Source organism: Podarcis filfolensis (assembly GCF_964270895.1).
Source record: "Podarcis filfolensis genome assembly, chromosome: 16".
Classification (NCBI taxonomy): Eukaryota; Metazoa; Chordata; class Lepidosauria; order Squamata; family Lacertidae; genus Podarcis; species Podarcis filfolensis.
The window spans coordinates 17,751,758-18,193,508 of record NC_139620.1 but is presented as its reverse complement, the minus strand read 5'-3'; the positions used below and the strand labels follow the sequence as shown (position 1 = coordinate 18,193,508).

General features: G+C 46.2%; 14 protein-coding genes and 5 long non-coding RNA genes across 55 annotated transcripts; 6 read left to right on the top strand and 13 right to left on the bottom strand.

Moving 5' to 3' along the window:
* Positions 1-5,011: 5,011 nt before the first annotated feature.
* On the top strand, positions 5,012-8,422 carry NHLH1 (nescient helix-loop-helix 1; the record flags this gene model as incomplete). Its single annotated transcript, XM_083590738.1, has 1 exon — positions 5,012-8,422. One exon carries the CDS (start codon positions 5,012-5,014, stop codon positions 5,426-5,428), a length of 417 nt encoding a protein of 138 aa, XP_083446864.1. The 3' UTR covers positions 5,429-8,422.
* A 13,827-nt stretch (positions 8,423-22,249) lies between these two features.
* LOC310751240 (Golgi-associated RAB2 interactor protein 4-like) lies at positions 22,250-30,066 on the bottom strand. The gene is made up of 7 exons (XM_083590481.1): positions 29,937-30,066; positions 29,181-29,342; positions 27,904-28,106; positions 26,700-26,946; positions 24,192-24,475; positions 23,212-23,270; positions 22,250-22,463 (listed from the first exon to the last, which is right to left on the bottom strand). Exons 2-7 carry the CDS (start codon positions 29,337-29,339, stop codon positions 22,351-22,353), a joined length of 1,065 nt encoding a protein of 354 aa, XP_083446607.1. The 5' UTR covers positions 29,340-29,342; positions 29,937-30,066; the 3' UTR covers positions 22,250-22,350.
* A 9,855-nt stretch (positions 30,067-39,921) lies between these two features.
* Positions 39,922-82,561, top strand: VANGL2 (VANGL planar cell polarity protein 2). Of its 5 annotated transcripts, none has more exons than XR_014542423.1 (10): positions 39,922-40,381; positions 56,965-57,172; positions 69,622-69,897; positions 70,904-71,024; positions 72,665-73,272; positions 73,842-73,978; positions 74,892-75,027; positions 75,463-75,694; positions 78,031-81,904; positions 81,952-82,561. XR_014542423.1 is itself a non-coding variant. In XM_083590302.1 (9 exons), exons 3-9 carry the CDS (start codon positions 69,827-69,829, stop codon positions 78,289-78,291), a joined length of 1,566 nt encoding a protein of 521 aa, XP_083446428.1. In that variant the 5' UTR covers positions 39,941-40,381; positions 56,965-57,172; positions 69,622-69,826; the 3' UTR covers positions 78,292-82,561. The 5 variants fall into 5 exon arrangements, 3 of the variants coding, with proteins under 3 accessions (XP_083446428.1, XP_083446429.1, XP_083446430.1); XR_014542424.1 differs by lacking the exon at positions 39,922-40,381 and adding an exon at positions 48,756-48,970; XM_083590302.1 differs by having other exon boundaries at positions 39,941-40,381; positions 78,031-82,561.
* On the bottom strand, positions 78,796-97,345 carry LOC310751289 (uncharacterized protein). Its single transcript, XM_083590573.1, has 7 exons — positions 96,731-97,345; positions 91,055-91,261; positions 89,918-90,178; positions 88,187-88,309; positions 87,071-87,109; positions 86,648-86,694; positions 78,796-86,324 (listed from the first exon to the last, which is right to left on the bottom strand). Exons 1-7 carry the CDS (start codon positions 96,780-96,782, stop codon positions 86,199-86,201), a joined length of 855 nt encoding a protein of 284 aa, XP_083446699.1. The 5' UTR covers positions 96,783-97,345; the 3' UTR covers positions 78,796-86,198.
* Positions 97,346-100,005: 2,660 nt separating this feature from the next.
* LOC310751211 (SLAM family member 5-like) lies at positions 100,006-131,222 on the bottom strand. 2 transcript variants are annotated; one of them, XM_083590408.1, is made up of 11 exons: positions 131,128-131,222; positions 125,947-126,294; positions 124,692-124,958; positions 121,822-121,866; positions 116,091-116,201; positions 114,654-114,692; positions 110,206-110,255; positions 107,215-107,307; positions 103,759-103,848; positions 101,341-102,115; positions 100,006-100,728 (listed from the first exon to the last, which is right to left on the bottom strand). In XM_083590408.1, exons 1-10 carry the CDS (start codon positions 131,195-131,197, stop codon positions 102,029-102,031), a joined length of 1,200 nt encoding a protein of 399 aa, XP_083446534.1. In that variant the 5' UTR covers positions 131,198-131,222; the 3' UTR covers positions 100,006-100,728; positions 101,341-102,028. The 2 variants fall into 2 exon arrangements, with proteins under 2 accessions (XP_083446534.1, XP_083446535.1); XM_083590409.1 differs by lacking the exon at positions 121,822-121,866.
* A 4,641-nt stretch (positions 131,223-135,863) lies between these two features.
* Positions 135,864-143,624, bottom strand: LOC310751303 (SLAM family member 9-like). Its single transcript, XM_083590599.1, has 6 exons — positions 143,508-143,624; positions 140,177-140,518; positions 138,981-139,247; positions 136,755-136,871; positions 136,095-136,149; positions 135,864-136,060 (listed from the first exon to the last, which is right to left on the bottom strand). Exons 1-5 carry the CDS (start codon positions 143,557-143,559, stop codon positions 136,121-136,123), a joined length of 807 nt encoding a protein of 268 aa, XP_083446725.1. The 5' UTR covers positions 143,560-143,624; the 3' UTR covers positions 135,864-136,060; positions 136,095-136,120.
* Positions 143,625-152,586: 8,962 nt separating this feature from the next.
* On the bottom strand, positions 152,587-155,863 carry BGLAP (bone gamma-carboxyglutamate protein). Its single transcript, XM_083590751.1, has 4 exons — positions 155,679-155,863; positions 154,905-154,952; positions 154,142-154,202; positions 152,587-152,993 (listed from the first exon to the last, which is right to left on the bottom strand). The coding sequence occupies exons 1-4, from the start codon at positions 155,737-155,739 to the stop codon at positions 152,852-152,854; spliced, it is 312 nt and encodes a 103-aa protein (XP_083446877.1). The 5' UTR covers positions 155,740-155,863; the 3' UTR covers positions 152,587-152,851.
* A 2,490-nt stretch (positions 155,864-158,353) lies between these two features.
* Positions 158,354-162,539, top strand: LOC310751462. The gene is made up of 2 exons (XR_014542524.1): positions 158,354-161,398; positions 161,764-162,539. It is a non-coding gene; the product is annotated as an uncharacterized lncRNA (long non-coding RNA).
* Positions 162,038-167,071, bottom strand: PMF1 (polyamine modulated factor 1). Its single transcript, XM_083590695.1, has 5 exons — positions 166,881-167,071; positions 165,710-165,815; positions 164,956-165,056; positions 163,900-164,095; positions 162,038-162,864 (listed from the first exon to the last, which is right to left on the bottom strand). The coding sequence occupies exons 1-5, from the start codon at positions 167,036-167,038 to the stop codon at positions 162,814-162,816; spliced, it is 612 nt and encodes a 203-aa protein (XP_083446821.1). The 5' UTR covers positions 167,039-167,071; the 3' UTR covers positions 162,038-162,813.
* A 1,353-nt stretch (positions 167,072-168,424) lies between these two features.
* SLC25A44 (solute carrier family 25 member 44) lies at positions 168,425-184,786 on the bottom strand. Of its 6 annotated transcripts, none has more exons than XR_014542435.1 (6): positions 184,410-184,684; positions 179,721-179,841; positions 176,765-177,398; positions 174,175-174,302; positions 171,190-172,062; positions 168,425-168,748 (listed from the first exon to the last, which is right to left on the bottom strand). XR_014542435.1 is itself a non-coding variant. In XM_083590493.1 (5 exons), the coding sequence occupies exons 3-5, from the start codon at positions 177,384-177,386 to the stop codon at positions 171,871-171,873; spliced, it is 942 nt and encodes a 313-aa protein (XP_083446619.1). In that variant the 5' UTR covers positions 177,387-177,398; positions 179,721-179,841; positions 184,410-184,786; the 3' UTR covers positions 168,425-171,870. The 6 variants fall into 6 exon arrangements, 4 of the variants coding, with proteins under 4 accessions (XP_083446619.1, XP_083446617.1, XP_083446620.1 ...); XR_014542436.1 differs by having other exon boundaries at positions 174,175-174,297; positions 184,410-184,670; XM_083590493.1 differs by having other exon boundaries at positions 168,425-172,062; positions 184,410-184,786.
* Positions 184,787-184,799: 13 nt separating this feature from the next.
* On the top strand, positions 184,800-187,945 carry LOC310751443. Its single transcript, XR_014542503.1, has 3 exons — positions 184,800-184,902; positions 186,438-186,501; positions 187,833-187,945. It is a non-coding gene; the product is annotated as an uncharacterized lncRNA (long non-coding RNA).
* Positions 186,379-203,212, bottom strand: LOC310751119 (semaphorin-4A-like). 4 transcript variants are annotated; one of them, XM_083590164.1, is made up of 14 exons: positions 203,054-203,212; positions 199,910-200,020; positions 199,128-199,288; positions 196,281-196,343; positions 195,338-195,436; positions 194,981-195,092; positions 193,280-193,387; positions 193,051-193,190; positions 192,412-192,581; positions 191,698-191,851; positions 190,166-190,355; positions 188,271-188,386; positions 187,392-187,549; positions 186,379-186,917 (listed from the first exon to the last, which is right to left on the bottom strand). In XM_083590164.1, exons 2-14 carry the CDS (start codon positions 199,995-199,997, stop codon positions 186,512-186,514), a joined length of 1,965 nt encoding a protein of 654 aa, XP_083446290.1. In that variant the 5' UTR covers positions 199,998-200,020; positions 203,054-203,212; the 3' UTR covers positions 186,379-186,511. The 4 variants fall into 4 exon arrangements, with proteins under 4 accessions (XP_083446290.1, XP_083446288.1, XP_083446289.1 ...); XM_083590162.1 differs by lacking the exon at positions 203,054-203,212 and adding an exon at positions 202,377-202,482; XM_083590163.1 differs by lacking the exon at positions 203,054-203,212 and adding an exon at positions 202,118-202,436.
* A 1,401-nt stretch (positions 203,213-204,613) lies between these two features.
* On the bottom strand, positions 204,614-224,661 carry LOC310751114 (semaphorin-4A-like). Of its 8 annotated transcripts, none has more exons than XM_083590147.1 (15): positions 224,585-224,633; positions 223,165-223,240; positions 222,214-222,375; positions 220,484-220,644; positions 219,279-219,338; positions 218,621-218,719; positions 216,746-216,857; positions 215,493-215,600; positions 214,527-214,666; positions 212,734-212,903; positions 211,736-211,886; positions 209,265-209,454; positions 208,281-208,396; positions 205,935-206,092; positions 204,614-205,154 (listed from the first exon to the last, which is right to left on the bottom strand). In XM_083590147.1, the coding sequence occupies exons 3-15, from the start codon at positions 222,308-222,310 to the stop codon at positions 204,749-204,751; spliced, it is 1,968 nt and encodes a 655-aa protein (XP_083446273.1). In that variant the 5' UTR covers positions 222,311-222,375; positions 223,165-223,240; positions 224,585-224,633; the 3' UTR covers positions 204,614-204,748. The 8 variants fall into 8 exon arrangements, with proteins under 8 accessions (XP_083446273.1, XP_083446275.1, XP_083446277.1 ...); XM_083590149.1 differs by having other exon boundaries at positions 222,214-222,342; positions 224,585-224,631; XM_083590151.1 differs by having other exon boundaries at positions 222,214-222,342; positions 223,075-223,240; positions 224,585-224,608.
* A 1,535-nt stretch (positions 224,662-226,196) lies between these two features.
* On the bottom strand, positions 226,197-306,320 carry SEMA4A (semaphorin 4A). 16 transcript variants are annotated; one of them, XM_083590043.1, is made up of 19 exons: positions 306,126-306,320; positions 301,916-301,983; positions 295,769-295,918; positions 294,329-294,489; positions 281,840-281,927; positions 266,585-266,749; positions 247,608-247,768; positions 245,973-246,035; positions 244,267-244,365; positions 242,814-242,925; positions 242,316-242,423; positions 241,947-242,077; positions 239,178-239,347; positions 238,392-238,542; positions 236,473-236,662; positions 235,339-235,454; positions 235,027-235,184; positions 231,938-232,056; positions 226,197-231,004 (listed from the first exon to the last, which is right to left on the bottom strand). In XM_083590043.1, exons 6-19 carry the CDS (start codon positions 266,679-266,681, stop codon positions 230,334-230,336), a joined length of 2,346 nt encoding a protein of 781 aa, XP_083446169.1. In that variant the 5' UTR covers positions 266,682-266,749; positions 281,840-281,927; positions 294,329-294,489; positions 295,769-295,918; positions 301,916-301,983; positions 306,126-306,320; the 3' UTR covers positions 226,197-230,333. The 16 variants fall into 16 exon arrangements, with proteins under 16 accessions (XP_083446169.1, XP_083446156.1, XP_083446160.1 ...); XM_083590030.1 differs by having other exon boundaries at positions 294,329-294,486; positions 295,750-295,918; positions 306,126-306,277; XM_083590034.1 differs by lacking the exon at positions 281,840-281,927 and having other exon boundaries at positions 295,754-295,918; positions 306,126-306,277.
* Positions 306,321-307,318: 998 nt separating this feature from the next.
* LMNA (lamin A/C) lies at positions 307,319-358,104 on the bottom strand. 2 transcript variants are annotated; one of them, XR_014542395.1, is made up of 12 exons: positions 357,424-358,104; positions 325,571-325,727; positions 323,702-323,827; positions 323,310-323,480; positions 321,919-322,044; positions 321,355-321,575; positions 320,843-321,056; positions 319,806-319,913; positions 319,505-319,624; positions 315,062-315,157; positions 312,485-314,584; positions 307,319-310,695 (listed from the first exon to the last, which is right to left on the bottom strand). XR_014542395.1 is itself a non-coding variant. In XM_083590159.1 (12 exons), the coding sequence occupies exons 1-12, from the start codon at positions 357,771-357,773 to the stop codon at positions 310,669-310,671; spliced, it is 1,965 nt and encodes a 654-aa protein (XP_083446285.1). In that variant the 5' UTR covers positions 357,774-358,104; the 3' UTR covers positions 307,319-310,668. The 2 variants fall into 2 exon arrangements, 1 of the variants encoding a protein (XP_083446285.1); XM_083590159.1 differs by having other exon boundaries at positions 312,485-312,733.
* Positions 358,105-375,429: 17,325 nt separating this feature from the next.
* On the top strand, positions 375,430-380,349 carry LOC310751487. Its single transcript, XR_014542553.1, has 3 exons — positions 375,430-375,634; positions 375,848-376,832; positions 376,873-380,349. It is a non-coding gene; the product is annotated as an uncharacterized lncRNA (long non-coding RNA).
* A 5,855-nt stretch (positions 380,350-386,204) lies between these two features.
* On the bottom strand, positions 386,205-394,159 carry LOC310751438. The gene is made up of 3 exons (XR_014542498.1): positions 392,712-394,159; positions 391,248-392,165; positions 386,205-389,296 (listed from the first exon to the last, which is right to left on the bottom strand). It is a non-coding gene; the product is annotated as an uncharacterized lncRNA (long non-coding RNA).
* Positions 394,160-399,676: 5,517 nt separating this feature from the next.
* MEX3A (mex-3 RNA binding family member A) lies at positions 399,677-421,404 on the top strand. Its single transcript, XM_083590272.1, has 2 exons — positions 399,677-400,353; positions 418,624-421,404. Exons 1-2 carry the CDS (start codon positions 399,765-399,767, stop codon positions 419,727-419,729), a joined length of 1,695 nt encoding a protein of 564 aa, XP_083446398.1. The 5' UTR covers positions 399,677-399,764; the 3' UTR covers positions 419,730-421,404.
* On the bottom strand, positions 400,780-408,687 carry LOC310751481. The gene is made up of 3 exons (XR_014542546.1): positions 408,134-408,687; positions 404,163-404,265; positions 400,780-402,571 (listed from the first exon to the last, which is right to left on the bottom strand). It is a non-coding gene; the product is annotated as an uncharacterized lncRNA (long non-coding RNA).
* Positions 421,405-441,751: the final 20,347 nt, after the last annotated feature.

Below are 441,751 nucleotides of genomic sequence, written 5' to 3'. Positions count from 1 at the left end.
AGTCTTCCCGAGGGTCTCCCCGCAAATTCTGCTCCTGCGCCTTTCGTTTTTGAAGGGTAGCGGCTCAGTAGCAGAGCATCAAATCTGTACATAAGTTCACTTCCTGGCATCTCCAGGTAAAGCTGGGGGGAAACCCTAAATAAAACCCTGGAGAGTTGCTGCTAGTCAGTGCAGACAGTACTGAGCTGGAGGGAGTAATGGGCTAAGCTCAGCAGAAGGCAGTTTCCTATGGTCCTCTGAGGTGGGAAATGCCTGGTGCCCATCTATGTTTGAGCCTTGCCCTCCAGATGTGTGAGGATCTTGCGCTGGTGTTCTCCCACCTGACTCCAACTCTGTGAGAAGTTTGGCAAAGTTTTAAGTGTTGAATTCATGTGGTTTTGGCTTAACATCATTGTACATTTTAGATGGTGTTTCTTTAAATGAAGTGTCCCTTGCTAATGTTGGTTTTATTTTCATTTTTTTAATGCTAAACGTACGATCACACACCTTAGCAATCCTGAGAATTAATAACTAGATTCATTTAAACCAGCTTGGAGAATTTAGCTCCGTCTTGAATCTTCCATATGCAGAGCAAACGCCCTTCTCCCAAAAGCTACCATGAGAACAGAACACAGTGAGAGAGTCGGGGGAAATCTCACAATATTTGGCTTTGATTGCACTTAGCTCAAAAACCTTGCTTATACTTGCAGGTGCCACTCAGAGAAGCAGGCAGTAATAAAAAAAGGCATTTGGTGCCTCTGAGCATATGTAGAGTGCCTTTCCTCCTTCCACACCCCCAGAAGGAGGGTCCTTCAGTGTCATTTGCAGGGCAGTAACTGTGCCTCAGGGTGCTGGGTATCAGAAATTAAGCATGAGACTGTTCCTTTAGCTGCATTTGCTCCCCAAATACTGTGGCATTTTTTATCCATGTTCCCTCCAGCTTCCCCTTGTTTGAAAACTTCACAGGGGCTTAATTTAGCCGTGGCTCAGCCTTGAAAGCTCAGCCCCGGGAGCTTTTCATGCCACGAAGGAGACATCTCTGAACTTGTGCAGTGTGGTTCTGTAACCAAACCACCGACACACAGATCTGGGATGGGGGAGGCAACATCTGCCCCACAACATTCACTGATGAAATGAGGGGTCGGCTTGCAACACCCCAGTGCCCTCCTTCTCATCATCTCACACTGAAGGCTTCTCCCTTGCACATTCAATGCTCTGTCCACTGATTTTGCAACAAACTATTGGTTTTTAAAGCCAGGGGTGTGTCTTGTCAGAAGCTAAAAATGAGCCTCATTCCAGCATGCGAAATAGCAGCACCTTGTTCACTTTGTGGCACCATCATGTCCGCAATGGGTGTGCAACAGAGGGAAGGCATATCTCTCTCCCTTCTAGGGGTGAGCCCTGAAGACAAGTTGCGTGCTAACAAGCTATTAAGAACTCAGCCACCCCCAGAGGAACTCAAGAACCCATTTTCCTTTCCTTATTCAAAACATGTTTTCATACACTGGTTCAGAACTCTGCTGTAGCTTCTGATAACTGGACGAAGTTTGGATAACCCGAAGTCACTAGCAAAACAACGGTGTACTGATGCCCAGGGGGTTAGGCCAGGGGGAGGCAGGGAGTGGAACAAGAATGTTTTGTGCCACATGATGCTGTGTTGAAAAGTGCCCCTTTCTTTGTCAACTTTCAAAAATCAAGAGCCCTGCCGTGCTGGATCAGTGCAGGATCGATCCAGCATCTTGTTTCCAGCAGGTCAGTCAAAACGCTTCTTCTTGGGAACCCCACAAGCAGGACATGCCCGCCTTCCCATGCTATTTGCCCCCAGCACAGGTAGACTGCCTCCGAACTGTAGGTTCTGCCTCCGTATCATTATGATTGATAGGCTTCTTTTCCTCCGTAAGTGTACCTTTGTTTTTTTTAAAAAAAAAAAAGCATTGAAGCCTATGACTATCACCCCATCCTGTAGCAGCAAATGCATCCTGGGTTAATTGTGCATAGTGTGGAGAAGTAATGTTTCAAAGCAAGTTGAGCAGTTTGTTTTTCTCGATCCAAAAGATGTGGGTACTCCCTGGATGTAATGGATTCATTACCACTTAGGGTCTTGCTTCTCCTCTTGACCATGCAAAGTGTCATTTGAGCACAGACAGAGTGCCACATAAGAGCATAAACAAAGAGCCTTGGATCAAGCCAGAGGCCCATTTTCTCCTCAAAGTAACCAACCAGATGCCTCAGCGGGAAACTTGTAAAGAGGACCTTAAATGCAAGAGCACTCTTCTCACCTGGAGTCCCCAGCAACTGGGATTCAGAAACATTACTGCCTCTGACTGTGAAGGAAGAGCATAGCCATCATGGCTGGTAGCCACTGAGGGCCTTATCATCCACAAGGGTGCCTTTCCCGCCTTCCTAAGGAGGCTCCCAGGGTGTGTCTTCAGGCAGACTTGAGGGCTGCCAGTTCCTCCCATTTTTAAAAAATTAAGCACTGAGGACTAGCAGGCTGACGAGTCCTCCTTCCTTCCCAGCCACTGGGATAAGCTGGCTTTTGCACGCCCCAGGCACCAGATTTCTGTAACAGAAGGGCTCTTTTCCAGAGACAGGCGGGCTCTTCTCCTCCCTCCCGACCCTGCAGTCCTGTCTTCCCTCCTCTCCCATTCGCCACCTGTCACCTCTCAGGAGGGAACAGAGCAGGCAAGGGGCTTCCAAAGTCTGCCCCCCTCCCCCTCCCTCCGGGGTCTTGGGATGGAGAGCACGCTGGCCTTCCTTCCCCCACAGGCAGCATGTAGGAGCATCTGCCAGAGAATTCCCTCTTTTCAGACTGAGGCCGTCTGTCACTCGCAGATATTCCTCCAACCTACCACATTCAGTCGCTCTCCCTGTTTTTTCCATTCCCTCCCCCCCCCACTTTCTCTTTCACATTGCACTTTCTTTAATCCTCCCACCTGTTTCCTTTCATTCGCAACCTTTCCCCACACTCCTGGTTTCATGTTCACCTCTTTGATTGGTTTTACACAGAACTTACTTCGTTTTCTTTTAAAAACACAAACCTGGATCTCTATCTCTCTCCTCCCCCCCCCCAATGTTCCCTCTCCTTTCTTGCTTTCTTTCCTTTGCAAATGATTCTGGACCAACCCCACCCCCGTTTCCTTCAGGTATCTATTGTGGGCGGAGGGACATCTTGCTCGCTTTCGCCTGCCTTCTAGAAGCATCTCCAGCTAATACTTTACAGGTGACAGGCTGCCACAGACTCTTTATAGTCACACTATAAAATACCTGACAAACTCAGCTAGAGTGATTAGCTTAAATGAATGTATTTATTACATACCCCCACCTTTCCTCTGAGGAACTCAAGGTGGTTTACATATTTCTCCTCCTCCCCAATTTATCCCAACAACAACCCTGTGAGGTAAGTTAAACTAAGGAGTGACTGGCCCAAAGGTGCCCAGTGAACTTCATTGCTGAGTGGGAATATTATTTATTTATTTATTTTTACTACTACTACTACTACTACTACTACTACTACTACTATTACTATATATGGCAAAAGCTGCTCAACAGCGGAACAGACTCCCGCAAGAGGTGGTGGATTCTCCTTCCTTGGATTTGGACCCTGGTCTCCCGGTCAACCCTCTAACCACTACACCACACTAGGCTTGCTTGACTCCTTTTGCAGCCTCTTTTTCTACAGAATACCATCTGAACAGCAATAAAAACCACAGGCCGTCTAAGCTACTCTCCTTCAGTCCCTGCAACCGTGTTGGCCTCCATCTGTGTCAGGACACAATGAAGCAGAGTGCGCCTTTGTGGGTACAGCCAAACGGTTGGAAAGTTGCAGCGCCTTCTGTGGCTGTAGAGACCGATATGGGAGAGACATTGTCTTGTTGCAACTAGAGAGGATGAAGGCATCCAGTTGCGCTGCAGCATGTCGTTTCTTTTCTCTGCGCTCCTCCCAGCGGTCATTCCTCCTGGTCAGTGCTGTGGATGCACAATTTGACTGTCTCTAGGTGCTGTACCCCTAACTTCACATTATCCATGTTTTTCGGTGGGAATTTGCAGGAGAGGTCTGAAGGATTCGTTGCTGCTGCTGTTATTAGCGGTTGCTATTTCACGATTTGTTAGGGGCTATGAATCTGACGAAACTCCAGGAGGCAGTGGAAGACAGGAGTGCCTGGTGTGCTCTGGTCCATGGGATCATGAAAAGTCAGACACGACAAATCAACTAAACAACTGCACAGCTATTTTATGGCTTGCGCTTTTTAAAATAATAATAATAATAATTTTTAATTGCTTTTTTTTAAAAAACGTACAACAAAATCAATTGCAAATCCATATATAGAGATTACTCTGAATCTCAAGACTTCCTCCCATCCCTTCCATGGGTCCTAATATCAACATTTACAACCGCATATCAATCCGTTATCTACTTTTTTTATCCATCTGAGTTATCCATAGTTTTTGTTACCTTACAAATGAGATTAAAATCCTGCTAATGATTTTATCTGCTTACAATGGTCTCCTAAGTAAGTTATAAAATTTTCCCGTTCTTTTTTAAAGTTCTTGTCTTCACGGCTTGCACTATTTTATGGGTTCTTTGCATCTTCATTTGACTTCCTTGCAACCCACCCTGTGGCCTGCGCAAACATGGAGGTGCCCTGAATATTCCTATTACAAAAAAACTTTTAGATATATTCATTTGCTCCATTTGCCTCCTTTCAACAGGTTAAGGACTCTTCTTTCTCGCTCTCCCTCCCTCGGCGGTTAAGAAATCCCTTCTCGTCGGATGACTGGCTCTCTCCACAACTCAGCCCTGGCACAGATCCAGAGGGAAGACCAGCAACCTTTATTTCTCTCATGGCCTAAGCGGGGGCCATCGCCCTGGAGCGCCCGCCACCCAACTGTGCCATTTTGAGGTGGCCTCCTAAGCCGGGACCCTAAGCCCCACCCGTCCACCCCTTTGCCCCCCGACCCGCTCTAATTCGCCCTCCTTTCTCCCCCTTCCCTTGCCCCGCTCCCTACCTCGGCCGCCTTGCCTTGGGCCATGATGCTCAATTCGGACCAGACCGAGCTGGACCTCCAGCCGACGCACTCCGAGACGGAGTCGGTCTTCAGCGACTGCGGAGGCCGAGGCCTCGCGGGGGAAGAAGCCGGCGGCGGCGGCGGCGGCGGGCTGGGCTTGTGCAGCCAGTCCCGGGTAGCTGAGCCTGGCGACCCTCTGAAGAAAGACCTGCAGCACCTGAGCCGCGAGGAACGGCGGCGGCGGCGGCGCGCCACGGCCAAGTACCGGACGGCGCACGCCACGCGAGAGCGCATCCGCGTGGAGGCCTTCAACATGGCCTTCGCCGAGCTCCGCAAGCTGCTGCCCACGCTGCCCCCGGACAAGAAGCTCTCCAAGATCGAGATCCTGCGGCTCGCCATCTGCTACATCTCCTACCTGAACCACGTGCTGGACGTCTGAGAAGGGCCTGGCCTGGCCGGAGGAGCCCACACTCCTCCTCCTCTCCAACCTGCCTCTGCTTTCCTGCTTCACCTCCTCAGGGGAAAATATATGTATAGCTCGATCTCGATCCACTGTAGATATAGATAGGGGGGGCAGCTGGTGGAGCCAGTCAGATGGACCTGCTCCTCCAGCTCTCTGCCTGGTGGAATGGCCTACAGATGCTAAAATTCACCATCCTTAAATTCTCCAGGAATGCCACACAGGGGTGGCCAACATGGTGGTTAAACTGCCCTCCACCTGCGGGCAAGGAAATGTGGGGTGCCGCAATACTTTGTGCCTGGAACATCTCCTTGCCCAGGTCTAAACCACCCTGGGGTATTGTTTGTTTACACACTCACTCTCACTCTCACTCTCCTCTTCTCTTTACACACAAGTGGGCCCACTAGAAAAATGTTATTATCATCATCATTATTTACATTTCCATCACCCTAAGGTCCCAGGAAAGGTCACAACATTAAAACACGTTTTAAAACAATCATAGTCACAGATAAATATAAAAACCATAGTAGCGTCATTAGGCCAATCAAGCAAAATGTTACAAAACAGTGTGCAAACTTTGCCAGGACTCTTCATCAGGCTAAATGTCAACAGGGCAAAGGGGGCACGGAGAGAGAGCAAAAGTTTGCTGGTGATGAAGAGCTCTGGAGAACTCAAAAGCTTGCACACCTTTTTTCAGCATTTTTATATTGGGTTGCGGTCAATTTAGTTACACCTAGAGTAGACCCATAAAAATGAATGGGCATGTCAGAGTGGGACTAACTTTGGATTCAACCCCAACACCCTAGTATGGATTTGGATTTCATAACTCGTTAGTTTGTTTAAATGCAGTCTCAGTGGGCACATGTTCACTCAGTTGGCATGTTCACATGCATGTGGAGAAGGGGCAATATTCTATCCTACTTTGGAGCATTCTTCACCACCACCCTCCAGCTTGTCACAGAGGACTGAGCACAGAAGCAATCTCAGAAATACAAATAAGAAGACACAGGAAGGAACAAATATAAATAAATTGCAGCTGCTCTTCCCTCCCCCACCCCTGCAGATCCTTCTGTGATGCCAGCTACATCAATAGTGTGTTGATAATAGCAGAAATCTGCACCTTTTCATCTGCAGGGTGCCTTCCCACACATCCCCTCTCTCTAGCACAAAAAAGAAAGCATGTGAAGAATGTTCTTTTTTGGTTTACAATGCCACACCCCTAAAAACTGGCATGGCAGACTTTGCTGCAATAGGATTGGTTGAGGGCATCCCCACCACTACAGAACTGGGCTGGATTTATTTGTTTATTACATTACCTTTCCCCCAAGGAGCTCAGGGCTATGAACAAAGCACATTCTTCTCAAAGAATTCTGGGTATTGTAGTTTATTAAGGGTTCCTGGGAGTTGTAACTCCTTGAGGGATAAACTACAGTGCCCATAATTCTTTGAGAGAGAGAATGTGCTTTAAAAGTATAGTGTGTATACACTCAGGGCAGTGCACGCTGTTCCCCACATTTCATCCTCGCAGCAACCCTCTAAGGTAGGTTAGGCTGAGACACAGTGACTAGGCCACCCAGGGGGCTTCATGGCTGAGTCTGAATTAGAACCAGAGTCTCTACGGTCCTAGTTGGACACTCTAACCACTTCACTCCACTGCCTCTGAACAGAAACCATGTATTTATTTATTTCTATCCTAGCCTCCCTCCCAAAGGAACCCAGAGCAGGAACAAAGCAGGAACACTTACCAAACTAACATTTTCTAAGGCAACTGTTCACCACCACAGAGTGCAGATCTGATGAATTGCTTTGTATGTCATTTGTTTGTCTTTCTCAACTTCATCCTCCACCCCTGCTATGTTTTAGACTCCAACTCACATCTGCACCCACCAGATGCTGCTGGACTACAAGTCCCATTGGGCCCAGCCAATCGCAACTGTAGTCCAAAACATCTGGAGGTTAAGGAAAGTTGGTTTGTGGTCAACCTCCCAGAGAGCAAGAAGAATCTTACCACTGGGGTTGCTAGTTCAGGAGCATCCCAAGCCCTGAGACTCCAGGGGCAGCCTCTGGAGACGGAGGTTAATTGGGAGCAACTGTCTTGGTGCAGGATGGATGACCTAGGAGGACCCATTCCTGATATCCAAAATAGGGAGTCATTTATACACTTTTCACGATCTACTCTCCTTTTCCTACTTTTATTCTCTTTAGGGCAGCCAGATGTTACAGAGGGTCAGGCTTCTATATTATTCATAATTTCATAACAGCGTTTTGTTTGTTTGTTTGTTCATCAGAGCTGCAGCTTGTCAAGCACATCTGAGAAGAGCTGAGCTTCCTATGCACCTACAAACAGCAAATATCCCTGTTCTCCTTTGTATCAGGTCCTTGCCCCTCTTTTGTTTTCCAAAACACAAGACACAACGTAGTGGTACCGCTGGTGTAAGTCTGGCCCGTCTAGCTCAGAATACTGTTGTGACTAGCCTTCTCAAAACTAGTGCCCTTCCAGAGGTTTTGGCCTTCTGTCTCCCATTATCCCTGGCTGGCATGGCCAACGCCCAGGAACGATGGGCGTTGGAGTCTTGAGGGCACTACTAGGTTGGGGAAGGCTGGTTCCAAATATTCCAACAGCAGCTTTCCAGGGTTTCAGATGAGGGTCTTTCATACCCTCCAACATTTCTCCGATGAAAATAGGGACGTCCCATTCCATAATGATAATTTTACTATTTATAAATACACATATTTATATCTTACACATTTTACTGGGTCACCCCAACCACTCTGGGCAGCTTCCAACATATATAAAAACATAATAAAACATTAAACATTTTTTTAAAAAACTTCCCTATACAGGATTGCCTTCAGGTGGCTCGGGGGTTGGATAACTCCATACCCTCCAACATTTCTCCAGTGAAAATAGGGACATCCCAAGGAAAAGCGGGACGTTCTGGGGTCAAATCAGAAACTGGGACGGCTTCTCTAAATCAAATAGGGACACTTGGAGGGTCTGGTCCTTTCCTTCCCTGTCTGGAGATGCCAGGGATTGATGCTGAGATTGTGCTTGACCCCTAAGCTGCAGCCCTTCCTCTTCGGATGCTGCATGACCCACTTGTGTGTCTCGAACCACCAGCAGAAGACCAATGATCCAGACCAGCATTCTGTTTCTAAGAGGGACCTGCAAATGGTCCTTCCACTGCCCCACACACCAGGAAGCTTAGATGCTGGGCACTGAGGTGATGGACTTCCCCTATTGCTGCTCCCCCTGCATCTGGTGTGCCCCGGGCCCAGTCTACTGCCTCTAGAAATGGGATGTTCTGTTGAGCTGTTGTAGCCCACCCTAGTCCCTTTGCACAATACTCATAAAAGCTTGGGAGCTTCTGACTTTTCTCAGAACATGTGATTTGGCTCCTGGTTTGGAAGGAGACACGGACAAGTGCCAGGGTTGGAGAGGATGGAAGCCCCTTCTCATGTCTTGAACAACTTCTGCGTGCCACAACCAGCATTCCTTTATTATTTATTTATTTGATGTATTTATTTTTTAAGATGTTATTTATTTGCAGTGTTTATGCACTTTTTTGGAAGGGAAAGGACTTGGGAGGAGGAGGGGGGCTGGGGAAACCTTGTTTATGGTGTGTCTTTACATAAGTGTGTGTGTGTATTTATATGTGTGTCTGTTATTTGGTTTAGAACAGACAAGAGATGATGATTATTAATTATTATTATTATTGATTTTGTAAGCAGAAGGGAAGATATTAAATTCTTCCATTCAGATGAGAATGATCTGGAGGAGAAAGGCGGGGGAAATTAATGATGTGTCCATTTCTTTCTTTAAATAAATTAAAATAAAAATCCCCGCCTCATGTGGCCTTGGGTGGCAGCTGGGTAATTTCACGAGCGGTAATTGATGGTCACGGACTCCGCCTGTTAGGATCAGCCTAATCAAATCTTACGCTCCAAAGCATGAAATGATCACAGTGGGGTGGAAGGCTGGAGGATTACTGCTGGAGGGGCCTCCCCCTTCTTAAGCCCCCCCTCCAGGCAGTGGGAAGGCTGAATGTTTGGTTCACTGCCCCAGTGCATCATAGGCATTGGGTGGGCCAGTCCTACCATTAGGTGGACACACAGGTGACAGACGTGGGTGGGGTGGGGGGCATAAAAAGGGCATTATTATGAACTGCGTCAGCCAGATTTTTTACTGAAGCCACAAAATGTTTGGCCATCTCAGGGAGGGGTGTTCAAATTATCCCAACACACAGTGGTGCACAGAAGGGTCAAAGGTTGGGTCTCAGCCTTGGGCCTGTCAGCAGGATGTGCATCTCAAGCAGCAAGACTGAAGCTACATTCGCACCATACAATTAAAGCACTCAGATACCACTTTGAACAGTCAAAGGTTTATGGGAGCTGTAGTTTGCTCAGGGCGCTTAGAAGATACTGTCAGGAGTGGGTGCCAGGAGCAGGTTAGCAATAACTCACATGGCATCAGTGAAGTTAACTCCTTCTTCAAAGAAACAAGACTGCTCAGGAGGCCAAGCCTGGAGAGCACATCATCTCTCCCTGGTAGATCTTGCCCCAATGAGGCAGATGCAGTGACTGAAGGTCCCCACCTTCCCACAGCTCCCTGTGTCTCCTCCTCCCCCGGTTCCTTCCCAAGCAATCTGAAGCTCCTGTTGTCTTGCTTGTCTTTGCTCCACCCTCTTCACACCTCTTTGGGTTCTGGGAGACCAGCAGGGAGGGCGCCCTCTGGCTTCTTCAGCAGCCTGCCTTCTCTCCAGCCTCCACTTCTGCCTCTGATTCTGGACTGCTCTCAGCCAGACTCTTCCTGCTCACCAAATCCTGTTACCTCTTCAGCTCCTGACACCTCCTCTTCCGAGCCTGCTGCCTCTTCTTCCTCTGACCACTCATTGTCATCCCACCACCAATGGTGGGATATATTTAGCTGAGGGTTGTGCTGCAAAATCCAGAGGGGCGCATGACCTCAAGGATATCTGTTCCAATTCATACATTAGTCTGTTGGGAAGGTGGAAATTAGGACCGTTTAAAAATGCAGATCAAATAGCCAGGCTTGCTTTCCTAAGGTGGCTCTTCTAAATTCTGGGTGCCTTCCTTAAAAATACACCCTGCCTGTACTTCTGACAACTGGGAGACTCAGAAAGCCAGAAAAACGAAGAGGGTTGTCTGAGGCAAATTCATATGTTGTTGTTGTTGTTTAGTCGTTTAGTCGTGTCTGACTCTTCGTGACCCCATGGACCAGAGCACGCCAGGCACTTCTGTCTTCCACTGCCTCCCGTAGTTTGGTCAAACTCATGCAAATTCATATAGAAAGAGGCAATTCTTGAGATACTCTGACCTCAGGTCTTTCAAGACTGTAACAGGTCAAAACTGCAGCCTTGACTTGATCCTGTAAACAATTGCCAATCAATGGTGATGGCAATATTTAAGTATTATGTTCTGTCCTGCATGCTCCAGTTTAAACCCTGGCCATTGCATTCTGAATCAACCTTATGTTTCTGAGCTGTCTTCAAGGCCACTCCCATGTAAAGTGCACTGCAGTAATCAAACCACAAAGTAAATAAGGCGTCAGCGATTGAGGCTGGGTCCCAATGCTTGAAGAAGTGCCACAGGAAAAAGATGTGGCCTGATTCCTTCCCACTAGGAACACTAGGTCGTGACAACCTAGAGATGGGGTTATCTCACAACCCTGGAATCAGCCAAAGCAAAAGGGAATTAATTCCCCTTTGAGGGAAATTTACTAGACTCTGGACCTGGGACTGGAAGCTTGGGACTTTCATAAGAGGGTTCTGAATTGCCTCACCCACCACAGATGGTTCTCCATCCTTTGCTGGAGAAGGCAGAAGCACACAACCCCATGCTATGGTACAGTATGGTTTCCAAGATAAAGTACCACCCCTTTAAATTCCCTGCCACTCTGCTAGGGCATGAGACTCCCTGCTTCTTTTAGAGGGGGTGGATGGGTAAGAAGAAGAAGAAGAGTTTGGATTTGATATCCCGCTTTATCACTACCCGAAGGAGTCTCAAAGCGGCTAACATTCTCCTTTCCCTTCCTCCCCCACAACAAACACTCTGTGAGGTGAGTGAGGCTGAGAGACTTCAGAGAAGTGTGACTAGCCCAAGGTCACCCAGCAGCTGCATGTGGAGGAGCGGGGAAGTGAACCTGGTTCACCAGATTACAAGTCTACCGCTCTTAACCACTACACCACACTGGCTCTCTAAGAGAGGGCTCAGTAGAGGTTAAAAATTTGCCAGGTCAGTATTTCTTATTTGTCCTGGGACTTTCCTGACCTGCAGTTGCTCAGTCGCAGAGGAGAAGGTCCTAGGCTACAATCCCCCAATAGCAACTCCAATGTCAGAGCTGACAAAATCCCTCTGCCTATGAGAGGCCTTGGATTGCTGTGGCAAATTGTCCAGAACTGGGCTATGCAAACCAGTGACCCTGACTTGGAAACCCTCACCCAGAACCATAGAACTGTTTCCTGCTTCATACATGATCAACATCCATGTAGGTTCTCATCCTGGCTGGACCTTTATTGACACCACCATGTTAGTATGGAAAGGAGACCCGTCCTCTCTCCTCCTGGACCACTCTCCTCCTGGACGTTGCTGTTTAACATTTCAATTGTGCGGTAAATCAAAGCCTACAATATTCAAATCATCATCCCTCTGTTGCAGGGTATATTCTTCTTTGGCAATCACTCATAGCTGAGGAAGATTTTCTTCCATAAACACGGTTTTAAAAGTAACTGTGGAGGCCAATTCTGGATCCACACATCCTTTCACAGTGGGGACATAGGTTTCCGGACGGGAGTTGATCATGGTGAGGGTATGCCAAGTGTGCCTTCCTCTTAGTGTTTTTTTCCCTTTTCTCCTGAGTTTGAGCATCTTCAAAACCCATGACACCTTTGGTAAAGGCTGTTCTCCAATTGGAGCACTCACAGGCCAGTGTTTCCCAGTTGTCGGTGTTTATACTACATTTTTTTAGATTTGCCTTGAGAGAGTCTTTGAACCTCTTTTGTTGACCACCAGCATTACGCTTACCATTTTTAAGTTTGCAGGTTATGGGGCAGACTTAACTCAAGTCTTGCTTCCTGTTTTCAGTCTCCCTCTCTCTCTCTCTCTCTCCCCCCCCCCCCCGTCTTCCCAAGAAAGCAGACACAGAGCCTGGCAGCAAATTCTGTTTTCCTTTTTGCCTCAGAACATGTGGGGTTCCCCAAGGAGAGGATGGGAGGCCGGTTGCAGGTGTTCACAAGTTGCTCCAAATTTCTTCGGATAATCGATTGGATTCGGCTGAATCTCTGCCCACTGGGGACACATTTGTGGGGGGAATGGACATGCAAAGGCAAAGGCAGGAGCGTGACAGTTCCATCCCTGCTGAGTCCTAATTCAGAGTAGTCTTTGACTCTTTCTTCTTCCTCAGGGTGATGAAAATGGAGAGGCTTTGTGACTGCTTGGCCCAGGCCCCAAACGATGGAGCAAGATGTGGAATGCTGAAAGGGAGCAAATATAGGGGAGCAATTTGATTCAGTTCACATTATTATTATTATTATTATTATTATTATTATTATTACTTATTAATCATCGTCTAAACAACTGTCTCAAGGCGATTTATGCATAAGGTAGTTTAAAACGCTGAAAAGCACAAAAACAGAAAATAGATTTACAAAGTAGACACTTGTGCTATTTATTCTGCAAGGAAAGCCTGTAGGAACATAAATGTCTTCAACTGTTTCCCGAAAGTAATAATAATAATAATAATAATAATAATAATAATAATAATAATAATAAATTTTATTTATATCCCGCCCTCCCCAGCCGAAGCCGGGCTCAGGGCGGCTAACAACACTAAAACAGTGCAACATTATAAAAACATTATAAAAATTAATTAAAATCAAAATTGATGGCAACCATAAACTAAAGTTTTGTAAAGATTGCCAAAGGAGGGAGTCAGGCTGCGCCCTGACCAAAGGCCTGGTGGAACAGCTCTGTCTTACAGGCCCTGCGGAAAGATGTCAAGTCCTGCAGGGCCCTTGTCTCTTGTGACAGAGCGTTCCACCAGGTTGGAGCCGCAGCCGAAAAAGCCCTGGCTCTAGTTGAGGCCAGCCTAACCTCTCTGTGGCCTGGGACCTTCAAGATGTTTTTATTTGAAGACCGTAAGTTCCTCTGTGGGGCATACCAGGAGAGGCGGTCCCGTAGGTACGAGGGTCCTAGGCCGTATAGGGCTTTGAAGGTTAAAACCAGCACCTTAAACCTGATCCTGTACTCCACCGGGAGCCAGTGCAGCTGGTATAGCACCGGATGAATGTGATCTCGCAGCAAAGACCCCGTAAGGAGTCTCGCTGCGGCATTCTGCACCCGCTGTTGTTTGATAATAATAATAATAATAATAATAATAATAATAATAATAATAATAATTTATATACCTCCCTTTATCAAGAAATCTCAGGGCGGTGTACAACATTAGAAAGTGGGCATCGTTCATCTCTCAATTGGAATACTATTCCACATGGGCAGCCACACTAAAACCCTTCTCTGATTCTGAGATCTTAGGAACTTGCAGGAGTCAGGAGAAACCTTTCCACAGATCACAGCAATGAAGTGGGTGTATAAGGGATAAGGCAGTCTCTCAAGAAACCTGGTCCTGAGCTGCTTAGGGTCTTGTATGTTAGGACTAGCACCTTGAACTTGGCCCAGCAGGAAACATTTAAAGGTGAAGCTAGTAAATTTGTACTTTCTGAAACATTATGAGAACCGAAACACAGCCATCTTTTGCGATTTGCGCTTATCCGAATTTTGCAATGTAGTTATCCGACCAGTGTTTACAAAAATGCATTCTATTAGGGGAAACTGTGCATGAAAATTAATATATTAGTGAAAATAACATACAAAAATTCATTATGTTGCAGGAAATTGTTTGCAAAACTGTGGACGTTGGTAAAAAATGTGCTGTGCCAAAGACTTGAGGTAAAACGTGCATTATGAGAAGGGATCTGAAAGAAGTGGGGAAGGTGGACCTACAGATGCATTCTAGGAGGCAGTTCTGGATCTTCTGAAGGTGTAGGAGAGCTTTAGATGAAGGATGAGGCTGTCTGGACCAATAGAAAGAAAGAAAGAAAGAAAGAAAGAAAGAAAGAAAGAAAGAAAGAAAGAAAGAAAGAAAGATAGATAGATGATAGATGGATGATAGATAGTTATTCTGTCCAACTGCCTGCAATTTTGGACTTCCCTTTGGATGTGGCTATGAAGGCTGGTATGACAAGCTGCTGCTCCTCATAACTGATCACTGCAGCCCTGCTTCTGAGCACCTTCACTCTGTGAAGACTTAGAATTAAGGATCCAGGGTCTCCCTTCCTGGCAGATGGTGGGCACTCATCTGAACCCCAGCACCTCTTCCTGCATCACAACTGAAAGTGGTGTTCTACCACTGACTAGTTCTCCCTCCCACTGCACAGTAGCACCATCTTGTTGCACCCCACCACCCCCCAACAGCCCTGACCCAGCTCCTACCTCCATAGGCTAAAGAGCTGTGAGGGCTTCTGATTCACGGCCGTGGAAACAGCTGCTCCCCTGTTTATTATGGATTTGTGCGCTTTTCCCCAGTGAGACCAGAGGAGAACCGAGCGAGGCTCAAGAGGACATGCCTGGACATGCTTTAATGAAGAGGAAGTGGGGGGGGGGACAGCTTGTGGTTGTGGGTCACACGTGGGCAAGCAACTCTTGAGTCAGGAGGGCGAGTTTTGGAGCAGTTGGTGTCATCAACTCGTTTTGGTTTTTTTTATTTGAAAATGGTGCTTCCCACCTTTTTTTGCAGTTTTAGAGTTTATTGAGAAAGAACAAAACATACAAGAAAAGCAACACAAAAAGAAGCAGAGCATCACACCCTCTAAGTCACTAAGGGCTCTGCTGCACCATGAGATTTTACAACCACATGGGAGCCTTTTTTGACCTGTATGAACACTCACATGATGAATTGCCTTGTTTTCTTTGGCCCTTTGTCTCCTTCTGGTGCCCTTCAATTTTTTCCTCCCTTTTTTATTAGCATTAGTTGCTGGTACCCTTATAGTAGTTTTGCTTCCTAATGGTTTTGTATTATATGTGTTCATATGGGTTTGTGTGTTTTTTGCGCTTTTTATATGTAATGTACATGTTATATGATTCATTTAAAAAAGAAAAATCCCTAAAAAACTAGATAAATGGGGGCAGAGCAGGTTCATAGTGTCAGACTGATTATATCACAGCGTTTTAAGATAACTAAATTTCACAGCACAGAGCAGATAAAGAATTCCACACACTTGAATTGGAAATATACAAAATGAAGGCCCACCAGACTGCACCTTTGGAACCACATAGCTTATGTGTTATTTTTTTCTGTAGTAGTCAAGTCTAAATGTTTTTGTACCACAAGGAAAACTGTAGACACACCACCTGATGTTAATTGATCGCAAGACAAGTTGACACTTGTGTAAAAATGCAAAGGGGAGGAAAAGCCACAATAAATTGACAGAATACAGAGTTCAGTTAAAATCAGTCAATGTACCGTAATTCAGAGACAGAATACACTCTAGGCGCTAGGAATGTGGGAGAAAACATCAGAACGGAGGAAAAAATTCACTTCGCTTCACATTTTGACACGACTCTACCTTATTTGCATGTCCAAAAACAATATGCAGATTGAAATGCAGCTCTCCTTTCAAATCTGCACAAATCTGTTTTTCCCCAATGTGTATAATGTGCACCACAGTACACAAATCTGGGGAAACCGGTGAATTTTTGTATGGACTTCAAGAAAAATTGCAAACAGATGTAGAAATGAAGTTAAGATGGGGGGGCGGGATTAGAAACAAACCACGTTCACACCATACATTTAAAGCACAATAATACCCCTTAAAATGAGTCATAGCTTCCCTCGAAGGGAAACGAAACTCGTTCCCCTGACAAAGCTACAATTCCCAGAGTTCCCTGTGAGAGTTTGACTGTTAATCCTGAGGGGAATAGGGGTCTCCTAACAACTCTCAGCACCCTGTCCAATCTACGGCTCCCAGAATTCTTTGGGGGAAGCCTTGACTGTTTAAAGGGGTGTCACAGTGCTTTAAATGTACTGTGTGAATGTAGCCTGACATTATCCTTGAAGGCCAAGCCTCTCTCACACTAGGAGGACAGAGGTTTGGATCCCAGAAGGGGGGCAAACAGGCCAGGCTAAACTGCCACTGGCTCCCCTTCTTCGCTTGGGCCTTGCAGCTCATGCCTGACTCATATGTCAATCAACACAAGATACTATCACCAAAGCAACTATCTGTAAACAAACACTTAAAGTCCATAAAAACGGCAAAGGTAGTTTGTTTCCCAAATAGGTTTTATCTTAAACAATAGCAAACACAGTAAATAAAGACCCCACTTGTGATATACAAGTGGTTCAGTGCTCAGACGTCGTTCCAGTAATCCGACGTTTCATTGCTAAAGAGCTTAGTCATCGAGCTTTGGAGTAAATAATATACAGTCATACCTTGGTTGACGAATGACTTGCGAGTCAAATGTTTTGGCTTCCGAACACCGCAAACCCTAAAGTGAGTGTTCTGGTTTGCTGACATTCTTTGGAACCCGAACGCCCAGCGCTGCTTCTGATTGGCTGCAGGAGCTTCCTGCAGCCAATCAGAAGCTGCACTTTGGTTTCTGAACGTTTTGGAAGTTGAACGGACTCCTGGAAAAGATTTTGTTCGACTTCCAAGAAACAACTGTACAAGAGAAGACAGTACGTAAACGACTGAAAGCAGGGGTATATCTGTCCCTGTCTGCATGCTTCCATTGGGAGGATAATAGAAGAGGATGATGTCCTTCAGTTTGTGAAGGAGGTTTCTAAAAACCATATTAGGGCAATATCTTTATCAGCCCAACCAAAGTGTCCTGACAAAACATTCTGGGTGACCTAATAAAAACCTTGCCCTCATACAGATTTTGATTTCTGCCCCTTATAGATGTACACCATTGCCTTTTATTTAAAAGCCCACAGAAATAGTGTCTACTGCCCACAAAAAGGGGAGCTATGATCAGGGCTGGGTGTAGGGATGGATCAGTCCATTTCCAGTCATGCATGCCCCAAATTAGCCCATACCGTCGGCCAGGGCTCGGAGGCCTGCCTGCAGCCCCAAAGTCAAGTACAACTTAATGTCCCAAGTGCTGTTGCATTTGAACAGCAACGATCATCATCATTAATAATAATTAAATAGTTCAGTCACAGGGCCCTTTTGGAAGGCCTCAAGAGACTCGGCAGAAGGCCTAGATGAGGCTGGCCTTGTCACTACGGCCTCCTCTGCTCCCCTTGCTGCCTCTTGCGTGTGTATTTTGGGGGGTGGAGGTTGCCGAGGCAGCCTGACGGGAGCCCAGACAAATTAATCACGTTATGAAAGTGTGAACATTCTGCCGCTTTCTCCAGCCCGTCTGCAGCGCCCATTGTTACACGCCTGCCAGCCAATCCCACGACATATGGACCCCATTGTTGCCTCACACGAGGCAACAACCCGCACCGGCCTTGTGGTCCCCCTTGACAGATTGGGCTTCCTTCTCCTCCTCCTCCTCCTCCTTTAATCTCTCTCTCACTCCTTTGTGTTCGGCTTCAGGTAGACTTAACAGACCAAGTCAGCTTCCGTAGCTTGCAAGGCCTTCTTCACAACATTTTTTTTTTTTCATCACCAGAGTCCTGTCAGGAGGAGTATCCTTTTGACACAAGTGCATGTTTTTTTCTGTCTAGAAAGCAGGCCGTAATGCACGCAAGGACCCCACATGCACGCACATGTTAGGTTACTGTGACTCCTGGCAGGTTCTGAGCACATGTACAGGCGATAATAATCATCACATGCATGTAGACAGGAAACAATAGCCACACAGGATTGAGGCACTTTCTTCAAAGCACACACGGAATGGCTAACAAAGTGGCTGTAGCATCAGTTTTCAGCTTCTGTCACAATTAACCTACTAGTGCTTTAGGTGTCTCTGCACACTGGAATCTGTCTTACAGGAAGCAGATGTGGGATTTTTTTTTAATGCATTAACAGAACCCCCAAATGAGCCTTCCTTAGTAGTATTTTGGGGAGATTGGATATTCTGGCTATACCCCCTCTTGGTAGACTGAGCCCCCTAACTGGGGCATTTCCATCATTGCATTTCTATTTCAGCCTTCCTACAGTGAACACTGGGTCCTGTCCCTCCCTCACCCATTTTATCTTGTGATGCAGCCCGAGAAAGAGAATGACTGGCTTAATATCACCCACTGAACTTGGCTTAGTGGGATCCCTACCCCCTACACTACCCTGTTCCGGTTATATTTTCTCACCTTCTTAATAGTGCTGCCCTCACAATATGACATTTGGAATGTGCTATGTCAATATGAAGTAATGGCCACCAACTTGCATGCCTTTAAAAGAGGACTAGACAAAATTCATGGAAAATAAGGCTAGCAACTGCCTTGCCGGGAATCACAAGTGGGGAGAATTGCTGTCGCACACAGGTCCTGCTTGCGGCCTTCCCAGAGGCATCTGTTTAAACACAGTGTGCTGGACTATATGGGCCTTTGGCCTGATCCAGCAGGGTTCTTCTTATGTTCTTCACTGCTTACCTTAATATTTTCCAAAGAAAGCCACCATTTATTTCTGCCAGTAGCAAAATCTTGCACCCAGGACCATGTGACCCAGTAAAGTCTATGTTCTTGCACCAACTGGTCTGTTTCTTTCTGTCTAGTGGTACTGTTCCTCTTTGGATTTTTAAAATAAGCAATTCCACCAACTTCAACAGGAGTTACTCCAGAGTAAGCTTGCATAAGTTTACAGCCACCGTAGCACTATTCTGGAGTGAAAGGGAGGCATAAGAGATGGCACCTCCCATTTTGACCAAAGGCTGCAATTGTGTACACGCTTACCCCTGAGCAAACATGCATCTGATCAAACTGTGTGCGTTGGTTCGATTGACCGTGCTTAGGTTTTAAATGACATGGCGATGGGCAGTTTCCAAACACCCTCTTGTTTCTGAAGCCAGCAGAGGCAAGGCGTCAAGGAGCTGATGAATGCAGGAAACAGAAAACAGAAAAGCACCTTCTGTGGTGGTTAAGGGGTGCTGGTGTTTAGCAGTGAGCCTCAGAGTGAGGCCAGGAATGCGAGGGGGACACCAGTGCCCTGGTTTTCATCTTAAGAATGGAACTAAGGAAGCTGACTCATACCCAGTCTGCCAATTGGTCTATCTAGCTCAGTATTATCTACACAGACTGGTAGCAGCTCACCAGGATTTCAGGCGTGAATGTGTAGGGACTCTCTGCATGCAAAGCACTTAACCATGTCCCTTCCCCTAACAGGTGACGATCATCTCCCACACTCCACTTTAGGGGCTTAGCTTCTTTTCACCACACCCAGGAATATATATATTTTACAATCCAGCCCTTTTCTTGCTTGCGTATTGAGGCCCCATGTCCCCCCACCCCCGTTCCCTAAGGTGTAAATAACTAGACACAACAAAAGATATTGGTTTGGGGTCAAATAAGGCCACAACTTTATTGGTTACAGATGGAGGTTTGACCATAGGGATTGGGGTAAGCAACTGCGCATGTCCTTCCTGTCTGTCCACTGGGAGTGTTTCTAAGGGTGAAGCTGATGGTGGATGGGTGGGGGTTGACGCCCTATGACCTACATCAAATTGGGGTGTCCCCCAAGCAGTTCCCCTAGGAGGAGTGGTATGGCCCTAGCCCCCGTCTGGCCATAGGACAGGAGCAACTCCTCCTGGATTGTTTTAACAGGATACCCTTACCCATGGAGGGGCAGGCGGAGGCTACAACCTCCCCTCCAACCACGACTAGGCTTAGCCAAGGCCTATCTGCCTTACAAAGTTGTGATGATTGTGACGAGGTAGGCGAAAATCCAAATGGCCAAGTGGGAAAAATTCCTACCCGGTTCCTGAAAATTAGGCACCTGACATTGTCCAATAGCAAGGTCAAACCATACCTGAACAAAAACCAATTGAAGGGAGGGAGGGTAGGAAAACCGGCAAGAGAAAAGCCGAAAGGCCACACTGGCCGGGCATTTAAACTTTCCCTGGGCGCTGGTGCCAAGGGCTGCTATTGGTCGGTTGGTCCCGTGCCCAGGGGAATGCCCATTAACTTCTGCCGCCATTGGCCAATTTGGCAGCAGGGACACGATCCGGACTCCAGTAGGATGGATTTCCAGGGAGGAAAGGAGCCGAATGGACTTAACATCCAGTGTGAGGAAGAGTTCTGGGGAACTTAAAAGCTTGCTTCTTCCTTTGTGGGGTTTGTTGATCATTTTGACAGCCCCGCTTTCTTCCACGAAGGCACACAAAGGTACCTTCAAAGCAGGTCAGCCTCTCAAGCAAAGCATCGTGCGCTTTCAGACCAGGCTGTAGCTACACGGTCAAATGGCATCCTCTCCTCCATTCCCAGTCTTTTCTAGAACCATCCCAATGGATTCCATCTCAGGGGGAATCTGCTGCGATTTTCCAAGGTCCTTGCCTAACAGCTGCGGCCAGGGGCAGCTGCTCTTCCTTCTCTCTCTCCTCATCACAGCCATGCCAGCCGAATTCACACTGCCCTCTGCCTGTTGCTCACATGACTGCAGCCTCCTGATGGGGAGATGGAAGTGGTCTTTGGTGGGGTCCAACCTTTGCAGGCCGCACCACATCCATTTAAGCCAGGTTGGGGAGAAATGAGGCTGGACATTGCTCCAGAGAGCATCCTTGGGTTCACACTCTGAACTGCCCTGGGCATGTCCAAACCCAGCCTTCCCAGGAATAAATAAGCTTGTAATGTGAGCAGGAACTACAGTAATTTACAAACTGTGGAATGAGTTCTGGCTGACACCAGCCAGGAAAAGAAGCTGAGAAAACCTGGCTAGTTTCTATTTTGTAAATAGTTTGGTAGCTTGTTCCTTCTAATCCAGTTGCTGTAGACCATTCGAAAGCTTGCAAATACTACAAAGTGCTCCCTTACATGAATAAACTTAGCAGAGTTATTGTAAACAGGCCTGGCCCCAGGGATAGGCATGGCCAAGAATCTGCTCAGAGCCCTCAGCTCAGAAAGGCCTATCGCCAACTGGTCCTAGTCACTCGCTGCACCCTTACCTTGGGTATGATATATTGCTTTTAAATGGGACCTAAGCCATTTTAGGGGGGACGCAGGTAGCGCTGTGGGTAAAACCACAGAGCCTAGGGCTTGCCGATCAGAAGGTCGGCGGTTCGAATCTCCATGACGGGGTGAGCTCCCGTTGCTCGGTCCCAGCTCCTGCCAACCTAGCAGTTCAAAAGCATGCCAAAGTGCAAGTAGATAAATAGGTACGGGAAGGTAAACGGCGTTTCCGTGCGCTGCTCTGGTTCGCCAGAAGCGGCTTAGTCATGCTAGCCACATGACCTGGAAGCTGTACGTCAAATCCCTCGGCCAATAAAGCGAGATGAGCGCCACAACCCCAGAGTCGGTCACGACTGAACCTAATGGTCAGCGGTCCCTTTACCTTTACCTTTAAGCCATTTTATGGCTCCAATCAAATGTCTCCATAGTACAAAGAGTTCTAGTGTTGTGAAAGAGTGAGAAAAGCTTTTTTCTCTCCATGCCAGACATACATTGATAAACTTTGATAATGTCACCTCTTACCCGCCTTTTCTCCAAACTAAGAAGTCCCAAACGCTGCAAACTTTCCTCATGGGGTGTCATGCCTTACCCTTGGCCAGACCCCTCTTAACCCTCCCCTCGCCTGCCCCCACCAGCCTCCCCTCTCCCCTGTGCCTCTTGGCCCAAGACTCACAACGGTGTGGTTTTTCTAGCCATTGTTTTTATTAAAGTCAGAGATGGTTGGAAAAGAGGGGAAAGCATCTCTGTCCCTTTGGGGCCTCTTCTGCTTCTTGGGCCACTCTCAATGCCTCCTCTCTCTGCCCTCCTTTCTGCTTCCTTCGTGGTGTTTGTGGCTGGTGCTGGAGAAGGAACCCATGAGAATAGAGGAGATCTTGCTGGGGCTCCGGCTGGCAGCTGGAGGAAAAGGAGGAGAGACCCTGAGAGGAGTCAGCGGAGCTGCTCCCACCACCTTCACCTGCTGCCCCTCCTCTCCATGGGCACAGGCAAGCAGCACTGCCCCTACCCATCTTTGGCTGTGCCAGGGGTAGACAAACGTGCCCACCCCCATTGTTGCTGGACTACAGCTCCAACATCCCCCTGACTATTGGTCATGCTGGCTGGGGATCATGAGAGTTGGGAGTCTAACTAACGTCTGGAGCCTTTGACCATCGAAGCATGCAATAACTTTATTCCTGCACTGCAGAGGGTTGGACTGGATGACCCTCAGGGTGCCTTCTTATTTGACAGCTCAATTATTCCATTGCCTTATTTTCAGATGCCACAATTCTCAAATCCATTTGATTTTGGAAATGTTGATCCAATATGGCATCCCTGGATTAATGGGTGGACGGAGATTCATGGGTTAAGGGCTTCTGCTTGCCCGTGCCTAGAAAGCACAGCTCCAATAGGTTTTCTGCTTGTCCAATGCTTTCTAGGCACAGTCTGAGTAGTTTCCATTTGCGCCACCGCTTTCCTTGGAAAACCCGTCCTTTGCTGCTGAACCGCAGCAAATGCCAATCTGCAGAAAACCCAATTGATATTTGCTGTGATTCAGCGGAGGGACAGGCAGAAGCACGGCTGATCCCTGAGATGCTTACAGTGGCATGGATCTTCCAGTGTGTTTGGGGATGGGCTCTGAGAAGCTGGCCAGAGCGGCTCTTACCTCTCTTTGATGAATGGCTTCGGCGTGACTTGCTTGACCTTTTCCTTCTGCTGCTTTTTCTGAAACAGGAAGAGCACCTGTGAGAATGGCTGCCATGTCCACGTGAGACCCCACCTCCTCCATTCACCATTCACCAGGAGGACAGTCGGAAAGTGGGTGTGGTTCCCGTCTCCCCAGCTCACATTTAGGGCTTGTCCACACTGGAGTTTACTGTGGGTTTGCCGCTTTTTGCAGTCCCATTTAATTAGCACAATCCACATAATATTACCCTCAAACAGCACCAATCTCAATGCTTTTCTCCTGAAAATTTGGGTTTACCAGATACAGGATGTATTTTTTTGGGGAGGGGGCACTGTTGACTCTGCCCTCCCTGAGCCTGCCCAGGCCTTGCTGCTGAACAACATCAGCCCCCAGCTGCTTGGTGAGGCTGCAATGATCCCAGCCTCACAAAGCAACACAAGGCTCACACTGCCCTCTCTGAGCAGCTTTGCAAGGCTGGAATCTGATTAGATCCCAGCCTCGCAAAGCAGCACAGGGCTGGCTTGGGGAGGGCGGCATGAGCAACACCCCCCAAAAAATGTGCCTGGGGTGATCGTCCCTGCAGCCCCCCCACGCTACACCCCTGTCACTGTGAGAACAGAATTCTGCACAAGATGGGCCTTGGGTCTGATCCAGCAGCCAGGCTGTTCTTATACTATAGGATATTGGGAACTAGTTGTCCAAATGACCATATGTGTAGCCAACGTTGTCAGAATACAACTCCCATCATCCCTAAGCATTGGATATGTTGCCTGGGAGTAATGGGAGCTGGAGTTCAAAAACATCAGGTCTATGTGTGCACCACCTAGCTTGCCATAATGTCAAACTGGAGCTTTCTGTCAGCGTATGTTTGTCTGGGGTGGTATGGCTTGAACCCTTTCGCCGTCAGCCTCAAATCCCAGCTCCCCACTCTGGCTGCCAGCACAAAATTTCCCTGGTACCTGCTTCCAGACGAGCGGTCCTTAGGCCTCCTGTCCTTCTTGTCGCCCTTGGAGGACCTTTGAAGGAGCTCTTTGGAACCTGGACCCTCTGAAGGTGGGAGGCTCTCTGATTCTGCTGGTATCCCTTGGCTGGGAGTTGGTGATGGGCTGCTGCTGGGTTCAAGGATGCTATACTGATTCGTCAAGGGCTCAGCTGGGTTCCTCTTGTCCTCTTCTTCTTGCAAAGTGCTTAGGACTTCTGCAAGGGTGTACTCTCTGTCCGCAGGGAGCTGGGGCGCAGGATTCTGGGTGGATGGAGAACAAGGTATTTGAAACAATGGGCATGGACCTAATTTTCTTTCCTGTGGACAGAGGCACATTTAGGGCAGCGCGACCAGTTTCCCCACATTGGGTGCCAAGCCTAGGGGGTGCTGTAAGGCGTCACAACTATGACATAGTGAATTGAGCAGAACAGAAGGTGAGATGTGGGAGGGCGCCAAATTTTCAGCTCACACAGGGTGCCACTGAAGTTTCTACAACTATTTGACTGTAACATTATTTGTTTGAAGAAAGTTCTATTAGTAAAGCTTTGGAACCATATTTTGGGTCCAGACAATATTTATTCCAAGAGGAGTCAGTTTTTATCCACCCTATTGCTTCAAGCTGTGCAGTAGTAATACCTGTAATATGTTGTAGGGATGGACAGACTTGAGGCTTGTCAGACTGACTTTGCTTGTTGTTTGCTAGAACCGTCAGATCAGCCAACCAAAGCCAGAAATAAATAACGCATTTTGAGCACAGGCTGAGGCTAGGAAGATGTTTTCAGAACCTGAAATGAGTGGAGCTCACAGTCCTCTCACATACGCACTCATGGTTACTCCAAACTTTATTTTAGCAGCCTTATTTAAATGGAGAGGAAACAATATGAACTACTATTCAGAAACCTTTACTAATATACTTCAGAACACACAGAGCTCTACCAAGCACTTCCCAATCTATTAGCACGCCACCCCAGCTCTGCTAAGTAAATTCCCTTTAGACCTTTTTCAGCTGGGGTTCCCCAGATGCTGTTAGACTGGGACTCCCATCATTCATCATTCATCCCAGACTAACTGCTATGCTGGATGAGCTATAGTCCAACAGCATCTGAGACTCCAAGGTTGAAGAACACTGCTTTTTAAACAGCTAAGACCAGTTCAATGTACTGTTATAGATTTGAAGGGTCTAGATTATACCTGTGGGGATAATATAGACCAGTGATCCTGTGCTTGCTGAACCAATCAGGCCAGTTCATTTGTCAAGGTAATGGCTTCAGCTGCTCAGTTAAATAAATACCTGTCATTCACATCTTAAAAGAGTGAGCTCTGATCCTATAGAGACATGTGGATGAGTTTTTTCCCATCTGTTCTGGTTATATGCCACATCATCCTAGGATGGAGAATAATAGGCCAAGATGTGTATGTGAAAGTTGTGAGAGAATTTTTGCTGATGCTGGCAGCTGGAGACTCAGAGGCATGTTTTGCTCGGTGCTGGACTCCAAAGCTTTGGGCTTCCCTGGAACTCTAATGGGGAGGCAATATCTGTTTTGGTGTTAATGTTGTGAGCCCCTCCATCCTATGCTCAGGTTGAATATATGTGTCAAGAAAACCATATATCATAAAGACACGACAGTCTCTGTTGACCTTTATTCCAAGGAAACTGAACCCTGGGAAAGAGCAAACACGCCTGGAGTCTCTCACTGTTCAGAGATTGGGATGTGTGCAACACTGGTGTCAGAAGTGCTGGAGAAGAGCAAAGTGGGGTATCTGTGAAGGGATGGCAGAATGCACCTCAAACAGCAGTCCTTGGTGCAAGAGTAGGGATGGTGGAAGTCCTCAAGGATTATCCTACTTCCATCTCTGAAATGGTAGAGATCATCCATCTGTGAGTCTGGAGAGGGCTGGGGTCTTCTGAAGTAATCTTTGGTGTGAGAGGAGTGTGTGTTAACTATAGGTGTGTTCCTATTTTCTGTTGGAAATCTGAATACGTGCAACTATGCACACAGAGTCAATTAAGGTTTGGCAGACAGCCAAGGCAATGTGAAGGAGTAAGTCTGCCTGGTGATACAGAGGCATGGAGACAGCTCCATGATTGGTCAAGCTCTCTCAGAGGAATATTGATTAATGGCCTACTAACTGGAATGTACGAGTGTCAGTGTAGGAGTTGTGACTCGTGTATGAGAGAGCAAGTTAAAGATCCGTGTTCTGTTCTGTTCCTGTAAATAGGCACTGTATATAATAAACACCTAACTACAAGTTACTGGTTCCTGCTTCATCCTTCCTGTCTGCAGCCAAGTTGCCAATTGCTTTCGTGAACTCTGCGTGTGCTCTGCTATGTCTGGCTAAGGTCCTGCAACTAGTTAGAAAGTTGTGAAACACCAATAGGTTTTGCCAGTATTTTCACCTTCCTTCCCACATCCCCCCTGCATTCCCAAGGGTCCGGGTGTCCTACTTTTAGGGGCTTCACTTCCATCACCCCAAAGGAACTCACAGCTGTAGCGTTGAGAGCAGGCTGGCCTGGCTTCCATAGGTCTTCAACAGGCTCCTTCTTCAGGCTAACGTCCGAGGGGGGTCGCAGCAGGTGGACAACCTTGACCCATGACTCAAACTCACTTTCCTGTGTATCTGGTAGTGGGCAGAGCTGGAGGTAGAAAGTGCGGCCGGTGGACATTTTGAATCGGAGCTGTTGCTTATCAAAGTCATGGATGGAGATCTTGACAAAGCACAAGGGAAGGAGCCTGCAGGGAGACGGGGAGAGAAAGGAGGAAGATCTGTATGTGTGTTTGTTGGGGGAGTGCAAAATGGGGTCCATGAACTGACTTGCCGTCACACCACAATCTGCACCTTCTTTATTTATTAAGACTTTTTAATGGCATGCACAAGATTTAGGAACTTTCACTGAAATAGCCCAGCCATTCTTAAAAATTACCTCTGAAAGCAGCAAGAGAATTTAGAATGAAACAAAGTGAGGTTTGCTACACTCACGTCCTGCTTCTGGGCTTCCCATTGGGGTTGCCAACATTTTGAAGCCAGTGCCTACAGTTCCCAGAGTTCCCTGTAAGGAGGGATTGACTTGTAAGCCATCCTGGCCCAATACATTTTTGGTACTTGAGGTAAACCACAAAATGGTGCCCCCTTCCCCACCAGGTAAGAAGGGGTGAGTGAAAATCTACATCAGGAACAAGGGAATAAAGACCTATACAGTGGTACCTCGGGTTACATACGCTTCAGGTTACAGACTCCGCTAACCCAGAAATATTACCTCGGGTTAAGAACTTTGCTTCAGGATGAGAACAGAAATCACGCAGTGGTGGCGCAGCGGCAGCAGGAGGCCCCATTAGCTAAAGTGGTGCTTCAGGTTAAGAACAGTTTCAGGTTAAGAACAGACCTCCAGAACGAATTAAGTTCTTAATGAGAGGTACCACCGTATTAGGATCTGCTGTCCCTGCGGATCCTGCCACCTGAGGCAGTCACCTCACTTTGACCCATAGGTGGGCTGGGCCTGCTAGAAATTGTATCTCCATGGGGATAATAGGGGTCTCCTAACCACTCTCAGCACCCTTAACAAACTACAGCTCCCAGAATTCTTTGTGAGGAAGTCTTGACTGTTGTACCATAGTGCTCTAAATCATGCAAATGTGGCCTTTTTAAGCAGGGTGCTGCCTTGGTGTGAAAATGGGCAAGCTGGGCCTCACCTGGTCAGCTCAAACCTCATATTCATCGAAGTGCGGTGTAACCGGGCGGCCTGGAGGCTTTGAGGCTGCTGTCGGGAAGGGAATATTGGCCGGGCCAGCAACAGCACGTTGGGGACCTGAAGGCCTGGGCTGGTGGCCGCAATGGCAACCCGCACCATCTGGACTTGATTGTGGACGTCCAGGGTGCCACCTCGCTTGCTGACCTGCAATGCAAAGGGAAGTTACCATGTGATGACTGTTGGATCAATCCATCAACCTCTGATGGATGACTTAGAAGGATTGGGTCCAGCATCACTTTCGCTACGTGTGTGTGTGCCAGTATCCATACTCGGCAGAGAGACATCTCAACGCAGCTCCTTCCTTGGAAGTGTCTTCAGGGTTGAAGGTACACACAGCGGCCAATAAACACTCATGGGCGCCATAAAGATTCGATCAAGTGGAGAAGCTTACTTGACAGCCATAAAAGCATATTGGTAGCAAATATATACAGGCATCCACCACTGCTGCGGTCAAGGCATGCTTAGAGTCCAACAAGAGTCCAAGACTCACTCTCCCTGCTTCTCACCTCTCTTTACGCTTGGGAGAAAAAACTGACGCTGCCTTTAGGAGATAGAGATGAACTCCTTTTCTGGCCTCTAACAAACCAACCTAAGAAGATAGCTCCCCAGAAGGGGTCTGCTTCCACTGACACAGACTGAGCAAAGTCCCCCTGACAAACATCACCTCACTTCTCTGCCAACAACAGACATCACTCCCTATGTTCCTGGAGATTTAGCAGCTATTTACTGAACTGTACTCAAAACTTGACAGCGCAGCCTGCAATTCCATACTGCTCCAGTAGGGATAAGAAAACACTCCTGCTTTTAACTCCACAGAAAACTAACTTACTAGACTGCAGGTGTAGGTTACCAGCTAACATCCTCACTGCATCTGTGGAACTCACTGCCACTAGAACAGAAAAACAGCAGCCTAAAGTGTTTGCTTTAGGCCCTAGACATGGGGGCATGTCTCGTATCAGCACCCCAGACTATTTGTAGGGGTGGTTACAGCAGGGAGAATTCTGCCAGGGCCAAATTTTCCAAACATGTTTCTGCAGTGACGGAGAAAGGGGAAGTCTCTTTGGCTGAGTTTTGCCCAGTTCTTGAGAAACTCTGGATGTGAGTTGGGGAAGGATCTTGACTCAGTGCTCCCCCCGCCCTGCATGCAAAAGTGTGTTGAGTTCAACGCCCGGCATTTCCAGAGTCCCAGGAAGCAAACCGAGGAGCAGGTTCCCATACCTGGACAAAGTCGCTTTCAAACATGGTGGCACACTTGAACAGGTTGTACTCCCCGGAGCGTAGTTGGCGCTGGAGGGGCCCCATAGCTGTATTGAAGAGGCCCTTGGTGGTGATGTGACTGGGTGGTTTGGGCGCCTCCATCGTCTTCCCTTGCTCCATGGCCTACATGGGGTGTGAGAGACTAGTGGTTAGAACAAGAGCAGGGAGGGGCGAGAGGCAGGCAAGAATTAAGGGCTGCAGCAGATAAGTATATGTGTGCATGTGTCAGGCTACTGTTATAAAGGCACAGGAGCAAAGCTGAGAGGAAAAGGTGGCAACCTTCCCTGAGTGCCTTGGTTTGTGAATTGTTTTTGCAGGATTGCCAGGTTTCCCACTGACTGCTGCTCCTGTGCCTTTAACGGCCTCTTGATTTGCAGACCTTCTCAGGTTAGAAAGCTGTAGGTAGCTGTAGGTCAGGCATAGGCAAACTCGGCCCTCCAGATGTTTTGGGACTACAACTCCCACCATCCCTGACCACTGGTCCTGTTAGCTAGGGATGATGGGAGTTGTAGTCCCAAAACATCTGGAGGGCTGAGTTTGCCTATGCCTGCTGTAGATCTTGACCTTGTAGGTATGGCTTCTGCAAAAGCAGATCAAGCTCTCCCCTCATCAGTTGGCAACCCAACTCATGGGGCAATGGGGCTAAGGACATGCTCCGGTGCCTGTGCTCATCGCTTGCTTCTACCACGGCTTGTTTAAAGGGTGTCAGCAACTGACCTGTGGTCTTTTTCCGGCCCCTCCTGCCAGCCCTGCTCAGTCCCTGTTTTTCCCAGGCCCCTTGGATGTAGCTCTCTGCGGGAGCAATCTTGTGATGTCATCCTTCCCTCTATGACCTCTCACTCCATTGCCATGGATCTGCCTGCAGAATTATTGAGCCAAGGCAGGTTGGTCCCCGGGACTACCACCTTTTTGTGTTTCAGGAGAGGGTTCTTGTGGATGCAACAGCCACAATGTGGACAGCAGAAATGCAACAGAGACAGAGGTTGCCGCACAGCAGTTATAAAGGCACAATGACTCCATCTAGTGGAAGAAACAAAAACACACTTTTCTGAAGTGCAAACTTTTGACCAAACGCTAATGTCTCCTCCCACACTATTGTTTATCCTTGTTAATAGACTGTCATATCAAGTGGGCTTTTAGCAACCATGGGCATTTAATTTCATGCCTAACTGATATTGCAGAATTAAAATGTTTAAAAAATAAATAAGAACGGAACACCTGAATAGCTCTGTTGATTAGAACACGGTGCTGATAATGCCAAGGTTGCAGGTTCGATGCCCTTATGGGACAGCTGCATATTCTGGCACTGCAAATAAGGTTACCAGATTTTTTTCAATGAATCCGGGGACACTTTTCAACTTCAATAGATTTTGTATGGGGACAGATTTGTAAATCCGGGGGCTGTCCCCGGGAAACGGGGACGTCTGGTAACCTTGACTGCAAGGGGTTGGACTAGATGATCCTTAGGGTCCCTTCCAACTCTACCATTCTATGATTCTAAGAGCCTGTTGGATCAGGCCAATGGCACATCTAGTCCAACTGGGAAACCAGCAAGCAGAACCCAAGCAGAAGAGCCGTCTTCCTTCCTGGCACAATAGTCAGAAGCATTACTGCTTCCAACCAGGGAGGCAGAGCATGGCCACTGTAGTTAATAGCCATGGACAGCCTTATCCTTCATGAATTCATCTAATCTTTTTAAAAAGCCAACTAAATTGGTGCCAATCACTGCCTCCTGTGGCAGTGAGTTCCATAGTTTAACTATGCACTGTGTGAAGAAGTCCTTTCCTTTATCTGCCCTGAATCTTCCAGCGTTCAGCTTCATTGGACGTCCACAAGTTCTGGTGTTACGAGAGAGGGAGAAACAACAGGAACAACAAAATCTCTATTCACTTTATCCAGGCTGCACATAATTTGATAAACTTCTATCATGTCACCTCTTACTTGGCTTATTGCAGCCTTTCATCACAGAGGAGCCACAAACTGAAACTGACACGGGGACAAATAGAAGAAGACACCTTCACCCCGGTATGGTTCCCCCAGCCCAACAAGACAGCAACAACAATCCACCGACAGTATATGAATCAATCTGGCCAACCTGATCCACACACACCCGACTCACACAAAAACAAATCTCATTACAGTGGTACCTCGGGTTACAGACGCTTCAGGTTGCAGATGCTTCAGTTTACAGACTCCGCTAACCCAGAAATAGTACCTCAGGTTAAGAACTTTGCTTCAGGATGAGAACAGAAATTGCACGACAGCGGCGCGGTGGCAGTGGGAGGCCCCACTAGCTAAAGTGGTACCTCAGGTTAAGAACAGTTTCAGGTTAAGAACGGACCTCCAGAACGAATTAAGTTCTTAACCCGAGGTACCACTGTACAGCCAACCAAAGACAACCAACCACACCCTAGGCTGCCCCCAACCTCTCTCACCACCAAGGAAATACAAGCAAATAGTAAGAGAACCCACACAAATGACACTAACGCAAAACCCCACACATACACTAAGTAGAAGAACAGAAGCATTGCCACCCGACCCCACCCCACTCACCATGCCCCCTCCTCCTCTTTTCTTCCTAACCTAACACTGTATGCAACCCTAATGTCTCACAACAAATGAAACTGATCTGTAGAAAACGCAACTTGAAAAAAGAGACAATGGACGTATTTGTAAAAACTTTGGCAAAAATATATCATAGAGGAGCTGCACCATCCCCTTGATGGCTGTAGCCAGAATGTTGAAAGTGCTGAAAGCAGTATAAGCAGTGCCGGATTTACGTATAAGCTAAACAAGCTATATAGCTTAGGGCCCCACTCTCTTGGGGGCCCCAAAAAAATTTAAAGGAAAAACAAAACTGGACGTACATTTCCAAAATATAAGATAAAAAAACAAATAAAATAAAACCTACATACAGAAGCAGTGTTTTGTGTTGTGTAGGCTCCTATTTGTTATGTGCAAATGGCTTTAAATACCTATTAGGTCCATAAATTATGTTATGTGGCTGGTTGTTGGGAAGCTGTTTTAAGTAGTGGGGCACTGTTCACATAATGGACTGTAAACTAGGACATATAGCCATTCTGCTAAGTGTGCCTAGCTCAGTCTGCTCCAGCCAGGTTCTTAGGCAGGTATGAACTTTGCAAGAGACAGGTGAGAACACCGTAAGGAGGGACCCATCTTCCAAATGGCTTCCAATACTCTGAAAAAGGAAACAAATGATTAAAGAACTAGAAGGAGTGTTGCATAGTGGTTAGTGTCGGAGCTGGGAGACTAGGGTTCAAATCACCATTTGGCTATGAATCTCACTGGGTGACGTGGGGCCAGTGCCTCAGCCCACTCTGCCCCACAGAGTTGTTGTGGGGATTAAATAAGGAGGTGGGGAACCATGTGCACCACCTTAAGCTCCTTGGAGAAAAAGGCAGGAGGGTAATTATTACCCATAGTAATAGTAATAATAATAATAATAATAATTCAGTGGTACCTCGGGTTAAGTACTTAATTCGTTCCAGAGGTCCATTCTTAACCTGAAACTGAAACCTAAAGCACCACTTTAGCTAACGGGGCTTCCTGCTGCCGCTGCGCGGCCAGAGCACGATTTCTGTTCTCATCCTGAAGCAAAGTTCTTAACCCGAGGTACTATTTCTGGGTTAGCAGAGTCTGTAACCTGAAGCATATGTAACCTGAAGCGTATGTAACCCGAGGTACCACTGTAATAATAATAATTATACCACGCCCTTCTGGCTGGGTTTCCCCAGCCACTCTGGGCGGCTTCCAGCACATATAAAACATAATAAAATGTCAAACATTAAAAACTTCCCGATACAGGGCTGCCTTCAGATGTCTTCTAAAAGCTGTGTACAGTACAGTAGTTCTTTATCTCCTTGATATCTGATGGGAGGGCGTTCCACAGGGCAGGTGCCACTGTAGACAAGGCCCTCTGCCTGCTTCCCTGTAACTTGCAAACTCAATAAATGAGTTTCATTTTTTAAAAAGCTAAAACAGAGGAAGCACTTGGGCAAATCCTGCCTCCTTAAAAGCACCAGATTCATCTTAAAGTATCTTTCCCCAAACATAGGACCCCGCAGAAATTTTGTGGACTATGCCAGCACCATAAAGCTGGGCTGGCAGTGGCTGATGGGAGTTGTAGTCCAAAACATCTGGGTTTGGGGCGGGAAAGCCGCCTTAGGGCAGGCATGGGCAATCTCGGCCCTCCAGATGTTTTGGGACTACAATTCCTATCATCCCTGACCACTGGTCCTGTTGCTAGGGATCGTGGGAGTTGTAGTCCCAAAACATCTGGAGCGCCGAGTTTGCCTATGCCTGCCTTAGGGTCTCCTAGGCAAGCCGGCGCTGGCAGCGGGAAAAGAAGGGAAGCAGTAACTTATCCCCGCACCTCCCCAGTTCCCCAAATGTGCGTGACTGGCGGGACTGCGCCTCTCAGAAACCGGCAGAAGAAGCCTGATGATGCCACAGGCAAGAACCGCCTGGAGATGCAACATTGTGAATTGACCTGCTCAAGTCGGAACGAACGTTAAGCTTGGAGGCGGCGGAGGAGGAGGAACCCCAACAATCAGGAGGAGGCTGGCATTCCCTTCCTTGAAGCTGACAGCCCTTTGCGTCGCTCATTGGCTCTATCCACCCTCTCCGACGCCTCCTCCCCTTTAAGAAAAGAAGAAGAGACTCGCTTTGGGAAACGCCATCAATGGAGCCTGCGGAGCAGCTGGATTGGCTCGTTTGGAAAGGCTGGCTCCGCCCCCTCGCCTGGGCTGCCTTTTGAATGGAGAGGGTGAGAAGGGAGCGGAGGGCTCGCTCTAATTCAGGCTGAAGGATGAATAGGGAAGCGGGAGGAGAGCGGGGGCGGGGGAGTCTGTTGGAAAGGGGCTCTTTTGTCAGGCCGTCTTCCCACTGAGGCTGCAAGCCGAGGCCGGGGGAACAAAGGTCTTCTAGCATCAGCCTCGGTCCCCTGCCTGCTCCCACCCCGGTCCCTCTGATGCAGTACTTTGCCATCTCCCCACCCCCACCCCAGACAGAGCACCCGATAGATCCCCTCCGCAGGCCGGCCAGCATTAGCCTGGCTGCGCAAACCCACTGGATTCAGAGAAGTGACACCCCCACCCCGGATGAATAAAGCTGTGTAAACTTTTAAAAACAAACAAACAAAAAATAAGTGACTTACCCTGACTGAATAGTTTCTAATATTATTCATTCATTCATTATTTTCATTATTTTCATTTTGAAATCTCTTTCTGTGAAGTATCTCGAAATGATCCGATCATGCATCGTGGCGCCTTAAGTTTCTCAGGACCAAACTCCACATGGCATTACCTGCGTGTTTGAGGCGCCATGTGCACTGTGTACAGTGGTACCTTGGTTTACGAACTTAATCCGTTCTGGAAGTCCGTTCTTAAACCAAAGCGTTCTTCAACCAAGGCATGGTCTCAATTTACAAATGGAACACACTAAACAAGAAGCAAAACATGTTCTTATTCCAAGGCAAAGTTCACAAACCAAAACACCTACTTCCGGGTTTGCAGCGTTCTTAATCTAAGTTGTTCATAAACTAAGCTGTTCTTAAACCATACAGTGGTACCTCGGGTTAAGAACTTAATTCGTTCTGGGGGTCCATTCTTAACCTGAAACTGTTCTTACCCTGAAGCACCACTTTAGCTATTGGGCCACCTGCTGCTGCTGCTGCGCTGCTGCTGCACAATTTTTGTTCTCATCCTGAAGCAAAGTTCTTAACCTGAGGTAATATTTCTGGGTTAGTGGAGTCTGTAACGTGAAGCGTCTGTAACCTGAAGCATCTGTAACCCGAGGTACCACTGTACCACTGTATTTTAACCAGTATCTATATATTTTAACCAACTGTTGTGGCCAAAGAACCCTGGGAAGTGTAGGTGCTGAGAGCTGCATTTGACAACTGTTTGTTACGGTTGTTTTCATTTACTGAATTTGCCCCCAGAAGGCTAAATACAGCCTGGCATTCTGATGCAAGCAATACAATGGTGTTGGTTCTTGTAAACTTTTGCATGCATGACATCAGCCTGAAATTGATGGTGAGAGGCAGGCTGACAGAATCAAAGTGCTGGAGCATTTTCCAGGGCATTGTCGCAGGGTGTGTTTGTGTGCGTTCTGGGTCTTTTGCACTGACCCTCTTGCCTCTTCCTCAAAAACTTGCTTTCTTTTCCACTTTGTTTACAGAGTGGCTTTCCCTTTGAAAGCAGGCCTAAATTTGCATGTATAGTTTTGCAGATTTGTTTCATGGGCCCGTGGGGAGTTCAATGAAGGGCTTAGCGATGCCTCTCCCTATCAGGAAAAGTGCTTGGGGCGTCTTGGAGTATTTTGGGGTGGGATTCAGTCACATGCTGGCAAATTCAAGTGGCGCAATTGCGGCTGATTGGGAGGACTTGCGCAAGGAACCCAATTCCCCAACAGATCAGACTTAGGGTGGGATAGCACTTCTTTGAAGCAATGTTATCTGACTAAAGCAAACAAATCGAAATGAATGCTCAATAAATAGCAGGCAGTCATCTCATCTCCTTGCAAACAAAGGATGAATGTTCAGTAAAAAAGGTTGTCTGGAAGTGGCCTTGGGTTAGAAAGAAGATGGCTAAAGCGATGGAAATGTGTGAGAGGTCTGTTAAAATTCTGCATGCTACACAAGGGAAAGTGGATTGCTTGATTCCCTTCCCCACCCCTGCTCCTCAAATCAGAGTACTACGAATCAGGGTCACTGGATGAAATGGATTCGCAAACAAATCAGTACAGGACAGTCCAAAGAAATACTTCACACATGAATATTACTTGCGGAACTCACTGCCGGAAGATGTAGCTTAAATGGCCCTAAAGCAGATTAATCAAAAGAAGTCTATCAATGGGTTCCTTCAGCCATGATGGCTAAATGGACCCTCCAGGCCTAGGAATTATAAAATGGCAGCTTCCCTGGTAGGGACCGAAAAGGGTGAGCCCCCCATGCTTTAAGGTCACACTTCACTTCGTGCTTCAAGAAAGACAATACTGTAATTGGATGTTTACAGGTTCCTGTGTGCCTAAAAGTACCCACACAGGAGATGTATTGTATCTCTGAATGAGGTGTGGCAAGAGATCAGGGAGCTTTCTCCAGGACTCCCTGCCCCCTTCCAGGCCACCATGAGATCAAGGCCAGCAAAGATGTCTTCCTTGGGGTCTCTCAGACCTCCTTTTCCTTCCTCAGTTCAAGGTTCTCATTTGCTACATTTCACCCACCGTTTCCGCTCTCTTTCTGCCTAATCTCCTCGGATCCTCCCTCCTGCCCTGGCCCCTGAAGGCCCCACTGAACAGAGTGAGGGGGTGAATGATCCGCAGGGCTCAGGGCAGGAGGGTAGGTAATGAGAGGTGGCAGTTCTAGGCCGCCCACTTGACCAGGGATGCTGTAATGACCACAAACCTGAACCTGGCAATTATCTCATTGCCCTGGTGGGTGGCATTTGTGGAACGCCAGGCGCAAAATTCAACCTCAATTAGAATAATGGGGCAAATTGCAGAGGGAGAGGGCAGGGTAAGGCAAATTCCAAACATATATAATGACTCTGTCTCGGAGATAGCTTGGGTGGTCCATGGACTGTGGGGTGGGGTGGGGAGAAGAGCTGTGTTGCAATCCAGCATTTCACAGACCAGGAGAGGGTCATGCTCACAACACACCAATTTTCTTACCAAGAACCACTTTGGAAATGTGAACTTCCCTCAATTCCACACATTGTTGATGGCTCATTGTCACCTGTTGGCTGATGCAAAATCCAAGAGAGCTTTCAATTAAAAAAAAAAAAAATGCATTTGGAAAAGTATCATTGCCTGACAGTTCCAAATGTGAACAGTTCCAGCATCTGTGGTGCTGTGCAAAAATTGCAGGACGCACATTGCAGGAGGCTTAGTGTTCATGTGCATGCATGGCTATTATTTATCTTACTTGTTAAATTTATTTCTATACTGTCCTTCCTCAGAAGACGATAAGGCGGTTTACAACAGACAACGCAAATGCCGCAACGTAATATCTATGCAACGTTAAAAAATTAAAACAATTCTAAAACAATAATAAAATGCAGGTTCTTGGAACAGCATGAAAGATAATGGAGGAGAAAATCAGCAGCCGGATATCAGAACCACAAGTGGACCTTGGCTGGCACGGAAAGGATAGTAATGAAGGTCATCAGGTGACTGCATTTTATTTATTTAGGATTTGTATTTATACTCCGCCCACTAACCAAAGTTCTCAGAGCAGCTTACAGTATATTTAAAACACAATAAAACAACCACAATAGTACCACCACCTTGTTCTCTGGTGTTCCACCAAGTGCTATTCTGCAGCTGATCTCCTGTTAGTCCCACACAGGCCAGGATGCCCTTGCTGGGCGGCTGCTGCTGTGTATCACACAGTCCTGGCCCTGGTGGCTGATGCAGGAGGTGCTGGGTGGATCAGAGATGTCACATGCCTTCCTAGGCTCCTAGAACTCCATAAACCAAGCATAGGCAAACTCGGCCCGCCAGATGTTTTGGGACTACAACTCCTATGATCCCCAACTAACAGGACCAGTTGTTACGGATGGTGGGAATTGTTGTCCCAAAACATCTGGAGGGCCGAGTTTGCCTATGCCTGCCATAAACTGTTGGTCTGTTTAACTTACTTCTGAGTAAACATTTCTAGGCCCCGGCTACACAGCTGAACTGTAAGTCACGGGCTTGACATAGTTTGGCTTGCAGTGTGATCCTCTGCATGTTTACTCAGAAGAAAATCCCACTGTGCTCAGTAGGGCTTCCTCCTGGAGAAACTGTGCATAGGATTGGTTTTCAAAGCCATCAAATTCCTGGAGGTCAGGGCTGCCCATGGCTATTAGCCATGAGAACCCAGGGGCGGACTTTGGCAATCTTTTGCAATAAAGTGCACCATGCAAGCCCAAAAATGGATCTTCTTGATTACGGATATTCTCAATTTAGCACTTTCTTGATTCGGCACCCTGCGTGGGGAGGGGGGATTGCCGCACCACCCTAAATCTGGTGCTTTCTGTGGACCCCCCCTTGTCAAAGGCAAACAGCAGGGGAGGGCAACTGCATTCTGTGGGCTTTCTGGAGGCATCTGGTTGGTCACTGGGAAACAGGATTAGGCCCTCACTCTGATTCAGGAGAGGTGTTCCTATAGCTGTATTTATTTGGCAGTTACGTAGGTCCCATTGAACCCTGTGGGATTTACTTCTGCACAAATGACCTTTTTGGATCACATTGTTAGACTGAATTGTGATCAGGTACTAAACATCATTTCAGAGGCTTTAAAAATAATAATGATAATAAAATTAAATCTCTTTCTGCTTGTCCTCCTCTAGTGTCACCTTTCAGAAGCAAAATTGTGTGTGGGGGGGGAGAGATTCTAAGAATAAAAGTTTGGATTCCCAAGCCTGCCCCCTTCAGATTCCACCCCTCGCAATCCCATTCTACTCCCCCAGGAAAAACAAAACAAAACAGGTGCTGTAAAACTAGGTTAGCTAGTTATAAAATGCCCAGAAAAGAGAACACGGTTCTGCATAAAAGTTGCATGTGATAAAGAGATACAGTACACATTTGGAAATCAAATATACTGTTGATGAGATTCAGCTGGGTCCTACTCGCAGTAGACCCACTGAAATGAATGAACCTGGTTGTTGTTGATTAATTCAGTGTGTTTCTCTGTTAGGAAAAGAACACAAATAACAGCTTGCTGGATCAGGCCCATGGCCCATCTGGTCCAGCATCCTGTTCTCAGAGTGGTCAACCAGATGCTCCAAGGCTAAACCCACAAGCAGGATCTGAGCACCAGAGCACTCTCCTCTCCAGTGGCTTCCAGTATTCACACAAATCCTGTTGGCATATCACTGCCATTGTGGTCAATTGCCCATTGATAGCAATTGCACAGGGCACAGCCTGACTCCCTCCTTCGGCAATCTTCGCGGAGCTCTGGCACAGTGGTTGCCATTGGTTTGATTTGAATTAATTTTATAATGAATGATTTTAGAGTGTTGTGTTGTGTTGTACTGTTTTATTGTTGTTAGCCGCCCTGAGCCTGGCTTCGGCTGGGGAGGGTGGGATATAAATATTATTATTATTATTCTGCACCATGAATATTTCCATCCTCTTTTTAACCAGTCCAAGTTGGTGGCTATCATTACATCTCTAGGGGGCTTGAGTTCCATATTTTAAATAGATGTACAGTACAATCCATCGACACCAGGCGACAGGGGCACCTGCTCAGGCTGCTGAGCAAATGCTACCAACTACTGATAGGTAATTTCAAGGCTCCTGTTCCTCTTTTAATGGTAATTTACCTTGAAGCCAGACTTGGACCCAACAGCCCCTCTGTACTAAAGGAATATATATGTGGAGCTGCCCTATGTAAAATTAAACAGGGTACAGGAGCAATTCCCTGGGTGCTTTTTAAGTTTGGCTCCTGCCTTGGTCGTCTCCAGTTTATTTCCTAGACATCTCTCTCTCTCTCTCTCTCTCTCTCTCTCTCTTTTATTTTAATTTTAAAAGCGTTTGGAAAGGGTCAAAAGTCTGGAGGAGGCGAAGTTTCGCCCCCGCCCACCCTGCTTTCTGTCTTCCTTTCCCTTTAACAGTAAACCATAAAACTAATTGGGGCGGGAGGGGGGCGGGAGGGAGAGTGGAGGCAGTGGGAACTTCGCGGCGGAGACAATGGAAGCGCCGGAGGGAGGCGCGCGCGGGCCTGGGAACAGCCGCGGAGCGTCCACAGGTTCGAATCCTCTCCTGTTCACACGCCGGGAGACGCCGGAGAGGAGTGGATCCGGAGCTTCCAGTGTGGGCGGTGCGGCTGTTTGCAACGACTTCTCGCCTTTTCCCAAGGCGAGGGACCGCAGGCTTGTTGAATCCTTGTGCTCCCCTCTCCCCTTTCTATCTTACACATTTTCGAATTGGATTTCCTCCCCCTCTTCCTTTTTTGTAATTGCATGGAAAACGGAAGGAGACGCCCGAGAGAGAGAGAAAATTGGAATTTTGCAGGCAGTTTGGGTGGCTGGAGAGAAAGGGCCGGGAACGAACAAAAGCCGCCGAAGCAGGGAAGGAAAGGAAGCTGCTACGTCCGCCTTTGTCATACGCAAGCCCGAGAGCAGCAGGATCGGGGCCGCTGCTTGCTGGATGCAATGGTAATTCGGCTCGAAAGAGCGGCTGGGTCTTCCTTTTGTTTCCTCTACCCCCACCCCCTCGAAATCAGAGTTTTGTAAGGATGGCAAAGGAAGGGGCCGTTCCGTGTCTGCGCTCTCCCCCCCCCCCCCGGCTTTCAGCTGTGGATGTGCGGGAGGGGACTTGAGAGGAGCTTGTTTGAGAGGAGGGGGCAGTTGGAGGGGGGTGCTGGGGAGGGCGTCTGGTACGACTGCTGAATCCTCCTGCTCCGATGGGCCTCTGTAGAGCCTGGGATTTGCCTGGGTAACCTGTCCAGGGGAAACGGGGGCATCGATCGCTTTGCAAAGGGGGTGTGGGGTGGTGGTGGTGGGAAGCCTGGGAAATCTTTGCAATGGGGAGGAGCGGGTGGGGGAGGGAAACGGGTCTCGTACAGCGCTGGAGGGGGGTGGGCGGGTGCGAAATAGGCGTGGATGGTGGTTGCAGGATTGATTTGGCATTTCCCCCACTTCTCTCCCCCCCCCTCCCGCCCCAATCTCTACTAAATTGCATCCAGCACGTATCTTTAAAACTGGAGGAAGTGGCGCGCCCGGGGAGTGGGGGCGGGTTTGCTCCCCTGCGTGGGCTGGTCAGGTGAAATTTTGCAGGGCTTCCAAACAGCTGGGAGCTGTTGATTTTCCTGTACCCCCCCCCCGCTTTTTTAATCTGAATGATAAGAGTCTTAAACACACATGGGCGTGGGGAAACGGACGTTGGGAGCCCGGGGTTGCTCTGCCAGGGCCACGTTTGGAATGGTTTCATGTAGAGCATTGTGACTAAGGAGGGGTGTTTGGTGCAAATCGCTTGTGCAAACGGGCCCTGTTTGGCCAGGTAGCTGGAACAGTAACAGACCCAAACGCCAGAGAGCCGGCAGAGTGATCGGCTGGGCAGCTGAAGCGCAAGTCCGGCTTGTTTCTGTGCCTGCCTCCTAAGGCGTCATGGGAATGCAAGGCGGCTTCTTTGGCTTGTTGCCTGGCCGTGGCCGTTGGAGCGGCGGTGGCCTCCGAAGCCAAAGGTGTGCCTGGATAGAGCGCACAGATCGACTTGGGAGACTGTAGCCACGGTGGAACGCCTGTTTTATTTAGACCCCGAAAAGCTTCTCACGTGTGTGTGTCTGTGTATGAGAAAATTGGGTAGCTGCAAGAAAGACCCCCCAAAATGGAGGAATTGCCACCTTCTGTTGGATGGAAAGATGCTACGCCCTCGCCAGGGGCATCTTCCGTTCCTCCAAACAGGCGTAAATACCCAGAAGGGAAGGTAGGGGAATTATGGGCTGTTCGAGCACCTTTTCCAAAGCTACTTGGGGGTGGGCCTGTTTAGCACGGCAGCTTGTTTGCAGTTTTCTCCATCGCCAGTTGTTTTGCTATTGTAGCTGGACATCACTAGTTGAGGCAGTTTTTTTACTGCCACCCCCACCCCACAGTATATTTATCAAGACTCCTTTAAATAGCCATTTGTGGCAACATCCTGTGGCAATGAGTTCCAAAGATAGGCAGTACTTCCTCTTTTTGCATATATAAACATGGGAGCCTTGGAGGCCACTCCAGGCAGGATCCTTGATGAAAACTTTGTCTCCCTTTAGACCAAGACAGAGAAACTCCTGACTGCAGCCAGATACTACTAAGTCCAGGGCCGCCTAGTGACCAGACTAAATAATGGCACTATCCACATACCTTGATCTCTTTGTTTTAAAGGAACAATAATGAAATAAGTCAGCATTGTTGAAACATCAGGTCATTGATTGATGTTAGTCATTCATCACTAAATCTTGAAACATTTCCAAATAACTTGACCGAAGAGAGTGATTGTCTGCAAAGTATCATTGCTGGGAGCCTTGCAAGATGGCTTGGTAGTGTCTCAGAAAAGCTGAGCTTGCATTTGGCCAATTGCATTCTCAGGGATAGAGAAAAACACCAAGTTTTTGTATTCCACATTCAATTTGAACATGTGGGTGCTCCATGCTCCTTGCGTAGAAGCTGGAGCCCAGCCTTGGCCTGTTCACTGAGTTTGATATAAACTCTAAATATAGTTCTTGTACCAAATTGAACCGGCCCTAGAAATACAGTTGTAACTTCTGTTAGCTTGGAAAACTGAAGAAGCAGCTTTTCCCAAGATTGGAATGGGTGTTCCAATTTGTCTTCCCGTTTGCAATATAACTGATCCAAATCCAGTGGCATATCCAAAACCCAAGTTCTGTAGTTAAAAAGTGCAATGTTTGGGTCATGTTAAGGTTTCCTGTCCTGTGTGCCAATTTTCTCTGCTTCTCCATTTCCTTGAAGGTAGTGAGGGCTGATGGTAAAATGGCAAAATATATGGTAATATATCCAGCATGCCTGGAATTCTGCTGCTGTAAAATGCTTTGCACTGTCGGTCATGAGTTCACCTGGTAGGCCAAAAGCGAACTGGGGTGTTGTTCAGTTGTGCAACAATGTCAGAGCAACGGCAGACAAGGAGAGTATCTCGCTGTACCTGGGGTAGTGTCCCCCACAAACCAAATAGTGTCAACCTCCCAGTTCACCTAGATCAGCTGTGGACCTTTTCCAAGGTCTATCTAAAATCAGGGTGTAGAGACAAAAGGTTCCTTTCATGATGTCAATCTGTTTATTCTGCAATAGCCACAGGATAAGATTTTATTATTTCTCATGTCCTGCCTAGCTCCAGCCCTTTTCTTTCCTCATAGACAACATTATTAGACTTTATTCCCTTATTAGACTTTCCAGTTCACTTGGTGGCCCATTCTCAACAAAGTACTTAACAGTCATCTCTGAAGCATTACCAGGATATTTAGGCCGTCCTGATCTGAAATATATTAAAAGGTGGTGGATTTCCATAAGTAGCTGTTTGGATTCACTGAAACCTGCATTTAGATGCTGCTAGGTTCTGGAAGAATGTAGTACCTTAGCAATCTTCTCTAACTTGTAACTCTCTGCTTGTGTTTTGAGGGAGGGTTTTTTTGGCAGGTGTTGGCTATGGTATGGCCAAATTTTCTTTCTGTGATGTATTTAGCTACTGGGTTGAATCTTACCATTCTTACGAGAAGACATTGGTGTCGTCATGGTCTAATTATTTTCCTTTTAATCAAGGTCACCAAGGGTTTATGGTCTGTGAGGAGCCTGGAACGAGCATCAGCAAAAGGGTTTCAGTGTTTAAATACTAGCTAGGCACTTCAGGCTTTGTTTTTTTGTAATGTTTCTCTGCTTTGAAAAGAGTTCTGGCGTAGAATGTTGCTAGCATCCATTCTGAATCGTGTATTCTACCTAGCTTGCCGTTGTTTGCTGTGTATGTTGGCATCATAGAACTGCAAACATGGGGCAGTGGAGATCGTGTCCTTTATCTTTGTAAAGGCAGCCTGCTAATCTGATCTCCCAAACGAAGACGTGATGGATTTCAGTAATAGGTTTAGAGGATGTGCTTCTGCGGGGTCGTCTTGCACATATCAAGCAAGATAATTCACATTTCCAAAAAAGGGTGGTAGTTCTGCTTTTGAGCCTCTGATAGCATTTATCTTCACCTGGCATGTCTTAATTGTTGCAAGAACTTTGCCTCCCTGAAAAACGCATTTCTCCTTGTCTACCTTGAGTCCAGATTCATGGATCTAAGTCAAGACTGTCCCCTGTGTCCCCAATCTGTCTTCTAATAATGTACCTGATTGATGTCATCCATGAAGACCTCCTTTTATGCCTTGGACAAGTTCCGTCATCTTCCTTTGAAAAATCTCAGAAGCTGTTGCAATTCCAAATGGCAAGCGTTGAAGAGTGTGATAGATGGCGTCGGTGTATAACTCGGGTATTTGGTGCTTGCCAGAAACTGCTTGAGGCATCCAATTTAGTAAATACTTTGGTTCCTGTCACTTTTGGGAGAAAGTCCTCTAGTGATGGTAGCACATATTTCTCACTGGCTACAACTTCATCAAGCTTCTTCAGATATATACAGATTCATATCCTCCCCCTCCCATTACAGTGGTACCTTAATTCGTTCCGGAGGTCCGTTCTTAACCTGAAACTGTTCTTAACCTGAAGCACCATTTTAGCTAATGGGGCCTCCTGCTGCTGCTGAGCCGCCGGAGCACGATTTCTGTTCTCATCCTGAAGCAAAGTTCTTAACCCGAGGTACTATTTCTGGGTTAGCGGAGTCTGTAACCTGAAGCGTATGTAAGCCGAGGTACCACTGTATTGGAACCATCGATGCACACTATGGACCATACGTAAACAATGTCCCTTCATCCATCCTGTTGAGTAAGGGATAGGGAGTCTAAGGGCTGTTTTGCATGGTTTGATGTCTAAACAAAGCTGTATGCACAGAATCTCCTCCTGTTAGCAGGCCAGTTTCTCCAGCCACACACTGTCCCATTCCAGCAGTCACTCTGCGGCTGAGGAGGTTATGTAGTTATGACCCCATATCACATGCATGGCAAACATATAACTGCTCTTCTTTGGTATCATTGTGCTTTAAATATATAGTATGAATGTGAACCTACCAAGGATTCCAGAACCTCCCCGCCCTGGATAAGGCAGAAGCCCTTTTACACATCCATGGGGAAACCTAGGCTCTCTTGGATGCTCTGTCGCACAAGCAAGGACAAGCTGTGTGTCTTTACCGAATGTGGAGCCAAAATAAAAATGGTGTTCTCCTGCTGTGGTCACTTTTTGCTTCATCTGGGAATGGTGTGCAATAGGAAAATGGCCTGTTTGTGTGCGCTTCCTGCATGGCGCTCTTACAGCTGAACAAGTGTCTCGTTTTTCCACCCCTTACCTTTCTCTTATTGCTGTAGAGTGTTTTTAAGAATATCCTAGCCCAGCTGTTGGATCACACCAAAGGTCTATCTAGGCTAGCATTCTGTTCTCCCAGGGGTCAAGCAGATGGGAAGCCCACAAGCAGGACCTGAGTGTACTAGTGACCCCTGGCGCTGCAATTTCCCAGGGAGGAGATTTCCATCTCCTTGTCATATCCTGCTGCAAGGTTTCTTCTTGGCTGATAGTTTGTCTGGAGAAGACAATCCATGAGCCCAGCTATGGACAACACGCTAAGTCCAAACCATGGCTTAGCTTGCAGCAACGCAACAGGAACCGAGGAGGAGCAAAGTTTGCGATCTCCTTTCCGGGAGCTTGTGGGTTTGCCCGAAACCATGGTTTGGCTTGGTGTTACATGCGAATGGAACCATAAATCACTTGTGTTTATGTATCTTCTTCCTTTTTCCTCCCGGATAAATATTGAATTGCTAATGGATCCTTACACCTGGGTTGCATCTTGTTGCCCTTCTGGTTTTTTTTTTGTTCTTCTCTGTATTCAAAGATCAGCCTTGGCTCTCTCTGCGATGGGAAAATGCTCTCCCGAGTGCACATTGGAGCTTTTTATTTGGTTCCCCCTTCAGGCGTGAACATAGTAATTGCTGAGAAGGTGCACAGGGAGAACTGCTTAATCAAGGAGCCCTGGCTGATTGCGCTGGGACTCTTTTATTTGGCTCTGGGGCTGATCCTGCTCTCGCCTGACTTGGCACCTGTGCCTCCATTGAGGATGTGTGTCAGTGTGCAGGATCCTGCTCTCTTGAGTTTTTTAATTAAGCCGTGACTTAGCTTCAGGCAGAAGACTTGCTTGAAACCCATCTGGATTTTTTAATTTAGGTGGCGATTGGGGGAGCTGCAGCTTCTTTGCCCCCTGCTGTCTGGAGTGGTGTCTTTAAGCAGGGAGAGATGTGGGGTCTCCACTTTGCCTGAAATCCCTGTTTCCCAGCCCTAGAAGCGCAAAGGGGGGGCAGGGGTTCTGCTTGCTTATAGGGGATGGAACATTGATTGATTATTCTACATGCTGCTGATGAGAATCTTGGAATTCTGAATGCTACATGAATCCACCCTGTTGGGGATTGAGCCTTGGACCTTCTGCATGCAAGGCAGGTGTACTGCTACCAATCTATGGCTCTTCTCTATCTAGATCAGGGGTGGCCATCTCCTAAGAGACTGTGATCTACTCAGAGTTAAAGACTGGCAGTGATCTACCCCCTTTTGAGGGGTTCGGGTCAAACATGTTGAGCTTTTTTTAGGGAGCCAGTCTTGTTGAGCTGCTTTGGGGGGAGCCAGTGATCTACCACTAGACATCCAGTGATCTACCAGTAGATCATGATCTACCTGTTGGACATGCCTGAAATAATGACTGTGGTTTCTTGGAGAGCTGGGCTGCAGAGGCGAAACTGAAGCCCCGTCATGAAAAAGGCCCAATCCCAAGGCAGCTGGCATTTCAGTGCTTTGTAGCTGAGGCTCGTGAGAGATGTTGGCCATGGTAGGCCAACCTTCTATAGTAGTAGGCAGCATGACTCCCCTCCAGATGTCATTGCACTCCAAGTACCACCAGCCCCTGCCAGCGCAGGCAAAGGCACCATGGGAGTTAATAGTTTCAGCAAGAATTGGAGGGAGCAGCCTTGGAGAAGGAGTGTCGCTGCTGCTGTGTACTGGGAAGAGGCAGGGGGGTGAGGTGAGGTCAAGGGTCGGGGTGGTGCAGGGGCACTGCCAGCCCTGCTGGTGCCCCTGCCAGCCCCAATCTTACTTCCATGGGAAGTGGCAGCAACTTCTCCCCTCAATAAGGAGATGGTTGAGTTGGAAACAGTGCAGAAAAGTGTGAACAAAATTCCTAAGAGGATGGAGCGCTACTCCCCTGTGAAGAAAGCTTGCAACGTTTGGGACTTCATAGTTTAGGGGGAAAGGCAGGTAAAAGGCGACATGATAGAAATTTATATAATTTGCATGGCACAGAGAAAGCGAATAGAGAGAAGTTTTTCTCCCTCTCTCGTAACACTAGAATTCGTGGACATAGAATGGAGCTGAATGTTGAAGGTGAACGTCAGGACAGATGAAATACTTTTTCACGCAGCGCATAGTTAAAACTATGGAACTCCCTCCCCCGAGAGGCAATGATGGGCACCAACTTGGATAGCTTTAAAAGAGTATTGGACAGATTCATGAGGCAGAAGGCTAGTGATGGCTACTAGCCGTGATCACTATACTTCTGAATACCAGTTGGCAGGAGTTGAAGCAAGGAAGAGTGTTCTTGGGACCTGTGTGTGGGCTTCCCGTTGCGGCATCTGGTTGTCCATTCTGAGAAGAGGATTTGTGACTAGAAGGGCCATGGGCATGATCCAGCAGGCTCATCTTATGCCTTCTGGGCCAGCCACACTTAGTAGGCTACAGGCTGTTTATATTTGCTCTCTAGAATACTCTGTTCTGCTTTATTGGTAAGAGTTGCCATAGAGTCTGGCTGTTGCCTCAAGCCAACAGCCCACCCAGTCCAGCATCCTGTTCTCACAGTGGCCTGCCAGATGTCTTTGGGGCAGTGTTCGAAATTCGGCAGGTGCATTTTGCACCTGGCTATCGGCCACTTGAGACCAAGTGAAGATGCCCAGGTGTCAGGATGGTACCTGACGTCTCAACCTTCTGGAGGTGCGTGCCTTAGATCTTACCTGTTTTCACACAGCAACAACACATCCTGTAGAATTCTGTCTGTGATATTTTAACTTCACAATCGGAATGAATTTCAGGAACCAAAAAGCCGTATTGAAAAATACGACCTTTGAGCCATCTGGCCCCAAAATGGCAACTAGACATTCTGTTTTGGCAGTTGTAACCCTGGTTTTAAGGAGTCATTTGGCACCTAGCTTATGTACCTGAGTTTCTAACACTACTTTGTGGGAAGCCCAAATGTAGGGTCTGAGCACCACAGCGCATTTATGTGTGACACTGTAATTTATGAGGAAATAGCAGCCTCTTTGGCCTGGTTTTCATTGAGGTGGCTGACTTTTGTCTAGGCTGTACCACTAAGCTGAGGCCTCACCTGATGGAATGCCTCCCTCCCCAAGTTTGTTTTTAAAATCCCGCATGAAGGTTGTCAGGGAGAAAGCTAAGCAATAACCTTTCTTCTTGATCTGCTAGTTTCCTGTGGTCAATGTTTTGGTTTTAAAAAAGAACAAAAAAAAAAAAAACCAACAACTCCAGAGTGTTGGAATTTTCATTTTATTGCAGGAAAGAACGTTCCATCATGTGAGCTGGTCCCCTTCAGTCATGAAGTGAGGCAACTACCTATTGTGGGAGAAATGGCCCTTTGGTTTGCAGATGTGCTGTTTTCCTGCACTGGTTTCTGTGGCAGGCATTTTAGGGTGATGATATCGGTGTGAATGCAGTCTCTGTTGTCTAGCAGGGAGCCTGCCATGCCACATTTCAGGCCTTCCATTTTAAGGGTTTTGTGTGGGGTTTTTGATCTGGAGATAATGAGGTGGTTGCCGGCAGCCCCTCAGTCAAGTGTTTTCATTTGCTGGGACGGCCTGTTGGAATGAGGGCGGGTGGGGGGGGGCTGGCTCTGTGTGGGAGATCTCAGAGCTGCAGATGGTGTGTCCTGTTGTGGTGATCAGCCTGCAAATGACCGTGAGGCAGGGGAGGGGGGCAACTGATCCCCCTCGCTGCTGCTGCTGCTGCACTGGCAAAAACTGCTCTTGTGTTTTCCTCTTGGAAATGGAGATAATGGTCGTTGGGGAGTATGGAATTCTGCCTGCGTTAGGGGAGGAGGAGGAATTCCAGGACTTGACATTTCTGAATGTAAGGTACTAGCTTTTATCGCTGGCTGCTGTGATGTGTGTTTTCTGGAAAACTTTTAACTGTAATGTCCAATGCCCCCCCCCCCAAGAACAATCCTGCTTAGCCTGTTTATTTTATTTCACATTTAGTAAGCAAAGCTAAAAACTTTGCAGCTGCCATGCCTGCCTGATATTTTTGCAATGCGTTGTTACAGAGAAACAAAAGTAGTAGGAAATTTTTGGTCCCATGACGCCAGCTTGCTAATCTGTACGATTCTCCGTTTTAATCGCAAAACAAGAGTCTTGTGGCGCCGTTTTAAAAGACAGACAGTTTTTATTGTGGCAGAAAAACACTGGAACCAACTTGGTCACATATGCCTCCATAAAAGCTGAGGCACTGTTGAATCCCTTGGGCGTTTAGGTTCCACAATACTATTTTTCTCCCCCTGCTGCAGCAAGGCTACCCTTCTAGAACTGGCTGTAATTATAAAATTGTGGCCTTTACCTCCCCTTTGGTGTACCTGTGGGACTCAGACCCTATCCCTCTCATCAGCCCTGCTATGCACTCTTGTCTCTGCAGTTCTTGCTTTGGTTTTAATGCATCTTTCAGCTGTGGTGTGTTTTTTGACTGGACGGAGGACAGAGAGATGAGTGGGTTGGGGATGTATGGGGAAACTGCCTTTTGCGTGGCTGGTACGTAACTTTCTGTACAAAGGGGAGGCTCTTGCCTCTTGCTCTGGCTGTTCCCAATTTTGTCTTTTGGCCTGCCCACCAGTGGCAGTGTTAGAAACTGGGATATATGTTAGGCAACAAATGCCTCCTTAAACCAAGGTTACAGTCGCTAAAATGGAATTTCTAGTTGCCAGTTCGGGGGCAAGACTCTTCTAAAGTCTTATTTTTCAAACGATAGACTGTGATTGGTTCTCAGTTACACATCTGGCTAGTTCAGATGACTACCTTGAGCTAGGTTAAGAGCTTTGAGAGAGCTTTAAGAACACCATGTCACTTGAACCAGGGACAATCCACATATATATTGGCCAATTCCAACCTCTTTTTCTTAACGGCGACTGCTCCTGCTCAGGCTGCACAGAAAAAGCAATTTGGTTCCTGAACTTCATTCCGATTGTGCAGATAAAATATAACCGAGGGAATCCTACAGGGTGGGTTATTAGTCTGCGAAAACAGTCCAGACCCTCCTGGCGAGCAGTTTCTAGTCTAATTAATTTAGTTTCTAATGGAAAATTGACACCTTTCTCTCTAAAGGCTCCCATGTTGTGAGTAATACTTGAATAGAGTTGTGCTTTGCCGCACACTTGTAGGGGCAAGAAAAAGGTGAGACATTTATATGGAGAGAAATTTATACACCTAAAAGCATGTGGTGTCATCCTAAGGAAGAGACAAGAGGTGGCCTGTCCTTTTGGAATAGCTTTGTTGTGGTTTGTGAATGTGCTGGAGAGATAGATAGATAGAGAGACATAGAGGAGCAGTTTGCTTTCGCCTTATGTGCAGAGGCCTGGGAGTCTTTCTCCTTCTCTTCCCCATCTCTCTCTCCCCACCCCCCCCCGCCTGCTACTGTTCTAACAACATCTTTGCCCCTGTGGTTGGTGGCAAGGGGGGCCAGCCTGGTGTTGCACGTTCTCCACGGGGGGTGGGGCTGGTTGCAAAGTGATGGACGGGAGGCGAAGATGACCCTATTGTGCAAACCCAGCTAGGCATGCTCATTTCCTTTAAGCCAGAGAAAATCCTGCTTGGGAGCGCCGTTTAGCACTCCTGCCTGATGGCTACAGATGGCGGCAAGCAGAGGACGGAGAGTGTGTGTATGTGCGCATGTTTGGGGTATAGCCATGAGCACCTCAGCTGCGGAGGCAGGTGCTGAGCTCCTGTATTACTGCAGATTTTGTAAACAGCTCCCACCTGTTTCTCCCATCAGCAGGTGCACAGTGGGCTGCCTCTCTTCTTAATGCTACAATAGACTTTTTTTAAAAAAAAACAACAACAGAAAACTCTTTTGCTTAACAGATAAAAACACAAAGAGACAGCTGGATCAGTCCAGTGGGCCCATCCAGTCTAGTTCTTACGTTATGTATTTTTGTATTGTAAACCGCCCTGTGGTCCTTGGGTGAATTTAATAATAATAATATAGCATCCAGTTCTCGCAGAGGCCAACTCCATGTTTGTGGGAAACTAACAGGCAGGACCCCAGCACAGAAGCAACTCTTCCCCTCCTGCTGTTTCCAGCAACTGGCATTCAGAAGCATTGCTGCTTCTGACTGTGGAGGGCAGAACATAGCCATCGTGGCCAGTTAGCCCAGAAAGTCTTGTAGGACCATCATAGCTCCTGGCTGGGGCTGATGGGAGTCGTAGTCTAAGATGCCTGGTGGGAGCCAGGTTGTCAAATGCTGCCCTAGTTGAGCTTTGGGATGCGTTGTCTTGCTCTGGTTTGTCTTCCCGGTGCAGGCAGAGGAATGCCTTTGTTTCACAAGGATGCAAGGAGAGGCCTTCTCAGTCACGTCTGTCTAGTCCAGCAGTGGCCTAGCAGATGCTGTCAACCAAGGCAGGCTCTGAGGGCCGCCATCTTCCCTCCTTGTTTGCCCTCTCTACCTTGTACTCAGAGCTCCCTCTAATCATTCTATTTAGATAGCACGCCTAATTTTCCTGGGTGGGTGCATCCTCTTTCCATGAGTTTGTCCACTCCTTTAAAAGAAAGAAGCGATCAGACTTGTCGCTATACCGTGCGGCGTTGAATTCCGTGAAAATTTATGCCCCAACTGTGCAGTGCATACAGTCGTACCTCAAAAGTTGAACGGAATCCATTCCCAAAGTCCTTTCAACTTCCAAAATGTTCAGAAACTAAGGCGTGGCTTCCGATTGGCTGCAGGCACCGCAACACTCACTTCTGGGTTTGCGGCGTTCGGGAGCCAAGACGTTCAACTCACAAGGTGTTCGACTTACAAGGTACGACTGTACCATGGTTCCTTCTTTTGCACCTTGAGAGAAACCTCTTTCCACTGCTGAACCTAGGAAACTACCTGATCCTTGGATGAACAGCCCACCTGCCTTGCCACTATCTACTCCCAGCAGCGTTCAAAATCCACCAGGTGCATTTTGCACCTGGCTGCCTGCCACTTGTGACCAAGTGAAGATGCCCAGGTGCCAGGATAGCGCCAGATGTCTCCATCATCTGGAGGCGTATGCCTTGGATCTTGCCTGTTTCCACATACTAGCAACACACCCTGTAGAATTCTTTCCATTATATTTTATCTGCACAATCAGATCGAATTTCAGGAACCCAAAAGTCTGGCCCCAAAATGGCAACTAGGTATTCCATTTTGGCGACTGTGCAACCCTGGTTTTAGGAGCCATTAGGTGCCTAGCTTTGATATCTGAGTTTCTAACACTGATCAACCACTCACCTGTATTCACCATTATCTATTCCTAGCTAGCCAGGTCTTGAGCAGGAAGAAATCTTTCCCATCACTGGAAACGCTTGGGATTGAACCTGAGGCCTTCTGCAGTCAGAGCAGACACTCTGCCACAGAGCCAGATCCTTTTGTTGGAGAACCTGCTCTCTCTCTATGGCCTTCGCAAGGCTGAATTGGTCTTGCTCAATGTGAGAAGTTGCTCAGTAGTAGTAATCCTATCCCGCTGGGGCCCACCCTCTCTCTCCCTTCTTCTGCAAAATGGGGGTTTTCAAGTGGGTTTCCTGCATTAAACCCCAAACATTTAATCAATTGCCCACATGCTGGCTCAGCTTCGGCCCTGTGGGGTTCCGAATGCAGAGGAAAGACCCCCGCGGGGGCAGCTCCTGTGTCAATATGTCCTGCTGATGTGGTCGCATTCAGGCGAGAGCCCCTGGAGCGCAGAATATCTGAAATTGTTCCCAAGAGTTGCCCTGTGTGTGCATATGCAGGAAGGGTTTGGTTCATCTGTCGTATTAATGTGGGTTTCCTAACCCGCCCACTCACCCGGGGAACTCCTCTTTGCCTTAGCTGGATCTGCACTGATTCTCGCCTTCCTGGAAGATTTGGAAGTGGGCGGAAAGGGAAGCTGTTCCGATCCGCTTCACTTCGTTAGCTGGGGAAGAGCCCACCCGCTTCTCTCACCCCCGCCCCCAGATCTATGATAATTACGCCTCTTTGGGTAACTGTTGCACCAATAACTGTCAGCTCTTTAAATCGACGAATTAGTAGAACGGTGACGAAGCGGCTGCTAATTGCAACCAAGAAAACCCCCAAGTTAGTTAGTCTACCATTATAAAACCATGTAATTAAATTCCAAACTATTGCTTGCAATCAATTATTTACAGCCAGCCGTGTTATGCAGACACAAACAGACGGCAACCAAGGGCGAGGGACCAGATGCTTCGTCTGAGCTTCCTGGTTCTGGAGCACCAGAGAAGAGCCCCAAAACAGTGGCAAATTACTTCTTTAAATTGAAGCAAAGAGACAAGCTCAGTGACTCTTAAAAAAACCCAAAAATGGATGATTCTTAGTTTTTAAAATGCAGTTGTGGTGCCGCTACCCAGAACACCGGAAGATGCTTTGTATTCGGTTCAGCATCTCATCCATTCAGCGGAAGACTATCCGTTTCAATTGGGAGGGTCTTGGGCAGAAGGAAGTCTCCTCTGTCAACTGGCAACCTGATCCTTTAATTAGATTTAATTAGAGATGCTGGGGCTTGGACCTGGGACCTTTTGCATGCAAATCATGTATGTGCTGTGCTGCTGAGCAACAGTCTTCTTAAATGGCCAGACTCCTACAGGACCAGAGAGTACCTCGCCAGCTACTTTTTGTTTTTATATGGCACTTGGGGTGCCAATTGGAGCACTGGCAGGGAAGGGGCTGCGGCTCAGTGGCATCTCTCGATAAAGCTGGGAATGCCCCCTCTCTGAAACGCTGGAGAACCACTGCTGGTCAGTTTAGTCAACGGTCAGACTTGGTATTTCTGGCATCCCTGTATTTCTTAATGTGATTACCATGTTGGATCAGGTAAATGGTTCTGTTTTTGGTCATGGCTAGTCTGGCCCCTCTGGGATGAAGCTCCCAAGCAGGACATGGAAGATGATGGCCCTTACCTGAGTGTTTGTCCTCGGCATCAGACCTTCAGAGGTACAGTACCACTGTACATGGAGGTTCCATTTTAGTGATCTTGGGACATAGTGGTTGGATCTCTTAAGCCAAGTGGCCACCAGCTTATTGTAATGGCATAGCTGTGCAACCCCAGCAGGACATTTGCTGCCTGCCAGACGTGTGTTGCAGCCTGCCAAGTGACAGTCTTAGCAATCCCTGTGCGTTAGCAATCCCGAGTATGCAGTTCATAGAGGTGTCTGGCCTTGTGAGTGTGGAGGTTCCACTTGACTATCATAGCAATTAGCTGGTCAGTACTCCAAGGCTTGACGTGATAGCCTTTCGGCACTGTGCAATATTCAGCTATAGGGCAGCTATCATCAAATGCAAGGCAGTCAACTGACAGTAATTAGCAGGTCAATAGTCCATCGTCCCGGCTCTATAGACCCTTGGGCTGTCTCGCCTTTCACGTTTACTAGCTCTGCAAGAAGAATCAAATGTGAATTTGTTAATAGTTGAGTTGTGAAACTGAGTAACAAGGTACAGTGGAATATGCTGGCTGCCAGACTGCTGTAATAGAGTCATAGAATTGGATGGGACCCTGAGGGACATCTAGTCCAACCCCGTGCAATGCAGGAATCTCAGCTAAAGCATCCTGTCCACTAGTTACTTCTTTGAAGGCACCCGCCCAACCACCCCAATAAGAACCCCAGCCCCTCTCCAGCCCAAACCATCAACTCTTACTTTAGAAACCAGTTTGGATGAACTCATTCCTATTTGGCAGCAGAAGGAAGCTGAGTCAAATGGGGATGACCTCTTAAGTGAGCCCGTGCCAATCTGGGGCCCTCTAGGTGTTTGGACCACACCTAACCCATAATAACTTGCAAGTTTACCTGTAAGATTACCTTACCCCATATATGCCTGTTATGACTGTTTTGATTTGCAGAATGCCAGGTTATAGGTAACACACAATATCCATTCTGTGTTTGTAAGAAATTGAACTTTGGAACTCCCTGCCTATTGATGTCAGGCAGGCAGCTTCACGGTTACTCTTTTCGATCCATGTTAAAAAAAAATTTGTTGAGGCAAACCTACCCAGATATGTAGAACTCTGGCGGGTGTTTTAATCTGTGTTTTAAGCTTACCAAGTTTAATTAAAACAAAAAAAATTTTTTTTCCTTCCAGTAGCACCTTAAAGACCAACTAAGGTAGTTCTTGGTATGAGCTTTCGTGTGCATGCACACTTCTTCAGATACATGGTGTGTATCTGAAGAAGTGTGCATGCACACGAAAGCTCATACCAAGAACTAACTTAGTTGGTCTTTAAGGTGCTACTGGAAGGAAAAAAAATTTTTTTTGTTTTGACTATGGCAGACCAACACGGCTACCTATCTGTAACAAGTTTAATTACTCTCTGAATGTTTTAAGTACAGTGGTACCTTGGTTTACAAACTGTTTATAATCCGTTCCAGAAGTCCATTCTTAAACCAAAGCATTCTTAAACCAAGGTGTGCTTTCCCATAGCAGTGGGGGACTCAAATTACAAATGGAACACACTCAACAGGAAGCAGAACATATTCTGCTTCCAAGGCAAAGTTCACAAACCGAAATACCTACTTCCGGGTTTGCAGCGTTCTTAATCTGAGTTGTTCATAAACTAAGCTGTTCTTAAACCAAGGCACCACTGTAGTTGTTTTCAGCTGTTGTTTACTGATAATTTCATTGTTTTGTTCTTTTTGTAAACCACTCTGAGGTTTCTTTTGCATTCATGTGTTTCATAAATTTTATGAAACGAGAAACAAAAACATCTCATTAGCCCACAGAATCACAATGAGACATATCGTCCACAGGGCTCCAGGCCCCTCCTTTTCAGCTGAGGCGGTGGGTGGGCGGGGCCTGTGGACACCTCCTGTCTTTCATATACCAGTGACTTGGAAGGGCCAAAGGGCCAAAACACTTGATTCCCTGCCTTTTGGAACAGTCTGGACACGCCTTGTCTTGCAGATAAGTCCAGAGACATTGCTAGGCTATAAAGTGTCTGGAGCCAGCAACTTCCAAGGCTGGTTCTTTGTTGTTGTGCATTGATGGCCTGGAGGGGTAGAGAAGGAAGGGAGGAGGAGGAGAAATGACTCCTCCAAGTTCACAACTATTTCTTCGGCTGGTTCCCTGGAGGGAAACCTTTATGTGCTATATCTGACTACGCCTGCCTTGCAATGAAGCCCTTGTTGCGTGTCCACTGGATAGGCAAGTTCCTCTGGAGTGTACCTAGGGTTTGCAGCCTTAGTTTCTGTGCTGTGGCATGGATGGGCTCATACCAGTGTTTCTCAAACTCTGGTCCGCAGCTGTTGTTGGACTACAACTCCCATCATCCCTAGCCAGCAGGACCCAGTGGTCAGGGATGATGGGAGTTGTAGTCCAACAACAGCTGCAGACCAGAGTTTGAGAAACACTGGGTTATATTCTGCTCCTCCAGGCCAGGAGTGAGACTGAGCCACCCTTGTAAAGTATTAGACAAAAATGATGCTGCTTAACCTGGTGACAAAAACAGAATGCAGAGCATTCCACAAAAGGGGTGCCACTGCAGAAAAGGCCCGTTCTTTTGTTGCCACCCTCCAGACCTCTCATGGAGGAGGCACACAAGGAAGGGTGTCAGATGATGAATGCAGAGTCCAGGGTTGGTTGTTATGGGGAGAGGTGGTCCTTGAGGTACCCTGAAGTCCTGGGGTAAACATGGTGCAGATTGAGAGTGCAGCACAATACACGAAAGGGGGCTTGTTTGTCTCCCATCTTGTGTTCCATTCCTCATGTCTAGTGTACTTACGATGGTTGTTTACGGCCAGTGGCTTGAACAGCAATAAGATGATCACTGAATGACCCTCCTTATCCCAGGCCCAGTGGAGGTTGTTTTCTTGCTTGCTGATCTCCCATTTCGGGTTTGGTCTTTCCACAGCTCGCTTCCGGAACCCCTGCATCGCGGCCGTTGTAGATGTTGAAAGCTGGGGCTCTCCCCACGGAGTGGGACGGGGAGGGGGGTCTGACCCCAGCTGCTGAGTATTTTGAAGGCTCCATGATGCCCAGCCACTTGCAGGACTAAGTGGATGGTGGGGGAAGGCACTGGACCGTCAACCGTGACTGCGCCTTGGTGTGCCACCAAGTTGGTGAGTATTGCTTAATTGCTTAATGCAAGACGGGGGTTGCGCATTTGGAGTGCAGACCTCACGGTCTCTGCCCTGTCCTGAATTTGCTTTTCTTTCTTTTAAGTGCATTTCTGTCTGAGAGAAGTGTCTACCTGCTGACATCTTGGAGGTGGGGGATTGAAGACTCACAGGCCTGAGAGCTGAATGTAGCCCTCCAGGCATCTCTTTCTGGCCCTCTGATCTCTCCCCCAGGACACATGTCTCATCCTAGGCGTTTCTGATTGGTTTGAATGTGCTCTAAAATGCCGATAGATAACACTCTTGCTTGCCTGCATGGAGGATGAAGAGGGATTTGAGTGTGTTTAGAAACTAGCCTATTATACAAAGATGAAATCTGCATTAGTTGCTCTGCGCCACGTACACCTCTGGCCTGCCCTCCACCGGCATTTTGCTCTTGGAAGGTTGTGTAGAAGGGACTATGGATAGCTCAGGCGGTAGAGCATGTGACTCTTAATCTCAGGGTCGTGGGTTCAAGCCCACATTGGGCAAAAGATTCATGCATTGCAGGGATGACTCTCATGGTCCCTTCCATTTCTACAATTCTGTGATTCTGTGGCCCTTGGGCTTAAAATATTATTTGCCCTTCTTGGGAGGGTCTAGAAATCCTTATGGTAGGAAGATTTTTTTATTAGTAATTATTATTTATTGTTCATAGTAGGTAAAGGTAAAGGGACCCCTGACCATTAGGTCCAGTCGTGACCGACTCTGGGGTTGCGGTGCTCATCTCGCTTCACTGGCCTAGGGAGCCGGCATACAGCTTCCAGGTCATGTGGCAGCATGACTAAGCCACTTCTGGCGAACCAGAGCAGCACACGGAAACGCCGTTTACCTTCCCGCCAGAGCGGTACCTATTTATCTATTTGCACTTTGACATTGGCAGGAGCAGGTACCGAGCAACGGGAGCTCACCCCGTCATGGGGATTCGAACTGCCGACCTTCTGATCAGCAAGCCCTAGGCTCTGTGGTTAAACCCACAGCGCCACCCGCGTCCCAATTGTTCATAGTAGTTTTGATTAAAACCAAAACCTAAAAAGATTAAAAGGAATAGTAAGGGCAGAGAAGTGTGTGTGTGATGTGCATTTTGTCTTAGCTGCTGTTTTTGGAAATGGTTTTTTTTAAAAAAAAGTCAATAGTGAGTTCATGAACCAGGAAGAGAGTTTGGTGTTCAGCTTGCTGTGGTTTGTCCTCCTAGTCAGGATGAACCTCGTGGCAGTCAGTGAGAGGATGTCTCTAGGACCAAATAAATCTTGATTATACGTCTCTGCCCAGAATGAGGCGATGAGCTCATGGGCCTAAGATTGCAAGTTGTGTTCATCCTTTATCTGCTTCTTGGCTGTAGCCCTCTTCAAGCAATCTTTCGATGCTATGGACAAGAGGGGTGGTGCTGGGCTCCCTAAGCTTCACACCTTTGCATGTTGAACAGGAAAGTCTGAAGGGGATTACAGGTGGTACCTTGGTACTTGAACGGTTTAGTTGTCGAACAAATCGTCTCCCGAACATCACAAACGGTTTGCGGACATTTTTTGGAAGCCAAATGTCCAGCGCGGCTTCCGCAACTTCTGATTGAGTGCAGGAAGCTCCTGCAGCCAATCGGAAGCCGCGCCTTGGTTTTCGAATCGTTTTGGGAGTTGAATGGACTCCCGGAACGGATTAAAATCAATAACCAATGTACGCCTGTAATTTCATATCTTGCCGAATGTGCTTCAAAGCCTCCACTGGTTTTTCCTTGCGGGGAGATTCCTGGAGCTGCAGGAGACTCCTAGCTTCAGACAGTCACTCACCATGAGTTGAGAGGGTGATGGGCTGTGAGGGCATGAGAAAAGACGAACCTGGTGTCTGCATCAGACCAAAGGCCTGTCTAGTCCTCTGGGAAGGACAGCTCAAGCAGGGCATGAGGACATCAAGACTCTCCCCACTTGAGATTCCCAGCAACTGGTATTCAGAGGGGACCACCTCTGATACTGGAGTAATGTACAGCCATCATTAATAAATATGTACCCTCCAGACATGGTGACAGTGACCCTCCCTCCCTTGTTTACTTAACACTCAGTGGGTTGTGTGTGCCGGTGTGTGTGTGTGTGTGTGTGTGTGTGTGTGTGTGTGGGCACCAACGAAAATGCTTGTTCTGTTGCCAGCCCTAGCTCAATGTTTCCTAAACTTCCAATCTGTGATATGGTTTAAAAAAAGAAACAAAAAATTTCCACTGTTCAAAATCAGTGGATACCTGACGGAGGTTGTTTATTTGACTTATTTTGCTTTTGTTTGCTAACATGCATGTATACTAATTTCATGTTTCATGTAAAGATTTGCAAAGTTTTTCCATTCACCCAAAGTACCCGAGATCAAATGTTTGCATGGGTTAGAGGAAAAGCATAAAGTTCACTTAGGCTACAATCCTATAAATAAAAAAAAAAATAATTGTCCAGTAGCACCTTAGAGACCAGCTAAGTTTGTTCTGGGTATAAGCTTTTGTGTGCATGCACACTTCTTCAGATACACACGAAAACCTATACTCAGAACAGACTTAGTTGGTCTCTAAGGTGCTACCGGACAATTATTTTATTTTTATTTCATTTTATTTCAACTGCGTCAGACCAGCACGACTACCTACCTGAATCTACAATCCTATAAACACTTAAGGTTACTCCCACTGAGTGTAATGGAACTTACTTCTGAGTTGACATGTGCAGGACTGCACAGCAGGTTTTTAAATGTTACAAACATATTAAAATCCTGACTTCAAAATTATTTTTATTGCACTCCTTGTATATATTTTAAAGTGTGACGGTTAAATAGTGCATATGCTTCCTTTCTTGGTTTAGGTTTTTAAAGTAAAAATGTCACTCAAAACTATTTAACATTTATTTTAACAGTTCTTAAGAGCTATGCACATAAAATATATGTACTTTCCATGGAAGTTTAGCTGGAAAAACAGTTGGTTACAAATGTGATTTTAGACTTGACTAGGTTTCTCAGTTGCACTTGTTTTATGCCACTAATTCATTATTTTTTTTAAATGATGTATTTCTTAAAAGTGGGTTTTCTGCCCAAATTTTCTGCACAAGTCATGGGCATTTTTTCTCTTTGGATGATGCTCTGCAGAGGTTTCTCCCCTCCCACTCCCCACTGCTGCTTCCGGTTGCTGAAGCATGTTTGTTTTGTGACTTCAAGGCAGAGGTATGCCAGTTCATGGCTTGAAAGGTTTACTTAAAATAATCTCCTGTCCTTGGCTAAATAAAACTGGTTCTCCTCCATTTGACGGGAGACTCTGGGAATTGGAACTGGCAACTTTCTGCAGTTGCAGAGCATGTGTAATTAAGTCCCCAGGCCTTGCAGGAGCTTTACACCCAGATCAGCAGCTCATGCAAAACCACAGTGTGGCCTTCTCTGAGGGCAGGTAATATCTACTCTGATGCATCTGGTGAAATTTAAGCATTGTAGGGTGAAGAACTGTGCTTCTGGATGAGTCACTGTTCCGGGCACACATCTCCTGAGGGCAAGTAATCTTGCCACACTGCTACAGAGGATTATTAGGTTGCTTCCAGTAGCGCATTGTTGAGGTCTGGTAGTATGACCCATTAATTCCCCACCCCACCTGGAGGCTGGCTGGAAGGAAATTAGGCCAGAGAATGACCCGTGGAGAGAGGCAGCCTCCTCCAAGTCTGGGTAATCCTCCTTCAGGACAGACTGCACCATGTAGTCACACCCTATGCAGCTGAAGCTGCCTGCTCCCCAGTGTCAGGAAGGGGGCTGGACCAGAACAACAGCTCATTCAGAGATGCAGTGGGAAACCTCCTCCCATGTCTAGGAAACTAGGAAGCTGCCTTGAATAAGCCATTAATAATAATAATAATAATAATAATAATAATAATAATAATAATATTTTATTTATATCCCGCCCTCCCCAGCCGAAGCCGGGCTCAGAGCGGCTAACAACAGTAGAAGTAACACAGCATTCTAAAATCAATTCAGAATCAAATTAATGGTTTAGTATTGCTTATGCTGACTGGCGGTGGCATGCCAGGGCTTCACCAAGTGATATTTTCCCAGTGACCTTCTGTACGCAGAGCGGTTACAGTGCCACTGAGCTGCACCCCAACGTCCGGGGCCTCACAGGAATCACGTTAATGTAGCTTAATTTTCCACCGCACATCCTTTGGGACTGATTCCTAATCAGAGCCCTCCCCAATCCCAGCTGGGTGCTGAGAACAAGAGAGGGCGCCTTTGGTTTTTTATTTTTGGCTTTTCCACTGCCATGCCTTCCTCTTTTCCATAAATCTCCCCCAGAGACACCGCATAACACTGTGAATAAAATTGAGAAAATGCAATGCCCGACCCCTGGTTCTTTCCAAAGAGGCCCCTCGTCCTTTGGCCTGTTCTAAATTTTTCATCCTCCTCCTCCCCGCATCTTCTGCTGCATTGTTTCTTAAGAAAACCCTCTGAATCCCTCCAAACAAACCTTGGAAGGGGGGTGGGGAGAAGGCGGGGAGGCAAGGGAACACTCCCCCCCCCCAGTTCCTCCCCCGCTTCTGATTTAGTTCGCTTTGGATGCTGGCCTGCAAGCTCTCAGGCCTTGTTGCCATCGCCTAGGCAACCAGGGTGTGCATGTTTGCAGGGCGAGCTTTTGTTTCCTCTTGTGATAAATGTGCAAGAAAACCTCCTGGCATCTTGCACAAAAGGCCACTCTCTCCCCGCCGCTGCCCGTTCTTCGTCCTCTTTCTTTCCCCTCTCCCCATATTCCCCATTTCGTCTCTTCGAGGCGAAAGAGTTTGGACAAGAGCAAAAATTCCATCTCTTCTCCTCACTAAGCACACACCCCACTTCCTTCAGTGACATGAGTCCTATTCCCTGCCTGCGCTTTGGAGGCTGCTCTGTGAAGGGGGAGGTCTGCTGATTGCACATAGGCCCTCCCCACAATTGGGAACAGAGCGGGATAAGGCCTGCCCATGTGCCACAACCCCACCATACCGTTGTGTACTGAGGGTACTGAGAGTTGGGATGAGACGCTGCACCCCCCTAATTCCTCTTCTGGAGCAACAATTCCCAGAGTGGTTTATCAATTCCCTCCTCACAGGGAACCTTGTGAATTGTAGCTCTGTGAGGGGAACAGGGGTCTCCTAACAACTCTCAGCACCCTTAACAAACAATGGCTCCCCTCCCAGAATTCTTTGGGAGAAGCCATGACTTGATAGTGGTATCATAGTTCTTTAAATGCACACCCTCCAACATTTCTCTGATGAAAATAGGTTCATATTATTTAATAGTAATAATAATAATAATAATAATAATAATAGTAGTAGTAGTAGTAGTAGTAGTAGTAGTAGTAGTAATAATATGCATGCATACATACATACATACATACATACCCACCCCACCCATCTGGCTGGGTTGTCCTAGCCACTCTGGGCAACTTCCAACATATAAAAAACATAATAAAACTGTAGAGTTGTCTTCGGATGTCTTCTAAAGGTTGTATACAGTGGTACCTCGGGTTAAGTACTTAATTCGTTCCGGAGGTCTGTTCTTAACCTGAAACTGTTCTTAACCTGAAGCACCACTTTAACTAATGGGGCCTCCCGCTGCCGCCACACTGCCAGAGCACGATTTCTGTTCTCATCCTGAAGCAAAGTTCTTAACCCGAGGTACTGTTTCTGGGTTAGTGGATCTGTAACCTGAAGCGTCCGTAACCTGAGGTACCACTGTAGTTACTTATCTCCTTGGCTCTGAGGTAGCATAGCTCCCTACTCTGCAACATTTCTCCGATGAAAATAGGGATGTCCTAAGGAAAAGCAGGACGCTCCGGGATCAAATCAGAAACTGGGATGGCTTCCGTAAATCCAGGATTGTCCCTGGAAAATACATGTGAATGTATGGTGTTGCTGGCCCATGCTGTGCTCTGCCTGCTTTTACCCCTCACGCTGGGAGCACCCATGACTCTGTGATCAATTACATCCATGTCTCTGTGTGCTGAAGACCCCATGTTCAACCTAACAGGATATTGGGGAGTAGAACTGGCTGAGTCCTTGGTGAAACACAGCCACCTCTGGTCAGAGAAGACGCTCTGCATGGTTGGCAGTTAGCCTGACCTGGTTGGGAGAAGACCCTTCTCGTGCAGACAGTCTTGTTTGCAGTTTAAGCTGGCCTTAGACCAAGCCAGGTGATTTGCCCACCTAGCAGCTTCCTGAGGTTTCAGGCAGAAAAATGTCAGATTCCATTTAGCTGAGGAGGACCTGGAAACTTCAGCATGCTGAGAACAGGCTGTTATTCTCAACCAGGGATGGGGACAACTCATGGGGACTCTCCAGATGTTGTGGGACTACAACTCCCATTGGCCAGGCTGCCTGTGGCCGATGGGAGTCGGAGTCCCACAACATCTGGTGGTTCCTCATCCCTGCTCTGAGCTGGCCTGTCCCTTTGCTGCCTTTAAGCCCAAAGCAGAAGCGCCGTGGTCTTATTTCTTAGCCATACGGTTGATTGCACATTGAGGACATTTCTCCTTTCATTCTCCTCTTAGTTTTCCCTTTCTTTCAACACACACACTCCCCCCCCCCCCCGGTTTCCCATAAAACTATTGCCAAGGAAGCCTTGTAATCTGGGGGGGGGGGCAACTCTTCCAGCTGAAGCCTCTTGCAGTCCTGCTATTCCAGAGGGGGGCCTCTGGCGCTTTGTGTTTGGGCTCTGTTTTGCTGAGGCAGCTCAGCATGGTCTGTTATTGCTGCTGCTGTTGCTGCTGCTGTTGTGTTTTGGTCAGACTCGGGGATGGAGGACGGAGGTCCATTTTGCGGAGGGGGAAGCTGAAGACCATGAGGAGGAAGAGATCAATAAAAAAGGGCTGGTGGTAGTCCGGAGGAATCAGCTGAGGGAATGCATGATCAGCACAGTGTCGGTTGAGCAATGGGAATTGGCTTGAGCTGTTCTGTTAGTTGCATGACTTTGCATGCAGTTAAAACAATTATTTTTGAAACAGGCAGGCGGGGAGGAGTATCCTGCTTCTGGGTGATTCGCACACGTGGCAGCACAGCACCTCTGTGAATGGGGAAGGCCTCTTCTAAGGAAAAGCCTGTCGTCTGCAGTTTTTTAAAACCAATATTTTTAATACAAGTCATTTTTAAAAATAGTCATTTATCTTGTAAAATTTATGTACCCCCCCTTGATTGCAAGAAACAACCTCCAAAGTGGTTTCAAAAAAGAATAAAATATCAATGAAATCAGTTAAAATGCAGCAGTTCAAAACATTCAAATAATGTTTAAAATCAAAGGTAAAATGATAAAGGGCTGCCCAAATAATTGGGGACGCTGTTTTTGTTGATTTTTAAAAAAACTTCTGAATCAGTGTTTGTGTTTTTTGGGTCCGCTGAGCTCTGGGCAAGCCAGGGGAAGAAGGAACTGTACCTTGGAAGTAGAACATCTGCTTTGCATGCAGAAATTCCAGGTGACATCTCCAGGGAGGCTGGCGAAAGACTGGACAGCTGCTGTAGTCAGTGAGATGGATTAATAAATCACTTTGAGGTTTTTTCCCCTACAATCAAGTGGCATATAAATTTTATGAAAGGGATAACAAAAGGCAGACATTGTAAAAGGTAACTTCTGACATCCCTAGAGGAACATAGTCTTTGCCAACTGGTGCCTTCTAGATGTTTTGGACGACCAGATCCATCACAGAAACATAGAATTGAAGAGTGGGAAGGGGACCTCCAAGGGTCATCTAATCCAGTCTCAACTAAATCAGTCTGATAGGTGTCCCAAGCGACGAGGGCTGATGGGGAGTTGTGATCAAGAACATCTGGAGGGCCCCAGGCTGGGGGTGGCTGCTGTAGTGTGTCTTGCATTGAGTGGCTTGCCCAAGGCTCCACCGGGAATTTGTGGCAGGGCTCTCCTCAACCCCTTGTCCCTGGCTTTCTCATTTTGATTTCCAAAGAAGCATTGGTGTGCTGCCTTTATTATCTTAACTAGCCGCAGGTGCTGCTGACTTGGCGTGGATCCATTCCATAGCCGCCATCTTTAATTGGTCTGTGGCCTTCCCCCTTGCCTTTTTGTGCCGGGGTGTGTTGCATGTAAAAGGGGCGTTTTTGGATCAAAACCCGGATTGGGCTGTTGACTTGCCCCGCTGCAGGTAGATCCAGTTCTCCACCTGCCACAGGCAAAGCCCTTTTTGCACTCCTCCAACAAAAAACTTAATAGGCCTTTGCTCTAACCCTCTGGCATTGCGCAGAGCACGTAATTCTCCCTTATCTTCCTTTTGAACTGGGGGACTCCTTGGCAGTGGTTTTGGGCGCGAGCTTACAAGGTGTGCTGGGGTGGTCGACCTGTGATTCAGATTCTTGGAGAATCTGGAGAGAAGTGGCTGAATCCATCTCCCTTTGGGGCCTGGCCTGCAGGGAGGGAGGGTGGTGGGACACGCCTTGTTCGTTCCTGCAGTTGCTCCCCCCCTTCTCTCCCCCTCTACCATGCACACGTCTGCGCTTTTGAGTCTGGAATGGTGCAGGTAAGTCATACCTGGAGGCCCTGAGAGGAGAGAAGTGGAAGGCCTGGTAATTAAACAGCAGCTGGGCACCATCAAAGCATCGCTGGTGGAGCTGCTCCCCACCCCTGCTTTAGGGACCCGCACCCTGCACTGAGGCATGTGACCCATTTGAGGAACAACATAGCCCATTTCCTGCTTGTTTTGGCAGCCAGGTCCACATCTGCGCTCCTTACTCCCAAGTCCGGTAGCAGAATTAGAAACTCAAGATATATAAGCTAATTGCCAAATGGCACCTTAAATCTAAGTTCTGGTCTCCACAACGGATTGTCTAGTCACCTTTTTTAAACGATGGAACAACAACAAATTTCATTTCTATACCGCTTTATATTTTAAAGGGGGGAGGGAAATCTCAAAGCGGTTTACAACACATTAAAACATCAAATAAAACAGTGCAGAAACAAATAGCAACAAGACATCTGCACAGATTAGCTGCCTTGTGGGGAGAATGAGAAATCCTCACCTTTGGCTACAGGAATGCAGCTTTTTGCATTTCCCTTTTTTAAAAACCTGCCTCTGTGCAGCTTGTTTTTGGAACAAGTCCCCCTTTTTGCGTTGATAAATTTGGTTTAAATAGGTTACAGGGTTGGTGACCAAAAATGGAGTAGCTTAGGTTGGCCAGCATCCTGTGACATCATTTGGGATATGTGTGAGGGAGTCTTTCCTAGACCAGCTACTGGTGGGGGGTGGGCTGTTTGGCTTGCGTGGAATGGATGTGGCAGAGCCCTCCTGTTTGGCCTGCTTGCTTCCTCTTCCGAGGACTTTACTAGCTCAGGCCAGAATTAATGTCTCTCCCCCCCCCCCCAAACGGCACATATTTGGGCTGTGAAGAGCTGACAGAAGTACTTGTGATGGCCCCAGGGTGGTGAGATTGCCCACAAACTGGGATGAGATAGAAGGAGAACAGGCTTCTCCCCCAAGACACTGGAGGGATGTGGATAAGATAATAAACAGAGCACACAAGAAGGCTGCCTCAGATCCTCTTGTGTGTAATAAAGGCCAGAGTTCGTAATGACATGCTTGCATCTCGCCTCTGCCTTCTTTGGTCGTAATGGGAGCCTGTATCTCCTCCAGGATGCAAGGGCCAGCCAGGTGTTTTCCAGGACACTCCTGAGGGAGGCTGCAGGTGGAGGCAGCAACCCCCATCTGTTGATTGTCCCCAGCGTGTAGTATGCAGATATTGACTGGGTGCTATTATTATTATTATTATTATTATTATTATTATTATTATTATTATTAATTCCCTTCACCCTAAGGTTGCAGGGCAGGTGACAGCTATTAAAACACAATATTAAAAACAGTTTAAGACAACTTACAACCACAGAAAAAAACAAATAAATATGCATCTCAAATGTCAAAAGCCAGGGTAAAGTGATGCATTTGACAGAAGCTGAATAACGAAGGTGCTGGATGCACCTCTCTGCAGAGGGAATTCTACAACCAGGAGGGCCCCCCTCTGCTGATCTTAACATCCGAGGAGGTCCATAGGGAAGGGAGGCCTGAATCTAAGGCTTTAAACACAAACACGAACACCTTAAATAGGGTCCAGAAATTAACCAGAGCAGGTGTTTAAAAACAAGGGTTATCTGAAAACTAAACAGAGCCCCAGTTCTGGGCAGTTGAAGTTTCTGAGTCGTCTTCAAGAGCAGTGAAAGATTCATGTATTGCAGGGGGTTGGCCAAGATAGTCCCCGCGGTTCCTTCCAGCTCCACAGTTCTATGATTGTTTTGTGGAGCCCACGACCGTCTCTTATATTTCCTCGTGAGCCCCAAAGCCCCCAGACTTTGAGGACCTCTCACCCTCACCCTGCTGGCTGCAGTGGCTCTCTGAAATCTGAGGCAGAGCAGATCAGAAAAGCTACCTTCTACCAGCTTGGACTGTTTGCTTCACTGGCCCAGTATTGCCCACTCTGGCTGGCAGCAGGGCTTCAGGCCATGCGATGGGCCTTGCCCCATTCCTGCCACCCTGTGGACCTTTTATCTGGAGGTACGACTCAGAGGTGCCGACTCTACTTCTGCTGTTCTGGCCCCTCCCCTGGGAGAGGGGAAGAACCTGATCTGGCAGGTTGGGGTTTTTTTGGAAGGCCCCTTTGCCGAGCCGGCTGGGATTCCTCCCAGAGCGCCAGACTTGCCCGGACAAGAGTCCCGAAGCCCTGCGGTGGGCGCGTTTGCCTTGGATGGCTGATTCCTTGCCTTGGCTCCAACCCTGGGCTTGCTCTGAGGCAAGCGATATCTGGAGCAGAACATTAATGCGAGCATAAGTCATGTGAAACGCTCGTCATTTTGCAACATTGGTAATAATCAAGTGGCGCTGTGCATTTGTGTGTGTGTGTTGACTTCTGGTTGCCTCGGCCTCCCTTCCCCAGGGCTGTTTGAAATAACTGAGCAAGCACAGTAAGGTCCTTTCTTGTTTGGGGTAAGATGTTCCTGCTTCCAGGAGAAGCTTCTTTGTAACCCAGACAGTCGGATTTAGAAGCCCAGGCCCATTTTAATTCTCCTAATAACCGGGTCTGTCTAATCACGTGATGCTGGTGAGGGCTTTCGGTATCAAGGAAATCTTGTACGTGAAACTGGGATCTGGCCTACACAACTGAGCATTTTTGTGTTTGTATGGAGATGGGGAGACAACATGTTGTTGTGGGGGATGAGAGAAAAGCCTGAATGTATTGAGGAAAATTATGGGGTGTGTCACTCTTTTTTGAATCGGGATCTCTGTGCCCACAGTTCCTATTTCTGAGACAATGGCTTCTAAAGTAAGAGTTGATGGTTTGGGCTGGGGAGGGGCTGGTTACTTACTGGGGCGGATGCCTTGAGAGAAGTCCAGTAGCTAGTGGACAGAATGATTTAGTTGAGACTTGTACATTGCAGGGGGTTAGACTAGAATTGGTGGCAGGGAATGGCTGACCACTGTCATTGGGGGGCTGTTGACCCCAATACAGTGCTACCTTGGTTTAAGAACAGCTTAGTTTATGAACAACTTGGATTAAGAATGCTGCAAACCCGGAAGTAGGGGTTTTGGTTTGTGAGCTTTGCCTTGGAAGCAGAACATGTTTTGCTTCCTGTTGAGTGTAAATTGAGTCCCCCGCTGCTATGGGAAAGCACGCCTTGGTTTAAAAACGCTTTGGTTTAAGAACGGACTTCCGCAATGGATTAAGTTCATAAACCAAGGTACCACTGTAAAGCAAAATTTTCTAACCCCCCTCCAGTGCCTTACACAAAAAGTTAAAGTAGACACAGCACTGGGTGCAAATCTTTCTGTTCAGCAGCACCCTGATGGGAATGCACATTGCCCCCTTCCCCAATATTCAGATTGATAATTTCAGGGGGAAGGAGGGGGGAAGCAATGATAAACTCTCCTCAGCTGATCTACACAGATTAATTACGGGGCAGGGCTGTGTGTGCATGTGTGAATGTGAGTTCATTGCACCTACTGCTGGCATTTGGGCCCCAGAGGGCTGCCCCAAAAAGGTTAGTGGGGTGACTTCCTTCAGATTTGGAGATAAGCCTCTCTTCTCCCTGATCCTGGTGTTTTATCTCTTGGGGATGGGGTTGGAGGGGGAAGGAGGAAGGAAGCACCTGGATTTGTAGTCAATTTAGGTGTGACACAGACCTCCTGGTATATCCAGCTTCTCCTCCCTCCTCTGCACAAACACATTTAAAAAAACGAAAAAACCCCTGCAGGTGGAATGCTAGCATATCAGGTAGAAGGGTTCTAGCTTGAAGTGCTGCTTTTCTACATGCGGGGTCCTCTTTTCTTTGTCTTTTCTTAGTAAATATGCATTAAGCATGCCAGTCCTTCAGCTACAGATCGTACCATATGCTCTCTCCTGACTTGTCTTGAGGGCTGGGCGTGATGAGCATGGTTAAGCAGTTTCTTCCTCCCTCCTCAGGTGCCCCCTTTTTTTCTTCTAAGACGAGCCCAGCTAGCCGATCAAAATAGAGTCCCTCAAGGTGAAAGTTGACTTTCTGAAGGTGCCCCTCGGCCTGAAGAAGCCCACTCTGAAAGAGGCAGCGGCTGCCTTGGCGGCTGTCCCGGGGCCTGGGAGACCCAAGTCCATCAACGTGGACCGCTACAAGGCGCGGCGCTCTGACAACATGGACAACGAGTCTCAGTATTCCGGGTACTCCTACAAGTCCGGGCATTCCCGCAGCTCCCGGAAGCACAGGTGAGTCTGCCGGCAGGCTGCACCCTTGGGCCTCCCGCTTTGAGCCAGGGGGAGCAGTTGGTTTAAACCAGGGTTTCCCAAAATTGGGCCTCCAGTTGTTGATGGACTACAACTCCCATCATCGCTAGCTGGCAGGACCAGTGGTCAGGGATGATGGGAATTGTAGTCCAAAACAAGCTGGAGACCCAAATTTGGGAAACCATGGTTTAAATTGTTGCAGTGAGCTCTCATGTGGGGCTGCCCTGGGAGACCGCATTAATGTACAAAGCTCTGAGCAACTTGGGTTCAGGGGTTCCCTTGTCTCTGCCCACCTTGTGTCTAGGAAGAGGAACATGAAGTACTCTTGCACACAGCTCTGTTCTTCGTACACTCTGCCTTATTATTATTATTATTAAATTTAATTTTAAAACAAGTCATAATAATAAACTCCAAACAAATTTAAAAGTTATAATACAAATTTGTCCATTGCTGCAATGTTACAAAACGATGACAATAAGCTTTAATTACACATTACTGTATCAAATCCACTGTGCACCTCAATTTTCAAAACCTTGAAACCAAAAGCACCATCAAATCTAATGCACACCCTAGTTTTTGTGAGTGAATTTGATCAAGAAAGATGCACATTACACTCGAGTAAATAAGAACTGGAAATGTTTAATGAGCAAACATGACAATAGGGCTGGGCAGTATATTGATATATTGTCCAAAACCGGTTTGAAGCTCATATTGTGACCAGTTTTATAGTTTTCGACCTGGCAATATATTGCGAAACATTGTGTGTGTGCATGTGTGAGCTCAGTGGGTTAAGGGCCTGATTCTGTTCAAGGCACCTTCCTGTGGGTCCAACAGCTGCAGAACTGTGGGGCTGTGTCTGTAGGCGACTGCGAAGACAAGATGGAGGACTTGGTGGGCTGTAGCTGCCCTGAGGTGCTGAGCAGGACAGTGTCCTATTTCCTTCCATGGTTCTCAGCGTGCATCTCTTCCTCCCCTCTGCCCATTGCAGAGATCGACGGGAGCGGCACCGTTCCAAGAGTCGAGATGGGAGTCGAGGGGACAAGTCGGTGACCATCCAGGCCCCTGGGGAGCCCCTGCTGGACAACGAGTCAACTCGAGGCGATGAAAGGGTGAGTGGCTTGTGGCCAAGTAAAGAGGGAAGCCCCCCTGCGAGGGCCAGTAGCCGCCACCTCCTGCCTGCCTTTTCCTGCCTGGCTTTCCCAACCAGCTAACACCCAAACAGCGAGTGATTTATTCTGAGGTTGGGCTGGGCAAATGTTCCAGGGAACTTCCATGTGCTTTGTTCAGTAACGGAGAGAAGCAGTGGCAGGCAAACCTGCATGTCAGCCTGGATAGCTCAGCTGGTTAGAGCATGATGCTGATAACGCCAAGGTTGCTGGTTCGATCCCCGAATGGGACAGCTGCATATTCCTGCATTGCAGGGAGTCAAGCTAGAATCCTCAGCTAGAATTCCAACTCTAAAATTCTGTGGAGCTCTGTATTTGGCGAGTCTCCTAATTGGATACAGGTTTCCTGCCCAAAGTGACTTGCAGACAGGGAAATTCTATGTGCCATGCTGCTGGTGGATCCTATAAACAAATGGAAATGTTCTTTATGTGGTCAGTCATTTATTTATTATGGCAGTTGGATATGGGCCATATTCTTGTGCTTATAAACTGAAAGACAAAGGAAGGGGAAGTGTTGGGGAAGACTTAGAGGAGGGAGATGGGTTGACAGTGCCAGGATGAGGAGCTGCCCCCCCAATTTGCCACCCACTGATGAGGGCAGTGCATTGGGGCCACCATTCTAGTTTAGCCCTAGTATCAATAGGATACTTTCATCATGCTCCGACTGAACTTAAAAGCACCTGTTAGCAAGAAATGTATCAAAATGCCCTTGGCAATAGGCTTATCGGGGATCAAAAATATTAGGACAGAGGTGCACATGAAACACTTAATACAGAGATAGTCCCATCTGGCCCAGCCAAAATGATCAAGGGGCCGGAGCGATGCTCCTAAGAAGCAAGGTTTTGCAGCATCTGGAACTTTAGAGGAAATGTGAGTAAGGGGTGACACGAAAGAACTTTATGAAATCATGCGCAGCAGGCAGAAAATGCATAGAGAAAAGTTTTTCTCTTTCTCTCATAATACTAGAACTCTGGGACATCCCATGAAGTGGAATGTTGGAAGGTTCAGGGCAGACGGAAGAAAGACCTTCACGTGGTGCACAAACTATTCAACTCGCTCTCACGGGAGGCAGGGTGGCTTTAAAAAGAGGGGTGGTCAAATCCGTGGATGTTAAGGCTATCAACAGCTACTGGCCACGATGGCTCTGCTCTGTTTGCCTTCATGGTCAGAGGCAGCAAATGCTTCTGAATCCCAGTTGCTGGAAAACTGCAGGCGTGAAGAGTTGTTCTTTGTGCTCTGGTCCCGCTTGCGGGTTTCCCATTCAGGCATCTGGTTGGCCCCTGTGAGAACAGGACGATGGACTAGATGAGTTATTGACCTGATCCTGCAGGCTCTCACAGGCGTGTGACTAGACAAGGGAGGAGCAGCACCCGTCTGCTGAAGTACACATGAAGAAGCTTTCAGGCAGAGTCAGTCCACCTTGCCTGTTCCTCTCTGCCATTACTGGCACCTGTTTGTAGCAGAGGAAAGCCATGCTCAGGACCCCAAGACATGACCCTTCTTGGTGCAAGGAGGTGTCCTACCATGAGGTGTCTGCCTGCTCCCTCACCTGCCCCTGCTTGGCCCTTTCCCTTCTTTTGCAGGACGACAACTGGGGAGAGACCACCACGGTGGTGACGGGCACGTCTGAGCACAGCATCTCCCACGATGACATCACGCGCATCACCAAGGACATGGAGGACAGCGCCCACCTGGACTGCTCCCGCCACCTGGGCGTCTCGCTGGGCGGGGCCCTGGCCCTCCTCTCCTTCCTCACGCCCTTGGCCTTCATGCTGCTGCCCCAGCTGCTGTGGGGGGAGCGGCTGGAGCCGTGCGGGACGCCTTGCGAGGGGCTCTTCATCTCTGTGGCCTTCAAGCTCCTCATCCTCCTGCTGGGCAGCTGGGCCCTCTTCTTCCGCCGCCCCAAGGCCTTCTTCCCGCGGATCTTCGTCTTCCGCGCACTCCTCATGGTGCTCGTCTTCCTCCTGGTCGTCTCCTACTGGCTCTTCTATGGCGTCCGGATCTTGGACTCTCACGACACCAACTACCAGGGCATCGTCCAGTACGCCGTCTCCCTGGTGGACGCCCTTCTCTTCGTCCACTACCTGGCCGTGGTTCTCCTCGAGCTGCGGCAGCTCCAGCCCCATTTCACCCTCAAGGTTGTCCGCTCCACCGACGGGGCGAGCCGGTTTTATAACGTCGGCCACCTCAGGTGAGGAAGGGCTGCAGTGGAGGGTGCACAGTTGCCAGTACAGCATGTTTTGATGATGATGATGATGATGACAATGACCTGCCCTTTGCCAGCACGTCCTAGGACGGGTTACAACAATTTAAAATTTTTAAAAAAGGTTCAGCCACGTTACATTCACAAGAATAGAGTGGAGCATGAAAACATACATCTTGGGGTGCTGAAGGCCAGGATTGATTTGTTTGATTGACTTCAGTAAGATTAAAAAATAAATAAAAAATACATCTCCCATCTGACAGGTAAACAACTATTTGTTGTTGACATCTGAAGGCAGCCCTTTCCAGGGGAGTTTTTAATGGCTGATGTTTTATTGTGCTTTAAATACTTTGTTCGGAGCCGCCCAGAGTGGCTCTGGGGTAACCCAGCCAGATGGGCGGCATATAAATAATGAAATCATTGATATTGTTATATTATTAAAATGAATGAAATAAGTAACGGGCCACGGGCACTGGAGACTCCATTAATCAATCAGTCCATCAATTATGCTTCCCTTCATCTGACGAGCCCCTTTTCCTTTCTCTGTCTCCTTGCAGCATCCAGCGAGTTGCAGTGTGGATCCTGGAGAACTACTACCACGACTTCCCGGTCTACAACCCAGCCCTCCTCAACCTCCCAAAGTCTGTTCTCTCCAAGAAGATGTCTGGCTTCAAGGTGTACTCCCTTGGCGAGGGTGAGCGATCCTGGCTCTCTGAATCATAAAACTGTAGACTTGGAAAGGGACCCTGAGGCTCGCTAGTCCAACCCCCTGCAATGCAGGAGTATGCAGCTTTCCCATGTGGGGATTGAACCTGCCACCTGGGCATTATCAGCACGGTGCTCTAACCAGCTGAGCTAGGTGTACATGTGAAGCAGTCTTGCAAATAGTCAGACCTTTGACCCACTCAGCCTGTCAGTCTCTTTCCTAGGGCTCTAACCTGTTCCCTTCAGTCTTCTGAATGGGAGGGCTGGGGTTTGAACCCAGCATCATAGGAGCCAACTCCTAGGGGCCGAGGTACCTTTACACACACACACACACACACACACACACACACACACACACACGTTGATAAACATTGCCATTCAAATGGTGTGTTTGCATCATGTCATGTCATTTATTATGTGAGGTGGGGCTTACCTGTCCCCCCGCATATTTTATTCAAGTTGGTACCCCTGCTGAGCATGCAGTGGCTGCTCTTCCATTGAGTTATGCTCCCTCCTCTGGTTCCCGTCCCCACCACCATCCTGTACAGGCTTGCCTCTTCACTGCTGTTTCCTCTCTCCTCTTTGGCTACATTCACGCCATACATTTAAAGCACTATGATACAACTTTCAACCATCATGTCTTCCCCCAAAGGATCCTGGGAGCTGTAGTTTGTTAAGACTACTGAGAGTTGTTAGGAGTCTCCCACCCCCATTATTCTCCCCAAGTAAAATTTCCCAAAGTTTCCTGGGAAAAGAGGGATTGATTGTTAAGCCACTCTGGGAATTGTAGGAGGGGAATTGGGATCTCCTAACAAACTCTCAGCACTCTATGTGTGATTGCAAAAGGTGGTGCTCAGAATTTCAAGCCTTCTTGACCTCCCTTCTCTGTTCCTGTCCTCCAGAAAACACAACCAACAACTCAACAAGCCAGTCGCGGGCTGTCATTGCTGCAGCGGCCCGGCGGAGGGACAACAGCCACAACGAGTATTACTACGAGGAGGCTGAGCATGAGCGCAGGGTGCGCAAGAGACGTGCAAGGTATGCACAAAAGGGGGTGGCTGTGTGTGCCTGTTCGTCCCACAGCAGAGAAGAAACTGAGCTTGGCTTGCCAAGTCCTTACAGTTGACATTATGCACTGTAAACTCCTCGAGGCAGAGTTGTGAAATTTATGGAAATTCTGGGAAATCGTGCAGCGCTGACTTCCCTAGCGAACCTAAACTTGTTTCATCGGTTTAACAACTTAAAATGCATTCGTTTTATACAGTAATGGCTTGTGAAATTGTGTTGTTTTTGCACATTTATGAAATTCACACTGCAACCTTTCCTTCCTTCTGCAAACGTTCCGATACCTTTTGCTCCTTTTCCTTCCCTCCACTCCCTCCTCTCCCCTCGCTGTGGCTTTGAGAGGTGAGCATGCGATGGGTTCCGCAGTCCATGGCTTACTATATCACAGGACCCCTCTTGTCCCGACAGGCTGGTGGTGGCTGTGGAGGAGGCCTTCACTCATATCAAACGGCTCCAGGAGGAGGACCAGAAAAACCCGCGGGAGATCATGGACCCGCGAGAGGCGGCGCAGGCCATCTTTGCCTCCATGGCCCGGGCCATGCAGAAGTACCTGAGGACCACGAAGCAGCAGCCGTACCACACGATGGAGAGCATCCTGCAGCACCTGGAGTTCTGCATCACACACGACATGACGCCTAAGGTACCAAAGGGAGATCAGAGGGCCAGCCGAGATAAATGGCTGTCCTGTTAATGTTATATAGGATTCTTCTACAGAAACTGCATCGTATCCCACTAAATTATATGTGGGGCAGACCTACTGAAATTAATGGGCCCAAGAGAGTCATGCCCATTAATTTTAATGGCCCTTGATTAGGATTAAGAATGGCATGCAACCTAGAATATTTGGGTGTGGGTATGTGTCCGAAAGGGACGCGGGTGACATTGTGGGTTAAACCACAGAGCCTAGGACTTGCCGATCAGAAGGTTGGCGGTTCGAATCCTGTGACGGGGTGAGCTCCCGTTGCTCTGTCCCAGCTCCTGCCAATGTAGCAGTTCGAAAGCACATCAAAGTGCAAGTAGATAAATAGATACCACTCCAGTGGGAAGGTAAACGGCGTTTCCGTGCGCTGCTCTGGTTCACCAGAAGCGGCTTAGTCATGCTGGCCACATGACTTGGAAGCTGTACACCGGCTCCCTCGGCCAATAAAGCGAGATGAGCGCCGCAACCCCAGAGTCGGCCACGACTAGACCTAATGGTCAGGGGTCCCTTTACCTTTACCTATGTGTCCAAGAGTCACTGTTGTTGCTATGTCATTTTGGCATAGTTAAGTAGAGCTCTTCTGGATCATAACAAGGCTTGGACCTGGTCCGTTGTCCTGACGGCAGCAGCCCATCCCATAGTTGCATATCCCCATCAGCCAGCATTCAGAGATAGACTGCCTCTGAACTTGAAGGTTCAAATTTAGCTCTTAAAAAAATGGCTTTTCTTCTGTTTAAATAATAACACTCAGCAATTTTCCAAAGTGACCTTCAGCACTGAGGAAACCCAGACCCTAGGCAGTCAGGCTTTAAAGCCCAAGAGCAGAGGCAACCTCCCCCAACTTATGGGGCCTTCAGATGTCTGTTTGGACTCTTATCTCTCATCATCCCTGATCACTGGCTGTTGCTGGCTGGGACAGATGGCTTGGGGAAAGGCTGGGTTTATCTTTTGATTTTTAGTCTTCGTTAATTAATGTGGTAGCCACCTTTTTGAAGTATAACAGAACGGTGGGATATAAATATTTTTAGTCATTCCAGGCATTTGTGTATGTGTGCGGAACAGGTGTCTGAGCTATAGAGGAGCCAAAAGCGCTTTGCCCTCATTCAGATGGCCTGCCTAACAGGGGTGTTGTCATGGGGCCAAGTCTCAGTGAGGGCAGTAGCTTCCTGCTTGCCCTAGCACTACCACCATTCAAATATATGGTAAAGGGTCAATAAACAGGTTCCCAAATGCTTGTTTGGTCTATAAGTCTGAAAGTGCTAAAGATACCTGCTCCAGAGACTGTTGGGTTAAAAAAAACAAAAACACACCAATGGCGCCCCCTAGCAGCGTGAAGCATGTTTGCAAGTACTGTTAAAGTTGGCCTACGCTGCTGCTTGGTGACTCTCCCCAACTTTTGTAGCCTGCAAACAAGCACTAAGCTCTTTCAAGCAGGATTTTAGTTTTTGCCATGTGTCAGTGCAGTTGAACTGGAGTTGGAGGGTGGGGGTTACATATTTCAACTTCAAGTAAAGCTTCATTCATTGGATATTGGATTGTAGGATATTCAGAGCCAGATTACAGATTCCTTGACATGATAGAAGTCTATTAATGACATGATGGAAGTTTGCAAAATTATGCAGGGCATCTAAAGAGAGGACAGAGGAAACATATTTCTCCCCTCTCTTGCAACACATGTGGACCCTCAGTGAAGCTGAAGATAGTAGTAATAATAATAATTTTATTATTTATACCCTGCTCATCTGGCTGGATTTCCCCAGCCGCTCTGGGCAGCTTCCAGCACATGTAAAAACATAACGTCAAACGTTTTAAAAGTACTTATTCATGGAGTGCACAGTTAAACTGTGGAACTCTCTCCCACAAGAGGCAGTGGTGGCCACCAACTTCAATGGCTTTAAAAGAGGGTTGGACAAGATTCATGGAGGGAGAGGGCTATCGATGGCTATGAGCCATGATGGCTGCGCTTTGCCTCCACGGTTGGAGGCAGCAATGCTGCTGGATTCTGGTTGCTGGAAACCAGAGTGCTGTTGTGCTCGGATCCTGCTCGGGATGGCTATGAGCCATGATGGCTGCGCTTTGCCTCCACGGTTGGAGGCAGCAATGCTGCTGGATTCTGGTTGCTGGAAACCAGAGTGCTGTTGTGCTCGGATCCTGCTCGGGGGCTTCTGTTTGGCCACTGGGATAACAGGATCTGGACTCGGTGGGCCATTGGCCAGATCCAGCTGGGCTCTTCCTCTGTTCTTAAGACTTGTCCTTTCGCTCTTTTCTGCCTGCAGGCCTTCCTCGAGCGATACCTGACGGCTGGGCCCACCATCCAGTACCACAAGGACCGCTGGCTGGCTAAGCAGTGGACTCTCGTCAGCGAGGAGCCAGTGACCAACGGCTTGAAGGACGGCGTGGTCTTTGTCCTGAAGCGCCAGGACTTCAGTCTGGTGGTGAGCACGAAAAAGATCCCCTTCTTCAAGCTCTCGGAGGAGTTTGTGGACCCCAAGTCGCACAAGTTTGTGATGCGGCTTCAGTCAGAGACCTCCGTGTGAACTGAATCTGGGCTTTAGGGGCTTGGATGCCAGAGAAGCGATTTGCGACGGGGAGCAGCCCTGGTGCACAACACCTGCCTCGTAGGAATTTAGAGGAGATTTCCAAGTTTGGGGTTTGGAAAGAGGCATTTCCACCAAGTTTTCCTTCCTGGAGTTGGGATTTTGCACCTACGACCTTACATCTTTTGATGTCGCCATCGATGGACCTTTCTTCACAATGCCAGTGGAGGGGTGGGGTGGGTGGATGTGCCCCCTTTTCCTCGTACCTCCTTTTTCATATTTTTTTGGTAGCAAAATTCCCAGCAGCCCAGAAGCTGTGCAAGTGGAAAGGATGGTATCTTCCCCACCCTCCCCCAACCCCTGGCCTGGTCCCGAGTGAAGTGATTGAAATTTATGGTGCCAAATTTTAAGGGCTAATTCCGTTCACTGTCTTCACCAGCATCGCCAAACACAGTTGTGGGTCTGAGGAACCTTCTTGAATGTTTGTTTGGTTGTTTTTTAAAAAAAAAAGAACACAAACCGACTCTAACCTCACAGTTCTGGCCTTGGAAATATCACCTGATGCTGTTGTAGTGGTTGCCGTCCATCTTCTCTCGTTCTCTGTGCTTGCACAAGACTTTTGCGGAGTCCCACGAAAGCAAATGCCTGTGGATGGTAGGCTTGTGTGGCTGCTATTTTTTTGTAATCTTCCATCATTCCGTGGCACATGCAAAAAAAAAACAACAAAAACGCCAAACCCCAACCCAGCCAGCTCTCCCGAATTTTTGCAAGTCCGATCTAAAACCATCCTGTTTCAACTTCCTCGGGGGTCTTTCTCTGACTCAAGTTTTTAAACACACAAAGACACATTTTGGGGGGAGATGGGGTGAGGTTTTTAAAATGGTGACTTTTTTTTAAGATGCTGTTCTCTTTTAAAGGACATCCTGTGTGTTGTAAATAGTTGACTTCTCTAGGGTGACCCAAACTGTCTCCTGGCTGGGTCTTGTCTCCTTGACTCTTCCCTGTGGTTTTGACCCTTGGTTTGACTTGAAAGAAGGCTGTTACATTCTGTAGGACTTGGGTATAAGCTGAGAAACCGCCCCCCTCCCCTTTCTGGAGTGTGAGAGGCTGCTTCTTTTGCACAGGCCCCTTTGAAATGAATGGCAGCCCCCACAAGCGGGTGGGTGTTCCTGTTCATTTTGACAAGGCTTCTGCAGGGAAACTGCCCAGTGGACCCTGCCCTCTTTGAAAACCACAGCAAAATGCCATGAATTTCAGAGTTCTGGAGCAACCTTGCTCCCTCCACATTGATTTTTTTTCTCCAGATCCTCACTATTACGTTTTTTTGGTTTTTTGTTTTAAAAGCAGGTTCTCCCCTTATAACAGCTGCACTGAAGAAAATTCTCCAGTGTGAGAAATGGGCAATTTGTAGCTTTGCTCTTCAAGCAGGCCTGCTTTCTGTCTGTGTTGTGGGGTGGTTTGCCGCCATTCCACCTTGAACAGCTTTGGTGGAGAGACAGAACATCTGGGTGAAGCTGCTGTCTTACCATCCCAGAAAGGAGCCCCCTCCTCCCCTGTTAGTTTCCCCAGGCAACCATCCACCCTGCCTTGAGCTTTCATGCAGCTCCGCCAGCCGCCTCAATGCCTTTTGGGAAATCCAAGAACAAATATGTTGATTGGCTGCCCCCGCCACCAGAGCCTGATGAGGTCACAGTGGACCGTAACTCTCATTGTCCTCTTTGTGCTTTAAATGTTTATTGTTCTGTCTGGCTATTTCTTCTGGAAGAAATTCCTCCCCCCTCCCACCTTTGCTACAAGGAATATACCTCAGGAGTTTTTCTCCCGAGGTTCTTTCCATAGCTGCGCTGCAGTTTCAACTTACCTAGGGTTGTTTTTTTAAAATAAAATTAATTATTATTAAAAGTAGGTGTTGGGTTGCTCTCAGACTAATTGCAGTGTGAGAGCTGCTCAAGCCTTCTCTCTTTGTGGGTGGTTCTTCTTGGGGGGGTTTGGAAAGGATGTTGGGGTGAGAAATCTCAAATGGCATCTTAGGCCAGGCTCCTCCCCTCCAGCCATTTTAGACTACAACTCCCATCAGCCTCAGCCCATGCAGTTATGCTAGTTGTGGATGATGGGCGTTGTAGTCCAAAACAACTGGAGGGCCACAGCCTGCCTAGGGCTGTCAGATTGTATCACTGTGATGTTTAAATTTTATTTCACTGTGATTTTTTTAAAAATGTTTCATTTTTTTATATATATATTTGGAGCACGATCCAGCCAGAAGGTGAAGCACTTTCTCAATTAATTCCCTTTGATTACAGCATCTCTCCTGTTGAAACCAATGTGCAACGCTATGGCTGGATTCTGCCCTTTTAAATTTTAATTATTAAAGGAGGACTTTGAAAAGATGTTTCCTTAAGTTGGATCTGTCCGGTTTCGGGGGGGGCGGGGGGGTGAGGGGAGTAAGCATTCTAGAACCTTCTTTCCCTGCTGTGGAATCCCACATGACGAAACAGGAGACTTCCTGATGGAGGCCGCTTAGGACCTCTCGGCACATCTTGGTTTAAAGGGCACACCTGAAAATGTGAACTGCAAACGTGATCTGTTGGCTACAGTCGCGACCGGGGGTGGGGGGTGGGCTTGCTGGGGCCAGCTGTAGCTTGCTGCCCATTGGGAAGCCCAGCCTTGCTGGTTGTGAAATGGCCTTCAGAAACCTGAAAATGGGGCCTACCTACATCAGTGGGACATTTCTCCCCGTCCCATGTTGTACTGGTGAAGATTTGCCCCCCTTTTCTCTGCCAGAAGGCGCCTCCTGTTGCGCCATCTCCTGCCCTTTTTTTGGGTCTTCATTTTTCTACCTATGAGGTCTGCTTCACTTCCGCCATAAACCTGCTTTAAACTAATGGCAACATCTCCCCCCCCCCCCAACCCCTCCTGTATGGCTTAGCCTACGATACATGCAGATCTCCTTGATCTGGCACTGGTGGGTGCTAACACCTCTACCAGAGCAGCCGAAAGGTGACCTGAGAGCGACGTAGCAGCCCCTTGAACCCCAACTGCAGCCTTCACCAATCTGATGCCCTTCAGATGGTTTGGACTAGGGCTGATGGGAGTTGTAGTCCTAAACATTTGGAAGGCACTGGATTGGTAAAGTCTGGTGGGTTCTCTGTAGCCTCTGGCTAGGGTTGCGTCCTGCACCTGTTTAATGAGTTCAGGAAGTCTTAGTTTACTCTTAGAGCAGTGGTTACCAAACTTGGGTCTCCAAGTCCCACCATCCCTAACTAGCAAGACCAGTGGTCAGGGAAGATGGGAACTGTAGTCTATCAACAGCTGAAGGCCCAAGTTTAGGAAACACTGTCTTAGAGGAAGCAAGAGCTGGTTCTGTATGTACAAGTGTGCAGGTGAGCCTATTTCTCAAGAGGCTTCCGGCATGTTATGTTAATGATCCATAATAATTCTCTTGTCTTGGGCGATGTGCTTTCTCTGGCTGGTGGCTGGTCGCATTCTCCTAGGGGTGGTTGCCACTTCGTGGCAAAAGCTCAAAACGAGCCAGAAGTCACAATATGCTCACAAGCCCAGGCAAGCACCAAGTGTTTCTCTTCCACTAAGGTGGAGAGTTCTTGAATATACAGTGGTCTTTCCTCTCCTCTTTGTTTACCTAGTTGAGAACATTTAATTTAGGCTTTCCAACCTGGTGCTCCCTTGCTGGGTTGGCCTGCCATTCCTGTCACTCCCAGGCTGCCGTTCTGTGGTCCTGCTCACATTGCACAGCTGTGATGGCTGGGGCTGATGGGAATTGTAGTCCAGAGCAGCTGGCAGAGCAGGGGAAAGTGGATTTAACCTATCCCTGCTTGTATCTCTGATCTTGGCCTTCCAGGTGTGACTTCACTGCCATTTCACATTGTCACAGACGAAACCCTTCCGGCTTGATCGCAAGTAGTGGTTTGGCAAGAGGACATGGTTTCAGTGGCAGAAATACCACCCACTCCCCCTCTCGTATTGAAAATGTAAAATAGATACTTCTTCCCCCCTGCCTCAAACACACACTGAATTTAGGAAAATACTTTTTTGTTTCTTTTTTAAAGACAGAGTTGGAAAAACCTTGTGCATGCGTGTAGAAAATTGTAAAATGTAAAATTGTTTTTTAATATATAAAATTTCGTTTTTACAGTTTGCAGTGGTACTAAGCATTATTGCAATGTTAGTAAGGTGGTTTTTTTCATAAATCTAGGAAGTAAAACTGTACATTTTTTTAAAAAAATAAAATAAACACCTTTTGGAACTTTTGAAATTCCTTTTTCCCCACCCCCTCTTTCCAATATTTACAGGAGAGGTGTGAGATTGAAATGTGTTTCTAGCTCAGCCGAAGTCCCCTTTGCAAGTTAAATGTGGAAACTCCAATCTGACCCCTGATAAATATCAAGGACTGTTCTGCTGAGAAATGTGAGGCAGAGTGGATGATAACAGAAGCACTGCAAATCAACTTTCACAGATAAGAGGCTGGCAGGTGATAACCTGCCTAGAGCCATCCAAAGAGTTTAGTTGTGGAACTGGCATTTCAGGTTCCCCATTCACAACACATACTGGTGTCTCTGATTGATTGATTCATTCATCATTAAAATCACTGTGATAGAAATGGGGTTCTGAGTGGGCCTGAATTTTAGGTAGCAAGTGGCTGGGAGTGGAAGTCTCTTTTGCCATTTTGCCCTTATTTGATTCGGTTACAGCTGTTCCTACTGCTTCTTAAAATCTACAACAGCAAACTACGACTCTTTCCCCCAAGCCGCAGGCTGCTCTGAATGCTTCTGCTGACTGTTCTTGTTGCCGTCACTCGGGGCAAAATGCAGCACATTAATGGCTTAATTAAATGCCATTATGGGCAGAGTGCATCTCTCTGGGATGAGGTGGTGGAGCAGGAAAGCAATTGACTGGAAGGTCGCTTCGCTGAGCACAGTGGCTGCGCTGCAATTGTTGCTGTCAGAGTACGCTGTTCAGTCCGCTGTCTCTTTGCTATCTGAGACAGAATGCTGGGTGAATTCCCTTTTTTTAAAAAAGGGATGTTTTATTTTATAAAATGGATATACTGCTTGCTTGCAAAAAAAGAAAGAAAAAAAGACAAACCTCAAAGCGGTTTAAAAGAGGAAGAAAACAATAAAATTATCAGTGAAAACAACTGCATAAAACAGTCAAGTACTAATTAAAAACAGATTGAAGCTCCTGTAAACGTTCTGTGTATCTGGGTTGGCTTGTCTAAACAAAAGTGTGTTTTGCAAGCACTGAAAAGAGCACAGTAAAAGGATCCGCCTGATGTCAATAGGCAGGGCGTTCCAAAGTTGAGGATTTCTATAACAAAATTCATATAAATGCGGAATGAGCACCCGTGGCACCCATATCAGTTCCTGTTCCACAGATTAAAGCAGTCAAGTGTGCATATGTTAAGGTAATCTGGGTAAAACTGGTCCCTAAGTGTTGGCATTTGCCTGTCTTTTCTTCCAGCAGTTGGAAGCCAAGCACATGGGTACATCAACTTTTGCCGACCTGGAGTCCTGCAGATAGTCTGGACTCGCAGATCGTCTGCCCCAGCAGTTAGTACAAACTGGCCATCATGCCAGGGAGTTCTGGGAGCTGGGAGTCTAAAACATCTTGGAGGGCTGACGAAGGCTGCGTACTGAAAATGTGGCAATTGAGGGTGTTGTGCACTGCATACTAGTAGCGTGCAAGCCAGTGCTACTCTGCCCTGTGCTCTGAAAGATGAGTGCTCAATTGTGGGGTTTTTGCCTAATACTTAACGGGGGTGTTTTGCCCCGCAGAAAGGAATTAATTTTCAGCTAAATAAACTGTAATTTTGGTGATAATATCAGCAATAAAGGGTTTATAATACAAAACCCAAAAGCACGAGGGGAGGAGTTGAAAAAGAAAAGAGCTCTCATCCATGCTGGCAGATTTACTGAAGCTGGAAAAAAGATATCCCCAGAGGAATTTAGAATCAGCCTTAAAAGGCTGTTGTCAAAGCAGTCTTTTTATCTATTGCTTATCGCATGAAACAATGGAGATTCAATTAATTCCTGCTTCTACACATCTTTACACCCTCCAGTGACTGTGCTTATAATAGCTGGATTGCAACTGCAAGGATCTCCGAGCAGCCTTGAATGCCATGTTACTGAACTCACTGGTTTGCTTGCTCTGCAAGTGCATGTCCCATACAGATTTTTTTAAATCCAAGAGGGCGTCTATTCTGTTGGCTAAATATATGAAGAACCTTAAGAGAAGCCTTGCTGGATCTGGTCAATGGCCCATCTAGGCCAGCAGCCTGTTCTCCCAGGGGCCAGCCACGTGCCTCTGGGAAGCTTTGCAAGCAGGATCTGAGCACAAGAACACTCCTGTGGTTTCCAGCAATTGGGATTCAGAGGCATATCATGCCCTGAAGGCTGGCTTGGGGGTTGTTTCTGAAGCCTAGGACTGCACCAGCCCTGCGCTCAGCAAGTGGGAGAAGGGGGCCCTACACAAGGATGAATTTTGAAATCCCACATGTACATCTATATGCATACAGAACCCCTTCTCAAGTGTGCCAAATGCGGCCAGTGGGGGGCTGGCTACCAGGTGCAGTGGGAGTTGGGGCTGGCTGCAAATTCCTCACAAATAGTTTTAAGGTGTTTATGGGATTTATGGATTATCTGAACCCCACTTACCTGCAGCTCATAGTGAGCATGTGGAATGTCATGCTCATATATATGTATTTATGTACATGTCCGTTGCACAGGGGAAAAAATCTTTATATTGACATCAATGTTTGGACACACTTATACAAACTTTACTACTATTGTTTAGCTCCAAATTATGCACTTAGGTTGGGTAGAAGGGGTGGATGAAGATGTTTAGTTTGTCCCCCTTCTCTCTTCCATATGCAACCCAAAAGGACAAGTTTTTGCAAATATCAACACAATAAGAAAAACCACTAAACATAAATGTACAGAGGGGCACCATCCCATCCCTCATTCTTATTACCAAAGTATAGAATCAGAGTTGGAAGGGACCCTGAGAATCATCTATCCCTGCAATGCAGGATTTAATAAATTTAATACAGTGGTACCTTGGTTCTCGAACTTAATCCAGTTCAGAAGTCCGTTCGACTCCCAAAATATTTGAAAACCAAGTTGCGGCTTCCAATTGACGCAGGTGCCCCGGAAACAATAGCCGACAGCCACACTAGACGTTCAGCTTCCGAAAAATGTTCAAAAACTGGAACACTTCTGGGTTTTTGGAGTTCGGGAGCCAATTTGTTCGTTAACTAAGCCATTCGAGAACCAAGGTGCCACTGTATTTAAATTTTTATTTTAATATTGTCACCCCTGTGATGTTGTTACACTTGTGTTTGTTTAGTTTGTGTTCGTGTATAATAAACATGTAACAATAAAAAAGAAACGCCGGCTATCTGCAGACCTAACTGCCAGGTAAGAGAGTACAATCATCAAGACCAATGACAACTCCCACAAGCCAACCTTTTCTGAGCCAAGGCAAAAGCAGGGCTGCGTCTCCTCAGGAAGAAGTGGAGAAGGTGTGCTAGAATGAAGAAGAATATTCAGTAGCTGGGGGAAATAAATTAGTGTTTTTGTCCCTGAAGAAAGAGCACTTGTTGAAAAATGTGGGCACATTGGTTAGTTTATAAATATCTGGCTTTTTAAAAAAGATCATTAAAAAATTCAATAAATGCTTCCTCTTGCACTCATGGATTGACCCCTCAATCGTGTGTGTGTGTGTGATCTCATGCGGGGCTCCAATCCTACTTTAAGCTAAACACATGCCATAATTAAAATCAATAGTATGAATTGAAGCAACTGCTTCAAGGCTCCCATATGTTGGTAAAATGTGTTGGAAAGAAGAGCTTTTCAGCTGCCCTGTATAAAAGGAACTTGGATGGGCCTCCTGGGTTAGGGAAGTCCACATTTTGCCTGCGCATCTGGCTGGTGGCCCTGTGTGCTTGAAGCCTCTTCGTTCTCATTTATAGTTGGTACTTGCACCATTTCCAGAGGCTCCTCAGGGATTGGCTTGAAGGCCTGTGGGGGGAGGAGAACAAAGGAATGCAAAAGCAGAAATGATAAAATCCCCCTTCCTAGAAACATGGGAGGCACTTGTGGCTATGTTGGAACACAAATGGTCCGTAAATATATAATTATTGATTTGAACCACTTCTTGAGGCAGTCTTGCTTGAAAACTGGAACAGAAGGGTTTTGAAAATGAACATACACCCCTCGTGTCGTTACTCCTTTTCTACATGGCTCTTTTTCACAAAAGTGCTATGATGCCTTTCTACCATAGTTTGAAAGGAATCAGTGGTTGGGTCCCTCCTTGCCAGGGGGGTAATATAAAGCCAAATTACCTCAGGATTCAGCTGTGTTGCCTCTTCTGGAATAGGAAAGTCGGAATCTGCAAATCAAAAGTTAAAGATTGACAATTATCTACAACAGCTGTGGGTAAGTTTTGGCCTTCCAGGCGTCGCTGAACTACAACTCCCATCAGCCCCAGCAAGTATGGCCAAGGGCATGGGATGATGGGAGCTGTAGTTCAGTGGCTCTTGAAAGGCCAAAGCTTCCCCACACCTGATCTGCAGTCAGCCCTCAGCTCTGAGCATCTCCCATCTCCAGTGATGGGTTATACTGGCCTGCCTTTGGAGGCTGTTGTCAAGGTTGTTGAGGTAATGTAGGCAGAACGAATTTCAAGGTGCTCTGTAGAGGCTTAGCAATGTAATAAAACATGGCTCTACTGGACTTGTTAAAAAAGCTCTGCATGGATATTTTCATACCTGATGATTCAATGATAGATACTGTCCTGCTATGGCTTCCTATGGAGAGAGAGAGAGAGAATATATTCATTTAGTAATACTGAGAATAAAACTTGCGTGTGTGCACAGCAGGGAAGATGAAGTGCAAGATCTAAAAATAGACTCTATCTATTTTTAAATCCTTGAAGAATTTAAGAGAATCAGTTTAGTTATTCAACTGCCAGAAAGTTTCATAGTGCGGTGGGCAGAATATTCCTTGAGTGATAACATCAAGGCATTGTGAATTTGCAACGAAGGATGAACTCTGTGACACTAGGTGGCACAGCACAGCATATCTGTCAACCTGATGCCCACCAGATGTTTTTGCTGGCAACTGTTGGCTTCACCAAGTGTGGTTCTTGTGCTAGTTGGGACTAATGGAAGTTGTAGTGTCGAGGAAGCGGAGTTGTAGCACACGCTCATGTCCACCCACCAGGGGGCTCTGTAACTCAAAGGCTCTTCTTCCACCTCCACCCTTCCTAAGGACTGCCATTTTGGCCACAATCACACCAAGAATTATGGGAGCTGTAGTTTGCTAAGGGCAACAAGAGTTGTTACGAGACCCCTAGAAGAGGCGGACTTAGGGCAGAGCCTTTGGGGCACCACAGGGGGCTCCGCAGCTATGAGCTAGAATGGAAGATGAGAGGCGGAGGGGGGCACCAAATTGTTATGTTGAACAGGGTGTAGCTGAAATTTCAGACCTGCCCCCCAGGTCCGCTACTGCCCCATGTCCCCTTGTGGAGCTACAATTGCCAGAGTGGTTTAACAACCAATCCCTCTTCTCAGGGAACTCTGAGAATTGCAGATCTGGGAAGAAAATAAGAGGCCTCCTAATGACTCAGCATTTCCGTGCGCTGCTCTGGTTCGCCAGAAGCGGCTTAGTCATGCTGGCCACATGACCCGGAAGCTGTACGCCGTCTCCCTCGGCCAATAAAGTGAGATGAGCACCGCAACCCCAGAGTCTGCCACGACTGGACCTAATGGTCAGGGGTCCCTTTACCTTTACCTTTTACCTAATGACTCTCAGGGCCCTTAACAAACAAATTGACAGGAAGCCATGAAGTTTCTTTGCTAAGCAAATGAAGCACCAAGTCTCACCTCTTCCTCTCTTCCTTCTGTACATGAGGAACAGGATCAGCAATAGGACCAGAACGAGCAAAAGTGGAATTAAGTACTTAGCGTACAAGAATGTTGATGCTCCTTGATTGAGAGTTGAAGGATCTGGAGTAACAGAGTGAATAAGAGTGAATTTCAGATTACATATGGCAACCGAAATTTGCTGGGTGTTGTAAATATCTCCTGATGGACACTGCAACGCCCATCAGCCACCACCAGAATGTCCATATCGCCATGCTGGCTGGGGCTGATGGGAGCTGTGGTCTAAAATGGCCAGCGGGCACCAGGTTGGTGAAGGTATCCCTAAGGTATCCTGGCCACAAACCACTCAAACTCTTTAAGGAGGGTTTAAGCAGTGGGAGACCACAAGTACCAAGGAATTTCTCCTGTGCATGGCTCATTTAAATGCACAACTGTTACCAATAATGGTCCACCAGGTATTGCTGCTAAGCTGGTTTCTTTTGGACTCTGAACTCTCCCACTTCCTTTGCTCATAGGCTGTGGCTCAAATGATGCATTTCATGGGATTCCATTACAGTGGTACCTCGGGTTAAGTACTTAATTCGTTCTGGAGGTCCGTACTTAACCTGAAGCTGTTCTCAACCTGAAGCACCACTTTAGCTAATGGGGCCTCCTGCTGCTGCCACGCCACCACCACACGATTTCTGTTCTCATCCTGAAGTAAAGTTCTTAACCCGAGGTACTATTTCTGGGTTAGCGGAGTCTGTAACCTGAAGCGTATGTAACCCGAGGTACCACTGTATTATTTCCTTTTAGACTTTTCTTTAAAGCCGAAGCAGTCCTGAGCAATCGGGGTCTCAGGGCACTTCCAGACTGTCACTGTTTTGAGATGGGAATCATATACAGTGGAACCTCGGTTTTCGAACGTAATCCGTTCTGGAAGACTGTTCAACTTCTGAAGCATTCGAAAACTGAAAACTCAATACGGAAGCCTCAATACAATAAAGAAACTCAAAACAGAAGCCACCTTGGAAGTTTGACTTCCGAGGCGCATTCGAAAATGGAAGCATTTACTTCTGGGTTTATGGTATTTGGGTTCCAAATGGTTTGTTGACGGAGACGTTCGAAAACCAAGGCTCCACTGTAATGGCAAATTCTGGTTGCACATTTATCGGGAGGCAGAAGAAGCCCTTCCCAGCGGAGGAAGGCTGGGTGGATGGAAGGAAGAGACTGCTTGACCTCGTCCCTGCTGGTCATTTCCCAGCTCAGAATTGCCTCCCCAATCCACTTTTTCATCCATAGATGAAATACATGAGGAAGCTACAGAAACCGAGAATTGTCGCCTCCACATTGGGAAGGGCCATTTTGAGCTGGAAAAGAAGCAGTGCGAAAGCAGTCTCTATACTTTCTGGTAGCCCGAGCTTGTCTAGGATAATTTTAGGATTTTTAAAATACCATCCTGCTACCCAGAAACAAAATATGGGTTTGTGTTTTGGGGCAAGTGGGTTTTGAGGTGCCTGATGTCACTCAGGTGTGAACATTCCATGACATCATGCCCACTAAGCCAATAGTAAGAGATGCAGAGAAGAGTGACATTCCCTGTAGCCAGGCAAGATATAGCCACTAACACTCACATTTTAAGTCTCTTTGGAACAGACTGCCACCCCCACCCCACCCCGTTTTACAAGGCAGTGTTGATGTGGGCTTCTGTGCTTCTCCCTTGTGGAAATTCAATATGGCAGCTTGCCTCACCATGGCAGTGATCTCTCAGGGAAACAGTGCTGAAGTTTTGACTCTGCTTGTTGCGCACAGTGCAGGTGTAATCCCAGGTTTGATCTGGGGGCTTCTGAGTGATGTGTAGAGATGGCTCCTCAGAGAGAACTGTCCCCATTTCAGAAGTTGACCAGGCGTAAGTCACGTCCTCTCCTTCCCCTCCAGTTACCACACAGTTCAAGGTGACATTGCAGGTCCCATTCACTGAGTGGATAGTGATGGCTGGCTTCAGCAGCCTTCCTTCGGGAGCGAAAATTAGGAGATTCAGTCACTTTATGTGCTGGACAAAATGTTTTTGAATAACGAATCCATTTCATACTTGGGGCATTGTGGTAAAACTGATACGCTGGAACAGACCAAATGTCAACATAGGACAGTGGGCAGACAAGAGACTTCATGAAATCCTCTAAACAGCCCATGCACAATGTTTGCTTGGGGCATTGTGGTAAAACTGATATGATGTGCAGGGTATAAATAATAAAATATTGTTATTATGCCCTCAGCACCTGGTAGGCAGGGATAGACTGCCTCCGAAAATGGAGGTTCTGTTTAGCTATCATACCTAATATTTAGTGACTGATAAGACTCTCCTGTAGGATGAGATAGATTATTAGCTTTGTGCTCATCAACTTATAGGCCACATTCACATCATACATTTAAAACACTATGGTAAAGGTAAAGGGACCCCTGACTGTTAGGTCTAGTCATGAACGACTCTGGGGTTGCGGCGCTCATGTCGCTTTATTGGCCGGGGGAGCCGGGGTACAGCTTCCAAGTCATGTGGCCAGCATGACTAAGCCGCTTCTGGCGAACCAGAGCAGCGCACGGAAACGCCGTTTACCTTCCCGCCAGAGCGGTAAACCTATTTCTCTACTTGCACTCTGATGTGCTTTCAAACTGCTATGGTACCACTCTATAAACAGTCAGAGCTTCCCCCAAATAATTATGGCAACTGTTGTTAAAGGCACTGACAGTTGTTAGGAGGCCCCTATAAACCTCTCGGAGTGACAGTTCCCCCAAGTTCCCTGTGCAGAGGGATTTACTGTGAAACCACTCTGTGAACTGTAGCTCTTGGAGGGGAATCGGGGGTCTCCAACACACACATCTGGCACTTACTGCCTTGATATTCTGTTTCGCTCTTTACAGTAGTGTCAGGCAGCGTAGTGATGATACCCAAGACTCCATTGGAGGGGTCTGTTCTATTATAAGTTGGCCACAACGTGAAGGACTCGTTTTGTTGCTGTGTCGCGTTGACAAACTCAGCTTGGAGATGTTTTGTTTGGCCATCTTTGGAGGGATGTTCTGATTCCTCTACTTGATGAGCTAGATTAAGAAAGGAAGGAATGTTAACGATGGGGATGTCTCGAATATGCCTTCTGATGAAGCAGAATGTTTGATTGTTTGTTTGTTTCATAAAATTAGAACATTGCTTGATCGCAAACAGAACCAAAACTCTCAGAGTGGTTTACAACAATAATAAACAAATAAAATTATCAGAAAAAACTGTCCAAAACAACAATAAACACAGAAAAACCAGCAATAAACTAAAAACAGATTTAATGATGACAATAATAATAATAATAATAATAATAATAATAATAATAATAAATTATTCATACCCCCACCCATCTGGCTGGGTTTTCCCAGCCACTCTGGGCGGCTTCCAATAAAATATCAAAAATACATTAAAAGATTAGTCATTAAAAACTTCCCTAAACAGTTCCCTAAAAGTCAGGTAGTTGTTTATTTCCTTGACATCTGATGGGAGGGCGTTCCACAGGGCGGGCGCCACTACCGAGAAGGCCCTCTGCCTGGTTCCCTGTAGCCTCACATCTCGCAGTGAAGGAACCGCCAGAAGGCCCTCGGAGCTGGACCTCAGTGTTTGGGCTGAACGATCAGGGTGGAGACACTCCTTCAGGTATACTGGTCCAAAGGCGTTCAAGGTCAGCACCAACACTTTGAATCGTGCTTGGAAACGTACTGGGAGCCAATGTAGGAGTGTGAGCTCCGACAGTCCAAAGTTAATTGGAAAGCTTTTCCCATTTCCTTCCTCCTTGCAGAGAAATATTTGAGGTCAATTTGGGAGAGTCAAAAAGGCTTCAGGATTGCTCTCCTGTACTATTTCAGACATGTGGTTTATGAACATTTATTCCATGTTTGAGATCTTAGAATTCTTATAACTGGATCCATAACAACACACAGCATTCCCAAGATGCATTTGGGCAGTGCCCCATATGTTAAACTTCAGCCATGTTTTGAAAGCTGAGAATATGGGAGAGTTTCCATCCGAGTTTATACCAGTGGTAGAAACCAGTCAATCCACCAACCAAACGGCTGGCTGATCATTAAACGAAGTACAAAATATTAAGTAACACAACCTCGGGAGAACCAAATATTAATTATTAAACATGACAAGCTAGAAACTAATAGTCATAGCAGATCTGAGAGCTGTGACAACGTTCAGATATGTTACTGCCTGTTTGGTAATAGATTAATTAGAGTCCTCAAGGAAGATGATCAAAAGGTTCTCTAAGGATTGACCATACTGGATGTGCAGCAAAAATTCTCCTCACCACATGGAGGGATGATACTATCCACTTCAGCTATCCCAGAATGAGGGAGCTGGTTGGCAGTTTGGCCAGCTGCATGGGCTGAGTAGGGATCTAACAAGGGGACTGCCTCCCCCTCCAGAGATGCCAGTTTGCCCCCAAGATTGAGGGGGCCGGGCGCATGTTGTGTGCATGAGACGCCACTCACATCACACATCGTGCATGCGTTACCTCATGTACATTGCGTGTGTGCAAAGCGCCTGTGATTCTGGAGGAGCTGGACACTGGAGCTGCAACTCTCAACGTGTGTTGAGGGCTGCCTCAAGATTGGGGCCCCCCTTAAAACAAATGTTGAGGGGGTCAAGGTGTCTTTGACCCCCTAGAGTTAGTGCACCGGTCCCCCTCTTTTTCAGGCAAGGAATACCATCCCCCTCTGGCTGCCCATCCTTGTACAATTCAAGGGCGTGAAGTGACCATTTTCCTAAAGCAACAGTCCCTGCAAAAGTGGGATGGCAAGATCCTTCTCCTGGGTATCCAAGTGGGCAGGATCTCTTTGGTACCCAATACTCTTTTGTTGCAAGAATGCAAGTCAGCTATTTCTGAAAACAATGAGTGCTGGGGAGCCCCTGGAACATTAGCTGTGTGAATATTCTCACCTCAATTAAAACTATCTTAATGCAAGGAGGTGGGATTGGCGGGGATTTGCAGAGCGAAAGCTGGCAGCTTTGCCAGCTGGCTCATTAACTTATCTTTAATGTTCCTGCTTTGAGCAGCACCCCTGGGATCCTGAGGCCACTCGGGGGCCCACATTTCCGTACTTGGAGGGCAACTCTTGTTCTTTGCAAAGCCTCGCCTCTTCCCCATATGCAAAGCAGAGATAACTCAGTACTCCTAAGAGGGCTGCACGGAGAGCATGCAGCTTTCTAAAGCTTCTTTGTTTGAAATTTGTTTGAAATTTCCCTGGAACAAATGCACACACAGAGACCTAAAAGCAGGACATTGTCCTCAGCACTAATACTACAGCATCAGCGGTCCATTGACCCCATTGCTCTTGAAAAGTTCTTGAGAAGTTCGGATTTGAAAAAAGGAAAAACCAGCAGATTTCTACACATTAGGGTTTGAATGAAGATATGTTTGCAAGTTTGTGAGCCGTATAAGAGTGTGAGAAGATGGCTGGATCAGACACATCTAGTCCGGCATCCTGTTCTCACAATGGCCTTCCAAGTGCCTCTACTGGGAGGTCTGCAAGCAGGATCTGAGCACAAGACCACTTTCTTCTCTCCACTTGCAAATACCTAGCAAGTGCTTGTTAAGTGTGTGGGGAAGGGGGTGTGGCGATCACACAGGGTCCCCGGATGTTTGATGGTCTATTGATCCCTGTGCCACCACTATGATCACTTCCCCGCTGCCACCAACCCGTTTCTCTCGGGTACACACTGAGTCCAGACAGTTGCTAACATTAAAACAAATAATCGAGTTTATTTTATAAGCATGAACAAGTTTATGGTTTCAGTTAATTTTTCTTGTCAGTTTCTTATCCTTAGTTTCTATACCGGCCTATACCTTCCTAATAACTGCTAATTGGTTATCCCAACTATCTATCTGACTCCTCCTATCAGTTTCTCTCACTCTCTCACATCAAAACTCGACCAACCCACAGACTTATCCTTCCTCTTCCTTCTCCAACTCCCAACTGACTTTCCAACAACTCCAACTCTAACTCTAACTCCTCCCCTTGGGTTCCCACTAGCCAATCACCACTTCACACTCATTTAACCCTTTCCTTGTGACCCACCTAGGAGGGCAAACGCCACAGGGGGTCATACTGGAAAGCTGGAAATTCAAAGGCAGCTCCCATTTGGCTCCATCTGCATGTCACGAACCAGCGACAGAGCAGCAATGGGGCTTTGGGTTGCTTCCTTTATTCTTGCACAGATCTGCTCCGGCCTGCATGCCTGGGCTTATTGCAGTTTGTTGCTGTTACAAAACAGCAGTCCCACAAAACCACAAACGTTTCTTGTTTGGGATTGTTTGCTGCCTCATCCCAACCAGGCATATGGAAGAGGCTAATAAGAGGGCATGTTGAAAAACCGCCATCTTCAGTGGACCTTACATTTAAAGCATGACCAGTGTTTAAAGCACATGGAGTCCACCAAAGAACGTTGGGAACTGTAGATTGCCAGGAATTATAGTTCTGTGATAAGAGAAACTACAGTTCCCATAATTGTTTGGTGGAAGTCATGTGCTTTAGATGTGCATTGTTAAATGTGCATTAAATGTAGCCCTATTTTACCTCCTCCTTTACCTCCTCCTTTCTTAAATTGCAGCTAATGGCTGAAATGGAATACATACTTTTTTATATATAAAAAAACCAACCCCAAGCAGCAGGGTTTCCAGAGGAATCTCTGGCCTGAGCAACGGACAATCAAATCAAAATTAGACACACCACATGGCTTTTTAAAGGAAAGGAGAGAAAACGTGCAATATTTGAAATATCAGGTTGTGAAGCTGAGTGCTTTTTACACCTTATTTCATTTTTAAGGTGCAAATCTTCAAAAGACAAGCAATTAAATTTGCAAACAAATTCCAGCTGTGAAATTTTGGAGGAATTACCCCCTCCTGCTCAAAGTGATTTTGGTGTTTAATCAACCACTCCCACATGAACAGCTACCCACAAAGCACTTTGCACTCTCTCAGAGGGCTACTTGCTCTGGGAATCCGAGTCAGGTTTGCACAACTAAAGTGGACTAAAGTACTCTGTTGCAACAAATCCGCTTTTGTGGGAACCCAAAGCAACTTTAACCAGAAGTGTTGCCATCCAGCTCCCATAAGTGGGAGTTGTCACTTCCATTCTGCTGCAACTTAAAAGAATAATAATAAAAAATCTGTGCCTGTAGTTGTAACAACCTTAGGTAAACCACTTTGTGAGGTCTGCCTGAAAAGTACCATATATTGTAAGTAAATAATAGGACATATAATCTCTGTGTATGCAAGTCAGGAAGGATGCTCAGATACATAACCTCCCCACCAACCCCAGAATGAGTGCTCATGAGAAAGCAGGCCTTTTCTATCCTTCGTTGAAAGCAAATCAGGATATACGCTCAGTGAACAGGTCATCACACCGCCTGCCTGTCCCGTGACTACGTTTTCTGGACCTTCTGATTGGACAGCTCCCTCCCTTTGAGAGTCAGTGAACCCATAAGGCTTACTGGGAAATGATTTATAATGAACTGAAGAAGGTATTTAAATTTACCTTTCCTAAGAAACCAGAGGCCTTCCTTTTGGGCATAGTCGGCCAATTGGTGCCAAAGAAAGACAGAACATTTTTTATGTACGCAACAACAGCAGCAACAATACTTCTCGCTAAATATTGGAAGACACAAGATTTACCCACCATGGAAGAATGGCAGATGCAAGTGATAGACTATATGGAGATGGCAGAAATGACCGGCAGAATTCGAGACCTGGGAGAAGAGTTGATGGAAGAGGACTGGAAAAAGTTCAAGGATTATCTACAGAAATATAGTAAATTGTTTGAATGTTAAAATGATGTGGGATGTAAAGGTAACACGGCATTTGGGATATGGTTAAAAGAGGTATGAAAAAAAAAGGAATCTAAAAAAGAGGGGAAATTAGAGATATAACAAGTGGGAGTATACAATTATAAATGAGATGTGAAAGAGGGTTAGAATTTGCTGAATTTGACGGAATAAAGAGGAACACAAAAAAGGGAGATGTGAGGAGGTCAGGAAAGAGGGATATAGAACCTTGAAATTTAAAAGTGGATTCTTTTTCTTTTTCTTGTTTTTTACTAAGTGTGTATTTTTTGTTTTTTGTGTTGATATGTTTTTGTTTGATTTTTATGTGTTGTAAAATCTTAATAAACATTTATCAAAATGCAAAAAAAAAAAAAAAAAAAAGAGAGAGTCAGTGAACCCAAAGATCCTCCATTGCCTCAGCCCAGCTGCCTCCACTTCCCCTCTGATGTGTGGGCGTTGAACCACTGTGCAGCGTATTTCCCAGGATTCTTTGGGGGAAGTGGTATAAGACCCCAAAGTGCTGATCCATGCTAGAAGTCCTCCTGCCGGTCAGATGTTCTTAAACCACCACGACTGTCCCTGTCTCTTCCTGTTCTGCAGCTGAGTGTGGAGACAGAGCTCAGCCGGATAAAAGAATTGGGCTGGTTGCCTTTTGGAAAGCACATGTCCTACAATACTGTGAAGTTTCTGACTTCAGAACTCACCTGTCAGGGGAAATAGCAGCACAATCCAAAGCCATCCTCCATGGGTCTGCATTGGAGTCTGTTTTCTGCCGCTGATTCTAGAGCAAAACCTTGTGAACAATTTAGAAAGCAGCAGCTTCCTCCTTTTCTATCTCCGCTTCCTCTTAACTAGAGAGTTAAAAGAAGAAATGCTGTAGAAATACTACAGATGATGAAGGCAGGCCAGGATTCGCAGGGTGTGGACATTTGTTTTCTTGAACTTTTTTTAAAAAAAACACACACGCCAAAAGCAGCCTCCAGGAAGTTTCAATGGCCATGTAAACACACGAAGCTGCTAACGGGTAATGAGTCAAATAATCAGTCCCTCTGTATTGAGAGCCAGTGTAGTGTGATGGTTAGAGTGTTGAACTAGGACTTGGGAGACCAGGGTTCAAATCCCCCACTCAACCATGAAGTTGGGAAGCCAGTCACTGCCTCCCAGCCTTACCTACCTTATAGGGTTGCTGTAGGGATTAAATGAGGAGAGACCTGTCTGTGTCACCTTGAGTTCCTTGGATGAAAGAAGGTAGAATATAAATTCAATCCATTAATGTACAAGTGGTTAATTGATTGAATTCCTTGTAGTTTAATGGTGAATTTTGGATATAACAGAGATTAAAAGATTTGGATTATTATAAAAGATGCAAAAGGAACGGGATTGAATGGGGGGGGAAACCTTTTTTACTTTCCTTCTATGTGATTTACAAGAACCCCTCCTCATTAGAATCGTCGGTTGAACTGACCCAAGCAGGATGATTAAGGTCTGTGTGGAGATAAACTTTAACCAAAAGTATGCTGTATGGAGATCGAGAAGCAATAAGAGCTTTTGGAATGGCGCAGCAATTAATTTGGAGTCGCCATCTTGCCAAAGGATTTATAGCCAAGAGAAGGAACGGACTTGTTTTCTGACTGCATTCCTGGTGAATCTCCTCAGAGGTTTTGAGAAAGGAGGCAGATTGGTGAAGATTAATGACGCTAAGACTGTTTTGATGTATGGAAGTGATGTTACATGGAAAACGTCTGGATATGGCTACTGGATAAAAAAAATAATAATATCCACGCAGGATTACAAACTGTCTAACCAGCTTATGGAGATTATCAGAGGTCACAAAGAGAAAGGAAAAATATATGAAAATAACAACAAGAGATGTGGAAAAACAAGAAGAAGAAAGGACTGGATAGTACTGTGAACATCATAAGGTTAGATTTGTGGACATTAAAACAGCAGTAAGAAGCAAGAAGTTGATTGGATCCCCTTCAGAACTTGAAATATGGGTACCCCCAACAAAAATTTAAAATTCGGCTGTGTAATTTGGAATTTATGTAATTTGGTTTGATTTGATGTGATTGGTCGGTTAATAAAAAATTATTCTTAAAAAAAAAAGAGATGCAAAAGGAAATGATTAACAATAGGACCCACAAAGGGGAGGAGGGAAGTCCAGGAGATTCTATGAAATGTTGTCTTTATGTTGTATGTTGGATATGTGATCAGGTGGAGGGAAAGGGTGAAGTTGTCCGTCTCTCATTGGTGGAGGCTGCTTGGAGGAAGAGGAAGAGAAAGAGAAACAAGAAGAGGAGGAGGAAGAGATACTGTACACATGGCGGCATGTAAAGTGAATTCTGGCTTCAGCTGCCTCAACGGAGATCAGTTTTGTTTACCTTTTGTTTTTTGCCCTAGCACAGAACAGGGTCAGGGTTGAAAGCACTGCTGGCAAGCTCCACACCAATTTTAATGCTTGGATTTGGTGGGGTCTGCAAAAAAGAAGCAGCAAGGTACAGCCCCCTTGGAGGTGCTAAGTGTCAAAGTCGGTGTAAATATCAAACTTTGAAAAGTTGGCAGCATTAGATAAGTTCATAAATCTTATTTTATTAATTAAACTAAATAGTTTTAACTGGCTTTTGAATAATTAATGTGCAATTAATTGTTGATGCACCAGAAGAAGTGATTGGTCTGTGCAGAAGTTCCCTTTTGCCTTGCCTTGCCTTGCACCCCTGCCTGCCTGCCTGCCTGCCTGCCTGGTTCAGAACCCAGTTGAAGATTTGATCTTACCCACTGAATTGAAGCTCAGTTAAACAAAATCTCTTCAGATTTTCTGTACATCTGATAAGATCCAATTCAGTGGATAAGACAGGATTTTCACAAGGCACAGAGCTGCGAGGAAATGAGAAAAGTTATGGGGCCATCACTCTGCCCCAGCTTCTACCATCTGAAGGCAGCCCTGTTTATGGAAGTTTTTAATGTTTTATGTTTTATTCTGTTTTTAATTTGTTGGGAGCTGCCCAGAGTGGCTGGGGAAACCCAGCCAGATGGGCGGGGTATATTATTATTATTATTATTATTATTATTATTATTATTATTATTACCACCAATGTAGCAGTTCAAAATCACACCAGTCCAAAATCACACCAGTACAAGTAGATAAATAGGTACCGCTGCGGCAGGAAAGTAAACAGCGTTTCCGTGCGCTCTGGTTTCCGTCACGGTGTCCAGAAGCGGTTTAGTCATGCTGGCCACATGACCTGGAAAGCTGTCTGTGGACAAATGCCAGCTCCCTTGGCCTGAAGCAAGATTTGTGCCGCATCCTATAGTCATCTTTGACTGGACTTAACCATCCAGGGGTCCTTTACCTTTTACGATCAAAATGTGGGTGAGTCCTTAACTGGTCTCTGGCAAGACAAAAAAACATGCAAATACACCTGACCAGCATCTTTCGGAGCCTGCTCTGTATCCAAAAGGAACATCAGGGGAGAACTGGACCATCATTGCTGAGCTGGGCAAGTCTGTTGATTTCAGTCCCCCCTCCATTTCTCATTTTTCCAGTTTTAAGTTAAGCTCTTCACATTTTCACATCAGTTTATGGTTTTTTGAAAATCCACCAACATTTCAGTGCAAAGTTCTGTTAATATACTTTTTTTCTATAATGCATTACTGTATGTTATTTTCACTTTAACATTTCCATTTTTATGAACACTTTACCCTGGCATATACAATTTTTTGAACATATTACTGGAGAACTGCACTGCAAAACTTAAAGAAGTGCAGATTTTGAAAGATGACTGTTGCTTGGTTCTTGAAAAGTGTGAATTATGCAAGGTTGCCTTTAGAAGCAAACAGAATAAAATTTCTTCCCAATCTGTCCCTTGACATTTGATTGGTAGGCATGGAATGTGAGCAGAGAGCGAAGGGACTGAGAAGGCAGAGATGACTGAACCAGGGAAGGGTAGACTGAACAGCTGAAGAAAAATGGACAGGGAGAAAGGGGGAATAGTTATTTATTTAAAATCGGGCATTCTGTTTTTTCATTGTTGAAGATCTCAAAGTCCTTAGAAATCAAAGCATTACAGACAGTCATTTAACAAGGTAATGTACATGCACACAACATTCAAAATTACCCTAAAGTGCCAAACAAAAATGCACATACCTACAAGAAAATCAATCAAATGCCAATTAATCTGGAAGGGGAGACAAGTGAGTGAGTTCTGTGGATGCCATTGCAGAAGAGGGGTCCTTTCTCATGAAGATAATCCATCTTCTCTCCAAAGGTGGAGGCACTTGAAGCAGGGGCCTCCATAAAAGATCTCTACAATTCTCTTGGAAGCAGACAGCCCTGCCGTCCTGGGCTGCTGCAGATGACGGGTCCACGTTTCTGCTCAATTTTGACTCCAAATATTCATGTATTTTGACTTCCAGTGCATATTTTCTATTGCAAATAAGGGTCCCAAATAGGCAGCAGATATGACTGGGTGGAAAGCAACAGATGGGTGGACAGAGACACTGTGACGGCCACCAACTTGGGTGGGTTTAAGAGACAAATTCTAAACCAGCAAAAGTGGGCAGGGATAAGTTTTCTCTCTTAAGATGAGAACCGGCAGGGCATTCAATGAAGTTGAATATTGGAAGGTTCAGGAAAGAAAGAAAGAAAGAAATTCACAGAGCATATAGCCAAATGATGGTACAGTGGTACCTCGGGTTACATACGCTTCAGGTTACATATGCTTCAGGTTACAGACTCCGCTGACCCGGAAATAGTACTTCGGGTTAAGAACTTTGCTTCAGGTTGAGAACAGAAATTGTGCTCCGGCAGTGTGGCGGCAGCAGGAGGCCCCATTAGCTAAAGTGGTGCTTCAGGTTAAGAACAGTTTCAGGTTAAGAACGGACCTACGGAAGGAACGGACCTAACTGGCAACCATGCAGAGCGTCTTCTCTGACCAGAGGTGGCTGTGTTTCACCAAGGACTCAGCCAGTTCTACTCCCCAATATCCTGTTAGCTGGAAATGGCAGGGGTTGAACATGGGGTCTTCAGCACACAGAGACATGGATGTAATTGATCACAGAGTCATGGGTGCTCCCAGCGTGAGGGGTAAAAGCAGGCAGAGCACAGCATGGGCCAGCGACACCATACATTCACATGTATTTTCCAGGGACAATCCTGGATTTACGGAAGCCATCCCAGTTTCTGATTTGATCCCGGAGCGTCCTGCTTTTCCTTAGGACATCCCTATTTTCATCGGAGAAATGTTGCAGAGTAGGGAGCTATGCCACCTCAGAGCCAAGGAGATAAGTAACTACAGTGGTACCTCAGGTTACGGACGCTTCAGGTTACAGACTCCACTAACCCAGAAACAGTACCTCGGGTTAAGAACTTTGCTTCAGGTTGAGAACAGAAATTGTGCTCCGGCGGTGTGGCGGCGGCAGGAGGCCCCATTAGCTAAAGTGGTGCTTCAGGTTAAGAACAGTTTCAGGTTAAGAACGGACCTACGGAAGGAATTAAGTACTTAACCCGAGGTACCACTGTACTTGTTCCCACAAGAGGTAAGGCTGGCCACCAACTTGGACTGCTTTAGAATGGAATGAGACATTGCACTGGGTGGTGTGAGGCATTTTGCAAACCTCAACAATTAACTGATTGCCGGGGGTTTGCAAAACACAGTGCTTTGATTTCAAACCATGTGGGCAAAAGCAGGCCGCCTGACGTAATTGTGAAGACAGGTGATTGACATGGTGCATTTTTTCCTTCTGCTCTGCTTTGGAAGAGCGAGTTTCTCCGAGATGCTGCTGGTGGCGGTGCTGCCCTGGTTTGCTGTGATGGGTGGTACCCAGTGGGATGCGGAAGGCAGGAAGCTCAACAGCCAATGATAGGTGGAGCCAACTCCTTCTAGTTTTGCCTTCCTCCTTAACCCGAGGTACCACTGTATATAAGACCTTAAATTTTTTATTTCACTCTGGTGGTCCAGTCTCTGCTACTGCTTTGTCCCCTTGGTCCTTGGTCCAGTGGTTTGCTAGAGAATTTTGTCGTACTCTGTGGTTTCAGGAGGTCTCGGGTTGTTCACTGTCTCATAGACTGTCTTGGAGTCCTGGTCCTCGCACTGCAAGAGAAAACAAACACATGTCCACAGGAACAGCGCTGTTCAGGAAGTTGCTGCCTATTCTGGAAGATACTGCTGCCTGTTTGCAGAATGAGCACCAATTCAGCAATGCACATCAGAATACCAGCTGAGCCCTGTTGCCCGGAAAAGCCAAGGTGTGTCTGCCTAGTCCAGCAGGCTCTTCCCCATAGTGGTGTCTCCGAAATTGCCAAAAGCACAGCATGAGTAGCTATCCTAAGCTGCTGCCCATCCCCAGCAGCCTAGTGGTGAGAGTGTTGGACTAGGACCTGGGAGACCAGGGTTCAAAGCCCCACTTGACCTTGGGCCAGTCACTTCCTCTTAGCCTAACCTACCTCACAGTGTTGTTAGGGGGATTAAATGAGGAGGGAGAGGAGCGTGTGTGAACCAAGAGTGGACACAACACAGATCTTTGTCCAATCTGATGCCCTGCAGGTGTTGGCCAACAACTCCCATCAGCCCCAGCCATGGTCCTATCAGTGCCAGCAACATATGGCTGTCCTAGCTCAGGCTTATGGGAGTTGTGGTCCAAAATGTCTAAAGGGCGCCAGGTTGGGGAAGTCTGCCATAGGTGGTGAGCTGAGCCTCACAGATTCAGAAGGAGAAGGATGTGTGTCTGCGAAGGTCAAGAGTTTAATACTGGGATAGTTACAAACCTAAAGGTAAAGGTAAAGGTCCCCTGACAGTTAAGTCCAGTCACAGACAACTCTGGGGTTGTGGTGCTCATCTCACTTTACAGGCCGAGGGAGCCGGCGTTTGTCCGCAGACAGTTTTTCCGGGTCATGTGGCCAGAATGACTAAGCTGCTTCTGGCACAATGGAACACTGAAACCAGAGCAGCCCATGGAAACGCCGTTTACCTTCCTGCTGGAGCGGTACCTATTTATCTACTTGCACTTTTTGGCATGCTTTCGAACTGCAAGGTTGGCAGGAGCTGGGACTGAGCAACGGGAGCTCAACCCATCACAGGGATTCGAACCGCTGACCTTCTGATCAGCAAGCCCAAGAGGCTCAGTGGTTTAGACCACAGCGCTACCCGCGTCCCTAGTTACAAACCTAGGTTGCATTAAAAAAGAAAGCAGCAGATTGAAAATGATGCAACCTGTGTCGATGGGGTAAGTTGAGAATATACGTGTGGCTTCTCTTGCATTGTGAAAGTTCCTTTTTACCACTTTGCAGAACTTATTGCAGCTTGCTAGTCACAAGGAGGGGCAAAGTGGCTGTGAAATGCACTTGCATAGACTATGGGGAATCTTGGGGGGGGGAGTCATCTCCCAACCATGGAGAGGCATTTTTCAGACTTCCCCCTTTGTAAGCGTGGGAAGCCAAGGAGCTCATTTCCATTAAAAAAGAAAATGAAAGCTGAGGCTGTTAGGAAAATAAATTTAGCAGCTAAGACCACATTCTGTGCTGTGTTGTGGTGTGACTCCCCCCCCCCACACACCTGGAGATTCCACTCACATCTTCCCACCCCCACCTTTAACGCAACCACAGATCTTGCAACTTTCTATGCCACCAGCCTTGAGTAACATGTGGCTTTGCAGTGGATCCAGCTTCCCCACTCCCCTTTCCATGCTACAACCCATCTCCACTTGCTAAGGAATAGATGTTTAAAAATCCACGTGCCTCTTGAGGCTTGGTGATCTCTGAGTAAATTGTTTTCTCACTCTTTTCTCTGGTTCTCCGCATCTTCTCGTCGTCTGTTTGCAAAGGATTCTGGGAAAGAGAAGAAGAAATTTACAGGGTGGTGGTGGTCAAACAGGCCTTGTGGAGCTGGAACATCACTGGAGAAAGCCCAACTATTGATTGCCATGAATCTCAAATCTGTATCCTGCCAAAGAGGGATCAGGTTTCCTAGGGCAGTTGTCTTTAACCTTGAGATAACAGATGTTGTTGGACCACAACTCCCATCACCCCTGACCATCGACTAAGCAGGCTGGGGATAATAGGAGTTGTAGTCCAATAACATCTGGGGACTTAAGGCTGAAGAACTGTGCCCTAGGGTGGTTGTGCAAAGAGATGGACAGCTTCAAAGTACTTAGTATTATCTTAGAGAGGGGCTAACCAACATGGTGTCTTCCAGACATGGTGGGCCACAAGTCCCATCAGCCCCAGCCAGCATGGCCAGTCACCAGGGATTATGGGAGTTGTAGTCCACAGCATCTGGAGAACACCACATTGGCTATCCTCAGCCCGCCTTATAGAATGACAAGGAAGAAGAAGGGATTCAGCTTCCCCCTCACTTTAAACACACACGCTGATTCCTGATCTCAAGATGGTAAAAAAAATTGTTTGGAAGAGTTTAGGAGAAGATTTTTATGTAGTTTTGGTAGTTGTTTTTAATAAGCTGTTAAACCAAGCTGACGGTAAGAACATAAGACAACCCCGCTGGATCATCTAGTCTAGCAATTTATTCTCACACTGGCCAACCAGATGCCTGCAGAAAACCAGCAAGTAGGACCTAAGCACGAAAACTCTCTCCCCTCCTGTGTTTTCCAGCAACTGATAGTCAGAAGTGTAACTGCCTCTGACTTTGGAGGCAGAGCAGAGCCATCATGGCAAGTAGCTCTTGATAACCTAGTCCTCCATGAATTGGTCTAATCCTCTTTTTAATCCACCCAAGTTGGCGGCATCACTGGCTCCTGCTGGAGGGAGTTCCACGGTTTCTGTGCTGCATTTAAAAGTGCTTCCTTTCAAAACAAAAAATTATGGAAAAGTGGGCTAGACATAAGATATATACTGTATTCAACAATACAGTCAAGGTTCACTATCTATGCTAGCATTCGATTGGCGTTGGAGAGAGACTGAGTTGAGAAATAAGACCAAGGGTACATATTGATATAGGAATGTATTGGATAAAATGTAAAGAAATATACAATAATAAGAGTACATTCATTTGTAAAAAAAGGAGTATACAACGGGATAGACAGGAAGTCCAAAGTGTTGGTACATATATGATTTTGGAAAAGTTCTTTGTCCTTGTTTTTTCTTTTTCTTTTTTTCCTTTCTTAGTATATAAACTTTGTATACATGTTGAAAATTATAGTATAATAAGCCTTGTGATATAATATGATAATGTTTACTGATGTAACATAAGAACTTTAATAAATAAATAAAATTCTAAATAAATTAAAAAAAATAAAAGTACTTCCTTTTGTCTGTCCTGAATCTTCCAACCTTCAGTGGATGTCTGCGAGTTCTAGCATTATGAGAGAGGGGGGAAATGCTTTCCCTATCCGCTTTCTCCAGGCCATGTGAATTTCTATCATGCCACCTCTTACTTGCTCTTTGTCTAAACTAAAAAGTCCCATTGCTAATTACTAATAAAATGGTCTGTATTGTTATTAGACCACATTTCTAATGCCAAGAAATTCTATGCCATTTGCAGAAAGTATGCAGCTTTCAGGGGAACTTTTCAGGGGCAAGACAATTTTTGCAGTGGGTTTTTCATGTAGGACAGGAAGAAAGAGGCCCTTGTGCTTCCTGTACCTTGTGCATCTTTGGGAAAGGCCCTTGGCTCATTTGTAGAATGCTTGCTGGTCTGTGCACTCAGAAGGTCTCACGTACAATTCTTGACATCACTGGTAGCATTGGGAATATCCTCTGCCTCAGACCCTGGAGAATCATTGCCACTAATTGTAGACAGTACTGAGTTAAATAGACCAATGGTCTGATCTGATATAAGGCAGCTTCCTGAGTCCCTATCTCTGTGCTCTGAATCATCTAATCTGAAATCATAACAGAGATGAAGCGAAGTCCAGTCCTGTAATCAGGACACAATTCCTCAGTTTTCTGCAGTGCTTGGAATGAATAATAGAATCATAGATTTGTGGAGTTGGAAGGAACCCTGCAGATCTTGCCCAACCACCTGCCAAGCAGGAATCTCAGCTAAAGAATCCATGACAGATGGCCATCCAACCTCTTCTTGTGGTTAAGAGCGGTGGACTCGTAATCTGGTAAACTGGGTTCAATTCCCGGTTCCTCCACATGCAGCTGCTGGGTGACCTTGGGCCAGTCACACTTCTCTGAAGTCTCTCAGCCCCACTCACCTCACAGAGTGTTTGTTGTGGGGCAGGAAGGGAAAGGAGAATGTTAGCCGCTTTGAGACTCCTTCGGGTAGTGATAAAGCGGGATATCAAATCCAAACTCTTCTTCTTCTTCTTAACAACCTCTAATGAAGGTCCACCACCTTACAAAGTTCCACTGTCAAACGGCTTTTAATGTCAGAAAGTTATTCCGTAGGTTTAGTCAAAATTCCCTTTCTTGTAATTTGAATCCATCGGTTCAGGTCCTCCCCTCTGGAGCAGCAGAAAACAAGCTTGCACCATCTGTCTTGTGACAGATATTTGAGGATGACCATCACATGTCCTCTGAGTCTGCTCTTTTCCAGGCTAAACATACCCAACTCCCTCAACCGTTCCTCATATGGCTTGGTTTCCAGACCCTTGATAATCTTGGTCGCCCTCCTTGGCACACGTTCCAGCTTGCCAGAACGGGAGACAGGACTACAAGGGTGGCCTGACCAATTTACCCAATTAATTCAAAAAGCTTTGAACTAAAAGCAGTTCCCACCAGCTAGAACATGAACTAAGTCCATTTTGAGGTAGAACTTTGTACTTGAAGATGAACTAGAAACCGTTCATTTTCTTACTTTTTTCTTAAAAAAATTACTCTTTATATTCTTTCGACCTTTAAGCTCAAAGAATGTTACAGCTGGGGGGAATAAAAGTAACGCTTCACATTCCACTGTGTAGGCGTTTTGATGTTTCCTCAGTCTTAAGCGTATTTTACACTTCACCGCAGATGCTCATAACATTCTGAAAGCTGAAAAGAAATTGCTGAGGAACATTTGAACAAACCGTGAATTGAACTGTGAACTGGACATGAACCAAACCCATTCATTTTGTAACGGGACAACCATGAACTGGAGTCAGTTCCATTTGGGACACATTGTACTTGTACGTCAACTACAACTAGTTTCTTATTTTAAAATGAATTTCCAAACTTCCTGTTTTCTGTACCAATATTTTCAGGTCTGAAGCTCCATTCTTCTAATGTAGATGGATGGTAGCAGCTTCCTACCTGTTTGGGGAGGTGCACTGTGGTGTAGATGGTCTGGGGCACATCCTTTTTCGCCTTTGGTCCTCTCCGCTGTTGGGTTTCCGATGGGGAATTCTGTGAGTGGAAGAGAAAGCCGCAACGTTTACTGGTGCCTGTGATATTGTGGGTTGGAATAAATTTAATTAAGAATAATAATAATAATAAAGGTGACAAGAGGGATAAGCAGGACATTGTTATGATGGCTTTACCACCAAGGGGGTAAATTATCCCTAAACTATCCGTATTAACTGTTGTATTTCAGACTTTTCCCCCTCCAGTCCACTAAAGAAGTGGATAGAGCAGCCCAAAGAAGTATGTAATCATTGCCTGTTTGGCCTCTGTGATCCGGGAGGAGCATGCAAGGAATTCTGGGATATAAGCCATGGATGTGGCCAGAAATGAAGCCAAAAGTCACTTATAATTTTTTTTAAAAGGCCATGCAGATGTTTATTGAATTTTGGTGACTAAAATATGGTGTGAATGGAAATTCTCAAGCTATGTGGTCTTTTTTTTTTTTGGTCTTTTTTTTTGCAAAGTGGATGCGATGATTAAAATCCTCATTTGTGGAGCAAAGTAAAATCAGATACACGTCACACGTTTCTGAGCTTTTAAGAAGGTGGTTTTAATTTTTTGATAAAATACTTGTGAAATAGAAACTAACACTTCCCCTACCCACCCCTTAGGAAAGTAAAAATACCTTGAGAGACTGGCTCCACCCACAGTTTCCACTGACTTTTTTCAAGAATATGGTATTGATGAAAGCAAATGTGAGAGAATGAGTGTTTCGAAGTCCATGCCTGAGATCTTTCGGAAGCACTGAAGCACCTCCTCACAGGTCTTCAGTCCTCAAGAGACTAACCCAGCAAAAAGGTGTGAACATGTCGCTGGTATTTTAAGCATGATCAACTACTACTGAGTTGTGCTCAGGGCTTATTTGCTTTTGAAACCTTGCCCCCATTTTGAATTCCATTGTAGTTATCATTTACTACTCATCATGTTCACTGTAGGAGAGGGTTGGGGGGGATGGTGGCACATGTCCAACAGGTAGATTTCCAGTGGATCCTGGTAGATCTCTGGCCCCTCAGCGATCTCCTCCCCCTCCTCTGCAACTTTGGCTTCCTAAAAAAAGCTCAACAACTTCCAACTTCTTTGGTCCAACGATGGGTAGATCACTGCCAGTTTTTTTATACTGTGAGTAGATCACAGTCTATTGGGAGTTGGACGTCCCTGGTCTACAGGATCAACAGTAATGGGCAGGACCATGACGTGGGCACTGAGACCTTGGAGAGATGCTGCCAGGCAATGATTGGCCTTCACTGACCTGATACCTTCCAGATGTTTCGGACCACAACTCTCAACTGCTCCTATTAGGACATTTGGAAGACACCGTTTGGGAAAGGCTGGTGTCTACAAGACTGAGCTCAGTGAACCGAGGGTGCACCTGATCCAGTTCAAAACAATGTGCTCTGATCATCAGAATGCATTACCCTTCAGTGCATTCACACCCATTCTTTTGAACCAGGTACACATGAAGTTACCAACAATCTGCTGGTTTAATTCTGAAATGCTATGCTTTGAAGAAGTTCTAAAGCCAGTTTTGCTCTCGTTTCAAAAGTGTTTGAGTGGTGGATCCCAGGAGTATAAAGTTGGAACTGTTTCCTGGGGATGGTGGTCCTACATTTCTGGCGTCAGGGGTGGTTGTGTCATGGAGGAGCACCCCACACAACCCACCCACCCACTGCCTGCCTACTGCAATCCTACCTGTGTCTGCTCAGAAGAAAGCCCCATGGAATTCGATGGGGCTTACTCACTGGTAGGTAGGACTGAAACAACGGGGAGGGGGAAGACATGCTAATCTCTGCTCATCAGTCTCTACAAACAAGAATTTGGGGAGGGGGGTGTCGATCTGTCTCCTTTCACTCACTTTGAGAAGAAGCAAAGCTGGGATCTCCAGGCAGGTACAGTGGAACTCATGAGCAACCCTCCCACAATGGCTGTGCTCCACCTCCATGTTCAGAGGCAGCAATGCTTCTGGAAACCAGCTGCTAGCAAGCCACAGGAGGGGAAATTGCTCTTGTGCTCAACTCCTGCTTGTGGGTTTCCTGCAGTCATCTGTTTGGCCACCGTGAGAACAGGATGCTGGACCAAGTGAGCATCTGGCCAGTGGCTCACCTCTGATGGTGGAGGGAGAGCATAGCCATTGTGGCTAGTAGACATCAATAGCTTCCTCTTCCACAAATTTGTGCAATCCTCTTTTAAAACCAGGCAGTGTGTGTGCGCCAGTCAGAAGAGGGGCGAAGAAAGAGTTTAAGCTGCAGCTCTGTAATGTGTTCACATAGACTTGTCCTCTCTTAAAAAGTAAAGGTAAAGGGACCGCTGACCATTAGGTCCAGTCGTGGCCGACTCTGAGGTTGCGGTGCTCATCTTGCTTTATTGGCCGAGGGAGCCAGCGTACAGCTTCCGGGTCATGTGGCCAGCATGACTAAGCCGCTTCTGGCGAACCAGAGCAGCGCACGGAAACACCGTTTACCTTCCCGCCGGAGTGGTACCTATTTATTTATTTGCACTTTGACGGGCTTTCGAACTGCTAGGTTGGCAGGAGCAGGGACCGAGCAATGGGAGCTCACCCCATTGCAGGGATTCGAACCGCCAACCTTCTGATCAGCAAGTCCTAGGCTCTGTAGTTTAACCCACAGCGCCACCCGTGTCCTCTCTTACTTGGGAGTAAATCCCAAGGTGCTCTTGGATGCAGACACAGGAAGATGATCACTAGGGGATTTGTTGAGGTGAAACATGGACAGACAGTGGGCCAAGTGGAAACGCATCAAACCGTGATGCTGTGTACCAGGATTTGCAAAATCAAATGGAAATGCTGACAGGAAAAACAGCCTTGCTACATTTTAACCCCTTAACGTGTACATACCACTTGAGTGGAAAATCCCTCCGTGGCTCAGTTGGCTCAATGGAACTTACCTGGGGAATGTTTTCAATTTGAGAATAAACAGTGTGGCACTCTTTGGATTCTGCAAAGAGAAATCATGTATGTTAACTGAATGGGCCTCCACCCCATTCAGATATGCTTTAATTATGATTCTTCTTATAGCCCTTCCAAGGAGCTCACAAATTCTAATTACTACAGTAATTGTCTAGTCTCTAGGGAGATAGGTCTCTCTTTCTGGCCACCTTTGTTGTTTGGTCTTGCAAATGAAAGAGGATAGATCTGCCCAAGAGAAAGTCATTTTCTTTTATTTTCTCTGTGTTTCTGGAGGACTCTCATCAGTGAATTTGGAGTTGTCAGCTGAGGCACTGGCTATTGATTAATGTGTTGATAATCCATTAGAAAATGTATCTTAAGATTTAGTTTTTAAAATGCTGTTAAATGCTAGGAAAGAGGAGCACAGGAGAAACATCAAGAAGCAGATTAGTTTTTGCAAAAAAGAAAAATTGCAAAAATGTTAAATGTAAGCAGAAAGAGCCAATCAATAAGCTTTGCAGTTTAATCATATATATTTTTATTTCACACACACACAATCACAAAACAGGGAAGGAACATAAATGCAAAATCCTCCATAGGAGATTGTTTATGTTGCAGATGTAAACCAGTTTAAAATCCTCCATCACTGTTATGGACATAAACCAAGGAATCCTGGGAACGGTAGCTTCATTGAATGGTCAGGCACCTTTCATAAAAAGGCCTCAGCAAATCTAACTACAGGTCCCAGGGTCCTTTGAATGAATCCAAAGTCATTTAAACCAACTTTAAATTTGTGGTAGAGAGAGAAAAGGTATTTTGTTCTAGAACCTACAAACACGTCTGCACCAATCTGTTGCTTATTGTCAAGAAAAACAAGAGAAAAGAGCAATCATTTCCAGAATAGTAGTTTTAGGGGGTTTATACTGTAGAAAATTCACAGCTTTCAGTCAAAAAGCCCAGCAGCAATGGACTTTCTCTGGGTTTTCCCTCTATAAAATTCACATTCTTCATAAAACTGCATTATTTACATCACTGGAAAGATTGTTCACTTTTACTATAGATTTGAGTGCCTAGTCTTTTCTTCTTACTGAAGTTTCTGTACATTCCAAATTAATGTTCACTTTTGTTAATCAAGCGTTTTGTATTGCCATTTGTTTTAATTTCTGCCTTTGCTCTGTATTCACACTTTCTACTTCTCTCTCTCTCTCCCCCCCCCCCCCCCCCCGTTTCCTTGAGAGCATCTGCCTTCATTGGCCACATTCACCCATACTTGGATTCTGTTCCTGGAAGGCAGACACTGTATTTTCATCTCTACATGTATTTTACCAAGAGGAGGGCAAAATTGTTCCAGGTCTCATTTTAAGGCAATGGAGGAACTCTCGCAGGCACCTACTGGACAACACCTGTAGCATCACAAATAGCAAGTCATGTGGGTTGCATCCAATGTTAGCCATACTCAGTGTTAAAATTAAGGGACCTAAGTTACTCATGCCCATTAATTTTTATGGGCCTACTCTAAGTAGAACTTAGTTGGATATCACCCACCTTGCTTGCACGGCGTTTGGTTTAAAAAGACTTCTTTTACTTGTACTTTACTTTTAGTATTAGTCCTTTCTAAGCAGAGCACTTCTTCATTCATCATCATCATCATCATTATTATAATTTCTACTGCACAGGATGGCAAACCACGAAGTAGCAAAACAATACAATTGACAATAAAATAAAAACCTATTTAAATCATTTAAAAAACACTAATAAGATGTAAAAAAAACATTTTAAAACACATAAGCACTCATGACATATCACCTTTCCAGGTAAAAAAATACCCAAACATTTCTCTAGAAATTAAGTACGTAGGTAATTTTTTTCTCTTTCTTTCCTCTCCTTCACATCCCAGAGCCCTGAAGCACACATACTCAGGAGTCACTGTGTGAGAGGAATGCAAGTATGGATTCTCCCCACTGTACACTCTCAACATATGAACTGAATTGTAGAGTTGGAAGGGGCCATTTGGGCCACCCCTAACGGTCCAACCTCCTGCATTGCAGGAATCCTTTGCTCAATGTGGGGTTCAAACTCACAACCCTGAAATTAAGAGTCTCATGCTCTACCAACTGAGCCATCCCAGGAATGACCAAAAACAACTAAGAAGAACATTGGAGAACGGGGACTGAACCCGCAACCTTGTCATTATCAGCACCATGCTCTAGCCAACTGAGCTATCCAGTTGATGGCAAAAGACAAGAGGGAGTCAGTTGCCAAGCGTGAAATTCTGTCAGTTTCCAGTTTTCCCTTGTCAGTTCTAATGAGAGGCAAAGAGCCTTCAGCTAATGTATAAGAGCTTGCGTTTGTGTTTGAAATTTATCTAAATATGCTAAGATAAATTAAATAGAAACACTTGCAAAATAACAGCTAGGCTAAGGATTTAAATATGTGAAGTTACATAACAACATGTTAAAGTTAAGATGAAAAGAGATAAAGATGTTAAGAGGATTAAGTAAATTTTATGAGATATTATCTTGGAAAACCGTTACAATGATATATAATGAAACCGTTACAATGATATATAATGAAACCGTTACAATGATATATAATGAAATTCAGTCAAGGGAATTTGAGGAAGTCATTTAACAATGATACTAAGATTGGACCGAGTTCAGTCATGATTTTTGTTTTTTTGTTTGTTTTTTTGTTTGTTTGTTTAAAAATTTGGAAAATTAATTTAAAAAGGGGGGGGGAGCTTGTGTTTGTGTGTGTACTGAATGGTGATCCTGGCCCAAGGATGGTATAAGACCCTCTCGGATGGGGCCTAACTGGGCAAATTAGGGAACAGAGCTGTCATCTGATTAAAGGACTCTTTAGTTGATTAATCATGTTAGTTGCTTATTGTCAAGAAAAACAAAGAGCAATCACTTCCAGAATAGTAGTTAGTTGATTAATCAAATGATGTTTCATTAAATCTGCACATAAATAGAACACTACTAAAAGCAGGGAAAGCCCTTGCCATTAGAGGATGCACACACACACGGGTCTCAAAAGTGTCACCACCTTAGCAGAGGCCTTCCCATATGTGCAGGGAGAGAGGGAAGGTATGAGGGGATGCCAATTCTAAGGTGTTGTTGTACAGCGTTGGTTCAAAATTATCAGATATCCAATTAATTTAGGGCACTTTTGAAGCTGACCCGTAGACTTTTTAAACTGGTTAATCTAACCAGTTAATTGGCAAAATGCTGCAGCCTGAATAAGGAGGGCTGGTGGTCAGCGGACAGTGTAGTCACACACCAGCCAGGACCCACAACAGAGACGAGTGTCACACTCCACTTTGAGGAGGAAGTGGGTGATTCCCTCAGAAACCCAGTGAAAGCATAGTTACTGGGGCAGGGAGGGAGGGAAGGAAGAAGCAGAGCACCAGCTGTTGCATATTATCATGGTTGTTGCCATTAACAATAAAAAAAAAATTCAATCTTCTCCTCACAACAACCCTGTGAGGTAGGTTAGTCAAAAGATACCGAACGGCGCAATGTGAGCAGAGGGGTGATTTGAACCTGGGTTTCCCTAGCACTAGTTCAACACTGTGACTGTGGCAGGTTTAACAGGAGCCCAAGCGAGTCGCACTCAGCTCCTGCCAGTGGGACGGCAAAAGGAGAAGGGGGTGCGTGATGTGAGGGAGCAAGGGAGCACCGAGTCAGACAGGGAAGGTGGCAGCGGGGTGATGGGGACATCCTGTTTCAAACAGTGTGCAGAAACTCGTAGCCGGCTCTGGGAAAAGGCTGGAGGGGTGCGTGTGTGTGCAGAGGGCCCCTCGCCTCACTCAGGGATCTGTAGCTCCACCTGCCAAGTAATTAGGAGACATATTTCAACCTGGGATTGAAAGTCTACTTCGCTGATCATCACATCTATTAATTGTTCGCTGCTCAAAGCTAAAAAGCGTGCTTTGAAACTGTCCCACTTGATAGAAAGGAGAGCAAGTTTAAACGGACTGGCTGAAGTGTGCAGAGACCAGTTGCAAAAACCTGCTGCACCACTCCTCCACAATTATTCTAGGAACCTAAGAAGCTGGCTGCTGGATCAGCCCAAAGGCCCGTCTAATACAACATCATGTTCTCACAGTGGCCAACCAGATGCACATTATGGGAAGCCCGTGAGCAAGCCATGGGTGCGACAGCCCTCTGCCTACTTCCGACCCTCAGCAACGGGGATTCAGAGACAGGCTGCCTCCAGGAATTTGCTTAATCCCCTCCTAGTAGCCACTAGCCCAGTGAAGGACATGAATCAATTAGGCATTTTGCGGCAAAGTACTATCCTTTGTCTGCCTGTCCTGAATCTTCTGCAAATCTACTTTACATGGGATGACTACAGATTCTAGGATCATGAGAAGAGGAATTGCCCACTTTTCCTATAGGGGTTGGATGGGCACTGTCAAAGCAAGAAGGGGCGGCTGTTTTACCTGACTGATGTGCAGAATCCAGCTGTTTCCTGTGGGAACCTTTGAAAAGGAAGAAAAAACGAAGTGAAAAAGGGGAAGTGAGCGGAACAAAAGCAGGCGCAGATGTCTTAATGCTGATCTCCTGGGGGTGGGAGGTGGTTTCCCTCCCTTCAGCGATTTGCTGCAGGGCTGTTTTTCATGCAGGAGCCTGTGGAATAGCCACTGGTGCCAGAAGCACTGAGCTTTGTACAACTATCCCTTTGTTGATAAGTGTTGCCAATTGACCAGGAGGAAAGAAAATCCTGCTTGGTCTGCTATTGTATGTTGGACACAGATATCAGCCAGTAAAGCTGTTCACTATCTGCAGAGCAAGGAGATGCAACGGGGAGAGGAGCAAGGTCTGGTAAAAAGAGCTGGCAACCCTAGCAGGGACAGCACTTTCACACTTAGGCAGGAAAGGAGAGGGAGACCTTCCCCGTCCCCCCTGGGGCTGTGCCACCCACAAATCCAAGCACTGATCGTGCCAATCGCAGGGACTTCGCTGATTCCCCTAGTCAGACTGCATATGGCTCAATGGGGTCAGCAGGTGTATTGAGATGTATAGAACCAGTTCAAATGTGTGCTGGAAATGTAAAAGGAAGGAAGGTACTTTTATCATGAGGGGTGGTAAAAGCTTTCTAGGAAATGATATATAATGAATGGGGGGGGAATGTTTAAGATAACCTTTGTTAAAAAAAACCAGAAGCTTTTCTGTTAGGAATCATAGGTGTGGAACTACCAAAAGAAAAGATTGTTTATATATGTAACAACAGCAGCAAGGATGCTCTTAGCCCAGAGATGGAAAGAAGAAAAAGTACTGAGTGGCAGACCAACCTGGTGGGATATGCCAAAATGGCAAGATTGATGGGAAAGATCAGAAACCAAATATTTGTGAAAGACTGGAATAACTTTTTAACATATTTGAGAGACCACTGCAAACAGTTGAAATCATTGGCAGGAATTACAATGACACTTGTAAAGTAACAAGAATTTTGGATGCTATGGATATTTAATAGATGCAGGAATAAAATTTAGAAATGGAACCCAGGGAGGGAGGGAGGGAGGGAGGAGGTCTGCAGGTTCGAGAGAACTTTTTCTTTTTGTTTCTTTTTTCTTTTTGAATTGTTATGCTTCTTAATTTCTATGTAAAACTAATAAAAAATATTACATATATAAAAAAGAGATTAGCCCAATGGATGGCTGATGGGTGTCAACTGCTCTGGGCCGTGATCAAGAGTGGCCTCTCTCAGGGCTACGTCTCCGAGTGGTTTAACAATCAATCCTTCTTCCCAGAGAACTGTATCTCTGTGAGGGCTAGATGACCAGCTTTACAATTCTCTGATTCTCTTAGTTTAGATTCGTTCACTTTTTCAACAGGGAATTTTAAAGCGGTTCAGATAGTTGTGTGAAACCCCTTACCTCTTTTCTTCTTCCAACACACAAAAAGTCCAGCGCAGGTGATGGTGATTACAACTACCACTGCAAAGATAGACCCTATGACCGTAGAGGTGCTGCCAGTAGGTTTGTCTTCTTAAACAAACAAACAAACAAACAAACAAACAAACAAACAAACAAACAAACAACAATATAATTTAGTAATTCCAGTAGTAATGATAGAATTGTGAAAACATTGCAGAAGCTAAGTCACAAGGGCTTTGCTAAGCCTACTTAAATTGCTTAACTTTTTTTCTGAATAAACCTATTCTTATGTCAGCAACTCATTCACTGTAATATCTGATCTTTAGCGTATGCTTTTAAAAAAATAAAAGAACACCCCCACCACCTCTGATTTAGGCTGACAAAGGAATGTGGCTGATGAAATTAGATGGAGGACAAGCAGTGCTTTTTTTCTTAAAAAAATGTTTAGGGTACTCTCATTTTCCTACTCATATTGAAATACTGCCCCTCAATGAGGCCAAACTTAGATTCACAAAATGTTTAGGAGTATGCGCACCCCTGCATCCCCCCAGAAAAAAGCACTGAATAAAAGTAAATAACTGCCATACAAAGAAGGAAAACTTCTTCTAAAAAATCTGCTGTGACATCTCAAACCTTTGACAGCACCTTTGGATTATAGACCAACACCCCCAGTCTACAAAGGGCCCACCCTTGGGCATAAGGTGCCATTTTGCAAAGGTGCCAACATTTTTTTTATTGGAAGTCTTTAAAAAATTTTTTTAAGTATTCTTGTACTATAGAGTACACATAATGACATTTAATACATAAAATAACATAGCTGTGGAACAAGAAAACAACATCCATTGTGAAGGGAGAAATCGCCTTCGCTTTTAAATGCTTCATGACACACAAAAGCTTGGCAGGTGAACCCTGCCCAGGTACAGCTGAATCTGTTGATTATGGTTTCTCTCAATTTCTTCTTTTTCCAATCTTTTGTTTTGCCCCATAGCAATAATTTTAAAAAGTGCAGTGCATAAGCATTTGTGCGCATTTTAGGGCACATCAGTCCTACTAGATGTATTTTTGTACACAATTTGGCCCAGTATACACATTCTTGTCTTGTTATGGAATAATACTCTGGGTCCCTTACAAACCTGTGATCATGTGTATGGGAGGCTAGAATCTATAGGTGGAACTTTGCTGAAACCTGTCAGGCCAGTTCCTTTGCATCTTTAAAAAGTGAGCTCCGTTGCCATAGAGACAAATGGGTGGGCTTTCCCCCACTGTACCTGAATGCCAGATCATCCTAGGATGGAGAACAATAGGGTAAGGGGGCTGTGTTTGGGAGAGTTGTGTGTGTGGGTGTGTGGGTTGGCTGATGCTGGTATCCAGAGACATGTCTTGCTCTGTGTTGGACTTTGGGGTCCCCTGAAACCCTAATGCATAGCTGTCAACATTTCCCTTTTTTAAAAAGGAAATTCTCTTATTCTGAATAGGATTCCTCGCAAGAAAAGGGAAAAGTTGACAACTATGCCCTAATGAGGAAGCAAGATGCTGTAAGCCACTCTTGCCTATGCTCAGGTTGTATAGATGTGTAAATAGAACCATATATCCTAAAGATACCACTTCTCGCATTTGTAGCAGGCTTTCTGGTGGTATGGAATGCCCAATGACATCGCCTGCTAACCTTGCAAGCACACAGAGGAAGAAGGTCCATGGATCATCTTTCTCTAGGCATGCAGGGTAAGGAATAGGCTCAAAGAAGGTACAGTGGTACCTCAGGTTAAGTACTTAATTTGTTCCGGAGGTCCGTACTTAACCTGAAACTGTTCTTAACCTGAAGCACCACTTTAGCTAATGGGACCTCCCGCTGCTGCCGCGCCGCCGGAGCACGATTTCTGTTCTCATCCTGAAGCAAAGTTTTTAACCTGAAGCACTATTTCTGGGTTAGCGGAGTCTGTAACCTGAAGCGTATGTAACCTGAAGCGTATGTAACCCGAGGTACCACTGCAAATGGTTTGGGGGCATGCAACAGATTCTGCTAGGGCAACACTGCACATGATGTTAAATGTGCTATCCTATTGTTATAGGTTGGGGAGAGTCAGTCTGAACAAGATCCACAAGTCCCTTCCAAACCTGTGATCCCATGATTGTCAGATTAAAATCTATAAGGCAAAACCTGGTGAATTGGTCTGGCTACTTCCTTTGTTAATGGAATAGCTTTGCCTGGTGAATTAAGTACTGCCATTGACATGATCGAAGAGGGTGCCATAGAGATGATTGGGTCAGATGCCATGTCATCCTAAGGATGGAAAACAGCAGGCCAATGGAGGCTGTGTATGCAAGAGTGAGAGAGAATGGTTGGCTGATGCTGGAAGCTGGAGACACAGGCATGTCTGTTCTGTGCGGGACCCAAAGTTCTGCTTTGGGGCTTCGCTGAAATCCTAATGGGAAAGCAAGATCTTTTGGGGGTGTTGATGCTGTGAGTCCTTACATCCTATGCTGAAGTTGCATATATGTGTAAATAAAATCATATATCCCAAAGACACCATGGTTTCCACTGACCTTCATTCCAAGGAAACCAAACCCTGGGTAAGCACAGGAACCCCTGCCTGAAGACTGGGGTGTGAGGAACAGCATTTAATGTAGCATAATAGAGTCTCAGGGGAAACTGGAGATTGAAGGGGGGTAATTTGGTGGTGGCAGGTAAGAGTTAATGCTCCCTCCTTTTTAACTAGGTTAGGAGAAGGCTCTTGTCTTGCTTGGCCAATGGACACCCTCTTCCTGGTAGTAGTGGTGGTATAGAGAACCCATGTGGTATAAGTCACAGAGATGAAGAAGAATTACAATTTGGGAGGGTGGGGGGATGCAACAAGGGACAGAGGGTGGGCACAGAGCTAACCAATCTCCATGGAGGCCACCATCTTGCTGGGTTCACAGTGAGAATCAGAGGGGCTCAGAGTGAGCAACAAGCAACAGGTGGAACCAATGAGAAGTCAATGGCAAAGAATGTTGACTAATTGGACTGGGGGGGGGGAAATGGCAACAGGGTGGGAGGGGGAATGAAATGGAGAACAAGTGGAAAAAGACGGGAAGGAACGAGACACATAGATACTAGAAAGGACAGAATGAATCATCTCATTGTCTGGATAGGCCATTTCTTGGTTCATGCTACTAAGTTATTTCTAACTGCATCCCCAGGGATGGAAGTGAGCGCTCCCCATAGAAACAAATGGAGAAATCCTAGAATCTGTTATGCACCCCTGCAGTGTAGTTCATACTTAACAGTACAAGTGAGAGTGTTAGTGGTTTGCAACAACCTTAATATATCACTTAATATATTTTAAATCTCCTTGGGACTTTTAAACAACTAGCATTAAATAATTTAAAAAACCCTAGCCTCTTGCTGTGTAATCTTTCATTCTGTAAATGGAGCTACACTGGTATGTGGGTGATTCCCCATACCTGCTTTGGATGGGACTGCACGCCCCCTGAAGGACCAGGCATTTCGGGGGGGTTTGGGAGGGGCTCCAGGATATCGCTTTGCCAGTAAAGTCATAAGTAGCCTCATTGGCACAGGGTCCCTATTTCCAGCTACAGAGGTTACTGGACTGGGATAGGCTGGTCACAGTAGCCCATTCACTGTTAACCTAACGGGGAGATTACTATAATGCAGTCAATACATTTATACAGACATAATGGTAGTATAGGGACGTGGGTGGCGCTGTGGGTTAAACCACAGAGCCTAGGACTTGCCGATCAGAAGGTTGGCGTTCAAATCCCCGCGACAGGGTGAGCTCCTGTTGCTCGGTCCCTGCTCCTGCCAACCTAGCAGTTCGAAAGCACGTCAAAGTGCAAGTAGATAAATAGGTACCACTCCAGCGGGAAGGTAAATGGCATTTCCGTGTGCTGCTCTGGTTTGCCAGAAGTAGCTTAGTCATGCTGGCTCCCTCGGCCAATAAAGCGAGATGAGCGCCGCAACCCCAGAGTCGGTCACAACTGGCCCTAATGGTCAGGGGTCCCTTTACCTTTAATGGTAGTATAACAAATACCAGTGATGTAAGCGAGAGAGAGAGAAAGGAGATCAGCTAATCCAACTTCAGATTAAACCCAGAGTCTCTGAAACAATTCACAGCTATAAATCTAACATCCTTGTTCTAATTTGGTTTGGCTCCACTTTTACTACAAAACGCAGTCTCACTCAGATGAAATTGAACCATTTCTCTGGGGCATTCCTGCTTCCATTTTTCAACAAGCATTTAAAAAATTTATCTCAGGTCGCTGTATAATGGGGCAAATTAACTAATAATGGATCATATCAGATATTGTACTCTACATGGAACTTCCCTTGAAGCCCTGTCTTTCTCCAGGGTTCAGCCCTCCTCAGCAGAGCATGTGAGGTGGGGGGAGGGAGAAGTATCTTATCTTTGGTGCCCACACACCCCTTATGCAAAGATATTTGCTTTGCTAATATCCTGCTGGAGGACTGTGACCTGCTGCTGCTGCTCTGTTTGGGGGCACCAGGTTTGGGAAACCTGCAGGCTAGCTTATCTTTAACCTCTTCTCATATGACTCTTCTCTGCACCCCCCTCCCCGGAAAACATGTGGCCCAGCTGTTTGGGCGATGCCAGAATTAGCTTCATAGTATAGCACAGGGCCTGAGCTCTAAGCTTTACCAGAGATGTCAACACATCTCCTGTGCCTGCTGTTTCCTGAGCATATTAAGGCAGACCAGTTGGCTGCATTTGAAAGATAATATTCTCTCGAATGGCAGATGCAAGTAATGGACTACATGGAAATGGCAGAAATGACCAGCAGAATACGAGATCAAGGAGAAGAGCGGGTGGAGGAGGACTGGATGAAGTTTAAAATCTATCTACAAAAACACTGTAAAATTTTTGAATGCTGATGACATTGAAATGAAATGAAGGGGTTCTAGTAAATAAGGATTGGGAAAGTATAATATGTGAGGGAAATTATTTAAGGAAAAACTAATAAGAATGAATTTGCTGACCAATTTTAAAGTGGAATACAAGAAAGGGAGGCGGGTGGAAGTCAGGAAAATAAGGTAATGAATGATAAGAATTTGAAAAGAGATCTTTTCTTCTTTTTTTTCTTCTCTCTTTTTTTCCCCTTTTTTTTTCCTCGGCTTTTCTTTTTTGTTAAAGGTTTTAATACCTTCTTTTTTTAATTGTTGGTATTTGTTGGTGTTTTAATATGTATTGTTCTTTTTTGTATGGTTTTTCCCTTTTTTCTTGTAAAATTTAATAAAATATCAATATAAAAAAAAAGAAAGATAATATTCTCGGATGCAGTTTTCTGTTTCTTGTACAAGCATTTAACTGTATCCCCCCCATCCCCACACCTAAAATAACGAACAACGGACATGCACACACAAAGCACTCCAACACAATGGCTATGCATAAAGGCACAGAAAAGCTAACTATATTGTTCATTACAGTTTATCCCATCAAATTACAGTATGCCACCTGGCATGACACAAAAGATTCCATGTAAATGTCATCTTGAGGAAGGCATTTATCCATGACCACAAGTTACATTGGCTAGAGATTCTAACTCCTGGCCCCTGTCCTGTATCTAACAACATGTGGCTGAATTGGCTCACTTGGGGATATTTGTACCCTCTTTCCCGCTCTGGGGACTGACCCCCTTGAGACAGAGGGCAGCACAAGATTTTTCGAAGATTTAAGTGAAGGGGCACAAACAACAAAGAACAGGGAGTGGAGCTCACCAGTCTGCCGGGGGGGCAACATCCCAGGTGTCGTCTCTTGGTGCTCTGCATGAGCCGATGGGACAGGGAGCGAGTGCGAGAGAGCAGATTGGAAAAAGAGATCAGGCAAATTGGCAAAGATTTGGAAAGAGAGTTCTGTGCACCTTGCACCGGAAAACTGCCTTTGGAAGGAACGTTACTGTTCCATTGAAGTGTCTGTGTTGCTTAGTTAGGATATGCTGATCAGCAATTTGAGCTCTTGGGATTTCTGCTAGGGCCTTAGAGAATGCCTGACCTCCCCACTGCAGTAAAAGCCATAAAATGTTGGGGTTTTTTTGTTTCTGACTACTACTCAGCCTAAAGCCTAGACCTAACCCGGTCTCAGGGTCCTCAGAGGATGAACCAGGCAGGACCTCCTGGAATCAGTGTGAAGAGCAGGGAGTTGTCAAACTGTAGAGGCAGCCCTCAGACCTTGAAAACATTGGTGCCAAAAAAATGCAGGCTTAAGAGCGTTGATGTAGCAGGTTTCTACAGACCCAGAGTTGTTGTGTAGCTTGCAAATATGGGGTCTACACATGAGTAAGCATCTACACAGATTCACATACTCCTTCCCTGTCCTTCATCTAGGCAAGCAAGGCCACATTCACATCATACATATAAAGCACACAATAGCCATGGCTTCCCCTAAAGCATTCTGGGAGCTGCATTTCGTTGAGGGCACTGAGAGCTGCAGGGAAGGCCCTTATTCCTCTCGCAGAGCTACGCTTTTGTGTGGTGGTTTAAGTGCCAATCCCTCTTCACGGGGAACTGTGGGAATTGTAGCTCTGGGAGAGGAATTGGGGCCTCCTAACAACCCTCAGCACCCTTCACAAACAAAAGCTCCCAGAATGCTTTGGGGGGAAGCCATAACTGTCTAAAGTGGCATGGTGTGAATGTGGCCCAAGAAGCACCATTGAAGGGCACGTTTCAGTCCCTCGAGGACAATGCAAAGCAGGGCTAGCGAAGGATGTGGCCTGAGGAAGAAGGGGTGTGTGGCTGGTTTTGTGTGGGGAGGTTCCTAAGGGCTTGGTAGAGAGGCTTGTGTCTGCACCTGGCCCCCAGGCCTGAAAGGGCCCATCTTAGGTGAACATCCTGTGTTGTATTGGCTGCATTATTTCCATTTGCAGGTGGAGGGTCGCAGCGTTCGCAGCTCTTCTGTTACTTAAGAAAATAAGCCCCCTAATCGTATTCACTAGCCTGTCGAGTAGAGCAGTCACAGCCAAGCTTCTGTTTGTGGGAAGGGGCCTTTATAAAGGGGTATGCATGAATCATGTGTAAACCCCCCACCCTCCATTGCAGGTAGCACAGATATAATATCCGCTCACAGGGAGTAGACAGCTAGTGAGTTCCTCGCTCGCTCGCTCGCTCGCTCTTGCATGCATGACACATACACACACAAATTTGTGTGAGCGTGACTGTAAAACACCCACACTTCCTTCCGTTTTCAGCGTAATCGCCTTGCTTGGTTTAGCTGAGCTACTTGAGTCTTAGATGAGCCTGTTTCTGCTTTATCGAACCCTGGCTAGGCCCCAAGACAACCCAACAGGTGGAAGTGGTGGGGGCGCTGATCTGCCCCCTTGTTGCCCTGATGCAGCTGAATCCCACTCACTCGCAAGCTACACCGCACACTTATTTTCCTGTAGTGCTCTTGAGTGTTCCGTTCTCTTTATTCTGGTATATTGGCTGTCAATTTGCTAGGTCTTCTTGTAGTGAGGACATATTACTCCCTAATCTGTGCTTAGTGAGAAAAGCTTTATCCTCCATCTTTACCTTTGGCAGGGGGAGTGAAGCTTTGTGGGAAATTTGGTATCCCCATGAGCAGTGGACTCCCATTTGTTAGAGGCTTTGAAACAGAGGCTGGATCAGTACCTATTACAGCTTTGTCACAGTGCACCAGTGTCCTGCACCAACAGGAATTGAACCAAATCGTATTCTGTGATTCTAGAAATGAAATAACTCCAGATTTCCCATATGGAGATTCTGATCATTTATTCCTTTCATTATTATTTTAAAAAAGCAAGTTGCTAGTCCTTAATATTATATGTGTGGGCAAAGGCATGGTGAAATCTAAGGAGACTAGTTAAGATTACTTGTGATCAGTGGGGGAACCATTGCCCCATCCATGATTAGAAAAAGCTAAATGAATTATGCAAATGTTAGCACTGCAATACATTTGTTGTATGTCATTGTCATGTTGCATACCAGTTGCAGAATTATTGTTGCTGTGGGGTTTCTGTTTATAAGCTAAAACAGCCAAATCCCTTCAAGGCTTAAATGTTTCACAATGGAGGTTTTGCTACCTTCCCTGTGTCCTCAGTCCTCCCAGCTGGGTCACCTTCAAACAGGTTTGTAAAACTAGGCATGACTCTACATAGAAAAAGAATGGAGAGCTGTCTATCTAGGTTTCTTTTAAATAGATAAAAAGTTTACCACTGCAAATTTCTTGTTGGTACATCTCAACATTTCTAATTCCGCAAAACCAGTTGGGAGGTTTTGCTACATTTTCTGAGTCTTTGCCCCCATCAGACTTGCCCTTGCCCTGCTGCTTTCTCTGAGGAAACTTGATCTTTATTAATGAATTATAGCAACCACCGATCAGATTTTCTCCAGATTAACATTTGCTCCAATTTATTGCTAAAGAGTAGGGTTTCCAGGGGATAGCAGCTGGGTAAGGGCAAAACTGGACGCGTGCCTAGACTGCATGGGAGAAGTGGAAAACAGCTCTGATCCCTACATTCTGGGCAAAGGACAAGCACAAGTCTGGATCAGCATGTCATCAACAAATAGGATTGCAAGACTAGCTTAGATAGAGGCATAATTCTGCCAAGAGAAAAATGGAGAGAAAATCTTACCACGGCAAATTGTCTGGACAGACACTGTCTTGGATGCTTTGCTAACAGGGTTCTCTACTTTGCAAGTGAAGTTCAAATCATTGCCTTCTAAATTGTGCCTGGTGACAAGAGATCTCCCGGTGGATTCACTCATGTTGGCTGGGGCCCAGCGGAACGTGGCATCATCTTCCCAGCTGCCTGCAGAGCAGTTCAGCTGCAGAGTTCCATTCCCACCACGATAATCTTTTGGGTCACAGACAATCTTCAGGTCATCCTCCAATAAACGCTCTGAACAGGAAGGGAGAGAGAGACGTGGTATACAAAAGGGCAATAATTAGCAGAAATGGCAAATAAGGCAGTTGCAAATAAATGGAAAGGGAAGAGAAAACTGCAGCAAAAGCATAAGATTATTTATTTATTTATTTATTTATTTATTTATTTATTTATTTATTTATTTATTTGGAACGGACATAAGCAACAAAACGTAAGAGATTATTCCCTACAGACTCCCTTGGATGTGAAGATCAGCAGAGGTGACCTTATCTGTACTTCCATTTCCTTCAAACATTTGGGGGTGTGGTGTGGCCCAGGATGGGGCATTCTTTGTGCTGGACCCTGAGCTATGGAATTCTCTCCCTGCCTGGCACCTTCATTATATAGTCTTTCTATCATATGCTCAACACACCCCTCTTTACCTTTGCCTCTGACACCTCATATGTCTTTAGGGCCCATCCTAATCTGCTAACATTTAAATTGTTTTACAGTACTTTAAAACCTTGTAATCTGTCCTGGGGCCTTATGGTAAAGGGCAGGAAATAAATACAATATAATATGCCTGGCAGAGTGGGAATTCTATGCCAAAATACCCCACACTGTGGTGTTCATCCCTTGTTGTGGGAAGGGGTGAAAGTGGTGTGATGGAGCCATTCTTGTGGGGTGCACCATCACCTCAAAAACCTGTTAGGCCACAGCTGATAATGAGACATAATCTTGAGATCTTAGTAATGGGGATGGGCCCTGGTGGGGTTTTTTGTGGAGGGTCTGGATAGAGTTCCATATTGTGTTGTATGAAGTACCATTTTAATTCTCCTTGCAGGCATCATCAGTGCAGAAGGGCCCTGGTGTGGATGCAGGCCCAGAATTATTTTCACAGGGTCAGGGACTGAAGGAGAGATGCTCTATTATCATTTGTGACTCTACATGAAAGCCAGTTCAAGGCTTAAGATGCTTCAATCAGAGCCCCATCCTGGGTGCCTGAAATGTTTAGAATACTTACTATATACCATCAGGAGAAAGATCTCATTTATTGTTTCTTTGTCATCAGCTATCCAGATCTGTGCTTTGTATGTGCCAGAATCCTCTTGCGTTAGATTATTGATTTGTAACATCTTGCAGTCCTCAGAGACACTCAGCCGCCCTCTATATGCTAAAAGTTGGTCACTGAGTTCACATCTCTCTTCTGGATCCTTTTGTGGAATCGCTACCACAAAAAGTTCAAGATCCTGCTTTCCTTTAGTTCTAAGCCACGAAATCTTTTTGAATTGTTCTGAAGTGTTCAGTAGGAAAGTTGCAGATCGTCCCAGAATTTCTTTCATTTTCTCAGTATTTTCTTCACCATAGGAACCTGTATGGTCAAGAAAATGAAGGAAGAAACTGTCAAGAAACATAGGAATTTGCCTTATGTCAAGTCTGACCATTGGTCCATCTAGCTTAGTTTTGTCCACACTGACAGGCAGCAGCTCTCCAGGATTCCAACTCGGCTTTCTCTACCCTTCTGGAACTTGCCAGGGATTGAACTTGGGACCTTTTGCATGCAAAGCATATGCCTTACCACTGAGCCACAGCCCCTCCACAATTGTACCACATCATCCCAGTGACCCATTTCAGTATCTGAAAGCAGATTCCCTGAAAAATCTGCTGGGTTCTGATCTGTCTGGCCTCTTGATATTTCTTGATTCCACTCTCCCCAGTATGGTTAATGTACATTTGTCAGCAAGGGGCTTTCCAGACAATGTAAATATTGTTATAGGATTGGGAGCTTGGCTTGGATGATATTGTTGCACACCACCCCGATGTCTGAGCAGTGCTCCCCACTCCCAGATAACCTGAGACAGGGTGGGCAATCTGGGCCTCCACACTCAAGCCTGTGGTCATATGATGGGAACTGAACTCCAGCAATTCCCCAGCCCTGTCCCAAGATGTGTGTTCATTGTCTGTGCGGCAGACTGTCCTTGTAGACCCTGAAAGGCTCTGTGCCGCCTGCCTTCCAATGGCAGAGCCCAGTGATGCCCTCCCAAGGGGGGGTGGAGACGGACGGACTGAAATTAATGCAGCCCCACAGCACCCTGAGGCTGAGTTTGCCAAAGGCTTTGTGGCAGCACTGGCAGCCTCTGGGCTCCCCTTTGCCTTTAAGGCTGCAGTCCATGCCTGCTGAAATTGATCACACCAGTCTTTGAAATAAACATAGAGAGGACTTTAATATTTGCTTGCCTACATTTTCAGGGTGAAAAACTGGCTGTTGTGAAGGTTAAGATGTTCCCTAATCACCCCACCTTTTCATATTCTTTTCTCCAGTTTGCAACCCAACCTGCATTCCCTCCCTCTCTCTTTTTTGGTTAGGGCTTTATTTTTGCTCACATTCAACCAGGAGCCATACAGTGAAGATGTCACATAGTCTTAAAAGTCCACCAGATGTAATGTTGGTTTTTCTGAGTTGGACCCTGAGGGGAAGAATGAATTTGTGCTCCCTCTCCATCCCATGGACTGCTGTTTGGCACTTCAGTTGCAAAGCTGGGGGATGTTTGGGACCCCTCTTGGGTTGCCCTTCTGGGCATGTGATAAATAAATTAGGTAAAGGTAAAGGTAAAGGGACCCCTGACCATTAGGTCCAGTCGTGGAAGACTCTGGGGTTGCGGCGCTCATCTCGCTTTATTGGCCGAGGGAGCCGGCGTACAGCTTCCGCGTCATGTGGCTAGCATGACTAAGCCGCTTCTGGCGAACCAGAGCAGTGTACAGAAACACCGTTTATCTTCCTGCCGGAGCAGTACCTATTTATCTACTTGTACTTCGTGCTTTCGAACTGCTACGCTGGCAGGAGCTGGGACCGAGCAACGGGAGCTCACCCCGTCACGGGGATTCGAACTGCCAACAATTCCATAATGAATATCCCAGGCAGGCAACAAAAGAAGCAGGCAGGGGGAAGGGTGTGTGTGCGCGCGCGTGTGTGTGTGTGTGTGTGTGTGTGTGTGTGTGTGTGAAAGAGAGAGAGAGAGAGAGAGTTCTAAAATCTCATCTTTTGCAAGTTAAAGAGAACTGTTGCTAAATGAGTATGTGATTACACAAAAGTGCTTCTCAACTGGAAACTTATCACTTCCTCCTTGCCCTATGACAAGAGGAAGCAGCATTCCTGCATTACGAAAGGGATGGTGCATAAGCAATCCAGTTATTTAGACTCCCCTGCACCAATTATAGCACCCCCAGGGCAGTTTCCAGAATATCGTAACAGAAAAAAACAGTTACAAAAGCATGCATCGGTAAAAAACAAACCCAGCCTAAGATAGGAGTGGGAATCTTTGTGGCCCCAAGGGTCAGATCAGGATCATTCTCATGGACCAAGTTTGACAGGTGGGCAGGGCTGCTCAACTGCCAATCACATTTTGCAATTATGACACCACATGAGTGGCAGGTGGGTCCATCTGTCAAAATCCCTTGTGCTGTTCTGCATGTCTCCCTGTGCTCCACCTTTTAACCCTCTGAAGACATACGCAAGGCCAGTGAGGGAGCTAGTCATTGCAAAATTAAGTACTACACACACGTTCCACTTTACAAACACAATGCATTCCCTGGAAATTGCTCGTTAGCTGAGCATCTGTCTAATGAGTCAATGATTTCCATCTGCCTAGCCAGTCAACAATTTCCACTGACAAAAATTTCTGATGTGTTCTCAACCACAGAAGCTGTGGGTATTAACTCCTTGTTTTTGGACAAGTGAATTTTTGCATAGTGGGTGTTTTTTAAGAAGCAGTTATCTAGGGTTTCGGGAAAGAGTCTCCCACAACACTCCCTAGAGATGCTGGGGACTGACCTTGAGCCTTTGCTTGCACTCTACCATTGATAATGTTGTTATAATTATTCCTACCTTACAGGGTTGTTGCAAGTTTTATTGAGATAACGCAGAAAACTGTTTAAATACTCAATACAGTGCTATATGGGAGTTAAGCATCTAGGCAACTGTTCTGATCATAAGAGAAAGGATTCATTGTTTTATTGGATCAGATTGTATTGTGGGCACAGTTTGGAATCCACCCGTTTGCCCTTTCAGTGGGTTCTTCTAGTTTTTTTACCTGCTTGGGTCTAAAACTTAACATCTCTTGAATTCACCAAGATGAAAGCTGACTCAAAAGCCACCTGAAAGAGCTTTCCTCAAGCATCAGGTCAATATATAACACCCTGAATGTACAAATGCCACAAAAATTGGAAGAAAAATCACTATGAAAATTGAAATGTACTCTCCTAAGATTCCAATTCACTGCAAGCAGACAGAAAAGGTTTAAATAATCTTGTAAATGTTGTTAGGAATTTGTTGCCAACACAGATGAGATGATGATTTTTATCATTCCTGCAATATAGTGCAGCAAGTACACAATTGTGACCCTTTGCTAGCACTATCCAAATAGCAATGCTTGGGTGAAATTGCAGAACCTTTCTGAGCATTTTGGTGCATGAAATGCCTTTACTGCTGATTCAGCTTAAACCAAATATACTGCCTGGACTTCCTTTCTTAGGGCAAAACATTTATACTGCCCAGCCTTCAAGTCTCAAGAAATGGATACTCTACATATATGAAAGAGGCTATTCAGAAGTACCCAAAAAGTACAAGAAAAGACAACCTGATCACTTTTAACTAGCGAAGGCTTGCTATTTCTTCATCCACACACCCTAGTTCTCTACTTGTGCAATCAAACTCTCCAGTGGCACCTTGCCTGGACATTTTCAGAGGCACAGCCTCTTCAGCTACAGGAAGTTGGCCCTCAGTCGGTGCAGCACAATCGCTTTCCCCCTCACAATTAAGCAGCATATAAATTTTATGGAGTCGGGGGAACTAGTCTTTAAGGGACAGAGTATCACCATAAACTGCAGTTTCTCAAGCTGTATCTTCTTCAAATGTCTTCCTTTTTTTAGCTTTGGAAATTACCATTGCCCCAAAAATATAGAACTGTGGCAACCATGTGACTAAGCCTAGCAATTTGGTTTTACTTTTAATGTGGTTTTTTTTTTTTGCAGCAGTTCCTATATTTTGGTAATCATTCTTTATGACAGGATATCCTTTTTTCGGTAATCCTTAAAAATAATACAAGAGAATTATAAATTTTTACAAGGTATCCAGTGGACTTTTTAAAGCCATTGTATTATTATTTATGTATTGCTTATAGTATCTGTTGGCCCTAAGCAATGCTGAGTACCACTGATTTTTACCTAATGTAAGAGACAACAAAGTGGACCTTGAAACAGAAACATTTAAACCTAATTGAAGGACAAGCTGTAGCTCAAAACCCTGGGCAACCACCAAGCTCACCCACGTCTAAGACCAAGCCTAGACAGTTGACTTCTACATCATGGGGGGAAATGTCTGCGTCTCCTCAACACACTTGATATCTGTTACCAGGCAATGAAATGCTGGATTGTGTGACTGGTGGAAAGTATTGTTAAAGACAAAAGAACTGAAATATACTCTGAGCTTAGTACATAACAAGAACCAAGCACTTGGCTTCTGCAAGGCAAGTCCTGTCTCACAAGCCTATTCCATGCGACAGCCCTTCAGATGTCTGAAGATTCCTATCATATCGCCCCTCAGTCGTCTCTTCTCCAGACGAAATATACCCAGCTCCCTCAACCATTCCTCATAAGGCTTGGTTTCCAGACACATTCCCTTGACCTAGACATTAGACATCTGTTGATGAAGCCTACAATTATATTAGCTTATTTTGCTGCTGCATCGCACTGGTGACTCATGTTCAGCTTGTGGTCTCTTAAGACCCCCAAATCCTTTGCACATGTACTGCTGTTAAGCTAGGTGTTCCCCACCTTATATTTGTGCATCTGGTTCTTCCTGCCTAAGTGAAGAACCTTACATTTGTCCCTATTGAAATTCATGTTGTTAGTTTTGGCTTGTTCTTCTGCTGCCTTCTACTGCAGTGCTAACAACTGGCGAATTTGGCGCATGTGATAGGAGGGCTGGTCCCTCTGCAGCAAGCAAGATTAGAAGGCTGGCACACATGATAACTGTTGAATGATCGTAGCATAGCTAGGAAGCTATGCTGTTGTGAATTGTCTTACACACCTTTGTATAAAAGAGCTGTTGTGCCTAGCCCTTACATTTACACACCCAAGCCCCATCCATCAAGCATGGTCTTCTTTTGAATCTGTATGATAAAAAAAAGAAAAATACAGGACTTACCCACGAACACGGAAAGGAACCACAGATGCAAAAACATCTTGCTTATCATCATTTCACCGTTAGCTCTCATTTTGGTTTTGGGCTGCAGCAACTTTGTTCCTGCATGAGGAAGTAGGCGTGGCTGAGGGCATCACTCTTGCCAGTGTGGTGTAGTGGTTAAGAGCGGTAGTCTCGTAATCTGGGGAACCGGGTTCGTGTCTCCGCTCCTCCACATGCAGCTGCTGGGTGACCTTGGGCTAGTCACACGTCTTTGAAGTCTCTCAGCCCCACTCACCTCACAGAGTGTTTGTTGTGGGGGAGGAAGGGAAAGGAGAATGTTAGCCGCTTTGAGACTCCTTAAAGGGAGTGAAAGGCGGGATATCAAATCCAAACTCTTCTTCTTCTTCTTCTTCCAATGATATTAGCTGATGTATAAATATGGATGTTTAAAAGTTAAAATTGGTTTTTTCTTTAAAATGAACTAAATATAAAAAGGTTAAAAATTGGGGATAAGAATTTGTTGAACTAACAATTTGAATTGGAATATAAGAAGGGGAGGTGTGGGGAAGTCAGGGAAATATGTCATTGAAAATACGGATTGTAAATTTTATGTGTTTTTTAATTTTTTTTCTTTTTTTCTTTTTTTCCTTTTTTTTTTACTAAGATGGAAAATTTTAATAAACATTTATTAAAAAAAAATAAAGGTTGTATAGTGACCTATCTTCTTGACTCAGGCGTCACATCTCCATATCCTCCAACCTTTCTCCAATGAAAATAGGGATGTCCTAAGGAAAAGCGGGACATTCTGGGATCAAATCAGAAAACCAGGATGGCTTCTGTAAATCCTGGAAGACAGGGTCACTTGGAGGGTTTGGGAATGAGCGCTGGGAGGAGCACAGAGAGAAGTAATGCCATGGTGCATCTGCAGCAGCCAACCTGACGCCTTCATCTGCCCCAGCTGCAACAAAACATGTCCCTCCTGTATCAGTTTCTGCAGGTGCAGTTGGCGCTGCAACCTTCCGACAATTTGACTTCACTCCCAAAGGCACGTTCCTCCATTGTCTCCTGAGAGGGGTTGCCATTTGTCTGGATTTCCCCAGGATTCCAATGACAGAATTAGCATGGGGGGGATATCGGAAAATTGGCAAAATGTCTGGGTTTTTGAAAATTTCCCCAAAGAAGCTCAGCAACCTTCTTTGGGCGATTTCCTCCCAAAAGCTCAACAATACCCCCTCAAAAGCCCAACAACTATCACTCACCAATATTCAAACTCCCTTTCAAAATTCCTACCCAATCATCACTCGCTTCCTACACCCCAAGCACACTCCCTCCCCATCCCAACCTAACTTTCACCCAGATTCACCTAATGTGCTTACCTACCACATTTAACACAATCCCATACTAGTTGACTGCAATTACTCTAATATTTACATGATAACATCTACATATGCATAGGACCATCACACACTCACCCCCCCAATTGCACAAATTTTGGGTCCTTAAAGCCCAGAGAATTCTGCTGAAAGTTTCAATCATTGGACCCAGTGTCTCTGCATGTAAATGGAGGCAGCAGGGTATCAAGGGCTCTGCTGCCCTCTCATTCCCCGTGTTATGTACTGAAGTTCTCACCCTGGGCCAGCAGGGGGATACTGTAGATAGTTTTCACTCAGGTCCACATATGCAAATAAGGAATTGAAAGTGACGTTCAGTGATTGGATAGTTACAGAAAGATTGTTACTGTTGCCTTGTAGTGGAGCTCTATATAAGCAGGTTGGCTGAACCCTTCAGTTCACTTCTGTTCTGGGTCTGTGAATAAACAAGAGCTGTTTGAAGAATCGCTGTGTCGTCTGATATGTTCACCCACAACTTATCACCCCGTATTATGGAGGAATCGGTAAATAGAGTTTAAACTGCATCTTATTTCATAAGGGCAATGAGATCTTTAGCAAGAGCCTAGAATATATCTCATGGGCGCCCTCTGCTGCAGAAGTCCAAGTGGAGGACTAGCTGTTGCAAAATCAACAAGAAAGCCTGCTTCCATTTCCACAACACAAAAGGGCTGAGGTTGTTGTTGTTTTGGAGCGGGGAGGAAACTGCGTTTGTTGTGCAAACAATCATTTTAATTGTATGAATCCCGTCTGCCAAATGCTGACCACTTGGAAGTGGCGAAAGAAATCTAGCATGTGGCGAGCAAGTTTATTCATCAGTGACCCACAGGGTGGAAATGGGTGTGGGTGGATGTCACAAGCCTTAAAAGAATGTCCCTGTTTCCATGTTGGAGGCTGTGCACCCTGAGCAACGTTAGGGAAAAAGCAGAAATGGGAAACTGCACCTGAGGGACCATTAAGGGGCTGTGTTCAGGTCTGAGAGACTGTGATTGATGTTTTGTGATATCTGCCATAGATGGGGAAGGGTTGAAGCTTGGTGGGAGAGCACCTGCTGTTACAAAGTGTGTGTCTAAACCCACATGTGTGTCCAGCACTCAAATGTATTTGATGCATAACTCCAAGAGGACTAGAATCTTTTGCTGAAGTCCCTCCACGTGTCCATTATGAACACCTGTTTAGCCGTAACCTTATGCCCCAAGAAGTCCACACACCAGAGGAATAAAGAAAGGCTGATTTATTACTTGAAATGAAAGGGACAAGAGTATAGCGATGCTGCTTCCAGACAGCACAGTTGCAACATCAGCAGGCAGCAAATCACACAGCATGCTGTAATAATAAAATTTAAGGTCTTATATATATAATAAATGTTCATAAATGTACCAACCAAACACATACATAGATCAGCACAGGAAGACCAACCTGAAACCATTGTGACTCCCAAACTGACCAAATGTTTTCTCTGCAAGGAGGGAGGGGGTCAGGGAACCTTCCCATTGTCTCAGGAATTGGGAAATCACCATCTCAAAGGGTGACAGACTACCAGGAAAGGCAATCAGATAAGGCATTATCAGATAACCTGGCAGACAGGAAAAACAACACCTTTTCTATGACGTATGGAGGGGTGGTCTTGAGCTCCAGGGCAGGGAATTTAAAATGTCTATATAAGGCCTTGCACTCCATTGTTCGAGGTCCTCTTCCTTTCCTGCGTGTGAGGGGAGCACCCTGTTGCAACAGATCAATTTGCTTCTCAATATTCTCTGGTTGGCCTCTGTTCCCCAATAGGGAACCCATGTAAGGACTCTATACAGGCTCTTGGATAAGGAGAAAAGGGCATATTTTTATTTTTTACAACAATACACACAATGATCTTGAGAGTAAAAAGGATCCCTAACTATCCCCAAAGCCTAGAGAGTGAGTCTAGCGATGTGCCACAGACCCACCCTAAAATAAAGCAAAGAAAGGGGTGATCTTGAAGGCCAATGGAACCAAAGCCAGGCATCAGAAATCTGTGCCTCCTCTTCTTTTAAGACCCTAAACCATCAGAAATCTCTCAGCCGTTCCTTTGGTCTGTGTGCAGTAAAGTATGGGGCTGATCCTTGAGAGCATAGAGTGAAAAGGGGGTCCCGTTGGAGCTTGTGAGCAACCCAATATTAAAAACAGGGGGCTTAAGTATTATTTTGAGCCAATGCTACTTTATGGAGAAGGGAAGGGTCTTTCTGGATGATTATTATTGTTTATTTCCTACAAGTCCCTGGCCATTTGCTATTCTGCTTACTTCACTGAGTTTGAAGTTGAAAGGACACGGCCATACAGCGGTACCTCAGGTTAAGTACTTAATTCATTCCGGAGGTCTGTTCTTAACCTGAAACTGTTCTTAACCTGAAGCACCACTTTAGCTAATGGGGCCTCCTGCTGCTGCCGCGCTGCCGGAGCACAATTTTTGTTCTCATCCTGAAGCAAAGTTCTTAACCCGAGGTAATATTTCTGGGTTAGCGGAGTCTGTAACCTGAAGCGTATGTAACCTGAAGTGTACGTAAACCGAGGTACCACTGTACTGAGAAATGACTAACTGGTTGTCTGTATGTTTCCTGAATTGTGAGTTTACCTTTCAAGCAATATTTTATTTTCTGTGCAGAACTTCATTCTTTCCTACAATAGGAGATAATTTATCTTTTCTGGTAACACAGGATTAAGGTGCTCATCCTTACATTAAGTATTAGGAGGTCAGGAAGTTTTATCAATGCCTCCCAGGACACATTTAAGATAAAGACTTGTACCAGCATCAGTATAGTTCATTGAGGGGTACATTTTATATCCAGTTATGGCAACTTCACTGATGCCATGATCTACAGCAATAACCCATCAAAAACAATTGAGATTAGTATGCACCATTACATCCAATTAATTTGGAACACTTTTGAATTTGGCCAATGGGCTTTTTAATTGATTGATTGAATTGATTACTTGGCTAATGTTGTAGTCTGGAAAGAAACAAGGCACGAGAGAGTCATGCTCAGCTGTCAGGAGGAGAGATTCCCTCAGAGGCCATTGCTTTTCTTCTAGAAAAAAAGGTGCCCCAAATCTGTACCCTTCAGTATCCCCCTCAGAGGCCCAATGAGAACATGTGTTCCTTGCGAGGGGGTGGGGGGAGCAATGGAGTGAGCAGAGAACCAACTCTTGCATTTTATTTTCTCCTCACAAGAACCCTGTTAGGTAGGTTAGCTGAGAGATCATGACTGATCCAGTGTCACCTGGTGTACTGAGCCATATTTCAGATCCAGTCCTCCCACGCAAAACCATGGACTCAAGCTATACAGCTGCAAATAAACGTGTGTGTTTAAGTGCAATATACAATGTGACACTAGATGGTGATGGTGAGCCTTATGGAAAATTTAATGTTGGGGGGGGGGCGTTTAAAAGCATTTTCAGAACGTTTTTCATATGTGTGTAGATTCCACCCATGGCTGACAAAGTTAAAAGGAGCCCAAGCAAATTGAATTCCGGTCGCCCCAGGAAAGCCGTGACTGAGTTATAAATTTGGGGTGTGTGTACATCCTTTGGCCATCCTTTGTGTACATCCTTTGGCCATCCTTTGTGTACATCCTTTGGCACAAGCAGAAACCTTTTCATTTCACTTTGGGATCTGTAGCATCACCTGCTGAGAAATTAAGAGGCACATTTCAGTCTGGGATTCAAGGTCCACTCGATTAATCACATCTCTTAGTTGTTCAATGCTTGAAGATGAAAAATGCCTGGTGGCCAGCAGCACAGCATGCGTTGTCGGCGCCTGGGGGGCCAGAGCGAACCCCCCTCGGGAGCCAAGTGGCACTGGCCTGCACCGTCTGCCCACCTGGGTAGGGGAGAATCCAGCTGGCCGATGCAAACCTTGGTGGGGGGATCTCCCTGACACCTGTGGAGAGGAGCCAATGTGGACTGGGCTGATCTGGGGTCCCCCCTTTGCATACCTCCCTCCATCCGTTCCTGCTCACCTTGGGCCTGGGCTGCTGCTTCTGTCATACAGGGAGCGCAGCATGGCAAAGAAGGAGCTCGCCATGCGGCCATGTAGCGCAGGGGCCAGACTCTGCGTGGTCCAGACTGGAGAATGAACCCAGTCTTGGTTTTGGGGAACCCGCAGCCTTACAGATTATGGATGGGAGGAGACATTTTGTTCTTTTCTTATTTTAGGTAAAACTGCCTAATCCTCGCCTGTTTCAAGGGGTATTTTTGAAGCGGTTCGTGCAGTTCGGTGAAATCTCCTACCTCTCTGCTTCTTCCACCACATGAGAACGCCAGCACAGACGCTGATGGCAACTTTTTCCACTGCGAGAATGGCAGCCAGCAGGGTTAAAGACATATTTTCGTAGCAAGCCTCATTTCCTTAAAAGATGCACATACAAAACAACAATATATGTTAGTTTCCAGGCCCTAATGCCACATAGAACCATAGAAATGTAGACTTGGAAGGGTTCCCAAGGGTCATCCAGTCCAACCCCCTGCAATGCAGGAATCACAAGTAAAGAATCCATGACAGGTGGCCATCCAATTTCTGCTTAAAAACCTCCAAGGAAGGAGAGTCCATCACCCTCTGAGGGAGTCCATTCCAATGTCGAACAGCTCTTACTGTCAGAAAGTTATTAACGTTTGGTTGCATTCTCCTTTCTTGCAACTGGAATCCATTGGTTCAAGTCCTACCCCTCTAGTGCAGGAGAAAACAGGCTTGCTCTTCAGATATTTGAAGATGGCTATCATATCATCCCTCAGTCTTCTCTTCTCCATCCTAAACATACCCAGCTCCCTCAACTGTTCCTCATCAGGCTTGGTTTCCAGACTCTCTATCATCTTGGTCACTCTCCTCTGCAGACATTCTAGCTTGTCAGTATTCTTCTCAAATTGTGGTGCCTAGAACTGGACACAGGACTCCCAGTGGGGTCTGACCAATGACTCGTCCATACGTTCCAGGGGAAAACCTGCTCTTTACAGCTGAATTGGAACAAATGTCAACCAGGTTTCCCACAGATGGATGTTTGCTCTGATTCAGCTGTAAAGTGTGGGTTTTCCCAGGGAAAGTGGTAGGGCAAATGGAAAACCACTTAGCTTCCTACCTAGAAAGCATGGGACAAGGGGGAAACTGCTCAGACCTGAGCTTTCTAGACGCAGGACAAGCAAAGTGTAGGTGAGCCGCCAAGGCAGAATACAATGGTATTATTACTTCCCTTGATCTGAACATTATACTTCTGTTGATGCAACCTAGAACTGCATTATTGTTGTGGTGGTGGTTGTTGTTTCCTACTATATCACACAGTTGACTCATCACACAGTTGACTCATGTTAACTGTGTAGACCCCTAGATCCTGTTCACATGTGCTGCTGTCAAGCCAAGTGTCTTCCATCCTACGTTTGTGCATCTGATTATTAATACCTTGCTTTTGTCCCTGTTGAAGTACATTTTGTTTGTTTTGGTCCAGTTCTCCATCATCTTGTGCTGCAAACACCCAGTGAAATATAAAGAGTCACACATGGGGAAAATATCAAGATTGTTTGGGTCAGTGGGCTATCCTTTGTCCTATCCTGATTAAGAAGAAACAAATTATGCAAAGACCTTTTCCAGGTCCTCAGTCCTCCTAGTCAGGTCGCCTTCAAACACGATTGTAAGACTAGCTTTGACCCATGACTCTGCCTAGAAATGAGTGGCGGAGCACTGTTTTCCTAAGTAGCTTTCAATGAGAGAAAAATCTTACCACTGCCAGTTTCTTGTAAGGATATTAGGTAAAGGGACCCCGGACCATTAGGTCCAGTCACAGAAGTCTCTGGGGTTGCAGCGCTCATCTCGCTTTATTGGCAGAGGGAGCCGGCGTACAGCTTCCAGGTCATGTGGCCAGCATGACTAAGCCACTTCTGGTGAACCAGAGCAGCACACGGAAGCTGTACCTATTTATCTACTTGCACTTTGACTTGCTTTCAAACTGCTAGGTTGGCAGGAGCAAGGACCGAACAATGGGAGCTCACCCTGTCACAGGGATTCGAACCACAGACCTTCTGATCGGCAAGCCCTAGGCTCTGTGGTTTAATCCACAGCGCCACCTGCGTCCCTATAAGGATATTACAAATGTTCTAATTCCACGAAACCACCAGGGGTGCTTTTCTACCTTTCCCCAGGTCCCTGTTCTCCTCACAGCCACTTAACTTCATCCACAAACAGGATTGCAAAATTAGAGGCTCATCTACACTTTTGCTTCTCCTGCTTTCCTCCAAGAAAACCCACTCTTTACAGCTGATTTGGAGCAAACGTCAATCAGGTTTTCTGCAGATTGACATTTGCTCTAATTCAGCAGTAAAGAGTGGTATTTTCTCGGGAAAGTGGCAAGACAAGTGGAAGACCACTCAGACCTGTGTCTCGAAAGTAGAGGCCCAAGTGGAAGTATGAATGAGCCCAAGCTTAGATGCAGACATTACTCTGCCAAGAGAAAAATGGAGAGAAAATCTTACCACGGCAAATTTTCTGGATAGACACTGTCTTGGATGCTTTGCTAACAGGGTTCTCTACTTTGCAAGTGAAGTTCAAATCATTGCCTTCTAAATTGTGCCTGGTGACAAGAGATCTCCCGGTGGATTCACTCATGCTGGCTGAGGCCCAGCTGAACGTGGCATCATCTTCCCAGCTGCCTGCAGAGCAGTTCAGCTGCAGAGTTCCATTCCCACCACGATAATCTTTTGGGTCACAGACAATATTCAGGTCATCCTCTAATAAACGCTCTGAACAGGAAGGGAGAGAGAGACGTGGTATACAAAAGGGCAATAATTAGCAGAAAGGCAAATGAGGCAGCTGCAAATAAATGGAAAGGGAAGAAAAAACAGCAGCAAAAGCATAAGAAAAGTTTTTATTTAGAACAGAAATAAGCAACAAGACATGAGAGATTATTTCCTTCCCTACAGACTCGTTTGAAGATCAGTAGAGACTCTATATGTACTTCCATTGATTTCAAACATTGGGTGTGTGTGGCCCAGGGTGTTCTTGGTGCTGAACCTTGAGCTATGGAATTCCCTCCCTGCCTGGATATAGTTTTTCTATCAAATACTCAACACACCCCTCTTTACCTTGGCCTCTGACACCTCATATGTATTTCAGGCCATCCTACATTTAAATTGTTTTACTTGATTGTAAAACCTTGTAATCTGTCCTGGGGCCTTATGGTAATGGGCAGGAAATAAATACAATATAATATGCCTGGCAGAGTGGAAATTCTATGCCAAAATACCCCACACTGTGGTGTTCATCCCTTGTTGTGGGAAGGGGTGAAAGTGGTGTGATGGAGCCATTCTAGCTCTTGTGGGGTGCACCATCACCTCAAAAACCTGTTAGGCTACAGCTGATAATGAGACATAATCATGAGTTAATATGAGATCTTAGTAATGGGGATGGGCCCTGGTGGGGTTTTTTGTGGAGGGTCTGGATAGAGTTCCATATTGTGTTGTATGAAGTACCATTTTAATTCTCCTTGCAGGCATCATCTGTGCAGAAGGGCCCTGGTGTGGATGCAGGCCCAGAATTATTTTCACAGGGTCAGGGACTGAAGGAGAGGTGCTCTATTATCATTTGTGACTCTACATGAAAGCCAGTTCAAGGCTTAAGGTGCTTTGATCAGAGCCCCATCCTGGGTGCCTGAAATGTTTAGAATACTTACTATATACCGTCAGGGGAAAGGTTTTAGTTATTGGATCTTTGTCCTCAGCTATCCAGATCTGTGCTTTGTATGTGCCAGAATCCTCTTGTGTTAGATTATTGATTTGTAACATCTTGCAGTCCTCAGAGACACTCAGCCGCCCTCTATATGCTAAAAGTTGGCCACTGAGTTCACATCTCTCTTCTGGATCCTTTCGTGGAATTGCCACCACAAAAATCGGGAAAGCTTGCTTTTCCTTAACCCAGGAAATCTTTTTAAATTGTTCTGAAGTGTTCAGCAGGAAAGTTGCAGATCGTCCCAGAATTCCTTTCATATTCACAGCATTTTCTTCACCAGAGGAACCTGTATGGTCCAGGAAATGAAGGAAGAAACTGTCAAGAAACATTGAAAGCTGCCTTATGTCAAGTCAAACCATTGGTCCATCTAGCTTAGTTTTGTCCACACTGACAGGCAGCGGCTCTCTGGGCTTTCAGCTAGGAAGGGCGGGAGCCTTTATTTTTTGTTCACATTCAACCAGGGGTCAAACCGTGAAGATGTTGCAGTGTCACCTATCCTCTAAGGGCAGGTGCACACCATCCATTTAAAGCACATCCAACAGACATCTAAAACACATGGCTTCCCCCCAAAGAATTTTTGAGGCTGTAGAATGTTAAAGGTGCTGGGAGTTATAGTTCTGTGAGAGGAAACTACAGTTCCCATGATTCTTTGGGAGAAGCCATGTGCTTTAAATGGATGGTGTGGAGCTGCCCAAAGTCTTCCAAAAGCAATTCTAGTTTTCCAGGGCTGGGTTCTGAAGAGAATAACAAAATGGTGCCCCCGCCCTGTTCCATGGACTGGTGACTGGTGCTCCCAGAGCAAAGCTGGAGGGTGTTTGTGACCCCTCTTGGGTTGCCTTTGTGCCATCAGTAGTGGAGCCAGGAGAGAGCCAGCAGCTTCTCCTTCCCTCAAGTGCCCCCTCCAGTATGTGACCTCTCTGAAGCTGGACTTGGGCCAGACTAAAATTCCTGGCCCTACTTGAAGCAAAAGATGGCCGTTCACAGCAATGCAGCCAGAGCATTTGGGGGCGTGTGCTAGGAGGGCAGTTAAGCCTATAACCAAGCCAGACCCTTTATGAAGGAAGTCTTGCTCTCCTCCACTATTCACGGCACAAAGAAGAATTAACAAGGACACATTTCCTCTCTCTCTCTCCCAAAAAGCCAATCATACAGGTCGGCCAAAGCAGTTTCTGCGCCAAAACTGGGGCTAAACCCCAACTGAAATGGATCTCAAAAATAAGTTTCCTCCAAGAGTGCCTGGATCTGGTCCACAACCACCTGCTCAAGAACCTTGGCCAAGAAGGGAGATTGTTGACAGGCCGGTAATTACTTAAGATTTTTCGAATCCAGAAATGGTTTCTTGAGGAGTGTTTCCATACCCTCCTTCCATACCCTCCAACATTTCTCTGATGAAAATAGAGACGTCCCATTCCATAATGATAATTTTACTATTTATACCCTACACATCTTATTGGCACTCTGGGCAGCTTCCAATATATATAAAAACACAATAAAACATTAAATATTAAAAAAGACACCTTCCCTATTCAGGATTGCCTTCAGACGGCTCTGGGGTTGGATAACTTCATAACCTCCAACATTTATCGAATGAAAATAGGGATATCCCAAGGAAAAGCGGAGCATTTTGGGGTCAAATCAGAAACCGAGATGGCTCTAAATCAGGGATGTCCCTGGAAAACATTCTCGCAGGCAGTGACTAACCCCTCTTGCAAAAAGGCATTAACCACTTCCTTAGCTCAGCCAGCTGCCTCCTCCCTGCTTGTTTTTATCAGATGCACACACAATTAATTAATGATTGCTCTATACACACACAAATCAATTAATTAATCACCCCGCTTCCTCCCCGAGGAGGTGAGGCTGGCACAACAATACACAGGTCTGAAAAACATTTAAAAGCAATCAAATCTCTTTACACAGCGGAATCATTTCAAGGTTGCTGGGAACGGTGTGTCTCGGTGATGAGTGCCTAGAGGAACAGGAAGGTTTTCTGGTTCTGCCTGGATATTCCATAATAGTGAAGGACTGGCACATTTCAGCAAGGAGGGCATAGCATCAAAGGGCAGCTGCTACCAAGAAGACCCTGTTCACTGGAAAGCACCGAACAGGCAGCACTTAGTAGCACCACCACCAACAACAACAGGGTCTCCCCCGCCAATTGCACAACCCAATATAACCATAGTTACATATGGCCCTGTGACGGTGGAATGTGCGTGTGGCAAGATCTGCAACTTCCTTCCCAGAATTGTAAAGTAGGAAGGGATCCCAAGAGTCGTCTACTCCAACCTCCTGCACATATTCATAATCTTAAGTCCTTCAGACTTTTAATGGAGAAAGCCCTGGGTTTTGGATTATTCTGGTTTAAATGAGGACCATGTCTCTCTCTTTTTAGTATAATTTTTATTAAGTTTTCTATTTTAAAATTTAAAATATTCATTAAACAACCTTAAAATGTCAGTGACTTCCCTTCTTCTCTTTCCATGGCTCAATTCACATATCGTAAATCCCTGCATATTTTACATAAACTAAACCATTCACTATTCCATTAATACACCCATCAAAACATCATCATCATCATCATCATCATCATCATTATTATTATTATTATTATTATTATTTTATTTATTTATACCTCGCCCATCAGGCTGGCTTTCCCCAGCCACTCTGGGTGGCTCCCAACAGAATTAAAAGCACAGTAGAACATCAAACATTAAAAACTTCTCCATACAGGGCTGACTTCAGATGTCTTCTAAAAGGCAGATAGTTGTTTATTTCCTTGACATCTGAAGGGAGGGCGTTTCACAGGGCGGGCACCACTACCGAGAAGGCCCTCTTTTTACACAGTTGAATTTATCTTAATGCTGCCAACTAATGAGGACCACGTCTTCCACATGATAGGTGACAAATGAGGATAGCCTGAAAACATTTTTGCTGTTGGGAATCACCTTAAACTTATTTGCATACCAGGAATACCTCCTTCATGGTCTCACAGCTGACACCCCACCTACCCACCTTTGGGGCCATCACCAAACAGTGGAGGCTCACTCTTCATGCGTGGAGCGAAGGGGGCTGTACCCCAGAAACCTGCCACAATAAACTAGGGGTGGGGTCTTTAAGGTGCCACCACCAAACACTTTGTAGTTTTGAAGCCAGGATTTGTGATAGAGGAAATGTTTTAAAGGAGTTGAGGAAGGACCTTCAAGTAACCAAGACCCTATCTATCGAGCATGTTCTTCCTTTTCAGATGGTAGAGGGGGGAGTTTGCATCCAGAACTTACCAGCTGGTAGTGCAAGTAGCCCCAGAATGAAAAATGCCTTGCATAGTATCATTTCCGCTTTGCTCTGCTATTTCTTTACTGCCTGTTTCCTGCCATCAAGGCTCCGTGTAAGTCATATGAAACCAAAAGTGTGTGCGTGTTCTCTAAAAATCACCACCTCGATCAGAGACAAAAATAAGCTGCCTTATATGGAACCAGAACATTGCTCTGATAGTCTTCACCAGGGGAAACAAAACTCTGGACTATGGGCCCACACTAGGCCCCACCCCAATGTCCCCTTTTGGCCCATGAGGCTTGCCTATCTCCTGATGTCCGGTGAGGTCAGGTGTAAGACAGGTAAAAGCCATGGCATCAAATACAATAGGAAGAAAGAATTAGAACCTTTGGCATGAATTGGGCACCTTTTGAAATTGGCAGCCTGGGCGGCGACAGAAGAAGGCACCAAATTCAAAAAGTGCTGAATTCAATCTGGCACTGCCCAAATCCCATTATAAGGAACACAGCAAACATCCAAGCTGAAGCTGATCGAAAATTAAGCACAACAGCTTCCTGAGGCAAGGCGTCACCTGGCATGTGGGATAGCATCTTGGAACATATTCCACTTAGCCAGATGATGGCTAGGAACAGTCTGGCGCAATCTAGAGCAGGTCATATACTTAGCCAAATTAATGTCATCACATCAAACTATTTGCTTCCAGCTTCAAATGAATGTGTATAAAAGGACTTGCTGTGTTGGGGTTTTCCACCTGCACCTTCCGTTCTGACATCTCTTCTGCCACTCATCTTCTTCAGTTCGTGGTAAGTGGTCTTTTACTGAATCGCTTATTAGGGTGATTGTTTGACTGCAGAGCAGAAATTGATTTGGGATTTTGTTCAGTATGATTTTCTGTTTCTAGACAAATAAGAATCAGTTATGGGAAGTGTCCTGCAAATCTCTACATCCAATCAGTGGTGCTTCTGGGATTGTTTAAGGCTCAAAAGAATTTTCACAACAAATGTATTTCTACCTTCCTTAAGATTTAGAACACCTATGTTGTTTTAATTTATTACCTCTCTTGCATGCTAAGATTCCAGGGTAGGTTAGAACAATTTAAAATATAACATTAAATTAGATATTATTATAATATTTTATTAGGGAATCTGAGCCATCATGAGTAATATTCCATGATATGTCTGAAAGAATGTTTAATTTCTGGTTCTCCAAGATGATTCTCCAAGATTCCTCCACGATGCTCAAGGTCATCATTGAAGTGATGTTGCCAGATGTATTAGTCATAGAAGTTTCTACAGCTTTTGATGGAGTACTTTTCTAGCCCATGTCTGAGTGCCTTCAGCTGTGAGGATTCACTTCTGGTGATATGTTGGCTACTCCTGGGTGGTCTCACATTATGAGCCGAACAAGAACCATTGCGGCCAACACTTCATCTTTGCTCTTCCATGCATTACTCTTCCCTTATAAATCTCCCTTCTTCCTCTGCTATCTATCTTTCCTCCATTCATGCCAAGCAACCCTCAGTTTGCTGAGTCAGAGTTGGGGGGCCCTTGAGGTTGGCACATCTTCCACTGGGAGTTCCCCTCTGACACCTCCTTTTAGCCAGCTAGGCCAGGGCAAAGTGAAGGTGTAGGGAGAACCAAACACCCTTCCTCCCTCCTTCCCTCCTTTCTTTCCTTCCTTCTGCTTATCCAACACACCACCTCCATTTGTTGAATTGTTGGGTTCTCTGAATTGGCAAATCCACTCTCTGGTTGCATGGAATGGCTTTCCTTCTCTTCTCCTGCTAAACTGTTGATCCGCTACCACATTAGTGTTACATAACGGAAAAAAAAAAAAAACAGATTATCCAACTTAACCAGTTTTGAAAATGTAAGAAAAATAAAGCCAGAAAAAATAATCCATATGGAAAAAGAAAAATCATGATTACCAGAGTGGGCTGAGCTCGCAGTTTCCCCCTCCTCCTTTTCTATCCGCTCGACTCTGACTTGTCAACATTTTTATTCAAAAAGCGTTGGTGACTTTTGCTGCTTCACTAGTCAATAAACAGGTGATATAAAACATTATTTTGTTGTTGATTTTCCCTGCTCACTGTTTACACTCCAATCTACTGGAGGAACACCAAGACTGACAAAACGTGTAGTTTTTGCAGTGCCTGTGCGTGGAGTCCTTATGAAGTCAGCAGAAAGAGGCTTCTTTACCCTGCCTAGGAACGGGGGAGACAATCAAATTGGTTTGCCTTTAAAAGTGAATCTATCCGATCCTCCATTTCCAAACCAATATGAGAACCAAAACAAAATGAAATTTTTCATTACGAAACCACATGAATGTTGCAATGCAGTTCTCCAATTAATGTCTACAAAACGTGCACATGTCACAGGGGGAACTGTGCATTCAAGTGATGCACCCAGACTCTTTATAGACAAAAGAAACTTTACTTTCATAAACATATAACTGAGAAGAACATATGTACAACCTCGTGCTTATTCACTTTGTTTCTTACAGAGAACACGGGTTTCTCCCTGTTAACATTTAGGGATCTTCCTCTATCTGCTTCACTGCATACAGACCACACCAGGACACCCCATCCTAGGCAGCATTCAGATAAACCTCTCTCTGCATCTTCTGGACCTTCTGCATGCAAAGCAGATGCCTGGCCCCTGAGTCCTTCCCACTCCTCATAGCTCTGGGTAGGTGATCCAAGGGCTGAGCATTAATTTTTAAAACACAAACAGATATTGGTCATGCACAGCACAGCTCCTGCTGTGGGGCAGAAGCAAGTGATGATACGTCAATGTTCTCAGGGGTATGGACCCATGAAGCAGCTATCCCCACCCCCACATACAATCAATCTACAGCCCCACTCTGAACCTGGACAGTAGAAGACAAGCATCTGGTATCAGGTTTTTGAAAGAAAAAAAGAAAGAAAAGAAAGAGAGAGAGAAAGACAGACAGTGCATAATAATACACTGTGGTGTAAACCACTGAACCTTGGACTTGCCAATTGGAAGGTCGGTGGTTCGAATCCCCATGACGGGGTGAGCTCCTGTTGTTTGGTCCCAGCTCCTGCCAACCTACTAGTTTGAAAGCACGTCAAAGTGCAAGTAGATAAATAGGTACTGCTCTGGCAGGAAGGTAAACGGCATTTCCATGCGCTGCTCTGGTTTCGCCCGAAGCGGCTTAGTCATGCTGGCCACATGACCTGGAAAAACTGTCTGCAGACACCACTGATTTAAAGTTTCACTTGGGGGGGGGGGGTGCTACAAACGTGGAAAAGGATCTTGCAGCATGTTTACGCAGACCTACTGGATTTAATAACGCTCCTAAGTGAAGGCGTGCCTATATCTGATTGAAGCTGCCCAAAGGTTAATATTCTGTATATTCAAGGCACATTAATTCCCTAAGCGCAAAGGACATGTACTGAAAATTAGTATTACACACACACACACACACACACACACACACACAAGACACCACTACCAAGAACTGCAGTTTATGGACAACTCTAGACTTGTCTGCTCAAAAGGAAGTCCCATTGTGTTGGGGACCTGGAAGGAAAGAAGCAAGAGCTCCCTCAGCTCAGGACCCAAGCCCTGGAACGCACAGAAGGAGAGGTAGGGTGTGAGTGAAGCGATGGATGTAGCCGGCACTTAAAAAGCTAATAAAATGGTTGCTGTCTTTCTATCTGAGCTGGCTCCCTGCCTGTTACGTGCGGGGAAACCCGTGTGGGGTTCCTGTCTGTGTAAAGTCTTCAAGCCGTGCCTGCACAAGCCTGACAAATCTGCCCCATTGCCTTTCCCTCGTCAAAATTTTCGCTATCTTTTCCCCCCACCTCTAGGCCTGGCTGAGGGGAAAAACAGGACGTTGAAAGTACTTCCCATCCCAGCTCCACAACAAATGCCCCACAAAGCACCACACTATGCACACATTCCCATGAACATATTCTTTCTTTGTAAGTAAATACGAGACTCCCATAAATAAGGGCAGTCTCAGACACACACTTTCAATAAGGAAGGCTGCCTCACTCATCTACAAGCTGGGTAGTCCGGATGGCTGAACCAACGCATTCAAATAACCTGTCAGAGCCAAGGAGAACCAAATAAACGTTAGCTGAGAACGCTCCCTGAAGAGAAACACACGGGTACTGGAGGCAAACTTTCAGCATCTATCTCCATCCACATTCATAACAAGGTCACTGACGAAAAGCCACTGTTTCTACGATATATCCATTTTTAATAAATCGTTTCCTTCCTTCTCCAGTTCAGGGTCCAGAAACATTCAAGCACGCATTCTATACTATGGGAAACCTTCAGATATTTCTAATTCTAGAAAAACTACAAGTGAATATCAATACTAAGGCAGTCTTGATATTTGTGGATGCAGAGAAAGCCTTTGACAACATTTCTTGGAGTTTTATGAAGAAGAATCTACAGGGGATGGGGGTAGGTCAAGGCTTTGAAAATGGTATAGGTGCAATTTACTCAGAACAAAAGGCAAAATTAATTGTGAACAATGTAGTGACAGAAGAGTTTAAGATTGAGAAAGGGACACGACAAGGATGCCCAATTTCTCCATTGCTCTTTATATTGGTCCTTGAGGTTTTGTTAAATATGATTAGAAAGGACCAAGAGGTTAAAGGTTTACAAGTGGGAGCTAAACAGTACAAGCTGAAAGCATTTGCTGATGACTTAGTATTGACTTTACAGGAGCCAGAATCTAGTACTAAAAGGGTATTGGAACTGATTCAAGAATTCGGACAGGTAGCAGGTTTTAAGTTGAACAAGATGAAAACTAAGGTTTTAGAGAAAAACTTAACTGTGAATGAGAGAGAGAAGTTTCAGGAGGAGACAGGACTAACATTGATCAAGAAAGTGAAATATTTAGGGGTTAACATGACTGCCAAAAATGTGACTTTATTTAAGGATAATTATGAAAAATGTTGGATGGAAGTGAAAAAGGATTTAGAAATATGGACAAATTTGAAGTTATCATTGTTAGGCCGAATTGCTGTGATAAAAATGAATGTGTTGCCAAGGATGTTATTTCTGTTTCAAACATTGCAAATTTTGGATAAGATGGATTGTTTCAAGAAGTGGCAGAAATATATTTCCAGATTTGTTTGGCAGGGCAAGAAGCCTCGAATAAAATTCAAGATATTAACTGATGCAAAGGAAAGAGGTGGATTTGCCCTGCCAGACCTTAAACTTTACTATGAATCAGCTGCTTTTTGCTGGCTGAGAGAATGGCTGCTTCTCGAAAACACCGACGTGTTGGATTTAGAAGGCTTCAATAATGCATTTGGCTGGCATGCATATTTGTGGTACGATAAGGTAAAAGCACATAAAGCGTTTAAAAATCATATTGTTAGAAAAGCATTGTTTAATGTTTGGATAAGATATAAGGATTTGTTAGAAAAGAAAACCCCAAGATGGTTGTCACCAATGGAAGCAAAGGCACAGAAAAAACTCAATATGGAGGCCAAATGGCCGAAATATTGGGAAATTCTGGAACAAGATGGAGACAGAATAAAACTGCGGAGCTTTGAAAAATTGAAAAACAGAGTGCGAGATTGGCTCCATTATTACCAAATAATGGAGGCATACAATTTGGACAAAAAAGTTGGTTTCCAGGTGGAAAAATCAAAATTGGAAACAGAATTGTTAGATTCAAAAATTAAGAATTTGTCAAGAATGTATAACTTACTGTTGAAATGGAACACTCAGGATGAAATGGTGAAATCAGCTATGATTAAATGGGCACAAGACGTTGGACATAACATAATGATGGCTGACTGGGAACAGTTATGGACCACAGGTATGAAATTCACGGCATGTAATGCCTTAAGAGAAAATTTAATGAAAATGATTTATAGGTGGTACATGACACCAGTCAAGCTTGCAAAAATTTACAATTTGCCCGATAATAAATGTTGGAAATGTAATGAGACTGAAGGTACATTCTTTCACCTTTGGTGGACATGCCCAAGGATTAAGACATTCTGGGAGATGATTTATAATGAAATGAAAAAGGTATTTAAATATACCTTCCTGAAGAAACCAGAGGCCTTTCTCCTGGGCATGGTCGGCCAATTGGTGCCAAAGAAGGATGGAACTTTTTTTATGTATGCAACAACAGCAGCAAGAATACTCATCGCAAGATTTACCCACCCAGGAAGAATGGCAGATGAAGTTGATGGACTATATGGAATTGGCGGAAATGACTGGCAGAATCCGAGACCAGGGAGAAGAGTCGGTGGAAGAAGACTGGAAAAAGTTTAAAGACTATTTACAGAAATACTGTAAAATTAATGAATGTTAGAAAAATGTGGGAATGAAGTTATATGGCTTTAGTAGAAATGTTATAAGGAATTAAGTATAAATAGATTAATAGAGTATTAAAGGAAAAAATAAGGTTAGAATATGTCAAGATAATTACAGGATAGAAAACAGAGGAAGATGGAAAGGAATTGCTGAAACAATTAACAGAAGTGGAATACAAAAAGGGAGGTGTGAGGAGGTCGCTGAAATAAGTGAATGAAAGATAAGATATTGAAATTGTTTGATGTGTTTTAAATTGTTTTTGTTTTGTTTTGTTAGTTTAATGTGTCAGTGTTATGTAGTGTTCTTGTATTGTATTGTATTGTATTGTTCTTTTTTATTGTATTGTTCTTTTTTGTAGTGTTTAAATTGTTGGAAAAGTAATAAATATTATTTTTTTAAAAAAACAACCTTCAGATATTTCTATAAAATCAACTGTTCGTCGGATTTCCACCAGACCACTTTTGTTTTACTTAGGGAAAGGATGGCTACCGAAGGGGGACGGACTTGGGTTGCACGAAAAGGCAGCCATAATCCTCAGGGCATAAGACCACGTTCTCTCCCACCAGAAATAATTCCTGACACCTTGGCAAATGGGTGTCAGACAGCTAGCCATCCCACGAACTATGATGACAGACCATTTGGGAATGGGCTAGATCCTTGGCCAGGATAAGGAGATGATTACTTGGCCAGGAAGCCAGGAACTTGTAAATTGTTCTTTTTTCCCTTCCTTAATAGGTGTAAGGTGGAGATCACGGAAGGGGGTGGGAGGCTGATCTGATGCTCAGGTTTCAGCTCCAGACCCTCCCAAAGTGTGATGAAATTGTGATGTATGCATGATGTAGTTTTAGGGGTGTTGCAGGTAGTTTTGTAGGAACTGATAAAAGTTGGAACGCGCTTTGGTTTGGGGCTTTTTCCTGCTCCTTTGTTGCGTTGTGGGGGAAGTCCTGTTGCAACAGTTTCTTTAAGAAAAATCAAGCCTGCTGGCTGCTGTTTTGCTCCAATATTCCTGGCTGGTGTCTTTGTTTAATAAAGCGTGTCCAAAGATGTACTGGAACAACGGAAAGGTAGGCAACTTCCTGTTTTGTCCCAAGAGTACATTTGCCCCAATGTACATTTAACATTGTGTGAGAGATACCCGTCTTTAATGCTAGGTCTTTCTTGTGAACACTCCATAGTACTCCCCTTTTCAAACAGAAGCTTTGGTTTTGGGTGTGCAGGTAGAAAAGCTGCTGGGAACAGTAAACACTCAACTAAGAAAACAAACACAGAAGCTAAGATGTAATAATCGGAAAATAACAAAGTGCAAGATGTAATTTGAAAAGAATTTTGGAATCAATGTTTGATTATTTTTTTTCTGATGATTACTTATGTTACATAGTTTTTAAAATCAACAAAGCATTAAAAAAAATTTTGCAGAGAAAGTTAGGGGGGGAGTTTAAGTGCTTATATGCACAATGTTAAATAAACCAAAAAATAACACTTGCAACTGTAAGTTTCTTATTTTTCCTTCTTTTAATAATTTCATTTCGGGGGGGGGGGGAGTGACAAGAAATTTTTCGCACCGGGTACCACCTGACCTTGCTACGCCACTGGCTGTATGAGAGAACAAATTGGTAGCTTTCTGTTTTTTGTGGGTGTGTGGGTGTGCATAGTACCCTAGAGTCAGAAGACAAGTACTTTCATTTGCTTTCTAGCAAATGCCCTCTACTGGCTTGAGAGTAACTCCATGAAACCCAATGGGACTGATTTCTGGGGAGACCTGCAAAGGATTCGGAATTCTCATATGACCATGGTGAAAAACAGTCCCTATAAGGAAACAGGGAACACTTTTGATTCTGGCTCTGCCTATCATCTGAACTCTAGCTCCACCCATCACCAGAATTCAGCCCCTGCTAGGCTACCCAGAAGGGAAAATGATGAAAAGAGGTTGTCTATCTTTGGTGTAAAGATTTGAACAATTCATTGTTTATGCTGTGCACTGACCACCCGCAAACTACAATGCTAAGTGCTGGCCTCAGTGTATTAGATTGTTATAGAAAGGGGGTCAGTCTAGATTATACCCACGCATCCCTTCCAGGCGTACATGAAGCTAGAATGTGTAAAAGAAAACCAGAACCCCCAAAGCAAACCATTTCCTTTGTTAAGGTAATGGCCTTAGATACATACCCATCATCAGCATCTTTAAAAGGTTATCCCTGTTGCCATAGAGACAAATGGTTGGGTCTTTTCCCACTTCACCTGGCTGGCTGCTATGTCATCCAAGGAGAGAACAATAGGCAAAGCAGGGCTGTGTTTGGGTGAGTTTTGGCTGATCCTGGAAGCTGCGCACACAGAGGCATGTCTGCTCTGTGCTGGACCCAAATCTGTGATTTGGGGCTTCCCTGGGAACCCAGTGGGGGAATAAAATCAATGGGAATGCAGATGCTGTGAGCCTCTCCATCCTATGCTCAGGCTGTATTTATGCCCTTATTTAAGATCTATGTAACCAAGTCAGCCAGTGGCAGCCTCCTCCAACTCTCATCTAACCATTACCACCACCAGAATATCTCAGTGCAGCTTACAACTTCCCCCAAACTTGGGTCCTGCAGAAGTTTTGCACCTCAGCTCCCATCAGCCCCAGTGTACAGTGCTGGGGTTGTTGGGAGTTGTAGTCCAAAATTCTGCAGCTCACCAGTTTGGGGAAAGCTACAGAACTGCATAGGACAGCACCATGTAGCACCAAAAAAGCATATCATGTACATAGCTCAGTGAAAGAAAAGAAGTGTGCTTATGTTTTTAAATTATTTAATATTTTCTTCATAGAACACCAATTTTTAAGCAAGCATATTACAGAGGCAGCCAGAAAGCAAAGGCACAGTAGTTACAAGCCGTATCTGCTCAGGGTATTTCAAGGCATGGATCCTGCTGTGGATCTTAAGAGACAAGGACTGTGTAGCACCAAAGCGAGTAGATCCCTCCCCCCAGACGCTGGTCTCTGAGCGGGACTCTCCTCTTTTCTGTCCCACACACTGGGCGGAATTTGAGCAGGGTCTCTATACTGGCCCATAGAATCTCCTGTAAGCTTCTTGGAAGCCGATGTGGTCAGCCAGCTCGTCGCAGTCGGGGTTCAGCTCACAAACCTCTCGCAGAGGCTCAAGGGGGTCTGGGGTTGGGGCAGCACGAGCGTTGTAGAACCTGCCAGGGAGCAACAGCCATGGTTGGAGCATTTAGCAGCTATTTTTGGGCTATATCAAAATGTTCTCAGTATGCCAAAGGATATCCACGTATACAAAACTTTAACTTAGCAAGATACACATTTCTTAATGCAAAAATCCCCATTAAAAATCTTCAACGTTCATTGTAAAATTTCTCCTAATTTTGCCCAGTATACATTTTTGCAAAACATTTGCAAAAACCTAGCGTAATGATTATGCACACTTTTACCCTAGTATATGCATTTTGTACACATTACACTGCACTCTGGAACGCCCTGCCTTTTTTTACTTCAGACAGGTTCCTCCACTGCACTCTCTTCAGTGCCTGCTACAAACATTTTTCTTCGGGCAAGCCTCTCCAGATATGTAGAACCTTGACATGTCTTTTAATCTGTTTTTTAGCTTATCATAGATTTTACATTGTTTTGAATAGCTGGATTTGACTATTTTTTATTGGTAATTTTATTGTTTTTATTTGTTAGGTAAGCTGCTTTGAGGGTTTTCCCCCCCTTAAAAGCAAGCAGCCTATAAATTCAAATTAATGAAATTAATTCACTAACTAATTGGATGGAGGACTGCATTACAAAATTTGAAGAAGTGCGCATTTCAAAAGACAGCTTTTTTCCAGAAAGTAGGTCCACTTTTAAGCACCAATGGAAATAAATTTCTTCGCCTCCACTAGATGCCAGGGCGGGGGCCGAAGATTTTGCATTAATTGCAAAGTTACACTTTTCCCCCAGAGGAGTGAATAGGAACAATTGTGTCAGAGAAAGCAAAGAGCTGCAAGGTGAGCTGACACTGTAGGGATAGGAGCTAAATCTACCCCTTGTTCCATTTCCCACCATTTAGTCCTCCCCTCCAATCTGCATAGTCCCACCTCTTCATATGCATACTCTTCCCCTGGGTTCTGTTTCTCCATCACACTGGAATGCACATTTGATGCATCCAGCCAATCCTTGCAGCAGAGAGAGTAACAGCTGCTTTACAGAGCCCTGTGCTGACATTACCTGAGTAACTATTCTCCTCCATCCAATGTTTGGGACCCCCTGGAGGCATCCTCAAAACCACTAGGAAGCCCACCCCCACCCCAGATTTCTAGCTCATGACAAGTTGCACATTTATCTTTACCTGTTATAGTTCCTCTTGTGTCTCTTCACTACTTGAGCACTGACGCGCCTGGAGACAAAAGCTGCAAGAGGAAAAGTCGCATATTTTATCAACAGCGCTGCCTCCTCCCTGCTATCAGTAGGGCTTGTGGCTCAGGAGCAAAACCAAGGATCCTGACAGTCTCCGTTTTCATTTTTAAAAGCAACATGATTCTAGCCCTCATTGTGGAACAGAAAGGGAGAAGAGAGATTTCCATACTTTTAGAAACATAAGAAGCTGCTGTGGTCCATCTAGCTCAGTATTGTCTACACCAGAGCTATCCAGACTTTTCAAGTTGGGGGCACACTTTTTGGATATGCAACATTTCACGACAGAGTAATTCAGTTTTACTAGCAAAATTGAGGTTAAACAAACCCCTTTCCAGCCCTGGAAGGAGTGCGGGGAGTGTTTGTGCGACACACTGCAGCCGACACATTAACGTGTCGCGACACACAGTTTGGAAAGCTCTGGTCTACACTGATAAGCAGTGGCTCTCCAGGGCTTTTGATAGCCTTCTCCCACCCAGCTCTAGTTGAAGATGTGGGCAATTGAACCTGAGACCTTCTGTATGCAAAACACATCACCACTCAGCTACAGCTCTCCCGCCTTCCCTCTATCCCCCCCTCACCCCCCTCAAATTTTACAGGTTTGCAAACCTAGGTCACTTCTACAGATATAAGTCTTTTTGAAGCAATTATCTAAAAATAAAAAAGCAAGAAAGGAATAAAAGTGGAGATAAACTGACCTTCAGAGCTGGGTGAGTCGTTGGCACTGTTGGAGGGGGCAGAGTCATCTGGAAAAGGAGAAGGGCAACTGCTGTGAGCAAAAGGCTACTTGCCCCTTGGCCAAGTGAGGCATCAGGGAACGGTGGTAATGCCTGTCACCCAAGGGCACGGTTTGGGCTTGAGCACTTCCTAAGAACTTCAGCTTTCAATGTAACAATGTCATGCTTGAGACCGAGATAAGCTTGGTCAGTACAGAGGAAATGCCTGCTGAAACTGCAGCCAAGGGAAGGGTCAGGAATGATAGTAACCTTTATCTATTTTATGTATACCCTACCGTTCCTCCAAAGAGCTTGAAGTGATGTACACACTTCTGCCCAACAACCCTGTGAGGTAGGTTAGGCAGAGAGATGGTGGCTGACCTAAAGTCACCCAGGGGGCTTCATGGCTGAGTGGGGATTTGAACCCTGGTCTCCCAGGTTCTAGTCTGACACTCTAAACACTACACCACCACTGGCATGGAGGGGGGTGGGGGGAAGAGAAACGGTGGGTCAGCTTTGAAGGCAGAAATGAATCTGAAGTGATGTTGGCATCTCTGGGTCCTGACGGTTATTCTTTTTGTTGAAAAAGCTGGCACACTCTGGAAATACTCACCATCTTAAAACTGTGATTTCTCGTCTAAACATTTAGCTTTGCTCACATGTAGGTGCATTGAGAAGACTGGACTTCGATGGCACCTGCAACCCCATCTGCGGCCACATAGAGAATCATAACCCAGAGATGGTTTGGCCACTTACCTGCTTGGCAAAGGCAGAGAGTGGCCACTGCCAGGAAGCTCACCAGAATCAACTTGTTCATCTTGATTGATGCTGTTTGCTAGTGGGGAGATGTTCTCTAAAGGTCTGGAGATGCTTGCTTGCTTCCTTCCTCCAGTTGCTTCTTGCAGTGCCCTTCCTGGGTCTCTGCTCCTGATTTATACTGTTCTGGCAGCCCCCAGCCCCCCCAGCCCACTTGGCAGGAGGGACAGTCCACAGGACCTCCTCCTTCCTCCTCGCTCCAACCTCAGAAGGGGCAGGAAGCCAGGTCTATTTTGGAGCCCATCTGCTGGGCAGGAAGGCTGCCAAGTCCAAGCAGTAATTGTGGTTTGGGGGGCAAGGACATCATCTGGAGAAGGCAAGCTCACTGGCCTGCAAGGGGCAGGGCAGGATGGACGCCACAGTCAGACTGGGAAGCCGTGATGCTTTTGCAGCACTGGGAGTTGGGGTGTTTTGGGGACCCAAAGCTCAGGAAGGAAGGCAGCTACCTAGATTTCATGCTGTTGGGTGGCTAAAGGTTTCAAATCAAAGCAGACTGGGGACGCAATATATATTGGAAAGCATATTCGAAACAAATTTAAAGCACATGACTCCCCTCCAAATAATCCTGGGAAGTGTAGTTTCCTTCCTCATAGAGTTACCAATTTCTAGCACCCATAATAAACTACAGAACCCAGGATTCTTTGTGGGAAGTCAGCCTGGATAGCTCAGTTGGTTAGAAAGCAGTGCTGATAGCGCCCAGGTTGCAGGTTTGATCCCAGTAAGGGACAGCTGCATATTCCTGAATTGCAGGGAGTTGGACTAGATGATCCTCAGGGTCTTGTCCAACTCTAAAATTCTATGCTTCTGTGTGTTTTACGCTGAATAAGCTTTAAATGCAGTGTGTGGATCGAAGATTTGACCTCCTGGTGTGCTGCAGCAGCTCAGGTGCAAGCAGCGAAGCTCCTCTTCAGCTGTCGCTTTGGTCAGCAATTCACATGCCTCCAATTATTATTCCCATAAAAGGTTTTTGGTTAAGAGACAGTGCAATGCATCAGGAAAGTCCCCAGACTGAATCTTGCCCCTGCTATGAACTCACTAAGAGTTTGTGAATGGCAGTGAAGCCAGCCTCCTGCTTAAGCTGTAGGTTTTACAAGATATGGTTAGAGATACGGTCAAATGGGCCTTAGAAAGCACTGCAAATAACAAGGCCAGTGGAAGTGATGGTATTCCAGCTGAACTATTTAAAATTGTAAAAGATGATGCTGTTAAGGTGCTACACTCAATATGCCAGCAAGTTTGGAAAACTCAGCAGTGGCCAGAGGATTGGAGAAGATCAGTCTACATCCCAATCCCAAAGAAGGGCAGTGCCAAAGAATGCTCCAACTACCGCACAATTGCACTCATTTCACACGCTAGCAAGGTTATGCTTAAAATTCTACAAGGAAGGCTCAAGCAGTATGTGGACTGAGAACTCCCAGAAGTGCAAGCTGGATTTCGAAGAGGCAGAGGAACCAGAGACCAAATTGCAAACATGCGCTGGATTATGGAGAAAGCTAGAGAGTTCCAGAAAGACATCTACTTCTGCTTCATTGACTATGCAAAAGCCTTTGACTGTGTCGACCACAGCAAACTATGGCAAGTTCTTAAAGAAATGGGAGTGCCTGATCACCTCATCTGTCTCCTAAGAAATCTCTATGTGGGACAAGAAGCTACAGTTAGAACTGGATATGGAACAACTGATTGGTTCAAAATTGGGAAAGGAGTCCGACAAGGCTGTATATTGTCTCCCTGCTTATTTAACTTATATGCAGAATTCATCATGTGAAAGGCTAGGCTGGATGAATCCGAAGCCGGAATTAAGATAGCCAGAAGAAATATCAATAACCTCAGATATGCAGATGACACAACCTTGATGGCAGAAAGTAAGGAGGAATTAAAGAACCTTTTATTGAGGGTGAAAGAGGAGAGCGCAAAATATGGTCTGAAGCTCAACATCAAAAAAACGAAGATCATGGCCACTGGTCCCATCACCTCCTGGCAAATAGAAGGGGAAGAAATGGAGGCAGTAAGAGATTTTACTTTCTTGGGCTCCATGATCACTGCAGATGGCGACAGCAGTCACGAAATTAAAAGACGCCTGCTCCTTGGGAGAAAGGCGATGGCAAACCTAGACAACATCTTAAAAAGCAGAGACATCACCTTGCCAACAAAGGTCCGTATAGTAAAAGCTATGGTTTTCCCAGTAGTGATGTATGGAAGTGAGAGCTGGACCATAAAGAAGGCTGATCGCCGAAGAATTGATGCTTTTGAATTATGGTGCTGGAGGAGACTCTTGAGAGTCCCATGGACTGCAAGAAGATCAAACGTATCCATTCTTAAGGAAATCAGCCCTGAGTGCTCACTGGAAGGACAGATCGTGAAGCTGAGGCTCCAATACTTTGGCCACCTCATGAGAAGAGAAGACTCCCTGGAAAAGACCCTGATGTTGGGAAAGATGGAGGGCACAAGGAGAAGGGGACGACAGAGGACGAGATGGTTGGATGGTGTTCTTGAAGCTACCAGCATGAGTTTGATCAAACTGCGGGAGGCAGTGGAAGACAGAAGTGCCTGGCGTGCTCCGGTCCATGGGGTCACGAAGAGTCGGACACGACTAAACGACTAAACAACAAGGGCTTGTGGGTTTGAGGCCCTCTTCCTCTCTGCAATCTGAGCACTGCACAGAAGGTGGATTTAGACATACCACTCTCACTGTCTTAATCTCTACTTCATGATCTTTAAGGGCTGTCGCAAGGCAGATATAAGCAAGAGACAATTAGTTTGGGAGGTAAAATGGTGCCGAAGCATTTGGATGTTTCTATTCACGTAACTTCCTATAATCCAATTCTATTCTTCTTAGCACCATGGTACTTTACAAATAACAGGAAGGCCAGGTCCTTGCCCCAAGGGCTTACAATCTAAAACAGACACAAGAAACAACCAACAGAGCAAGGGGAGAATGGAGGCACACAATGGAGGCAGGGGAGGCATATGTGGCTGTTTCAATTGCATGTACTTTGGATTGGCCAAAGGGTTAGGGACCAAGGTGTGGATGAGCCAAAGGCTTCCTGGAAAAGGTAAATTTGGAGAAGGGGCTTTGAAAGGAAATAAGGGAGGTGGTCACACAAAGATGTTCCAGGAGGGAGTTCCAGGCATAAGAGGCAGTGAGAGGAAATGGATGGAGTCATTTGAGGAAACAAGGGATTTTCAATGACGGAGGGCGGCGGCAATAGATGAGTGAGGGTCACAGGATGGGACCTCTCTAGAAATAAACACAGAAATAGGGAGGCACAGAGGGTTCCAAAGGTTCCAGGAGCAGACACAAAACCAGTGTAAGGAATTAAGGGTGGGGAGAGCATGGCATCATCAAAGTAACAAGGAGGTGAATAATTTTGGCAGCAGAGCACTGGGTGGATGTGAGGGAATGAAGGTGAGACAACAGGAGGCTGCAGTCATTAAGATCACATCCCAGCCAGGCAAAAAAAAGCACTTAAGGAGAATGTAGAGCAGGGGCAAGTGATGGGCATGGTCTGGGGAGTCCAGGAGGCTGGAAAGAGATGCTTGGAGGACCACATTCAATGCCTGGGAAAGATGGTTGGAGGGTCTAGGAGCTGGCTTAGGAGGGCTACCTACATAAAGTCGGGGGCAATAACAGCAGCTTGCAAGCAGAGCCCAGACCTAGGAAATAGGCGCACAGGCAGTCATCTTCGTTTTCCATGCTCTTTTTGTGACACGGAAGTCTCACCCTTAAAGAAATCTGCCCCTGAAGAAAGGAGATCTGGCTCTGAGGCAAGAGCAACTCGCAACCAGGGGCAGAGGAGGAAACAGCCTGTAAGCCTGTAATTTACCCACAGAGATTTGTGGGGTTTTCCTTTCCATGCGGATGTGTTCAGGGCCAAAAAGAAACTTAAAGATTTAATTTGCCCTTGGCTCTTTCTTTTCCCTCATCCGATCACAGCAGGCCACATTGCTGAGCTCCAAAGCCCCAGGATGGCCTCCAGATCTGGGGAGAGGAAATGGGACGGGGTATTTTGCCCTCACTTGCCCTGGATGCAAATCGCTAGCAGACGCATGGGAAGAGAACCATGCCAAGAAAGCAGGCTCTCTCCAGTGCCACGTTGTATTGGATTAATGTTGCTTTGGGGCTATGAAAGGCCACCCCTATTCTGCTCCAAAACCAGGCAGTCACAACACTGGGATGGGGCAAACAGCATGGAATTCTAATCTCCTAAAAATAAATAGTTTTTGCATTTATGCAATGCTTCAGAATGCTGAAAACACTGCACATCCCACCATGGGAAGGGCCATAGCTTAGCGGCAGAGCACCTGCTTTGCATGCAGAAGGTTCCAGGTTCAATTCCTGGCATCTCCAGGAGAGCCCTGCGGGGAACTCTGAAGAGAAGTTGCAATAATCAGCTGGATGCACAAATGGCATGCTTCCTACATTCCACAAGCATTTCAAGAGGCCCATAAGATCAGTATTATCCCTGAAATGCAGACAGGATTTTTCCGGTGCATTGAAGCCAAGAAGCAGCAGCTTGTCTTAAGAAGATTTCCCAATAGTCCCCCCATCTCACCCAGAGAGGTAAGAACTGCATTCTGCTTACGCCTCAATATTTTACAGCTAGACCTTATGCTTAGAACAGATGCCTGAAATTCTAAATATCAAGCTTCTAAACCAGGCACAGGGAGCCTGTGACCCTCCAGATGTTGGTGACTACAACTCCTATCATCCCTGACAATTCAGCATGTTGGTTGAGGACAGTGGGAGTTGGAGTCCAGCAGCATCATAAGAACTGCAAGTTCCCCATCTGTGTTCTAGTTATTATGGCTAGAATGGACCCTTGAAATGTGCTTGCTAAAATCTCAGAAGTCAGGGATCGCTGGGTATTGTTGCGGGGGGGGGGGGATCTGCTGCCGTCCCCCTTCCCCTGACTAGCAAATACAAGTTATAGGAAAAATATATTAAAGCTTGCATAATGTATACGTGTCACAAAATTCAGCTACCTTTGGAGCCAAATATGCTTGGCCTGGAGGCAAAATTCTAGCAAGAGCCAAGAGCCCTGGCTATAAACAAGCCAGCATGAGATGGAATGCCAGCCAGCAGTGAACCGGTTGCCCTGCAGTTTGTTTGCAATGACAAGCCTCCAAGTTTGTGGCATTCTACAGGAAACTTTAAGTTTTCAGCACTCCTCACATCCTACGTGCTGGTTCCTGAGTTCCCAGTTGCTCCCCGGCTCCTGGAACTGCATCTGGAAAAGATGAGGCTGACTCGAGGCAGCCAAGACCTCTCCTAGACATCCCACGCTGGCCACAGGGAACGTGGCGCAAGCCAAACAACAAGCACTGCTTGGCATCCCACTCTATATTTACAGTGTAATCAAGGAACCCATGTTTATACAAGAAAAATATGGGTAACTGGGTTGACTTTACATCCAAACACAAACATTGTATCTAATTGGGAGCAGATGCTGGCATGTATAATAGAGACACACCCTCCTCTAGCCTCAGGGGACTGGTATTCCATCGCTCCGGGAAACCCTTTCTGTATGGATGTGTTATTGAGAAACCTGATCAGTTCTGCCACGGAAGTCCTGCCTGTTGCAGTGCATTGTGGGTCCTATTTAACACACATTCAAATAGGCCTTGCTTTTAGCCCACTGGTAAGCAAAGCATAGTGGGACGTGGGTGGTGCTGTGGGTTAAACCACAGAGCCTAGGACTTGCCAATCAGAAGGTCGGTGGTTCGAATCCCCGCGACGGGGTGAGCTCCCGTTGCTCGGTCCCTGCTCCTGCCAACCTAGCAGTTCGAAAGCATGTCAAAGTGCAAGTAGATAAATAGGTACCGCTCTGGCGGGAAGGTAAATGGCGTTTCCATGCACTGCTCTGGTTCGCCAGAAGCGGCTTAGTCATGCTGGCCACATGACCCGGAAACTGTACGCCGGCTCCCTTGGCCAATAAAGTGAGATGAGTGCTGCAACCCCAGAGACGGTCACGACTGGACCTAATGGTCAGGGGTCCCTTTATCTTTAAGCAAAGCATGCCCAAAGCATACCCAGCACATTCGCATTGCAGGGGGCTGGCAACCAAGAATTTCCCCAGAAGAAAATGGGTGGCGCATAAAGCAGATTTCTACGCACTCTGACTGCTGCTACAACTCAACCTAAGCAAAGCCCAGCTGGATCAGGCTAAAGGCCCATCTTGCCCACCACTCAGCGACGGGGAAGACTCAGCTCAGTCACAGCAGAAATATGTTGCATAATTCACTGCAACTCCAGCTTGGGCAGATGGCAATATTTGTGTTAAAGAAATGCACGGCAGAAATTGTAGCAATACTTTAATGCAGTTCTAATCTGCTTCAAAAGTTACATGCACACACACACACACACACACACACACACACACACACACACAAAGAGTATTTCATAGGAGAGGTTTGGTTGTACTTACTTTATACATCAGTAATTAACAAATGTTTGCTTCCTTCAAACTAAGAAAGAGGAGGTGCTGCTGCTTAGGTCACCCCCAAACACCCCAATGATTCTGCTGTGAACATGAGCTGTTTTGTGGCAACCTTACCGTTGACTCACCAGTGGCTGAGCTTCATTGTGGACAAGATGTAGATGCGAGTTTTTGAGAAGTGTTAAGTAGGAACATAAGCAGGGAAGCAACTTACAGAAAGAAAAGAGAATGACTGAGATGCAATAAAATCTGGGAGAATATTGCAGTGGGAAATGACCTCCGTCTCAGTTTCCTGATGAGGATTTCAAGGGCTCAAATGCACCTTGACCAAGGGAAAAGGAAGGGTCAAGCAGCTGCAAAAAGACCCCCCCCCCGGCTTGCACAGTCCAGGGTGTGGTCATATAGTCTAGGTCCCAAACACACAGCAAAGACTTTTTTAATAGTCCAGCGGCAGGATTGTGAAAGCAACACTCTGCAAGAATTGGAAACCAGTGAGTCTCACACTGCAGTAGACTTGTGAGGCCTGTTGGTTCTAGCTCAGAGCCTACACAAGTCCTGGGCTGGGAATCCTAGTCTTCCAAAGCACCTTTTCAGTTGGGGCTCCATTCGTGAGGAGCCAGCAAGGCTTTGCTTCCTTGCTAAAGCTCATCAAGGCTGCTCACGATCTGCTGACCTTCTCGAGCAACTGCCTGGAAGGGAAGAAGTAAAAATCATTAAATGCTAGCAAGAACAGTCTTTCAACATACCTCTTTCCCATTTGTATTGCCTCTGTTAGATTGTAAGTCCGCAGGCAAGGGCTGCCTTCTTAATGATCTTATGTAAGCTTCTCAGGGATCCTTTTTGACTCCTTAACAGGGTAAAAATGCTTCCTTCTAGGTTCCGGGAAGGGTCTGAGGGCAGTTTTGTTGTGGCTTTGGTCCCCCCCCAGCAGGGTGATCCTTTAAATGTTCAAAAACTTGAGCTGGTACAAAATGCTGTGACCAGATTCTGCTTTTACAAGCAAACCCACAACAAAATGTTGCAGTGTGTAAGTGTGCAGTCTTCCAGCCAGCCAGCTAAGCCCTTTTCCAGGACACTCCACTCCACCCATTTCCTCCTCCTCCCCACGATCATTCTGTGTTCCATGACACACTGAGCATGCTCTGTTCTCATTATGGTTTCTTTTTCCTTCTGAAAATTTGTAACTTTGTAAATTTGCTCCAAATCAGCCAGTTGCCTCCATCTTTGTGTGTGGATGGTACTATTTTGGTTACAAAAGATCTGCATTTGGAGAATGAGTCCTGTATACGAGATTACTCATGAAGACTCCTCTTGCCACAGTGGCCCTACGTAGTGTAGGACTGTGATTCTTAAAGGATCATCTCATCTCCTGTGAACCTGCCACCCATCTCAGGCCTAACTTTGTGTCCCATTGCCTTTAGTGGTACAATTGGCAGGGACGTGTGATAATGCATTTTTGGTCAGAGAATTCAGGTTGTGGGACTCAATTCTATGACTCCTTTCCTGGAGAAGTCTTGGTTGGCTCCTTCTTTTACCCATTAAGCCAACTGAGAACAACACATTCATTCAGCAAGGATTCCACCTGACTGAATGTTTCTCATCAGTGTTTGAAGACAAGTGTGGGGAGGAGGGTACATTTCTCTTCTCCTTCCAGGCTGTTGATGCACCCCAGGCAAATTATCCTGCTGCACAGATGGGCATGCTACCTGCGAGGCTCCACTTACCTGCCACTCTTCCTTGCTCTTTCTGATCTCCTCCTGCAGGTCTGCAATTCTCTTCCGACCAGCCAGCACTGCTTCAGCCAACTGCGAGTTCGCCTCTTCCTTTTCTTTTATGGCCTTTTGTAGGAATCTGCGCTGCTTCAGAAGGTACGGCACAACAGCACTGTAGACGTCTTCCTCTGGGATTCCACTGGGACGCCTGAATTCAATGAAGGCGTTAACAAGAGGGATGGGCAATCTCAGGCCCAGAGGCCAAATATGCCCCCTCCCTCCTGGTCCTCGAGACCCTCCTCAGGGCACACGCCTCACCAGTCCCACTTGCCATCCCTCTCAAGTGCTGTGAGTAGAACAAGCCTATTGGACAAATGTAAACTTTACGTTTGTTCCTCCTCATGCTTTTGCCTCTGGCCCTGCCCAACGTGGGCATGTGGCTCCCGAATGCTTCACAGAAGGGGGAGTGGCCCTCGGTCTGCATTAGAGGAACAAGGAATGAACTTAGAGGCAGGCAATATAGGAAAGCATTGAAGTTACCAGCTTTTAGAATGTGCCTGTTGATATGTGCAACATCTGCACACTGCTGCAGAAGTACTGACAAAACACTGCTGCTGCCACGGGTGTAGTCTGTGCCTTATCACAGAAGGGGCTGCAGCCTAGCTTTTCATGTAGGAGGTCCCTAGCTGCTCAGTCCCCATCAGTGAAGCAGCAATAAAATTGCTAGCGCATTTGCAAAGCTAAGCAGGGTATGGTATGGTTTTCAATTGGATGGGGGATTGTGTTCAGAGATTCCTGCACTGCATGGGGTTAGGGTACCCCTTTGGGTCACTTCCAACTCTACAATTCCATGACCTCTAGCTGTCATGTGTGAAATGTGTGTAGAGGCCGTCTACCAGACCCCAAACAACCAAAGGTTGAAGGCAGAGGGTGTGTGTGTGAAGTTGCCCTCTCCCTCTGCTTCCCAGCTCTATCTAAATGGCTGCTGTGAAAAGAGGCTGCCTGACAAGACAGACCTCAGAGTCAACCCAGCCAGGCAGTTCTTATGCCAAGGGAGTCACGTCTTACCATGCAGGGGTACTCCTTTTCTTTGCTTCTTCCACAAGTTCATCTAGTGATTTAAAGAGCACACTGAGATTCCCTTCTTCCTTCAGGTCCAGGATCTCCTCCTGCACAAAAAAACCAAGACACACAATCTCTACATATAATCTGAGAATGTAGTATTGAGTTTAATTTTTACACCTGTAACATCTGATGCCTCTCTGAGATGTACTGCCGAAGGTTCATGCGTTGGACACACACGCAGGACCCGAATCCAAACTTTTTATTCTAGTTGTGGCTGTAGCTTTGAAAGAGATTTTATTTAATATTCTTTAAAAATTAGGGACAAACTGCAGCCTTTTAAGCACAGCCAACAAATAATCCCACCTCAAACATTAAAAGGCCTTTGACATATCTAAGGCCAAGACTGCAAGAGGTTTTCAATCATCAATAACGTTTAACAACTTTTCACAACAAGGTCTCCCTCCCTGTAGCAGATAATGTGGCATGAATATGAACTTCATTACCATTCTCTCACTGGACTTCGCACACTCACAGTCATCCTGTTTTCACGGTAATATCAGCTGCTATTTACTATGTTGCAGTCTAGTCACATCACATATGCAGGACTGAACCATCAAGCTGGTGAATGAAGAGTTCAGTCCTTCCAGGTTTACTATTTATTTAAAATGAGAAATCTCCACCATTTCCTGAAAAACAAGAACTGCAGGCTGCACTGGAACCTATAAGGAAGGGTTTTGTGCTTTTCCTTGGCCCTTACCCGAAAGGAGGTTTGCAGGTGGGTGATAAACTGATTGTAAACACACTTGGTGAGTTCAGGTTGCACTTTGTAAAGACGACTGTAACACTTCGCAAACCTATGGTAGCTATAGGTAGAGAAAGAAAATGCCATTAACATTTTAAAACCCCTGCACATTGTTTCTATTATCTATGCACTAGGATGCATAATCAAGTACTCATTTCTATATATTCTTGCTCTTTTTTGTCCTCTCCTTCCTTTTCTTTTCACTGCTAAAATAGGATTTTAGGCAAGAAAGATACCTAATTTTCATGTTTATCCAAGCAGGATATAGTTGATGTTGCATGATTCAATATTACAGATTAATATGTTTTAAACATTTACGGTGTTTATATTCGAAACATTTCCATTTTTCTAAATCAAAAACACACACCATATTCGTAATTTTTCATGTTATACTTCTTCCTCACCAGAAAAGAGAATTGGACTGGGTGGCAACTCCAGACTTTTAACAGAAAAAAGTTTGACACAGCAGCATCACCTCAGACCATGAAGTTCCATTAAAGGAGACCCTCCCCATAGCGCTTATCAAGCCCTTAAAAAACTAATCTAAGCTCATGACAACATCGTTTGTGTTGCCATTGTACTCATTTAACACTAACCTTTCTGTTGTACCTCATCCTGTGAACAAAAACATTCCAGGGAGGTGCCCTCTGTGCCTGGTTTTTAAATGAATGCTGAAAACTTTTTTATTCCACCAGGCCTGTGGAGAGTACACCACCCACAATGAGTTACTGGTCTTTGTTTTTAACTGTTTGTGCTTTTATTTCATGCTTTATCTTATTTTTACCGTTGTAAACAGCTTTGATATATTCTAGTGATATGGCAACAGTTTTTTGTTGTTGTTTTTTTTACATGTCAAAGAGCGCTGGAAGAGGCTTTCTGCTCGACTTTGCTTTAGGGCATCCCAGCCTCTTTTCTGCTCAGAGCATCCTTCCGTCTTTCCACAGCCTGGCTCCCTCCAGGCTGACTACAATTCCCATCAGCCCCAGCCAACTTCAAGAGTTAGCGAATTCCGCGCAAACAACTCTCGTGGGACCTTCCCCACTAGATCTCGCGAGGCTTCCTTCTCCCCATAACACCAAGCCAACTATCGCGAGAATTGCCTTCTCCCGCTTTTGCCAAGCCTTACCTGCCCGTTTCCACAATCTTCCGCAAGGAAACGTCGACGATGTAGTCCAGGAGCTGCTCCCGGCTGGGGTTGCTCGGAGGCTCAGCAGCAGCAACAGCAGCGTCGGCCTCCTTCTCCCCGTCAGCGGTACCCACCCCCTCAGCCGCCTCAGTCGCCATTTTGGGCCCGCCACAAATCCAAACCTCTCAATAGCCCCGCCCACTGATGCCCACGCTGCTTCCGATTGGTGGAACGAGGCAGTTTTATACGCTCGGCCCCACCCACGTGATTTGTGGTCACCGAAGAGGCGGTAGGACCTAAGCTTTTATTTAATTGGACGCGGCTTCCCTGTTTGTCCAATGAAAAGCCTTTAACGTAGAGCGAAGTACAATGCCGCCCCCTAGTGGCTAGTTGTATATGGCATCACTGATCGGCATGAGTAGGGCTGCTTGGCAACTTGACTATACAGTACAGTATTACTATTTCTTGCAACCTTGCTAGAACGGTATTATTAATTCTTTAAAAGCACCTTTAGCTTTTCTAAGGAATATAGGAGAGTAAAAGCCAAGACATAGTCAAATAACCTTGAACGGCCCAAACGGAAAAAAGGAACGGCGAGAGAAAGGGACACGGAGATCATTCAGGTGCCTGTAACTAAAAGTTGTAAAATTGACCTTTCAGTGGCTGGCTGGAATGGCCAGTTAAAAGCAGGCCCTGCCTACGATGGCTTTAAAAGTGAAGTGGGGCTCTGAATGGCTTGGATCTACCTTCAATGTTCTAGGCAGTATGCCTTTTGAATACCAGCTGCTAGGAATTGCAGGTGGGGAGGGTGCTATTGCACTCAGGTTCCGTTTATGGGTTTCCCAGATTAAATCTGGTTGGGCACTGTGAGAACATCACGCTGCACAAAACAGCAAACTGACAAAAGAGAGCATGTGAGAGGGAAATCTCAACATGCAAAGGAATGATGGAGAGCAAGAGCCAGAAATCTTGGATTGGCACTGTGCCTCAGTAAATTCACTGACTCAGCTGCCCCAGGACCCCCAAGTACCCGCATGGAACCTGTACACAGTGCAAAGGGTTAGGGAGTGTGCACACACAAGTCACACAGGAAGCTGGAGAGATTTGTCTGACCTCACCACCACCCCATATAAACGGCAGTTATGCTAAAAAATACCTCATTTTCATTTCCAGCTGCTCTAGTAGGGAAAGATCACTAAAAAGCAGAGCAAACTATCTTGTGGTGAATTCTGCTCATCCACAGGCCATCTTTTCAGTGCCCAAGAATCTTCCAAATCCCCAGGCTAGCTTAGAAGCAGTTGGAAAGCCATTGTTTTAAAGCAGGAACAGGGAACATATGTCTGTCAAGATGTTATTGGATGTCATCGCCAACCACCCTTGACCATAGGCCATGCTGGCGAAGGTTGATCAGTGTTGTCAGTTCAACAACATCTGGGGGGCCAAATATTTACCCACTCCTGATTTTGGAGCATTTCATCCCTGTTGAGCATAAAAGGTCATTTGTTTCCACATCATAAGCAAAAGAAGATTCACCAGGAAAAGGGTCAAATAAATAATAAAAACTTTAATTACACTTCAAAGACTTACGTATTACAGTGCAAAATTGAAACCTGTTTTAATGTACACAAATACATTCAAACTCCATATTGAAACAGCAGGCACAGATATCGGAGATCGCTTGGAATTTTTTCCCATTTAGAGAAGACATGGACAGGCAAATCCTCACTTCTTGTGGCTGTCGAAGATTTCCTGTTGGCCCTACGCACCCCCATGCTCAGATCATGTTTGCATCTGTTTTAAAGGTAGTCACTACAGCTTCCTCAGATCCGTTCAACGGAGCTCCCTACAGATTCTCTGTGTGCTAAAGACTGGAAACAAAAATAATTAATTCAGAGTATCATTGCACTTTAAAAAACAAAGTCAAGATAAAGAATGGAATGAGATTTCAGCCCAAAGTGGTTATTTGTACTTGAGATATGCATAGGACCTCACCAGGAAAAACACATGCCACAAACCGCTCATCATTTAACCAGCACGAGGGATCGGCTACTCTATATACAATCCACTTATAAGGCTCCAAGCATTTTCATAAGGGTTGGTCGTATAGCAGATGAACTGACATAAGTAACACCACTGCAAAACCATCACAGCAGCTTTTCGAAGGGGTAGGGCATTAAACCATCCAACTCCCCTGAGATTATAATAATCTTCCTTTGCCACTTTAGCTTAGAAATAGGAGAGGCTAATGTTTTTTGAGACCCTCCAGGAGGCTGCAAAAAGTAGTGGGTGTGGCACCCCACACTATAGCACACACACTTGCATGCAAGTATGCAGGACATTGTGCCTACTTTATTTTATTCTTTTGCCACCAAAGGGGAAGACAATTTTACCTGGTGGAGTACATCAGGCCCTTGGATCAAGGGTTAGCCACCCCTTCCGCAGAAAAAGCTAATCCACCACACCATCTAGGTGCTCTTAACACATCACCATGTAAACAACCTCCCATCAAAGACAATTGCAAAATGCAATGGAGGTTTATTGTGAAACTTAAAAATACAGAAAAGTGTACAAATTAAGAGAAGGAAATATGTTTTGACTGCTGCTCTTACCAAGGGAAGGGGAGTCAAAAATGCCTCCCACTTGGCAAAAATCAAATTCAACACAATTCCCGGCATGTTGGGGGTATTCTGCACAGTCAACACTACTCCTAGGCAGCCAAAATGTGGGCCTGGTTCTGCTCCCTGTGCATTTGCCGACTATGAAATAAGCGTGCAGCATGAGGACTCCAAGGTCACCTAATTTTATTTGCTTTATTAAACCCCCCCGGGGGGGGGATCCTTCAGTCCTCCAACAGGTCACCACTGGAACCAACAGAAGCCCATGCCACACTCAAAGGCCTAGTTCTAACAGACTGAGTAGGAAACCTTATCTGGGCTGTACCATTTCAGATTCAGGAGGGGCTCACATGGACTGGTCCTCTATTTAAAAAGGGGGGGGGAGTGACCACCCATTAAGAAGGAAGCTCAACTAGCAAACTGGCTTTCTATGGACAGGGTTTTGTGAGGTTTAAATATGGGGGGAAAGTCATGTGAGCCTCCACCTGCACTACTACACCCGAGGCACATGTCTTACCGCCTCACTAAGAACTAAACCAAGAATATGGGGTACAAAACCTTATGGTGATAGGTCCAAGACTTTTGTCTAATTACAGCTGATTTTGGCCAAGTTTGGGGTATTTCACCCCTCTTACTTTCCTGCCCTTTAGTTCTACCCCCTGCCCCATCCCTTTTCTGGGACAGCACACCTCCCTGCCTCAGCCTGGGGTGCATTTAGGTTCAGGGGAGCAGGAAAGGCATCAGAAGAGGGTTGGGGAGGGACACACTGGCCCACATATTCTGCTTCCAGGGCCCACAACATGCCAAAAAAATTCCACAGTACAGTGTTTACAGGGTTTACTTAAAGAACCCTACAGAAACTTACAGGGTTTACTTATTTGCAGAGTACAAGGTCCATCCATAGCCCCTTTCTTGGTTCCTGATTATGGCACTAGAGTAAACTCTGATCCAAGTTAATATATATTTATATATTTAAAAAAAACATTGCTTACTTTAGAGAAAAGGTCCAAAGTGCAGAGAATATCACCTCCCCTGTATTGCTTCCAAAGATGCCCACCCCCGTAATCCATTTTAAAACAAGTGAATTTACTTCCAACATGGTATTACCACCTCTACTCCCCAAATGGCAGCCTTTCACAGGCTTACATAGCTACAAAAGCACCGTGGACACAGGGGAGCAAGGTAAAAAAAAAAATAACGTGCAGAATCAGCACCAGTCACAATAGAAAAAATAGTGACAGAAGCAAGATGTGAGGACAAAATGGAAATACGCCCATCACTGGAAAGGGGGTTGCCCTGCTTCTCCTACTAGCCCAACAGCTGAAAGCTCTTAGATCGGAAACAGGAACGCAAAATAACTTCAACCAAGGTGGAGCCAGACCTGCAAAGGGCTGCAGTCTCAACAGGCTGCCCTGCCCAGACAAAAGGAGAAGCTTCCGCTCTTGCCCTCTGCAAAAGCAGGTGTAGAGCTCCTTCCCAGTTACTACACTTTCATGAAACACTCATTCAGTGATTGGGACATACTTGTACAAAGATCAAAAAGGAAGTATTATACAACTCTTTTCAGCAAGATAATTATGTTCTGCCTTTCAGATGAATCCTAAAAGGGGGGGGGGGAAGCAGATTTCATTGTGCTTAAAAGAAAAGGGGAAACAATTTTAGGATAGGAATCTTCTTCCTTTTTTAACACTCACATTTGCAAAGGCCACAGAATAAAGGGTGCGTCCTCCCCAGAGAGGACTTTAATCCCAGAAGATACATGCACGTACCAAAAGTACAACTGTGCACCTCTACTGCTGCAGACTCTCAAAAGGAACTCCTTGCTTTTGGTATATCTCCCCGCTTTCAAATCTTAAATCTGTAGATGTTTTGGAGGGGTATCTGAGGGGACTTTTTTTTTTTTTTTTACTAATGACTTCTTTCCAGGAGGTGTGTACTGTTGCTGCTGCAAGTGGCAGTTTCTGCAGCTCACGGGTGGCGGCGGCAAATTGCACAAAGTCTTCCAAGGTAGGAATTTGGCAAAATGAAGAATAAAAACGCGTTTTCAGAAGATCGTGTTGTTTTGCTTCATTCGTTTAGTTGTGGTGTGTTTCCTTTTAATTCAAAAAGGAAAAAAGAAGAGGCGCAGGGATTCCTTCACATATGAGCAAGGAGTTTTTACAGTAGGTGCTTTCTTTTACAGAATGCTGCAATCAATCCAAAGGGGTAGACAAATACTGGGGAAGGGGACTTTTTATATACTGTCCTTTGCATTTAATCCTTCACTAACAAATACTTGTTAGAAAGCTCTCTGTGCTCACTTTTTGGTGGCTTTTCAACCATGCCAATGGTCCAAGAGATTACAACCAAGTCCGACTCCCCCTTCCCCAGTTTTGCTACCAGTGCCTTGAGTCCACCAACTCTGGACGGAGGCTCAGTTTCTTCAGAGTCTCGTAGCCCACCACGATGACAATGGTGGAAGGGGTGGCGGAGATGATGCGGGCCGAGAGGCCCTTCATCAGGCCCCAGGGCCCTTCCTCTGCTACCAGCTGCTTGAAAGTGAGAACAATGGAGCTCTTGCCTTCCACCTGAGCGGGAGAAAAGAACAGCCACAAAGTCAGAGGTTCACATGGAAACAACACAGGAGAAAAAACTGGACAAACCAAGCAAGCTTGTTTTCTCCTGCTCCAGAAGCTAGGAACCGAACCAAAGGATTCAAGTTACAAGAAAGGAGATTCCAGCTAAACATCAGTTAAGAGCTTTCTGATGTTACGAGCTCTTTGACAGTGGAATATACTCCCAAGAGAGATAGTGGACTCTCCTTCCTTGGTGGTTTTTAAGCAGAGATTGAGTGGCCGCCTGTCATGTACCATTTAGCTGAGATTCTTGCACTGCAGGGAGTAGGACTAGATGACACTTGGGGTCCCATCAAGCTCAACAATTCTATGCTTCTACGACCCACCCCTCCCATCAAAACAACCATATTCAATGCTAAGAAAAGCCCAAGATACCATATTGCCCTGAATATAAGCCGCAAATAAGCTGCACCTTTAAAATTCAATATAAAATTGGAAAGAAATAGAAACAGCAGTGGTGGCCAGATGGGCAAGAAGAGACATTCTGAGGGGGGGACGCAGCTCGCCTCACACTACGTTAGGCGGGGTGGGACAGCAAGTGCCGGTAGGGGCTGCCATGGCAGCACTGCCATGTGATCCCCCTCTGCCTTCCCCGCCACTGTTAATGGAGCCAGGGTTGCCCGCCCTATGTCCGGAGTGGCGAGCGGCGGGGCAGGCAGAGGGGGATCGCATGGCGGTGGCATGGCAGCCCCACTGCTCCCGGCACAGGGCGGGCAACCCCTCGCCCACAGCAGCAGAGACGAACAGTGGGAAGCACGAAGTGGCAGCACCTGCCACCCCCGCTCGCCAGGACTCCAGCAGGAGTTAAACGAGTTAAGGGCAGGGTTCACTATGTCTGTTTCAGCCAATTTTGGTAAGGTTGCGAATACAAGCCGCACTTTAACTTTTCACAGTCAGAATTGGGGGGGGGGGGAGTGTGGCTTATATTTGGGCCAATACGGTAAGTTACAGAAACAATGGAATTGTGCCAAATTCATTCTCTTTTCAATGTTTTCATTGTATTTCTATTTTATTTACATATTTTAAAGCAAGACTGCCTTTCACGCACAAGTAGCCAAGATAACACATGGCTACTTCAGAACCCTCAGCTATAAAGCTTTCAACAGCCTGGCCTGGGGCCCACAAAGTGTGGCTGGCCTAGATGTGCAGTTGCCAAGATACTGCCCTGTCACCTACAAGAGCCTGGGCCAACGTCATGTTTGCTTATTTGTTGTGTTATATACTGCCTTTCTGCGTGGGCACCCAATTCTAAAACAACTTACATGAAAGGTAAAGATGGCCCTACGGTGGTAGTGGGAGGGCAGCCTGACTGGAGCAGACCCTGATGCTGCGTTTCAGAGATGCTCAGGATTAATCAGAAATGCAGTGGTACATGAGGGATGACTCTCCACAGCTCTCCCCAAATCAGGTGCTTTTCTACCTCACACTAAATGACTGATGCACTCTGAATGCCTTGAAAGTACAGTATGAATCAGTTGAGCTTCAGTACTCTGGCAGAAATAAATGCCCAACCTGGCTGACTTGAAGTTGTAGTCCAAAATATCTGGAAAAGGCTGCCCTCAACATTCAAACATACCTTCTGGAGGTGGTCTTGAATCCAGCTTTCCCACTAAAGACCCAAGCAGCCGCAGAGCGCCTTTCATGAGTCAAGGCTGCGGCACCACCTGCAACCACCTCCTCAATAGAGCGATCTGTACTCTGGAAAACTCTAGGTTAAACTACCACACTGCATTATTTGAGGGCCTGCCCTTGAAGATTCTGACTAGAAGCTAGAGTTAGTCCACAATGCAGACACTAGAGGCTGCTGACTGGGACCAGCTAACAGAACCAAACTTCACCAGTGCCTCAGCATCCTTCCATTTCTGAGCAGGACTCAAAATGGTGAAATTTACCTGTAAAGTACGAGACCTGAATACATGGACAGGATCACAAAGCTGGAAAGTAATTTGAAGGTCATCTAGTTCAAGCACAGGAGAGGCCACCAAGGAACGCCTAGTCTACCGTGAGCCCCTGCCAAGGTAATCATTTAAAACGATGCTTTATTCGGCCGTAGGATGCTCTTACCTGCACGCGAGCCCGGATGACATCCATGGGGTTGGTGAGAGTGGAAGCTGTTGCAGCAGCCATTGGCCCAGATATGGCTTGGAGGAGCAAGTGTGGACAGTCCTTGGGTGTCAGGCTGGAAAGCTGTTCTGGAAAGAGGAGTGAGAGCCAGGTTATGTATACCAACATATATGTTGTGCCATTTGTGCTTCCACAGTCAGGGGCAATCTACCTCACTGTGCTGGTGGTGAAGACAGAGCACAGGGGAGGGCTGCTGCCTTCTGGTCCTAACTGGAAGCACCTGTTTGGTAGCTGCTATTAGGGGGAAAAGGCTGGGCTGGATGGAAAACTCAGATCTGGCAGGGATGGTCCGAAGTGACATTTTTCTGTTTTAGATTACTGGTGCTTTGCCAAATGTTTTCCAACTGCAACAGGCAAAGCATTTAAATAAAAAGGAAAGACAGAACCCTTTAGTGGCTGGCTGTTTTATATGAACTTGTATCAAATGTTTTTTCCTAATCCACACACAGGATAGTGAGACAGTATCATATTTAAGTCCAGTTTTAAAAATGGTAATCCCAGAGTAACATACAAACTTTCATGTTCTCTCCCCACCTTTTAGTCAACAAAGAGCAGCCATTGTTTATTTATCACAGGATGTCTTGCTGCAGTACGGGACTTGTGGGCTCCAGGCACAGTCTAACCTAATTAAATCTGCAAAATGCTTCTTCCTTTCCATCTCAAGACTGTCACAACTAGCAAACAGGAGCTACCATCATACCCAGCAATGTATTTTCTCTACCACCCTTCTTCTTTGTTGTTTCAGGGAAAGGGGGTTATACCCAGTACTTGGTTTGGAGAAGAGTTCCATAAAGACTGAAAGGTTGCAGAATACATTGCAATTCTGGGGCTTATGCTAATCAAGGAGTCTTTTTACTCATACCACAGGTTTTTCCCCCCTGAAGAAGCAACATGGCCACTTGGCTTTTTGTATACATACCCTTAGCTGCAATAGCCTTCTGTAGCAAAACCAGCTAATAGTCTTGAGCTTTCCTTGGCATTCACATTTCAGATGTGCACATGCATTCAACAGATAGGCTTTTCCAACAAAAGCTCAAAACCAATTATTGGGTGGGGGGAGGGGAACTAATATACAGCCTTTACACCAACCGGTTCCCAAGGTGGCTCAAATTATTTTTTAAAAAAACATTTAAAGCCCAGTAAACAGGTTCACAAAGGCCTGTAAGCCTCTAGAAGGTATGGAATGTTGACAACAATTGAGCCTATAGGGATAAGTAATACTAACTCACCCCACTGTGAATTTGGAAGTTCCAGTTCCAGACACAGAATGCCAAATAAAAGCTCTCTTTCCTTCGCTGCTACCTTTGGAGATGGAGTGGGATATACTGCTGCCTAATCACCTATGCTAAAATCCTGGATTTCTCCATTATTTTCCATAGGCAGCTCTCACTTCTACCCCGGAGGAGGGGGGAAATGGATTGTGTCTGTGTGCGCAAAGGAACCAGACATCAGACACGACTGGTTGTCTATAAATTAAATTATGGTTGAGACACAGAAATGTTAAGTATCAACTGAAAAAGGAAAAGGAGAATGATGGAGGGCAGTGGGAGAGAGGTAGTTGGCTGACTCATCTCTACAACAGCTTGTACCTTTGGAAAAGGGGAGGAATAGGGTTGGGGGGCATAACTCCCTTCCCTGCAGTATGCAGGGAAAGTTAAGAGAAAAGGTTAAAAGGGCATATTTTCTCTTTCACCTCAGACAAGCCTATATAGCATTTAATTACTCAGGTTTGGGGCTGGCAGCCAGCCCTTCACCTAATCCCTCTAGAGTTATACAACACAGCAGAGGCTGTGACCCTTTCCCACTTCCTGAAACTCCTCTGCAAGAGGCCTCAACAGTGCTACAAGGCTCTTGTTTGAAATTGGAAGGAGCCTTGTATGGGACAATGCCTCTTACGGCAACATTTTGTTGCAGGTCTTACTTGTAAAAGCAACTTAAATTCATGCAACCCCCCCCACACACCCCACAACAATAAAAAAGAGCTCAGCAAGTAACATGGGGGTTGCGACCCAGGATGTGTCTTCTTAGCAACTTATTATTGTAATTTTTAAGTTGTTTAAAGCTGTTTTTAACATTGCGCAATATTGTGTTTTAATATTAATGTTGTGCTTTAATTGCTGTAACCTGCCCTGGAAACTTAAGGTGAAGAGCAGATAATAACACCGTAATAACAAATGAATGATGGTTTGAGTTGACAATATATGCTTTCAGTCGTAAAAGAGAAAAATGAGATGCTTGCCAAACACATCTGGGGAAGGAGTTCCACAATCTCTGAACTAAATTGGGATCTGGTTCCTAAAAGGTTCTGGTTTCAGTCACCACTACTGACGCCATCTCAGAAGGTAGGAGGCAGCTGGGAGCAGGGGCCAGATTGGCATTCTTAACATGTGGACTGGGGTTTGTATGGGAGCAGTTCCTGCAGTTCCTCTGGTCCCAGCCTGCATAGAGCTTGCAAAGGCAGAGGGTGAGTTCTGATCACTGCCAGAGAAACGAACAGAAGGGAAGTCCAAAGACTGCTTTTGTTTCTCACCTGCATAGAAATGGTAGAAGGGCCACCAGACGGCGCTGTTGGGAATGTAAGTGAGTAGGGAGGCCACATAGCCCCTGTAGAACCCCTTCAGCCCGTCGGTCTTGAAGATCTGCGCGATGATGTCCCGCGTTTGTCCGAAGACCGGGAACCGTTTCCCCTCGTGGGTCTGCACTCTGAACCGGCCCATGGTCTCGCCTTTCCGTTGCATCATCAAATGCTGGGAGATCACATCGATGGGCACCGTGATGCTCTGGGCCACGAGGGAGGCTGAGCCACCGGCCAACAGAGACTTGACTGTGTTACTGCTGGTGTACTGAGAGAAGTACTTGCGAGTGAGCTCGTACGTCGTCACGTAGCACTGGCCTGAGATTAGGGTGAAGGTGTTGACCAAGAAACCCCGGTAGAGCCCAGCTGCCCCTTCTGCCCGCAGGATCTTGACAAAAGCGTCAAAGGTCCCATTGTAGAGGCTCTTTCCCTTCTGGACCTGCAGCCGCGTCCGGATAAGTGTGAAGGGGTACACACTGACCCGGATCATCATGGTCATGCAGACGCCAAAGACGTAGAATTTCTTCTTGTCCAGGTGCTCCCACTCAATGATCTGGATGTTGCGCTTGTCCTCCATGGCTGACGCCCCCTAGTAATGAGGCAGAAAGGATACACTGATTATTCCTAGACAAACTGCTCATTTGGGATTAAGGCTCAGCTGCCCAAACCTGCCCACAGTATTTAATCAACCATCAGCCAGGCCTCACAGCAGCTTTCGTCAAACCAATGCCCTCCAAATGTTTAGGACTGGATCTTTTGGATCATAACTCCCATCAGTCACAGCCAGCACAATCTCTCAAACTCACATGGCGTTTGTGCTGTGAGCCAATTCTAGAAGTCCATGGAAAGCAATTCTACAGAATATTAGCTCTCAAAAGGTTTTGATTAGGATTGCCACCCAATTAAAAGAAATTGCTGCTGATTTATAATTATATGAATGTTATCAAGTCTCCATAAATTTGCAGATGATAGCAGTTGTGACAAAGGCACTCTCTTCCAGTTTCAGATTATGTATTCACAGGCCCTAGCAGGCAGATGGGCATTTCCTCCTATAAGAGAAGTAGGAATGCCTCTAAGATGGCATACATCACCTGGTTTTGCTAGCTCCTTTAAATTGTGTGAAAGATACTGAAAAAATCTGCCACCCAGTTGAGGGCACATTTTAAATAAAACAAACTGATTAATCAGCTGAGCACCATATAACCTAGTTGCCATCCTTTGCAGTTCCCAGGTGCTGCAATCTTTTATAGTGTTCACTTTGATTTCTATGATTTTCAGTGATGGTGCAGCAGCAGTAACAGTGAGAACCTCAGCTATTTGCCCAACCATCACCTTTCACCAGAATTATGCAAAACAAGATTTCTGTGCAAACTGGCCTAATTCACATAATAGATACAACTTGCAGTATTTCTTTTCAGTACAGTCTCAAGCAGATTCCAAATGCTACAGCATTCTTAAAGGTTATTGCTTTAATTGTTTTGCTTTTGCTTTTTTTGTTTGTTTCTCAAGTCACAAAAAACCTCACACATTTGTCTTTTGAGAAGACAGGGCCAAACTATATAAACTAGTAGTCAGTATTTTCTCAGAATGTTTCATTCCATTTCTTACTCCTTTAGAGCAGCAATGAAAGTCTCAGGAGCAACGGTGTCCATACTGCTTCTGAGTTCACAACACAACCTTAAACTGGCTCTTCTAGAAAACCTGCCCATTTGCTGGGAAGAAAGCCAAGGTCTCTTTCCTGACAGCTTTCCCAGAAGTGGATTGAAAGAAAACTGGGCGGGTCCATGTTCAGGTTTTACCTGTGTAGCTCGGATAAATTCATTTTATTCTCTAGACCAGCCTTTGCAAACCTGATGCCCTCCAGATGACTCAGTTTTGACAATTCTCCCAAACCAGTTTGGAGATGTGGGAATGTGACATAAGCTCCTGTCTTTGATTCCCTCTTTCTGGCAAGGACTCCAGTTCCCTTCTTCCATTTCCAAGTATTTTCTAGCCATAGTTTGCTACAATGTCCAGTGCCCTGAGCTTTAAAACAAGGGTTTCCAACCAGGGATTGGAGGCAAGTGCTACCTCTACTTCAGACAACACAACAAACTATTAACAGAAGAAACTTGGGAATGGAGGAATCAGTGAGCACAAGGGGAGAAGCATGCACACACACCTGAAGCACGTTCCAGATCTTCTAAGGCTCCAATAGTAGCTCTGCTTAACTGGGAGTAAGTTCCACAAAGTTCAGTGGGATTTACCTCTGATTAGACATGTGCTGAAAGCCATGATTTGGGGAATTAGAATATGATGTCTGAACTGGGGTAATGATGGGAGGACTATGCCAATACATTTGATGTAAAGTTCATCACTTTTAAAAAATTGCTGATAATTTTGCAAGCAAAATATTCAAATTCTGAAAATGGAGTGTGCTGTATCAATCAGGCACAGCTACTTAATTTGCAGGGCTATCAGGGCTGCACTTCCAAAATGCCATGGTGTAATTGCAGAATTTTTTTATTTTTTTTTTTGGCATCAGAAATATCCCAACAAACACAAGGACTAGGAATCAGCATAAACTAAAAGAACATAAAGACACTAAAAGTTAATGGCAGCTTTCAGTACAAATTGACCTCAATGTCCTTTTTCAACAAGCTATTAGGAATGGGAATTAGGCATGCCACGTAGTAGTGGCCCCTTTCTTATATTGATGATTGTTCCAAAAAGTGAGGCTGGGAGACCATTCCCCTGCTGGACTTTATTTCGGCTCTTTGGCTTGCCTGCTGCATGATGCCTGAACCGAGTCATTCTCAAGCAGCACAAAATTCTGGATGAAGAGATGTTTATTTATTGGATTTATATATCTCCCTTCTTCCCAACAGAACTCATCTAAGGAGAGGCAAAAATTGTAGCTACTAAATGGTACCTTTTACTGAACATGTAGTGCAGGAGGATTCGTGGGCAAAGATGAGATCCTCTCCCCATGCATGTTGAGTTCCCAGCTATTGCCAAACTGTCAGAGTTCTTCCCTTCCTGACACCAACCTTCTGTAAAGTAAAGAGAACAGATTATATTTCATAATAAGCACTATGTGTTAACAGGGGATGGAGGTAAGGCAGAGAAGAGAGCTATGGCGACCAGCATGGCAAGAATCTCACCCCACTGTAGATGATATGCTCTCTACCATTTATGCCTTTGCAAAACCTAAAATATTGTAGGTTTTGCTCTACAGTCCTGAAGACTAGAAACCTGATTTTAAATGACAGCTGAAATTCTCAGAAATCTGCATAAACAACCCCATTCTGATATTCAGTTCTACATTCCATCTCAGCTGCACAGACCAAAGTCCATCCACAGGGCAAAGTTGGACTTTCTGCGGATGGAAGAGGGAGCTTCCTCAAGTCACATTTTTCTTTGACCATCGTGCTCCTCTCCTTCACATCTCTAACCAAGAAAATGTGTCCTATTCAGTCATTTATAGCTGTGTGCATAGGAATGCAAGAAGCTGGCTTATGCCAAGCCAGATCAATGTCCATTTAGCCCATTACGATCTATTCTGATAGGCAGCGGCTTGCCAAGGCTCAAGGTCCTCCCCAGCTCCAGCAGAAGCTCTTAAAGTTACTAAGATTTCCTTCATTGGCAGGGGTTGACCTTTGAACCCCTTCCAGTTCAATGATTCTGGAATGAAAAAAGTGAAGAGGTGTCAAGTGGAATTAGACCCTCCACAGCAGGGCTGATGGAAGCCTGGCTTCCTATCTCTCCCTCTGCTGCGACCAAATAGGATGGAAAATGCTCCCTGAAAATAGGAAATTAATTAAGCCACCAGGAAAGAGGTTCTAGTTCAACCAAGGCCTTTTCCCTACTCTGCTGATTTTCTATTTTCAGGCAGCTTTAAAATATACCCCCCAACACACACACACTCTTCCACCTGCTGCAGATGAAGGCTAGCCTAAACGTCATTTGAAGCGCAAAATATGGCAAACTTACAAATAAGTCTTCAGATTATTAGCTTATTTTTTTTTACTAACCCGTTCTTCCAAAATTGCAAATGTAAATTGTGGACCAGCAGCTAGCAAATACTGTAGACTTGTGTCAATACATTTTAAGTGAGACCTGGCCTCTGTGGGCAGCACTTAGGAGGTGTAAGCAGAGCAACAAAGAGGTTAAGACATAGGATGCACACAAGACCATACGACAGCCTTTCTCAACCTGTGGGTCCCCAGATTTTGTTGAACTACAACTCTCATCACCCCTAGCAAGGCCAGAGCTCAGGAATGATGGGAGTTGTAGTCCAACATCATCTGGGGACCCACCGGTTGAGAACTGCTGCCATAAGGGCTAATGACCCTGATAATAAAATCTATTGGCTTATTCATCTGAAATGGTTAGAATCCTCCACAAACTCAGAAATCCTATTCTCCCACATCTTCCTTCCCTTGTAAGATTCACTGATGTAGCCTTGCACTTTGTTTACAAATCAGCTGAGATGCAGTTTCCTTAGTGGTGGCTGCTACATGGTAGAAATCCACTTCTTAGCCAAACTCTAAGAACGGAGTCTTTCTAATCCACCAGTGGCCAGCTGGATGCTTTTAGGGATTCCATACCCCAGGGCTATTCTTGAAGATGGTTGGGAAGCTGCAGCTCATGCAGAATGTAGCTGTCATGTCGTTATGCACGGCAGCAAGACAGAGATAATACGCCACTGGTACTTAAAGCCCTGAAGAGCTTGAGACTCAAGTATTTAAAGGAACACTTTCCTCAGTACTTGCCATCAAGAAGATGCTCCAAGGTTATCAAGGGAGGACCTGCTCATGGTCCCCCTGACAGGTATGGCCTGTAGGGTGGTGACACAAAGTAAGACCTTTGTGGTGGTAGCAGTGCCTCAGTTTTGAATTCCCTTCCTGTGGAGATCAGTTGTCCCTCCTGTTATTCTCATACATAGCTGGAATGGAGCTCAATAGTCTTAAGTATCACTGTCTGCTGAACTTTATGAACTTGGCTAACTCTCTAAAGCTATCTGAGGTCGTGACCATCACCATATCTTAAACATTTCTCACCACCCCCATTCTCTACAGCCTGCTGGCTTATATATAGCCGTCTGCATTTATTATTTTTAAGATAGTGTTGCATTTTATTTGTTGATATTTTCAGTTCCTTTTTGTTAGTTTCTGGTATTTAATTTTTTGAATGCTGCTTTGCATATAATTCTTCTATTAAAAGCAGGCTAAGAAATCCAGTTATTTTTTTAAGGGACATGTTTCACTTCAGCAGTATAAACAAGCCCAAGTTTATAAAAAGCTGCAGCTCTCTTTAAACGTGATTCTTTGGCCAATGAAGTTGGGGCTTTTGTGCTCTAGTGGAGAAAAAAAAAGACAAGGCTCTGGGACTTGCCCAGAACAGGAGCTGAGCAAGGGCCCACCCCACTTGACACAGTTCTCGAGGGACAGTAAGAAGTCCAACAACTGGGAAGGCAGCAGGCACTGCTAATTTTAATTCTGAACTCATCTCTGCAAAGGCTAAAGGAAATTAGGGTAGCCAAGTAGTTTAACATTTACGTAGCTTCTTTCCCCAAAACAAGAAACAAATATTGTGGTGTTAGTAGCTGGAGCCTTTCTACAATGCACCTACTTCAACATCTCCCTCCACCACCCCCAGTTCACAGTGTGGGGAACCAAGTCCTACCATGGAACAAGGCCATGGCTTGCAAGTCTGCAGAGTCACGTGATTACACAGAAAAACTGAGAAGAAGAGAGTCAGGTATTGTGAATTCTAGAGTAGATTCTCAAACTGTTGGATGACATGCTAAATATATCAGTACAAATCACAAAGCAAAATTCCACAAGGCAGGACAAAAGTACCAAGATTCATATAACACTCTGCAGAGTGCTACAGAAATACAACCCCAGCACACTGCTGTATGTGGAATTAGCATAAATATTATCTAATATGTCCGCTCAACTCCTGTGCTCATTTCTACATATTTCGAAACCCACAAAGCCCAATGCAGCTCTCTTGCAACCTATTGTGGGTTGCCTGGAATGGTTGTTTACTCTCTCTCTCGTCACATTTGGTGGTAGGCAGCAGAACCAGGAGTATGACTGTGGCTCCAAGGTGCCACCATAAATGGCTGGTGGTCTGTGTTTCACTCAGCAGGTTGTAATTTTGGCAGGTATGCTCAAGTCTTTGACACCGCTTTCACCTCTTTATATCCATGAACTAGAAACTTATTTAGGAGAAAAAGAAAGGGCTTCCAGGTGACAAACGCCAAGGTTTGTCACCATGCAGCAGACACATGGTTGTGTGAAAAAATAAGCTGGGGAAATTGATGGACAACTGATATCAGCACCTATGAGGCTGACAACGAAGTACCAAAAGGCATACATGACACCTCAGAGGACTTCTCTGGTGCCTGGAGGTTCCCTTCTCTCCCCACTGCCACCCCTGAAATCAGCCTTGAAAGACCTATTCTACTATAGCCAATAGAGGAGATTGCAGGCGTGGAGGTACCTGCAAGTTTCTCTGGTTGAAATGGGCCCCAAAAGGTTGGCAACCCCTGTGCTCCAGAAGCAACTTCTATCCTTATACAATCTACAAGACTGCACTAGCATCCTTCTCATATTCTCTTCCTCCCACCCAAAGCCTTACATAATTTCATCTCCACAGTCTATGAGCCCCAATAGTACCTTTAGCATGCTCCTACTCACGTGCTCAAAAAATTCTAGTCTGCTTCATAGCTCCTCCATAAACTAGTGCAGAGTTCCCAATGAACCCACCTTGGTCCCCTGCCTGCTCCCCCAAATACTCTTTTTAATATGCCCAAATCCTCTTTCTCCTGCTCCAAATCTGCAGCCCACATCCCTATTCCCACCCCTCTTCTTCCAAGCCCCTTGTAGCATTTTTGTTTTCCACTTTTGACACTTGAGATGTCAAAAGTATATTTTTATGACCAACCTTGCTTTTGTAATTTTGAACTGGTTTTTTTTATATTAAAAAAGTTTCGTGTTTTTGTTGCACATTAATGTTGTGCTTTCATATTAATGTTGTGCTTTAATAGTTGTAACCTGCCCTGGAAACTTAGTATTTATTACTATAATACTTTGTTGACCGCCCTTCACCCTATTTCCTCTCCACTCTCCCCCCCCCGCGGTAATCTGCCTCACAGGAACAAGCCTACTCCCCACAACATCACCTCCTCCCTATGGGGTGCTTTGGCCCTTTCCCCTTCACATGACCTCCTCACCCCAATAGGAGTCCATCCCCATTGTAATCAACACTCTCATAAACCTTATAACATAGACACCACCCCCGGCCAGACACACACATAATACAACACCCTCTCGAGGCCAGCTGTTTCTGTTTTTAGTCCCACCAGGGGGAAAAAGGCGGGGTATAAATAAATTAATAAAATATCGTGGGCCCTTCCCCCAACTCTGAACACACCACACATACCTGCTCCCCTCCCTACAAACGAATCTCGGGGGGGCGGCTCTTCGTGTCCCTAAACATCAGCTCCCGCTTTCATCACGCACCTTGCACCCCCACCCCACGAGCCCCCCATAGAGGGTGCTTAGGCCCCTCCTCCTTTCATAGGCCCCGCCCCGCGCCCCTCACTCACCTCCTGGCGGCGGTTGGGCGTCCGCCGTCCCGTCCCCTGAGGAGCCACTCTCTTCCTGGCCCCAGGCAGCGGCCCCGGCCCCAGCGCGCCCCCTAGCAGGCTGCCTCGCGCTCGACCCCCGCTCCGGCTCTGCCTCCTCGGCTTCTCCTCACGGTGTCCGGGCGAAGCCCTCGGGCCAAGGGGCGGGGCCTCTCGGCCACCCGCCCGAGCCAGTCACCGAGCGGCAATCGTTCCTCGCGCTCCAGCCCCCATCTTACTTCCTGGCTAACCGAGGCCTCCTGGCTGGCTTCATCTTACTCCGCTTGCGCTCGCCTCGCTGCCAGTGACAAAGATGGAAGCGGCGGGAAGGGGGCGCACGACGAATTAAAGAGCGCATGGAGGCGGAAGGGAGGAGCATGGAGTTTCGAAATACTAGAGTGGTACTTCCGGTGAAAGACACGGCGATTCTTAGGGTTTATAGTAGTTATTTTGAATTTGCGCTTTTCAGATTCGAGTAGGTTTTCTGACATCCGGATTTTTTGGGACTTTATATGCCCCGCACTGTGAAGGCGCTGCCTTTATTTAGCCAACAAAATTGTCACAAAACACCACATAAATATATAGGGTTAAAATACTCTATAATCCACCCATCCCTGAAAATGGGTTCAGGGTTCCAATAATCTTCCTTTAAACCCAGGGCCGTTGTTTTTTTTTGGGGGGGGGGAGGTGCCAGTACTCACCATGAAGTTGTTATAGTAAGTGCCACACTTTAAACTTTTTTTTTTTAAGGTGCCAGTATGGTGTGCTCTTGAGTACCCCCAGAATAAAAGCACTGCTTAAACCAATTTTTTAAAAGTGGAGGGCCACATGGCCTCTGCAGCAATTTACACCATGTTGGAATCAAACAATGGTGCTACATACGGTAGAAATTGCCCAAGGGCTTTTCATGGCACAGAATGTTGATGGTCCTGGTGTTTTTGTTCTTGCTTTTAGCGTGCTTGTAAAGTGCGAGGAAGAACTCTTTAGATAGGTACAAGCCGAAGAACCATAGAACAGTGGTAGACCAGACAATCCCAGGTTTAAGCCCTGACATCTCAAGGTTGGACTGGGAATGCCCCTTGTCAGATACCCTAAGACAGCCACTGCTAGTCAGTGTTGACAATACTGAGCTAGATCCAGTGGCCCATTCTCAGTATAAAGCAGCTTGCCCTGTTTTAAAGCACACACTAAAAGACACAGAAAGACCTTCCAAACACCTCCCACCCACCCAATTCTGTTTTTTAAATAATTTTCAGTAGGCAAAGCATGGAGCTATAGTACCTCTCCCACCTACCAAATATCTCAAGCCCATAATAGAAGGACCCAAGATCACCTGAGCCATAATGCAGCACAGGCTCTGTCAAAAAGGAAAACTGGGATCCACCTCCACTGTAATAATGCATGGGGTCCATGTTTAAGGAACTTTGCACAGAAGTGATCATACCCCATTGGTCAGGCCTGTCAGTATCCCATTCTGCCACTCTCAACATCTTCCTGGTGTAAATAGGTTGGGCTGCTCCTTCTACATGGGAAATCTACCTTAAGATCTGCCTCCCTCGAATCAGGCACATTCTTCTGTAGCCTTCCTTTCTCTGGTAGTCTTCTGGGATGAATTACATCTAGGCTGTTGCATCTCAGTGTGAAAACATTGTGCAAGGCCAAATAAACAGCCCTGACCCAACTACCACACCCAACACTGGCCTTCACTCCAAACTGGACAGCTCTGTAGATCTTCTAAATTTTGGTAAGCATTTCTTACCAAAGAGAGAGACTTATGGATTTGGCTGTGAGTATAGGGACCCTTCCCAGGATCCTGTCTATGGAGGTAGGGATGGGAACCTGAAAGCGTAGGAAAGATTTGGCCAGTTGTGTGGTGCTAGGTCCTGCATTTACATGGCATTGTACAGACAGAACTAGGTGGGAAAGAAATGCAACCAGAGGTAACACCCTGTTTTCTGGTGGCATTTTGTAATAGCATCACAGTTGTGACAATACTTTTGTTCTTGCTAGGTTGCCTGTGTGAGCTGGTGAGATCGCGAAAGGTTGTTCCCTGCAACAGCTGGTGAGGAATCAGGTAGGCCAGGCTAGATCTCCTCCGCTGCCACGGCTCCTCTGGAGTCATCCTTGTTTGGCAGGCCCAAGTCCAAGCAGTTTTTGTCAGCCCTGATAGCCTGAACAGAGCACGTAGACATAGGAGGTGTTGGAGCTGTCAGCAGTTTTCTGGCAAGGTCCACTTGCAGAATGCTCTGGCTGCCATTGAACAGGACTTTCTCTTGCTTGGATGTTTTCTTGGCTTGGAGGGGGCTCCTGCACCCCTGTACTTTGCTTTTCACTTTCACTGTGTCTGGGTAGCAGAAGAAAACCACGGCCACTACGGCAATCAAGGTGATTGGCCTTGAGGAGGCTCTGCTCTTTCCACTGCTGCGCATGCACGAAAGGCCTGAGTTTCCGGTCTCAACATCTTGCTTAAAGTTACTCTTTCCTGCCATGCTGGAACATAGTAAGAAGCAGGGATAGAGTAATCTGTCTTTGGGTCTTTCCAGTCTTAGGGTCCATATGAAAATTAATATGGCTCCAAGTGCATTTCGCCTAACATTAAAATGTTTTTACGCAATTGTCTGAAACATGTGCATTTTTGCAAAAATGACCCTACTTATTATTACTATTATTATTTATTGAATTTATATCCCGCCCTATACCCAGAGGTCTCAGGGCAGTACTTTAAGGCATTGCATTATTTCCACTGATATAAGCATTTTTGCGCAGTTTGAAAAACTGCAAAATCTGGAGAAGTGTGCATTTTGAAAGATGGCTTTCAACTTACATTGTGAACTGACGTGCACATAAAGTAGGTTTGCATTAAAATGTGAAACAAACCAACCAACCCCCCCATCCTACTAATATATTCACCCTTTCATCTGCTATGTGCTTTCACAGACTTGTCTCTAGCCTGCAAATACCCACCTTTTGTATTTGTTATTCCAGTTATCACTGCATTTCCTTCCATCCCAGGCACAGTAAGGATCTCGTGCTAAAATGCAGTCAGGACAGGTTTTGTGAATGCCACAGTTGGCCAATGGGACTTGTACAATTCCTTTGGAATACCCCACATAAAGGATCCCCTAAGAATGCACAAACAGAAATATTTTGTTACTACAGTATTAGGAGGGCAGGAGAAAGGAAGACCTTCCTTACATTGTGTATAATTAACTTGTAGGACTTATTGCCATAAGGTGCAGCGATGGGCCCTGGCCTTAAAAACTATCTAAAATATAGTTAAATAAAAATGCCAGTGCCTCATTCACCCCAAATAATAGCCACGGATCGAGAGTTGTGCTTGTGATAATTTGATTGCCTGCAAAGTTTCTTTATTTTCTGGTTTTATATTTAATTGTGGCTCTCCAGGGTTTCACTCTTTTTCCAGCTGAGGATTGAACCTGGGACCTTCTACACATGAAGCATCTGCTCGACTACTGAGCTGTGGCCCTTCTCCTTAAAATAAAGTACGGTTCTAGTTCATGTGGTCTTGAATAAAGAACAAGTTTAAGTAAGAAACTGCCTTATCCCACATCAAACTACGGGGTTCATCTAGCTCCTTGTTGCTTAGCAGCTTTCCAGGGTTTCAGACAGGAAACGTTCTTGAGACAGCCTCTAAACTAAGGTAAGGTTACCAGATTTTTTTCAATGAATCCGGGGACACTCTTCAACTTCAACGGATTCTGTATGGGGGCTGATTTGTAAATCCGGGGGCCGTCCCCGGGAAACGGGGATGTCTGGTCACCTTAAGCTAAGGCCCTTTTACAAGCTTGCAGCTCCTGTTCTTATCCAACAGAGTCTGCCCACCTTTTCAGGCAAGAGCAGCAGGTTTTGGACTGCCTCTGGCTTCTCAAACAGCTGGATCTCCTCAATGATGTGAGCATCGCTGCCGACGACCACCACTTTGTGAATGGCTCCCTGGTCTGTGCAAAACCAAGCAAAGATATAGGGTCTGAAATTTGATATGGTAGTAGTTTGTTGAAACTTGGGCCTGTCACTATCAAGTGGGTGGGAGCTGACGTTTCTCCCTCTTGTGCAGTCCATCCTCACTTAAGAACCCAAGAAGAGCCTACTTGATTGGGCTAATGGCCCATCTAGTCCAGCATCCTCTTCTCACAGTGACCAACCAGATGCCTGTGGGAAATTGGCAGGCAGGATCTGAGCACAGAAGCCCACTTCCCCTTGTGGTTTCCAGCAATGGAAATTCAGAAGCATTGCTGCTTCCGACTGCGGAGGCAGAGCAGGGCCATTGTGGCTAGATTGACAGCATCATCCTCCACGAATTTGTCTAATCCTTTTGTATTTTTTTTTAATAATTTTTATTAACTGGCCCATCACATCAAATTAAATCACATCACATAAATTCCAAATTACAAAGCCAAATCTCTAATTGACTGGTTGACCAAGGCTGGATCTACACCGACCTGTTTAACATTATTAAAATGGTACAGTTGTACCTTGGATCCCGAACGCCCTGGAACTCGGACATTTTGGCACCTGAACGCCACAAACCCGGAAGTGATTGTCCAGTTTGCGTACGTTCTTTTGGAACCTGAATGTCCGACGCGGGTTCCACGGGTTCCAATTGACTGCAGGGACTTCCTGCAGCCAATGAGAAGTCGTGATTTGGTTTTCTAATGTTCTGGAAGTCAAACAGACTTCCGGAACGGATTCCATTCAACTTCCAGGGTATGACTGTATTAGACATCATTCTAAAACGCCACAGGGCATACTTGTAAATCAATTTTTTTTTACCTTTGTTTCTTTCGTCAAACCACAGTCTCCCTACTCCCAGTTGCTCTGCAGTGCCCTCTGGTATCACATTTTAATAACACATTATGAGCATTAAAAGTACAGTCGTACCTTGGTTGTTGAACTTAATCCGTTTCGGGAGTCCATTTGACTCCCAAAATGGTTCAAAAACCAAGGTGTGGCTTCCAATTGGCTGCAGGAGCTTCCTGCACTAAATCAGAAGCCATGGAAGCTACATCGTACGTTTGGTTTGTGGTGTTCGGGAGCCAAAACATCCGAGTACCAAGGTTTTCAACAACCGAGGTACGACTGTAGGACACCATGTGTCCATATAGTTATCAGAACCATTCCTTAACCCATTCCTTAGTGTAGATCTGCTCCAGGTAAGTCCTAGGAGTCCTGCTCCAGGTAAGTCCAGATAAGTCCTACTCTAGGTAAGTTCCTAGAGCTCCCCATCCTAACTCCAAGGGTAAATCAGCTGCTAAGCAGAGAGAGCTAAGAGGGGTGAGGAAAGAGCTCTACAATCCCAGCAACCAGCTTTCTCGGCCTCTCCTGGGAGAACCATTAGCAATATCTAACCATTATCTGGCTACTTTTGGTGTAATTAATTTGACACACAGGCCGCTTCCGAGACTTCCACTTTTCAAAATCAAAAGATTCATGATTGAATCAGTCTTGTTTGCTCATTATCTGGCTAAGCCAGGCTTCCTCAGACTCGGCCCTCCAGATGTTTTGAGACTACAATTACCATCATCCCTGACCACTGGTACTGCTAGCTAGGGATCATGGGAGTTGTAGGCCAAAAACATCTGGAGGGCCGAGTTTGAGGAAGCCTGGGTTAAATGTTGCAACCTGTGTTGTAAGCCCTTGCTGGGTCAAAGGAATAAGGAGGTTACAGAGCAAATGTCTTAATCTTGACCTCCAGGGCAGGAAAAAAACCACAGTCATACCTGTCCCAAGAAACAGTATGGTATAGGGAATTCCCAAGATGTTCTCAGTTTGGTGTACTGTAATCCGGGTGTATTTCACATTGAGCTTCACAAACACGGGCTGGTTATAGAGTGGCCGAATCGTCTGATCCATCATATAATGTTCTTTTATGAAAATGAGGGTTTTGTCTGATGATGGGCTGACAGAACACTGAAGGGGGGGACAGAAAAAGAGGCCCATTGGATCAGGCTGAGACCCATCTAGTCTAGCATCCTGCTCTCACAGAGGCCAACATGCTCCTATGGGAAGCCTTCAAGGAGGATCTCTGTTCCCCTATTCACCCAAGGCATGAAGATGTGACTAACACACTTAATTAGGAGTCCTCCATACTGTTCTCTTCCAGTTTTTATCCGTGACTTAAGCCCGTTCTGGTAAATATTCAGAGTCTTGCACAGCACAGGGTGAGTGTGATGTTCAGCATGAGCAGCCAGTTAAGTAGGGTGTGTTTTGTGGCTGTCTCATCCATCTGAGAAGCGCCATTTTAATTTTGGCTCCACGTTTTGTAAAGACACACAGCCTCCCTGGAGGAGAAACTGAACTGTTTGTGGGGCAACTGTTCATTTCAGGAGCTAAGGACACACTTATTTCAAGGGAGATCTACAAAGGGTTCCAGAACCCTTTAGACCTTTCTAATAATTTTCTACAGCCTAAGTGGGATCCCCTACACCAGGGATAGTCAACCTTTTTATACCAACTGCCCACTAATGCATCTTTCTTGATGGTAAAATTTCCTTACCGCCCACCAGTGCTTGATGGAAGGAGGATTCAGCTTGTGCCATAGAACCCCCTACTGCCCACCTAGAATCCTAGTGGGCATTAGGGACAGGCTGACAATCCCTGCCCTACACGGTCTGGGTTAAGGGTATCTTCTCACTTGTGGAGCAGCTGGCAGAACAGAACTACAGGAAACACTGGAGATGCTAATCTTCTGGCAGGACAGCCTAAGGACATAGGTTTGCTTTAAGACTTGGTGGCAAACTATACACAGCATCCCTGAGAATCCGCATTCCCTGATTCCAGCAGGCATGTGCAATCCCCTCTCAACAGCTTATTTCCATCAGTGCAAAAGGACACAAATTAACAGAAGGAACTGACAGCCAAAGCAATTACACAGGAACTTGCAAAAACATTCAGAAATAATTTGAATTTGATTCCACTTCAGAAAGACGACAACTTCAAAAGCTGGGGTTAAATTAGAAGGAAGAATCATTTATCAGTATCAGAGGGGCCCCTGGCATGCATCGGACATGCGTGATGCGATGTTGCACCATCTAGAGGAGGCTGAGGGCTCTGAAGGAGCCAGCCACTGATGCTGTGACGCACGACACTCGTGACGTCACACCCACATACCAACCCCATTCCAACAAATATTCAAGGGGCTGAAGACAACTTGGCCCCCTAGAGTTGGGGTGCCTGCTCAGTATCCTCACCAGAAGCAGTATTCAGCTGGGCATTGCACACTTCCAAGCAGAGAGCTAAAAGCGGTACTTACCGAGCCAGGGCGAGGATCCATGGCCTCCCCTTCATAGGACAGCCACCGGGAGCAGTTCTGGTGTAACTCTTTATATCTCCCATTATCAAAGACTTTGTTGATAGCATTAAGGTCGAAGGCGCAGACTGCTGAGCTCCAAGGACCTCCCACCTGCCTACAAAGAGATGTACAAACCAGCCGCACCACTAGAAGGAAAAGGCACTCTGCATATGCTTGGAGTCAATTTACTTCACCAGTATTTAGCACATTGTGGGACCCAAAACAAATTCCAAGGTAGGGATGGATAAATTTGCGTATTTCGATTTCTCACTTTTCCAATTTTAAGTTCAGCTTGTCACATTTCTACATCGGTTTGTGAATCTTTTCTCAAATAAGTCCACAGAAACATGGTCAGCGTTGAGTGCTTATTTCCCCTAAGAGACACATGTTTTCAAGAAGTTTTGCTTCATATTTTTCATTGTGTATGTTGCTTTTCTCATCATATGCATTTTTGCACACACTACCCTGATATATGCATTTTTGCATGCGAGCAGCATCACAACAGTGCAAATTTCCTAGGGTGGTTGCATTTCAGTTCATTTATTGTTTGGGAATATGCAAAACTAGGTAGGGACCCATTAAAAAAAGAGAACTGAACCAAATCCTATCCCCCGTTGTGCTGAGTGGCTAATATTCTTCCCCCGCTCCGGCTACTAAGGATTCTCACAGCCTTACCATTGAGGAACGAAGACCCCATAGAAAAATGCACCGCCTCCTGGATGTGGAACAGCAAACACGTGTTGAATGACAGTATAAGGAAACTGCCCTTTCCGGGCGCAGGAAAGGTGTGCTTTCAGAAAGGTGGTCCATTTCTTCTGCAGCAACGTTTTTCCTCCGACATCATTCTGTAGAGGATGGGAAAGCAAACATCACTGACAAATCAGATTGGTAGTCATAGTCCTTTTAAGGAGCAGCCCCAGGCATTCTCTGACAGCTCTTTTGAGATAATCTGATTGCTGCTTTTCTTTATTCATCCTATTAATTTTACGGTTTGCTTTGTTGCTTACTGTTTCATCATGCGGTGCTGTACATTTCCGTCTTGAGTTTAGCAAGCTTGTAAGCTGCCTTGGAGGATTTTATAAGGGAAGCTGAGCTACAATGAAGACTGGTCGCGTTCCGCACCAACTCAGTGTCACAGAATCAGAAAATTGTAGAGTTGGAAGGGACCCCAAGGGCCATCTAGTCCAACCCCCTGCAATGCGGGAACCTCAGCTAAAGCATCCAGGACAGAAGACCATCCAACCTCTGCACATGCTCACAGCACTGAAAAGAAGTTCCTGCTCAAAAGCTTCCTTGATTTTGGAGGCAGCTCACCTTGCAGATGCGAGCAACCCTGGAGACGATGACTTTCTCAAAGAAGTCATACTCCTTTGCTGTTTCCCAAAAGAAAAAATAGACTTTGTCATCATTTGGGGGGGCTTGGGTGTTGAAGGAGCCCACGAATGTTGCATCACCTGGGGAGGGAAGGGGAAGAAAACCGCCAGATGTGAGATCTGATTTAGTTCCTAAGGCCCTTCCCCTCCCCCTCAGCATCTGCCCTTACCAGTCATCCAGTGCTCATTCTTCAAAACTGAACTACTGCCCAGGGTTCGAGTGATGACGGGCTCATTCCCTGGAATGTTTTCCTGGGTGGCAGTGTAAAGTTCGCCATCTGCAGGGTAAAGGCAGGAGAGAAGGTGACTCCTCCTTCCCTTCAGCCCGTTTTCTCAAGCGCTTGTAATTCACTGCCCACAGGGCCAGTTCAATATGTTTTTGCACCTGAGGCGAACTGCAAAATGGTGCACGCTCACCACCAGGAAAGAAGAAGGTGAGTGAAGATGTCCATCAGGAACAAAGGTAGGGAGAATCAAATCAACCTTACCTGATAGTTGAGCCGGGAATCAAAGGCCGTCTCAGTGCAAGGGAAGTGGCCCGCTCTGAATCGTGCCAGGTGGGCATGGGCGCATAGCCCAGGCAACTCCAGCGGGCAGCCCCCATCAGCAACACCACCTATTCACCAAGAGGCTGCTGTAGAGGTGGCATGGGAGGGGAGCTGCCAAAGAGGTGGTAGACCCAGCCTCCAAGGAGCACATTGCTGCAGCAGCTGGCAATACATTCCTTGCTGTTCCTGTGGATGCTGCCGCTTGAGGTGGTCGCCTCATCTTGCCTCGTGGGTGGGCCGGCCCTGACTGCCTCTAATTTTGCCTTGTAGATAGATACCTTGCTAAATATCTTGTAAATCAGTGTGCTTTCCTAAGCTTGCTCATCTCCCTCCCCAGGACCCCTACAAGTTATATTCCCCAGGGAAAGGCAGCTGCATGAATCTATGCACTGTTCATCAAACTGCTTCACACATTGCAGTGCCTGGGGTATATTTTAATCACACTGCAGGGTGACATGTTGTCCATCTTTCTACAAGAGGAAATACAGGCAGGGGACAGGCTGTAATCCTCCCTAGACGGATGTTCTCTGAATGATTTGGACTATAATTCTCATCAACCCCAGCCAGCACAGCTGATAGGAGTTGCAGTTCAAATCATCTAGAAAGGAGCACAGCCTTTGGCAAGGAATTAAAGGGGCCTGCCCTTTTGGGCGCCTCACCCAATAAAAGAGCTTTTAAAGGGGGAAATCACGGCGTGAAATCACGTGAGATCATGGCGTAAAAATGGCTGCCATTCTCTCATGAGGAAAAAAAGAAGAGAAGGTGGCAGTTGGGAAGATCGTGTCCCGGATTTTGCTGTTGAGTTGTTGGAGGGTATGGCATGAGAACTGTGGATGTTTTAACAGACCTCTGTCTTCCTCTGTGGAATGCAGAAGTGGGCAATAGGTAAAGGTAAAGGACCCCTGACAGTTAAGTCCAGTTGCAAATGACTCTGGGGTTGCGGCACTCATCTTGCTCTATAGGCTGAGGGAGCTGGCGTTTGTCTGTAGACAGCTTCCGGGTCATGTGGCCAGCATGACTAAGCCACTTCTGTTGAACCAGAGCAGCGCACGGAAACGCTGTTTACCTTCCCGCCGGAACGATACCTATTTATCTACTTGCACTTTTTGGTGTGCTTTTGAACTGCTAGGTTGGCAGGAACAGGGACCGAGCAACAGGAGCTCACCCCGTTGTGGGGATTCGATTGGCAAGCTCTAGGCTTGGTGGTTTAGACCAAAGTGCCACCTGTGTCCCTATGCTTTCTATGGAATGCCAAAGCAGACAATAGGATGGTGCAAACTTTCGACTTCCAAAGTGGAACCCCTCCCCTTCCAGGTGGCTCACCAACGAGGATTGCGGTGTTCCCATAGTAAGGGCTATAGGGAGAGACACCCTTCCCTTGCAGGAGGAGGGGCTTGCCTTCTGCATCTTTCACCAGACTGAATGTTGTTAGATCCTAGCAAGGCAAGGGAAGGAAAAGGAGAAAGGTCAAAAGAAGCAAAATCGATGGGAAGGTGTCCTTCAAAAACTAAGCATCCCCATGGAGCTGTTTATAGTCGAAAGGAAGCACAGATTGTGGGCGCCTGTTGATTCTCAGCAGGAATGTTGTCCCGTAGAACAGGGCCAGCCACACTGAAAGCCCAGCTTCAAGTTGCTAGCCTTATAAAGGGACCCCCCTTCCTCTCTCCCCTAAGAACTCACAACGTAAGCGCAGGTGGGACTGAAAGCATACGTCCCGCAGGTGTAAAGGTGTGTGTCGTTCAGTTGCACCAGGACACGGATGAAATTGAAGCATTCCCTCTGTGGAGATGAAGGTGAGAAAATCAGGATTGAACTTCCAGAAGAAGAAGAAGAAGAGTTTGGATTTGATATCCCGCCTTTCACTCCCTTTTAAGGAGTCTCAAAGCAGCTAACATTCTCCTTTCCCTTCCTCCCCCACAACAAACACTCTGTGAGGTGAGTGGGGCTGAGAGACTTCAAAGAAGTGTGACTGGCCCAAGGTCACCCAGCAGCTGCATGTGGAGGAGCGGAGACGCGAACCCGGTTCCCCAGATTACGAGACTTCCAGTTACGTTTGCATCCCAAAGAAGATTTCCACTGGGTGGTTGTTAAATAGCAACCAAGAATGCTTGAAAACCTGGCCCCTTTCCTGCATGCAAGCACATACCGTAATAATAATAGTTCTTGAAGGGGTTAAAGGATAACAGATTTCTTTAGTCAAAATAAGCAGTGGTGCCACTAGATAATTCTGCAGTCTGGTCATAATGGTGTTTTGTTAGAACTGCCAAAACACCTAATGGTGTTTTGTTAGAACCAACCTTTCAATTGGCAAGCCCAAGCGGCACGGTGGTTTAACCCACAGCGCCACCCGCATCCCTGTGCATAAGATAGTTCAGGATATACTGGTATTATTTCTCAGCAATTTGAAAGAGGATCGCCTGTGGTTCTTATGCTGCCTGTGTTCATGCAGCTGAGTTTCTATCTCCATCCCACCCCACCCCCCACCTCCCACCCACAGGTCAGGTAGCAGCTTCGGAGTGGAGGTGGGCATTCAAACCAGCAAAAGGAAAGAGGGAAATGCACACAGGTGCACACCACATTCCTAACCTGGGAGGCAGCACTTCCTCTATCCCCACTGCATTACCTCTTTGTTTTTCACCTTCAAGGCACAGTTATCCTTTTTATCAGCCGTGGGACTCCACTGTATCTATTGCAGGAAAAGGGGAAGAAGGGCATTTTAGAGGAGGAGAAACAAAAGAAGGGGGAAATAGTCCGATTGCAAATGTTCAGCCTTACTGCGATTCACCTGCAGAGTTATTTTGCAAATAGGAAGATGAAAGTCAAGACTAAATTTCTGTTTTTATAAATATAGTTTTAACGGTTTTGTGTTATATTTTTATAAATTGCTCAAGAGATTTTCAAATATCCGGTAATTTAGAAATGCATTAAATAAGCAAATAAATAAGCAAGGCTGCATCTGTCAACAGTCTCTAAACTCTGGTCCTTGATAAAGCACTGACTTGCTTGAGACAAAATGCCAAATCATGGTTATGGAGCCATGTGACTGAGCCGTCTGCTTCTTGCAGGATATAGGGATGGAATTATTCATCCATTTTGGTTTCTCCTAGTTTCTCATTTTGAACCTGAAGTTCAACTCTCCACATTTCTGCATCAGTTTGTGCTTTTCTTTCTGAAGGTTTTTTTTTACTCAATATTTACATTTTTGCATGTTTTAAGTAACGTAAATTTTTGTGCACCATTTTCTTGATACACACTTTCTTTGAAGTTTGGATGGAGAACGGCACCGCAAAATTCTGAGAAGTGCAAGTTTTGAAGGATAGCTGTGTTTCAGTTTGGGGAAGTGCAGATTAGGTGGGTTCACGTTAAATTGTAAACTTTAATTGCTTCCCTGTCGCTGCTGTGCTGCCCCCTCTTCTCCCCTCTTGCCTTCTGCTAATGGGGCCATGCAAGGAAATAAATACAAATTAACTATTAAAGAGGTTACAAAGCAAAAATAAACCCTTTACCATAAAAAGACAGTTAAGAAAGGCTAACAGTGTAAAGACACCTTTCAGGATTTGGGTAAAGTCCAAAAGTTAGCTGGCCACACCCAATTCCAACCATTAGAGTTACAGACCCCACCAGTAAACTGTATTGAGGCATCTGTGGATGTTGCATCGCACAAACCTTTATCAGGGGCCATTAGACCCAGGCCAAAGGCCAGCTTTTCTACAAAAGGGAGAGTGGATTTCCTTCAGCCAATCAGGGCTTATTTTCTTTCTTTCTTTTTTTAAAATAATTTTTATTAACCGACCAATCAAATCAAATCACATCACATAAATTCCAAATTACAAAGCCGAATTTTAAATTTTTGTTGGGGGTACCCATATTTCAAGTTCCGAAGGGGATCCAATCATCTTCTTGCTGCTGCTTTAATGTCCACAAATCTGTCCAAATAATATTCACAATAATGTCCTTTCTTGTTGTTTTCCACCTCTCATCTTGTTATTTTCATATATTTTCCTTTCTCTTTGTGACCTCTGATAGTCTCCATAAGCGGGTCAAAACAAATTGTAATCCTGTGTGAATTTTTCCGTTCGTCCAAGAGTCATATCCAGATGGTTTCCGTATATCATCGCTTCCATAGATAAAAACACTCTTACCATCATTAATCTTCACAAATCTGTCGCCTTTCTTAGTCCTCTGAGGAGGTTCGCCAGCAGTATGAAAACAAATCCATTCCTCCTCCCGGTTGTAAATCTTTTGACAGAACTTGCCAACATGGTGACGCTATTTTTTGCTGCGTCATCCCAAAAGCTCTTGTACTTTTCTCGATCTCCATAAAACATGTTTTTGGTTAGAATTCATTTCCACACAGTCTTAAATCATCCAGCTTAGGTCCTTTAAGCGACGGTTCTGTCCTGTGAGGGGGTATTATTGGGTAATCACATAGAAGAAAGAAAAAAAAGTCCCCCCCCCCATCCAGTTCCACTGCCGACATACCAGCTTTTGATGAATCTTCTCATGATATATTCCTGTTGATCCAACCCGACGCTCTTCTTTCGCAGAGGTCCCTTCTATTAGCAGTCTTTACTCCCCATTCTTCACTTGAAATATGTGCATTTGCTTCTTCCTAATTGTTTATTTCATGTTGCTGCAGCTAGTGGCGCGATCAGAGACAGCGTCCAGGAGAACCGGAGTCCGCATAAGGGCATTCTGCCTAGTGCCCTCACCCCCTTCTTTTGAATCCGGGGGTGATTTATGGGCACAGCAGGCAAGGGCAGTGTTCCCCATTCCCTTGGGGCAACAAGGGAGGCTGCATACTCCCATAACAGCCTCTTAATTACCTCGTGTGGGCCGGAGAGATGGTATTGTTGGCCATCTTCCAATGCGCCCCTAGTGGCCCCCCCAATCAGGGCTTATTTTCTCAGCACTAGAGGATGCCCATGGTGGAAGACCTTGCAGCTACTAAATGGATTTCTGCACAATCTCTTGTGACCTTGATGTAATCCTGCAACAGACATGCCACACAGGTGGCAAATTGGGTTAATTAAACAAAACCTCCCCCCGCCCCCCAGGAAGGCTGCACCCAGAATCCTAAGTAAAAAGCCATTAAAACGAACCAAAGACATGATGATTTATTTACCTACATTGAATCAGGACTTTAACCAACATTAAGCTGCTGCTTACCCTTCAAACCTGGTGCAAGCCATAGTTTCCTGGTTGGGGTGTCTAATGGCAAACAGTGGTTTGATAAAACTAGGGAGTAATGTGGTTTGGGGACAGGAAGGGCTGAAATGTGATGAACTCCAATGCACACATAGAAACATTTTTTAAAGAGTCCTCAGTATCTCCCACAAAACAGGGAGCAGGGTTGAAAGGTTTGTCATCTTGAATAATGTGGGTGAGCACCCTCATCAGAACACCACTCCAGACCTTTCCTCTCACTTTCTCCAGCACTCCTTATCCTGAAACCCCATTTCCCACTCACCTCATGCTTCACCCTGATGGTGATGTCCGTGCGAATGTCAAGGGCGAGGATAGTGTCTCTGGCACCCGCATAGAGAGTTTTCTTGTTTTTGCTCAGTAGGAAAGTGTCCCAATTCTGAACCCCTTTTTGCATGAATGGGAAAACCTTTCGTCTAGGGTCCCCTGAGGATAAAAAAAGAGAGTAAGGCTAGGTACATTTTCAGCAAGCGTTTGGTAGCCAGTCCTGGTTTCCAGGGCTCAGTGATGCTCAGCTTTTTCGCTTCCTGCTCAGAGGAAAAGTCAGTGTGCCCCTTTTGTACCATGACCAGTGAGGGTGTATTACAGGGCGGATCATTGGGTGGTGTGTGTGAATATGTAGCAACTCTGTCCCCAACATGGGCCCAGTGTGCCCAGCATAGCGCATAGTCTGGTGCCATTTTGAAAGGGACATCCTCACATGCACAATGGTGGGTGCAGACGGCGTATGCATACAGTGCAAATACTCAACGGTCTCAAGCTTCTAGTCCTGTGCACGTGCTAAGAATCCACCGATGACAAACATCAGGAGCAGATGGATGTGATCCTGCTCTCCCACCCAGATGTGCATGATCCACCAATTCTGAATGTTAGCACAGGACTAGATGAGGTATAATAGTTTATTCCTACCAATGAATACACTCACAGCCCACTGTTAACCTTTCCCATTCCAAATCTTGCTCATCTCCTTTGAGGCACCCTTTCAACTTCTCCCCTAGTGCACAGATATTGACAGATATTGACTCTGTCTTCCTTTGAGTTACTCACTTAACGAGGTGGTTTGCTTTGGCATCAGCTCTGTGGCCAGAGTGTTGGCAAACGTCAGGAGGCAAATGAAGAAGTGTTTGGAGTTCATGGTTGGTTATCAGCAGATGGTAGCTGTCAAGAAATGCAGAAGAAAGAAAAGAAAGGAACGGAAGGGAAGGGAAGGAAGGAAGGAAGGAAGGAAGGAAGGAGAAAGAAAGAAAGAAAGAAAGTCATCACTAAAAAATTAACGACATATTATACCCTTGGCTACACCTTTGTTATATGAGGCCTAAGTGCCCTCTGTGGCTAGATGTCCTTTTCACCAGCTTTGTCTGGTACAGTGGAATCTCAGTTTTCGAACGTAATCCGTTCCAAAATGTTCAGAAACCGAAAACTGAAAGCGGAAGCCTTAATACAATAGGGAAACTCAAAATGGAAGCCGTGTGGCACGTTCGGCTTCTGAAAATCGTTTGAAAACCAAAGCAGTAACTTCCAGGTTTTCGGCATTCAAGTTCCGAAACGTTCGTCAACGGATACGTTCAAGAAGCAAGGTTCCACTGTACACTAGCTAAGGATGTTTCTGGAATACAGTAGGCTGTGGGTTGATAACCCTGAGACTGGACTACTGCAATGTACTGTATGTGGGGCTGCCCCTGGGACTTGGTCTGAAAGCTACAGCTGTTGCACAATGCAGCAGTAAGAATGCTGATGGGGGCAAACAGCCAACATCTTGTCTTCTAAAATATCGGCATTGGCTGCCCATATGCTACTGGGTCAAGTTCAAGTTTTATTTTAACATACAATGCCCTGAACAACTTGAGTACCAGACATTTTAAGGATCTGAGCACTTATAAATAAATATAATTATAAATATAAATAAATAAATAAATATCTAATATATTTATATATTTAAATAATAATAATAATAATTATTATTATTATTATTATTATTATTATTATTATTATTATATCGTAGCTTCATCACAGGGATCACTTTTAGGAATGCTGCTAGTTGACCCCTGGGTTTCCCGATAAGTCAGGTATGTAAGCGTCTGGCTAGCATCCTCACTGTTAAATTTCAAGACTATCTTGAATACCTTTTTATGCTAACAGACCTATTCGGCTGTTTAAATTTTCTTAGGTTGGACCCTGTCGTGTATTGTTGGTATGGTATTCTGTGCTTTGTTGCATCTATTTTTGTACACCACATTGATATTTTATGAGTCCGGTAAGTGTGAGATAGGGACGCGGGTGGTGCTGTGGGTTAAACCGCAGAGCCTAGGACTTGCCGATCAGAAGGTCAGAGGTTCGGATCCCCGCGACGGGGTGAGCTCCCATTGCTCGGTCCCTGCTCCTGCCAACCTAGCAGTTCGAAAGCACGTCAAAGTGCAAGTAGATAAATAGGTACCGCTCCGGCGGGAAGGTAAACGGCATTTCTGTGCGCTGCTTGCCAGAAGTGGCTTAGTCATGCTGGCCACATGACCCGGAAGCTGTACGCCGGCTCCCTTGGCCAATAAAGCGAGATGAGCACCCAGAGTCGGTCACGACTGGACCTAATGGTCAGGGGTCCTTTACCTTTAAGTGTGAGATAAGTTATTACAAAATATAAAATATTAGGCAATCAAATACAACTGCTTGAAATGGGATGGCTGATCAGATATTCCTAAATATATGGCTCTCAGCTGCCAAAGTAGCAACTTTAGGATGCATCTGCCTAAGGCTCTTCTGAAGATGCAGGAAGGAAAAGAGTAGTAGTAGTAGTAGTAGTAATATTTATTTATTTATTTATTTATTTATTTATTTATTTATTTATACATACGTACATACATACATACATACCCCACCCGTCTGGCTGGACTTCCCCAGCCACTCTGTGCAGCTTCCAACAAAATATTAAAAACACCATAAAACATCAAACAATAAAAACTTCCTTAAACAGGGCTGCCTTCAGATGTCTTCTAAAAGTCAGATAGTTGTTTATTTCCTTGACATCTGATGGGAGGGCATCCCACAGGGCGGGCGCCACTACCGAGAAGGCCCTCTGCCTGGTTCCCTGTAACTTCGCTTCTCGCAGTGAGGGAACCGCCAGAAGGCCCTCAGAGCTGGACCTCAGTGTCCGAGCAGAACGATGGGGGTGGAGACACTCCTTCAGGTATACTGGGCTGAGTTGGGGAGCTAAAGTTCTCACGCTGTGGGCGAGAGCTTCAGTGCGGGTGAAGTGGAAAATACCTGCATGGGGTTATCACTAATTGTGGAAAGATTCACTGAAGAAGACAAGTGATGGTAGCAACTAAAGGCTCATGCTCTTTTTTATCCAAAATTCCTGGGGCGGAATTCCAAATCCACAGAGGTGGATCAGAAGCTTCCCAAACCTTCTCTGCTCATCCTTTAAATGTCTTTTCCCCACGTCCCCTTTCCCTGGCCTCACCAGGCTCAATTGCTCTTTCCCCAGTTAGGCCACAAAGTCTTCTCCTTCACCAGCACCTACTCTTTTCTCAGGCTCCAGTTTTTTTGCCCTGCATCTGCTCTGCCCCGTCTTGCACCAATCCTTGTTCTGACCTCTCTCAGCAAGCCCCAACCCTTTGGTGCTCAGCTTGTCTGTGACATCAAACAATGGCAACCAATGGCATCGGAAGTCAGAAAAAACAATATTCCCCCCCCCTTTTTTAGTGAAAAGTTGCCAGTCACCCACGTCCAGATGGAATTCTTTGTTATGAGAGTGGGTTTTGAATATGCCAGAGGTTCCCCAGGCTGTGGCTGATAGAAACTAGAGCTCCAAACACTTGAATGGCAGCGGGTTGGTCTACTAGACTTTCATTTCTTCCACCAAGATGGCTCAGTTAAGACAATTCTTCTAAGCAAAAGTCTGGAAGTTAGGGAACGTGACAGAATCTCATCCTCCTAGAAAGAATTCTGGTTCTCTTCTTCCAATTCCAGGTCTCCTTTAACCATGGGTGCTACAATTGCCCAGGGTGATGACATTTAAAACCATCATTCCAAATCAGGGCTTGGAGGTGACCAGGAGCTCTGGTTTTACCCAATTCAGACATAGCAGCAAACTATCACCAGAGGAAACTTAGGAATGGAGGAAAGAATCAGGAAACATGAGAGGAGGAGCGTGCACACACACACACCTCTGTAGTATCTTCTAAGGCTCCCACTTACTTGGGAATGAAGTCTGATTGAACTCAGTAGGACTTACTCCTGAGTATGCATCATCAGGATTGCACTGCAAGCCATGTTTTGGAGGAGCATAATAAGATGTCTGAACTGGGGTGATAATGGGACAACAATGCTAGCATCAACAATTCAGCCTGCACAAAATGGCTGGCAAATCTGAAACCAAAAGCTTCAAATTCTGAAAATGGAATGTGCTGTTTAAATCAGGCGCAGCTACTTAGTTTACTTAATTCCTCACACAATCCAGTTCAAGACTCCTCCAAGAATCAGATCACTGGATATAAAGTCTCATAAACGCTGAAAAAGATTGTGCAGGGATTTTAACTGTATGGAATTGGGTGCATATATTGAGCCCGGTGTTATTAGGTGAGCTTCTTGTAAAAGCCCTTTGACAAAATTTCTGCTGGTGTCTTTGAGAGTCTAATGAGCTTTGAAAGCAAGTTGGGAATGTAAAACAATGGCAACACCCTTGGATTTAGGAGATCCTGTGGCAACCATCTGTTGTCCAAAGCAATTATGATGTAGCAGCGAGTCCTTTGGGTCAGCCTCTGAGCATTCATGGGATTTGCTTGTGTGATGGCTGTACATCTTGTTGATCAGTCATTGACCTCACACTTTTAAGTGCATTTCTCCATCACTTTCCTAATGGCAAAAAGTATTGCAAAATCTGGATAAGCTTTTGTGTTTTCGTTCTGGAAAATGCAAATCTGATAGATTTGGCTTTAAATGCAAACTGAACCAAATTTCTCCCCCGTCCCGACTAGAGAGAGAGACAATAATCTGCAGTTGATTCAACAATAGTTTGAGTGATGCTGTGGCTTAAGCTGGGTGATGCAAATTGAAGTCCAAAGTGGCCATACTGGCTGACCTTTACCTCCGCTTTATTTTTTAATTTAAAGCAGGCAATGTATGAACCTGCACTCCTCTCTTCATCTCCCCACCCCACCCCTGCAAATATCTCAAGCACATAATGGAAGGGCCCAAGACCACATGAACCAGATCAGCCATAGGAATGGCTCAGTTATGAAGACAAACTGGGAACCAACTCAGGCATGATAATAACTCCAGGTAATCTTACACAGAAGAAATCATTCCCTTTGGGTTGGGCCTGCCAATGTCCTGCTCTGCTGCCCCCACTTGCACCCCTAGACTCTGACCTCACTTTCTGTTATGGTAGAGCTGCCTAACAATGGGGCTGGTTCTGTGGGCAGCACATCATGTTGCTAATTTGCCCTCCTGTATCTGCCCTTGAATTGTTGGTAGCTTAAAATCTGCCTCTCAGCCCTGACTAACCCACAAGCATCCTTCATCTTCTTCCTGAGCATCTGCAACCTGGAAAGCTCTGGAGATCAGGGATTGGCGTTGGTATTCCATTTGTTTTTAGGATTTAGGCAAACATTTAACAGAGAGATCTATGGATTTGGGTTGTGAGTCAGTCTATGGAGGTGAGGACAGGGACCTGAACAAGTGAGAGGGATTCAGCAAGCTGCACAACCTGGCTTTCCCATGGCGTTGTAGAGAAAAGGGGACAAGGAAAACTTGAAATCAAGAGGTAACAGCATGTTTACTTTTGTGGTGCTTGAGAACAGCATCACAATAGTGGCAAGATCTTTGGTTGCCTGTGGTGAGCTGTTGTGATCTCAAAAGGATGCTCCTGCAGAGGGATGAAGCTGGACCAGGTTAGATTCCCTCTACTGCCACAACGCCTCTGGAGTCTTCCCCATATGCCAGGTCGAAGTCCAAGCAGTTGTTTTTAGCCAGGATGTTCTGAAAAGATCCACCACCACCTTTGACACAGCAGATCTTAGAGCTGTTGGCAGCTTCCTGGCAAAGGCTGCCTTGTGAAAGGCTCTGGCTGTCACGAAGGAGGAGTTTCTCTTGACCTGATGCTTTATTGGCTTTAGAGAGGCTCCTGCATCCCGGCCCTTCCATTTTCAGATTGTCAGGGAAGGAGAAGAAAACCAAGGTCATCACAACCACCACAGTAATTGAGCTTGGGGAAGCTCTGCTTCTTCTGCTGCTGTTGCTGCTTCTGCTGCACCCAATTTCTGGCCGTCCTCCCTCAATATCCTGCTTCAAGCTATCCCTAAGGAAAGGAAGGACCCAGGAAAGTAAGAACCGCCTTGCTGGACCATAGCAAGGTCACATTCACATTATACTTTTAAAGTAGTCTTATTCCACTTTAACAGTCAAGGCTTCCCCCAAAGATTCCTGTGAACCGTAGTTTGTTACAGGTTCTGACTTCATTGACCTACAGTTCCCAGCACCCTTAACACACATCTCTTCCCAGGATTCTCCTTGTCTGTTAAAGTGGTGCTTTAAATGTATGGTGTGGGTTTCAGTGTGAGGAAAGGATGGAATAATCTGTTTAGTGTTTTCCAGTTTTAAGGTCTGCATGAAAATTCATACAGTTCCATGTACATTGCACCCAACTTGCATTTTTTATAGGCAATTGTGCTTAATCTATGCACACACACCCAAATCTCCTAATCTAATGAATTACAGTACATTATTTTCACTATTACAACAATTTTTGTGTGCAGCACCGCAGAATCCGAAGACAGCTGCATTTCAAATCACCTAGTGAACTGAAGTGCACATAAGGTAGGTTTGCATTTATTTGCAACTCAAACCAAATTCCACAACTCCCCATCCCCACCAAGGAACTCATCCTTTCATAGAATCATTGAGTTGGAAGGGACCACGAAGATCATCTAGTCGAACCCCTTGCAAGGCAGGAATTTTTGCCCTAGGTGGGGCTCGAACCCACAACCCTGAGATTAAGAGTCTCATGCTCTACTGACTGAGCTATCCTTAACCCTTCTATGTGCTTTCACAGAGTGCTCTCTAGCTTACAAATACTTACCCGTTAGTATTGGAGATTTGGATTTCTTTGCACCTGCGTCCGTTCCAGGCACAGTATGGATCTCGCGCTGCAATGCAGTCGGTACAGCTTTTGTGAATGCCACAGTTGGCCATTGATATTTGAAGGGCTCCTTTGGCATGCCCCACATGCAGGATTCCCTGACAATGCACAGACAGAGATGTTCCATTACTATTTGGAACCCATTAAAGGATGACAGGCCGAAGGTCATCCTTCCACATCTGGTATATAATTAAGTTGTGGGAGTCATCGTAACAACAGGCACCAGGCTTTAAAAAGTCAAATCAAAATGTAGTTATATAAACATTTAACTACAAGCTGCAGGGAGGCGTTTTGGCCCTGCCTGACGAAACTTCAATGTGAGTTAGACAGAGGTGTGTGTTTGCAACTTCTGGCTTTCTGCTGTGGGAAATGGCTGCCTCCCACACAAATGGACCCCAGCCGTGCCAGTAACCCAGGGCTAATATGGGAGTAATTAGCCCTGGCAGACTCCCCAGGGTGGGGGAGGACTGTCTCACAGACCCGCAGATAGCCCGTGATCTGTCGGCTCGCATCAAGGTGCGAGCGGTAGGGGCGCTGGGTCTAAGAGCACAGCATGGCTGGCACTCTCCAGAGCCACTCCTACATGCAAGGACACCTGTTTCTTAAAAATTAATAAGATTTGACCAAAAACAGGCATATTCTGGACTGAAGGAGAAAAAGGAAACCATCTGCGGAACTGCACAGTTGGTGGTGTTTAAGTTTGGACTTCAAAGAGATTCTCATCATGGTGTTTTGATTTACGGAGGTGATCGGTACATACTTTCTTTATATCTACATTTGCTTTTATGTGCTGAACCTCATTAGAGAGATCTAATTTTTAAATGGAGTACAGGTGGATATCTGTTCACAATTAATTATTCAGCTGCGCAGTTTTAATCGGGCTTGACAAAAGATAAAGGAGCGGCCAAGATGGCGTTTGCTAGCTCTCACGCAGGATAAAAAAGAGCGAATTACTCCCTTTTTCGAGGGAGTAGGAAACATTTGTTGGCTGATTCTACAACAATCTGAGACAATAATTTGGGAAATATCCCACAATATACAGTGAATCTGTTTGCATGCTTTTCTTCATCATGGGCAAGAGAGAAGGCGAAGCGGGCATCTAGCAGCCCCCCTCCAGGGCCCAGAAGTGGGTCTGAGTGGTCCCTGGAAAAGCTGATCAATCACCAAATGATTTATATCTTCATTGCTACATATGTTAGCGAACAGTATGCTTAACAACATAACAACTTTGGAATACTGGGTCATTAAACTTCAAGCAGCAGGCTTAGACAACAGCCCAGACTGGGAGATAAGAGTAGAGCCAGGAAAAGCTGCACTGACAAATGGACAGAAGGAATATATATATATATATATATATATATATATATATATATATATAAAAAACTGTACTCAGCAGATGAAAGGATACATGGCTGTTTAACATGATGAGACTAGATCAGCCAGGGACTGAGGACTTTGAGAGAGTTTAAGATTGGAATGTGAAAAATATGAGAACAAGAAGAAAGCAGAAAATATAATTGTGTGAGATGATTGCTTCAGAAGTCCAGAATATGGGAAGTCTGTTTGAAATTTAATAATTAATAATTCGGATTGTAATTTGGTGGTGTTTTTTCTTGATTTGGATTATGACTGGATTTGATTTGTTATTAATTGGATGTTTTTAATGGAAAACTAATATTATTATTATTATTATTATTTTAAAAAGGCAGATGTGTGTGTTTGGCAGCAGGGCAAGGAGTCAGGGTACCGTACTCTGCCCAACAAAACCCCAAACTCTCAATAAGGTAACTAATACATACACGTATACACACACACACACACTGCTCTTTTTCTAGGAAAAGAGGTGCCAGAACTCACCATGAACACATGCAGGTGAAGTCTCTTGACTGCTTGGGAATCAGCTCCCTAGGATTTCAGTCAGAAATCTTTTCCCAGTCCTAACTGGAGGTGGAGGTGCTGGAAACTGAACTTGGGGCCTTCTGCACATGAAGCATTGTGTCCATTCACCACAAATAAAGTACTTTCTACTCCCAATGGTTTTTGGATCAAGGACTGATATAAAGAGGAAGCTGCCTAATAATACCTCATCAAACCACTGGGCTCATCTAGCTCACTATTGCTACCCCTGGATGGCAGAAATTCTCCAGGGTCTCAGACAGGGGACATTGCCTGCTCTACTGGGGATTGAACTGAAAACCTTCTGTATGCAAAGCAGATGCTCTGCGGCTGAGCTACAGCCTTTTAAAAGCTCGCAGCTCCAGTCTCTAGCCAACAGAGCCTTCCTACCTCTTCAGGAGAAAGCAGCAGACTCCTGATCGCCTCTGGCTTCACAAACAGCAGGATCTCCTCAACAATGTATGCCTCGTTGCCAACGATCACTGCTTTGTGAATGATGCCCTGGTCTGTGGAAAGTAAGGGAAGATGCCGAGGTGTCAAATTAGATACGATGGTGGCGGAACAGTTTGTTGAAATACAGGCCTGCCCTCCTCAAATGTGTGGTGGGAGTCCAGTTATGAGAGCTAAGGAGACAAGCAGGTGAGGGAAGCTGAACTCCACTCTGCCTGCAGTTCATTCTCACTTCTGCTTTTGGAGGTTCACCTGTGGCACGTGACAGGTAGTCAGCCTCTGAGATTTCTACTTTTTTAAATTGAAAAATTTGTGATCGATTCATTCCGCCTCATCAATCAATCTATCGTTTTATTTGCATGCCTCTTTCCTAAGTTAAAACCATGCTCAAGGTGACTTATAATATATATAAAAATTACATAACGGCAAAACAGAACAAAAGTAGTCATGAACAAGAAACGAAACACCAAAGCACACGAGCAGATTTTACAATTGCCACATCAGTCATAAGATAAAAAAAAAGATACAACAACAGCAATATACACGCCTCCCAATCCAAACAATTCCTAGCCTAATATATAGTTGGCTAAATGTCACAGCCCTCATTTTTACCCCTTATTGGGTCAAAAAAATAAATAGTTCACAAAGCTCAATAGTATTATTGTTATTATTATTAAAGTTTCTGTACCACCCTTTATCCGAGGATTACAGGGCAGTTTGCAATATAAAAACACAAAAATACATAACAAAAACAATAAAACCCACCCCCAGTTTAAACAGCCATAGATTGTTTGATGAGCCAAAGGCCCGGGGAATGTTATTGACTGGTGCCAAAATATAGGTAACAAAGGGGCCAGGCGAGCCTCGCTGGAGAAAGCATCCTACAAATAACTCAATCTCTACTACTGGAGCATAAAAGCATACCTGTCCCAAGAAACATCACATAGTAGGTCCTTCCCAAGGAGTTATGCAATTCGTGTACCGTAATCTGGGTGTATTTCACATTTCGCTGCACCAGTAGAGGTCGATTATCGATTGGCTGAATTTTTTCATCCATCACATAGTGCTGTCTCATGAAGCTGTGGGTGTTGTGTGAAGTGGGGGTGATGGAACACTGCAGGGATAATGTGAAAAGAGCTGGAGGTCAGTCCAGCATCCTGTTCTCACATTGGTCAGCCAGATGCTTTGGGAAGCCTGCAAGGAGGACCTGAGTTCAACAGCACTCTCTCCCCTTAGTTGAAATTCCAAGCAACTAATATTTAGAGGCACGATGCTTCCAACAATGGAAATAGGACACAGACACTATGAAGAAGCCCAAACATGATAAATGACAAAAAAAAACCCTGCCTTATACTGAAGGAGACCAAGATGATAAGGGTCTGGAAGCCAAGCCTTATGAGGAACGGTTGAAGGAGCTGGGTATATTTAGCCTGGAAAAGAGGAGACTGAGAGGAGATATGATAGCCATCTTCAAATATCTCAAGGGCTGGCACACTGAAGATGGTGCAAGCTTGTTTTCTCCTGCTCTGGAGGGTAACTCAAACCAATAGCTTCAAGTTACAAGAAAGTAGATTCCGACTAAACACCAGGAAGAACTTTCTGACAATGAGCAGTTCAACGGTGGAACAGACTTGTACTCTCTTTGGATGTCTGTCTTTAGTTGAGATTCCTGCATTGCAGGGGGTTGGACTAGATGGACCTTGGGGTTCCTTCCAACTCTAAGATTCTATTATTCTACTTTTCCTCCACTGTTTCCAGGCACAGGCCATGCTTTAAAGCTCCATGTCTGAGCACCCTTTTCTTTGCTCCGTAGCTTTCCTCCCCAAAACCCGCTCTTTAAAGCTCAACTGGAGCAAACAGTAATCCACAAAACCCAAAATAGATGTTTGCTCCAATTGAGCACTAAAGAGCGGGTTTTTGCAGGGAAAGCTCCGGGGCAAAAACCCCACCAACAGCGCTTGGATACTGAACTTTTAAGTGTGGACCTGTGCCAGGAAAGAGCAGAGCAAAAGATAAGTGTGGATAAGCCGAATCAGATCATTGGTCCTTCTAGCTCTCTACTGGAAAATCCTGTACCAGATTGGTGCCCTCCAGAACGTGCTGGACTCCAACCCCCGTCAGACCCAGCCAGCATGTCCCATGGTCAGGGATGTTGGATGTTGTGCAATAGCTCTCAGGGAGGCGTCTTTCCCAGCGCTGCCCAGAGATGCCAGGGATGGAGCCTGGGACCATTTGAGAGCCAAAACAGGTACTCTACTACCAAGTTACCAGAATAACAAGAGGCAGTGCTTTTTTCAGGGGGTACCTCAAGGGGACACAGTACCAGAACCTCTTTTTTGTTGTTAAAAAGTGACGTATCTTCACTGTAGCAGTCAAATACTGTACAACATTTGCTGTTTCCTAGAGTGGACACACAGGGGAATGTTGCTCCAGACAGGGAGAACTTCCTGTCATACATGCTCTGGACCACGCTCCCCCTGTGTGTGACCAGGTAGATGGGCATGGCCCTAGGAGACCCTATAAAAGGGCTAGTCACAAAGCCATCTTCCTTTCGTTGGCTCTTTTGCTGCTCTTTTACCATCTTCTGCTGGCTCACCCTTACAGAGGATGGAAGCCACAAGGTAGAAAGTCTGAGGCCTAGCTCAGACTTCCTTTCTCTACAACTGTAACTGCAACTGCAAGATAAAGCCTGCCTTCAGGCAGTGGCGTAGCGTGGGGGGTGCAGGGGGGGCGGACCGCACCGGGCGCAACATCTGGGGTTAGGGCAAATCAATGGGTTAGGGGGCGCAAATCCACGGGTTAGGGGGCGCAAATCCACGGGTTAGGGGGCGTAAATTACTTGCCTTGCCCCGGGTGCTGACAACCCACGCTACGCCACTGCCTTCAGGACAAAACTGTGAACTGAATGTAAGTAAACTTTACCAATACTTTTAAAAGAAGACTGTCGCGTCATTATTGTTTTTAAGAGGGAACTAAAGGGGAAATTTACCAGGAACAATCCAATCTGGACAAGCCAGACTGGATTGTTGAACTTATATGATTCTAGGGAATCCATCAACTTGCTTCCAGATAAGGGATAGTGCTTTGCTGCTAGCTCACTAGTATGAGTGAGGAGGGATAATATTTAATCAGTATATCCTCTGCTACTATCCACAACATTTCCACAAAAAGTGTGGCACTTATTGCAACAACTTCATGGTGCGTACTGGCACCTATTTTTCTAGAAAAAAAAACACTGATAAGAGGACTTTGAAAACACCCATTCTACTCCAGAAAAACAACAGCTCCAAAACTGGGGAGAAAGGAGGAGAATTTTGTAAGCATTCCCCACCAGAAGCTCATGTTCACCCGGTCCCTGCTCACACCCTTCTAAGAGGGCTTGAAGCGATACTCACACTGCCAGGGCGAGGGTCTGGGACCTCCCCCTCATAAGGCATCCATTGGGAAAAGCTGTTTTGCTCTTTGAATCTCCCATCATCAAAGACTTTGTTGATAGCAGCAAGGCTGAAGGCACAGACTGCCGAGCTCCAGAGATCTCCCACTTTCCTGCAAAGAGATGGGCAAGTCAGCTGCACCACTAGAATGAAAAGGCACTCTGCAAATGCTCAGAGGCACTTATCTTCATTACTGTTTAGTGCGCTGTGGGACCAAAGAATGGATTCCAAGATAGGGATGGATGAATCTGATGTTGCTTTCTCACTTTTCCAGTGTGAAAATCAGCTTGTCACCTTGTTGCAATGTGTGTGTCAGAAACCACATGTATGTCCAGCGCTCACATGTATTCATACATACACTACCAAGCACTGGCGCCAACTATAGGGCACCCACAATGCAGGGCTCTGACACAACTTCCGGTTTCCAGGTCAAGAAAAGTTCATAAAGGGGATCTCCTTTCATATGAAGTTATGCCAACCTTTACTCATGCCACAATCTACAGCAATAAACCACATAAAAAGTTCGGATTGACACACAGCTATTGACAATGTCCATATCTGTTTGTGAATTTTTCGAAGAAGTCCACATAAAAAAATTGTCTGTAATTAGTACATATTTCCCCAAAGAGATGCATTTTCTTTTTTTGCAAGAGATTTTCACCTATTATGATTCTTTTTGTACATTACTTTCATAAATTTAGGTATCTTTAGGCACACTTCCCCAACATGGGCATTTCCCCACACTTTCCCCCCCTTTTTCTTTTGAACTGCATTGCAAAATTCAGAGCAGTGCAGATTTCAAAGGATAGTTGTGTTCCAGTTCACCTGCTGTTCAGGGAAGTGCAGATTAGGCAGGTTTCTGTTAAAAAGGGGACGTGAGCCAGATCTCTTCTCCATCCTTATTTTGAGCGGCTACGGCACAAAATAGCCCTGGGTACAATGAGTTGTCGCAGCCTTACCACTGAGGAGTGAAGACAGCGTAGAGAACTGTGTCGCCTCCATGATGTGGAAGGGCAAATACGTGCTGAATGACACTGTAAGGTAACTGCCCCTCTGGGGTGCAGGAGAGAGTAGCTTTTACAAATGTCGTCCATTTCTTCTGCAGCAACTTTTCTCCTCCAGCATCATTCTGAAGAGGATGGAAAAGCAAGACCATTGACAAACCAGTCACCTCTTATTTCCTCCCCTGGCCCCTCCTGATCTCCCTCCCTCCCTCCCACTGCCCTCATGCCCTTTTGTTGTTGCAGCATCTTCATTTATGATGTCCAGTTTATCTGTGAGACTTAACCCCTTTCTCTTTGTTGGCCTTCGGGCGGAAGACAGGGGCAACCTTTTAAGGAACAGGCCCTGGGATTCTCTTATGGCTATTTGGGTAATCACGATTGCTGTTTTTCCTCTATTAATCCTGCTATTGTTCTTGCTTTCTTTGTGCTTGACTGTTTTCATAGAATCACAGAATGGTAGAGATCCTGGGAAGGGAAGAAGCTGGTGCCATCACCACCCTCCAGTCTCTAGCCCTTTCTTCCCAACTCTAGTTATGCCTCTCTGCGATGTTGTACCTTGTGGACAACCCTGTGATATTGACCTTGAACTGTTTCTTGGTTTTGCTGCTGGTTCCTGGTTTGGCCTATGTGGATTCCCTGAACTTGCCCTTGCTCTGTTTGGAGAGTGCTGCACTGGAAGCCCTGTCTTTGCTTGCAACTACTTCTGCCCTGGCTGCTGTCCCCAAACACCACAACAAAGGCTTCTGGGCATAAGTAAGAGAGAAATCTTTACTCAGATGTGCAGTAGGCACAGGTCTGACAGTAGGCTCAGGCACAGGAGTCTCATTACAAGAATTTAAAAGCAGGTTCCAGTTTTCATGACTGGACAAAAGCAACAAAGATGTCTCAACAAGCTGTTGTGCCCCTCTCACCAAGCTATTAAGGACAAGGCATAGCAAGCTTTATTCATGAGGCACTTTCTCCCCTTACAGGAAAGGTGTACTTAAGATGTGTGCTTCATCAAGGTAGGTGTGTCTGTTCCCATCAACAAAGGCAGCCCCAGGTTCTCAGTGATGGGATGGTGTTCTGCCACCCCAGCTCCATCTCAGTCACCCCTCCAGCTTCTCCAAGTCCTTCCCAGTTCCCCAAGAGGCTCTATTTTGCGGGATAAGTGGCGTGCAGAGCTAGTGGGTCTGCTTCCCTCTCCCTAACAGCCGGAGTAAAGAGACAGAACCTCCGACCTGAGTTGCCACTCCCTCCACCTTCACCATCATCTGTCTGAGGCTGCCCACTCCAGGCCTGACCCTGTTGAAACCTGGGGGTTATGGCAACTTTCGTGAGAAGATGAAATCCCTGAGACCGGGCCCCCCTGGAGAATAACATACTGTTTGAAGAAGTCTTCTCATTTATCGGGCCCTGAATCTACTTCAGGGGGGTGGCCCTCAATTTTGTAGCAGTATGAAAGAGGGAGGAAAAATTGAGTCTATCCACCACTGCAGCCTTAGTGTTGCCTTTTTTACTAAATGAAAAAGCCTCCCCCCCCCCAAATGCTTGGCCTTTCCATTATATTAGCATAATTTAAATTAAATTCTGGCTCCATTTCCTTCCTGGGAAGCTGTCTTTCCCAATTCCAGATATGCCAGGACAAGAGGCAATGGACAGCCACTCTGCACATGCTCACATCTTACTCCTCTAGACATTCAAGGGTTAAAAAAAGAGGCCAAGCAAGTCCCAGCTCAAATGTGCCCTTGATTTTGGAGGCAGCTCACCTTGCAAATGCGCGCCACCCTCGAAACAACCACCTTTTCCAAGTAGTTGAATTCCTTTGCTGTTTCCGAAAAGAAGAAATAGATTTTCTGATCATCTGGGGCAATTGGGATGTTGATGGAGGCCACAAACGTTGCATCAGCTGCAGAGGGAAGCCACAAAAAGACCAGACATGAGATGCCCTTCACCCTCTCGGTTCATGACCCCACTGGTGTGAATTCCAAAGGGAATGCTGGTTGTTGAGGAGATGCATCTTCTCCAGGCACCAACCTGTTAACTGTCAGGAGCCAGCCAGCAGTAAATCACACTGTGCAAGTTGGTGTTAACTCTTTATCAGCAAAAACAGGATCTGTACAGAAGTGTCAGGCCTAATGAGCACAACAACCCATCTCTGCTAAGTATTGGCCCCATGAAGCAGTTGCTGAGACTGAAAGCTCTCACCTCCCCACAGCTGTCTAAGTCCCTTCATCTCCAGGGTTTATTCCAGGCAATCAGAGACTCTCCTTCACACTTTTCAAGTTTCTTCAGGTTCTGGGAGACAAGTGGGGAGGGGAGCTTGTTGCAGCAGAAGGGAGAGACACCCATGGCCCTTCAGCAGCTGGACTCATCTCTGCCTCTTGGCTCCCCCCTGCCCTGCTTCATCTTCTGCCTCTATTCTGGACTTCTCTCTGTTACAGATTCTTCCCGCTCACTAAGCCCTGTTGCCTCCTCAGCTTCCGACACCTCCTCTTCCCAGTTTTCTCCCTGTGAGCACTCATCTTTGTCCTACCACAACTCCCCGGGCTCTGAGCCTTTTTTCCTTGGTAGTTCCCCAGCTGGTTCCTCCCTCCATTCCTCTGCGTCCGACCAATCCATTAACGTATCAGCTGCCCAGGTGACCAGGCAGTGGTGGGCAGTGGGAGTCACTGGACTCTATTTGGATGATTAAGAAACTTTCCACTCCCTCAGTGCCCCAAACCTGCTCTTACATTCCATCCACTGCTCTGTCTTCAAAATTGTCTTGCTGCCCAGAGTACGAGTGATGATAGGGTCTATCCCTTGAAAGTCATTCTTGGTAGCTGCATAAAGTTCACCATCTGCAGAGTAAAGACAGGAAAGAAGATGGTTCTTTCCCAGGAACAGTCCCTGCTTTCTGGATTTCTGGTAATACACTGCCCCCATTTTTACCCTGGAGATGCTTGGCTATAGATCTTGGCAGCGAGTGTGCTTTTCTCACCTTGATCAGCTCTCTCCCCAGGACCACTACACAGACATGGCTCATCCTGTTTTGCCGCCTAAGGCAAAACGAGAAAGCATGGCCTGCATGTGCCACATGCCCCCCCTTGCCGCCGCACAAGTCTTGCTTACTAGGGTCATGCGGCTGCAGCGAGATCTCAAAGGGCTCTCATAATATTTTATGATGCTCTTGTGAGATCTCTTCCTAGAAGGTGCCACAGCTGCTTCTCTAATGGAGACAACAGTGTGTGTGTGTTGAGGAAGGCCACCCTTGGATCCACTGCCTGAGGGGGCTGCCTCAGTCTGCCTCATGGATGGGCTGTAGTTGTATCTCAAAGTGGGCATCTTGTCTCCAGTGCACATCCATGTGAAAGGCACCTGCATGGATCTGTGCAATACACAGCATGCCACTTCACATACTGTTGCTGTTGTTGTTGATGTTGTTGTTGCTGCTGCTCCTGTTATTTCTATACTGCTTTATATTTTAAATAGAGAGAAAATCTCAACGTGGTTGACAACACATCAAAATATCAAATGAAACAATCCAGAATAAAACAAATTCAAGCTTCAAGGAAAATATTTCAGGTTCTTCTCTGAGTGATATTTTGCTTTCCCCATATTTATTTACCTACTTGATTTATATAGCTGCCCCATTGCAGAAGTGCTCTAGGAAGCCAGTGTGGTGTAGTGGTTAGTGTTGGGGCTAGTCATATATTTAAATAAGAACAAATGCCCTTCTAGCATTCAAATAGTAAGGAGACAGTCCGGGGCTTCCCTCAGAAGGATGCTCTCCAGATGTTTAAGACTACAACTCCCATCTGCCCCGGCCAACACAGATGATCTGTAGTCCAAAAACATCAGAAGGGCACTCAGTTGTGGGAGGCTGGACGAGAGCCTTTGCAATGAGTCATGGGGGCAGGAAAGTGACTCAGGAGAGGGCATTAGGGGGTGCTGCAAACATTCAATATCAAAGGAAGTGAATCCCTTCCCTTTCCAGATGGCTCACCAATGAGAATTGCTGTGTTCTTATACTTGTTAGTATAGGGGGTGACACCTTTCCCCTCCAGAAGGCGGAGTTTGCCGTCTGCATCAGTCACCACAGCAAATGTTTGTAGGTCCTAGCAAGACAGGAAAAGGAAAGGGAAGAGACAAAAAGGAACAGAATGTATGGGATGGTGTTGGTTCTTGGTTCAGAAACCAAGCATCCCGATTGCTGTAGAATTTGGGATATGTCACTGCTAATATCACTATGCATAATTATATCTGTTGCATTTTGAGCACGGGTCTTCTCTTCCTCCAAGGAGTTCAGGGTGCTATATGTTGGTCCCTTGCTTTGTTCTTCTCCTTCCAACAATTTCGTGGTTAGGTCAAGAGGGAGTGCTCAACTGGTTCAAAGATGTTCAGTAAGTTTTGTGGCTGGATGAGGCTCAAACTCAGATCTTCCCAACCAAGAGTGAATCCTTTAGCCACATGGGCTCTATGTTTGGAAGATGGTGAGACTGAGCTCTAACTAAACTCTGACTGTTATTCCCCTATTACAGATGGGGGAGATGAGGTGTGAACAAGAATGGCTTGCTTAAGGTTTGTCTAGCAACTTCATGGCAAAGCAAGATTTGGACCAGGGATCTCTGGTCTTATGGCTCAGCCTCTCAGTCCCTAGGCTACTCCAGTTTCAGGGGTGGGTAGGTGACATAAAGAGTCAACTTCACAGACACCAGGTGTTTTATTACTGACCTGCTCCTGGCACTACCCATGGCTTTAGATAACCCAGGGGTAGGCAACCTAAGGCCTGGGGGCTGGATGCAGCCCAATCACCTTCTCAATCCAGCCCGTGGACGGTCTGGGAATCAGTGTGTTTTTACATGAGTAGAATGTGTCCTTTTATTTAAAATGCATCTCTGGGTTATTTGTGGGGATAGGAATTCATTCATACCCACCCCCCAAAAAAATATAGTCCAGCCCACCACATGGTCTGAGGGACGGTGGACCGGCCCACGGCTGAAAAAGGTTGCTGACCCCTGATATAACCTCTTCATTCATTCAATATGGAGACTGAAGTTGTTCTTTATTAATTTATGAATTTTCTTTTGCATATACGTTTCAAGACAATTCATCATATGAAGCAGAAGGTGAAATAGTTTTAAAGACAGTATGAAAACAATGGAATATGAGTTTAAACACAATACAAAATGACCACCCATGATGACAGGCACATTTTCACACAGCTAGAAAAGCTTGTCTTCAGCTGTTTCTGGAAAGCACAGGTAGTTGTATCTCAGCAGGAATACTGTTCCAGTCGTATTTGTGTGGAATCATAGAGTTGGAAGGATCACAAGGGCCAAACCCTTGCAATGCAGGAATCTTTTTGCCCAATGTAGGGCTTGAACATACGGTAAGATAAAGGTAAAGGTCAAGGACCCCATGACGGTTAAGTGCAGTCAAAGGCGATTATGGGGTGGTGTGGCCCTCATCTTGCTTTTCAGACCAAGGGAGCCAGCGTTTGTCCACACACAGCTTTCTGGGTGATGGGGCTAGCATGAATAAATTGCTGCTGGCGCACGGAGGACAGTGACAAGTGCCAGAGCTCACGGAAATGCCATTCACCTTCCTGCCGCAGTGGTACCTATCTATCTACTTGCACTAGTATGCTTTCAAACTGCTAGGTTGGCAGAAACTGGTACAGAGCAACGGGAGCTCACCCCGTCACACGGATTCAAACTGCCAACCTTCTGATCAGCAAGCCCAGGAGGCTCCGTGGTTTAGACCACAGCACCACCCGTGTCCCCCAACCCCTGACCCTGGGAATAAGAGTCCCACTGAACAGGACCAGTCACACTGAAGGCCCTTGTCATCCCCCCATCTCTCTCCCCCAGGAACTCACAATGTAAGCACAGGTGGGTTTGAAAGCATACGTCCCGCAGATGTAAAGGTGTGTGTCGTTCAGTTGCACCAGGACACGGATAAAATTCAAGCATTCCATCTGTGGAGAAGAAGAGGGGGAAATCAGGATTCAACTTCCAGGTAACATTTCTATCCCAGAGGAGGCTTCCACTGGCAGGTTGTTAAAAAGCATGAAAAGCCAGCCCCTTTCCTGCTCTGCAAGCTCAAAAGGGATCTTGAAGGTTTCAAGGGATGGTGGATGTATTTATTTAGTCATAGAATCATGAAGCAGCAGTGCAGCTAGAAGATTTTAGAGCTTGGATGTAATAGCATTAGGTTAGTACTGCTCCACTTCAGAACGTGACAAGACAGCCTCTCTTGCTCATGCTGCTGAGGCGAGCACTGGAGGAGAAGGCTGCTGTGGCAACTGCCGGGTGGGGTGTCTGTGGAAGAGGAGGCGGCTGTGGCTGCAGGAGGGCTGCGCAGGAGGTGGACTGAAGAGGAGGAGAACGGTGCACTCCTGGGAGACCAGATTTGCCGACTTTCCCAGCTGCCGCCCTGAGGCAAGTACCTCACCCAGACCCATGAGTGGGCCAGCCCTGCACACCACATTCTTAGGTTGTAAAACTTCCCTTATCCGCTACCCCTCACCCCATTACCTCCTGTCTGCCTTTGAGTTTACAGACGTCCTTTATCTCCCTCGTGGGGGCCCAGCGTACCTATTACAGGAAAAGTGGAAGAAGGGAGCTTTAGAGAAAGATAACAACAACAAGGCTTGTTGCCAAGAGTGCAAATGCTCAGCCTTAAGCTAACACATCTGGGATTTTATTTTTTTAAAAAAATACTGTTTCAATGTTGTGTTTATGTATACCGCTTCGAGTTCTCTTGAAAAAAAATAATTAAGTGATTTAGAAATGCTGTTAAATAAGCCAATACATAAATAAATAAAGACTGCCTCTATTTACCAGCAACAGTCTCTGTATTCGAATAAAACGCTAACTAAGTTGACAGAAATGGCAAACTGTGGGGCTGAGCCTTCTGCCTGCGTGCAATAGGGATGGATGAAGCCATCTATTTTGCTTTCACTCCGTTTCTTACTTTTCTAAGCTTAAGTTCAATTCTCCACATTTCTGTATTGATTTGTGCTTTATTTTTCTGAAGTCCTCACAAAAAATGCCAGCGTTTTAGCGCAAGTTTCTCCTAATGCACACATTGTTGTGGGCAGTATTGCCTAATGTAATACATTTTGTATGTTTACATACACACAGACACAGACACACACACATATACACATACACATACATTTTGCAAACAGTTCTCCTGATTGACACTTTTTGGCTGCAGAACTACATTCCGAAATTCAGAAAAGCGTGAGTTTTGAATAATAGTTGTGCTTCAGTTTGTGCATTGTTTGGGGCAAGGTGTCAGTTGAGTGGGTTCATGTTAAACTGTGAACTCAATTTCTTCCCCATCCTTGCCTTTGCTCTTTCTCTCTTCTCCCCTCTATGATAAATTTGGATATTCCCTGGTGTGACAATTTTTTTTATTGCACATCATACCAGGACTATAAACCAACTACAAGCTGTGGTTTCTTTCACACCCAGTTTGGATGGCAAGCACACAAGCCACAGTTTCCTGGTTGGGGTGTCTAACAGCAAACAATGGTTTGGCCAGGGTGAGGGCTGAAACGCAAAGAACTCCAGTGCACATGTAGGAAACCTTTTCAGAAAAGGCTTCCCAACATCTCTCCAAAAAGTGATGGGTGGGGGAAGACAAGGGCTGTCATCTAGAGGAGGGCTAACCAGAAGACCACCCCAAGTCTTCCCCCCACACTTCTTATTCTGAATTGCCGTTTCTTACTCACCATGCCCTTTTGGTTGTTGATTTTAGCTCTGGCAGCGTCAAGAGCGACAACGGTGTCTCTGGCTCCCACATAGAGAGTTTTCCTATCTGTGCTCAGGACAAAAGTGGCACAATCTGTAACTCCCTTTTGGTGGTATTGTGCAATAATTGGTCGAGGGTTCCCTGAGGAAGGGAAAAGATGTTAGGTACATTTTCAGCAAGCAATGCCAACTGACCAGGGGGTGGGGGTGGGAGGAAGATAACCTGGCCTGCTTTTAACCAGAGAGCCACACATTTTGGATGGACTGGGTAGCCAGTTCTGGTTTTCAGTGGCTAGTGGATCTCAGCTTTCTTGCTTCCCGGTCCCCAGAGGCGAAGTCAGGGTGTGCCTTTTGTTCCTTGATGCTGAAGGTGTCTTACAGGGGCCGAACATTGGGTGGTCTATAGGGGTAGGTGATATATCAATATATCATCCAAAAATGGTCTGAAGTCCATATCATGATATCGGTTTCATAATTTTTGACCTGGCTATATATCGTAAATCATGGTGCTTGCGTGTGTGTGTGCTATACCAAAATCGCAATGTGAGAGAAACTTTGAAGCCAGCCAGTGACTTTACATAGCTCTGTCCTTATTTCAGGCATCGTGATATATCGATACATCACAATGTTTAGCTGGTGATATATATCGAGATGTTGAAAACCACATATCACCCAGCCCTGTTGGTATATATGTGCATATGCTGCACCTCCGCCCCAAACATGGACAGTGTACTCGGTGCAAGACATAGCCTGGCGCCATTTTGAAAGAAGCACCTTGAAACCTGGTGGTTAGAGGGGCATGTGCCACCCTCAGGCGCTGGCTTTGTTAGGGCAGCGTTTGTGGAACTGAGTCACCACCTTTGGAGCATGCACTTTAGCAATGACTTCCTAGGATTGTTCATCTGGTCCACAGCCCTTGCAGTCAGTGAGATATTGCAGCTTTCCAGGACAATGTCAAGAGTCCAAGTTCTGGGCCACCTCGAACTCCTCCTTTCCATCCACCAATACTGGTGCTGGCATCAGACTCGGAACCCCATATGGATGCTTGGGGGCTACGGAGGCCTCAGAGGGGGCGATGAAATAATGGGTGGACTTGGCAAGCAAGGAAGGAAGAATGGAGGTGAAATTGGAAAGTCGCAAGGTGGATCTTGCGCATTCAACTTGCAGCTAGGTACTGTGGAGGGAAGATAATGGGTGGTAGCAGTGCAGGTGCAGTTCCAAAGTGCAGGTGCTGCGTTGGTGTCTGTAGCTAGCAAAAAAAAGGGGGGTGTTTCCTGCTGAACAATCAAGTTGCTATAAGCAAATTCCACCAGGGGGAGCAGTGAGACCCATTTGCTTTGTTGGCAGTTTATACAACAGCATGTTGATACCTGTTATGAGGTTTGTTGGGGGGTGGGGGTGGTGTCAATCTGAATGATGCCCTGGGTTACCTTTGAAGTAACAGGTTTGGTAGGGTTGCCCTATTTTAAGAAGTAAAAACCAGGACACTCCAAAAGTTGTTCGACTGACTTGCCCAAGATCCAGGACAAAGCACCGCCTTTCGGAAATTCGCCCTGGACATCAAGTCTGCCTTTGAAATCCCAGTAATGTCCGGGAAGATTCAGATGTAGGGCAGTCCTAGGTTTGAAATCTCGCTCATCTCCTTCCAGGTACCCTTTAATGTCTCCTCCAGGGGGCAGCTTCTGCCTCTGTCCTCCTGTGAGTTACTCACTTATCTGGATGTCTTGCCTCGGAATCAGATTCATGGCCAGAGCGGTGGCAAATGTCAGGAGGAACCCGAAGAGACGTAAAGACTGTTTGGGGTTCATGGTTGTCAATCAGCAGGTGGTCGCTGGGATTTCTGCAAGCAGGAGAAAGGCAGCTAACTTGGTAGCTGTCAAGAAATTCAGAAGAAAATAAGGAAGAAGTCACCTCTAAAAAGGTAGCAATGTGTTGCTACACTTCTGAGGCCTAAGGGTTCTCTATGGCTAAGCGAGCCTTTCATCAGCTTCATCTGCTGCACCAGCTTGACACTTATTTGGATTAGGCTATCCTGGGTGGCACTGTGATCTAAACCACAGAGACTAGGGCTTGCTGATCAGAAGGTTGGCAATTCGAATCTCCGTGACGGGGTGAGCTCCCGTTGCTCGGTCCCTGCTCCTGCCCACCTAGCAGTTCGAAAGCACATCAAAGTGCAAGTAGATAAATAGGTACCACTCTGGCGTGAAGGTAAATGGCATTTCCGTGCACTGCTCTGGTTCGCCAGAAGTGACTTGGTCATGCTGGCCACATGACCCAGAAGCTGTTTGTGGAGAAACGCTGGCTCCCTCAGCCTATAGAGCGAGATGAGTGCCGCAACCCCCAAGTTATCCGTGACTGGACCTAACGGTCAGGGGTACCTTTACCTTTTACCTTTATCCTGCCACTATAATCTAAGGGTTAGTGATCCTGAGACTGGACTACTGCAGTTTGTTCTATGTGGAGCTCCCCTTGGAGCTTGGTCTGGAAACTCTGCAATCCCACACTTTCCAGTGCATTTTTCAATCACTTTCTTTATTGCAAAAAGTGTATTTGTTGTTTAAGAGTTCCAAACCTTCCTTAATTGTGAAAGCTGAATCTGCCTGAATGTGATTGAATCCCACATGGAAATAGCAATATGCTGGAAGTGACTGTGGAAACTCACTGACAAACGAGTGTCTAATGCTCAAATTTCTCAGAGTGTCGATGCTGAAGGTATACGTGCCAACATCCTCAGAGCCCTAGAGAGAATTGAGGAAGATGAATCTCAAATGTCAGGTGCAAAGATCCTGAGGGACATAAAGCACAGTTTGGAGGCTGGTATTTTGTGTGAAGTCTGGAATGATATACTTGAGCCATTCAACAGCTGCAAACTAAGAGGGCAAAGTGCTCAAGCAGAGCTTTTCATGGCCGTAAACCTACCGAGAAGTCTTGGAAATGTTCTTCAAGAAATATGGGGCTATTGCTACAAGACTGCAAAGACTCCTAACGAAAAGTACAAATCAGCAAAAGACAGAAAGCCTGACGCGACTATGCTGCTGCCTATTGCCTACGGATTCAGTGACAAGGTTGTCCTCAGATCAAACAGTAACAAAAAAACCAAGGCAAAATACAAGAAAAAGAAAATTAGGGCAAAGAACCGCTCCCCTAACAGCTAGTGAAAATTAGGCAAAATATACACCAAACAAAAATGCTAGTCCCTAGAAACATTTAGAGGAAAGAGAGGTAAGCAGGTGAGAAACATTTTCCAGCCAGACATTTCAATGATGATAAAATACACTATTAAAAAAAAACCAAAATATGGGATGGGCGAGGCATGGCACCTGAGCGTGCAATGGGTGCCACACTGCAGATCCTAGGAATGCCCTATGGAATCTTAAAGACAACCAGTTCTTGGCAGCAGGATTTATGGCTCCTATGTAGGCCTCTCCTAGGTTTCCAACTCTTTTCTATGAGAAGCTCAAAAAAACCTCTCGATTTATAAGCCTCTCAGATGCCACCCACGGGACTCAGGAGGGGGGGGGGATTTAGTAGAGTGGATGCATATGAGACCCCTGGACAATGTTACTGAGAGGAGACTCATAATTTTGCTTTGCCAACCAGAACGAGTTCTCAAAGTGGAGAGAACTAGCAAGACCACCATCTACCAGAAGGAATAATATAAATCAGCAGTTAAGTGCACAGAACAGGGAACACTTACAAGGAAGGTAAATTGATATGGAAATGGATTTTTGGGGGGCGGTAACCTGTACTCCTGCAGGAGGAGAAATCCTCCTTATCCCAAACATGGTGTCTGATGGAGGCCAGGAGAATTTCCAGAGTGAATCTAGAACCTGATGTTTTGGGGGAATAAATGGAAGTCTCTGGAATAAATGTAAAGATTCCTGCCTCCCCTGCTCATCCTTTAAATATCAGTTCTCCAGGCCCCCACATCCCCTTTGCCTATCCTCCCCAGGTTCAATTGCTCTTTGCCCAGTTAGGCCATATTCCTCCTCACCACTATGAGCTGAATAAAGAGAATGAAATCCACTCTCAACTCAGAGTATATTTCAGGCCACAAGGTCTTCTCCTTCACCAGCACTTACCCTTCCCCCAGGCTCATGTTTCTTGTTCTGACCTCTCTCAGCAAGCCCCAACCCTTTGGTGTTCAGCTTGTCTGTGACATCAAACAATGGCAACCAATAGCATCAGAAGTCCCAACCCTTTGGTGCTCAGATTGTCTGTGACATCAAACAATGGCAGCCAATAGCATCAGAAGTTAGGAGAAACAATGATTTTTTCCCTTTTTGAATGGTTGCTAATCGCCCTGGTTCAAAAGGAACCCTTTCCTATAAGATAATTGTGAATTCAAACATCCGTATAAACTGGCGGCACTGGATGTGCATGGGCTTCTACATTTGTATTCGAAATCGAATCAAACCAGGCATCAAAAAAAGTGATGTCTAGCACAGTAACTTCTGTATAAAGAGCAATTTGCCAAGTATTGGTATGCCAATAATCCCAATTAGCTAGATCTTCCAAAAATAGGCTACTGAGGCCCAGGCTGCCATTAGGCGATGTGAAATAAGTTCTTTATTTTTCAATTCCCTATCAGTGTCCACTCATAAATTCAAAAGCGCTAAAGAAGAAGGTGGATAGGCTGCCTTCTTGGTTTTTATATGAAAACCCATTGTCCATAGCTCTTTAATTTTGGAACAATTTCACCACAAACACTTCTGCAAGGGGGAGAAGCAAACGACAAATGCTTTTTTAAAAAAAAATCAAAGGGTTTTTTTACCACACACACATACCTCCAAAGGCTATTAGAATAAACCCAAGCTGAGCAACCTGATATTGCAGACATTTGGCCTGTTTTAAAAGGACCAAGATAATTGATTGGATTTTAAAACAAAATGGATCAGGCTGCAAGTGTCCCTTTGATTAAGTGCACTGAAGTTTTAAATAAAATTGCGATAGGCTGTGGTGGGAGATCACATTGAGGGGCACCATGGTGCTCTGGGCCTCAAGTGAGGCCTGGCCAGGAGGGACTTGAGAGAATTGTTGTTGAGGTAGTGAGAAACACAGCTTTCCCCCCTGCGTGAACTTTCCAGAATTGAGGTGGGTGCCATTGCCATTATAAAAAAGAACAAGGGAGGTGTTCATGGGGAGCTCCAGCACCTCTTTTTCTAGAAAAATAGCTCAGGTGAGAGATGTCTTTGGAGGTGAGCTTGTTCATCATTGTGTAGCAGCACTTCCCTGAGATCAGGGTGAAGGTATTGACCAAGAAGCCCTGGCAGAGCCCAACTGCCCCTTCACCTTGCAATTTGAGGCCTTCCTCACAGACCCTGAGAACGAGAAGCCTAAAATTGCACACCACACCTGATATCTGGCAAACTTAGTGGCTGCAGGTAGTGGAGGGTGGGGGGAGGACTAAGGGTTTAGCTATGCTTTAATGCTCAGGGTCCAAGCTTTCCTCCCCTCTTTTTTGACTTGAGTTTTCCCCACGAAAAGCTGCTCTTTAAAGCTGAATTGGAGCAAATGTCAACGTTTTGCTTCTGGAACAAGAAGGGCACTCAGATATGGAGCTTTAAATTGTGCCTGGAAAAAGCAGAGGAAAGGCAAGTATGGATAATGAGCCTTCTGACTCAAGTATTGCCTCTGACATCTGCCCCAAGATGAGAATCTGATACAATAATCAAGAGTTATTAACCACTAATACCACAATGCATCAAACTTTTTAATAAAAATAGTACATATAAACACATTTTAAAAAACAAGTTATAAACAACACAATGAACAACAGACAGAACACCCTGTTGGACATGCATTTTCCTCCATTGAGGAAATCAGGCTGGAGAGAGGTTATGTGTTTTTCTGAAGAGCAATTTGAAAGGGGGGGGTCCTTGCTTGAGGTGCTCCCCATATCTGGCTCCAGCCAAGCAGAAAATAGTTTATTTTATTTTATTTTCCTGTTTTCAAAAGTCTGTTTGACCAGAGGCAACTGGGGAAGAAATGTGTACCTGTGCATGCCAGCCTTTGCTTACCTGGTGCCTTTCAGATGTTTTGGACTCTAACCAGCCCCTGACAGAGTGGCCATTTCAGATTTCGACTCCCATCAGCCCCAGCCAGGAAAAGCATGAAGCTGGGAGTCCAAAACATCCAGAAGGCATGAGGCAAAGGCTACCACAGAAAATGATTTTTCAACTGACAGTTTTATCTCTCTCTCCAGCCTCAGTCACTCCAACTTAACAGCAGCTGATAGAGCCATAATCCCCCCCCCCCATCTTGGTAAAATGAATTTTGTTGTGGGGTGAGGAGGGGGGCATCATCTGGATCTCAAGGAGCATGGGAAGAAAAAGCAGCTCTTTAAAAATCCTCCTTATTTGGTGATGAGCAACTCTCTCAACTTGCCACCGGGTGTGTACACACCAGACATTTAATGGACACCCTACCCACCCCAATGAATCCTGGGAACTGCAGTTAAGAGTGCTGGGAATTGTAGCTCTCTGAGGTGTAAACTGCAGTTCCCAGGATTCTAGGTATACTAGGTGCAGGGGGTTGGAGTGGATGGTTCCAACTCCGCAATTTGATGGCTCTGCAAACATGGGAGTGCTTTTGCTTATTCTTCAGAAGGGAAGGATAAATAGGCAAAAACCTGAGAAGTTGTGGGGACAGACTAAGCGATATAAATATTCCTTCCTCTGGGATAAGTCTCTTCCTATATTCTACTTCGCTCCCATTAAAACTTTTAGGACAGTACCTGTTTGTTTTTTTAAGTATACATTTAAAGATTTCGCTTCCCCCGCCCCCCACAACTCAATGGTCAATTATCAATTGATATACAGTTAAATTAATTAGCTGGTGAGAAGGTGTACCGGCTAGGATTTCCCACCTATCCCTTCTTTCGGGAGAGGTGCCACTCCAACACAACAGTTAAGAACATCACTCTCTTGCATACAAAGACACACAGACACATATATGTACACACAAAGAGGAAAGGTGTGTACAAGGCATGCCAATAGCTGCTGCTGCTTGGAAGAAACAACACGCCATTCAAACTCAGGTCCTCTTCATACATCGTGTTTTCTTCAGTGCAGGCCAAAGATGTTTTAAAGACACACCTAAAAAGGCAAAACATGGACACGACAAAGACTTTTATTTGCTAAAAGATTAATCGTGCAGGTATGGTCATCGTGGTCATTTCCTCTCCCCAAAGTGTACAGTTGGTTGCTACTGTATAACACATGAAACAGCCTTCAGTGGCAACGTATGCGTCTTCCTTCGAGGCATGTCCACATCACTGAGTCCAGAGCATTAGCGCGCTAGCAGAATCACTGGACCTTGGAAGTCTCGCATTCAAATAATTCTTCTTTTAGACCAACAAAAACAATGCAATTCTAAAACAAGAAATACTGCAAGTAGTTTTGCATGCCCAAGGCAATGGCCGTAAAGACAGGCCTAGAACTCGGGACAAATGTTGTTTCACACACCTCCCTTCCTCCAGCAACCAAGGTCTGTCCACAAGCAGAGCACATAGGTCAACAGAGGAAAGTTGTAGGAGCAAAAGGAAGGCTTGAAAGCGACTGAATGCAGTTTTGATCAATAGAGGTCAGCAGAGCAACATACACGGGAAAAGAAAGATATGGGGGGGGGGTGCACAAAAAACTTCTAAGGAGTTGTCTGTAGGCTCAGTTCCAGGAGCCAAGACTTCTGGCTGACTTTGGAGGAGAAAAGCAAATGGGGAAGGGGGAGTCCCCTCAGGCATCCCTCTGCCAAGTCAGCCAAGGCACCTGTGTCAAGCGGAGACGCGATTTGGCTCTCTGCAGGGCGTTGGGCAAACTCCTTTTGCTGCCCACATGGCGAAGAGGAATAATACTGACCTGCCTCACGGGGGTTGTGAGGCCAAACGCATGTAAAGCACTTTGCAACAGAAAAGGGGGACGAGTTAGCAATGAGTCTTCTCACAGTAAGCATCAGCATGAGGACCAATTGGCTGTCAAAATAAAACTGCCTTACAGAGGAGTTGTTCCCATAAGGAGAGTATCCCACATGGAATCAGACAATTGGTGCTACAGCACAGCAAAGAAGATGGTGGAAGTTGCCCAAGCTGCAGGGTAGGTATAGCCAATGTGGTGCCTTCCAAGTGTGGCTGGACTACAATTCCCATCACCTGTAGCACCATGTTGCCCACCCATGGTGTAAGGGAGCCCACTGCTTTACCCAAGCAATTTAAAATGGCCTCCACATGTGGGTAGCTCTTATGTGTTGCATGCTCTAGTTCTGGAAGAACGTGGGCAGGGCGTGCAGAGAACCTGGTATGCCGAGGGCAGGGACCATCTTTCAAAGACTCACGGGTTTCGCTTTAGGAAGTGGAAAGGGGGACAAGAATCTAGTCCTTATGGTTGCAAAGGCCATGCCTGAAAAAGTATGCGAGTGATGCCTGTGGAAATCGTAGAAGCTGGAGGGGGGTAGGTATGTGCGGAAGATTTCAAGGGGTGGGGAGACACCCTTCAGGCCTTGCATAGCTAATACTGCTGGCCCACTCAACCCAGAAAACCAACATAAACTATGCAAACATGTTGTGCCTTTTTAAAAGGAAAAAAAGGACCAAAATTGTGGCAGCGAACTTAGATTTCCTTTTGCTTTTTGGCACAGAATTTCAATGGCCCAGCTACGCAAGTATGTATATTATAGAGCAGAGCACGCAGACCTGCTACAAACAGGTGAAAGGGGCCTCTAGTGGTTTCGCAAGGTGTGGAGAAAGACTCCTTAGGTAAGCTATAGAGGGCACAGCTCAGTGGCAGACCATTCTGTCCCAGGCTCAGTCCCTGACATCTCTGCATAGGATTGAGAGCACCCCTTCTGATACCCTAGTCAGTGTTACTGAGCAGGACGGACCAGTGGTCCGACTCACTGTAAGGCTATTTCCTCTGCTCCTGAGCGCTCCTTGCAGGACACAGAAAGACCTTCCAAACACCTCCCACCTACCCACTTCTGTTTCCTGTTTAATTTAAAGCAGGCAAAATGGAGACCACACTCTCTTCATCCACAAATGCAAGTCAGAGGCAGGCCTGGCTTAATCGCAAAGGAAAACTGAGAACCACATTGGGCATAACGCACAAGGGCCCCTCTGCTCCTGGGAACCTTGCACAGAATGCCCTGTGGCTCTGTCCTCTCAGTATCCCCATTCTGCGGCCCCAACAGTGCCACTATACTTTGTAGAGCTGCCTCATGATGATCACTGAGCTGCCCTTCTGCATAGGAAGCCCAGTCTTGCATCGCCGTGACCTTAAGAACTGCCACCCTCTTAGTAACATCCTCTGTAACCTCTCTCTCTGTGGTTGTCATCTAGGATGCATGACATCCAGGCTGCTACCTCTCCATGGAGCAAACAGCCCTGACCCAACCACTCCTTGCCACACCTGCCCTTCACTCCTGCGCATCTCCAAACCCAACAGCTCTGGAGACCAGGAGTCAGCGAGGGGACTCCGCCTTCTGGGTTTTGGTAAGCACTTCACAGAGAGGTTTGTGGATTTGGCAGTGAGTGAACGTTTGGGGATGCTGGCCCAGCACCCGATGGATGGAGGTGGGGACACGAAAGCACGACAGGGATTCAGCCAGCGGTGCAACACTAAGCCCTGGGTTTTACGTGGCATTGAACAGACCAGAAAACGGGGAGGGGGGAAATACTGAAATCAGAGGTAACTCTGTGTTTTCTGGTGGTGTTTCAAAAGAGCACCACAGTAGTGCTAAGACTTCTGGTTTTTTTGTTTTTGTCAGGTTGCCTGTGTGAATTTGCTGCAATCGCTAACGGTTGCTCCTGGCAACAGCTAGCGGGGGACAAGGTAGGCCAGGCTAGATCCCCTCCGCTGCCACGGCCGCTCTAGAGTCGTCCCCGTTGGCCAGTCCCAAGTCCAAGCGGTTGTTGTCAGCGTCGATGTCCTGAAAGGGCCCCCCCACTTCAACGCAGCAGGTTTTGGAGCTGTCGGCAGCTTCCTGGCAAGGGCCTTGCATCTGGTATTCGCTGCTTTGCGGGGGGATCTGGCTGCTGTTGAGAGGGACCTTCTCTTGCCCGGAGGCCTTACTGGCGTCAGGGAGGCTGCTGCAGCCCTGCACTTTGCTCCTCGCTTTCAGCTTGTCGTGGTAGGAGAAAAAGGCCAACGCTACCACGACGGCCAAGGTCATTGACAGCAGCACTGTCACAGTGACAAACTGGACCCAGTAGGAGCGATACTCCCCCACTGGCGCTCCATCAGCATGCGATTCGCGGGCTCCGTCCACCCTGGCAGGGGAGTCGTGGGTCCTCACGTGGTAGCGCGCCACAGATTGCTGGTAGCCGTTCTCGCTGGCCCAACACTCATAGAGACCCAACGTCTCCTCGTGCACGATGATGACTAGGGCCTTGTCGTCCTCTAGGATCAGCCTGTCTGGAATCTTCCTGTCTGGGTAGTTCCACGAGTAGTTGGCCAGAGCGGAAGCCTGCGGGCAGGGCAGCCTCACCATGGTGTTGAACGAAGCGGTCATAACTGAAATTTATAGGAAGAGAAACGAAGCTGTGATTCATGCCCTCCACCATTTCATAGATAAAAAATAAGGATGCATCGTTTGTACTTATAGCATCCCTGTTCACATTTCAAGAGTCACCATGTGGGCTTGATGGCTGGCTACACACTGCTGGACACTCTGGCGTTCATGCACATGCATTGGTTTGCATGCGCACTAGTGCACACAGCTGCATCTCACACCGTTAAACATAGCTCTAAGGGATTGCTCCATCAGCGCCAATGTTTCTGCTTGCCTGATGCAACAATCTCCTCTCTCCTCCTGACCCCTCCAGCCAATTTTTTTTGGGGGGGTGCAGTGGGTGGGAGAGCCCTGTTGCACAGGCTTCTGCTAGCAGGACTGGCTAGCTGAATTTGCTCAGAAAGGATTCACCTCGGAGGGGAGGGAGCTGGAATCTGATGGAACACACACTGTGGACACGCTAAGTTTTTCTTTTTTAAAAAACCATTACCAAAATCTCCCTTAAAGATAAAATAAGAACAACAACCAGGGACTGTCCCAAGGCAGCTGGAAAACACAGTGAACATGGGTGCACGTGACAGTTTGCTACCCCAAACCCTCTCCTACCCTTCTGCCATAGACAGATCACTGCCCCCAACATAGTCTAGCAAATTTCTCCTCCCTGCTTGAAATGAATCTAAAATCCTTAGGAGCAGCAGAGGTTGCAAAGATAGCCGACCACAGCCATTGGGATTCCTAACACACATTCCCCTCCCCTATCATTTTCTTGGTCTTCCCAAACGAAACGTGTGTGGCTTTAGCAAACGGGCATCTTGCTTTCAAATGCATTGCTTTCGCAAAGCAACAAAGAGCCTTGGGAAGTACAAGGCCTTTTGTTTCCGAACAGGGGAAGAACCTTCGCCGATCAATCAAACTCTGCAAGGCTCATACTAAACTTGTTAGCAAGCTGCTTTCAGGGCCATTCCGAGTCCTTGGTGAGGCTCTGCCAATTCCGCTCTTGGGCTGGCACCCAGGATCCGGCTTCCCTGTCTCGATATTCTGCACCAAGTCATTCCTAGGAACAAAGAGAAGACAGGAAAGTAAGAACTGCCTTACTAGGTTGTGCTAAGAAGTGGGGAAGGACAAAGCTGTCCCTTTTGATTTTTCTCGGTTTCCCCATCTTAAATTCAATTCTCCCCATTTCCACATCAGATTGCAATTTCCCCAATTGAGATTCTTTTGGGAATTATAGGGACAGAACTACCTAAACTGTATAGAAACTTATTCATGAATGCTACTACAGTGACAAGAATGTTATTCGCCCAAAAATGGAAAGAAGCAGAAGTCCCAGCAAAGGAAGAATGGATACAAAAAACTTATGGAATATGCAGAAATGGCGAAACTTATCGGAAGAATAAGAAATCAAGATAACAAACTTTTTATAAAAGAATGGAAATGGTTTATTGAATATTTACAGATAAATTGTAAACAGATAAGAACATTGGCAGGATTATTGTAATAACCTGCAGTTTTATAAGAGTATATATTTAAAGCAGATGAATAAATCAGCAAATTAAGTTAATTTGGATATGCAGAAGATATTAAAAATAAATTTAAGGAACCACAGAAAGAGGGGGGATGAAGTCAAGTTTTGAAATGTTAAAATGATTGTAAAATTAGTGAAATGTATAAACCGGAAAAGCATAAATATTTTTTAAAAAAAACAGATAGCAATTTCCTCTCACAAGTCTACATGATAACTCATACTAATTTTCATGTGCATGCGATTTTGCCTAGTATATGCATTTTTTTTGCAATAATTTCCCTAATTTAATGCATTCTAGCACATTCTTTTCACTAATAGAAGCCTTTATTCTTGGAAGCATGTTTTGGCTGGAGAACTGCATAGCAAAATCTGGAGAAGCGTGAATCTTGAAAGATACGTGCATTTCAGTTCACATGTATTAGGCAAGCATGTATTAGATAGATTCTCATTAAAAAAGTGTTTTGAATCAAGCCACATTTCTCCCTCATCCCTACTAAGCAGACCAATTCAGTGTTTTCTGTTGTGGCCGACCAGAGGCCTCCAAGAAACCTACAGATGGAGCATGAAGCCCTGCATTTTGTCTTCAGCACATGGCATTTGGTACGACTGTCCATGGAAAGCCCAATTAGCTCTTGTGGGTTACAGCAGTCGACAGACTTCTCCTCTCAAAATTGCATTTTATTTCAGAGAGAGATAGAGAGAAGGTTCATGCCACCTTGCTGAAGCAGGTGTGGGACAGGTCTGGACAGTACCTGGATAGGTGAGCGCCTATGACCCATACAAACATAGAAAGCTCCTTTATACAGACCTTTAGTCCATCTGTCTGCCAATTCTATCTTGCACGCTGGCTGAGACCCCACCTTCCTGGCTACTGTCTCGCCAAAGTGGTACATGCTCTGGTTATCTCCCGACTGGACTACTGCAGTGTGCTCTATGTATGGCCACCTTTGAAGGTGACTCGGAAACTAAAACTAATCCAGAATGCGGCTGCCAGACTTGTGACTGGGAGCAGCCACCAGGCCACGTAACACGGGTCCTAAAATAATTACATTGGCTCCCGGTATGCTTCCGAGCACAATTCAAAGTGTTGGTGCTGACCTTTAAAGCCCTAAATGGCCTCAGCCCTGTATATATGAAGGAGCGTCTCCACCCCCGCTGTCTAGGCAAGGAACAGAGATCCAGCTCCAAGGGCACTTCTAGCAGTTCCCTCACTGCGAGACATGAAGTTACAGGGAACCAGGCAGAGGGCATTCTCAGTAGTGGCACCCTCCCTGTGGAACGTCCTCCCATCAGATGTCAAGAAGTTAAATAATCATATAACTTTCCATAGACATCTGAAGGCAGCCTTGTTTCGGGAGGCTTCTAATGTTTGATCCCCTCCGCACTGTATTTTTGTTGGAAGCTGCCCAGTGTGGCCAGAGCAACCCAGTCAGATGGGTGGTGTATAAGTAATAAATTATGATTATATTGTTATTACTGGTTCAGTAATGTCTGCACTGATTTGGGCAGCGACTTCACAGGGCTTCAGACAGGGAGTTTTATCCCTGTTCTACCTGGAGATGTTAAGGATTGAATTTGAAACTTTCTACATGCAAGGCAAGTATTCTCCGTAACCACATGCTCACCACCTTGGGTTCCATGACAGAAGAAATGTGGGGGTATAAACCTAAGAAAAATAAATAAATAACGAGGAGAGGTAGGCAGGGGGGAATGAGAGGGTATTAACCTATATCTGGGATGCTTCACAAAAGGAGCACCACAACCCAAAATTGCAGACTCTAGTGCCACCACAACACCATTAGCATTTAGGGAGCAATTAAGCTGCGCCATGTTGTATCAGACTGAGTTGGGTCCTTGTTATGTACTGAGTGAACAGGATCCAAAATGTAGCAGTCTCATTGGTCCTAGAACAATAGGATTCAGAATGCAGCAGTCTGATTGGTCCTAGAACAATAGGATCCAGAATGCAGCAGTCTGATTGGTCCGCAGGAGCCACCCAATCCAACTCCAGGTGGAAGTGAATCTGCAACCTGACTGGCCTACAGGAGAATCCCGGAATTAGCCAATCACGTGGGGCCCATTGTGTATATAAAGCAGACATTTCGGGGGAACTGGCATTCCTTACTACTATGAGCTGAATAAAGAGCATGAAATCCACACTCGACTCTGAGTATATTTCAGTTTGTCTACCCCACTATCACATTTCTCACAGCAGCCAATCATATGCTTCTAGGAAGCTTCCAAGTAAGGAAGTTCCCTGCTGTTGGTTCCTAGCATCTGGTATTCAGTGATGGACTGCCTCTGGACACAGAGGTTCCATGAAGCTACGGGCTTCTTTCACACTACAGATGTGAAATTTAGCACAGCATAAGCTAGGAAGGGACTGCTAACACCACATTATGATGTCGTGAATGGATTGTGTCAGTTATCATGCATGTATTTGGGGGCCCTGTTATTTTTTAATGCAACAATCCCTGAGGGGATACTGCAAATACTCACAAGTTCTCTGTAGCACCCCAGATATATTGGCACTTCTGCCCATCCCAGCCGCAGTAAGGATCTCGCGCTAAAACACAGTTGGCACAGGTTGTGTAGATGCTGCAGTTTGCCAAGGGCACTTGCAGGACTCCCGTGGAATAGCCCACATACAGAATCCCCTAAGAAGGCACAGACAGAGGAAGACCATGGTCATTATCATTCTTATTCTTGTTTCTTTGTGTAGATATGAGATGGATGTCTGTGGGGTTTTTTTATGAGATACGGCCCCTTAGAAGTATGTTGACCCAATCCTATGCAAGAAAGGATGCTCACCTTTTCAGGGGAGAGCAGCAGGTTTTGGACCGCCTCTGGCTTCTCAAACAGCTGGATCTCCTCAATGATGTGAGCCTCAGTGCCAACGACCACGGCTTTGTGAAGGGCACCTTTGTCTGTGGACAACAAAGTATCAAGTGAGACATAGTGCTGGCAGAAGGGTTTGCTAAAATGCAGGCCTGCCCCCATCAAGGGCTCTGTGTCCCCAAAAGGGGCATGTGGGCATGGACGTAGCCAAGGGATGGGGAGGGGCAGCTGCACCCTACATAGTTAACTGAGATTCTGTCCCCCCTAACAAAAGGCCTGAAACCCGCCCCCCAAAAAAATCCTGGCTACACCCATGCATGTGGGTGAGGGGAACTGACCTCTTCCCCTCTTGCAGTCCACCCTCCCTCATACATGAGGTTCACTTCCACTTTCAGAGCCCTAACTGTGTGGCAGGGGGTTGCCTTTCTGTTGACTGACCGAAAGTAAGCCATAGGACTGGGGGGGGGCTGTTCTCTCGTGCTGCCCCTCCTGACTTCAAGGGGAAATTAGGCCCTGAGCAGAAAGAGCTAAGATGGGTGAGGCTTGGAAAGATGGACAAAGGCATCTGCAATCCCACCATCAGCTTTCCCAGCTTCTCATGGGAGAAGGTTGTGGTTCCTATACTGCAGGGGGTGGGACTAGAAGACCCTTTTGGTCCCTTCCAACTCTGCACTTCTATGACTCTATGAACCTTTAGCACATTATCTGGTGACCTTTGACACGATGGACAGCTAGCTTCTGGGAGTGGTGGCACCCACCCTGTGGAATGCCCTCCTACCAGATGTCAAGGAAATAAACAACTATCTGACTTTTAGAAGACATCTGAAGGCAGCCCTGTTTAGGGAAGTTGTTAACGTTTGAAGTTTTATTCTGTTTAATATTCTGTTGGAAGCTGCTCATAGTGGCTGGGGAAACCCAGCCAGATGGGCAAGGTATAAATAAAATTATTATTATTATTATTATTATTAATCAAAATGCTTGCGATCAATGCTGTTCAGCTCATCAGTTGGTTAAATGTTGCAGCCCTTGTTGGGTCAAAGGGAATAATGAGGTGACAAAGCAATTAGCTTAATCTCTACCACCAAAGCAAACAACAACCACCCATACCTGTCCCAAGAAACATCACGTTGTAGGGATGTCCCAAGCTGTTCTGAGTTTGGTGCACCACAATCCGGGTGTATTTAACGTTTTGCTTCACCAGCAGAGGTTGGTTATGGGTCGGCTCAATCTTCTCATCCATCAGGTAGTGGTCTTTCATGAACGTCAGAGCTTTGTCTGAAGACGGGCCGACAGAGCACTGCAGGGAGAAGAAGCTCAAACATTATAAAGGATAGGAAGCTGCCTTTGACTGAGTCAGATGATTGGTTCTTCTAGCTTTTTACTGTAAAACTATACAGTGGTATCTTGGTACCCGAAAGGTTTGGCTCCTGAACACATCGGCTCCCAAATGCCGCAAACCCAGAAGTAAGTGTTCTGGTTTGCAAATGTTTTCGGAAGCCGAATGTCCGATGCGGCTTCCATGGCTTCCGAGTGAGTGCAGGAAGCTCCTGCAGCCAACCGGAAGCCGTGCCTTGGTTGTCGAATGGCTTTGGGAATCAAGCAGACTCCCAGAACGGATTAAGTTCAAGAACCAAGGTACCCCTGTACTGAGCTGCTGCCCTCAGAATGGCCAATGGTTCGCGATGTTGGAAGCTGTCATCCAACGACTTCTGGAGAGCATCACGTCAGCTACCCCAGATCTATACTGACTTGCAGCCACTTGCAGCCAGAGATTCAGGCGGGGTTCTTTTCCAGCCTTGCCTGGAGATGTCAGAGATTGAATGTGGGGCCTTTTTCCAGGCAAAGCTGGCCCTGAGCTATGGTGCTGCAAAAAGCCAACAGAGTGACCAGGAGCACCACTTAGTTCTTTCTGTAATAATTAAAATATTGTTGTAGGTTTGTGGGGTTGCTCTGGATTATATCTGTGGGTCCCACCAAGCCTGTGATTTAGTAATGGGGAGCTTAGAATATAGCAGAGTGAACCTGCTGAACTGGTCAATCCAGTCTCTTGGTTAAGACAATATACCCTGGCCAAGTAGCTTATCTGCATGTGCAAATATGTTGGTGTTTTGTCGCAGAAACAACTGGGTGGGTTTTCCCCACCCTTTCACCTGGCTAGGGGTGACATGATCTTGTAGTTATGAAGATGACAGCCAGGGCTAAAGTGTCTGTGAATCTGGAAGGTGCTGGGAGTTGGAAGGACATATAGAGGCTTGAATTGCTCTGTGTTCTGAATCGAAAGCTTTGGGGACCCTCCAAAGGACACCTACAGCTGACCAAATGCCATAAGAGAGAAAAGGGCTGGAACTGGGCAGGACAACAGAAGGAATAAAATCTTATCCTGCGACTATTGCAGAAGAAATAGATCAACATCATGGAAGGAACCTTTCGTCTCCACACCCTGATCTTGATAGACCTTGGAAAAGGTCCACAGCTGATCTAGGTGAACTGGGAGGTCACCACTATTCAGTTGGCATCAGCACTATTCCATGTACAGTGAGATACTCTCCTCACCTGACATTACTTTGACATTGTTGCACAACTGAACAACACCTCCAGGTGAACTCGTGACCAACAGTGCAAACCATTTTATGGCAGCAAAATTCCAGGCATGCTGGATACATAACACCTTTTGCCGTGTTACCACCAGTCCAAGCATATGGAGAGGCAAAGAGAAAAGTACAGAGGGGACAAGAAACCTTAAGACAACATGGCTCACGTATTGCCCTTTTTAGCTACAAGATTTTTTTTGGATACACCACTGGATTTGGCCCAGGAGTATTGCTGATGGGAAGAACATCCATTCCAACCTGGGGAACAGTTGCCTCTTCAGTTTACCAAGGAGTTATGGCTGCCTTTCTAGGGCCTGTTCAATTTGGTGCAAGAACTACATTTAAAGGCAGGAAAGTTTATATCAAACTTGATTAAGAAGAGGGCAAGGCAGACCCTGGCTTCAATGCAAGGAGAATGCTAGGAGCAATACATACACTGCCAGGACGAGGGTTCATGGCCTGGCCATTGTAGGTCATCCATCGGGAACAGTCCTTGTTCAACTCCTTGTATTTCCCATCAAAGGCTTTTTTGATAGCATCGTGCCTGAAGGCACACACTGCTGAGCTCCCAAGATTTCCTGCCTGCCTGCAAAGAAATATACAAGGTAGTTGCCCCACTAGAATTTTGCATATTCTCGGAGGCACATTTATTTATCTCCAATTAGCACAATGCTAGACCAAAAATGAATTCTGAGGTAAGAGTGGGTGATCTGTCAATTTCAACTTTTCTCAGTTTCTCATTTTTCCAATCTCAATTTAAGTTTGCTGCATTTCCACATCAGTTTGCCTTATTATAGTTTTCTAAAAAGGTCTGTACAAACATTTGTCAGCATTTTAGTGTGCATTTCTCCTGACACACATTTTTTTATAAACAATTTTGCCTAATATAATTCCTTTTGGCTTCTTGCTGTCAATAAGAGATGCAATTTGGGGCTGGAGAACTAAATTGCAAAATTCAGAGAAGCGCAAGTTTCGAAGGATAGTTGTGTTTCAATTAATTTAATAAACAGAAAAATTGAAAAATTGTCCAGTAGCACCTTAGAGACCAACTAAGTTTGTTCTGGGTATAAGCTTTCATGTGCATGCACACTTCTTCAGATACAAATTTAATGTTTTATTTAATGTTTGGGGAAGTGCAGATTAGGGAGGTTCCCGTTAAAATGCAGACCAACCCAAACTTCTCCCCCACCCCCACTAAGACTAAGACCCTCACAGCCTTACCACTGAGAACCGAAGACACCGTAGAAATCAGCACCACCTCCTGGCTGTGGGAGGGCAAACATGTGTTGGATGACGGTGTAAGGGAACTGCCCCTGCTGGGTGCAAGACAGCTGAGCTTTCAGAAATGTGGTCCATTTCCTCTGCAATACCTTGTCTCCTCCAACATCATTCTAGGGAGGATGGAAAAGCAAGCATCACTAACAAACCAGGGAGACAATTTAACCCCCTCCTCGCTTACTCACTGTTGGCCTGATAGCAGACCAATTGAAGGAGTAGACAGTGGTATCTCGGTTGCTGAACATCTCGGAAGCCGAATGTTTCAGTTTCCGAATGGCGAAACCCGGAATTAAGTGCTTCCGTTTTCAAATGCGCCTCAGAAGTCCAATGGCTTCTGCTGAGTTTTTTTTCCAATTTTCTTCATTGACTTTGCAGACTGCCCTTTGCGCCTTGGTTTTCGAACATTTCATAAGTCGAACAGTCTTCCGGAACGGATTATTATTATTATTAACCTCCCCTTCACCCTCAGGTCCCTAAGTAGCCCCTGAATTGTCTGATGGCTCTGTTGGGATAATCAGATTGCTGGTTGTCTGTATTAATCCTGTCAATGTTACTGTTTGCTTTGTTTTATTGTTTTATGCAATATTGCACATTTGTCTCTGGATTTTGGCCTTGATTGTATAATGAAACCTGAATCATGATGTATTAAACAACAGTGGTAAAAGCATATGCTTAGTCCTCACACTGAGGATGTGCATTGTGACTTTTCTTCCCATTTATTTAACTATTTATAATACACACTTGAAAAGTTGTTCGTTGTGCCTGTGTGAAGTTTGCCACCTATGATCTGGAGCCAGGTCTCAGGTTCAGTCCCTAGCTGTTCCCTACATGGTTGCCCTGCTTCTGGGCTTCCCAGAGGAGCAGTGGCGTAGCGTGGGTTGTCAGCACCCGGGGCAAGGCAAGTAATTTGCGCCCCCTAACCCGTGGATTTGCGCCCCCTAACCCGTGGATTTGCGCCCACTAACCCTAACCCCCAGATGTTGCGCCTGGTGCGGCCGGCCCCCCCGCACCCCCACGCTACGCCACTGCAGAGGAGTCTGGTTGACCACTGAGAGAAACAGCAAGATGCTGGAGTTGGGATGTAAGAAAGCAGTGATTTCCCCTCCAAACTGCATTTTGTCACAATCAGCACTGCTTCCATTCCACTGCAGTTCAGATTTCACCAACTACTATGTTATTCATCTTGCTGTCTGCTGTTTAGTGTAAGTTATGTAAATTGCGAAGTTACATTCATCACAATGTAAAAGAGGAACATTAAAACAATGTTTAATAAGCCATTCATTATGTATTGTTTGTGTGCTTAAAAAAACACAACAAAATTATGTGAACAAGTACGAATAGAATTCGCCTGACTGATTTCCATTCCTGGCCACAGACGGAAGCACAGATTGCAGCAATTTTCACTTCCTTTTCAATTTTCACCAGCGGTTTCTGATATCCCTATGCTAGAGTCATTCCATAGCTTGCAACCCTACAAATGTTCACAGAATATAGTGGTACCTCAGGTTAAGAACTTAATTCGTTCCGGAGGTCCGTTCTTAACCTGCAACTGTTCTTAACCTGAAGCACCACTTTAGCTAATGGGGCCTCCTGCTGCCGCTGCACCGCCACTGCACGATTTCTGTTCTCATCCTGAAGCAAAGTTCTTAACCCGAGGTACTATTTCTAGGTTAGCACAGTCTGTAACCTGAAGCGTCTGTAACCCGAGGTACCACTGTAATAAAATTGTAGAGTTGGAAGGGACCCAAAGGAACATGCTGCAATGCTGGAGTTACTGGCCCTAACTGTACAGCCAATGGACAGTGATAATGGCAGTAGTAGTACAACACCCCTAATTGCTTTTCCTATCTTTAATTCTGAATTTTAAATTGTTACAACCTGCCCTTCGACCTGCTGGTGAAGGCTAATAAATGCAATGATGATGATGATGATGATGATGCTACTTTTACTACTACTACTACTACTACTACTACTACTACTACTACTAACATCTGGTGGGCATCAGTTTTGGGAAAGCAACCCTAGAAAGGCATCCTTTCTGATTTAGCAGAAGCTCCCCTTATGTTCTGGTCTCCAGTTAAGAGATTTCAGGAAGGATGGATAGGAGCAAGGGCATGAAAGCATCTGATATTCAGAGGGAGATTGAACATAGAAGTCCTATTTAATTGCCACTGGCTGACCTAGTCTCTGTGAACTTGTCCAATACTTTTTTAAAAAATCCAAAACTAAAGACTATTTTAGCTACCAGCCATCAGTACATCTTGTGCCAGTGGATTCTCAAATTACACTTCGTCCTTTCATTTGTCTGCTCCAAATCTACTTCTTATAATTCAAGCATTATGAGAGGGGGATGGAAAATCATTGGCAGTCCACTATTGTCCAAAAGGGAATAAATCTCTATTATGTCTCCTTGCTCCAACCTACCAACCTCGGCCTTATTGTTGTCTTTTTTCCTAAAGGAAAAACCTTTCCAATATGTTAGCAAAATAATTAAAATTAAATTCTGGCTCCAGTTCCTTCTTGGGAAACCCTCTTTTCCAATTCCAGATATGTGATGAATGAAGGCAAGGGGCAGCCTTCATTCTGCACATGCTCGTGTGTTACTCCTTCAGACATTCAAGAGCCAAAGCTTTGCCACGGAAAATATGTTCCTGGGGCTGAGCCCAAACAAGTCCCAGCTCAAAAGCTCCCTTGATTCTTGAGACGGCTCACCTTGCAGACACGAGCCACCCTGGAGACGGTCAGTTTCTCAAAGAAGTCAAACTCCTTAGCTGTTTCCCCAAAGAAAAAGTAGACTTTGTCGTCGACCGGGATGTTGAAGGAGGCCACAAAAGCTGCATCACCTGGAGAGGGAAGCCAGACATGAGATCCCCTTTGCCCTCCCAGTTCTTGACTCAGCTGGCGTGAATCCCCAGGCGAAAGCTTGTTGCCTAGGAGATGCATCTTCTCTGGGTACCAATCCATTAACTTATCAGTTGCCTAGGCGACCAGGCCATGGTGGATGGTGGGAGTCACTGGATTCTAGTTGGGGGTTGGACTAAGACCCTTCCCCCTTCCCCAGTCCTCCAGTTCTGCTCTTACCATGCAGCCAGTTATCTGTCTTCAAAACAGTCCTGCTGCCCAGGGTGCGAGTGATGATGGCCTCGTTGCCTTGAAAGTTGTTCCTGGTACCCGTGTAAAGTTCGCCATCTGCAGAGTAAAGGCAGGAAACAAGATGATTCCTTCTCAGGAACAGTCCCTGTTTTCTGGAGTTCTGGTAATTCACTGCCACCATTTTTTGCCGGTCTAAATATCTTGTCAGTCAGTATGCTTTGCTAACTTCCCCACCCTTCAGCTCCCTCCCCAGGGCCCATAACAGTTAAATCTCAGAATGGGCATCGCATCTCCAGTGCACATCCCTGGGAAAGGCACCAGCATGGGTCCGCGCACAGCACAGGCCTCTATTGTCAGCTGGCAGGGGCTGATGGGAGTTGTAGTCCAAAACATCTGGAGGGGAAGGCTGGATTAGAGCCTTCAGTAATGTGTCGTGGGGCAGGAGAGGGGGACAGGCAATGATTCTGGGGTGTTACAAGGGCTCACCAACTATGATTGCTGTATTCTGATGTTGAGGGTCAAAGGGGCAAATGCCCTTCCCTTCCAGGAGGAGAGGTTTGCCGTTTACATCAGTCGCCAGGGTAAAATTCTCCAGGTCCTAGCAAGCCAGGGAAAGAAAAGGGGGGAAAGAAGGAAAAAAGAATGTATTGGAAAGCGTCCTTCAAAAAGGAAGCATCCCTATTTGCTGCAGAATTTGGGAAATGTCATTTCTTCCTAATATAGTTTTGCATAATTCTTTTTGTATAATTCTATCTATTGCATTTTGGGCATGGGTCTTCTCTTCCTCTAGGACGCTCCGGGTGCCTTATGTGTATCCCTTGCTTTGTTCTGATCTTCCAAACACCTTTGGAGGTTAGGTTAAGTCAAGCAGGAATGCTTGACTAGTTCACAGATGTTCAATAAGCTTTTTTTGCTTTGGCTTCATTTGATTTTTTTCATCATCATCATCATCATCATCATCATTTATTATTTCTACCCCATATCCATCTGGCTGGGTTTCCCCAGCCACTCTGGGTGGCTCCCAATAGAATATTAAAAGCACAATAAAATATCAAACATTAAAAACTTCCCTAAACAGGGCTGCCTTCAGATGTCTTCTAAAAGTCCAATAGTTGTTTATTTCCTTGACATCTGGTGGGAGGGCATTCCACAGGGCAGGCACCACTACCGAGAAGGCCCTCTGCCTGGTTCCCTGTAACCTCAGTTCTCGCAGTGAGGGAACCACCAGAAGGTCCTCAGAGCTGGACCTCAGTGTCCGGGCTGAATGGTGGTGGTGGAGACGCTCCTTCAGGTATACTGGGCTGAGGCTGTGTAGGGCTTAAAAGGTCAGCACCAACACATATACATATATATACTGCTTGATTGTAGAAAACCTCAAAGTTTTATGTCTAGATGAGGCTGTGTTTGGAAAATGGTGAGACTAAGCTCTGAGAATCAACCAAACTTTTATTGTTCTCTCCATGCTGCAGATGGGGGAGTTGAGATGTGTGCAAGAACAGCTTGCCTAAGGTTCATCTAGCGACTTCATGGCAAAGCAAGATACAAACCAGAGATCTCTGGTCTTTTGCCTCAGCCTCTTAGTTACTAGGCTGCTCCAGTTCAGGGGCGAGCAGGTGGTACAAGGCATCCATTGGGTCTCTCGAGGCAGTTATAGTTCAGGGGTGCAGCATAGCAGTCTGGAAATCCAAGGGTGCTCCCCTAGAGATTAGATGCAACATCACAAAGGATGCAGAGGTTTTCGCCAGTCCAGGACTAGCCAATGTGGCACCCTGCAGATGTTGGACCACAAGTCCCATCAGCACCATCCAGCATAGCCAGTGGTTGGGAATGATGGGAGCTGGAGTCCAACAACTGACGGAGGGCACCACCTTGGCTACCCCTTGCTTGGTTGCTAGCCTAGTGGAGCCCACCCCCTTTCCTCTCTGCCCCAGGAACTCACAACATAAGTGCAGGTGGGGCTGAAAGCGTACGTCCCGCAGGCGTAAAGGTGTGTGTCGTTCAGCTGCACCAGGACACGGATGAAATTGAAACATTCTGTCTGTGGAGATGAAGAGGGGAAATCAAGATTCAGCTCCCATTTAAATTTGCATCCTGGAGGAAGTTTCCACCGGGAGGGTGTCGAAATTCACAACTGTGTCCCTACAGTGTACAGAATGCACGCGAAAGCAGCCCCTTTTCCACTTGCAAGTTCGAATGGGTTTCTGAAGTGGTTAAGAGGTAACACCTGCATTATTTGTTTCCTTAAAACATGAAGCCTGCAGTTCCTCTACATGGGAGGCTATGGGCCCTTCTTACAGCTGCTTTCGTGGGGTAACTCTTCCTCTTCCAATGAGTCTCACCTGGCTCAGGAGGCTGTGCAAGATAAGGGGCCATGACACAGAGGCACCATCCTGCTCTTCAAAATCTAGCAAAGCCCCGCCATCTGTTAGGATTGGGAGGCACTCCAGAAGAATGCCTTTTGGTGGTGGCTCCCAACAGTTATGGCATGAATTACCTGCTCAGGTCTGACAGATTCAAGAGCTTTATATAGACCCCAAACTTCTATTTATCCAGACAAGCTTTGGCTTTTAGTTTCAAGTATGGGAGGCTGCTGCCCCCCCTTCTCTCTCTCTCTCTCTCCCTCTCTCTCTCTCTCTCTCTCTCCCCCCCCTTTGTTTAATCAGCTTGCAGTCAAGACTGTCTGTTTGGTTTTCATTACTGCTCCTTGAGGGTCTCTCTTGTCCAAAGACAAGCTATAAATTCCCCAATAAGCAAATGAATAAACTATCCACCAGGGGGAGTGACACTTGTGCATAATTCTGCTTTGACAAGTGCCCTGGGTGATTTGAAATACATCGGCAAGGATTTCTGATTCTCAACAGTTTAACAACGGCAGGAACAAAGACCCCCACCCACCCCTTAAATTATACTGTTGGAATGAAGAAATGGGGGGGGGGAGGCAGAGCAAGCAGACCAGGAATGTCTCTCTCTCTCTCTCTCTCTCTCTCTCTCTCTCTCTCTCTCTCTCTCTGTGTGTGTGTGTGTGTGTGTGTGTGTGTGTTTATGGACTGCGATCTCCATTCAGTTCTAGCACTCAAGACAAACTCCTGGGCTCAAAATTCTCTTAACTGTCAATGTACATGGTTTGCACCTGGCACCAGCGGATCTGAGAGAGCAAGTAATCCCCTCATCCCAAAAAAACAGACAACCCCCCACCCACCCAGAGTAGATCCTACAGTCCTGAAGCCATTTTAGGTTGTGTTAAGCATACGTCTGGACTGACTTGTTCCTCCCTCGCCTGGCCCCACAGAAAATACCAATCTGAAGGCACACTAGACATGGCACAGGAGACCTGCAAGCAGAACCACCCCTGGTTTTATGCTGCTTCTTCTTGCAAAGCTGAGTTTCCTATATCTTACCCCCACTCCCACCCCGTGGGTCAGGCAGCAGTTTTGGAGTGGAAATAGGGACCGAAACCAGCCAAATGCAGGAGGAAAGAGTTAAGCTCCCTTTTCGTCAGCACCATGTCCACTGGCCCTGATCCAACACCCACCCCACTCAGGGTCTGCTTTTATATTTGCTGCACACAGACACACATACACAAAGTTATAATTCCTAAGCAAGGAAATAAAGCTTCACACAGAGAGAGACATAGACATATCTTACCTCATTGCTTTTCTTCTTGAAGACGCACTCAACCTTTTTTGTGGCTGTGGGGCCCCACAGTATCTATCACAGGAAAAGGGAAAGGCTTTAGATAGTAGTAGTAGTAGTAGTAGTAATTCAGTGAGTTTCTCATTTTTCCAGTCTAAAATTCAATTCTCCACATTTGCAAATCCCTTTGTGGGTTTTTTTTAATGCCCTTGTGAAATTTGTCAGCATTGTAGGGCTGATAAGCAAATTGCAGTATGCCGTTTCCTCTAATAATATAACACATTTTTTGCATGTTATTTCCTTCCCCTCCCTGTCCAAATACATGCTTCTTTATGCCCACTTAGAGAAACAGCACCACAACATTTGGAAAAGTGCCAGTTGTGGCATATTTCTGCTGTCCCCAGTCTGCCCCTTTTAGGATTCTTGAGTCTTCCTAGTCCTCTATTATCTGTAAATGGAGAAGTCCTGTCCACGAATTGAGATAATGTTGCGGTTTTCACTGGGTGGCTTATTCCCGCCTTACAGCCACCTGTCTCTGGCCCCTGGACATTATTTTGGTGAAGGTGATCAGCTGGCTAATTCTGCTGGTTAAACAGGACCTGGGATGGCACCTTTTAAGAGAGGGCTGTTGTTATATAATCCTGTGGTCTTCAATGCGTTGGATCATGAGTGCAGAGTGCCTCCACCCCCATCGTTCAACCTGGAAGCTGAGTTCCAGCTCTGAGGGCCTTCTGGCGGTTCCCTCACTGCGAGAAGCAAAGCTACAGGGAACCAGGCAGAGGGCCTTCTCAGTAGTGGTGCCTGCCCTGTGGAATGCCCTCCCATCAGATGTCAAAGAGATAAATCATTATACGACCTTCCATAGACATCTGAAGACAGTCCTCTATCAGGAAGCTTTTAACATCTGATATTTTGGTGGCTTCTTTTATATTCTATTGAAAGCAGCCCAGAGTGGCTCGGGAAACTCATTGAGATGGGCAGGGTACAATTTATTTATTTTTTAATTCTACACAGAAAGCTCTCAACTTACATGCATTTAACTTGTGCGCATTCAGCTTTACAGGCTTGGCAAAAAAAAAAAAGGAATTAAGAAGGTGGTAGCAAGGGGCAGGGCATCTGGGGGAAAAAATCCCCCGGAACGCAATCCCCACATAAGATTCCTGTACTTGAAGTGTCCAGAAACCTGCCTGTAAGGAACCGAAACAGTTTAGCTAGACCTGGCTTGAACTGCTTCTTTTGTTTTTGACATACTGTTCTGCTTTCATCTTTGTACTCTTTCCTCTTGTTTTCTATCTGAGTCTAAAGAAATTCTAGGAAATTTGTTCTTGCGGCTAAACTCAAAGAGCATTCTTCCCCCTCACGAGCCTAGGACCCTTTGGTTCATGATCTTATAACGGCAGGCTTTGCTGGGCAAAAGTAAGTCACGCTGGTCTTGAGGAAATGAGAAGGGGAATCGGTGCAAATCCCTGCTTCTCCTTGTGGGTATTTCTTTGGGATTCGAAGAAATCGCCACCCCCTGGGGGTTGAGCTTTCTAAAGAGATGAGGTGGTAGCTATGCAAAAGGGGGCAGAAGGCCAGTCATCACCAGAACACCACCCCAGACCCACCCCCAGCACGTGTTATCCCAAATCCCCGTTTCCCACTCACCTCACCCTTCAGCCTGATGGAGTCAGGGCTGCCGATGTCAAGAGCAAGGATAGCATCTCTGGCTCCCACATAGAGAGTTGCCCTGTCTTTGCTCAGGAGAAAAGTGTCGTAATTCTGAACCCCCTTTCGGTGGAATGAGAAAACTATTCGGCTGGAATCCCCTGAGGAAGGAGAAAAGATGGTTAGGTTCATTTATTTTTAGAACACCTCTTCAGAAATTATTGTAACCCCTAAAGTTAGGGGTGGCTAATAATTTTTGTGGGGGGTGGGGCAGCATCATCCACCCATAGCCAGCCTTCTGGGGTGGACATGGCCAAAAGATGGCATGGTCACACAAACCACTTTCTGTCTCTCTCACACACATACACAGCACACACAACCCCTTTCCCAGCTTAGCTGTGCAAATCAGTGAGGAGGGGAGGTCATCACCCCCCTCCCTGCTCATGAACCAATCAAGTGGAAGACTGGAAAGCAGGAGATTTGCATCTCCATCAGGGGACTGGGCTGGGTGGAGAGGGTCATGCTTCTTTGCCACCGCCCCCCTGTTCTGTGTCTACTCTGGTGGCAGGGGCAGTAAAGAGGAAGGAGGGCTGGTTTAGCTGGTCTGCCTGATTGTATTCACTCTCAAAGTATAGACCACAGCCTGTACAGGTTGCACCTCCCTGTGCAAAAAATGGGGGATAATAATTGGCCTACCTTACAAGGGTGTCGGTAGGATTACAATGATGAGAAGTGTTAAGTTTGAAAGCAGCAACAGCTAGGTATTCTTATTATTAAAAGTTTTGTCTTTGACAAAGGGTAGAGAATTTTCTAAGTCTGGATCTGTGACCATTTTTTTGGCGAGCAAGTGAAAAAATACTGGGGAGAAAAAGAAGAAACCAAATCTTGGCAGCCACGTGAGCCAGTGAAATGTGTTGATTAGAGTTGTCAGACTAAGAGCTCAAAGACCTGGGTTCAAACTCCTTCTCAGCCATGAAGCTCACTGGGTGACCTTGACTTATCTCTCACCCTAGCCTACCTCACAGGGTTGTTGTGGGGATAAACTGGGAGGAAGAGAACCATATATGTCACCATGAGTCCCTAATGAGAAAAGCAGAGTGTTCATGTAGCCATAACCTGCTCCATGCTAATCCTTGCCCGCTGCAGCCATCCTGAGGCTGCTGGATGTGGAAATGGGGAAGCAAGGAAGGTGCAATGAATGCCCACACTTTTCATTCTAATAAGGAGGAAGTGAATGCAGTCAGGGCTGTCTTAAGCATATGCGGCGCCGGAGTGCAAAGATCCGCCCGCCCCCCAGCCCAGGGCAACAAAGCAACCCGAGACACCGGTGTCTGCAACTGAGCAAAGCTAGGCACCTCGTGGTGTACCTCATTCACAGTACTGAGGGGAAAAACCACCAGTAATGTTTCCCTGTTCACTTAAAAACAATGCTTATATGTCAAGAAGAATTCTGGGATATCCTCACTCAGGAAGAGCTCTGCAGCATCAGACTAAGAGCCTATCTAGTCAAGCATTCAGTTCCTACAGTGACCATCCCAGATGTTTATGGGAAGCCCTTGTGCAGGACATGAGCACCATAGCCCTCTCTCTGTCATTCCCCAGTAACTCATATTCTGGCTGCATACACACCAAACATTTAAAGCACTTCTGAAGCACCCGCCCACCCAAAAAGAATCCTATTAACTGTAGTTACACATTAGAGTGGCATTTTCAAGCATCCTTCAGTTCCCAGGATTCTTGTAGTGCGCGCGCACGTTAAATGTGCTTTGAAGTATGGTGTGCACACAGTCTCAGAGGCATGCTGCTTCTGGCACTGGAGATCACTGAATTGTGGCGTTGGAAAGGACCCCAAGAGTCATCTAGTCCTTTCAAGGGGAGAAATTTTTGATAGTAGGTGTGTATGCACCAAATGAGGGGAAGTCGGAATTTTTCAAGAAACTGCATGAGACTTTGATGGACTTGATGGACTACAATATAATTTTGATGGGGGACATGAATGGAGTTGTATCTACCAATATGGACAAGGCGCAAAAACAGGTAGTTACCAAAGATGGTAGACTACCAAAAACTTTTTTTGAAATGACTGATAACATGGACTTGATCGATATTTGGAGAACTAAGAACCCCTTGGAGAGAGAAGGAACATTCTTCTCTGAAGCCAAGATGACATGGACCAGAATTGACCAAATCTGGACTACTAGAGGAATGGCTCCAAAGATAAAAAAAGTGGAAATCTGCCCCAAAACATGCTCCGACCATAACGCTGTAAAGATGGAGATGAAGTCAACAACAACCGGTACCTTTAGATGGAGGATGAATGACACCCTATTTAGAGATGAAGAAGTATACAACAAGGCCCAAAAGACTTTAAAAGACTATTTTGAATTAAATTTGCCAACAAATGTGGAGAAAAGAGTAATCTGGGACGCAAGTAAAGCTGTGATGAGAGGGTTTTTGATACAACAGAATGCATTAAAAAAGAGAAGGCAAAATGAGAAAAAAGATAAAATTTTGGAGAAAATTAAAGAAGGTGAGGAAAAATTGAGAGCCAAGCCAAAGTCACAAGAGATTCTGAGAGAAATAAAGATATACCAAACACAATATATGGAATTGATGAATCAGGAAATAGAATGGAAAATTAAACAAATGAGACAGAAGACATTTGAATCGGCGGATAAATGTGGGAAATTACTGGCATGGCAATTGAAAAAAAGACAAAAACTGAATACAATTACAAACCTGGAAGTAGAAGGAAAAGACATAAATAATCCAAATGAGATAAGAAATTGTTTCCAGAAGTATTTTAAGCAATTATACGCACAAGGGCCACAGAATGAAAGGGACATCGATGGATTTTTGAAAACAAATGGATTACAAAAAATCTCACAGGAAAGTAAAGCATTGTTGAACTGTAAAATAACAGATCAGGAGATAGAAGGTGCCATCTTAAATATGCAATTGGGCAAATCCCCGGGACCGGACGGACTGACTTCCAGATACTATAGATCCTTGAAGGATTGGATAGTACAACCTCTGAAGGAAGTCTGCAATGAGATTTTGGAAGGGAAAAAGGCACCAGAATCGTGGAAAGAGGCCTACATTACACTTATACCGAAAACAGAGACTGAAAAGACCCAACTTAAAAACTACCGTCCCATATCCTTATTAAATGTGGATTACAAAATTTTTGCTGACATTTTAGCCAAGAGATTGAAAAGAGTATTGATTGAAGAGATACATAAGGACCAAGCGGGCTTTCTGCCGGGAAGACATATATCTGACAATTTGAGGAATGTAATCGACATTTTGGAAAAGCTAGATGTGGATATAAATACTAAAGCTGTTTTGATATTTGTGGACGCGGAGAAAGCCTTCGACAACATTTCTTGGAGTTTTATGAAAAAGAATCTACAGGGTATGGGGGTAGGCAAAGGTTTTGAAAATGGTATAGGTGCAATATACTCTGAACAAAAGGCCAAATTAATTGTAAATAATGTGGTTACGGAAAAATTTAAGATTGAAAAAGGGACACGACAAGGATGCCCAATTTCCCCTTTACTTTTTATATCGGTCCTGGAGGTTTTGCTGAATATGATTAGAAGGGACCGGTTGGTTAAAGGTATACAGGTCGGAGTTAAACAGTATAAATTGAGAGCATTTGCAGATGATCTAGTTTTGACGTTACAGGAGCCAGAATCTAGTACTAAAAGAGTTTTAGAACTAATTCAAGAATTTGGTCAGGTGGCAGGATTTAAATTGAATAAGACCAAAACTAAGGTTTTAGAGAAAAATATGACATTGTTTGAAAAAGAGAAATTTCAGAATGAAACAGGTCTGTCTGTGGTGAGGAAGGTGAAATATCTGGGGATTAACATGACATCTAAAAATGGGAACTTATTTAAAAATAATTATGAGAAATGCTGGTCAGAAGTGAAAAAAGATCTCAAAATATGGTCAAATTTGAAGCTTTCCTTGATGGGTCGAATAGCAGCTATAAAGATGAATGTATTGCCTAAAATGTTGTTTTTGTTTCAAACATTACAAATTGTGGACAAGATGGAATGTTTTAAGAAGTGGCAGAAAGATATTTCGAAATTTGTCTGGCAGGGCAAGAAGCCTAGGATAAAATATAAGATTTTAACTGATGCAAAAGAAAGGGGTGGCTTCGCCCTGCCAGACTTCAGACTCTATTATGAGTCAGCAGCATTCTGCTGGTTGAAAGACTGGCTGCTTCTTGAAAACACAGACATTTTGGACTTAGAAGGTTTTAACAATGTTTTTGGATGGCATGCATATTTGTGGTATGACAAGGTTAAAGCTCACAAAGCGTTTAAAAATCACATTGTTAGGAGATCTTTGTTTAATGTTTGGATTAGATATAAGGATTTACTGGAAAACAAAACCCCAAGGTGGTTGTCACCAATGGAAGCGAAAGCTCAGAAAAAACTCAATATGGAGGCCAGTTGGCCAAAATATTGGGAAATTTTGGAGCAAGAAGGAGATAGACTGAAATTGCAGAGTTTTGAGAAATTAAAAAACAAAGTCCGAGACTGGTTACATTATTTTCAGATAAGGGAGGCATACAATTTGGACAGGAAAATTGGCTTCCAGGTGGAAAAATCTAAATTAGAAACAGAAGTGCTAGAACCTAAAACTAAAATCATGTCAAAAATGTATAACTTGCTGCTGAAATGGAATACACAGGATGAAACGGTTAAGTCAGCTATGATTAAATGGGCACAAGGTCTTGGACATAACATCATGTTTGCTGATTGGGAACAGTTATGGACCACAGGTATGAAATTCACGGCATGTAATGCCTTAAGAGAGAATATTATGAAAATGATATACAGGTGGTACATAACCCCAGTCAAGCTTGCAAAAATATATCACTTGCCCGATAATAAATGCTGGAAATGTAAGGAAGTTGAAGGTACGTTCTTTCACCTATGGTGGACGTGCCCAAAGATTAAGGCCTTCTGGGAAATGATTTATAATGAAATGAAAAAGATACTTAAGTATACCTTCTTGAAAAAACCAGAGGCTTTTCTCTTGGGCATAGTCGGCCATTTGGTGCCAAAGAAAGACAGAATTTTCTTTATGTACGCTACAACGGCAGCAAGAATACTTATAGCAAAGCACTGGAAGACTCAGGATCTACCCACTCTGGAAGAATGGCAGATGAAGTTGATCGACTGTATGGGACTGGCAGAAATGACCGGCAGAATCCGTGACCAGGGAGAAAAGTCAGCAGAAGAAGACTGGAAGAAATTTAAGGACTATCTACAGAAATATTATAAAATTAATGAATTTTGAAAAGATGTTGGTTTGAACTTTGGTGGGGACTAGCTGTTATGATAAAGATAATGGGGATTATAATGGTTTATGTTATTAAATTAAAAAAAAAAGCTGAATGGAAAATAAGGTTTTATTTTAAAAGGAATGTTAAGAGATTAGGATTTGCTGAATTAATAAGGTGAACTAGAGAACAAGAAGGGGAGGTATGAGGAAGTCAAAGAAATATGTGATTGAAAAACTGTTATTGAAACTGAATTGTTTTTAATATTTTTCTTTCTCTCTTTTTTGTGTTTATACAAAATTGGAAAATCTAATAAATATTCATTTAAAAAAAAACACAAGAGTCATCTAGTCCAACCCTCTGCAATGCGGGAACCTCAGCTAAAGCATCCAGGACAGATGGCCATCCAACCCCTGCTTAAAAACCTCCAAAGGACTTTTGTTTTCCTCGAATTCCTGGGCAGCACCTGGCACTTCCCACTTGGAAATACTTAAATCTAGTTCTGCATCACACACCAAATACTCTAGGAAGCCCACAACCATGATAAGACAGCCACCCCAGCAACTGGCATTCGGACAAACACAGAGGTTTCTAGGTAGCCGTTATAGCTAACAGCCACAACATGCCTTTCATGAACATGTCACACACATCATCTAAGCCTGTAGCCATCATCACAGCTTGTGGCAACAAATCTCATAGTTCAACTATGTACCACAGGGGCAGATATTGTGGCGCACCCCATATTATGTTGTTGGAGTACAATTCGCATCAGCTCCTACCAGCCCCCAAATCCGATGGCTTGGGTTGGTGGGAGTTGTAGTTCAACAACATCTGGATTGTACAGGGTGAATAAATTTGTGCCTATGAATCTCCCACCATCGTGCTTCATTGGATGACTAATGTTATGGAAGATGTGCAATGACGGTGATCCCATCCCTGTGGCTGTTAATTGCCTACATTCATTAAATGCTACGTGAGGTATATTTACATTGCAAGCGTATGCATGTCTACGCAAAAGGGCACCCCGTGGTATTCAAGTGGACTTGCTCCCAAGCACATGGACAATCGCAAACCTCAGGCTACCAGCCTATTCACTGGGATATCCCGCTGAAGAATCCCACACGGGACTTGGGAGAGGACGGCACTGTGAAGTTGCAATGCGATACACACTTTACTTGGAAGTCACAAGGCTTCCTTTCTGAACAGGCAGCTCCGGGGCTGCACTATACACAGATTGCAAAACAAAAAGGCTCCCCAAACGCAAAACAAAAGGCACCCCCGAAATGCCTTTTTTTGCCCGCCAACTTCTCAGCCACACGAGACCAGCCCTGACTCTGCTCATTCTCCCTTTCACTGCCCCCCAAGAAGCCCCGACTTCCAGTATCACTCCCTGCAGACGCCTCGCAAATATTTCTCCATCCCCTGTGGCGAGGTTCCCTCCGCCAGTATCTGCCGCTGGGCCACCACCAAGTCCCGATAGTACTTTGCGGCCAGCAAGGCCACCACCAGTGCCAAGGCCAGGCCCAGCCAGGGCAAACACAGCAGAGGAAGGCGCGGGGAACTCCCGCCACCGGCCTCGCGCTCGGCCTCGTGGGGTGCCATTTCTGGGTGGCGAGGCCTCGGGGGGCCTGGGGCTCCCCTCTTCTCCCCTGGCCATCGCCCGCTGCTATGGCTGCTTCTCCAGACTCCAGCTCTCGGGCCCCAGACTTCTGGCCTGGTGCCCTTGAGAGCCTGGCACCCTGGCACCCCGCACCACTACGGCCTATGGGTAAGACGGCCCTGAATGCAGTGAAATTAGATCATCACCCCAAACTCTTCAGTAGCTTAACAGGAAACTGAGTTTGAGTAAAATGTGTGCTTGCAATCTTGACAGTCCCTTTTAAAGTAACATGTCCTGAATGAGATCCATTTCCTATAATTAACACCCTGCCTCCTGCCATCAGGAAATGGCTTGATAGTTAACCGAAACATGCTCATAAGGGCTCCATTAGGCTTCCTTCCTCCCTCAGGTCAAACCCCTCCTTTCTTTACTCAGCTCTTTTTCTGAAAACAAGTGCTTCTTTGTGTGATTTCTGTTTGGAAAGAAGCTATCCCAGGTGAGAGTTGGGCAAATCTGTCATTTTTGTTCTCTAAGTTTCCAATTCTTCCAATCTTAAAATTTCCTTTCAGGGCTGGGCCACCCATGAGGCATGCTGAGGCCGTGCCCCCAAGAGCGTCCCGCCCACCCCTGCCAGTGACAGAGAAGTGGTGGCAGCAGTGGTGGAAGCTTCCGGCAAGATATCGCCAGAACCTGCCACTGCCACTTCACAGGCACTGCCCTGTGACTCAGGTAAGGGAGGCAGCAAGGTGGCAGTAGCAGCACCTTCCCTTTTTGCCTCAGGCGGCAAAACATGATGCACCACACTGTTTACTTTTCCACATTTCCACAGCAATTTGCAGATTTTAAAAAAATATTCACAGAAGTTAATCAGCATTTTAGTGTGCATATCTCCTAATAAACACATTTTTGCAGTCTGGTCTAATGTACACACTTTTGCAAGCAAACTTCCCTCATACAATGCATTTTGTTTGTTATTTTCAACAGTATAGGCATTTATGTTGACATTATACACTACTGTGTGCCTTTTTGTACACATTACTTGGCTGGAGAACTATATTCCCAAGAGCCAGTGTGGTGTGAAGTGGTTAGAGTGTTGGACTAAGGAACTAGGGTTCAAATCCCCACTCAGCCATGAAGCTTGCTGGGTGAACCTGGGCTGGTCACTCACTCTTAGTCTAACCTACCTCACAGGGTTCTTGTGAAGATAACATGGGGATGAAGAGAACTATGTATGTCACATCTTGGGCTCCTCGGAGGAAGGTGGGATATAAATGTAAAGAGAAAATAAATAGCAAAATTCGGCTAAGTGCGAATTTCAAATGATGGCTGCCTTTTGGTTCACATCTCATTTCAGAAAGTTCAGATTAGGTCAGCTGGCCTTTAAATGTGAACGGAATTGAATTTTGCATCCATCTCTACCACAGTCACTGTGGGCCTCCTCCTCTGCGCACAGGAAATGCTGCAACAGAATTTGGCTGCACCCGATGCACGCACAGGGCAGGATTAACCACATGCCCCAATGGTGGTTGATGGGCTGTAGGCGGAAAGGCAGAATCCGGGAATAGGTTCGTCCTTTTTTAGAGGGGGCCCTTTGGGCCCACAGACAAGTTGGGAATTACCCATTTAACTTTGCAGAGCCATGGTGACCTGATGGAGAAGTGAGGGCAGGGCCAGCATCCTACTTCACTGCCCAAGCATTTCCATGCACCAGCAGTAAGGACAAGATGCATTGACGCCACTATGCCAGCTCAGCTGGTTAGAGCATGGTGCTGATAAAGCCACGGTTGCGGATTCCATCCCTGTATGGGACAGATGCAAATCCCTGCATTGCAGGGGGTTGGACTAAATGATCCTCATGGTGCCTTCTGACTCTACGATTCTATGATAACTTATATGCTAAGTCCCCCCCCTCCAAAGGCAAAGATGGGCAAAACAGCTGCCCAGGAAATTTGGTTGGAGGTTTCCAACCTAGAATCTAGGAAGCAAATAAATAAAGGGAGAGAGTGATTTATCAAGGGTAGGGGTTAGGAAATGCAAAGTTAGAACACTTGGACTTTGCAGCAGGAAAGGGGTATATAGGGAGAACATTGTTAACAGAATCTATGTGACTACCCCCTCCCCAGTTAGGCAGCCCCCACCCCAAACAGTAACATATCGCCACAAGCTTTCTATGGCTTCCTGAACACTTTTGTCAGAGTTACATTTGCTTGGGATCGGGACTATGCACAAGGACACAGAGACATAGGGAGCCTACTTAGACAGAGATGGCTCATCTATCTCAGCATTGTCTACGGTGGATGGCAATGACTCTACAGAGTTTCAGGCAGGGCCTCTCCTAGTCCTACCCGGAGGATGTTGGGGATTGAACCTGGGACCTTCTGCTTGCAAGGGCTCTCCCACTGAGCTACGGTCCTTTCCCACAGGTTGTGTCAAGATCCAAATGAAAAGGTCTATAACTCAGTGGTAGAGCATCTTTTCTATGTGCAGAAGGTTCGTCCCATGGCATTTCCAAGCAAGATGGGGGGGGACGACGACCCCCATGTGCAACCCTAGGGGAGCTGCTGGTAGTTAGGGCAGACAATACTGAATCAGATGAATTTATAGAAGGCAAGTTCCTAGGTTCCAGTGGAAGCCACTGGGGCTATATTTGTGCCCCGGGGTCTCTAGCTGCCCATGCATCCGTTCGGGCCCTTCAGCCAATGAACACACCAACAATACTTGCCAACATCTGCAGCAATATTCACTCCGAGCTGAAACTGTCAGTACTTCTCTGAATGAAAACCCACCACAACCTTAGAGGAAGGAAGTGGTGAGATACAGTTCAGATTAGAATTAAAACAATGAGCTGGCCTGCAAGAGCAAGGGTAGGCAAACTTTTGGAGGCACCAAGGGCTGCAGTGGTTGGTTTGGGGACCAAGCACACCTAGAAGCATGCACCCCCTCCCAACATATAGAAACAGAGATAAGAGCTCCCTTTTCGATTTAGCTTTTAGTTCTTCTTGACTTTTCTAGCAATGGAGCAGACGGACCCCTTCTCCTCCTTTCTGAGCAGAGCCAGTGAGATGACTCTGCTCAGCCTTCCAGTCCACCTGGATTCTGATTTAAGTTGGAGATGTCCTAAAATTAATTCCATAATTGGAGAAAAACAGTCCAATTTGCATTTCTCATTGCTCTTTGCTATAGTAACATCACACAAGTATGGACTGATCCACCAAAACACTGCAAAGAAGCAAACCTGGTGTGACTGTGCATTTCTTGCATGTATTTTACTGATGTGTACACATACACTCCTGTGGACTTGCATAAACTCAACACAAAATAGAATTTTAAGCACTTGTGCACACAATCCCATTGAGATTGCAACCTTGCAATATTTTCTTAAAGCCTACATGCACATCAACAGCATGGCAAGGCAGTGAGGGGTAGCACAAATTGAGAGATGTAGCTCAGTGGCAGATCATCTGCCTTGCATGCAGAAGGTCCCAGATTCAATCTCTGACAGCATCTCCAGGTAGGGCTGAGAAACACCCTTGCCTGAAATCCTGGGAATGTTGCTGCTAGTCAAGTGTAGATGATACTGAGCTAGATGGAACAATGGTATGAGACAGCTTCTGCACAGGAACATTACAAGCTTCAGGGTTTTTAATTAAAATTAAAAGAACAAGGGGTAATTCCTGGGTATCCCTTCAGAAAGAAGAAATCTAGCAAGAAAATCCAAGTGAGATTTTTGGGAACATTTTTAAAATGGATATACAACAATTCCTCGAGAAAAATGGGCTGAAAAAGGTTTCGTAGGAAAGTAAAACAATTTTGAACCAGGAGATATCAGCACAAGAAATAGAAGATGCCATTCAAGGCATGACGCTGGGCAAATCCCCCGGGCCGGATGGACTGACTTCTAAATATTATAAAGTTTTGAAGGAAGGACTGATACAACCTTTGAAGGAAGTCTGTAATGAGATTATGGAGGGGAGAAGGGCACCTGATACGTGGAGTGAGGCCTATATCACACTTATACCAAAGACAGAGACTGAAAAGACTCAACTTAAAAACTACCGACCCATCTCGTTATTGAATGTGGATTATAAAATCTTTGCTGATATTTTAGCAAAGAGACTGAAAAGAGTTTTGATGGAGGAGATTCATGGGGACCAAGCGGGCTTTCTCCCGAAAAGGCATTTGTCGGACAATGTAAGGAATATAATTGACATTTTGGAAAAGTTGGAAGTGAATATAAACACTAAGGCGGTTTTGATTTTTGTGGACGCCGAGAAAGCCTTTGATAACATTTCTTGGAGTTTTATGTTGAAGAACCTCCGGGGGATGGGGGTAGGCCAAGGGTTTGAGAATGGTATAGGTGCAATATACTCTGAACAGAAAGCAAAATTAATTGTAAATAATGTGGTTACAGAAGAGTTCAAGATTGAAAAAGGGACACGTCAGGGGTGCCCTATCTCCCCACTACTTTTTATATCGGTCCTGGAGGTTTTGCTTAATATGATTAGGAGGGACCAGTTGGTTAAAGGGATTCAGGTCGGAGCTAAACAATATAAATTGAGAGCATTTGCAGATGATTTAGTACTTACATTGCAAGAGCCAGAAGCTAGCACGAAAAGAGTCTTGGAAATAATTCGAGAGTTTGGTCAAATGGCAGGATTTAAATTGAATAAGTCAAAGACAAAGGTTTTGGAGAAAAATTTGACACAGGTAGAAAAAGAAAGGTTTCAGAACGAGACAGGGTTGACTGTGGTTAAAAAAGTGAAATATTTGGGTATAAATATGACAGCTAAAAATGTGAATCTGTTTAAAGATAATTACGAAAAAACTTGGAGAGAAGTGAAAAAAGATTTGGAAATTTGGTCTAATTTAAAGCTTTCCTTGTTAGGCCGAATTGCAGTTATAAAAATGAATGTATTGCCAAGAATGTTGTTTTTGTTCCAAGCATTGCAAATAATGGATAAAGTGGATTGTTTCAAGAAGTGGCAAAAAGACATATCTAAATTTGTCTGGCAGGGCAAAAAGCCCAGAATTAAATTTAAGATATTAACGGACTCAAAGGAAAGAGGGGGGTTTGCCCTGCCAGACTTTAAATTGTACTATGAAGCGACAGCTTTCTGCTGGCTGAAAGAATGGCTGCTTCTTGAAAACACAGACATTTTGGATCTGGAAGGTTTTAACAATATTTTTGGGTGGCATGCATATTTGTGGTATGACAAGGTTAAAGCACACAAAAGTTTTAAAAATCATATTGTCAGAAAAGCACTATTAAATGTCTGGGTTAGATATAAAGACTTGCTGGAAAATAAAACTCCAAGGTGGCTGTCGCCAATGGAAGCTAAGGCAGTTAAAAAGTTAAATATGGAGTCCAAGTGGCCAAGATACTGGGAAATTTTGGAAAAGGAAGGGGACAAACTGAGATTGCAGAGTTTTGAGAAATTAAAAGGGAAGGTGAGAGATTGGTTGCACTATCACCAAATAAATGAAGCGTTTAAACTGGACAGTAAAATTGGCTTCCAGGTGGAAAAATCAAAACTGGAGACAGAACTGTTAGAACCCAGTACTAAGAACTTGTCAAAAATGTACAATTTGCTGCTGAAATGGAATACACAAGATGAAACGGTTAAATCAGCCATGATTAAATGGGCTCAGGACATTGGTCATAATATTTTGTTTGCTGATTGGGAAAAGTTGTGGACCACCGGGATGAAATTTACGGCATGTAATGCCTTAAGAGAAAATATTATGAAAATGATATATAGGTGGTACATAACCCCAGTCAAGCTTGCAAAGATTTACCATTTGCCTGACAATAAATGTTGGAAATGTAAAGAAACTGAAGGTACATTTTTTCATCTTTGGTGGACTTGCCTGAAGATTAAGGCATTCTGGGAAATGATCTATAATGAACTTAAAAAGGTATTTAAATATACTTTCTCCAAGAAACCAGAGGCCTTTCTCTTGGGTATTGTCGGCCAAGGGGTGTTAAAGACGGATATAACTTTCTTTATGTATGCTACAACAGCAGCTAGAATACTTATTGCGAAGTACTGGAAGACGCAAGAGCTACCCACACTGGAAGAATGGCAGATGAAGGTGATAGACTACATGGGCTTGGCAGAAATGACGAGCAGAATCCGAAACCAGGGAAGAGAAGCAGCGCAAGAAGAATGGAAAAAATTCAAGGACTATTTAAAGAAATATTACAAAGTTAATGAAAGTTAGAATGATGTTGGACTGGAAAGTAAATGGTTACTATTAGCAATGGTTAAGACAAGGAGAATAAGGAAGATTAGTTTAAATCTAAATTAAAATAAGGGAAGATTTGCTGAGTAATCGATAAGAATTTGGAATACAGAAAAGGGAGGCATGAGGAAGTCGGGGAAGAAAGGTACAAGAAATTAGGATATGAAATGGTACATGTTTTTTTTGTTTTGTTTTTGTCTTTGTATGTTTATGTATGTTATGTCTATATGGAAAAAATTCTCGAATAAAATATGCATACAAGCACACACATGTTGTTATGTGAGCAGGGCTATGAGTGCAGCAATATCCTGAGGCAACACCTGGATTTGACAGAGTGTCAATAGCCTGGCAAATATGTTGCCATGGGAACTAAATTGCTAGCCAATTGTTTCTGGATACAGGACCATTCCTATTTTTAATGTTCTGAAGCAGCTCTTCTCCTGCCATCTGAAAAGCTGGGGTCCTCCAGGGGTCTGTGCAAAGGGAAGACGGTCCAGACTGAGAACAGACACGGAGAGCAGAGTTCGGGGTTCTTAGGGTGCTGGCGGTCACCCTAAAGTCTGATATGGGAGCAGCAGACATTGGCTGGGTGCCTCCATCCCCTCCACACAACTAGTATATCTGTAAATGGCTCTCAGAGTTATAAACTGGCAGCGAGCCCCCAGCTGCCTCATTCCAAAGGGCACCAAGCCTGCGTAAGTGCAGCACCACTGGAATTTAGGAAAATGGGAAGCTGTCTTATACTGAGTCTGTCTGACCATTAGTCTATCTAGCTCAGCATGGCCTACAATGACTGGCAGTGGCTCTCTGAGGTTTCAGGCAGCATTTCTTTCCTAGCAATACTTGGAGATGCTGGGCATTGAAGATGGGACTTTCTGAATGCAGAGCAGATGCTTTACTCCTGAGCTGTGTGGCCCTTCCCAAAGGCATAGCAACTTAGGAAGACCATTGTTCCATGTTCCATCTATCTCAGGACTATCCAAACTGCATCATCATCATCACCATCATCATCATCTATCCAGAATTCCAGACAAGTGATGTTCCTAGCTTTGCAAGTACTGTAAATGCCAGGGATTGAAACTAGGAGCTTCTGCATGCAGTGGAGGTATTAGATGCTCAGCCCCAGAACTATGGGGTCCATCCCCTCAAAATAAAGTACGGTATGTTTCTAGTCCACGTTTCTGAACAAAAAGGCTGATTTACTGTAAATAGGAAGATTCCTTATACTGGACCTGCCCAATCATCCATCTGGACCGGTCATTCATCCTATTTACTTGACTGGAAGCAGCAATCCTGGGTTTCAGATGGGATCCCTCATAGCACTACTTGGAGATATCAGGGTTTTAAAGCCTGGGACCTTCAGTTGGCTAAACACATATGCTCTCCCATCGAGCCAAGGTCCTTCCCAAAATTTCTCATGCTCTGGAGGTGTGTGCACAATGATATATATATATTAATCTCCACTTTGAGGATTTAGTTTGAGTTGGAAGTTCAGATTATGTAACCCACATTTAAATTAAATAAAAAAACCCCTCTCCCCGACACCCACCCATGCACAAGTGTATTTTTAGGGTCCTTCCCTCCCTCCCCCCTCCCAAAAAACTCACAAGAATTTTGGCCCTAGGCCTGAAACGGTCTTGTGTACATTGGCTTCCAGAGGTTTAAGTGCACTTAGTTTGCATTGGACAGCCTCCATGGAGTTTCCCTAGGTCCAGGTTGGGTGGGGGAGGGGGGCGTCAAAGTGTGATGACCGAACATCTGCTTTGAATGCACAAGGTTCCAGCTTCAATCTCCAGCATCTCCAGGTAGGGCCAGAAAAGACCACTGCCTGAAACCATGGAGAGCCACTACTAGTCTGTCTTGACAGTCCTGACAACTAGACGGAGCAATAGTCTGATTTTGTGCAAGGCAGCTTCTTATTAAAAGCAGCCCTTTATTCAGAAACATGTGGTCTAGAACCTTGCTTGATTTGGAGGGGAAGAGCCATAGCTCCATGGTACAGGGTTGGACTTAGTCTGCGGCAGCTTCCTCTCTAGTCCACAGCCAGCCCCTGCCCACTTTTCTCTTTCTGACCCACTCCAGTCTCCATCTCACGGCAAAAAACGATCGGAGAGAAGGAATCAATGGGCTGGAGAGGCAGCAGCTGCTGTTTGTTTCCTACACGTCGGCAGCACAGATGTCCGAGTAATTACTGCCGGAAGATGCTGCTTTTACCACACCGGCTCTATTTTGGGTTGACAAAGGAACTGCTGCCACCACTCCGTCTTCCTCCCACCCTCCGGCCGCTTGATAAGTTTCCTTTGCACAGAGCAGTTCAGTGGCCAGAGCTGTGGGCTGCTAAATTAAGCCAGTGTGGAGGAAGGAAGCCCCTCTGCTCACTTGCGTACCACAAACATGCATCTGTATGAGCAATGAGTGTGTAGGCAGAGGATTGGGGCCACTGCTAGCACTACTCAGAGCAGATCTGCTGAAATTCATGGAGCAACGTTGGTCATGTCCATTCATCTCAATGGAGTCTGCTCCAAGAAACCCAATGTGAGCTGAACTAGTCAGACCAGATCCATGGCTTCACATGGCCGGTAAAGCATTCTCCTCAGCAACCTGGTGATGATGCTCTCCAGGTATTGTGTTAATTATTTTATTTATATACTGCCCTTCATCAAAAGATCTCAGGGTGGTTCACAGAATAAAATCACAAGATAAAACACAGTAAATAATTAAATCAAAACAACAAAACAATAGCTCCCACCCCACAGATACAATTAAAAGGCTGTAGGATGTCAATCAGCCAAAGGCCTGGTTGAAGAGGAATGTTTATGCCTGTCGCCTAAAAATATATAATGAAGTAGCCAGGCGAACCTGGGCATTTCCGCCACCCCCCTCACCCAGCTGGATGCCACCATCATCCTAGGAAAAGGAACAATAAGCCAATGGAAGGGCTTTGTGTAAGAACATATGGACACAAGCAGAGCCTGCTGGAACAGGCCAGTGGCCCATCTAGTCCATTGTCCTGTTCCCATGGTGGCCACTCAGATGCCTGTGGGAAATCTGCTGGCAGGACCTGATCCCAAGATCCCTCTCCCTTCCTATGGGATTCAGAACCATTGTTGCCTCCAAACATGGAGGAAGAGCAGAGGTATTGTGGATCCTTATCCTCCATGAATTTGTATGTGGGAGTTTTGGCTGAGGAGGCAAGATCTGGTGGGATGTTAACGCTTAGAGCCCCCACCCCCACTCCACCCCATGCTCAGCTTGTATATATGTGTGAATAAAATTATATCTCCTAAGGACATCCCAGTCTCTGCTGCCCTTCATTCCTAAAGAAATCAAACCCTGGGTAAGCGCCTGGAGTCTCTCACCGCTCCAAGATTGGGGCAGTGTGCAATAGTACCATCTATTCATTTATGACATTTCATTTCATTTCATTTCATTTAGGAAACACTTGCCCTGAAACTTCCCAAAGTGATTTAACAATAAAGACATATCTAAAAACAATGTAAAATCCAATGCAGATGTCGACTGGGATAAAAATTACTTCTCCTCAGCCATTGATGAGTTCAAGGCAGTATGCATGCCTATCTCTCTCTTTCTCTCTGGATGCACACAGCAGCCAACCAGATGCCTCTTCTGGGGAGCTTGAAAGCAAGACCCGAGTGCAAAAGCAGCCATTCTCCCCACTCATGTTCCCCAGCAACTGGGAACCAAAGGCACACCACCTCCAACACAAAGCCATCGGGATTGGACCCTTCAATAACCTTATCCTCTACACAGAGGTGCCAACTTGAATAAAATATTGGGGAGGCCAGGTAAGCCCTGCTCTGCATAATCAATCACAAAACACATCAACTTCGGGAGGGGAGGGCTGGCCACCTCAAATATTTTATTGGAGGGGCCAAAGGAACCTCGGCTCCTAGGAAGAGACTCTCATGCCTCTGTTGATTTGCCCAGCCTCCTTCTAAAGCTGATGGGACACCATTGCATCCTACAGCAGCAAATTCCTTAGTTTGGTCTTCCCAAAGAGATGGGGAACTGCTCCAAGGTCACCTCACTGAGCTTCACGGATTTGAACCTGTTCCAGGTTCACCACTGTCACCACTATGCCACACTGGTGCACAACGAACGTGTATGGACACGGACACATATGAGCTGGTGCATATGGAACCGTGGTGTGGCTGTAGTGGTGAAAATATCAAGGCGGCCCTTGTCTGAATCTGACCTCTGACACCATAAACTCGCCAGCTGGCCTTAGACAGGGGCACTGTCTCTTTGGCCACAGCCACACCATACATTTAAAACAGTTGTGGCTTCCCCTAAATAATCCTGGGAGACATAGTTTATTAAGGGTGCTGAGAGTTGTTAGGAGGCCCCTATTCCCCTCACAGAACTACAGTTCCCAGAGTGGTTTAACAATCCATTCCTCTTCACAGGGAGCTGCGAAAATTGTGGGCAATAAGGGCCTCTTAACTGCTGCTGTCAGTGATTTAACACCCTCTGCCCCTTGACATTCTATGCCCTTTTAAAATGTGTTTTTTTGGGGGGGGTTATTGGGTTGTTGTTGTTTTTATTTTGATTATGTATTTTGTGGTTTTATATTATGATTTTATTCTGTGAACCACCCTGTGGGTATAGGGCAGCATATAAATCCAATAAATAATAATAATAAATAATAATTTAAATGTATGGTATCAGTGGGGCCTATGTTACCTAATTGTGTTAGAAGGGGAGGCCATTTTAAGCACGTTCCTTCGTTTTTTAAATGTGCCCCTCAACTGATTGCTCATTGGAAGAGCACATACATCGTGCCCCAGAATGTTTTGTGAGGACACTTCAGTTGGGCTAATAAAGACATTGCCCTAATATGGTTTTTAGAAATAAGTGTCTTAGCAGTGCCATGGAAAGAAGACATCCCACGCTGCTCTGCTGACATATGAGTCAAGCCTGAGCTGCAAGGCCCAAGCGAAGAAGGGGAGCCAGTGGCAGTTTAGCCTGGCCTGTTTGCCCCCCTTCTGGAGAGCCAAACCTCTGTCCTCCCACTGTGACAGAGGCTTGGCCTTCAAGGATAATGTCAGGCTACATTCACACAGTACATTTAAAGCACTGTGACACCCCTTTAAACAGTCAAGGCTTCCCCCAAAGAATTCTGGGAGCCGTAGTTTGTACAGGGTGCTGAGAGTTGTTAGGAGACCCCTATTCCCCTCACAGAGCTACAGTTCTCAAGAGCAGTTAATGATCAGTCCCTCTTCACAGGGAACTATGGGAACTATGCATAGGGAAAAGACATCTCTGCTGTCAATGCCCCTGTGGTATGTAAACAAACAGAAATGAATCTGACGCGCTAATGATGTGAACGTGCTGATGCAAACAGCTAGAGGAGAAAGAGCCGTGAAATGCCCCAGAGGAACAAACAACTTCACAGCAATCTAAGGCGGCAATGTTGGCACAGCCTTCGTTGGATAGAACCCTAAAAATCCAAAGGTGAGTTTTGAGGAGGTGTTCTGGGAGGCCGCTTCAGTGAGGGAGAGGGCAAGTCATAAGACAAGTACGGCAGAACTGAGTGTCATTGCTGCAGTTGCAAGCCTATCTTTGCCACCATGAGGACTAGAAACCTACTCATGCTTGGTCTGGTTTTTGGAAAGAACTCTACTCAAACCCTGTGTGGAAATTCAGCTCTCAGTACTCATTTCCAAGCTTGCATTCATAAGCAGTTCAATCATTGAAAACACTCATCTCAACCCAGGTTGCCTTCCCTCTTCCAAATCTCCCTCGTTCTCTTTCAAAGCCCCCTTTCAGTATCTCCCCCTGGGTGCTGCTATCCCTGTCCTTCGAGTTACTCACCTTTCCGGAAGGTTAGCCTTGGCATCTGATCTGTGGCCAGAGCAGCCGCAAACATCAAGAGGCAGCCCAAGAGGTGGGAAGACTGTCCGGAGTTCATGGCTGGTTATTAGCAGACGCCAGTAGCTGGGTTGGTTGAGAGTGGCGGAGGGGCAGCTAGCTTGGTAGCTGTTAAAGCAGAAGAGGAGAAAAAAGGAAGTCAGCCACCAGAAAGAGAACGTATTTGGCCAACTGCTTGTCTGGAGCGGAACTGGGTTAGCTGATCAGAAAGCAGATTTCTAAATACTGTGTGCGGTATTTTGCTGCCATGATGGCATCCTCAGAGTGTTTCTGCTTGTGGTTGTTCCAATGAAGCAGGAAGGAAAAGAGGAGGCCTTTCTACACAATGCAACGCAGAGACCACGGCTGGGAATGGAATTAACCAAAGAAGAAAGCAGAATCTTAATTCTGAATTAACTCTGCAGTTTAGACTGGATCTGAAATCAGTTTACCAAAACTACTGTTTTGGTTTGGAAGGAGTGGAGAGACAGTTTCATGGAAGGGGTCTCTCCAGAGCTGGATTACCCAACAGGCAGACTGAGCACGTGCTTAGGGCAACCCCACCCCCAAAATGAGAAACTTTGCAAAAAGCTTGACATTTGATATTTCGAAAAGGAAAACACTAAAGTAGGCATTGTGGGGGAAACCAGAATTGTAAACGAAATCTCCCCCCATTTTTCTGTTCTCTTTTTATTACTCATCCTGAAATAAACCAGGGGACGCCCCACTAATGTAAATCGAACCAGAGTAAGGAAGCCAGATCCTGTCCTGTGTTACACGTGGCATCTGTGCATGTACACTTCAGCACACGTCAGTTTTGTGTCATTTTGAAAAATAAAATTGTATTTCATGGTTTAGTATTGTTTTTATTTATTTTTAATTTTTATTATTTGTACCCCACCCATCTGGCTGGGTTTCCCCAGCCACTCTGGGCGGCTTCCAACAAAGATTAAAAATACATTAAATACATTAAATTTTGAATTACACAGGTTGGGGGGGGTTAAAAATAATCTTTTCATTGGTTAGGACTTCTAAAGGTCTTAATCCAGCCCTGGGTCATAGAATTGTAGAGTTGGAAGGTAACCCCCAGGGTCATCTAGTCCAACCCCTTGCAACGCAGGAATCTTAGCTAAAGCATCCATGACAGATGGCCATCCCACCTCTGCTTAAAAACCTCCAAGGAAGGGGAGTCCACAATCTCCTGAGGGAGACTGTTCTACTGTCAAACAGCTCTTATTGTCAGAAGGTTCTCTCTGTGTCTTCCTTTGGTCCTGTGGCAGTCTTTCTACTACCCATATACAGTGAATTTGTCCAGCTTAGGGACTGGCATGATAGAAGCTTGCACCAAGTAAGAGATCTTTATAAATACAAACACCTTTATCCATAGAGGGACTTCCCATGAAACCTCAAGGCATGCATGTCAATTAACTTCACATTCTTGACAGTCATTTTATCAGCAATAAATCAAGCAAAGATATAGCACTGAGAGAGCTCAGCAGCTTTGAGCTCTTGATGCTAGAATATGAACACAGTACTAAGGGTCTGGTCCCAAAAATATATTCTTTATAAAATGATGAAACAACCAGCTCTTTTTATTTTCTCTGAAACTGCTTTGGAAATGTGATATTGAGCAGTCTATCACACATGAGTGCTGCACTGATATATGGGATAAGCAACTAGTTAAATCAATTTCTGCAATGGCCAGAGAATGCCATTTAAATTGGATCCGTCAGTGGGATCTTACCTCTCTGTGCCTGGCACATATTTCTGGCTCTTAGGGCTATAACTGCTGGAGAGGCTGTGAAGTTAGGTTTTTCTTACATATACCTGTGCTGGGATTGCCCTCACATTGTTTCATATTGGACTGTGATATTTGCCTGAATAAATGCTACAAAGCATTTATCTGCTGTAAATGCAAACAATTATGTGACTCTCACTCTGCAGTTGGCTCTTCTCAGTATATGGGATGGAGAAAATGAGGATTTTGTCTACAAAATGGGGATTTTGTGTACAAACCTTTGATAACTTTCTTTTGATCAGACCAGGTTTCAAATCCCAACTTGGCCATAAAGCTCACTGGGTGGTGATCTTGAGCTAGTGACTGCCTCCCAGCCTAACCTACCTTGCAGGTTTGTTGTGAGGATAAAATGGGAGGGATAAGTATGCATACCATCTTGAACTCCTTGGAAGAGAGGTGGGATACAGATGTAATCAATGATAAATAAATAATAAATAAATTGGCTAAACACACTGTGGAGTATTGTAACGGTGGGGAAATTATCAGTTGCATTAAAACTGGCAGAAGGAAAAGCTAAACTGATGAATTTCTTTGTGGCCTGGCACCATTCCACGGAGTATGTTAGAACACATGGACAGAAAGCAAATCTGTCTCAGGCGTTTCTTAGACAGGCGTTTCTTTGTTCAACCCTGATGCTCTCCTAGAACAGCGGACAAAGGGATCTCAATGCTTTGATAGTACCTGGGCAAATGAAACTGAAATGTTGTAACTGCAGGTACCAATTTTTTTTGGGGGGGGGGAGGGAGAGAGAAGGGATGTTGCTTGCATCTGATTTACTTCAATTTCAGCATTAGCCTTGCATCTTATTTGCCATATTAATGTTTCACACTTTCATGTTTGGAATCTCTCATTCTTCTATAGGGTAAAAACTTTCGCAATAAAAATATGCAGAAAAGAGGAAGACTTAAGGGACAAATTTATCATGCCCTAGGTGAAGATGGCAGGGAGCGGGGAGTTCTGCAAGGCACCAAACAAGGAGGTGCCACTAATCCTGGGACTGTGGGAAAGATCCACTGAAAACAAATGGTAGCAAAAACCTAGGAGGGAATCTGAAGTCATAAGCTTCCCATGTGGTCTGGTACTGGCACAAAATTCAGAGCAGTCTTTGCCACCTGGTGTTCTTCAGCTGTTTTGGGCTATGGCTCCCATCATGGTACAAGAAGGCTGGTTTAAAGCTTATCCACCATAAGCTGTAAATAATGTTTTCTTTCTTTTCTTTTTTTACTTTTTCAATCCTTTATTATTTTTTCAATATTTGGCACAGATGGACTGGACATTCAATACAGTATTGTAAATTCTTTTCATTGTTGGCAAACCAGTGACCAAAAATGCTTAGGAATTGCATCGGACCACAAGGGTATTTGCGAAATCAGAGGGAGTAATTTGCCTTCTTGTTTCTTAAAGATTCCTGCACTGCAGAGGGTTGGACTGGACGATCCTTGTGGTCCCTTCCAACTCTACAATTCTGTGATTCTGTAAACAATAGAGGGGTACCAGGTGCTGGAGAAAGTCTCCCGCATTTTACCTGCTCCAGCCAGTTTACTTAGAGCAAACAGGAAGAGAGGTAAGGTCAAGCAGGCAGCCTTTCACCTATTGGTTTCTCTGTTCAAACTGGCAACTCCTCCAAAATGATTGGCATATGCCAGGAGATTACTTGAGCATTATGCAGTCCGGCTCATACATCCATGCCTTTGTCTAAGCTGGTCCCCCAATTCTCCTTCTTGGTTTAGGTTGGAGCTTTTTGTCCATCCACTGAAACTTATGCCTTCAGGTGACCAAAGCTTGACACAGATGCTTAGCCAATTAAATTGCCCCTGGAAGGCCCAGAAGTAATCCCAAAGCATCCCAAGGAATTTGCCTTGTGTTGCAAGATTACAACGCCCTGTTGGATAATGAAAACAATACTGTAGCATAAGAGCAACCTGTCTGGCAACTCTGGCATTGGCACCTGCCACGTTTATCAAACATGTCCTCAAATTACCTTAATTACAGACAAGTAATTTTATGCAGATGAGCAATGGCCCTGCAGCCCATTATATTTCGCCACTGTGCCTACTAGCAGCCACATGCCCCTGCCTTAAGTCCACCCTTGTCTTCAACTGCTTGGAGCTTTTCCCTTGGAGATGACACCAAGCTGAGCCTTTGCTTCCCTCCAGTCCTATTCCCAACACGCTAGCCTCTACCCCACATGTCGTGTGCCGCCGGCTAGACTATAATCAAATGCACAATCTGACAAAGTGGAATTAAGCCTACAACAGCTCAAGTTGCAAACACAGTAAGCGCTAAGCTCTTGACAAGACACCTTTCCTGCACTGAGTAATTGCATGAATGGGTTCTAGAGTAAACCACGGGTGCAGGAGCCCTGGCCTGGATTGGGACCACAGGGCAAAAGGTCCCCTAGCAGTGGGGCCGGGATTCCAAGCTAGATGGGGGAGTGCACCTGCTAAGAACTCTAAAACCTAAGCAAAATATTAGGGCAATGGTTCCTACAATGTTGCTTATGTGCTTTAATTATTTAAGAAAGGGGTGTACACACAGACAGAGATGCAAATGATGTTAGTAGTAGTAGTACCGATGTTGCAAGTCAGATCCAAATTAGCATCTTTCTCCCATCCCATAATACCTTTCAGGCCTGGCCCTTGAAGTGCTGAGTCAACTGCCTGTCCCTCCTCCTCCTGCTGCTGCTGCTCTGGGTGTTACAGAGATCAACCTCAGAAGCCGGCAGGTGACAAGTGGCTGACAGAGGCAGGACAGGCTGGTGATAAGGTCCAGCCAGAGCCGAGTCATCCTCATTTCCTGGCATTGCCAGAGCCCGCCTGCAAGGGTCAGCTGCTTCTTCTTTGCTGAGCCTCAGCAGCCTTCATATGACTTGAAAGCAGGCAGTGGGGGAAGCCAGCAGTTGTGCAAGGAAGAGCAATGGAAGCCCTGCTACTGGGTGAACGGAAGCAGTCAGCTGGGGCTGCTTCCGACACACCCCTCATTTGCATTTCCTTCCATATTTTGGAGCGCCAGAATTACCCAAGTCTAGTTCCAAAAAGTGACAGTGATGTATTAGGAGCGCATTGTCATTTCATTTTCTGTTTTCAAATTTCGTACGGAACCCTTTTTTTTGCATGGCCAGGTTGCCACACCTTTCCATTCCTAGACCCCTTTTTATGCATCTGTTATACATGAGCATGTTGATATAACAAGTCATGCCCCTTCTTCTTCTTCATCATCATCATCATCATCATCATCTTCTTCTTCTTCTTCTTCTTCTTAATTCTTTGTGTGTCCGTGTCTATTCCTGTCCCTTTCTAAAATTCATTTATTGGTGTGTGTTCTTCTTTTTGCAAATCTATCAAATAATAAAATAAAATCGGGATTAAGGGGTTCAAAGACGGTGGGTAGGTGGGTGGGTGTGCTACGTATGTCTCGGTGGTGTAGTAACGGTGGCACTCACCCTTCTTCAGATAGGAAATTTGGGAGAGGAAGAGAAAGAAATATTCCTATTTTCATGTGAGGAATGTTGGAAGGTATGAACTCTCCCAGCCCTACCTAAAGACGCCATTGGGGTCTGACCCTGGGGCCTTCTGCAGATCGGAATTGCATGCTGTCAGGGAACTGCCATCGGAACTAGAGGAGGTGGCAAGGCTCCACAGCGATGCTGGAGAGGGGCCAAGCAGGGAGAGAGGCAGGTCTCTGGCTGGGGAAGAAAATCAGCGCAACACCAGGGATAGAGGGGGGTCGATGGGGGAAGCAGAGAGGAGGCTCCAGGACTCTTCGCAGGAGACCAGCGAGGAGAGCACAGGTCCTCCGCTGCCCACACCCACCCTGCGCAGAAGACTTCCGCGCAGGGAAAGTAGGCGGCGACTTGGCGTCAAAGAACTTCTTTGCTGGAAGAGGTTCAAGAAACGCCGACTGACGGATTCTGCTAGTGACTGAACAGCCATGGAGTGGATGGCTGTCCAGCGAGAAACGGTTTAACCAGGCAACCTAGCTCAGAGCGGCGGTAACTTACGCATGAGCAACCCCTAAAGCCATTACACATGCGGTTCACATTTCAAAGCAAAGTAATCTAATTTGTACCTCTCAGATTAATATAGGTGGATTGGAATGTAGTTACCCATCAGACTTCTCTCCTGTCAAAAGCCAGGGTTAAGAGGTAAGTCTTCGGCATTTGCTGGAAGCTTTATAATGAAGGTGCCAAACACACTTCTCTGTGGGGAGGAAGTTTCACGATTACGGGCTCCCACAGAGAAGGCCCTCTCCTGGATTAATAATGTTTGGGATTTGACTATAATGAGAAAAATAACATCTTATCTAAGAGCAAGAATCTCGAGTGATTATAGAAGCAAATCATGGGAAAGCTGGTTGCCCTTTATACAACATCACCAATAAAATATTTACCTCCCGCAAAAAAACAAATTTGAAGTTTTTTTAGAAGAAATACTGTAATTTTATGTTGTCCTATTTTCTTGCAGACTACTATACTCTGAAGTAATTTTCACAAGAACAATTTCATTGATTATCGTTAGTACTTGCCAAATGATTTTTTTTTAAGTATTAAAAATGGTTTTTGGTTGCCTTCCAATGATTTGACTTACTTTGTTTTTGTGTTAATTTATTTATTTACAAAGCACACCATTGGAGTTCTGTAACATTCCGTGCTATGACTTTTTCGAGGGGCGGGGAATCTCATACAAAAACTCAGGGTGTCTTCAGGTAAGGTCCTAACCTGAGGCCCTTCCCTTAAACCCTGGCAAGCTGCTGCCAGTCAGTATAAGGCAGTTAGCTTCCTGTGTCCCTATGCTTCACATCAGGGAGCAAGCCAACTGTGGACAGATATCTGTCAGATACCATTCCAAAGGAATTAATCGCACTGCCAGCAAAGAAGAATCTAATAGCCATTGTTAATAAGAGTAAAGGCTGAGAGGTCTTTTTCAGTGTCTGTTAAATCAGTGCCAGATATGTCACATGAAGACCAGCTGACTGTCATATTGTGTTATGTGCTACACAACAGACCAGTTGAACATTTCGTGACCTTCAGAAGCATCAGTTGCCACACAGGGGAGAAACTTCCCTCTGACGGCTCAAAAAACAGGAAAGGCATCAGTCTCCATTGTAGCCAAAGCTATGGCCAAGGCTGGTAGTGCCTATTCAGGGATGCTTTGGTTCCTAACATACCATTGTTGGCTAGTTTGCTGTGAACTGGTGCATGGAAGCAATTTTATTTGGGGTGGATTTGTTCAAGAATGATACAAGTATTTCTCTCCATGAACCGGTCACTGGATGACTCTTAAGAGACTGACTACCAGTTGAATGCCTGGGATGCCCAAATTTGTCTCAGAGACAGAGGCCTACCTAAGGTCCTTGCACCTTTGACAAGGAACTATATCGGTGTCCCCACCCCACCCCAAAAAATCACTTTACCACAATAGCCATAGTAGAAATTACTACATTTTATGCAATCCAAGTGCTCTAAGGGTCCTGCCTGAGGGAGAGATGAGGAGGAAGGGTAAAAAAAAAATGCACACCTATGTGCCGTCATGTTTGATTGCCCCACAAATATGCATCATAAACATCATCGTTGGATAGGTGATTTTGTGCCCCTGGTGGGGCTGGTTTCACCAAACCAGGTACACCTCTGCTCAGGGAGAACAGCAAAGCTATGCACACCATAACAATCTCAAAGCACTAGGGAGAAACAAAGATGATGAATCTCAAAAGGCGGTTGCAAGGATCCTAAAGGGACAGAATGGACACTTTGGAGGCTGGTATTTTGTGTGACATACTTGATCCATTCAGCAGAAGCCACCTAAGCTTCCAAAGTGCTCAAGCTGAGCTTTCACTGCTGTAAACCTACTGGGGAGTCTAGAAAACGTTCCTCAGGAAATAGTGGGGCAGTTCTGACGACAAGACTGGGGGCTGAAGGAACACAAACCAAAAGCAGAAATCAGCCACACACCACAGAAGACATGTGACGATGCTGCCGCCCACAAATTGAAGGCTCATTCAGACTTCTGCTTGTCCCACTGCTTTGCCTGGGAAAGCCCAATCTTTACCACTGAATTGGAGCAAACCTCAACTGGGTTTTCCTAGGGAAAGTGGCAGGGCAACCCAAAAACTCCCCGGATCCGTGCTTTCTAGACACAGGACAAGCGGAAGTGTGGGTGAGATCTCAGTCACAAAACTGTCTTCAGATTCTTCAATCCCTGATGAACTGAAGAGAGCCCCAGAACATCAGAGGAAGGCTTAGGCCAATATTGACAAAGGTTTCCGTGTCCTGACAAAATTTTCACCCCATATGTGCAGACTGAACATCTGTGCGTGAAATACCCAGACAACCTTACAGGAGATTTGAATGAAAGCATTTCAGCCATTGTCAAATTCACATCCTTCTCGGATATTGAGAGAAGAGGCAATGAAAGCAGATGTGGTTGGATTTAGGGCTTTCAGCTGTGATGGAAAATTACTCCCCCAAATGTTGAAACTGCATTGCGTCTGTATTTGAGATGAATGATCCATCACTATCACTATAGTGGAGAATGTTCCTTTTTTAAAAGGATTTTTTTTTTAAAAAAAGAAAGGCTTCTGATCCACCATGTCTCAAGCGCACCTCGCTGCTTTATCCCCTCCTGAGTGCTGCAGAGATTGAATTTGTTAGATCTTTCAATTACGCCGACATGATTCATGACTTTGCCACATCCAAAGCTAGGAAGAGACAGGAGGAAATGCTTAAAAGAAATTAGCGTAGTGAATTATTTATGCTTGGAAAATTTTGATTTGAATATATTTGTTAATTTTTGGTAATTTGTTTTGAGGGCTTCATGATTCGATTTGCTTTTGCAGCAAGTTCAAGCTGTGGTGCTGTCTTATTCCGCTCAGGGCCGCAATACCTAAAAGATCACCTCATTCCATAGAGAGGCAATAGATCATTATGCTCCACAAGATAAAGCCTCCCACAGAAAGCATTTCATCAGGAGGTACCTTCCATATGATGTAGGAATCAGGACTTTAGTGTGCTGACACCAGCAGTGTGCAGCCAGTGGACGTGGGGGGCTAGACAAGTCCCCTAAACGTTCCCGTTAAAAATGTGCATATTAGGAGGAATGCATGGTGCAAACCTGACAAATTTTCATCAATATTTTTTTTAAAAAAAGAAATTCAACTGATGCAGAGTGTGTCCTTTCCATCTTAAGACTGGAAAAACGAGAAACGGAGAGATAAACCTAAACTGGTGTTCCCATCTCTTGAGGAGGCGAGAGGCTGAAGCCAGCCCAGCCCTGTAGGTCCTCTGTTGCAAGCCCCAGCTCTTTCGTCCTGGTCAAACAAATCTGGCAGGTTTTTGAACCACTCCTAAATCTCTGTAGGGAGAAGAGAGTGGGCTGCACATACGCACTGCAGACGAGCAATGCATTTATCATATCACAGCCAACAAAAATATATATCCTTCTCAGGGCTTTCCTCCCCCAGCTGGAACTCATTGGAACTTAGGACAGTACTGGCACCTTTCAGGTGGACACCATTGCCAGGATAAGAGAACAAGGGAGGCGTTCATGGTTCGTTCCAGCATCTCTTCTTCTAGCACTTGTCATTCTTCCCCCAGAATTGAAACAGCACATGGATGGGCTTCCTTCTGCTCTGGGTACCTCTTTTCTTCTCCTGCCCAGCTCCGCTGTTCTTCCCAGGGAACAGACTGGCTCCCCACGTGTCCCCTCAGCCACGCTTCCATCACTCCCTCCTTCTGGTGCTTTCTCCATGCCCATCCTCTTCTCTTTCAGTAAGAGCAGCCCTCCCGCTGAGGCTCTTTCTAGTCAAGCACCGCAGAAACATAAACACACACCAGAGCTCTCGCCATCATCACCAGGGGACATTTTCACCCACAAGGCACCAAACTCCACTTCTGTTTAACATTCACTTGTCGTATGAATGGAGAACTTGAGCTGGGTCAGCAGAATTAGGCTGGGGCCCGTGTCTGAACCCGGGATTGCAGGGAGAGAGAGGGCTGCCTCCCGCCTTATAACAATTAAGACTGTTCATCCAGGTGTTATTGATTCGCAGCATTTATGCCACGTCCCTTAGCCACAAAGGCTCTCAAGAGCAGCTTACAAAAATCACTTCCAAGAGGGTCGCGGCCTGCAGGCTCACAATCTAAAAAGGCATGGCACATGAGGAGAAAGGAATGGGGGGGGGGGGAGCAAGGCTCAAGCACAAGTTTTTGAAGCTACAGCCAATGTCAGTGTGGGTCAGGTTCAGTATCTGTCTTTTGTTGGTGGCTCATATCAAGGCACGAATGCAAGATATAAATGCTTTAAATGTAACGATAATGTACATGTATTAAATCATCCCCACATGGCAACCAGGCTGGTGGAAGATGTAGTTCACAACATCCAGAGGGCAGAAAAGCCATGAATTTCCTGGCCATCCCCTGGAGCTTCTGATACATTGGACAAAACACTTATTCTTGTTATATAGACCCTTTTGCTGCATTAACTACAGTTGCATGTCTACATAAATAGAGTCAGAGAAGCCCAAAAGCAAATGTGAAGCTCAGGTATGTGAAAATACTACATGCATTTTCTCACACTCATCCTTTCTCTCCCTGCTTTCAAACTTTTAACCTTGAGGCAGATATTTAGCCCTGGAAAAAACTTCGGTTCCTTTTGCTGGTGCTGCAAATCTGTCAAGGACTTCTATCAGCCTTTGCCAACCTGGTGCCCTCAGTTGTTTTGGACGGGGGCTTGCAATCCAAAACATCTAGAGGGCACCAGGTTGACAAAGACTGCCCTGTACAGTCCTGGCCAAATGATCCTCTCTGACACTTTCACAAAATGGGAATAACTGTGGTTATTTGGAAGAGAGGAAACATGCCACATTTGGCACATTTCCTTTGCCTCTTATTTCCCTCTCCTCCTACTTGTTCCCATACACTCTGATGCCTGGACTTTGTGGTTATAAAACAACCCTTGTTTTATATTTTCCTTGGGCATTAAATTAAGTGTTAAATCCAGAGGGGAAAAGTTTGGGAGGTCATTGACTCTCCCAGCTGCTTCTGCCAAGCCCAAAACTATCTTGTCTTGTGATTCTGACTTTTTCTGTGCTCAAAGTTCATGAACAGCAGCTGTAAAAAACGCAGCATTCAAAGGATACAAGAAAAGTAGTACACAGCATAATTGCCAATGTACTCAGAAAACAACCCTAAAGAAAAAGCAGTTCTAAACAGCCACAATTATACAGCTTTTTCCCCCAGCTGGGGCAGGGGGCTTACGCATAACATTATGACAAACTCTACAACTGCACTGGGCAAATCTAGAGTATCTGTACTGACATAACTGGGAGCATAAGCAAAGGGGAGCCAGATTCACCATATTTTGGGGCCGTCTGCTTAGTAATAACAAAATTACTGAACAGACGGGCAAATAGTGTGACGCTTCTGAGAAGTGGCGTGCCCACAGTGGGAGCGTGGGTAGGGAGTTTACAGAGCGCAAGCAGAAGTAGGAGAAGGGGGAAATGAGGTTTCTAGATGAAGTCACGTCTGTATTCTACGCCAACCTAGAATAAATTTTACCCTATAGCTCTGTACTAACGGCTACCAAAATACTAGGGCCACATTCACATCATACATTTAAAGCACTTATACACGACTTTGAACAGTCAGGGTCTCCTCTCAAAGGATGATGGGAACTGTAGTTCATGAAGAGTGCTGAGAGTTGTTAGGAGACCTCTGTTCTCCTCACAGAGCTACATTTTTCCAGAGTGGTTTAGCAGTCAATCCTTTTTCATAGGGAACTCCAGGGATTGTAGCTCAGGGAGAGGAATAGGGGGCCTCCTGACAACTCTCCATACCCAGAATTCTTTGGGGGGGGGAGATGCCATGACTGTTTAAAGCAGCATCATAGTAGTATAAATGTATGGTATGAACGTGGCCTAGAATCCCCGCTGCACCCTTAACTTTATACAGAAAGGGAAAGAACCCATATAGATGGATTTTTCTTATTTTCCTCATTTATTAAATTTATACACTGCCCTTCATCCAAAGATCACAGGGCAGTTTACAGGATAAAAACACAAAATACATAAAATAATAACACCCCAAGAAAGAAAAACAGTAACAGCCCCTTCAAAAACATTTTAAAGGTCACAGATGTTTTAATCAGCCATAGGTCTGGATGAAGAGGGATGCTTTCGACAGGCACCAAAAGATATGTAGTGAAAGCGTCAGGCGAGTCTCCCTGGTGAGGGCATTCCACCACAGAAAAGGGCCCTTCTTGTGTTGCCGCCCTCCATACCTCTTGTGGAGGAGGCACACAAAGAAGGGCCTTGGATGCTGATCTCAGGGTCCAGTTCATATGGGGAGAGGCGGCCCTTAGGGTATTGCGGTCCTGAGCCATTTAAGGCTTTATAGGTCACGACCAGCACTTTGAATTGGGCCCAGAAACTATTTGGCAGCCAGTGCAGTTGGGCTAGGAATGGCATTATATGCTCAAACAGTTTTGCACCGGTGAGCAACCTGGCCACCAAATTCTGCACTGGCTGAAGTTTCCGAACCATCTTCAGAGGCAGCCCAATGTACACAGCATTACACATTGCCGTAATGTTACCAGAGCATAGTCTATGCACAGGTTACTAGAGCATAGACAACAGATGGGGCATAGCTAGGCCACCAGCTGAAGCTGATGGAAGACACTCCATGCCCTCAAGGCCATTTGAGCCTCAAGTGACAGCAATGGATCCACATCCACCCCCAAGCTACATACCTGCTCTTTCAGAGGAAGTGTAACCCCATCAAGAGCAGGCCGTCTCCCATCCATCTGGTCTAGGGAACCACCCACTAACAGTGCTTCAGTTGTATCTGGATTGAGCTTCAGTTTATTGACTCTCATCCAGTTCATGACCAAGGCAAAACAATGGTCCACCACATCCACGGCCACAGCTGCAGAAGAAAAGGAGAAGTAGAACTACGTGTCACCAGCATATTGCTGACAATGTACTCCAAAACTCCAGATGACCCCACTCAGTGGTTTCATGTAGATGCAGTTAAACAGCATGGGCGATAAGTTTGAACACTGAGGAACTCCACACTGAAGGCACCATGGGGCTGAATGACATCCCCCAGCATTATCCTCTGGAAATGACCATTTGTCATCACCTCTGACCACTGAGGCTGATGGAAGCTGCAGTCCACAACATCTGGAAGGCCCCAGGAGGACAAAAATGCCACAGTGAAGGGGGACACCAGATGTTTGCTAGGACTAGGAAAAGGGCAGCCCTCCCACCCTCCATTATCATAAGAGCATAAGAAGTGCCTGCAGGATCAGGTCAGTGGTCCATCTAGCCCAGCATCCTGTCCTCACAGTGGCCAATCAGATCTCCAATGGGAAACCCCCAAGGAGGACACGCAAACAAGAGCACTTTCTCCCACCCAACTGGCATTCAGAAGCATTACTGCCTCCGACTGTGGAAGCAGAGCCTGCACTTTGTAGGTGAAAAGGGCTCCCTTGAGGAGGGTGCATTGGCTGCAGCCCCCTCCCACAAATCTCACAGCTGGCTCAGGAAAGAGAGACCATTACTATGAAGCCCAGTCTTCCTCCCATGCCAGACCAAAAGCCACCTAGAACTCAAACCCTGTGACTTGGCAACATGGACAGTGGTGCACCGGGGTCATTTCAGACTCTGGCTTTAAAAGCATGCTCTTGTTTAGATGGCAGCGCACCTTGAAGTGCGGCAGGCCGGCCCTGCCGCATTTGGCGGGCCCTCTTGCTGAGTGGGGCCCTGGACCTCTGCCATAAGTCCTGCCCTGACAGTGCCACCAAACACAAACGTCAAACTTGCACACCCAGCGAAGACTGAGGAAGAGGAGGGGGCATCTGTTACCTTTCCGGGAGGGTGTGGAGGCCAGGCTGCATTTGTGGGCATCCTTCTGTGGAACAGAAAATGAATCCACCCTTTGGCGATGGAGGCCTTGGTTGGCTGGCTGCAGCAATGATGGCTTCTGGGCCAAACCAGTTCTGCAGTAGCCTCTTGGACCGAGGCAGGCAAAGTTCCCCCTCAGCCACAATCTCCCCAGGCAGCTCTCCCAGATGAAGACCTGGCTTCCTGGCTCAAGGAAACTCCAGTCTGTTTTCTTGCAAATAAATGGCTCTCTTCTTCTTCTTCCTCCTCCTCCTCCAGAGCTGTGCCTTTGCTGGAACCCCGTTCCGACTGGAAAGTGCCCAGAATGCTCTCCCCAGAGAGAGCGGGCTGCTGCTGTCACTCGCTGTGAGTCAGGAAACCAGAAAGTCCACCCCATCCTCTCGTTCTCTCTCCTTGGTGGAGCAACACAGGCAGCGAGTCTCAACACATCCAGGGGCCTTTCCTTTGGCAGCAAAGGCGGTGCCCGCCTCACACAAGCTGCTTCGCACACCACTCAAGGAGGGGGATTTTGAGCTGCTTTTGGACTGAGAAGGTTCCCGTGAAGGCCTTCCTGGAGCACTTGGGTGGGTCAGTGCCAGGGGGCAGGTTGCAGACCAAGACTGTTTTCACATTCCTGTTTGCTGTGCATTCACTGTGCTCCTGTGCTCGCAGAATACAATCCAAAATTCATATGTATCCTGTGCTTTGTTCTAAAATACCATAATACCGTTTGACGCATTGTTTCTCAAACCAGCTTCAGAGTGGTTGGAGTCCTTAAGCCATTCCTATTTGGTCTCCAGCCAAAGTGGGAACACCTGTGCAGGGGGGGCAAAGACCTCACCTGCTAAGGTGAGCACCAAAGGAATGATTCTGAGATTAATGAAGCTGTGCTGATGTCAACAGGTTGGGGAAGGGAGAGCTGTGAAATGCACCAGGGGGATGGACAGCTTCAGTGTACTCAAAGGTGGTCACATGAACACACCCCACATCCACCAGATTCCCAGTTCTTGGAGGATTTCCAGCAGTTGTCCCATAAGCATGGAACTCCCTTTCCCTAGAGGGTCCTTCAGAAAGGAAAGCCATTCAGAACTGTTCTCACACCTTCCTGTTTGGCCTGGCATTCAGGTAGTCAACTTTTTTCGCACAGCTTTGTTCGCCCTGCTCCTCTGCCTGCTCCACGCACAAATTCAGCAGGCAAAAGTTTTCCCTGGCATGGCGAGAGGAAGCTATACGAGGAAAAGCTGCACCTGTTTAATATCTGCGAGTGTGTCAAGCTGTTTCAAACAGCACAGGAGCAGAGGCAAGGACAAAAGTTGGCAAGCCAAGGTAACTAGAGCTGAACAAAAATGGTGTGTGTGTTTATTTTCTATAAAAAGAAACCGATCAGGTAAATAAACGAACCATGCATGATCCATCTTCATATGACAGCCTCACCAGGGAGGGGGGAAGTTTGGCTGTATTATTATAACTATTCTTATTTCAAAATGAGAAGACAATAGCGTCACAACTAAGGATCTGTTTCTCTCCACCCCATCACCGTTAATTACCTCATAAACCCCTGTTCATTTGACAGCTGCGTCTCTAGGCACAGTAAGGACACACAAGAAGAGCAACGACTCAGTTCCAGAATTCTCTCTGAAAAACAGAAGGACGGGTTGTTTTCAAAGCTTTAGCTGCGTGAGTCTCTCTCCCCTCCCCCCCCCCCAATTCTCCCACAGATTGTAGAACATGTTAATTCAAAATACAACTTATAAAAGGATTTCACTAAAAGGCTGTTATATCAATGAACGGAGGCCCAAAGAGTCAGGGGTCTTCACCTCTTTTGTGGGGCTTGGGGGTACATTTGGAAATCTAAGAAACAGGCATGGGCAGCACAAAATACCCATTTCACAGACAAATAAGTGGTGATGTTCAGACACATCCACACAACAAAACTAGGGGCTTTTTCACACTTACCTTTTGCTCTGCTCTTTCCAGACTCAGTTCGAGTCTTAAAGCTCTGTGTCTGAGCTCCCTTTTTCTTTTTTGCTCCTGAGCTTTTCCTGCAAAAACTTGCTCTTTAAAGCTGAATCGGAGCAAACAGCTACATGTGGAAAACCCGAATTGCTGTTTGGTCTGATTGAGCACTAAGGAACAGTTTTTTGTTAGGAAAGCTCTGGAGCAAAACAAAGAGCAATTGGATACAGAGCTTTAAAGCGTGGCCCTGTGCCTGAAAACAGAGGCAAAAGGTAAGTGTGGATCAGCCTAGGTTAAAAAAAAACCAAACACACCCTCCAAAGCAAGTAACACAGAGCCCAATAAAGCAGGCAACCCACCCACAAAACAAACACTCCCCTCAACTGAACACCCCTCCTAAAGGGAAAACACCTACAAACCAAGCAAAATAAAACAAAACCAGACAAAATACACACCATGCAACAAAACAAAGGAGACTCGCATGTGGGGCCCAGAGGCATTGTGGAGAAAGTAGGTAAGGAGGTTGGACAAGACTGTATATATGCACTTTCCAGCCAGCCCAGTGCCGCCCACAAAAATAAAATAAATGGGAGATGTAGTGGGCCTACTCATGTGCCAAGTTGGGGGGGTGTTTCAAGGGTGCCATGATGCCCATGGGCACCACATTGGGAATCCAAGGAAATGTCCTACGGAATCCTAAAGACAGCCAATTTACGGCAACAGAAATCATGGCTCTTGGGTAGTTAGACGCCTCCTTTACCAGAGGCCTCACTTCCAGCCCTTGTCTATGGGAAGCTCAGGAACCCTAAACCACAAGCCTCTCAGATGCCACCCACAGGACTCTCTGGATGGATTTAGAGGAGTGGAGATACAGAGAAGATCTCTGGACAATGTTGCTTATATGTTTGGAGAATCCGCAACTACCTTCACAACCAAAACGAGCTCTCAGTGTGGAGGATTAGTAACACACATATCCCCAAAGGAAAAATAAATCAGCATACTACAAAGAACATGGATTTATACGCAAATGGATGAAAAAACTGTACTCCTGCAGGAGGAGAAATCGTCCTCCTCACCTAAAACATGGTTTCTGAAGGGAGGGCAGCAGCATTTCCAGAACAGACCCACAACCTGCTGGTTTTTTTTTGGGGGGGGGGGGAAATCTACAGGGCAAATATTTCTGCCTTCTTTGCTCATCCTTTTAAATGCCTTTTCCCCAGGCCCCCACCTCCCCTTTGCCTACCTCCCCAGGCTAAATTGCTCTTTCCCCTGTCCATCCTCAAGTTCTTCTCCTTCACCACTTACCCTTTCCCTCAGGCTCATTTCTCTGTCTTCTGTCTGCTTTGCTCCCCTGCTTTGCAGCTATCCTTGCTCTGACCCCTGTCACTAAGACCCAACCCTTTGGTGCTCATCTTGTCTGTGACATCAACTGGTGGCAACCAATGGCAGCAGCACTGGGCAGCAACTCGAGCAACAATGACATGTGTTTTTAAAAGTTGGAAGTCACCCACTCCAGATGGACTCCCCACCACCACGAGGTTAGGTTTTGAATAGGCTACAGCTTCGAAAAAGAGGTCATGCGTGCTCCTCGAAAGATAATGCAAAAATCAAGTTGATCAACCTGATGCCATGAAGATTGGGGCATGTTAACCGAAACAAAACGCTTGTGAAACAGCTCATCAACTAAAAGGGTGAAAATAAAACCTCTCCAGCGTTGCAGAGAGGCGGTATTCCTAGCCCTAGCCTGGAGACCCCAGGCAAAACATGAGCTCTACCGCTGAGCTTTGGCTCTTCCTACTATTCTCCAAATGTTTCATGCCATGAATGCCACCTGCCCCAGATTCTTAAGGGCATCCCCTGTCTTCTGATACGTCCCCCTGGAAATAAACGATGCTGTCCCTGTTCAGGCTTTTGGGGAGAAGCAATTCTACAAACTTCAGTGGGGCTTACTCCAGTGTAAGGACAGAAAGGATCTGTCCATTTCAGTTCTCTTGGGCTCTCATTTTTCCAGTATTAAACTCAGGCCTCCACATTTTGCAGCAACATGTGAGGAAAATTCATCAGCATTCTACTGCGAATTTCTCCCAATAAACACATTTTTATATGCAGTTTTAACTAATGTACACATTCTGCAAGCAGAGTTCCTCTAACACAATGTATTCATTTTTACTCACACTTTCCCCTAATAGATGCGTTTTTGTAAGCATTTCTTGGCTGGTGAACTGCATAACTATTTCAGATACAGTGGTACCTCAGGTTAAGAACTTAATTCGTTCTGGAGGTCCGTTCTTAACCTGAAACTGTTCTTAACCTGAGGTACCACTTTAGCTAATGGGGCCTCCCGCTGCCGCCACCACGCGATTTCTGTTCTCATCCTGAAGCAAAGTTCTTAACCCGAGGTACTATTTCTGAGATAGCGGAGCCTGTAACCTGAAGTGTCTGTAACCCGAGGTACCACTGTACGTGAAAATTTCAAAGGACAATGGTGTTTTGCTTGTTGTTGTTGTGCTACCTATCTGACTTGGTTTCCCCAGCCACTCTGGGCAGCTTCCAACAAATTTAAACACCAAACACAGTAAAACATCATACATTAAAAGCTTCCCTATATAGGACTGTCAGTACAGTTTCAGATAGTGTGAATTTGATTGATACAGCTTCAAATGAGATCTGAATCAAATTTCTCCCACATCCCTACTCCAGAGTAAGTCCACATAGGTTTACAGCCACAATCCCATGTCCAAGGATGAAAGACAGACAGGAAAAACAACTTTTCCTGTTTGACATCAATCTTGTATACACTTGCTCCTAAGAAAACATGCGCACAATCAGGACACAAGTGTTCATCTGATTAAACACTCTTAAGTTCTAAATAGAATTGTGATGATGGACAGTTTCCAAAGACCCTGCTGCTTCTGAAGACAGAGTGGGGAAGAGGGGGAGATATTTGGGTTGATTCATATTTTAAGGGGGAACCTACCTAATCTGCACTTCCCGAAATGCAAGGTAAACCAAAACTCGGCTATCCTTTGAAATTCACACTTCCCCAAATCCTGGGATTCAGTTCTCCAAGCAAATAATGTGTGCAAGATGCCTATATTAGGGGAAGGCGTGCATAAAATGCATATGTTGGTAGAAAAGAAATAAACATGCATATATGAATGGAAAATCGGAATAAAATCAAACCTGAATTCAAAACAGCAAGACTGCCTGCCTTCACTCCTGCCTTTTGGTTTTGGGTGGACACAATTTTGCACAAGTCACAGGGATTCTGCTCTCCAGGCCACAATTTCATTTCCAGGGAAGATTTTTTAAAAAAAACCAACTAGCTTCAAAATGAACTAGGCAATCCCTTCTCCACTATCTGAATCTAGAGAAAGAGACAGACTCGCCAAGCAAGACCCAAAACAAACCATTAAGCCCTTTCTCCATCATCTGGACTTCCTGGTTCATTTTGAAGCTGCTTTGAGGTCTTCCTGGTGCGTGTGTAAGACTGCTATTTCTCGACAGAATCATAGAATTTTAGAGTTGGAAGGGATCTGGGTCATCTAGTCCAATTCCCTGCATCAATTTTATCTGTCAGTTTACACATTGTCTAAAAACACAGCAGCAGGCTCCTCACAAAGCAATCGCTTCAAGTGGCACCTGAAAATTTTGCTACATAACTTTTGTTCTATGAGGACTAGAAACTTGCTTTTTAAAATAATTAAAAATAAAGTGCAGGTTTTGGGGCCACTGCTGACTCTGGGCCCGAACACAAAAGTGTCCCCTGTCTCTCCGCCCACCTTCCGGTTGGCCCTGGAGCTTCCCAGAGGCATCCATGTTTAACAAACTGATCTGAATCAATCATGGAGGAAGAGTGGTGGGGGGCAATTCTAAAAGCAAAAAAAGGCAAGGGATGGTGAGGAATGCTGAAAGAGCTTTTGGTCAGACAAGCCTACTCAGATACGTAGAACATTGACAGGTGTTTAACGAGGCTCATTGTGAATTTTAATTACTTTTTGAATATTTCAAATAGCAGTTTTTATTGATAGTTTTACTGTTCATTCTTTTGGCAAACTTCTTCAAGGGTTTTTTTTCCTTGCAATCAAGCGGCGTACAAATTTTACGAAATACAGTAAAATAAATAAGTGCCGTTATGTTGACTGGCTCATGCTCTCTTTTGGAACCTCGCCTGGAATGCCTCCACTCACTGCACCCCAAGGTGGGGCTTTGGTGGGCGGGCGTATCTCACCTAGCAGGTTATCAGAAGAAATATCTCAGGTAGGGGGAAATCTTTCGTTCAACCCAACCCTGGGAGTTTCAACAGTAGTGGATACATCAGCACAACACAAGCAAACAAAAACATGGGTGTGCTTCAAATATGGGGAAGAAAGACAGGCGGGGAGGGCGGGCACCATGTGGGAGAACAGGCTGACAGACACCCAGATCCTCTGGCATTCCAGACAGTTCAGCACAAGAGCACTACTGACCAATTCAGGGATCAGTCCTTAGGTATACTGCTGAGGGAACAGGCAATTCTCTGCTTGGTCAGAGAGCTTTCCCTCTTCACTTCATGTCCATCACCACCAAGCTCCTCCCTTGAGAGTGCAAGTGCTACCTGCTGCCACTCCCTATCAGGCTTCTCCCCCAAAACTGAGACCCCGCCCTCAGCTCCAGGCTCCGCCTCACAAATCTCAACGATTGAGCCTCAAGAGACCTGGTGGTGATCTTGGGACCTGGCGAGAGGAATTCGGCAGGTGGGGGTGTTGCCCTCGGCCCAGTATACCTGAAGGAGCATCTCCACCCCCATCGTTCAGCCTGGACACTGAGGCCCAGCTCCGAGGTCCTTCTGGCAGTTCCCTCACTGCAAGAAGTGAGGTTACAGGGAACCAGGCAGAGGGCCTTCTCGGTACTGGCGCCCGCCCTGTGGAACGCCCTCCCATCAGATGTCAAGGAAATAAACAACAATCTGACTTTTAGAAGACATCTGAAGGCTGCCCTGTTTAGGGAAGTTTTTAATGTTTGATGTTTTATTGTGTTTTTAATATTCTACTGGCAGCTGCCCAGAGTGGCTGGGAAAACCCAGCCAGATGGGTGGGGTATAAATAATAATAATAATAATAATAATCATCATCATCATCATCATCATCATCATTTAGTATATAAGGACCCCTTGCAGAGAGCCGTTGTGCAGCTGTAGATTGCTGGATTTGTATGCAGAAGGTCTCAGGATGGGCATCTGTGGGTGAAAGAATCTCACAGAACACATCTGGGGGAAAGCCTTTAAAACAAAAAACAAAAAAAGAGCTGCTCCCAGGTAGAGGAAACTAGATGGAGTGACGATCACCCTACTCACTTTATCAAGGCTAAAATTAATCTGTGCCCATCACCACTCACGTGCGTCTCAGTTTTGGCTCCAATGCAGATCTCCTGGAATTGATCGAACACTGTAATTATTTTGTCACGAGACTCTATTATACCATACTTCCCCCCCTTTTTTTTGCAGGGGTGGGGGGAGCGTCCCTTCCTTGGCGAACATTCAAAAGGTTCTCGACACTTGTGAGGAAACCCGCTCTTGTGGCTTTTTGCACCTGGCTGGTTAGCTAAATCAAGGGGAAAGTGGAGATTAAGAACTTAAGGCCATTGGCCCATCTAGTCTGGCATCCTGTTCTCACGGTGACCAACCAAAGATATGAGGGGAAACCAGTAAGCAGGACCTGAGCACAGGAGATTTCTCCCCTCCTGTGGCTTCCAGGGACTGGTTTTCAGAAGCATTACTTCTTCCAACTGTGGTGGCAGAACATAGACATCATGGCTAGTCATCGTTAGCCGACTCTCCTCCATGAATCTGAACAATCCTCTTTTGAAGCCATCCAAGTCGGTGGCCACCACTGCCTCCTGTGGGAAGGAGTTCCATAGTCTAACTAAGTGCTTTGTGAAGAAGGACTTTCTTTTAACTCTTGAAGGTGTGTTCCACAGATGGGATTGACACTGCGCACCTCAACTCCATTGTTTTCCACTAGTACATTAAGATGTGGGGAACCTAAGGCCCCCCAGATGTTGCTGGACCACAACTCCCATCATCCTTGGCCACTGCCCATGCTTCCTGAGACTGATGGGAGTTTTAGTTCAGCCTCATCTGGCAGGCCAAAGGTCCCTCACTCCTGCTCTACAGAGTCAGGCATTCAACATATCTCCTTCTCACTCGGGTCTCATTTTCATGGAGTTCTCAACCTGTGTCCAAGCTGTACCACTTCTAAATGAAGAGGTGGGAAGATCTCATATGATGGAACATTCTCTGCAAATAATTACTCTCCCCCCCCCCAAAATACAAGTGCTTCAGGGAAGAGGCAAAGCTGGAACTTGGCAGGCTAGATTTCTGCATGCAGAGACTTTCTAAATGAGGGGCATTTAGTAATGAGGGCATTTAGTCCAGGGACCAAATGCAATCTTTCGGAGGAGGCGTTGCTTGCTGTTTTGTCTGTGCTTTATTTGGGGCAGGGGGTGGGGTATAGTGCTTTGCTTTGGGGGAAGGGTCCTGAGTATCACAATATATTTTTTGTCCGTGAAATGGGCAGCAGCCCACACCAGCTCCTTAGATTTCAAAATATGCCTCCAGGTGCAATAAAGCTTGGGAACCCTTCCAGCACAAACCATGAACCCAGAGTCATTCCTATTTCAAACTGCTTCTGATTGTCTGGGTAAAGAAAAAATGTTTTTGTCTGCTCTAGCCTTAGTCAAATGCGAATATATACATGCGTATCCGCAAATTTGCAACCCATTCCTTTCTTGATCTGCCCATGCCTCTCAAATTCTGGTTGAACTAGAATGATTTCTCAAGTTCATTCCAGATTTGGACCCTGTGCCACAACTTTTCAGCTGCAGCTTTTTTTTTTTTTAACTGCACCCAAGGAATTCTGACTTGGTTGCAGTGTCCTCATACCAGGATGGTTCGGAAGCTGTTTACCAAGTCAGATCAGTGGTTCATCTAGCTCAGTAGTGCCTGCACTGGCTGGCAGCGGCTTGCCAGGGTTTCGTACAGAGACTTTTTCCAAGCCCTACTTGGAGATGCCATTGGGGATGGAACCGAGGCCCTCCTGCACAGAATCATAGAATTGTAGAGTTGGAAAGGACCACGAGAGTCACGAGAGTGCAACCCCCTGCAATGCAGGAATCTTTTGCCCAATGTGGGGCTTGAACCCACAAGCCTGAGATTAAAAGTCTCATGCTCTCCTGGATCACCGAGCTACAGCCCTTGTCCAGAGTTGGTGTTTTGTGTATTGCAACATCCACTTTCAGAGGACTGGGGGAGAAAGTCCCTGAGGAACTGAAAGTGATAGCAGACTGAGCATGGTTTGGACATTTTTTATACATAAATGGGACCAAAAGGAGGGTTTCTGATGCCACCCAGAACTCTCCAATCCAATCCCAAAGTCAGATGAGGAGAATTTCAGAAGCATCCCTAACTTAGTGTCCACCTGGATGGGAACAGCGTGGACTCCAGACTTTGCCGTCTCTTTGACACCATAAGTGGGGTGAGGGGTTTGCATTGTGCTCCTTGTCAGATGAAGGCCAAACGCCCTGAGCTTTGGCGGCAACCCAGCCCCACACCAGCCACTGCTTTTCCTCTGAGAAGGCCTCATGGAGGATGTGAATCGCTGAGCACATTGTCTGGAAGGCGGGGGGAAAGCTCAGAGGTTGGCAGGGGGGAAGGGAGCAGAGCCTGTCCCAGAAGCAAGACAGAAAGTTCCTTGTAGTAACGCAGGAAAACTAGGTTAGCCCCGGCCGGATTTCACAGTCTGCCGTGCACCGTTGGCCGAGAAACAGGGCCGCACAGCATTTTGAACCACTTGCCATTGTTTTGGGCTGGGCCCCTGCCACAGGAAAGGACGTTAAAAGGCATTCCTCCTTCCCAGGGCAAACCATCAAGGCTCAGCTCAAAGTTTTCAGCTAGTGTATTTTTAGCCTTCGGGGGGTATTCCTGCAAGTTCCGATTCAAAAGGCTTGGTAGTGTGGCCACAAACTTCAGAGTCCCCTGGTGCAAATGCCAAGTCTTGCAAAAAGAAGAAATCTGGCTCCCCTTTTGCGCCCTTGGCAGCTGTCAGCATGCATCAATTTATCAGGTTTGAAGCCTTTCCCCATTGAAAACCTCCATGCCAGGAAGAGGTCCGCCTGCTAGATTTCAGCATGCCAGCAGCTATTTAATTTCTGCTGCTAAAGGGAGAGGAACAAGGGCCAGTAAAAATGTTGGCAACCCTGCCTCTGCTACAACAAACAAGGTTCCCTTGCACTGGGAACTATGCCTCAGTCTTTCATCTGGAATATGGGGATAACAGCAAGACCAGAACTGGTTTAAGGGTGACAGGAGCCTGCTGCACTTCTAAAATACGATGCACAAATGCTGGTTGTTATACCCATAGAATAGATAGTAATGTATCCATAATGGAAGGAAGGACGGCCTTCTTGCAGAGGGCAAGCCCCTGTTATTCTCCATCCCCCTCCCATGAAGGGGGGAAAAGGCAGCTGATGGGCAGATCCTGCACAGAAGAGAGCGAGAGCGCTCATCTCTGTAATGAGAAGGGATGAGCGAAACAACCTCCTCACCATTTGCTCACTGTGTTACGAATCCAGCATAATAAACCATGAGGAAAACCCTCTCCTATTACAGGGCTTCAAAGTATCTTCGGAGCTCCGTGCTTGCATTACCCAAATGCATCTTGCAAAGGCTGCACGCGTCACATGCTGCTCTTTTCCTCCCCTCGCGTTGCAGCGTCACATCTCCTGATTCACCCTTCCCGGACTGCTTATTATTACATGTGCTTTCCAGCTTGAGGGCCACATCCCCTCCTCTGCAGCCGTCTGGGGGCTACCTGCCAGTTTGGGGCAAGGTAGACTTGATTATTGTAACTCACTCTACGTGGGGCTGCCCTTGAGACTGACCCAGAAACTCCAGCAGGTGCAGAATGCCGTGGCGAGACTCCTTACGGGGTCCTCGCTGCGGGATCACATTCACCCAGTGCTATACCAGCTGCACTGGCTCCCGGTGGAGTACAGGATCAGGTTTAAGGTGCTGGTTTTAACCTTTAAAGCCCTATACGGCCTAGGACCCTCGTACCTACGGGACCGCCTCTCCTGGTATGTTCCACGGAGGAACCTACGGTCTTCAAACAAAAACATCTTGGAGGTCCCAGGCCACAGAGAGGTTAGGCTGGTCTCAACCAGAGCCAGGGCTTTTTCAGCTGTGGCCCCGATCTGGTGGAATGCTTTGTCACAAGAGCCTAGGGCCGTGCGGGACATGACATCTTTCCACAGGGCCTGCAAGACAGAGCTGTTCCACCAGGCCTTTGGCCAAGGCAGAGTCTGACCCCCTCCTTTGGTAATCCTCACAGAACTCTAGCCCAATGGTTGCCATTAATTTGATTTTGAATGATTTTAGAATGAATTGATTTTAGAATGCTGTGTTACTTTTATTGTTAGCCGCTCTGAGCCCGGCTTCGGCTGGGGAGGGCGGGATATAAATAAAAAATTATTATTTTTATTAAGGCAAGAGGCTAAAAGTGGGTGGAGCTATGGATGTGGCTCTTGCCCTACGCTCAGCTGAAGTCAGGTGTTTGTCTAGCCTTCACCTTAGGGAAATGAGACGCTCCCGCAACTCAAGGGCACATTCCAGCCAGGCAAAAGCACTTGAGGATGGGGTAGAACAGGGCTGGTAAGGGGTGTGGTCTGAGGAAAGGGTATGGCCTGGAAAAGGGCCAAATCAAGAGGCCTGGAGGCCTGCAGGTTTACAACGGTAGATTGGCAGGGAGCCACAGCTCAAATGGATTGGCTCCCTTTGGCAAATAGTTCGAGTGAAACCAACACTTCTCACGTGCAAATGGGACGTTTCCATTTCCTTTAGAAATTAAAGGGCAGCAAACAACTGAGCACATGCAATGGTAGTGGGGGTTGGCTGCTTAGGGCAGATCCACACCACACATCCAAAACACATTTAAAGCTCATGGTTCCTCCCAAAGAATCCTGGGAGCTGCAGCTTGTTAAAGGATGCTGGGAACTGTAGCTCTGCAAGCAGGGGGAACTACGGTTCCCAGGGTTCTTTTGGGGAAGCCATGTGCTTTAAAGGTGCATTCGATGTGCTTTAAAAGTATGGTGTTGATCTGCTCTTCGTTCTGCAACCATGCAAGCACGGAAAATATTCAGTTCATAATCCATCTCTGTTTGAGTTATGAAAAGAGACCCAAATCAGGGCTCACGACACCCTGACTTACAAACCTACCAGATTTGACTGACCAATCAACTAATTTCAAGTTTCAGTTCCACCACCAGCAAAGAGGGGAATGGAAGTGAGTAATCTCCAGGCAAAGCCTGAGGAAGCTCCTTGTTAGCTTCACTTCAACTGCCAATGCAGCTTGTGAGCCAGTCTCAGCCAGATCAGCCTGTAGCTGCCTGTAGCAGCTGCCCTCCCCACCTGTGGGAAACCCCGTTTCCAACTCTAGCATTCTTACCCCTTCCCTGATGTAGCAAGGCCTGGCATCTCCTGCCAGGGCACTGAGAGTGCTGGAAACACCTCTCTGCTGGTGCCTGCAATTACTGATCCTGATAGCCAACACTACAGTCACCAAGACGCTTTTAGAACCTGGTTCAGAAACCGTTGCTTGAATCAGCCCAAAGCCCATAAAAGGCTCTGAGGAAGCATAGAGTTCAAGGGCAGGGGGCATTGTGCAAAGCAAGAGCACAGAGTATGTCCCAGAGGATTATTGGATAGGGCTGGCTCACGTACCCCTTTCTTTCCTTCCTGGTCAACAGGACAGTCAGATTTTCCCTTGTTCCAAGAGCCCTTCCCTCCATAAAAGAATTTTGGGGGCAGATTGTGCTGGTTTTCCCCCACCCCAGCATACATACACTTCATCTCAGGGGTCTCTGGTGTGAATTCTGCCCCCTATAAAAGTCTGAATCGTCTGCCCTCACTGAAGTGCTTGACAATTTTATATCTAGAGCCTCAAACTCGGCCCTCCAGATGTTTTGGGACTACAATTCCCATCATCCCTGACCACTGGTCCTGTTAGCTAGGCTTGATGGGAGTTGTAGTCCCAAAACATCTGGAGGGCCGAGTTTGGGGAGGCTTGATCTAGATAGATATAGATAGATGTACCCACTCTCTGACCAACATATCTGACACCCCACACAGCTTTACATGACCATCTCAGACCATGCGGCTGAGAGAGCTGGGTTCTTCCTGCAAGCACAGAGATGCTCCAGGGAGGAAAGATTCCAGACTGAGCTCTGTCTTCATTTTCCCATATCCGACCAGATGCAGGAGCCCCAGCCTTTATCAAATTAAACCTGCTCCTCTCCTCCGCATCCCGCATCCTTCATTCCCTTGCCTCACAATTCCAGCTCCGGCTACCCAAGCATGAAATGGAAAGCCAGCTTCCTTCGGAATCCACCCAGAATATCATGCAGAGAGACAGTGGAAGGGGAAAATCCACCGACGCTTAATTTCATGCAACAATCGCAACTTAACGTAATGTGTGGGGAAACTCCCCGACATGCGACGCACGTGCATTTAAATTCTTCCTCATTAGATCTTTGCAAATGAACCAGTGTGGAATTGGTTCATTCGTTCACAGGGTTCCAGCGAAGGCGGAAAAAGCCGGGTATCCACGCCTGTCTCACTCCATTTACATCTCTAAAGGGTTTCCTGGCTGGGAAGCCCACTCAGAACAAGAAGGGGGGAAGAGAGCAATGCTTCTACGCTCTGTGTCTGCTTCTGATGCTTTCAACAAGGAAGCTCCCGCCAAACCAAAGACACACATGTTCTCACTCACACGCCTCATTATTCCACGAGAAATTATGGCTTTCAGACGGGGAAATGTTACCTGGTGGCTCAGTGTAACCCAGATCTCCACTGTCTTGGTTCGGTTGTATTGGAAGCACAACGCCAGACTCTCCCCAGATCAGGTCCAGTCGCGGTTGCTACAAAACCGACCTGCTCTTCCCAGCCGTGCGGAGAGGAAAACCCCCTCCGTCAAAGCATATCCCTGTGTCATAACAGCCAGCCTAGCTCCGCGAACATCCCTGGCGTTGCCATAGCGACGGCTTACCTCCAGCAGCGGTCCAGGGGCTCCTGCTCTTGAGATCTCTCCAGCGTCAGCCGTGCAGAAAGGACCTGCGAGAGATTCCCGGTTCAAGTTCCAGATGTGGGGGTCGGACCGACGGACAGATGGGGGTGCTCATCCCCCACAGGGGGCTCATCGTGTGGCTGCTGAGAGATAAAGAAGAATATGAATTCATCGCCTTCTCTCCGACGAAATCTGCCGCCCAGCCAGATGTTTCCCTGTAGCAGCCAACAAGGCATTAGAGCAGCTCATGAAGGCAGCCCTTGTCCCCGACACGCCCAGAACAAGGCGAATGATCTGATCCCGGCAGTTTCCTTTGATCAAGCTTCACACTGAGCGTGCAGAGTAAATCATGTTTTCCCCGAGTCACAATTCCATGCCCAGTTATGAACGGGCAACATAAGCATCCCGGATCCCCAAACCACCTGCAGATTCTTTGCAAAGGGATAGCAGGTGCTTGTTTTTATTGGGGGAGCGAGGAAGAAGAGCCCACTGTGCAGAAGATAATTACTTTAATTATATATATGCATTTTTCGACTCGGTATTTTTAGCCTTCCCTGCGTTTGTTGGCGGCTTACAAATAAATGAAATCAAGCACGTGCAATATTCAACTGAAACTGAAGTGCAATTCATCACACAAAGACCACTCGTGCATTGCACAGGCAGATGATGTTTCAATTTCCCCCTCTCCTAAAGACCTGAGCAGCTGCAAAGGCTTTATTGATACTAATGCTAGGGTCCTCAAAGTGGAGTTCGTGGGCACCTCTGTACCCTCTGATACCAACTTGGCACCAGAAAAGCCCCTTTTAAATTTTTTGCCCAAAAGACAAGATCATTACAAAAGAAGTACAATATTTTATCTATATGTGTACAAATAAAACATAAGTATAATTCATTTTTTTTGGAGGGATTATTTGTTTTTGGGAAAGATATTGCCTGTTCTTTCGCCTGCGTTTTATTTGTTATAGGGTGCCTGAAATGGTTTGCCTACTTGGCAGAGTTTCTTGCATTGCAAGTGTTTCTTGTGAAATATGGGGGGTTTTTTTAGGAATAATTAAATAATTCTCCAGGGTTTCAGGCAGGGGTCTCTCTCTCTCTCTCAGCCCTGCCTGGAGATGCCAGGGATTGAACTAGCAACCTTCTGCATGAACATAGCAGACAACTGCATCTGGGGGAGGGCTAATCCAGAACTGCCCCCACCCTGCCATGCTGGGAGTTCTCTCTGTTGTGCCAGAGGGACCTTCCATTATTGCATTTTGTACCTGGGAATCCAACCAAGGAGCCCGACAGATCCGTGTATATTTGGAAGGGAAGGAATTGGGGGAATAGGACCCCCCCCTTGCCCTCCACAACAAGATGCCAAGATTAAAGGGCTTTCTTCAGTCCCCTTTCAAGATGTATCCAACTCACAAGGTTATCACTCACCCAGCTGATTAGTTCATCATACGACCGATGGCTGGGATTACAGAGGTAGTGGCCCTTCTTCGTCCCCTGTGAGGACTTGCAGCTGGGACTTTTCAGGGAGAGATTTGAGTGCGCAGACCCCTCCACATTCGCACCATGAAATGCAGGGCTCTGAAACGCAAAGCAATATATTCGCATTATAGATCGCCAAGGATATCTAACTGTCCGATTCTAAGACCGCAAGCTTTACTTTCAGAGAGAATTAGTACAGTTTCTTACTGTTAAGATCCATGTTTTTTAATACCTGAATTTCTTTGCACTTGGGGATCAGATTCAAGAAAGGGGGGGGAGGTAAACAAACAAACAAACAAATCAACCAGCTATCTCCCGGGCTCTTCACTGATCCAGCTGCACACCATGCATAATTGTATACCGCTTTCAAGGATAGGAAAGAGCCTCTTGCCTCTGACCCCAGGGAGGGGCTGCAGTTGATGCACAGCGCGGACAGTGATGGGACAGAGGGACTAAGGGTGCAAGTCAGCGGAAGGAAGGCTTGGATATTCCTGGTAATATTTAGGATATTTGGGGAGGGATAGTACCCTGGTGGGGGACATGTCGCGCTCCTTCTGGGCAGGGGTGCTAACTCGAATAAAATACTGTGGGGCCCAGGTAAGCCCCACCCCATATAACTGATCACATGATGCAGTGCATAAACACTATTTGAATGGGAATGCCCATCAACTTTGTGGGGGCCCAGCTCCCTCAAATACTTTATTGTGGAGGCCAAAGCACTCATGGCCCCTAGGAGTTGGCTCCTATGCTTCTAGGGTAGTTTGTCCACCTTTCTACAGAAGGCTAGTTTCCACACATACACACACACAAAACACACACACGCCACTTTTCTATCCTCCATCGAGGCAAGCAAAAGGCAGGATCAGCATTGTAGGACACATTCCAGCCAAGCAAAGACACTCCAGGAGGGTGTGAAGCAAACTCAGTGAGGAAAGTAGCCTGGGCAGAGTCTGGAGGGCCTAGAAGGCCTCAACAGACACCTCGGGCCTAAGGTTCCTCACCCATCACTTAAGGGGGGGGGGGGGGAAAGACATAATAAGTCTATTAACCCTTATCAGCCGCGATACTGAAACTAAACCTCCGCATTAAGAGGCACTCTACCTCTAACTACCCATTGCTGGGGGCAAACTGGGGGTGAGGGTTGCTGCCTTCATGCTCCAGTGGTGGGGTTCTGCCTGGTCACTGCTGGACACAAAACTCTCTGTGGGGTCCCCTCCTCCTTGCCATGCCATCCAGCCCAATCGCCAGCCCTCTCCCCCAGTGCCAAATCAACAAAACTACCCAAAGGGAAGGGAAGGATGAAGCTGCATGTCCTCCCCCCTTGTTTTTGTTCAGAAGGGTCAAGCAGAGGAAGAACAGGGCCAGGAGGCTCCAGAGGCCAGTGGGGTTGGGGGAGCGACTGTCGGCACCAGCAAAGGGGTGGGTGGGCCCTGGGAGGCTGCCTGACAAAGCCTGCTGCAAGCACCCAGCCCTGAATCTTACAGGAGCCTCAGCACCAGCAGGAGGAAAGTGGCTGGAGAGTGGTGCATATTTTTCCTTTAAAAAGAAGCAGCAGCAATCGAGGCTTCTCTCTCGCTCGCTCTCTAGGCCGCAACCCAGCCTACGAAGATGCTTCTTGCCCAGGGCCGGAAATGAAAGGAGAGATAACGTCTTAGGAAAGATAAAAACCGTGGAACAAAACAAATCTTCGGGTCTGACAGGAATATGTACAGGACAAACTGGGTTGAAGTGGAAACGCAGCAGCCACTTTTGTTGCGCTGATAATCCACCCACCACGCAAACACATCCATCTGGAATCTCTTTCTCTCTTTCCACATGCACAGACACTCTTGTAGACTCATAGAAATGCAAAGTGGGAAGGGATCCCAAGGGTCCTCTAGTCCAACCCCCTGCAATGCAGGAATCCCAGCTAAAGGCCACCCAACCTCAGCTTCCAAGGAAGGAGAGGCCACCACCTCTCATGGGAGTCTGCCCCTTTCACGTAAGTTGAATCCATTGGTATGGGTCCTACCCTCCAGAGCAGGAGAAAACAAGCCTGCTCCATCTTCCATGTGACAGCCCTTTAGATATTTGAAGATGGCCGTTGTAGCTCCTCTCAGTCTCCTCTTTGTCAGGCTAAACATGCCCAACTCCCTCAACGGTTCCTCATAAGGCTTGGTTTCCAGACCCTTGATCATTTTGGTTGCCCTCCTTTGCCCACACTCCCAGCTTGTCAAGATCCTTCTGAAATTGTGGTGCCCAGAACTGGACACAGTATTCCAAGTGTGGTCTGACCAAGGCATAATAGAGCGGGGACTATTGCTTCCCTTGATCAGGACACTATACTTCTGTTGATGTAGCCTAGAATAACATTAGCTTTTTTTGCTGCTGTATCACACTGTTGTCTCTCTCCCTCTCTCCTTCTGGTAGGGCTGGCATCTCTCAACCCCCCACCTCCCCTTCAGTTTCCTAACGTCTTGCCCCATCATTCCATCTCCATGGTGGGATGTGGGGGGAGAAGAACTGCACTTGTGGAGTGTGTGCTGGTTAGTTTTCCCTTCCGGTAAGGATGGAACTGGAAAAGCTGCCTGCCTGAAACCCCGAAGAGCCATTGCCCGCAGACTGTCTCGCCAGAGTGGTGCATGCTCTGGTTATCTCCCACTTGGACTACTGCAATGCACTCTACATGGGGCTACCTTTGAAGGTGACCCAGAAACTACAACTAATCCAGAATGCGGCCACTAGACTGGTGATTGGAAGTGGCCGCCAAGACCATATATAACACCGGTCCTGAAAGACCTACATTGGCTCCCAGTACGTTTCTGAGCACAATTCAAAGTGTTGGTGCTGACCTTTAAAGCCTTAAACGGCCTCGGCCCAGTATACCTGAAGGAGTGTTTCCACCCCCATCATTCAGCCTGGACAGTGAGGTCCAGCTCCGAGGGCCTTCTGGCAGTTCCCTCATTGCGAGAAGTGAGGTTACAGGGAACCAGGCAGAGGTCCTTCTCGGTAGCGGTGCCTGCCCTGTGGAATGCCCTCCCATCAGATGTCAAGGAAATAAACAACTACCTGACTTTTAGAAGACATCTGAAGGCAGCCCTGTATCAGGAAATTTTTAATGTTTGATGTTTTATCATGTTTTAAATATTCTGTTGGGAGCCGCCCAGAGTGGCTGGGGAAACCCAGCCAGATGGATGGGGTATGAATAATAAATTATTATTATTGCCAATCTGCACAGACAACCCTGAGCTAGGTGGACCAACAGTTTGTCACAGTCTTCTTCGTATGCATAAAGTCCCAGGTTCAACCCAGCTGATGCTGGGAAAGACTCCTGACCAAGGATGAAGCAGAATATGTAAGTGCACAGGATCACAGTGTCCTTATGACCCTTGGCAGCTTCACCCTTGTCCTTTTAATTATCCCAGTGACTTGAAATGTTTTATACTGTGATGACAATAAAGGTATTTGATTTCATTTGCCTCCGGACCAACATCCTGGAGATACCCCACTGCCAGTCAAAGTCAAGAAAACTAAGCGGGATGGGCGGACTCTGCAGAAGGCAACTTTCTATGTTCTCAGGTTTCTTGACTCTTTAACAACTTGCCCCATCATTCCACCTGCATGGTGGTGTGGGAACCATGGAACATGTGCCCATTACACAGCTGTTTTTTAAAGGGCTGGCTGGCAAATGTTACCAATGTAAAAGCAAAGGCACACCTAGGATCCCTTGCACCCCTGGCAGCCCCACCAGGGGGGAAAAATCACTTTACCGCAATAGCCTTAGTAGGAATTACTTTATTTTATGTGGCCCAAGTACAGTACTCGAAGCATCTTGCATGAGGGCTAGGCAAGAAAGAAGAGCCCCCCAAAATTGCACACTTTTGTGCCACAATGTGAAAAGGATGGGAAGCTTCTGCTATGTTTGATCTCAGCATGAGAGCAGCAGCACGTTGCCGCACACCTATATGTCATCAACTCCACAGGTGATTTTGGGGAGGGAGGCTGTGCTACCAAGCAGGTGCTGGTTTCACCAACCCCTAGGTATGCCTTGGAGTGAAAGATGTGAAGACTTGCAAATGCTCACCTTAGCACAGGGTCTGTTGTCCCTACCTCTGCAAAAAAACCTGCATCACCAAGCTTCTGCTTCTCTGTAAAGGTATGTTCACATTAGCAGCTTAAATGTAGTGAGGTCATTACCCCATGATCTATTTGTTGCCTGCTCTGCTCCCAGATATCTAGGCAGGTAACCATCAGTTCTGTAATGTTTAAGCAAACCGGTTAAAGGGTGTGTGTCCATTAGTGAGGTCACACACACACACCCCCGGCTGCATTTCAAGCTACATTTGCACAGTGATGTTCACATCAAAGAGGGGGCAGATGTGTCTTCACACACAACCCACACGACTATTTTGGGGTTTCCCTGCCCCCCAATTTCCCCCACAAAACTCCTACTCATTGAAGCATCGCCTGCGCATGTGCAAAGGAAATGTCCCCGTTACCACTTGTTCCACATCCAGTTTTCTAGCTGGATTGAAACTGGCTTGAGAAAAACACACACACACACATCAAACACAGCAGAATTTGTCAAGAAGCTACAGGATCGATAGGGAAGGCGGCTAACAGCGTATGAATGCGGCTTCAAAAATTAGCCATGGGAGCCCACAGCACGAGGTAAGTAGGCAGTAATGGAAGCAGCCCCTAAGTGGCAGTAAAGGAGCAAGCCCCTTGCCCCACTTTGCCAGGATTCAGAGCTGGCCTCTTCCCACGGAGCTCTCTGTGGCTTAACATACTTTGAGCTCATGGGCTTAAGAAGCTTGGACTTCAAGCTGGGTCATGCTATGAAAGGGTTCATTTGCAGCAGCAAAATCCAAGCAGTCTTTCCCAAAACTCACCCCTCTCTCAAAGCTCGCAACAAAGACACACCTTCCTGAGAGAACCTAGCTGGCTTTCGTGCTGCGTTATATAATGTGCCTAAATGAAAGCCATGGTTTGGGCTAGGTGTTGCAATGGAGCTTATTTACAAGGAAATGAAGCAAGGATTTACTAAACATGAGCTGCTAGATGGGCTCAGATCCTGCAAGGAAGGAGCAGGTCTGTGCATAAATCTCAGCCGGCCTTGCCTGCTCTGCAGGAAGGAGGTCAAAACATATGTGACCTCCAGCATCCACCACACCACAGTCCTGCTGCTACAGGAATTAAAGGGGGGCAGGGAAGAGGATATCCCCATTGTTTCTGCAAAGCAAGCTTCTGAATAGAATCACCAACACTTAAAATCCAGCTCAGTCCTCTCCTCCACTTGGCTTCTTGGATTTCACCAGTCAGACTTCCCCCCACACTTGCAGCATTGTGGAAGTGTCCCCCCCCCCACCGCCCGCAGATGAAACCCAAAGGTCTGACAGCCCACACCAAATTAGAATTTGATGGCAGCAGGCGCGTTATACTGTAGCTTACAGCGATCTTTCTCATGTGCTAAGTGCAAGCAGCTGCACACATCAGGCTTCAAGCACACAGGAGTTTGAAACCTAGCATCCTTCCACTCAGCCATGCCACTTCTTCAAACCCTTTTGCGCACCCTGATGCCACAGCCATGCCAGTGAGTGCACTGTTTTGCACCACAGGTGATGCGCCATTTAAACCGTACCAAGTCAGATCGTTGGATCAAGTCGGACCACTCGCCAGTCAAGCTCAGAAACGGCTACACTGAACTGTAACAGCTCTCTGGAATGTTTTTCACATGTCAGAGGCTGAACTTAAGGCTCTGCCGCTGAACTGCAGACCTTGCACAACAGATTTTGCAACTGGTCCCCACACACCCCGCTCCCATGCAAGTCTGGGTGCTGAGGCTTGCTTGCACATCACCGTGCACCCCATGGGTTTGCATGGAGAGCCACGACAGCCTCTTCCCCACCACATCCACACATTCGGGGCCCATCTGTGGAAACTGCACAGACTGCATTCCATCTGCGCTCCATCTGTGCGGAGAACGGTACAAACACATTGGAACTTGCCCGAAAACAAAGCCAAGCCCTCCTGCAAAGGAAGAAAAGTTAGTGCTTTTTCGCAAAGGGCACAGATTTCATACGACAGGATTCCCGGAGGCATCCCCAACAAACTCACGTGGCTGTTCTGCGGGCTGGTCTTGGGTCCAGTTTTCACTCCCTTGGAGGTGTTTGCTCTTTGCACAGCTGGAAAAATGAAAACAGAGGCTGCAAAGGGTGTGTGGGAGGCGAGCTTCCTCTTGGCTTCCCTTTTCCTTTGCGAAACCGATTGACCGCGGACTTTAAACAGTCCCTCCTTCTTAGCCACCCTGGGAGAATTAGCGCTGCTGTGAACTCGCTGCCAAGTTGCCTGCCAACCGGGCTCTGCCGCCTGGCACTTCCATGCTCTCTTGGTGGCTGCTTGAAAGGCCTTGCACAACTTCGCCAGCGAGATAAACACTCCAGAACTCTGTAAGAGCCAACCTCCAATTCACCGTTTATCACATAAGCCGGGGAGTCAGTCGCACACACACACACAAAGGCACACACACACACACACACACACACACACTCCCGTCCCAAGGCTGCCAAATCCAGGCCAGGATTTATGAGGAAGGCTCGACCACAAAGGGTTTTATCTTTGGCTTTTAGATAAACGGTCCCAAAGTAGCTTGTGAGTTTCTTGGGGCAAAGGGGAGGGGAGGAGAGAGGAATCAAACAACAGGCCTTCTCAGCAATGTTTTCTGGACCATGAAAAGCAGGAGGTGCCGCATCATATGATCGCAGCCTATTAAGTGAGCAGCAGCAGATTCCAAGTCAGAACCGGCAAACAGACAACAGGGGCTGTGCCCTCAAAAGCAAGGAGCAGAAGAGGCCACCCACCACCAGGGTCATCTAGTCCAACCCCCTAAAATGCAGGACCCCAGGCTGGTGCCCTCCAGACGTTTTGTGGCCATCAGCCCCCAGGCGGCATGGTGAAAGTTCAGGGATGGTGGGTTCGCAAGTCCAGCAAGATCTGAAGAACAGCAGCTTGGTAAGGCTGGTCAAGGCCATTCCAATGCTGCAGCAAGAAAAGCCTGATCTTGTAGGATGCTATGAATTATGCACACACGTATCGTTGCCCTTCTTTTGCATAACTGAGTCTGCACTTTTGCCTGTTTTGGATAATTTATTCCACCTTTGCAAGTCACAGGGCAGAAGAAAGAGCTGTGCAAGGCGACGCCACCCTCAGCTATTGCAAACTTTGTTCCCGTCATCCCCACTGGCTTTTGTGTTGGGCTTTGCTAACCGGGTCTCCTCCTTTTGGACTGCAGCTCCCATCAGCCCCAGTCACCATGGCTGTGCTGGAGGGCATGCAGTTGGCCAAAGCTTTCCTAATATTTGAACTGGCATTGCCTGTCTGCTTCTAGGGATGAAGGAGAGATTCAGTTTTGTTTGGGTTTTAGTGAGAAGCGACCTGATTTGCACTTCTCAAACACTTGTGCAAAGCAAAACATAATTACAGTATTCATCAAACTTTGCACTTCCCCAAATGTTGTGATGCAGTTCTCCAGCCAGTTTGTATAAAAATGCCTAATTACTGGAAAGTGTGCCTTAAAACACATACGTCCGTGAAAGTATTTCATTATATAAGAATATATTGTTTGACGGAGTGTGTGTATTAGCCAAAACTGCATCCCAAAACGTGTATATTTGGAGAAATGGGCACTGAAATGCTGACAACTCTTCACAAGGATTAAAAAAAAAAATATCCAAGATGCTGCAGAACTGTGGAGAAATGAACTTTCGACTGGAAAAATGAGAGAGAGAAACTGAAGTGGATAGATTTGTTGGCCCTCATTCCCTGCTCCTGAGAATGGCTTTATTTCTCTGGAAACAGAAAGCTCAGATCACAAATGTGTCCTGGGGTATCTTCCCTACCTGATATATTTGAACATGCCAAGATGAAGCCTCTCCAATGAGGCTGCAGGGGCACTTATTTGCTGTAGGCAAACTTCCAACTGGTAACCAAATTTTGCCATGGCCTTTAACACCCTTCCAATGAGATGTTAAGTGTTCTGAAAGAGCTATGTCCCATTCTCTTGTGAACCATAACTTCCTGTTCATTTGTTGTTTATGCTGTTAAAAAACACTATAATATTTTCATGCTGCAAGTCGGAGCTCAGTGGCTCTGATTGTTCCCAGCCTGCATATCAGGCCAGGAAGTAACCAGCTCATGGGTCCAGTATGGCTCAGGAGGCCTCTTCATCTGACCCTATGGACTCTCGCCAGACCCCACCCCTCACCAGCCCACCTGAGTCAAAAGTTGATCTGTTGCTCCACCCACTATTGTCTCTGGTCCTGCCCCCGCAAGCATGCAGCCCCGCCCCACCCAGGAAGGTTGCTCATAAAGGAACAGAGGCTTTGGTCAGAAAATGGTTTCTGACTTTTGCTGTAGTTGCTATGAAGCAGAGACAGTGCAAGGTAAAAAACCTAGTAGTGTAGCTTGCTGAACTACGAGACTTGGAATTGAATTTGACCTGGGAATACACATACCCTAACTTTTATCATAGGGAAAACAGGGTTGGAAGCAGGAATGCTTCTGAATACCAGGTGCTGGAAACTGCAGGAGGGGAGAGGGCTCTTGTGCTTGAATCGTGCTTGCAGGTTTCCCACAGGCATCTGGTTGGCCACTGTGAGAACAGGGTGTTGGACTAGATGAGCCATTGGCCTGGTCCAAAGTTTCTTACATTCTTAAGGTTTACTGGAGAACAGCATAACAATCTGGACAGGCACCATCTGGAAGCAGTTCCAGATCCCTTTGTATCAGCCTTTGCCGCCTTAGAGCCTTCAAAATATTTTGGACTAGAGTCTAATGGAGTTGTACTCCAAAATATCTGGAGGGCACCAGGTTCCTGGTGGCAGCGGTACAGAATGAAGTCTTGGAGAAGGCAATCCTGACCTCTAGTGGCCACAACTTCTAAATGCACAAGAGACAGTCTATAACATGGGTAGGGAAACTTAAGGCCCGGGGGCCAGATCCGGCCCAATCGCCTTCTAAATCTGGCCCACGGACGGTCCAGGAATCAGCATGTTTTTACATGAGTAGAATGTGTGCTTTTATTTAAAATGCATCTCTGGGTTATTTGTGGGGTCTGCCTGGTGTTTTTACATGAGTAGAATGTGCGCTTTTATTTAAAATGCATTTCTGGGTTATTTGGCGGGCATAGGAATTTGTTCACCCCCCCAAAAAAAATATAGTCTTGCCCCCCACAAGGTCTGAGGGACAGTGGACCGACCCCCTGCTGAAAAAGTTTGCTGACCCCTGGTCTATAATATATACTATATGTTCAAAGCTCTAGGCTGGAACACCCTTAAGGCAACTGGGGATGGTGGGAGAGGGGCCTTCTCGCTCATGGTGTACATACACCTTCCTGTCATTTTGCTGACGGTGCTTAATAGAGATTGCAGTGTAAGACATCCACGAGGCATGGAAGAGTTTGCCACAATTAGGGTTGCCTTATTTCAAAAAGTGAAAATCCAGACACAAAAGTTGTTGAGCTTTCGGGAGCAAAGCTGTTGATCAACTTTGGCAAAATTGCAAAAAATAAATAACGTTTCGGAGCTAATTTAAAGGAAAATCACCAAAAACGTCACTGCCAACGTAGGTAGTCATATATGCACCCGGATTTTCCCTGACATTTTTTGCGATTTCCACCTAGACACTACTTCCGACTGCAGTATTCCAGTTATGTCCAGGAAATTCCAGACGTGTGGCAACCCTACCCACAATACTGGGCCAATGAAACTGAAGGAAGAATTTATTGCAATTGTCAAATGATGTCTGCCATTGCAGTGCAGATATTGTTTTGGAAAGCTGGAATTGGGTAGGGTCACCGTTCAATGTGAACTGAATTGAATTTCTCTTCGATCCTTAGTTTGGGCTGATGGGATTTGAGTTCAACATCATGTAGGATCTGGAGGGCCTGAGTTTCTCCTCCTCCTGGTTAAAAGCTTCGCCAGGTTGGGGGTTTGGGCAGGGGCAGAACTGTAACTGGAGCAGGTTTCACCTTGTGCCGGCTCACTCACAGCCATTTCAGAAATGATTATAAATATAAAATTAAAAGCCGTCATAAAAATTTAATTTGGCTTGGTGGCTTTCTAGAACGTTAATTAACACTTATGGGCGTCCCAGAGCACAACTGTGTGAAATCCTTTTTAACCGTCAAGAATTGATTGAACCTGGTACCATCCATGGTCGTTAGGCCTGACCTGGGTGCGCTTCTAATCACAGTATGCCATATTTAACATTTTTATAAAAATACCCAGGTATAAAAGAACCATTTTATGGGCTCATTTCAGTGTCTTACCTTCAAATATTTTAAATGGCAGATTGGCTCAAGACCCAGACAGACGTGGTCCGTGTTAACTGTGCAGAGGCCAATCTCTTGTGTTCTTTTCTGGATGTTTCCATCAGGGGGTCAAAGAACACATAATATATCCTCTTCATGGCAAGTTTTCTGCTTAATCTTCAGAGAGCCTCCTGAGTTCCTTCTTCAAGGGGACTGATGAATTTATTGCCACACAAGTGGCCAAAATATCTGAAGTTGTACCATATTGGCGCAGATAAGTTGCACCTTTAAAATTCAAGGGGGGAGGAAGAAAAAAAGACAATACCCGAATATAAGCCGCTCCCTTAAAATTGTGTTTTATGCTGGTGCTGGTGGTCTTAGGAGCTATGCGCTGCCATGGCGCCCGCCATCTTGCCTCACCAGAAGTCCTGTAAAAGCCAATTTTTGCAAGGCCGTGAATTTAAGCAACACTTTAACTTTTCACTGTCAGAATTTGGAGAGAAAAAAAAGTGTGGCTTACATTCAGGCCACTACGGTACTTGCTGTGATCATTAGCTTATTTTTAAAAATAATCAGCTTTTGTTTTGTTTGTTCTTGACCAAAAATCATTGCAATTTGTCTTATTACAAGTCAGTGGACGATAATGAACATCTGACTGACCAACCATGGAAGTCCACAATATGCTCAAGTGCCTTTGTTACTTTGCGTGGCTGGGATATGTAGCTGACACGCACTGCGGCCTCCTCGTGTTCGGCTTTTGGGAGGTTGTCCTTGAGGTCGCCCTGACTGAAAATGATTTCCCCACCCTGCATTACATATTCATTTTGCGAGTCAGTCTAGGGAGGCTGCAAAGCTGCATTACGTTGTTGCTGGTTTTGGTAAATTGATGCCTAGGCCGAGTCTGACATCAGCGTAGCGATGTAATCTACTTCAGGAGCATTTCTCCTCTTGTGGATTTACTTTTGCCTCTCACCCCCCCCCCCCCACTTTTTGCCAGTTTCTAGTGTGCAGCCCCCCAGGAGGTCACCGGTGAGGAAATATGGAGCACCCTCTTCTCATGAACTGGCAAGGGCAAGGAGCCAAGGCCCCGCTCTCCCAGGAAGGCCCACTTACATTAAAGGCCGTGAAGCCCCACTTCCCAGCTTCGTACCATAGATTAAGATACCACAGTGGTGTCCGACGCAAAAATGAAGGAAGACACAAAAGGCTGGTTTGGTAGACATTTTTTAAGTGTATTTGGTTTAAGAAAATACAGGAGCACTACTGCCACATGAACAGCAAACGCAGGCCGCAGCAGAGGTCAACAGCACAAAAAAACTCCCTAACAAAAGCACTGGCTTCCCCCTGGAGAATTGTTTTGGGTTGTTGAGTCTTGCTAGAGAGGGGGGCATCTGAGAGAAAGAGAGCAATGACATGGGTGGGTGTTGAATTGGGGTGAAACTCTTGCGAAGACAAAAACCAAACAAGAAGCAAGATTTCAGCTGGCAGCAGGCAGGCACGTTTTCGGTTTAGTGTTTTAATTTTGCACCATGCCCTACCCCCACCCAAATTAAGGCAAGAGAACAGGCGCATTGCAACACACAGCACAGGTTTTGCTACGTTGCTGCCCCATCGAGGAGGGTGCATTGCAAGCTACTGGCAAGCTACTGGCAAACGAAGCTGCCCAGAGGTTCCTGAGGAAAGTTATTTGCCTGCAATCCAAAGCCGCATGCAAAGATATATGTGCGCATGGAAAAGGTGCCCCCCGGTCCCATCACACACCTCACTCTAGTTCCACAGTGGAGAGCATTTTTAAAAAACTGTCTACAAGGGGGGGAAAGATTTGAACTGTGGGCCACAGGGAAAGTGGCTGCTGTTCAAGGGTGAAGGGGGGATCCCTGTCTGAGACACACACATGTGAGAGGGGCAGAGGCTAGGGCAAAATCAGAGCCCCTTCAGAACTCCCTCAAAACTCTGAAGATTTCTCTAGGTCCTATTAAGAAGCTCAGAAAATTTGTGGATCCTTGAGAAGTGACCAGATGGCTCTGGCTAAAGGGATCAAGTGGGATCTTTCTCAGAGCACCCAATATTGCCAGTCTGTATGTACAGCTCACTCAAGAGCTCACAATTCAACAGGGCCCAATTTAGTATCAGGGGTTGCCAACATGATGCTCTCCAGGTGGTGTTGGGACTCCCATCAGCCACAGACAGTACAGCCCATGGTTGTGGATTATGGGGGTTGCCATGCCACTTTAGGTCCAGGCTAGAGAGGAACCATGCAGGATGTGCTTACAGACCCAGAGTCCTAGGCCTACTCACAAGTAGGGGGTCTGTGATACTCCTTCACTGCCTGTTAAGAATGTGTTTGGGAGGCCAGAGTATACAAGGCCCCACTTGGGCCTTCCATTTGCCTCATTCCCCCACCTTGCTGAACTCTCTCTGCGCTATTGACCTTGTTTCTGGATCACGTTTTGGACCGAGATTCTCTGTGCCTGACCCTGCTTGTGTTGAGACTTCACTGCAGCCTTAGGTGACTTAGATCCGGTGTGTCTTCCAAACTTAACGTGAGACACACATCTGAAAACTGAGGAGACCCAACTGTCTGCTGCAAGAGAAGGTGGCCTTTTTGAATCCTCGGCTGGGCAGGGAAGAGAAACAATATCTGCAGACAGGACTCCACCAACAGAAGACCGTGGTGGGAATCCAGCCTTAGTCGGAGACAAACAAGGGCCTCAAGGCTGACAGGGGCTGCCCATGCGCATCAATGGGAGTAAAAGCTCCGTGGGGTGGCCCCACTTTGGAGAGAGGAGACTTTGTTGCTGGGCACTACGGCTTCCCTAACTGTGCATCGGCTGCTCTGATTTCACAAAGGGGTGGGGGCTAAAAAGACATACAAAACTCCCCAAACCTATTTGGTGCTTTAGCTAGGAAGCTTTGTAGCTCAACAGCCCGTTTAGGGCATCGTAGTCAAACTCAGGCACAGAAGAAAAGCTGGTCCCGGAACTGAAATCAAAAGGCACTTTTCCCCGAACGTTCACTACACCTTCCCGTAGCCCTTAAAAAGGCAACCAAAACAAGAGCACTGGCTACAGCAGCCATCTTTCAGCAAGGAGCTGCCATCCTTTGCTTCTGGGCTGCCAGTCTGGCGAAGACCATCCTTGCCAAGGCACATCACGGCTACCACCCGATACACACCCACCCCTTTCTCCCTCAAAGCGCCGCAAAAGAACAATACAGTACATAAATGTCAACCCAACAGCATTTATATTGGCTATTATAGCATAGCAGTTGGCTGTAAGGAGGAGGGGAGGAGGGATAACAGCAGCTGCAACTCGAGCAAAGCAAGGCAGAGAGGCAGAGAGAAAAAGCTTTGGAGAGAATTGTTTTTGGACCGGACAGCTGTCAAGCCCCAGCTGCCAACAGCCTTCTCTTACAATGCGGGAATCTTACATGCTTGTTTGCCAAAGGAAGGTGGTTTCAATTTTTGAGCCAAAACATTTCCTTGAAGCAAAAGTGGGTGTTAAGTTGTCATGTGCACCCCCAAAACTGTCAGGAGGGGCATCAAAAGTACACATCGGGACAAGTATAGTATATGAGCTGTTTTGCGTGGTGGGAAGAGCTAAATCTAGATTTCTTCATTTAAAGGCACAAATGTGGATGCAGTTCATCTGAATTTGGTTCACTCACACCGGCGATTATTTTGTATTTATTCTGAGTGGGTGAAAAGTAGGGGTGCAAACTAAATTTTAAGATGAAGCGGATTTATAATCCCGGTCAGTTTAAGGGCTGTTTTGCATTGTAACTGCCTTAGAGGGCCTCATCAGCATCGAGTAAAACAGCCTGACAACAGACATTGGATTAAAGTATGGTACATTTCCTGTCCAGGATCTCAGACCAGAATTTAGACTGAAATTAATGTGGGTTTTATTTGAAAGAAGAGTCTCACATTGACACTGTAAACAAGGCTCCACTCTGAACCAAGAGGGTGTCTCTATGAGAGTCAAACTGTTTTACCTCAGGTGTGGGGACTAACTGTGGGTTACAGCTGCTGTTAGCCAAGAGTGGCTTATGAGTATAATTCATCTTTAGTGTATTCCCACAGGGAAACAGCAAGTGCAAAAATCCCTCTCAGAGTTTTGTCCCTAGGGGAGAATAGGAAACCAAGAGGGCCTCGTCTCTGTTGGCTGTTTTTCTTTTTTCCTTTTACATACAGAAACCTTTGGTATTCCAATGAAAAATCTCTATATATATCTCTATACATATACACACCCCTATGTTAAGGAGATATTAAAGTAAAACATTTCCCCCCTCCTTTTTGGCACCAATAACTCAAATTTCTTTGGCTTGGTTGTGGTTTTTTTTAAAGCTTTTCTTTTTGTTATAGAAAAAAAAAATTCTTAAAAAACCCCTGAAGCATCTTTAGCATTTATATATATTTTTATATATCTCAATATGTAATAATAAAGTATAAATTCCTGCAGTAGAAAATAACTCCTTTTATAAATGTTTCTTCTGTGCATGTAAGGAATAAGTTGCTTTTTGTCTAGCAGGCTGTGAGCGTTGTCGGGGAACAGCGGCAGGTTTACATGATGCTGCAGTTTTGAGGGCCCTGGAGGGAGACACACACAGAGAAAGATTTTTATTAATAAAATTTAAACTAATTAGAAGCTTTTTTAAACAAAGGGAACTCAAACCCCGCCCACAAAAAAAACATACATTAAAATATACATATAGGCTCAGTCAAAATTCTGAGGAAAGAAATCGTGATGACTTAGCCAATGTTCTCCTGCAGGTTCAGCACCTTCCCCTCCAAGGAAAGGACAAAGAATTTGGGGGATTTTTATGGTTCAGAAGGTGACTGAGGAGAGACATGGAATTCCAACACCACAGGGAGAAAGTTGGACTCTCCCTCATTGCCCTGAAATAATCCAATGGTTATTACAAATCATGCCTGGTCCTTTATTCTTGCAAGAGGTCAAGTAGTTTCACTATTTAGTCAATACAATATTTTTATTGCCTGCATCAAATCCCTTTTTCTTTAGCAAAAATTCATAGAAGTTGAGATAGATGCTGAAAGTGCTTGAAGCCTAAAGCTGATGGTGCCAGTACTTTGTGGTGTTGCAATAAGATTGAGAGATTCTGGAAGACAGTGGGCAGCTCAGTTAAGTCCGACCCTGCATTATTCTTAGGGACGGACAAATCCGTCAGTTCCAGATTTTATTTTTCAAATATTAAATTTAGTTGTCCACATTTGGACATCAGTTTTCTTTCTTTAAAGTAACCACAAAGAAACTGATAAGCATTTCTCTTGATACATTCTTTTGTATGGAATTTCCCCTAAAATCCACACTTGGCAAGCAATTCTCCTTAATATAATTTTAATTTTATTTGCATTAACAGTGGCATTTTATGTATTATTTATTGCATTTATATCCCACCGTTTTCTCCAAGGAGCTAAAAGTGCTGTACATGGTTCACTCCCTCCTCGTTTAATCCCCACAACAACCCTTTCGGACAGGTTTGGCTGAGAGGCAGTGACTGGCCCAAAGTCACACAGCCAGGGGAAGATTTTAACTCTGGTCTCTCAGGTCCTCGTTCAACACTAACCACTGCACCACACTGCTCCCACCTTTCCCATATATACACAGCTTTGTAAACATTTTTTGGGTTGTCAATTGCAAGATTAAATCAAACACAAATTTCAAAGGGTAGTTGTGTATCAAATTTGCCCCCCCCAACTCTGAATTAGGTGGGTTTATATAAAAAGGTGAACCAACTTTCTCCCAAATCTAGTCATTTTCATTATCACTGAGTCCCCTGTGTACATCACTTGGGAATTTCTATGCACCTCAAGCAACCTGATCTGGTTTGTTAAAACAGCTGCCACATTTCAGTCGCCTCCAATAGTCTTAATCCACCATCGCTTAACAAACAGGTGCAGAAACATGGTAGAAGCATTCATGGCAAAACTGACCGATTTCATTCATATAGAGAAATGCAAATGGACAGCATCTGTCATTTGGGGAAAGCCTTGTGAGGCCTTTTTAAAGTTAGACGAATTCTCTGCAGTGATAATAGACACGTAGGGTTGTAGCGAACTAGGTTGTACTCAGAGTAAACCCACTGAAATTGATGGGCCTAAGAGAGGCATGCCTGTTAACTTCCATGGGTCCACACCGAGTTGGGCTGTGCCCAATGCTTACTCTTTTTTTGCTGTTCTGCTAGGGTCTTGCTGGAAGCATTTGGGAAATGTTATTTCACACTTGGCCTTGTGTGTTTTCAAGGGTCTCCAGACATTAACAGTTGACAATGCCACAACAGATGCTACAGTTAATGATGGGACTCCCTCCCTGCTGATTTCCCCTAAATTCTGGCCCCCAAAAGCTCAACCCACTGACCTGCTGGCGTGGGCTGGAATTGCCCAGGATGTAGGTCCGGGGGAGCAGGTTCTCCCCAAGGCTGCTGCCTCCGGTACGGTAGCTGCGTGTGATGGTGAGGCTGGAAGAGGAAGAGCCAGAGGACAGGGTGCTGGTCGCAGCGTTGGTGGTACTGGCCCCCTTGTCTGCCGGCTGCCCGCAGGTGCCGCAAAGCACAGTGCGGGAACGCAGGTTGTACTCGCCTGGGTCGCCAGAGCCGCTGCAGTGGCTCTAGAGGAGGAGGAAGATCAGAAGCTGAACCACACAGAGAACAGGGATGGGGAACCAATCGGCCTGCCTGGGGCTGCTGAGACGCTCGGCTCCAGGCAGGATGGTGGTTGCAGTCCACTGTCGGGAGTGCCACAGCTTCCCCATCTCCAACGCAGAGACAGAATCACCAAAACTTTCGATTAGAAGCGGGAAAAAAGTTTTGAAGGATAGCAACGGATGTTTTATTTATTCTTCTGAAGGGAAAAAGCAAAAGCCATGCACTAGGTCATGATTTGGGATCTGCATATGTGCCTAACAGTGTGCAATTGAAAATTTTGCAGCAGATGTTTAGAAAGCTTTTCAGAGGAGGAATTAACCCTATGGGTGGGGAGATTTGAAAGGGAATATTAAAAAAAGTATGCAAATTAATATCTTTTTAGCAATCCTTTAGAAGCAGGAAGGTGATATATGGGAGGAATTAAAAGGGTGGAGAACATCTGGTCCACCAGGGGGTCTAATCTGGCCGAAGAGGCCAATTCCCCTATACCTCAATTACCTGTCCATCAACTGAGAGCAATGTGATATCAGCTGATGGAGGGGAGGGAAGGGGAGGGGAGGGTTCAATTCTGCATTGGCTGTGGGTGGCTGCAGCGGCAGAGCATATGCCCGCACTGCCCAGGGCAGATGCGCTTCCAAGGGGGGTGGGGCGGGGCGGGTGCCCTCCCAGGCACGGAATAGCCGCTTGGGTGCCGGAGTGAGCCGCCCACGTCGGACATTCGGTGTGCTGCCCGCCCGCCACTCCCAAGCCTCCCCCACCTGTAAAAATGAAGGGGGTGGGTGGGGGGAATGCCGCCGGCAAAGCGCTGCAGCTCCCCCCTTCCCCCGACGGCTCAGGGTAGGCTTGGGAGTTGCAGGCAGGCAGTACGCCAAATGTCACCCCCCCCCCCAGCAAAGACACTATAAGAGTTTCGCTTCTGTCCTTGACAGTTGCTTAAAACGAATTATAGGTGATTACATCCATGTGGACCAAACTGGCTTTATCCCAGTTTGGTCTCCTTTTGGAAATTAATAATATTAAGTATTAATAAGTATTATTGTTAGAAGTAGTAGTAAGCAGAAACATCCTTAGCATCTTTCAGACGCTTGACTGTGTGGAATGGGCATTTCAAATTGGTTTAGTTAAAAGCATGAAATTTGGCCCTAAATTTATGTATAGTCTTGGGGGTGAAATTAAGAATAAGTTTAGACTTTAAACAAATTGATCTCTGGGGTGCAAGGCGAGGCCATCCCTGAGTTTGCTTGTGTTCCTTATGCACAGCAAAGAAGAGCTAACCAAGCTCATGGTTGCGATGCAAACATTTCTAAACTCTGGTGGGAGCAAACTTTGAACATGCAAAATCAGGGGCTGCCACAAAAAAGGCCCTCTCTGGGGACACCACCAAACTTCTGGGGGATGTGGAACTAGCAAGAGGGCCCAACTCATCTGATTTTAACACCAGAGAGGGTCTGTAAGGAAGGAGGTGGTCTTCCAGGTATCTGGGACCTAAGTTATTTAGTGCTTTCAGTGCTAACATGAGCACCTTGAATTGGGCCTAGCAACAAACTGGCAACCAATGCAGCTGTTTTAAAATGGGGCTCTAAAATTGTTGGTTGTAGAAGTTTAGCAACTTTTCCTATTACAGAAATTGTCTCATAAGTTAAAATTAATGAGAGGACGGTGTAAACAGGATTCATTTCTATTTTTTCAGTTTGATTTTACTTTATTGACTAATAGACAAGAGATTGGAAGGTCAGTCTCCACAGCACTGGGTGTAACTGACTGAAATACAGTCTTGGACCAGGGATCTTCAGTTTAAAATATGGGTTTCAAACCTGCAAGGAAAGCGGAGAATGTGGTTCAGCACCTGGTAATATCCCCCCACGATTTGTACCGAATTAATGTCATACTATGAAATATAGCAGAAATGCATGTTTCAGCACTGTATTCATCTTGTTGGTGGGCTATTGTGCAAAAAACCATGTTTGCCTATGGTTTGCTGTTTTTCTGCTGTTTTTCTTTTGTACTTTGGGATAAGAGAGAAAGCTAACAAAAATTATAGACCAAATCAAAGGAGCACAGGAATCAGGACAGACCAAGCTAATACAGAGTACAGGGATGTGCTAAAATACAGGAAGATAAGGGGGGAGAGGCCCCAGGCAAGAGCAGCATCCTATCGTGCTTCCGTGGGCTTTTAATGCCCTCCTTTATTAGGAGCATTGCAGTAGCGCATGGAAGCCTTCCGTGAGAGGGTGGGTCATGCCTGCTCTGCAGCCGCTCCCCCTGCTAGCAGAGAACCCCAGAAAACTCACATGGTGGTGGTGGTGGTGGCGCCCATCTTCATCCTCATCATCTTCATCGTCGTCGTTGACAATCACGGTGCGCACCAGCTTCCGCATGGCCACTTCCTGTGGAGGGGAAACAAAGAAAGGATGTCAGGTGAGTTGCTGGTACTTTGCTCTTTCAACTGGGCTTTATGTCAAAGAGGCCATCAGAGAGGACAATAACCTGGTCTTGGTACTGGGAAGAGGGGTTTGGGAGCAGTTAAATTGTCACAGTCTCTTAAACCTCTTTTTAAAAATGGGCATGTAACAGTCAACAGAGGAGTCACATCCACACTGGGAACTATAGCTAAGCTACAGTTCCCAGCACCCTTCACAAACTACAGTTCCCATAATTCTTTGGGGGAAGCCACCTGCTCTAGATAGATGGTGTTGAAGTGACCAGAGCAGTATCCTATAATTTAAATTAAGAGGTAGGGCACTCCAGGCCCTGAGACTCTGTCCAGGCCATACTCACCACCCACACTCTGAGAAGAAGAGAAGAAGAAGAGTTTGGATTTGATATCCCACTTTATCACTACCCAAAGGAGTCTCAAAGAGGCTAACAATCTCCTTTCCCTTCCTCCCCCACAACAAACACTCTGTGAGGTGAGTGGGGCTGAGAGACTTCAGAGAAGTGTGACTAGCCCAAGGTCACCCAGCAGCTGCATGTGGAGGAGCGGGGAAGCGAACCCGGTTCCCCAGATAACAAGTCCACTGCTCTTAACCACTACACCACACTGGCTCTCTTTTCCCTGACAGGAATGGATCCCTGATAAGGCCTCTTTGCTCAGATAGGAGGAGGACGGGGGGAGATGTGCGTGTGGTTGTTTTAACCTAGCCAACAGTACAGAGGAATGTGTCGCACCGGTGGCTCCACCCATTTTTTTTTGCTCTGCTCATCCCATGAGAAAATGCATCCCTTGGGTGAAAAAGGTTGCCCCCCCAGCCCAATAAATTCACAGACATAACAGGAGAAATATAATAATAATAATAATAATAATAATAATAATAATAATAATAATAATAATTTATTATTTATACCCCGCCCATCTGGCTGGGCCTCCCCAGCCACTCTGGGCGGCTTCCATAGAAACCAAAAATACAGTAAAATATCACTTGTTAAAAACTTCCCTGAACAGGGCTGCCTTAAGATGTCTTCTGAATGTCAGGTAGTTGTTTATCGCTTTGACATCTGCTGGAAGGGCGTTCCACAGGGCGGGCGCCACTACCGAGAAGGCCCTCTGCCTGGTTCCCTGTAGCTTTGCTTCTCGCAATGAGGGAACCGCCAGAAGGCCCTCGGCGCTGGACCTCAGCGTCCGGGCAGAATGATGGGGGTGGAGACGCTCCTTCAGGTATACTGGACCGAGGCCGTTTAGGGCTTTAAAGGTCAGCACCAACACTTTGAATTGTGCTCGGAAACGTACTGGGAGCCAATGTAGGTCTTTCAAGACCAGTGTTATATGGTCTCGGCGGCCGCCCCCAGTCACCAGTCTAGCTGCCGCATTCTGGATTAGTTGTAGTTTCCGAGTCACCTTCAAAGGTAGCCCCACGTAGAGTGCATTGCAGTAGTCCAAGCGGGAGGTAACCAGAGCATGCACCACTCTGGCGAGACAGTCCGCAGGCAGATAGGGTCTCAGCCTACGTACCAGATGGAGCTGGTAAACAGCTGCCCAGGACACAGATTTAACCTGTGCCTCCATGGACAGCTGTGAGTCCAAAATGACTCCCAGGCTGCGCACCTGGTCCTTCAGGGGCACAGTTACCCCATTCAGGACCAGGGAATCCTCCACACCTGCCCGCCTCCTGTCCCCCAAAAACAGTACTTCTGTCTTGTCAGGATTCAACCTCAATCTGTTAGCCGCCATCCATCCTCCAACCGCCTCCAGACACTCACACAGGACCTTCACCGCCCTCACTGGTTCTGATTTAAAAGAGAGGTAGAGCTGGGTATCATCCGCATACTGATGAACACCCAGCCCAAACCTCCTGATGATCTCTCCCAGCGGCTGCATGTTAATGTTGAAAAGCATGGGGGAGAGGACAGAACCCTGAGGCACCCCACAAGTGAGAGCCCAGGGGTCTGAACACTCATCCCCCACCACCACTTTCTGAACACGGCCCAGGAGGAAGGAGCGGAACCACTGTATGACAGTGCCCCCAGCTCCCAGCCCCTCAAGACGGTCCAGAAGGATGTTATGGTCGATGGTATCAAACGCCGCTGAGAGATCCAGCAGAACTAGGAAACAGCTCTCACCTTTGTCCCTAGCCCGCCGGAGATCATCAAACAGTGCGACCAAGGCAGTTTCAGTCCCATGATGAGGCCTGAATCCCGACTGGAAGGGATCCAAACAGTCCGCTTCTTCCAGGTGTGCCTGGAGTTGTTCGGCAACCGCTCGCTCAATCACCTTGCCCAAGAATGGAAGATTTGAGACTGGGCGATAGTTGGCCATCGTGGCCGCATCTAAAGATGGTTTTTTAAGAAGCGGTTTAATAACCGCCTCTTTCAGCGGGTCTGGGAAGGCTCCCTCACGGAGGGAAGCATTCACCACCCCACGAAGCCCATCGCCCAGTCCTTCCTGGCTAGCTTTTATAAGCCAGGATGGGCAAGGATCCAGGAGACAGGTGGTTGGTTTCACTCGTCCAAGCAGCCTGTCCACATCCTCGGAGGTAACAGATTGGAATTGATCCCACTCAACTTGACTAGACAGAACTCTAGCACTCTCCCGCCCCGGCCCTGCTCCCACGGTGGAGTCTACTTCTTCCCGAATCTGAGCGATTTTATCTGCAAAAAACTTTGCAAAATCATTGCAGGAGAACATGTGGCCCGTACTGGGCCCCGATGTTGCAGGTGGTTCCGCTAAATTGTGAACCACCTGAAAAAGTCTCCTGCTGCTGTTTTCTGCAGATACAATAGAGGCGGTGAAGAAATTCTTCTTCGCCGTCGCTATCGCCACTTGGTAGGCTCGACGTTGAGCTCTAACCTGTGTCCAGTCAGATTCGGAATGAGTTATCCGCCACCGGCGCTCTAGCTGTCTCAACGATTGTTTCATTGCCCTCAGATCTGTGGAAAACCACGGGGCTGTCCGGGCTCCATGCAATCGGAGAGGGCGCTTCGGAGCCAAACAGTCAATAGCCCTGGTTAACTCCACATTCCAGCGGGCCACCAGGGAATCAGCTGAAAGGCCATCAACATGGGATAAAGCATCCCCTACCACTCTCTGGAAACCATTTGGATCCATTAAGTGGCGGGGGCGGACCATCCAAATTGGTCCCACCTCCCTGCAGAGGGGATGGGTCGCAGAGAAGTCCAGTTGCACCAGGAAGTGATCTGACCATGGCACTTCTTTCGTTTCGCTTTTAATTAATGTCAGATCACCAACATCCATAGAGGTAAACACCAGGTCCAAGGCATGTCCGCGGCTATGGGTTGGGCCAGACTTATTCAGGGACAGCCCCATGGAGGCCATGCTTTCCACGAAGTCCCGAGCGGCCCCTTGTAAGGTCGTGTCGGCATGGATGTTAAAATCCCCTAGGACGACCAAGCTAGGTGTCTCCAGGAGAACATCCGCCACGACCTGAAGCAGCTCGGGCAGGGAATCCTTGGTGCAGCGGGGAGGTCGGTAGACCAAAAGGAATCCTGTACTGCCCTATTGCCCAACTTCCAGAACATGCACTTGGAAAACTGGGTCTTCCCAATAGGATGCCTGGTGCAAACTAATGACTTCCTAAAAATCACTGCAACCCCCCCTCCCCGCCCACATGACCTGGGTTGCTGTGCGTAAGAGAAACCTGGTGGACAAGCAGCGGCAAGGACAGGCCCATCTGCTTCATCCAACCAAGTCTCTGTTACACATGCCAGGTCAAGTCCTCCATCCATGATCAAGTCATGGATGGCAGTGGTCTTATGAATCATTGACCTGGCATTGCACAGCAGCACCTTCAGGTCATGTGGGTATCCCTTGCTGATTCTACTATCCATCCGGTCAGGACCAGTCCCGGAGGCAGGAATAGTCCTCAGACAACGACTAAACCTGCCCCCTCTGTAATGACATGGTCTAGTCTTAGCGTAACTCCTCCTCCTACCCGTGATCACTGAGATCGGTTGTCCCAGTGCATCCCCCCCTGTGGAACATGCCCCAGCCATTTTGTGGGCTGGGGCCCACTCCCCGGCAGCCCTGACCCCTCCCCCTAAGAACAAAATAACACCTTAAACAAACAAACAAAACCAATAAAACAATACAAAAAAAAAAAATGTAAAAATTACAAAAACATCAAAATAAAAATAATAATTCCCCAAGCCCAACCCAGGAAGAGGGGAATGTGAGAGCCGTAAGCAAAGGGCAATGCAATGGAGTCCTGGGCTTTGACCAGCAACAGCTCTGGCCTCACTGAGGAATAGCGGCCCCAACCATCCACCACAGGGTGCCTTACCTCTCCACTAGAGGTGAGAAGAGCAGTGCGCAAGCTGTCTCCAGTTCCCCACGAGCTCTGGTTTTTCCACACCATATCACTGGGAGGGTTGTGGGTCACCCCAGCACCAGAGGCCCAGATCTTAAGTGGGGACAGAGAGGAAGAAGAGAAAGTCAACAAGGGAGATGCCGACATACAACAGTGCTGCATACTGGAGGAGGTCCAGGGGGCTGCGCCACATCCATCCTCCTCCTCACGCAGTCACTGGCCCCGTTATGGGAATTATGCACTTCTGCTTTGCACGAGGCTCGCAGCTACTCACCGTAACCAGCTGGCCTGCCTTCAAGGTGAACTTGGGGGGGAACCTGTAGGAGATGGGGGCCTCGTCTCCATTCTGGCGCTTAATCTGCCAGTTTCCCAGGGACTGGTCCTAAAAAAACACAGAAGAGGGATGGCCATGGTAAGTGTGCGCAGAAGCGGCGCCTCTGGATGCGGGACTTTTTGGGGTATGTACAGACCCCCGGAACAAATTAAGTTCATATCCGGAGGGTCCACTGTATAACTCAGAATAATGTGAACTTAAATAATATATATATCCTCAGATCAATCTTGAGGAGATATATACTATCTTACAGATTACTATTCAATGTCACCAGGTTCAAGAGTTCGAATGTAATGTAATTCGAATGAAGACCAGGGTACAGATTCTCTGTGTTAAATCTTGCAGTTGAGAAACTGTATGAGGAGGAGTCCGACAACGAGATGTTCAGATAAAATCTCTCTTTCAACACCCTTCTTCAGGCCGGTCCAAATTGAATAGTAATCAGTAAGATCGTATATATCTCTTCAAGATGGATCTGAGACTGTTGTTATATATATTCTTTAAACTCATGTTATTCTGAGTTGCATTGAGATAATTCAGTGTGCAATATACTCCTATTTCTTATAGAGAGTGATGCTTGATGAGGTTCTATTCTCTGTATTCCTTCGTTGTTTGATGCTAGGAAATCTAAACAAAAGTGGCAGCTGATGCCCTTTGGGCTTGGTAGGACAGAAGGCAAGGAGCCCGACAGCAGGTGGCGCCAGAGGCAATGGCAAGCATTGACAAATAATTCTAGCCCTATCCCCACCCTTCCTGAGTTCTACAACAGCAGCACTGAGACTAAGCTGATGGGCATGCTGATGGCGCAAAATGCGCCTGGCACCTGGCGAATTTTGAATGCGGCCGAGGACTGAAAAGCTCATCAAGATCTGCCTTATGGGCAGCTGAACATGCCCCTCTTCCTCCTGACCACCCCAGGATTTCTGCCAAGCAGCAAGGCACTTCCCTTTTCCCGTCCCCACCAAAAGGTAACCCACCTCATTTGACTTGTTCCTCAGGCGGACAAACTTCCCTGCCAGGTCTATTTCCTCCACAGCCACGCGGCCGCTGGTCCGGGCATGGTGGGAATAGCTAGTGCGGCTCTCTCCATCCTCCAGCTTCCGCTTCTTGGAAGAGCTTTGCATAGAAGAGTGGGAGATGCGTGTCCTGGTGCCCCCCTTCTGGGAGGTGGGGCTGGGGGAAAGACGCAGCCTGGGGGTGAGGAGAGAAGAGAGAGGAGAGGGCGTCAAGGTGACTTGTCTTCAGATGCATGCAGGAGCTGAAACTAAGAACATAAGAACCCTGCTGGATCAGCCCAATGGCCCATCTAATCCAGCATCCTGCCTCTTTGTTCTGTTCTTTTCCAAGAGAAGACCCATTTACCAAACCCTCCACTCAACCTACAGCCGGACCCTCCAACAGAGAAAGAACAGGAGGCCACCGACCGAGGGAGACCACCGTGTTTTGACTCCAGCCCCCCCTGGGTCAACTTTCCCAGCCCTGCACCTACCTCTCCTCCTCTCCCTCCAGGAGCTTGCGGTAGGCATTGATCTCCATATCCAGGGCTAACTTGATGTCCAGCAGCTCCTGGTACTCATCCAGCTGCTGCTGCATGCGGGCCCGCATGTCTGCCATCTCCCGTTCCTTTTCGGACAGGATACGGCGGCTGGTGTCGCGCTCCCGGGCAAGAGCGTCCTCCAGGTCACGCAGCTTCGCTTCCTTGGCAGAGAGCTGGGGAAGGAGACATAAGAGAGGAGCTGGTAGGTGGAGCAGGCCAACGGCACAAGGGGCGTGGAGGTGGGCTAGAAATTCACTAGATTCTCACAGGGTGGTGGTGCTCATTCTTACTCTACAGGGTTGGAAATCAGAAAGGGCTTCACTCAAAACCCCTTAAGAGTTAAGTGGGCAGTGTTTCAGTGCAATGTAGCCGTTACTCAGCTGGAGGAATAAGCCTCAATTTAGAGCACCCTGGGCAAAGGCATTCAGCAGTGCCACAGTTTCATCCAGGGAGCCAACAGCACTCAGAGAGCACAGTACTGACCGCCTGTCCCTGTGACCCTTCCCGATCCCTCACCTGCTTCTGCAGCTGGCTCAGCTGCGCCGACAGGCTGTCGATGCGGATGCGAGTCTGCTGCAACTCTTCGTGGGCTGCCCCCGCCATGCTGCTGTTCCGCTCGGCTGACTGCTTGGCATTATCCAGCTGAAAAGGAAGATCGGCTGCGATGAGGCACAGAAGAAACTGGGCGCTCCAGAAAGGAGGACAGAAAGGAACTTTCTGGGACATGGGCTGCCTTTGTCTAAAGCAGCCTTCACCAACCTTCTGGATGCTTTGAACCACAACTCCCAACATCCCCCAGCCAGCATGGTCATCTTGGACTACAGCTCCCATCAGCCCCCAGCCACCACTGGACATTAGTTTGCAGTGGGTTGGGAACACAGTTTAATATCTTTAACCTGCACCACAAGTGGAGGTGGTTTCTGGTTTTTTTTACTTCTGGAAATCCAAACCAGCCACTGAAGAAAAATGGCTATCTGGGAGTGGTGATGGTATTTCAATGCAGTGTTTCAAAACAATATTTAACAGCCCTGATTGTTGTACAAGAGAGAGAGGGAAATAGTGACCATGATAGTGTATTAGATATGGCCCAATGTGCATAGACCACAATGCAGGGTTGTTGCAAACCACTCTTCTCTCAAGTTCAGTGCCGCATCCAACACACGCGACTATCCGTAGACTACACTACAGGGCTGCTGCAATCCACTCCCTCACAGCCCTCACACCCAGCCTGCAAAATGGGGAGAACCACCCAGGACCATTGGAAGAGTAGTCCTTTGAATGCAGGCAACAGCCGGCTGACGTGTGACCATGCACATGCGCACTGCTGCAACCAGGAAGGTGGCAGAGGCAGAGCAGGGGAGAGCAAGCAGACACACGCAGTGTGTAACGTAGCCCCCGCACAAAAGGGGTCATTGCCTGTACTTCAAAAACTTGAACTCCTCACATTTCCTACACCAAACAGGACCTAAATGAGAAATAGTGTTAACTCTTGGACTTTAATTCTAGCTTTTTAGTTGGGGCTGGTTGGGTGGAGAGATAATACGTGCAAAGGGAAAGCAGGGCTGGCCCAGGATGTTTTGCCGCTTGAGGCGAGACAGACAATGCTGTCATGCTGCCTTCTCCTTCTTCTCCTCCCCCTCTCCTGCAGCCTGCCCCCAGGAGGCTGGAGAGGAGCAGGCGGGTGGAGGTGGGGGGCAGCTGTGGGGGTGATGGAGGCGGCCCAATCTGCCACCTGAGGCGACTGCCTCACAGGTGTGCCAGCCCTGAATAGCTCCGCAGTCTCTTAGGAGCAGGCTGCCACTGCAGTGCAAACCAGAGGAAATAAACAAATAGGTTGGCACCAAAAGTAGTGTAAAAAGGCTCCATCTCTCTGGCCAAAGGTAAGGAGTTTAAGGCCAGGGTGGTACCTTGGAGCCGTAAGTCTTCTCTAGCTCTTCCTTGTACAGCCTGACTTGCATTTCGTGCTGGGCCCTCAGATCATGCAGGGCATCAGCCAGCTTGCTTTCAAATTCCCGCTGGCGTCCGTTGTCGATCTCCACCAGGCGGGTCTCGTGGCGGCGTTTGCTCTCGCGAAGCTCCTGCAGGAGAAGCCGGAAAGAAGAGTCATGGGGGACGAAGGCTATTAATGGCTGGAAGCCAGGGGCAGAGGGGGGGGCGTTCTTGTGCTCAGGTCTTGCTTCTGGGTTTCCCCAAACAACCTTCAGCCTTACAATGCAGGGACAGGAATTGCGGGCAAGCCCGGGGGGGTTGGGTGAGGGTATGTGCGGCTGTGCTGTTTTTTGCAGGCCGCCCCACTCACCTCGCTGTAGATGTTCTTCTGGAACTCGAGCTCCTCCCTCAGGGTCTGCAGTCTGTTCTCCGCATCCACCCGTCGCAGCATCTCGTCCTGAAGTTGCTTCTTGGCCTCAGCCAAAGCAGCTTCCAGCTGTGGACAGATTGGCAGGGAGACAGGGTGGTATGAAAAAAAAGAGAGCGGGAGAAGCATGTCAATGGGATGAAAGGTGGCGGCCTTTATATATGCCCACCTGAGCACTTGAATCCATGGAACTGGCTCTGTTACAGATGCCACATAATACTCATTCCACATTTGTAACAAATCAATCTTTTAGTGTAGTAGGACTGTGGAACTCTCTGCCTGTTGGTATTGGCAGATACCTTCACTGTACTCTTTTCAATGCCTAAAATTGTTTTTGTTCCAGTAAGCCTGTCCAGATTTGTAGTACATTGACCTGTGTTTCAATCTGGTTTTTAGTTCCTCTTTGACCTTATTCTAACGTTTTTAATAGCAACTTTATTGTTTCATTCTTTTTGCAAACCCCTTTGAGGTTTTTCCTTACAATCAAGCGGTAGATGCATTTTGTGAAATGAATAAATTATACCGGGGGCAGATTGAAGCTGTGGCTGGGCCAGGGACTGCCATATTCCCCAAGCATTGTCTCTCAGATGGGCTGGGAAATCTCTGGGAGCACCCAGGTGCATTTCCACTTTGCCGGGATTCCAAAAACCAGCCCAAGAATAGGGGCCAGCCCTGGCTTGGCACTCTCATGGGTCACAGGTGAAGCTGCCCTCTGCAAAGCCAGGCCGTCTATTGCGCTCAGAAGCTTCTGCTGAAAGCAGCTTTCTGACATACAGAAAAGACATGTGGTACAGTCCTCCCTGGAAGTGAAGCTTTCCAGATGGGAGGGGGTGAATAACAGCTTTGTGTGTGCACTGGGGAGGGTGCTTCACCACATATCCTCCTGCCCACTACAGTCTGCAGTAGCACTGACAGCCAGAAGGTCTACCCCACATGCTTTCACCTGGAAGCATGAATCTGCTTTAAAATCCAAGAGGGATTGTTGGGTTTAAAGGACTGCCTTGCCCAGATGGCAGATTGTGCTGCCATCTGCTGGCTGTTTAAAATCTTCATGGGATAGATTTCCTAACCTCCAGTGCTTCCCACTCCCCCCCCCCCCCCACAAAAAGAGTTCCGGTACAATTATGGACTAGGGTTGATGAAGGCAGGGGTTTATGAATTCACTATGGGGTGGGGAGAGGGAGGGGAGCCAGCTTCCTCCTCCCTCTCCCATAACTGAAGGTGGAACGGGCTGGCAGACCAAAGAAAGCACAACACAATTGGCCAGGTGAGATTGCTTTCTTTTTAAAAGGAGGTTAGGATGAACTCGTAGAAGAGCAGGAGATCTATCTGCAGCGGTTAACCATGAAAGCCAAGTGGAACCTCCAAGACCCAAGGCAGTCTACCCTGATTGTCAGACGCTGAAGTCAATTAACAGGCAACCAACAGTCACCCTCCAGGCCCTATGTGGGTGTGCTAAGAGGCAAACCGGCCGGCAGCTGCCTGAACAGAAAGCTGGCCCAGACAGCATTTTGGTCTGGCTAGCAGAGGTCTTCCACATTCTTAAAGATTGCGCCATCTAGGGCAGGCATGGCCAAACTTGGCTCTCCAGCTGCTTTGGGACTACAACTCCCTTCATCCCTAGCTAACAGGACCAGTGGTCAGGGATGATGGGAATTATAGTCCCAAAACAGATGGAGACCCAAGTCTGGCCATGCCTGATCTAGGGTCAACTTCACAAGTCCATCCACCCCCCCAGTGGCAAAATTAAGGTCCATTGCAGAAAAACGTAAGATGAAGAGGGAAGGAGACTGCTGAGCTGGTGGTCCTCACCTTGGCCAGTTGCCCCCGCAGATCACGGAGCTCATTCTCCAAGTTGCGCTTCTCTCCCAAGGCGGTGGTGAGTGCTGCTTCCTTGGAGTTCAGCAAGGCCTCAACGTCCTTCAGGCGGGCTTGAGCAGTCAGCAGCTCCCCTTCCTTCTTGGTGTTCCTAAAATGGGAAAAAGAAAAAGGCACAGCTGTTAACCCAGACTGGAGAGAGGCTTGTCTTCTTCACAGACCAAGGTACAAAAACAAACAAACAAACAAACAAAAAAAGCCCTGACGATTTGTTATTATAAAAATGGCAAATGACAAAATCATTGCGGAAGTAATAAAATGGTTCGTCTGTTTTCTTTGTAAGTCAGTCTGCAATGAGTACGATTTCATAATATAATGCGTCAGTAAGCAGAAAATGCAACGCGAAGTTCTTAAGCGGCAAGATCGACAAGACACACTGAGCTTTGCTGGATCAGGACACAGAGCCATTTAGTCAAGCATCCCATTTCAAACAGTAGCTTGTCAGATGCTCTTAAGCAGGCATAGGCAAACTCAGCCCTCCAGATGTTTTGAGACTACAATTCCCATCATCCCTGACCGCTGTTCCTGTTAGCTAGGGATGATGGGATTTGTAGTCCCAAAACATCTGGAGGGCCGAGTTTGCCTATGCCTGCTCATAAGGAAGACCCTCAACAAAGATATGGAGCCAGTGGCCTGTCCCTGCTGTTCACCCTTAGCAACTGGTGTTCACATCTAGACTGCCTCTGGATTTGGAGGTTCTATAAGAAACAACATCAATCAATAACACTGTCTCCCACCTCTGTGAAGTTGCCTAGTCCCTCTTTGAAGGCACTCTGAGCCAGCAACCATCATATTTCCAGAAAATTCCGTTTTCTGCACCTGAACCTCAGTTTCACTAAAACAACCAATTATGAGAAGTTCTTTCTATCCACTTTTGCCACAACAAGCCTAGTTTTATAAACTCTCCTCATGTCTCCACTTAGCCTTCCCCTGCCCCCAGGAAGGGAGGAAACGGAGACATGCAATGCAGCACAGACAAGCGTTCTGCAACCAGGTGCCCTCCAGGTGTCCAGGTTACAACTTTTGCCGTCCAAAACATTGTGAAGGCTGATGTGGGCCACTGTGACCCTATCCTCTTGCAAGTGTGTTTAGAAATATGTATAACACTGTTTTAGGTTAATCCACTAAAGCTTTTGTTGATTAATCTACCAAGGTCAATTTCAGAAGTTGAAGGCACAGGTTAGTTTTCCATGACTACTTTGGTTCTGGTGTGTTACTGTCACAGATAAAGGGGAGAAAAATATGAAAGACTAAAGGAGAACTTCCCTCCTAACACAAGAGGTGTAGCCCCTTACATATTAAATGTCACGTTTTCTTAACTGCCTTTAAAAAGAGAGGTTTTAATATGTGTATTTAGAAGTTTTGGCAATACAGTGGTACTTTGGTTCTCAAACGCCTTGGTACTCAAACAACTTGGAACCCAAACACTGCAAACCTGGAAGTAAGTGTTCCTGTTTGCAAACATTTTTTGGAAGCCGAATGTGCTCCGTTTCGAGTGTTATGCTTCCGATTTGAGTGTTACACTGAGGTCTGTGATTTTGCTATTTATTTTGCTTTTTTGTTTTTGCGGCTCTTATTGTTTTGTTTTTGTGACTGTATGGAACCCAGTTCAGCTACTGATTGATTGATTGCGTGACTGCAGTACATTGCTTATTCCTTTCATTTTATGGATCAATCGTCTTTTCAGATAGTAAAATTCATGTTAAATTGCTGTTTTAGGGGTTGTTGTTAAAAGTCTGGAACGGATTAAACCATTTTGCATTACTTTCTATGGGAAAGCGCGCCTTGGTTTTGGAAGGGACTAAGTTTGAGAACCAAGGTACCACTGTATGCAAATGTAATCAATCAAGGGGTGTATTAGCAGATAATCTGGTTGGCTGACAGCCCTTAAACACAGGGGTGGCTTTGACGGTGCTTTTCATGTTCCCCAGTTCTAAACAGGAAATTTTTCGGTCTCCCTGACTGGCTGGGAGCTCACCACAACCTGAGCATCTTTGGGAAAGCGGTGCAGGAAAGTTCTTACACCAACATGTTGCAGGTGGCCTAAGAAGGAGAGATGGGTGATGCTAAGCTGCAAAGCTCCCTAGTTGACCTTGTGGACTAATCAACATTGTCAGCCTGGCTTACCTCTCATGGTTGTTGTGAGGGTAACTGGGGGTGTTGAAACATTTAAGCTGGTTTTAGTTCCTTGAAGGAGGAGAAAATGTAATATGAGATGGTGTGAAGGGAGATTACAAATCTAATTAAAAAGGCCAGCAAATAATTTCACAGGAACCATAGCATACCAGATAAAGAAAACTCCTACTCCAAGAAGAGGGAAAACTGGGCCTCAAGATCTTTTTATTTGGGTTATAGATATATATATATATATTAAAAGGAGGGAGACGGAGAAAGCTATAAATAAGGCTGAGGCAAGAGAAAATCCAAACGTTGGTCGTCAGCTCAGATCCAAGTTTCCATTACTCGCTTACATTCCATTATATTTTGCTTTATTTTCTTTCTTTCCCCTCCCCTGCCAAGGAAGACAGAAGACCAAGAGACAGAAACACAGCTGCTTAAAAAAGCATCACCCACCAAACAGATGACGGCTGGGGGGAGGCGTACTAAAGAAAAATCAGAGCTGCAGACAGAACCATCCTGCCTGGCTGGAATGTTATGAACAAGGGAGTCCCTCTTAGCCGATCAAATTCCACAGCTGAGCTCATCTCCAACGTTTGGTTGACAGGGCAGCAGGCTATGGGGATTCACAAGTCACTCAGAGCACGTGCAGAGTGCTTATTATTACTAAACATATTAGTTGCTTTTTTAAAAACTGAGGTAGCCTAACCCTACTTGCAACAACAAATAAACACCATGCATTAAGACCAGCATGAAACAGAGCACAGAAAAATCTAACACACATTCCTGATTTTAAAAGGCAGGATTAAGATGGTTTGAGTATATCACACCTTTGATCATCCACCTCTGTGATCACCCTCCTACGCCCTTGTTTGTGTGCCGCCTCCACGAGTGGTCTGGAGGGTGGCAGCATGAGAACAGGCCTTTTCTGTAGTGGCTCCCCATTTGTGGAATGCTCTCCCTCCAGGAAGATTCACCTTGAACTTTTGTTACATCCCTTTAGGCTCCAGGCAAAAAGATTCCTGGTCTCCCAGGCCTTTGGCTAATTAATCAAGTGTGTATGATGTTGTTGTTATTGTTTTGTTTGTTACTACAATGTGTGTTTTCGTGTTTTTAATGTTGTAAACAGCCCTGTGATCCTCGAATGAAGGGCGGCATATAAATATTTTAAAAATACATAAATAAAATTGAAATGGGAAGATTTGCTCATCCCTCACCAGTGACTGGTTACCTTTACCGTTTGGGAACCGGATACCTGAGGGATTTGAGGGTCACAGGATGGGCTCTCCAAACTATGGAGCCTCTAGCTAAAAGCAGAAATGCAGAGCTGGCGAGGTTCGTTCATAGGCAGGTGAGTCAGTTTCGCCCAGCCCTGTTTACTGCAACAACAAAGAGCGGATTCCCCAGGGGCCTTTCCCAATTCTGAGGAAATGCTGAGCCAGAAACCCCACTTGTGTGCGCTCTTTCCACTGAGCCACAATCAAAGATCTGTAAAATTTTCCTCCCTTCAAACTAGACTGCTTGTCTGATCTGGGGAAGGGAGACACCCAACCTGAAATCTTGCTTGTCAACAGAAAACAGGGTAACAGAAGCATGTATTTGTATCCGGACAAATAATAGCAAGAACACAATTCTATGCAGGACATAATGAAATACAAGCATAGTTCGGAGAGGCTAGTTCTGGAAGTCCACATCCCTGTACACTTTTGTCTGGGCAGACCAACTTCTCTCCTGGATTGCCTTCCAGGGAAACCAGCTTTCTGAATTTTACCAGCAGAAGCAGGCTCCGAACAGCACTGTTTAGCTGGAAACAGCACAAAGCCCCCTCTACTGAAGAGTTTTTTCAATGCCTATATAACTGACTCAGTCTGTGGTCTGTTGTATTATGTGATTTCTTAGTACGGCCTTGAAGCTCAACTTTATAAGCAAAAGTTCAAGACAACAGCATTACTAGCAAGAAAAGTGAAATTAAAGAAGTTAAATAAAATAACTTCGCTCTCAACAGTTCACTTTCCTCTGTTTATTTTCTTCCTCTTCGTCGTAAGTAACATTCCAGGTCAGCATCTAGGACAAATATGGCATGAACAGCAGTTCTAGAGGAATGCTCCCCTCCAACATTCAATCTTGGCTTAAAATAAAAAAAGGCAAAGATATGACAAACCAGGTTGCAAAAGGCCACCAGGCACTGCTTATCAGCAGAGGAAATCGAGACTTTTTGCACAGACAAGATTCCACTGAGCATGGCAAACTCTGCTTTTGTAGCACATAGGTATTTTGCCTGGCCAGAGAACCTTAAGCTCCATTTTGCAAAAAGGCAAGAGGCATTCCTAATCCTCATGATTAGGATTATCTCCTAAATCGGCATCGAAACTACACTGCTTGCCTATCAAGAGGTGTGTTCTCTGAAATGGGGACCCCCCTGCAGTCATCCCGGTTCTATTTCTTCAAAGGCATTTCCAGCACAAGTCAAAAATCAGCCATTTTCCTTTTGTGTGGCTACACCAGAACAGGTGGATTCCCCTCCAGACCTGAAAAGGGAAACAGCATCTCCCCAGCTTAGCCACAGAGATTGAAATCATTCGTTTCCTGATTATGAGGCAAATTGTAAAGGCGGGGAGGCGGGCGGAGAAACTACTAGTTTCTATTTTAGGTTCTTCTTGAGTTGGGGAGATTTCCCTCCTGGCTAAGTTTATAAAGCTGGCACCAAACTGACCATCCAAGCTTAATCTCAAACAATCAGTGAGTTTCCTTCCCGTCACTCAGTAGACCTGCTGCCAAAAACCAATTGACCGGTTAGCACAGAAATGTCTTTGAGGCTCAGCATCCTAGCAAAGCTCTTGGCAGAGAGCTCTCATCCACCTCGCCCTTTGCTTCATTCTAGCTGCACCTCCTTCACTGCCACACAGAGGAAGGATCAGCAACCGTACAGCCATTGGGCCAGATCAGGCCCACCGATGGTGCCATCAGGAGGTGGGGGGCAGAAGGAACAACGGGTGTGAAGATGGGGGACTCACTGGCAGGCAACTGGGGGCTAGAGAGACACTCTGGCTAACTCCGCCATCTCTCTTCCCAAAGTAGCCCTCCAACTAGGCAATCATTTGGACTCATGCCCTTCAACATCTATCCTTGAGCCCCCCGACAACCCCCAGTAAAGCCCCTTCCAGTAGAATCAGCTGAAATCAAGCTCCCTTTGATTTCTCCTCTCCTAAATATCCTCAGCAGCCATTCCAATTGTTCAGCTATGTAACCGTGTAATAACCATTAAAGTGGTACCTCGGTTTACATACGCTTCAGGTTACATATGCTTCAGGTTACAGACTCCGCTAACCCAGAAATAGTGCTTCAGGTTAAGAACTTTGCTTCAGGGTGAGAACAGAAATCGTGCTCCAGCGGCGCGGCAGCAGCAGGAGGCCCCATTTAGCTAAAGTAGTGCTTCAGGTTAAGAAAAGTTTCAGGTTAAGTACAGACCTCCAGAATGAATTAAGTAGTTAACCTGAGGTACCACTGTACCTGAATTTGCTTTCCTCCCCTCCAAACTCTTTTTCCTTTTGTGTTGTTCAGATCTATTAGATTGTTCATGCGTGGCAGAAACTGTCTTGGTTTTTAACGTTTGTTCAGTGCTTAGAATTTTTTTTGATGCTTTATGAATGATGGTTGTTGTTGTTGTAGTTGTTTCTGTCCCAGAAAGTCAGATGTTACACAGGGGGGACAATCCGGCACCAGGTTCTGCTAACAGAATTTTTGCTGCAGGGGGACCACAGTGCCTCCTGGCGCAAGTTGCTCCATGAGCAAACACTTTTTTTGGCACGGCAGAGATATGACGGAGGAGGGGGTGGGATGCGTGGATTGGAACAAAACACTTGCCAGGAACAAGCACATAAAATTGAATCAAAAGGGAAGGAGAGCTGGCAGAGTTTGGGCTTTTGACATCCCTGGTGGTGTCTCTGGAAAAGAATCCCATCAAAAGCAGGAAAGGGACAGGGCACGGGAGATCCTGTTGTTTCTGGAGAGAAGCAGTTGCGACCCAGGCCCATCCGAGTGGCTCTGACTCACCCATTCTTTTTCGGTACCAAGGGCACCACTGCCAAGCCACCAGGGATGTGCCACGTGGGACAGAAACGTGAGCAAGCACCACCAGCTTTCTGTCGGAGCCAGCTGGACAGGATTCAGGATTGAGGGCGTGGCCCTATTGAAGGCGAGAAAAGATGTTTGCTGCCACTGATACAGCAAGGGCCACACCCAAAAGACCCTAGAAAAAAAGTCAAGAGGGGATTTGCGGCTCTCACCTTCCAGATTTCCAAGCGTTTCCAATTGCATGTGGAGCCCCTGAACCCTTAAGAAAGAAAGGGAAAGGGAAAAAAATTCCTGCTGTTTTCATTGAAGATTAAGGAGTTGGAGGTGGAGAATTAGGTGAAAGTTTTAAGGGGGGGCTAAAAACAAAGATCTGATTTGCAACAAGCAAGGCCCTCACAAATAAAAGAAGCACGGATCTATTCATAGATAGAAGCTTCATCTTCAGCTGATCAAAAGCACAAAAAGGGCTCTTGCACCCAGAGGTCACAGCAGGAAACAAACCCAAATTTAAATGGGTTTTTGCAGTGCCAAAAACGAGAGCAACTTTTACAGTGGTACCTCAGGTTAAATACTTAATTCGTTCTGGAGGTCCGTACTTAACCTGCAACTGTTCTTAACCTGAAGCACCACTTTAGCTAATGGGTCCTCCTGCTGCCGCCACGCCACCAGAGCACGATTTCTGTTCTCATCCTGAAGCAAAGTTCTTAACCTGAAGCACTATTTCTGGGTTAGTGGAGTCTGTAACCTGAAGCGTATGTAACCTGAAGTGTATGTAACCCGAGGTACCACTGTAAAAGTTTCACAAGTCTCTTTAGGAAGAGTTTTAGCCTCGGATGCCTCCACCTGTGCTGCGACAGAACACTGCCTGTATTTTGACAACTTGCCATGGTTTGCTTTCAAGCCAGAAAAGGGAATAAGGGAGGTCTGCAGACTAGTGACGTGTTTTAGTCGCATGCCATTTTCATGAACAGCAGACACAGCACATGGTGGATACAGTAAACTAGATTAAACTGTTGTCCTGCAACACAAGCCAATATACTCATGCAAGTAACTAAGCGCCTTTGTTTGTTTGTTTCTAATCTTTAGAGGGTGTCCCTCCTCACATTCGCAAAACAGTCCCAATTTTAATGAGGACTAGAAGCTTCCCCGCCCCGCCAAAAATAAATACTGTGAAGAATACTAGATTCTTGTACGAATCCTGCGGATCACACTGAATCCATTTAGAGGGCGAGAGGAGACGCCTGAAGCGCCAGGGTTAAAAATAATAATTCTCTGCTCTTTTGCTGAAAACTAGGAGGCCTGTAAATATATATATACAGTATAACACCGTCTGCGTATAATCTTTAGTGTTACTGTAAGAAAATGCGCAAGCAATCCGTGCAGCTGCGGCTTGCTTCAATTTATCAAACACAGGAAACGCGATATTAAATAGTACATTGAGGGAGGGAAAGGAACAATAAGCGAAGTCTTGGCTGGAATCGTCTCCCCGCCTCCCACTCCCCGGCAACGCCTCTGTTCCGGCCCCACCCGGCGGGGCTGAGTCATCCCCGCCGCTCCGTCCGCAAATGGAAGTCGGGCCGGCCTGGCCCTGGCAACGCCGCAGATGGCGCGAGCGGGGACGGGAAGGGAAACGGGACTCGAGGCGCTCTCCGGCCCCCGCGCAATGACGCCTCGGGAAGAAATGACTCAAAGGGACGGACGGCCTTTTGCGCGCGCCAAACCATGGCCATTTAGCAGACATTGGGAGGCCGCGAGCCGTCTGAGCGAAATGCCAGTTTTGAGTTTTCCTTTCTTTCTTTTACGCACACAAAAAAACGAGGCCGAGTGATCTCTCTCTCTGCTTTTTGTGTAAGAGAGAGAGAGAAAGTTGAGCAGCTTTGCGTCGCGGGAAACCTTGGTGCCAGCACGAAAAACGCAACTGCTGGGAGGCAGGCGAGGGACATTCCTTTCGGCTGAGTAAAGCAGCCAGCCAGGCAGCCCTCCAGCCCAAACGCCAACGCCGAAGCAGGCCCACAGGCCTCCCTGGCCCCACGGCGCAAAGAGGCACCGCGAAGCGGAGCTCGCCGCTGCGCACACTCCCTCGAGGCGCCGGGCGGTCGCTCCTTTTCCGGTTCGAAAGGCGCCCCAAACCTGCGCGGCCGCAGCGACAAGCCTCCGAAACCGCAGCTGGATGCGAGGCCCCGACCGCCGCCGCTCACAGCGCCCGTGCCTCTCTGTAAAGTCTTCTCCTGGGTGAAGGGATGGGGGGAACCCGTTGCATTGCAACTCCCGCCATCCCCGACCGTGGGTCATGCTGCTCCAGGGGGTGATGGGAACTGGGAACCCCACAACGTCCGGAGGGCTGCCCCACACTTGCTGGGAGGCAGCCTCATCCAAGTCTGGTTCTACGCAAAACTTGGGGACTTTCGGCGAGTTTAATGTAGCGAACCATGTATGGCATAGCCTCTTTGACACTTGAGACCCAGAGCCAGGTGGCTTTTGATCCATGAAGCTCAAAAGGGAAAAGTAGAGAGTGAGCTCCTATGTAACAAACAACCCACCAAATTGCTTGTTTATTTAGAAAATGGTGACATGAAAAATCCCTCACAAGGTGGCCTTGGGGCAGGTACTCCTTTACAGCCAAACCTACCCCCACAGGGTTGTTGTGGCAAAAGGATCTCATCCCAGGGATCAAGTTTGGGAGCGGGTGCATATTGCCCATAGGAAGTGGGGAAAGCCCCCTACAGACATGCCCTCAGGAAAGCCAACTCAGATGCAACTCAAGCTCCCCACTCTGTTGCAATGAGTGCAGGCTTCTTGAGGTTGAAGCGAGGGAGGGCCAGTTCTGCTACTGTGCAGAGCCCTTGCACAATTCCAGCTTCGTTTCTAGCCGATCTGGGTCAGACGCCATCTCGGGACATGCCACCCCCCCTCAGTCTTCCAAGATGCCATGAGATCAATGGGGTTCTCTGTTCACCAGTGGGATGGATGGCTTCAAAGAAAGCAAATGAAAATCAGCAGACTGGAGTGTGTGTGCCACTTGGTGAGAGACGAAGGCCTTGGCTCTGGCCCCGCCCTGCCACACACACACACACACACACACACTCTTCCCTTGCTAGCAAAGGAGCCGGTAACTTCCCAACGCCCTTGCCAAAACAGGGAGGAAACAGCAGCTGCCCCTGCTTGCCAACCTGCCCACAATTCACATGGCTCAGCCTGTGTACACATGCTCCATCCCTCCCATTTCCAACCCTGCCACTTTCAGAACTTTCCCAGCGGAATCCAGGATATCCTGGATTCACAAGAGAGCCTCCACACAACCTCGGGGTGCCAGCTCAGGTTTTGCAAAAGCCTTGCATCCAAAATGGCCCCTGCAAGCTGGAGAGGTTCGGCATATTCTTCAGAGCCAGTATCAAGTTGTAGGCCTGGAATAATTCCTGCCCAGAAGTCAGCAAAAGGCTCTCTGGCTGAGGAGGGTGACACAGCCTTTGCTCACCTGGTGCCCTCCAGATGTTTTGGACAGCAATTTCCATGAGTCCCGGGCCAGCACAGTTGTCTTGGGCTGCAACTCCCATCATACATATGCACTCGCTGGGGCTGATGGGAGTCCTAGCCCTAAACAGTCAGAGGGGGTCTAGGTCGGCACAGTGCAAAGACCTGGGAGCAGGCCCTCAGTGTCACTCACGTCCAAGCAACCCAACAAAGAGGCTTTTTAAAAGGTTGGCTCCAAGTCACTAACGGGTATATGGGAGCAATCAAGGCAGTAGGTTGCTGTCAAATTACGCGTGCGTGCATGCTGCCAGCTTCACAAAATGTTCCTTAACTGAGCCATCAAAGTACAATATCCGACACCCATTTCAGAAACCAACATTCAAGCCGCTTCCCTTGGCTATCAAACTCTGTCGCCTCAAGTCACATTTTTACACTCCACATCTCTTACCAGCGGTGCACTGACACTCCTCATAATGTAAATGCCACCTTGCTAGAACAATGCAAAGTCCCATCTCTCCCAGCATCCTGAAGGCAGATTCCTTCTGGGGCGCTCTCAAGCACGGCACAGCAGCAACAGCTACCCCACTTCTGCACCCTCGGCAGCCAGGTAATCGAGAGGCAGGCTGCCTTTCAACAAAGGTTCAAAGCTCTTGCAGATAATAGCTATTGGTAATTTTTACTGCGTTAGTAAATTGATAGACCTACCCATGGATTTTCCCACTCCCTAGCCAAAATAAAATAAATCTCACTTTCTGCAAACACACACACTCACCTCAGCAACCTGAATATTCAAAACAAAGCCAAAACAAAGTAAAATAAATATTGAAATTTATGGGCAGAATATTTGCTTACTAATATTTGCATGGGCACCATCTCTCACAAGCAGAGCCATACACTTTGCATGCAGCTGTGGCACCTATAAAGTTTGCATATGGCAGAGCTGGGGTGCCCCTTCTGTCTGAACGACAGAGTAGACCAGCCTCATTCAGCCTGGTGCCATCCAGATGTTCTCTAGACTACTAAGCCAGGCCAGCTGTCGGGGCCTGGAGTCCAGTGCTGGCTAGGGCTGATGAGAGTTGCAGTCCAGAACAAGAGGGCATCAGGTTGAGAGAGGCTGGAGGTGAGAATACTGTGTTAGATGAACCAATGCTACAATTTAAGCCTAGTACAGGCTCATGTGCTATTGGAGAAGAGCCACAGAGGGCAAGCTTTGCATGCAGAAAATTCCAGGTTACCAGTTCCTGCTGGCATGTCCAACTGCCTGACTCAGGTGTAGTACACACCAGCCTGTAATGTGAACCCTCCTTTCCACTCCTCCGCTCAATGGCACAGTTCAAAGGGTCCCGAAAGCTTCTCCGCCAGGCTGGGTAAGGCTTTTGAATACACCCTCCCAGCAGCTGAAATCTATTCTGCTCCAAGATATAATAGGAGGTATTGTGAGGTCTCTGTTTGAACAGATCAGCCTCACCCAGCCCAGGCATAACAGAAGACAGCTTTTTTTTATTTTGGCTTGCAGATAGAAACCCTGGATAATTATTTACAGTGCAGGCCAAAGAGAGCGCTGGTTCTGTTTTGCATGAGGCAGAGGGAGCTGGGCGAGCTTTGCAAGCAGAGAAAGAAGCCTGGCAGCTGCAACAGAAGGCAGCTTTTGGCTAGGTTTTGGGATGAATGAGTCACCACCCCTTTAAAAGGGGGAGATGTTGGCTGCAGTGGGATTGATTGACGTGGCACTGAGGGCTGGAAAGACCACTGCTCTGCTGCCTGGGTCAGAAATAGGAACAGCCATGTGCCCAGAATTGCCATATGGGCAGCTGCCAGAAATGGTGGGCATAAATTTAGAACAGGATTAGGCAAATTCATGAAGGAGAGAAGGTTGACAGGCATCCATTAGCCATTAACTAAACCTCCATGCTCAAGAGCTGTTTACCTCTGAATAATAGACGTTCAGAATATAGATACTGAGGATATAAAATGTGGTCAAACCATTGCCTTCATGCCCAGCTTGAAAGCATTAAAGAAGAATCTGCCTGATCACCATTGAAGGCAGAGGTGGGTGGACCCAGGTTTATTTTTTCTCATTTTCACGTAAAAATGTCATGCCTGGTGTTATTGTTTATTGATCTATCTCTTTTGGAAGGCAGCAGGGAGACCTAACACCACCACAGCATTTCTAAGAAAATACGGTGACATTCCGAGAACACTCTGCACATGCTTAAACACTGTGTTGTGAAAATGTCATGTGACTCAGGTGATTATCCTCTCGCAAGGACACTGCATAAATAGCTCCTGCCCACATGACAACCAAACATCCAACTTCTCAGGAAAGTGAGAGACGCGGAAAATATTTTCAGGAGCACAATGCTGGTTCCTTGATCTTGCTGCAAAAGGAGCTGGCTCTCACTCAAGTCAGAAAGGTCACCTTGCTGGCCCTTTCTTCCTCAGCCGTGTGGGCAACCCTTTTTCCACACCAAGGCATGCCACCATCTGCAGCTGGCACGGCACCCAGTGTGTGGGAGCCTCTTTCCTGGAGGGGGGCTGTCCCCAGGGTGTGGCGGGCACTTTGCCACGTTGCAAGAATTCAGGGCCAGCCTTCTGCTGGAGACTGTAAACAGAGTTTTCTTGCCGGTTGGCACAAAGCTCTGGCACATGCTCAAGAGACAGGCAAGAACAGACCAACCTGGCTGCGTTCCCCCACGTTGGTCCGTTGCCGGTTCTTCACAATATGTTTTTATTGGTTCTATTAATACCCACCATGCCAGAAAGGACACCTTCCTTCCTCTTGCCCACATCTGACAATCACGGGGCTTAACAAGGACATTTCTAACTGAACTGTTTTCCCCGACTCTTTCCCAATCAGATCGATTCCATTTCTATAAATGTGCTTGTTAGCAAAAACCCAAACACAGGTGCTTTCTAGGTATTAAAGGAAGTGAGACAATTTCATCCTTTTTAAGGCTGCATTTGCACCATACATTTAAAGCTCTCTATCACTTTAAACAGACATTGCTTCTCCCCTCAAAATCCTGGGAAGTGTAATTTGTTAATGGTGTTCAGAGTTGTTATTCCTCTTGCAGAGATACAATTCCTAGAGTGGTTTAACAATCCATCCCTCTTCCCAGGGAACTCTGGGAATTGCAGCTCTGGGAGGGGGACAACAACTCTCTGCACCCAAGCTATACTTCTCAGTATTATAATTTTTTTATGGGGGGGAGCCCTAACTGTTTAAAATGGTAACACAGCACGCTAAATTTATAGTGCGAATGTGGTCTAAGTTACCTCTTTGTGCTAGAAGGATAGGACATTTTTAATGTGCCCCTCAACTGATTGCTCAGTAGTGGACTGCATACTTTGTCTGCAGATGGTCCTCTGGCATTGCCAGGTGCTGCTGGGAAAGCCTCCCTGCCTGAGACCCTGGAGTGCAGCTGCCAGTCCGTGTAGGCAATACTCAGCTAGATGGCCCAATGGTCTGAGTCAGTAGAAGGCAGTTTCTTTATATGAATAAAGTTTGCCCTCAGTATCTAAAAACGATATGGGTGTTATATTGGAGTGGATGAAATGAATATTGTTTATATATAGTGGACGGACGAAGAATGGGAAGTCCCCCTACCTTCTGAATTTTATTTTCTCTCTTAACAACTTTCCTATTTCTTCTTCTTTATTACGCACTCTTTATGTTTTTATTGTATTTAGACCAAAGCCTTAGTTTGGACACAAAAAGGGACAAGAGATTTGATAGTAAGTTTTGTATTTTTTTTCTTTATAAGTCCTAATACAATTTAAAATATAAAAATGGGATCACGCTCACTTATAACTTTGGATTAATCAGCTATCAAAACATGCAGCCTTACTCAAGTGTGCTGATTATTACATCAAGCTTGCAGGAGACAGAGGGTGGGGGCAAGGCAGAAAGCACTTGTAAAAACAATGCACACCTCTTCAGCATCCCCCAAGATAGCTAAGGATGGTCTGGGTAGACAAAGGAGCTGGCTCAGCCCACACAGGAGTCAAGGTCTAATCTGCAAGGAAGTCTAAACTTTCAGAAAGATCTTGGGAAGACTCCACACACTCAAGGCCAGGAGCCAGAGGGCAATTCCCTCCTGGCGCACATGGCTCAACCACTGTGGCTTAAGAAGAACGGGCTGCTGGATCTGGCCAAAGGGGGGCCCATCTAGTCCTGCACCCTGTTCTCAGTGGCCAACCAGATGTCCCCAATGGGACATCCACAAGCAGAACCCAAGCACAACAACACTGTTTCCCAAAGTGGAGGGAGAACATAGCCACTGATGGCAAGGAAAAGCTTCGGGACTCATGTAGCTCTTTTCCTCTTATCCACATGCCAGTGTAATTGATGTAGTTATCTATAAACAGCTGTATTGCATGTACCTAATGAAAGAGGTTAGCTCAGGGACCTGCAGCCCTCCAGGTATTGTTGGACTTGAAACTCAGAGAGAGAGAGAGAGAGAGAGAGAGAGAGAGAGAGAGAGAGAGAGAGAGAGGGGAAGAGAAGGGAACTCCGGTGGTTGTTGTTTTGCTTCCCCTGCACTGTCTCAGCTTTGTGGCTATAAATGTGGATGCACAGAGCAACGGTTTCAGACACAACTGAGCCAGATTGGCAGCTGGCCCAACGTGGCAGCGCAGAGCTTTGCTGCTGGGTAGGCAGCCCGGTTCCCCAGCCTCACTGCCAAGAGAGCCACTCCCCAAAGTGGCATTCATGGGTGTCAGATCACATGTCCAGGCCGGCGGCCGCTTTGGCTCCTGACCACGCTGGAGGAAGTAAGCAGCTGAGGCCAGAGAAAGCAATCCCTTCCTTTCCAGGGAGAAGTCGCTGCCTTTTAACATTGCCTTTTTGAAAAGTATACCAGCTCAAAGCTATCTGAAAAAGAGCACGGAATCAGACATGTTCTAAGGCCACGCTCCCTTAATTGCAACCTTCCAGAGGCCACATGTGAGTGGGTAGGGCCAGAGGCAAAAGTAGGCAGGGCAACCGATGTGAATTTGAACATTTGAACAGTAGGCTAGGTTTTATTACACATTTTCAAAGACACTTCTCTTTCCTCCTCCGCCTAAACAAGCAAGATGCAGTGTCAGAGTTCAAGGACACATTGAAGTCGGGTGTAATCATTCCAGTTGCAAAGTGGTGGCCGTGGTTCAGGAGGGTATGTGGCCGAGGGAGAGTCCCGAGGGCCAGATAGAAAGGCTGGAGGCCATATTTGTCACCTGGGTCCAAGGTTCCCCCTCCTTATAGTATGGGCAGAACACAGGGTGATGGGGGGTTGCACAGCTGTGTGTCCATTAGGGGCAAAACTAGGCTTTATTTCACCAGGGTCAAAGACCCAGTTTGGCACACACACCCCATGCACATTTACATTTGTGCGTACACACACACACACACACACACATACTGGGAGACAACAGCATCCTTCTGGAGGCTTCACTCAGGGCAAAAAAACCATGGCCACCCCCTCCATAGCTACAGCACATGCCTCCCATGTGAAACTGGGTAACACTAGAAGCAATCTCAGTTGCGTTTCAGTCAGGAAACCTCCACAGCCCCAAATAATGTGATCTAGCCAGGTGTCAAGATTTTGACCTGTGCTTTCAAGGGTCTTGCCTGCTTCCTCGATGTCTCAGGAGGACTAAAATTTCCAGGCAAAGTGAGAAACCACGAGGACACTCAGTTCTGAGAGCTTTGCTAGTCACTGTCTTTCCTTGTGAACCATCTGGGCTGCACCCTGGGGTACCCACCTTGGCCATGCTCTGCCCACCTGGTGGAGCCCCCTCCACTCCCAACAACATTCCACTCCCTATCTAGGAGATTCCACCCCTGGATTCCCAAGGCTGGAGCTACCACCAGAGACACAGAAACCCTCACTAGGACACAAGTCAGTGCATTCCAAAGTTGCCACAGCTGCGAAGGAGAAGAGAAAGGAGGAAAGCAGCCAGTTGTTCCGGCTGACACAATGGACCCATTGAAGGAGGAGAAAGAGAAGCAGCAATTGTGGGACAGGTGGACAGCTCAAGATCTACAAGTCACTTAAAAACCCTTCTCCTGCTGCTGGGATTTGGGTAGACTGAATGCAAGAGGCATGAAGGCTACAGATGAAAGACAGACAGAAGCATAGACTGTGCAAAATGGAGAAGAATGCTTGGGGAAGGGCCTTTTTTATCTTAGCAGATCAAGGCAAAGGTATTTGTCCACATAGTTCCATAATAGGCCACTCGCTCACACAGCTCAATCTTGACTGTCAAGAGCATGGTTCCACCAAGTTGAAGAAAGCACAACCAGAGAACAAGTCAGTCTGGGTGTTGAAACAAACCTAGTGCAGGAGGTCAGATCTCCCAACAGGGAGGGAGGGTGTGTGTGTGTGTGTGTGTGTGTGTGTGTGTGTTTTAAAACTTCAAAGCAGCTGGGCAAGGGGAGGAGGCTCCAGTTGCTATCAAGAGAGTCTCTCTGCAGCTGCTTTGAAATAAACACAGTGGGGGTTGAGATCTGAGGACTGATAGCCCCTCCACCCATTATAAGGCAGGTGGGAGATGCACTGCCAGCTCCCTTGCAGATTAGAAGAACTTTCTGGCCTGGTGCATTAGCAAGAGCTTTGAACCATCCAGACACCCTATCAGGGAAAGCAGAATTCTGCAACCTGTAAAAATTATGCAAATGACTGAATTCACCAGGGCCGGTCCTAGAATGAGGCAGAGAGTGGAGGAGAATGCTCTTTTGCTCAGGTCCTGCATCTGGTTGGCCCCTATGGGAACAGAATGTTGGACTAGATGGGCCAGTGGCCTGATCCGGCAAGCTCCTGTGTTCTTATGCTTCAGCTGCCAGTGCCAGTAGCAGGAATGAGGTAGGTATGGAAGGGGGATGCCATCTGGCCCTGCACATCACCTGCTCATTCTGCAAAAATCTGCCCAGCTGGAAGTTGGGCTGGAAGTTGAGGAGCAGAGAAGGCAGCAAGGCAGCCCTGCAATCTCCCACCAGACCTTACTCAGAAGCTTTTGAGCAAAGCCACATCCTATAACTCTTGCTCTTTGGAGAAAAGGCAAGGTGCTTTTGAGATGCCAAATCCTGTGCTTGCAGGTGGAAGCTGCGGAAGACCCCGAACCCTTATTTTGTAAGTCAATGGAGACTCCTCACGCAACAAGCAACACACACATGGAACGAACCACACAAACCTGTGGTCAGATCAGCAGCTCATGTGGCACCAGTCCTACAAGCAACCTGGCTTCATGGATCCCAGTCCCAACAGAGAACTAACAGCTGGTTCTCTGGAGATACTGCTCTTATACATGGATGTTCCATTTTAGTATGTTGGTAAAAGGGTGTTGAAGTAAGCACTTGGCAAAAGAAAGTGAGAGGAAGCAAAATTCTCTCTCCACCCTCCCTCCCTCCACCCAAGCCTCTATACCAGGCATAGGCAAACTCGGCCCTCCAGATGTTTTGGGACTACAACTCCCATCATCCCTAAGCTAACAGGACCAGTGGTCAGGGATGATGGGAGTTGTAGTCCCAAAACATCTGGAGGGCCGAGTTTGCCGATGCCTGCTCTATACGCTGTCCCTCTAATCACAGGCCTGCCATTGCCACCCCCTTCTCCCGCCCCCCTCCCCGAGAAAATGAGCCAAGTTCTCATCCCCAACCAAATCTTCAGAGCTGTGCAGGATAATCTGTTGCTCTGACTCACATCCTGCCAATTGAAACATGCCCACTGTGGATATACAACACCCCCCTTACATAGCCAGAAGCCAACAATTTCACACACACACACACACACACACACACACACATACACACACACACACAGCATTGCTTCCTTCTCCTCACTCGCTCCCTTGTCTCCTGAAAGGACCTCAACTGCTGAGAAGTGCTTCTGCGTAGAGACAAAGGCCTGGATCTTGAAGCAAACAACCTGTGCCTGGGCTACCCTGCTCCTGCCATTAGGTTGCATTCACACCTTACATTTAAAGCACTGTTTCCCCTTTTAAATGTATGGTGCGAAACCAGGGAAATTTATATTAGTAGAAATGGAGGATCAAGAAGATCAACTGAAAGAGGTGTGGGAAAAGGAGACAACAGGGCAGATAGATAGTCAAAGCTGGAGAGAAATATGGGAGAATCGTACGTTGAAAATGTTGTCCATAAGAAGAAAATTATTATAAATTAGTTTGGAGGTGGTATTTAACACCAGTCAGATCAAATCAAATAAACAAGGAATATTCAGTGTTATGTTGGAGGGGATGCTAGGAAACCAGGAATTATGCTGGCATGTGGTGGGGGTATAAACATGTACAATTTTTCTGGCAAAGGGTATTTAAGGAGATAACAGAAATCACTGGGTTAAAGCTGACCAAAAGTCTATAGATAGCATTATCAATTTACGATGGGGTGGAAGATTTGCAGGCTATGAAGGACTTGCTTGCAAATTTATTGATAGCTGCACAAATCATTATAGCTAGGAAGTGGAAGGGGCAAGCAGAATATAAAATGGAAGAATGGTATAAAGAGGTGTGGGATATAGCTATTAATGATAAATTAACGTGGGCCATTAAGGTAAGACAGGGAATATGCAGGAGAAATGATTTCGAGGAGATATGGAAGGTGTTTGTAGAATTTGTACTGTTAAAACAGAAAGGGGTCAAACTATCACAAGAGGTGTTGAAATTTTGGGAGGATGGATAGTTACAATGGAATGGCCTCGGTGGTGGGGTGCACATTTTTATTCTTATTTATTTATGATTATTAGTTTGTCAAAATAAAATAATAAAAATTAAAAAGCACTGTAGTGCCACTTTAAACAGTTATAGCTTCCCCCAAAGAATTCTGGGTGCTGGAGTTTGCTACGGGTGTTAGGAGTTGTTTGGAAGAGTAGTACTCCCACAGTAGTTTAACAGTTTAACAGGAATTCTCTTCACAAGGAATTCCAGGAACCATAACTCTGAGTGAAACAGGGGTCCTTAAACACCTCTTGGCAAACTACAGCTCCCAGGATTCTGGGAAGGAAGCCATAGCTGTTTTAAATGGTATCAAGGTGCTTCAAAATATATGGTGTGACAATGTCAAGGAGAGACTGAAAACACTCACCTGTGGTGGCATTGCTGCTTCCTACAGAATTTCTCTGCTCAGTTTACCATCACCACCTTCTCTCCCTTGTCACAGATTCTGGAAGCTCTGCCAAGATAGTTTAACCTCCCACTTCCTTTAAAACTGCTTAATGCAGGTTTTAATGCAGCAGACTTTCAACACCACCACCTTTGCATCACAACACCAGACCAGTATTAGAAACTGAGATATGAAATCTAGGAGCTAAATGGCACCTTAAATCCAGGGTTATGGGCGCAACAACAGAATGACTAGGCGCACTTCCCCCCGGCCTCCCATAACCAAAATACAAAGCTGAAAATGAATGAACTGCAGCTAAAATATTATGTTCATTTTTCCACATGCTCTAGTCCTTCCCCTGCCCACCCCCCAAATATTCTTAAGATGGTCAGTCTCTTCTTCAGTCTTCAGAGAGTACTGTAGCTGGAAGTGGCGAGGCAGAAAAAGTCCCCCCTTTCCTTCCAGTCTGAGGTTTTAATCAGAAATCTTAGGCGCAGTACTGTGCCCAGAGCTCAGAAACGGTTCGTGCTAATGAAATTCCCTGTTGCAAAATGCGCCTACAACAATGGGAGTTTTGAACACTACACCAGACTACATTTGGTTGTAGGAAGAGGTCTTAGGTGACATCCATAACACCATACATTTAAAGCACACAGATGCCTTCAAAGATACCCGGGAACTGTAGTTTACAATTCACAGCTGCAGCTCCCAGCACCTTTAGCAAAGTACAGTTGCCAAGATTACTTGGGAGAAGCTGGGTGCTTTAAAGGTGCTTTTCATGTATGGTGTACAGGCTCTTTGGAGAAATGAGACAGTTCATCTGCACAACTCTGCATGAGCCAGACCGCTCCTTAAGAGCTTTCCAATGTGGAAAAAGAAAAAGAAAAATCAACACGCTCCGAGAGCTCAAACTTCTGCAAGAAAGCCTCTCGCAGCCAATTGGCTCATTCAAACCCAGCAAGAGAGCAGAGTCCGTTTCTGCGGGAAGGAAGCATGCTTGTCCCATGCGTCACACAGGGGAAAAAATCACCCCAAAGGGAGCGAGAGCCTCAATAAAGAGCCTCAAACCCAATAAAGCTTTTGGAATGCAAGAAGTCCCGGGTTCAAGCCCCAGGTAATGCTGGGGAGGTCCCCTGGAGAGTCAGCATGGCCCTTACTGAGATAGTTGGGCACTTGGTTTGACTCCATATAAGGCAACTTATTGTGTTCGCCACGGACGGGGGGGAAAAGAATCACATCAGTTTGGGGCAGGAATGGCAAAAGCTCTGAAATAGGTAATACAACATTTCTGTTGCCTTTCAAAGGATGCAGATATTGGGGTGGGGTGAAAACTGGTCTTCCTGCAGTTTACCTTACATAGCCTACACTGTCTTAGGAATGGCTACCTTCTGCTCCAAGTAGGTAAGCCACCATTCACCATGCATAGAACCTCCTTGTCCAGAGGCACTGTACCTCTTTAGTTCTAGGTGCCAAGAGACCAACCTATTGACCCCAGCATGTCCTGCTGGGCAGCACCCACAATGTGCTATTATTATGAGTTGCATTTGGATCCCATTTTCTCTCCAAGGAGCTCAAGGTGGCATTCATGGTTCTCCCCCTTCCTCAATTAATACCCAGAGCAAGCCTGCAAGGTAGGTTAGGCTGAGATGCAGCGATTTGACCCCTGGTCTCCCAGGTCCTAGTAGTACGTGTCCCATTATAGAAGAGATTGAGGGACCTGTGTCCCCTGCCAGGTATTTTGGACTGCAACTCCCAGCAAACGCATCAAGGACAGCCATGCTGGCTGGGGCTGATGGGAGTTGAGGTCCAAAACATTTAGAGGTGCATGTGAGGTTGGGGGAAGCTGTCATCCATTATAATGCTGTATCCCCATCCTATTAAGCCTCCTGAACAGAACAGACCCACGAGCCATTCAAACAAAGAAGCAGCTGGAGGCACGATTACCTGGAAGGGCTGGCCAATAGTGCGAGTCTCGGGCCCAGCTCCTTGCAGGCTGCAAAACATCCCAGAGGGATGAGCTTCTTCTCCCAGGCTTCCGCATACAGATGCCAACCTCCAAATTCAGTGTCACGTTAATTATGGGGGAAATCTGTTGCAGGTAGCAAAAATGTGACACAGAAGCAGCTGCTGTCACTTCACAACACTTTCAGGCTTTTGCAAACTACTCATGGCCTGCTTCCAAGCATTTCCAAACAACAAAAAAGGCTGGAAGCTTTTTAAAAACAAACTTTTTCGAAACTCAGCAGAGGTCTCAGGAAGTTTCTCTGTGCAGGTGGGAGCAAAATCTCATGATATGCAGTGCATGGTATTCCACCAGCTCTCTGTTCTTCTCTCCACATAAAGAGAGATAAAGATGAGGGAACCACGATGGGGAGGGAACCTGCCCCAAGATAATGCTGGCGAGCCTGTCTGCTCCAACATTTATTCTTCCAGGGAGAACGGTCTGAATGCATTCACACCTTTATAATGAGAACTGCAATCTTGGCTTTAACAAGGAGCTGGGACTCTCAGAAACCAAAACAACCGTTCTGTTCTCAGGGCCACACAGAAGATGGAGAATCATCAATGACCTTCTGGAACTACGGAGTCAAAATAAGGGACTCGTTGGCTATGATCTGAGCTCTCTTCCCATGCTGGGATTAATATTTTTTTAGAGTGAGGATGACATGTTAAAGACCCACATTCTGCAAAACTTAGTAAGCGTGGATGCAACCCAAAGGGGTAATGAGAAAGGATCTCAAGAATTGCACTCAGACATTTCTGTCTCTCTGAAAAGGTTAATAGGCACAGCTTTGAAGAATGGAGGAGTCAGAAAACACAAGAAAGCTCTCTCTACACCCCCATCCCACCCCATCCCCGGCCCCTCTCTCCTCTTCACCCGCTGAAACGTGAGGGCAGCAGATCCCTGGTAAAGAACTGGCTGTTCCAAAGTGTGGTTTTGGATGCAAGGGGAAGAAAGCAGAAGGAATCAATTAGGATCTGAACAAGAGCCCCACCCAAAAGCCATCGAGGAAGCTGCTCAGGCAAGGACTGGGAGAGCTACAAACTGCTTTTTTATTTTGTATATTTTATTTATTACTACTACTACTATTACTACTACTCTATTATTGTTAGTAAAAGGTTGGTTTCCTCGTTTCCTGCTATTTGTCATGGGCAAATAACTACCCTGATTTTGTCTATGTCTGGGAGAAGGGGGCATTCAGGAGGTTAACTTTTTAAAATAATGTAGCTCCTGTACCAGCTAATAAATTTTATTGACTGTGTTGGGAGGACGCAGACTACATATTACACTTGCTACAGAACCACTGTAACTCGGGCAAGCAGCGCCATGGCACCCAAATGCGTCACAATGAATTCTTAATGGCTTTGGTGAATTATTAAATGAAGAGCAGCATCAAACAGGAGGCAGAGCAGGGGAGCGGCTGCTTAACCCTCTCCTCACAGTTCCTTCATGCCCCAAGATCTAGCCCCCTACGCTGGCTGCTTTTGCCCCTGCAGGGCTCCAGCTGAATGCTTAGGGCTAAAATATGCATCTGAAACCCTGGCATGGGGAAGAAGGGTTGAAGGAATGAGCAGAACAGCAGCCAATAGGAGAAAAATTAAGCATCGCCCTCACCCTACCGCTCCCAAGGGTTACAGCCTCCCAAGGGTGCTTTTCTTTCTTTTCTTGTATAATTCAAAGGAACTTCCTAGACCTCCCTTGCTTCTTCCCATTCATTCCATGTGTCTAATATAACTCACATAGGGGTGTTATTTTAACACCAATTGTGGGCAGATATTAACACCAATTGTAGGCAGTAGGTACTATCATGTTCCTTGTCTTGGAGCAGCAGTTGTTCTCAGAAAAAGTGCAAACTGGATTCATTGTTAAATTAAACAGACAACCGCTTTCCAGGTTTTCTGACTGGGATCTCTCATAGACCTACTTGGAGATCTTGGGAATTAAACCAGGGACCTTCTGCATGCGAAGCTGATGTTCTGCCACAGAGCTATGGCCCTTTGCTGCCAGTGGTGTAACAGAACCTGGGGGGAGCAAGTTCTGAAACTGCGGCAGGTGAAGCTACCTGAGAAGGGCTCCTGTGAGTGATGCCTTGGCCCGATGGCACACATGCAGCCTCATTCTATTGTCTATATAAAGGAAGAGAACGGGGCCCTGGGCTCAGAGAAACCTCAGGGATGAAAAGGTGACAAGTGCTTTGAGGAATTTATTCTTGGCATGAAAATAAATAGGCAGCATCAAGGCTTTGTGAGGGAAGGTAAACAAGAGACACAGAAACAGCAGCTTCCTAAAATTGTGGTATGGCAATGGCGGGATGATATTTTGTCAAGGTTCCTGGCATGTAAGAGGGAAGGAAATGCACAATCCAAACCAAAGTTTTGCATAGGGGAACCATTCCTTCCCACAGGATTTGGTTTTCAGCGGCTGAATTCCCCCACCCATGACCGGCCATATTTGCCCCAGAATGCACTCAAGGCATTGGATTATGGATTCAAACTGCCAGCAAAGAGATTTCGCCAAGCCCATCGTTGCGGCTGAATGTCACGTTTCACCTCTCTGAGGAAGGAGGCGCCAGAAGGGGCACTGGAGGGAACAAACACACACACGAACACACACACAACAACCAACCCGCTTTGCTTAAAAACGGCACGTGAACAGGCAGGATCTTGGATTGCCAGCAACAAGCCACCAAGAATCCCAAATCCTTGGAATAAACGCTTCTTGCCGGAGCAGAAGGGCGTTGGCCACAGCCATGAGTCAGAAACGGTTCTGGCACAGAGTGCCAAGCATGTGCTCCGCCCTTTCAAATCCAAACCGCTGGCTGGTTTCTATGAAGTGGCCAATCCAGAGCTTCCACAGCAGCATCCCTAGTTCCCATTGGCTCACTAGAAGATGCCGAGAGCAGGGGCTGATGGGAAGCCTCACCCGTTAGGCACACGTGAGGGGTGCAGGGCTGCCCCAGCTTTGTCTGTAGCCATTTCTGCCTGGGGACTGGCGTGAGCCTTGAAGTGCCATGCCTTTACCAGGCTCCCCTGCTGCCTAGCTTTCATACTTTTCCAGGCTCCCTTACTGCCTTGGCTTTTAACATGCATCCCGGTGAGGTTTCTAGGAAGGCAGAGTACGTAGCACATAAAACCCATTCACTCTTTACTATGGGGAGGAGATTAGAATCCAGAGTAGCACATAGAGATGCAGGTTCCAATCCTGACAGCCTTGTCCAAATCATGCACTCCAGTCCTAAACTACTTTGCAGGGTACTTGTAAAGACAAATGCAACTTTATACACGCAGGGCATGATGCAAATTTATTCAGTGTTGCTCTAACCTGCTACAGATACCCAAGAGGGGAAAGGGTGCATCTTGCACTGATCAGCTTCCCTGTAGAATCGCGGCACTCACCCATGCCCACAAACCACAAGCTACGGGGCCTTTCCTGGGCTTTTTACATCTGTTGCAGGCAATTGCATTTTAAAGAATGTCACACATTCCAGGTAGAATTTTGTAAAAAGGTGACACGTGTGCAATCAAGACAAACAGAAGAAGGTGCCTCTTATCAGGTCCGGCCAGTGGCCCACCATGCCTGGAATTGTCTATTCTGCCTGACAGCAGCAACGATGGCTTTCCGGAGCATAGCTCGGTGGTTTGCATGTCCCATGTTCAATCCCTGGCATCTCCAGGTAGGGTTGTAAAAGAGCCCTGTTGGAAACCCAGGAGCGCCACTACCCAGTCAGTGTAGACAACAATGAGCTAGATCAGGATCTCCAGCTGTTTTTGGACTACAATTCCCACCATCCCTGACCACTGGGTCCTGCAAGCCGAGGATTATGGGAGTTGTAGTCCAAAAACAGCTGGTGACCCAAGTTTGGGAAACCCTGAGCTAGGTGGATCAATGGTCTAACTCTGCATGAGGCAGTTTCCTGTGTTCCACTTCTGTTTTGAGATCCAGCTGAACCATGGAAAACTTGTATTCTACCACCAAGCTTCAGGCCATTCCATACATCATGCTGAGCAAACAAAGCCACATAGGGGAGGGTCTGATAAACAGCAATTGGTGGTAAGAGTCAAAGTCTGACTTACATACAAAGCTAATTTATTTCAGTATCACTGCCCACCCACACCAACACAAGGCATTTCTGGCAAATCGACAGCCTGAGAACAGGGGCGGGAGTTGAGGAGCAGCCAGCTTCATCAGGTTTAGTAAAACTTCCTTGCCTGCTCACCTGGAAACAATCCTTACTCGCCACAGGTGAGCAAGCAAGTGGTTATAATATGAGCACAATATACCTGGATATCAGATGCTGGGGATAGACAAGAGGAAGCCACACACCCTTTTATGCCCAGCATATAAACTCCCTGGACACTTCTGGCTAACCACTGCTGGAAACAGAAGGCTGGGCCTTTGGACCGAATAGAACAAGGCATTCAAAGTACAGGGCACATGGCCCTAAGATTTAAGGGGAGCCTGGAACCTGATTCAAGTGTTAGGGCTCAAGGCATAGAGCATGCCAACAAAGAAAAAGTGCCTCTGAGCATACATGAACAAATTTTTGCTCCCCACCAAGTTAACTACAAAGCTCCTTTAGAACCACAGGGGCTCTGTTGCTGCAGCAAACCTGCTCAGCAACTCTGGCCTCTCTCCAGGCTGTTTAATGACAACTCAGCCTATGGCTGTTTGGAGCTTCCTTGTGTTCCTTTCTTGTAGCTCATACCTGGACGTGCCCACAAAAGTCCTCCAAGAACACAGTCCTCCAGCACAGATCATAGATCACAGAATTGTAGAGTTGGAAGGGACCCCAAGAATCATCTAGTCCAACCCCCTGCAATGAAGGAATATGCAGCCAATATGGGAATCGAAGCTGCAACCTTGGCATTATCAGCACCACGCTCTAAGCAACTGAGCTGCTGGTCTGACTCTCTAGGCAACCAAGAACTCTGGCAGCGAGTGGTTCGCCAAGATATAACTTGTACTGGCCTGTTTGGGAGTCCTGGTCACCTCATTTGCCAGCCACTGCTCAAGGGGGCTATTCTGACTAAATGGCGATGTCGCCAAAGGGGAAGGGTCAGTCAAGAAATGTTGCGGGGGTGGGAATTACCTTAAGGAAGCGGAAGATCAGTGTGGCCACAGGGAAGATCTCAGGAATGGGTGGGGGGCTGTGTGTGGTGCATTGTGGTGTTAAGGTAAGCAAGAGCGTTGGGGAGACTATCCGCTGTTATAGGGAAGAGCTGCAAAGAAGCTCATTTTTTTTACCGAGTCAAAAATTAAAGATTAAAAACTAGCATGATCCGCTGTGTATCTGTCACTGCACTCTAACTGGGACAGATGTCTCCCATTTGTGCCCTGGCACAGGTGGGTATTTCAACATGATCAAAGTTACAATGGGCTATTGATTATGGCAAGGGTGGCCAGTGGCGTAGCGTGGGGGGTGCAGGGGGGGCCGGCCGCACCGGGCGCAACATCTGGGGTTAGGGCAAATCCATGGGTTAGGGGGCGCAAATCCACGGGTTAGGGGACGCAAATTACTTGCCTTGCCCCGGGTGCTGACAACCCACGCTACGCCACTGAGGGTGGCTAACCTCTCACCCAGGAGGGAGGCCTGATGCAGACCCCCAAGACCCAACTGATTTGGCAGTGGCAAAAAGGTAAGAAAAATTAAAGTGGGCTCCTCTCCACTCAGCTACTTGATGGAGAATGCCAGAATATGTGCTTGTCGCCCAGTCCTGATGTATTTGCTTCTGGTTCTCATGGTCACAATGATAAGCTGGATAAAGCTAACAAAAGCATCAGAAACTAGGGGCACGCCAGCCTCGAAGAGACAGACCACATCCTACCCGGCTTCCTAACCGCGGGAACCATTTGTTTGCCTCTCTGCTTTCAAACAAGAGTCTTGGACAACAGTTAAGAGAAGAAAATCAGCTGCACAAAGCTGATAGTTGCCTTGCCAGGGTGCAAGCCGAGTCTGGGTGGCAGAGATACCGAGTGGCTGTTTCCACCCAGTCTCCAGATTAATGTACTCCTGGATATTATTGAATGCCTACTTGTATGCCCTGTTGCACTCTGTGGGGCCTAGCATGCAATGCAAGTAAGGCACCCTAACTACTAAAAAGTCACTCCGAGGGGGATCCACTGGCCAGTCAAAAAGAGAGAAAATCCATTCCTGAGACAGGGCAAGTGCAATGCAAAACTGATATTCTATTATTATTATTATTAACCACCAAATATCAGAGTGCAAGGCACAAACGGAAAGGAACTGAAAGCTGGTGAATCAAGAATTCTAGAGACTCCAATGCGAGCGATATGTTCAAAGGGGAAACAATTGTTACGAATGGGGAGACTTCGTCACGCAGCATGCTTTGATCTTTGTAAAAGCTATCACTAAAAGGGGAACAGCTTGCAAGGTAGAGGACTTTGCTTCTGACCACAGGCGGGGCCCTCCAGCCGCCTCACCCCCACACAATGTCTAGCTCTCTCCCCCCCCCCCAGCTCCGCCGGGGAATTTCTATTTGTCCTTCGAAATCAATGAATTACGATTGTAGTTTCCCTTCGGCTGACTCACACTGCCTCTTGTTTGCAGTCTCAAAACATTTGCTGCCTCCCCTGGCAACCGCTATTGCCGAGCTATTGCCGAGCTGTCGGACGAGGCAGGCAGGCAAACAGGTTAATTGCAAAGGAAAACCTTTTGCAACCAGCCTTGCAAAAACAGAAAGACAGGTAGCCAGCGCCCCACGGGAGGAGACGCAAAAGGGCCCCATGTGCTGCTGTTTGTGGCACAAAGCACACGGTTGTCAAGACCCGACGCGTGGGCTACAAAGCCTGCCTGCTTCTGGGGCACAGCACAATGGCTGACAAAATAGACACCTGGCAGCTAGACGGGACTTCCAAAAATATTTCCTGCTGCTCCGAGTTTGTCTACTGCTACAGAAGAGAGGCAAAGCTACAGAACATTCAAGTGCAGTTGACAACAACTGTTTCTTTTCGCATTAGTTAAATTGTAGTTAAGCACAGGAGCATATTAAAGAAGTGGCAACTGTGGTTAGACGCCCCATGAAACACACCGAACTGCTATCAAGCCATAATCTGAGGCTTGCAGTATGAATCATATCAGCTACAGCATACCAATGCCGATGAATCTTCAACCAGGTTGGGGGCAGAGGAGAATAAAAGACACACCTGTAATGTCCCTACCTCCTATTTCTCAAGTGAACATGCAGCTCCCTGTGCTTCTCCCAGGGATGGAAAGGGGTTAGTTTAACCTCTGCTTTGCTAGTAAAACTGAATTACTGTGTGGCGAAATGATGCATGTCTAAAATGTGTGTCACCAACATGAAAAGTTTGGAAGCTCTGCAGTAAGGGATATTAAGTCCTACAGCTCACTTGGGGTGATCAGGAATCAACACCAGATGACCAGGCAGGTCTTTATAAAAGCTTGACCAGAAAGAATGGGTTTATGCAGGCAAACAAGCCAGCAAAAACCCTTGCGCTGCGGCAACTTGGGTGGAATTAACTGCAAACCATTCCTTGCCCTGTCTCTGTCTCTGACTATTATTATTACAGTGGTACCTCAGGTTACATACGCTTCAGGTTACATACTCCGCTAACCCAGAAATAGTGCTTCAGGTTAAGAACTTTGCTTCAGGTTGAGAACAGAAATTGTGCTCTGGCAGCGCAGCAGCAGCAGGAGGCCCCATTAGCTAAAGTGGTGCTTTAGGTTAAGAACAGTTTCAGGTTAAATACGGACCTCCGGAACAAATTAAGTACTTAACCCGAGGTACCACTGTATTATTATTATTATTATTATTATTACTATTTCAGTTGTCATTCACACAGTGCATTTCAAATCTGTAAAATGCTTTGCAGACATTGTTTTAATAACCTGCACCACAGCCTTATCAGATAGAAATATTGGCCTATCATCCCAATTTGGCAGATGAGGGACCAAGCTAAAGACCAACTAAGGCTGCAACTCTGAGCACAGACAGCTGGGAGCAAACCCCTCTGAAATAAATGGGGCTTAGATGTGAAAATTAAACGCATGTGGGTCTGGGCTGCAAGGCCACCCAGGGAGCTTGAGTCACAACCTGGGAAGTTCATCTGAGTACTTCAGAGGTAATCTGAGGCAAGGCAGATTCACCCGCCTTCCCCAGCTGGTGCCCTCCAGATGTCTGGAACTACAACTCCCATCGGTGCTGCAATGGCTGCACTGACTGGGGCTGATGGGAGTTGTAGTCCAAAACATCTGGAGGGTGAAACAGGCTGGGGAAGGTTATCTTGGGTAATCTGCAACTTTTTCCTGGTATGCTACATGCATGCAATTATGAAACTTATGTTCAGGCTTGGTTTTGAAGTGCTTTATGGAGCACTTGCAAGTGGTGGGGAATGCAGCCTCCCCCCCCCCAAATGCCCACATAAAGAGCAGCCGCTCAGCACCTAGTGCTGCAGCCTTTTCAAATGATTCTGCCACTCATGGCACAACAGACCCATGATCTAAATGGAGACAGGCTCGCATTGCCATTGAGATGAGCACAAAGTTATCTAAAGCGGGATCTGCAATGGGACACATGCAGGTTAAATATAAAACTGAGCTGCATGCAGGCGGCATCTGCAAAAGGCATTATTTCTGGGAAAGGGACTCTGCAATTTACTCAGAAAGGACCCAACGACTCACCTCCCCCACCCTCACTTCTAAGGCTTCTCAGCAAAGGCTAGGAAGCCACAGCAAAGCTAAAAGCTGTAGGAAAATGAGACTGGCCTGCAGACTTTGGCATAAGGCTGCTGTAGCCTCCACACTCCCTGCTGCCTATTAGAGTTCAGTTACCTCCTGAAGCCGAATACTGGCAGGGAAGGCAGGAGGAAAGAGGGTACAGTTGTTCAGCATGCAAGCACAGCACTATCAAACCATGCAGGGCAGAACACAGTTACTACAGCTGCACCTTTGTTCCTTTAAAACAAAAAACCTCCATGTTGAGTTTTGAAGTTCCTAGTCCTTCTGGTTCAAGAGCAAAAAAACAAAAACAAAAAAACAAAGAAACATAACAAAACTCAGCACTGAGAGAACACAAAAAACTATTTAGAAACTAGAGGTGGTGAGGGGGGGGGAGGACTGCTACTCGCTATAGTTCCTGCTCCTTTGCTATGACCACCAGATCTTCCCCTCTGCACAGCCTGTTTCTCTGCAAGTCTGAACTCACATTCTCCAGCACATGCCTAAGAAACGTGGAGGAGATGCATTCCCCACCCCCGGGCCCACCACAAAAATGCAGCCAACGCACAGTAACTAAGCGTGTGGCGCAATCTGCCCAATGTGCACAATTTATTCCAGTTGCAGAAATTTAGGATGAGCAGAGTGGAAAAAATATATAATCGCATAATTCCTCCACCACACCCGAATCGACTATTTGAGCCAACACAGAAAAGGCTGCGTAGGAAAAATCTAAAACGGAGACAATGAAGGTCAGAACGGGCGCAAATTCAGCAAGCAGTTTGTTAAATCAGATGCACCCCTGGATGGAAAAGGGTTCAGCTTGAGTAAAAGTGGTCATAGGTGGGCACTTCAGAACGGAATGTTCTCCTCTCCAACCACCAGAGCAGCAAACATAGTTTGGTTCTACTGAAGATAGAACTTGCTAAGCTTAGAAGTCCAGGGAATCCTCCAAGAGAATGAAGGGTGTGCCTTGATAAGAGAAGCACCTATCCCACAGTCTGCCCCAAGAGCTTGCTGACATTTCCTGGGGCCCCCAAACCCAATGGTGATCTGCCACACAGAGGTTTTTGGCAAACCACTCAGACAATTCATAAGACAACCACATATACAAATAGTCCTTGCCCAATTTGGAGTGGAGACTAAGCTGTGTATACACACTCTCATTCAAGTCTGCACTCAATGCGCTCCTAGCTGCTGGTAAGGGAAGCGGTGTGCGCACAACACGAGCCACAGCCCATATCTATCCTGAAGTTTCTTGTGAAATATTGCATTTTAATGCACTTTCCCCCAAACCAGCTTGGCTCCAAATTGAGAAAACAAATGACCCAGCTGTGTTTTAAGCCAGCTTGAGTTGTTTTCAACCAAGCCTTACTCAGAGTGAACCCATGGAAATTAATGGAGCCACCTCAGCAATGCCCATTCATTCCAATGGGATAGGCAACGTGGTGCCCTCCAGATGTTCTTGGACTAGAACGCCCATTGTTCCTCTCCACTGGCCATGCTGACTAGGGCTGACAGGAGCTGGAGTCAAACATCTGGAGAGCACCACACTGAGGACCCCTTAATCTGGTCAACACAAGGAGGGGGAAATTTATGAAATCTTAATGGAGACTATTATGCGTGGCCTCATTGCCGGCACCAAAGCCATCCCCTGTGCTTGCTCCCCAATGCACCCAAAACCAGGACATGGATACAAAATATTAATTTTGATGGCATTGGTGGAAATTTAAGAGTTTTTAAAAAAATTCTGATTACTCCAAGATATTCTGAACAGAACACAGCTACAGTGCCAAGGAGAATAAAGCTGGGGTCCTTGCCCCCAGCTCCCTTTCGAAGTTTGGGGGGATCCATCCAACTATTGTTTAAGATACACTGGCCACATACCACAGAGATAAACTTTCCACTGCCAAACTGGGAATTCCAGGCAGCCGCGACAGATACCACAATGCCAACCGCACAACCAATTGCCCACAAAAGAGGAAAAGAAAGTGCTCATTGTCAAGCCTGAACGTGGGCTTGGGGAAGAATATGCCGCCTCCTCCTGTGCCCACAACAGAGTCGCAGTCTTCCCAGCTGGAGAATGACATTCTTTGCCCTCCCAGCTCATATGATGGCTGCCAGCTTCCATGCCCGCTTTGGTCCCTGCCCAAAATCCTTGTGGGCCACCATCCACTGGGCTTACGCTTTTGACGCAATCCTGACTACGGACTCCAAATCGTGCAGAGGTGTTTGTGGGATTTTCTCTTTTCTTTTTTAAGGGGGGGGGGAGCTGAGGAAAACGCTGTTTGGACCAAGGAGGGTACCCTCCACCCCCTTCCCGGGCGCCCTACCTGGCCTTCAGCTCCTTGAACTCCTCGCGGACTTTGCTCAGCTCCAGCTGGAGGCGCGCCCGCTCCTTGGCCACCGAGTCGAGCGTCTTGCGGGCGTCGGCCAGCTCCGCCTCGTAGGCCGACTTGATGCCGGTGACCTCGCGGCTCACCTCCTCCTCGGACTCGGTGATGCGCAGCCGGAGCCCGGCGTTCTCGGACTCGAGGGAGCGCACCTTGTCGATGTAGATGGCCAGGCGGTCGTTCAGTTCCTGCAAATCCTCCTTCTCCTGCAGGCGGGTGATGCGGGCCGGCGAGAGCGGGGTCGAGGTGCCACCGCTCCGGGTGCTCCTCTTCTGGCCGGGGGTCTCCATGGCGCAGGCGGGGGTTCGGGCCCTGGCGGACGAGGAGAACGAGGGAAGCGGCGGCGGCGGCGGCGGCACTGGAGGAAGCAGAAGAATTCCAACGCACCTCGACTCTCCAAGTGACAGGCGGTCTGAGTCACGGGCTTGGAGGGCAGCTCATATAGCTTTGGGAAAAGGCGGGGGAGGCTGGGAAAGAGGAGGGGAGGGGCTAGGCAAATAGAACCAGCCCCTTATTTGCATAGTTAAAGGAAAACTGCCCAGGACTGGGTTTTCATCACATTCTCTGATGCTTCCCTTCTTCGTCCGCCTCCCTCCTCCCGATCTGCTTTGCCTTCCCCTCCGCTCAGGGAGTTTCGACGTTCCAGAGAGCAAGGAGCCTGTGTGCCTAGTGGTTAGAGCAGCCTTTTCTCAGGCGGCGTTGGAATGCAGCGCCCACCATCGCCAGCTAGCAGAGAAGGTGGTCAGGGATGATGGGAGCTGTAGTCCAACAGCGTATGCGGACCCAAGGTTGAGAAAGGCTGGGTTCGTTGGAAGGGAGCCTGAGCACCATCGAGTCCAACCCCCTGCAATGCAGGAAGATGCATGCAGCTGCCCCATACGGGGATCGAACCTGCAACCTTGGCATTAACTGCAGCATCACGCTCTGAGCTATCCCGGCCAGGGTTCGAATCCCCATTCATAGGGAAGCTCCCAGTCGCCGGCTCTCAGCCTAGCCTACCTCGCAGGGTTGTTGGGGATTAGGTGAGGAGGTAGGAGGGGGAGAACCATGTGCGCCCCCTCGAGCTCATTGGAGAATAAAAAGGTGCGGTATGGTGAATGCAACAAATAAGCGCCAGTTGTTTCTGTGTGGGTATGGGAAGCAGGAATGCAAACGGTGCAGGTCTTGCACTGAAAGGGGGTGGCGAACCAGTCGAAGCGCAAAATATCTAGAGGACAGCACGGTTGGCGGGGAGTGCTACTCTGGATCTCCCCACTCCAAAATAAAAACAAAGAAAAATACCTTATACTGCAGCCCCAAAAGCAGGTCCACATTGCCAAAATAGATGCATCTCTGGAAACCCCCGGGAGAGCGGACCGATGTACTTACCCCTCTCGTAAAGGAGCTAAGAAGCTTTCCTTTCTCAACTCTCCACATTAAAAGAACCCATTCTCCACCCCTGACCAGTAGCAAGAACTGAAAGAGAAGTCGACTCCACGCTACAGCCGCACACCATTCATTTAAAACACTCCCAAGAGTCCTGAAAATTGTAGTTTACCTGCCACAGGGATACAGTTCCCAGCAGCCTTCACTACTGCTCCAGGATTCAGAGGCTGACAGGGCAGAGACTGTGAGTGAGTGAGAGATGTGCTTTAACTGTTGAACCTCCACAGCTGGAACAATTTGCTCCAAATTATCAGGACTCTCTCATTGCAGCCTCCATTCTGCAGCCAATGACAGTCCACGCTGGGTCAACCCTGCAAAAGGTTTCTGCCTTTCCTCACTTGGCTTGTAGGTAACCTTGAGAGGCTGCCATCTTCAGATGCTCTTGTGCGCTTTTTGGCACTGGAACGGGGCGCTGGCTGGGGGGGGGGGACAAGTGAAGCTTTAAAATTGCTTTGTCCTCAGTGCCTAAAAGATGGGGCTGGTTTAACTTGTCTAAGAGTCATTTCCCTCTCTTCAGGGACCCCCTGGGAGTTGTAGTTTTCTGAAGGGGACCAAATCAGTAATAGAAAAGGCCAGCACACTCACTAAACTATAATTCCTAGAATTCCAGGGTGGGGTGGGGTAGGGATGGTAAATCATTATATTCATCTAGTATAATTTTGGTATGCAAATATGCCTTCGCTTGGGAGAAATGGTCTCTTCACCGAGCTACAATTCCCAGAATTTCCTGGGAAGAGTGATTGGTTATTAAACCACTCAGAAAATTATAGCTCGGTGGAGGGAATAGGGAACTCCTAGCAACTCTCAGCACCCTTAACAAACTACATTTCCCAGGATTCTTTGGGGGAAGACATCGCTGCTTAAAGTGGTACCACAGTGCTTTATATGTATAGGGCAAAAGATGGAGCCTATTCAGTTTCACTAGGTTCAATGGAGCTTACATCCACATAAAGCTGTGACAAGGAGTCAGATTCCAAGCATATCCACAGCTTTGGATGCAGGGATCCAAAATCACTGCTCAAGCATAAATACACACACACACACACACACACACCTCACAGATTTAATTTGAGATCTGAGGAAAAGGGAAGTGAAAATATGAATGGCAAGGAAGTCTGGCAAAATGTTCATACGGCCTTCCCCAAAAGGAAAAGAAACAAGATGATTTACCAGGTACTGTCCTTAGTGTTATAAGAATTTTAAGTTCTTATATGTACAGTACAGATAGATGTTCATAAATGTACCAAGCAAACACATACAAATATATAAACCACATGTCTGAAACCCACAGAAAACTCCTGAAACTGTTTTCTCTCTCCCAAAATGACCTCAAATATTTCTCTGCAAGGTCTAAGGAAATGGGAAATCTCCCCATTGTCTCTTTCACAAATCCTGTCTTAAGGGCACATTTAAGATATGAATAGGGCGAGCCCAAATAATGCAATCAGTTATCATTCTCAGGTAACCTGGAAGACAGGTTTTCTGCTGTAGACCGCCTCTTCTGTGATGTAGGTATGATGTATCTGGGTGGTGGTCTTGGGCTCCAGGACAGGCCATTTAAAATGTCTATGCAAGGCACAGGTAGGCAAACTAAGGCCCGGGGGCCGGATTCGGCCCAATCACCTTCTCAATCCGGCCCGCGGATAGTCCAGGAATCAGCGTGTTTTTACATGAGTAGAATGTGTCCTTTTATTTAAAACGTATCTCTGGGTTATTTGTGGGGCATAGGAATTTGTTCATTATTTCCCCCCCAAAAAATATAGTCCAGCCTCCCACAAGGTCTGAGGGACAGTGGACCGGCCCCTACAGAAAAAGTTTGCTGACCCCTGATATAAGGGCTTGCATACCTTTGTCCTGGGTCCCTCCCCCCCTCCTGTGTGTGGGGGGGAGCACCCTGTTGCAACAGCTTTAATAAAGACCACGCTTATAGCCACTTTGCTTTTGTATATCCTAGTCTGGTCTCTGTTCATTTCCCGTCTGGTTTGAGCCTTAAAAGGTACGCTCTCTCCGAAGGTCCAGTCTTCCTTAAGAAGCTGAACCCCTTGAAGGGACCCCATTTTTATTCTTATTTCACTAGTAAACAGAGACATTTGGAAATCGTACTGTTAGGTTTCCAAGCCAGCCAGCTAGATCTTTCCTATGAGTTACAGTTCTGGGAATAAGGTGCTTTGGAGAGTTAGAATCATAAAATCATAGAACTGTAGAGCTGGAAGGGTACCTCAAGGATCATCTAGCTCAACCCCCTGCAATGCAGGAATCACAGCTAAAGAGTCCGCCACCTAATGTAGGGTTGCCCTATTTCAAAAAGCAAAAACATCAATTCCACCTTTGAAATCACAGTGGTGTCCGGGAAAATCTGGACATATGGCAGCCCTATCCTAACATTTACTCAGAATCTCCCTTCTTGTAATTTGAACCCATTGGTTCAGGTCCTCTCCTCTGGAGTTGCAGAAACAAGCTTGGATTAATTTCCCTCTTATACAAAACCCAAAGTCTTGTGGGATTGGGGAGCAAGAATTACTGGTTTACGTGCCCTTGTTTAGCTCCATAAAGTGTTCCAGAGATGCTGGGAGTTAGCAAAGAGGGGAATTCTGGCCCCCAATTTTGGTGGGGTAGGCCAGTGAATTCTGAATTGGGATACTACCAGATAAAGCCTGGTGGCAAAATTCTGATTTGGAGTTTGGGGGCAGGAGATGAAGTGGACTGGGCCAAAGGGCAAAGAAAGGGCAAAGAAATGGAAGGGATCTCCAATGTTCCAGAGAAGAAACAGATGTGATCCTGAAATTATGTCTTGAAGTGGCTGCAGAAGCTGTTTGGGGACTGGGGTGGGGTGGGGGTTGGAGGTTCTGACCCACAACTCTTGGAAAGGCCAAAAAGTAATAGACGGATCCCGGAGAGACTGAACTTGTGATTTTGAGCCCCAGAATAACTGCTTAACTTGCTTGAACTTTGTGAAAACGCCACAAACAACCCCATGTAACTGTGTGATTCACAAAGAATAACTCTGTGAAGCCCCAAGGCAAACAACCATGCAGGCAGCTGGCTGGCCGGGGAGCAGGAGAAGTTTAGGTCTATTTTCAGATATTGCTTATTTTTCCTGCAAGGAATGCTGTTAATTTGTGCTTTTTACATGCTTCTGGGGTTGGGAACTGGTGAATGATTTGTTGTTGTTAGAATTGCTCAAATAATCATTGTGTGTGAAAAATGTCTTTGAAATGCAGATTTGATTAGATATGCATCCAAGAAGGAAGAAGGAGGCTTGGAGAACTAGAGATGGTTGGAAGCAATCAGCACTCTGCTGAGTTACGAGAAATGTGCTCCCATAAACTTTTTCTGTTATTTTTCTATAGGATATTGAAATATACTTGGAGTCGAGTGTGAATTTCATGCTCTTTATTCAGCTTTAGTAGCAAACATCTAGCTATATATACATTATTTACACAGTGGGCCCTGCATGATTGGCTAATTCTGGGCTGCTCCTATAGGCCAATCAGGTTGCGGATTCACTTCCTCCAGGAGCCTGATTGGCTGCTCCTGCAGGCCAATCAGGTCGCTGATTCACTTCCACCTGGAGCTGGATAGGGTGGCTCCTACGGACCAATCAGACAGCTGCATTCTGGATCCTATTGTTCTAGGATTCAGCTCAGAACATAACAGATATTCTTATGGATTGTGCGTGGTCAGATGCACGTTTCTAAGAGGAGGATGACGTTATGAGCTGGGGGGTGGTGGCAGATCCTCCTAAAATCTAAAATTAGCAAATGTTATAATTTAGCTAATGTTTTGAGTACAGTGGAACCTTGGTTCTCGAACTTAATTCGTTTCGGAAGTCCATTCAACTCATGAAACGTTCGGAAACCAGGGAGCGGCTTCCAGTTGTCGCAGGCACCCCGGAAACAATAGCCGACAGCCGCATCGGACGCTCTGCTTCCGAAAAACGTTTGAAAACAGGAACACCTACTTCCGGGTTTTTGGCATTTGGGAGCCAATTTGTTCATCAATAAGCTATTCAAGAACTAAGGTTTCACTCTATTAAGGGAAGATGCCAGTCACAGCATAAAAATAAAGGCTATGCTGTTTTTTCCTGTTCAGGAGATCAGATGATAGAGGAGCCCCTTAAGAGACAAGGAGAGCAGAGCATTGGGCTGTTAAGGGCAATTTGACAATGCAAATAATACTTAGTGGATAGATACAGAAGGAATGGGGGGAGGAGTTTGCCAGGGTTACAGTGAGCATGATGTCACCACAGGAAAAAGTGCCTTTTGCAGGAGGCTTTTGAAATGAAGGTTTACCTGGGTGGGTGGGTGTGCTGAAAGCAGAAGGGAAAGAGTTGTTTTCTGAAAAGGCTTCCAAGGAGGATGAGGGAGCAGGCAGCACTCCATGCAGGTTGGCTGGGAGAGGCTGCAACCAGAGAACATGGCTGACCTCTGCTCTGGACCCAAGCCAGCTGGAGCAATGGGAGATGTAAAAAGAGACACTTTTCAGGTGTAATGTTCTGTACTCCCTCCATTGAAGGCTTCAGGTTGTAAATAAACCATATTTCATAAAGACACTTGGCAAACTCCTTGGTTTGTCAAGAGTGTGGTGGCATTTCAAAGGTCAGTATCTGTTGCCGCACCCAGGGCTTTTTTTCTGGGGGTACTCGGTGGTACACATACCCCTAAACATTTTGTGACTCTAAGTTTGGCCTCATTGAGGGGCAGTACAGTGGTACCTCAGGTTTAAGTACTTAATTCGTTCTGGAGGTCCGTACTTAACCTGAAACTGTTCTTAACCTGAAGCACCACTTTAGCTAATGGGGTCTCCTGCTGCTGCCGCACCACCAGACCATGATTTCTGTTCTCATCCTGAAGCAAAGTTCTTAACCTGAAGCACTATTTCTGGGTTAGCGGAGTCTGTAACCTGAAGCATATGTAACCTGAAGCATATGTAACCTGAGGTACCACTGTATTTCAATATGAGTAGGAAAATGAGAGTACCCCTGTTATGTATTGGGTTTAACACTTTTTATGTTGCAAGGCGCGTTCTAACCAATCGTATAAGTGTTGTTAGACGAACGTTCTAATGGCAAGTAAGCGCATGCACTTTCAACTGTCAACAACGGTCAGTTTTTGTTGGGGCTTTTTATTGTGAAGTCCTGTGAGTTCGGGTTTTGTTTTCCTATGAGTGAGCCATTGTTACTGATGTTACTGACAACGTTGAATAAACATAGTTGAGGAACTTAACTATGGGCTTGAGAAACGTAGTTGAGGAACTTAACTACTTGGGCTTCTGACTTTTCCGAACATTTAACATTGGCAACAAGGATGGGATGCATGAGCTCCCGCCGGCTACCAGAGGCCCAAGACCGCACCGCAGCGCCGCCGCCTGCTGCCTCACAGTAAGGGTGACCTCACCACCACGCTGGACTCAGCAAATAGTCCCGGAAATGAGACCGCACCTGCCACGTCTTCGCAACCACCCACAATTGCACAAGTGACTGCTCCAGGTCCAAGGATGGCCACCAGTCATAGTCGGCCGCCACTGGACTTCGATATGAGCCATCCTGCAGAATGGCCGCAGTGATCTGGCGGGGAGGTCCAAGAGGGTTCTCCCCGGGGGACACTGTGTACATCTGAAACTATGGGCCCGGACAGGGTTGGGTCCCAATATTATTGCCCGCTGTACAGGTCTGGTTTCCTACGAGGTAGGTTTGGAGGGGGAATTGTTTGGAAGAGACACCTTGACCAGTTCAGAGCCAGGGCACCTCCAAACACGGAACTTCAAGCGGAACCAGAGGACAGAGAAATGGGTTCTTTGGGAGATTCTGTGCCCAGGCCAGGGTGGGAACCAGACGGGTTGCTGGTGACTGAGTTACCCCAGCAGGGCGACTTCAGGCCGGAATCCTCAGTGGCTCCATCGGCAGTGACCCCTTCGGAGCTGGTCTCGCTGACCGTCCCACTCAGACCGCGGGTACTGGAGGAACCTCCTGGGTCACCCACTCTGGCACAGGAACCACAACGGTCCCAGCGGGAGCGGAAAAGGCCGGCACACCTGATGACTATGTTTGTTCCTTTTGTTAGGAAGTTGGGGGGAGGAATGTTTATGTATTGGGTTTAACACTTTTTATGTTACAAGGCGCGTTCTAACTGTCAACGGTCAGTTCTTGTTGGGGATTTTTATTGTGAAGTCCTGTGAGTTCGGGTTTTTTTTTTCCTATGAGCCATTGTTACTGTCAATGTTGAATAAACGTAGTTGAGGAACTTATACTGCCTTGGGCTTCTGACTTTTCTGAACATTTAACAACCCCTAAACATTTTTTAAGGGAAGAAAAAAGCACTGGCCGCACCCCGACTTCAATTTGCTCCTTGCCTCAGCACAACCTAGCCGTTTTGTATCCAAGAGCCCTCAATATCAAATGAACAAACGAAAGAAAGCAATTTATGCCAACTGCTGCATGCTGAAAACGCACCCACATTGCAGCGAACCCACTTTGGAAGAGTTGTTCTGTCAAGATCTCTACAGAATAAATGTCCGGGGCGGGGAGGAACTATCTCAACTACTGTAATCACAATACATCCTTCAGAAATTTTATTTAATAAGATGGTTGTGGACAAGACCTCTTTGTCCTTATTTCAATAGTGATTTTAATATTTTTGGGTGAGGGTTTGTGTGTGTGTGGTTGCGCTGTTAATGATTACAGGGACCTATGGTTCTGGATGTTCCTGGATGTTGGCACCCAGCCACGACCCCACCAAATCAAACAGCAGGTCATTATAGCTAGATATACAGCTTTTGTGCAAGATCTCAGTTTAAAAATGAAAATGAAAACCCCCCCACACAAACAGAATTGGATTTTCCAGAGACACAAGTCCCCATTTTGCCTATTGTGAAACACAATAAGGAATGGTGAAGTTTCCTCTTGCAAACTTGGATTTTCATTATTTTTTAAGGTATGCACATTCAGTCAGTGCTTTTTTGTGGCAGCACTCAAAGATGGTACAGAATACCATCACTTCTCTCTCTTTTTGTGTGCTGGCACCCATGACAACCCCCCTCCCCAGCATATGAGAATTGGCACATCATTTTTTAACACCCCCACTCCCAAAAAGCACCGCATGCAGGTACAAAACTACCTGTGCACATCCTGCCTGCCCAGAATGGGGAAAAAACAGCAGAGGGGAGGGGGAAGGAGTGACTGAGGGAAGGGAGTGAAAGAAGGGAGCAGAAACGCACCTATATTCTATCAAACTCTACTCACTGGTGTGTATGGAATAACAACCAAAACAGGGCCGGCCCAATACATTGTGGCACCTAAGGCGAACCACAAAATGGCACCCCACTCTTCACCAGGGAAGAAGGGGTTAGTGAAGACCCACATTAGGAACTGTGGAGGAAAAAATATCTACATCCGTATCTGCTGTCCCTGTGGAGCCTGCCGCCTTAGGCAGCTATCTCAACCTTGCCTCATGGGTGGGCTGGCCCTGGCAACAAATATCCATGACTGAAAAAACAGGAATGTGTGTAACCCACATAGTTTGCTCCAGATGGTGTTGGACTCCCAACTCCCATCAGCCCAAGCAAGCATGGTCAAAGGTCAGAGATGGTGGAGGTTGCATTCCAGTGACATCTGGAGGGCACCATATTGGCTACCACTGGTGTAAGCTAACATGTCAGTCAAGTCTACAGAAATCGCCTTTCTGAAAATGTGCTGGTTTCACCAACTCTTTGCTTTCGTTCTTTCTTTTTAGTTACTTTGCAAGGGCTATACAGTGGTACCTCGGGTTAAGTACTTAATTTGTTCTGGAGGTCCGTTCTTAACCTGAAACTGTTCTTAACCTGAAGCACCACTTTAGCTAATAGGGCCTCCTGTTGCCGCCACGCTGCTGGAGCACGATTTCTGTTCTCATTCTGAAGCAAAGTTCTTAACCTGAAGCACTATTTCTGGGTTAGCGGAGTCTGTAACCTGAAGCGTATGTAACCCAAGGTACCACTGTATACTTGGCAATTTTGGACATTTTCATTTAGAGAAAAAGGCAAATAAGAGGTGACAATGATAGAATCTGATACAATTCTGCATGGTATGGAGAAAGTGGATGGAGAAAGGTTTTTCTCCCTCTCTCATAAGACTACTATTCTTATTCTAGTTCTTATTCTTAGTGAACATCCAGTGAAGCTGAATTATAGGAGGATTCAGGACAGATAAAAGAAAGGACTTCCTGACACGGCGCATAACTAAGCTATGGCGCTTGTTCCCACAGGAGTCAGGGATGGCCACCAACATGGATGGCTTTAAAAGAAGACACAGGAAATTCATGGAGGATAAGACTATTAATGGCTACCAACCACAATGGCTATGCTCTGCCTCTGTGGTCAGAGGCAGCAATGCTTCTGAATACCAGTTGCTAGAAGCCACAGGACAGGAGAATGCTCTTGTGCTTGGATCCTGCTTGCAGGTTTCCTTTCCCACAGGCATCTGGCTGGCCACTGTGAGAATAACCAGTGGCAGGTGCACGGCGCAGGGTGAGGCCGGGCACCCATAGAAAATGTTTTGTGGGTGCCTGGGCCCACAGGGCTCCCTGGGGTTTGTGCCCCTGTGTGTGTGGTCAAACAGCCTTCCTTCATATAATAAGAGTGATGTTGTAAACATATCCTTATTTCTATCTGTGAAAGCAACAGTGGCAGCACCTACACTTTGGAACTCCCTGCCTACTTACATCACTGTACTCTTTTTGGCACCTGCTAAAACCCTTTTTTGTTCAGACAAGCCTACTCAGGTATATAGAATGCTTGCATGTGCTTTAATCCGTTTTTACCTTACCACCAATTGTTTTAACTGTTTTCACTGATAATTTTATTCTTTTTCATAGACCACCTTGAGTGGTTTGTTTGTTTTTTAAGCAATCGAGCGGTGTATAAATGTCATGGATCAAATAAAAATAAAATAAATAAAACTGAGCCTGAGCAGTTCCAAGGTGTGGCTGAGTCTACACATTGCAGCTGAATTCGATGGCATGGCAGGGCTGTACCACTTCAGGCTGCCTGTGGCAGGGGATCATTCTCTCTTTTTAACTCATTCACACTGTGCAGAACAAAAAGAAAAAACAAACCCTGCAAGAAAAAAGAAAAACTAGCAGAGCAGCCTGGCTTAACCTAAAAACCTTTACTTCCTGGTGTGTTAATATTTTTTTACTTGCTGGAAATGGTAGCTGCTGAGTTGTGTTCAAAAAGCAAACCGAGGGAGAGCATTAAAAAAATGATGCACCCCCCCCCAGCAGCCTGTAATGGTACAGCCCACACTATCCTCTCCTTCTGCTGCTAAAGCAGACCTATCAACCAGGCTGCTAACAAGGAGACCAAACATCCCTTCCAAACCTTAATTAAAAATAAAGGGGAAACCCACATCTGGTTTCCCAGCAGCACGGGAGTGACTCATTCCGGCGCCATGGCAACATGCGCGCGCGCGCACTAAAAACACACACACAGCCTTTTATGAACGAGTAATCTAATATATCTCACTCATGGCAGGAATGAGTCACCAGTTGTCAATGAGCAGAAACGTTTTCCTCCTCCCTACACAACCAGTCTCGGACTCCACGCTTTCAGCATCCTCTCTGCAACTTTCAGAAACCTTCCCCAAATATGCCCGTCTCCCCAAGAAAGAAAGAAACCACAGAGCCACAGAGCCTTGCCACAAGTGGAAGGACAGCTCATGGGCAGAGCTCTGTGCCCATCCAGGTTGAGTCAATGTGGAGGATTGCAGAGGTGGACTGGCACCAGGTCTTGCGCATTCTGGAGTTTGTTCTGAATAACTGGAATCCCTGTGGTTAGAAGGGTGGGTGAATCTGCCAATTTCAGTTTCTCTCAGTTTCTTCTTTTTCTAGTCTTAAAAAAAGTTCTCCACATTTCCATATGCTCCCCCCACCCCTATCTAAACTCAACATAAAAATTCATCAGCACTCGGGTGCGAATATATTCTGATATACATACAGTGGAACCTTGGTTGTCAAACGTAATCTGTTCCGGAAGACCGTTCAACTTCCAAAACGTTCGACTTCTGAGGCATGTTCAAAAACGGAAGCATTCACTTCCGAGTTATCTGTGTTCAAAAGTCGAAACGTTTGACTTCCGAAGCGTTCGACAACCGGTGTTCCACTGTGTTTCTGTATGCACGTTCCCCTACTATATTACATTTCCGTAAGTATATATTTTCACTAATATATGCACAGCATATGCATCTGCAGCAAGGTTGTGGCTGAATGGTTGAGCCCATGTTTTGCACGCAGAAGGTCCTAGGTTCAATCCCTGGCATCTCCAGGAAGAGCTTAAGGAACCCTCTGGAGAGCTGCTGCCAATCAGTGTCAACACTGAGCTAGGCAGGTCAATAGCCTGCCTTTGCATAAGGTAGCTGCCTATTTAATTTGGTCCTTCATTTGGAAACATAAGGGCTAGAGTCTTACTTTATGTTTAGGTAGCACACTGTAGCTCAATGGTAGAGCATCTACTATGTTCAAGCCACAGCCATCTTCACGTAGGGCTAGGAGAGACCCTTGTCTGAAACACTGGAGAGTTGCTGATGGCCAATGTCAACAGTATTGAGCTAGACGGACCAATAGTCTGACTATCTTCCTAATCAGAAGCTTCCTGGCTCACAGCTGATGCTTTCAACCACCACATGGCACCCATTCTCACAACTCTCCCCTTGTTCAAGTCCCAGCACCCACAAACCACAGCACAGAAAACATGGATTGTGCAACAGCTTTGTGGATTTTGCCAGCTCCTGCCAGATGGAATACCTAACATGGGATGGAAAAGTTGGCTCAGGAAGCACCCGACTTCACCATTCAGGTATCAACAGGTTTTCACCTGGATTGGAAACCGCTTGGAATCAGGCCCATTTTGCTTTCCGGGCCAAATCAAAGAACATTCCAGGCAAGAGGGGATTGTGATTCTCCTGTTTGCACAGACAACAGCTTCTGTCTTGAGTCTGGAACAATGGAGCATCTTTGCAGACAGCGACTGTGGAACCAAAGCAGTTGGGATTGAAAAGCTGAGTGCTCTCATTTGCCCTTGACTTCCTGAGAGGGGGTGGGGGTGGGGACAAGCTGGAGCTGCAGACTGAGACAGGAACTGATCTGGAGCAATTAAAAGAAAATTAGAGGGCTTGAAAGAAACCAGGGCTTAGCTTTGTCAAAGTAAGGCGTCTCTTTGGAGTTTGCCTCCAGAGGATCTGCTTCTGAATTTCAGAGCAGGGGAAGTAGCCCTGCACCAGACAAGGCTGCTGGCCCACCTAGAACAATGTTAGAATCATAGCATTGTAGAGTTGGAAGAGAGCTCAAGGGTCATCCAGTCCAATCCCTGCATTGCAGGAATCATAGGTAAAGAATCTCTGACAGATGGCCATCCAACTTCTGCCTAAAATCCCCCAAGAAAGGAGAGTAGTCCAAAGTAGTTTGTTCCACTGTCAAACAGCTCTTACTGTGTCAGAAAGTTCTTCCTAACGTGTTGTCTTCTCTGACTTGGCAGCTTCCCTCCAAAGTCTCAGACCAGGAAAAGGTCTCTTTCCCATCACCATCCACCTTGATCCGTTTAGATGGAGGCGCCCTTGGGGAACTGAAGCTGGGATTGGCTGCATGCAAAGTAGATGCTCTGCCACTGAGCTGGAGTTCACTGGAGTTCAGACAGTGGAGGCTGCCCATGAAGGCAAATGGGATACAGCCTTAGTATCACCCTGTCTGCCCTCAGCTGCCTCCACTTGCCTGCCTGCCTACCTATTACAACTGGCCCAGTTATGGATAAATACAGTGGTACCTCCGGTTACGAACACTTCAGGTTACGAGCTCTGCTAACCCAGAAGTAGCTGCTCCTGGTTTTGAACTTTGCCCCAAGATGCAAACTGAACTTGTGCACCAGAGGCGTTTGCGCAGCGGGAGGTTCCATTAGCGAAAGCGTGCCTCAGGATAAGAACGGTTTCAGCTTAAGAACGGATCTCCGGAACGAATTAAGTTCGTATCCAGAGGTACCACTGTATCAGAGCCAGCTCTCTCAGGAGGCAAGGTGAGGCGACTGCCTCGAGCGGCCGAAGACCACAAGATGGCGCCCCCATGGGCTGATTGTATAGAAATATTACCAGTCCCTTTTGATATATGTGCAGATCATACTGATTAAAAATACAGCTGAAAATGAGCATGATGTTTACATGGAGAGATGGATGCATATGTTTACAACGTGCTGGAGGGTTGAGGATTTCTGCAAACTGCCCTTGGCAGATGAAGAAAACAGTTCTTTGGAACACAGCTGGAAGGGATACACACATAGACACACACACACACTCACACACACACACAGAGTTTGCAGTAAAATGGGACACCAAAGTCATTAGGAATTAGATGGACTATGGGACATACATGCTTGTAAAAAAAAAACAGGACAGGGAAGGAAAGAAGGAAGGAAGGAAGGAAGGAAGGAAGGAAGGAAAGAAGGAAAGAAGGAAAGAAGGAAAGAAGGAAAGAAGGAAAGAAGGAAAGAAGGAAAGAAAGAAAGAAAGAAAGAAAGAAAGGTCATGTGCCAAAGCCACAGGAATACAAACTGTTCCACTGTGCTTAACGGAAAACAGGTTTTTGCTCTGGCCAGCTCTCATTCAGTTTCCATCTAAGATGGATTCAACTTTCAATAAATAAGAGAGCAAACGTTGCTCTCTGTCTGTCTGTCTCCTTATCTGGGTTTCAAGTCACCCCACCCAATGCCACACTTTCCTCCTAGCCAAGACCCTTCTCATCCATCTGCTTCCCAGATCTCCCCTGTGAATTCAGAGTGCAGAGGATCAGGACGGGGGCCAATTCACAAAGCCAGTGGATGTGACTCATTCTTACCAAAAAATGCCAAGCCAAGTGGGAGGCAAAAAATAAAATAAAACAAATCAAGGCAGAGCCTCTCCTACGTCTTGCTAGGCCAGAGCAGCTGTATCTTCCACCATCTTCTTCTGTTGAAATCCAGCTTCCTTTTAGAAAACACTTCTTGCTTCCACAAAATACCTAGCAATCCTAAGCAAGCTTATGTAGCTAAAACAATGTGATCCATGTACAATACAAGAATGTATTCCCAGGCATGGGAGAACTCTCCTCTCCTCTCCTCTTTTAAGGAATATGCTTTTTAAGTATCAGAAAAAACAAAGTATCACCAACTGCAAAATCATATCAACTTTTCTCTGTGGAAAGGATATAAGTTCAAATACAAGTTGGTGTTTTTTTTTAATTGTTTGGAGCCAGGGCTAACCTACCGTATTTTTTGCTCTATAAGACTCACCTTTTCCCTCCTAAAAAGTAAGGGGAAATGTGTGTGCGTCTTATGGAGCGAATGCAGGCTGCACAGCTATCCCAGAAGCCAGAACAGCAAGAGGGATTGCTGCTTTTGCTGCACAGCGATCCCTCTTGTTGTTCTGGCTTCTGAGATTTAGAATATTTTTTTTCTTGTTTTCCTCTTCCAAAAACTAGGTGCGTCTTACGGTCTGGTGCGTCTTATAGAGCGAAAAATTAGCCCAGCATCTAATAAGAACACAAGAGGATGGCCCATCTAGTACAGCATCCTCTTTTCACACTGGCCAGCCAGATGACCATTATGAAAAGCCTGCAAACAGGACTTGAACACAACAGCAACTCTGCCCTGCTGTGGTTTCCAGCATCTGGGTCTCCTTCATTTTGCCTCCAACACGTATGCCATGCCATGGCCTTAAACATTTGCTGTTAAAGTAAGAATATATCCATGGGATCTCCCAAATGCGGCATCTCTCTATGTCAGGGATGGGGAACGCAGACACACAGATGGATCGGCTTCTTAGACAGCCAATGCATGAGGGAAGCAGGAGTGCACTTGTTCACCCGAAACCCTGCAGGAAGCAGAGTAGATCTCCCTGTTCAGTCAGCTGGTGCACAATGGGGCGAGGTTTCAATCCTGCTTGGTTGCTATCTCCCTGCATTGGAAGCTGAACGCATCGGCTCGCAGTGGGGAAGGAGCAGTAAATGTTGTTTTTTTATTTATCTAGTTAATTTATTTATATCCCACCTTTCCTGCATGCTAGGATTCAAGGTGGCTTTCAACATTTATAAAATACAAAGAAAAAACTTGTTAAAAACAATAATTAAAATACATCAGAACATGTTAGGACTAGCCATTAAAATACCATTTTGCTCTGGCAGCAGCCCAGTGATCAGCAGTGTTGGCACCTTAGTTTCCAAAGGCCTGTCTGAATGGGAAGATCTTAGCCTGCCAGCAGAAAGATAACTAAGAGCAACTTACAACTCCCATGATCCTTAGCTAGCAGGAGCAGTGGTCAGGGATGATGAGAATTGTAGTCTCAAAACATCTGGAGGGCCGAGGTTGAGGAAGCCTGACTAAGAGGATCCGGCCCATTGGGCCAGACGATTCCCTACCTGTACTCTATGTGGAATGGCCAGGCCATTGGCCCTCAATGGATGTCTTTCTCATGAGGGCCAGGAGTGGCTCGTCTGTTTAGTGAGTTGGGCACTGCCCCACCAATCTCCCCCTGGCTGCCTACATTATCACAGGCAGTTCAGAGGGTGGTGCTGCTTCACCTCTGCTCAGAAACCAGCTGCCTTCTGCCCTCCTCAAATGCCATCTAGCTGCAGCCATTCCATCAGTCTCCCGCATCTGTTTCTATCCCAGCTTGCTGTTATAAATCTGTGACTTTAAATAACTGGGGCCTGAGCATATTTTTTCCTCCTCCTTCCCTTTTCCTTCTGTGTTATGCCATTTAAAATTTGCACGCCTATGGGCAGGAACTGTCTTATTACTTCGCTTTGTAAACCACTTTGAGGGTCTTTAGGACTAAAGAGCAGAGTAAAATGCTCTAAATAAACCAACTCTAGCCTGGAGTTTGTGACATTTCCAGAGGAGCTTCCCGATATTTAACTGAATCTCTGCCTCTTCTGGGCTCCTCATGCATTCATATGACATTGTTAAATGCCAGTTCATATCCACCCCCATTTAATCTGGATTTACCCTTTCCAGGGTAAAATCCGATCGGTTAAAAAAATGGTTGCCAATGACCCATTTGCAATATCCAAGTGACTCATTTGCAATATTAAGCCCCCATCTTGAAGCACCCCTGAGAGAGCTGTATCTGATCAGATTTAGAAAAGATCAAGTTTGGAGAAACTCTTTCATGTTTAAAGTTTAACGGAGGCTCTCCTTCCAATTGTATCCTGGAAACTTTTGTTCACTGCAAGGCACAACATAATCAACCTCTTCCACTATGGGAGTACGAAAGAAAGAAAAGTAGAATTCTAAAACCTGCACACACTATGCGAACGATGTAATTATGTGCATATATTTGCTTAAGTTTCTCAAAGTCAGCTTTTGCAAGCCACAGGAAAAACTGTGGAGACTGAGGCCACCGTGACGTTGAACTACTGCTCAGCCCCTCCCTCTGGACTCCCTTGTTTTTCAAGCTTATATTTGTAGCCATAACAACCAGAGACTTTGTGTGCGTTTTATGGTTTTGTTTTTAGTGGAAGCCGAAATTCTCAGTATGGTGACGACAGTGCACACTGTAAGATCCCAGGGGGAGGAGCTCCAGACACCCCTTTTAAATGTTTTCTTGATTTATTGTGTTTATTTACGACCAGGGAGGTTAGACGTGGTCCAGCCTTCAATACAGAAGTTTGGTGTCAGCCACGTGGCTTCATTTCCAGTCAGTGCATGTCCCATAGGTTTTTGAAGGAATCCTGGAGCTTTGTATACCGCAAGCTACAACTAATCCAGAATGCAGCAGCTAGACTGGTGACTGGGAGTGGCTGCCAAGACTATATACAGTGGTACCTCGGGTTAAGAACTTAATTCGTTCTGGAGGTCCGTTCTTAACCTGAAACTGTTCTTAACCTGAGGTACCACTTTAGCTAATGGGGCCTCCCACTGCCGCGCCACGATTTCTGTTCTCATCCTGAAGCAAAGTTCTTAACCCGAGGTACTATTTCTGGGTTAGTGGAGTCTGTAACCTGAAGCGTATGTAACCCGAGGTACCACTGTAATACCAGTCCTGAAAGACCTAAATTGGCTCCCAGTACGTTTCTGACCACAATTAAAAGTTTTGGTGACTGTTAAAGCCCTAAACGGCCTCGGTCCTGTATACCTGAAGGAGCGTCTCCACCCCCATCGTTCAGCCTGGATACTGAGGTCCAGCGCTGAAGGGCTTCTGGTGGTTCCCTCCCTGCGAGAAGTGAGGTTACAGGGCCTTTTCGGTAGTGGCACCCGCCCTGTGGAACACCCTCCCATCAAATGTCAAGGAAATAAACAACTATCTGACTTTTAGAAGACATCTGAAGGAGGCCTGTTTAGGGAAGTTTTTAATGTTTGATGTTTTATCATGTTTTTAATATTCTGTTGGGAGCCGCCCAGAGTGGTTAGGGAAATCCAGCCAGATGGGTGGGGTATGTATGTATGTATGTATGTATGTATGTATGTATGTATAAATAATTATAAAATGTTTGGTTGGGGGGGGGGTACGCGAGTCCTGCTTTTGTGGCCATAATGCGGTAATATCCGGGAAGCATCATAGAACAAACAAAGCAGAATGATGTGTATAGATGGTCCATTATAAACCCACCACCAACACAGTATTATTTTTGTTCTTTGTTTAGTTTATTATTTTATTACATTTATATCCCACTTTTTCTCCAAAGAGCTCAAGGTCGTGTACACCATTCTCCTTCTCTCTACAGTGGTACCTCGGGTTACATACGCTTCAGGTTACAGACTTCGCTAACCCAGAAATAGTGCTTCAGGTTAAGAACTTTGCTTCAGGTTGAGAACAGAAATTGTGCTCCGGCGGCGCAGTGGCAGTGGGAGGCCCCATTAGCTAAAGTGGTGCTTCAGGTTAAGAACAGACCTCCGGAACGAATTAAGTACTTAACCCGAGGTACCACTGTATTTGGGTTAGGCTAAGAGGCAGTGACTGACCCCCAAGGTCGCCCAGTGAGCTTCATGGCTGAGCAGGAATGTGAACTCTGGTCTCCAAGTTCCTAGGCTGGTGCTCTAACCACTACACCACACTGGCTCTTATTATTGCATCCATGACATGTTGCAGAATGCTCCCTCTACCCACCATCAGCCTCAGTATTATCTGGCTGTGCCAGCTGGGCCTAAAAGGAGTTGTAGTTCAAAAATATGGAGGGCACCAAGCGGGCGAAGGACTGCTGTGAAGGGTTGGCTATCTTGCATTTGCTTCCTCCAACCTGCCCCATGACGTTCCAGAGTGTTTGGATCAAGGATCTTCATTCATCACACCCTCCAGCAAAAAGATTCCCGCCCCTCTTTTTCATCCCACTCTCCTCCCAGCCACAGGCTTCTCTAATCGCTGCACAAGGCAGAGAAATGTGGAGATGTGAGCTGGCAAGCAGCAAAACGGTTTGCGTTGGCACCATTTCCTGCCCGATGGCTGCGAAAACTAAGTATACCCCTCTTAGCTGCCAAGGAAAGGGCGGGGAGCCCCGATGCAAGCTGGAACACAGGCTGGATCCACCAAAGAAGAAGCCCCAATCTTTTGGGGCTCCTTGCTTGCTTTGTTGCTGCTGAAATGGCACGATCCTGTAAAAAACCAAAACTTTACAGGGATCCTAGAAAGGAGAAGGGATGGCAATTGAATGTAAGAACATAAGCAGAGCCTGTTGGGTATCAGGACAATGGCCCAACTAGTCCAGCATCCTTTTCTCACAGCGGCCAACCAGATGCCTGCAGGAAACCAGCAAACAGGATCCGAGCACAGGAACAATTCCCCCTCCTGTGGTTTCCAACAGCTGGTATTCAGGAGCATTGCTGCCTCTGACTGTAAAGGCAGAGCATGGCTATTACACCTAGCAGACATGGACAGCTTTATCCTGCATGAATCTGCATCTGCACTGCTGGGGGTCAGACCAGAGAAGGGATCTTGGGTTCATTGTCGTGGACAACTCAGTGGAATCCTCAACCCAGTACGTGGCAGCTGTGAAAAAGAGCAAATTGCATGCTAGGGGTCAAGGAATAAGTATCTTAGGATCCTTAACGGTGTGAGAGGAAATGCCCTCTCCCCCTATTTCCCATCACTAGACTTCCCCAATTGTTTTCTTTTAATTATTTTTCATCATAAAAATGAGGTAACATGACTGTAGTTTATGCCTGGCATGAAGAAAGTGAAGAGAGAAAAGCTTTTCTCCCTCTCTCACAATGTTGGAACTAGTGGACATCCCAGAAAGCTAAACGCTGGAAGGAGACGGATAAAAGAAAGCTCTTTTTTTACGCAGCACGTAGTTAAACTGTAGAACTCTCTCCTGCAGGAGACAGTGATGGCCGCCCATTTTGATGGCTTTAAAAGAGGACAATCAAGCAGTTTATAAGTTTTATTAAACAAACAAGATAGCGCTGCACTGTGTGGTCCAAGAGGTGTACCCCAGAAATATTAGAAGGGGAGTTGGCTTTGTTCAGGGGCCCTAGTAATTTTGAGCACTCTGTGAGCAGTGAGCAGCCTTCGTTCATGGCTGCTTCCCTCCCTCTGCAAAAAAACCCCTCAGTTTCTCTTTTTTGGCGGAAATCAGCCGTGAGTTTAAAAATAAAGCAGTCCCAGTCCCTGCCCTGAAGAGCTGATCCCCGGCTCCTTCCTCTGGGTGGCTGAGTGACTCAGAGGCTTCTCTTTTTGGTCTGCTGGCTCTTTGAGGTGGTTTCCTTAGTGACAATAGGGAAACCCCAAAGCATCTGGTTTTCGATATACCACATCACATGTCTCCCGAGCACAGTGTCATGTGCTTGGGGAAGACGGGGAGGGGGGCCACACAAGCACACTCAGCGAAACTCCATTCAAGACTTTTTCACCAATAAGGATGGAAGGACTCGTCCGTTTTGGGTTCTCTCAGTTCCCCAACTTTCCAATCTTAAATTCACTTCTCCACACCACCGCATCAGTTTGCAATTAAAGAAATGAAGTTCCTGTGAAAATTCTTCAGAGTTGGAGAGCAGTTTTCTCCATAACGTACATATCTTCAAATGCGCCCCCCCCCATGTACACATTTGTGCAAATCTGTTCTAATAGAATTCATTTTGAAATGTGATTTTTCACTATTTATTTCTATGCACACTTTACCCTGGTAAGTGTATGACTTGTCTAGTAGCTGCAAAATTCAGAGTGTGAATTTCAGAGGATGGCTGTGCTTCGGTCTGCATATTGTTTTGGAAAGTGTGCATTTATGTAGCATCCTGAGATCTTTGGATGAAGGGTGGTATATTAATAATAATAGTAATACTAATACTAATAATTCCATCTTTAAATATGAACTGAATCAGATTTCTTCTCCATCCCTAGTTAAACGTAACCATCAGGGCTGGTGCAGGAGATATGGTTGATGGGGGATGCCACCCCCCCAGCATCCCCCAAGTCACAGTGCACAATGCCCAAGACTAGTAAAAATGCAATCGTAGCACAGTACCAGTGGCTACTAGCCATGATGGCCATGCTCTGCCTCCACTGATGGAGGCAGTATGCCTCTGAATACCAGTTGCAGTGGGATCATAGGTGGAAAGAAGACTGTTGCACTCAGGTGCTGCTTGCAGACTCCCCAGAAATGGCACCTAGTACACCACTGTGAGAACAGAGAGCTGGACAGGATGGGCCTTTGGCCGGATCCAGCAACCAGGCTCTTCATATTTTCTTATTACTAACAACTGACTGCCCTTTCACAACACTCCAAAAACAGCTGCTGGAGACAGCAGCCTCAGTCTGCAGGGAGCTTCCCTGGAGCGGCGCAAGAGCGCTACTATGTGCAAACAGTGCAGTGGGTGGTTTGTACATGCTAGTTTACAGGGCAGTGCCCTGACTGCCCCAAATTGCTCATTTGCTACAGAGGAGCAAATCTATGACTTGATCATGTGCTCCACAAAGGCAAGGAAGCCAGAACTTATTTGCTCAGGATGATGTCACTATCCGTACCGGATTTGAGATGATAGATATAGATATATAGATATAGAGATAGAGATAGAGATTCAGCAGTTTGATGCAGCAACACAAAAAGTCACGCAATTCTAAGCTGCCCCAACAGAAATATAGTGTCCCAATCAAGGGACGTAATAGTCCCGCTCTATTCTGCCTTGGTCAGAACACACCTGGAATACTGTGTATTGAAGAAGGATGTTGACAAGCTGGAAGGTGTGCAGAGGAGGGTGACTAAGATGATCAAGGGTCTGGGAAACAAGTCTTATAAGGAAGGGTTGAGGGAGCTTGGTATGTTTAGCCTGGGGAAGAGGAAACTAAGGGGAGATGTGATAGTCACCTTCAAATATCTCAAGGGCTGTCACATGGAAGATGGAGCAGGCTTGTCTTCTGCTGCTTCAGAAGGGAGAACCTGAACCAATAGACTCAAATTACAAGAAAGGAGATTCCAAGTCAACATTAGGAAGAACTTTCTGATGGCAAGAGCTGTTTGACAGTGGAACAGGCTCCCTTGGAAGGTGGTAGACTCTCCTTCCTTGGAGGTTTTTAAACCAAGGTTGGGTGGCTACCTGCAGGGATTCTTTAGTTTTGATTCCTGCACTGCAGGGGGTTCAACTGGATGGTCCTTGGGGTGTCTTCCAAATCTACAGTTCTGTGATGCTACTGTTTTTATATCTGTTGTGGTTTTTAATTGTTTTTATATATGCAGTATGTTTGCCTCAAGGGCCAAAAGGTCTTGGGCTGGCCCTCTCATCAGCCACCTGCACACCCAACCCCTTCAATCCATATCAGGCGATTCCATCACCAAACTACAGCAAAAGGCAAGTTTTGTACTGCAAGCCCAGACTTGCGTGCGAAATCAGTACATGTGCTTCATTCGTCCCTCTTCCCTGCTGATTTTTGCTGCCAATTGCCCATACTATTTTCTCAAGAAAAAAGAGGCGAAATATCAGATCTTCTGCCACGTGTCTGGCTGACTTGAAAGGCAGCTTCCTCCCCACTGCCATCCACTTTGTAGGGTTGACATATTTAAACTGGTGAAAATCCAGACAGAAAAGCTGTGAAGCTTTTTTTTTTGGCAAAACCGTTTCTGAGAGTATCAAGGTGGTGGTCATACACAGCTTTAACCTCTAACGCTTCTCTGTTTGGGAAGGTTAAGAAACTCAGGGAGGAAAAGGCTCCCAATGGCCACATTTACACCAAAGATTAAAAGCACTATGATACCACTTTTAAACAGTAATGGCTTCCCGAAAAGGACTCTGAGAGCTGCAGTTTGTAAAAGGATGTAGAGAGTTGGTAAGAGGCCCCTGTTCCCTTCCCAGCACTATGATTCCCAGAGTTCTTTGTGAAGAGGGATTGATTGCTAAGCCACTCTGGGAATTGTAGCTCCATGAGGGCAAACTGCAGCACCTAGGATTCTTTGAAGGAGCCATGACTGCACACCCTCCAGCATTTCTCCAATGAAAATAGGAACGTCCTATTCCATAATAATAATTTCATTATTTCATTATTTATACCTTGCCCATCTGACCGGGTTGCCCGAGCCACTCTGGACAGATATATATATATATATATATATATATATATATATATAGACGCGGGTGGCGCTGTGGGTAAAACCTCAGCGCCTAGGACTTGCCGATCGTCAGGTCGGCGGTTCGAATCCCCGCAGCAGGGTGCGCTCCCGTTGCTCAGTCCCAGCGCCTGCCAACCTAGCAGTTCGAAAGCACCCCCGGGTGCAAGTAGATAAATAGGGACCGCTTACTAGCGGGAAGGTAAACGGCGTTTCCGTGTGCTGCGCTGGCTCGCCAGATGCAGCTTGTCACGCTGGCCACGTGACCCGGAAGTGTCTGCGGACAGCGCTGGCTCCCGGCCTATAGAGTGAGATGAGTGCACAACCCTAGAGTCTGGCAAGACTGGCCCGTACGGGCAGGGGTACCTTTACCTTACCTTTAATATATATATATACACACACATTAAAAAAGCAACCTTCCCTATACAGTGTTGCTTTCAGATGTCTTCTAAAAGTTGTACAGTTACTTATCTCCTGGGCTCAGGGGTCGCATAACTCTATACCCTTCAACAGTTCTTTGATTAAAATAGGGACACCCCCCCCCCTTCTCTCTCACACACAATCACAGACATCAGACATTGAAGTGGTAGTCAAAATCTTTCAATGTCTGGTTGCAAAAGAGAGGAATACCACCATCTAGTGGTGAGTAATGGTTTTAAAAGGAAGCAAAATGCTACTGGCACAAGTTAACTCAATGCCTTTTCTTTGGACCAACAGCCAGTTTCCAACATAGTATGGGAGCATTCAGGTTACACAGAGCTCGTTGTTGTGCTGCATGTTGTAAAATACAAACTCTCAAAAATCAAGGGTAAGGGAATTTTTCAGGACAAGGTATGCTGTCCTTGTCAAACATAGTCTGGATTGGCCTATGCCAATGGCTCGGTACAGTCCTACCAGGTCTTGAGAGTCTGAATGGGCTTCCTGTGAGGACATCATAGATTGGAGACATTCTCATTCTGCCACTCTGGGTTCCTCACAGCATTCACTGCTGCAGAGACCAACTCAGTCCCTGACCGGTCCAAATGAATGAGAGCAAGAGGAGAAAAAGGGAGAGGAATTGGGCAGAGAGAAGAGACGCCCGTCATCAGGAGGCCATACTCAAAGGAGGTTATTATCTGCATGCCTGATCTGAACTCACCAGCCACTTCTTTGGCTATGGGGTATTCTCATTTCAGTTGATCATGTTAGGAAGAAGTTAGCTGCAACCTGGTGCCATCCAGATGTCTAGGGCATGCCATGCTGGATGAGGCTGATGGGACTTGTAGTGCAAAACATCTGGCAGTGGAAGGCTGAGGCGGCTTATTCCTCCACGCAGTTGCCTGATGATTCTCACAAGGCCAGAGGTCCCCAGGAGTGTGATCACAGACAGCGTTTACCCTCCTGGGAGTCTGGATCGGAGACAGCTTAATAAGAGGACAACACCGGAGGAGCCCCAGAGGGTTGTGTGGTGCCAGGGGTGGAAGAGGAGTTGAAGATACACATAGAAGGGGCCAAAAAGAAGAAGATGCCTTTGTTTATAGTGCCACCTGCAAGCTGGTTAGGACCCAAACCAATGGATTCAAATGACAAGAAAAAAAGATTCTGACTAAAAATTAGGAAGAACTTCATGGGGATAGGAGCCATTTGACAGTGGAAAGGACTCCCTTGGCAAGTGGTGGACTCTCCTCCGTTGGAGGGTTTAAACAGGGGTTAGACGGCCTCTGTCTGTTAGGTATTCTTAATCCACAATTCCTGCATAGGAGGAGTTGGACCAAATGACTCTTGGGGTCCCTTTCTACAACTCTAATTCTACGTAATTCTACGACTGTTGCTTTCTTATTTCACGTTTGCCAGTTGCTGACTCTCCATTTTGAGAGGCAGCCTGTCCTGTGCTCCCATACTGCAGCTCCATTGTGGGAGTGCTCACATCAGCCATCCCTAGAGGAAACTGGGAACGCTCACAGGCCTCTCCGGTTGCAACCTGGTGAATGAAACGAGATCGCAAGGGAGGCCCCGTCAGCCAGGCCACCAACTGGCAGGTGGCGTCAAGCCCCACAACCAGCCCAGGCCTCAGCCAAAGAGGCTCCAGTAACTCCAGCCAAGTGAGAAGGAAAGCAGCCGCTAGGGTCTGGTTTTGAATGTCATTAATGCGACTCTCTCCCTCTCCTCCCCACCGCCGCCCCCATGCAGCTCATAAGCTGAGTCACCCTCAAGCTGGTGGGGGAAGAATAGTTCAATTTACGCCTTCCCCTGGGCCAGCTGAGCTCACCCAAAGCTGCCAGATGGTTTCTTATTTTGCAAAGGGAAAACATAGCCTCCTGAAATGTAAAGCGCTCGACAACAACGACAACAGGACCACGCGGGTTCTGTGTGTGTGTGTTGGGCAAGTGTGCCAGATGGAGCTGTGATACACAATGAAGGCTTTGGCATTTGCATGATCTCTGCTTTCTTTCTTTCTTTCTTTCTTTAAAGCAAGTTTCAAGTCCACATGGTTGGTGGGAAAATGGTTGCTTGACTTATGACCAAATTGGCTGAAGGGAATAATAATAATAATGGTGATGATGATGATGATGTTATGATTTGTACCCTGCCCATCTGGCTGGGTTGCCACAGGGCTCAACTAGTAAAATTGTATGTGTTGGGGTGGGTGGGTGTTAATTCTTTTTTTGCTATGTGGGGGCACATCTATATAAGTACGTTTTCAGATTTTGTGACTAGAAATCTCTAGGCAGAAAGGAAAGAAACATACCGGTCTGAACTCGTCCTTATGAGTTGCAGATGTTCATTTTTCATGCTTCTTTGTATCTCTTGACTTGCTAAGTCTTTTTAACTTTAAGAAGCAGCGTTTCTATGAGCCTGGAGGTGGAGCCAAAGAACGACCTACCCTCATCAACCCGCAGGTATGCCTCTAGCAATGGACTGGAAACACCCTTCCTCACCTTTAAGCTCCCAAAATGCTAAAACGGACAATTTCCACTAATTACCAGCAACCTGCAATAAAGCTCTGTAACTTTCCACTATAAATCACCCTGGAGAATGCTGCATGTTGCTGAACAGAGGTAAGCCGCCCCAATGAAGGAATTCCCTTATTGCAAAAATTGTTTGGGGCATGGAAATCTCACAACTAGTGAAAACAATATCTTCCTATATACATATAAATGTAGACTGTCATCACGCTCTGCAGTTCACATGGCTGTCAACAGGTGGCAACATCAGCACAACAGCTCAGGACTGTCTAGATTTAGTGCAGTTTAGAGTTATTTTTTCACCTTCTTTTCTGAAATAAAAATGGTAATTGCCACAGGATCCTTTTGTAATTACAGAGTGTATATCTTTTCCCTCTTGGTCTGTTTTGTTACTCAGTTTATCACAAAGCTGTATCCTATATTTCTTTATTGTCAATTGCAAAAACTTATCCTCCCTCCTCGCTCTTTCTCTTTTTTTCTGTAACCTGTTTGTAGCTATTAAAATTTAATCTAAAAAAATCCTGATTTGTTCCAAACAGCAGGCTGGTACAACAGGCAGGAATCCAACAGGCAAACTCTTCTCCTGTGTGCAAGTCAGGGTAGCAAGGTATTGCATTTCTGCCTGCTGATCAGCTAGTCAAGGCCCTGGAACATCCCTAATCAAAGCCTGCAGTCCTTTAATCAAAATGGGTTGCATAAAAGCTGCTGAGAGACACAGTGACCTGCATCTCCCAGCGAATGACACACCAGGAAGGGGGAGGAAGTGTGAGATGACAGAACCATTTTCACCCACCATTTATAAATCAATAAGGCCAAGTGGGTGTGATTTATAACAAGCAGAGCCTGTAGGAGAGCTCTCTGTGTCCCCCTCCCTCACAAGAGATGGGGCTGGCATTTACTGGGCACACTTCTTCAGGAATCTGGCCCCCACTTCCATTCCCCTATCATGTTATCACACGGGTCACCTCCAGACTCAGGATTTTGTGGAAGAGATTCAAGGACGTACTGGAAACTTAAGTCCACGCAATCAAAGTGGATTAGAGGGCTCTGCCTTCCTGGCACAGCAAATCCACTGTTGTTTTTCAAACACCCTTTTTGCAGTTAGGGAAAATGTGAGTTGAACGAAAGGCGGACGGGAGGACCCAGAACCATCGCACCAGCAAATCTGGATGAATGCTCAATAAAGACCAGACATAGTCTAACCTCTGTGTGAGCTTTGTGTGAGCAAATCAGGATTAATGCTCAATCAACAGGCTGTCTGGGGAAGCCCACAAGCTTCCTTTACTTCTGCCCGAGAAGACTGAGATCCTTTAAAAAAATGCACATGGCATCACTTTTAAACATTTAATTCATGCTTTGGTTACATCCGGTTGGACTACTGTAATGCACTTTACACGGGGCTCCGTTTGAAGTGTTTGGAAGCTTCAGCTGGTCTAGATTGCTGCAGTCAGAATGCTGGCTGTGGCTGATTACAGAGTGCATGTCCATTTCCAAGGACAATTCAAAGTGCTATTTATGATCTCTAAAGCTTGGGCCTAGACTACCTGAAATATGTCTCCCTTTATAATCCTGCCCAGCTGTTAAGCTCCTTCTCTCGTTCCCATCAACATTGGAGGCACAAATGGTAGTGAGCTGAGACAGAGCCTTTTCGATGGCCACTCCCAGATTGTGAAATTCCCTCCCAAGAGAGATTGGACTGGCCCCCTCTTTGCTATCCTTCCGCTGGCAGGCCAATACCTTCCTGTTCAGGCAGGCAGGTATTTGGAAACAAAGGGGAAGATGATGATGACCACCACTGGGATGCTGTCAGGGCAAACCAAATGTTCATTGCTGGTACTAAATGTGTTTTGATGTAACTATTGTGTGTGGGGTTTTTTTAATGCTGTAAGTTGTCTGGAATCCCCACTTGGGAGAAAGACAGGATATAAACACATTAAATAATAAAATGATGATAATAATTTGGGGGTAGGCAGCTTAATGCCTTCCAGCTACTTCTAAAACCAACCATTTGTTTCAAACTAAGGTTGCCTAGTGACCAGAGCAACTCAAAATTGAACTGTTCCTCAGCCTCTAGGAGTTGTTTCATCTGTAGAGAGTGAAGATTGTCATGGAAGCCAAACTCAACTGCAGATCAAACTGCTCCTAAAAGGGTAAGTTCAAAAGTTGGCCACTACACAGACCAGTTCAGAAGTTGGCAATTCTTTCTAAAAGCACAAAAAGGGTGTCGTGCTGCCCATACTCTCTACCCTGGAGTGCTCCCCCTCTACTCCCAGATGCATGTGGGGACTGGCCATTGTTATGGGAATAGGACTCTGCCTATGATCTCTAGAGTTGCTTCACAAGTTCTAGAGTCCAACCCCAGCATTGGAAATGGAACCTGTAGGTGGTACACAGGTTGAGGTAGTACATAGCTTTAGAAATCATAGAACTGCAGAACTGGAAGGTACCCAAAAGGTCATCTGGTCCAACTCCCTGAAACACTGGGATCACAATTTGGGAGAGACTGTTCTGGAAATGAAATCTCTACACGCCAAATGGATGAACTTTGCCTCCGGCACATATACCCATCAATGCACAAACATGAACACTAAGGCACCCACCATGCAGCACATACCCTGCTGCTGAGGCTGTCGAGGAATGGTTTGAACTGTTGATGGCACATTTTAGGATGTCTTTCCCCCAAAGAACTGACACATTCCTGGTGCTTGAATCCATGGCGCACAGGCTATCTGCAGAACAAATGTGTATTTATTCATATAAATGTTATTGTTCTTGTTAAAATTTGTATACAGTGGTACCTCAGGTTACATACACTTCAGGTTATATACGCTTTGACTCCGCTAACCCAGAAATATTACCTCAGATTAAGAACTTTGCTTCAGGATGAGAACAGAAATCGTGCAGCGGCGGTGCGGCGGCAGCAGGAGGCCCCATTAGCTAAAGCGGTGCTTCAGGTTAAGAACAGTTTCAGGTTAAGAACAGACCTCCAGAATGAATTAAGTTCTTAACCCGAGGTACCACTGTACTGCCCTTCATCCGAAGATAACAGGGTGGTTCACAACATAAAAAGACTATATGGGAACAGAAAATAATAAAAAGGAAAACAAGCTACTGTAACAACTCCCCCTCCCACAAACAGATTTAAAAGGCCATAGAATGCTAATCAGCCAAAGGCCTGAGACAGCAAAGAGGCCCCAACAATGCACAACAGAGGAGGAGGTGACCCTAGTGACAGTGATATTTGATGATGAGAGGAGTAGGATGATACTACTACAACCAGGCTCCACCCTATTCCAGCTAAGAAATGGCGGGGAATGTTGCCACCTCAGCATCCCAGCTAGGGAGTATGCCAAATCCTGAGATTTCAGGGCCCAAACCTGAGACCGAGGGACAGCCTCCAGTGATGGTGGGTATTGATGATGTCACAGAGTGGAGATGTCAATAAGCAAGACACGTTACACATTAATCAGTCTCTGAGATCATGTCCTTCCAAAACAAAAACAAAACCCCACACATACGCCGCCACCTCCTGAGAGTCTATACAATAATTTACAGCCAGGCTGAAGCTTGCAAACAGCACACGTAGTCTTCTTAATTTAAATACTATTACAAATAATAAGTCACCCTTGCCCACCTGGAGAGTCAAGCCCTCCATCTTTTACCAGGGAGCAGGCAGACCTGGAGACTTCAGGTCAGCACTAATTGTCTGGCAACCCTAGTTCTGGCTGACAAAATGTACCCTTTTTTCATCAGGAGGCTCAGAACGGCTCAGTGGCGCTCAAGCAGGCGCTGTGGCCATTTAGCAAAATCAACCTCACCTAGGCCTGCGTTTGTGACTCCCAAGCTCTCTCCGACACACATAAACACACACTTCAAATGGAACCAAGATTAGTTGGTGAACAAGCCCAGGATGGAAAAGGGGAGTTTCTCTCTCTCTGTCTCTCTCTCTCTCTCCTCCACTCTGAGCCCCCACCCCCCTCTGACATCTCTTTCCTTTGTGCTTCTTGGGCCTTGGCATGCCAGAGACTCCTGGGCTCCCTTTGGGGGTGTTGCAGAGAGGCAATTGTGTGTCCCTTGTGGGAACATTACACCACCAAGCCTCCCCTATGGGCCCCATCTAGACAATAATAATTGCATATACCTTTCTGTTTGTGCAGTGGGAGGGAGGGGCACATAAGCATGGGGGGGGGGAGAGAAACAAATCTTCTCCTTGTCTCCCCCCTCCAGTGTGTGTGTGTGTGTGTGTGTTTGCACACGCGTATTTTTGTTCCTCAACACCTGTCTTTAGCACACCCACCCTCCTAAGCAGCTGGACCTGAAATGTCAGGGGGATCAGATTAATCCTACGGGGAGAGATGGGGGCAGGAAGGTTTAATCACTCCCTCTCCCATCACCGCTAGCTTGGCCGATTTGGAACAATGGGCCCTGCCTTCTCTACCTCTTCTTCAGCCATGGCTATGAAGCACACACACACACCCCAGCTTCCCAGCCCCACCACACCAAACCCCTGCCCCATTATGCACCATAAAGTACAGCGCAAATGGATAAAATAAAGCTATTAAAAACCCCTCCACAATGACCAAACTTGTATCAGGGTAAATTAAGGCACAGTCCAACCCTTCCCATCCAGATGGCAGATATTTATCCTAGATGTTTTCTTGTGTCTTCTCACCCCCAGAAGAATTTGCATTGTGGTGTGCATTTCTTTCCCCTTGTGAGTGAAAATAAGCACCTCACTGCTAAAGACAATCAGGAGCACAAAGGGTGGAAAACAAGTGTAGAGAGAGCAGGTGGCCCCAATTCAGGTGAAGTTTGATGTGATGGTCCCACTGAAATCAAACAAGCCTAGTTATTTGTGATTGATTCAATGGGATGGATTGTGATATCATAAACGGAATTTGTCATAATGCTTGAAACAATGCCACCTAACAAGCTGGGGTTTGTGAATGGCCAAACCAGAATCTGAAACTGTAGTGTGAAGCTGTTGCAAACCATGGTTGGGGGATACAGTGGCTTGGCTTTATAACCACTGCAACAAACCATGGTCTGGCACATTGCTTCACCCTCAGACGCTGCTCTTTGGGACAGTACCTTGGGTTCTTCAGGGAAGTGCAGAAAGGAGGAAACCAGTTTGCCTGAACATCTAAAACACAAACCATGGTTTGGAGTCTATAGTTAGTGTAAATCATGGCTTGGTAGGAACCAATCTTGCTCATAACTAATTCTAACAAGGGTTGCAGGACAAGCGTTTAGTCCATTTTGAGCAGAGAAATGATATAGCTACCCTAGCAATCCTGAGAAGAAGAAGAAGAAGAAGAGGAAGAAGAAGAAAAAGAAGAGGAGGAGGAGTGTGGGCTGCCCCTCCTCAGGGCTGGCCCCAAACAAGCTGGTGCTTGGGGCAAAGAACAAGATGGTGCCATGTCAACGGCTGACTGGCCTGGCCATGGAATCTTCTTTCAGCACTGGGGACAGGATCAGGTCCACTACTGTACCTGAGGGCCGCAGGCTAGCTTGAGGATGGAGGAAGCCTGAGGCAGCTGCTTCAAGTTGCCTATTGGAAGAGCCAGTCCTATCCCTACCTCCCCCTTTGTTTATTTGCGGAATGCAGAGGTTAGCACAGGGTCTGCCACCTCCAGCATTAAAGGCTCTCTGGTTCCTGCCCCTTTTACAACAGTAGTGAGACATAAACAGGTGAGACCATGAACAAGAACGAAAGCCCCTTCTTTTTTGCACAAAGCTGGCACCTGCCACATGTTTCCTAGACTCCTCTCTCATCCTGGCACCACACAACCCTCTGGGGCTCCTCCAGTGTTGTCCTCTTACTAAGCTGTCTCCAATCCAGACTCCCAGGAGGTCAGATGCTGTCTGTGAGCACGTAAGACACTCCTGGGGACCTCTGGCCTTGTGAGAATCATCAGGCAACTGTGTGGAGGAATAAGCCACCTCAGCCTTCCACAACCAGATGTTTTGCACTACAACTCCCATCAGCCCCAGCCAGCAGAGCATACCCCAAACATCTGGAGGGCACCAGGTCACACCAGGCTGAGCTAACTTCTCCCTAACATGATAAACAGGAATGAGAAAAAGCAACTTGGTTTCCTTCCCCACTTCCTAATCCCTCCATTCTCTCCCCCTGCTGTCTGGTTCTGTACCACAAGCACCTTCAGAAAGGCAATTTTGCTTTCCTCTTGCGGTTGTCAATGCCCATGTACATTGAGGGCATTGGAATATTATCTTCTTGCAATCACTGCTCAAGGAAGGGGTTGAAGAGAACCCATTATTTAGTCACCTTGGGACATTATGCATATCAGCACATGCAGAGGGACGAGCAGAATCTCACTCATGGGCTCTTGCTGTCCACATTCAGCTGTGTTTTCTGCATGCAAACGGTACATATGCAGGCAGCACCAGGAATCCTCTATGTGTGTACAGGTCTTACATGTGCATTCTTGCCCAAGTTATGCTGAACGCATGTAGGGGGCATGCAAGAAGCTAGCGACTGCAGACAGGAACGTTCTTGCTCTCTCCCACATACACACTGAATGTACACTCGTGTAACGTGTAAGCAAAGCAGATTCCGGGATAAATTACTGGGTGCACAGACACATGACATTCATAACTTTCTGGCATGTCTAGACAGAAATTCTGCTCCTGGGGAAGGGCCACAGCTCAGTGGTAGAGCATCTGCCAAGTTCAATTCCTGTCATTTCCAGGTACAGCTGAAAGAGAACAAAGCCTTGAACTCTGGAGAGCCACCACCAAGGCTGACCCAAGACACTTTGGCCCCTGCGATGGGCCTCCAAAATGGCGTCCACCTCCCTGCCAGGGAAGAAGGGTTGAGGGAAAGTCTACATCAGGAACAATGGGGAAAGAAAGATCTACATCAGGATCTGCTGCCCCTGTGGATTCTGCCGCCAGACGTGGTCACCTCACCTTGCCTCATGGGTGGGCTGGCACTGGCCACTGCCAACCAGTGTAGGCAATACTGAGCATGAGAGGCCAATGGTCTGACTCAGTATAAGGCAGCTTCCTATGTTCTTAGAACTTCCCATCACCATCAAAGGAACACACACAGAGAGACACTGCAAGACTGCCTTAAGCTTTGAAACAAGAGCTTACCTGTAATACAAAGAGGTTGGCATCCGCTAGGATCACAAAGTTGGCACTGCCTCTCCAGCTGTCTTTGTTGTTTCAATGCCAGCCCTCCTCTCTTGTGGTCTCGGCAGCTGCTGTCTGTCTGGACGGCCTGTGGACTGACTGCCGCCGCGGCAGAGGTGGCAGGGAACAGCCCGCCCTGTGTCCATCAGGCCAAGAAGCTGGGAGATATTGCTGCACCCTGCCTGCTTGCCTTGTTTCTCATCCGTATGCACCATGGAAGGTCCGCTTTCCGTGCTGCTGATTGCGAAAGCACCGGACATCTCAGAACAGATCTTGCATTCTGATCCCCCTCGTTCGGCTTTTGTTTGTTTTTCTAAGGTTTTAAAAACACGTTGCAAAATTTGAAAGTTTCTTGCCTGCACATTAGGGGCTTTTTGTGTGAGAAAGCTGAGGAGGGGCATGAGGATCGGTGACCAGGCCAGCTGCGAAAAGTGGAAGACTTTCTCTTTTCCTAAACTAAGCAGGGAGAGACTTTGGTAATATGGCACCCAGAGGGAGGACAAAATTTATCGGCGCGCCCCTCAAAGATTTCTTCTTTTTACAATAATTCATTTTGGTACTTTGAGTAGGTACCTGTATAAATATAGGTATTATTAATATTTATCATCATCATCATTTTGCTCCCCCCCCCAACTCAGCTCCCTATGCGAGGGAACCACCCACACCACCCTTGTCAAGCCAGAGAGGCAGAGACAGAACTGTAGCAGTGCCTTACCTTGTAGAATGGAAGAGTGTCTGCTTAATTCTCTTGGTAAGTTGAGACCCTTGGCTGCAGAATCAAGAGTGAAAATGTGAGAAGGGAAGCAGTTGAAGGCCAAGGAAGAGAGGGGCATTTACAGGGTTTTCAGCTTAGTCAAACAATAACTTCTCTTCCATCCATCCCTCTCCATCTAGAAGGAGATGCAGGGCAGAATGACTCCAGCTGGACCTGCAACACACCCAGAGTCTGAATGGGAGATGCAGGGGTCCTTGCTTCTCTGTCTCACTCTCTCTTTCTCTCTCTCTCCTCCATGAGCTCATACAATCTCATTTTATGGGAGAGACATCTGTTTCGACTCAAAGGGGAGTGGAAGGGGGGAGCCTTCCACTGCCAACAACAAAACAAACCTCCCATCCCTGAGTCACCCCCTCATTTCAATAAAGAAAGAAAAAATACATTTGCTTCCTTTCCATCCCCCAGCCCTTCCTAAGCTTCTGCATTCGGGAAAGGGTGCAAAAGCAACACTTATGTTTAAAAGGCAGCTGGGGGAGAGGGGAAATGCCAGCCTGAGTTGCAGAGGGGGTCTCTTTCATACTTGCATTGTTCTACATAGGGCAGAATGCTTGGGTGTCACCATTTCTGGACCACCCCCTCTTTGAATGTTGCCCATCTCGATAGGGTCGTCACAGTTTTCAAAGGTTTAGAGGGGGGAACATAACTGCCCCTACAGCCTCAGGGAGGGAAGGGGTAAGAGAGTTGCCGTCAGGACTCACCAGCATAAACAGCCAGTTTCCTTGGGGAGGAATCTGAATCCCCTCTTAGAACCAACATCCATTGCAGATCATCACATACTGCATGTATACACTGTAGTATATAGCAGCAGACAGATAAGTAGATGGATCATGGAGACAAGTGGATGAGAGGGCCTATAACCTAATGGGAAGAGCACACGCTGTGAATTAGCGATGTGGTGAAATCTGCCCTCCAATTTTCTCAAACGCTTTCTTCTCCTGTGAAAGATGCTTAATTGCATTACTTAATATGTGCAATTGTGATGATTATTAGTAATAGCAATGTTTGGTTTTGAATGCGGCATTTGTATTGCATTTCAAATATTGATTCGTTATTGAGGGGATTTGTCAACCCCTGAAGACATTTCTACTGGAATATAAAGCAATGCTGTATATAAATTAACTAAATAAATGAAAGAAGATTCCAGTTTTTATGCCTTCCTCTTTAGCATTTTGGCAGGGGTGGAGATTTGAGCTTACCTTATTGCTGCAAGGTGGCCCAGGGTGCTGTGTGTGCACCTATAACTCTCAGTGTGGCTAAGTTTCATGTTGCTGTAGCAAAACCCACCAGAGACTGACCATACATGTTTTGTAATTTTCCTCTTTGGAGTTTGTGACATGATTGTAACTTCCAAAATGTCAATGCCCATCTTATTTTACTTATTTATTTTACTTATCTTTTATTTACCTTGTTTTACTTGTTTCTCTTATCTTAGCATGCACATTTGGATAATATGTGCTTCTCATTTAGTTTCTTTAGTGCTGGTCATTGGCCATAACAATAAAGGTTTGGTTGTGTGTCTGTTTTTTGGATGTCTTCTTTAAAGCCCAGGAACTCAGAGCATAGACTACTGTGGAGAAAATTTGTATAATCAAAGAAAGGACATGGGCAAACAACTCTTGGCCACCTGATAAGTAAGCCAAGTGTAACAACAACAACAAAAACGCCACAACCCAATCAATGAGGATTTTCAAACACATTTTTTCTCTCCTCAATAATTGTAGAATCGTAAAAACAAGAACAAACCCCACAGGATCAATTTATGGCACAGCGCGACATTGAATGAATGGGAGTGCAGCTTCCCAATAGACTGTGGCGGTCTCTGTTAGTGAGTGGGTGGGTCCTTTCAACTGCTCTGCCTTGAGCACCAAAACATCTTGCACCAGGCCTGTTTTTACTCTCCCTTTACCTATCCCCGACCTGTTAAGAATAAGAAGAGCTCTGCTGGATCAAGCCAATGGCTCATCTAATCCAGCATCCTATTCTCATAGCCACTAACTAGAAGCTTATGAGAAGCCCATAAGCAGGACCTGAGTGCCACAGCACTCTCCCTTTGAGCTGCTTCCAGCAGCTGGTATTTGAATGCATTACTGCTTCCAACAGTGGAGGTAGGGTGCAAAGCCAATAGCCCTTTCCTCTTGCTGGTCTAACACATAAGTGGGGCCAGTGGTGGCATAGTGGTTAGCATCGGACTACGAACTGGGAGACCAGAGTTCAAAACTACTTGGCCATGAAGGTCACAAGGGTGACCTTAGGCCAGTCACTGCCTCTCAGCCTAACCTGCCTCACAGGGTTGTTGTGGGGATTAAATGACACCATGTACTCCACACAGAGCTCCTTGGAGAAAAAGGTGGGATATAAATGCAGTAAATGAATCCTGAGGCACCCCACAAATGAGAGCCCAGGGGTCTGAACACTCATACCCTAACACCACTTTCTGGACATGGCCCAGGAGGAAGGAGTGGAACCAGTATAACAGTGCCCCCAGCTCCCAGCTCCTTTAGACGGTTCAGAAGGAGGTCATGGTTGATGGTATCAAAGGCCACTGAGAGATCCAGCAGAACTAGGAAACAGCTTTCACCTTTGTGAAAGCCCATCGCCCAGCCCTTCCCAACTCGCTTTTATGAGCCAGGATGGGCAAGGATCAAGGAGACAGGTGGTCGATTTCACTCATCCAAGCAGCCTGTCCACATCCTCAGAGGTAACAGATTGGAATTGATCCCATGCAACTTGACTACACAGGACTCCAGCACTTTCCTGCCCTGGCCTTGCTCCCACAGTATAGTCTACCTCTTTCAATTCTGAGCAACTTTATCTGCAAAAAACTTTGCAAAATCATTGCAAGAAATCTTGGGTTCCTTACCAGGCCCCGATGGTGGTGGTGGTTCCATTAGATTGCGAACCTACTGCTGTTTTCTGCAGATGCAATAGAGGCGGTGAAGAAGGTCCTCTTTGCTGTTGCTATCGCCACTTGGTAGGCTCGACGTTGAGCTCTAATCAGTGTCTGGTCCAATTCAGATTGAGTTTTCCGCCACCGGCGCTCTAGTCGTCTCAGCAATTGTTTCGTCACCCTCAGCTCTGGGGAAAACCACAGGGCTGTCCGGGGTCCATGCAACTTTGGAGCCAGACAGTTGATAGCCCTGGTTAACTTGTCATTCCAGTGGACCACCAGGGAATCAGCTGAAAGGCCAACAACATGGGATAAAACATCCCCTGGCCTACCACTCTCTGGAAGCCATTTGGATCCATTAAGTGGCAGGAGCGGACCATCCGAATCTGTCCCACCTCCCTGCAGAGGGTAAGGGTCGCAGCAAAGTCCAGTTGTACCAGGAAGTAATCCAACAATGGCACTTCTTTTGTTTTGCTTTTACTTAGTGTCCGATCAACCACATCCATAGAGCTGAATACCAGGTCTAGGGCATGCCTGCAATTATGAGTTAGGCCAAAGTTATTCAGGGACAACTCCGCGTAGGCCATGCTTTCCATGAAGTCCCAAGCGGCCCCTTGTAAGGTCGAGTTGGCATGGGTGTTAAAATCCCCAAGGACAACCAAACTAGGTGTCTCTAGGAGAATATCCGCCATGACCTGAAGCAGCTCGGGCAGGGAATCCTTGGTGCAGCAGCGAGGTTGGGACACCAAAAGGAATTCTGTACTGCCCCTATTGCCCAACTTCCAGAAAATGCACTCAGAAAAACCAATAGGATACCTGGTGCAAGATAATGACTTCATAAAAATCACTGCAACCCCCCCCCCCCCGCCGCCCACATGACCTGGGTTGCTGTGCGTAAGAGAAACCTGGTAGACAAGCAGTGGCAAGAACAGGACCACCTGCTTCATCCAACCAAGTCTCAGTCACACATGCCAGGTCAAGTCCTCCATCCATGAGAAGTCGTGGATGACAGCCATCTTGTGAATCATTGGCCTGGCATTGCACAGCAGCACCTTAAGGTCATGTGGGTCTCCCTTGCTAATTCCAGTATCCTTCTGGTCAAGGCCAGACCCGGAAGCAGAGATAGTCCTCAAACAACGACTAAACCTGCCTCCTCGGAAATGACATGGTCCTCCTCCTACCCATGATCACTGAGATCGGGTGTCCCAGTGCATCCCTCCCTGTGAAATCTGCCCCTGTCATTTTGTTGACTGGGGCCCACTCCCAGGCAGCCCTGACCCTCTCCCCTTAAGAATAGAACACAAACCATACAACAAACCAATAGAACAGTAGAAACAAACTAACAAAAAACCCAATTAATAATAATTTACAATCATACTAAAATTAAACCAATCCCCAGCCCCAACCAAATGTCCATCCCACCCCCCAACAAAACCAAAATTCAAAAAACCATAGATTAAATACTATTTAAAATGCCTAAAAACATTTAAATAATTACCTAATAACATTAACACAGGGAGACTGTCCCTCACCCTTGTCTCACCTCCCAAAGGGCCACCCCCAAGGGATGACCCCCTTTGGTGTCCCCCCCACCGGGGGTGGCCCCGTCCCCTACGCAGGTAGGCTTTATAACACTGCCCCAGCAGCTGGACCCAGCCCAGCTGGGGCAGCAGCTGTTCCCACTTTGCCTGCCTGCCCAGGGACCTGGTCCTAGCAGTATTCTCTGCAGTCCTCTTCGCTTCTGTAGCAGCAGCAGTCCTCCAAGTGGGGGAGACAGCAGTCCCCCCCCCCAACAGCCACAGCAGGAGCAGGGTGGGGAAGATGGCAGTCCCCACAGAGGGACTGCAGAGCCAGGTAGATATTGTCCCAATGTACAGGAAAATGAAACTTTTTTGACTGGCGCCAAAAAAGTGTCAGTGCCAGGAGGGCTTTGCTGGGGAGAGCTCTCCATAATCAGAGCCAGTTTCAGATTCCCCCCCCCCGATGTTTGTGGGAGGGTGATGTGTTACCACTATCCATACACTGCTATTGTTTCTTTCTGTGTAACCATAGATGTGATTCTTGAGATGGTTGTCTTATTAGTGTATTAACGAGTGCTATGTTTTTATGGGACGACAGAGGACGAGATGGTTGGATAGTGTTCTTGAAGCTACCAGCATGAGTCTGACCAAACTGCGGGAGGCAGTGGAAGACAGGAGTGCCTGGCGTGCTCTGGTCCATGGGGTCATGAAGAGTCGGACACGACTAAACAACAACAACGTTTTTACCACTGTATTTTTATTCTGTTTACATGATCACCTCCAGGCTGTTGGTATTTTGCAGGAGGGATTCAGGTGCATACCAGAAATTTAGGGTTGCACAATTAAAGTGAACTGAAGTGCTCTGTTGCCCTGATGTCACATATCCACTTAAAACAAAACCCAACTAGTATTCACACTTAAGACTAATGAATAATAAAAGTGCCTGCAGTCCCACCTCCAGCCAGTAAGGACAGTAGTGGGGCAGGAAGTCAATCCAGTCTGAATATGGGTACAGCGAAGCCAAAAAGGAGGTTGGGAGTGGAGAGCAGACAAACCCGGAAGGAAGCTACTCAAGCAGGCTAGCCAAAGCTTTGCTGGACCTCACTGGTGAATGGCAATAACTGTCCTTTCTTGGAGTGCATTGTCACAATGACATAAGATCATCCCTGTTGGATCAGGCCAAAGAGGGTCCATCTAGTCCAGTATCCTGTTCTCAAAATGGCCAACCAGATGCCTGTGAGAAACCTGTAAGCAGGACCCGAGCACAAGAGCACTCTCCCCCTTGTGGTTTCCAGCAACTGGTATTAGAAGCATTACTGCCTCTGTCTGTGACATATACAGGAGTACAGTGGTACCTCAGGTTAAGAACTTAGTTCATTCCGGAGGTCCGTTCTTAACTTGAAACTGTTCTTAACCTGAAGCACCACTTTAGCTAATGGGGCCTCCTGCTGCTGCCGCGCCGCCGGAGCACAATTTCTGTTCTATCCTGAAGCAAAGTTCTTAACCTGAGGTACTATTTCTGGGTTAGCGGAGTCTGTAACCTGAAGCGTATGTAACCTGAAGCATATGTAACCCGAGGTACCAATGTATACAGACCCAAGAGTCTGTAGTCCCATTTTGATCCTGGCAAGTATCTCAGTGGCGAATCAGAATTGCCATTTTATTTAAAAAAAAAATGGTTCCATTTAATAACTCAATGCCCTCCAGATGTTTTGGACTCCAATTCCCATCAGCCCATATCAGCAAAGCTGGGCTGTTGCAGTCCAAGGCATCTAGAGGCCACCAGGTCAGCAAAGGCTGCATTAAATCACAACAAGCTGGTTTTGGGCTTGCTGTGTGCGATTCTGATGCAAAAGCTACCCTTGTGAACCTAGTGACGCATGCCTGAGTAACCATCTCTTAAAAGATTTCCCAGTAATTCTTGAGTCTTCACACAAATGCTTCACCACACCAGACCCACCCACCCCTCTCCTCTCAACGGCCATGCAAAACTGGAGGTGTACCTTTAACGAAAAATGTGGAATCAAGGTAACAAGGGTTGCTGTGACCCAGGCCAGAAAATGATGTCTGTGTCTTTGTGGGAAGATTTTAAAAAGTGCTTCCTTTGAAGCCAATTCTCGGAATGAGGGTCATGCAAAGCAACTCGGACCCTTGGAAATAACCTGCACACCACACCCCCACTCAAATGCAACTGACTGAAAGGTTGCTTCTACACAATTCCAAAGATTTCCTGCATCAAAGTTGGGTTGGCAGGTAAAGAGGGAGCTCTGTGTTTCCATGCCCCCCGCCCTGCTGCACATGCCACTCACATTTTCCACTGGGCTCAGGTGGGTCTCTCCAAGCAAACAGGAACCCTGGTCTGGAGGGGGGGGGCGTGCCCTCTGGCCCAGCAAGACGGGACTAGACTCCATTCCGATGGAATGCCAAAGGGCGAGATTTTACCCAGGCTTAGTTAACCCTCGCTACCCCTTCTCCCATCAGGTCCTCATCTAGGGGATTCCTAGTAAAGGAGCCATAGAGGGTTTGTGCCGCCTTCTGGCTTCTGTCGGCCAAATTTCTACATTACAGGAACGCAAGAAGCTGCCTTATGCGGCCAGGCCGGGCCGTTACTCCATCTAGCTCAAGATCGTTGACACTATTGTTAGTGGCTCTCCAGGAATAATAATAATAATAATAATAATAATAATAATAATAATAATAATAAAGTATTTATTATAATTTTTATTTTTATTATTATTATTATATTTTGGCCAGCCCTACCTGTCCTTGAGATGTCGGGGTCCGAAGCTGAGACTTTCTGCCTGCAAAGCAGACGCCCGGCTACTGAGCTTTGGCCCTCCCCGCATAATAAAGAGTAAGGTTCTAGTCCGCATGGCTCTGAGCAGCGGGCAGATTTAAACAGGAAGCTCCTTTATACTACGTCACACCGAGGTCAGTGTCATCTGCACTGCTCTCCGGGAGTTTCAAGCGGGGCTTGTTCCCGGCCCTAGCCGGAGATTGAACCTGGCACCCTTCGGCATGCAAAGCCGCTTGCTCTCCATGCACTGAGCAGTGGCCCTCTCCCGATCTCCCTTCCACCTCAGTCTCTTCAACTTCTCTTTGTTTCCTTCTCGATTTCCCCCCCTCTTCCCGCTCCCGTCCTTCCCTCCCGGCAGCGCACTCAGGCCGCCGCCAGAGCGAGAAAAAGGGGTGTGTGCGCCTTCCCCGCCGCGCGGAACTACATCCCCCAGCAGCCCCCGGGCCTCGCTCTTCCTGAGTGTCAGTTTCACGCTGCAGCCAGGGAATTTAAAACAAAAGAGACTTCTCTCGCTCTCCCTCCGCCCCTCTCCTGCTGTTGCTGGTGCCGCGATCGACTCGTCCTGCTCCTCGCCGGGACTCAGGCGCTCCCTTCACCGTGCCTTTTGCTGGCTCCTTCGCAAGCGCGCGCGCGGGGGTGACTTGGGGGCTTTTCCATCCCGCCGGATTCCGCCCCCCCCCGCTCCTGCTTTTTTTTTTTGCCGTCGCCCCCCCACCCCGACTAGCTCTCTCTTTCTTTCTCTCCATCTCCACACCCACTTCGGCGGCCAGGCGGGGTCTGCGCGACAGCACAGCAAGAGCATTTTTAAAAGAAAAAGGGGAAAGAGAGGGGGATCTTTGTGCGCCCAAGAGCCACACTGGGCAGAAGGGATCAGGTTACAGCAAAGGAACCGAGAGAGAGAGAGAGAGAGAGAGAGAGAGAGAATCGGCAAGAAAGAAAAAGAGAGGGGTCGGGGTGAAGGGGAGGGGGGAGGGAGAAAGGGGGCTTGGCCAGCAGGGAAAAGAGGGGAGGTGGGCGGGGGTCTCTCCCTCTTTCTCTCGCCTCCCCCCTACCTCTTTGTGCCTCTCCCCCCTCCTCTCTAGCAGGCTCTTTGTTTCCCCCCTCCTCCTCCTCTATCACCCACCCGCCCCCTCCCCATCCAAGCGGCAGCAGCAGCAAAGGCAGCAGCAGCAGCGAGCCCCATCCTCATCATCACCATCCCGCCGCCGCCGCCGCGCCCCCCCACCCCCCTCTCTCCCCAGCCTTTGTTAGCCATGCCTAGCCTGGTAGTGTCAGGGATAATGGAAAGGAACGGGGGCTTCGGGGATCTGGGCTGCTTCCCAGGGAGCAGCAAGGACAGGGCGCTGCTGGAGGATGACCGGGCGCTGCAGCTGGCCCTGGACCAGCTCTGCCTACTGGGCTTGGGGGAGCCTTCGGCCGCCGCCGCGCCCTCCGCCTCGGCCCTGGGGGTCGGTGGCGGGTCGGTGGAGGACGGCAGCAGCAACCAGCCGGTGCAGCCCCCGGCGCCGCCCCCGCCGCAGCAGCAGCCCCAGCCGCCTCAAGCGCCCCTGCCACAGCCGCCGCCGCCGCCGCCTCCTCCTCCTCCGCCAGCTTCAGCAGCGCAGCAGCAGCAGCCCCCGTCGCAGGCGGCTCCCAAAGGCTCCTCGGCGGCGGCGGTGGCCGTGATCCCACCTCCGCCGCCGCCACCACCCGCGCCCCCGACCGGCGCCGCCGCCGCCGAGGCCGGCAAGCTCTGCGTCCTGTACAAAGAAGCCGAGCTGCGCCTCAAGAGCAGCTCCAACACCACCGAGTGCGTCCCGGTGCCCAGCTCCGAGCACGTGGCCGAGATCGTGGGCAGGCAAGGTGAGCGCTCCGCGCGCGAGAGAGGCTCGCCGGACGGGACTGCAGTGGGGAGGGGGCCGCGCTCCTCCGCGTTGCCCATTGTCTGCGCAACCCCAGCCCGCCCGCCAGCAGCGCGCCCACACCGTTTCCCGGCTGGCTAGCTGGCTGGGCAGGCGTTGCGCCGGACGGGGGTCCTTCTTTCTTCTTGCGCACCCCCTCCGCTTTCTCCCTCTCTTTCTGCTCTCCTCCTAGTTCTCACTTTCTCTCTCTCCACCGGTTCCCCCCTCTTTATCTTTCTTCCTCGTTCCTTCTTTCCTTCCATCTTTCTTTCTTCTTTCTTCCTCCCGCCCCTCCTTTGTCCCGAGTCCCACCGTTCTCCCCCTCCACTGATGTTCGCCCCTCGCCCTCCCTCCCTCCTTCCTTTCTTTGTGCCTCCAGCAAGTCTTTTCCTCCTGCTGCTGCTGTTGCTACCGTCGCTGCACTTGTTTTTCTGGCCTCTTCGCCCCCCCCCCCCGCCACGTCTTTCCCAGTTTTGTCTGAGAACCTTCATCCCAGTACCCCACTTCTGTCCTGTATTCCACACCCCACCTCACGTCTTTCCTGCGGTGGTGATGTTGCCCTTCTCACCCCTGTTTCGTTTTCTGCTCCTTTCTTTTATCCGGCCTTTCCAGCTCTCTCCCTGCTGCACCCCCTTCTTCCCCGTCGCTCCTGTTTCTTTCAGACTTTCCTTTCTCCCTCTTCTTTTCCTCCACCCGCCATCTCTCTCTCTATCTTCTCCCCCCCCCTTCTCAAAAAAGTTCAACTTGCCCTTTCCTCTAGCCTCGCAAAAAAACCACTACTCTTGTTCCCACTGAGACACTTAATGTTGACCTGGCTTAGAAGAGGGAGACATCAGTGGATGCAAAGTTAAATAGTGTTTCACACACCACACCCCCACGCCCACTTCGTAGCTGCCTTTGCTTTGTATAAATCATTTCCAGGGCCACTTGCTAGATTTTCTCATCTCACACTTAAGATGAATAATGGCCACTGCAGGGGGTGGAAATGGGGGTGGGGTCCTTCTCCATCAGGCATGGGGGGAAAGGCAATGGATGTCTTTTGAGAAAGGGTCACAAATCCATACATTTTACTAGCCTTACGGTGCACTGTAGAAATAAAAAGCACTGGGGATTCTATCGCTCTAAGCTACATAATAAATAAAATGCATTAAATTTATAGGAGGGGAAAATGGCAGAAAGTTCCTCTCTCTCTGTGCTTTCTGTCTTGTCTTGTCTCTTGCTCTGTTTTTCAAAAATGGAAATGCAAAATCTGAAGTGCCCCCAAGACACTGTGAAAACACGCCTGTTACTTTTAATTGCATCCAGATCTATATTGTATCTCTCTGGTCTTACAAATATTACAGTCTCCGTCTTGAAGATTTGGTGCACTTGCCATTTTCAATGGGCTGGTGCTAGGGGCTGGTGCTAGGGACTCGGTGGGGAAGGCTGAGAAAATCCCCCCTTTTGTTGAGTGCATTTCTGGAAGCAAAAGGGGGTGTGGTTCTCTTCTGGACTGTAATAGTGGCTGGTGCGCAGGGCTGTGTGTGTGTGCAGAAAGGAGGCGAATGCTTGGAGCCTAATAAAGGATTGAAAAACAGATTAATGAAAGTTGAACTGTTATAGAAATATGTGGCCTGTGTTTGTGTGCGTGCTTGTGTAGAGACGACAGTTTATGTTTTAGAAGCCCTCCTTTTGTCTTCATTTATGCACACTTTTCTGTCCTGTGGCTTTTTTTAAGTGGTGCTCTCGCTACATGATAGACAACAGCTGAGAGCCCTAAAAAAACAAAATTACACCCCATGTGTGTGTTATGTCCTATCCATACCCCAGGAGGAAGATGGCCAGTAAATTGTCTACCGCCCCCCCTCATCTTCGTCAACACAAAGGTGCCAGAGTCTGCTAAAGTTGCCTTGTTTCAGAAGGAGGGGGGGGGTCTCCACATTGAGTTGTTGTTGTTAATACTCATGTGTGTGTGTTGTCAGCCCTGGAGATGTGGTTGCAACTCCCAGTTGTATGTACCACAATGAGTGGGGAAGTTTTATAGGGCCTCTTGGGAGGGAAGAAAGGAAATGGGGTTTCAGTTGCGAATTGTGTGGCAGAGGGGGGCAGGATTATGGGGCAGAGGAGTGAAAGGATGATTCACCGCAAAAACCAGAGCCATGTTTTTAGAACAATGGAGCTGGCAATGGCAGGTCTTCCTCCTACAAACAAAACAAACTGTTAGAGACTTTGGGGCTCAGCAGCTGGGCCCCTACAGCATAGAGATGAGCATTCACCCCCATATCCATGGGAGCAACACCTTTCTGAGACTGTGTATCGGCATTGACCTGGTTGCAAAGCCACTATCTCCAACCTTCCCAAGGGAATAAACCAAACCAAACCTTTCCTCCATTCCCAAAGTCAGTTAGAGTTCATTCAAAACCTCTGCAAAGAAAAATGGGGGGGGGGAGAGAGAGCAAGGTCGCATGGAGCAACACATGAAAGGGTGGGTGTGCACCCACCGAAGGTGCCCACCTCTTCCTCATCTTGTTCATTGTCCACATTGACACACTACCACAAGTCCTGTTTTGCCCAGGTGCTCAACACTGGTGGCGCAGGCGAAGAACTGGTGTGAGGTGCATTGCAGCGAAAGATGGGCCTCTCTTTGTTTAATTATGCTGGGTTCTTAGAGGGGGTGTGTGGAAAGGTGTGTGTGTGTTGTTTTTAAAATAAAACTGCCTTTTAAGCCAAATCCAAAATGGAAGGGTTGCATAGCTGCAAAATAAGATGCTGCTGTGGTGTTCTCTGGGGTAACCCTGCTGACCCACACTCGGCAGGCGAAGGGGGTGTGTGCATGGCATACGGCAGTGCGCTTAGAGAAGGGCTGGCGGAAACTAATGGCTTTTCCTCAAGAGGAGAGGTGGGCTTCCTCCCACAGTTTTAGAACCGTAATAAACAGGTATGAGACAGCTCCTCAGTTCACGTGCACCAGCACTGCTCAAAATCTTTGTTTCTTTTATTTCCCATGGAGTGGGACTGCTTTTGCACTGCTCCAAACCTGAAACTCAAAAGCAGATAAACTAACAAGGCCTGGGATGGAAGTCGCGGTGTCTGCATCGCTCAGGAAAGGCTAGGTTCCTGAAGGCTGGCTCTGAAAAGGGCTCCACCACATCCCCCTTCACCTCAACAAAGAAAGGGTTCTCAGCCCCATTGTTCTTCATGGGGCCTGCTATTGGGTATCTTTGGAAAATCTAACCAATCCATTTTGCCAAAGGCAGACACCATGGCTTCCAGCCTTTTCTAAGCACACTGCTCTATACCGTGCCAATAACACACACACCCTCCGCCTATTGAGTGTGGGTCAACAGGGTTACCCCAGAGAGCACAATAGCAGCATCTTGTTTTGCTACCACGAAACCCTTCCATTTTAGATTTTGCCACAGAACAGAGGATTACTAGAATATCTACTGGCTTGAAGTCTTCGAGTGAGTGAGTGAGTGAGTGAGTGAGTGAGTGAGAAAACTAAATTTAGGCATGGCTAGTTGAAGCAGAAGATGGGGGCTATTAAAAAAAAACCTACAGGGGTATAAAAATGCAAATATCCAGCTTGCTCAAAATAAATGTTTGGCCTTCATTAATCTACTCCCAGGTTAAATACAATCATGGTTTTCCTTTGCTTAAGTAGCTTTCTTCATCAATCAAAGCATAGATTGTTAACATATCCAGTGTTGGGATGGCTTACTATACATGTTAAAGGGGGCCATTCAGTGACATTGCTAAATAGCATTTTTAATTAGCAGCATAAATACCCACTGATTTGCCTCCCTGTTGCCCTTGAAAGTACACTGACAATGGGGTTGATTTCCATTCCCACATCCTGGGCTTCAGGAATAAAGAGTCCAGGAGTCCTCTATCCCTAAATGTAAAAATGAAAATCAGGTGTAGCTATTTTGATGAGCAAAAACTGTGACCCCCCCCCATCTAGGTTTTTGGGAGAGGTACCCAAGCATGGATCTGTTTTGTGCAAAAGGCACCATGAGAGGCAAAGTTCTGCTTGGAGCATATGCACGCTCCATGGAAACTGTGTTTTTAAAAGAGCTGCTTGTATGCTCTCGACTTAATCATGGAGCAAAACAACGCGGCCCTTCAAGTTAACGGGATTTATAAAGGATGCAAGATAAGTTCATATTCTGAGTGCAGGCATCTGCCAAGGGCACTTTATTTAATTATTAATTCTTTAATTATCCATCCTGATCTCCACCCTGTTCCAGCTCAGCAGCTCCTGGGCAGGGAAATAGTACATAAGGAAAAACAAGGTGTTAAAGATATACAAATGCACAAAAAGCAAATGTTTGTGGAAACAGGTTCAATTTACCAAATACCTAGTTAACAGCCATTGAGGAGTTTCAAGCCTTTGGGGGGAAATACATTTTATAGACATTTTATAGAAAAACAGTTCCATTGCTGTGAGGCAACCCTCCACGTAGCCTTTCTGCATGGACTTGGTGCATAGACAGTGGGCGCTCTGGGTTGGTCTTAAAACTGGTGATGGAACATGAGCCTGAATGTGTTATCTTATGGGCTGAGCTAAACGTTAGGAGAACCATGCAGTACAACCCTCTGTCCCTTCAGAATGAAGGTTGTGTGAATCTTGAGCTTGATAACACGTAAAACCCCTCCCTGTGGAAATCTAGTATGTAAAGGAGAAGGGTTCTGTCCTTGCCTTCTTGCTGGCATGCTATGGGTTGTAGTCAACTAAGTCCTACTCAGTAGACCCACTAAAATTAATGACCCTAAGTTAGTCATGTCTAATAACATAAACATGGCTACTCTGAGTAGAATTAGCGTTGAATACAACTCTTTGTCTTTGCATTGCATCCATTTAGTGAGCATTTTGAAGCAGTATAGCTCTTTATCTGATCACACAGATCATCTTGAATATTCAGGTGCGTCAAGAACAGCCAAAGAAGGACCTCACTATTTTTTTAATAGGGACTGCTGGAGCCATCATGAGATGCATGACTTTGAGTGCAGGAGGCCTTTGTTCAGCCCAGTGGATTAATGATGTGGTGATAGTGTCATGTAATACAGTATATAGATAGAACATTTCAGTCAAAGTGGTGGAGTCATGTGGAAAGCTGTAACTTCATTGACTTTTAGCAGAAACCATACTATTGGTGAAATTATCCTCCTTGGCATTGTGGCTGAAGGTGGTAGCACTATACCCCCGCCCACTGCAAGTCAAAACCCTGTTTTCTCTGTACAGCATAATGGGTGGAGCATGCCAGGCTGTGAATGATGCTTCAGCCAGCCAAAGTCACCATGGTTTGGTCTTAGCTTTTTCCCACACTCACTTTTGCACATACCTTCACCAGTGATTTATATACCATGACCTAAGTTTAACAGGAGCCACCTCTTCTGCAGTTGTGTAGTATGGCAAATAAATTGCTAAGTTTAACTGTGGTTGTTCTCCTCTAGCACAAAACCAGAAAACTTCCCAGGAGAATCCTAGAGCTTACTCCTGTGCAACACAAAGTGGATTGAATGGCACAAATAGCAGGGTGTGGGACATTTAAAAAAATGTTTCTAGACCTCATGATTGCAACAAAATAATGCTTTCTTCTTTAACAATAATACTTAGGATTTATAAAGTGTTTCAGTTATGTTATCTTGGTTATCTTTACAGCAACCCTCACAACTAGAGTGGGACTCCCCTAGTGCTATTTGAGGGAAAGGGAGTTGCACCAATACTATGCTGGCATGAGCTGGTGGAAGTTGCAGTCCAAAAACACCTGGAGGGCACCAGGTTGGTGAAATCTAGTATAGAGAGTGGAAAAGGGAAAAAAGTCACCAGTTCTAGACAAAATTGGCGTAATTTTGTACTTGGCTTACTTAGACCTGGCTTTTTTTTCTAGTGCCAAGACTCAGCTCTAGAATGCATGTGGTAAAAATGGATGAAAGTGCTGTTGAGAAGGTGCAGGGAGCATTTCCTTCACATATGTAAAATGCATTTCCTTTGACAGTGAATAGTTACGTTGTCCTTGGACGTTAGGGATTGGTGAAGGGTGTATTCCAAATCGGCAAGTGGCATTTCCAGCAAATTTGAATCCTGAGACCTATTTTTCTAGAAATTTAAGTGGTGCTCATGAGAAAAAGATAGGCAAATCTTATTTCAGGTTTCTATATGTGTAAAGTAGAAGTGAGGAATCTCCAGCCTGGAGGACAAATGTGGCCCCTAAGCCTCTATTTCTGGGACTTTTTCCACAGGAGCCAAACTCTCACTGGCTTTGTTTTGTACCCTAAGTGTTTTAATGCCTTGCTGGAATGTGTCCTTGAACTCTAATAATATCTCCTCCTTGCTTCAATGAAAGATAGCAAGGGGTGTGTGAGTGTGTGAAGAAAATACCCTAATGTACAAAAGTAACATTTGCATTTGTTTCTCACCCCTGGTATATCAGATCCCATGTGTCACAGCAAGGAAAAGATAACAGTACAGTACTATTGCCTGCTTCACACCTTATTATTATTAGGTATACATGCCAAATTTTATCACATGTATTTCAACAAATGTAACTTTTTTGACGATAGTAAGTCCCAGAAAGCTGATTTTTACCAGAGCCTCTGAGTCACACCTGAGAGCCAGTTGCACATTCTCCACATCTTGAGGAGAATTCTGGATGGTTGTTCATATTGTAACATAGCAATTCCCAACTTGCCATTGAAAGTATATTCACCAGAAAGCTGCCAGTACTAGCTCCTGAATGAGATGGTTCACACATGATAACAAATCAAGTGAGGAAATGCATGTGTAACTGGGTCGTCACAGGCAGAACCTCCATTTCACCTCACACTATCTTTAAACAATACTTGTCAGTTTATACATTTCAGCTGCCAAACTTCAAGTGTTCACTAATGAAGTGTATGTAATATACGTGTATGTGTGAAGCAAAACCATGTGTTTGACACTTAGGTTTGCAAACCTGGGTTTGTCACATGGATAATTCACATTTGTTAAATGTATGTGTTTTGGGGTGATAGTTGTTGTTTAAAACAGGCCCCCAACACTTATGGGCCTGGAGACACACTGGGAAATCTCAGAAACTCATGGACACCACAAAATATTCATTTAATGGAAGAAAAACTGCTGATACTCAGAACACCTACAGCAAAGCGAAACATCTACACACACTGCAAAATAAGTAGAATTAGCAAAAAAAGCAGGCAAAACTCCACCCAGCAATCAATTCCTCTTCACTCTGGGAGTTGTAGCTCTGTGAGGGGAATTTGTGGCCTCCTAAAAACTCTCAGCACCCTTAACAGGCTACAGCTCCCAGGATTCTCCTGGTTTATAATGATATCATAGCACTTTAAATGTATGGTGTGGATTCGTCCTCAGTCTGCCTGAGAGAAGCCTGTTGCTTTGTATTTTATACCATCCATTTGTTTTAGTATTTCAAAATTGTGAACTGACTTGGCAGCAAGGCAGCATATCAAAAGAAAGAAAGAAAAGAGCATAGGGTTGTCAAGTATGAATCAATTCTGAAAAGAGGTCCTGACAGAGAATTCTGAGGGTGGACTAGCTTCAGCAGGGTGGGGCTGTTATTTCCTTCACCTTGCAACTTTAATTTGGTTTTCTCAGACCTCTATACGTGCCTCTGGCCCTTTCTGAGTCTTTTCCTCAGCTCCCATTTATTCAGCCCTCTCCCAATTCTCTATAGAAGTTGTGTCCTGAGAGGGTTTGAGAACATAAGAGTCCTGGGACCCTCTTATATTTTCATTTTTACCTGATGTGGAGGCACCACAACATCGGAGGCTGGATCACAATTCCCTTCCAGAAGGTTCTGAAGGGCCAAACCAGTCCCTCAAAATTGCCCACAGAACATGGTAGCTGGGTTTTAATGGCTTTCTTGCATGCCTGTATAAGAGAACCTGAGTAAAACCAGCTTTCCCAGAGGGCTTGGCCCTTTTCATACATTTTTTGTTCACTAATGAGCACATGGGGGGTGTGTGTGTTTGTTTGTATCAAATTCATAGCCTGCCCTTCCAAAGGGAGCCCAGGGCATCTCACAGAAATAAAATTACACAAGAACAATTAAAAGCAGCACACACCACAGGCAAAAGTAAAAACTTCATAAAATTATCAGCCAAAAGTCTGGACATATAAGAAAGTCTTTAGATGTTTCTTGAATTCAAGTAAATAGGGAGACCTCCTGATTTCCCTTGGGAGGAAATTGCGAGGGTGCCACCATTGAGAATGTCCTGTCTCTGGTTACACCCTGCAAGCTCCCCGTGTTCTGAGGTAATCTTTTCAGGAACCTGTGCATGTGCACCCAAACACATATAGGCTCCTCTCTGGAAAATGGAGAGTCACAGATCACGTTTAGGAGGCTGTACAGTGGAACCTCGAGTTGCAGACACAATCCATCCTGAAAGCACGTCCGCAACTCGAAGCGTTCGCATCCAGAAGCGCCGTGTCTGCGTATGCGCACAGCGCGATTTAGCGCTTCTGCGCATATGTGAGCGGCAAAATCCAGAAGTAACCGTTCTGGTACTTCTGGGTTGCCGCAGGACGCAACTTGAAAAAACGTAACCTGAAGCGGACGCAACATGAGGCATGACTGTATATGTTTGGGTGCAAGAGCATAGGCCCCATGCAAGTGATACACTTCTACCTTATGAAAACAGCTCTTGTCTTCCTCCAGATGGGTTCTGAAAGAGATGTCAGACATAAAGCTTTATTGGGATGTTTTAGGGTCCACCCCAACTGCTACTCAAATGACTGAAATATATTTGGGGCTCAGAAACTGATAGAAAGAGCATCTCATCACCCTCCCTTTCTTGCCATGCACTCTAAAGCAGCATTTTCATACCATGACCCATCTTTAATTCTAACCTGCAACTTGGGATCCATTTTTCTTTTTTCTTTTCACTATACTAATTTCATTTTAAGGTTGTATTTTCCTGCTTCTCTTTCTCCTCACCATTTTTCAGGCCCTCCCCATGTCTTTCTGCTTTACCTTCTTATGCCCCACCCTCTTTTTTTCTTAGCTAATAAAAAGGGTACAGTGGTACCTCAGGTTAATACTTAATTCGTTCCGGAAGTCCGTTCTTAACCTGAAACTGTTCTTAACCTGAAGCACCACTTTAGCTAATGGGGACTTCCGCTGCTTCCACGCCGCCGCTGCATAATTTCTGTTCTCATCCTGAAGCAAAGTTCTTAACCCGAGGTACTATTTCTGGGTTAGCGAAGTCTGTAACCTGAAGCATATGTAACCTGAGTTACCACTGTATTGTGCTTAGAAGATGCAAACCTCCAGCCTAAAAAAAAAAAAAACAACAGCCCCTGGAGAGCACAGTTGGAGGGGGCCCAACAGGATGCCATTAATGGTCATGGGACCTTCTTGTCAGCAAACGTGCCCCAAGAGCCACCATGCACATGACCCAGCAGCATTGAGGAAGAAAAGCAGCAGCCACCACTTGGTCAGTGCTTGCCTGTTCTCCTTCCAGGTGGTGGTCCCCCATATCAGGTTTCTTCCTTCTTTCATGGTGGCCAAAATTGAGCCTGGTAGGCCCAGCCCTCACTATGTCCCTTTGAGGGCTAGAGCAAGGGGTGAGGGCAGCTGCAGTGGCTCTTCAGCACTGCGACCACTCATTCACTTGAGGTGGGCCTGGAAGTCTTGGGCTCTGCCAGAGGTCACCAGCTCCTGATGCTGGCTGAGGCAGTCAACTTCAAAATTTTGTGCCTCTTTCAACCCCTTGGCTGCAACCATTTATTTAATTTAAAAAATATCCAAAGCAGTTCACAAAAGCAATAAACAATCATCCTAAAACAATAAAAGACATGTAACGCCAAAGTGAAGGAATTAAAAACAATATGCACTACTGTAGATGGTACTGTAGATGCTAAATGAGTATTAATAGTCAAGCAATATCTGAGTGGACAGTATTTATTTATTTATTTATTTATTTATTTTGACACAGGCTAAAACCACGGCCAGCTCTACTATAAGGCAGAGTGAGGCATCTGCCTCAGGTGACAGAAGCTGCTGAGTATCAGCAGCTCACAATTGCTTTTCTTGAATTCCCCTTTGCTGCCACACAGTCTGTTCTATGCCCCTTAATCTGACCAGCTAACCTGTCACCATTGCTGAAGTCAGATTTCAGTGTTAGTCCAGTGGCTTTCTATACATTGAATTGGGAAGGGGCACCATCTTGTTATTTGCCTCAGGCAGCAAAATTTCATGGGTCAACTGTACCGAAAACCTAGTATGGTCATACTCCGAACCTATCCACGCAGCTCAATGCAAAGCATGTTTCCTTGGAAGTAGTATTAAGTGGGATTGACTCCCAGTTAAATGTAACCATAAGTTGTCTTCCCTGTGTGCTTAGCTTTTTTCTGTATGTTTTGTTTCCTTGTCTTTTCCCTTTGCATTTTGTCTTCTTTTAAAAAACTCAAAACACCTTTATACCAAAATAAGTGCAAAGAAAATGGTGGCAGTGTCATGGTGTGACCAGTGACCCACCTGCAGCCAGGATGTGACCCACTTGAGGGTTCCTCTGACCCACCAGATGAAGATTGATGCTATAAATTATTAAGAACAGGTGACATGCAATAATTGTTCAGTGTTGTTTGTGTGTGTGTGCACGCCATTCTTGAAATCAAACTAGGGCAGAGCCCAGAGGAGGACCCAGGCACTACAGAGCAGGGGCCAATGATTTTTAGTAGATCATTGGAAGAAGTGTAATATGCTGCAAATGCGTTCTTTTGCAAGATAGAAATGAAAACAAAAGCTATATATTCAGTTCACCACTTTTTAAAAAGTATTTTGGGGTGGGGAAAAGGAGCCTCACCTATTTCTTTTCTGTCAGCTGGGCTACAGCAGCTAGTCACCTGGCAACCCTAAACAGTGGGATTATCAATTTGGTGTCAAATCCTGGTGGAATTGATTTATTTGTGCACACTGGGGGGAGGGGGTTAAAGGCCTGACCTCCAGGTATCTGCTCAGTGAGTGAATAAACACATTTGAAATCAACAGTCCTGGGTTAAAGCATGAAAGCTACAAAGCAGTGTTTTGAAAAGCCCTGCTACCATACTGGTATACACACCAGAGATCTGCTGCAACTCAGTGGCAGACCTGGTTTTTGTTTTTCTCCCCGCTTAACATACAAATTAGTCAATGTTTTACAAACAATGGATCTTGTGGTAGTCACTGAGATTATTCCACTAAGAGAGGGTTCTTTTTAAATTACGGCTTCATTTCCAGAAGAGATTAAGGCCATTGCTCTGGATAGTGTGTGTGTATTCTGTGCCATAGTAACTGCAGGTCTGTACCAAGAGAAGCTGCATTCTGCATCCTGGCAATGCAAATTTGAGTGACAAACTTGCTTCATTTTACACAATTTATTTCACCATTTTACTGTTGGGCATTCAGCTGCCTCTTGTCATGGGAAGGAGCTATGGAGGACTCTTAAGTCTTCCAACCTCTGAAAACTTTAACCAGCAATTTGCCAGCCCTCTGAGTTTCACTATGAAGCAAATACTCATAACCCTAACAGCCAGATACTTTCTTTAAAAGAGAGAGAGAGCGCTCAGATTCTTAGGAATGTTAATTTGCACCTAATACTGTATGCTGCGCTTTTGCAGAATCACAGTGCACAAGCAGCCCCAATACCTCCATCAGGTAATCAGGTCCAGAACTCCCACTGTGACCAGTGAAATAACGGATGCCCCACTGAGGCAGGCCCAACTCATTCAATGTTTTCCATTGCAATACAGTAGATCTAGAGCCAAAATAGATTGCCGACCTGAGTGCCTCTTAGTAATGTGAACAAAACCACGCAGGGGCAGACCAGAGTGCGGAGTGTGCACTGAGGAGGAAGAAAAGTCCTTGAATGAGCATGTGAAATTTCTAGTAAATTCAAGCAAACCTTGGTTCTGCAGATCAGCCTGGCTGAGAATCTAGGGCAGTAGGAAATTGTCTCCTGAAGCTCAGCTTAATTCAATTTCCTTCCCCCCCCCAAACAACCCAACGCCTTTGCCTCAGGACCCCTCCCCCTATACTTTGCACCTGCCCATGCTTCCTTTCCTGTTGTCACCCCCTTCCCTTCCTGGTCGGGCATGGAAAACATGTGTCCAAGATGACCATCCCGACAGCGACACACCCACTTTCTACTGTACTGCGATACATTCAAGATCCGCGCCTGGCTGCTGCTGCTGCTGCTGCTGCTGGCAGTGCCGTTTTTTCATGCAACAACAGTTTACACTGGCAATGCAGTGAGGCACAGATATTCCAATGGTTGGCTGGCGATCTGTAGCACATGCTTTAATGATAATAATAATCTTCATCATCTCCAGGTTTTGTTTAGCTTAACTCCTCCCCCCCAAATGTGTTAACTGTACAGCAGATATATATAACCTTTATTTATTTTTACAAAGTCTGTAGGAGCATAATAGGATTTCCCCCCCTTGCCTAGATATGTTTATTTCATAAAGGAATCGTTCTAATTATTATTCAGCCTGTGCTGCAAGCCAGGGTTAAGATTTTCAAGATGCCCGCCTCTGTCTGGCCAAGTAAAGGGATTTTGATTATACTTTGTAGAATGGATGCACACCTGAGACATATTCTGAACACTGAGAAAAATGAAGTGTGAATATGACAAACAGGTGTTTGAAAACATCATGGTAATATCGGGGTGCTGCAACCTCCCTAGGATCACCTCAGGCTCCCTATCTATCTGGCTTTGTTGCAGTGTCAAGAAGCCCACAGTATAAATCAAGACATACATTCCCTCACTCACTCACTCACCAAAGGAAAAATGGAAGTCCAAACAGCACTGGCTAAATTATAAGTATTTGCAAGTAACTGCTTTGAACCTATGAACAATTAGATCCTTAAAAGAGTAATCTTTAGCCTTTCCAGGCTGGAGACAAGCCTGTAAAATGCCATGTAGGATCGCACTGCTGATTTTCACCTTCCTGTTTATTTCTATGAACAGAAGAAGCTGCCTAATGCAGAACCAGGTCACTAGCCCAGTGCTGCCTCCTCTAATTGACAGTGGCTGTCCCAAGGTCGCAGGAAAAGGCATTTCCTTTCTTAGCCACCTAAGGTTTGTTTAAATAGAGATGTCAAGGAGTTGAGCTGGGATCTTCTGCATGCAATGCTGGTGCTTTACCCTTGAACTGGGCCTCTGTCAAGCTGGTATCGTCCCCTCTGTTTGTCTCCTGTTTGATTTCATCCTTCTCTCTATCTTTGTATCTCAAACTCACTCTCTCTCTCCCCACCCCTTTGCAACTCCAAATTTACAAGGAGCAAGAGGCTGGGATCTGACACAGGGCTTTTCCCATTATAGCATCCATCCTTCGGAATTCACTGCCTGGGAAAATCCACCAAGCTATTTCCTTTGTTCTTCCACCAACCTTCATACACACAAAACCTTTCCCAGACTATTGTTATTGATGCTGAGTTTGTTTATCCTGATTTTGACTGGTGTTTGTGTTTACATTAGGTTTCATAGTGTACTTCTATAGACAACATTGTGCAGGAAAACAGGGAAGTACCTGCATAACTGCAACACTTTTGCTCTCCAACTACAGGAGGACAGCCCCCCCCCTGTCATATCACATTTCCACCTGCTGAACATGATTAAACTGATCTTAAGTCTTTATTTTTAAAGACTTCAAAATGTGCATCAGAATGTATAACCTAACAATTGTTCTGGCTGTAGGTACGAACTGACTGTGACAGATTGGTTGTGTCCATGTGCATACATTTATTAGTGCATTTAAGTGCACTTGTTCGGATGCAATTGTGGAGAGTCTTGACTTCTAAGAGACCAAACATCCTTAGAAGGCAAGATAGAGACAAGTGTGGAGTTCATGAGATTATTTTAAAAGATATTTCATGCAGTAAAGTAACTTGTGGATTTACAAAGCTTGGCTTACTGCACTATTGTGTCAAGTAGAAGGGTCTCCGTCTTCATTTCTACTTGACATGCTAGGTTTCTACGTACAGGGAGCATTCAGTTACATGAGCTGCAGCCTGAAATGGTACAACCTACTTCATTTAGGGCCAAACTTGACATGATGGCAGCTGTTGTGTGTGTCCTGACCTAGCACTACCCCAACCACATAGGAGCAGAAATGGGGGTGGGATCCTGTTCTTAAAATGGGTCAGGGCAAACATGTGAGCCCCCATCTTATGGTGTGCTTCTCTACAGCCTCTCTCTCAGCTCCAAGTAGAGAGAGTTCAGCATGCCTCACCTCCTTTTGCTTTTAAACTTGCACAGACACACTCACTTGATACATAACAGGGGTAGTTTAGTGTTTAAATATATCATGCTCTTCCCATTGCATCTATATTGGCCCCAGGAACAAGGCCTAATCATACAGGTCTTCATGGTCATTTGAGATGTCCAGAGAAACAAACAATTCAGATGTGCACACAATTTCTCTCACTTTCATGCTCCTAGTGGTGTAGTAATAAAACTGCTAGCTAAGCAGGCTCTGGTATGGTTTCAAACTAGATGAGGGACCCTGTGCTGAGATTTCTACATTGCAAGGGGTTGGACTAGATGACCCTCAAGGTCCCTTCCAACTCTATGATTCTATGAATGGTTTTTTTTCTTTGCTTTTTGGCACGCTGGAACTCAAAAAGCTTTGCTATATGGCTTGGTTTCCTTAATTAACAAGGCCCTTAATTAACGAGTTCTTGTTTAGAAGTGGGGGAAGATCCCACAGCTCCACTTGAGGTTGAGAGAACATCTACTTCACCAACGTATATTGGTTTTATACCAATTTGGTTGTCATGTGTCCCTCCCCACAAAAACACAAAGTAGAGTATCCTGGGAATTGTAGTTTGGCGAGAGAGTCTCAAACCCCTATATCAGAACTACAGATGCCCAGAGCATGGAAATGACTATAAAATCCGTTCAAGACTGTACTGCCGATATATTCTGAGTATGGATATAATGGGTGGGAAAACCTGCCCCAACAATTCAGTCCAAATTCACAGCAGAGGAAAACAAGCTCTGAAACGGTTATGTTACAAAAATCCAGTTGAATTAGTAACTCGGGCCACATTGCAGGAGTGCAATTACTTGGAAAGGGATTCCATTTTTAAGGCTTCTTTGGAGTATGGGGGACTTTCAACACAGCAAACTTGTTCTTGCAAGCATTCCTCCATCAAGTCATGTTTGCAGCTCCGCACCCTATTCATTCCACTTTGAGGCAATTTCCTGGGACATGGCAGAAACAACATACATGACAGGATGGCAAGCATTCACGAGTCCAGCCCTGCCAGGCAAAACCTAGCAAGAAAAGTTAACAATTTCTCTAGATCACTTCCACGTGCAAAGAGGTTGGCATCGATATTGTCTTCAGCTCACCTACTATTCAGTAGTGTGCCTGCTTGGGCTGGGAGAATGGGGCAGAATCTGCAGGGATGTGTACTTCTTGTTTCCTTCATGTAGGGGGGGGTCTCCCCTCCCTCCAACTCTGTTTCAAGAGGAAGGGTTCCCTCCATCTGTCTGACTCTGCGGCACCCTTTGTCCTGTTTCTGGGCCAGTCACAGCCTCCCCCACCCATGGTTGCCTGCCTGCCTCCTTTTGTCTGTTCCTTGATTCCCCCTCCCCCTTTCCTCCTCTACGCTCTCCTTGTCAGGGTCCCTTTTGCCTTTTGGTCTGCAGTGTCCCCCCTCCTCTTTTTTATTTTTTACCCTGCCTGCATCCCTTTCTCCCCCCTCCCCAGAGAGCCTTGTGCAGCAACATTTGTCCCCAATTACATCTCTGCCTTGGTTTCCTTCCCATCTGCGCCCAGCATGGGCTTCCCCATCCTTTGTCTCTCCGTCTCCATCACCCCTTTGTTTCACCTTTCCTATTACACGAGGGCTCTTTCATTGCTCTTCCTCCCTCTAGCTCCGCTCAGCCACTACCACCACTACTACCCATTAAATCAGGGAGGGCCTCCGTGTCTATCTTAGCTGAACACATCTGGGAAGAAGAATCGGGTCGCCGCTGTTTTGTCTCCTAAACAGGCCCTGGACGGCGGCAGATTTTCACAATGCAGATTCCCGGCCCCAATGAAATTGATCCTTTCGGTGCAGTGAGAGAGAGAGAGAGATCAGTCCATTAGGGGCAGCATTCCCCCCTCCCCCCAACTGCACTGCATTTGTATCCTCCCAAGGCACAAAGCAGCAGTGAGTGGGGCTCTCTGGCTTTCTGCCAGTGCTTGCCATCTAGACTGGGATTTCTGAATACATACCTTACCTCAAGTCTTTCTTGGGTTAAATTATTTATCCCAGTTCCATGAATACAGAGGAGGGAAGAAATAAGTTTTTGTCTCTAGGATATTTCATCTTGGAACATCCTACTTTTTGTTTCTTTGTTTAATGATGTTATGCCATAAGGGCAGGGATGGGGAACTTTTGGCCCTCTGGGAGTTGCTGGACTATAGCTTTCATCAGCCACTGCCAGCAGGGCCACTGGTCAGGGATTGTGGGAGTTGTAGTTTAACAATGTTCTTGTTCTCCAGCTCCCATAAACCGCCAGCCAACATGGCTAATGATGAGGGTCCAGCAACACCTGGAGAGCCACAGATTTCCCATCCTTGTTCAGTGGGATTTTCTTTTTTCTGCCACCTTCACTAGCATTCATCAGACCTTTTATAAAATGCAGTTGTGCTTGAAATGGCCTCATACGTGGGGCAAAGAATTGCATCCAGGTGATCTCTCCAAACTTGTGATTCCCAGTTGCTGGTATTCAGAGGTGCACTAGTTCCAATACTGGAGGTAGTACATAGCTAACATGCTTGGTAGCCACTGATCCTCCATGGGTTAGTCAAAAGTAAGGACTTAGGGCACTTACACCCAGTAGTTTCTTGTGGAGTCAGTGCTTTTTACAGCATCCACATGACATCATCCTAATCAAAATCCAATATCTACCCCCTCCCCATTCCAGTTTAAACCAGATTTACTATGGGGGGGGGGGAGGGAATTATAAGATTTTCCATAGAAAAAGAAACTAGAGATTTAGTAAGAAAGTAATATGGGGCAGCATTTTGATGATGACATAGAAAAAGAAACTAGAGATTTAGTAAGAAAGTAATATGGGGCAGCATTTTGATGATGACATCATATGGGTGCATTTTGCTTGTGGGGAACAAATCATGGAATATTAGCACTGGAAAGAAGAAATGTAACCTAGGACTCTGCTAGATTGGTAAAGAAAAAGCAATTTACATGTGTTGTATATGCGATATAACATTGTGCCACCAGATGGTGATGTGGACTCCCATTTTTCTCTACCTGTTTTCCCTGTTTAAATTTACAACATGTTTAACTGAAACGCTTCTTTGATGTGTCTAGATCCAGCCCTAGAGGGGGTGGGGGGAAATGCTACCTTACAGCATTCCAAGAGACTGTCTTGCTGGATCAGACCAAAGCATCAGCTAGTCCAGTTCCCCACAGTGACCTACCCCAGCCACTGGTATTTGGAGGCAAACTACCTTTGAACATGGAGACTTGATTTTGTTATCATGGCAAACGGAGATTGAAAATCTCTCTTCCATAACTTTGTCCGATCCCAATAAGGATTCTGTATAACATTCAACATGAGAGGCAGTCTGCCATTGAAAACTAGTTGCTGGGGAGGGGGCTCCTGCCTTCATGCCCTCCTTCCCATAGACTGGAATAGATGGATCTTTGGTCTGATCCAGCACAGGCTCTTCTTACGTTCCTAAAGCCACATAGAATAGTGGTTATCAGCACACATTTCTCCAACAAATCCCCTTAGTTGTTGTCTGAAGAAATAATCTTCTCTGAGGCCTATTAAAAACACTTTAAAACTAGCTTCAATCATAAAAATAAGGTGGGTCCTGAAAATATACACTTCGTGTCAAAAGCCAGGGTAAAGAGATGTGTCTTCAGTATTCTCTGGAATATTGAAGGTGCCAGACTCACCTCTGTGGGGAGGGAGTTCCACAATTTAGGGGCTACCACAGAGTATGTTCTTTCCCATTTTTCCACATGGTGCATCATTTCATAAGCCCGTTAGTTGTCTTTTTGCTAAACTAAAAAGCCCAAAACATTGTTTATAACCTTTCCTTCTAGGGTAGTTGCTCCAGCGCACTGATTGTTTTGGTTACTCTTTTCTGTCCCTTCTCCGATTCTTCAATGTCATCTTTAAGGACTTTGTGGTGGCCAGAACTGTACATTGCACACATCCTCAGTGCCTTTCAGAACTAACTCGTATATACTTTGTTTCTTTTCTGTCTTTAAAGGTTGCAAAATCAAAGCTCTGAGGGCAAAGACTAACACCTACATCAAGACTCCAGTACGTGGGGAAGAGCCTGTCTTCATGGTGACTGGGCGGAGGGAGGACGTCGCCATGGCAAGGAGGGAAATTATTTCTGCAGCCGAGCATTTCTCCATGATCCGTGCTTCTCGTAACAAGGCTGGCACCACCTTCGGCAGTGCTCCAACCTTGCCGGGGCAAGTCACCATCCGAGTCCGGGTCCCATACCGCGTGGTAGGCTTAGTGGTGGGGCCTAAAGGAGCTACCATCAAGCGGATCCAGCAGCAGACCAACACCTACATCATCACACCCAGCCGGGACCGGGACCCTGTCTTCGAAATCACGGGAGCCCCAGGCAACGTGGAGCGGGCCCGAGAGGAGATTGAAACTCATATAGCCGTCCGGACAGGCAAGATCCTAGAATACAACAACGAGAATGACTTCCTGTCCAGCAGTCCTGACTCAGGCATGGAGAACCGATACTCAGAGGCCTGGCGGGTTCACACTCCAGCCCCTGGATGCAAGCCTCTCTCCACTTTCCGTCAGAACAGCCTCGGGTGCATTGGCGACTGCTCTGTGGACCCTGCCTATGAGACACCCCGGCTGAATGACCAAAACGATTTCAATTACAGTTACCTCTTCCCCAACTATGGTGTCAACAAACAAGATCTGTATTACGGCGTGCCAGAGTCTGGTGCTCCTTTGTGGGCTGGGCAGGAGAACACCAACCCTGTCTCGGTCCTCTTCTCCAAGCAGCAGCGATCTAGCAATACGGGCACCATCCATCCCAACTCGCACCGCTCCCCATCCTCATCTATACAAGAGCCTACCCTCTCTGGGCTTCCTAGAAGGTCTCAGGGGGAGCCTTTGCAAGGGTTTTCCAAACTGGGTGCTTCTGCTGCCACCCGGACGTCCATTTCCAGCAGCCGGGAGTGCATGGTGTGCTTTGAGAGTGAGGTGACAGCAGCTCTGGTCCCCTGTGGCCACAACCTCTTCTGCATGGAGTGTGCCGTGCGGATCTGTGAGCGGACTGACCCAGAATGCCCCGTGTGCCATGCAGCAGCCACTCAGGCCATTAGAATATTTTCTTAAGAGAGAGAAAGAGAGAGAGAGAGATTGAGAGAGGGGGGAAAAGACAACATAGGGGGAACTGGAGTGGGTGACAGGACGGGAGGGAGGGGACAGCAGAGAGCGAGAGAAAAATACAGATATGAAATAATTTGAAGAATGAACGAATTAGGGGGAAAAACAAAATGAAATTAATTTAAAGGAGAAGAAAGAAATTATTTTAGGAGCAATGTAGGGTTATTTTTAAAGAAAATAATAAAGATGATGATAAAATTAAAATGGAGAAGCCAGGAATATTTGGGAAGGTAATCACTACACTATAAAGCCTTGTAGTGTCATTTTTAAATCGAGAAACTCTTTAACACACACGCAAGTGATTCTCAAGCAACGTGGGAGGTACGATGTGGTGGCATTTTGGGGCAGGGCCTGTGGTTTCTGCCGGCAACAGAGAGAAGTCATTACTGGACAGGTCAGGGGTCGTCTTCTCGTCCCGCAAACCCAGCCTTGGTCTTGGTCTGAACGTGGTATGAAGTTGCTGGGCCCTTCAACCTGCCTGGTGGATGAAAAGCTCAGAAAGAAGTAAATCAGGAAGGGAAACAAGAAAGAATAATGAGAGAAACCATCAGCCTCTGGGAACCTGATCAAACGAGGGCACAACTGTATTACCTCAAAACACTTAAAAAGAAAAAGAAGCAGCTAAAGATCTTTATATTCTTTTTCCTCTATTTTTTTCCTAAGAAAAAAAATTAAAATGAAAAATAATATTAGAGCCAGTGAAATGGGGAAATGGGGGTGTTAGAAGAGCCCCGAGATAAAATCCTCCTGGCCACCGTTTTATTTTTCCATTCTGAATCTTCTGAGCCACCACAAAACTCTTTTGAACTTTGATTTTTCTTTTTCCTATTCGAGCAGGGATTCATCTAATAAGAATCAGGAGTCACTAACAGGGTATTTTCCAAAAACAAACCCCCCACACCACAAATCAACGCTTCCGTATTCCCACTCAAGGGGGATTTGGTGAGGGTTGACATCCAGGTTTCTGCATTTCGCTCCCCGCACTTGCCAAGCGATGCAATTTCAAACATTCATTCAAAAAGACAAGCCTTGTTTTTTCCTTCCTTTGTTTCTCCTCATTTCAACAACGACAATTTCACACCAAAACCTAAGAAAGATGATCATGCAATACTGGCAGCGAAGCCCACTTAAAACAAACCCACAACCCGACAGAAAGCAAAAAATATATATATACGAATTAACATGTTTATATATAATTTTGTCGTCTTTTTAAAATGGACCAAAACTTTTGTTACACAAAATCAAATAAAGAGATAAAATAAGAGTATATCCTTATGGACCAAAACCTCTTTTTGCTGTCCTCATCTGGATCTTCCTGAGGTTGCCCTAGTTTTATATATTATATTTTTTTCACAATGAAGCAAACAGACACATGCTCAAAAAAAAAGAAAGAAAAAATAATATTGAATTGCCTTGTTAAACATCCTTAATCATTTCAAGACATTTGACTCCTGCTTTTGTTACATAGGATACTTTATCAAACTGTTGGGAATTGGAGAGACAAGCGCTCAAACTCGCTTCCCTGCCAATTTCAATGCCCCCAGCAACGTAATGTAGTCAGGTTTTTTCAAGTTGCTACATGGATGCCAAATTGCCAAGATTCAGAGGGGTGGATTAAAAATAACAGAGTTATATGCATTAAGTGTGTGTGTGTGTGTGTATGTACACACACATACACACACGGTATATGCTCTCCTTCCCATTCCCGTTTTTACATATGCTTACACTTCTTGGACCCTTATTTAGAAGGAAACGTTGGAAACAAGAAACTTTGCAGCTTCTTATAGATGGTTCTAGAAGATGAGAGCTTCTCAATTTTTATCCTTGTATGATACGTTGCAGGAAACATGACTTTCGTCATCACATAACATGCTTCCTGATGGAAGCCATCCCCTCTTTTTCTTCCCCCCAAATACTGTCCTATTGATTTGTCCTACATGGCCCTCAAGTCATCCACTGACAGGGCTGGGTGTGCTCTTGTGCTAAACAGAATCCCTTCAGATTCCACCCCAGATTTTGCAAAAATTATTTGACATAGCTGTTAGCCTTGGGGATCACAGGGCTATCTATGCGCAACACCAAAGCTTCATCCCTTGGCCAGAGGAGGTTGGGCTGTGGCTACCTATACTCCCTCCCATGTTGTCCCATTGGGAAGCCTTCTTGGATCCTAATTTCTCATGATGCCAAATTCCACCCCTTATACTTTATCCCTACTTTCAGAGAGTACACACAGCCCTGCAGCTCTACCATTTTTTTATTTCTGCAAAAACCCAAACTGCATTCTGCTGAATGTAACAAGTGACTATGATCCATGTCTGAAGGGAGGGAGCTGGGGGTGAAGGTGTTGCTTTAAATGATGACAAAATGTGTATTGTCCTGGAATTGGAAGAAGGGGTTAAGATGAAGGGCGATCACCTCCTAGGTTCTTAACTTAACATTCAAAAGACAATGCTCTGCTAAAGGGGACACTGTCAGTTTTACTTGGGACTTTCCCACCTACCCTTGAAGCTGAAGTGGCTTCATTCTGCATTGCAGTTTTGTGCAGGCATCTGGGTGTTTTTCAAAAAACAAAAACCACCCTAATCAAAATTATTTGCATTTTTTTTACATTCAGGTGAGCTTGGCAACATGAATTGCCTGCTCTCCTTTCAAATTCCAATACATAACTGCCTCTAAATGGTGCTGGATTGATGGCAGTTCCACAACTTGAACTGGATTGGGCACCACCGTGGAAAATTAGAACTTAAGCATGCCAAATCCGTTCATGACAAACCTGGGTGATTTTTTCTCTATGATAGCAAATGTGGATGGTTGCAAGTGGATGAGATGGAGCTGATTCAGGTGGCCTTCAGCCTCTCAGTTTCCATATCTGGCAAAAGTGTCCTTGTCAGCCTTGGCCAACCCAGTACCTCCAGATGGCAAAGGCTGGCCTTGCCATCAAGATTCATCTGGAGTTGCCTTCAAAGCAGCTTGATCTCCACACCACGTGGGAAGTGAAGTGTGCGGCTTGCCCTCTTCCGTCCTTGGCACATCCCTTGGCATGCCAGCAAAACAACTTTCTATGCATTCCTTTTGAAAGCCTGCAAAGGCTTTTGAAATACTTGGTAACTGGCCTCACCAGCTTTCCAACCCCCTTCTTCTTAAAAACAAGTCCCTTCAAGGACACCACAAATTCTGACAGTTTCCCCTTTTCTTTAAAAAAAAAATAATGAAAAGTTCTGGTGCCTGTTTTGTCAAATAGGACTGTATGACTCCTGGTATGAGAAATGGGGAAAGGAAATGGGGGCTGGGGGGGAGGAGGGGGGAGAGAAAAATACATTTTTCTTTTTTTGGAGAAAGAAAGAAAGAAAGAAAGAAAGAAAGAAAGAATGCAAAAGGAAACGAACGGATACTGACGTGATTCCATTTGTTCCTGGTGTGGGAGGGGGCTGCCTGGCCGTCTCCCACTCATGTAGATAAAAGGGGATAGGGGGAGGAGGAGGAGGATGAGCAAGAGGGTGTCCCAGACTTTGTGGCAAAGGAATAAAGGGTGGGGTCAGAAGGATGGCCCCCCCCCGTCTGATGGTGCTCCCTCTGACAACGTTGCGCCCCATTAGGGGCTGGATATATTCTTTGGATTTAGTTGTTCTTGGCGGAGTGAAGTCTGTTTCGTAGTTAATGTGAGAAAGTTTTCGGTCAATGTTTTTTTTTATTCTTTTAATGCCAGGCAATGGAGAAAGGATAACTGAGGAAGAGGAGAGGTCTCCCTACGTGGGGAAATACTTACTGGGAGGTTGGGGCAGATTTTAGCTCTGGCCCTATGGGGTGAGTAGTAAAAGGGTGGAAGAATGGCGACCGGGAGCAGGGGAGGTGCATGTGGATCTGTTCCTACCCTCTTTCCCCCCCATTGTCTTTCTTATTAAAACAAACATTTGAAACACTCTTCCCCACCCCCACCAACACACATGCACGCATGGTGAAAATCAATGGATATTCCCCCTTAAAAAAATAAGATGAAAATAAGAGTATAAAACCCAAACCAACATCCACACTTGCTAATTAGAAATGGAAGGGGTATGCATCCTGTCTTAGAACAAATGTTCTTCATGAACCAGGCAGGTCTTGCCTCTTTCCAGTTAATTTTTTTAAAAGAGAAAAAAAGACCCTTTTTCTTAGTTCCAATAACCTTTTATCTATCTATCTAATCTATATATACATATACATATATATTAAAAGAAAGCCTGATGTAGCAACTCTAGTTTAATAGCAGTATTTTAACTCCCATCTTTTAAAAAAATATATATAAATATAAATATATATATATATATATATATTTCCGCCCACTTGCCCTCCCTGTTATTTTTTAATGTAGCCAGAAAAAGAGAGAGAGAGAGAGAGAGCGCGAAGAGAACCCCAAATTGCAGAACCTCAGTTGCAAACCCTATGGCTACCTCTGGTCTGAGAGGGGGGCTGCATACTGTTGTTGCGGGGGGGGGGAGGACCCTGTATGGGGCCTCACACATTGAAATTCCCAGGACCCCTTACAGGAATTGGGTGGGAATACATTTGTGTGATTCCTTTTTCTTTTTTTTAATATATGTATATATATAAATCAAAAAAGAAAAATGCCCATGACCTTAATTTTTTCCTCTGACATGTATCTTCCTTGATAGGTATGTAGGGATGGCTTGTTGGTCTGATTCACCAGCAATAGACAAAAACTTATGATAGCTTTAAAAAAAAAATATTTTTTTTTTAAAGTCAACTCTTCCAGTATGATCAGATGAGCTCTTGGATCATTTGGGAGCTTTTAAATTCCAATCTGTGCCAATCCCCAAATCTGCACTGATATTGTCAAGAAAACACCACCCTTCCCCCCCCCCCAAAGTAAAGATGTCCACGGGGGCCAGAACTAAGTGCTGAAGGGTGTGCTCTCTACACAGAAGGTCCCCAATTCAATCCCTGGAATCTTTGCCTGAGCCCCTGGAGTGTTGCTGCCAATCAGTACAGTACAAGGCTAGATGGACCAATGGTCAGTAGAAGGCATCCCAGTATAAGATGGGCTGCACTGAGGAAGAATTAAGCTCCACCACTCATAATCACCGCTACCTTGTAGCATTGGGGGGCGGGGGCACCTGTGCCTTGAAAATTCACACCAGCCACAGGTTAGGCTGCTCATTTGATGGGGATCTCTGCCTTCCCACTTTTTGTCTTGCCAAATGTATAAATGCAACAGAGTCAGCTCTGTTTTCACCTACCTTTCTTTTTTAGCCTAGAGAACAAAAACTGGGCATTTGGGAATTAAGACATTTGCACCTGCAGTGTACCAGAACTGGAGTTAGGCCTGGATAGCAACACCCCAGTTTCTACGATTCTGGGGCGGGGTGGGTGGGCTGTGATATAAAGCCAGTATAAGAGGATGGTATTGATATACCTTGAGAGTAAAGAGGTGGATCAAGAGATGGATAGTGCGGGCATACCATTTAAAAATGCCCTTTGTTGGAAAAGGCACCCACAGCACCTATCCCAGCCCAAATTTGATTTTGCCCAGCTTAGCTAGCTACAATCCCAAACTAGTGACATGCCATTTGGACCCCATCAGGGTGGTAATTGGGTGATGTGATTTATCTGCAAAGGCACCTCTCCTACTTGTCTTTGTAAAAGTTTTCAGATGAGAATAGAAGATTGTCACCATTTTAATATTCAGGGTCCCAATGGAAGATTCTGAGATTTTGAGAAGAAACTTCCTTGATTTCTTGGCAAAATTAAAATTTCCAAGCGTTTCCATGGCATGCCGTTAGTCAGGTAGGCGGCAGCAGGGGGGGGGAGGTATTTGAACTTCTGGAACCAATCGTAATCTTGAGAAAATTAAAAAAGTGGATTTTGGAACATCAGATTTTTCAGAACAAATGCACCAGTTTATTGGCAACAAAAGGCAGCATTTTGAAGGTATCAGCTTTGCTCCAAAATCTTAAGTTGCAAAGATATTACAACTAAAACAAATAAAAAAGCACAGTCACGGGATTAAGGAAATCTTGGTTGATTAATCATATGTGTTTCAATCTGCATAGATTTGAAACTTTAAAAAACTTTAAAATGGTTTCTGTGTTTTTACTTATACACACATACATGTCATGGCAGTAGAAGAGGCAGTCCCTGTTCTCTTTCGCACAAGAGGGAATAGCTCTTAGGAACATATGCGGTGGCCTTATAATGAGCTAGATCTTATACTAGCTAACTATCTTCACAGCTTGACAACAGCTTTCTTGGGGTTTCAAACGGAGTCTTTCCAGCCCCCTTCAGAGATGCTGGGGATTGAACCTGGGACCCCTTGCATGCCAAAGCAAGCGCTCCACCACTGTGATATTATCCTTCCCCTCAAAATGAATTAATGTTCTAGCTAGCCCCAGTGGTTCTGAATAAAGGGCTGGTTTAAATACAAAGCTGCCTTATACTGTGTCAAACCATTGGTCTATCTAGCTAAGGATTGGCAGCGACACTCCAGGGTTTCAGGTGGGACGTCTTTTCTAGCTGGACGTGGAGATGCCAGGAATTGAACGCAGGACCCTTCGCATGCAGAGCGGATGCTCTCCCACTGGACCACAACAGCCCTTCCTCTTCTTAGATGGTGCTTGCCAGTTTTCAGAGGTTACTAGTATTAAAGGTAACGCTAAAGTAATTTAACTAGATAATCAGGGCACCTTTTTAGTTGATTAATTTTTTAAACCCAATTAATCAACCTAAAGGATGCTGCCCTAAAATTGCTGACATGTTTGAAACTTTGTCAGCATCAGAATTTGCTATATTTGACATGGAATCTTTTCCTTTTGGATTTCAACCTTTAGCAAAAATATAAAAATAAATAAATTCCGGGAAGTTCAAATTTGAATGCCATCTCTCAGCAGTGTGAGACATAGTAGCAGATCGTTCCTTTCAGCTCTCCCCAAATGGGGTTAATCGCCAACATCTGTGGTCCGATTCAAAGCCATTGTTTGAGGTATCTGTGTGTTTGTGTAAAAGGGTGGTAGGAAATGTAATTGGGGTTGGGGTGGGAATTTCCAAGTATCATACTCTGATAACAGCTTCATGGATATAAATTATATAGAGAATAGTATTACTATAATGCATTTAAAATGATGAAATGAATTTGGATTTATATTTAAATGAGGAGAGATTATCCAAGTGGCTCTCCTAGCCAGACTAGTTGCAGAAGTATTTTTAGCTGGTGGGAAGTTGATTTCTCCCCGCCCCCTTCCCCACTCCCTCACTCCCATACACATGCTCTCTCACACACACTCACTCTCTCACACACTTTTTAAAAATCTCCAACAATGCAAAGGCTATGACTGTTAAATCTCAAAACCCTCCTGAATCAAGTCAACAGCAACGAACATTTCAATCTTTTAATCCTTTCATTTGTTTTTGCCTTGATGATGATGATGCATTTACATGCCTGGTTGTTTGAGGTTTTTGGTTGTTGTTGTTTTTTTTTAATGGAGAGGGGGGAAGACAAAAAAAATTAGAACATTTCTTTATAATTTAATATTTCTATTTTAATAAATGCATTTATTACATGTAAATGTAGTAAGGAACTGGGCTAAATAAAATACTTTTTATTAGGTAATTTATTATAAGGAACAAAGGATATTTTATTTTATGATAAAGTGATCCTTAAAAAGATTAGAATGTTTAGAATATATGTAGGTTGAAAATACATTTGTATCCAGAGTATTGCTTAAAAAGTGTTTTTAATATATGTTTCTTTCTTTCCCCCTTCCTCTTTTTCGTGCGTGCGTGTGTGTATGTATCAGTGGGTAGTTACAGTAAGAATAGCCCTTCCCAGAAAAAAAATAGTTATCACAAAGTTGTATTTAAAAATGATTAAAAGTGATGAACATTACAAATCGGACAAAAGAAATGCCACTTTTAAAATTGTAAATGTTTGCCTTTGGTTTAAAATCATCCTCAGCTCACCAACACTTGGGTATGCAATTTTCATTATTATTGGATGTTTAAAAAATAAGCACACACTTAAGAATTTAACTGCATAGAACAAATTTGGGTGAAGCTGGGTTGGCATACTTGCCTCTTAGTGGATCTGCTTAGATGAGCCTATGCCATCCTAGTGTCCTTCAAATGTTCCTGGACTACAAATTCCATAGGAATTACAGTCCCTGGAGGACTCCAGGTTGGCAAGGGCTGGTGTGGACTCATAGAGTCCATGTTTGCAGAGTTAGAATCAAGGGCTTTGTGGGCAAATCGTCAGACCAACACTAAGAAGGTCCTTGTCTCTGAGCTCTCTTCAGGCCCATTGGGGTACCAGAAACCTTCCCTCAATACATCCTCTTTGATGAGCAGGCAGGTGTCGGATTCGAGATGGTCTAGTTTGCATGAATACTCAGGACATCCTTTTGGGTCCAGCCCTGGCTTAGCAGAGCAGGACCATATGTTTTTAAGCTAGTTTAGGATCCTGTCACCACTCTCCTCAGCTGCTGCCTCTTCCTATGCAGTCTTTATCAGGACAGTTTTGGTCCAGGGACCACAACCCTTTCCCTTTAAACATGGAGATAGATGCAGGATGAGTATGACCACAGAAGCTGGGAAACGGTGAACAGAATATGACTCTGGGCAAATAGACATAAAAAATGGCAGCCAGCCACTGTCTCTGTTGCTGGTCACCTGGCGATCTGTTGTGCCATGTCAAGCAGCAAGGAGAATTTCCCCACAATTTCCTATTAGAAATCCAGGGAATCCGGGAAATGAAACAATTCTGCCAGTCCCTTAGCTGTCTAATAACACCCACACCATGGTAAATTACTACTTTGTAAATGGTTGTCTGTATCTATCCTCCATCTTTACTGGTGGGCTAAGTATTTTGGGTCATCCAAAGAGGACCTTCTCTGCCCCTGTGGAGAGTGTTAGAAAGACAACAAGCAATTTCCTATCACAAAATTCTTAAGCTTGTGCATTGATTTTTTATTTTTAAATATATATTTTTTACAATCTTAAAAGCATGGGGTAATGATCCAGGTAACAGTTTCTTCCCACATGTTGCTGGACAGTTGCCTTGTTTTGCTAGAGATTCAAGGTACTTTGTTGGTGATTGAGTACCCAGCACTGTGCAGGAGAGAACCCTCCAAGTGTATCTGTACACAACAGACTTAAGTGAGATTAGCCTTCATTCACTCTTCCTGGGAGACTGTATATTATTTGTGTCAGGGAGCTAGGAATTGTATTTACAGGATTGTAAGAAACCCTCACCACGCTGCAACCCCCATAATTCTCTGGGGCAGGAGCCATGACAAACTGGTATGAAACTGACATTTGTTTTAGATGTATGCCTCCTGGTGGCAGACAACATAATGCCCTCCAGATGTTGCTAGACCACAACTCCCATCATCCTGACCACTGGCCATGCTGAATAGGCCTAATGGGAGCTGGAGTCCAACAACTGAATGGCACCATCTTGGCAATCCCTTAGAGCTCGCAAACTTTTTTTTTGTTTTTTTTAAAAAAGCCATGAGTATCCAGAATCTACTTTTCTTAGAGGACAGGGACATTTATGAGTCTTCTGTCTTTCAACAAAATATCCTTAAGGTAAGAAAGCTACACACACCCCAGCTCTGTTGGCCTTTGCTCACAGAATCATTTTGTAATTTTTAACCAAAAAGAGAGAGAGGGAGAAAGGGAGGGAAGAGGAATCACTAAGTATATTAAAAAAAAAATCTTTCTAAAAGTATAAAACTTTCTAATGTATTTCTTATAATCCTATAGAAAATAATAAAAATAAATAGTAGATGATATCAATATAAAATATAAGAAAACTGACGATCCCAGACTGAGCAGAATGTAAAATAAACTCTTAACCAAGGTCAGGTTTGTTTTCGTTTTATTAATTTTCCTGCTAATGCTATGTCCCCCCACCCACCCAGTACTACATTCCTTAGCTGAAATTTGAACCACAGTTTAGTAACTTTGTGTCAATCAAAGCTGCAATGTTATTTTTTTATAGGGGGGAAATTGTGGGATCTAATAATATGTATTTTTAAAAAAAAGAATTAAGTTTTGGTGGTTTTTTATGTTGATCTTTTAAAGAATATCCATCCAATACATTAGAAAGGAAACGAAGATTAGACTTATCCTTTTTAATTCTGACTTCCAGCACTGTGCTAGGAAGGGTTTGAGTTTTGAACAGAAATTGGAACATTTGAGAGGATGAGGTTTTGTTTTTCTTTAAAGGAAAAGCTGGTGTTTTCCTTCAGAGAAAAAGAAAGAAAATTTCTCAAAAATATCAAAAGAGTTTTGGAAGGCCTTTGCAACACGCTGGTTGAAATAGCTATATTCTACATCTAAATTAGGTGATGAACATGGTTGATATCAGAGCACTGGGGCTCAGTGATCAATGTGGATGAAATCTTTAGCTGATATTCCTTACCTGTTTGGCCCTGTCCATTTCCATTCTTGATGAATATATAGCAGCAGCAGCATCAACAACAACAAATTACTTCCCTGGAATTTTAAGGGCAACCCTGGATTAAAATGGGCTTGCCCACTGTTTATCTGCGTAGAAGGTGGAACCATGTGGGAAAACAGCTTTGTTAAGTAAACTTCAGGAGGCGGGACTCCAGTGCCTCTTTCCAGAAGCTGTGGGGTTTAATTTGGGTAATTGGCTCAATTAAGGGCTTATCCACATTTACCGTTCCTCCATGCTTCGGTCCATGCTTTAAAACTATGTCCAAGTGCCCTTTTGTTTTGCTCCAGAGCTTTCACCGTGAAAACCCACTCTTTAAAGCTCAGTCAGAGCAAGTGGCAATCCATGGAAAACCCGAATTGTCATTTGCTCTGATTCAGCTTTAAAGAGTGGATTTTCGCGGGGAAAGCTCCAGAGCAAATGGGGGGGGGGGGAGTATGGTCAAACATGGAGCTTTAATACACAGGCCTATGCCTGAAAATAGTGGGGCAAAAGGTTAGTGTGGATAAGCCCTAAAACTCCTACATCTTCCAATCAGCTAAGGTTTATTTGAACAGATGACAGTCCTGTTAAGCTGACAGCCATTCTGCCCCTGCCTCTCCTTCCCCAATTGCCTCTCTGCCAAGCTTATCTGCCAGGGCTACAAAAATATATATAACCTAGGCACTGATCTCACATTTGAGTGCCTTCAGATTTGATCATTTTCCCTAGCAACATTTTTCAGTTTAATTAACTGGCATGTATAGCATTTGTATAAAAGAAAATCTGGGGTGTTCGTGTATAAGAGTTTGACCTCCCCACTCCCAAGCCCTGATCCCTCCAGTTTTGTGCTCCCCAACAAAACCCAGTGCTTTTGACAAGCCAAACCCATAGTTGTAGGAAAAATTATGCCCAGCAGACGAAGAATGGGCAAATGTGGAATATGGATATTTTTAGGAGTGAGATGAGTATACCACTTAGAACAGACTGAGCAATGCTCAGTGAAGGTCCCAAATGTGTACATTGAATTCTTCGTGTCTGTGAAGATTTCAAAGGGCTTAAGAGCCCCCAGGTCACCTATGCCCCTGCCAAGTGGTCAGCGGCCAGCCTCTTCCTTCCCTTCTAGACATTCTGAGCCTTCTTACCTGAAGAACATATTGCGCCGAGTATCATCTCCCGGGGTAGCTGGGATCAGCAGCTTTTGCTGCTCCAAAATATTTCAATATTATATGACATTATTATAATAAATAATAACATAGTTTTAAAGTATATAGGTACTATTATTAGAGTGGTTTTGAACTAAGTCTCTGAGAAGTTTAGGAGTGGCTTCTTTTAGGTCGAGTCATTTTCTTGTTCTGCAATAAGGGAAGTCAGATATTGAGGGATGCACCTGCAGAGTCTCAAGGTGGGTGGTGCCTTTGGTTTGGCAAGCCTCAAGAGCTGCTGTGCTCCATGATGTTGATACTTCTGGAGCAAGACTGGACTCATTTTTCACAGAGCATACAAGTGTTGTGTCACTATTTGGGCCAGGGATTAACCAGCACAGGTTGGGCAGCTCTGGAGTGTCTTGCCCATTCTCAAATCTTTCCTCCTTGTGCAGGTTCAGACCTCATTCTTATCAGATTGCCTTCTTTTGCTTTCCCCCCTTAGAAACCCAAGGTCCATGCACCAGGTCCCAGGTACAAAAGATGCATAGACAGAATTCAAGAACTGGGTGCCCCTGAGCACATACTGAGCGCAGGAATTTGAACTGCACTCACAATTCCTTTTTGGATAAAGGTTAATTCCTGGTTTCCCAAAATTGCCTTGTTTCAGCAGTCTAATTGAAGAGCCCTTTTGTGGTTGCCATAGTTTTGGGAATCAAGGTCCCTTGCCAATTTCCTGCAAAGCACCCAGTAGTCTACCATTAGGTCCTTACCTACCCTTTGCCCACCCCTGGTCTCAATTAGCACGTTTGTTACCCCATGTTCTCTCATTTCGAAGTAGGCCAGTATGAACCTTGAGCAATTCCTCCATATCAAATTGACTTATAAACTGGTACAGATAATGGCATCATGTTCTACAAACCTCTTTCTGAATAGGCTAGTCCTGCTTAAGTTGGTTGGGGTTCTTGCAGTGCTTTCTCTTACCTGAGGGTACACCTGATCTCTTTTAACAATTACTTGCGAGGTAACAGTTTGACAAACCCCTGCTGTATCCCCTGGAACCTTTAATTTGTGAATCCAGTCTTAGAAACCATTTCCTATTATCAGAATCCAGTTTGGAACAGGATTAGGTTACTGAATCTCCTTTGATTTGTTTGGGCAGCTGGCATTTGTACTAGCAGACCAAGAAAAGAGACAGGCCAGCTCCTTGTTTTTATTTCATTCTTTTGTTTACTTGCTCTTTTATTTTACCTCAATTTGTTCTTTTGGTTTGATACTTGAATGGTGATACAGATAATGCCCTGGACTGAAACTCAGATGCACTTTATAGATCACACCACTCTTCGCCAACCTGGTGCCCTCCAGAGGTTTTGGACTGCAACTCCCCAGTTGCCATCCCAAACCTCTGGAGGGCACTAAGTTGGCAAGGACTGCATTACGTCTATACAGCAAATTTAAACCGGTTGCAAACCAGCTTAATTGCCGGAAATTTTCAAAGAACCTCAAGAATTGCAATTTTTGCAAAGGTGCTGAGAACCCTCTTAAAGGCCTTTCCCCCAGAATTTCATGTGGGACAAAGCCATGATTGATGATAATCTGGTTTAAATTTGTAGAGTAGATAGTTTCTAATATTTGTATACTAGTCAGCAGATGCCATCCTTGCTTCAGTCAAACAAACGGCCAACGTATTTCTTTGTTGGTGTCCGTGACTTGCAGGAGTTGATCTAGCGGATGCTAGCATTTCACAGTTCTTGGGAACGATTTGTGCTCTGATTTATACTATTCCTTTTTCTTTATTCTTTTTAGTCATAACTAAAAGCCAGGGTCCACTTTTGTTAGTACTTGTATACACTGTTAAGACATCTCATTAGCATCGGTGAAACTTCTGGCGTGTAAGATCCGATTTTTTTCCAGTTGCTATTGAAGTAGAAGGGAAGTTAAGTACAGCATTTGGAACCAGAATTTCACCTTGCGAGTCACGTGAGAGAATTCAGATTTGTTGTCTGTTCAGTTTAAACTGAATCTGATTTAGGGTATAATATAGGTGCCACTGACATCAGGGGAGCGGGGGAATCAGTTATTGATGAACTGGATATGGCAGCCATTATTTCACTCATGTCATTAAGGAATTGGTCCAGAGTAATTTCAATTTAGGAGGAACTGCTTTTGCCTTTTAAATTAGTGTGGAATTCATGTACTGGGTTTGATGAAACCTATAATATTTCCCCTTGTTACCAAGTAAGAGAATTCCAATGGAAAATCAGTAGAGAAAACTGGAGTTCCACCATAATTACCAAGGAGTTGTATTCTACTAAGCTCTACTCAAGAGTAACCCTTTGAAATTAAAGGACCTAAGTTAATCATATCTATTAATTTCAGTGGGTTTGTTCTGAGACGGGCTAGCATTGGATACAATCCAAGAGTCCAATCTAGTAATGTTGACACAAATAGGAATATATCCATTGGGGCATATTCTGGAATTGTTGCAATGGGAACAGATTTATCCTTGCAATTGAAAAAAATCAATATTTCTAAAGTTCTTCCACATTTCTAAACAACTCCAGAACATGACCAACTAAGAAGGATTTGCTGAGAGCCTCACTGGGTGAGAAGGTATTCTCTTCAGGAGGGCATCCGAGTTTAGATTGGGGGAGTTAATCTTTTGGCCCCTATACCAAGTCTGTGATGCAAACAACCCCCTTCCCAAAGCTGCATTGAGTTGTGCATTTCATCAGTGGCTAATAGCAGCTTTGGGAGGGAGGGTTCGAATTTGTCTCAAGGAATCTGTGCAGGGAGCAAAGGGTTAAATCCCCCCTGTACCACAGGCCTGGTCCAAGTTGGAGCTGCTTTTACCTCCAGCCATGGGATTTTTGCATCCCAAATTGTTTTGGCCTTTCATTTGACAAGTCTGCAGCTGTCTGGGCTTAAAAAGAAATGTGAGGTTGTTTGCCTTCTGTCAAAATGGATCTGTACTTCTTTGGGGGAGAAACATTCATTTTAACTGTTTCGGTGCTTATAGAATGACCTTTTCTGCTTGGAGTTGCAAATGAATTTTTCCTTCCCCATCTGAACTCTGCTATTCCTTTCCACCCCATCCTGAACCTTGGTTCCATTTCAGCACCACTTCAAGGGTCAAACAGCTCTCTGCTGCTGAGCAGCTTTTGCCAACCTGGTGCCCTCCCACTGTTTTGGACCAAGACTCCCAGAGCAGCAGGAGGGCAAAAGGTTGGCGAAGATGGCTACAGACTTTAAAAAAACCATTTTAATGCAGTCCCCAGATTCCCTAGGGAGAAGGTGCTTGTCGTACCCTTTTCCTAGGGAATAATGGGGCTATTCTACAAGTAGGAACTCTCTCAGCACCTTCACTATACTGCAGAATACAGCTGGGGGTGGGAGAACAGTTATGGCAGCTAAATTGGCATAAGTTTGCAGTGAAGGTGCCTCCTCCAGATGTACAACGGAGAATGCAAACTCTTTAGCTTAGCTGAATCCAGCAATTTATTCCATCATATATTCGGGCACGTATTGGAGGGCTGTTGTGGACTTCAATTTTCTTTTTCAGCATGGTGCAGGATATATATTCTCCACCTGTAAACAGTTCTGTCTTACCTTGGACCATTCTTGTCTCAGCTTTTTTGTCATAGGAAATCAGTCCTTGGAAGCAGGTCATGCATTCCATCCAGGGTTTGGGTTTTATTTTATCAGTTGTTACCTGGTTTCCCCCAACCCCTTTCTTTCTTTCTTCCTCTCTCTCGCTCTGTAAAAACCCGAGAGAGGAAGAGAGAGAAGCTAAGAAATGTTAACCCATCCATAAAGAGAAGAAGATGATTACTAGTTAGACTCAGTGTCTTGAGTTCGGAGGCATATAGTAAAGAGAAGATTTTTTAAAAGTTAAAAAAAGAAAAGAAAAGAATGATGTTGCACAACTTGTAGGAAAACAAAGAAGGGAAAGGGTTATTGTATTAAATGTGCTAAATTACATTAAGAACTTAATTTTATTAAAGTATTATTACTTAAGAAATGCAGGGTCTTGGTCTTCATTGCTTCGGTTTTTCCATTCTCTTTTTGCTCCCCCTGCCCCGCTTTGCAATGCAATGATGGTGTAACAGCTGTTACCCCTGCTGATATCGCTGGACTACAACTCCCATCAGCCAACATGGCTTGTGTGGCACAGAGGCTGTTGGGAGCTGTAGTCAAAGCACCAGGTTGGCAGAGGCTGTCCTAACCAGTTATTTTGATACTCAGGTGAGGTCCCCAGTGCTAAGCACACATTGTAAACTTGCACTTGGTGGCTTGGGAATTGTGTGCAGACATTTGGGAAATGGAGGATGCTGTCTTATACTGAGTCAGGTCGCTGGTCCATCTAAGCCAGGCATAGGCAAACTCAGCCCTCCAGATGTTTTGTGACTACAACTCCCATCATCCCTGACCACTGGTCCTGTCAGCTAGGGATGATGGCAGTTGTAGTCACAAAACATCTGGAGGGCCGAGTTTGCCTCTGCCTGATCTAAGCCAATGTTCTTCAACTTTGGGTGGGTGGGGGCATCACCACCTGATGATGATGGAGGACAACTGCCATCAGCCCCAGTCAGTTTAGCCAATGTTCAGGGGTGGTGGACGTTGTATGGGGGACCCAAGCAATGGTAGCTGATGCCCACAAGAGCAGATGGAGCCAGAGCCAATGACATGCAAAGCCAAGCAACCAATTATAGCTTTGTCTTCCGAGTTCCACAAAGGGAACACTTGAGACTAAGACCACATCCACGCCATACATTTAAAGCAGTATGATACCACTTTAAACAGTCATGGCTTCCCCCAGAGGATCCTGGGAAGTGTAGTTTGTTAAGGGTGCTGAGAGTTGTTAGGAGACCCCTATTCCCCTTCCAGCAGTTTCCAGAGTTCCCTGTGCAGAAGGATCAATTGTCAAACCACTCTGAAAATTGTAGCTCTGGGAGGGGAGTGAGTGTGTGTGTGTGTCCTCAAAACTCTCAGGACCCTCCCAGAATTCTTTGGGAAAGGCCATGACTATTAAAAGTGGTATCATAGTGCTTTCAATGTCTGGTGTAAATGTGGCCTAAGGGGGAGGAAGCCAACAGCCTGGGCCGCCCACTGCTGTTCTGTCAAGGGGCAGAGGTTCTCCTAGGATCTGGAACAATAAACACACAAATGGGGTGAAGACTGGGTATTTTATTAAATAGCCCAAAGAAAGCTACATGGTATTGTCATAACCTTATGTCTCCGTTCTCTGCTTGCTGGGATCTCCTGCTAGCAGTGGATGTGGTTCCTGCAGCGGTGGCCAGCCCACAGCACTTTCCCAACCTAGCCTGCATCAAAGTCCTCAAGTTCTGAAGCTCTCCAGCTCTGAAGATCTGACCAAGAGAGATGGCCTTGGACTTCTACACTGGTTGGGGTTATTACACAAGCCACACCTGGTGTTTGGGTTGTACATCAGGCTCCCACAAAAATGAAAAACATTGCCTAGGCCAGCCTTTCTCAGCCTTAGGTATCCAGATGTTGTCGGACTACAACTTCCATCATTCCTAGCTAGCAGGACCAGTGGTCGGGGTGATGGGAGTTGTAGTCCAACAACATCTGGGGACTCAAGGCTGGTTTAGGCTAACAGATACTCCTTCCTATCTTAACATCTAAAATTCTTACATTTTGCAAACCAGGTGCCAGTGTTGAGAGGCCTCACAACATATAACTGACTGAGAAACTATTTTTGAAATAAACAAGAACAACAACCACTTAAAGGCCCAGGTCCACAGGATTGCTGGGCATGTAAGGAGCACTGTTCCATGCCACCCAGTAGCATTGGTCTCCCATAATATGGAAATAAACCTGCACTTGTTGTAAATAGGAAGGTGGAGGCTGGCTGAGTACAGACTGCAGCTGGTGAGCCAGTGCCCCATTTACCCCAATGGACCAGCCTCTGCTGGACCAAAGGTTAAAGAACAAGGTTTCAGAAAAGCTGCTTCCTCCAGCCCTGCCACAAGATGCCAATAATTGACCCTTCTGCTCACAATGCATGTGTTCTACCACTGTGCAACATCCTTTGCCCATCCCTTCCCAACAGCTCCGATTGCTGAGATCCCGAGCTCTCACACTTGAGGTAGACTGCTCTTGCTTAAGAAGCTCTTTCCTCACTTTCCAATGCCAAGTGTTTTTGAGCTTCTTCCACAGCTGCCAATGGAACCCTTGGGGAGCAGGCACCACTTTGTCCTTCACCTCAGGCCACAAAATATCTTGGCTGGCTGGAGGGGGCCAGGCAACCAGACCTGCTCTGCTCTTTTGGGAAAACAGCTTCCAGTTACTCCAAGCAGGAACTTCTACATTGCCCAAGGTTAAGGGTGGGGAAAAGGGGCTGGGCCCAGCCCAGCTGCCCCTTCTCCTCCACAGGAATAGGTGATGACATATTTTGAAGATTTTTAGAATATGAGTTCATCCCTCCCTGCCCTCCCCCATCCTTCCTGTGGAGAGTTTGTTGGGTGTGTTGACATCGCCGCTTGGCTCAAGGCACAGCTAGGGCAGATGGTGGGCATGGCACAGGTGTCTGCCTGCTTCCGGACAGCATCATGCCAGAGGGACCAGGGCTGTCCGATTGAAGCTGCTTGGCAGAAGGACCCTAGGGCTGCTTCACTGCACAGCGGGGGCCTGACTATGGTGGGGAGAAGCACTTTCCATTCTGCTGAGGCTCGGACCCTGGTGGGGCCTGGAGTGTTACTATAATCACTATCATTATTAATTAATTACCTCCCTTCACCCTAAAATCCCAGGGTGGTTTACAACAATTAAAACACAATACTGGTATTAAAACTTGTCCAAAACAACTGCCCTGTGGGCAGAGTGGCGAGCTTCTGCTAGTGGCTTGACAGTCACTGTTATTACTACTTACCCACCCTAAGGTCTCAGGGCAGCTAACAACATTAAGACTCAACATTCAAAACAATTTAAAACAACTTGCAATCACGGAAATAAGACGGGTCCTAAAATGTTGTGTCTCAGACCAGGGTGAAACACCTCCGCTGAATTTGCTGAAACCTGTCTAGTGAAGAAGGCAGACACACCTCTGTGGGGAGTTTTACAACTTAGGGGTTGTCACAGAGGATGCCCTCTCCCAAGCTGCCAACCCCCTGAGCTTCTGTGGGCCATGGAATGACCAAGAGGGCCCCCTCTGAGGACCTAAGCACCCAAGTGGGTCTATAGTGAAGGAGGCGGTCTTTTGGGTATTTGGAGCCTGAGTCATGTAGGGCTTTAAGGTGAGCACTTTAAATTGGGTAGGATGAGCATTGAGTACACCTCAAAGCTATTTAAACTAAATTGGGTTTGTACAGTTTACACAAGCCTCAAGAATCTCCAGACATTGCTAGATGCAAGGAACACATATAGTGGACTTCTAGGGGAAGCATCAGGGACGCGTGTGGCGCTGTGGGTTAAACCACAGAGCCCAGGACTTGCCGATCGGAAGGTCGTGGTTCGAATCCCCGCGACGGGGTGAGTTCCCGTTGCTTGGTCACTGCTCCTGACAACCTAGCAGTTTGAAAGCATGTCAAAGTGCAAGTAGATAAATAGGTACCACTCCGGCAGGAAGGTAAATGGCGTTTCCGTGCGCTGTTCTGGTTCGCCAGAGGCAGCTTAGTCATGCTGGCCACATGACCCATAAGCTGTATGCCAGCTCCCTTGGCCAATAAAGCAAGATGAGCGCCGCAACCCCAGAGTCGGCCACGACTGGACCTAGTGGTCAGGGGTCCCTTTACCTTTACCTTTAGGGGAAGCATCACAAGGTCAAAGCTTCATAGCCAACCTCCCATCTATCAAGTCTTCATCATCCCCCCACTTCTACATGGCCACAACTTATTGAAATGCCAAATTCACTCTCAGACATACACACACCTAATCTCTCTCTCTCTCTCTCTCTCTCTCTCTCTCTCTCTCTCTCTGTCTCTCTTCCTGGTCCTTCTCTGACCTCACCTTGTAAATATAGATGGGTGATGATAGTAACAGAACCCAGTTGGGCTGACGAAACACTGACTCAAAGCAGGGAGAGTTCCAGGAATGTGAAAAGGTTAAGGGCTTGCTAAACAAAAACTCAAAGTCATCATCTGAGCCGGAGGGGACGGCTTACCCAGAAAGGCAGCATAATAATAATAAAAACAAATACAGTAAATAAAGGGAGGAAGAACAAAGGACAGTGAGCATGGTGCAAAAAGAGAGAGGTAAATTGATCTCTTTTACGAGGCCAGCAACAGTAGCTGGTGTTAGAAGGGCTTAACTTACAAAAACCCATAAATGCATTGCTTGGAAGTCCTGGCCACAATCCTTCACACGTGGGACCTTCTGAGTCCTCTTGGTGCAAAGGAGCAAGATGAAGCTTTGGTAGCTGCTGCTCCTATTTTGATGCTTACTTCTCAGTTCTTGAGCAGCCTAAGGATGTGGGCTGCTCAAGAACTGGCGGATGTCTGGCCATTCTCATGGATGCAAGACCACCAATTTGTTTGCTTGATCCTTGCCCATCCTGGCTGATGAAGGCAGCCTGAGCGGGTGTTGAATAGCCTTCCCCAACCTCTTGCTCCCCATACATTTTGGACTACAACTCCCATCAGCCCCAGTCAGCACATCCGTACTCCCACCAGCCATGGCATCAGATGGCTTGCTGGCTGGCTGGAACTGATGGGACTGTAGTCCAAAAACTGGCACCTCCCCATCTTGGCAAATGCTGTCTCTCAGTTGAGGAGGAAACTAATGTAAAAGTTTTGGAGACAATTGAAAGAGCCCCATAGGGCACCGCTGAAGCAAGTTCTCATTGACCAATTGTGCAATTAACCTGTGGAACTCATTGCCCCAAGAGGTCATGGCCAAGAGGTTAGACCGCTTTACATGGGGTTTAGATACTTTCCTGGAGGAGGAGGATGTCACAGTGGCTATACGAAGCCTCCAGGCTCTAAGGCGATCTACTTCTGGACACCTGTTGCTGGGTTCATAGCTTGCTTTTCTCCAAGGAACCAGGCTGGCCAATGCTGGGTTTCTTGGCAAATGCAGCAGGGGCTCTTATCTTAGGGTTTCTTGCCCAGGGGCTCACAAAGCTAGCACAGTGCCTCCCTTTCAAATCATAATTGGGGCTCAGGAGGGGAGATATCCACCACGGACCAGTGTTTGCAGCATTTCATGTTGTTGGCCCAGTGCTGTACCGTGGGATACCCTGCCACTAGAGATTCAGCAGGCACCTTCTGTTTCAACTGCTGGAAACTTTTCTGTTTTGTCAGGCTTATGCAGGCAGTTGAGAATACATTTTTCCATAATAGCAGCTGACTGATTTCTGATTTTAACGATTCTATATGGGTTTTATTGTATGGTATTGTGTGCAATTGTTGCAATCTGCTCTGAAATATATATATATTTAATGAATAGTGATATATAAATATTTTTACCAATCCGTTTGTCCCAGACAAGGGTTAGCACATGGGTAGGCAAACTAAGGCCCAAGGGCCGGATCCAGCCCAATCGCCTTCTAAATCCGGCCCACAGACGATATGGGAATCAGCATTTTTTTACATGAGTAGAATGTGTGCTTTTATTTAAAATGCATCTCTGAGTTATTTGTGGGGCATAGAAATTCGTTCATTCCCCCCCCCCAAAAAAAATAGTCCGGCCCCCCACAAGGTCTGAGGGACAGTGGACCGGCCCCCTGCTGAAAAAGTTTTCTGACCCCTGGGTTAGTAGTTCAGTAACATATGGAAGGTGACATTAGTCACGGGTGCCCCAAGGTCTCCTTCCCTTTGTCTCTTTTTTAAAAGCTACAAAATGGCTCCACCTAATGGACACAGCGTTATATCACAACCTGGTTTTCCAGGCTGGATCCGTTCAGACTAGACCACAAATGATCCAGTTCCCCCCGCCCCCGCATGTGCATCTCTGACATATTAGCTTTCCACGGATATTTGTTGCTATTCGTCCACTTGCTGCTTGCAGCAGTGCACAGAGAGAGAGAGAGAGAGAGAGAGAGAGAGAGAGAGAGAGAGAGAGAGAGAGAGAACGTCAGGCTGCGTACAAACACCATTCCTTTAAAGCACATCCCACCTCTCAAAGAATCTTGGGAACTGTAGCCCGTTTAGGGTGCTGGGAGTTGTAGCGGAGTGAGGATTAAACTACAGTTCCCAGGATTCTTTGCGGAGGGGGGAATCTGCTTTACTTATTGCATTTATATCTCAACTTTTTTCTCTCTCAAGGTAGTGTTCATTTAATCCCCCAAACAACCCTAGGTGGTAGATTAGGCTGAGAGCCAATGAATGGCCAAAAGTCACCCATTGAGCTTCATAGTCATGGGGGGATTTGAACCCTGGTCTCCCAGATCCTAGTCTGACATTCCAACCATTACATTATGCTATTATGCTTTGAAT

Bases quoted from the DNA above. Each gene is read 5' to 3' on its own strand.
- LOC310751240 (XM_083590481.1), bottom strand. From the start codon at position 29,339: ATGGAGCAAGGGAAGACGATGGAGGCGCCCAAACCACCCAGTCACATC. The intron at 26,947-27,903 runs GTGAGGCCCAGC...GTCTCCCTGCAG, and splicing joins ATGAGGTTTGAGCTGACCAG to GCTCCTTCCCTTGTGCTTTG. The intron at 24,476-26,699 runs GTGAGTTCCTTT...CCATCCACCCAG, and splicing joins CTGCTCTCAACGCTACAGCT to AATCCTGCGCCCCAGCTCCC.
- VANGL2 (XM_083590302.1), top strand. From the start codon at position 69,827: ATGGACAACGAGTCTCAGTATTCCGGGTACTCCTACAAGTCCGGGCAT. The intron at 73,273-73,841 runs GTGAGGAAGGGC...GTCTCCTTGCAG, and splicing joins TATAACGTCGGCCACCTCAG to CATCCAGCGAGTTGCAGTGT. The intron at 75,028-75,462 runs GTATGCACAAAA...TTGTCCCGACAG, and splicing joins GTGCGCAAGAGACGTGCAAG to GCTGGTGGTGGCTGTGGAGG.
- LOC310751289 (XM_083590573.1), bottom strand. From the start codon at position 96,782: ATGCAGACCCATGGAGGATGGCTTTGGATTGTGCTGCTATTTCCCCTG. The intron at 91,262-96,730 runs GTGAGTTCTGAA...TTCTTAATCTAG, and splicing joins GCTGCTATTTCCCCTGACAG to CTCATCAAGTAGAGGAATCA. The intron at 87,110-88,186 runs GTGAGACTTGGT...CTCTCTCCATAG, and splicing joins CAGAAGGAAGAGAGGAAGAG to GAAGCCATAGCAGGACAGTA.
- LOC310751211 (XM_083590408.1), bottom strand. From the start codon at position 131,197: ATGAGAGCTAACGGTGAAATGATGATAAGCAAGATGTTTTTGCATCTG. The intron at 126,295-131,127 runs GTAAGTCCTGTA...TTGACCATACAG, and splicing joins GTTCCTTTCCGTGTTCGTGG to GTTCCTATGGTGAAGAAAAT. The intron at 110,256-114,653 runs GTAAAACAGCCG...TTCTCTTTGCAG, and splicing joins GGATTCTGCACATCAGTCAG to AATCCAAAGAGTGCCACACT.
- LOC310751303 (XM_083590599.1), bottom strand. From the start codon at position 143,559: ATGATACTATGCAAGGCATTTTTCATTCTGGGGCTACTTGCACTACCA. The intron at 140,519-143,507 runs GTAAGTTCTGGA...TGGACCATACAG, and splicing joins GCTACTTGCACTACCAGCTG to GTTCCTCTGGTGAAGAAAAT. The intron at 136,872-138,980 runs GTAAGATTTTCT...GCATCTTTTAAG, and splicing joins TATCCAGAAAATTTGCCGTG to GAAATGAGGCTTGCTACGAA.
- BGLAP (XM_083590751.1), bottom strand. From the start codon at position 155,739: ATGAACAAGTTGATTCTGGTGAGCTTCCTGGCAGTGGCCACTCTCTGC. The intron at 154,203-154,904 runs GTCAGTTTATCT...TTCCTCTTGCAG, and splicing joins CGACTCACCCAGCTCTGAAG to CTTTTGTCTCCAGGCGCGTC. The intron at 152,994-154,141 runs GTAAAGATAAAT...GCTCCCTGGCAG, and splicing joins CACAAGAGGAACTATAACAG to GTTCTACAACGCTCGTGCTG.
- PMF1 (XM_083590695.1), bottom strand. From the start codon at position 167,038: ATGGCGACTGAGGCGGCTGAGGGGGTGGGTACCGCTGACGGGGAGAAG. The intron at 165,816-166,880 runs GTAAGGCTTGGC...CTCTACCTATAG, and splicing joins AAGATTGTGGAAACGGGCAG to CTACCATAGGTTTGCGAAGT. The intron at 162,865-163,899 runs GTAAGTGGAGCC...CTTCCCTTCCAG, and splicing joins AGAGCAAGGAAGAGTGGCAG to GCAGTTGCTCGAGAAGGTCA.
- SLC25A44 (XM_083590491.1), bottom strand. From the start codon at position 177,386: ATGGAGGACAAGCGCAACATCCAGATCATTGAGTGGGAGCACCTGGAC. The intron at 174,298-176,764 runs GTGAGAAACAAA...TTTCCAGAACAG, and splicing joins CTTCTACCATTTCTATGCAG to CTTTCCAGCCTGACACCCAA. The intron at 172,063-174,174 runs GTAAGAGCATCC...TCTCCCGCTCAG, and splicing joins TCATCCGGGCTCGCGTGCAG to GTGGAAGGCAAGAGCTCCAT.
- LOC310751119 (XM_083590164.1), bottom strand. From the start codon at position 199,997: ATGAACTCCAAACACTTCTTCATTTGCCTCCTGACGTTTGCCAACACT. The intron at 191,852-192,411 runs GTAAGGCTGTGA...ATCTCTTTGTAG, and splicing joins GGGGTCTTCGTTCCTCAATG to GCAGGTGGGAGGTCCTTGGA. The intron at 186,918-187,391 runs GTGGGTATTTGC...ACTATGTTCCAG, and splicing joins TGGAATAACAAATACAAAAG to CATGGCAGGAAAGAGTAACT.
- LOC310751114 (XM_083590148.1), bottom strand. From the start codon at position 222,310: ATGAACCCCAAACAGTCTTTACGTCTCTTCGGGTTCCTCCTGACATTT. The intron at 218,720-219,278 runs GTAATGGGGTGA...TCTTCTCCACAG, and splicing joins AACTCAAAGGCAGACAGGAG to ATGGAATGCTTGAATTTTAT. The intron at 215,601-216,745 runs GTGAGCCATCTG...TTTACTCTGCAG, and splicing joins GAACACAGCAATTCTCATTG to ATGGTGAACTTTATGCAGCT.
- SEMA4A (XM_083590043.1), bottom strand. From the start codon at position 266,681: ATGAACTCCGGACAGTCTTCCCACCTCTTGGGCTGCCTCTTGATGTTT. The intron at 242,424-242,813 runs GTGAGCCCTTGT...TTTACTCTGCAG, and splicing joins GAATACAGCAATCATAGTTG to ATGGCGAACTTTACACGGGT. The intron at 232,057-235,026 runs GTGAGTATTTGC...CTTTGTTCCTAG, and splicing joins TGGGGTGCTACAGAGAACTT to GAATGACTTGGTGCAGAATA.
- LMNA (XM_083590159.1), bottom strand. From the start codon at position 357,773: ATGGAGACCCCCGGCCAGAAGAGGAGCACCCGGAGCGGTGGCACCTCG. The intron at 325,728-357,423 runs GTAGGGCGCCCG...TTCCCATTTTAG, and splicing joins TTCAAGGAGCTGAAGGCCAG to GAACACCAAGAAGGAAGGGG. The intron at 323,481-323,701 runs GTGAGTGGGGCG...CTTCTCCTGCAG, and splicing joins AGAAGAACATCTACAGCGAG to GAGCTTCGCGAGAGCAAACG.
- MEX3A (XM_083590272.1), top strand. From the start codon at position 399,765: ATGCCTAGCCTGGTAGTGTCAGGGATAATGGAAAGGAACGGGGGCTTC. The intron at 400,354-418,623 runs GTGAGCGCTCCG...CTGTCTTTAAAG, and splicing joins CGAGATCGTGGGCAGGCAAG to GTTGCAAAATCAAAGCTCTG.